The sequence below is a fragment of the Marmota monax genome, unplaced genomic scaffold (assembly GCF_021218885.2).
Source record: "Marmota monax isolate L192 unplaced genomic scaffold, Marmota_monax_Labrador192_F-V1.1 WCK01_AAM20220418_F8-fsc00079, whole genome shotgun sequence".
Classification (NCBI taxonomy): Eukaryota; Metazoa; Chordata; class Mammalia; order Rodentia; family Sciuridae; genus Marmota; species Marmota monax.
In genome coordinates this window covers 8,316,891-8,893,606 of record NW_026694099.1, presented here as the reverse complement: position 1 = coordinate 8,893,606, position 576,716 = coordinate 8,316,891, and the positions used below count along the sequence as shown (strand labels likewise).

Below are 576,716 nucleotides of genomic sequence, written 5' to 3'. Positions count from 1 at the left end.
CTTTATGGCCAGATTTTCTTCTGTGGAATGCACTCACCTACCCAAATGTTCTCTCTGTTCATGTGTTTGACAGAGAAAGTACCAAGAAATTAACATCCCCTGGGAATACCCTTCAATCAAGGACTGACAGACTGATTCTATAAAAACCCCACCTCTTCACAATGCAGATGAGGTAAACCAACAATATCTATTATTCACCATTTTCCATAGTTCCTCAATGGGGTGATGCTTTAGTGACCCACAGATGTGACCTGTTTACTAATTGAACTATGTTGCTCCTACCCTTTCTTCTAAAGAAGAAACTAAGGGGTTGGGGATATAGCTCAGTTGGTAGTAGTGCTTGCCTTGCATGCCCAAGATTGTGGGTTCAATCCCCAGCACCACAAAAATAAACAAACAAAAAAGAGGAAACTAAGTTAATTGTTCTTCCAACTTTCACTCTCACCCCCCACCAATCCATTATCCCCTTAAAAAGCTGGGCTGTCTTTTTAAAACTATTGTCGTGCCCATATCACTACTTGCTTAAAACCTTTCAATGATATCTACTGTTTCAGGGGTAAGGACTATCCAATATATTATTTTCAAGTTTTAATTCTGATAGTTGTTTTACTACCTGATTTCCTTTGGAACATTCTAGAGACTTTGCCACCACTCAGTGCTGCTACACCTCAAATATTCCAATACTCCATATCTGGCCAGTTTTCTATGCCTATATATATATATATATACACTACTACTACTACACCTTCCAGTCCCTCTCTCTCTCTCCCTTTCTCCCCATCTGGCAAATATATCATGACTTTCCATTCTCCCTATTCACACTAAACCCCCAACACAGTCACTTCTACCACTCTTTTATTGGTGATCTCAACTCAGCTGGCCTTGGAAACCATCAGCCCTGAATATTTTGACAATCTGCTCTGCTACTCCTACATTCAGGATGGAAGAAAATATAACAGACTGAACTGGTCAGAATTTAAAATTTGCATGATAAGGTATTTCCCCCCATCTTCAGAGGGTAGACTCATAAATAACTGGTCTCTAATCTCAAACACCCTTAATACCATTCAATCATTTTTATATGTTTCATTACTGTCATAGGAAATTCTAAACATTGGGTCTATACATTCTCAGCACTTTACCTTGGGTCTGAGTTGCAAAGATACAAATCTACCCAAAGCCTTAACTCTTTCTTTCCTGTACAAGGCCTGTCTTTTCTACCTCAGCTCCAAAGCCCAACCCTGTCATTTCTGAGATTGAACCAAGTTTAAGTTATTTTGTAATCAAGATCTAGGTCAATTTCCCAGCAGTATCCCCTGCCTCTTCTCTAAGTATACCCTGCCTGCAGTTCTAGGAATTTCCAGACATGAAGAGGGCCTGAGGTTCATTCAATGTGATACTTTATGTCTAATAAGGCCACCTGCCGGAAGCATATTCCCAGGACAGAGTCACTTGAACAAAACTGAACTTATGTTCCCAGGAAAGCTATCATAACAAGGACTGAGAATTAGTCCATTTTTCCATTACTTTAGCCAAAGACCTGAATCTAGGTAACTTATAAAAGAAAAGGAGTTTTATTTAACTCACGATTTGGGGGGGCTGAAAGTCCAATCAGCATGGCACCTGCTCTGGTGAGGATCCCCTGGCTGCATTGCATCACAGTAAATGGCATCATGGTGGAAACATTAGCAAGAGGGAGAGATAACACAATGAGATAACAAGCCAGAGCATAGAGGGGCCAGTCTTGCTCTTTCATAATCACCTTCTCATGAGGGCCCCACAAGAACTACACCAATTCCTTCTAAGGGCAACACCTGCAGTGGCCTTCTACTAAGCTCTACCTCTACAAAGTTCTGCCATCTCTCAACATGGCCACACTAGGAACTAAGCTTCCAACACCTGAATGCTTGGGGTGGGAGGGGAAGCCCTTAAGCCCCTCAAGAAGGAGAACCTAGGCTATAAACAAAGGGATGAAGTTAAAATCATGAGCCAAAGATTCCAATAAATGGGAAGTCCCAATTAAGAGAGTAAGAGCAGACAGGAAGTAGAAAGCAGCCCATATGGAGTAGAAAGACATGGAACAATCTTTCTCTCAACTACCCTTTGATCCACCACAAGCATTTTAGCCAAAAATATTAAGAAGTAACTTCAGCACTTTCATCAACTGAGATTTTGCAACCATATAATTTTTTTTTTAACTTTTTTAGGGGATGTTAGAATTCACCTCAGTGGTAGAGCACATGCTTATTAGCATATGTAAGTTTCAGGGTTCAATCCCTAGAATTCCATCTAGTTAAGATGGAAGCAATAAATTCAAAAGTGTAGAAATAAAATGGCAAAGCATATAAAATAAAATTTATTGCCATTATGTGTTTTAGCAAGTAAAATAAAAATAACTACTTCAGAAGGAGATTGCATATTCCATTTCCTCATTACATTCATCCAAGAATCCCACATGGGATTGGTAATCTCCTTTCAGAGTTAGGCCTTACAGAACCCTCTGAAGTTCATAATTATCAATGATTATTCCTTCCAAATGCAAAAAAGGGGGGAATGTTGATCTTTTAAATAAATGAGCTAGAATTAAGACAAAACAAAATAAGACAAAAAGACATGGAACAAGATACACATCCACCCTTCTTTTCCTCCTCTTGATTACTGCACAGCTGGCTCTTTCATTCATTCCAATTCCATCAAACATCCTTTCTGGACTAGTGACCTTTCTGGATCACTCCATCTAAGGCAGCCACTTAGCCACTCATTCTATTTTCGTGTTTTGGTGCTGTGCATAGCACTGTTGTACTAGCTGATGTCTTTTCTTTATGTATTTATTTACTGGTGTATTATCCATCTCTTCCCCCTAGAATGTAAGCTCCACGCGAACACAGCTCTTCTTGTTTACTCTGTCTCCCCAAAGGCAAGAATAGTGTTTCAAGTACAATAAATACTCAGCAAATACTGGGTGGATAAATCAAATATCAGGAACACTCTACTTGTTTTTAAAGATCTCCAGATGATTCTGGTTTCAGCCAGGCTGGAAACTACTGGGCTAATAGTCAAATCTCCTTTCTATGTTATTTTATGAATTAAAAAAGGGAACTTGGGGGGTTGAGGATGTAGCTCAGTCGGTAGAATGCTTGCCTCACATGCATAAGGTCTTTGGTTCAATCCCCAACATCGCAAAAAAAAGGGGGGGGGATTTGGGGTTCATTTCTCCTCTGCCCCTGTTCTATATTTCCTAATTCTATAATTAGTAAAATTCATAAACAACAAATATTTTGTAAATAGTGTTTAATTTCCACCCAAAGCAGGCATTAGAGCTAGTATCACAATTAGCCTAAAATTGAATTCTTCCATAATTCTCCTTAGAAATACTATCAGTACTATTTTCTTCCCATAAGTTCTTAAGCTAGTGGTAATTAACTGTGATGAAATATACAGACTATGTTTGAGGAATTAATGACTCTGCTGATGTAGTTTTGCTGTTGTGGTTCTATTCATTTCGCTTTTCATGTCCCAAATTAAGTCAGGTGGTTTCAAGTAAAGAACTCATAGAAATGGAAACTGATGTTGTTTATGTTGTTTTGTATAACCACAGCACACACATATAGAAATGCAGAAGCAGATGGTGTTGCTGAGGAGTCTTTAAGCATACGGTTTCTAAGATCTAGAATGTTCTCTCCCCTACATTCCTAAGCTATTCAGTTCAGATATCATCTTCTATAACAACTGTAAACATTAAGGGCAATTACTTTGAATTATTTATTTTGCTTTCCCCAATCTCAAACACTGTCTGGAATGCAATAACTACTCAATAAATTCTTCTTAAATTGCACTGCTCAGATATTCACCCTAACCCACTGGGCTTGTGGGGTCCTTTGCTATGACTTACACAATATTAACATAATTATCACTTATTTAATACTTATCATGTACCATGCCACATGCTAAGTCTTTACCTATAATATTTCATTTAATTCCCACAAGAATACTTGAAAGAAATGTGTTATTGCTGTTGAAGAAACTGAGATTAAGAGTTTGGATTTTATCTAGGGTTTTGCTTTCTATTCTATACTGCCTTGTTCAATCAATATAATACCGACAAGAAGTGCATCAATATTTTTAACGTACATTATTTCTGCCTCAACTTCTTTGTTAATAGATAATAGAAACTAGGACAAGTTCTTAAATAGTTCTAAAAGAGATAACCCTTAAGGGACTTTGATGAAAACCTATTGTGATTCACTTAACCTCTCTGTATCTCAATTTGCTGATCTTCAAAATTAGTAGGTTTGAACCAAATAATACTTCAAGTTGCTTCTGGATCTGTGTTTTAACCCAAAGGGCATGAAAACCTGGTAAGAAATTCCTTTTAAAATGCAGCTGCAAGTTTGAAAACTCATCCTTAACCTGCAAAGAAGATCAGTTCATAGGTTGAAGGTTACAGCCACAAATGAATTGAGAAGTAAAATTTAATCCTATTTCTAATAAGGGAACAGATGAGCAGTGAAAGCTTTAAAATTCTGAGTCTAACATAGACTAGGAAATGGTTTTGATTCCCAAGCTCTTCTCCACTGAACCTGTGTAGTGGTTTTTATGTATTTCTCTGCTGGCAGTGAAGAGATGAAGAGAAAAGCAAGCAGAAAAGAAATCAGGACACTGAGGTCAGCACAGAGATAGATCAAAAAAAAAAAATTCAGAGTTGAATTAGAGAGAAGAAAATAGGAAATGTAGGACTGAGTCAGTAATTCATAAAGGTGTGATCTTTGTTGTAGTATTTCTTGTAATGAGTTTATCTCCTAGGATGTGATAACCAACTCCATTTTTTTTTTTGCACCCTTCTCAACAATTGTTCAAATGCAGATCACTCAGCCTGTCTGCCTTCATCCTTCCAAACTAAACAATATAAATCTTTGCCTGTTTTGGAATCCGTTTTGATATAAATGGATTCCATTTTAATGTGAGACTCAATGTTTAAATTTTTCTTTCTAACCACTTTTCTCCAGCAAGATTAGGTAGCTCATCTCCAGATTCTATTTTTGTTCATGCCTGATATTTACCGCATTTCTATGTATCCAACATCATTTATCCATATGCTAATCAAAATCCTAAAATTGAGGCAGAGCAGGTTCCTGGTGGGATGACCTAATACAAGAAAATAATTTTAACCAATGTTTTAATACCTGAAATCAGTTATTAGACTTTTAAAAATGATCTTGCTTATGAAATTTTAAAAATTCTCCTTTGAAATGGAGAAGAAACAATTTGAAGAGAAGTAAACACTTCTCTGCCTCCACCTCTACAGCAGTGTGTTCAACAGAAAAAGGAACCAGGAAGAGCAAAAAGACTCACTAAATATTTAAATAGTAAGTTTTAGGTTAGGAAGTTGCAACAGCAAAAGGAAAAGCAGATAACTTGAAGGCCAAGTGTCACCGATTTTTGTCTCTGTCCTTAGAAGATTGCTGATGTAGAGTCACTGTGGCTTGCTCAAGACTCTCTGGAACGAAGACACCGCTCTAAGGTAAGATTCCCTGGACTATCGCCTAGTCCTATCACCTGAATGGACCCTCCAGGATCAGTTTTCTCAGGTTCTGTGGCCCATTCCCACAAAAGCAGCTCAGTGTCCCCAAATGGAAGTAGTGTCTTCCTTAGAGCTGTTTGTGCCAATAAGTGCCATTACATCAACCTTAAGATAACTCCAAATCTGAGAGCTCTACCTGAAGAGACGAACATTGGGATTTTTCAAAACTCTCTGAGGGTACAGGTGCTCTAGTGAGGAAAGAAGTATATCCTGGGGTGTGGCTAAACGGTAGAGCATGAAGCTCTGGGTTCAATCCTCAGCACCACATAAAAATTAATAAAATAAAGGGGCTGGGGTTGTGGCTCAATGGTAGAGTGCTTGCCTAGCGTGTGTGAGACACTGGGTTCAATTCTCAGCACCACATACAAATAATTAAAATAAAGATCCATCAACAACTAAAAAATATTTAAAAAAATAAATACATAAAAATAAATTAAATAAGGGCATTGTGTCCAACTACAACTAAAAAAATTTTTTTTGTTTAAAGAAGTATATCCTGTAGTATTAAAAGAGCAAAATGAAGCTGTTACTGGCTTTAATATAATAAGCTGAGCAAAATAATAGATTAGAAAATTATTGAGCACTTACTGTGTGCCATGAAGGGAGCTCAGTAATTTTAAAACATTTTCTTATTTAGCCCTCATAAAAATTCATAGGGAATGCAGAGCGTAGTGGCTCATGCCTATAACCCCAGCAACTTGGGAGGCTGAGGTAGGAGAATCACAAGGCCAGCCTCAGCCACTTAGGCCCTAAGCAGTTCAACAAGACCCTGACTCAAAATAAAAAATTGAAAGGATAGGGAATGTGGCTCAGTGGTAAAGTGCCCCTTGGATTCAATCCTTGGTATGATAAAACAAACAAACAAACAAACAAAAACACCCCAGCTTAAAGAGTTACTTAAGAGTCTGTAGTCACAGAGCTAAAATGTAGTAGGGATAAGATCCAAACCCAGGACTATGAAACACCGGAGCCTGAACTCTGCCCCATTTATTTATGTTTAAATACTTTAAAACCTTCTTAAAAAATATTTAAGAATGAAGGGGATTGGGGTTGTAGCTCAGCAGCAGAACACTCGCCTAACACATAGGAGGCGCTGGGTTCGATCCTCAGCACCACATAAAAGTAAACAAATAAAATGAAGATTTAAAAAAATGAAAAATTCTCCTGATTGTGTACAATAAATCAAAGTTCCTAGGAAACTTTATATAATATTCAGAATCATTTTGATATTATTCAAGTTCTACAGTATTTTCAGATGCCTTTTAAGAGCTCAGCCACACAATTAAAAATTTTCCTAAAATTCAGTTTTCCACAATCACATATGAAGAGATCCCCCTACACACACACACAAAGCACAAACACATAAACACCATAACATACACCATTCCAAACATAGCCTGCAGACATATATACACAGATCATACAAATATACTACAGATACACATACACAGACCCCACACCAAACAGACATATACAGAAACCATAAACCTATCTGCATGTGCACAAACACACTAGGTATACAGAAAGAACAAAGGCATACCTAGCTTCTCTCTCTCTCTCTCTCTCTCTCTCTCTCTCTCTCTCTCTCTCTCTCTCTCTCTCTCTCCCCCTCTCCCCTGGGAAATTCTCCAGGTGATTATGTTTCTCCCTGGCTACTCAAGCCCCAATATCTATCCAATTTCCATTGCGTGCTTCCTCTCAGTCACATCTCACCTCCTACTGCTGTCTTTTTTCTCTCCATCTCACTCCATTTCCAAATAGGGAACACAAACTCTTTTCTTTTGATTCTCCACAACCACCAACACAAGACAGTTGTGGCTTAATGGGGGAAAGGGACGTTATATTATATCAAAACATAGCAAATAGACAAAAATTGGGCATTAGACCTTATTATTTTTACACCCCCTCTGTCTTTTCTGCTTCTCAAAATATCTCATTGACTTCTCTTCAGGCATCTTAACCTCCTGCTGGCTTCTTCCTGTGCGTCCTCTCTTAAGACTACCCCCACTCCCCTGCCCTCTCCTCTAGGTCTCAGGACCTTAACATGACCTTTTTCTTGAATTTTCACTCTCCATTGCTATCCATTCCATAACCTTTAGACTTTGAGTTTTATTCACAAAGCAGACAACTAAGGGATTTTACTGAAGAGAGAAACTTTTTTCTATTTTAAAGGAAAATTTCACAAGTCCCTTAGAAGGCAGCATTGACTTAAGTCAGTTGTGGTTTTTATATAACAATTATTTTATTTCTTTTCCCTTTATAATCTTAAAATGTTTTTGCTTAGTGAAAAAAAAATGCATCATTAGTCATTTCCATTGCTTTACCCAATTCATCAAAAACCAATTTTTGATATGACTCTTTTATAATAGCTATTTCCAAAACATTTTGGGGTTGATAGTTTTGATACTACAGGAACTGTTATTCAAGAAATTTGATGCTTTAGATACTTTGATATTTAGGTACTCTTGATTCATGGAGCATTGTCAATTGCCAATTTTCACAGACAATATAAAACAATGGTACAGTTCCCCATCTGTCACAACAAAGGCGTGGTGGAAAATGTGGGTGATAAAAGATCTTTAGCCATTTTAAAACTCACTTTCTCCCCTGCTTAAAAATTTGCCTCACAGGCTTGTGAAAAAAAAGAAATGATTTTTTTATGGAATAACACAGATACTAGATAAATGTGAGTTTCTGGACTTTTTTCCTCCTCCTCTCCTCAAGTGAAAATAACTACTCCTTGTATCCTATAACATACTTACCTCTTTGGTTGAAGATTCCACATTCTCATAGTACTCTGCAGCTCTCATATGAAGATTACTGTTATATGCCAAGTATCAGAATACTAGATAATAGTATTTACCAAATATAGATAGCTTATAAGGGAAATCTAATTAGGCAACCCCTAATTTGCAACAGTTGCTATTATTTTTGTTACTCAAGTTTATTTCATTAGCAACATTTGTCCCTGTCCCAACCAAGTCTTAGTCAAGTAACAATGACTCTGAATTGCCTTACTCAAGAAGTTGTGCCCATCAGGAAAGGTCAGAATTCCAGTTAACATCTAAATAGAAGATTTTTTTAGCCTAAATTGATTACTTAACAATTGTCCAAAAATCCCAATATTTTTTTTCTCTTTCACATTTATTTCATCTGTAATACTTCTGTTTTTTATGCTCAGATTAATCTGATCTTAATTCTACATACAATATAAAAGTGTACACCTTAGAAAAACGTTTTGTCTGTATTATTATAGAAATAATATGTTTGCCATTGTTAAAATATTGTCATTTGGACTATTACTATGCAAAAATCACTACTTTAATCTCTACATTTAATATTTTATTTTGCTTTGTTTTTCTCCATAGGTAAATATGAAGTTGATCAACTCTACTGATGACCTGATCAATACTTCTACTTTAGTAAGAAATAGCACTCACTTTTCAGCTTCTGCCTCAGACATGATTATTGCCCTTTCTTTGTTCATGTCATTTATAGTCGGTACCATCACCAACGGCCTCTATCTATGTGTGCTAAAATTCAAGATGAAAAAGACAGTCAATACTCTCTTGTTTTTTCATCTCATTTTCTCATATTTTATTTCGATATTGACTCTGCCATTTTTGGGCATCTACTATCTTCAGGACCATTACTGGATCTTTGGAACAGCATTGTGTAAGGTCTTCAATAGCACTTTGTCTCTGGGGATGTTCGCCTCTGTTTTCTTCCTCTCTGCCATCAGTCTGGATCGTTATCTTCTCACTCTTCACCCAGTGTGGTCCCAGAAGCACCGAAACCCACGCTTGGCTTCCAACATTATCCTGGGAGTCTGGATATCTGCTACTGCCCTCAGCTCACCCTATTTGGTTTTCAGGGAGACACATCATGACCATAATGGAAAGGTGACCTGCAGAAATAACTATGCTGTGTCGGCTAACTGGGAAAGTGAAGAGATACAAACTTTAAGGAGACGGATTCATGCAACCTGTTTCATCAGCCGCTTCTTGCTGGGCTTCCTTCTACCTTTCTTCATTATCATCTTTTGTTACAAAAGAGTAGCCAGTAAGATGAAAGAGAGGAGCCTGTTTAAATCCAGAAAGCCCTTCAAAGTCATGATGACTGCTATTATCTCTTTCTTTGTGTGTTGGATGCCCTACCATATACACCAGGGCTTAACTCTCACTACGAACCAGTCACTCCTTTTAGACTTGAGTCTGGTAGTTACAGTGGTAACCAGTTCTTTCAACAGTGTCTTTTCTCCCACACTCTACCTATTTATTGGGGAGAATTTCAAAAAGGTTTTCAAGAAGTCCATTTTTGCTCTGTTTGAGTCAGCATTCAGTGATGATTCTTCTGCAGGAAAGACGCAAAACCTAAATTCGCAAGTTGAAATTTAAATTCTAGATACTTAAACATGGACTCTGTGACTTATACCACTAGAGCTATACCCTCTGCCTTTATATACTACACTCCCTATATTAGAGAAACATTAGGTGACATTAGGTTGTACGATAGTTAGATCTATGAATATTAAAAGATCTCCAAGGAAACAGGAAATAGGTCATGTTGCAAATGTGAGTTGAAACGTTTTTAATTGTGGTAAAATATATGTAACATAAGATTTGCCATTTTCACCATCTCATTTGTATTAATTATATTCATAATAATGTACAACCATCATCACTATTTCCAAAATTTTTCATCCCTCAAGAAAAACTCTGTACCCATTAATTAAGAGCTCTCCATTTCCTCAGCCCCAGTCCCTAATACCTGCCAGTCTGCTCTCTATGAATTTACCTATTCTAGATATTCTTTATAAGTAAAATCATATATTTATCCTTTTGTGTCTGACTTATTTCACTTAGCATAATGTTTTGGTTTTTTTAATTTTTTAGTTGTGTATGATACAACACCTTTATTTTATTTATTTACTTTTATGTAGTGCTGAGGATTGACCCAGTGCCTCACGTGTATGACGCAAGTGCTCTACCACTGAGCTACAACCCAGCCTTAGCATAATGTTTTAAAGGTTCATTCATGTTACAACATGTATCCGAACTTTATGCCTTTCTATGTCTACTTGTATTCCATTGTATGATATACCACACTATCTAAATCCATTCATCTGTTGGTGAACACTTGGGTTATTTCCACCTTTTGACTACTGTGAGTAATGTTGCTCTGAACAGCTACGTGCAAGTATCTGTTGGAGTCCTTGTTTTCAGTTATTGTAGGGAAGTACGTAAGAGTGGAATTACTGAGTCAAATGTTAATTCTGTTTTAATTTTTTGAGAAACCCTCAAACTTTTCAATGTGTACCTGTTACATTCCCACTAGCAATGTAAAAAACTTTCAGTTTCTCCATATCTTCACAAACACTTGTTATTTTCCTTTTTTAAATTACAGGTATTCCAGTAGATGAAACTGGCGACAATGTGATTCTTAATCTTTGACTGTCAAAAATAGGAATATTAATTTCTAAAGGCAAATAATATCCTGAATTTTAATTTTCTGTCATAGAACCCTATAGCAACAGACAGCATAGGTTTTTATACTTTAATGTTTTAATTATAAAGACATTTTAAGTGTCTCTTTTTAATACTCAGAGATTAGCTGTCTCCAAATTATGAGACTAAGACAATTATAATGTTTAAGAATCTGTCATAGGCTGAGGTTGTAATTCAGTGGTAGGCGAGCACTCTACCTCTGAGCCACAATCCGAGACCTCTTCCCTAGTTTTTAAGTTTTGCTTCTGCAAAATATTAAAGCACATAAGTTATATAGGGCCACATATTATTGTGGATCTATTACTTTTTTATTTAGTTTAGTTGGTGTGTTAGCTTTCTTTCCCTATGAGAAAAATATCTGAGATAAACTTATAATGAGTAAGGTTCATTTTGGCTCATAGCTTCAGAAGTTTCAGTCAAATGTAGACCAATGGTAGAATAGAAGACACAGAGACAAACCTATATAAATACAGTTATCTCATTCTAGACAAAGGCGCTAAAAACATTCATTGAAGAAAAGATAGCTTCTTCAGCAAATGGTCCTGGGAAAACTGGAAAATGAAACTAACCCCTATCTCTCACCATGCACAAAACTCAAATGGATCAAGGACCTAGGAATTAGACCAGAAACCCTAAGCCTAATAGAAGAAAAAGTAGGCCCAAATCTGTATCACATCAGATTAGGCCCTGACTTCCTTAACAAGACTCCTAAAGCACAAGAAATAAAATCAAGAATCAATAAATGGGATGGATTCAAACTAAAAAGTGTCCTATCAACAAAAGAAACAATCAATGAGGTGAAGAGAGAGCTTACATTTTGGGAGCAATTTTTTGCCACACGCACATCAGATAGAGCACTAACCTCCAGGATATATAAAGAACTCAAAAAACTTGTACTAAGGACCTTAACAGACACTTATCAGAAGATATAAAATCAGTCAACAAATATATGAAAAAAATGTTCATCATCTCTAGCAATTAGGGAAATGCAAATCAAAACTACTCTAAGATTTCATCTCTCATGTCAGTGAGAATGGCAGTTATCAAGAATACAAATAACAATAAGTGTTGGCGAGGATGTGAAGGAAAAGGCACGCTCATTCTTTGATAGTGGGACTGCAAATTGGTGCAACCAATCTGGAAAGCACTATGAAGATTCCTTAGAAAGCTTGGAATGGAACCACCATTTGACCCAGCTATCCCACTCTCCAGTCTATAACCAAAGGACTTAAAAACAGCATACTATAGGGACACAGCCCCGTCAATGTTTATAGCTGCACAATTCATAACAGCTAAACTGTGGAACCAACCTAGATGCCCTTCAATAGATGATGAATGGATACAGAAACTGTGGTATATATACACAATGGAATATTACTCAGCATTAAAAGAGAATAAAATTATGGCATTTTCAGGTAAATGGATGGAGTTGGAGAATATCATGCTAAGCAAAGTAAGTCAATCCCAAAAAACCAAAAGCCAAATATTCTCTCTGATAAGTGGATACTGATCCATAATGGGGTGGCAGGGCATGGGGCGAATGAAGGAACTTTGGGCCAAGGGGATGGATGGAAGGAGAGGAGGCTTGGGGTAGGAAAGATGATGGAATAAGACAAACATCATTACCTTATGTACATGTATGACTGCACATGTGGTGCAACTCTATATGGTGTACAACCAGAGAAATGAAACACCTAATGATCTTATTAAAATGCTGGTTCTGATTCAGTAAGTCTGGAGTAGGACTGAGATTCTGCAGTTTTAAGAGAGTCTCAAGGGATTTCATTGCTGCTAGTCTAGCTCAACAACAACAACAACAACAAAAGTATAATTGGAACATAGGCTTGAGACACAGGCTGTGAAAATGAGCTGAAATGGTCCATCAGGACTAGATCCTGAGAGTCTGTACTAAGGTGTTTGAACTTGATCCTGGACTTTATATTTGAGGGCATTAAGAAGCCACTGACTGGTCCTTAGGCAAAAAGTGATAAAATCAGATTGCATTTTAGAAAGATCACTGGCTGCCCTGATAGAGAGAGGTCAAAACTGAGGGTGAGGGGCCAATGGTAGAGCATGTGCTTAGCATGCACAAAGACCTGGTTTCCATTCCCCAGCACTGTAGAGTCCTGTAAATTCTGTGGGTTGAGAGATAGCAAAAAAGGGGGAAAGTTGAGGATGATTCCTGCATCAAGAGTGTTCTTTGTTGCAAACAGTGGATTTTATTTTGGCTCTTTTAACCAAAAAACTGATTAATTAGAAGATATTAATTTATAGAATTATTGGGATAGTCAAAGAAATACTTAAGACTAAGCTCCCAGGAATAATACTGTTTTAGCCAACTTTTTCATTACTATGACTACAAGACCTGACAAGAACAATGAAGAGGAGGAAAAGTTTATTTGGGGCTTATGGTTTCCAAGGTCTCAATCTATAGATAGCCAACTCTATAGCTATAGACTCAAGGTAAAGCAGGACATCATGGCGGAAGGCATAGCACAAGAAAGCCTCTCGGGACATGGCAATCAGGAAGCAGAGGGAGCTCTCCTCACCAGGGAATAGGAACCCCAAAGGCAGTGTCCCCCAGTGACTCACCTCCTCCAGCCACATCTAACCTGCCTACAATTACCACTTGACTAGTCTCCATAAGTGGATTAATCTACTGATTAAGTTACAACTCTCATAATCAAATCATTTTACCTCTGAACATCCTCTCATTGTCTTACACATGAGCTTTTGGGGGACATCACATTATCCAAACTATAACAAATAACTAAACATGCCACAGAATTGTTCAGATTAGAAATATGTCACTGGTATTTTCTATTTCAGTAAAAATGTCAACTGCTGCTATTGCTACTACTGAGTCCTGCAACTGGTTTTACTGCAACTGCAACTTCTACCAATATCATTTCTGTATCAGGTCTCAAGTGCCCCCATCCCTGAAAACTCTGACAATAAGAGTCTTATGCAGAGCTTGTTTATTCACATTGCTCACATCCAAATTTAGTTTTGCATGGTAATATTTTATTCACATGCCAGTATCCCAGCTGCAAAATAGACTGGAATTTGAGTTCTGATTCTACATGGGTGAGAAGGGATTACTCGTAATATGGGAATTTCCCCAAATATAAAAGATGTTCAGATGATGAATCACATATGAAAAATGTGTACATTTTGTCTTGGAGGACAGATAGCAGTGGCATTTTCAGAAATAAGGGATAAGAAAGGAAAGATAAAGTAAGAGAAAGGAAGGAAGGAAGGAAGGAAGGAAGGAAGGAAGGAGAAAAGTGGGTAAAGGTAAATCTTAGACATATGAATTTTCAGATGCTTGAGGGATATATATCCAGGTGGTCTATCCAATAGGTATTTGGTTATAAGGATTGTGTTCATCAGTTTTTCATCACTATAACAAAAGATCTAAGATAATCAATTTTAAAAAATAAAAGAAAGTTTTGGGATTTCCATTCATGGTTGTTCCTGTTGTTTTTGAGCCTGTGGCAAGGTAGCACATCATTGCAGGAGCACATGGCAGAGGAAGCTGCTCACCTCATAGCATCCAGGAAGCAAAAAAAGAAACAAGAAGAAGCCTGGATCCCAGTAGCCTCTTTGAGGACATGTCTCCAATGACCAGACTTCGTCCCACTAGGCTTGAACTTTCAAAGGTTCCACCACCTCCCAATAGCACCATGAGAGGGGGGACCAAAACTTTAACCCATGGGCTCTTAGGGGACATTTATCCAAACCATAGTAGGATCTAAAGTTCAAAAAATAAATTTGTGCCCTACAAACCTGCAGATCCCTTGTTTCATTGAAATTGCTCCGTTGTCATTTCTCCAAGAGGCTCTATTGAAAATTGCACTTTCACTTTGCTTTTTATCTCTCATAGTATTAGTACTAATATTATATTAAATATTTGCTCATTTGTGCATTATCTGTCTTTCTCACTCTGTCTAATCAGCTTTATGTGCATACATATGTGGTACTGTTTATGACAGTATATACATGTCCTAGAACCACATTTAGCACATTGTAGATGCCCAATAACTATGTATTGAAGGAAGAATGAAGTAATGGTAACTAAAACCTCAGGAATTAAGAGATAGCCTCCAGTCAGTGGGCACAGTGAACAACCAAGGTGCAAACTGGGAAACTAACATTCAGAAGCAGTCAGGTAAGCGGATCCCGCGAAGGAAACTTCAGAAGGAGTATGGATATGCAGATGGGTTAAGGAAGATGCCTGAAACACATCCTTTGAATTTAACCTAAAAAACTTTTCAGCATCATTACTTCAGAAAGAAGCAAAATTGCATCCTGCGGAGGAGTGACTGGGAGGTGAGACTCCAGATGCTCTGAGAGCAGCAACTCTTTTAAATTTAGGGAATTAAAGAATAATTCCCCCTTCTCCTTCTTCCCACAGAAAGTAACTCACACATTCTACCAATTAGAGATTACTTTGTGTTAAAGGACTGCTATTAAAATGCAAATATACCTTTTAAGAAGGGTAAGCTTCATTCACAGGATAATGGGAATTACTTCAATCAGCTTCACACCCAGCAGAGATAAACAACAGATAAACGCAGAACTTAGGATATTAGACTTTTGACTGTGGCCCAGTGGAAGGAAACAATTGGAGTTGGAGGTCAAGCCCTACAGGGAATTTTAGAGACCCTGAAGGCAGCATAACACAAGTACAGAGAAGTGCTATGAAAGAAAAAGTAGGCAGAAGTGAGTTCTGAAGAGAAAGTCAACTCTTTTTTTTTTAAGAAGCAAAGTGTTAGTATTTATTTTTTTAAACAAAGAAAAAGACCATCTCTCAGAAAAATGGGTGAAAGACATGAATAAGCAATTCATAGCCAAATTACAAATGGCCCCCAAACAAATGAACTTCATTAAAAATCAGGGAAATGCAGACCAATCCAGGGGTCAAGGCCCTCAGGGAGACCCTAATGGGATGGATGCACAGGAGAGACTGTGGCTGTCACCTTTCTGAATGAGACTCTGCTTGTGATGTACAAGATGAGTTTCCTTCTCCTCCTAGACAGGCCCTGCCCCTGCCCCAGGAGTGGGCGTGGGCTCTGGCTCCCTCTTTCCTTTGGGAATCTTTTTCCTTTTCCTTCCTCATTGCTGGCAGTCTGGGAGCTGAAGCAGGAGCCTCAGGAATTCCACAGATCTTGGACTGGAAAGAAAGTCAACTCTTGATTAAGAAAAAAATTTGCCCAGTGGTGCTATGACCCTGAAAATTCATTTTCTGCCAAACTGGGGTAACAAGTCCTTCCTTCCCTCCAGTCAGGGGCAGTCACCTCTGCTTAGTTTAGTTCAGAGCTTTCCCAGAGTTGGCTCCCCTTCTGAGTGCTGTCCTTCTCTTCTTGGAAGGCGGAAGGGAAGGAAAGAATACAGTGATGTGGAGAGAAATGGGGTTTTTTTTTGTTGTTGTTGTTGTTTGTTTGTTTGTTTTTGGTAGTGGGGATTGAACCCAAGGTTTGCTTAACCATCAGTGATTAAGCCACATACCCAGCCCTTTTTTGTTTTTTTATTTTGAGACAGGGTCTCACTAGGTTGCTTACAGCCACGCTAAGTTGCTGAGGCTGGCTTTAACCTTGGGATCCTCCTGCCTCAGCCTCCCTTGCTGCTGGGATTACAGGCCTACACTACAGTGCCCCACTGAGAAATGAGTTTTCCTAATGCTTCCATTGTTTTCTGTCTTTCACTGAGCTTCTTGAGAAGAAGAACAACATCTTATTCCTCACGTACCTCCATGATGGTCTGGCATGATGACTGAATGTTTATTAACAGTTGGATGAATACAAGAATGCAGTTATTAGTTAATTCTGGAGTTGGACTTTTCCATTTGTGGGTTCTTTAGAATGACCTGACTCAAACACATTGAGGACCTACAATATTTCTTTTGCTTCCCTTGCCGAAAAGAGCAATCAGGGAGCTACCATCTGATGATAATGCTCTCCTTTTTCCCTCTCCAGCAAATACAATTAAAGATTTTGGTGTATTTAAGCAATTCATTATCGAAATCTCTATTATTCATTTATGCTCATTTGGAGTAAGTTTTAGTTATAAGTCTTACTTAGTTATAAGACTCACAGACAATTTTTAAAAGTTCATTTTTATTTCTTCTGTACCATATCGAATCTGATTCTAAGTCCTTTCACCAACAATCTAGAAGATTCCAGGAGAGCCTTAAGAAATAGGTTCTTAGAGGTCTCCTTCAGGACTTCGTTCAAGTCTGCATGATCCCATGCAGGAATGCAGGCAGTAGTCTACCCCTTCCTGCAGTTCCCCATTAGGCTTATAGGGACATTTTCACCAAGGCTAGAAGCCCAGAAGACATTCTCCTGTGATGTCTTGCCATGTCCTCAGCGGCTGGAAAATAAAAAAGAGTTGTCAGGAAAGGAAGGTCAATGACCTTGAGTCATTTTCCACTGATAACTCACTAAGTCAAACTTCACTTCTCTAAACTCTTGGGAAAATGAAAGATTTCTATGAGAAACATTGACTGTAGCTATCTCTGCCTTCCCAGCTTTCATCTCCCAACAAAAGCAAGTCTCAAGCATCTTCACCATAGCCTTTGAGACATCTTAAGTCAGTACGCCAGATATATTTTACTTGCTTTCCAAATCCACATTCAAGCATTTTCTACCTTATTCTCTATCCCAATAAGCTGGCCTCTGTGGATCACATCAATGGGTCCTCATGCCTTTGGCTTTTAGCTGAGTTTTACCAATAGGGAGCTCTGGCAGGAAATGAAAGAAGGGTGAAGAATAGAGCAGATATGTATTTCCTAGATCCCTACTCAAAGCATCACCTGAAGTTGGCTATGCTTCTTGGTGAAGGTCAACTAATCTCAAGGGTCTGTACAAGTCTCTACCTCTGGACTCCAGACTACCTCCCTTCTCCCTTCAGATCAAGGGAATGGTAACATCTCAGCTTCTACTATACCCTGGGTTATTAACCCTCTGTGGTTACTCTCTACCTACACCTTCAAAAATAAGCCCTTTGTAAATAAACTTTCTCAGGTTTCCTTATATGGAGTATGTCGTTTGATTGCTGATTATTATGGTTTAGATATTAGGTGTCCCCCAAAATGTCATGTGTGAAACAATTCAAGAAAGCTTAGAGGTGAAATGATTGGATCATGAGTTTAACCTAATCAATGTGTTAATCCCCTGATAGGGATTAATGGATGGTAACTGTGTACAGTCAGGATGTAACTAAAGGAGGTGGGTCTCTGAAAATGTGCCTTTGGGGTTTATATTTTGTCCTTGTTGAGCAGAGCTCTCTCTGATTCCTAATCATGTCTTGAGCCAATTTTCTCCACTATATACTTCCGCCATGATGTTCTGCCTCATATCAGCCTGAGGGAATAGAGTCAGCCATCCATGGACTAAGACCTCTGAAACCATGAGCCGCTCAATAAATGTTTCCTCCTCTAATTGTTCTTGTTAGGTCTTTTGGTCACAGTGGTAAAAAAGCTGAGTAAAACACTGATGGAACTCTGACCAATATTCTTAAGTTGTGTCTATTCATGCTTTAAGTTTTTTTCTGTACAGAGTGAACTGTAACTTAATTTGATGTGTGAACAGAATATAATCTACCCTTATAATAAATAGCTGAGTCTTACCCAATAAGAAGTGACCAACTATTCAAATCATATTCAAATAAGACAAATGGGAGCTATATTTAATTGGGATCAGCTGGCACTCTCCCTCTGAGCTACAGAGACAAATTGGGCTGTCTCTATAGTTCACTTCCACTTTCTATATGTCACCTTCTTTTCTCTAGCTATAAATATGATGTGGTAGACAAGGGCATTCTTGACAATTTTTGTGTATGGATGGCTGCTTGATTCTAGAATCACAAATAAAGCCAACTAAGATCTACAAAACTAGATTTCTTACAATTTTGCTTCTTAGCAATACAGTCAGTGTGATCCAATAATTTATATTCTTTATTTGACTAGTAATATTATTTGATATCACTTTTTAAAGGATTTTCATGGTATTTATCCATGGATTTCAAATAACTATATATGTTTTTTAAATTCCTATATTTCCTAATTGAAAGAATACATTTTCAAAAAACATGAAATCATAACTCTCATACAAAATAAAATCAATATAGTATGTTAGCACCTCTGGATTCAATCCTCATTATCAAAAGAAGAAGAAGGAGGAGGAGGAGGAGGAGGAGGAGGAGGAGGAGGAGGAAAAAGAATCAAAATTATGAAACAGGCTTGGCAAAAGGGCTGACAGATACATACAAATATTTAAAAGGGCTTGGATTGATTTGCTCAGGTATCACCACGCTATAAACTGAAAAATCACATAAAGATCAAGATAATTTATCAGTCTCCCCTGGGGAAACCTTACCTGAGAAAATCAGCTGAAAGAAAAAAGGCTTAATTTGGTTTCAGTCCATGGTCAGTGGGCTCTGATGCTCTTAAGCCTCTGGTGAGGCAAAACATCATAGTGGAAAACACAAGGTAGAGCAAAGCTGCTCATCTCATAGCAGCCAAGAAACAAAAAGAGAAAGGGTCCAGGGTTTCAATATCCCCTTCAAGGCATGTCCCTAATGACCTAACTTCCTCTTCTGGGTCTCACCTTTCATAAATCCCAAAAGCATCATGGGCTCGGAGCCAAGCCTTCAACACTCAGACTTTTGGGGGACATTTAAGATCCAAACCACAACAATGTGTCAAAAACTTCTTCCTGGGGCTGGGGTTGTTGCTCAGTTGGTAGAACATTTGCCTTGCATGTGTGAGGCACTGGGTTTGATCCTCAGCACCACATAAAAACAAATAAATAAAATAAAGATATTGTGTTCATCTACAACTAAAAAACAATTTTAAAGAATCTTTTTCCATTAATATCTAACCCAATAAGGAGAATACCAATCATAGAGTACAAACAGTTCAAAAGAGAGCTCAGATCTCCTGTACGAGAAGAATTCTAAATAATTTACATAGATATTCCCCACTAAAGGAGGTAGATCTTAATTCCCCATGTCCTGGGTATGGGTTATGCTTGGTGATTTGCTTCCAAAGAGTAAAGCACTAGAGGGAAGGGACATGACTGTATAGTGGAGAAACCTGGCAAACTCTTCTCCATTCAGATGATCAGGATTACCATCGCCTGCAATAAGAGTTGACAGCTTGTACCCTTGATATGATGTGATAACAATGACACTTCACCTCTGTTCTCTTTCTCTAAAACCCCATAACTCTTTATTTAGGGGGAAATATCCAATTTGAATAGAGGGATATCCTGTAATATACCTGACCCATGTTTCTCAAAACCAGGAGCAAAGGTCATCAAAAACAACTAAACGCTGAGAAACTGTCACAACGTAGAGAAACACAATAACTACAGGTAATATGACATCCTGGGTGAGATCCAGAAAAGGAATTTAAGGGAAAACTAACAAAATCTGAATAAAGTATAAAGTCAAAGTCCTGAGTGCTCATTCTACAGTTGTGACAGATGTAACAGTAATTTGAAGTGTTAAAATTTGGTCTAAAGTTGGGAAACTAGGTGAGGGACATATGTACTAAGATTTGCAAACTTTCCTATAAATCCAAATCTATTATAAAATAAAAACCCAGGATCTGGCACATACTAGTCAAGTGCTCTACCACTGAGCTAAACTCCCAGCCTAAAAAAAAAAAAAAAAAAAAAAAGCCAGATTTCAAATAAGAGTGTGAAATCAAAAGTCCAAGACCAATGGTCCAAATCACACATATATATACATATGTTTATGTGCCAGACTCTGGATTTGATCCCCAGCAGTGCCAAAAAATAAAGAAAATAAATCTCTTTGTTTCCTTTTTCTACACAGTCTTAATACATGTGGCAAATGTCTAAAAGTAGAATTCACATGGACTTTTCACACTTTGGCTTGAGATACCCCTGGTAAAGAGTGATTATCTCTTGGTTAATGGGTTGGGTACCCCTCCACACAAAGTGAAATCTGCATGGGCCAAATCACATTACCTCAAATATTCCCTGTGATGTTGATGTGATATAATAACAGACAGAAACTTAATTTCACTTTTATAAATATAGTTTTGTTAGCATTATCTGATTAACCTTAATAGATAATTGTCCTGTATTCTTAAACTAAAATAATTTTTCTTTACGGATGTCTTCCAAAATTTCATTGTTTCACAAAATAATCCTTTGTAATTAAAGAATTGGGTATACAGAGATGAGAGTTAGATTTTGCAACTAGATAATCCTGCAAGATATATGATAAGCATTGACATTTTTCTCTGGCCATGGAAAGATATTAGGGATTGCATTTCTCTGTGGAAGGCCACAGGTCCTGTTAAGTTTCTTTCCTCTAGCTACAACTCTTGCTGGTTCCAGAAGAACACTGTTCCTTCTTCTTACCCCTTCAGAATGGAAAACACTTCCTGTTCTTTGCTACTCCTGGGTCTTTCACTATCCCTTGGTCATTTACCTTAACCTTTAACAAACCTGCTTAATGGTTCCTTCCTTCGTCTCTCTTTAGCCACCCCTTTGAACTATGCCATCTGTTTCCTCTCAGGATAGCTGCTTTGACACTTTCCCAAGTCAAAATTATTTCTGCTTGGAACCTAATTCTCATATGTATATTTTAGAGGACACAGAATTGCTTCTTCAGATATCCTTGAATCCATCCGCATGTGTGTAGAACTAGCATAGCTAGCTATTCATCCAAATGAAAGTTCTAATTTGGCCTTTCACTTTTCAATAAAAAGTATAACCTCACCATTTGCTCTTTTGATCTCTAGCCTATAGTGTCTTGGGTCAGTAATAAAGAATATCTATCCTGCAAGCTCTTGACAGGAACTAAACCTTGAATTGTCCCATTGTTCAACTCTTCTCAAAAAGCCCAGGTGAAATTTATTAGGATCGGGTGCAATATCCTAAGGCTATGCATTGATCTTTAGTAGAATGACTGTCAAGTCAGTACTTTGGGTCCATAATACCTCTGAGGTGTTTTAGGTTGTTTTAATGGATTCTGATTTTGTCAAGGGACAATTTAAGAAACTGCCTTAGAAACGCTAATATCACATTTGATATAGGAACATGGTGCACTATATTTTTTTTTACTGTTTCCAGCGGTTAGTACAGAAATTCAGTTTTTCTCACCCTTTTTGTTCTGACTCCATTCACAAAGCCACATTCTGATATTTTTGTTATTCTGCCTACACAAAAAATATGCTATTTATATAGGCTTCAAGCTTTTCTTATACTAAGTTAACTATAGAAGAAATATGCCAATCATGCCCTCTGTGAGAAATTCCACTCCATGTCATGGAAATTCTTCTTATTATCATAACTAAATTAGTATTCTGGGTCTACCCCAATCTCATGTGCATTTTTGTTGATGTGAACCAATTTCTCAGAACCTAATTATCTTCCTAAGCACTGAAAAACAAAAATAAATCTCAGGGCTTTGAAAAAGGAGGCTAGATTTCATCCAGCCTTTCCTAAAATAAAACATCTACCTCTTGCAGTTGCACTTCTACTTATTAACATACCCACATATAAAGTCTCAGGTAAGAAGCTCATTTTAGAGATAAATCTTAGGAAAAAATCTGTTTATCCAGAGAACTATGAAACATATTATATTTCCCTTCTCCATTATTTTCTCTTTACAATCCAAAGCTTGGTGTCAACTATAAAGGATCTTTTTGAAGTGGTTCTCAAACTTTTCATGTTGGTGAAATATAATGCTTTGTTGTTTGTTCCTGGTTCTGGGCCTTTCATATGCTAGGCAAGTGCTTTACCACTGAGCTAATCCCAGTGCCTCAAGATACTTTTGAATATTAGAATTTTGAGTGGCCAACTTGAACAAAAAATAATTCTGAATCAATTATTATGCCATCCCAGAGGGCCTAAATGTGTCCACAACTAATTCCACTGCCCATATACTCCTCCATCAACATTGTAACTATTGGGAATTATTCCTGCTCAGACAGTGATTTCTCATATACCCACAAGGCAAAGCTCTCTTATGTTCCAGTGAACTACAATCTCTTCTAATGCCAATTGAAAGCTATGCTTTGCCTTTTCTTCTAACTTGAAACAAACTGTACAAATAGCTCCACCTTCATTACATATGATAGATATAACTGCTTTATGAAGAAAATTAAAGACACACATCTATGACAACTTTGCTACATATTATATAAGTACTCCAGTCAGGAACTTGACATAATTCGACTTTCTTTACTTCCAGTACTTTGTTTTTATTTACATTTTACTATTTTATTGCTTGTATGAATGAGAGTAGGTTTCATAAAATAAAACATTTAAGCCATGCTTTGGGGTGCTTACTCTACTGCCCTCTGCCGGTAGGAGGAAAGAATAAGTGAGTCACAAACTATTGCATTACCTACCACAACATCCAGTGATTCTTATCCAATGGGAAGATTTAAAGCAGTTGATGATTTTTGAAAATCTAACCATTACCAACCAAACTTCATTCATTCACAGGAAATGCTTCCAATTTATTACAGGCCCTCCTTGTGGGAAGATTTTTGGCATCATTTTTGTTATTTTCAATAGATTTCTATCTCCTGCAACCATATGTAAATAGACACAAAAGTCCTCTCTTATTCTAGGTCATGGCTGCAATCTCTAGGTAAATTTCCTTCCAGATATAAAATCTGGGTCTGAGATTGAGTAAGAATAGAGACTCAATAGTTTTAATGATATAAAAGTGCAGACATTAAGCAATTCAACGTGTCTGTGCTGCGTAATTATCAACAAATGTTGGAAGCCCTGTAATTCAGCAGTTGAGACAATCTGAGATTTTGCTTTTTTGTTTTTATTAAAAGCGTAAGGCAGCCTTCAGGATAACAAGCAAAAAGCAGGTTCAATTTTGTGCATAAAGGACCACTGATTATGCATGGATTATTTTCTTCAGTCACACTGCTTTGTAGGGATAGCAATACCCGTCAGTGATGTCATCTTCTAGAACAGACCCGAATGTATAGGCATATTGTGCCAACTGGGTCCAAATCAATGACCTAGGTAATGCCATCAGAGCAACACTATTATTTCTTGTCTGAACCCTCCAATCCTGTAGAAATAAATGCTAATCTGATGCAAGTTTAAGGAATGTGTTGTGTGGGAAAGAAAATCAAACCTTTGTTTACTTTGATTTACACTGTAACATGTACTTACAGAAAATGCATCACAGAATTAATAAATACATCATGTGTTGTTTTATTTTTGTATTAGTAGCAGATTAAATAACTTATTAACAACCACATTTCCTCGGATAAGAATATTGCTATCAAGGATATTTCCTAAAGAATCGATACTTAAATGTATATTCACATAGCATGACAGTACCCTTTTGCAACTGTGGAATCAGAGTGATTTGGCAGCATTCTTGATAGAGGAAGCAACACTGTTTCATTGATTGAGGTACGAAAAAACCTGAAAGATTTATAGCTTTTAGTTCCATCTCTGCTTGCTTTGAGATTCATTTGATTTATTCTATTTATCTTCATAATAAGCATAATAAAGACTTAAGCAGATTTAAAGTTTTTCAACATCTGGAAGCCTAAGCTTTCTGAAGTGAAAATGTTTCTTGAAAAGATGTAAAGGAAAGAGATCCAGTCGTTTAAGAGTATACACTGAGCGCCTTCTACAGAGTTGGATAGGTTCTGCGGAGGGACTTAGGGCTGTTTTTGAAGCCTGCACATCCGGGACACCCTAGCGAAAGCCCCTTCCTCGTCTTCCAGGGGGCGGAGCCGCGGAAGGCAAGGGCTGTTCCGTCGCCCCGCCCCCCTCGCCGTTCCAGCCAGTTCCCCGGGGGCGGGGCCTAATCGGCGCGCGGCCTGAATCCCAACGACAGCAACCCGGATTCGAGCCATGGCTGACGGCTGCCGGACGCCTCAGGCTCGGGCGCTTCTGCAGCAGTGCCTGCACGCACGACTACAAGTTCGCCCAGCTGAGGGGGACGCTGCGGCCCAGTGGGTGGAGGTAACGTCGGCCCGGCAGCTCTCGTTATCCTACGGCGCTCAAGGGCCGTTCTTTACGCGTTGTCTCGGTCACTCGGTCCCCGCCCCCACGGGTCCTCCTTGGAACCGAGTAGGAGAGCAGCTAGGTACCGCGGCGTGTGCTATGCGCTGCGCCGGACTTCGGGCCGGTGCGCCAGACACTGCCCCGGCGGTCTTACTGGCAGCGCTTTACCTTTCTGTCCAGCACCACTGTTCCCGGCGCCAGACATTCCGACGAGGAAGAAAGTGCCTCTCTACTGGAGAGACCGCGTTCATTTGAACCTCTCTCAGTCCCCGTACCTGAGCTCGGTGGACTAGAGGCCTAGTAGTTTCAGACGCCCTGCTGCTCTGGCCTGGGCGGAGCTGGACTGGTTCAAGTGTGTAGGTTAGCTTGCTTCAAGAGTTCAGATCTACTTTGATTTATGCCCCACCTTATTATGTTGATTGTGTCTTGACTTTAGCACAGAAATGATATTTTCCAAGACACAGTGCTCTTTCAAGAAAGTTTTTATTTATTTATTTATATTGTTTTGTTTTTTTCTTGCTGGTTGATCCGAACCCTGGCTTCTCCCACGCTTGGGCAAACTTTCTACCACTAAATTACAATCCCCAACCCAAGAAACATTTTTTGTTTGTTTATTTGAATTTCACTAATTTCCACCTAAAATAGATCACTCCTTGTATAATAATGTTGCACTGTTATCAAACACATTTCCTCCAAAGAATTATGAAATGTTTACGTTGAATTCCCCCTACTTGCTTACCTGCCTACCTGCCTTTTCTTGATGTCCTGTCTCCCATTACATTGCAAAAACAAGTAAAATGTTTTTTAAGTCCTTAGTCATATATGCGGAGTAAGTTAAAATATAAGCCGGGGAAGTCCATAATTAAGACTTTGGGTGATACTCAGAATCTTTAATGTTGTAAAATTTCATTCACTGATCTCTGAATTGGGTCCCAGACCTAGCATTTCTTAACAATCCTAGTCATTATTTTAAACACTACACATGAACTATGATGCGTGGGTAATTATTTTTAAGTCAGAATCTATTATCCTATGCTAATTTGGGAATTTTTATGTGCATAAAATTCCTGTATTCTCACCTCTCTTCAGAAATTCTTCTTCCTATTTCTTATTTTTGTTGTAACCTTTTGTTGAGGTTTTAATTTCTCTTGCATATTTGAAATTGTGTGGGTTTTATATTTATATATTTTATATTTATATCTAGAGACTCACCTATTTAAATTGTTGCTTCCTGGCACTGTAAACTTCTAACTTATCATTTAGAGTATTTCTGAGCCTCTTTATTTTTTTATGTTCTTCACACCACATTTTCTTATGCAAAACCAGAGATATTTTATTGCAGCGTTCCAAGCTATCAGTTTGTGTTTATAAACTTTAAAAGCTATTTTTAAAGACTTCCCTTCTCCCACACACAACTATATTAAAGAGATGACAAGTGATTACATGGTGAGAAAGCATAAATTCTTTCATCTTTCTCACACCTCCTCTACCCTGTTCCATTATCAAAGTTCTTTTTTTTTTTTCTTTTTTAGAAATAGCCTTTTAGATGTTGAAAGATTTGAAAGCTGCTTTGCTTGTTCTTAGTTTCATTCATGTGGAACTATGCTGTCACAAATTTAATGTTTTTCTTCCTGGGAATTGAACATTTTTAAGCTACTGTGAGAATTATCTGTACTTTTCTTCATATTTGAAATGTTTTGTAACAAAGAAGCTACAGGAAAGTGACTTTGACTTGAAAAGAGGAATCTGGTTTTTTAATACTTATTTTTTGTAGTTGTAGTTGGACACAATAACTTTATTTTAACATGGTACTGAGGATCGAACCCAGGACCTTGCATGTCTGAGGCAAGCGCTCTACTGCTGAGCCATAACCCCACCCCACACACACATCCCAAAAAAGGAATCTATATATTATAACTTCAGACCTATTATTGGAATAAACAAAAAGAAAATAATGAGGAGGTAATTTGGTTACTGGAAAGAACAGATATCTGTTTCTGGGAATTATTAGGTGCTTAATTCTGACATTGCAAGTGTACAGCTGTGAATGCTAAAGATTTGGGCTCAGTGAAAAGGCTTGTGATAGTAGTGTAGCTTGCCAGCCCATCATTATGGGTATTCATGGGAGGCTCTTGCTTTTGATCCAGGGGCACATTTGCATTTTTTTAAAATGACTCCTTTTCCGGTAAATCAAGTATGATTGCAGAGCTGCATTTATATTTACATAGAAAACCATTTAGATAACACATAGAGCCCAGAAGATACAGTTGAATGTTAATACAATTAACAGATAAATTGAGTCCTATCATATATAAAACAGTCCTATCTGTAAAGTGCTTTGGAAGTTAAAATGTTAAATAAATTGTGTGTTTGCCTTTAAATTTATTTATATATTCTCATAATAAACAGGTAGTATTTACTATGAACCTGGCACTGTGTTAAGCACTTTACAAATATTAACTCATTTAATCTCCATAATAACTTCTAGAGTCAATGAGGCTCCTTAATCAATTAAGTTAATACATAGAATCAAAAGTTGAACAGTTAACTCAGCAGCAGAATCAAAATTATTCTTTCTTATGGTCTCTTACAAGAGCTATTTTTTATACTCCTGATAACAACCAACCTTGTCATGTAGAAGTTATTAACAAATGTTAATAATTATATTTAAAGCAATAACAACAATAACAAAAAATAATCAGGGTTTCCTGGAATTTATACCTTGTTTTCACTATACAAGTAAGCGAATTAGGGGGAATAAAGAGGATGATATAAAAAGACATCAGTTACACTGTTGCTTATTTATCTCCTATCTGATAGAGTATGAATTCATTTGGTGTTGAATAAATGGGCCCTGCTATATAAATATTTCTTAAGTTTGTCATCCTTACTTACTAGGGAGGAGGCTGTCTGAAAGTCCTATTGATTTTAGTAGAGGTAAATTGCTGTTGGTAGTATTTTTAAAAAATATTTTTAGTTATAGATGAACACAATGCCTTTATTTTATTTATTATTTTTATGTGGTGCTGAGAATCAAACCCGTAGCACCTGCAAGTGCTCCACCACTGAGCCACAACTCCAACCCTGTTGGTTGTATTTTAAGTGTAATTTTTTGAAAAATAATTTTGATTGAAACTTTAAAATATTTCATTTTCTCATATATTCATTTAGAAATCAAATCTATTGTAAGTCTTCTTTCTTTTCTTTGATTTGAACCTCCAAGTTTGTAACAGTTATAAAATTTTATTCACTTACCTCTACAGCTCTGTATAGACTTCTTTCTAATCTGAGCTTTCTGTGATGATTTCTTATAGGTTCAGAGAGGATTAGTGATCTATGTGTGCTTCTTCAAGGGAGCTGATAAAGAACTTCTTCCAAAAATGGGTATGTGTTTGATGTTTTTTTCTTTTTTTGAAGATGGAGAAAGAACAGCAATAGACCAAAAAAAAAAAAAAGAGAGAGAGAGAGAGAGAGAAGCACAATTATTTTCCCCCTGGTGATGGGGATTGAACCCAGGGCCTTGCACATGCTGAGAAAGCACTACCACTGAGCTACATCCCCAACCAAGAAGCACAATCTTATTTGTCCTAATATATGTTATTATTCAACTCTGTGTAGTATTGTTGGCTTATTTTTTTGCCTGTTGCAAAATTTAAAGTGTGCATGTATGGTAGAATTCTTTTAAAACATCTACAACATTTCAGATGGCTTATAGGTTGATTTAGAAGAGTAGACACACAGTTCAGCCAAGGATACAGAAAGTTGTTAGAAGCAGGGTGGCCACATAGGGAGAAACAGATGCTGTGTTTCTTAATATAGTTTCCATTATCCCCAGATAACAGAAGAGTCCATTACAAGCAGTGTATGACACTGTATACACAGGATGAATCCCATCAAACCTGGACAGTTCAGATTTACATCATTGTTATCAAAGAACTTACATTGATCATTTATGTACTTCTTTGTAGGAATATGTTTAAATACAGTTCTTCTGGTTCTTGAACCGAATTCAATGTTATCTCAGCCACAACTCCTCTGGCTCCATAGAAAGCAGAATAAATGTTTAAGGACCTCTGAAAAATTTTGCCTGCAACTTTTAAAAATCCTGGATAATTCATAGCACTGCACATTCCTTATGATAATTATATAGGTTCAGATGTACCAAATCAACTAACATGCTGTCTCAATGCAGCATGTCTCAAATACAGTTCTAACAAATATGCGTGTGTGTGTGTTTGTGTGTACTTCATAGATATGAAATAATGGAGCTATTCCGAAGATTGAGGGACAGCACCCATTATTTGGATTAGTAAGTATAAGCTGAACACAGTGGCATGTACCTGTAGTTCCAGCTGCTCAGTAGGATTGCTTGAGTCTAGACGTTTGAGATCAGCCTAGGCAGCATAGCAAGAGCCTGTCTCAAGCTTTAAAAAAAAAAAAAAAGAAAGAAAGAAAAAATGAAATTACACAAATGAGTAGTTGAAGCTTGCAGAAGTTAATCTAGAAGAGGTTCACATAGTAGAACTCAAGGACAAATAGCTTGACAAAAAGTCAAGCTAATGAAGGGAATTTTATATTCATAGATCAAACATGTTTGACAAGTATGTCAAAGCATGAAACTATGCTTAAGAAGGGACTGTGATGAGGGCTGGGGTTGTGGCTCAGTGGTAGGGCACGTGCCTTGCATGCCTGAGGCACTGGGTTTGATCCTCAGCACCACATTTTAAAAAAATAGATAAAATAAAGTTATTGTGTCCATCAACAATTTAAAAAAAAAAAAAAGAAGAAGGGACTGTGATGAGTGAGATGGAAAGCTAGTAACTTTTAAGTTTGAAATTTGAATCCAGAGGATAATAAGGAAATTTCGAAGGGTTTAAGAAGAAAATGAGAAAATATTTTGTCGTTCTGACTTAAAGCTAACTTTCTAAAGTTGTTTCATAGAGATGTTTTGGGGATTTTTGTTTTGTTTTGTTTCACTTTTTTTCCAGTAGTGGAGATTGAACCAGGGGGCCTTGTACGTGCTAGGTAAACACTCTACCACTGAGCTACGTCTCCAGGCCCTCTCATAGAGTTGTAAATAGATCTTTATCATAACAGCACAAATTAAGTCCACCAAATTCAAGCTCTGTTTTGTTTTATAATGATTAAATCCTATGTGCTTCTGTCTGTGTCTATAATTGTGAGTGCACTTTAAATACATGTATAAGATTGTGGTGAATTAAAAATGCTTAGGAGGCCTGCCTTGACTCTTTTAGTGAATAATCTAACACAAAACTTCATGATTTACAGTAAAGAGCTGTATGACTCTCATTCTGATGGTCTGAGTTACAGGGAAAATAAATGCATCCATATTGATAGCATTAGTTTGTATTTCCCTGTATTCCAGGAGGCATAGTAAGCCAATGTTTTGGGATTCTCTTAAATCCCACCTCATATTTATTACATAGATTCAGATATTTCCAATCTAATATTTCATCCCATGGGAACATAACTAGTTATATCCTAAAATCTGAAATAGCATATCCAATATAGAGATGTGTAGAATCGTCTTCAATTCATCTTTAATATAATTGAACTGAGATCCAGGGATCTGTCAAAGCTTGATTCCTATATACATCATTGAAGATACTTGATTGATAACCTGTCTTAGGATCTTTGAGTTTCCAACATGCATTTAATACATTGTCTCATTTTAATTCTACTTACTTATATTTGCATTTGTATTGTACTTATATATACATATTTGTATACCTTCAGCATTGAATTCCCAGTAATAACCAGTAGAGGGAGGTGTGGGGAAGTGTAATAAATTATATTACATCCCATTGCCTGTTATTCCAAAATTGACTACTTAGTCTCTCCGTAGCCAGAGGCCTGCATAGCTGGATAGTGATTTTCATTGGAAAGAAGTGCTCTGGATAGTTATAGTTTCCTTAGAAGCGGTCAATAGGATTGCTGGCTATATAGTAAAGTTCGATTTGTAATAGACAAAATTAAAGGCATTTAAAAATAAGTGATTGTTAAGTGAAAATTGAAGGTGCTTAAAGCATAGCTTGGGAATTTCTTTGCGTGTTTACCTTGGCAGTTTTTTACAAGGTTTTATTTTATAATGTTTAGAGTGGGGTCACCATACCAACTCCTTACTAATGTTTCCTATAAATCCTCCTATAATCAAAATCACTGACTACTCAAAACTGGAAGCATACCTTTTAAAATCTGATTTGAGGGCAGGAATGTAAGGTTTCTTTTATCATTTGTTGTCTTAGAACTTTTCTTTGCAAGCAGAATTCATTTATACCTTTATAGAAGTAGGGAGATACTGAGTCTATTTTAGACACTTATTTATTGTTTTGAAAATGGTTAATGTTGAGGTGTAAAGGTTTTCTAACTGTAGGGTTTAGCTACACTTAGATATTTATAGTGGTTTTGACACTTATTAGCTATAGTCTCATAAATGCTATAAAATATCACTGTTTTATTGTATGTATACAAAGATAATGCTAGTAGCCATATCTTTGAGTTACTTTTTCATTTCTGACAATGAATTTCACCTGTGTTTCTCCCATGGGTTATATTTATAAAATGGTTAGTCTATGTTAATTGTGCCTTTAAGGTTATGAAACTATAAAATCAGCTTTTTTGTAATGAGATTGAACCTGGAAGCTTTGTCATATCTTAAAACTCTAGGTAATTTAAAGTTTAAAGTAAAATATTTTTTAATTGTAGATGGACACAAATACCTTTATATATGTATTTTTACATAGTGCTAAAGATCAAACCTAGTGCCTCACATGTGCTAGACAGGTGCTATACCACTGAGCTACAACTCCAGCCCCAGTGTACTAAAATTTTAATTTTGTTACAGAGCAGAATTTTCTGAGAAGGATTTATAATGTTCTTTTCCAGTGGGATTTGCTTATGAAATAAAAGGAACAGGAAGATAAAATCTTGCCATGTATTCCCCTGAGACAACAATATTTAAGGTTTCATTTTACAGTTAATTCTTGAACTTTCTAGATGACTTATTGTTAGATAATCTTAGCTGTCAAGTCAAATTTTAAACATCATGCAGTTTTCTCCATGAAATTTGCTTTATTTTTCATGCTCATTTAGTTTAGTGAAGCACTTTTTAAAATTTAAATAGAGAGTGGTTTAGGAGCAAGAGCTAACAAACTGGGTTTTCAACATGAGATTTGCTAACTAAAAGACTGATGTTTCTTCTTCATGTTTGTTTTTCACTTCAAATTGTTTTGCCTTTCTTCCCCATCTAGTTAATACACTATTAAATGTGAAATTAAGTGAGACAGAAAATGGCAAGCACGTCTCTGTACTGGATCTACCTGGAGACATTCTTATCATCCCTCAAGCCACCCTTGGTGGTAGAGTAAAAGGAAGAAATATGCAGTATCACTCCAACTGTGGAAAAGAAGAAGGGTTAGAACTTTATTCCCTATTTGTATCTCTCTGTGAAAAAGAATTAGCTGCAAACAGTAAGTGCGCTGAAGCTGGGGTTGTAGTGGAACATGGCACTTATGGGAATAGGCAGGTATTAAAGCTAGATACCAATGGACCATACACACACCTAATTGAGTTTTGAGAAATTAAAAGTTAGTTCCTACAGCTATTTTGTGGTATAAAATGACCTGGACTATAAATTAGATTTTTTGCCCCTTTGTCTCTTGAATATACTAATGTATAGCATTTTCAGATAAGAAAATCTTGGGTCCCGTAAATAATTGCAACATGCTAATCAGATGACCTTGTCAAGTCACCTAAACTCTAGAGCTCAGTCACTCTATCCTGTTTTCTACCATCCTTCCACTCAAGTATTTGAAAAATCCTTGTTTATTCACTTGATGATCATTAAGGAAGCCTTTTAAACCATACTTTAAAGATTATATACATTTTATTTTGTAATGAAGTAATGTGTACAATTAAGAAAAACACATTTCTCTTACCCTCAAATTTATGTACTATGTACTAAAATTAAAAGTCATTGTATGAAAGTTGAGGTGAAATCCAACACAAACCAATTATAACTTTGTCGATTTTGTTTCACTATTTCAGTTTTCTTTTTTTGTGTGTGTGGTGCTAGGGATCAAAGCCAGGGCCTTGCACATGCAGACCACATGTTGTGCCACTGAGCTATCTTCCCAGCTCAGTTTTCTATATTTTGAATGAAATAATATGTAATTTACTATTCCTTTTAATAATATCTATGAAAATGTAATGTAGAAATGTTATTGTACATTATATTACTTTCCAAGGACATCTAAATGCTTTAGATTATTTTAATAATCTTTAGTACCTCATAAATATGTACAATTGTTATGTGTCAATAAAAAAATTTTTAAGCAAAAAAAATATTTAGTTGATATAGGAATTAGGTATAAAACATTCATAGTTGTTTTTATTAAACATATTCACAACGAGAGATTAATGCTCTGTTTTTCAGTGTTCACCAAAACCATGTATGTCTCAGTTTCTATCTTTGGTTTAAATTACTGAGTTCATAAATTTTTTTAGGAATTTCCTTTCTTGTTGAATTAGATTGCTATACAAGGAAGAAAAAGGGAAGCTTTCTCAGGAAGTTGTTTTTAGTTGACTTGTATTGATTGGTTGTTTTTAATCAGTTTTGTATTGATTTAATGATTTGGAACCATTGTCAATTTTTCTGTTAGTAAATGTTAATATACTAAATATTTGTGCCCTCCCCCAAAATTTATATGTTAAACCACTAATCCCCACTGTGATAATATTTGGAGATGAGGCCTTTGGAAGGTAACTAGAGTTAAGATGAGGACTTGGGGGGTGGGACCCTCATGATGGGATTAGTGTCTTTAAAGAAACACCAGAGAACTACCTCTCTATACTCTCACCATGTGAAGATGTAGTAAAAGTTTCTCCAAGGAGATGTATATGTCTTTTAGATGACCACAAGACATATACAAAGCTAGGAAGAGAGCCCTCACCAGAACTGATCATGCTGTTACCTTGATCTTGAATTTCTAGCCTGTAGAGCTGTGAGAAAATAAAATTTTTATTGTTTAAGTCACTCAGCCTATGATATTTTGTTATGGCACCTCACGCGGACTATGACAATGATGTAAGATAACAGCTAACACAGTAAACTTTTCAAAGGAAAATACATGAGAAACTCTTAGAAGAAATGAGTCTGTAAAAGGTAAGAATTGTAATGCAAATAATAATAATAATGAGAGCTCATGTAAAAAAAATAAAAATTTTAAAAATAGGTAATAAATATATGGTTTTTGCATACTTCTATGACCTGATTTAAAAGATGTTATTTAACAGTGAAAATTAAATATTTCTGATTACCAAAAAGATGAAGAAATTAACTTAAACATCTTAAGTAGCCACTAAAAATTCCTTTATGTGATAATTTCCGTTGGTTTTTGTTCCTAATATACTTAAAATTTCTAATTATTACACAATATCCCATTTTCTCTCTACCCTTCCTGTACTATTCTATTTTGGAACTTGAGAATCAATAACTGGCTTGATAATGAACTCATTGTCCTTAACTTTTACTTTATTGATTCACAATACACTTATTGAAATGTAATAAACTATTCATAAACTTGCAAACTCCAATTTTCTGAAAAGCTTCTCCAAGGAGATGTATATGTCTTGCCAAAAGATTGTATTACCTATTTTAAATCATTTTGATTGTATGTCTAGGTAAAATGCTGACTCACAGCCCTAGATTGCTATTTTATAGTCCAAGCAATTCTCTTTTAAAAACTTGATTGAGACACTTGTGGAGAATAGCAATTTCAAGTACACAAAGAGTTATTAAGCACAAGGTGATGTTCAGCTTTCCTTCATTTGCAGGGAGGCTACAACAAGAGGGAAAAGGCAAAAGAAAAGGCATATGAAAATAACTTCGCCTTGGCTCTCTGTAGCTCTTCTGACTCAAGGTGCTCAAAAACCTTCAATATGTTTCTTATTTTATCTTCAGGGTATATCTGTAATGAGGATAGCACTCCTCATTAAATAATGTTCCCAAGGTCACAAAATAGGGAGGAATAATTTCCTTCTTTTAATCTTTCTTGTAATGAAACTTGCTAAAGTTGAAATTGACCTTTGGGAAGGCTTATTGTCTCTCATTGTGGATTATTTAAGGAGTAGTCCATAAATTGGTTTATTTACTAAATTAAATGCAAGTAGGGTTGCATCTAATTTAGGAGCCTTCTGCATCTTTTTTGTTAAGATTTTAGAATGTTTCAAATAGGATACAATTCCTTTTTTAAAAGTTTTATCTGGTGGGGGGCTGGGGTTGTGGCTCAGCGGTAGAGCACTTACCTTGCATGTGCGAGACCCTGGGTTCGATCCTCAGCACCACATAAAAAAATAAAGGTGTTGTGTTTAACTACAACTAAAATAATAATGATAATAAAAGTTTTATCTGTCAATTTAGAAACCTCCTGGGTTTAATTATGAAAATATTGTGTAAAGACAATAGATGTGGCTTTAATATTTTGAATATACTCATAAATTAAAATGAAATACACTTTTACCACTCCTTAATTAGTTCACATTATAACAGAAAACATGCCATTTATAAATAATATCTACACTAATGACTTGTAAATTAGTAATTTGTTGATTCTATAATGAAGGAATTAAACATCAAATATCAAGATCAAATATCATAGAATTCTGTGCCACTTATTTTGGAGAATAAGAAATGTTGGTGTTATAAGAGAACAGTGTCATGTCAAATATTTACTATCTGTGATTAACTGCAGAGGACCTAATGTAACGAAATTTACATAATTAAAAAACTGTACGTGATTATGAAACTTCAGTGTATTTAGAAGTGTATTGTCTATTGATTCATTGAAATACAAGTTTCTGAAAGGGAAGAACTACTAGAAAAGTAACATTTTCATTCTGAAACCATACCTTGGTGATGACTTTTATATTTTATATTATATTTTATTTAGAGACAGGGTTTCGCTGAGTTACTTAGAGCCTTGCTAAATTGCTGAGGCTGGCCTTGAAATCTCAAGCCTCCTGCCTCAGTCTCCCAAACCACTGGGATTACAGGATTACTGGGGTGTGCCACCACGCCTAGTTTAAAATGTCTTTATGTTGATAGTCTCCCTATTAATTTTCCCTCCTATTGCTCCTATCTCTAACTCTTTTCTATAGACTGTCTCCAAGGAAGTGTTCTTAGAACATGTCTGTAATATTCTAATGCTTAGAAACTTTCATAACTCTTCTTTATCATGAGGACAAAGATTAAACTTCTAAGGTTGGTATCAAGGCTCCCAGTGCAATCACTCAGAACTATAGAAAACCAAAGTTAGAATCTTGAGAAATAACATTTAAAAAGGGCAAAGTATGAGAGGTGATTGGAGATTCTAGAGATATCAGAGAGGCCGAGAAAGAGCAAGAAAAATGCATTGTTAAGTAAAGGTATTTGCAGGGTGTAAACAGTGACAAGTTTTTTTGTTGTTATTTATTTTGGGAATAAAGGTTTTCAGCCATCTCAGTCCATAGGTGGCTGACTCCATTCTTTGGGACTCATGGCAGAAGGGTGTGACAAAGGGAAGCTGCACACACCATAATCAAGAAGCAGAGACTAAGCTCTGTTCACCAAATGTATACCTGAAAGGCATGCCTCCAGTGGCCCATCTCTTTCAACCACACTGTAGGCCCACCCTCAGTTAACATTTAGCTAATCCCTATCAGGGGATTAATTCACTGATTGGGTTAAAGCCCTCATAACCCAATCATTTCACCTCTGAATGTTCTTGCATTGTTTCACACATGAGTTTTGGGGAGACACCTCATATCCAAACCATAACACCCAGCAACTCAGGAGACTGAGGCAGGAAGATCATAAATTCAAAGCCACTTTGGCAACTTAACAAGACCATGTCTCAAAATAAAAAAGGGGGCTGAGGATGTAGCTCAGAGGTAAAGCACCCCTGGTGCTTTACTGGTTCAATCCCCAGTACTGCATGGTAAAGGATAGGAAGAATCTCAAGAGTCAAAAATGTGTCTAGTCAGTCACCAATCTCCCACCTCCCAGGCAGTTCTTGCATACACTCAATCCCAGAAACCACTGTTACTCATAATGAAGTCCAGACTTTTAAGACTAGTTTCAATGTTTTATAACCTGGCTATAGTTTAACTTTCTAATCTTTTCTCCTGCTATTCCTGTACAGAAATTTTCCAGTATGGCCCTAAGGATATTTGTCTTAGGTCTTACCCTTACCTAAATTGCCTTCTGAGGCTGTCCTCTAAGTCCATCATTATTCCATGTCTAGCTCAAGTCAATCTCTTTTGAAGGTAGAGATTACCTCTATCTCCCTTGGCATTATCGTTGTGCCAGTCTTGACAGTTGTAATGTGTTTTATGAGATTGAGTACTTTGATTTTAATTTTTTTTTGTATTTTCATATCTTAACTACAAGAGTACAAGTAATAATGCAGAGAAACCGAATAGTGGTAGATAGACTTAGTATAGTACAAACATTTTATCTCTCACAATACTTCTTTAATGCTCTGCCTATTGTATAGGCTGAGTAATTCTCAATATTCTCTGAATTAATATGGAGATACATCAGTGGCTAGAATACTCTTAATTTGAGTTAAGTTATACCAGCAGTTCATACATAGTTGTTAAGGAATAAGTTAGTTGTTAAGGAATAAGGAGAGGTTGGACGTGCAAGAACCAAGTTTAATTCAGCTACATCTTGTATTAATATACTAAATAGCACCAGAAAAGGTGAACGTAACGTACAATGAAGGATTTTTTAATTTCAGCACAAATATGGACATTGTTGCTTCGTTTTTATTTCTGTGTTATATCAAAATGGTCACCCTACATTTTCTAAAAGCTTATTGAATAATATCCTAAAAAAATATAGTACAACTGAATTTATATCAAAGATTTATATCTAAAAAAGGTGTTCAAAAAGCAAATCATTGTTATAGGCATGGAAAACTATTATTTAAGAAAGCTTGTATTTAAGTCTTCCATAAAATAAACTTCTTTTGAAACAAAAATGTCTCTATTTTGTTTATAATAATGAATTTTTGAATCTTTATTAACCCCCCCATATTTAATTATGAAATAAAACAGTTCCATGGGATGTGTTACAAATAGCCAACAATGACATAAGTATGACTCTAGTTTATACTGGACTTTTCCATATGAATGAATTCTTTGCACTGTATTAGCCAGTATTTTTCTCTAAAGCTTCATAAAATTTGACCTATGATCAGTTTTTTATCTGAATGCAAAAAGGATTTATGTAGAGAATATACCCACACCCTTTTTAATAGTATTTGAGAACCATTAACTATTGTTATATCATTTGTGTCTGGAAAAGTAATTGTGGATTTTTTTTTTTTTCCTAGAGGATATGGAGATTTTTCAGGAAATGTCTGAACATACTTGCAAAAAAAATACACTCCTTGGCTCCAACTTTGGGATATTGTTTACTTAAGCTTTGTACTGATATAAATAAACTAGGGCACACTTTTTTTTTTTCTATCTTGTTTGTACTGGGGTTTGAACCACCAAGCAACATTCCCATCACTTTCTATTTTATTTTGAATCAGGGACTCACTAAGTTGCTGAGGCTGACCTCAAAACATGAAATTCTCCTGCTAAGGTACATTTTCTATTCCTGGCATCTTTTGACTTACTTTGTAGTCCAATGTAAGTCTCTTTATGAGCAGATACGATCATCTTCAAGGTTTCTTTTGCTTGGTGCCTGGATTATTTTTTCTCCTGATAAAATTAGATAGTCCCTCTGGCCTTTATTTCATATATACACATATATATGTATATTTATATATACTCACCTTTGTAAACCCAGATGTTGAAAATGTTCTAAAACTTGCCTAATATTGCATTATGGTTAGTTGCTTTCCAGTTTAAGTTGTAGTCTTAGAACCTGCAGGCCCATAGTAGAGCTGGGAGCTGTGTAAAATAGTTTATGATATGACCTATAACCCCAAAGAACTTACTATCTAGTAGGGCACATGTAAGACAAATGTCTCAGGTAGTATGTGGTCTGTGGTATTTGGATGATGCCATCTATGAGATGTAGAATAGAATAGGGATGGAAGATCCTTGTTTTAAAAGGCATGGGAAAAAAAAAAAAAGCATGGCAATTCAAACTATCCTTCAGAGAATGGGGGAAATTTCTATAGGTACTAGGGATGTGGGAGGGCATTTCAAACTTTGGACTAACAAAGTGTCATTGAAGGCTTTTAAAGAGTGACATAATTAAAGGAGTTTTTACAAGTATTTACCTGGTAGTGTCATGGTATATAAGGATTATAGAAAAAGAATCTGGTAGCAGGAAGACAGGCTTTTTTTTTTAAATACCACATAAGTACTTTTTTTAATATTATTTTTTAGTTGTAGTTGGCAGAATACCTTTATTTATTTTTATGTGGTGCTGAGGATCGAACCTTGGGCCTCACAAATGCTAGGTGAGCACTCTACCACTGAGCCACAACCCCAACCCCAGAGAAGACAGCTTTTTTGAATAGTGCAAACATAAAGAGACTGGGGCTCCCTACTTCTCTACAACACACTGGTGAAAATAAACATAATTGGAGATACTGGTTAATGTCTTGAAGAAGAACATACTTCAGAGCAGCTAATTGGTTGGGGTGGAGCTAAAAACAAAGGAAGAATGAAAAATCACTCTGAAAATTCGTGTATGGGTTACTGGAGAAGATGGATTCAGATTGTAATATGTTTAGTTGTGTTGCATCTGAAAGTTTATTCAAGTAGAAATGTGAAGCTGATTTGAATCTTAATTATAAAAATTATAGGTGAAACTAAAACAAAATTTAATCATCTAATCTTCACTGCTTATCAGTATGTTTATAGAGATACACCAAAAAAAAAAAAAAAAAGCAGAGTTCTATCCTCATTAGACACTATAACATAACTGGGATATTGAAATAGTTAACTGGGAATACAAAGAAAGTAATTGTGCCAATAGGAAGGTTAAAAACAGCACTGTGGAGATGGAAGAGATTTCATCCCATTGGGAGAGCATTAACATTTCAGCAGAATTTTGAAAATTAAAATTTAGAGATGGTATAGCAAATAATAGAGAATTTGAGTTCCAACCAAATTGAGAGCAATCGGAAAAACGGAAAAAAAAATGCCAAAGGAAAGAATCAAACACATAATTGGAGGAATACAAGTAAATGGAAACACTGGAGTTTGTTTCAAGAACTGGAAAAATGGGTATAAACCCACAGAAAAGTTGAAAGCATTATAGAGACAACACCCAGATACCCACTATCTGGATCCTACAATTAGCATCTTGCTGTATTTGCTTTATTTGCTATATACCCACCTGTTCATTTCAAGAACAATGTTATTTTGTCAGGGTTTTAAATTTATTCCTCTTATTTCTTCTCATTTTGCACTTACAGTTTAGCTTCTCCTTTCAGAGGCCCAGGTTGTGTGTGAGCCTGCTGCATTTCACAAAAGTGCCTCTCTATACAGTGTGCCTTTCTGTCTTTAAAGAAAGGTCCCCAGTGAAGGGCAGGGCAGGCAGGTGGGACATCTGCCTGAAAATTCTATTAAACATATCCTTCTTGCTGACCTCAAATAGTTGTTGAGACATTCCTTTTATTGCAGGAGACTGTGAAACAAGTCATGGCAATCACGTGCTTCTTCCTCTTTTCCTTCCTCAAGGAAAAATTACCTGGAATATAGAACTTTTTCTTTTACAACCTTTAATTTCGTCTTTTAAAGCACCCAGTTCAAAGTTTTTTGTTGTTGTTTTTCAAAATAACTGTAGATACTTTGCAGGATTTGTGATTTTCTTTTGCTGTCAGAATCAAGGTGGTGTTTATTGACATGATTACTGTAGATTCAAAGTGTTTACACAGAAAACATGTTGGGGAAAATCTAATGAATCAAGGCCACATAAGATTTTTAAAACTAGATAATAAACTCAAAAGTGAATAAAAAAATAAAAAGGTCCCAAATGATGATCGATGGGGGAAATGGTTCTTCTGCTCTCTCAGTAAGGTCAGTGAATTGTCCCTGAGAAGTGTCTCCCTAAGAATAAAGAACCTGTCTAAGTGCATCCTTGATTTATCCAGCTTTCCAGTTATCTCTCAAAGTATGTTCTGAAGACTACCTGAATTCAAAATACTAGGAAAACATGTTAAAAGTACAAATTTCTACATCTCACTCCATATCTACTAAATTAAAATTTCTGAATTTCTGAAATCTATAATTTGTTTTTCTTTGGTTGGTTGGTTGGTTGGTTGTTTTGTTTGTTTGTTTGTTTGTTTGTTTTTTGTAGTGCTAAGGATAGAACCCAAGCCTCCACATAGGCAGGTACTCTACACTGAGCCATATCCCCCACCCCCAAAGTTAACAGACACTTTTCCCATCAGTGATTCCTACACAGACTAGCATGTGAGAAATGGTTTTATTAGTGGTGCTATCTCTGAACGAAGATCTAAGAGGTCTGTGTCTCTGGAGTCTCAGCTTTCTAGGCCCCATAAAAGGGAAGTAATAGTAGTTGATAAATTCCAAGATCCCTTTTCAGCTCTACCATTTTGTGGGACTGTAAAAACTGAATCTTTTATAATTAGAAGGAGTTGATTAAACTTTAATCAAATGAACTAAAAAATGTTTAGGTTTATATTTTTTTAAACTGCTATTGTTTCTTTTGATCCAACTAGTATGTGAATAATTCATACTATTTGCCGACCTAAAATAACGGCATACTTCTGATAGCCCACGTGTTTTCCTTTGGTTTTTAAAAAAGCTGACCAACAGAATGAGCTCCAGGCATTTCACATCACATTTTGCCATTTCATAGTTCCATGTTTCCTTGGTGATTTGGTGTTCACAGTCCTCCGGGCTCACTTTGAGCCTTTGCTACTCCACATTCTTTTTCCATTGTTAATAATATCCTTTTCTTCTTCTTCTTCTTCCTACAAAGAAGACTTATTTTCTCAGGGTTCTGAGCTGGCAGGGGTTACTGCAAATTTCAAAGCTGTTTATTAGGGAAAAAGAAAATATCTATAGTCTTTAAGCAAATATGTAAATTTTGTGCCCTCAGTCACCTTGGTAGTAGTTAGCTTTCTTTTCCCCATTATAAATACAGGCCTAATTTTAGTTTTAAGATGATTTCAGAATATTGTTTAAGATGCTACTCAGTGCTCTTGCCGTAAGCTCATAAATAATGAATATCCATATTTTCCACCAAGGTTTAAAATTTTTCCCCCATAGTGTTATGTAAATTTGCAATTTACTAAACTTTCCTAAAACTTTTATTGCCATATTCTAACTTACTGTGATATGATCAGAATGAAGTTTATCATATATTTATGTTTATTTTAAAACACATGTAAGACAATAGTAATACCATATTAATTCCTATATTTTCCTCCTCCCTTTTTTCTGATATTTTGTTTGGAGACAAGAAAGAGAAATCATGCAAGTGTTTCAAAACTAGTCTTTTATCCTCAATTTGATAAATATTTGAGATTATTACCTATCTTAATCAGATTCTTATTACCTAGTCTGTACAAAGCACTGGTAGGCATTAAAAGCAAACAGGTAATTAGACTTCAGTGCTTACGGTTAAGAAGCTTACAACAGTGATTCAACCTTACTTACATGATAATCAATAAGAAAAATATATATACTTTGGCTCTTCTAGCATCCTTTGGGAGATATACTCAGAATTCAAAAGGCATACTCTTTTCAATAAGAATTTATACAGAATGTACTGTATAGGAAGCACTTGGAAAAATAGAAGATAAAAAATAAGACATATTCCCTTCCTTTGGGGGCTCATACCTTTATATATTTTAGAAGTCAGTGAGATTGGGTCAAGAAATGTAGATTTGAGAATTAACTGCCCATATGTGGTAAAGTCACTAAGATTAATAATATGGCAGTTCCTCTAAAACTTAATAATTAAAACTATTAAATGATGCAGCAATCTCCTTTCTAGGTATATAGTAAAAAAAATTAAAATCTGAGTCTTAAAGAGATATTTGTGTCCTCATGTTCATAGTAACATTATTTCAACTGGCTCATACCTATAATCCCAGTCACTCAGGGACTAAGGCAGAAGAATCCTGACCAAGACCAGCCTAGGCAACATAGTGAGACCAGTTTATATATATAAAAAAAAAAAAAAAAGCATGTGCACATAACAACACTATTCACAATAACCAAGAGGTAGAAGCATCTCAAGTGTCCATTGAAGAATGAATGGATAAACAATGTGTGGTATATACATACAATGGAATATTATTCATACGTATAAAGGAAGAAAATCCTGTTACACACTACAACATGGATGAACCTTGAGGACATTATGCTAAGTGAAATAAGCCAGTCACAAAAAGGCAAATACCATGTGTCCTACTTACATGAAATATCTAAAGCAGTCAAATTCATTGAAAAAGTAGAATGATAGTTACCAGGACCTAGGTGTAGAGGAAAATAGTAATTGTTGTTTAATGGCTATAGAGTTTCAATTTGGCAAGATGAAAAAGTTCTGGAGATCTTTTTCACAAAATGTGGATCTATTTACCACTATTGGACTGTACACTTTTTTAAGAGTCACCAAAGTGGAAACAAAGTGTATAAAAGATGTCAATTAAGATACAGTAGGAAGGTAAATACTTAAGATTAAAAGACACCATCAAGGGGATGACAAGGGATGTGAAGAAAGGAGAAAATTAGAAGAAAATGATGTCCTGGAATCCAAAAGAAGGGAGAATTTCCATTGACATACGTTGTGGTGAATGATGTTAAAACCAAAAGAGAGATCAAATAACAAAGTACAATAAAAAGGCCTGGCTGGGGAGGCATAGTTTGGTAGAGCACTTACTTGCCTAGCAAACACAAGGTCCCGGGTTCAAACCCAACACCTGAGAAGGGAAAAAAAAAAGGCTTTGAAATTGACAGTTAAGTGATCACTATGAATATTATTGAGTGCAGGTTCCTTAAAATTACATAAGCCAAATATCTTCTTGAATACAGGGATACTCTAACACTAGCTACATTCTCAGCCCTTTTAATTTTTTCTTTATTTTGAGACAAGGTCTTGCTAAGTTTCCTAGGCTGCTCTGGAACTTGTGATCCTCCTGCATCAGCCTCAGAGTTGTTGAGAATACATGCATGCACCCCAAACTAAGCCAAATATCTTGAGAATTAAATGTGATGTTTAAAGTTAGTAACTGTAGACAATTCTTTCAGGAAATTAGGAATGAAGGGAAGAAAACAGAGGATTGTTAGCTTTTTTAGGAAGATAATATTAAGGGACTTTTTTTAAGATGCAGAAAAATCCAAGCATATGTTTAGAGGAAGAGGAAATAGAGAAGTTTAAGAAAGGAGAGGCAATAATTTATGGAGCAAAATCCCATATCAAAACAGTAAATAGTGAGGCATCATGGTACAGGCTTTGTAGTCTCAGTGACTTGGGAGTCTGAGGCGGGAGGATCATAAGACCAGCCTGGGAAATTTAGCAAGACCCTGTCTCAAAATAAAAATTAAAGAGAGCTGGGGATATAGCTCAGTTGTAGAGTGTCACTGGGTTCAATCCCCAATATCACAAAACCAAAGACAAAAACAAACAAAATAATCATAGATGAAGGGATGATTTTGGAAAACTGTGGGTGTCCCCTGAGATGAAAGGAAAAGATAGGTGAGTTTAGGATGAAACAGGAGCTCTGATAGACTTCAGACATCATGCCCTCTACTTTTGTTGTAAAACAAAAGAATCATCTGAGAAGGAGGAAGATAGTGTAGAGTAGTGGCTTGAGGAAAGTAGGGAATATTTGACAGAGCCAGTACGGACGGACTATGGGTATGTAGCCAACTAGCTGAGTCTGAGTCATAAATAATGCAGTAAATTGGAAAGCACAGTTATGCAATTTTCTTGACAGTCCAAGAGCAGATTGGAAAAGCAGATGGTTGTGTTGATCCACATTCAGGGACTGGCAGAAGAGACACAATGCACTGAGGTCACAGAGTGGAAGGAAGTGTGAATTCTAGTAAGAAAGTAGTTGAAACAACTGATCTCATAAACCAATCTGGAAAAGGAATAGAATCAGCTAGGAACTAACAGACTAAAGAGAAGAAGTGAAGAAGACTACTGCTTTTAAGAAGTCAGAAGGGAAAAGTTTAGAGAGAGTAAGAGTGGGAGAAGTCAAAGATTGAAGACTGGTCACAGTATGAGGTTAGAGCTATTTTAATTGATAAGATCTAGGGTGAGGCTGTGGAATTGAGTAGTTGTAGTGGAGAATGTCAAGGAATTCAACAGCCATGCTGCTGGAAAACTACTCCATTTGGACAATAAAGATAAATCAAAACAGAGAGAAATACCTATAACCCTGTGCTCAAATCTTTAAGCACTTAGTTAAACTGTGATATGAAAGAGAGAGAGCTGAGGATGAAGAGAGAGTAATGTTTCAAGAAGATGTGAACTTCTCTGGAGGAGTAAAGGAGAATCATGGTCTGAAAACCCTGATACAGAGACAGGGAACTGTCATCTCCATTTCCTGTCTCAAAATAGGCATGACCTTCACCCAAAGGGATCTGTATGGTCAGAGCAAGTCAGGTTTCCCTTATGGCAAAGAGATCAAAGGATTGTGAGAGAAAAGTTATCAGTATAGGAAAGTTTATTAACAGTAGAATGGTATTTCAGAAGAAGACATGAGATTAGTAGGAGAATCAGCAAGTTATTTGTGAGAAAGAAAAGAAAAAGTGACTTCAAGGACTTATATCATGAGATAAGCAGGGCATTAAAAAGTACACAAAATTAGCTGGGTGTGGTGACACATTCCTGTAGAACCAACAACTCAGGAGATTGAGGCAGGAGGATCACAAGTTCAAAGCCCATCTCAGCAATTTAGTGAGGCCCTAAGCAATTTGGTGAGACCCTGTCTCAGAATGAAAAATAAGAAGGACTGGGGATGTAGCTCATTGGAAAGTGCTCGTAGGTTTAACCCCTGGTTCAAAAATAAAAATAATATATATAAAGTCTCAGGGAGATGAGAAATAGAGTAAATGTGAATAGAGTTATAATGCTAATTTTAGGCTGAATCTTGTTTAGGAGAAAAAAAGTAAATGATGGTAATATAAATCAAATGAGACCCTTAATTTTGATTTCATGTTGTTTAGGAAAGGCAAAATGAAGAGGATCTGGAAGACATACGTAGTACTAGTATAGCCTTCCCTTTAAAGTTTTAGACTTCAGGCTAAAATATTTTCTTCTTGAGGAAACATTTGGGTATCTTCTGCATTTTTCTGATTATCTTCCCGAATTAGAAGTACATTGATTGCCTAATCTAGGACCAACATACATTCAGTTGCAGTTTATCCCACTATTCCAGCTTAGCTATCTATTATCTATCTTAATGTTTTTTTTTCTATTGACTTCCAAGCCATAAAATTCACCACTTTATATAATTCAATGGTTTTTCATCTATTCACAAGATTGAGCAATATTGTTGTATTGCACAATATTACAGTTAGATTGTGCATCAGCACTAATTCCAGAACATTTCATCATATAAAAAGAAACCCTGAAGCTGGGTGTGGTGGTGCATGCCTTGTAATCCCAGTGGCACTGGTGGCTTAGACAGGAGGATAGCAAGTTCAAGGCCAGCCCCAGCAACTTAGCCAGGCCCTACACAATTTAGCAAAATCCTGTCTCAAAATAAAAAGGGCCATGGACTGGGATTGTGGCTCAGTGTAGAGCGCTCACCTAGCACGTGTGAGGCACTGAGCTCAATTCTCAGCACTGCATATAAATAAAATAAAGGTCCATTGACAACTGAAAGTTTTTTAAAAAAAATAAATAAATAAAAAGGGCCAGGAATGTGTCTCAGAGGTTAAGAGGGCCTGGGTTCAAAAAAAAAGAAAAGATGAAACACTGTACCCATTAAAATTGTACCTCATTTTATCTCTACCTCAAGCCCCTGCAACCACATTCTACTTTTAATCTCTATTGATTTGATTATTCTGGACATTCCATATAAGTGGAATCATATAATACTTGGCCTTTATGTCTGGCTTCTTTCACTTAACATAATGTTTTCAAGGTTCATCCATTTTGTAGCATGTGTCAGAGTTATATTCTTAAATATTAAATAAATATTCCATTATATGGATACACCACATTTGTTCACCCATTCATTGGTCAATAGATAGTTGCATTGTTTCCATTTATTTTGGAATAGTGCTGCTATGAACTTTTTGTTTTGTTTTAATTGTTTATTTGTTCCTTTTAGTTATACATGAAAGTAGAATGTATTTTCATATATTATACATACATGGAGGATAACTTCCCATTCTTGTGATTGTACATGATGTGGAGTTAGAAAACAATCTGCTTTTATCTTATTTTATCGGTAAAGGGGGTTGAACTCAGGGGTGCTTAACCATTGAGCCACATCCCCAGCCCTTTTTTATATTTTATTTAGAGACAAGGTCTCATTGAGTTGCTTAGGGCTGCATTAAATTGCTGAGGCTGGCCTTGTTCGATCCTCCTGCCTCAGTCTCCCAAGCCGCTGGGATTCCAGGTGCATGCCACTATGCCCTGCTAAATTCCATGAACATTTGAGTGCAAGTTTTTATGTGGATATATGTTTTCATTTCTTTTGGGCACATACCAAAATGATAACTCTATATTTAACTTTTTGAGAAACTGCCGAACTCTTTTCCAAAGCAGCTACATCATTTTACATTCCCACTAATAGTGTATAAGAATTCCTATTCCTTACATCCTTACCAATACCTATTATTTTACATTTTTAAAAATTATTTTGGGGGCTGGGGTTGTAGCTTAGTGGTAGAGTACTTGCCTAGCATGTATGAGGCACTGGGTTCAATCCTCAGTACAACATACATATAAATAAATTAAATAAAGGTATTGTATCCATCTACAACTAACAAAATAATTTATTTTAATAATTTTAGTGTGAGGGTGTAGCTCAATGATAGAGTATGTGCTTAGCATTCCCAAGCCCCTGGGTTCCATTCCCAGCACTCCCCAAAAATTATCCTTAACCTACTGTTTGTGAAATGATATCTTCTTGTTGTTTTGCTATGCCTTTCATTAATGACTAACAGTATTGAGCACATTTTCATGTACTCATTGCCCAATTATATATTCTTGGAATAGGTTTATTCAAATATTTGCCAATTTTTAATTGGGATATTTGTCTTTTTATTGTTGTTATAAGAGTTCTTTCTATATTCTGGATTTTTAAAAAATATTTATTTTTTAGTTGCAGGTGAATACAATACCTTTACTTTATTTATCTCTGATGCTGAGGATCTCGAACCCAGGGCCTCACAGGTGATAGACGAGTGCTCCACCACTGAGCCACAACCCTAGCCCCTGGATACTCTTATCAGATAAATGATATGTAAATATTTTCTCACATTTTATGGGTTGTTTCATTATCTTGATATATCCTTTGAATCGCAATGTTTTTAATTTTGATAATGTCTGACATATACTTTTTCTTTAGTTTTTTTGGGCTTTAGATACCATGTCCAAAAACCTGGTTTATTTATAACTCCTCTTTACACAGTCAAAAATGTAACAGTAGTCAATACATTATCCTACTAATAAATCTCTACCACTAGCTTAAGGAAGCAGGGATAGTCAATTAGTGGACTCTGGGCAGGTGGATGAATAAATTCTGACTTGTTTTATCCTTAACTTATCATCAGATTCCTTTAAAAATAAGCCAAACTGCCAGTAATTTTAGTTGCCACCTTTTATATTTTTATATTATGCAACAAGTTTATGTTGAGCACCTACTATGTGTTAAGTACCTTTTCAAAGGAGTAAAAAGAAAAAAAAAGTACCAAGAAATTGCAAAGAGAAAACTTTTTTAAATGTTTTTATCTTTGTAAAAGCAATGTAACAGTTACACGCATTGGAAAGATTTTATAAAGCTCATGAATCTCATTGTTCAAATATAATTATTTCATTATTATTTATTCCCTTATAGTCTGTTCATAATTATACACATTTAATGTAATTCAGTTAGAATGACAGAGTTATATATTTTACTTTTTTAAAAATTAACATTTTATTATAAATAAGAGAATGTTTTCTTGATTTTGGTTTCATAGAGTATACAGAGAGGAAGCAAACAAAAGGAGAAAAAGTATAAGTCAATAAAATATTATTAAGATGAGCAAATATGGTCTATAAATGGATTTGTGCTCTGGTCTGTCAATCCTCCTAGGTTGGCAAATTGAGTTCAAGAGTATATAATTCTATTCCAAATTATTAGCATTTTTCTTTTTCTTCCTGATCTATGACTCAGACTCCACTGATTACCTTAATCATATTATATGGGTAATTTAATTTCTAGCTATTGTTCCTACTGGTCAGTTAAATAGTTGCATCTAGATAGGGTTCTCTCCTCTAAGTTTGTAGCTGAAGAAAAAGTTTGATGTATAAACTAAACTAATTTTTTACTAGAATCTGCTTCAAGAATAACGTGGCCCAAAGAAGTTAATAGATCTATATTCATAAACGCAACAACTGATAAGAATTTCCTTAGGCTTTTTTTATGCTACTGCATATAGTTTGTCTTCAAATAGACGATTCAGCATGAATACTATTTTTCAACTATGTAGTTTTGCCTAGTTCAATTTTTTGAGCTAGATGAATAATTCTAATTATGAATTTTATAGCAAATTGAGGCAGTGTTGTCTTGTGTATTATTCCAATGTATTTGGTTTTTAAGTGGATCATCATATTCAAATAAATCTCCTGCTGGTGAATACAATTTCTTTGGGGAATACCTTATGTGCTATTTGTAAAGAATGAAGCATCCCTATATGAAAACACAAACTTAGTTACCTGTCTAAAGGTAAACAGGTAACTTGCCTAAAGAACTTGCTTTAAAAATTAAGGGTTTATATAGTATTTAAATAGCATAACCTTCCTCCTCAGTTCTAGCTCTGGCTTGACCTATTCTACTCCTTGGGTTTTGACTGTGCCTGCTAATGTCATTAAATTTTGTTCCTTCACCTTGATAGATTAACTTTGTGATTAATTTGGCATAGGATGGTATGTCCTGTGGTTTCCATCAGGGACTTTGTGGCAGGGAAAAATTGACAAGCAGACCAAGGACTCTTGTAATTCCTTTCCGCCCTACTTTTATTGATTCCCTGCAGACACCTCCTTCCCCCTTCTTAAAGACTGCTCTGGATCCCATTATCCAAAGACTGTTCTCCCTGGCCGCAGCAGGTGTATTGCTGGCTGTTCCTCCCCATCTTGGCTGGAACATTCCTGTCTTGCTGCTCACCCTTTCAGGGTCACATCCTCTTTCAAGGTGAGAATTGTATTAAAGTGTAAGCCAAAGGAGATCTCCAGGGTCTTCTTTCCATCTCAGGTCACAGGAATTTAACATTGGCTTCTTGAAGTCTCTTCCTTGACTTTCTTATGAAAACCAGAGGATTAGTTCTAATCATGAGATTTTTAAGCCAGATATGAGGGGAAAGGGGAATCAGAGCAGACACAGAATCACTTTAAGTGCTCTTTACTCTTTGCCAATTATTTACTCACATGTAGGAGATAACTGGTGTTTCCCCCAGGTGTATTTATTATCATAATAACTTTCCCTTCCCTCAGGCCCTTGTGAGCAACATTATACCCAGAAACTGATATTTATATGGTAATGAAATAACTATGAATACAAAGTTGATATGCCACATTCATATTACTTGTGTGTTCACATATAATTGTTGAAATAATTCAAATAAATGAAAATAATTGTCACATAGAGATAACAGGATTGTTTTTGTTTCCTGAAGTTTTTAAAAATATTACATATTCATGCCTGTAATCCCAGCGGTTTGGGAGGCTGAGGCAGGAGGATTACAAATTCAAAGCCAACTTCAGCAACTTAGTGAGACCCTGTCTCAAAATAAAAATTAAAAAGGCCTGGGGAGCCTGGGATTGTGGCTCAGTGGTGGAGTGCTTGCCTAGCACACGTGAGGTACTGGGTTCCATTCTCAACACCACAGATAGATAAATGAATAAAAAAAAGGTCCATCAACAACTAAAAACAAATTTTAAAGGCTAGGGATATGGCTCAGTGGTTAAGTGCCCCTGGGTTCAATCCCTGGTACAAAAAAAAAAATTACATATTCAAACTGATGTCAGTATTTTAAAATAAATGTATAACTATATCCCTATAAAAGAGAGACATTACAAAGTGTCATCAGCTTAGTATACTTTATACAATTTTTAATACATGTATTAGGATAACATGGAAAAGTTATCCAACAAGGATTCAGATGGCCTGGCTTTAAAATCTAGTTTCTGGAATCTTGTTCCAAACATGAATAAATCACTTGGCTATTCTTGTCTTGGTTTCTATTTCTTCAGAATGATAGCTACACTATTTGCATTGAAGAGATTTTTTAAAAAGTAACAATAGAATATTTGAATTATAAAACTAGAGGAGATGTTAGAGACCACCTTAACACAAAATGCTTATGCTCCATTGGAGGAAAATACAGTCCAACAAGATTAAGCTTGCTTAAAAAGTATGACAGCAACTTTGGAACAAACAAAATCATAAAGATTATGCACGATGTGAAACACTGTACTTCTTGATGTGATCAGAGAATAAGGATTTAGAGAGGATATTAAGTGTCCTAGTCTGGTATATACATAGTTGCAGCCACTTCTTGTGTGAAGATAAATATGGTATATCTGCCTTTGTTCAGTATTCCTGCTTAAAAGCTACCAGCCCTAAATTTAACCACTTCCTCCGAGATGAAATGATCTGCCTGACTTACTTGCCATTGTGGGTCAAGATCTATGCCTCTATGCTTAAGTATTTCTTCAACTGAATATTTATAGTGATAATCTGCCTACTGAGGGAATTCTACTCATGGCCAAAAGTTCTCATTGGAAATTTAGTGCTGAAAGCTGTCACAGATTACAGCAAGCTCAGCAGTACATTGACAAATAATGCTTAATAGAACAAAAAGTGGAAAGTTAAATCACAAAGCGCTTGCGAATCTTTTGTTGGAGTGGAGTATCAGTTACATATCAGGCTTCAGACCACATTGAAATTGACAGAGTGGAACCTGTGCCCAACCCATGAGTTTGTGACATAAGCTTGCCACATATATACCCCATTGTCCATGGTACTTCTGTTAACTTTGAACAACCTGGCATGACTGGAGTGGATAATTAATAACCAGCTTCCAGAGCTGCATTTCCCAAAGTCTGCTCCCAGGAATAGTAGTTCTAAAAGACATTCATGTGCACTCCTTTAAAATCTACATATTTTACTGGTGCATAAGGACATATTTTACTAGTGACATGCCATAGTCCCAGGTATTCAGGAGGCTGAGGCAGGAGAATTACTTGAGCCCAGGAGTGTGGGGAAAGTCTGGGTAACATAGTTGGACTTTGTCTCTTAAAATATGCACGCGCGCGCGCGCGCACACACACACACACACACACACACACACACTTTCTTAACATTTGCATATATTATATTCCATTGTCAAATGAGTTTGGGAAAGACTACATTAAAAGTGCTCTACTACAGGGCTGGGGCTGTAGCTCAGCAGCGTTGTGCTTGCCTAGCATGCGTGAGGCACTGGGTTCCATCCTCAGCACCACATAAAAATAAACAAATAAGATAAAGGCATGCTGTCCATCTACAACTACAAGAATTTTTTTTAAAGTGGTAACAGCACATGATGATTCTCTAAGAAACGACTAAAATATTTTAATATATAGTGCTTCTCAAACTTAAGAATGCCTTTTTAAAGGAACTCCTATTAATCTCTTTAAGGGTAGAATCAAGAGAAAAACCCTAGTTCCATGAATACACTAGAATTCCATTGTTTGGATACTACCATTCTACCAACCATCACTGATTTTTTTTTTAGCATTTATTTTTAAGTTTTAGGTGGACACAATATCTTTATTTTTTTTTAATGTAGTGCAGAGGATCAAGCCCAGTGCCTCACGCATGCTAGACGAGTGCTCTACATCTGAGCCACAACCCCAGACCCTGATTTTTTTTTTAAATAGTACTGGGGATCAAACCTAAGGTCTTGTGCATGTTAGGCGAGTTCTCTACAACTGAGCTACATCCCCAGCCTCCAACACTGAATGTCTGTTGCGTCACACAATTAAACCAATCAGGGTCACTCCAAGTGAATTTGGGGACTAAATAAACACACAGACACAGAAATTACCTTTCCTTTGGGTTCAGTGACCGCTTCTCAGCAGCAGCTCACACAAAGGGGGCAGGGCAGGCAAGAAAGAGAGGAAGGAGCACGTGTTGAACCCTTTTATTGGAGAGAAGCCATTCAAATGAGGCAAGGGGTCAGGTTTCAGGGGGCTGAGTCTAGCTTCCTGATGTCTTGCAGTCAGCAGGATGACTGACATCTAGGAAGGCCACGCCCATCTCGTATGCTGTGTGGGGATCATAGGCAGAGCAACTGAAAAGTCGCTTACATTGTTCGCCCAAACAGAGGGGCAACAGGAGTTCAGTCCACCCTGTGCGCTCAATGCTCATAGTTCACACACACACACACACACACACACACACACACAGCCCATGGCTGGCTTGCCACATCAACATACTCATTGCTCAAAGCTAAGTGGTGCTCAGTTCCCATGTGGCAGCTCCCAACAATTGTCAGTCCTTGACACTGACATAATATTACAGATAATCTACTATTTTCAGTTATGCAAATATGTGCTGGTTGGAACCTAAAATCATTGTATCAGTTGTGTTTGAACAATAAATTAAAGCAGGATATCGCATAGCAAGTTAAATGAGTACTGGATTTATAATTTTCACACACACCAATAAATACCAACAGTTCTACTTCTGAGAATGCTTCGTTTATTGGTGGGGAAATTAATCTGTACAGAAAGCCAAGAAGATGCAGTATAACATTTTATAGTAATGAGTATAAAATAAATAGAAAATGTATAAAATTCTCCATTCCTACAATAAATATCTGATGAGTGCCTTTTGTGTTCCAGACAGTGATACCAACTGAGTTGACAAGTTGGCAGTGAGGAGTTAAGATAAGTACTTATTAATTCCAGCTGTCATTTGACAATGGAAAACATGCTATTTATATTGTATCTCAAATCTTCAGAACACTCCAGAGAAGGAGATCTTATTCTCATGTTATGAGTGAGGAAACTGACCTTCTAAGATAAGTTTTCCCTAGGCCATGCCTACAAGTGGTGAAATTAGAATTTGAACATAAGTTACTGATGTCAAAGCTATGTTCTTTCCACTAATTATAATACAGCTTTCTCTTTATTGTGACTTAAAATTTCAACTTGAGATTGAACAAAGTATTAAACAAAGTATAAGACTAGTTGAAGGGCAGGACACATTTCCATTTAGTTAAGATGATGAAACTGGTAGGGGTTTTGGAGTTCTGCTTTTTTCTCTCTATTTTTTCCCCTTTCATTGTGTCAGTTGTCAACTCCAAGTGGAAGTCTGAATCTTCATCTCTAGCTTTGACCCACCTTCTGAACTGTAGTCCCACATTTCTCCTTGACTGCCTTACTGTGACCTCTAATGAGACATGTTCAAAATTAAACTTACTATTTTCTCCTCCAAACTGTCTCTCCTAATTTCATTTTCATAGTCATTTAGCTGAAAATTTGGAGCCATCTTTGAATCCTCTGTAAAACTAGTGGTAGTACTCAATGATATGTGATATCCCTTCTAACTCTAATAGCTCTAAAATTCTGGTATTATTCTGTGTCACATACTCAGTCACGAGGAATTACTTTCCCTGTGTTGGGCCCCCTCAACTTATTTTTCAATATCTAACACAATGTATCCTATTGTTTCATTCTTATGTAGCATTCAAAGTCCATTTTATCTATCTTGAGATAGATACATAGGGTCTCCTTATGTTGCTCAAGCTAGCCTCAAGACATCCTCCTGTCTTAGCCTCTCAAGGAGCTATACTACAGGTGCATGCCTGTCATCAAAGCCCACTTTATCTTTATTTATCTATCTATCTATCTATCTCTCTATCTATCTATCTATTTATCTCTCTATTTGGTACCAGGGATTGAACTAGGGGTACTCGACCATTGAACCACCTCCCCAACCCCCGCCCCTTTTTTAAAAGGTGGGTACAATACCTTTATTTTATTTCTATGTTGCTGAGAATTGAACCCAATGCCTAATGTGTGTCAGGTGAATGCTCTACTACTGAGCCACATCCCCAGCACTATTTTGTATTTTATTTAGAGACAGGGTCTCACTGAGTTGCTTAGAGTCTCACTTTTGCTGAGGCTGGCTTTGAACTCATCATTCTTCTGCCTCAGCCTCCTGAGCTGCTGGGATTACAGGTGTGCACCACTCTGCCTGGCTCAAAGGCCATTTTAATTGTCATTTCTCTCTTTAAATCTTTCATGTGCCTCCTACATGGACTTTATAGTAATGGCCCTCTCCTCAGGATCCTGTAATACCTTTTTCAGGACACTTTACAATAACCTATATGCACATCCACTATATATGTATAAATGTATCATAGGTATAAATATATTCATATTATTGTTTACACTAACCTATATATACATCCACACCATGTGTATATATATATACACACATGTATATATTATATGTATATATATATATGTATACATATATATATACTATAGGTGTGTATGTGTGTAAATACGAATACTGCAAATTAATATATATAACTATATCTGATATATAATTAATTTATATAGTATGTATATGTACGTGGTAGTGTGAAGAGTAATATAAATAATATACATAAGATATATATGTGTAATCATAGTGTATGTGTATCTATATAAAGTAGAATGAAGAGGATGCCAGGGGAGATGCTTGGCAAGGATATTGCAGACTGAACAGGAGGGCAGGTTTTGAACTAGGCATGAGCACAGGGTGTGGAATAAGGGTTAAGGAAAAGGAGTAGGGGGGTTAAGGTGGAAAATTTAGGTTTCAGAATCTTAATGAGGCCAGGGCAGCATCCTTCAAAGGAACAAAGGGCAGGTAGCTAAAGGTGATTGCTTACATGAGAGGGAATTGTTCAAATAAGTAAACGTCTTTAAGGATATTAGGAACCAGGTTACTGTGTAGGAGAAATGAGTTACAAATGCATAAGGGCAGAAACTAGAATGAACCCCATGATGGTGGATTGGAGATATTACAGTAAACACAGGGTTTTCCAGTATATATTCTTAAAGAAATAAAGGTACAAATATGTATGGAAGTAAATATATGGCTGCACTGTATGAGTATGAAAGTATAAATGTTCCCTAGCTGCATCCACTGAGACACCATGGGCTGTGATATCCCAGGAGCAGTGAACAAACCTAGTACTTCTAGATGCTGTTCTCCAATAAAAGGAACCAAGGCTTTTGGAGAAATGGCTGCCTCCAGGTCGGAACAATATAAACCTTGTAACCTTTGTATATCTTATAACTAAGATACACAAAGTAAGAAAGTGCTCAAAGAATGATAGATGCATGTTTAAAGGGCATAGGACAGTGAAATATCAATGTAGAATCTGGATGATGGGTACATATTATATAAAACACTTTCAATGATCTGTATTTTAAAAACATTTTGCAGTAAAATGTTGAGAAATAATTTAAAACACACACACACACAGATACAGAATCCAAAATGAATGTGGCTCCTAAACTTAGGAGAATTTGAACATCAAAATAAATAACAATAGAAATACATTAAAAAGTATTTAATGAAATAGGAAACTCTGGATCCATGCTGACATAAATTCATTTATTATAAGTCTGAAGAGAAACAAGATTATTTACAATTATCTTGAAACAAGATAGCTTCAAAGAATCTCCCTCACAAAATGCACATTAATTATAAAGGCAAAAAAAAAATCTGGCAGACACATCTTATTCGGGGGGCGGGATGGATGGTGGGGATTTAACTCAGGAGCACTTTACTACTAAGTCATATCCCCAGCTCCCTTCTTATTTTTTTATTTTGAGACAGTGTCTTGCTAAGTTGCTTAGGGCCTTGCTAAGTTGCTGAAGTTGGTCTTGAACTTGCCATCCTCCCACCTCAGCCTCCTGAGTCGCTGGGATTATTGGTTTGGGCCACAGTGCCTGGTGACACTGTCTTATTAAGATAAACATTAGAATGAGAAATTAAAACTGTGCCACCTGGTAGAATTCAATGAAAAGAGTACAGCATCACTTCTATGAGAGTCCTGTCAAAGATACCTAGCCTGAATCTAATCATGAGTAAATAATCAGAAAGATCCAAAGTGAAAACCATTCAATAAAAATAATTGGTCAGGAATCTTTAAAAGTCAAAGAATGAGGAAGTGTTCTAGAATAAAGGCAACTAACGATAGATGATAAGTTAATAGGATGTTTGATTTGAATCTGAATACTCTTACCATAAATAACACTTTTTAGATAACTGGCAAAAAGTGATGTATCATATAAATATTTTTATTTTGATAGTTATATTGTGATCATGTACAAGGTGCTTAGGGACAGTGTGGTCCCAATATCAAATGACTCGGGGGGAAAAATATTCTTTGTACTATATTTGCAACGTTTTGTAAGCTTGCGATTGTTTCAAAATAAAAACTGAAAAATTACATTCAAAACAGATTGGGAAAACGCCCATAACAGGCTGTTAGTCCCAGTTCAACCATCAACTCAGTGTGTGACCTTGACAGAGTCACTTTACTTATGTCCCCAGAGTCAAGGGGTCAAGTTGAGCGGCCCCCTTGGACGTGCAGCTTTCCACCATCTACGCTCTGCCCTGTCTGAATCACTCCCGGCTCCAGCTGTCTTTGCCTTCAGATGCCCCAACGCTGAGCCCACGGATTCTGGCTGGCGATAAAAACGGACAAAAATAGTTATGGCCGGAATCTCCGGACTGCAAAGCCACAGTCCTGGACTCAACTTGGTCCTCAAGTGTCTTCCATCGCTCTTTCGGCGGTGAAACGGTCACGCCTGCCAGAGTGGGCGCTCGATGGCTCGGCGGCCGGCTGGCCGCGCCTCGGACCTGCGGCTCGGCGCAGGGCGCGCTCCCAATCGCTAGCTGCCGCCGCGCTGGCCGCGGCCAGCTTTCCGGCCCCGCCCCGCGCGCGCCCCGCCCGGCCCACTGCCTCGCAGTCGCCACCGCCGGCAAGTCCCGGTGCTGCCCGGCTTCGCTGAGGAACCGGTAACGTGGCGGGACGTGGGCAGGTGCTGAATCGAGAAGACCACCCCAAGGCAAGCAGTCGGGGATCCCGGGAGGCAGCTCCGGGCGCGAGGGGGCGGTGTCGGGCTGCTTGGCTGCGCTGAGGGACAGCGCACCGGGCCCGCACCTTGAGTTGAGCGGCTCTGGGATCACCGGGGTGGTCGCGACAGTGATGTGGTCGCAGAAGAAACGAGGACCTCGGGTGCCGGATCCGGTGAGGTGATTAGGTGTTTTGGCCCACGGGGCCGGAGACCGCCCAGGAAGAACTGACTAGGGCGTGAGGCCGGCCGGTGGCCGGTGCCTACCGTCCTTCCCCCAGACTCCGGGAAACTGGCTTTCCCCTAGCACAACAGGTAGGCGTGGACTCCGTCCGCCCGAGGGAGCCGGGGACTCGGGCCGGGTGTGCGGGGAAGGTCAGGAGGTTCAAGCCCGCCTAGCCCGCGCGCCGCTCCCCGGACCCGCCCTGCGGCGCCCGCCGCACCCGGGGTCAACCCAGACCGGAGCCCCGACCTGGGCTTCGGCTGAGGTTCTTCGGAAGCCCGTGCATTTTCTCCGGGAGCCCGTGCATTTTCTCCGGGCCATCCTCGAGACGAGTGTCCTGAAGAAACAGTGGGATACTGCCTTCTGTGTGGAGGACTAGTTTCAGTCCTTTTCGGGAAACAAGGTTTGCTGGGGTGGCATTTGCTTAGTATAAGAAAACATTTCTTTTTAACTCATCTGACGGCCAACACGACTTCATTTCAAATGATCATAAATCTTTAGAAACTTTATAGAGCTTTTTTATGGTACTTATTAATCACAATAATGTATACCTCGGGCAAATTAAGATAATTCGAACTGTAAAGTCAGATGAAAGATGACTTGAACTTCTTCATTAAAGGTTTTAATTATATATTGTTTTCTGTGCATTTATTCTACAAATACGTAGCACTTTTTATGTGCGAACTCGGCACCCTTAAGGACTTACATTCTGGAGGAGACCTTAAAAGTTTAAGGATGATTAGACAAATACAGACAAGAATTTTCAAAGAAAATACTGTCCGGGACATTATTGAAGGTTAGGGAAAGCAAAAGTGGTATTAGACCTGGGCATTAAATGGATGGGTTGAGGAGAATTGTCTCAATTCATTTTCCAAACATTTTAGAATTTCTCACTTTGACTTTGAAACGATAGTTTTAGGTAAGCATTGAAATTGAGATTTGTGTTCATTTACCATCAACTTTTTTAATAAAGTAGGTAAGCAGACAGGGTTTATAACATTAGTATAGTGACAGTTGGAAAATACACTAAGTTGAATGCCTCATAAAATGCAGTCATTTGCATAGAATAGAAAAAGACCCTCGACTTAAAGACAGGAGACCTGAATTCTAGCTTAAGCCTCTCTCCTAGTATTTCTGGGTCTTAAATTAGGTCACTTTGCCTTTCCTTTTTCTTTGATTATCTAAGTGTCTGACTTTAGTGACAGAAAATACATTACTCCAAAGTGCCTTTTAAGTTTTTAAGTTATTAGCTAAAAATAACTATAATAAATTAATAAACATGTTCTTTTTTTTAGAGAGAGAGAGAATTTTTTAATATTTATTTTTCAGTTTTCGGTGGACACAACATCTTTATTTTATTTTTTATGTGATGCTGAGGATCGAACCCAGTGCTCCACGCATGCCAGGCAAGCGCGTTACCGCTTGAGCCACATCCCCAGCCCAATAATAAACATGTTCTTTATGGGGAAAATTGAAATACTTCTTTACTACTTGTCTCTACTCCATATATTTTCCTTCCTTTCTTTTTTTTTAAAGACAACTTTTTTAAAAAAAATATTTAGTGGACCTTTATTTTATTTATTTGTATGCTGAGAATCGAACCCAATGCCTCACACATGCTAGGCAAGTGCTCTACCACTGAGCTAAAACCCTAGCCATCCTTCCTTTCTTCCATCTAGTTTTATTTCAAACAAGAGATTGAAGCAGTTTATAACAGACTCTCTTAATTATGAGCCTCTCTTAATTATGAATAAATTAACGGGTTAAGTTCTGAAATTCTTTTATCCTAAATTCTGGTTAAACAATTGAATAGCATCTTAAAAAAAAAAAAGCTAATTGAGTCATATGTGGTTTGTTAATTACCCCATAGTGTAATTGAAGGGTTTGAATGATCCTTAATGAGACTATAATTCTCTTATTTAAAAAAAACAAAAACAAAAAAAGCACTTCTGCTTTTTAAGGAGATGTGAAAAAACTGTTATTATGCCTCATTTAAGAAATGAAATTAACTGGGGAATTAGTGAAGACTTGCTTATATTTTTTAGTTGGATTCATTGTCTAGATTTTGTATTAAATTCTTGGATCTGAACAGGAGATGACCATCTATATCATATAGGTCAAATCTATCCTAATGGCAGATATTTTAAATAAAGTTTTACTGGAACACAACCATGCTTATTTGGTTATGTATTTCTTATATGTTGTTTAAGAGTAGTTGTGTTAAAGCTGTATTGCCCACAAATCCTATAGTATTTATTGTTTGGTCCTTTACGGGAAAAATTTGTGGTTCCCAGGACTAGAACTCTGAATGCTTAATCTTTTGTGGGAGGAAATAGATTAAATTCTATTTTAATTCTATCAGATAAATACCTTTTCATCCTAAGGGTATGATGATAGAATAGGGGCATAATTTTTCTGCTACCTTTACCTAATATGGAATTTTTTAATTTCAGCAACTCTGGCCACTTGGAAAGGTAGAGAGAGGGATTTCTGTTTCTCTAACAATTTTCTGATTTTTAGTTTTAATTTAAGTCTGATCAGGAAAAAGTTTTATTTAGTAAACTCTCTTACTATATTATAAGCAACAATAAGTTAAACTTTACACAAAATTTTTTTTTAAGAGAGAGAGAGAGAGAATCTTTTTTGTAGATGGCCAAAACACAATGCCTTTATTTTTATGTGGTGCTGAGGATCGAACCCAGGTCCCACCAGTGCTAGGCGAGTGCTCTATCGCTGAGCCACAATCCCAGCCCAACACACAAAATATATTTAACATGAATTTAGCGTTAGCAATGTGTTATATGGTCAGATAGAGTATTATTGGAAGTATAAAAGTAAACATGAAATTAAACATGTATCTACAGTAAGAACCAAGTAGGAGATGAGAATTATCTGAACAGATATCCAACAGATTAAAAGTGGACTGTGTAACCATAATCATACTTGAACTTTTTTTATTATTAATAACAATCTAAAAGATATTTCTTTCTAGAAAAGACGGAGTTCTTTCTACTCCCGGTGGGTTTGCTCCTTCAATTTAATAGCAATATTAAAATGCTATGTTAGTTACCTGCCTAAGAAATTAGAGCTGCTATGTGATTAAAAAAAAAGAAAAAGAAGGAAAATTTGGAAGAGGTAATAATTGTAAATATTTAAAGCTGTACATACATTTTACTAATCTTAAAATAATAAGATTATTAAGATGGCACCAATTACTAAATAAAATGTCTTATTTTTTTTTGGTAATTTACTTACCTTGGTTGCCTAAGTAATGTTTCTCTGTTTAAATATGCATCAGCATTTACATCCTTTTCTGTTTCATTCATAAGTTTCTATATGTTGAATATATGCATATTTTTGTGCCTGTACACAAAATATCTTACTCAATACAAGTGATTCATTTTTATATAAGCAAAATGAACATAAAACTGAAATTATCCACTTCTAAAATTTCATTAAAAAATACTTTGGGAGGAAATGGAGGGGGGCAAATATATAGGTAGAAAATCTCTTGAGTCTTAATTCCAGAGTCCAAAAGGCTTTGCAAAGTTTTTCTTAACTTATTTGGCAGCAAAACTTAGCCTGAATTGTTGGAACTACTATTTATAGTCATTACTTATCCTATCTTATGTGAATTATGCTTATTTTTTTGCTACAGAAATATCAATTAGTTTGATGACAGAGTACTTCCCAGTCCAACATGGGAATAGGATGAAATAAATGTTATGTTCATTGTATTACATGGGTGGGCCAGAAAGTGGCAGCCAGAAGGCAAAAAGTAATATGGAATTATTCCAGGCAGCTACACTTGCAAAGCTAAGAGCCAAGCTGGACATCTGGTAGGAAATGAGAAGCATTGTCTGGCAAGGAAAGCCTTCAGGTAGGGGCTCCAAGAGCTCAAAAATGTAGCTAAGTTCTAGGGTAGGTATTCTGTAAATTAGGTTGTGAATTAGAGAGGCAAACCATGAGGATGAGCCTAGATGTCAGACATAGTGTGAATTTGTAAATATTAACCAGTTTAAAAGCCATGAACAATATGTCAAAATACATTCTGCTGCCATGTGTGACTAAAAAAAATAAAATAAAAATTTAATTAAAAAAATAAGAATTAAAAAAAAAAATAAAAGCCATGAACAGAGGAGGGGGAAAAAGGAGGATTCTTAACCAAACCAGTGGCTAAACAATGAAGTTCTAGGTGTCAGACTGCAAACAGCAAATAGAAGGATAGCATTATTTTGAAAATTGAGCAGAAATTCCTGTGCTGTTTTATAAATCCTACTGTGCTTAGGAAATAATGGCATCTTATATATTTACTCCTGTACTGAGAGCCCCATATTTTTCTGCTTTTAAAAATATCTATATTAAATAGCACTTTATTCTGTCACTCTATCACTGCTAGGTGTCTGCTGTGAGTTCTTCCTACTCCTGGTGGGTTTGCTTCTTCACTTTTTCTTTTCTTTTTTTTTTTTTAGTACCGGGGATTGAACTCAGGGGCACTCAACCACTGAGTCACATCCCCAGTCCTATTTTGTATTTTATTTAGAGACAGGGTCTCAATGAGTTGCTTAGAGCCTCGCTTTTGTTGAGGCTGACTTTGAACTCGCAATCCTCCTGTCTCAGCCTCTGGAGCAGCTGGGCTTACAGGTGTGCACCACCATGCCCAGTGCTCCTTCACTTTTAATGTGGTGCTCTATTCCACTCTAGTTAGAATCCAGATAACTGGACTATCCATCATGTCAAAACTATGAACAGGGGCTGGGGTTGTGGCTCAGCGGTAGAGTGCTCACCTAGCATGTATGAGGCCGTGCGTTCGGGATCCTCAGCACCACTTAAAAATAAATAAATAAATAGAGTAAAGGTATTGTGTCCAACTACAATTGAAAAATAAATATTTTTTTTAAAAAATATGAACAAATGGGCTTTGAGGGATTTATGTCAGTAAAATCCATCAGTTCTGAAACAACAAATTGCCATATAGACTTTTTTTTGTTGTTTACTTTTTGTTCCCTGGTACACTATTTTCAACTAGGTACCAAGTAGTGAGATTCCCAGATAGTGACTTTTAGATGAATATAGTAGGAGATACAGAAGAGTAAGGTTTCTCTAATCTTAAAATCTGCCTCTGGCATTCCTTGATGTTCAGAATGAAATGTCCCTTCCCTAGAAGAGATGGGAGAATTTGGTGGGTAGATTGGAGCGTAATAAAAGTTGTCAAGAACAGCCAAAGACTAAACTAAACTAAACTAAAACTTTTAGTACTTATTGATTTACCTGTGTAAATGGGAAGGCTCTCTAGAAGCTGATTGTCTCTAGAAGACCTAACACTTTAACAAAAAGCCTCAAAGTACTGGAGACAGGAGAATAAATTGATGAAAAACAACAACAAGGTTATAAGGATTAGATGCTTCAGCAACTATGATAGTAACTCAGTATAGTAGTGATTAGAGACTATGCGAAGTAGTTAAAGGAACATGGACACTGAACTAGACATGGGTTTTATTTAAATAGCATTTAACCTTGGACATCTTTTTTTTTTTAGTGTTAGGGATCAAACCTGAGATCTCAAGCTCTGTACCATTGAGCTCCATACACAGCCCATGGTCAGATTTCAAACTCATCATTTTTTAAAAAAATATTTATTTTTTAGTTTTTAGGTGGACACAGTATCTTTATTTTACATTTATGTGGTGCTGAGAATCGAACCCAGTGCTTTGCGCATGCTAGGCGAGCACTCTACCACTTGAGCCACATCCCCAGCCCCCCTAAACTCATTTCTTTATCTTTAAAATGAGAATAATCATATATAAACTTCAGTGTTATAAGGATTAATAGTATAGTAAATGAAAGGGTTTTGGTAAGTAAATGCTTTAAAAATATTAGTTTTTTTCACTTGTCACTGTTTTATCAGAGTTTGTTTCTACTACTTCGTCTTCCCTCCACCTAGAACACTTTCCTTTTGCACTTCATGGGTTTTTCTCTTTTGTAATCTGGAAAGACAATTGCCAGAACCCTAACATGCAGTACTTTGGGGGGGGGGGAAGAGGAAGGCAAAATAAATTCCATCCCCACTTCTGGCTCTTTCTCACCCCAAACTATAAATTCTTTGTTCCTATAATTCCTATTTCTTCTCTAATCCATCCTAACTTCACTACACTATAGGATGTGCTCTCTGTCAGTTCTTGGAGCTTTTGTATTTGCTGTTCATGTTGCCTTATATTATGCATTAGTGAGAAACAACATTCTTCTCATTTCTATCACATAGGAAAAAAATACTTAGACTCTTCGTACAGTGGATGTGTGATATGTTTGTGTGTGTGTGTGTGTGTGTGTGTGTGTAAGGTATTAGTGTTAGACTTGGTACACGTAATAAGTTAGACTTTTGTGGGCTGGGAATATAGCTCAGTTGATAGAGTGTTTGCCTTACATGCACAAGGCCTCGGATTCAGTCCCCAGCACCAAAAAAAAAAAAAAGCTTTTGTGTGATATAACTAAGGAACCATAGATTCACTTGATTGTATGTGAATTTGCATTCAGAAATCTAAAAATCAAATTTTAAAATTTATGGTATAATAAACTTTTTTTAGTTTGGAAAGAGTGTGAATGTGAAACTTACTTAAAAATATGTAGCACAAATATTACAAAAACTAATAAATATACTAAGTTAATTAAAACTGTCTTTCTTTATTCATATCCCAGGAATAGCTAAGAAAATAATGTTTATATTTAGGATTATGAATGTTATATAATTTGTCTGAAAATATTAATCAGAAGTGGCCTCTTAAGTAGAAGTATGACCTTGACTTGTTACTTATTCTTCTACTTCTAAAGAAAAATCCTATTATAGTATAAACAAAAACAAATTTTAAAATTAGATTAATTGATTAGTATTTTAAAGATTGTGTTCTATAGAATCAGTTCCATTGTGATATTCCCTTTAGGACTGAGAAGAAAAATGTAGGGGTTGGAGGACAGGTCTGAAGTTAAAATATATGGAGATACATCACATGCTATATGTGTGGGTGTATGAAGAAAACCTGGTTAAAAAAACCTGCCGACTTCAGCGATTTTTCCAAAACTATTTCGACTTGGACCCCACATCCGCCCCTACCCGTTAGAATACTTGTTCTCATTCTTTGGCACTGTTGTACTTCAAAGTATACTTTGGTAAAGACTGCTTTAATCTGTATGTCTCTATTAGCATGTAAAAACTCAGCACTTGTAGTTTTCATAATGATACTTTTTATCAGAGCCTAATATTCTTTAAGTACATCAAACTTTAACCATTTTTCTAGTGTTGGATTTATAAGATGTTTCCAGTTTTCACTTCTACAATGATATAATTAACACTTTATTTTTTTGTTATTTCCCTTTTTCTTTAGTTAACTTTCAAAAGCTGGATGTTTTTGTCAAATGGTTTTGATATTTTTATTCCTCCTGATACATTATGTTGTTTTACAAAAGAGTTGAACCATTTGTATTAGTGCAAAACTATCAGTTTTTCTAAAATCTCGATATTAACTCTAAAAGTTTTTGCATTTATATTTAGATTTAATGTACATGTCATGTTGAATCCTCCAGCTAAACAAATTATTTCTCACTGAGCTTAAATCAGTATTATAGAGTTAACACTTTAAAGTATCTATTAATGATAGCCAATTTATATTTACGGTTGTTACAGAGTAATAAGAAAGACTAAGATCATACAAAATAATGTTGTAAGTTTGAATTGCATTGTCAGAGATTTTCCTGAAGTAAGTGATTGATTGATTGATTTTGAGATGGGGTCTTCTAAGTTGCCCAGGCTGGTTGGTTTTCCTGCTGTAGCCTCTGGAGTCACTGGGATTATAGACGTGTGCCATTGTGCCTGACAGAAGTGACTTTTTTTTTTTTTTTTAGCCAAATTTTAAAATAGTTTATTGTGGAAAGATAGTTCCAATTCAAAGATGGAATAAATACAGACAAGATTTTTTAAATTATCAAACTGTAACTTAAGAACTCCAAAATTAGAAAAAAACTTACTTCAATTTCCATTTTAACCCAAAAGTCAGAAAATATTGTGGTAAAGGTATCAGCAAGTCAACTTGAGTATTGTGCCTGGAGATCATGTAAAGTATGGTACTAAAAGCACCTCATTTTCTCTTTTGGGAGCGGGCAAGTCTTCCTTAGGTAACATCTCAAGGATGACCTAATGGTCTGTGTAACTTGTGAGCTCCTGTTTTGTAACCTATCATTTTGCTAAGCCTAAATCACAAATAGAAATCTGAGGTCAGGGTAGATCTCTCCTGCTTCTTTCTAGGTTAAATCTAATTACTGTATTTTGGGAGAAAGTTTGGATTTTAGCATTTATGTATGTTTCCTTAAGTGTGGGAGTTCTTGAGAGTTGTTTTTGTTTGTTTTACTTTATTCTTTTTGAACAAAACTAGAGAAACTAGACTGAAAAGGATAAGGCATACTTTTTTCCCCAATAAGTTTCAACATTGTTTCTATCTCAACCAAAACAGATCTGTTAACCCTAGATAGAGAAAATTATGTAGCTCTTTCTATCAGGACTGTCAGGATTAGTAGCCTGTATCTTTATTAGAGATTGTTGAAGGTGCTTGCCATTACCTTGTGTACATAAATTTGATGTTAACTCATTTTCAGATGGAAAACTAATCCTTATTGATTATACCAGTTACTTTAGACAACCCTGTTCCTGGAAAATTTGCCCTCTGTTGCTTCCTTTTTCTATCATGTGTATTTATACATATGTTACTCTTGGCTAGTAAAGACACTGGGCAGGACTGGGTTGTAGCTCAGTGGTAGAGCACTTGCCTAGCATGTGTGAGGCACTGGGTTCAATTTTTGGCACTGCGTATAAATAAATAAAATAAACTTCCATCGACGACTAAAAAATATTTTTAAAAAAACACATTGGGCATGCTATGCAAAGTATAGACATTAGCCTGTCATATACTATGCCTCATCTTTGAAGACTGAGCATGTGTTGAATCATATAAATCCCAATAATTTGCCTCTTTTTTTGTTGTTGTTGTTGTCCTACACAAATGGAAATTTTGTGTAATTCAGGTTACAAGCTACTTAGGGTTTTGTTTTGTTCTGTTTTCTTTGAGACAGGGTCTTGTTGTATTACCCAGGTTGATCTTCAACTCTTGGGCTTAAGCAGTTCTGCCTCAGCCTCTTGATTAGCTGGAACTACTACACCAGGGTGCTGCACCCAGTTTAGCTTAGTGGTTCTTATTTTTGTGTATATGTGTATGTGAGGTGCTGGGAATTGAACCCAGCTCTTCCTCCTTGCTAGGCAAGTTCTCTACCACTGAGCTATATCTCCAATTGCTCAGGCTGGTCTTGAACTTGGTGACCCTCCTGCCTCTGCATGTTGAGTAGCTTGGATTACAGGTGTGTGCCACTGCCCTGTCACTTAATGGTCCTTAAACTTTTCCATTAAACTAGTATTCTTTTTTTTTTTTAAGTTGTTGATAGACCTTTGTTTATTTATATATGTGGTGCTGAGAATCTAACCTGGTGCCTCACATATGCCAGGCAAGTGCGCTACTGCTGAGCCCCAACCCCAGCCCATAAACTAGTATTCTTACCCACAGAGGGGAATGATTTTGTTTAAGGGAATCTAGGAAGGCATTATCATGTTCAGAATTTCTTTGAAGTCACATGTGTTCTCTTGAAATGTTTTATTAGTTTTGCCTTCTATTACATAGTGTGAATTTATCTTAATATAAATAATGTTTTAAATTATTGTTGGGGCTGGGGAGGTAGCTCAGTGGTAGAGAACTTGCCTAGTGTGTACAAGGTCCTAGGTTCAATACCTAGTACGGGGGTGGGTATGGGATAAATAAATTATTGTTGGGAGACTCTTTAAAGTAAAATTTGATCCTCCAGTAATATGTCTCATATTTATTCCGTTGGCATACTATTAGGTGTATCCATCTGAGAAACATGATTTGGACAGTTCCTTAGTACCTTAGGTCTAGTTCACCATGCTTTTGTCAACAGGTGTTGAACCACAACACAAAGAAAAGACCACTGACTCCAATATTAAATCAAATTAAAGCAAGCTTGTATTGTGTACACAAAAGCTGGCCAGCGACTGTATCTCCCAAAGCCGTGCTAGAGATCAGCCCCCCAGCTCTCCAAATAAAAGGTTTCGTAGTACAAAAAGTTACGAAGGTGGGTGTCATGGGAACTTACAGCTAACAGGATTCTGGCAAGCATAATACAAAGGTAGATAACAGGTTAATAATCTACATGGCTTAACATTTCAAGGTAGGAAGTAAATTGAAATTCCAACATCAGAATTTTTGAGGTGCCATTGACATTTTAGGGAGGGTTGTCATCTGGTCAAGAGAGCCAGGCATGGTTCAGTTCAGAGCACGGACAGGAATTTCGAACAAGTTTAAACATCAAGTTGTCAGGCCAAATAGAAATCTTTGTATTTTATAGTAAAACAGAAATAAATTTTTCATAACTTTGTGACGAGATGACTCGCAGTCTTAAGATGGAATTAGGTTAGGTTCATCACAGGGAACAACTCCAGGATGAAAATTATGACTGAGTAACTATGGGTATCTCTCATATACAAAATACAAGCAGTTTTACTAAAGAAGTATGCCCCAGAGAGATATGTAGTTAAAAAAAAAAAAATCTCATGGATTTTACCACTTAATTATTGGGTGTATGATAGGCACATATAAAGGTTAGCTATAAAGTAACAGAATTAATATTTTTGTATACCTTTTTTGTTTTTTGGTATGGGAATTGAACTCAGCGACACTCAACCACTGAGCCACATCCCCAGCCTTGTTTTGTATTTTATTTAGAGACAGGGTCTCACTGAGTTGCTTAGCACCTCGCTTTTTTTTGCTAGGGCAGCTTTGAACTATCAATCTTCCTGCCTCTGCCTCCCGAACCACTGGGATTACAGACATGCACCACTGTGCCTGTCAATATTCTTGTGAACCTTTTAAAAATATAGTATAAATGGTCATGAACATGTACATTCTAACATTTCTCCTTGGAACAGCTTACATAGGTCTGTTAAGTAAGAAGTTAATCTTGTGCTGGCAGCATTTTGATTAATACTTCATACTATGTTGCATTCATGGGGATTCATAATGCACATTAACCTTGTTAAATATCCTGAGAAATCTTGTAGGTAAAAATCTCTAACTTTATTTTAATTCGAGAATCCCAAATGTATTAAAATAAGGAACCTAGTTACAGGGAGTAGTACAATAAGCTGATGTTTCATAATATTCCCATATTATCTACAAATTCTAAGCTTTTTAAAATTGGCTGGCTTCTAGACATTTGAAGGGTTCAATGAGATCAAAAGGTAGCAGAATAGTATATAGTGGTTAAAGCATATACAGATCTATAGTCAAATTGCTTAAATGTACAACCAAATTTTGTGTGACCCTAGGAAAGGTACTTGGCTTTCTCTGCATCAATATTCTCATCCTTAAAAGGCTAATAAAAATAGCTACCTCATGGACTATTTTTAGATTTTTCAAGAAAATAAATGTAAAGCACTTAAAGTAGTACCTAGACATAGTAGTTGGTCAATAAATATTAGCTGCTGTTTAAAATAGCTGGCATTACAGTTGGAGTGGTAGTTTTATGAAATCTTTTTTCAAGTGGCAACTATCTTTGAAAAAATATATATGTGTATTTTTCATAAAAATACTTGCTTTCAGTAACCTAAATAATCTCAATAGAAATTTTAAAAAATAAGAAAAATAAACATTCCTTAGGTGTTTGTATTGTTGTGATTTTATTAAAACTTATAGCAAGTAACACTTCCTGCATCTGAATCCACCTTCCTAAAGTGAGACTTGAGAGAAGGAGCTTCTGTTATTTGCAGAATGCATTTTCTTATCACATTGATACCACATGTGTGGAGATCTCAGGTACATTTTAGACTTGGGGTTTAGAAATGAGATCACCAATATGGATTGACTGCTTCTTTTAGGAGTAATTTATTTGAGTACTCTATGGAGGGCATTAATGATAACTTTGTACCCTGCTTGTGATCATAGTCTTTTTAGTGAATTATTTATTATCACATTGTGTTAGCTATTTTGCCTCTTGATAGATCATTTTACACCACAATATTGCTGCTGCCTGAGGGAAAAAAATGTCTCTTCAGCAGTCCAGTGACCTCTAAAAAGGGTAATTTGATTCTTAAGATAGTATTTTCATTTGACCTGGTAGTTGTGAGAAATTTTCTTGGTGATACTGGGTTAATATTTTCCTCAAACAATCATAGTTATTGAATGCAAACTTGTTTTTCACCTTCTGTATACTTAGTAGATTTCTTCTAGAAATTATTTCTCTAGCTTTTTTTAACTTTGTCCTTAATTGTGAATATTTTGACTTCTTGATTTTGATAATTTAAGGAAGAAAGGGAGGGCTTTTTAAAACAAAATCTGGAATTCATGTTGTCTTTGTAAAAATAGGTTTCTTGGCAGGATTGTTTTATGTTTGTACCCTAAAGGTGACATTTCTGGGGGCTAGGGTTGTAGCTCAGTGGTAGAGCACTTGCCTTGCATTCATAAGGCACTGGGTTCAATCCTCAGCACCACATACAAAATTAAATTATAAAAATAAAGATAATTTTAAAAAATAAATAAAGATGACATTTCTGAAAATAACCTAAGTTGGGGTTTTCTGTTTGTTTGTTTTTAAGAACTGTCAATGCCAGGTTGTGGGTGGTACTAAGTAGGCAGTAAGGACTCATTGAGAAGAGACCACCCAGGTTGCTAAAGCACAGGTATGAGAAGACTGTGATAGTGAGGTGGAAGTGATTCTTTGGTCCCTGGGATAGTATCCTAGAATCTAGTATTGACCCAAGACTGAGGATACAAGGAAGACATAGGATAGGAGTTGAAAACCTCAAGTCCATAGAAGTTAAATAAAATATAAATAAAATCCCATAGAAGTTGGCAAATAATAATAATTGAATATGGCAGGCTAGGTAGGAACTGACCTGATGGAGAGATCCTGCTCCTCAGATTTAGGTTTGTATGGGAATATGAATTCAATTTTTATGTGTATTCTTCTTGTATTTAAATATTAACAACTTTTCCCCCCAGTGTATTGCAGGACAGATTTGGCCAGCAAAGAACCAGTTTGTGACAACTGTCTTTTAATGAAGCTCTTTTCAGTTTTAGAGTCATTTTATGATGATCTGATATTCTAAGTAATTTTATATCAGTAAACTTTGTGAGAGAAACAATGAAAGAAAGAAAAGCCTTCCCCCAGGTCTCTTATCTGATTTTCTAATATATCTTTACATAAGTGGCTTTTCTATAAACAATTGAAATTTGTTTGGAATATAAGGTATATATTTGAAGTATTTTAGTTTACTTGTAGCAATTTATCTATATTTCTATGAAATGACTGGTTTATTTTTGTATGTTTAGTTTTTTGTGGTGCCAGGGCCTTACACATGCTAGGCAAACAGAAATTACCACTTTCTGTTTAGGTAGGAGTTTTACTTAAATTTATTTTTGCTATATTAGTGAATAGAATACTCATCTTTTATGTGTGTCTAATAGTGCCTTTTCTGTTCCTCCATGTTCCTGATGATAGCTGCTGCGACTGTTAAATAGTAGTTATACTTTTCCCCCCTAAGAGACAGTGTCTCATTATGTTGTCCAGGCTGGCCCCAAATTCCTGGGCTTAAGCCATCCTCCTGCCTCAGACTCCTGACTACAGGTTTCTATCATCATGCCTAAGTACTTCTTTTTTATTTTGAAGCCAGCTGGTGCTTTATTTCTTTTCTTACTTAAATAATTTTTCTACTTTTTATTGTGATCTTTTTATAAATGAAAGAAAAATTAAAGGTAGTAAAATAATCACTCATATACCTACTACTTACATTTGCCTGTTAGTATTTTGCCATATTTTATACATTTATATGTTATGTGTGTTCTAGAAAGGCTTTAAAATATACCCAGGAGATGCTGATGAACAAAAGAAACAAAACTTCCATCTTCTGCTGATTATTTGCTACAGTAATGTTAAGGCCACAGTGGATCTGGGTCAGAATAGATATGATCTATGTTGCTACAATTCCTGGACAACGTCTTCCTAGTGCCGTTAGAAAAAAAGTGTTTGCTTTCCCAACAAGGTTCAGAGATAAGAGGATCATCTGCAAGTTGAGATGGTACTCTTTCCTAAAACTAAAAACTACAAGTGGTGTCTTTATGAGATGGGAAACAGATAGTGATGAGCATAAGTTCCTCTTTTCCTACTTTGAACCTCTGAGTAAAACAGTAGGGCAAAGACTTCTGAAAATGGCAAGCATTACTATAGAATTTTAGTAGGAGATCTGGAAATTTGGTCATTTGTACCTGTGACCCATTTTAGTAAAAGGGTATTTTATTTCATCACAAAGGAAACTAAAAATGTAGCACTGAGTGATCTGACCTTAAAAGTTCCAGAGTTTAAGTGGAATATCTCTTCTGTTTAGCAAGGTTTTAGAAATGAATGCATATGAATGCTATTTGTTTGGTCTGCTCTTTTTTTTTTTTTTTTTTTTTTTAAGAGTAATAAAGCTGGACATAGTGGCCCACACTTATAATCTCATCTACTTGGAAGGATGAGGCAGGAGGCAGGAGGATCACAGGTTCAAGACTGGCCTCAGCAATGTAGTAAGACCCTGTCTCGAAAATAAAAAGGGGGGCTGGGTGGTAGCTCAGTGATAGAGCACTTGCCTAGCATGTGTGAGCTACTGGGTTTAATTCTCAGCACCGCATTTAAATAAATAAAGGCCCATTGACAACTAAAATAATATTTTTTAAAAAATTAAAAGGGCTGGGGCTGTTGTTCAGAGGTACAACAGTCCTGATTTCAAACCCCAGTACCAAAAAATAAAAAAGAGTACTGAATACAAAGATGAATTGGTTGATGTTACTAGAACTTATTGTTGGGATTTTCCCATATTTACCCTAGTGCAGTTATTAAAGATGGATGCATTTAATTATGCTTTTACTTTTCTGTGGAATATTTCCTTTAAAAGGACTGGGGAACTCCTTAAACTTTCTTTTAACTTTTAAAATATGTTTGTTTTCTCTATTGCAGGTTTTTGTTCTTAGGTATATTGACTGAAGTTTAATGAGAAGAATCTTGATCAGCTAAAATTTGCTGCAAGAAATGGAATTAGCTCATACCTTACTGCTGAATGAGGAAGCATGCAGTCAACTAAGTGAAGTTCAGAAGGCCGAGTTTATATTTCAGTGGTTGAGATACTTGGAGAAACTCTTACTAGCAACCAGTAGGGTGGGTAAAATTACAAAAGATACTTTTTTGTTGTAATTTAAGTGTCAGTGTTTACTTCTTTGGTTTGCTTTTCTAGTTCTGTCCAAAATGACCCTAAACTTAGCTTTAAAAAGCTAGACTTTGTTAAGACTATTTTATAATGAAATACAGTAAAAAAATTTTTGTCCCCTTCCCAGTTGGCATTTTTAATGTTATAAGAAGTTTGATCTGTTCCAAAAAGCACAAAGAAATCAGCCAATATTTTTTCTACTACACTTTAAAAATGTTTCATTTAAGTACACCTACATCATTTTCATTATCTTCTGCATCATGTGTGTGTGTATATGTATGTGTGTGTATGTGTGTGTGTGTATAGTGTGTATGTGTGTGTGTATATATATATATATATATATATATATACACACACACACATATATATATCTGGTGCAGCATAGTGCTGAACAATCTAGTGGAAATTTCTCTTAAAAAACAAGAAGAGTGCCAGGCACGGTGGTGCACAACCTGTAATCCCCATGGTTTGGGAGGCTGAGGCAGGAGGATTTTAAGTTCAAAGCCAGCCTCAGCAACTTAGTTGCTTTAAGCAACTTAGCAAGACCCAGTCTCAAAATTTAAAAATTTAAAAAAAAAATAAATCTGGGAATGTGGCTCAGTGGTTAAGCAAACCTGGGTTCAGTCCCTGGTACTAGGCGGAAAAAAAAAACATCAAGAGTTTAAGGAGAATATGAATTAAAAGCCTTTGTATAAACATATTTCCTCTTAAAAGCTCGTAAAATAGGTCCCCACCACCACCCAGTACTCATACTGTTCACCTGCATTCAGCAGGCATTAACATTTTGCTTTGGTTATGGATTATAAGTTACTGCTTTATTTATGTGGATATGTATTGGGGAGGTAGGCTTGAAAGCTATAGTTAAAAATACAGTTTACTCTCTTTTTCAAATATATAAAGATTTAAAAGAAATAGAACCCTTGTCTTTTTTATAATAGAGACTAATGTAGTGCTGTTCATAATTTATTTTTTGGAGATATCAAGGCAACAGTTGTTGGTGTGGCAATGTTCCCAACTTATAATTTTTATTTAAAATAATTTTGTGTTTTTCTAGAGCCTTTCAGTTAGTCCTTAAATATGTTTAAAAAATTATATTAGAGGACTCCATGTAATTATGTTGATTTTGAATTTTCTTTTTGTTAACTTTTCTAGAATGATGTAAGGGAGAAACAGAAGACTCTTGTTGAACAGCTCCTTTCTTTGCTGAACAGCTCTCCAGGGCCTCCTACTCGAAAACTCCTTGCCAAGAATCTGGCCATACTTTATAGTATTGGAGACACATTCTCTGTTTATGAGACAATCGATAAATGTAATGATCTTATTCGTAGCAAAGATGATTCTCCAAGTTATCTTCCCACCAAACTGTAAGTTAAACATTTACACTAAATAGAAAACTAAATATTGCTTTTTTATTATGTGATATTTATAAAGTATCCAACATACTTCATAATTGTTTTGAAACTGTTATAAATTCTCACTCCTTTTTTTAATGTTTTAAGCAGTCTAACATTTTTCTGTTGACTGAGAAAATCCTCTTAAAAATTTAGACTCATTTGAAATTGAGATTCAAGATTCAGAACATATTCCTAAAATTTTAGAAGTAATTAAGAAGACATTTTACATTATTCACAATTTGGATGTTCTTTTAGTTTGGGCATCTTAGTAGTAAAAATTGATAGTAAATTAAAAATACTCTTAGAAGATTCTAAGAGCAATTTGGTTTTTTTCTTTGTAGAATTTAGTTTATTTTATTACCTATTGTTATAGAGGCAGTAGTGAGCCTTTTATGGTTCCACAATAATAATGCTATATAAATCGTTGATCTTTCAAGGTTTCAGACTTAATGAGAACATTATCTGTTTTTCTTTTTTATTTAAGTCCATCTTTGATTATCTAATGTGAAGTTCTATTAAAATATTTTGCAGAATTTTATTTTATAACAAATTTGAAAGGGTAGAATCTTTTGACTGAGATGTGGATTAATTGAACATAGCTACATCTATTTAAAATTCTTGTTATTGAAGGTATAATTATTTCATATTCATGCAAGTGTCATGTGTTAGGATTTAACAAAGTAGATTCTGGGAAATTTCATACTTTCACAGTAAAATTGTTGTTCATATCAACAAATGGTGCTAGGAGAGCTGGATGTCCACATACAGAAGAATGAAGTTAGACCCTGACACATCACACCACATACACAAATTGACTCACAGTGGATCCTGAATCTAAATGTAATAGCTAAAACTATAAAATTTTAGAATACTAAATCTTTGTCTCCTTTAATGAGACAGTGGTTTTTTTAGATAGAACATTGAAAGTCCAACGGATGTAAGAAAATACAGATAAATGATACTTCATCGTAATTGAAAACATTTGTGCTTCAAAATGCTCCCAAGAAACTGAAAACACAACCAATAGAAGGGCAAGTTTTTTTAATGGTCGCCTTTACATATTCTGTGTTTTTATTCCTTTTTTTCAGCCATAACTAATTCCAATTTAAATGTTTCAGTGCTGCTGTGGTATGTTTGGGTTCCTTGTACAAGAAGTTGGGTAGAATACTGGGTAACACCTTTACTGATACAGTGGGGAATATTCTCAAAGCTATGAAGAGTGCAGAGGTAAGTAACTGTAAGTTCAACCAACAAATAACATGATAGCATTTTATAGATATTGTACTTTCTTTATATTTATAAATTAAATATTTCTAGACAATGAACAGTATCTGTTCTATATATTGAATCCTTATTACAAAAGTCATAATTCTGTAGCATTTTATATAATTATATAAATACAAATGAACAAAAACTAAGATTATTCTTTTGACAGGCCTTTCTGTGTCTTCATCTCCATCTTTTTCATTTGATATTACTTTGTCAGAGCAAGTGCTTTACATGTTTTTTAATTCTTTTTTTTCCAGCCATGACTAATTCTAGTATAAATGCTGTTTCAGTGCTGCTGTGGTATATTTGGGCTCTTTGTACAAGAAGTTGGGTAGAATACAGGAACTACATATTTGGTAACTACTCAGTTCCCAAAGAATAGATCAGTTATTGTTCCAGCATCAGAGGGAAAAAGGAATTTAGTGAGAAGGAAAGAGCATGGAGAACATGTGACCAGGATCTAGTTGACTTTTTAATTGCTAGGGGAGTGTGTTTTTAGCCTTATCATTTACTACCCTGGAACACCCTTTGTTTTTGAGACTATTCATTTAACTTCCAAAATACTCTAATCTCTCGATTACAACTGCGGTATCAATAGTTTTGGAATTAGAATATTTGTATGTTTATATACAAAAAAATTTCAATCTGTGATTTGTATTATGTAGGGATAACTTATCAGTTTTAAATTTTTTTAAATTTATTCTAATTTGTTATTCATGACAGCAGAATGCATGTCAATTCATAGTACACATATAGAGCACAATTTTTCATTTCTCTGGTTGTACACGAAGCAGAGTCACACCATTCATGTCTTCATATATGCAATTCGGGTAATGATATCCATCTCATTCCACCATCTTTCCTACTCCCCTTTGCCCAATCCAGAGTTCCTCCATTCCTCTCATTCTCCCCCACCACCACCCCCATTATGGATCAGTGTCCACATATCAGAGGGAACATTCGGCCTTTGGTTTTTTTGGGATTGGCTTACTTTACTTAGCATGGTATTCTGCAGCAGCTCCATCCGTTTACCTGCAGATACCATGATTTTATTCTCCTCTAATGCTGAGTAATATTCTATTGTGTATATATACCATAGCTTCTTTATCCATTCATCTACCGAAGGGCACCTAGGTTGGTTCCACAGTTTAGCTATTGTGCATTGTGCTGCTGTAAACATTGATGTGGCTGCGTCACTGTAGTATGCTGTTTTTTAAGTCCTTTGGATATAAACTGAGGAGTGGGATAGCTGGGTCAAATGGTGGTTCCATTCCAAGTTTTCTAAGGAATCTCCATATGCTTTCCAGATTGGTTGTACCAGTTTGCAGTCCCACCAGCAATGGAAGAATGTACCTTTTCCCCCACATCCTCACCTACACTTATTGTTGCATGTACTCTTAATAACTGCCATTCTGTCTGATGTGAGATGAAAAGTTAAGAACAGTTTTGCTTTGCATTTCTCTAATTGCTAGAGATGTTGAACATTTTTTCATGTATTTGTTGATTGATTGTATATCTTCTTCTGAGAAGTGTCATTTAGTTCCTTAACCCATTTATTGATTGGGTTATTTTTTTTTTTTGGTGTTAAGTTTTTTGGGTTCTTAGTGCTCTATCTGATGTGCATGTGGTAAAAATTTACTCCCATTCTATATGCTATGTGTTCACTTCACTGATTGTTTCTTTTATTGAGAAGAAGCTTTTCCGTTTGAATCCATCCCATTCATTGATTCTTGATTTTATTTCTTGCACTATAGTAGTAGTCTTGTTAAGAAAGTTGGGGCCTAATCCAACATGATGAAGATTTGGGCCTACTTTTTCTTCTGTTAGGCACAGGGTCTCTGGTCTAATTCCTAAGTCCTTGATCCATTTTGAGTTGAGTTTTGTGCATGGTGAGAGATAGGGGCTTAATTTTATTTTACTACTTATAGATTTTTAGTTTTCCCAGGACCATTTGTTAAAGAGGCTATCTTTTCTCCAATATATATTTTTGGCACCTTTGTCTAGTATGAGATAGCTATATTTATTTGGGTTCCTCTCTGTGTCCTCTATTCTGTACCATTGGTCTACAAGTCTGTTTTGGTGCCAGTTCCATGCTGTTTTTGTTACTGTTGCTGTGTAGTATAGTTTAAGGTCTGGTATAGTGATGCCACCTGCTTCATCTTCTTGCTAATGAATGCTTTGACAATTCTGGCTCTCTTATTTTTCCAGATGAATTTCATGAATGCTTTTTCTATTTCTGTGAAGAATGTTATTGGGATTTTCATTGGAATTTCATTAAATCTATATAGTGCTTTTGGTAGTATGGTTATTTTGACAATATTAATTATGCCTATCCAAGTACAAGGGAGATCTCTCTTTTTAAAATATTTTTTTAGTTATAGTTGGACACAATACCTTTATTTTATTTATTTGTTTTTATGTGGTACTGAGGATCTAACCCAGCACCTCGCACATGCTAGGTGAGTGCTCTACCACTGAGCCACAACCCCAGCCCAAGAACAAGGTAGATCTTTCCATCTTCTAAGGTCTTCTTTAATTTCTTTCTGTAGCATTCTGTAGCTTTTGTTGTGGATGTCTTTCACCTCTTTCATTAAGTTGATTCCGAAGTATTTTATGTTTTTTGAGGCTATTGTGAATTCCTCTTTTCTATTTCAGAGGATTTGTCACTGATATACAGAAATGTCTGATTTATGGGTGTTGATTTTATATCCTGCTATTTTGCTGAATTTATTTATTTTCTAGAAATTTTCTGGTGGAATTTTTTAGGTCTTCTATGTATAGAATCATATCATCGGTAAATAGTAATAATTTGAATTGTTCTTTTCCTGTCGGTATCCCTTTAATTTCTTGGGGCCCCGCTCCTGTGATGTTGGACGCCTGGTTTTATCTCCTTATATTGCCTATCCACCTTACAATTCCTGGTCTCTAATGTAGTCTCTAGACTGTATCTCACTCACCCCCTCCATTTCTACCTTCCTAATTAGGAACCTCTCTCTCCAGAGGTCTTGTGGACTGCTCTCTGAGGGTTGTGCACCTGTCTGTCGCTGAGAGCTGTTTCTATTGGGCGGTTCAGGACCAGGCTTTGGGAGATATGGACTGGACACGTAGCATTTCTTTGATTGCTAGAGATGGTGAGCATTTTTTCGTGTATTTGTTGACTGATTGTATATCCTTCTCTGAGAAGTGTCTGTTCAGATCCTTGGCCCATTTGTTAATTGGGTTATTTGTTTTCTTATTGTTTAATATTTTGAGTTCTTTGTATACTCTGGAGATTAGGGCTCTATCTGAAGTGTGAGGGGTAAAAAGTTGTTCTCAGGATGTAGGCTCCCTATTTACCTCTCTTATTGTTTCTCTTGCTGAGAAAAAAACTTTTTAGTTTGAATACATCACATTTGTTGATTCTTGATTTTAACTCTTGTGCTATAGGTGACCTATTTAGGAATTTGGAGCCCGACCCCACGAGATGGAGATTAGAGCCAACTTTTTCTTCTATTAGACGCAGAATTTCTGGTTTGATTCCTAGCTCCTTGATCCATTTTGAGTTAACTTTTGTGCATGGTGAGAGAAAGGGATTCAGTTTCATTTTGTTGCTTATGGATTTCCAGTTCTCCCAGCACCATTTGTTGAAGATGCTATCCTTTCTCCATTGCATGCTTTTAGCACCTTTGTCTAATATAAGGTAGTTGTAATTTTGTGGATTGGTCTCTGTGTCCTCTATTCTGTACCATTGGTCTACCCACCTGTTTTGGTACCAGTACCATGCTGTTTTTGTTACAATTGCTCTGTAATATAGTTTAAAATCTAGTATCGCTATACTGCCTGTTTCACTCTTCCTGCTTAGAATTGCTTTTGCTATTCTGGGTCTTTTATTTTTCCATATGAATTTCATGATTGCTTTTTCTATTTCTGTGAGAAATGCCGTTGGGATTTTGATTGGCATTGCATTAAACCTATAGAGTACTTTTGGTAATATGGCCGTTTTAATGATATTAGTTCTGCCTATCCATGAACAAGGTATATCTTTCCATTTTCTAAGGTCTTCTTCTATTTCTCTCTTTAGGGTTCTGTAGTTTTCATTGTGTAGGTCTTTCACCTCTTTTGTTAGGTTGATTCCCAAGTATTTTATTTTATTTTATTTTTTTTGAGGATATTGTGAATGCGGTGGTTGTCCTCATTTCCATTTCAGAGGATTTGTCACTGATGTACAGGAATGCCTTTGATTTATGCGTGTTGATTTTATATCCTGCCACTTTGCTGAATTCATTTACTAGCTCTAGAAGTTTCTTTTTTTTTTTTAAGAGAGAGAGAGAGAGAGAGAATTTTTTAATATTTATTTTTTAGTTTTAGGCAGACCCAACATCTTTGTTCTGTATGTGGTACTGAGGATCGGACCTGGGCCGCACGCATGCCAGGCGAGTGCACTACCACTTGAGCCACATCCCCAGCCCCTAGAAGTTTCTTGGTAGAACCTTTTGGGTCTGCTAGGTATAGGATCATGTCTTCCGCAATTAGTGCTAATTTAAGTTCTTCTTTTCCTATCTTTATGCCTTTAATTTCTTTCATCTGTCTAATTGCTCTGGCCAGTGTTTTGAGAACTATGTTGAATAGAAGTGGTGAGAGAGGGCATCCCTGTCTTGTTCCAGATTTTAGAGGGAATGCCTTCAGTTTTTCTCCATTTAGAATGATGCCAGCCTGAGGCTTAGCATAGATAGCTTTTACAATGTTGAGGTAAGTTCCTGTTATCCCTAGTTTTTCTAGTGTTTTGAACCTAAAGGGATGCTGTACTTTGTTGAATGCTTTTTCTGCGTCTATGGATATGGTCATATGGTTCTTATCTTTAAGTCCCTTGATGTGATGAATAACATTTATCGATTTCCGTATATTGAACCAGCCTTGCATCCCAGGGATGAATCCTACTTGATCATGGTGCACAATCTTTTTGAAATGTTTTTGTATCCGATTTGCCAGAATTTTATTGAGGATTTTTGCATCTATGTTCATTAGAGACATTGGTCTGTTGTTTTCTTTCTTTGAAGTGTCTTTGTCTGGTTTAGGAATCAGGGTGATGTTGGCCTCGTAGAATGAATTTGGAATAGCTCCCTCTTTTTCTATTTCCTGAAATAGCTTGAAAAGTATTGGTATTCGTTCTTCTTTAAAGGTTTTGTAGAACTCTTCTGTATACCCATCTGGTACTGGGCTTTTCTTGGTTGGTAGTCTTTTGATGGCTTCTTCTATTACCTCAATTGATATTGGTCTGTTTAAGTTGTGTGTATCCTCCTGACTCAATATGGGCAAATCATATGACTTAAGAAATTTATTGATGTCTTCACTGTCTTCTATTTTATTGGAATACAAGGTTTCAAAATGATTTCTAATTATCTTCAGTATTTCTGTAGTGTCTGTTGTGATATTGCCTTTTTCATCCTGTATGCTAGTAATTTGAGTTCTCTCTCTTTTTCTCTTCGTTAGCATGGCTAAGGGTCTGTCGATCTTATTTATTTTTTCAAAGAACCAACTTTTAGTTTTGTCAATTATTTTCAGTTGTTTCTTTTGTTTCAACTTCATTGATTTCAGCTCTGATTTTAATTATTTCTTGCCTTCTACTACATTTGCTGTTGTTTTGCTCTTCTTTTTCTAGGGTTTTGAGATGAAGTGTGAGATCATTTATTTGTTGGTTTTTTCTTTTTTTCAGGAATGAACTCCAAGCAGTGAATTTTCCTCTTAGAACTGCTTTCATTGTGCCCCATAGATTCCGATATGTTGTGTCTGTGTTTTCATTTATCTCTAAGAATTTTTGGATTTCCTGCTTGATGTTTTTTGTAACCCATTGATCATTCAGTAACATATTGTTCATTCTCCAAATGATGTAGGATTTTTCCTTCCTTCTTTTATCGTTGATTTCCAGTTGCATTCCATTATGATTAGATAAGATGCATGGTATTATCTCCACTCCTTTACAATTTCTAAGAGTTGCCCTATGGCATAATATATGGTCTCTTTTTGAGAAGGACCCATGTGCTGCTGAGAAAAAAGTATATCCACTTGATGATGGTTGATATATTCTATATATGTCAGTTAAATCTAGGTTATTAATTGTGAGTTCTATAGTTTCTTTATTCAACTTTTGTTTGTAAGATCTGTCCAGTGGTGAGAGAGGTGTGTTAAAGTCACCCATAATTATTGTGTTGTAGTCTATTTGTCTCTTGAACTTGAGGAGAGTTTGTTTTATGAACGTAGCAACACCATTGTTTGGTGCATAAATATTGATAATTGTTATGTCTTGTTGGTGAATGGTTCCCTTTAACAGTATATAGTGTCCTTCTTTATCCCTTTTGATTAACTTATGCTTGAAGTCGATTTTATTCGATATGAATATGGCCACCCCTGCTTGCTTCCAAGGACCATGTGGTGGTATGATTTTTCTCAACCTTTCACCTCCAGCCTGTGTATGTCTTTTCCTATCAGATGAGTCTCCTGAAGGCAGCATATTGTTGGATCTGTTTTTTTAATTCAGGTTACCAGCCTATGTCGCTTTATTGGTGAGTTTAAGCCGTTAACATTTAGGGTTACTATTGAAATATGGTTTGTACTTCCAGTCATGTTTGTTTGTTTATTTATTTATTTATTTTTAATTTGGTTTGTTTTTCCCTCTTTGATTAGCTCTCCCCCCCCACTTACTGAGGTACTTCCCACTGTTGGTTTTGGTTGTTGTTTTTCATTTCCTCTTTGTGTATTGTTTTACCCAACATGCTTTGCAGTGCTGGTTTTCTGGCTGCGAATTCTTTTAACTTTTGTTTTCCGTGAAATATTTTTATTTCGTTGTCAAACCTGAAGCTTAATTTTGCTGGATACAATATTCTTGGTTAGCACCCATTATCTTTCAGCGTTTGAAATACGTTGTTCCAGGATCTTCTCGCTTTCAGCATCTGATGAAAAATCAGCCATTAACCTAATTGCTTTACCCCTGAATGTAATCTGCCTCCTTTCTCTTGTAGCTTTTAATATTCTCTCCTTGGATATCTTCATAATGATGTGTCTTGGAGTTGGTCTATTGTGGTTTTGTATGTTTGGCGTCCTGTAGGCTTCTAGGATTTGGACATCCGGTTCATTTTTCATGTCTGGAAAGTTTTCTAAAATTATTTCATTTAACAGATTGCTCCTTCCTTTGGTTTGGACCTCTATACCTTCCTCTATCCCAGTGACTCAATTTTTTTTTTTTATGATATCCCATATCTCTTGGATATTTTGCTCATGGTTTCTTACCAGCCTTTCTGAGTTGACTAGACTCTTTTCGAGATGATATATTTTGTGTTCATTGTTTGATATTCTGACCTCTACTTGATCTACTCTACTGGTAATACTCTCATTTGAATTTTTAATTTTGTTTATAGTTTCCTTCATTTCTAGGATTACTGTTTGATTTTTTTTTTTTATAACCTCTATCTCCCGGTAGAGTTGTTCTTTTGCTTCTTGAATTTGTTTATGTAATTCATTGTCAAAGTGTTCTTTCATTGTTTGCATTTGCTGTCTAATGACCTCTTTAAGATTCCATTCCATCTGAGTCAGGTATGCCTTGAGTTCTTTATCTGACCATTTTTCTGATGCCTCTAGTTTCTCCTGTAAATTTAAGCTATCCTGCTTTGTTTGTAATCCTTTTCTCCTTGTTTTTTCATGATGCTCACGTTACTTTCCAGCTCTGTTTGACTGCTGTGTTACTATTTTCTCCTATAAATTTGTTTTAGTTTTGTATATCTCCGGGATCTGTCCTTTGTGATGGGAGACAATGTCTAGAGATGTTGGATTTTGTTGTAATTTAAAGCAAATTCATTCATTTCATAAAAGGCATACAGATTCTGATGTATAGCGATCTGCAGTTTGTTCTTGGGACTTTATGTTTCGGTTGGGTGATGTGATGGTATGGGGGTTAGTATATCTTAGCTACCTTGGAATATTGCTCTACTGAAGGGGGATATTAACAAGAGAATGGACTGGACTATTTGGGGGTAGCTAGGGACTTGGGAGCACTATAGACAGCCTCGGAACATTCACCTATTTGCATTTAGTAGATTACATGTAATAGAAATCGTAATGCTTGGGAGGAAAGGTAGAGGAAGGGGAAGGAAGAAGTCAGTAAAGAGAAAGAGAGAGAGAAAAATACGTAGTATAAAAGAAAAGGGAAAAATAAAATTTGAAAAAAAAAGATAAATACAGTCTTAGAGTTCTATTATCTTCTCTTCCAGTAGGTGGAGCTGTGCCCTCCGGGCCAAGCTTCTGCCCTCAAAATGCAGGAAACAATCCCTGTGAGGCGGCTCCTCTTCCCCAGCTGGGTGACTCTCCAATCCTGGTCGCCCAGGGCCTTTCCTGGTCTCCAGCTCCCCTGCTTCTCCTGCCAGCCAGGCCCCACTCACCGGTGCCATTCTCCATAGATCTAGCTACATGCTGGGCCTGCAGCCCCCTGGATGCCCTGTTCTCTTGAACAACTGGGCACTCTCTCTGTTTGCCATTCACCCAGACCCCAAGGTTGTAGAGCACGGGGGCTGGGGGCCATCAGCTTAGTTTGCCTGATTCCCTCCAGTAACCACGTCCCCGAGAGCTGGCCAAAAAGGCCTCGGCTGTCACCGCTGATGGGAGGGGGAGTTGTAGGTCAGGTGCCCCTCCTGTTTCCCTTGGTTCTGATAATCACGCCCACGGAGAGCTGGGGAGAGATTTTTGAGATTTCCCAGCTGTATGGATATGGTGGGGTGAGGGTCACACACCTGTTGTAGCTGATTTCGCTGCAAAGTGATCCCATCCGCCAAACTCTGATGAAGTCAGTTCTCTGTTATGGTGGATACCGGTCTCCTTGCCTGGGTGTCTGATGGGAAGGGTGGGTCTGGTCTGTCCTAAGTTCCTACCTCAGATTTTGGTCTGCTGACCCATGGAGGCTCAGTTGGCACCTCCTCAAAGGATCCGAAGTTTTGTTTCTCTACACTGCTTGCGGGTCTCCGTAGCGCTGAGTCACCTCTGACTGCTGCGGGTCGCCAATCAACCAGCCAGTACCTCCGGCACAGGGTGGCCTGGATTGACCCACGCCCGAGCACGCTGCCGCCTCTGAGAAGTTCAAACTCCTGGCTTAGGTTTCACCTCAGCCTGACTTTGCTGGACATTCCTTAGCAGACAGCATCCAGTCGTTCTGAAGTCTCTCTCTGCCAGTGTAGCTGAGGAGGTCATGGGAGTGTTACCTCCCCACCCGCCGCCATGTTCTTCCCCCTATAATTCTGTAATCCCAGCAGCTCAGGAGGCTGAGGCAGGAGGATCGCAAGTTCAAGGCCAGCCTCAGCAACTTAGTAAGTCCCTGAGAAGGAGGTTCAACCAAGAGATTTAATTGGGGGGCTGCCCAAAGGGGAAGACAAGAAGAGGCAGAGAGAGGAGAGGAGGAGGGCAGAGACAAAGAGAAAGAGCAGAGAGCAGAGAGAAAAAAGGAAGAGGGCAGAGAGGAGGAGAGGAAGAGGGCAGAGCTGATTCATGAATTTTTTAAGAACTGAAGTCTCTAGCACTACTGCTGAAGAAATCTATTAAACATATCACTTCTCAGTAATAGTTTCCTGAAAGATCAAAGATGATGATTGAGGAGAAGATAATTTTTAACAAACGTAGTTTGATTTTATTAAAAAAGTGGATGTCAGTAAAAGATTTCATTTACTAGAATATAGCCATTTTAAGTTTTGTTTCCCACTGGACATCCATAGGTAGTAGAACAAACCCCTCTCTCTCACCCTACACAAAACCCAACTCAAAATGAATCAAGAACCTAGGCATTGGAACAGAGACCTGCATGTACTGCAAGAAAAAGTAGGCCAATTCTTCACTATGTTGGCTTAGGAACCGTATTCCTCAATACAACTTCTAAAGCACAAGAATTAAAATCAAGAATCAATAAATTGGATAGTATCAAACTAAAAAGCTTCTTCATAGCAAAAGAAATAATCAAGAACATAAAGAGAGAGCCTACAGAATGGGAGAAGATCTTTGCTACCTGCACTTCAGATAGAGCATTAATCTCCAGAATATAGAAAGAATTCAGAAAACTTAACACCAAAAATTAAAATAAAATGAAGTAACCCAATCAATAAATGGGCAAAGGAACTGAACAGAAGAACTTCACAGAAGAAGAAATACAAAGAATCAAAAAATATATTTAAAAAAATGTTCAACATCTCTAGCAATTAGAGAAATGCAAATTAAAACTACACTGAGATTCCATCTCACTCCAGTCAGAATGGCAATCATCAAGAATAGAACTAACATGGGGTGTGGTGGCATATGCCTATAATCCCAGTGGCTCAGGAGGCTGAGGCAGGAGGATCACAAGTTCAAAGCCAGCCTTAGCAAGGCACTAAGCAACTCAGTGGGATCCTGTCTCTAAATAAAAATACAAAATAGGACTGGGGATGTGGCTCAGTGGTTGAGTGTCCCTGAGTTCAATCCCTGCTACCCTCCCGAAAAAAAAATAATAATTCAAGTAATAATAAATGTTGGTGAGGATGTGGTGGAAAAGGTTCACTCATACATTGCTGTTGAGACTACAAATTAGTGCAACCATTCTGGAAAGCAGTATGGAGATTCCTGCGAGAACTTGGAATGGAACCACCATTTATCCCAGTTATCCCACTCCTCAGTTTATACCCAAAAGATTTAAAATCAGCATACTACAGTGATACACCCACATCAATATTTATAGAAACTCAATTCATAATAGCCAAGCTAAGGAACCAACCAAGGTTCCTTTCAACAGATGAATGGATAAAAAAAAAATGTGGCATATATACACAATGGAGTAGTACTTAGCCATAAAGAAGAATGAAATTATGGCATTGGCCAGTAAATGGATGGAACTGGAAAATATCATGCTAAGCAAAGTAAGCCAGCCCAAAAAAACCAAAGACAGAATGTTCTCCTTGATTGTGGATGCTAACCCACAACAAGGGAAGGTAGAGAGGGAAAGAATAGAAGTTCGTTGGATTAGACAAAGGGGGTTGAAGGGAAAGGGGGGATGGGACTAGGACAGATAGTAGAATGAACTGGACATAACTTTCCTGTCCTTATATATGTACATAACCAGTGTAACTCCATGTCATGTACAACCACAAGAATGAGATTCTGCTTAGAATAAGTTACATTCCATGTGTGTATAATACATCAAAATATACTGTTTTATATATATATATATATATATATATATATATATATATATATATATATATAACAAATAAAAATTATTTTAAAGTTTTTTTCCTCCTCTTATTTCCATTGGTTAAGCTATACTATGTTTTAGGCCTTATGGTTAATAGATTGTTCTATAGGCATCAAAAATTTTTAAATTATTTGTAAATTTATTATCGCTTTCTTATTTTTTACCTTTATGTGTTGGTTAGTCAGGTACCACAACAGTTCAGCAATATCAAAAGGAATTCCTACCTTTCACCCATTTTCATGCATGATACTCAACATTTGAGATTGGTATAAAGGAAAATTCAGAGGTTTCTCATTAGATCCCATTTTATTTTGTTCTACCTATGACTATTTTGCTTTTTTAAATAAAGCTAATAGCTTTACTATGAAAATGATGCTTGGTACTAATCTTTGTCTTCCTCCAGCTTTATCTCCCCACGGTGCCCTTAACTTCTGGGGATATAAAAATCATTTTGGGCATTTGGTAAAACATCAACAATATAAGCAGCTACTATTTCTTGACTGTTTATCATGTGCCAGGCACTGTGATGAATGTTTATCCACAGGAGCTTATGTATGTCTCCTACTGGCTCTCTGAGGTTCATCTTACCCTCATTTTATAGATGAGAAAAATAGTAAACTTATAGTCACATAGCTACTGAGAGTTAAAGATAAGATGGAAAATGGGTCTTTTTTTGGAGGAGGGGGGCAGATACCAGGGATTGAACTCAGGGACACTCAATCACTGAGACACATCCCTGCCCTATTCTGTATTTTATTTAGAGACCAGGTCTCAATGAGTTGCTCAATGCCTCACTTTTGCTCAAGCTGGCTTTGAACTTGCAATCCTCCTGTCTGAGCCTCCCAAACTACTGGGATTAGAGGCATTTGCCACCATGCCCTACTGAAACTCAGGTCTTTTTAATTCTAACTTCTGAGATAAACTATCCCAGTCTGTAATTAATAACAGAACATGAATAGCTGCCACATCTGTTGCGATTTTACTTTATGTCCACATTGTTCTAAGTACTTTACATGTACTCATTTGCTCATTATAACAGTCTATGAGTCAGATACTGTTACCTCTGTTTTACAGGTAAAGAAACAAATTTACCCAAGGTTTTATAGCCAATGGGTAGCAAAGCCTGTATATTTATTGTGTTACCTCATCTTATAGCCACTATTTATTAAATGCTTAATGACATGCAAGCTTTATGCTAGGCACTTTTCATATAGTTCCATTTAATCTTCACAGTAACCCAATAGTATTGTGTTGAAATGTAATATGTACAAATAATACTTTTCAAATAGTAAATAGAACTGTTCACGTTTCTTGATGTCAGGATGGGTTGGTTAGTATATACAAAAAAACTGAGTGTTTTTCTAATATGTGAGATAAACATCAGTGCTGAATGCTATTCTTTATGGTGGAATTTCTTTTCTTATTCAAGTTTTTTCTTGTTGGTAGTCTCAAGGTCGATATGAAATTATGCTGAGCCTACAAAATATATTGAATGGACTTGGCGCTGCTGCTACACCATGCCACAGGGATGTTTATAAAGCTGCTAGATCCTGCTTAACAGATAGATCCATGGCTGTTCGTTGCGCTGCTGCAAAGGTAAAATGGTTTAGTAGTAAACTTCCTAAAACTTACATTAAGAAAATTAAAACTGATTATATCTCTGTGAAAAAACTACTAGTAACAGCTACATTATCTTAAAGCTGCAACGTTGGTAATCAGCTAGGATTCTAATTTTAACAAATGAGGAAACTAAGGCCCAGAAAGTTTCATAATTTCTCAAGCTTTATCTCCCTGCAGTGCCTTTAACTTCTGGGGATATAAAAATCATTTTGGGCATTTGGTAAAACATCAATAATATAAGCAGCTACTATTTCTTAACTGTTTATTATGTGCCAGGCACTGTGCCAAGCAAGTAGTTCATAATATATTGTCAGTGTGTGGGAGATTTAAGTTTCCACTTACAAAATATGCATCCTACCTTAGCATGCTTCCTCTCCATATGTGTATAAACTAAAATTTTTATGTAAGGTTTATGTGATTATGTTCAAAGTGATTTTTATTTTGTTTTTAATCATGCTTTATTAACATAGTTGATTAGATAGTACATTGAAGTTACTTTTTTTTTTTGGAATTATTCTCACAATTTCTCATAGCCAATAAAGGCATTTTACATGGCCTGCTGAATTAGATGTGAGTGCTTCTCCCATTTTTTAAATGGCTTTATATAATATAACCTTTATAACTTTTAATAAGTTTATTATTTCTGCAATCATATAGACACTTTGAATTCATGTGTGTGTGTATTTTGTTAAGACTCTTATATTTTCCACAACTTACGTAGATCTGAGCCTGACATTTATATTTTGTTTTTCATTAATTTGTTTGTCCAATTGAGTAGTGTCTTCTTGAACTTCAAAATGAGGCCATCTTTATGTGGAGTACTGACCTGGACAGTGTTGCCACACTATGTTTTAAGTCCTTTGAAGGTTCCAATTACGATGTGCGGATTTCAATTTCAAAACTGTTGGGCACAATATTGGCTAAAGCTATAATTTCTAAGCATCCAGGAACAGGTAAAGTCATGTAATTATTTTCAGAATATCTTCTATAATTTTTCCTCATTGATTTAAACAAATACAGGTAAAATTACAATTACCCATTATTAACTTTGGAAAAGAAGCAGAATATAAATCAACTTCAGTTCAGAAACATTGCTGTTAGTCCTAAGAATTCAATGTCAAACAATTCAGTAAAAATTTGAGGAAAAAATGTAAGAACTCTTGAAGTGAAGTATGCTTTATTTTGTCATTTAAAAAAAAATTTATTGTGGGCTGGGGATATAGCTTAGTTGGTAGCGTGCTTGCCTCACATGCACAAGGCCCTGGGTTCAATCTTGAGAACCATAAAAAAAATATATATATATATATATATATATATATAGATAGATAGATAGATAGATAATTCCTAACAGATATACAGATATTTGAAATTTACTGTTTCTGGACAGTTTGCTTTTGTGTTGGTTTTTATTCACTTTTTATACACCTCTAGGCAGTAAGCAAAGATGAGCTAGTTTTGAAAACAAGGGAGTTTGCTTGGATTATATTTATAGTGTATATTAAACACTGATGAATAATTGAATTTTCTTTATCATTCTATCTCAAAAGATTAAACAGACTCACACAAATGAAAATGGAAGTGTTCCATAGTCCCTTGCTCCTCAAACATCCACAGACCAAAAGCACTGGCATCACCTAGAGGTTTTAAGAAATGCATTGGGTCCCACCTAACTTACTAAATCAAAACTCTTATTTTAACAGAATCCCTATATAATTTGTATGCACATTAAATTATTTTGATAATCATTGCTCTGGAAGTCATTCATTGTTATATATAAAGGAAGATTCTAATTTTTTCTAAAATAGTTTTTCTCAACCATAGATGAGAAAGGACAGAATCAGATTCTGTGAGAAACATTAACAAACGATTCAACCTTCTCATTCTCCAGTTGAGACCTACATGCTTAAAATTTATATGAAAATTTTACTTTTACTTTTGTTCTTTTAATCTAGTAGCTCGCTAAGACTTTCTGTTTTATGGAGCAGTTGTGGGTGGGGAGTACAGGGGAACAGATCGTAAAAAACACAACCAGAGGGCTGAGGTTGTGGCCCAGTGGTCAAGCGCTCGCCTCATGTGAAGCCCTGGGTTCGATCCTCAGTACCACATAAAAATAAATAAATAAAGGTATCATGTCCATTTACAATTTAAACAACAACAGCAACAAGAAAAAATCCAGCCAGAAAAAGAGTTGCATTTTAGAGGTAAAAATCTCAAGCTATCTAATAAATTGAAATTAGAAGATATGTTTAATCAAACCTACTTGAAAATGTGAATTGCTCATTTCTACAAATATTATCATTAGTGATAGCACACAGTTGTAGTATAAGTAAGCAAAATATAGAATTGCATAACATGAATAACATTTAAACTTATACCCTCCCGTAATAGCAGAAAACCAGTACCACCATTTTTGTAATTAGGCTAAACAAAGTGAAGAATAAGCTTCACCCACTTTAAATCCTTTGGGCTACTTGTTAGAAATGCTTTCATCTTGCATCTCTAAGTCCTACCTTGTGTTATAACTAAGTTATTTTCATGCAGTTAAAAAAGTGATCCAGTTGTCATAATGGATTTTTTGAAGTAGGTAAATAAAGCAAACACTGATAGTTTGAACCACTCAAATAATGTATAAAGATTATAAAGAACTTAAATTATTTTCCTAGTAAAACTAAAGGGTTCAAACATATAGCATATCATATCATGGCAATTTTTTTAAAAAAAAGAATGAGTAAGGATGTTTTCCTGACTTTGTGATAAGCTGATGGGAATTTATGTAATCTTTTAAGATTACTTCATAACAGTGGCTGGCGATTCCCCTAGTCCATTCACTCACATACTTTCTTATGCCTTCTGCTAGCCTCAGTCCTCTTCTCCCATCTTACTTTTGTTGAATGGTCTATCTTCAGTTAAGTCTTCTACCATATCCCACTTACTAGGAGGCATACCTGTATACTCTTAACTTTCCCGTTGATACTAAAGATGAAATAGCTCCTTTCTTAGAGTTCATCCTCTCAAGGACAGTGTTCTAAGAGGTCCCTAATCTTTCTTCTACATCAGTTTTTCCCTCTGCTGAATTGTTCCCTACAAAAGCATACTTTTGTTTTTCCCGTCTTTAAAAAAAGTTTTTTCTTATACCTCTACTTCCCTAGCCAGCAAGAGCCCCTTTTCTTTCATTCATGTTGCTAGCTATCCTTTTTTTCTCTCTTCCTCTTTCAAATGCATTTTGAATAGGGTTTCTCCCAATCACTCTATCAAAATTGTTCTTATTTAGATCATCAGTGTCCTCCATGATTCTGTATCCATAAACAACAACAACAAAAGATTATTGTGTTAAGAACACTTAACATGACATCTGTCCTCTCATAACAAATTTTAAGCATATAATGTAGTATTATTGTCTTTGGGTGTGCAGTGTTGTCCAGAAGGTCTCTGGAACTTACTCATCTTGCTTAACTGAAACTTTTTGTCTGTTTAGCAACTCTCCATTTCCTTAGCCCTGTGCAACTACCATGCTATTCTTTGATTCTGTTTTGATTAACTTTGATTAACTATCATAAATAGTTCATTTATGTGAAATCACAGAGTATTTGTCACTGACTTATTTTCTTTTGAATAATGTTATGTTTATTTATGTTATTCTATATTGCAGAGTGTCCATTTTTAAGGCTTACTAGTGTTCTGCTTATGTGTATATGCCACATTTTCTTTACCCGTTCATCTGTTGTCACCGTATCTTGGCTATTCTGAGTAATGCTACAGTGAACATGAGAGTACTAATATCTCCTTGAAGTCCTGATTTAATTTCTTTTGGATAAATACCTATAAGTGAGATGCTTAGATCATATGGTAGTTTTGTTTTTAATTTTTTGACGAACTTTCAAACTGTTTTCCATAGTGAATGCACCATGTTGCTTTCCTGCCAGCCACCTACAAAAGTTGCAGTCTCTGCACATCCTTGCCAACAGTTGTTTTTATTTTTATTTTTTCATAATAACCATCCTAGCAAGTGTGAGGTAGTAATTGTGGTTTTGATTTTCATTTCCCAAATGATTGAACATGTTTTCATATACCTGTTGCTCACTTGTATGTCTTCTTTTCATTCAACAAATATTTATTGAGTACTTATACTGAGCCAGGACCTGTTCTGAGCACATGACATGGTGTTGAACAAAACAGATAAATGTTCTTGCTCTTGTGGAGCTTATTTTCTTATACTAAGCCTTTCTAAAACCAGTGGGCAGTTCTCAGTCATCTTGACCATTTAGCAACATTTAGTTCAGTTGATCCTCCTCTGTCCTTTTTTTCTGTTGCCTTTTACAATCCCATGCTCACTTGGTTTCCTTCTTCCTCACTAGAAATTCCTCTTCATTCTAGTTTGATGGTTCCCTGTCTCCTGAAGACGTGTGGACTGGTACTTGGTCTTCCGTTCTTCTCTACATTTTCTCACTCTCTTGTGACCTTATACCATTTCATGGCTTCAGTTCCATTATATATTTATATATAGATATAGGAATTCCTGGATTGTTAGCCCTGCCTTCTGTCCTGGACATCACATTCTTATATTAAGATGCTCATTTGACATCTCATTTGAATGTCTATCTAATATTTGAGATTAATTTTCCCTAAACTGAGTGCTTGACCTTTTCATCCCCATTATCCCCATCCCCTGCTCTACTTGCATACTTGCCCATATAGTAGGTGACATCTCTGTCCAGGTGTTTAAACCAAAATTCATGAAGTTACCCTTGCCTCCTGTGAGTACATAATGAATATAAATAAATATAAAGAAAGAAAGCAAAGCCCCCCCCCCTTTTAAGAAGGGGAATGCTAATCATTACCTATAGAAGGACTAGTTGTTAGAAATTACCTTTTTATAATCATAGTAATAAATTTATGCAGGTTGGAATCCTCAGTGGATTCTTGAGTGAAAATTTGGTGGGTTGCAGGTTATATATGCTCTCTTAAAATATTTCCTCACAAATCATATAGTAGTTTCAAATGATAATTTTATAATTGGACATACCTGGTGGACTCACCTTATTCATATGTTCAAAGCTATTATCACTGATGTGGGCACAGACTGACACCATGCTTGGGACTGCTTTCTGATGTTATATATTAAGGAAGATACAGTGTCATTTAAGTAGTTTTCTTCCAAAATTCTGAGGAAATACCAGGCATTCAAATCAAGAGCCATTCTGTGAAACAAGTGGCTATAAATTTGTTCTTCAAAAGCAAAAAAAGTAATGAGGGAAATAGGATGCATCCAGGTAAATGGTATATGGGATATAGTCTTGCTTTTTTAATTTTTTGTAATTTTGAGGACTTTTTTGAAATAAACATTTAAAATATATATGTATTTATATCCATATTCCATCTACTCTTCTTCGCTGAACTAGTACATTGATCCTCCTGCTTAAATTAATGAATCAATCCTGGTGGGTCTCCCTACTTTTCTACTTTTGTTTTCTCTATAGTCTGCTCTAAGCACAGCAGCAAAATGACAGATTTCATTATTCTTCTGCTCAAAGTTGTCCATTGGCACTTCATTTGAGTCACATCTTATTATAATAATCTGCAAGGTTGTGCCTCTGGCCTGTTTCCTACTAGACCTTCATTGCTCCCTCCCTATTGCTCTGCTTTAACTCATTGGGCATCATATCCACCCCCAAGCCCTTTCTGCCACAGCTGTTACTTCGGCTTAAAAACTTTTTCTCCAGTTATCTTCATGCCTCATTCCCTTATTACACTCAAACTGTTGTTCACATGTCACCCTTTCAATGAACCTTCCCCTGATAACCCTATTTAAAAATCACAAACTTCCCTCTATCCCCAGTATTCCTAACCTCATTTACCCTATTCCAATGTATTGTTTTGAATCATTGTTTAATGTTCTACTTAGTCATTTATTATTACTTATTGTTGTCTTGTCTTCCTAGAAGTTGTTATCCGCAAGGGCATGGATTTTGTACTATTTACTAATGTTTCTCTCCAAAATGCCAGTGTAGATTTTCATTTGTCTCAGATTGTTTTCTCCTCATTAGGCTAGAGACTAGATTTTTGATTATAACATTATCAAAAGTTTATTTCTCTACTGCTGTATGATTTGGGTTCATAACAAGTGACAGAGCTTATTACTATTAATTTTTAGGAGGATGAAAAAGGGAATTTTTTTTTAGAGTAGATAGTTCTTAGATGTTCACAGTGAGAAATTTTAACTGTATCAAACTGAAAGCAACCTTCTATATTCCTGCTGTAACTCATCTTCTTGTTATTATAGCCTGAAAGCCAGATGGGTAGTGTTAGTAGTATTCAGCTTTTATTCCTTCAGAGACTGAAGGAATAACAAAGATTGTATTGTGAGTTGACAGTTTTTAAAGCTGAAAAGTGTTGATTACTTTATTTAAATTTCCTTTAAAGTTATAGAGCATTTAAATTATGTTTTGGCATTTTTAATATTTCAAAAGAAAATTTAAAGTGTTATATAGCATTTTCACTTGTAGAGAAGTAAACTGGTTTTATTGATGTTTTCCTGTATTTTAGAAGACTACTATATTAGCCTTTTAATTCTTTGAAGAAAGGGAGCAATGGAGCAGGATCTTAAAGTGACACCAATTGTAAGAAGTTCTTGATGTGATATTTTAGGACTCATTCTCATTTGACCTTTGAAACCGTGTGTGACTTGTTGTTGTTGTTAGTGTATAGAGTGTCCTGTTAATTTTGCATTTTGCTTAAATTTTTAGTTTATTTTTGTTTCTGCTATCATGCTGGCTTTTTGCAAATCAAGATCATGTATTAATTAATATTACTGGGCTTGTAGCTCAGGGACAGAGTATGTGCTTAATGGGCAAGACCCTGAGTTAAATTCCGAGCATCAAAAAAAAAGATTATGCATTAAAATTAGTCTATAAATTATGAATCACAGTTTTGTTTTGTTCTTTGTCATAGCAGCCTTACGTCAAAGCATTCGCAGAGTATCTTTGGAAGAAGTTCTGGAATTACTAGGAACAGGGTTTCTACGTGGGAGTTCAGGATTTCTTCGAGCCAGTGGAGATATGCTGAAAGGAACCAGTTCAGTCAGTAGGGATGTTCGAGTTGGAGTTACTCAGGTTGGAATCACAAATTAGTATCTAAATGTAATCCTCAGTGGCATAATTATAATGAAAGCTTTAGTATCTGACTCTGCAGAAGCGATACTATGTGAGTTCACTACTTGTACTGTCATATTTCTAAATAGATGTGGTAAGGCCAAAACAGTTTTTAAAAACTAGGTTACATGTAAGGGACTCTAATGTCCTATAGTGGTTTTAAGTTCCTAGTAAGGGGGGATTTTTATTGCCTTTGAAACATAAACAACACTTTTTTTTTTCCTAGTAGCCCTTGTGCTTTTATGTATCTTGTTGTTTAATATGTCTTCCATTGTGTTTTTGTGTGCTCTTAGAGTTCACTTTAAGCCCTTAGGTACATATTATTTAGCATGCACAAAACAAATTTTATAAGATTTTAACTCTTAAATAAAGGTTACATCATGCAGTCTACTTTCAGTGCTTCAATTTTTGGTTCTAAACAAAATTTAAAAGCTAAACCCTATGGCACATGCCTTTAATCCCCTCTACTCGGAAAGCTGAAGCAGGAGAGTTGCAAGCTTGAGGCCAGCCTCAGCAATTTAGCAGGACACTGTCTCAAAATAAAAAGAGCTTCAGATGTAGCTTGGTGGCAGAACATCCCTGAGTTCAATCCCCAGTACTGCCAAAAAACAAAAATAAGAAGCTAAACCCTTAGAAAAGGAATCAGAATAAAAACACAGAGATCTTCTGCATTCTTTCCTGAATTAATTTTTTTTCTAAGTACTGGTATGGTTGAAGACAAACTTGTAATTTTTAAAAATTCACATATATCCTCATTGTTTATACCAAATTGTAGACTTTATAAAAACATGAGCTTCCCAGTGCAATTGTAAACTGTTTTTCCAGGCTGGGGATGTGGCTCAAGCGGTAGCGCCCTCGCCTGGCATGTACGAGGTGCTGGGTTCGATCCTCAGCACCACATAAAAATAAAATAAAGATGTTGTGTCCACCAAAAACTGAAAAATAAATATTAAAAAAGAAAAAAAAAAGAAACTGCTTTTCTTTGTATCTCTGGAGTAAGACAAACGATTCATGAAAGTAAAATGTAATGATTCATCACTGTAAACTTTCCTCAGATTTATAGAACTGAATTCCCTTTGAGTTATGGTTTTGGAGCATAGTTAATTCTTAGAATGTATTCATAGGTTTGAATTTTCTTATTTAGAATGTGAAATAGCTTGAAACGTTTGGTTAGAGAAGCCACAGACACATTTTACAAATTAGCTGGCAATACCAATTCTGAAAATTTGCAGAGTCTGACTGAAATAAGTTAAGACACTATGTTCTTCAGTTTTGCTATTAAGCAAAGAAATAGCCAAAAATAGTGGTACTCTTAAATATAAAGTAGCTGTAAATGAGGAAGGAATACAGTTTGTAGAGAATAAAGAAATATTAATAAATTCTACATATTTATGGAAAAGAAAATTCAGAATTGAGATTATTAATTTTGAAGATAAAACTCCTTTCTTTTTTAGGCTTACGTGGTATTTGTTTCAACATTAGGAGGAACTTGGCTAGAGAAAAATTTTCCTGTCTTTCTTTCTCACCTCCTAAGCCTTGTGTCACAGTCACACCCTAAAGCTACCCAAACTCAGATTGATGCTGTCTGCTGTCGCCGGTGTATTTCATTTATTCTTCGAGCTACGATAGGAGGCCTTCTTGGAGAAAAGGCTCAAATTGCTGCGGCAAAGGATATCTGCCAGACCATCTGGAAGCTAAAGAAAGTTATGGGTATGAATATACTAACACAGCCTATTTGAACAGTGACAAAGGAATTGTCCCTTTGGAAAAGCAAGACTGGGGGCTGGGGATGTGGCTCAAGCGGTAGCGCCCTCGCCTGGCATGCGTGCGGCCCGGGTTCGATCCTCAGCACCACATACAGACAAAAAATGTTGTGTCCCCCGAAAAACTAAAAAATAAATATTAAAAAAAAAATTCTCTCTCTCTCTCTCTCTCTCTCTCTCTCTCTCTCTCTCTCTCCATCCATCTCTCACTCTCTCTTAAAAAAAAAATTTTGGAAAAAAAAAAAAAAAGAAAAGCAAGACTGGTATATTACCATATTAATACAAATCCTAAGGCTGAAATAATTGTTCCTTAGAATTCATGTTGAACTTCCTAGAGAAGTTAAAATTATTTTTTAAAATAGTCTCTTAGGTCCTATGGTGTTCACTCTGCTTAAGTCTCAATAATATTGAAATATTTTCCATGTATTATCCTTTTCAGTGCTTCTTGCTAAAAGAGTAATGTTAGATCTCTAATCAGGTTGCTTGAATTGAATTAGTTATATTAATTCGGTTATTCTTTATTTATGCAGTTTCTCATTTAAGCATTTCAATTACTGCTTCAGAGATTTCATAATGATCAAGTGGGTGCATTGTATTAATTTTTGCTGTTATACTTTTCTTCTCCTAACACCTACCCCCTACAATATATTTTTATAAAATAGTGATGCATAGTTAATTCTTGTGTTTCTGTCAGATGCTGTATTGAGTGATGGTAACTTGGAAACCCGACTTGGTTCCACAGATGTAGCAGCCAGCCAGCATATGCTGGTGTGTGCTTTACAAGAACTTGGAAATCTCATACACGGTCTTGGCACCACTGCTGCACCTTTGCTGCAAGATTCAAGTATAGGTACATCTGCTGTTTTTAACTCATCTGAATACCTTAGTTTTACTTGTACTAATGGAAGGAAATCTCCTTGATATAGCTTCCTTGTCCTAGAGTCCACTGTAGACTTATTAAAAATTTATAATCAAGATTGTTTATATAATTACTTGAGGGTTTTAGTTTGGTGTTTTGTTGTTGTTTCTTTTTTTGCTTTTGTAAATAAAAGTTGTTCTTAAGTTTCTCCCTACCCCCTCTGGAGACATTTAAGATAACATGGAAAAATGAAAAAGTAAACATGATCTCACATTTCTCATCTGCAGTGAAAATACTAATATCTATATGGTACATGTAACTCAATTCCTCAAAGGTCTTTTCAAACTATTTTCTTTCTCTCTTGGAAAATATTTAATTACTTTTTAGAACAATTTTATTAAGATATAATTAATATACCATGAAGTTCACCCTTTTAAAATATACACTTCAGTGTAGCTTTGGTATATTCAGAGTTTCACAACCCCTAATCACTGCTTAATTCCAGAAATGTTTTCATTGCCCCAGAAAGAAATACATTCAGTTACTCCCATTTATCCTTCCCCCAGTCTCTGATAACCACTAATTTTCTGTCTGTCTTTGAATTTACCTAAACTATTTAGGACATTTTATAAAATGGAATCATATAGTATGTGGTCTTTAGTGACTGGCTCCTTTTTTATAATTACTTTTTAAAAATATTTTTTTGTGGCTTTGTCCTTTATGGTACACATTTCCTGCTGACTGAGAAGCTCTGCATTTTATTTGTGTTTTTAAGCTATTTAAATATGGCACACATATTGTCAGACATTTGACCCTGAAGGCAGGTAAGCACTGAGCCACATCCCCAGCCTTTTTTATTTATTTTGAGACAGGGCTGGCCTTGAACTTGGGATCCTTCTGCCTCAGCCTCCCACGTCGTTGGGATTACAGGTGTGAACCAATGCACCCAGACTTTTAAGTACCAGTCAACATGAAACTTACTTATTTTCATGAAAGTATATCTTGAATCATATCAAGAATAGACTTTTTCCCCATTGTCTTTTTAATGGGTTAGTAGCCTATTGAGGATCCAATGAAACCTTGATTTTTTTTTTATTGGTTGCTCAAAACATTACAATGATCTTGACATAGTCATGTTTCATACATTTGAATCAAATGGGGTATGAATTCTTATTTTTATCATGTGTACAGATTGCAGGATCACATTGGTTATACATCCACGTTTATACATACTGCCATACTAGTGTCTGTTTTATTCTGCTGCCTTTTCTAGCCCCTTCCTATCCCCTCTCCCCTCCCCTCCGCACCCATCATCTCTCTCTACCCCATCTACTGTAATTCATTTCTCTCTTTTTGAAACCTTGATTTTTAACATTTTGTTCTCAGATAAGAACAATACAATGAATAAAAAGTATATTATTATGTAGATATTGTGCTTAATTTCTTGTACCAACTTAGTATATGTTCTCAAGGTAAAGTAAACTTAGGAAATTAATTTTTTTTCTTTTGTATACTTACTTAATTTAATTCAGTTTTCATAAGTAATTCTTGGGTTCAAAAAAAAAAAAAAAAACTTTATGGGGCTGGGGTTGTGGCTCAGTGGTAGAGTGTTTGCCTAGCATGTATGAGGCCATGCATAGTAATGAATAAAATAAATGTCCATCAATGTTTAAAATATGTGTGTGTATGTGTGTATTTTTTATTCTTATTTGGCTTTTAATAAGAATAATGTATTTTATATCCAAATAGCTATTCATTCTTTTTTTTTCTTGTTTGTGGTACTGAAGATTAAACCCAAGACCTTGTGCATGCTAGGCAAGCTCTCTAGCACTGAGCGATAGCCAGCCTTTTTATTTTTTAAGTTCCCCAGGCTGGTCTCAAACTTGAGATCTTCCTGACTCAGCCTGCTAAAATGCTGAGATTACAGGGTTGGCACCACTGTGCCCAGATCATTCACTCTTTTGACTAATTTATTACTAGGTGAATTTTATCTGTGTACCTAAGCCATCATTTGTTTGTTTTGTCATTCTAGGCCTTCTCGACAGTGTCATTTCGGTTATTCTTCATCCTAGCATTTCTGTTCGACTGGCAGCAGCTTGGTGTTTACACTGCATTGCTGTGGCCTTACCTTCCTACCTAACGCCTCTCTTAGATCGTTGCATTGAACGCCTTACTGTACTTAAGTCTTCACCTGAAGCTGTGACTGGCTTTAGTTTTGCTGTGGCAGCTCTGCTGGGAGCAGTGAAACATTGTCCTCTGGGAATTCCTCATGGAAAGGGCAAGGTAATAATTTCATTCTCTCTATATAATGATGGCATTTCAGGTTTTTCCTAAAAACATTAAAGTCTTGTATATTACTCAGTGAGGGCCATGCAGGACAACTTTTTGAGTAATTAGCTGTCCCACTCCTTAAGTATTAAATATTATCAATAATTATAATTGTTCTGAAAAATGGAAAAATAGACTATTGCCAATGCTATTGGAAAAAATGTAACTGACAACTTAGGGAGGTAATGTTATTCATTTAAGCTTAGTACTTTAGTTATTTTCTGAATTAATACCTAATATTTTGCTAAAGAAAGAATCATCCATTGCATGTATTTAATTAAATTTATCCTCAGATAGCATTAATTCAGACGAGATTCTCATCCCCTCATTGTATCTGAAATTTCTTTCCACTTGTCCTGACTAGAATGGTTTGTTTCACCTTACTTTTTTTGAATGCCATTGTCCTTGCTTTTTTTGAGTACCATCCATTGACTGTATAAGCTGCATGTACCCCTAAATTAGTAAAAGTTGGTCGGTTGTTTAAAATGCACTAGTCTTCCTCTTCAGAAAGTTTATTTGCATCTCTTAATACTTTCTGCTTTTCCAGAAAGTAACAGATATTTTTTTCAGACATATTACATGCTTCCTGTTCTTTGTACTAATATATAAGCAAAAATCATAAAAATCTTATTTTTTCTGTTGTTTATAACACTGCCTATTTCATTGACTTTTCTAGCATAACATTTTAACAAATTCCACACTATTTATGAAACTTATCTCAATATGATGCTATTTTGACTACTTTTAACCATGATAATATATTGCCGGTGGGAAGACTGTTATCAGCCATTGAGGTGTCAAAGTGGTAGGTAGAATTTTAAAAAGAGAGACTCCTATAATGAAACTTTTTCTGGTAATTCCTGATCAAGGAGGATAGTTTCTTAAAACTGAAAGTAAATTCAAGTTTTGTACAACTATAATTGAACTGTCTTAAATGTTGTCACATATGCTATACAAAGCATTGTAGAGTTACTATGTTGTATATTTAATATGCCAACATTTAACCTTTAGAACTTCAGTTTTTTATAGTTTTCTTGAGACATTGTTCTATCATGTCTAAATGGGAGTTCTTCGTCACTTTCAGTTGTTATATATTAATTTTTCAAGAGATTACAATCAATTGCTGTCATTCATTCACTAATTTTATAAAGTGAGTTTTTTAAAATTATCTTGTTCTGTACATTAACAGATTATTATGACATTAGCAGAGGATTTGCTATGTTCTGCTACTCAAAACAGTCGCCTTTCAGCTCAGCGCACACAAGCTGGATGGTTGTTGATTGCTGCTCTGATGACATTAGGTAACAGTCTTATGGAAGGTTTACATAATGAGGACATACTTTGTGATTTTTAAGTGAAAGGATTCTTACATAGGATTTGATAAGACTAGCTTTTAATAAGTATTAGAATTTATATAGCCACATAAATATTTTCCTCATAGTGGTCACTTAAAGAAGGCGATTATGATCGGGTACCCTAATTACATACCTGTAGTGCCAGACATGTGGACACTAAGGCAGGAGAATCACTTGAGCCCAGGAGTTCAAGGCCAGCCTAGACAACCTTGTATTAAAAAAAGATATTTACTTACTTTATCACTAAAAATGTTTTCAGATTTTTTTTTTCAGTACTGGGAATTGAATCCAAGGGCACATTACCACCAAGATACATCCCCAGACCTTTTTATTTTTTATTTTGAGACAGGATCTCATTAAGTTGCCCAGGCTGGCTTTAAACTTTTTTTTTTTTTTTTGGTTATCAAGAATTGAAATCAGAGGCCACACTGAGCCACATCCCCAGCCCTGTATTTTTGTATTTTATTTAGAGACAAGGTCTCACTGAATTGCTTAGTGCCTCACTTTTGCTGAGCCTAGCTTTGAACTCCTGCCTCAGCCTCCTGAGCTGCTGTATACCACTGTGTCTGACGGCTTGAACTTTTGATCTTCTTGCTTCAGCCTCCTAGGTCACTGGGAATACGGGCATGTGCCACCATGCCCAGCTTCACATATCTCTTTTCCGATCAGTTTATAAATGTTAAGGAGAACAAACCAACTTAGTCATTTTTTAGGCTTACAATAGCTTGGACATTTCCAAAAGTCCTTCACATCTATCTTCAGGAAGAAAAATTTTCCTCTGTATAAGGATAAGCAAGAAAACTTACCATAGCCCATGAATCCAATACTATTAATATTTTTAGGATTAGTGATACCCAATAATATCACAACATTGAAGGGGGTGGGTGAGGCTTATTTAAATTATATTTAGTAAAAATTAGCAGTTGGGATCTGGGATCCTGGCTCAGTGGTAGAACGCTTGCTAATTATGTGTGAGGCAATGGATTCAATCCCAGCACTACATAAGAAAACTAAATAAGCAAAATAAAGGTATTGTGTCCATCTACAACTAAATAAATAAATAAGCAATTGGGGGCGGAGTTGTGGCTCAGTGGTAGGGTGCCTGCCTAGCAAATGTGAGGCACTGGGTTTGATCCTTAGCACTACATTAAAGAAAAAAGAAAAAGCTGCTCATGACAGAGCTTGTATTGAAAAAAAAAAGTAATTGCTTTATTGTCATGACTGTTTATATCCTATACCTATAAAACAATTTTATCACACTTATCTTTAAGTCTCTACTGTATGAGTTAGTGGTAGGATATGAAATATAGTTGGTTGGATCTGGCCTATAAATGGTTTTGACACCTGGCTGGTTAGGAAGTTGTTTTTTGGTTTTGGTTGTTTTTCTTTTAGTACCTAGGATTGAACTCAGGGGCACTCAACCACTGGCCACATCCCCGGCACTATTTTGTTATATTTTATTTAGAGACAGGGTCTCTCTGAGTTGCTTAGTGCCTAGCTTTTGCTGAGGCTGGCTTTGAATTCAAGATTCTCTTGCCTCAGCCTCCCGAGCCTCTAGAATTACAGGTGTGTGCCACTGCACGTAGCTGGATATAAAGTAATTTTTTAAAAATATTTTTTAGTTGTCAATGGATCTTTTATTTTATTTATTTATTTATATGTGGGTGCTAAGAATAGAACCCAGGGCCTCATGCTGTGCAAGTGCTCTACCACTGAGCCACAACTCCAGCCCAATATGAAGTAATTTTATCTAAAGGGAGCTTATATTAAAAAATAAGTAACCATAAATGAAGAACTACTTTAAATAATAATATGAAGATATTCTTGAGATAATTAAAGAAATTTATTGGATTTATACCAGTTTCAGTCCAAGGGCCAAATCTGGCTTGACATATGTTTTATTTTATCTTACTTTATTTATTTATTTTGCTACCTGTTTTTATTCAATAGTCTGTGAGTTTAGAATAACTTTTACATTTTTTTAATGGTTGGGGGAAAATTGAAATATTTTGTGATATATGAAAATTATATGAAAGTCAAATTTTAGTGCCCACAAATAAAATTTTATTTTAGTACAACAACACTTATTTGTTTTTATATCATCTGTGACCTTTATGTGCTATAGTGATAGAGTTGAGTGATTGCAAGACTATATGACTCTCAAAGCCTAATATGTTTACTTTGTGATCCTTTCCAGAAAATGTTTACTAGCCCCTAGCATAGATATCATTTCACAGTATGATGGGTATAATGTAAGCAAGGTTTCATATATCTCTTTGGTGTGTGTTTCATGCCTGCCATATTGCTGGTGGTGAATTAAAGGAGAAGTAATCAATAAATGCTCTTAAACTTGATAAAAGCTCTTAAAACCAGTGTTGTTCCATTGGAGGAAGATTACAAGAGGTCCTTTTTCCTTTAAAAAAGATATTAGTACATCGTATCTTATTACATATTTATAATTACTATACAGAGAGATTAAAATATTTGACGAATTTTCAGTTACTTATATTTGTATGTTTCAATCCAATGTAGTCATGATTCTTTTTGATTCTCATCTTTTGGTCAGTGGAAACCCCTTCAAGTTGAATTACATGTCCTTTTTACATGAACCTAGAATTCTTTAATAATACTTGGTTTTGACATGATAAGACATCCAAGGTTTAGTGTATATTTCCTGTCCCAGGCTTGCCATTGGCCATTTCTTCAAGGAGGCTTGATTCTTTTTTTGAGGGAAGTGAATTTTAGCTAATAGTCTGAATGTTTTATTAATTTTTCCCTTAAAGTTTTACTAGTTCTTGTATTTTCATCATTACTTTCACAACATATAATTTTCTTCATTATTTTTAATACAGTCACTACGGTGAATTAACATCAACTTAAGTAAATCACATGAAATCTACTCCTGGAATGTGAACTACAACCATTTTTTAACCTTTCTTTGCTAAACTTCTCAGTTTACCTGATGCCATATAAAACAACTTCAATTCACCTACAGATATCTCCATATTTTGTTTATCTGTGGGTAACTCATCAAGTGTGTATGCATATTTTCATAGATACAGTTTTATTTTTGGTGTGATAATACAGTTTTATTCTTGGTGTGAAAAATGCTTGGTGTTTTAGCTTTGCAATTACTATGAACTCTTTTTTCTAACTTAATTCATATGTGTCTGAAATGACAATATCTTAGCACCTTTCTAGGAAAAAGATGCTGTGCTGTCTACTATTAAGTTAGTGAGATATCTTAAGGAAGGTATAATGGCAAATATATGTGAAACTTTTCTCACCTATGGATACTTTCAATGACTGCATGCTTTTTTGTTTTTATTTTTTGTTGTTGTTTTTTGGTATGTGATTAAATTTTGCTTTCAGAATTTTCTATTTCTAAAATCTGTTGTATATATCAGTGTGAACCTGCATGCATATGCTCTCATGCATTCATACAAATCTCTTGCAGTCAGTTACTCTTCATTGCCTTTTTTTTACTCTAATTCTGTTTTGTTGTTGTTGTTTTGGTTTTTTAAACTACTACCTCAAAAAAAACACAAAAACAAAAAATAGCAGGCTGGGGATATAGCTCAGTGGTAAAGATCTACACTATGGTGTATGCACGTCCCTGGGTTCAGTCCCAAGCACCACAAAAAAAGGAAAAAAAAAAATAGCAAAGAGTATTGTATGTTTTACTATGGGGATTAGCATAGTGCCTCTTCCTAAAAATCAAGTCAGAAGAATAACAGAAAATTTCTTTTTTAATCTTCTAAATTGCATTCATTTAAAAAAAAAATTGACTTGCAACTGCTTTTTCATTTTATTCAGCTCACCTTTCCCTTTAAAAATAAGACATATTTTTAAAGCCAGGAATAGTGATGCACACCTGTTATCCCAGTGACTCCAGAGGCTTAGACTGGAGGATTGCAAGTTCAATGCCAGACTCAGCAACTTAGCAAGACCCTAATTAACTTAACAACACCCTGTCTCAAACTAAAAATAGAAAAGGTGTGGGGATGTAGCTGAGTGGTTAAGCTCATTGAGTTCAATTCCTGGTACCAAATAATAATAAGGCAAAATTTTTAATGATAATTGCATGTCAAACATTATACAAACATGAACAAAGCACTATCCCATGTAAATGCAGATAAGCCTTGAAACTCTCCTGTATGGTAGATACTGTTATTATCCCCATTTCAAGATGGGGAAACAGGCCCCCCAAAAGTTAAGTTACTCATTCGAGTTTGCACAACTAATAAGTTTATACAAATAGGATATTAACCTAGTCAGTCTCCCTCCAAACTCCAGTGCAGTTCTTAAGTATTTTGTTCTACTGAAGAAGAAAGATTTACAGGTAGCAGAATGTGGAGCTAAGAAGAAAGGAGGGCTTGTTTGTAGGAGAATTTGAAGATAGCCCCAGAATTTAAATAAAATAAATACATTTTAATTGACTACTGCAATACTTTGTCTTTTTTCTACTAAAGAATACTACTTGGAGGAAAAAGCTGTGGGTTCGGGTTTTTATGCTGCCTGTTTTTCTTTTTTCTTTTATTTTTTTTTTTTAAGAAAGAAAGGGAGAGGAGAGAGAGAGAGAATTTTTTAATATTTATTTTTCAGTTTTTGGTGGACACAACATGTTTATTTTTCTTTTTATGTGGTGCTGAGGATTGAACCCAGCACCCCGTGCGTGCCAGGTGAGCGCGTTACCGCTTAAGCCACATGCCCAGCCCTCTTTTTCTTTTTTCTTAATAATATTATCATTCATTGCCTTTTCTTATTGGATTTTTGTATTCATGATACCTCAGTTTATTAAAGTTGTTGCTGTGAAATTTTTAAAGAGGTAATTCTATTCAGATACTTTACATCTGGGTTTTTTGTTTTTTCTTTTGTTTTTGGGGTCTGGAACAAGTTGTTATCAGAAGTTAACATTGGAGTATAGAAGTGTAGCTCAGAGTGTGCATGCCACTAAAGCCCTGGGTCCAATCTCTAGCACCCAAAATTGAAGAAGTTAATATTATTCTGAAGATCAGGGATACCAGTGTAATTTGTCACATGGCAATTGTACCTTCCAATTATGTGACACATTATAGTTTTTCTAGTTATTCTATGTACTTCAAAGTGTATTCTATCATTTGTATCTGACAAACCCTTGTAGACAAGCAGTGTAGATGAAATTAGCTTCATTTTATACATATAATGAAGTGAATCTCGAAGGGAACACACAATAGTGAAAGAGCTGACACCTGAGCCCAGACTTTACCAGTTGTTCCTTGTTTTTCCTGTCTGTACTCCAGAACCTTCTGATAGTAATTTATACAGTAGTAAATTTATGTGAAATCAAAAGATAAGAAAAACGACAAAGTATTACAACAATCAATTAAAATGTATTTATTTTATTTTAAAAGGGAAGTTTCTGCTTATTAATAGTTTTAAATAGCAGCCTCTTTGGGTTCTTCTATAAGTGACAAGTTGAATAAATTGCAGGTTCTGCAGTTGTCAGTCATCACCTTGCTCGAGTTCTGCTGTTGTGGAAGTGTGTCTTTCCAGCATCTCCTAAAGATCTAGAAACAGAAAAGAGCCGAGGAGATTCATTTACTTGGCAGGTTACCCTGGAAGGACGCGCTGGTGCACTGAGTGGTAGGTTGAGTTTAGCATTTTTTACCCTTTTGGCTTTTCTTCACCCTATGTATATTGTATGTTTCATTTAATGTAAGAGGGTGGGGAGCCCTGCCTGTAACGATTTTTGTAAGTGAATGTGATTGATTATTTCTTTTTCTTTTTTTTTTTTTTTTAGAGAGAGTTAGTGAGAGAGAGAATTTTAATATTTATTTTTAAGTTTTCAGCGGACACAACATCTTTGTTTGTATGTGGTGCTGAGGATCAAACCCGGGCCGCATGCATGCCAGGCGAGCGCGCTGCCGCTTGAGTCACATCTCCAGCCCGTAATTGATTATTTCATAATGATAACTGAAGAATGAAGCAATCAAGTTTGAAGTTGTAAATTCTTAGGCTAATGTGTATTTTGTTAGATGCAGTCTAGTTGAAAACTGTCAAAATTACTTTCTCTTAAACAGATATTTATTCCATTTTTTAGAAATACTAGATTTTTTATTTCATTAGCAGTGATAAAGCATGGTTTCTATTTAGTCTATACACATATGAAAGTTGTTCCCTTTGAGGATGTAGACGTTGTTGAAAATAATATTCTACCAGAAAATTTGAACTAAGGAAGGATAGGTTCCCTGGAAAGATTAGGAAGCAGTCTGATGGCATCTTATTCTTAAAAAAGAAAACCCAACTTTGAGTTTGATCTTAAAACTCAGTCTAACTTTAAAATACTTTCTCCTCATAGGAAGTAACTCCCAATAAAAAGTTCTTTGTTTCAGGTGACATCTGTAGAAATCCTAACATGATGACTTGAGTCAACATGATTCTATAGAACTAGTCTAAGCTAATTTCTTTTTTTTTACTTCTGAGCTCTAGGGCTTAGTAAAACCCCAGGACAGCAATATTTTATCAATTTAGTTATTAGTCTCTTTTAGTAATTCTAGGAAGGTTGTTATTATTAGCTTCATCATCATCATCGAATGTGATTGGAAGTGGCAGATTCTAGGCGCTGGGGTTGTGACTCAGTGGTAGAGTGCTTGCCTAGCATGCATGAGGCACTGGGTTCCATCCCAGGCACCACATAAACAAATAAAATAAAGGTATTGTGTCCATCTATAACTAAAAAAAAAAATATTTTTTTAAAAAAAGAAGTGGCAGATTCTAGATTTCTTTTTATACTAGAATTTTAGTAATATTTTTGTTTTTGGTGCATTTCTTATTCTGCTAATAAAATTGCTTATGCTGTACCATAATCAAGTGCTCTTTTCATGGTCACTTATGCTGTGCTGAGTTAAAGTCTGTTCTCTTTTTCAGCTATCAAGAGCTTTGTTTCCTACTGTGGTGATCTCCTTACTGAGGAAGTAATTCAGCGTCTTCTTCCACCACTTCCTTGTGCTGTGGATTTGCTAATTCAGTAAGGATCAGCTGTTTAGATTGATAAACTTTTGCAACAGCAATTTAGTTAACCTCTGATTATGTAATATCCCTTAAGTACATTACTAAAGCAAATTTCTGTGGTTGGTGAATGATTTTTCTTTTGCAGAGGAAGGCAATCATTTAGTTGTGTGACTTTATTTTAGGCTAGGATCTTGAAAGAAAAATACATATTAAAAGGGAAGGAAAATTACTTGGGTGAATAGTATACCTTTCAAACAGGCAGATTTTACAAGAAATTAAATATTAAGCCTGTTAATCTTTTCAGGTATGCATTTTATTGGTTCGTTAGTGCTGTTCTGTGTTCATAATAACCAGATGCATGTTAAAAGTTTCAGTTTTTTGTTTGTTTATATTTTTGAGTTATACATAAACAATAATGAAACAGAGAAAAGCCAGTATTTATCATGAGCATTTATAATTTCCAAATTAATGTAATATACAGAGAAATTCTGTCCAAAAAGTATTTAATGATATATTTTCTATATATATAAAAGTATATTTAAGATATAGCTTATAAAGCATGATCAAGGGGCTAGGATGTGGCTCAAGCCGTAGCGCGCTCGCCTGGCATGCGTGCGGCCCGGGTTCGATCCTCAGCACCACATACAAACAAAGATGTTGTGTCTGCCGATAACTAAAAAATAAATATTAAAAAAATTCTCTTTAAAAAAAAAAGCATGATCAAATCAACATCTGTGATTTAAAAACAATTAAAGCAGGGGCTACAAACATTTCCTAAGAAAGGGCCAAATAGTTAATATTTTGGGATTTGTTAGCTATGATGTCTATGTTGCAATTGCTTAACTCCTATAATTGTAGTTCAGAAGTACTCATAGAAAATACACAAATTAATGAATGTGGTTGTCTTCCTGTACAACTTTATTTACAAAAATAGTTGGTAGACTATATTTAGATGCCACTAAACTAGAGCATTAATAACTCCAGAGCATAATAGGCATGTCTTTAACCTAATTTTTTAGGTCATTTATCTTTTTTATTGATTTATAAGAATTTTTTTCATATCTTCAACAGTTGTTTTGCTATTCATCAAAATATTAAAATAATTTCTACATTTTTAATTAATAGGCATTCTTAATTTAAATGCCAGTTTATTAATTAGTCTTTTGCTTTTTTAGATAATACTTTTTATCTTTAAAAAGTCTTCCTTACTGGAAAGTTTCTTTCTTTTCTTTCTTTCTTTCTTTTTTTTTTTTTTTTTTAACTACTGGGGATTTAACCCAGGGCTCTTAACCACTGAGCCACATCCCTGGGCCTTTTTATTTTTATTTTTTTATTTTGAGACAGGGTCTTGCTAAGTTGCTTAGGGCCTTGCTAAGTTGCTGAGGCTGACTTTGAACTTGAAATCCTCCTGCCTCAGCCTCTTTAGTTGCTGGGATTACAGGCATACGCCACCATGCCCAGCACAAAGTTTATTTTCTTATAGTTGTCTCTGGAATAGAGTTTTCTGTTTGGAGTGAGGTAGAGATCTATGTTGTTAGGCCATGCATGGTGGCACACCTGTTACCAGCAATTCTGGCAGCTGAAGACAGGATTGCATGTTCGAGGCCCCCTTCAGTCACTGAGCAAGACCCTTTCTCAAAATAAAAATTTTAAAGGGGGGAGGATATACTTTAATGGTAAAGCATCCCTGGGTTTAGATCCCCAACACCAAAAAAAAGGAAAAGAGAGAGAGATCCGTGTTAGTCATTTGGGCTGCTACAACAAAATATCTCAGACTTGGTAATTTACAAAGAATAGAAATTATTTCTCATAGTTCTTGAGGCTAGGAATCCAACATCAAGGCACTAGCAGGTTTGGTGTTTAATGAGAGCCTGGTTTTTGCTTCCAAGGTGGCACCTTGTTGCTGCATCCTCTGAAGAGGATGAATGCTGTGCTGTCATGTGGCAGAAGGATAGAAGAGCAAAAAGGAGCCAAACTCCCTCTGTTAAGCTCTTTTGTAAAGGCATTCACGTACTTATTGCATTTTAAATAAGTGTGTGTGTGCGCGCACACGCGCACAATGTATGCTGTGAATCTGTTTATTCCTGCTGTATAAAAATGTAATTGAAGACTGGGGAGCACTTGCCTTGCACATGTGAAGCACTGGGTTCGATCCTCAGCACCACATAAAAACAACAAAAAAATAAAGATATTAAAAAACATTTTAAAACTGTAATTGATGCAGCCACCTTGCTAAATTCTCGTATACTAAAAATTAATTTGTAGAATGTTCTAGAGTTCAAGGACATCCTGGTTCGAGGATATCTCATAGTGAGACCTTGTCTCAAAAAAAAAAAAAAAAAAGAAAGAAAGAAAAGAAAACCTGAAGAAACCCTTCAGTAGATGAATGGATAGGGAAAATGTGATATATATACACAATGGAATATTACTCACCATTAAAAGAAAACAAAATCATGGCATTTGCAGGTAAATGGATGGAGTTGGAGAATATAATGCTAAGTATAGTAAGCGAATCCCAAAAAACCAAATGCTGAATGTTTTCTCTGATATGAGTATTCTGATCCATAATGGGAATGGGGGGTGGGGGCATGGGAGAAATGGAGGAAACTTAGATAGGGCAAAGGGGAAGGAAGGGGGCCTACTATTTCAATTTCGAGTATTTTAAATTTTATAATTCCTTTGAATGTTAGCAGTATGTTCTTAAACTTCTCAATGTGTGGAATGATTTTTAGTTTGATTTTTAGTCTGGTAGTTAATTATTTTTAATGCATTATAGTTAATGGAATATAATCCGTATGTCACCTGCTATGTTTTTATTTAATTGTTGATGGACCTGTATTTTTTTTTATTTATTTATATGTGGTGCTGACAGTCGAACCCAGTGCCTCACATATGCTAGGCAAGTGTTCCACCAGTGAGCCACAACCACAGCCCACCTGCTATATTTTTGAGACTTTCTTTGTGACAAATGTTTTGTTTTGTTAAGCCGTCTTTCTTTCTTTTTTAATACCTTTGGTTTATTTATTTATTTTTATGTGATGCCGAGGATTGAACTCAGGACGTCCCATGTGCTAGGCAAGTGCTCTATGGCTGAGCCATAACCCCAGCCACTGTGGGTTCCAAAAAGTTCCATTTTGCTATTTCATTAATATTTGCTTAACCTATCAGTACTTTACAGTGATGTATTAAAAACCTTCATTATGCTGAATTTATCACTTTCTAATGGTATTTCTATTTTTACTTTTTTATATTTTGAAATTATTAATCAGGTGCATTAGAGTTTAGAATTATGTTTTTTCTGATGAATTGAAATTTTTGTCATTATACATTATACTTGAAACTTTTTTATTATAATCTAATCTGTATGATTATTATGTGTGGTTTGTTTTTCTCATGACTCTATGTGTTTAGGTATGTCTCATAAATTACATAGAATTGGATTTTTTAAAAAATTAAAACTGGGCACAATGGTACACACCTATAATCCCAGTTATTTGGAATGCTCAGGCAGAAGGATCGGAAGTTTGAGGCCAGCCTGGGCAACTTAGTGAGACATTGTCTCAAAAAAAAAAAAAAAAAGAATTAGGTATATAACTCAATGGTATAGCACTTTCCAAGAATGAATGAGCCTAGGGTTTCAATCCCTAGTACCTACCACCAAAAAAAAAAAAAAGAAGAAGAAGAAGAAGAAGAATCTGACAGTCTCTACTTTAAACTGGCAGTGTGTGATGGGTTTCTTTATCCTACTTGATATGTTTTATTGGACTCATGCATTGTAAGATTTCAGAAAACTGGTTGTTATCTCTTCAAATATTGCCTGCTCTCTGTTCTCTTAAAACTTTTCTTTTAGACTCTAATTAGATAGATTTTTGTTGTTGTTGAGTTGGGATTGATGGCATGCACATCTGTAGACCTACCTACTTAGGAGGCTAAAGCAGTAGGATCAGTGGAGCCCAGGAATTAAAGGTCAACCTAGACAACATAGTGAGACCCTGACTCTTAAAAAAAAAAAGAAAAGAAAATTTTAAAATAAAGGTATTTCATATTTTAGCTATAATCTTCTGATCTGGCTAGAGAAATACAAAAATGCTGTAGATTTATTGTAATTTCTGTTACTACAAAGTTCTACCAAGTTTTATAAATGTTTTTTGCACAGTATTTACCAAGCTGAAAGATATTTTAAAAAGAAGCCTGGAACTGGATCTGGTAGTTTATTCCTATAATCCCAGTGATTTGGGAGGCTGAGACAGGAGGATTGTAAGTTCAAGGCCAGCCTAGGTAACTTAGCAAGATGTTGTCTCAAAATAAAAATTAAAAAATAAAAAAGAGAGATCTGGGAATGTTGCTCAGAAGAAGAGTACTTGCTCACTAGGTGTGAGGCCCATGGTTTACTCCTCAGTACTGCAATAAATAAATAAATAAATAATTTTAACATGAAATGGGGGCTGGGGTTTAGCTCAAGGGTAGAGTGCTTGCCTAGCACATGTGAGGCACTGGTTTTGATTCACAGCATTGTATAAAAATAAATAAATTTTAAAATAAAGGTATTGTGTCCATCTACAACTAAAAAAATTTTTAGCTATATAAAGAACATACACGATCTATTACATAGGCTTTAGGAAAAGCATAAGTCAGTAGATAACTCTTTTCTTCTAAAAAGGAGAAATGGCAAACAGTAGTTTCCTAGAAAATATGAATAAGTAAACATCACCAGAATTTCTTAGAGAATGTAGACACCTATGCAATGAGTTTGACAGATATAGTCCAGGAGTACAATAAAAGCAGCTCCATTGAATTTCTGTATGCTAAAAGAGTTCAAAACTGTACTCTAGTTGATGACCTGGTACTTGCAAAGAATAGTTGTCCAACAATAAATGCTTTCGAAATGATGTGCATTGATAAAGTAATGACTTAACACCAGTAGTAAACAGAAGATAAAGAGGAGTAAATGTAAGTAAAAGAAGGAAGTAGAAAGATAACAATTTGTGAATGAAACTTCTAGGAAAACTGGCTCAGTTTATATTTTATTAAAAGAAAATTTGTTTCATGATTTTGTGGGGTTTGGTCATTTGTTCTTATTGGTGATCTTATTTTCAGATCAAATTTCCAACAGATGCTTGGGTTTTCTCTAGCAATTTTTGTCTCCTATTCGTATGTATGTTTGGATGATTACATTTTTACATGTTAGATTTATTTTTGACAACTGCCAGGTTGTAGATTTTGAAATTTTATAGTAAGAATTTCAGTTTCCAGACCTAATACTTGTGGCCTTAGAAATCGAAACTGGCTACATAGTTTTGTTAAGTATGTTAGAAAAGTTAGAGTGATTTCCACATATGATACTGTAGCCCCTTTTATAATCAATCCTTATTAAAAAAACTAAAGCGTCACTAATTTTCATTAATATATATAGCTAATTTATGTTTATATCTCAGCCTGTTCAATACTTGTGCATTGACCTCTAACCTACACACTTAAGAGAATACTTTTATTTTTTATTTCAAGGCTTTCTTCAATACTAAAAACATATGGAAATCCTTTGAAAACACCATCAGTAGTTTATAGACAAAGGCTTTATGAACTGTTAATTTTGTTACCTCCTGAAACCTATGAAGGTATGTGCCTTATACCAAAATTTTTTATTGTTTGTGCCTTGAAAGTAATAATTGCTCATTAAATAGTTGAATAAATGAACCAAATGTCAACTATTTAGTACCTTGTTTCTAGAAATTTAAGACAGTCTAATCTTAATCCATGTGTTCACCATTTTATAGTAAATAAAATATATTATTTAGAAAACCTATTTATTTTTTCATTTATTATTTTTGTTGGTACATTAAAATTATACATAATAGTAGAATTATGCAGAATATGCAGTATTCATATATGCATATGACTTAATTCGATCACTGTCATTCCCCAGTACCCTTTTTTCCCTCCTCTTCTCCCTCCCCATCCACTTGCTTTAATCTCCTTTCTGTTGTTATTTTGCACAGTATTATTACCTACGTGGGAGGCTAAAGCAGGAGGATCAGTGGAGTCCAGGAATTAATTCGTGCATTGTGTGTATATGATTTATTGTGATTTATTTGTGTATGACAGAGCATTATTTGATAGACTTCCAAAAACTTCCCTATTCTTTTCCCTACTCCCTCCTCGTCCCCTTTCTGTACTAAGGGGACAAAATTAAAATGTTGTTTTGCCTAATGCTGTCCTGCCTCTTTACTTATGAGTAACCTACCAGAGAACTAATAAACAATCACAGTTTAGTGGTAGGTTGATCTTATTCTCTGCTATCTCTGATTATAAAAGTGACCTGTTAAATATCTAACAAAAACTGAGAGATAATTTCTGTGTTCCACAGCGTAGATACCTGTTAGATTGTGGCAAAAGCAATTCCCCTTGGATTTTTACTATAGTACTTTGAAATTTATTTTCAAGCTACATTTGAAAAATATAGACCTTTTTCCCCTCAAGTCTTCTTTAAACATTTAGGAATACAAGAATATCAGCTCAAAATTTTCAGTGTATCTTCTGTTGAATGATAGTGTAGATCTATCCTTAAAGAACTAAAATTAGGGAAATGAAAAAGAAGTTTTGTACTTTTTTTTTACTTATATTTTCTTAATTGGAGTTTGGGAATACAATCAGGAATCCTAAAGAAATAATAAGCATACACTATATATTATTTTAAATCAGGTCCAGAGTGTTCATTAACAGATATAGTCAAGAATTAACTGTGAGCCGGGCATAGTGGCACATGCCCATAATCCCAGCAGCTCAAGAGTCTGAGACAGGAGAATTGCAAGTTCTAGTCCAGCCTTAATAACTTAGAAAGACCCTGTCTCAAAAAAATTTTTTTTGAAAAGTGGGGGTGGTAGGGTTTGGGTATGTGGCTCAGTGGTTAAACACCCTGGGTTCATCTCTAGTACTCGGGGAAAAAAAGACTATGAATTTAAGAACTAATGAGTATACACTTATATATATTTTAAATCAGGTCCAGAGTATTCATTAACAGGAAAAGTCAAGACTTATTATGAAAAGAAAATCTGAATATACCTTCTTTGTCTTTTTAATTGTATATACCTTTCATGTTTATCTATATGAATTAAAAATATAAAAATAATAATATGGACATTTATATTTTTATATTTCAATTAAAAATAACTTGCCATTTTTCCATCTTTATAATTATAACAATAAAAGTAGTAAGGGTCCCTCTATCCCTTAGGAATATTGAATTTAAGAGCAAAATTTTCACTTTTTGTGTGTGTGTGTGGTACAAAGGATCAAATTCAGGGCCTCACTCATGATATGCTAGGCAAATGCTTAATGAGTTACATCCCCAGTCCTGTTTTCTATTTTTAATAGATTTGTATAATATGTATGAAGTACAATAGTAATATAGAATCACACCAATTATGTAATCACATATACACATAGGGTAATAATATCCGATTCATTCTACTATCCTTCCTTCCCCACACCCTTTCTAAATTCATGATATGATGGGGCTTATGTTCTAACTGCACCATTAAAATATTCATTGTCATTTCAAATAATATACCTTACATAGTATAGTAACAACCTTCAGCAACTTCTAAATCTGTAACACAGAGGAAATAGTAGTCTTTAGATGAATTTACCTAATTAATTTGAAAAATAAGACTGAGTAACAAAACAGGTTTAAAGTTCTGATCTTAAACTCTGATCATATCAGTTACTCTAATGTCTAAAAGTCATCTGACAAGACATGAAAATTGTTTTTTTTATATGAAAAGTATTTTAAGAAATTAAAGTAATTTCCTCATGGTTATACAGCAAATACTTTTCAGAATGACAGTTTTCTGTAGGTTGTGGAATGAAAATTGAGTTCTTAGTTTTAACTCTCTATTCCTCTTTCCTCATCTATAAAATAGCAGTACTGACCTGACTGCATGAGGTTTATTATGAGGATGATGTACAAAGGTTTTAAAAGGTTTCCTGACACATTAATTTACCATTTTGCCTTGTCATCCAAGATATGAAACACTTAAATTAAGCAGTAGATATACCACTTATAGTAACTGAAATAATTAATTTCATTAAATTAATTGAAAACTTGGGTCTTGAGTCTTTAATAAATATTTGTTGTTACTAGCATTACTAATACTGGTGGTGTAGAAAAAAATGCCAGGTGTGGTGTCACATGCCTGTAGTTCCTTCTACTCTGGAAGCTGAGTCAGGAGAATGAATTGAGCCTAGGAATTTAAGGTCAGCCTGAGCAATATATAATAAGACCCCTTCTCTGAAAAAAAATTAGAATAGCTACACACTTCCTGATGTATTCTGTCACCTGAAGTAGGTACAAATCAACTCTATCCCTCATTTCATCCTTATGCTATTGCTCAAACAATTGAAAAAGTAAATATTTTTCTAAGGCAGTTTTTACTCATTCCTGCAATACTTAAGTTACAAACTGGCAAAAAAAAAAAAAAGTTCTATGTAGATAAAATTTTCTATGATAATCCGTCAGAAATTAGGGCAAAACATCTTCGAGATGATAATTTGGGCAAGTATGATAAATAAACCAGTTTTTCAAAATGTAAATATAGAGAGAAAAGCATATGCTGTCTTGTGTCTTAGAAAAGATCACGAAATACTTCCTTATGAAAAATTAAACTGCACCAGGGGGCTATAATCATCAAAATCCAGAGTGTAGAAAGTTCTACACTTTGTTGCTTCAAATGAATCACAGTGAGGAGAAAAAAAAAAAAAACAGGTAGAATGAGAATATTGAATTGATAAATATTTAAATATCAACTAGCTGCAATGTGTAGACCTTATTTACATCTGCATTTAAACATAGAATCAAACAAAAACAGGCACTTATGATAAGACAGTTGGAAATTCGAACACTTACTAGATATTTGATTTCTAGTGTTTTTTTTTAAACATGAGATTTTGATAGTTTCAAATAAAATGTCTTTTAATGGTAAAACATTCATGGATAAAGTGATATGCTATCTAAGATTGCTTCTAAATAATATGAAGGCCAGGTGCAGTGGTGCATACCTATAATACCAGCAGCTTAGGCTAAGGCAGTAGGATCAGAAGTTCATAGCCAGCCTCAGCCATTTAGTGAGGCCCTACATAACTTAGTAAGACCCTGTCTCAAAACAAAAACTAAAAAGGGCTGGGGATGTGGCTTATTCCCAGTACCAATCAATAAATAAAATGAAGGATGGTGTTATAGTGAGCAGGGATATAAGTGAAACAGGATCATTCCACCTGTGTGGAGGATAGGGGTCATGATATTATTGTCTCCTTTTAATAGGTTTGAAATTTTCCATAATAAAAACATATCTAAATATAAATGTTTTCAGGCGATGCTTCTTTTTTCTATTAAAAAGTTCATTTAACAAAAAATTTAATATGAAAGTGTACATGATCTGATTTTTATGTCATAGTTAAACAGGCCCTTTGAAGAAGGGACATGGATTTCTCTGCTGAACAGCCATTATTTATACTCATTCCAAGGCTTCTAACATGATGATACTATTTACTCATATTACCACCATTCCAATATTGTTCTGTTGCCCACTAGTTGCCATCTCCATACATTCATCTATCACAAGTTTCATAAAGGGATCAAATCCCACAATATTCCTTAGACTTATCTGCCACCATTTAATTTCAATGATAACTTCTTGTCCATAAATTTTATCAGTTCGGGAGCTTTGTTCATGTTGTCTATTTGGTAGACTCAGAGATGCTTTCCAAGCCATGCTTCTTAAAATCCAACATAATTCTCCAAAAAAAATTTAAGAGGATACTTGCTATGTTGCTCAGCCTGGCCTCAAATTCCTAGGCTCAAATGATCCTGCCTCATCCTCACCAGTAGTTGGGACTAATAGGCACACACCACCATGCTAACTAAATCTATTTTGTTTAAATAGGAAAAGGAAAAACAAACAGAATTTATTGCATGCCTAAGGAATGAGAGTATTAGATGCCTAAATTTATTTTTGTGCTTTGTTGGGGGTTTTTTGTTTTGGTTTGGTTTGGTTTGGTTTTTGGTACCGGAGATTGAAGTAGGGGCATTACACCACTGAACCACATCCCCAGCCCTTTTTTGTATTTTATTTGGAGACAGGGTCTCACTGAGTTGCTTGGGTCCTTGCTAAATTACTGAGGCTGGCTCTGAACTCCCAATCCTTTTGTCTCAGCCTCCCAAGCCTCTGGGATTACAGATGTGTGCCACCACACCAGGCTTATGCTTTTTTTTTTTTTTAATTGATCGTAGTATTCACTCAGTATTATGAGGCATATATTTTAAACTGTCTTTTCACTATTCGTTCTTGACCTTGTGAGCAGCAACACATTGATTTGTAGGGCATTTTTCAAGGACAAGGATACAATATTTGGCTACAATATAATAAAATTGGCCATTGTGTGAATTAAAGCTCAATCTGGGCTTGTTTTATCCTGTAGTCTAACCAGTTAATTGCTTGTTCTTATTGCTAATTGCTTTTTCCCTGTGATTCAATAGGACACCTCTGTGCTATCCTCAAAGAACTGGCTGCTGACCTTACTGCCCCTGATATTCAGGTGGCTGCATCTACATTTTTACTTCCACCTCTTTGTCATCAGGATGATCTTTTGATATTAAGTCCTTTGCTACAAGAGACTGACCATAGATTTATTGAAGAACAGGTATGACCGTTTTTTTAATAACGCTTGAATAGATTCAACTGATGAACAATGATATTTTTTAAAATCCTCTTTTTTTTTAATCCTCATTTTAGCTCCTGCTTGGTAATGGGGGTGCCTGTGGAAGTCTTGAATATGACCCTTATTCTATTTATGAGAAGGATGTAGAGGGAGATTCTGTGCCTAAGCCCCTGCCTCCTACACTATCAGTTATTAGCTCTGCAGCAAAGCTCTTTGGGGTTGTCTGTGCTCATGTGGGAGAAGCTCAAAGGTAAATCTCTTCACTTATCCTAACATAATATATAACTGGTTCAGTGAATGCATAGTAGAGAACTAACTAGTGGGTAAGAAGAATGTTGTCAGAAGATCTTATTAACAAAGAAGATTTCTCATAAGTGACAAATGAAGGTGAGATAAAGGTTCTTCATTTGACTAATACTAAATAAGGAATTATTAAATACCCCAAACCACTAGGTATTATTGTGGATACAGTTCTTTACCCACAGTTAGTTTATAATGTAGCTGAAAATACAAATGGAAAGGTCATTAGTGACAAAAGAATATTGATTTATGAGCAATTGCTACCTTTTTTTTTTTTTTTTTTTTGCTTAGACTAAGGTCTTATAGGCTTTCATACTTTGGAAATTTTACAGAACTATTTTATAGGTTCAGGGATTAGTCTTCATTTAGGTTGGTTTCAAAATGTTGGTTTGGTACTGGGGATTGAATCCAAGGGTGCTTGGTCACTGATCTATATCCCTAGCACTTTTTATGTTTATTTTTCTTGTGACATCACTGAAATTTATTTGTTTTAATTAGTGACACATGACAGTACAGTGATCTTGTCATATCATACATTTGAATCATATGGAATATAATTTCTCATTTTTCTGAGTATACAGGTTACAGATCACATTGGTCAGGCAGTCACATATATACCCACAGCAATAGTAATGTCTATTTTATTCTGCTGTCCTTCCATTCCTTTTGAATCAGGGTCTCACTAAGTTGCATAGGGCCTCACTAGGTTGCTGATAGCTTTGAACTTGCTGCCTCAGCCTCCCAGATTGCTGTGATTACAGGCGTGCACTACCGCATCCAGTTAGATTTTGTTTTAATAAAAATGTTGAGACATGATAAAAGCAAAACCTATCTTCCTATTTGGATTCTAACTAAACAAAAGTAGTAGACAGTACTTTGGAGAGTGTTTAAAGGAAATAGTCTGGCCCCATCAAAAAGTAGGTCATAGCTATTATCAGTATCCACCAGTGGGTGTCATTAGAGAGCCTTAGGAGAGAAATACATGGCTAGGAAAGTTAAGTTTCTAATTTCCTGTTATCCCAGATATATTTGTTTATGGCAGCTGTTTTTTTGTTTTGTTTTGTTTTTTTACTTTGGAAGTAATTTTTTTATGAGAAATTATATTTTAAGCTAGTTGGTTCTTTTCTGACTATAGAATTCTACAAATAAGAAAATTTAATATTGTGTTACTAATATTAAAAAGAATATAAATATACTAATATTAATACTAATATTACTAATATTGAATAAGAAAATTTAATATCGCATTGCCAATATTAAAGCACTAAAAAAGCTAAAGCCCTAAAATATTGAAAGGTTGAGAAGTTGATATTTTGTACAGAAAGTGTTATTGATCTTGTTCATGTGTTGTTTGTGGAGTTTTTGTTTGTTTGTTTTGTGTGTGTGTGTGTGTGTAGCATAAAAGAGTAGGATTTATTCAAATGAGAAGAAAAGAGAGAGCTCCTACAGGGTGAGAGAGGACCCAATAGGGGTTGCCTGTGGTTTTTGTTTATTTGTTTTGCGGTACTGGAGTTTAGACCCAGGGATGTTTTACCACTGAGCTACATGCCCAGCCGTTTTTTATTTTTGATTTTGAGACAGGGTATTACCAAGTTGCCAAGACTAGCCTTGAACTTGTGATACTCCTGATTTAGCCTTTCTGGTGGCTGGGATTATAGGCATGTGTCATCATGCCCAGCTGTTTATGGTTATTTTTAAATATGTTTTGCATCTGATTGCAAGAAAAATGAATAATTCACATGAGGATTTTTCATCCTTGGTTTGTTTTGCGGTCCATTGTAATCATCTAAACAACTTTTAAAAATACTAAAGATTCTAGCTGGGCATGATGGCACATACTTATAGTCCTAGCTACTCAGGAGGCTAAGACAAGAGGATTGTAAATTCAAGGCTCAGCCTTGACAACTTAGTGAGACCCTGTCTCAAAATAAAAAAAATAAAAAGGAATGGGGATGTAGCCTAGTGGTTGAGTGCACTTGGGTTCAATCTTCAGTCCTGTAAAAACAAAAAACTAAGGATTATGATTTATTAGTATGATGTACGTTCTATGGTAGGCACTGAAATTTTTAGAAACTTCTTAGATGATTCTCATAGGCAGCCTAGAGTAAGGACCACTGCTGTAAATGCATTGCTTCCAGAAATGCTATTACTCTTGAGTAAAGAGAGAGGAAAAGTTTAGCAGTTCTCAGTACTTTAAAAAAAAAATGCCATTATATACCCTCTCTGGAAGTAAAAAGTAAATCAGCATTTTCAGGTGTATATTTTTGCCCTTTATCTAAGTGCCCTTTAACTAAATGTTTGTATTCCACCTGGACTTAAAACTTTTTTATCTAATCATTTTCTTACAAACTGATAATTATATATTATCATGGATACTACTTAGGAATACCAGTTGGTATTACTAAGAACAAATCATCTCCATCTTCCTGACAATTCAATTGTTGAGGTCTCTAAAGGAATTAGTGTCGTTATTTATCCTGAACTCTTGTTAATAGTATATTAAAAGACTGTCAGGATTAGGGGGCAAAAGATAGAGAAAAAGTTTTGGGTCTCCAGCAACTCTCTTTTATAGTTTGACCCATGAGTGTGAGCAGGAAAATAATGCAACTCAAATTATATGGTATGAAAAATTCTCCAGCTCTAACATTATATGTTTTTCCTACTTTCAACATGATACATTTCCATTTTAACAGAGATACAGGATATGATCTAATAATATGATCTAATATGATCTTTAAGTTTATAAACTTATGCACTGGACTGTATGGTTGTCCCCTTGATGTCACATTTACCCTCTACAATCTTCCTGAAATGTTATTTGGGTATAAATATATCCTTTAAACAAAATGCCTTAAATATGTTTTTGATCAATGGGCAGAAAATTGTTCCACTATAATAGTTAATAAAATGGGGAAATCCCTGATAATATTGTTTAGGAGATATTTAGAAAAGAAACAAGGTCATCAGTAAAGTGATCCCAGATTTCAGCTTTCTTTCTTTTTTTTTTTTTTTTTTTTTTTCTTTTTTTGCTGTCCTAGGGTATTGAACCCAGGACCTCACACATGCTAGATAAGTGGCAAACATGCTACCACTGAGCTACATCCTCAGCCTCATCATCTCAGTTTTCTAAAAATTATTTTCATATGCCTAGGGGGGGAAATGATAAGAACAAAGGTGACAAAATATTAATGGTGGCTCTTTCTAGATGGTAGGATCATGGGTGAATATTAGAGTGGTATGGTTTTCCCAATTCTTAGTGATCTTCTATTTTTATTATATGATATGAATTGATATGTATAGTACTTTTTCCAGTGCACATAATATATAGCCTAGCTAGTACCTTCCTTTTTTCTTTGACTTTTGCAGTTGGACTTTTTAAAGGCACAATGCCCATATCTATGTTGCTTTGATAATAAAATTATCATTTGGAGTAGAATTATATTAAGCATGTGGCCTCAACATAATGATAAAGATCTAGCTAAGAACGGGGGAATTTTATTAGAAATACACTAGGGTCAGATAAAAGCATACCCATATGCCATCTTCAGGCAGTCACACCCTGTTTTACCTGTTCAACACAATTAACCTTTGTGTTTATTAGACAAGTAGATTTGACTGCCTACTACCTGCCAAACACAAGATGTTAAAAAAAATGAAGATAAATTATAAAGCATTATTCCTGCTATCAAGATAATTCATAAACCTCAAAATAATATTCAATGTTATTTCAGCTTTCCTTAATTTAATTGGAGAGTTGAGGGGAAAGAAAATATTGAGATTAGAGACTATGTCTGTAAGAAGAAATTGATAGAAAAATGGGGTGACTTGTTTCATGGCTATATATCTTTAATCTCAAGAAATTCAAACCTCTGAGGGCCTGGGTTATGACTCAGTGGTAGAGCTCTCACCTAGCAGGTGGGAATCATTGGGTTCGATCCTCAGCACCACATAAAAATAAGTAAATAAAGGTATTGTGTCCAACTAAAATTAAAAAAAAAAAAGAAAGAAAGAAAACCTCTGTGCTATAAAGACATGAAAAATGATTCACAAAAGACATACAAATAGTTAGTAGACATGCAACCCCAGACCAAAAATAGTATGTATATTTATTATAAATTGTGATAATTGGAAAACTACTCGCATCAGAGAGACAATGGTTAAATAAATTGTGGAGCATGTGTTTAATGAATTTCAGGTTCACAAAAGTTACCAAAGAATAAAATTAATTTAAAAATACTAAAGAGGTAATATTAAATGAGAAAAACAAGAGTTAAAATTGTGTTATATTTGGTATGATCCCAAATACATTTTTGAATTATGGGTGGGGGTTCGAAGAATTGTGCCTCTTCTACTTAACTATCAATGACATATGTTGGTGCTAAGTTTAAGACAAAGCAATGTATTTGACTTTAATAAGTCTTAGTATTAAGAACCAAGGAGGGCTGGGGATGTGGCTCAAGTGGTAACGCGCTGGCCTGGCATGCACAGGGCACTCACTGGGTTCGATCCTCAGCACCACATAAAAATAAAATAAAAATGTTGTGTTCACCAAAAACTGAAAAATAAATATTTTTAAAAAAAGAACCAAGGGGCTGAGGCTATGGCTCAGTGGTAGAGTGCTTGCCTAACATGGTGTGAGACACTGGGTTCGAGTCTCAGCACCACATATAAATAAATGAATAAAATAAAGGTCTATAAATCTAAAAAATGTATATTTAAAAAAAAAGAACCAAGGAATCAGCTAACAGTGACACTTACTAGACAAATGTTCATTAAAAGAAGACTCAGGAGATCCCTGTAATCTGCTTCTGTGTTGAATTTGTTGCAACTTGATATGAATTTGATAATTTGGGGGTAATTTTTTTTTCATCTATTTCTAAAAGGTGGAATTGTCTGTTCTAAGCATTTAGTCAAAAGCTATAAGGGCTGGGCTTGGCGGCACATACCTGTAATCCCAGACACTTGGAAGTTGAGGCAATAGGATCACAAATTTGAGGTCAACTTGTTGAGAACCTGTCTCAAAATTTAAAAAGGACCCGGGATGTGGTTCAGTGGTTAAGCACTCCTGGGTTCAATCCCCAATACCAAAATTATCTACTTGCTTTTAAATTTTGTTGATTCTTATTTTAGGCTTCTTATATTGGAACAGCTTTTGAACAGTATGAAGCACACAAAAGGAGCTCGTCAACAAGTAGTTCAGTTACATGTTGTTTCTTCCATTTCTAATTTTTTAAAGGTAATTCTACTTTTTTAAATTCAAATATTTGCTTAATTCTTTTTAAAAAAATGTATGGCTAATTATGGAGAATAATATTTTTAAAGAGCTTTATTTTCTAAATTTGTCCTAATCTCCTGATGGTAGTGTTTCAGGATTTGAAATTCTTCTACTTTTTCTTTGTATAATACCAGCCTAGGGATTGATGGTCTGTGGCCTATGGGCCAAATCCAGTTCACTGTTGCATTTGTGACTTATTGTTTCTAAGTAAAATATTACAGGATTCATTCAGATGGTTCCTTTTAGACATCTATTAATGTTCTTTGGAACTCATTTATGCCATAGTGATAATTGATTGCTATTTTGTTTGCCTGGTGGTAAAATTTTAAAGTACTTTGTGAGAAAAAGATCGAATTTTGTTTGTGTGATCAGTGTTCATTTTTGTATTCTGATGTTTTAAAGTATTAACATATATGAACTTACATGTTAACAAGAATATGCATTCTCAGCTAGACAAGAGAATTTGCTATAGTTATAAATTTGAATTTTTCTTTATGTATTTTAGTATGTGGCTGACTCAAAGGGAAGTTTAGGTCCAGATGAAATGAGAAGACTTGCTCTAACATTAGTGATGGGAGCCCTAGAAAGTGCCAACCCCCTTTTGAGATGTGCAGCTGCAGAGGCATGGGCTAGATTAGCCCAAGTAGTTGATGATGGAGCTTTTACTGCTGGATTAGCTCAAGTTAGCTTTGACAAGTAAGTTAATTTTTTATTTAATACCAGGGGCTATGTGATAAAAGTGGTAATAGCTTGCTGATTTGTTGGAACTAGTAAGAAATCTGATTCATAGATTTAACTAAGAAAAGAAAACTGACAAATGTGGGTGCCAAGAGCATGAAAGAAGAACCTATAGAATGGGAGAATATCTTTGCCACCTGCATCTCAAATAGAGCATCACTCTCCAGGATGTATAAAGAACTCAAAAAATGTAACACCAAAATAAATAACCCAATCAATAAATGAGCAAAGGAATTGAACAGGCATTGCCCAGAAGAAGAAATACAAATGGTCAACAAATGCATGAACAAATGTTCAACAGGGGCTGGGGTTGTGGCCCAATGGTAGAGCACTGGCCTAGCATGCATGGGGCACTAAGTTAGATTCTCAGCACCAAATATAAATGAATGAATAAAATAAAGATCCATCAACATCTAAAAATCTATTTTTAAGAAAATGTTCAACATCTCTAGCAATTAGAGAAATACAAATTAAAACTACACTGAAATTACATCTCACTCCAGTCAGAGTGACAGTTATCAAGAACACAAGTAATAATGAACATTGGTGTGAATGTGGGGGGAAAGTTTCACTCATATATTGCTGGTGGAACTGCAAATTGATGCAACCACTCTGGAAAACAGTACAGAGAGTCCTGAGAAAACATGGAATGGAACCACCATTTGACCCAGTTATCCGACTCCTCAGTATATACTCAAAGGACTAAAAATTAGCATACTACAGTGATGCAGCCACATCAATGTTTCTAGCAGCTTAATTCACAATAGCTAAGCTATGGACCAACCAAGATGCCCTTCAAATGAATAGAAAAAGAAAATGTGGTATATATACACGCTGGAATATTAGTCACCCATAAAAAAGAATGACTTTTGCCAGTAAATGGATAGATCCAGATAAGTAAAATAAGCCAATCCCAAAAAACCAAAAGTCAAATATTCTCTCTGATATGTGAATGCTAACACACAAAAAGTTGGGCGGGGGTGGAATAGAAAAGACAATAATAAAGGAGAATGAAGGGAAGGGAGGAAGGATGAAATAGGAAAGATAGTAGAATCAATCAGACATAACTTTCCTATGTTCATATATGAATACACCACCAGTGAAACCCCACATCTTGTATAACCGCAAGAATGGGATCCTAATTAGAATAAGTTATACTCTATGTATATATGTCAAAATACATTCTGTATATATACTCTGGTCATGTATGTATAAAAGAAACAAAAAAAAATTTTAAATAAAGAACTCTCATGGCCTGCTGATCTTTTTTTTAATATTTATTTTTTAGCTTTAGGTGGACACAATATTTTTATTTTATTTTTGTGTGGTGCTGAGGATCGAACCCAGTGCCTCACACATGCCAGGTGAGCGCACTACCGTTTGAGCCATATCCCCAGCCCTTGGCCTGCTGATCTTGAAACACAAAAATATTACTATTTCAGCTTTAGTCTTAAGTAGTAAGAGAAAGATCACTATCTAGAATATGAAGTGACCATCAAGGGAATAAACTCTAGGACAGTTAGATATTTAATGGAGTTTTATTATGTAAAATATAGATGATAGGTAGTAGCACCAATCTACAGGAGAAGGAAAAACTATAGACTGCAGATTAAAAAAAAAAAAAAAAACATAAACTGTACTTTGATTTCTGTAGTTCTATCATTTTGGGTAGATTGCTTAATCCTCTCAGCCAGTTTTCCTCTATTTCAAATAGAAGGTTATTAATACTGTCTTTTCTATTTAAGAATATTAATATAGGCACCATACACAGTGGTCCTGGAGCCTGAGGCAGGAGGATCATGAGTTCAAAGCCAGCCTCAGCCAAAGCGAGGCGCTAAGCAACTCAGTGAGACTCTTGTCTCTAAATAAAATACAAAATAGGGCTGGGGGATGTGGCTCAGTGGTTGAGTGCCCCTGAGTTTAATCCCCGGTACCAAAAAAAAGCTTCCTCTAAGACTATTAATGTAGGCCAGGCTGATGCTAACCTCAGAATTGTTGAGAAGATTATAAAGAAAAATTAAATATCGTGGCACAGTGGTATACACCTATAATCTCAGCTGCTCAGGAGACGTGAGTCAGGGATCACAAGTTTGAGGCTAGCCTCAGGATTTAGCAAAACCCCCTCTCATAATAAAATTTAAAACAAAAATGAACTAAGTGTAAAGTGTTTAAATTAGCTGAGAGTTGTAGAATCTATCACACATAACTTACCTATGTTCCTATGTGAATATACAACCAGTGAAACTCCACATCATATATAACCATAAGAATGGGATCCTAATTAGAATAAGTTATACTCCATGTGTATATGTCAAAATATATTCTGTATACTCTGTCATGTATATATGCATGAGTTCTATGCCCAGGACTGTCTTTTTATCTATCTGTCTATTTATTTATTTATTTGGTATCAGGACCCAGGGATATTTAACCACTGAGCCACATTCCCAGCCCTTTTTATTTTTTATTTTGAGAAAGGGTCTTGCTAAGTTGCTTAGGGCCTTGCTAAGTTGCTGAGGCTGGCTTTGAATTTGTGATCCTTCTGTCTCAGCCTAATGAGCTGGAATTATACTGGAATTACAAACATGCACCACAGTGCCTCCCTCACGGTTCTGTCTTTAAAAATAAATAAATAAAAATTTAAAAAGGTTGTCTAAATGACAGAGTACATATGTTAGGCTTGATTTTGTTTTTTCAATGCTTGTCATTTATTTTTATTCCCATAATTACAGATTGAAGTCAGCAAGGGATGTGGTTACAAGGACAGGACACTCGTTGGCTTTGGGATCCCTAAATAGGTATTTAGGAGGAATAAGTTCTTCTCAGCACTTGAATTCTTGCATTGGGATCCTTTACACTTTGTCTCAGGACAGCACTTCTCCTGATGTGCAGGTGAGTACCTCACACAATGCCTTCCTTGAAATACATGATTTGTAGATGATGTTGATTATTTTTAATGACCACTGATAATTTGTGAATAATATTTCCCCCATTAATGTTAAGGCAAGTGTTAACTTTGATTAACTTTGTTAACTGGATTTTTTTAAATGAATTTATTTCTTTTAATTAGGTATATATGACAGCAGAATGCATTTTGATTCATTGTACACAATTGCAGCACAACTTTTCATTTCTCTGGTTGTACATGTTGTAGCATCATACCATATGTATACTCATACATGCACCTTAGGGTATGATGTCCATCTCTGTTAAATGGATTTTTAAAATTCAAATTTATCTATATTCTTTCAACTAGAGTGTCTGAAGTCATGTCCAATATCTTTTATTGAAAAACATCGCTCTTCTATAATAAAATATCATTATACTCTTCTAAATATATTAGCATATTTAATCCTCACTGTAATTTAGGGTGTATAGGCCCTTACAGCAAAATAAAACTGAAGCTTACAGAAGCTTAGTTACTTGCTCATAACTGAAAAGCCAATGAGCTGTGAAATCAGGACACGAACACCAATCATGGAATCAAAATCCAATTTTTAACCACTAGACCATATTTTTGTACATATCTTACCCATTTCAGTCAGTAAAATCATTCTCCTGATATTTTAATGATTTTTATTGTTCATGTTCGTTTGCTTTCCTTATCTCTTCCTTAGTATAGTAACCTCCAAATGAGTTATTTTTTTATATTTTTAGATTCTTTTCTTTCCAACCCTCTCTAAATATGAAACCAATTTATTTTTCTAGAAACTTTCATTTTGCTGCTTCCCAAATGAAAAGGTGGGCAAACTGCTTATTGCATTTTTTTAAATATTTTATTTTTTTTAATTGTAGTTAGACACAATACCTTTATTTTATTTATTTATTTTTATGTGGTGCTGAGGATTGAACCCAGGGCCTTGCACGTTCTAGGTGAGCACTCTACCGCTGAGCCACAACGCCAGCCCTGCTTATTGCTTCTTAATCAACTTCTTATTCTGGTCTTATCCACTGACCCAGAAAGTCTGTCTGTTCTTACACCAATGTACTTACTGTCTTCTCTCCCAGATGTTATTCTCATATCTGCATTTACATTTTTTCCTTTTGTCATTCTCCCTCCCTTTCTTATCTGATATTTTAAATTTTTTAGTGTTTTAAGAACCAATTTAACCACTATCTCATTAAACTTGAACATCTCTAATCCATAGCTTTCTTTTTTTGAATTACCATATTTTTAATAGTCTCCTCAACATCATTGAATACTTGATTGAATTGACTCAAAAAGTTTTCCATTTTTCAACCATCTTTAAATACAGTACCTTTTCTTTCTGTTGTATTCTTCTTCCCTTTCAAGGAAGTCTAGGTTTATGTTGAATACCTTTTTGTTGATTAATTTAAATGCTTCTTTCCATAGTTTCCAGTGTAATCAAACCTAAGTCATCTTGGAGCTGGGGGTTGTAACTTAGTGATAGAGTTTATGCTTAGCATGCACTGCACAAGGCCCTAAGTTGAATCCCCAGCTTGAAAAACAAACAGACAAAAAAGCCCTGAGTTTTCTTGATTGCTATTATCATCACCTAACTGATAAGAACTCATTGTTGTACTAAAGTATTTTAAGCTTTCTTACATATCCATTGATGAGAGAGAGAATTTTTTTTCATTTCATTTCCTTAAGGGGTTGGAACTTTTTATTAGCTTCTTATTGTGGAACATTCAAACAGTCACAAAAGTTGAAAATACGATAATTGGGGCTGGGGCTGTAGCTCAGTGGTAAAGTGCTTGCCTCATATGTGTGAGGCACTGGGTTCGATCCTCAGCACCACATCAAAATAAAGATACTGTATGTTCATCTACAACTAAATAAATATTTTTTTAAAAAAGAAAATACTACAATGAACTTATTTTACTTAGCATTCAGTTTCATTGGTTATCAGTGTAATGTGTAATGAGTATCTGGATCAGAAGACATTATCAGTACCCCACACCTTCTTATCATGCTATCTTCTAGTTAACTATCTGCCCCATCAAGGATAACCACTGTCCTTATTTGCAACAGCATAAATCAATTTTCTTTCTTTTATAATTTACATAAGTGCAATTAGACAGTAGGTAGGTACTCTCTATGTCTGCCTTTCTTCATTCCATGTTTTGTTCAAGAGATATGTCCATATTGTTGCATATAAGTTGTAGATTTTGTTGAATCCTTTTTAAAATTTGAATTTTTGTTCTTTATATAGGTTTAAAAAATGAAATTTTCAAAAAACTGTATTTGATTCAAGCTGTTAGCTAAAGTACCAAACATTTATCTTGAAATTCTTAGCACTGAGCTATATCTACATTTGGTGATTGTCTCTGAGTTGGTTTTATATTGGGTATTTAAAGAGAAAAATTCTCTTTTTCTTTTTGTTTTGGGGGGTGGGCAGTAGTAGGGGTTGAACCCAGGGGTACTTTACCCCAGTTCTTTTTATTTTTTATTTTGAGATAGGGTCTTGCTAAGTTGCTGGGATTAGCCTCAAATTTGCAATCCTATGCCTCAGCCTCCCAAGTGGCTGTAATTACAGGTGTGCCACTGTACCAAGCCAAGAATTTTCTTAATATCTCTCTCTCTCTCTCTCTCTCTCTCTCTCTCTCTCTCTCTCTCTCTCTCTCTCTCTCTCTCTCTCTTTGTACTGCTTCAGTCAATGTAAGGAAAATTTTATTGAGGTCCCAAGGCCATATATGGGGCTTGGGCAGGAGGCCACCCTTTGGGGAAAGGAGCCAGTGAAGGGCTTTATTTCACCTTCTTTTTGGGCAGAGATTATTGGTGTGGCCACACTTCTTGCAGCAGCTGACAGCACAGGGGGGCAGGTGGGCATAACACTTGTGACAGATCATCTTGTCATTGTACTTCTGAGTCAGCTGGCACAGGGAGGGCTCAGTGATGCCACCTGGAAGGTGAAGCACCAAGTGCAGGGAGGACTCTTTATGTTGTAATCTGAGAGAGTGCAGCCAAATCTTCCAGCTGTTTGCCCACAAATATCAGGCGCTGCTGGTCAGTGGGATGCCCTCCTTGTCTTGAATTTTGGCTTTGACATTCTCAGTGGTGTCATTGGGCTCAGCCTTGTGGGTGATGGCCTTGCCCGTCAGGACTTCTTGTTTGCTGGGGTGTACAGTGATGCAAAAGATGGTCTTCACAAAAATCTGCATCTCTGTGTCTGCCACTCGGGAGCTTTGTTGAAGAGAAGGAGCTTAAACTCTTAAGGTTCTCCATTTCTCTTTCCAAATTATTTGTAGCATACACTTACTTTGCCATTACTTAAGCCCTTGCTTCAACAAAGAACAGTTTAATGTTTTGTATGTTTCTTAATGCTACTATCACATTTTTAATTGTTGTTCTCTGTCTTCACAGACCTGGGCACTGCATTCTCTATCATTGGTAATTGACTCTGCTGGCCCACTCTTTTATGTGCATGTGGAGCCTACCCTTTCTCTCATTATAATGTTGTTGTTAAATGTGCCTCCCACTCATGCTGAAGTTCACCAGAGTCTTGGTCGATGTTTGAATGCCCTTATTACCACATTAGGTCCAGAGCTACAAGGTATGGATGGGTGGCTTTTGTAATGTTTTACATTAAAAATATACACATAAAAAATTGATTACTTTCCCAGTCTATATTTGGCACATGGTGGTTGCTCAGTATGTTTTTGTTAAATGAATGTATAAATGTCATTCAGCCTGATTTCTCTTACCTGGAAAAGACAAGGAGTACCATAATTAGAAAGGTAAGATATATTCCTTAATAATTAAAATGACAGACATAGAATAGTTTAAGGAGCTCTGACCTATTTAAAAAATAAATGACTAAATTAAAAAATCTCAAATATGCCAGTCTGTTCAAATGAATAGTATGTGATTATAATATATGAAGGTAACTCGTAACTACTATAATTTCTGTTTATTGGTAATTCTTTTTTTATGTTTTTTTTCCTATAGTTGTAGATGGACAGCATGCCTTTATTTGTTTTGTTTTTTTATATGGTGCTAAGGATTGAACCCAGTGCCTCACATATGATAGGCAAGCGCTCTACCACTGAGCTACAGCCCCAGCCCTTTTGATAATTTCTAATTCTACTTTTCATGAAAATTTGGTGAAATCTCTTCTAAGATTTTTCATTGTCTAGTGATGTGTGTTGTAATAAACAGAAAGAATAAGTTAAAATGGGGAGGAAAAAGAATAACCAAGGTAATCTAAAAGTTTGTTACCTAGGTTGTCCCTGCTTTGGGTGTATGTGTATGTGTGCACAGGTGTTGTGTACCCAGGAATTTTTGTATGCCATGTGCTCTAGCACTAAGTTATGCCATCAGTCCCTGTCCTCACTTTTGCAGTAGAAATTTTACTTCATAGATCCATAAAGATAAAACTGGAAATAAATTTTAAAACCTAGTAATATATTTAAAGAGTAGTGATTTTATAGGTCGATTATTAAAAGCATCCGGTTTTTTATTTTAGGTAACAGTACTTCAGTTTCTGCCTTAAGGACTTCTTGTTTGCTGGGTTGTGCAGTGATGCAGGATAACCCAGACTGCCTAGTTCAAGCTCAGGCCATCTCTTGCCTTCAGCAGCTTCACATGTTTGCTCCTCGACATGTCAACTTGTCTAGCCTGGTTAGCTGCCTCTGTGTGAGTATAAAATCATAAATGAGCCCTTAGTTTCTTTTGTTTGAAACTTGGATTTATTCCAGTTTGATTATTCTTCATACTATGTTCAGAATTAGATGTTATATATGTAACTATTTTATTTCAGTCTTTTTTTTTTTTTTGAGGGAGACAGCTCTCACACATTTACCTCTTAAATGAATGCACATGAGACAGATTTTTTTCTCCCATTAATATTGAACTTAAGATTTGGAATATTTGCTGGGCGTGGTGGCACACACCTGTAATCCCAGTGGCTGGGGAGGCTGAGACAGGGGATCGCAAGTTCAAAACCAGCCTAAGCAAAAGTGAGGCACTAGGCAACTCAGTGAGACGCTGTCTCTCTTCATTAATCAGTAAACAATACATAGTGGGTGCTTATAATGTTTCAGGTAATATATAAATGCTTTAGTACATGCAAATATTTATGTGATTTCTCTTTTTTTCTTTGTCCTCTATTCTAAATTATTGCATAAAAGTTCTTTTCATCTCAGATGGAGAAATAATACTTTTTCTCAATATGTGTGTCAGAATCTGGGTTCTAATAATGTATCTAACATTTAGAAAGATGAAGCAATGGACTAGAAGTTCTGATGAGGTGATTCATAAGCATCATTGGTGTTAAGGTTTTTCTTGAGCATAACAATTTCTATCTGGGCTTGCCTCAAAAATTGAGTTGCATTTCAGTTTATAACTTGACACCCTGGCTTTTCAACTTTTTCTGCCTGTGTGATATTACAGCATACTCCCATAAGTAGTATGGCAGTTGAGAAGCATTACTACAGACAGTCTTTTGTTTTTTATCTTTTAAAAAAAGTACCAATAGCATGCCATACTATTAATTGTTTTTTTTTCTGTCTTGACGTATGTCTTAAATGTATATTGTATTAATTATTGATATATTTAATATTGAATCCAGAGCAATTAGCCACCGAGCCACATCCCCAGTACATTTTATTTTATTTTATTTTGAGATAGAGTCTTGCTAAATTGCTAAGGCTGGCTTTGAAATTGCAATTCTCCTGCTTCAAGCCCCCTAAATTTCTGGGATTATTGGTAGTGCATCACTGCTCCCAGCTATTTTTTTTTTTTTTTTTTTTTAAGATAGGGTCTCACTGAGGAGCTGGAGATATAGTTCACTTGGTAGAGTGCTTGCCTCACATGCAAAAGGCTCTGGGTTCAATCCCCAGCACCACAAAAAAAAAAAAGAAAGAAAGAAAGAAGAAAATCTGATTCCATCAATCCCACCTTTAGAATAAAGCTTCTAAAGTTTTTGTTTTTTTAAAAAAAGAAAAAAGAAAAGAAAAAAAAGATAGGGTCTCACTGAGTTACTGAGACTGACCCTGAACTTGTGAACCTTGTACCTCATCTTCCCAAGTTAGCTGGGATCACACACATGCACCATTGTACCTGGTTTCTACTTTTGTAGATGATGTTTGTATCATTAAATCCAGTCTTAAACTGGGTACAGTGCCACCTGCCTATAATCCCAGCTGCTCAGGAGGCTGAGGCAAGAAGATCACAAGTTTAAGGCAAGCCTGAGAAACTTGGTGAACCCTATCTCAAAATAAAAGGGCTGAAGATGTAGCTCTGTGGTAGACAGACACTGGGTTTAATCCACAAGGCCAAAAAAAAAATTCTAAGTCTAGGCTCTCTTTATCTGGACTCCTCATCCAATCATTGTTTTATTATTTAAAATTGTCTTTGATGTATAATTTATGGCTAGATCATGTCTCTATCACCTCCTAACTTTGTGGCTGTAGGGAAGTCCCATAACCTCCTAAATTCTTAATCTGTTAAACATGTGGATTATGCAAGATGCTCCATTTAAAGGCACAGGTCTGGGCATTTAATTAGCACTTCATACTATTAATTTTTTTCTGTCTTGACGTATGTCTTAAATGTATATTGTATTAATTATTGATATATTTTGTATACTACACTTAAAAAAGAAGACCTGACTCTTTTTTTGACAGAAACTTCTGTTCCTGCATTTCTTAGATCTGAGTCAATTGTGTATTAGGAAAAATAGCATTTACAAAAAAAATGATTTTTACTTTTAACACGACTTTTCTCTTGGAATATTACTTTTCATATTTGAGGAATCAAAATTATTATGGAAAATGTTTCTATTAGGGGATGGGGGTTTAGCTTAGTGGTATAGCATTTGCCTAGCATGCATGAGGCCTTGGGTTCAATCCCCAACACCACCAAAAAAAAAACATTAAGAAAATTTTTACTCCTTTGTAAATTGATTTTATGTTTACTTTCCATCTAAATATAGTGATACTCTCTTTTTTTGGTTATTGAAGTATAGTAGAAAATATTCAGTAATGACCTTTTAAATTTTCTCCTTTATTTGAGCAAGAATTCACTTATTGATTAATGCTTATTGAGAAATGAAGAGTAAGACTTTCATTAATTCATGATGAATAAGATCCAATCAAACACATTAGCTTTTTTCCATTTCCCAGACCAAAAAAAAAGTTAATAGAGACTATTATGCTGTGAGATGTTTTTTAATACCTTGAGCATTTGAGAAAATCTGCAGTAAAGCTGTTATTAATCTTATTCGTGTTATTCACAGTATTAAAGCTGTAAAGTGGTATTGTTGCTTACATAGAAATCATATTCAAAGTGGATAAGGTGTGTATGAGAACTCTACTTTTCATTCAGTGTTGCTGTGAATCTTCAAACTGCTTTAAAAAATCTATTCAAAAAGATATTCAAAAATTACTATCACTACAGTGCAATTAATTTTGTGTCTTGATATTTTGGTTAGTAATTCTAAATTAGGTTGGATTTATTATATTTTAAAGTGTTCTCTCGAGTAAGGAAATTGCATTTATCATTAGGCAAGAATCCTGTAAAGGTTTTCTTCTAACTGCATGCTGTTTAACTTGCATTCTCAACTTGGCCTTAGCTACACCAGCAATTCTAGTACTCTGTTTTAAAAACTTGGCTTCCAAGAGTAAAAACTATCTATAATTAACTTATGATGAAGTAAACCATTAACTTTGTCTGTTGCTGGACACCTGCTCATGTGAATGCAGTCCAGATCACTCCTCTCACAGACATGTCTACTTAATCTGGTTTTAATACTGAGGCGTAATTGGATTCCAAAATAAAACCTGATTTCTCAAATATACAACTTAAAATTATTGTGTATTTTATATCTTTACATCTAGAATTTTTATTGACTCTTTTCACGATCTTAATTCATATTTTATATTATCTTAGAAATTAAAGTATTTGTGCCACATTTTTAAATTGAAGCTAAGCCAATTTAAACAATCACTGTATCAACATTTATATTTTAATGCTTAGCTGACTGTTGTCAACTCATCCTAGTGTTTATCTTTTGGTTTTGTCATGACTGGTCTGTCATTTGTTTTTGTACAGGAGATCTTGTTGGATAATTCTGTGTTGGTAGGTCCCTGACCCTTGATTCCTAACTTTTTTTGAGGTTTGCAGTGCTGTTTGTGGCGTTTTTATTTGTAGATGTTCTTGTTTTCCTCTGCATCCCTGTGCTTAAGCTAATCATTGATGCATAGTCCTGTATGTATAGCATGTTACATGGTGTTTATTTAATACCAATGTAAGCAAATCCTTCCTAACCTTCTCCAGCTGATGAACCCATATCTTATACTGAATTTTGCATCTTTTTGATTTAATATATTCATCAGAAAGGAATTGTAGTTACAGTTTTATTTAATTTCTGTGTTTTGCCTGCTTTGTTTGCCTTAACCTACTCTATTCTTCTTCCAATTTAAATGCTGGAGAATGACATGGAGATATTAAGCCTCCCATTTTGCTTTGTGTGACAGTCTTTAATCTTTTTTCTACCAAACAGAGTGCTTCTAAGCATGCTTTTTTAGAAGACTGTTTGACCAGCCTGAATAAATGCTGCACCTGCCTTGTATTATATGCTTGTAAAACTTCAATTAAAATAACTAGTAGATTCATTTATAATTGTCTTGCAGAGTGTGTTTTGTCATTGTTAAATATAGCAGTAATCTTGGGCATGAATAAACTTGATCTTTTTATATTTTAACTTCTTTGTTATCTTCTATACTCGTTTTAAACAACAGAAGTTCGTAAACTTGACTGGAATGATATTACCTTGAGACTTTTGTGAATGACATTGCTCTCTCCATTTTTGAATTTGTGATATGGCTTAGGGGTAAAATAGAACATTTACTAAAAAGTTCTCACCCACATGTTTCATTCATGATATGTTAACTTTTTCTGGTTTCTGGCTTATGAGAAAATTTAATATTACACTCTCTTTGCATGACATTTCTTCTTATACATTGAAAAGTAGCTGCTGCGACCTTTCTCAACCACTTCCTCATCCATTCTCTCCCCCTCTCCCTCCCTCCCTCCACCTCTCTCTCTCCTTCTCTCACTCCCACTCTCTCAGAATTTAGCCTCTGCTGTTTACAAAACTTCTACTTCAGTTCTGTTTTTTTTTTTTTTTTTTTTGCATATGCCAAGTCACCATAAGAGCACTGTCAGAATTATACCATTATTTCTCAAAATTTGCTTTGAAAATCACTGTAAGATACATACTGGCCTAGATGTGTAGTTCAAACGGTGGAATGTATCCTAGCATGTGCAAGACCCTAGGTTCAAAACCCAATACAAAACAAAACAACAAAAAAATACGATAGATCACACCAAGCTTATCTTTACTTTCTGTGTTAGAACAAAATAAATTTAAATCTCTAGATTTTATTTCACTTGTGAAATCATGGGAATTTGCATCCAGAAACCTCTGACTTGTAATTGATTATGTAAGTTATATCACTAAGTTTATCATTTGCCATAAGTAAATACAACCTATTTATTACATTGTAGCTCTAAAATATATTTATATATATATGTATATCTACATATAAGTATGCATATATATGTACATTTATGTATATATACATGTAATTTGCTGTTCTGTATTTTTGGTGAATGTTTTCTAAGTAAAATTTCTGCCTTTATTTGAGAATGCATTTACTTACTCTATATGTCTTCTAAATAAAATAACTACAGAATAACTTGTTAGAAACTACATTAATAATAACTAATATTTATTGAGCATTACATTTGTCGGGTTCTATGGTAAGCACTTTGCATGTTACTTTGTGTTAATTTCACAACATCCTTATGAGATGGGAGAGTGTTATAAATAAGGAAAGTAAGGTACAGAGAGGTTAAATAACTTGCCCCAGATCACCCAGCTAAAAATGTTGTGGATCTAGTACTCAAACTGAAACAGTTTTACTTTAGACCTTCCAATTTAACCAATATGCTATATTGCTAAATTTTTATACATTTCTTAGAGAGTCATAACTCATTATGATAGAGTTATAATTGTATAAATCCTTTAAATTGTTTCTTTAATCTCTCAAAACTATTCTTATTCAAATAAACTGTCTTCTAACACTGGTTAAGAGGCTTTTGCTTGGATTTACTTATGAATAGTGCATAATCTAGTGTGTGCATTATTCCTTAAGGTTTTTCTAAGTTTCATGATCATAAATATATACTAAAGTAGTTTTAAGAACTTTCTGTGTATTTAATAAATTGTGATCAGAAAGAAATCCAATGAATGAATATCTGTTGGATTTACTGAATGCCACAAAGAACTGTAGCTCTTTCATTCCCCAAATGATATTTTTCAGGTAAATCTTTGTAGTCCCTACTTGTTATTGAGAAGAGCAGTTCTGGCTTGTTTACGTCAGCTTGTACAGAGAGAAGCATCTGAAGTTTCAGAACATGCTGTTATGCTTGCTAAGGATAGCAGAGAAAAGTTGACCCCAGGTAATTCTTTTTATCAACATATGTCTAGCTTAAATTATTGTTTTAACCTTAAATTTTCATTATATACCTGAGTCTTTTTAACAAAAACTTAAATTACTACATAGTATGTTTTAAACCTACTGCAAGAAAGAATGACTAGGTCTGGGGTTATGGCTCAGTGGTTGAGTGCTTGCTTGGCACGTGTGAGGCATGGGTTTGATCCTTAGCACCACATAAAAATAAATAAATAAAATAAAGGTATTGTGTCCATCTACAACTAAATAAAAATAAAAAGAAAGAATCACTAACAATTATCATTTCATCCCTTGATTTAGAGCAATGGTTCTCAGACCGAAGCCCCTTAACCAGCAACATTCACCTCACCTGAGAACTTATTAGAAATATCCCTGACCTCCAGAACCATAAATCTGGGAATAAAGCCCAGCAATCTGTATTTTTATAGTCAAAAGTTTTTATAATCCCTGTGTTAGTAGTGAAGTTTGCAAGTTATTGGTTTACAGCAAGTTTTTTCATATCAGTCAACTAGTTGAATTTAGCCTTTAAGTAATTTATCATACATAATTCCCTTTGCCAAAATCTCATTTTAATAAAACATTTTAGGTGAGTCTGCTAAAAGTTAAAGTGTTTTTATGCCCCTTCTACATCTTAGAGCTAAATTTAAAAAGACTTTTTTTTTTTTTGTATCAGGGATTGTACCCAGGGGCACTCAACCACTGAGCCACATCCCTGGCCCTATTTTGTATTTCATTTAGAGACAGGGTCTCACCAAGTTGCTTAGCACCTTGCTTTTGTTGAGGCTGGCTTTGAACTTGTGATATTCCTGCGTCCGCCTTCCCAGCTGCTGGGATTACAGGCGTGTGCCACCACACCCAATCCAAAAGATTTCTTAACACCAAGTGCAGTAGTTCACACCCATAATCCAGCAGCTTGGGAGGCTGAGGCAGGAGAATCATAAGTTCAAAGCCAGCCCCACAACTTAGCAAGACCCTGAGCAACTTAGTGAGACCTTAACTCAAAATTTTAAAAAGGGGAGGAGGTGGGAAATGGGGATGTGGTTCAGTGGTTAAATGCCCCTAGATTTAATCTCCAGTACCAAAAGAAAGAAAAAAAGTGTTCTAACTTGCATGTAAATTCAAAGAAACTATTAGCCTGCAAAAATAGTAATAATGTCTCACATATACATATGCATAGTTTCCAAAATACTGTCATACTTTTAGAAAGTCACAAAGCCTTCACAAAGCTATCCAATATCTTAAAGCTTTCAGCTCCATAATGTATTTTACTTTCAATAGTCTGGTTTTTTTAAATATTCATTTCTTTTAGTTGTACAAAATGCCTTTATTTCTACTTATTTATTTTTATGTGGTGCTGAGAATCAAACCCAGGGCCTTGCACGCACCAGGCTAGTGCTCTACCGCTGAGCCACAACCCCAGCTCAACTTTCAATAGTCTATTCTTTATTTTTTTTAATATTTTTTTGTTGTAGACGGACACAGTATCTTTATTTATTTTTTTATGGTGCTGAGGATCCAACCCAGTGCCTCACATGTGCAAAGCAAGCGCTCTACCACTGAGCTACAGCCTCAGCCCCTCAATAGTCTGTCTATTCTTTAAATTGCAGTTTTATTATCATATTAAAACTTTTGTGATCACTTGAATTAGTCAGCATGACTGAACTGATAACATTATTCATCAAATAGGGTTGTAGAATTCATTTGAAAACTATTCAAACTATATTCATGGTTGTTAGCTTTAACCAGAGAAATTTTAATCTAACAGTGTCAGATGTTTTCCCCAATGGGACATTCAATTTGTATTTTCTGTTGCTTTAGGCTCTAATCATATAAACATGCTAGTAGTACATGTTCCTAGAAATGTTAAATTAGCTATCTGATTAAAATTATAGTAAATAATTAATTGTGTTAATCTTTTTTTAAATATTTTAATTTTTCAGACCCATAGAAAAGTTGAAAGACCCATATAGTGAACACATAGATTCATTACTTTTTTGTAACACTTTTTTTTTTTAATATATTTTTTTAAATATTTATTTATTTTAGTTATTGGCGGACACAACATCTTTGTTTGTATGTGGTGCTGAGGATCGAACCCGGGCCGCACGCATGCCAGGCGAGCGCGCTACCGCTTGAGCCACATCCCCAGCCCCATTATTTTTTAATAATACTTATTTTAGTTCTCTGTCTATAAACACAAAGGTTTTTAAATAACTTTATTTTGTTTTGTTTTGTTTTAATGTGGTGCTTAGGATTGAACCCAGTGCCTCACACATGCTAGGCAAGCACTCTACCACTGAGCCACAACCCCAGCCCCCTAAAAGCAGTCTGCAGACCTGACAATTCAATTCTAAATACTTTAATTTGCATTTCCCAAGGACATTTCTTTCACATAACCAAACCCCATTTATATACATAAGAAAACATTGATTTAATAGCATCATGGACTTATAGTCTTCAGATTTCTCCCATTATCACAAAAATGTCCTTTGTGACTCCTACCTATCCTTTTTCCCCCAACCAAATCTAGGATCCAGTCATTACGCATGTGATACATTAGCTGTTAAATGTGTGTGTGTGTGTATGTGTGTGTATTACTGAGGATTGAACCCAGGGATGTTCTACCACCAAGCTACATTCTGGCCCCTTTTTTTATGTTTTATTTTGAGACAGGATCTCTCTAAATTGCTGGAGCTGGCCTCAAACATGTGGTCCTCTTACTTCAACCTCTCCAATGGCTGGGATTATAGATGTGCACCAACAGGTCCAGCTATTAGACATACTTTTAGACTCCTAATCTGAAATATTCCTATCATCTCCTTCTGATTTTAAAAACTAATTCCACTTTTAAAACAGTCTAGCATAGGGCTGGGACTGTAGCTCAGTGGTAGCGTACTTGCCTGACTTGTGTGAGGCACTGGGTTCGATTCTCAGCACCGCATATAAATAAATAAAATAAAGGTCTATCAACAACTAAAAAATTTTTGAAAAAAACAGGCTAACATGATCTTTAGCATCTAAATTATTTCATAAGTTCTAGATGAATTAAATGTTCAAGAGAATATTTATTTGGGACATTTTCAGGACTAAAGACAATAGATGATAAACCAAGCCTTATATTTCTTCTTAGAAATGATTTGTTACTTTACGTAAGAATATTGTATAGTGATTTATGTTGGTTGATAGTTCATAATAGCTTAGCTGTAGTAATTAATTTTCCTACAATTATTGTTTTTTATTTACTTTGTATTCTCATGTTGAAAAATTTAGAGCCTTTATACCAAGATGAGGAAAGTCACTGATTATGTTTATTGATTTGAAATTAACTTTAGAGAAAAAATAAAATAATATGTGCTGTGTTGAACTTTAATTGGGTGATATTTACCTAGTTTAAAAAGAAATATTGGGCTGGGGATGTGGCTCAAGCGGTAGCGCGCTCGCCTGGCATGCGTGCGGCCTGAGTTCGATCCTCAGAACCACATACAAACAAAGATGTTGTATCCGCCAAAAACTAAAGAATAAATATTTTTAAAAAAAAGAAATATTAATAACTCTTACTAAAGACTTATCATTCAGTGACATTACATAAAAATATACAGGTTCATAAATAATCTCAAAATTCAGTTATGAACTAAACTCAATCTCAGTAGATTAAGGCACAATAGTTCTTTAAAATATATTTATGTAGTAATATTTAATAACTACTGAATGTGTGTACTTCTCATATGGCAGTTTTGTTTTCTGTATTACTTAGATCATCGGTTTTCTTCTTGTCAGATGCTAACATTGGAGAAATGGGCCTTGAAGGGGCATTATTGGCTTTACTAGACAAAGAGACAGATCAGAGATTGTGCCATGATATCAGAGAGACTTTAAATCACATGCTAACATCTATGGCGGTGGAAAAACTCTCTCTTTGGTTAAAGCTTTGTAAAGAAGTACTTGCTGCATCAGCTGGTAAGTACTGGTAATTACCACATGAAATGATAAAATTGAAAGTAAAAACTATAGAAAATTATTTGCCACTGACCATTCATTAGTTTTTTCTACTTGAATTACAGTTGTCTAGTCATTGCTTTCTTAAACTGAAGATTCTGCTGTAATGTTTTAGAATTCTCTGTAATTTGAACAGTATAAATTTTAAGGCTGCTTTTTTTTCTGTTTTTATTGTCTTAACATTCTTGTATCAAACAGTTAAAAAGTAGAGTCATTATTTATAATAGGAAATACCTAACTTATAATGGATCCATTATTTTTTTGGTACATGTAATAAATATTTGAGGGTTTGCAGCAAATCAACATAATAGAAAACTTAGCAAGCAAACTAATTCCTCCATATTTAGTAATGTTAATTTAAAATAGTATTATAAAATGTTATTCCCCTAATGTCTTTGCTAATACAAGACAATTATAAGAATGTACACTTGATTCTTTAAAGTGTATATACTTAAAGAGAGAAAATACATGAGAAGAAGAAAAAAGGTAGAAACCAGTTCTATTCCAGGAACTGTATATATTCTATCTGATTTAATCCTTTAACTCATCCTATGAATAGACAGTATTATTCCTTTTTGCAGAAGAGGAAAGCTTAGAGAGGTAAGTACCTTGCCCGATGATACAAATTCAAGCCTAAGCCTACATAACTTTAAAATCCATAAATTTTCCACTAGGTTTCATTAGAGCCCAGTTTAGTTATATAAATGTTATAATTTAATGTGGTTCTGATCTCTGAATTATTTGAAAGGAAAAGGATGCCATATGATTCCTGGAATTTTTTTGTATTCTCTCTTCATCTCTTCCGGTAATTTATACCTGTTCTTTCAACCATAGCTCTGCATGTTTTCTTGCTCTCTTCTATCCTCACTACTTGAGAATTAACAAGGACTTTTCCTTTAGAAAAAAAAAAAGTATATGTGCACATTTAGACTGGTCATTTTTTTTTTGGTGTCTCACCTTTTTAAAATTTTTACATTTATACTCCCTGGAAACACCTTTCAGTCTATTGATTTCTTAGTCATAAGATAGCTTTGCCATAACTTGATTAGTGATATCTTTACTATCTTAACACCAAAAAATATTGACATGTAAGATAGTTTAGAAGAGCAAGATGGTTTGTTTGATAGCGTTAATTCCATTTTAAGTTGAATTTAACAGTAAATAAGAAGCAATACTTGAGTATGGCTCCAGCCATAAGCATAACTTTGAGATAATGACAGCAGAGGGTAATCTCTAGTAACAAAAATATTTTAAGATAGTTTTTAGTGTATTTAAGATAACATCTTTAAGTTCATTCAAAGACCCAGTGTTGTAGGGGCTGGGGTTGTGGCTCAGTGGTAGATCACTTGCCTAGCACTTGCGAGGCACTGGGTTCGATCCTCAGCACCACATAAAATAAATAAATAAATAAAAAGACCCAATGTTAAAAGAGCTCAAGGGACTGGGTACATGTAATAAATATTTGAGGGATTGCAGCAGATCAGAGATAGTGCCATAATATCAGAAAGACTTTAAATCACATGCTAACATCTATGGCAGTGGAAAAATTCTCGCTTTGGTTAAAACTTTGTAAAGAAGTAGCTCAATGGTAGAGCGCTTGCTTAGCATGTGTAAGGCACTGGGTTCGATCCTCAGCGCCACATAAAAATAAATAAAATAAAGGTATTGTGCCCATCTACAACTAAAAAAATATTTTTAAAAAACAGCTCTGCAGTAGACCCCACTCATACTCTCTACTATAGAATTTTTAGCTTCCTTTAGTTTAATCATCTGTGGGCTTGGGGTTGATAATTACTGCATTATCTAGTATTATACTTGGTTTTTCACTTTGAGTATATTTTAACAACTTGATTATCAGCTCTCATAGCATTTCCTTTAGACATCACTGTTATCTACTACTTATTAGACATAGTTATTCGATGTTATTATAAAGGTATATGCTTGCTATCCATGGTGGCACACACCTTTAATACCATCAACTTTGGAGATTGACAATTCAAGACCAGCCTCAGCATCTTGGCAAGACCTATCACAAAATTTAAAAATAAAGGTTTGGGAATGTAGCTAAGTGGTAAAGGACCCCTTGGCTCAATCCCTGGTACCAAATGATTTTTTTTAAGTGTATGCTTGATTAATAGTAATTCTAGTGTGCATTTGAACTCATTTTTTGTGTTCTCTAAAAATATACCTTTTGTGGGGCTGGGGATGTGGCTCAAGCGGTAGCACACTCGCCTGGCATGCATGCGGCCTGGGATCGATCCTCAGCACCACATATAAATAAAGATGTTGTGTCCGCCGAAAACTAAAAATAAATATTAAAAATTCTCTCTCTCTCTCTCTCTCTCCCCCTCTCTCTCTCTTAAAAAAATACGTACCCCACTTGAATCAAATGTATGATATGTCTAGATCATTGTAATGTTTTGAGCAACTAATAAAAATTAATATATATATTATATATATATAATATATATATACCTTATATATATATACAATAGAATATCACTCAGCCATAAAGAAAAATTAAATTATGGCATTTCCCAGTAAATGGATGGAACTGGAGACTATCATGCTAAGTGAAATAAGCCAATCTCAAAAAGCCAAAAGCCAAATATTCTCTCTGATAAGCAGATACTAACACACAAGAAGGGGTGCAGGGAATAGAAGTACTTTGGTTTAGACAAAGGGAAATGAAGGGAAGGGAGGGAAGTTGGGAATTGGAAAGACAGAACAGACGGACATTTTTTCCTGTGTTCATATATGAATACATGACCAGTGTAACTCCATATCATATACAACCACAAGAGTGGAAATTTATACTCCATGTATGAATAATAGGTCAAAATACATTCTGCTGTCATGTATAACTAAAAAGAACAAATGAAAATTTTTAAAATATATACCTTCCAATTGATTGTAATCCTGTGTATTTTCCCTTGATAAAAGATTTTGCAACTATAACTTGTGTGGATACGATGCAAGAGGAAGAAGGTCATAAGCTTGATGATGCCTCAGTCCTGACCACCAGAAGTGATGAAAAACCCCATCCTTTTACCAATCCCCGATGGGCTACTAGAGTCTTTGCTGCTGAATGTGTCTGTAGGATAATTAACCAGTGTGAGAATGCAAACAGTGCACATTTTGACATTGCTTTAGCACAAGAAATGAAAAAAAGGGATTCAAGAAGTAAGTGGCATAGTGATGTAAAGACAAAGAGATACACATAGAAATGCTGCCTGCTTATGGTTTTCATATATATTTTAACAATAAAGCCAAAAGATTATTTTTATCCTTCCAAATCAGGTATGAAGTTTGATTACAGTATTTATGTAAGCTACCGGTTAGTACCTTTTTTAATGTTTAAATACATTTTTCATGATAAGCTTCTTAAATTTGCATTCATTTTTGACTGTACATGCAATGAGTTAAGTTTATAGAGAATGATCATATTCTTGGGAAGTAAGGTGTGTTGGCTAGTTCCCAAAATGAATTTTCTGAATTGTAACTTTTAACAATTTTGCTTATAGTTTATTTCAGTGTCATGAATATTACCTAAAAATATTTGAACCAGTGTAAATTAAGCCTAATTGCAAGACCATTTTGACTTTGTTCAGTTTTATTTTTACCTACAAATGTGTATGTGTTCATGGTTTGGTGTCTGATTTTTAGAATTCATGTAAGCATATAATTATTCAAAGTCACAATGCACTTTTATGAGTAACCTAGTAATATTCTTTATCAGACAAAAGAATTACAAAGCAGAATGTTGCTGTCACCACTTGAGTATGAATTAGACATCTCTGATTTAATTATTTTTAAGCAAGCATCTTTTAAGATCTTTATTTGGGATGAGCATTGTGCAAGATATTTATCCGTGTAGAATTATTATGTCATAGATATTTACTGATTCCTGTGCTCCCAAACAAAATATTAGTGAGGTCTTGGGGATGTGACTCAGTGGGAGAATGCTTATGTAGCATGAGAAAGGCCCTGAGTTCAATCCCTAGCACCACAAAAATAAATAAAATAATAGAATGGAATAGTAGTTAACACTGACTACATTTCTCCAATGTGAGCTATAACTTTGTTCTTTGAATTAGTCTCAGATATATTCTGGGTAAAAGTTAGCTGTGTTCAGAAATATTATTGGAACATCTAAATAATTTTCTAATGCCTCCCCCCAAACTTTTGTACCAAAGGATGTTTTGTAGTCATAAGAGGAATTTTATCATTTCTATAGCTAGAGATTTTTTAATATTCCCATGATTTGTGTATTTAGCAAGATATGTAAAATAAGATAATCTGGTGCATGTAGAGTCACACAAAGCTTTTTTTTATTGTTGTTTGTATTAGGGGTTGAACCCAGGGGCACTTTATCACTGAGCTACATTCCCAGTTCTTTTTAATTTTTGTTTTGAGACAGGGTCTCACTAAGTAACTTAATTTGCTGAGGCTGCTTGAACTTGTAACCCTCCTGCCTCAGCCTCCCAAGTCACTGGGATTACAGGCATGTGCCACCATGCACAGCCACAAAGCTTTTTTTAAAGCAACATTAAGGCCCTTGGCTTCAATTTGATATAAAAAGAATAAATTACTGTTTAATTAATCAAAGCCCAAGGTCTCCTAAATACAAAGTAATGTACTTTTATCAGAAAGTCTGAACAAAATATTTATTGAGACTATTAGCATTCTTTTAAAGGATGCTAATTCTGCCTTTGGTTTTTTAATAACTGTATTTAATTATTTGGTTTGAAGTAGTTTTGTGTGTATGCATTTGAGCATATTAAATTCAGCTTTAAAGTCTCTATTTGTTGCAGAGTAAAACAAAACAGTAAATCAAATCAGAACTACCGAAAAAGAAAGTCTATCCTATGAATTTTTTTTTAAGTATTTATTTTTTAGTTGTAGTTGGACACAGTACCTTTATTTTATTTATTTATTTTCATGTGGTGCTGAGGATCGAACCCAGGGCCTCATACATGCTAGGCAAGCGCTCTGCCGTTGAGCCACAACCCCAGCCCAATCCTATGAATTTAAGGAAGAGAAATTATCACATCATAAATCTTAGTTCCAATGTATTCTATTTCTTAATAAGGCATTTTTTAATCTTGTAGATGACTTTTTGGTGTTACATCTTGCTGACTTAATTCGCATGGCTTTTATGGCTGCCACAGATCACAGTGATCAACTCCGTCTTTCTGGCCTTGAAACACTATTAGTTGTTATTCGGCGATTTGCAACTGTTCCAGAACCAGAGTTTCCAGGTCATGTGATTCTAGAACAGTATCAAGCCAATGTAAGCATTTTCTCTTAGAAAAATTTTTAAATTAAAAACAACAATAAAATGTGTATACAACTATTTGGCATGTACCTTTCAAATTATATAAGTGAGGATATTTCTCTTCTAACATATCACCAGTATCATCACCATGTAGAAAATACATACATTTGTGGAAGAAATCTGACAGCTATTAGTTTATAAAGTTTCAAGTACAAGCAAAATGGTACATAAAATAGGTATTTTATAACTTTAAGGATTAATTTTCATAATTAAAACCTTGCTAATTTGAGGGAGTGGAGGATTTCAGAAATGAAATCGTATACAAAATGTCTGAATAAGTAATATAACACCAAATATCCAGATTACATTAAATCATTACTCCTAGAATAAATAGAATGTGATACTTAACATCCTTTTTTAAAAAAAAATTATAATTTTTTTTAACTGATTGTGTTTGACTGGTACATTATAAAAGCTAGAAAAAGAAAGGAAGATAACAAAATCCTTATCCGTCTTATAATCCTCTAACAGCATTCATCCAAGCATGTCTCTCATTATGATTTAGAGGCAAGTTGTGATAACTAGCAATTAAGGAGACCAGAGCAATTCACTAGTTGGTAAATAATCTTATCCCTTTTTCCCAGTAAGTAATGCTAGTGCATACTTAGGGAGAGAGCAAAAAGAAGGAATTGAAGTTACATACAACTGTCATATTAGACTAAAATATTATAATTCAGCTTAATTGAAGGGAGTTCTTATATTTTTATCTTTTTAAAAATTATAAGTATTAGAAATACAATTACAACTCATTTAGGCAGAAAAAGGAAAATTATTGTCAGGAATCTTTTAGTTGGCTCCACTGTCTTCTGCATGGCTTTATTCTGAGATTTGTCTTTCTAAGTGAGATTAAGATGACTCTCAAGTGCAAAAAATAAATCCTCTTTTGCAATTCAGAACTCATTGTTCTGAATTGCAGGAATACTATATCTAAGATAGCTTAAAGTGATGGGATATTGATAAATGAAAAGGTTGGTTCTAAGACTAAAAAGGTAATAAAAAGCACAGGTCATGAGAAGGGGGGAAAAATGATTGCTCTCTCAGTACCCAAGTTCTTTTAAAGAGACAGTACTTCTTTTCCAGTACTCCCAACAAAAGTCTTAAGAGCTTTCAGTATACCAGTGTGGGTCCCTGGAGCACATGGACTACGAGGTAGGGGAGAAATAGTTCCCCTAAGGAAAAACAGGAATCCCATTATCTAAAAATAAGGGGAAATATGCAGAGCAGGCAAAACCAACAGGTGCCATAATACCTATTAAAAATACATGATTTTAAAATCAGATTAAAAAGGAGAACTTGTGCTCTCTTATTGATGTTTGATTTGTCATATAATTTCTCTTCAGGTAGGAGCAGCACTTAGACCAGCCTTCACTTCAGAGACACCACCCGATGTGACTGCCAAAGCATGTCAGGTAAATGGTTTAAAAGACACAGCTTAAAAATGGTCTTAGGAAACAGTTCAGTTAGTGATTGAAGCCATGGTTATCTTCTCATTGATCTCAACTTACCATTTTTCTTTTCTTAAGTTTAGAGAACTTCCTTTTCCTTTTTTATAATTGCATGGTAACCCTATCTATGAATATGTCATAATTTATTTAAACAGTTTTATATTGATGGACATATAGGGTTTTTGGTCTTTTGCTGTTATAAATAGTGCTATAATATTATGATGTTCTGGGCTAGGGTTGTGGTTCAGTGGTAGAGTGCATGTGTGAGGCCCTGGGTTTAATCCTCAGCACCACATAAAAAATAATAATAATAAAGTTATAAAAATGTTTTAGAAAATTATAAATGAGAGATTAAATTTTTAAAAATATTATGATCTTCTGCATAGGTCCTTTTTTGAGGGAACTGGGGGAAGGGTCCTGGGAATTGAATTGAATCCACACCCTGGCGCATGCTAGGCAAGCTCTCTACCACTAAGTTACACCCTTAGCCTTTTTTCTATCTACATGATAGAGTAAAAAGGGTATCTCATAAGAGATTGAACTGGTATTTCAAATGAGGCTGAACTTTTTTTTGATATGTCTAAGAGCCATATAATACACAGTCTTAAAAACTTCTTGGAGTAGATTGTCAAACACTTGACATAAAATAATTAAAAGCAGGACTGTCATGAATAAATTAATTATAAACATAATGGAAAAACCTAATTTTAGTCAGTTCTTTCTAATCTTTTTTCTAAATCTAATTTTTAATCGGGTGCTGGGGATTGAACCCAGGGCCTCAAGCATGCTACCTGAGCACACACTCTAACTTTGAACTGCACCCTAGTGCCTCAGCTTTCTTTTACAGATTGTATTTACAAAACTTTGAGTGCCTTCAATATTCAGAGAACTGTACAAAATATTGTACTGAGTCTCTAATTTGTCATCACTTAATTATATGTGTTCTTATTATAAACTACTTGAAATCTTCTGTGAAATGAGACAAAAAGTAATACAGACGCTCCTCAACTTCCAGTGGGTTTGCATATTGATAAACATAAGCTGAAATACCATAAATAGAATATGTATTTAACATACCTAGCCTACCAAATATCATAGATGTAGAGTGCCAGTTGATTTACAGAGTAAATCTCACTACTGTGAAACTGACTAGGAGCTATGGCTCCCTGCTGCTACCCAGCATCATGAGGGCTAGTGTTGTGCATATCACTAGCCAGGAAAAGGTCAAAATTCAAAATACAGTTTCTGCTGATGCATACATATCACCTTTGTATCATTGTAAAGTCAAAAAAATATTAGGTTGAACCATTATAAGTCAGGGACCACCTGTGTATGGAGGGGAGCAAATGAATTTCCTCTAGAAAAAGAGAAGTACCATGATACCTGGAAAAAAAACATAGACAACACCTGATAATTTAGTAAAGTTTCTGCATTGCAGAATTATGAATAAATTTTGTTTTTAAAATTAAAAATACAGGGTTGCGGTTGTTCCTCAGTGGTAGAGTGCCCGCCTAGCGTTTGCAAGGCCCTGGGTTCAGTCCTCAGCACCACATAAAAATAAATAAAATAAAGGTATTGTGTCCAATTGCAACTAAAAAATAAGTATTAAAAAAATACATTTTCATCAAAAGAATCAAAATTCATTGGAGTCTTGGGATGTAACTCTGGTAGAGCATTTGTCAAGCATGTATAAGGCCTTGGGTTCAATCCACGGCAACCCAAAAAGTTCTTCATTGGAGTTTTGTATGTTAAGTATTTTATCTTTTAATCAAGTTACAGTACCACACAATGTCTAGTTTTAAATAGAGAGATGAAGTAGTCAAGATTAAGATTTAATTAAAAATGTTAATCCAAACATTAAGACATGATTTCATAATTTCATTTTTCCAAACTAGTAACATCTAAAATTCTCAATTTATTTACGAAGTAGCACTTTTGTTTATTAAGTTGCACTGATTTCCTTGCTTACACTTCCTTCCCTTTTGAAGTGCTGACTTTGATCACTGTTACCAGCTGTATTCTATTGGGTATATCAATGACAAGATGGTTTCAGTGACTAGATTCCTGATATGCCATTGAGCTCTGCTAAACTCACAAGAGAAATATTTATTTTTAAATCTAACTTTTGATTTTCTCAAAAACCAGGTTTGCAGTGCCTGGATAGCAAGTGGAGTTGTAAGTGACCTTAGTGATCTCCGAAGAGTTCATCAGTTGCTGGTTTCATCATTAACAAAAATACAGGCTGGAAAAGAAGCTCTAAGTCACTTATATAATGAAAGTGCTTCTACCATGGAGATCTTAGCTGTTTTAAAAGCCTGGGCAGAGGTTAGTACTTTTTAATTTGTAACTGGAATTTTGAAATTTGTTAATAAACACCTTAGGATATCAACTGAAATTAACTTTTATGAAACAGTAAATCTCCAGGCATGGTGGTGCACACCTGTAATCCCAGGAATTTGAAAGACTGAAGCAGGAGGATTACAAGATTGAGGCCAGCCTCAGCAATTTAATGAGTCTCTAAGCAACTTAGCAAGACCCTATGTCAAAATAAAAAATTAAAAGGGCTAGGGATATGGCTCAGTTGTAAAGGACCCCTTAGTTCTATCCCCAGTACCAAAAAAAAAAAAAAAAAAAAGACTTCCAACATGACATTTACTTATATGTTAATTAACATGTTGATCAAAATTCAGTAATAGTACTCTTACCTAGCATGTACAAGGGGGGTTTGATCCACCACACAGAAAAAAGAGTCCTCATTGTCTGCTGCTTTAAGCAGGAACAATTATGAACCAGAGAAAGGTCCTAATAGTCAATGAAAATAAACTTTTATTGAAGTCAGTTCTTGAATATATGCAACTGCTTGTATGTTCTGTCAACTCTATAACACATACTTTAATGTTTGTTAATGCTCTTTCATAGAATGACATTCAGATACTAAGTAGCAGTCACTCATTTTTAAGAATAAAGGAATCTTATAATAATATGTTTACTTTATATTTATTTAATTTCTAATCAGGAGCAAAGTTATATCATTTGTTAGTTTAGTATGGAAATTTTAACATATACAAAAGCAGACAGAATAGTATAATGAATATACATATAAGCCAGCTTGAATAGTTATCAAACATGGCTAGTCTTGGTTTATGTATCATTTTAATGAATATATGAAATCAGATTGCAACTCAGAAAATTAGCCAACTGTACAAAAGGGTTTCCTCCAATAGTGCTATTTTAAGCCTTAAGGTTATAGACTCTCAATGTTTGTCGTCATTTACTGTTGACAAGACTTTGGTTAGGAAGTAGTTATGCCTACATTTAGTAACTGGATCTAATTGTCTTTAACAGTCAACTCTTTATGCTTTGAAAGCATATGATTTTCCTAGAGGAAACAAATTTTGTAACCTATTTTATAAATAAGTCTTTGGAGTAGGCACAGTGGCACACGCCTGTAATCCCAGCAGACCAGGAGGCTAAGGCAGAAGGATCACAAGTTTGAGGCCACCTTCAGCAACTTGTTGAGACCCTGCCCAAAAGTAAAAAATAGAAAGGGTTGGGAATGTAGCTCAGTGGGTTCAATCCCCAATACCAAAAAAAAAGAAAAAAAAAAAAAAACAGAAAGAAGTCTTTGCTCATTGGTGTTATTTATAATAATTTAAGTCTGTGGGCTCTTGATTAAGCCCATTAACTCCTCTTATTCTTTCCTCAGTAAAATAAAGACTAACCCACATTCTATGAAACTGAAGCCCATAATTCTTCATCTAAAATCCTTGGAGCCAGATATATCTGGAATTCAGAATTTGGAGGATTTTAAAAAACTATTATGGTATATATTCTATGTCTCCATCTGAGAAGTCTGGGGCAATGCCATAGACTCTATAATCAAACATATTAGTATATCTATATTACAATTTTTTGTATTTGTACTACATTCTATCTAGACATTATACATGAGTTAAGTCAGTTTTGCCACTAGATTAGTTTATCATGAACTTATATTTTTCAGATTTTTTTTTAGTGTTGCCGGTAAAGGGACAGTACATGTTATATATGTTATGTACAATGTTAATTGTTTACCATTCTGTGGACCATGTTAAATCCATTTATGTAAATGAATTTTAATGAAAACATTTTCAGTATTTCAGCTTTTCAGTTCAGAGATAGCTGCCTGAAGCCATCTTTTGAGATTCATCCATTACCTGGCTTAGTGAGAAAGAGTGCTATGAAAAATTATTTGTAGCTATCATGGTTGTTAAGTACACAGTGGTAGCGTATTTACCAGGTGTATCTTTTTACCCCAGTTTTGTGTGTATGGTTACACATGTATGCCTTCTATATATTACAATACTTTCCAAATTCATTATGTTCACCTTTTCATCAGACACAAAGATTTTCCTGTTTATAAATTAATCTTTAACAGGTCTACATAATTGCTGTGCAAAGACATAAAAACAACAAGCAAACTTTGAAAACTACCAGCTATTCAGAAGAGAGTGTCAGAAATGGGTCAAATTCATCATATGGACTGCTTGACTTGGTCTGCACAGATCTTGGCACACTAAGCAGACTCTGGCTTGCTGCACTTCAGGATTTTGCTCTTTTAACTTTGCCTTCAGAATTTGCTTCCCAACTTCCTGTTGATGGTAAGGAAGTAAAATAATTAGGTATTTCCTAGAGTGACAATAACTAACATTTCCAAAACTTCTTCCTTAGCAGATAATGTTTATCTGAAGCATTTTCCTCAGAACAATTTTCATTCACAGGATGAGTCTCCAAGAGTTGCTTCAGAGTAGACACCCAGGAGTTCATTCCTGAGGTCATAAGTCATGCATATCACCTCATAAGGTATTGCCAAATCACTTTCTGAAGTGATTATAACCATTTTGTATGCTCACCAACAATATGTTTCTATTTCTTTCCACCTTCCCAACATGATATATTATCATTATGATTATAAAATAGTATTTCATTGTTTTTTTTCCTTTGATGATCTTTTTTGTATATTTACAGTCTCTGTAAGTTGCTTTTTCCATAAATATCCTAATCATAATCTTTTCTTTGCCTGTTTTCTCTTTGGTGTTTGTCCCTTTCTTACTGATTCATTAATCCTTTTATATACATTTTAATACTGCTCCTTTATAGTGTGTGTCTTATACATATTTTCTCAATCTTTAGCTTGTCCTTTTATGTCTTTAAAATTAATTATCAGTCACTTATAGTTTGTGGTTTTGTGTATTACCTGATACCTGAATAAGACCTATCAGCTTTAAAGTTTTGCCTTTTAGGGCTGGGAATGTGACTCAGTGGTAGAGTGCTATGACTAGCATACATGAAGCCCTGGGGGGATCCCCAGCACCAAAAAAAAAACTTTTTTTTTTTTTCCTTTTACATTTTAAACTTTAGTTGAACTGAATGTGTAAGTGTGGAAGGAGATAGGAATCTAATTTTATAGTAAGTTAGTAATGCCATTTTATGTGTTGGATATTTGGTAGCCACTCTTACTCTTCCTAATGTTATCTCAAAGCATCTTGGCTGTTATTGTCTCTTTATTTCATGATATGTATTTTAGATTCAGCCTGTTGAGTTCTATTAGAATTTTAATGGTATTTAACACAAAGAAATGTTAGAGTATTTATTGTACTTTTTAGTAGCATAAAGATGGAAACAAAATACAAGTAAACTGATTTATTGTCAACTCAACCACAAAGACGAATGACTTACGTATATCAACATAAATAAATCTTCAAATCATAATGTTAGGTTAAAAAAATGCAAGACCCAAAAGGATGCATATAATATGCATTCTTATTTAAAGTTTTGAGTAAACTTTATTGAACACACAAAATAATAGCATGTACCTGGGTAAGGTAGCACATGACTATAATCCTAGAGATTCAGAAGGCTAAGGCCAAAGGAATCCAAGTTCAAGACTAGCCTGGGCAATTTAGCAAGAGCCTGTCTCAAAACAAATAATAAAAAAGGGCTGATTTGGGGGATGGGGCTATAGCTCAGTTGGTAGGGTGCTTGCCTTGCATGCACAAGGCCTTGGGTTCAATCCCCAGCACCACAAAAAAAAAAAAAAAAAAGTGGAGGAGGGGCGCTAATTTGGGATGTAGTTTAGTGGTAGAGTGCCCCTGGATTCAATCTTTGGTACAAGGGGAGAAGGAAAATGTATATGTATGTGTATAAATACGTATTTTTGATAGTATAGTAGCATGAATGAATCTCTGTTGTAAGGCAGCATAAGTCAATTACAGACACATATATACTGTAGATGTGATTCCTCAATACCCAAATCCTATCATAGAAAACAAGTAGTGATAGGATATTATATAAAACTCACCTATCCTGATAAAAATTAGAAAGTAAAGCTAGATGCAGTGGTGCATTCCTGTAATCCTAGCAGCTCCGGAGACTCAGGCGGGAGGATTGCGAGTTCCAAGCCAGCCTCAGCAACTTAATGAGGCCTAAGAAACTTAGTGAGACCCTGTCTCTAAATAAAATATAAAAAAGGGCTGGGGATGTGGCTCAGGGGTTAAGCATCCTTGGTTCAATCCCCAGTATGAAAAAAATAACAATCAGAAAGTAACTTCCTTGGGACTTGAGGGAACTGATAGAAAAGGATGAATATGAGTGAACTTTGCAAGTGATAGAAATGATCTTTATCTTGAAACAGAGAAAAGAGGGGCTGGAGATATAGCTCAGTTGGTAGAGTGCTTTTCTTGCATGCACAAGGCCCTGGGTTCAATCTCTAGCACCAAAAAAAAAAAAAAAAAAGAAACAGAGAAAAGAGAAAATGTATTGTAAACTAATCTTTTATTTATCCTGAAACAGTTTGATTCCCTCTTTTTTTTTTAACTTATTTTTCTTTAGGTGGTGCTTTCTATACAGCAGAGACTAGTGAAAATGCAAAAATGCATTATTGCAACTCCTGGGCCCTTATTCTCCATGCTACAGCCTTGTGGCTTACAAGCACAGGCTTTGTTGTTGCTGACCCAGATGAGGGTGCATCTAATCTCTCAAGGCCTGTGACACCAACTTCCATGTGTCAGGATTCATCATCTGGGGCTACAGTAAAGTCCCCTGAGGATGTCTACACTGATAGATTCCATCTTCTTTTAGGTGAGTAAAAGAGCTTACAAGATGACAATGCCAGAGGGGTTTTTCTCCTTCTCCTCCTCCTTTTCCTCCTTCTTCCCCTTCCATCCTCCTTCCCTTCCCTTCCCCCTTTTCTTCCTTGAGGGGAGAAGGAAGAAAAGTAAATATCAAATTTGTTTATAAACTACAAGTTTATTTATTTATTGTGTGTGTGTGTGTAGTTGTTGATGGACATTTATTTTATATGCAGTGCTAAGAATCGAATCCAATGCCTCACATATGCTAGTTAAGCCCTCTACCACTGAGTCACAACCCCAGCCCCCAAGTTTTTGGTTTTTGTTCTTTAATTTTTAAATTTTATTTATTTTTGGTACTAGGGATTGAACCCAGTTACACTTAACCACTGAACCACATACCCAGCCTTTTTTTAAATTTTGAGACAGGGCCTCACTAAGTTGCTAAGGTTGGCATCAAACTTGCAATCCTCTTGCCTTAACCTCTTGAGCCTCTGGGATTCCAGGCATGTGCCACCACGCCCATCAAATCTTTGTCTTTTTGTTGTTGTTGTTGTTTTGTTATTTTTTAGTCAAAATTAAGCCTTATACTACGCTTTGCCACATAGAGGAGTTATTCTCTTTTTTCTTCTCCTTTCCATATTTTCTATTGGCACATTATATTGTACATGTGATGGGATTTGTTGTTGTTTTCAAATATGCATATAATATAACAATATAATTTGGGCAGTATTCCTTCCCAGCACTTCCAGAGGGGTTACTCTTTTTTTTTGGCAGGGGGGTCCCAGGGATTGAACTTGGGCACTTGGCTACTGAGCCACAACTGGCCATATTTTGTATTTTATTTAGAGACAAGGTCTCACTGAGTTGCTTGATGCCTTGCGTTTGCTGAGACTGAGTTTTAACTCATGATCCTCCTGCCTCAGCCTTGCAAGCTGCTGGATTTACAGGCATGTGCCACCACACCCGGCCCAGAGGGGTTATTCTTCAGTTGTACCTTATTGCCTGTCTCTTCTTGTGACTGTCACGTCATTGTTAAGTATTAGTGAGAACTTTGATGTCACTGGGTAAATTTGTATATATTTTATAAAATTAAAAACTTTATTATATTAAGTCTAGAATTCTGTATCCAGTCAAATAAATTATAGTAATTTTTGTATGAAAAAAACGTCATTCTTTCCACATGATTTTTAAAAGCTCCATGTCATAGCTACAAATGTTCTGAATTTCTCACTATATACATTAAAAATAGCAATATTATGAGGGACAATTCCCTGTTCTCAACAATTTCAAATTTTAAGAAAGCATGCTTGCTGGGCGTAATGATGCATGCCTAGAATCCCAGCAGCTGAGGCAAGAGGATCTCGAGTTCAAAGTCATCCTCAGCAAAAGTGAGGCACTAAGCAACTCAGTAAGACCCTGTCTCTAAATAAAATACAAAATAGGGCTGGGGATGTGGCTCAGTGGTTGAATGGCCCTGAGTTCAATTCCAAGTACCAAAAACAAAAACAAAAAAAATCAGTAAGATTTTTAGATTCATGAAGTTTAATTAATCCATTATTTAGCTTTCCCAGAACTGATTTTATTTTATATTTGGTGATGTTGCTGGGATTGAACCTAGGGCCTCATAGATGCTAAGCAAATGTTGTACCAGAACTTCATTTAAAAGTGAGGTGTTTTGGGGCTGGAGTAGTAGCTTAGTGAAGAGTGCTTGCCTCACATGTATTAGGCCCTGGTTTTAATCCTCAGCACCACATAAATATAAATACATAAATTTTTAAAAATATATCCATGCACCACATACAAACAAAGATGTTGTGTCCCCTGAAAACTAAAAAAAAATAAATAAATATTAAGAAATTCTCTCTCTCTTTAAAAAAAAAAAAGAAAGAAAATGAGTTATAAAGGTAAATGATTAAATGAAGTAGATTTGTGATTCATAGCTGTTATTTTTTATTCCCAGGTCAGAAATTACTAGATTCCTATATCCTTGAGCCTATTAAAAATTTTCTAAGGGGCTGGGGTTGGGACTCAGTGGTAGAGTGCTTGCCTAGCATGTGTGAGGCACTGGGTTTGATCCTCAGCACCGCATGTAAATAAATAAAAATAAAGGTTAATTGACAGCTAAAAATAAATAAATAAAAATTGTTTCTGGGGGTCTGGGGTGTGGCTCGGTGGTAGAGTTACTTGCCCTGCATGTGTGGGGCACTAGGTTCAATCCTCATCACCACATAAATAAATAAAATAAAATAAAACTGTTGTGTCCCTACAACTAAAAAAAATTTTTTTTAATTTAAAAACATTGTTTCTAGTGGCTGGGATTATAGCTTGATGGAAGAAAATGTACTTAGCATGTGCAAGGCCCTAGGTTCAATCTCTAGCCACCCCCCAAAAATAATTTTTTTTGTTTCCAATTGCCTTAGGATGAGAGCTTTTTAAAAATCAACTTTAGGGCTAGGGTATGGCTCAATAGTAGAGCATTCTCTTGGCACGTGTAAGGCACTGGGTTCAATCCTCAGCACCACGTAAAAATAAATGAATTAAGTAAAAGCATTGTGTCTATCTAGACTAAAAAATAAAAAACTTTATAGTTTTGGGGGATGTGGCTCAGTGGGAGAATGCTTGTCTAGCATGTGCAAGGCACTAGGTTTGATCCCCAGCACTGGAAAAGAAAAAAGTAGTAATAATAGTACCTACTTCATCTCATATTATGAAAATTGAGTAAAATGATATATGCAAAGTATAGTGCCTGATACATGATAATCACTCAAATTTTAGTCAAAATAGAGTTGTGAAGTTCTACATACTAACTTCCCTAATACAATTTTATTGTAATTTTTGCATCTTTGAACAACTTAATAGCAACTGAGCAAATTGTACACAAGCCTAGTTGAAATTATTCTTTGTATATGTATAGATAACAAAATTTAAGAGACTTAACATTATTAATTTATGGGTTTTGGTCTTAAAGTTATTGTAATTTAATTTGTACTACCTTTTTGCTAAGTTTACTTGTATCTTATAAAAAAAACAGGATATTACTTATTTAACTTCATGATGTAAGAATCTCAAAAGCGACCTCCTTCTCTTTTTGCTTCCTATAGGAATCAGTGTGGAATTTCTATGTTCATTGCGCTCAGATGCAACCATGGAAAGTATTACTGCTTGTTTACATGCATTACAAGCCCTTTTAGATGTTCCTTGGCCCAGATCTAAAATTGGCAGTGATCAGGTGATTTCTCGTTTTGGGGGGGCTTTTGTAGACCTCAAGGAATACAAATAAGTTCAGATTACTACAGTAAGCAGAAATTAACACAAAAGTAAAAAGAGAAGTCATTTAAGATTACAAGGCACAGCTGGGCCTTGGAACCAGAATGCCATCAGCATGTGTGATGACCCAAGAGCTATCATACTTCTGGCTGCCACTTCTGTTTCTGCTTTTTGCAGTGATAGGAAGGTTCCATATTGAATTGTCCAGGACAGTAACTGCTAGGTATACATGGTATTCTTTCTTTGCTCTGTTTCTGTGAACCCCAATTTTTGCATTCACTTGAATCTTATGTTCCATTTTCCCAAGAAAGTATCGGATTGGGTCTTATAGTTACTATCCATTTTAAAGTATTCTTGTTGGCAAGTTCTCCTACCAGGTCTTTTCAAGAGACTGTTGTCTAACCTGTAGGTGGAGTTGTGGCCATGGTAAAATAATTGCTATACAAAGTGTGACTCTATTTTTTTGCTGCTTCTCTCAAGGGTAAATATGCATTCAGCAGGCACTGTTAGCTTCATGTATTATCCAGTATATTAATTTTGTTGCCATTGACTCAGGTGTTAAGGTAAACAGGAGATCTGATTTCCTCTCTACATAGACTATTATTTAATACTATGATTTGCTAGGTTTAAAGCATTAGCAGGTTCTTACCAGACTTGAGTTGGACATAAGTAAATCATAAAGTCTGTTGTTTTCTCTATTAAAACAAGTATTATAATGACAGATTGGGGCTGGGGATGTGGCTCAAGCGGTAGCGCGCTTGCCTGGCGTGCGTGCGGCCCGGGTTCGATCCTCAGCACCACATACAAACAAGGATGTTGTGTCCGCCGAAAACTAAAAAAAAAAAATAAATATTAAAAAATTCTCTCTCTCTCTCTCTCTCTCAAAAAAAAATAATAATGACAGATTTACTCTATTATTTTCAAAAATAAAGGAAAGCAATCAGAGTAACTAATAAAAAAGAGAAGGAGAAATGAAATAGTATCTCTGCAGTGTATTTTATTCTTTAAAAAAATAGATCCAGGGGCTGGTGATGTGGCTTAAGCGGTAGCGCACTCGCCTAGCATGCGTGCGGCCCGGGTTCGATCCTCAGCACCACATACAAACAAAGATGTTGTGTCTGCTGAAAACTAAAAAAAATAAATAAATATTAAAAAAAAAAAAAAACCACTCTCTCTCTCTCTCTCTCTCTCTCTCTTAAAAAAAAAAAAGAGATCCATTTTAACGCTCTACTTCTCCTTCATTCTTCATTATTAGTAGAAACTTTAATGTAAATTTAATAATCTGCATGTCAGCCTTTGTGTTCTTTAGTTGTTTCCCATCTTGTTTTGGAAATTTCCTTTCCATTTTTCCCAGTTTAGGACGTATGTGGAAATGATCTTTTGTCATAGTACCATCTCCCACAGAGACTGGACAAAACAGTCTGGAGTTGGTTTAATGTTGTTTGTAACTTTATTACACTAACATCCTTATTTTTTATAAGCAATATGTCATATTCTCTTTTTCTGAATTTTGTCAAAATGACATTTAACACTGGTATATTTTACTGAAAACAAAACACAATGATATATAATATCCTATCCACTACTTGTTTTCTATGATAGGATTTGGGTATTGAGTTGCTGAATGTGCTGCATCGAGTAATTTTAACCAGAGAATCACCTTCCATTCAATTGGCTTCACTTGAAGTGGTAAGGCAGATTATCTGTGCTGCTCAAGAACACGTGAAGGAGAAAAGACGAAGCGCAGAAGGTAAGTGTTAACCCTTAATGCCAAATGAATGACATAGCATCATTAACTTTTAAAGTATTACTTTATGTAGTCTTGATAATATATTGTGTATAGGATAAAAATTGAGCATCTATAGACATGGCTTTAAATCCTCTCATTCTCTTCTTCATGTTAGCTTGGATATTGTCAGTAGGCAAGCCATTATTCTTTGGGAAAAAGAGAACTTTAGCCAGGCACAGTGGTGCACATCTATAATCCCAGTGGCTCTGGAGACTGAACAGGAGATTTTTGAGTTCAAAGCCAGTTTCAGCAATTTAGTGAGGCCCTAAACAACTCAGTGAAACCCTGTCTTTAAATAAAACACAGAAAAGGACTGATAATGTGGCTCAGTAGTTAAATGCCCCTGAGTTCAATCCTGGGTATCAAAAGAGAGAGAGAACTTTAACAAAACTTGGGAGGAAAAAAGTCCCTTATACCGCTAAAGTGTTTGTTTTAGTTGCACCAGTGTACATGGAAAGAATTATTAATGTCTTGGGTACACAAACTGTTGTTTACAAGTCCAACATGACTTTTTTAGATTTGTCCTTTAAGATTTCATTTGACCATAGAATCTCCTTCCATTCAATTGATTTCTACATATATTAGAAAATTCCATATAACCATAGCCAGGCGTGGTGGCCCACACCTGTAATCCCACGGACTCAGGAGACTGAGGCAGGAGGATTCCAAGTTCAAAGCCAGGCTCAACAACTTAGTGAAGCCCTAAGCAACTTACGGAGACCCTGTCTCAAAATTAAAAAAAAAAAATGGCTGGAAATGTGCCTCAGTAATTAAGTGCCTCTGGGTTCAGTCCCCTGTACCAAAAAAAAAGAAAACCCGCCACTACCAGTACCTCAGGTGACAAACTCATTGTTAGAGCTCCAGCACTTGACCATTGAGCCATATCCCCAGCCCTATTTTGTATTTTATTTAAAGATAGAGTCTCACTGAGCTGCTTACCACCTCATGAAGTTGCTGAGGCTGGTTTGGACTTGAGATTCTCCTGCCTCAGTCTCCTGAGCTGCTGGGATTACAAGTGTGCGCCAACACGCTTGGCCATATTCACATTCTTAATGGAAAGAGGTTTAATAGGCAATATTTAAGGGCTGACAAGGTTGTAAGGATTTTTTTATCCATAACTTTTTTAATACCCAAGACTAGCTATAAAATATATTACTTAGGGGCTGGGATTGTAGCTAAGTGGTAGAATACTTGCCTAGCACATGTGAGGCACTGAATGCATTCCTCAACACCACATAAAAATAAATAAATAAATAAAGGTTAAAAAGAATGTGTTACCCGCCTTCTGATAGAAGAAAAAGTTGGCTACGATCTACATACTGTGGGGTCGGGCTCCAAATTCCTCAATAGGACACCCATAGCACAAGAGTTAATAACTAGAATCAACAAATGGGACTTACTCAAACTAAAAAGTTTTTTCTCAGCAAAAGAAACAATAAGAGAGGTAAATAGAGAGCCTACATCCTGGGAACAAATCTTTACTCCTCACACTTCAGATAGAGCCCTAATATCCAGAGTATACAAAGAACTCAAAAAATTAGACAATAAGAGAACAAACAACCCAATCAGCAAATGGGCCAAGGACCTGAACAGACACTTCTCAGAGGAGGACATACAATCAATCAACAAGTACATGAAAAAATGCTCACCATCTCTAGCAGTCAGAGAAATGCAAATCAAAACCACCCTAAGATACCATCTCACTCCAGTTAGATTGGCAGCCATCATGAAGTCAAACAACTACAAGTGCTGGCGAGGATGTGGGGAAAAGGGTACACTTGTACATTGCTGGTGGGACTGCAAATTGGTGCAGCCAATTTGGAAAGCAGTATGGAGATTTCTTGGAAAGCTGGGAATGGAGCCACCATTTGACCCAGCTATTCCCCTTCTCGGTCTATTCCCTAAAGACCTAAAAGGAGCATGCTACAGGGACACTGCTACATCGATGTTCATAGCAGCACAATTCACAATAGCAAGACTGTGGAACCAACCTAGATGCCCTTCAATAGATGAATGGATAAAAAAAATGTGGCATTTATACACAATGGAGTATTACTCTGCATTAAAAAATGACAAAATCATAGAATTTACAGGGGAATGGATGGCATTAGAGCAGATTATGCTAAGTGAAGCTAGCCAATCCCTAAAAAACAAATGCCAAATGTCTTCTTTGATATAAGGAGAGTAACTAAGAACAGAGTAGGGTCGAAGAGCATGAGAAGAAGATTAACATTAAACAGGGATGAGAGGTGGGAGGGAAAGGGAGAGAGAAGGGAAATTGCATGGAAATGGAAGGAGACCCTCAGAGTTATACAAAAGTACATACAAGAGGAAGTGAGGGGAAAGGGAAAAATAATACAAGGGGGACAAATGAATGCCAGTAGAGGGGGCAGAGAGAGAAAAGGGGAGGGGAGGGGAGGGGAGGGGGGATAGTAGAGGATAGGAAAGGCAGCAGAACACAACAGACACTAGTATGGCAATATGTAAATCAATGGATGTGTAACTGATGTAATTCTGTAATCTGTATATGGGGTAAAAATGGGAGCTCATAACCCACTTGAATCAAAGTGTGAAATATGATATATCAAGAACTATGTAATGTTTTGAACAGCCAACAATAAAAAATTTAAAAAAAAAAAAAAAAAAAGAATGTGTTACCTATACAGAAAGGAATTAAATTGTCATCTACCAGAAATAAAGCTGGCACAAAGTATTTACTAAACTCTATTTTTCCTGTCTTTTAGTTGATGATGGGGCTGCAGAAAAGGAAACCCTACCAGAGTTTGGAGAGGGAAAAGACACCGGAGGACTTGTGCCTGGGAAGTCCTTGGTTTTTGCAACACTTGAATTGTGTGTATGCATTCTTGTTAGACAGCTCCCAGAACTAAATCCTAAATTGACAGGTAGCTCAGGAGTAAAAGCTTCAAAGCCACAAATACTGTCAGAAGATGGAAGTAGATTGGTTTCGGCTGCATTGGTTATCATCTCTGAACTTCCTGCAGTGTGCTCTCCTGAAGGTATGGAATTTAATTGCTAATCTTTTCCTCGTCCTCCTCTTTTTTTTGGGGGTGGGGAGGGAGTGCCAGGGATTGAAACTAAGGGTGTTTAACCACTGAGCCACATTCCCAGACCTTTTTATATTTTATTTAGAGACTGGGTCTCACTAAGTTGCTTAGAGCCTCGCTAAATTTGCTAAGGCTGACTTTGAACTCATAATCCTCCTGCCTCATCCTCCCAAGCCCCTGGGACTATAGGCATGCACTACTGCACCTGGCCCTTCTCCTCTTCCTCCTCTTGTTTGTGTGTGGAGGCGGGAGGATTGAACCAAGACCTCACACACAAGCTAGGAAAGTGCTCTACCACTGAGCTCTGTCCCCAGCCTCATATACCTTAACACAGGATTTAAGACTTTCCACATAGCTCTACTGAGCTGTTGCTTTTTTTTTTTGTAACAAGAGTTGAACCAGGGCCACTTAACTACTGAGCCACATCCCAGTCCTTTTTTATTTTTTATATTGAGACAGGATTTCACTAAGTTGCTTCAGGCCTTACTAAGGAGTTTCTTCCTTTCTTCCTTTGCCTGATTGCTTCTGTGGAAATCCTAAACCCAGATGTATTTGTGTTCATCCTTGTTCTCTGCTGTTATCCATGCTATTCCTTGATCCAAAATTACTCTATCCCATAGGACTGGGGATTGAGCCTATCACTCAATGAGGTGCTCTATCACTGACCTTTATCCCAGTCCTTTTATTTTTTTAGATAGTGTCTCACTACATTGCTTAGACTGGCCTTCCAAGTTGGAATCTTACTGCCTCAGTTCCCTGAATCTCTGGAATGACAGGCAAGTACCACCATGCCTAGTTCCTCTACTTTATAAATTGTTTTCTTTCTTCAAAATTCAACTCCAGGGCTGAGGATGTAATTCATAGGTAAAACACTTGCCTAGCATGCTTGTGGCCCTGGATTCAATCACAACACCCTCCCCCCCCCCAAAAAAAAAAAGAATAGTCCAATTTCAGCCCTAGATCATCTGTAAAAGCTTCACTATTTAGCACATACTGAGTTTTGTTTATCAGGTATATACACTTTTTTTTTTCTTTATATTGATCTATAGCTTTTATCTGCCAATGACATTTTATGTCTTTGATTATTACTTATACATATATATATATACATATATTTGTGTCTTGATCAAAACTAAATGTTGTGGCCTACAAAATCTAGCACATAACAGGTACTTAGTACTTAATATATACTTCTTAATTGGTAGCCATATTTCTGCTTAAATGTGTTATGACCAATTTATATGCTATTTATTTTTAACCTCATGATTTTAAACTTCAATTTGAATTAAAACTTTTACTCCTTGTTCTTTCACACATATTTGTACTTTGCCAAGAGTAGTGGCACACGCCTGTAATCCCAGCAGCTTGGGAGGCTGAGGCAGGAGGATTGCAAGTTCAAGGGCAACCTCGGCAATTTAGCAAGACCGTGACTCAAAAAATAAAAAGGGCTGTGGATATGGCTCAGTGGTTAAGTGCCCCTGGGTTGGGTTCAATTGCTGGTACAAAAATAAAAAAATAAAAAAATTTGTACTCCCACAACAAGAGTAACAAAAAGAAAAGTGACTAGCAGAGGATTAGAGGTAAAAATACACTATACAGGCTTGTTGGTCTCCAGGAAAGTTGAGTTGACCATTTTAACTTTAGTTTCTTCATGTTCATTTTAATTAGAACTGACTTTTCAGCTTCTTAGTGGACTGAAAAATGAATAATTCATATTGAGTGGATCTCCACAATCTCCTTGAAAAAGAGTAATAAAATTCAAATGGATAGTAGTGACAGTTATACAACATTGTGAACATACTTAATGCAACTGGATTGTACACTTAAAAATGGTTAAAATGGGGTTGGGGTTATGGCTCAGTGGTAGTACGCTCGCCTAGCACACATGAAGCACTGGGTTCGATCCTCAGCACCACATAAAAATGAAATAAAGATTTTATGTCCACCTACAACTAAAAAATAAATAAATAACTACTTTAAAAATGGTTAAAATGGGGGGCTGGAGTTGTGGCTCAGTGGTAGAGCCCTTGCCTAGCGTGTGCGAGGCCCTGGTTTCAATCCTTAGCACCACATAAAAATAAATAAAATAAAGGTATTGTGTCCAACTACAACTAAAAAATAAATATTTTTTAAAAGTGGTTAAAATGGTAAATTTTCTTATGTTTTACCACAGCAAGAAGATAAAATAAATTTGTTTATCAAATACCAAATAAGATAACAGTATATAATGATTTCATTGTACTGTCATGTGTAACTAATAAAAAAAAAGATGACAGGGGCTGGGGATGTGGCTCAAGCGGTAGCGCGCTCGTCTGGCATGCGTGCGGCCCGGGTTCGATCCTCAGCACCACATACCAACAAAGATGTTGTGTCCGCCGAAAACTAAAAAATAAATATTAAAAAAATTAAAAAAAAAAAAAAAGATGACAAATTCATACTGATACTAAGATACTAAATGATACAATTTAAATATCTCCAGTTATACCTATCAAAATTTATTCCAGGGCTGGGGATATAGCTCTGTGGTAGAGTGCTTGCATGGCATGCATGAAACTCTGGGTTCAATTCCTGTCACCACAAAAAATAATAATAATGCAGCAACATCTGAGAGTGATAGCAAATAAAAAGTGAATTTAAAAAAAATTTATTCTAGCCTTAAAAATCTTATGAGTTATTTCAATTATCTTATATAATTATAATCTTTTATGAAAAATAACTTGCATGTATGCTGGGTTTTTTGTATACTAAGCATATACTCTTCCACTAAGCCAATTCCAAGAAATAATTTAAAAGCTAGAAATCTCTAACACTATCTTATTTATTGATGACTTTTAGGAACTGTATATATTCATATTGACTAAAATCTAGATTGTTTTAAAAATTTTATCTTATAGGAAGCATCTCAATTCTCCCTACTATATTGTACCTCACAATTGGAGTCCTCAGAGAAACTGCAGTAAAGTTACCTGGGAGCCAGTTATCTTCAACGGTTGCAGCTTCACTTCAGGCTCTGAAAGGAATATTATCTTCCCCCATGGCCCGAGCAGAAAAGAGTCACACCGCTTGGACTGATCTTCTTCGCAGTGCTTTAACAACAGTTCTTGATTGTTGGAATCCAGGTATTAAGGCTCTTTGGAAGCATTTGTTCAGTTTGTTTAAAAAAGTGAGAGGAACAGTTTTTTAAGAATAAGGTATTTATTTGATCATGGTTGTCATTTTTACCTAGAGAAGACAGTATTATGTGTTTAGAAGGTATGTATACATTTTAGTATCTTTAACCTTTAATGCAAGTAAATAACAGGGACTTTATATATTGTTGTGAAGGACCTTTAGATGTAGTGCTTATTTAAAATGTGAGTAGCTGGACACAGTGGTGCATACCTGTAATCCCAGCAACTCAGGAGGCTGAGGCAGGAGGATTGCAAGTTCAAAGCCAGCCTCAGCAATTTAAAAAGGCTCTAAGAAATTTAGACCTTGTCTCAAAATAAAGCATAAAAAGGGCTGGAGGCAGCTGGGGGTGTGGCTCAGTGGTAGAGCACTTGCCTAGCACTTGTGAGACACTAGGTTTGAGTCTCAGCACTGCATATAAATAAAGATCCATTGACAACTAAAAAATATTTTTTAAAAAAAGGGCTGGGGATGTAGCTCAGTGATTAAGCACCCCTGGGTTCAACCCCCTGTACTAAGATAAATAGATAAATAAAATGTAGTATGCTTCAACTTTTCAATACATGCCATAAACTGAAAAATACATAAGACATACATTATACATGTAAAATAAGATAGGGCTGGGACTGGGGCTCAGTGGTAGAGCGCTTGTCTACCAAGTGTGAGGCACTGTACTGTGTTCCATCCCCTGAACCACATAAAATAAATGTATTGTGTCCATTTATATTAAAAATAATAGATAAAATAAGATAAATCTAACCCAACATCCCAGGATTTACTAGCTAAGGGACTGGACAAGTTACCCAGTTACCCTGAGCTATAGTTTTCTCATTAATAAATCAGGATATTATGTTTTTATTTTGGTTTGGGGTTTTTTGTTTGTTTGTTAGATGGGCCATCACTAAATTGCCCAGGCTGGCATTAAACTCACTATCCTCCTGCCTCAACCTCCAGAGTAGCTGGGATTACAGATGTACTCACAGGGAACCCAATAATGATATTATGTTGCAGAAAATTGTTAGCACAGTAACAATGTATAAAAAGCATCTTGTTTATTACTTATCATTTATCAATAAATGATAATCAGTATTATTTTCCCCATCCACTAAATATTTTTATCTTATTGTTATGTGAATTTTGTGTGTTTTGTTTTTGTTTTTGTTTTATCTTGTTTTTTCAGTGTGGTGATAAAATCCAGAGCTTTGTGCAGGATAGGCAAGTGCTCTACAACTAATATGCACCCGCAGCTCCAGTTATGTAATTTTTATTTTTAGTAGTATATTATAGTGATTGTAAAAAGTCTTCAGACATACTTTATCCCTACCTTCCTTGTCCTGCTTATAAATATTACAATTTACCCAATTTGAGTTTATGGAAAAAGAAAAGAACCAGAATTAAGGTAGAAAGAGATTCAGAAGATAGTGCAGTCAGAGAAGTCAAAGAAAAGAGAGTTTTAATAGAGAGAGAGTGTTCAGCAGTATGAGATGCTGTAGAGAAGACAAGCAATATGGCAGTAGGACTCTGTTGAAGAACAAAGGAGAGCTGAGGAAAGGGGAAGACACACACAGGTTCCTCTTCATAGGAAAAAGAGAAACAGCTAAAGGGAATGGATAGGGTTAAGGAATTTCTCTGAAACTCTAGCATGAGTTCATATTTAATGGGGAGAAAAAAACGTAGAGAGGGGTCTGGAATTTGAAATACCAAAAAAGAAAGCAGCGTCCCTCTTTAAGCAAGAATAAAATTCACAGAGCATTTAGGAAGATTAATCTCTGCTGAAATAGGGGAAAGAACAGGAGGTTAAGTATGGAAAGTAGGGTTTATGTTGAAGGTTATGGAGAGCTTACCTCTTTGATCACAGACACACACACAAATGGGGTTTTTGGTTGTATTTGAGGGAATGAGACTAAGACTGACTATTAAGAAATTTAAAGGTACCAATAATGATGTGAAACATTTGCTGTATAACAAATGCCTCAAAATTTAGTGACTTAAAACAGTAGACATTTATTATCTGACAGTTTCAATGGATCAGGGATTCAGGAGCAGCTTAGCCAGATGGTTCTAGCTCAGGGTCTCTCATGATGTTACTGTTAAGAAAGCCAGAACACCAGGCAGAGAGGCAGTTTCCCAGATGGCTATTAGCAAGAAGTCTTAGTTCCTTACCACCCAGGATTCTTCCATAGGGCTACTGCTAAGGGAACTTTACATTTATTCTAGAGAAAAGAGTGGGAGTAAGCCAAACACAGTGGCTCCCACCTGTAATCCTGGCAACTCAGGAGACTGAGGCAGAGGGATCACAAGTTCAAAACCAGCCTCCGCAACTTAGAAAGGCCCTAAGCAACTTAGTGAGACCCTGTCTCCAAATAAAATATAAAAAGGGCTGGGGATGTGGCTCAGTGATTAAATGCCCCTGCGTTTAATCCCCGGTACCAAAAAAAAAAAAAAAAAAGTGGGATTAAAGAAATTTTGGAAAAAATGGAAAGAGGAACACAAAAGAACTTTATCTTACCAAGAATAAAAAGACATTTTTACTAAACTGACTGAGTATGTTGCAGTTTCAAGTTGCCATAAATAATGACTGAAATTAACTGTGCTGTGTGGGTAGCAATATAGCCACATGGTGTAAATAGTTTACTGTCTGGAATCAAACTGTCTGCCTTACTAATTGTGTAGTTTTGGGGGAAATGACTGAATTTCTGTTTGTAATCCATAAAATGGAATAAAGAAGCCAGGCATGGTGGTATATGTCTGTAATCCCATCTATTCCAGGAGCTAAGGCAGGAAGAATCCAAGCCATCCTCAAAAAATAATAATAATACTAGCCAGGGGCTGGGGTTGTGACTCAGTGATAGAGTGCTTACCTCACACCTTTGAGGCACTGGGCTTGTTCCTCAGCACCACATAAAAAAAGTAAAGTTATAAAAAAATAATAATAAAATGAAAGCCAGGTGCAGTGACACATATCTAAAATCCCAGCAACTCAAGAAGCTGAGGCAGGAGGATTGCAAGTTTAAAGCCAGCCTTAGCAACTTAGTGAGGCCCTAAATAAACTGAACCCTGTCTCAAAATAAAAACTAAAAAGGGGGCTGGGGATGTGGCTCAAGCAGTAGCGCGCTCGCCTGGCATGCGTGCGGCCCTGGTTCGATCCTCAGCACCACATACAAACAAAGATGTTGTGTCCACCGATAACTAAAAAAATAAATATTAAAAAATTCTCTCTCTCTCTCTCTCTCTCTCTCTCTCTCTCTCTCCCTCTCCCTCTCCCTCTCTCACTCTCTCTTTAAAAAAAAAAAAACTAAAAAGGGCTAGGGATATACAGACATGACTCAGTGGTTCAGTACCTCTGGCTTCAATCCTTGGTTTCAAAAATAAATAAATAAATAACAAAAAGGGGTTGAAGTTGTGGCTCAGTGGTAGAGCGCTTGCCTAGCATGTATGAGGCACTGGGTTCAGCACTGCATATAAATAAATAAATAAACAAACAAACAAGTAAAGGTCCATTGACAACTAAAAAATATTTAAATTTTAAAAAAAAAAGGACTGGGGATGTAGCTCAGTGGTAGATTACCCCTGAGTTCAATCCCCAGAACCACCAGAGAGAGAGAGAATGAATAAGAATACCTATTTCATGATACTCTCTGATGTAAGGGTTTAGGGTACAGTTAAGTACTTACAGCAGTGCTATAATTTTAACTTTAAATGTTACCCATGTACCTGTTTTATCTTAAAACTGCTCTGATGTCTAAAAGAAATAGATTCCACTCATTCATAAAATTTTGCTTTCATTGCTAGTGTCTCTTAGAGGTATCAGCCCAGGTATTATCTCCTCAAGGTTTTCTCTGACCACACAATATCAGTTAGTCTAGGTTGCTTTCTATGATTTGTTTGTTTGCAATGCTTGGGATGAACCCAGGGCCTCACACATGCTAGGCAAGCACTCTACCACTGAACTACACTCCAGCCCCTCTATGGGTTTCTTAATATAGTTTTTATATGCATGGACCTTGTTGGTAGCTGGAAATTATTTATTGACTTCCCAGTTTATGGTATGGCTTCTTTGTAATTGTATTCTCAGTGCCTAAAAGAGGGCTAGCTGAAACATAATATTTCTTAATTATTTTATTTGTTGAATGAATGTGACCAGAGCTACTATTTGTTTATGTCATTTCTTCACAATTAACAGCCTGTTCCTAAACAATTTAATGAGTTGAATTTGTCACACCCTTTCTTTTCAGATAACATTAATTTTTCACAATAGGTTAGTTAAAATTATTTAATGAGAATATGATTTTGGAAAATGAAGATAGATTACTTCTAATACAGAATCCCTTCAAGTAATTGTGGCATCCACAGCTATTTTCAGGTTTTTCTCTGCTGTTGATAAATAATATGTGTAGACTGAGTGCTAAGGCATTTTCACTTGGTATATGTTATTGTCAAAATACTTAACAAAAAAACAATTGCCCAAGTGTGTTAGTGTTGCTGCACAGAAAAAATAATAAGTCAGCCATGTTGGCACATACCTGTAGTCTCGCTACATGAGAGGCTGAGGCAGAAGGGTCCCTTCAGCCCAATTCAAGGCCAACCTGAGCAACACAGTGAGATACCATCTTCAAAACAGAAGAAAAATAATTAAAGCTAATACATATTGAACATAATGTATAGCACATATTCTAACTCATTTAATCCTCAAAGACAGATTTAAATGTCTAAAATCACAAAACTAGTAAATGTACATATGTAATTTTTTTTAAATATTTGTTTTTTTGGTTGTAATTGGATATAATACCTTTATTTTATTTTTATGTGATGCTGAGGATCAAACCCAGGGCCCCCGCACGTGCTAGGCGAGTGCTCCACCGCTAAGCTACATCGCCAGTGCTAGTACATATGTATTTGTTGGTGTCTCTACAATAGCTTTGGTAATTTTTGGCTCTTAGAATTATTTATAATTCACATATTAAAACCTACAATATTTGTCAGAGTTTTTAACTTTGTCAATCAAAATTATCTATATCTGTTGTAGTCACAAAGAAAATTATTGCTACCAAGCTAAAGACAGCTTCTCACAGATACATAAAGCAGTCAGTATAATCTGTTCTAATAGATCATTTCTCTTTAGTTGATGGAACACATCAAGAACTTGATGAAGTCAGTCTACTTACTGCTATCACAGTATTTATTTTGTCTACCAGTCCAGAAGTAACTACCATCCCATGCCTTCAGAGGAGCTGCATTGAGAAATTTAAGGCTGCTCTTGAGATAAAAGATCCTATGGTAAGTGTCTTAGTAGAGAGATGTTTGTAAGGCTTTTACAAAACCTTTCTTTGTGATTTTTTGGCTTCCAAGTATCAGACAACAGTTTTTTTATTTTTAGATTTGATATTAATGCCTGTTCTTGGAAAACAAAGCCAAATAATACTGGTCTTTATTCCTCTACCCTAAGGGGGAGAAAGTGAGAAAATTATAAAAAAGCAAAATTTGAAATGAGGGCATTTTAAAATTGATGTCACTCTAGAAATTTTATTGATATAAAAATTTTATTGGGACTGGGGATATAGCTCAGTTGGTAGAGTGCCTGCCTCACATGCCCAAGGCCTTGGGTTCAATTCCCAGCACCACACACACACACACACACACACACACACACAGATAGATGGATGGATAGATAGATAGATAGATAGATAGATAGATAGATAGAGCTATAGAATAAGAGGCTTTTATAAGATATTTTGTGGCTTATAGTAGATTTCCTTTTTAAAAAAGAGAGACTCTAGCATATGCTTTTAGGATTTTGATTGTGAAATAATAATTGTTGCAGAAACAGTAAAACAAATTGATTCCATTCCTTTATGGCCATTTCATTTGCTAGATTAATTTTCCTTTTCCTTTATGTGCTACAAAAGTGTTTGTAGGGCTGGGGATATAGCTCAGTTGATAGAGTGCTTGCCTTACATGCACAAGGCCCTGGGTTCGATCCCCAGCACCAAAAAAAGAAAGAAAGAGTTGTAGTCCATACCCAAAAAGTACATTTATTCCCAAAGACATAGGAACCAAATTATCTCTCACTAAAAAATGACTTATATATCTGATGTATAGTCATTTCTTCTTGTTCTGTCCGATTTGTTGCTGCTGCCTGCAGGAGCTTTGTGTAGCCATCTCCAAGAGGTGGTTCTGACATGTGATGACACATAATTAGTACAGTTTAGTCAGGGTTCCTTAAAGCCTTCAGACCATGACATTTGTACATCCAATGTATGTGATTTGTTTTTGGTCTATTCTTATTGTACTTTATGGAGAGTAAATTTTTTAAAATGAGCAAGAAAATGGGAACTAGAGAAAAGAAGAAAAAGTAACCACTCATAGTTATCCTCCCCTACCGCTTCTCACTCCACATTGTTACAGTTCTTCTTAGCATCAGGTTTGAACACTGTTATCAAAAACTTGGTCCTTGTTCTCATGCCAATCCAATAACGAGGACATGTTTTTGAGAAAAAGGAAAAAGAAGGTTTTGTTTTGTTTTTTAAATGATTTTTTAAAATACACACACACACATATATATATATATATATATATATATATATATACATATATATATTTAGGTGTTGATGGACCTTTATTTTATTCATTTATTTATATGCAGTGTTGAGAATCGAACTCAGTGCCTCACACCTGCTAGGCTAACACACTACCACTTAGTCACACTCCCAGCCCAAAAAAAAGAAGTTTATTGCTTTGCTGGCAGAGACACAGGTGACTCCTGTCCCAGAGGCTGTGATTCTACCCACCATGGGGAACAGGGAGTTTTTAAAGAGGTGATTCAAAGGCTACATTCCATACATTCTCTATTGGAGTTATAATTCACTTCTTCATTTGGGAGATAGTCATTTCTGAGATCTTCTGGTGCCATTCCCTAGTCTGCATTACTTCATACCTGTGATGGGTATGTGCTCAAGCACAGATTACTCTGCCTGGGATGGGGAAGAAAGGTAATCCTGTTTCCCCTGAGATTAAGGAGGGGGAGAGATTAGGGAGGAGCACAAAGAGAGGAAGAGAAAGAAATATTTTCTTTTGAAAATAAATTATAGGGTTGGGATGGTAGCTCTGTGGCAGAGCACTTGGCCTAGCATATGTGAGGCACTGGGTTTGATTCTCAGCACCACAAATAAATAAACAAAATAAAAATCTATCAACAACTAAAAAATGTATATATATATATATATATATATATTTTTTTTTTTTTTTAAATTGCAGTAGCAAAGCAGCAAGGGCTGTGTTCAAAGCATAAAAGTGGACCACTGTTACTATACTAGCTTTGCACAGTGGCAGTATTGTAGCCAAATGAGGTTTATTTAAGGTGTGATTATTGCTAATTAAAAACTCTCCCCAAATTTCAATATCTGTTAATACTTGGACTTCCAAAATTAAAAGTAAATTAGAAATAAATTTAAATACTTCTGCAACTTTAATTTCAAGGAGTTTTTTTTTTTTCTTTTATTGGTGCATTATAATTATACACAATAGTGGAATTCATTTTAAGTACCAGGAGTCTTCAGAGATTTGTTTGTTTGTGTTAGGGACTTTTCTAAAATTTACAATTTATATTTTTCTTGTCTCTTTCCTCATTAGGTACAAGTCAAGACCTATCAGCTCCTCCATTCCATTTTTCAGTATCCAAATCCAGCTGTTTCCTACCCATACATTTATTCTTTAGCATCCTCTATTGTGGAAAAACTACAGGAAATAGACAAGAGAAAACCTGAAGATACTACTGAGCTTCAGATTTTTCAAGAAGGAATAAAGGTCTTGGAATCATTGATTATCATTGCTGAAGAACAGCATCGTAAGTGCCAGCATTCTAATATTTCAGAATTCCTCTAAAGTCAGAATTTCAATGTTATTTAAATTATAAAACATTCAGTTAGTCACATTAAGACAGGTGTTATATTAATCCGAGGTATTAATATTTTAGTAGTGATTTGGGAGAAGAGATGAGAAAAATTGTTTTCCTCCCTGCAAGAAAAATGTGGGAAGATCAAGTCCTTTTGCCACCTTGTACAATGAACATTTTTGTTTTCTGAACTTCTTTGTTTATTTTTTAGGCTCTCAGCTGGTGGCCTGCCTTCTGCCCATTCTCATTTCCTTCCTTTTGGATGAGAATGCCCTGGGATCAGCAACTTCAATAATGAGAAATCTACATGACTTTGCTTTGCAAAATCTCATGCAGATTGGGCCTCAGTATTCATCAGTTTTTAAAAATGTAATGGCTTCTTCTCCAGCCCTGAAAGCCCGCCTTGAGGCCGCTATTAAGGGCAATCAGGAAAGTATCAAAGTCAAGTTACCATCATCTAAACATACTAAGAACCCTGGAAATAATTCAAGCATCCAATTAAAGACCAATTTTCTCTGATGTTAATTGTTTTTGAAACAGTAAGCACCTTAATCTAATACTTGATTATTTCCTTTCCTTTGGGGACAAAAGTGAAATTTTAGACACAAGTGCACTTGGAGATCTAGTGGATTGTTTTAACTTAAATAGCTGTGACTTTGCAAAGTGACAGCAAACTTAACAATTTTTGTGGTTGTTTTTGTTTGTCTGTTTTTCCATTTCATAAGTGAGTAGAATTGTTATAATTCTTGCCAGGAATTTCAAAAAAGTGCTAAAAAGGGGCTAGGGATATGGCTCACCTGGCATACATGAGGCACTAGGTTCGATCCTCAGTACCACATAAAATAAAGATATTGTGTCCACCTAAAGCTAAAAAATAAATATTAAAAAAAAGTGCTAAAGACCTAAACAGTCCACTGCTTCAAAAATGAAATGAATTTCTTCTGTCAATCCATATACATGTGTTATGCTTAATTCTTGACAGATATAGATTCACTCTAGTATAAATTATCTGTACTTATATTGTATCCCAGTTGCTAATTGAAAATTCTGCTTTATTCAGTAATAGTATTAAACTTTATTGGATTTGTCCAGGAAGATGAATGACTAAAGAGCTATTTAGAAATTTGTTTTCAATTATCCGATATATAATGATACAAATTAATTATAGCCCCAAAGTGTGACATAAGATCTGGTATCTACAAATATCAGGATCTCACATATTTTGGGTTAATGTTTATTGCATTCACAAAATGAAAGCTTTACTCATTTTAAATAGAATAGGGCTTGTCCACTGCACTATTTCTCACATGTATTTTCTGTGACCTTTGTTCCTAACAGTTTTTTTAATTTTCATTTTTGGCAAATGTTTATATTGATGAGTTTAATAAAGACTCTTATCTATATTATCTATATTATTATTAGATAAATTATGGGTTTATATAAATGCCAAATTTAGTACAACAAATTTAGATCATCAGTGAATACAAGTATGTTTTTTTAACATGAAACATATTTTAATACAGAAAATAAACTAATGATAAAGTATTGGTTGAAAAATATTTTTTAACTCTGTTCATGATAATTGATTCTCCTTCCACTTCACTGTTATTATACTGTGTGAATCAAACACTATGTCAAATAAAGCATTTCCCTGTTAAAAATTACAATCTGAAGTGATAGAGGCATGTGCAGAATTGAGAAACACTTTGATTCAAGGAAGAACAATGTGTGATGTACTCTATTTTATTATGTTTGTATATAAATACTCTTGTAAATTGTTCAGAATGGAAAAGATTTGACAAATTCTAACACTACAAACAATTTTTCTAAATTACATAAATAAAGCTACTTTTCTTTATACTTCTTGTATTTTAAATTATTTTATTCAGAAAAGATAACTATTTAATCTTACAGATTCCAGAAAAAAGTCAATACTACTGTTGCTGAAAGCTCCGTCCTTGTGCCCAATGCCAATCCAATAAGGAGGACACAGTTTTGAGAAAAAGGAAAAAGAAGGTTTATTGCTTTACTAGCAAAGGAGAAACATAGGGGACTCCTGTCCCAAAGGCTTTAATTCTGCCCATCAACAGGAACAGGGGACTTTTAAAGAGGTGATTCATAGGCTACATTCCACAAGTTGTAATTCACTTGTCAGTTTGGGAGATAGTCATTTCTGCGATCTTCTGGTACCATCCCCAAAGTCTGGATTACTTCGTTCCTGTAGTGGATGTGAACTCAGGGACTGATAAATCTGCCTAGGATAGGGGAGAAAGCTAATCCTATTTCCTCTGAGATTAGGGAGAAGGAGAGATTAGGGAGGAACAGGGAGAAAGGAAGAGAAAGAAACATATCCAGTTTAAAAATAAGTTGCAGTGGCAGAGCACCAAGGGTTATATTCAAAGCATAAAGTGGACCATTGTTACACTACAAAGTAAATAAGATCCCTTTATAATTTGGCCTTTTTTCTCAGAAGAGCCCTTTGGAGTATTCTTTGCAATTGTAACAGATTTGTTAATAGAGTATTGAAGTTAAATTTTACTTCTATAAAGTAAACCACCATCAACTCAAAGGAAACATTAATACACTTAAAATAATATACATATAAGCGCTATAAATGGGTTACAGAGCTCAACAGAAGAAAACTGGGGCTTCCAAGGTGAACTTCATGGAAAGAGTTCCATGATATAGGCTGAGAAAATAACACTTGATGGAATAGATGCATAATAACCCAGGAATTTTTGTAATAATTTTGAAGGGAAGAATTCCCTTTATCCTTTTATTATAAATAGATTTGCATTATAAGGAAAGAAATTTAACTTTCAAACTAATCAACTGATAATATAAAACTGACAATATGTGAATTAACTGTAGATGCCACAAAAATATGAAGTTAAACTGTTGAATCATGTCTGACAGTTTAAAGATTCATTACCTTGCACGGGCCACAGTCCTGAGTCCCCAGAGCTCATTAATATTCATAACTGTAAAATCAGGGTAATTACATATAGTGCATCTTCTCCATCAATTGAATGTACTTTCCCTTTTACAAATAAGCTTGCTACCCTTACAAGACCTCAATTTATCAAGAGAAATTTATCTCCATGTGCACTAGAAATAAAGTTACCCAACTGCTGGCTGAATGGCAGTTGTCAGCTAGTTAGTGAATTGTGCCCATGTTGATTTCTCAACTTTTTACCAATCTATTTAGCTATGTCTGGACTTTCTAACTTTGAGGAAATGGGAAATTTTGTGTTGAGATTAATAGAGCTGAACTATATCCAGCACAGACCACAAACAGTCCCATATTGTTCAAATTCAAAGACATTAGCTTCTTTTTATTGCATTTTTCTTGTTTAGTACTCCTGTGCCATTTCATTGAGGGATTATAAAATGATTCCCCAAGGTTACTTATGGAAAATTTTTATTGATAGTCATTCTTATTATATTCTTAGATTACTCTTAAAGTAGGCAGTGTATTATTTTAAAAATAAATTTAGGGGCTGGGGTTATAGCTCAGTGGTAGAGCACTTGCCTAGCATGTGTGAGGCACTGGGTTCGAGTCTCAGCACCACATACAAATAAATAAAATAAAGCTCCATCAACAACTAAAAAAAATATAAAATAAAAAAGCTTATTTTGGGGTTGGGGTTGTGGCTCAGTGGTAGAGCACTCGCCTAGCATGTGTGTGGCCCTGGGTTTGATCTTAAGCACCACATAAAAATAAATAAAGGTATTGTGTCCAACTACAACTAAAAAATATTTTTTAAAAAATTAAAAAGGATTCTATTTTAAGAATCCTATATTTTTAAAAAATATTTTAGTTGTTGATGGATCTTTATTTATATGCAAATTTATTTATATGAGAATTTAACTCAGTACCTCACACATGCTAATCTAGTGCTCTACCACTGAGCTATAACCCCAGCCCCAAGAATCCTATATTTTTAAGAAAATAAGAGATCATTGCTACCAGTCAAAAACCGATATCAAGATGGGCACAATGGCACACACCTATAATCCCAGTGGTTTAGGAGGCTGAAGTAGGAGGATTGCAGGTTCAAGGTTGACCTCAGCAATTTACCAAGGCCCTAAGCAACAACTTAGCAAGACCCTATCTCAAAATTTTAAAAGGCTGGGGATGTGGCTCAGTGGGTTAAGTGCCCCTGGATTCAATTCCTAGTATCAAAACAACAACAATATTGAACAAAGTATGGTAGTACATACCCATAATCCTGGCTACTGGAGAGGCTGAGACAGGAGGATTGCAAATTCAAGGCCAGCCTCAGCAATTTATTGAGACCCTGTCTCAAAATAAAAAACAAGCTGGGGAGCTGGGGCCATAGCTCAGTAGTAGAGCACCTGCCTTGCACGTGTGAGGCATTGGGTTCAATCCTCAGCACCACATAAAAATAAATAAAGATAACTGTGTCCATCTACAACAACAACAACAAAAAACAAGCTAGGAAGCTGGGCGCCGTGGAGCATACTTGTAATCTCAGCAGTTCAGGAGGCTGAGGCAGGAGGATCACGAGTTCAAAGCCAGCCTCAGCAACAGCGAGGTACTCAAGCAACTCAGTGAGACCCTGTCTCTGAATAAAATACAAAATAGGGCTGGGGATGGGGCTCAGTGGTCAAGTGCCCCTGAGTTCAATCCCCAGTACAAAAAAAAAAAAAAAAGACTAGTGATGTGACAGAGTGATAGAGCATCCCTAGGTTCAATCCCTAGTACAAAGGTTGAGGGGGGGCGGGGGGATATTGACAGTGTTTTGCTTAACAAGATCAAAATTTTAAATCTTTTTTCTGAAAAAATATCTACAGGCAAAAATATCTTTATAAGCAGAAATTTTATATAGACAGACATAGAAACACATATACACTTGCCAGAAATATCAGACTACTTTATAAAATATTCCCAAAAGAATAAAACAAGAAATTTTTAAAAGCAGTTTTAAGTATGCCAGGGACCCTGCAGGAACAGGTTCGTTAATGCAATTGTTGGAGGAAGTACCAGTGTCTGAGAGGAAAATGTGTACAGCCAAAACTGAGGCTCTCACGTAAACAATGAGACCTACGAACCCCAATATTTCTGTGTGGATACTTGTTTCTGATCTTGGTTAAGGAAGTTTGGGCCTGCTTTTATAATCGGGATCTTGGAGCGCTGGAGCGCTTAACCACTCCCTGAATTGCCAGGGCAACTGCCCTTCCCACATCCTTTCTGCCCTAGTGGTGTCAAGTACTAGCTAGACACACATCATCTAGGCCTTTGTTTAAACACAAAAGCTACTTAAAAATAGGTTTTCTAAATTATAAAATCGCTTTTCTTTCAGTGGTCAACAGACTCATTGTGAGTCAACACCCAATGAGAGGTGGTGAGACATGCACTTCCTAGTCTCTAGTCAGCTGTATTGTTACTGATGTTTGCTAAGGTTTTCATTCCAGATGCCTCTTTCCAATCACAATGTCACCACTCTGATTTCTCAACATTGTGAAAAAACTTTTTTGTAGAACCAGGGGTGGGTGGGTATGCCTATAATCCCAGCAACTCTGGAGACTGAGGCAGGAAGATCATAAGTCAAGGCCAGCCTCAGCAATGGACCCTAGGCACTAACTTAGGACCTGTCTCAAAATATAAAACAAAAAGGGCTGGGGATGTGGAACATTGGTTAAGCACCCCTGGGATTAGTTACATCCTCAATGGACTTTTCTCAAAATAAAATCACTTTCACAGGTCCTAGGACTTGGATATATCTTTGGGGGACCAGCATCCAAAAACTAGAATGCTCTAAAATCCAAACTCAGCATTGCAGTGAATACACCAATATTTCTTATTCACTTATATCATTTATGTTCATTACTCAAGCATATTTCAACTGAGCTGTTCAAGAATTCAGTTACAAGCCAAGATAACTGGATAGTCAAAAGTTGGACCCTTATTTCACACCATGTACAAAAGTTAAAATAGATTAAATACCTAAATGTAAACTTAAATTATAAAGCTCAGAGAGGAAAACAGATGTAACCTCTATGACTTTGGATATGACCAAAAGAAAAAAAAAATGTCAATAAATTGTGGAGGACCAGAAGGTAATGTAGAGGAACTAGGCAGCATCCCCCAAACCCTCCACAGCACAGAAAGGAAGTAGCAAAAGAATAGCTGGTCAGAGAGGAATCTGCATGAGATGGACATGGCACAATTGAGGTGATCACTCACTGTGTGCTTCTAATTATGTTATCTTGAAAGTGTAAATTTACACACATGGTGATAATGTTTATGAATTATTACTATTATTATTATTTATTTTATTTGTTTATTTTTATGTGGTGCTGGGGATCGTGCTTCGCAAGCACTCTACCACGGAGCCACAACCCTGGCCTATTATTATTATTATTATGTTTTTGGTACCAGGAATTGAACCCAGAGGCACTTAACCACAGAGTCACATGCCCAGCCCTTTTATTTATTTATTTATTTTATTTCGAGACAAGTTCTCACTAAGTTGCCTAGGGTCTTGCTAAATTGCTGAGGCTGGCTTTGAATTTCCAATCCTCCCGCCTCAGCCTCCTGAGCAGCTGGGATTATAGGCCTGCACCACCATGCCTGGCTAATAATAAAGTTTTCAAAAAAGAAAAAGGAAAGGCAATTACCCCTGGGTTTGAACCCCAGTACCAGGCCAAAACAAAGAAAAAGAAAAAAGAAAACCACAAGTGTTGGGTAGGATGTGGAGAAATCAGAACCTTTGTATATTGCTGTAAAAATTTAACTGTGCAGTTGCTTTGGAAAACAGTTTCTCAAAAGTTAAAAGTTAAACATAATTATTATATGATTCAGCAATTCTACTCCTAGGTTTGAAAGAACTAAAAGCATTCACACAAAAACTTAAGTATGGGTATTTATAATAGCATTATTCATAATAGCCAAGATGTAGAAACAATCCTAACATCCATCAACTGATGAATATGTAAATAAAATGTGCTGGGTGTGGTGGTATGCACCTGTAATTTCAGTGACTCTGGAAGCTGAGGTAAGAGGATTATAAATCTGAGGCCAGCCTCAGCAATTTAGGGAGACCCTGTCTCAGAAAATTTTAGAAAGGGCTTGGCATGTAGCTCAGGGGTAGCACTTGCCTAACATACATGAGGCCCTGCATTTGAGCCGCAGCACTAAGAAAAAGAATGTAACTGCTAATAAATATAGGACTTCCTTTTGGAATAAAGAAAATATACTGGATTAAATGGTGCTGATTGCACAATTTTGTGAATATAACAAAGTTAGTGAGTAGTACACCTTAGTTTTGTTTTTTTTTAACAGAGGTCTTTTATGGAATCATAAAAGTATCACAAGCTGGTTTTATAATCCAGGATATTGTTTGTATAGCTGGACAATTAGGGGGCTTTTTTGTTTGTTTGTTTTTTACTTGTTTTTCTTTAATGCTGGGCATCAAACCCAGGGCTTCATACATGCTAGGACAAGTGCTCTACCACTGAGCTACAGCTCCAAAGTGACTTAGATCCTATTTATCAATTTTTTCAGAGACAAATAGATACTATCCCAAAGTTTTCTGATATTCTTTTATTAACAGTTATGGCTTGCTGAATCAAAGCAGCTGAATTCAAAACAAGTTCTATGTCATTTCTTTCATGGAGTAACTCACCTTACTGAACTTGAGATCCTGAATGAGCAACACCTAGCCTCATCCAATTCTTGAAGATGTATTTGTCACTCATGGAATTTCAAAGTCAACAAGAGGCCCAGTCTCCTGAATAACAACTTTGATGGGGAAGTGAGCACACACAGACCTTGTAAGACACCCTTGACCATGTGCTGTGACTACAAGCAGTGTGAATGATAGCCAGTTCCCTTTTTCTTGTCAAGAAAACTAAGTTCCACAATAATATGACTCAAGTCCCTTAAGTCCCTCTGGAGCCTTTCACAATAATTGTCCTTTCAGAGTGATGTCAGATCTGGAATGTTGACAGTCTACTTGCTGAAAATTGTCTTCATCCTTGCCATAGATGCAGGAAAGGTGAATGGTACATATTTTTTTTTGAATGGTATACTTTAAGGATTAATTTATGGCATGTAAATTTGTTTTGGTTTGAATTATATCTCCCAAAAAGAACAGGTTGAAGTCCTAACCCCCAGGACCTCAGAATGTGATCTTATTTGAAATAGTATTAGGTAGGAGTTCAGGGAGATCAACATAGCTGAGGCAGAATACCAGAAAAATGCTGTCTGAGGACAAGACAGGAAGATGAGCCATCATGTCCCTGTTTATAATAAGTCCCATTACTATGACAACTCCCACCACTGAGGACTTACTGCTCATGATAACTCCTGCCACAGTTTCAGTATTTTAAAATAACTAATGGGAGCAAATGGGATAAGGTCTTTATTCAGGTCTGTAGGGGGAAGAGAACACCACAGCTCAGCATGTAAGACAAGAAATTCCAGACCTTGGGCCTTGAGCTTATCTCACTAGGCCTACTCTACTCTACCTTACAGAGTGCTTCTTTCACCTCCACCATCAATAAATCTGTACTTTAATCAGGGCACAGTGGAGTATGCCTGTAATTCCAGTGGCTGGGGTGGATGAGGCAGGGGATCGCGAGTTCAGAGCCAGCCTCAGCAAAAGTGAGGCACCAAGCAACTCTGTAAGACCCTGTATCTAAATAAAATACAAAATAGGGCTGGGGATGTGGCTCAGTGGTCGAGTACCCTTGAGTTCAATTTTCCCACCCTCCACTAAAAAGAAACAAAAAAGTTCTGACTCAGCACAACTGACATAAGCTCCAACAATTTGCATTTTTTCCCAACCTTCGTTTCCCATCCCCCTTGCTTCCAATGGGTGGCCATGAGTCCATTCTTTAAGAACCATTCTCAAGTAAATCCAAAGCAGAACAGCTATGAGGCTGTGTGACCACTGCCTCCAGTAACACTGTGACAGGTATTTGAAAAGTAGGTCAACTCAGCCTCTGCTCCCCTGCATTTCTGGAGATTAGTCAGAAGATCTGGTAACCTGTCTCTGGTCACTAGCAGGAAAAGGTGTGGTAGATAGAAGAGGAGGTACCTGGCTTCCATCTGGAGAGTGACACCCATCTTAATGAGTGTCAAAACACCTTAGTCACTTATATTTTGTTTATGGCTGCCTTTCCAAGTGCCATTTCCTTAGGCTCCATCTCAAATAGAAGACATTAAATGCCAAAACACTACCCTACAAAAGGAGTTGCCAAAGCTTGCCACAGTAAATAAGATTGTTGCTGGACCCTTGTTCCCAATAGCCATTTCTCCAGTTTTGATCTTCAGTAAGTCACGTATCCCTATGCCTACCTGTTCCCTTATGTGTATCATCCTATCCATGAGAAGATTGCTTGCAACATGGAAGAGAACACAAGAGTGTCAATCTAAGTGATCATAAGGATCTATGCATAACACACTAATGATTCCTAGCAATTTGTGCAACTTTATGATTAATTCAGTATCTAGGAGAGAATATTGGCAAGGCAAAAAGGGCAAATCTCAGATCTAGAAAGATAAAGAGTACCACTTGGAGCTCGGTTCTTTTGAAGACCATGAAAAACTTATGACTATGAATATCAGATGATATCATTTTTCACTAAATGGTCGTTACCACATGGAGAGCTGTATCTCCAGGATTACCTTTCCTTCCTTGTCAGAGGAACTAGAATGCCCTCCTTTCTACCATGTTTTTCCTGAGAACAGGAAAGTAATACTTCCTTCTCTTTGGTGTTTATACCCCATACCACATTCCTGTTACAATGTTGTTCAGTCAACCTGCACACATTGGTCTCTTCATCTTTCATAATCTGTTTACTCAACCACTTCTGTTATTACTCACTAAGCTTTCTGCCCCTTTCTTCACACTGTTCCATTCAGAGTCTAGAAGTAGAGACCTGATTTCACCACTGATTCATGATGACTCTGAGATCCATTGCTAATTAGGAATGATCACATCAGTGAAAAACATATCCTTGAACTCACAGAGCAACCACAATAGAACTGCAAGCACCTATTCTGTGCAAATTAAAGTTCTGTGTACACTCACTGTGGGAATTAAAGTTCCCGCTTAGAGAATTAAACCCAATACGCAATAGATCTCGATTCTAATCCTAGATTTTCCACTGACAAATTGTGCTAGTTTGGGCAAGTGATCCTCCTGGGCCTTAGGTGCTTCTCTGCCAAAAAGCTGGGTACAAGCCAGGAGCCTGTAATCCCAGCAACTTGGTGGGCTGTGTCCAAAGGATCACTAGTTTAAGGTCAGCCTCAGCAATTTAGGGAGACTCTGTCTCAAATAAAAAATAAAAAGGACTGGGAACATAGCTAATTGGTAAAGTGCCCTTGTTCAATCCTCGGTAATGGGAAGGGGAAAAAAAGAATACTTGGGTACCATGTGACCAACTATTTCATTTTGCCTAGGATGCCTAGTTTTAGCACTGAAAGTTCTGGGTCTCAGGTAATTTCTCAGGACTAAGTAAGCCAGGGAGGCAGATAGCTAGTTCCCCTATTAAACAAGCTGAGATTCTTCCTGATTCTGAAAATTTAGGGTCTAAGTCTCAGGTGTTTTTCAAGATGTGCTGATTGTATACACTACTGGAAAGCGTGGATTAAGTCACGAGGAGGGTGGCTGTATGCAAAGAACTTGGAAAGCATCCTTGCCTCCTGACCTCTGACTCACAGGGTGCTACAGGACCTCATTCCTAACATCTCACAGGAAAACATATCAGCTGAGAATGGTAGACTCAGGCATGAGACATTCTTGGATTTCCCAGTGGAAAAGAAATTTAAAAACAATTGACTAATGAGAAGAATTTGCAGCAAATGTTGAGGCTGCCAGCATTCTTGCAACTGAGCCATGACCTTTTAAGCTATGTTTACAACTGACAAGCTTCTTGGCCATTGTCCGAATGAAGGCTCCTTTCCCGGTTTAGACTGTATTCAAAACTGGCTTGGCAGTAAGACTTTTAGCATCCTCAGATATAAATTTATTCCAGCACAGATCACATGAAATCAGCTTTCTAATAAAGGCCTTAAAAAACAAAAAAGATAAACAGAGACCACTGTCATGCCTGGTGTTGACTATGGAACCTTTTGTCCTATTGTCATGCTGATCAAGAAAAACATTCTCAGATGACTTGAATCAAAGGGGAAAACAGTGAAACACAAGGTCTTCAGCACATTTATCATACTGCAAGGACCTATTAGGCTGCCAGTTGACCCTGAGCTGACTCTGAAAAAGATGCAGCTTGCCACAGATTTATATTTAATTTAGAAGCAAACTTCATAATCACCTTGTGCATTTTCTGTGGGCCTGATTTTTCCTATTTCAATCTCACCTCATAGCATACATTTGGCCCAATTGGCTAATTCTTAGTGATTTCTTTTTCAGCAGCTAGAGCCAAAATGCAACTCCAAATAATTATTGAGCAGTGATAGAATGCTCCTGGAGAAAGTCAAAAGAGCCAGATTAACACAAGCTATTTAAGGAACTAAGTCACAAATCAAAGAACTTCCCTAACTCAGCAAATTAAGAAGCAGTTCTTTAAAGGCTCTTCCCACTTTTGGCCCATCAAAAATGCAGTAAAAAATCAAGTCAAACTGGTTCAAATACACAGTTAAAATCAAGTTAAACTGGTTTAGGAAGTATATCAAATAGTAATATTTTCCAGCCAAGTGTACTCTTCTCTCTTTTCTGTGAGCTCAACTTTAGAAGAATCTAGGCTATTTTAAAATATATATATATATATATATATATATTTTAGTTGTAGATGGACACAATTCATTTATTTATTTATCTTTTTGTGGTACTGAGGATCGAACCCAGGGCTTCAAACATGCTAGGTGAGCCACAAACCCAGCCCCCTAAGGCTATTTTAACAAAGAAAATTTTAAGCCACAAGTTCATGAGTTAATTATCTAGAAACTAATTATGACTCAAATGAAGATTTTCCTGTTTACACATAACCAAGATGTAGAATCATAAATATCCACAGAAGGTATTTTTGGTGATACATGATCAACATGGGAAAGACAGGCTAAAAAAGAAGGCTCCAGGCATGTGACTGAATCCTTCAGTTGAAGGGTGTTCTGTGTTACCTAATGAACTGTGAAGAAATTAAGATATGTGTTCCTGTGCTTTGTACACCCAGGCAGGCAGCCAAGGTTCTCATAATTGGCAAGATTGGGCCACCTGCCCTGTCCCCTGGCCTTTGAGTTTGTTCACTTCTCATCTGCGGAGCTGGGGGAGGGGTGGGGAGAATTTCTAACTCCTTTAAACCCTGTCCTGAGTTTCTGACCAGTGGTTAGATGACTCCAAAGGGTTCCAATTGAAGCCTGATTTAGCCCTATGTGTATCAGGAACACCATACCCATGGTTGAGTTTGTGCTGGCCAGATATAAGTCAGCTCTGACCCCCTCAAGGCTGTCCTCTGGGCAACCACTGTGTTCCAGGGACATTTAGCTCTGAAGGTGTACAAACTCTTCCCTATGCTTTCTTCCTGAAAGATGGAGAGTTTGTTGGAGTGTGTGAATTCATGAGAAAGGCTTATTTTTGTCCAGGACCACTTTGTGCTTTTAATAGTAAAGTTATGTTTATTAAACTGAGCTCTGACACTTTATGATACTCGGGGGTTCTGTATGCCACTTCATCCTGGTCTTATGAAGCCGTTGTGTTTCTTTAAGTTGTTCATCCTGAGGTTAGTTTGCACTTCCTACTTTGTTCCCCTCCAAATAGAGGGCACCATTTTGTAAAGAGGGGAAACAAGCAAGGCTTGTGGCCACAGTGACTGGAGATGAGGAGGTAAGAATCTATTACAACCAAAAAAATGGCATTTGTTCTGAGCCCAAAAGCTAGGAAGAGGGATGTGGTATTCCTGTGGCAAATAAACCTTAGAGCTCTAGGGTCTGGTACCAAAGAATAGTAAATATAAGGAATTGGATCTACACTTTGCCTCCTAAATAGGAACACTTTTTTTTTTTTTTTTTTTTAGTGTGATTCCAACATTTCCAGGAAAATCACACATTTTTTTTTCTGGTCAGTGATTTGGCCTGTTTGGTCTGAAAGTCCTCCTGTTTCCTCTAGTTGACTAACAAAATTGGAGGTTACTGGAATTGATCGATACGAAGGCAGAGCTTAGCAACTGAACAGCAATAAGACAGACTGTGAAGCTCAGTAGTAGAGTAAATGTGATGCCCTGGCTTCAATACCCAGCACTGAGGCAAAAGGAAGAACACACAGAGAGGATTTCTCCTTCCCAAGAAATCAAGGCTTTTAAAAGTAGAATAGTCCTATAAAGAGAAAGGGAAAGGAACTGAATCCTCCTCTTAGCAGTGTCTCTGGTCCCAAAGTTCAAACTTTCTGAATCTTTTTTATGAAGAAGTAGGTTTAATAGTTTACCTTGACTTAAAGGACTTAGGTTTACTTATTTTATAAAGTTTATTCTAGCTGTGCACTGTGACACATGCCTATGATCTCAGGAAGACCTCAAGTTCAAAACCTCAACTTAGCAAGACCCTGTCTCAAAATAACATATAAAAAGGACTGAAGATGTTGCTCAGTGGGTAAGTGTCCATGGGTTCAATCCCCTCCCCCGTACCCATACTACTACTACTACTATTACTACTACTACTACCACTAATAATAAAGTTTATTCTATATTGACATTGTAGATTGAGTGGACTAACATGTAAAAATGCCCAACATATACTTTAATTGTATTAAAAAGGTTACAATACAGTGTATAACATAATCCTACTTATGATTTTTAAATACGTTATACATATACTTGTATATAATTTTTATATTCATTGAAGCACATATTTCTGTGTGTGTGTGTGTGTGTGTGTGTGTGTGTGTATGAGCCCCTGGGTTCAATCCCCAGGGAAAAAAAAAATCCAGAATTGGATCTGAAACTTGACCTTTTGATGGAAATGTTTGACTCCCCATTGGTCATTCAGCTACTGAAGCTTTTGCAAGAAGCATTAGAGTGCTAAGCCCTTCTACTGCTTCTGTATTTGAGTAAATTAGTGTAACCTTCATGTCTGGAAATGAGAACATGTTCATTGTGCTATTATAAACCATCATACATACACCCCATACACAAACTCTTGTTTTTTTGTAGTGCTGGGAATTGAACCCAGGGGCCTCGTGCATGCAAGGCAAGCACCTTGCCAAATAAGCTATATCCCCAGCCCCCAAACACAAACTCTTTAATTTAGATGTTTAGATATTTTTAAGGCACTTCCCATGGGATAACCAAGTGAGAAGATCCTTCTGGATTTGTTTCTTAGAGAAAGGAGGCCAGTCTGGTCCCAAGGTGACTCTAGTGTTTTCTAATTGCCATCTCCCTTCCAGCTAGCCACTGAAAGACTGAGAGAGTCAAAAGGACTGGGGACAGTCCATATTGTTGAGTCCTTTTAAATATATCCTCCTTTTTTTTTTAAACAGGGAGAGAGAGAATTTTAATATTTATTTATTTTTTTTAGTTTTCGGCGGACACAACATCTTTGTTTGTATGTGGTGCTGAGGATCCAACCCAGGCCGCACGCATGCCAGGCAAGCGCGCTACCGCTTGAGCCACATCCCCAGCCCGTATCCCCCTGTTTCTAAGGCATCATTTTATCAGTTTCCTCTGTCCCTGAATGATGTTTTTACCACGGGTTATTTATATAATGATAACCATTATTTGCATGAAGTGTGCTCATGGTCCCTGGGAACCCTGTTGATTTAAGTGCTATTATCAAGGGAAGAGGCTCACACTCTGTCCCCTAGTTGCCAACAAACACAAGCTCAGAGCCAGGCTCATGACTGAAGAGAGTAGGGACTGGCACCCAGAAAGCTAGGGAGCACAAACCCAGAGCCCATAGCAGGGCCATTGGGTGAGGGAGGAAAGCCCAGAGGAAGCAGTTACCTTTGTCCCCACCTTAGACTCTAGAGGTTATTGGGAAAAGTCTCACAGAGGAAGTGACAAAATCACACACCTGCCCACTGAGCTATGCTAATGAGCCAGGCCCTTGTGTACCAGGCTTGAAGCTGGCAATAAGCCGTAGTCCGCCCAACACACCGGCTTTTTTGGATCTATCTTTCAAGGACTCCAGATGATCGTAATCTGTTTTTGAACTGAGTTGTTAACTTGGGCAACAGAAAAAGTAACTGAGATCCTCATCTGAAGGTCTCATATTACTGACTTTATTATTTAAGTCAGGATATCCTGTTCTGCTAAGAGTATGTGTGTGCCTGATCTTATATACACATTGAACAGTCAAAGGAGGAAGTCTCCCCAAAGAGTTTTTCCCTCTGGCCTCCTGACTACACACACATAACACTCCTAAATCTTTTGGATTTTGGACCATAGAATTTAGTACTATGTTTTGTCTTTGTTTTCCTTCTGAAGGAATGACTTTTTTACTATCCTTAGTATACATAGTGTTCTGGGGGAAAAAAAAATATATAATAACAGGTAATCCAAAAACAAAGGGCAGTTCAAGAAACCAATCAATCTGAAAAATTCTTTTTTTGTGGGGGTGAAGGAGTACCAGTAATTGAACTCAGGGGCTCTCAACCACTGAACCACATCCCCAGCTCTATTTTGTATTTTAATTAGATATAGGGTCTCACTGAGTTGCTTTGCTGTTGCTGAGGCTGGCTTTGAACTCGTGATCCTCATGCTCAGCCTCCCAAGCCCCTGGGATTATACACTGCTGAAAAATTCTCTTTCCCTGTAAGGAGAGAGGGTGCCATTTCTCAGAGCATTACAGTATCATATTATGCATTCGGTTCTGTAAATTTTTTTCTTTCCATCTCTTTATTTTTTTGCTCTTTTTTCATTTCTTGCCTTTCATTTCCTGGACTCCTCTTTCTTTTGCTTTCATCCTCAGTATTTTGAAAGAGAAAAAATAGCCTCTATTCTCAGATCAGAGTAACAGCCTCAGAAATAATACATACGTTGACAATTTTTTTTTTTTTTTTTTGGTGCTAAGGATTAAACCCAAGGCCTTGTGCATGCAAGGCAAGCACTCTACCAACTGAGCTATATCCCCAGTCCCTGACAAAAAATATTTTTAACCGTTAAAAACATAGAATCTGACAGATGCTATGGCACATGCCCGCAATCACAACAACTAGGGAGGCTGAGGTAGGAGACTCACAAGTTTGAGGCCAGCCCAACATCTTAGACCCTGTTTCAAATAAAAACTAAAAAGGACTGGAGATGTAATTCAGTGGTAAAGGGTCCCTGGGTTCAATCCGTGGTACCAAAAACAAACAAACAACCTTACAGATTCTTAGGACTGGGATTGTAGCTCAGTGGGAGAGCACTTGTTTCTCATGTGCAACGCCCTGGATTCAGTTCCCAACACTGCAAACACACACACACACACACACACACACACACACACACACACACACAAGACTCTGGACTGCTGGGGTTCATTCCCACCTCTACCAGCACTCCAGCAACTTTTTACCTTCTATATGTCAAGTTTCCTTAGCTTCAGTGTGGTGGATTGCATACTAATAATATCTCTATTAGATGGGGACATTGAGTAGATTGAGAGCATACTTAAAGCAGTTAACAGAAGTGCTCAATATATTTTAGTTGTTTTCATTTACAAAGAGCTTTTCTTTCAATATCTGCATGTTCTAAAGTACAGTTCTCTTTTAAGTTACCTCCTGTTACTAATATGACTTCTTTCTCCTCTTGTAGGCTTCTTCTTCCTCTTTTCCTTCTTCTTTGATTCCACAGATTCTTCTGCTCCTCTTCCTTCTCTTAAGAATCTACTCTTTTCCCATTTCCTGGGGAAGATACAAGCCCTAAAGAGCATCACAGTCACCCCAGGTCATTGCTGTACTCAGGGTCTCCCAACATCTTCACCCAGCCCAGCTCAGTCTCTCTCCAGCCTTCTTGGCAAGAGGAATGCCATGGTGGATGGCACAGTGCCTCTGCAGCCCCAGAAATGATTTGTCCAAGGGTATGGGATACTTGCTTCTGAGCTCTGAAATAATTACAAGTTTGTGTAATTTTGTTGTTGTTGTTGTTTAGGTACTGGGATTGAACTCAGGGGCACTGGACCACTGAGCCACATCTCCAGCCCTATTTTGTATTTTATTTAGAGACAGGGTCTCACTGAGTTGCTTAGTGCCTCGCCTTTGCTAAGGCTGACTTTGAACTTGTGATCCTCCTGCCTCAGCCTCCTGACCCACAGGGATTACAGGCATGAGCCACTATGCCTGTCCAGTTTTTGTTACTTTTTAAGGACTTGAGTCCATGTTCAAGTCACTGGTTTAGGGAAGGGAAGAGGAACATGGTAAGATTAGCAAGGTACAGAGGAAGTACTGTATAAATATTAAATTCATGAATGGTAACCTCAGGAAGAGCAATCAAGGGAGAGGTTGGAGTTTCCTCTGCCAACCAAATGCCAACCAAATGCCCCAAACTTTGCAGTGTAAAATAACAATCATTTATTATAATTCTATCATATGGTTCTAGGGCTTGACTGAGTTTCTCACTTGGGTTTTCTCAAGCAGTTGAGGTGATCACTGGGACTACAGTTGTCTTCAAGATTTCTCTCATGTTTGGTGACTGATAGGGTCAGTATTGGCTGTAAAGACCTCTGCAGGGGCTGTTGGTAAGAATAAAAACACATGTCTCTTCATGTGGCCTGGGCTTCCTCACAGCATGGTGGCTGAACTCTAAGGGTGAATGTCCCCAGGGACAACCATGCAGAAGACATATTGCCTTTTCTGACTTAGTCTTAGAAGTTACACACCATCACTCAAAATTCTCATTTCCATGGAGGTAAATCAGTAAGGTCTGCCCATATTATAGGAAACAAGGATTAGAATCTACTTTTGATGGGATGATTGTCAAACTATTTGATTTATAGCCATATTTAAAAAAACACACAATAATTTTCTAAGTTCTGGATTGCCATGGAATGGGGTGTACCAGCTAGGGGGGTTTCTATAATTAAAGGAATACCAGGCAGGGAGCATACTGACACCATTAGATAGGCTGCATTTTAATCCTGTGTTCGTAAGAGCTTTTAAAATTTTCTTTCTTTGCAGTACTGGGGATTTAACTTAGGTCCTCAAGCATGCAAAGCACACACTCTACCTCTAAACCATTTCCCTGGCTCTTTCCACAGATTCTGATTACTTCTCAGAGCATTCCAAGCCAACACTTCTCAGATCATTAGCCTTCCTTTTGGATACTAACATTTACCATTTTCCATTCAACATACATTCATTCTCTCTCTCTCTCTCTCTCTTTCTCTCTCTCTCTCTCTGAACCCAGGGGCACTTAACCACTGAACCACATCCCCAGCCCTTTTATGTTTTATTCTGAGACAGGGACTCGATAAATTGCTTAGGGTCTTACTAAGTTGCTGAGGCTGGTTTTGAACTCAAAATCCTCCTGCCTTAGCCTCCAGAATAGCTGGGATTACAGGTATGCGTGACAGCCTGGCTACCATCTCTTTTCTAGGGACTTTTCCAACCAAAAGAATTCAGGATCTGTTAGGTAATTTCTTGCCACGGATAGAAAAACTCAAAAATAACTGGGCAAATACAGGCCTGCCAAATGCCTGCCTTGTTTTCTCTCTCAGATCCTATGATCTAAGTAGCTAGTAGGTAGATGGATACAAAGAAAGGGAAATCACCTATATTAAGTCACACATAGAGTATACCAGCTAAGAGCACAAGATTTCAAAGGGCCATTTTTTGTTTGTTTTTGGCATTTTGTTTTGTCTTTGTGGTGTTGGGAATGGAATGCAGGGTCTTGTGCAAGTGTGGCAAGTGTCCATAATACTGAGCTACATCCCCAATCCTCAAAATGCTAGTTTTAATCCTGACTCAGTTACCTACTAGCAGTATGCTAAAGGAAATCATCTCTCATCTAAGGTTCCCATCTACAAAAATGATAAAATATCTGCCTCATAGGGTTGTCAAGGATTAAACAAGATAATATGTGCAGAGTTACTAAATTTAGGACTACAAACTTAGTTTTAAGAAGTAACTTTTTTTTCCATAGGGATTAAACTCAGGGGCACTTTACCACCTTAAATTTTGAGACTCAGTCTCTTGCAAAGTTGCTGAAGCTGGCCTTGAACTTTTATTTTTATTTATTTATTTTGGCCTTGAACTTTTGATCTTCTGTCTCAGCCTCTGAAGTTGCTAGGATCATAGGCATGCACCACTGCACCCAGAGAAATAATATTTTTAAAAATTTATATCTGAGGGGCTGGGATTGTGGCTCAGCAGTAGAGCGCTCGCCTAGCACGGGCAGGACCCAGATTCGATCCTCAGCACCACATAAAAATAAAGGTATTGTGCTGTGTCCATCTACACCTAAAAAATAAATATTTAAAAAAATTATATCTGAGCCAGGACTGGGGGTGAATGCCTGTAATCCCAGCAGCTTGGGAAGCTGAAGCAGAAAGATTTCAAGTTCAAAGCCAGCCTCAGCAACTTAGTAAGGCCCTAAGCAGCTCAGCGAGACCCTGATTCTAAATGAACACACACACACATACACACACACAAAAAAAAAACAAGCCAAAAAACAAACAAAAACAAAAACAAAACCAACAAAAGTCAAGGATGTGGCTCGGTGGCTAAATGCCCCGGGTTCAATAATCCCTGGTACCAAAAAAAAAAAAAAATCTGAATTTAATATCAGTACATTTCCCCTACTAACTTAGGTGGGTAAGCCCAAATTCTAAACACCCTTGAGTTACTGGTCACTCAGCACTCCCATGTGTTTGCATGTGAATAAACTCATCTCTTTCTTAGAAATCTGTCTGTCAGCTTAATTCATAGTCCCCAGAAGCCGAACCTAAAAAGAGTAAAGTTTTTCCTCACCTACAATAGCAAGACAAGGAAAGAGCTTAATACACAACCTTCCAGGTTTCCTGCCATCCCTGAAACTGGAGGATTATCAGGTTGAAAGTTCATAACTTTTATTTATTTACTTTTTTATGTGGTGGTGAGGATTGAACCCAGTGCCTCATGTATGCTAGGCAACCTCTGCTTTACCTCTGAGCTACAACCCCAGCCCTGAAAGTTCATAACTAAGAAACAACTATAAAGAATATGAAGCTAGGGCTGGGGATGTGGCTCAAGCGGTAGCGCGCTCGCCTGGCATGTGTGTGGCCAGGGTTCGATCCTCAGCACCACATACAAACAAAGATGTTGCGTCCGCCGAAAACCAAAAAATAAATTTAAATTAAAAAAAAAATAGAATATGAAGCTGGGTTCAGTGATGCATGACTGTAATCCCAGCGACTTTGGAGGCTGAGGCAGAAGGATAGTAAATTCAAAGCCAGCCTCAGCAATTTAGCACAGCCCTAAGCAACTTAGCAAGACCCTGTCTCAAAATTTTAAAAAGGGGCTGGGGTTGTTCCTCAAGAGTTAAGCACCCTGGGTTCAATACCATGGTACCAAAAGAAAAAAAAAGTAATTTCCAAGAGCCATTTTTTTAATGCCAATTGTGACAATATCAGAAATAGGTAATTTAACTAGTAGAAACTAATAAAACGAAAAGATGAAAAAAATAAGTTTTGATGGGGCCAAAAGTGTTCAGACATTTTTTTATTTCAGATTTCCAAAGACAAGTTGGAGGTGGTCTGGAACAACCAGGTTGCCAATTTTATATTTTGACAAGTAACTTTTTTTTTTTTTAAAAGATGGACACAATATCTCTACTTCTTAATTAATTTATTTTTTAAAGAGAGAGAGAATTTTTTTAATATTTATTTTTTAGTTTTTGGTGGACACAACATCTTTATTTTATTTTTATGTGGTGCTGAGGATCGAATCCAGTGCCTCATGTGTGTGAGGAAAGCACTCTACTGCTGAGCTATAACCCCAGCCCCTGACAAATAATTTTTTAAAAAACATAGCATTTGGGACTGGGATTGTGGCTCAGCAGTAGAAAGCTTGCCTAGCACAGAGGGGCCCTAGATTCGATCCCAGCACCACATAAAATAAATGAATGGAATAAAGGCATTGTGTCCAACTACAGCTAAAAAAATAAATATTAAAAAAAAATACCATTTCTAGGGGCTGGGGATGTAGCTCAGTTGGTATAGTGCTTGCCTCACATGCATAAGGCCCTGGGTTCAATCTCTAGCACTAAAAACAAACAAACAAACAAACAAAAAAACAACCAAAAATTCTCATACCATTCTTTAAAAATATTTATTTGTTTGTTTGTTTTAGGTGGACACAGTATCTTTATTTTATTTTTATTTTATGTGGTGCTGAGGATCAAACCCAGTGCCTCATGCATGCTAGGCGAGCACTCTACCACTGAGCCCCAACCCCCACCCCCCCATACCATTTTTTATTACCATTAATTCATAAAAGAAAGGATATGGTAACACTAAAAAAAGTGTTTCAGATGCAATCTCAAAAGAGATTTTCTCCAAAAATGACAGTTGTTATCTTACTCATTGTTTTCACTAGAGACTAGAAAAATTTAGTTATGGATTGGCAACTATGTATTCTATGAATATACACTATAATTAAATTTAACAGAATTTTTATGGTGCTAGAGATTTAACCCAGTGGTGCTCTACCACCATACTACACCCCCAAATCTTTTTATTTTTTATTTTGAGACAGGATCTCACTAAGTTGCCCAGGCTGGCCTGGAACTTGCAATCCTCCTGCCTCAGCCTCTTGAGTTACTGGGTTTATATACATTTGTCACCATGCCCTGTACAAATTGACATATTTAATTAAAGTGAAAATTAAGACAATAACCATCCTCCTATATCTCCACTATTTTTTTTTACTAAGACAAAAATTTTAACAAATTTAGTTAAATGATCAAATTGGCTTTTATTTCCAACAGGTGAATCTGTTAGTACCTTACCTAAAAACAGAGGACTGCTGTACTGGGCATGGAGGAACAGTTGGTTGTGATAAGGTAGCTTGAGCAGGAACAGGAAGAGCATAATACAAAAATCCAGAATGGCTAACATCAGGTTACTTATTTCAGGTTACTTTCCTTGTAAGGATTGAGGCTGAGGGGACTGCCTATCATGTCAGCTAAAACTGGCCTATTTGGGGATTTGGCTACTTGATTTCTTGGAAAGTTAGATAAGTAGCTTAGTTTCAGTTTGATGATATGGAATTTTAGCATGAGTGACTCCATTTTGGTTTGGGCTGTTGGGGTCTAGTATAAGGGCTCAGTCAATCAATGGCCTCCTATAAATTTTCGTTTAAAAGTCCAATGCATCTTGGTTAAATCTTTGAAAACAATTCCCCACGTTCATCTTCAATGAATAGGAAAATCTCCTTTGCCCAAAGCATTCCATGAAAATTAAAATGTAAGAAGCATTGCTAGCTTCAGAATTAGAATTAGAGTTAGGGAGATCCTTATGGAAGTTTAGGGCTTTTTGTTTCCCGTGTCTTCTTCTGTGGTTCTAATGCTATCTGAAGTTTGCTATTGTTTTTTAGAAGGGTCTAAACTAAGGAGAGAGACAGAGACAGAGTGTATACGGGTGTGTTGGAGGGTCTGGCATGGAACAAAGTTTCTATCAAGTGAAAGCATGCACTGCATTACCTCCAGCTTCCACTCTCCAGAAACCCTTAATCTACTACAACAGCTCTTAATTTTAACATAGATCAGGATTTGCTTAGAAGCGAGATTTCCTTGTAAAACAGAAGCAAAAAACTTAATAATTTGAATGTCATTTTGTTAAAAAGAAAGTTAACTGCTATTGTTGTTTAACATAAACTTTTTTTATTTCAAAAGTTATGTGTGTTTATTTATTTTATTTTTTTTTTAAATATTTATTTTTCAGTTTTCGGTGGACACAACATCTTTATTTTATTTTTATGTGGTGCTGAGGATCGAACCCAGTGCCCCGCACATTCCAGGCGAGTGTGCTACTGCTTGAGCCACATCCCCAGCCCCTTATGTGTGTTTATTGAAGGAAAATTAGAAAAGGATAAAAGAAAATCAAAATAACCCATAATTTCACCACCTTGAGAAAACAACCATATTAAGTATATTCTATTATTTTTCTATGAATATATATATATATATATATATTAATATGTTCAAAACAGTGATAAGACTTGATTTTTTTGTGTGTGTGGTATTGATGAAGGAACCAGAATAATCTCACCACTGAGCTGCATCCTCAGCTCTTTTTTTTTTTTAAGTTTGTTTTATTTTTAAATTTTTAATACCTCTATTTTATTTATTTATTTTTAAGTGGTATTGAGGATAGAACCCAGGGCCTCGCACTTGTTAGGCAAGCACTCTACCGCTGAGCCACAATCCCAGCCACCTCAGCTCTTTTTACTGTTTATTTTGAGATAAGGTCTCCCAAGTTGCCCAGGTTGAACTTGAACTTGCTATATTGCTGCCTTAGCCTCCTGAGTCACTAGAATTACTGGGGTATGTCACCATGCCCTGCTGTTATGAATATTTTTGTACAACCTTTATTCATGACCCTAATTTCTCATTGGAATAAATTTCTTATTAGAATAAATGCCAGTGGAAGAATGATTAAATCAAAGGGTTTGTATTTGTGATATCTTGAAACAAATTGCTCACTAGAAAGTACATTCTCCAAGCTATTATTTTTAAGTTATTTGCCTTTATCTTTTTTGTTTTATTAGGAAAATTCCACCCTGTTATCATTCTTATATTCATATAGACTCATATTTATCTATAAGTTCTTCTAAATATACATGATTTCTGTTTTTGAACAGTATTTAGAATTTCCCTTACAAGATAAATAAAGTAGGAAGTCTTACTTTATCCCAACTTTAATTGGTGGTTTTTTAGAAACATTTTTTTATTTGTAGATGAACACAATACCTTTATTTTATTTTTATATGGCCCCTGGGATCGAACCCAGTGCCTCATACATGCTAGGCAAGAGCTCTACACTGAGCCACAACCCTGGCCCCTAATTGGTGTTTTATTAATTAGTATGATGTTGGCTATAAATGTGAAATTCCTTAATTCCTAAATTATTTTATTACTTGTTGTGTCTTATAGTTTCTCTCTACAATTTTTTTTCTTTTCTTTTCTTTTTTTTTTTTTTTTTTTGAGACAAGGTCTCACCAAGTTGCTGAGGCTAGGTTCCAACTTGATATCCTCCTGCCTCTGCTTCCGGAGTCACTGTGGTGTACCACCACACCCAGCTATCCAAAGATACTTTTTATAGCAATCTGATATTTTTCTGTATCTACAGATAGAATTTAAACCAAAGTATTGACCAGCAGCCAACCAGCACATTGTATTTAAAATATATCCTGAATATGCAATTTTGATTTGCTATTTTAATAGCCTCCATAAAATGCATGATACACACATAATCTATGACTTGTTTCTTCTCCCTTATTCATGTTGTTACTATGATTCTTGTCACTAAAATTGAATATTCTTAGTACATTTGCAACATGCTTGACATTTTGCCAATTAGCTCATCTCCACTTCATTTTCTCTGGGTTAAATATTATGTTCAAATTTTAGAAGAGTGTAAACATATTAATTATTGAAATGTATAATATCCCTAATTATTATTCTTTAACATGGCAAATTTCTGACAGCCAGGGTAGAAAAATGAGATGAAAGAAGCCAGAGACTCTGTCAAATATCATGTAGTTTCAGCAGTAACTATTTTAGTGATGATCATTTAAACAGATCACTTGTCAGATAGAGGGAATAATTTTCATTGTGCCAGATAGCAGGTGAGATTTAACTGGAATTTCAGCTTCATTTTCTGAAGGGTCGGTCATTTAGCTTAGCAATCTCCCAAGCTACATTATTGGGTGAATATGAATAGGGACCATGTCTCCTAGACTGCTTATGATATTTCTTTTGTGATTCCACTTGGCTTTCTACTTCTACTTTTGTGTCATTTCTCCAATTCTCTTCTTTTCGTTTTTCTTTCCAAACACCTGTTTTCCCCATGTCTCTTCTCTGTAAGTGCCTCTAGGCTTGGTGATTCCTGCTTCAAAGATAATTATTGTACAACCAGTGCTATGCAGGCCAAATTGTTGCATGCAAAACAATGTCAAGTATCAAGGTCATAGCCAAGGGCACTACTTAAAACTGAGAAGAAGACTGTGCTTGGCAAAAACTAACTGAACTCTAATCTTTGCTTCAGACAAAATGGCTTCATTTGTATCTAATTTTTGCTCTTGGCCAATAAAAAATGAAAATCTACCACTAGTTTAATATAAATAGTTGACATGATTCCTAGACTCCACTCAAAGTGTGACTTTTTCCTCAGCTATTAACATTTTAATGTAATAGAAGAGTTTTTCCATTCTCATCCAGCAAAACACGTTACAATAGATTCTATACAGAGGATCCCTAAATGGATGCCCATGCCACACCTCAGTGCTAAACAAACACAAGCACAATGGAGAACATAGAAATTGTTGCTGTACCACTTTTCTTTCAGTTTGCTGCCCCTGGTCTAGGATGATGTCTCTGAAGAGTTGTCCTTGGTGCTTACTAAACTGCAAATTCTGGCTGGGGATATAGTTCAGTTGGTAGAGTGCTTGCCTCACATGCACAAGGCCCCGGGTATTTAAATCCCCAGCCCCCCCCCCCCCACACACACACACAAATACACACACACAAATACACACACACACACACAAAACAAAACAAAAACAAAACAAAAAAACAAGCAAGCAAGCAAGCAAACAAACAAACAAAAAAACCTAAATTGCAAATTCCCGTGCCCCACACCCATAGACTCTGACCCAGTAGTTCTGAAATGGGGTCCATGAATCTTTTGAGTTTACTAAATATCTCAACTGATGCTGATACAACTGGTCAAAAACACTAGTTTGCAGTGGCACACTCCTGTAATTCCTAATCAGGAGCCTGAGGCAGGACAGTCAGAAGTTCCAGGCTAGCCTCTACAACTTAGCGAAACTCTAAGCAACTTAGGCAAGAATCTCTCTCAAAATAAAGTGAATAAACAAATAGGACTGGGGATGTAGCTTAGTGGTAAAACACTACTGTGTTTAATCCTAGTACCAAAAATCAAAAAACAAGTGCTAGGCCAACTGTCCTTATTGGTTCTACTATTGACCAATTATTATGATTATTTTTTATTTGGTGCTGGGGATTGCACCTAGGATTTTGCACATGCTAGGCACATGCTCTACCATTGAGTTATTTCCCCAGCCTAATTATTATTTTTTAAAATTATTTTTTGTAGTTGTAGATAGACAGAATGCCTTTATTTTATTTGGTTCTCTTTATGTGGTGCTAACCTAGTGCCTCACACATGCTAGGCAAGTGCTCTGCCACTGAGCTACAGCCTCAGTTCTAGATACCAATTTTAATTTCAGAAATTATCTACAAAAAAAATCTCAAGAGACAGCCCCAGCCCAATTATTTTTAAATCATTTTAGTTTCTCTATTTTTGAAACCAATAATATGAATCTGATCAATCTTATTCCTTGGAGTTACATAAAGATGAAGATGATTATGTTGGAATTTATCTCAAAAGATGGTCACCAATATGCTCAGTAAAGAGAACTGAGCTTTTTGTTTGCTTTTGTAATACTAGGGCTTGAACCCAGGGCCTCATACTTGCCAGGCAAGTACTGTACCACTGAGCTACATCGTCAGACCCAGAACTATCTCCACTCCCCTGCCCTGGTAGGGGGTCAGGATTTAATCCAGGGGCAATCTACCACTGAATTATACCCCCAGTCCTTAATTTTTAAAATTTTATTATTTTGAGACAGGGTCTCACTAAGTTGCTGAGGCTGGTTTCAAACTTGCAATCCTCCTGTCTCCATTTCTCTGGTAGCTTGGATCACAGGTGTACACTACTGTGCCTGGCTTGAACTGCCCATTTTTTAAATAAATAAGTGATTTTAAAAATATATAAAAACAAACAAACAAAAATCAAATAACTGAGGAGGGGAGGGAGGACAGAGACTTACAAAGGTATACCAGAATGACCCCGCTCTTGGGTAAAGGTTCTCAGGTCTAACTCCCGAATATCCTCAGGCCACAAAAAGCAGTCACTGAGCACACCTTCTCACCAGGGCAATGTCTCTCTGGTCTGTGGGCCCACCCTGCCTACTGGAATGTGTCAAGCCTGATAATTTCTGGAGCAGAAATGCAAGCCAGGGCTTTCCACAAACATCAGAAACTAACTTGATAGACATACAGTCTACTTACCTTAACTATTAAATTCTCCTACAAAGAATCTATCCTAAGGAAAAATCTAAAATACAGAAAAATTACGCAACAAACAAAACATTTAGGATGGTGGTTATTCTCTTGAATGAAGAAGAAAGCAGGTTGTAACCAAAGAGTAACTAACACTCAAAGGGTTTCTAAATTATACACAGTGTTTTATTTCGTATGTACATTATTCTAAAAAAAAAAAGCTATATTTCAAGTTATGTTCATGTCAGTTTTATTTACAATAACAACATAAAATGGAAACATAACATAAAACAATTTATTGGAAGGATTAATGTGAATATTAGGGGATAAGTTCTGGCATAGTAGGTAGAGTGCTTGCCTAGCATGTCTGAGACCCTGGGTTCAATCTCCAGCACCACAAAAATAAATAAATAAATGCAAATTTTTTAAAAGTTTATTTTGATATGGTATGAGGTAAGGATCTGTTTTTCCCCTAGACATTCAATTTTCTTAATATCATGTGTTTTTCTTTCTTTCTTTTTTTTTTTTTAAGAAAGAGTGAGAGAGAGAGAAATTTTTAATATTTATTTTTTAGTTTTCGGTGGACACAACATCTTTGTTTGTATGTGGTGCTGAGGATCGAACCCGGGCCGCACGCATGCCAGGCGAGCGCGCTACCGCTTAAGCCACATCTCCAGCCCTCATGTGTTTTTCTTAATACATTTATTTTATTTTATGTGGTGCTGAGGATCGAACCCAGGGCCTCACACATGCTAGGCGAGTGCTCTACTGCTGAGCCACAACCCCAGCCCCAATAAATGCAAATTTTAAAAGTGAACATTAGTTCAATCATATGCTGAATGGAATATTCAATTATTAAAAATATGGTTAGGTAGCTCTATAAAGGAAAAAGTTTTCAATAAACAAAAACAAAACAAACAAACAAAAAAATCAATGAAGCAAAAATCTTATAACCACATGACAACAAACATGTAAAACAGTTCAAAGAATAACAGTATGCTCTCTGGGCTAGGGTTGTGGCTCAGTGGTAGAGTGGTTACCTAGCATCCTAGCATTCATGAAGCACTGAGTTTGATCCTCAGCACCACATAAAAATAAAATAAAGATACTGTGTCCACCTAAAACTAAAAAAAATAGATATTTTTTTAAAAAAGAGAGTATGCTCTGATAATATTGTTTGTTCTTAGCAAAAGAGATTGTGAATGCTTTTCCCTTTGTTTTTCTAATTTTCTGTGTTCGGTTATTTTGTTTTTAATAATTAAAATTTTTATTACCAAAGAGAAAAGAGTTTTCCACAAACTATGCTTTGGTTCCACTGTAAATTAACATGGCAAGAAGTTGTACTAGCTTCTAAAGTTTCATGAGGGAGAAGTTTTCATAGAAAACAATAAAAAGTCAGAAAATAACACCTTTTCCTCAGATGTTTCTTGGTGGCTTCTGCCCCTGTACCTCAGAGATCAAATGCCTTGCACTAAGTAAGATTCAAATGTTTGCCAAAAATTGAGGTTTCCCCTCCTTTTGGTTCCTGTCATTGGCCAGCCAGCCTTTCAGTCATCAGGGACTTCCAGTATCTTAGTCACACACATGTCTCACAGCAAGGAGCTGACTAATCCTAGAGCCGGGGCAGCTTGTTAGGCAACCTTTCACACAGTGCCCATTGCTACCTATTGCACAACATGTTTGACTGGGAATGATAAAAGCCATGGTTTACATTTGACTCCAGTCACCTTGTCCGTGCCAGAAGCTTAAGCGTGTAAACATCACCCGCTGCCTTTAGAAAGATGTTGACGTTCTGTTCTGGGCTCCCTAATGTTGTGTAACATGGGGGAGGGGTAGAGAAGGAGAGGGAGGGCCTATGACAAGAAGCAGACAGTTTACAAACTTATAACCACACTTTCTGCTTTATTCATGAAAGAAATGAAAAGCTTAATTTATGCATTATAACTTCAAATAAACTTTTCATTTTTCTATACTGGGGTTGAACCCAGTGGCCCTCTACCTCTGAGCTGCATACCTAGCCTGGTTTATTTTTTCAGTCAGGGTCTGGTTAAATTGCTGAGGGTCTTGCCAAATTGCCCAGGCTGGCCTTGAACTTGTGATGCTCCTGCCTTAACTTTCACAGTTGCTAGGTTTACAGGCATGAGCCACTGTGCCTGGGCTTAATCAATACTTTCAATATGTTTCTATTAATCCATTGTTAACATGTAAGTCTCTGACTGAAACAGATACATTTTTTTCAGTGAGAAAATTAGGTCCAATGGGAAAAAGCAATTGTCTTATTACTAAAAATTCTGTTGTAATTTCATCAATGCTACTGTATAGAATGAATTTGAAGACATTCAAAAGAATGTCTTTTGAATGAAAAGAAGGTTCTGTTTTGTTTCTTGAAACTGAGAGTTTCCTCTTTTAACAAATCCTGCAGCTATGTCCAGATTCGGGGGAAAGAAAGAGAAAAACCTTGAATGACAGAAGAATAAGGATTTCTTTCTTTTTTTTTAATTTTAATTTTTGTAGTTTTAGGTGGAAAGTATGTCTTTATTTTATTAATTTTTATGTGGTGTTAAGGATCGAACCCAGTGCCTCACACATGCTAGGCAAGTGCTCTGTCACTGAGCTACAGCCCCAGCTCAAGAATAAGGATTTCAATTATCATTTGCTTCAGGAATAGATATTATCTTTTTTTTTGGTATCAGAGGTTGAACCCAGAAGCACTTAACCACTGAGCCACATCCCCAGCAACCCCTTTTTTAATGTTTAAAAAATTTTTTAAATTTTTAAATTGATTTTAAAAAAATGACAGTGGTATACATTACAATTCTTATTTCACGTATACAGCACAGTTTTTTATATCTCTGGTTGTATATAAAGTATGTTGACACCAATTCGTGTCTTCATACATGTACTTTGGATAATGATGTCTATCTACCATCCTTGCTAATCCCCCCGCCCCCTCCCTTTCCCTCCAACCCCTCTGCCCCATCTAGAATTCATCTATTCCTTCCATGCTCCCCCTCCCTACTCCCTACTGAGTCAGCCTCCTTATGTTACCACTGTTAAGCTGTTAACCCGTGACTTGACGAGTCCTTGCTTCCCAATGTTGAAGAATAACACCAAAGAAGCACGCAGAGGCAAGGTCAGAGTAGAAATTAGAATTTTATTAAAGGACAGCAGAAAAGACTTCTCCCGGAGGAAGAAGGGGACCCAAGAGGTGGAATCCATGGAAGTGCGGTTGTCTCCCCATTTTATAGTTTTGGTGATGGAATGTAAGGGGGAAGGGTTAGGACACAGGTGGGCCAAACAAGTAGTCTGGGCAGGAAGGACTTCATTATCACTTCTTGGGATGGGCTATCTCCAAATGTGTTGGGGGCTGTTTCCTGGGTTCCATTAACATTTCTTTGGGGTGGACTTTGGCCTAGGGCCTTTCTGAGACTTCATTAACATTCCATGAGTTGTCCTGCGTTTCCCGGAATCATTGTCAGCATGGCCTCCATTTTAGATTTCACTCGATATTGGACCCGATTTACCTAACTACACTAACTACCTAATTTTAAATCTGGCTTCACTTATATCAGAGAAAACATTCAGCATTTGTTTGTTTGGACTGGCTAACTTCACTTAGCATTATCTTCTCCAACGCCATCCATTTACCTGCAAATGCCATGATTTTATTCTCTTTTATTGCTGAGTAAAATCCCATTGTGTATACATGCCACATTTTTTTAAAATCCATTCATCCACTGAAGGGCATCTATGTTGGCTCCACAGTTTAGCTATTGTGAATTGTGCTGCTATAAACATTGATGTGGCTGTGTCCCTGTAGCATGCTGTTTTAAAGTCTTTTGGGTATAAACCGAGGAGAGGGATAGCTGGGTCAAATGGTAGTTCCATTCCCAGATTTCCAAGGAATCTCCATGCTGCTTTCTTTATTGGCTACACCAATTTGCAGTCCCACCACCAATGTATGAGTGTACCTTTTTCCCCACATCCTCGCCAACACTTATTGTTGTTTGTTTTCATAACAGCTGCCATTCTGACTGGAGTGAGGTGATAACTTAGAATAGTTTTGATTTGCATTTCTCCAGTTGCTAGAGATGGATGAACATTTTTTTATATATTTGTTAATTGATTGTATATCCTCTTCTGAGAAGTATCTGTTCAGGTCATTGGCCGATTTGTTGATTGGGTTATTTATTTTTATGGTGCTTAACTTTTTGAGTTCTTTATATACCCTAGAGATTAGTGCTCTATCTGATGTATGAGGGTTAAAAATTTGCTCCCAGGATGTAGGCTCTCTGTTCACCTCATGGATTGTTTCTTTTGCTGAGAAGAAACTTTTTAGTTTGATTCCATCCCATTTATTGATTCTTAGTTTTAATTCTTGCACTATATAGGAGACTTATTAAGGAAGTTGGGGCCTAATCCCACATGATGAAGATTAGGACCTACTTTTCTTCTATTAGACGCAGAGTCTCTGGTTTATTCCTAGGTCCTTGATCCACTTTGAGTTGAGTTTTGTGCATGGTGAGAGATAGGGGTTTAATTTCATTTTGTTGCATATGGATTTTCAGTTTTCCCAGCACCATTTGTTGAAGATTCTATCTTTTCTCCAATGCATGTTTTTGGCACCTTTGTCTAATATAAGATAATTTTAATTTTGTGGGTTAGTCTCTGTGTCCTCTATTCTGTAACATTGGTCTACCAGTCTGTTTTAATGCCAATACCATGCTGTTTTTGTTACTATTGCTCTGTAGAATAGTCTAAGGTCTGGTATAGCGATGCCACCTGCTTCACTCTTCCTGCTAAGGATTGCTTTAGCTATTCTGGGTCTCTTATTTTTACAGATGAATTTCATGATTGCTTTTCCTATTTCTATGAGGAATGCCATTGGGATTTTGATTGGAATTGCATTATATCTGTATAGTGCTTTTGGTAGTATGGTCATTTTGATAATATTAATTCTGCCTATCCAAGAGCAAGATAGATCTTTCCATCTTCTAAGGTCTTCTTTGATTTGAATCACCTCTTTTGTTGATTCCCAAGTATCTTATTTTTTTTTTCCGAGGTTATTGTAAATGGGGTAGTTTTCTTCATTTCCTTCTCAGAGGATTGCAACCCCTTTTAATTTTTTTTAGTTTCAATGACCTTTATTTATTTATTTATTTATGGTACCCCCAGCCCCCCTCCCTTTTTTTTTTTTGGGTACTGGGGATTGAACTCAGGGGCACTTAACCACTAAGCCACATCCCTAGCCCTATTTTATATTTTATTTAGAGACAGGGTCTCACTGAGTTGCTAAATGCCTTGCCATTGCTGAGGCTGGCTTTGAACCCTCAATCCTTCTGTCTCAGTCTCCCAAGCCACTGGGATTATAGGCATGCACCACCATGCCCAGCCCTAAACCTTCTTTTGAGTGTGAAAGAAGACCAAAATATGTTTCATTTTTACTTGGTTACAAGGAATATTTTAATTTTTAAAAAAATTTCTTTTTTAAAAATTGGTGTATAATTATATATAATAGTGGTATTTGTGGTTACACATTCATATATGCACATAATATAACAATATAATTTGGTATAAAGGATAGTTTTAAATACCTGGAAGAGCATAAAGCAAAAGCTAGATACCCATTAAAATAGGATCAGATGGAAAATTATTTTTCCTTTATTTATTTGTTTATTTGTTGTTGTTGTTTTACGAGAGATCAAACTCAGCGCTTCACCCACACTGTACAAGTGCTCTTCCAAGGTGCTATACCACCAACTTTGGCATGGAAGATTGCACAGTGGTTACGCAGATCACAATACAGTCAGTCTAGCCTCTTTTTCCTCCTAAACTGGCAGGACAAAGTGAATTCTTTATTATCAAATGCCTAGTAAGTTTTCAATCATACCAGTACATAACTAACCAGGTCATCTACTTTGACTTACTCTTTCTTTAATAATTAGGAATTATGCTGATCATTAACCAATAAACATCATTAACCAATAAAACCTGAATATGAAAGATGTTTCCAAGTTGGACAGGAGCAAAAGCCAAAACTCACAAATAACTACTACCTTGTTTTTCTAGGTGTAACTGATGTCCCTGCTAAAATTCAATCTTCAAATGTCTATAATGAAGAATTTCACCTTTGGCTTTAGGTATAAAGGAATCTTTTTTTTTTCTCTCTTTTATTAATGAGGTCAACAAAAATGGCCAAAACAAGATCTAGGGATGTAGCTCAGTTGTGGAGCCTTTGCCTAGTATATGTGAGGCCCTAGGTTCACTCTTTAGTACCGCAAAAGAAAAGGAAAAAAAAAAAAAAAGCCAGAATATTTTATAGGTCATTGGTTTGTAGGAATTAAGTGATATCCCTAAAAAGTTAATATATGACTAGCTAAAATCATTTCCAAGGTGAATATGACTATTTTCTGCTTAAAAAAAAAATGATAGGGAGCTGGGATTGTGGCTCAGCAGTAGAGCTCTCGCCTAGTATGTTTGAGGCCCTACGTTCAATCCTCAGCACCACATAAAAATAAATAAAATAAAGGCATTGTGTCCAACTACAATTAAAAAATAAATATTAGGAAAAAATGATAGGCTGGGTGCGGTGGTGCACGCCTGTAATCCCAGCAGCTCGCTAGGCTGAGGCAGGAGGATTGCGAGTTCAAAGCCAGCCTCAGCAATAGTGAGACACTAAGCAACTCAGTGAGACCCTCTCTCTAAATAAAATACAAAAAATAGGGATGGGGGATTGGGGTTGTGGCTCTATGGTAGAACACTTGACTAGTATGTGTGAGGCCCTGGGTTTGATCCTGAGCGCCTCATAAAAATAAATAAATAAAGGTATATTTAAAAAAATAGGACTGGGGATGTGGCTCAGTAGTCAAGTGCCCCTGAGTTCAATCCCTGGTACCAAAAAAAAAAAAAAAAAAAAAAAAGGAATAGTCAACCTCAGACCCAGTGAAACAGGAAAATAACACATTAAATCTAATCTAGAGGCTGTGGCTGGGGCTCAGTGGTAGAGTGCTTGCCTCGCATGTGTGAGGCACTAGGTTCAATCTTCAGCACCACATAAAAATAAACAAATAAAATAAAGGAATTCTGTCCATCTACAACTACAAAAAATGTTTAAAAAATCTAATCTAGAGAATCAGGTATATCTGATCCTTATGCTAGGCTATGATTATACTTTTTAAAATAAATGGGTATTTGTTAACAGGTATATTGTTAAGAGGATTCTTTCAGTTATATTTGTTTTCATAGAATGTCCCCAGAAAGCAATTTGCAAGATGAAGGATTTTTTATTTCAGCATATTGCAAATAGCATTAGGTCATCAGAAGTAGGTTTTCTATTTTATTTTTTTCCTAAATAATTTCTCTCATTGTTGGAGCACTAATTGATAATATTATATAAAGCTTTTGACCTTTTTTTCTGGTAGACTAGATTATGAAAGAACTTCTCTAATCTGTGATAGAACATATACTTGGGAACATGTATCATTTGAAATCAGCAGTTCTACAGTGTCAAATGTGGAGACACTTTTGAGTCAAGGAAATTGAAGTCTAGATAGTGACTACATGGCTTAATCCAGATTATAAAATCAGTCAATGGACTGAAAGCCATTAGTAGACTCTAGAACTTTTGATCAAAATCCATTAGTTCCACTAAGCAACATTACTTTAGATAATTACAATACAAAAACTATTGAAACGGAGAAATATCTGAAGTCAATAGCAGATGTAAACTCAATAGTTTAAAAAATTTTAACAATAGCTTAAAATAAATTCAAGAAGCACAGCGTACCATTAAAGGTAAATACATAGGCAAATATAAAAGCCAGTATAAATGTATTTTTATTTGTAACTTTTATTTTCCTATCTAATTTAAGGAACAACTACATAAAGCAATATTTATAAAACTTGTTTTGATGGGTATACAATGTATAAAGATAAGTGTATATCAGTAATAGCACAAAGGAAGGGAAAAGAAATGGTTTATCAGGGGGGAAAAAGCATGTATACTACAAAAATTAAGCTGGCCTTAATCTGAAGGAGGGTTTGTTGTTTTGTTTTGTGGTTATGGCAATTGAACCCAAGGCCTTGCAAATGCTGAGCATATGCTGTACCATTGAACTACATACCCAGCCCTGAACTAGATTTGACAGGGTCTCACTAAGTTGCTCAGGCTGGTCTCCAACTTGCATTCCTTCTGTCTCATCATCCCATGTACCACTGGGTCTGGGAGTTTGTTTTCAAGCTAAGAGGTTAATTGTAGTCCCTAAGACAACCACTAAGAAAATAATTAAAAATAGAAAATAAAAGAAACAACAAAGTAATTAAGAAAATATAACAGAACATACAAAAAACAAAAGAAAGCAGTAATGGGGAAATAGAAGACAAAAAATAAGCATAAGACACACAGAAAACAAATAGCAAGATTACTGATGTAAATCTTACATTATTAGTAATTATATTAAATGTAAATGGACCAAACACTAAAATCAAAGGCAGATATTTATAGAATGGATTTAAAATGATCCAACTGGAAGTTGGGTGTGGTTGAACCTATAATCTCAGCTACTCTGGAGGCTAGGCAGGATATTCACAAGTTTGAGGCCAGCCTGGGCAATTTACAAAGACCTTGTTTCAAATTTTTAAAAAACATTTAAAAATGTTAAAAGATTTGGCTGGGGATATAATTCTGTGGTAAAGCACTAGCCTAGCTTGCAGAAGGCCCTGGATTCAATCCCCAGCTCCACAAACAAAATCACAATGAGATACTTCCTTACATCCATTAATTAGATGGATGTAATAAAAAGTCAGAATGTCAGGCATGGAGGGCCTCTGTCCATAGTCTCAGCTACCTGGAAGCCTGAGGTAGGAAAATCAATTGAGATCAGGAGTTCAACAGTTCAAGGACATGGAGATTCCTTGGAAAGCTGGGAATGGAAGCACCATTTGACCCAGCTATTCCTCTTCTCAGACTATACCAAAAGGACCTAAAACCAGCATACTACAGGGACACAGCCACTTCAATGTTCATAGCAGCACAATTCACAATAGCTAAATTATGGAGCCAATCTAGATGTCCTTCAGTGGATGAATGGATAAAAAAATGTGGCATTTATACATAATGGAATATTACTCAGCACTAAAAAATAATAAGATCATGGCATTTGCAGGGAAATGGATGGCATTAGAGCAGATTATGCTAAGTGAAGTTAGCCAATCCCAAAAAAACAAATGCCGAATGTTTTCTCTGATATAAGGGGGGGTGACTCAAAGTGGGGTAGGGAGGGAGAGTATGGGTGGAAAATTACCTCTAGATAGGGAATAGGGGTGGGAGGGAAAAGGAGGGAGAATGAGAATAGCAAGGATAGTGGAAGGAGATGGTCATCATTATACAAAATTCATGTATGAAGATGTGAATTTGGTGTCAACATACCTTATATACAGAGATTTGATAAATTGTGGTATAAAGGTGTATTAAGAATTGTAATGCAAAAAAATTATGAACGTAATGCACTCCTCTATTGTGATATATGTAAGAAATAATAATAGTAAAAAAAAAAAAAGAGTTCAAGGACAGCCTGGCCAGTATAGTGAGATCTTGCTTCAGGAAAAAAAAAAAAAAGAAGAAGAAGGAAAGAAAAGTGTCTGGGGCCATAGTTCAGTCCTACCTACCATGTGTGAGGCCCTGGATTCCATCCCCAGCACCACCAAAAGAACAAAACAAAAAAAGTCAGATAATAACAAGTGGTGGTAAGTATGTTTGTTTTTGTTTCTGTTTTTTGTAGTTGATGAACCTTTATTTTATTCATTTATTTATATGCAGTACTGAGAATTGAACCCAGTGCCTCACACATGCTAGGCAAGCTCCCTACCACTGAGCCATAACCCCAATCCTCCCCACCCCTTTTTAATTTTTATTGTGAGACAGGGTCTCACTGTCTCACTAAGATGCTTAGGGCCTAATTTGTTGAGGCTGGCTTTGGACTTGTAATTGTCCTTCCTCAGCCTTCTGAGTCACTGAGATTACTTAACTCCTGAGTTACATTCCCAGCCATTTTTTTAAAATACCTTTATTTTATTTATGTATTTTTATGTGGTGCTCAGGATTGAACCCAGTGTCTCACATGTTCTAGGCAGAACTCTATCACTGAGCTACAACCCCAGCCCCACCAGCCATTTTTATTTTTTACTTTTGGGCAGCATCTCACTAAGTTGCTGAGGCTGGTCTCAAACTTGGGATCCTCAGGCCTCAGCCTTTGGAGTCACTGGGATTACAGGCATGTGCCACAGTGCCTGACTGAGTATAGGTTTTCTTTATTAGGGTGATGCAAATGTTCTGGAATTGGTGGTGACTGAGGTGTAATATACTAATATCCACTGAACTGTATACTTTCATGGTATTTAAATTGTATCTCAATATAGCTATTATATGTATATGCCATATATCAGGAAACTGAATATAAAGATAAAAGAAAAATTGAGTAAATTCTGAAAATCATACATAGTCATGATGATTTTGAAAGAAAAACTAGTATAGACAGCCATTCCTTGAAAGTTTTTTGGTTGATTTCCTTGGTCAAGAAATACACTGCCTTATCTCTAGAATACATCAGCATGCCCACATTCCCACATTAATAATACATGTACATAGTCTGCAGATGTTATCAGCCACTGGCATTTACCTAGTAAATCAAACATGATTCCCTGGGCTCCAAGTTTATATTAAATTCTGATTTACCTACTTAGGTCTTATAGAAAAGGATTTAGATCATTTATGGCAAATGACCTCTAGGGAAGTAAAAGATAATTTGGGTTCTAAATGACCTAGATGGATTTTTCTCCTAAGCAGCTTTCCTGGATAACTGCTCACCTCTCTGCTATCACAGACACACCAATCTCTGAGAGTAGAAGTGTAATCCTTATGGCTTAAGTAAAGCAGCTACTTTTTCTGGCTCAGTTCAAAACCTGACGCTCAGGCTTCTCAAGTTACCTGATACAAGTGATTAAAATGACTCCTAGAATGACAGATGATCTTAGATGACGATGGACAGATGAATTTTGGACTCTGGCAATACAAAACAGTCCAAGAAAAAGGTTTAAGGTTTAATTTCCAATTACCTTCAAATTGCATAACAATATGATTGTAGCCTGTTCATTCATACACACAAACACACACACACACACACACACACACACACAAAGACTTCTCTCTCCTGCAACCTGCACACTCAGAAAAATGAGAAATTATACCCCATCTGATTCAAATGTATGATATGTCAAGATCATTGTACTGTCATGTGTAACTAATAAAAAAAAAAAAAAAGACTTCTCTCTCTCTCTTTTTTTGTACCAAGTATTGAACCCAGGGGCACTTAACCACTGAGCTACATCCTCACCCCCACCTTTTTAAAATATATCTTTTTTAGATATTGATGAACCTTTATTTTATTCATTTATTCATATGTGGTGCTGAGAATCAAACCCAGTGCCTCACACATGCTAGGCAAGCGCCCGATCACTGAGCTACAACCCCCACCCTTCCCACCTCTTTTTAATTTTTATTTTGAGACAGGGTCTCACTGTCTCATTAAGTTGCTTAGGGCCTAATTTGTTGAGGCTGGCTTTGAACTTTTGATCATCCTGCCTCAGCCTCCTGATCCACTGAGATTATAAGTATGTGCCATCATGACCAGTCAGTACAGTTTTAAAATGGGATGTTAAGGTGTTTATGATTCTGCAACTTTCTATTCTAGTTTAAAAACTGTCATTTTTCTAAGTCAGTTTTTTTTTTGTTTTAAACAACTAAATAGGTTAACAAATGTCCCATACTTCATTTGTTCACTCTGCCATTGACTGGACATATAGACTGCTTTTAATATTTAATGAGTACAAAAATCTTGCGATAAGCATCCTGGTGTATTTATTTTTTTGCACTCATAATTTCTATAAGCTCAACTCCTCATAGTATAGTCTTTCCTTTCTTTTTTTGGTACTGGGGATTAAACCCAGGGGTGCTTTACCACTGAGTTACATCCCCAGCCTTTTTTACTTTTTATTTTGACAGGGTCTTACTAAATTGCTTATAGCCTTACTAAATTGCTAAGTCAGGCCATGAATTTATGATCTTCCTGCCTTGGCCTACCAAATTGTGGGGATTATAGGTGAGCACCACCATGCTCAGCACAGTGTTTCATTTCTTGTCATCAAGGGGAAAAAATCACTTAACTCAAAGAGATAGCAGAGGGTCATAGCTAGGAGATTCTGCAGTCAGGCTTTCTGGGTTCAAAGCTTGTCTCTGTTGTTTACTAGTGTATGACCTTGAACAGATTACTTAATCTTTGCAGGCCTTGGTCTCCCTTTCTGTAAAAAAGAGGCAATTATATTATCTCACTTATATAGTTATTAGAGGATTAAGTGAATTATTAATTGTAAGTCAGTTGGCATATATTAAGCTCCATGTATTGTTTCTTTTTCTTTTCTCTTTTGGTATCTGGGATTGAATTCAGGGTGCTTAACTAACTACAGAGCCACATTCCCAGCCCCTTTTTGAAATACTTTATTTTGAGACAGGGTCTCGCTAAGTTTCTTAGGATTTTGCTAAATTGCTAAGGCTGGCCTCTAATTCGTGATCCTCCTGTGTCAGCCACCCAAGTCACTGGGCTTACTGGTCTGTATCATGGTACCTGGCTGAGTTCCACATGTTTTCAATTAATTTCAAAAATAAATCTTTCCTTTGGTTTTCCCCCAGAATAATGTTACTACCTCTTTATTTCATAAAAAAGTGAATACAGGAACACAAGTATTTAAATTATTTTGAGGTTTAAAAATCTTAAATATTGCTGGGCATGGTGGTGCATGCCTGTGATCCCAGTGTCTCAGGAGGCTGAAGCAAGAGGATTGTGAGTTCAAACCCAGCCTCAGCAAAAGTGAGGCACTATGCAACTCAGTGAGACCCTGTCTCTGAATAAAATACAAAATAGGGCTGGGGATGTGATTCAGTGGTCAAGAGCCCCTGAGTTCAATCCCTGGTACCCACCTGCCAAAAAATCTTAAATATTGCTGGGCATAGTGGCACGTACCTATAATCCCAGCTACTTGGGAGACTGAGGCAGGAGGATTACAAATTCAAGACCAGCCTGTCTCAAAATTTGAAACAATTAAGAAAAGATTTATGAATATGGCTCAGTGGCAGAATACCTGTGGGTTTGATCCCCAGTATCCTCTGCCCATAGTGTGTGACACCATGCCTCGCTAGAATCTTTAGTATTTTTAAAAATTGTCTATGGATTTCAATGTTCAAACCAAGGATGAAAAATCCTCAAGTGAACTCATTTTTTTTTTTGCAATTAGATACAAAACATATTTTAAAATAACCATAAACAGCTGGGCATGATGGTGCACACCTATAATTCTAGCCACCAGAAAGGCTAAATCAGGAGTATCACAAATTTGAGGTTAGTCTTGGCAACTTAGCAAGACTTTATATCAAAAGAAAAAACAAAAAGGACTGGAGATGTGGCTTAGTGGTAAAGTGCCCCTGGGTTCAATTCCTAGTACCAAAAACATCTTGTTTAAACAATGACAAAGGACCTGAACAGACATCTCACCAAAGATACACAGATGGCAAATAAGTATATGAAACATGCTTAACATCATATGCTACTAATGAACTGCAAATTAAAACAATGAGATATCACTAAATCTCTACTAGAATGGTGAAAATCCAAAACACTGACAATACCAAATGCTGGCAAGGATGTGGAGCAAAAGGAATGTCTCATTCCTTGCTGGTGGGAATGCAAAACGGGAGAACCACTTTGGAAGACAATTTGGCAGTATCTTACAAAACTAAACATACTTTACCAAATGATCAAGCAAACACCCTCCTTGGCATTTTTCCAAAAGAATAAACACCAGCACACAGATGTAAACACCAGCATACAGATGTGAACATCAGCACGCAGATGTTTATAGCTGCTTTATTCATAATTGTTAAAACTTAGGCCAGGTGTGGTGTTGCTTGCCTTTATTCCCAGCAATTTGGGAGACTGAGGCAGAAGGATCACAAGTTGTCTGGACAACTTAGTGAGATCCTGTCTCAGAATTAAAAACAAATATTTTTAAAGGGGCTGGGAAAGTAGCCCAGTAGAAGAATGTTCCTGGGTTCAATCCCCAGTACCAAAACAAAAACCAACCAACCAACCAACCAACCAACCAACCATTTAAAAACCGCAAAACAAACAAACAAAAAACGTGGAAGGAGAGGACTCTGTGGTAGAACCTTTGCTTAGCACTCACAAAGCCCTAGGTTCAACTCCCAGGACCAAAACTAAACAAAACAAAAATAAAAACAAAAACTTTCAAGCAACCAAGATGTCCTTCAGTAAATAAATAGATAAATAAATTGGTATGTTCAAACAATGGAATATTTAACACTAAACTTATGGAATATTTAACACTAAAAAAGAAATAAACTGGGCTGGGGTGGTAGCTCAGTGGAGAGCACTTTCCTAGCATGTGTGAGGCACTGCTTTTGATTCTTAGCACCACATATAAATAAATGAATAAATAAATAAATAAAGGCATATCAACAACAACAACAGAAATAAACTACCAAGCCATAAAAAGACATGGAGGAACCTTAAATGTATACTGCTAGATGAAAGAGCCAATCTGAAAAGGATCTATATTGTATGATTCCAACTGTATGACACTGTGAAAAAGGCAAAACTAAAGGGAGAGAGAAAGAAAATTAGTGTTTGACTAATTTTTGACTAAGTGGATTACAGAGAAAGAGAGACAAACAGGAGAATGAGACTATTGCATATACTATAAAGTGGATACATGTCATGACTTTTATCGTACTCTGCAGCGTGTACAACACCAAGTGTGAATCCTAATGTATACCCTGGATTCTGAGTGAGAGTGATATATCAATGTTGGTTCATTGTTGGTTGTAACAAAGGCTATGCATGTGAGAAGGCAGGATGCATATGGAAAATCCCTGTACTTTCTGTTCAATTTACGTGAACTTGAAACTGCTCTAAAAAATAAAGTCTATTTTAAAAAAGCTTGCCATACCAGACACGGTGGCACATACCTATAATCCCAGCAACTGGGGAGGCTGACCGAGGAGGATCACAAGTTCAAAGCTGGCCTCAGCAACTCAGTGAGGCCTTAAGCAACTTAGTGAGATTCTGTCTCAAAGTAAAAAAACAAAAGTAAAAAGGGCTGGCGGTGTGGCTTAATGGTTAAGCATCCCGGGTTCAATCCAGAGTTACAAAATAAATAGATAGATAAATAAAACAAAAATTTAAAAAAGCTTGCTTGAATTTAATATGAAACAAAGGTCAAGAATGATTGGCCTAAGTTTTCCACATAATAATTTCCTTTAGTTATTATTCCCATCATATTAGGTAGTTGTTGTTATCCCATTTCTTATATGAGGAATCTGAGGCTTGAAGGAGTTATTAACTTCTCCAAGTTTACCCAGCTTCTAAAATGGAGAAGTGGATTTCAAACATTGGTCTGCTGATTCTTATGTCACTATCATACTGTGTAATAACTGGAGCTCATAGATCAAAGTAAAATGCACTGCCTTATGAAGCAATAATTTCCCAACACTGGAAAGATTATAGGAGAGGCTGGGTAACAAATTGGGCACAGCACAAAAAAGTACTGCATTGATTTTTTTTTTTCTGTATGCAGGAAGGTACAACAGGCATACTTTTTTTTTTTAAATGTAAAATAAAGATAATAGTCGACACAGGGATTGTTATCTGTGCTACCTTCCTTCTTGCTGAAAAATAGTAATTCCAGTGTAGAGTACTGTCTTTATTTTATTTATTTATTTTTGGGCACCAGGGATTGAACTCAGGAGCACTTGACCACTGAGCCAGGGTCTCACTAAGTTATTTAGCACTTCATTTTTGCTAAGGCTGGCTTTGAACTTTTGATCCTCTTACCTCAGCCTCCCAGCCACTGGGATTACAGATGTGTGCCACCATACCTGGCCAATTAATGTTTTTAATACATATAAAACATAATGCCACATAATTATATCATACAGAAGATAATTATAGAATTTACTTAAAAAATGAATTCATAGTACATGACAGTTAATCAAATGTGAGTTTAAATTAAAAAAAATATTTTTTAGTTGTAAATGGATCTTTTATTTTATTTATTTATATGTGGTGTTGGGGATCGAACCCAGAGCTTCACACATGCCAGGCAAATGCTCTACCACTGAAACACAACTCCAGCCCAGTGAGTTTAAATCTTCCTTTTTGGTCTTGTGATGGATCACAGTGACTATACATACTAAAGATCTTTCATAAGGGTGGCGCTGAAGCCAAAAAGCAGCTTGTTGCTTCCCTTCCCCTAGAAGGAGTCTTTAGCACACCTCTAGGTCTCTCCACATGGTCATCCTAGTATCTGGCCAGCTCTGACTCAACATTTGAGTTCATACATCTTCTTTCATTTTTTGTGGTACAAAGGATTGAACCCAGGGGTGAGCTAAATTCCCATCCCTTTAAAAACATTTTTTTTGAGACAAGTTCTTGGTAAACTGCCCAGGCTGGTTTTTAACTTGCAATCCTCCTGCCTCAGCCTCCTGAGTTGCTGGGATAATAGTCATGTGCCACTTCACTAGCCATGTTATTTTTGAAGTCTTTCAAGATACCATTACCTACCTCATGATGTTTCCAGTGTACCTGATAATATGTAATAAGCACTATGAGAAGGGAGACAGGATTATGTTTACATCTATCTTCCTGTAGACTTTTTACAGTCTGATGAGGTCTGTGACTTACTGGGCCTTACACTGTGCCTGGCACAGAGTAATTCTAAATACTCATGATTCTTAGATCTTTGGCGTCAAGGTGAAATATTAGCATGTAAACGCTTCCTGTTTTTTTGGGGGGGAAAGTATTCAAGTATGGTCAGTTAATTTCATCTGTATCTTTTGTATCTTTTGTCTTCTTAAGGACTTTTCTTTAATATTCTTGTCCTGGGGTCTTATGTTTGAATTTTTTTCATGTTTGAATTTAAAATAGTCACATGGGCTGGGGGTGTAGCTCAGTGATGGAAGTACCTTGTGACCACAAGCCACAGGAAATGGAGCCGAAAGTCCACCTCACTGCTGCTGCTTACTGGGGACGACATCGGGCCTGAATTCTCGCTTTCTTGGAGCCTCAGTCCCCTCGTCTGTCAAATGAAGAAAATAACGTACTCGGTAATAAAATACCTATTTATCAGGGTTGTGAGAAAGGGTTTCAATCGGAGAACCGGAGAATCGCAGGGCGGTTTGCCTCCCAACACCCAGGGGAGGCGCTTTTCCTCACGCGACGCACTTCCGTGCACGGGGAGGGGTGGCCCGGGCCAGGGATGCTCTTGGCCGGGTGCGGGTCGCCTGAGCGGAAGCCGTGGCGGGGACGGGTTGAGCCACAGCCCTGCCGTACTACGCTGGGGCCTACGGCAGGAGCACGCGAAGTGCTAGACACAGTGCAAAGCAAGGCGAACGTGCGTGCACGAGTGTGCGCGGGGTGCTGGGGCGTGCTCACATTGACAGCGAAGCGAGAAGGGTGCCAGGGCGGACCATAGGAGAGCCATAGTAGACAGCCCGAGGCCGCGGGGTGAGAGCGTCCGGCCGTCCGGCGCTCCCATTGGCGCCTCTGCAGCGCCCCAGGTGGCCGCTCGTGGGGTAGCCGCCGGCTGGGCAGATTCGCTCCGCCTCCGCCGGGCTCGCCTGCCCTCAGCAGCTTCCCCGCCCGGCACTCGCTCGACCCTCCTCCCTTCCCCCTCCCGGATCGCGATGGACGCGGCCTTCCCCCGCCACGGCCGCCGGCAGCACTGCGCGGGCCTCCCTCTGAATCGCAGAGCCTGAGGAGCCGCGTGCCGGAGACGGGACCTGCTCTGGCTGCTGTCGCTCAGAGAAACCTCTCCCCTCCCTGTCACCAGGTCCCCGCGGAGGAAGGGGAGGGACGAGACGCGGCTTTTCCTGTGCCGCCTGCCCGGCTCGACCTGCGCGGCCTGCGGCTTCCTGGGAACTCGAGGGCCGCGGCCGGGCCTGGCTCTGCCCGCGGCCTGCTTGGAGCTGGACCGGAGCGGTTTGGGAGGACCAGCTAGGGTAAGAGTATGCGGGAAGGGTAGGCGGGAGCGCTTCCGGCTGTCGGGAGGTCCTGGTCGGGCCTGGGGCCGGAATCCCGGACGCCCAGCGGCGGGCGAGGAACGGGACCCCGGCGCCGGGTGAGGTCGGCCGGGCTGCTGCCTACTCTCCGGCTTGGCCCCTTTGTTCCCCTCCCCTGACCATGCGGGCGGCGGGGCCCGCCTGGCCCACTCCGGAGCCCATGGCGAGCTCCTCTTGCCCTTGAGAAGGGTCCGCCACTCGGCGGGGACTAGGGACGTCCTGTCGAGCCGCCGGGAGTTCCGGGCGCCGCTCTCTGGAGACCCGCTGCCCTGCGGGGCTCGGCGCTCTACCCCTGAGCACGCAGGCTTGCTTCTTCTCCAGAACTTCCCCTCCTAGACACAGGTAGCTAACTTAGCGGGGTTTAGTGCCTACGCCTCTCGGCGTCAGGTTCGTCCTGGCCAGGGATATTGGGTCAGCCCTGCTGGTCGCCGCCGTTGGGTGTCCACCGCGACTCGCCACTTGGTTCCTGGTTCCCCCAGCCGCAGCCAGATTACGTGGGACCCAAAGCTGTCGTCTGATCAGGGCGCTTACGAAGAGCTTTTGTCATGGCTTGCCTGTTGGGGTTGTTTCTCGATTTTTTTTTTTTTTTTTAAACCAATTGCCCTATCTTGTGGGGATGAAGAAAGAGGGCCGCAGATTGGCCTATATTCTGATTCGTAACCTGTTAATTCCTTGCATTTACTTTTAAGATTTCTTTTTGAACTTTTCAGGAACAGTTGCCAAGTCGAAAATTCCTAACCAGTTTTTTATTCATAGGTTGATTTAAAACAGGAATAATTAAAATGAGAAATTAGCAGAATTTGTGAAATTGGAGGTAATTTTAAAGGAGTAACTCCGTTTTGAGAGGGCATTGGATCAAAATGCTTAGAAACTCCTTTAAAAGTACTGCACCTGATCCTTACCTGAAGCTTAGATTTGGGTGGAAAATGGGGAAAGAAGTTTGCTGGGGAAAAAAAAAAAACAAACAAAAACTTTTGGAGGTATTCTCTGCCTTTTGGAACATACATAAGTGATGTTTGATTGACTTTGACAGGGTCAGCTCTGGTTTCTAGTTAAGCAGCTACCTAATCAGCTTATACTTTTGTGCAAAACTGGTTTTTGTTTAGTATATCTGAATATGTAAACCCGAGGAATAAGGGAAAGTTGAAAACTGCAGTGAGCACTATATCTAAACTTATGTAGGGGTTTTTAATTCCTTGGTGAACACCAGGAAAATTTGATTTAGTTAGATATAAAAGAAAAAAAAAACTAATCTGATGAGTCCTGGACTTTAAGTGAACCCCCCACTTTTTTTTTTTTTTTTAATTTAAGCAAAGAGGCTTTTAAAAAAACATGGCAGATGTGGATCCGGATACATTGCTGGAATGGCTACAGATGGGACAAGGAGATGAAAGGGACATGCAACTAATAGCTCTTGAACAGCTATGCATGCTGCTTTTGATGTCAGACAACGTGGATCGTTGTTTTGAAACGTAAGTTCATTCCTTCATCTTTCTCTAGGGTTGCTGTAGTGAAATCTTTTTTCAACCATTTGTTAACTTCAGTTTGGATAGAAACTTCTAGGAGTTTTAAAACATTTCAGAAATTTCTGTAGCTTTGTTTTTACCCTCTTCTGAGAAATTAAAAGTGGTAGGTGAGGATTATGGTTACCGTGGTAACTAACAATGATTATGATTATGCAAATACATATTTGTTGAACAAATGGGAATTGGGAATACTAATATTAACTGATAGTTTGGTTGATTCATTTAAAAAATGTCATAAACTTGGGAGAATACAAATATTTATCTTTAAAGGTATTTTTGTAGTGAGAAACTGACAAAATAAGAGAAATGATAGTGAACATGTTTGTTTTTTTTCTAATTGTAAACAGACAAAATGCTTTTATTTGTTTATTTTTATGTGGTGCGGAGGATCAAACCCAGTGCCCCACACGTACTAGGCAAGCGCTCTGCCACTGAACTACAGCCCCAACCCCAATAGTGAACATGATTTGAGCTGCCCATTCATTGGTGTTAAAGTCATATGACGTTGTACTTTTGTTCATGCAGATTATTTGTTTATAAATTTCATTTTGGGAAGGTATAAATTAGAAGTTAAAACATAGAATATACTTTTTGGAATAGTAAAAACATTTTGGAGCGTTTAAGTAGTTTTAATCAGAGGCTATAACAGAATGTCTGCAAAAATATGAAAGAGGATTCATTAGTAGATGGGCCATTAAAGTCGTATTTTTCTGGACTGGGGCTGTAGCTCAGTGGTAGAGTGCCTGTGTCACACACGTGAGGCACTGGGTTCTATCCTAAGCACTACGTAAAAATAAGTAAATAAAGATATTGTGTCCATCTGCAACTAAAAAAATATTTTTAAAAAAATCATGTTTTTTCTCTTATAAAATGGATGCTGAGACCAGATGAACCATTCTTCTGAGTGTTGAACATGCTTGTTTTTTACAGTTTAATTTGTATTTACAGTTCTGAATTTTAATAATAAGTAATCAAAAAAACTGATGTTTCTTTATTTTAATGTTATTCTAAGGTAAATTAGTAGAAAATATTTGAGATTTTGACCTAAAATTTGAGGTGGGAATAAAGACTACATTTCTTGTTAAATTGAAGTATTTTTATTCTTTAGATTTTTTTTGTGGTGTGAAGGATTGAACCCAGAGCCTCTTACATGCTAGGTGAATGGGTTATATAGCCAGCTCTGACATCGTATCTTTGATTATTTTCTATTATGAGTTGTAAATACTTATTGGTTGTTAAGTTGTTAAAACAATATTATTTTGATTAAAAAAATTAAAATTAAAATCAATTAGTGGTCAATTTATTTTAGCTATTTTTAAAATTTATACATAAAAATAATTTCACCCCCTGTTGACACCTGTTTTGGCAAGATTATAGAAAAGTAGAGCTTTTTTCTTTTTTAAACAAAATCTGGAGTTTTAAAATCAGAACAGGAGCCAGATGCAGTGGCTCATGCCTATAATTCCAGCAGATTGGTAGGCTGAGGCAGGAGGATAGCAAAAACAGCAGGGATACAGTAAACAAAGAAAATACTTTACTGATTGTTAATTTAGACTAAAAGCTTCCCCCAAACATTGAATATCCAGCTTATTCCTGAGACATGATCAACCATTGCAAAAGATTTTTACTCTTTGAACCATTCAGTTTTTGTAGCAGAAAACACACTGAAGTTCCACAGATACCTTTCTTCTTGTCTTTGTAAAAGGTCTTTACAAGTAGGATTTTTTCATAGTTCAAAAGAAAACAGTTTTCTTTGCTAGTCAAAGGAACATTTATTCTCTAGCAAAGAATAGTTTGGGCGCAGTAGCAGAAGCCTGTAATCCCAGCAGCTCAGGAGGCTGAGGCAAGAGGATCGAAAATTCAAAGCCAGCCTCAGTAAAAGCGAGGTGCTAAGCAACTCAGTGGGACCCTGTCTTTGAGTAAAATACAAAATAGGCTGGGGATGAGGTTGAGTGTCCCTGAGTGCAATCTCCAGTACCAAAGAAAGAAAGAAAAAGAGGGAGAGAGAAAGAAAGAGAGAAGAGTTTTGAGTATTCATATATTCCAATAGAGGTATTTTTAAAAGTCATGGGCTGGGGATGGTTTATGCATGCCTATAATTCTAACCACTTGGGAGGCTGAGGCAGGAGGATTGCAAGTTCAAGGCCAGCCTCAGCAACTTAGTGAGACGTTTAGCAATTTAGCAAGGCCTTGTCTCAAAAATAGAAAAATAGAAGACTGGGGATGTGGTGGTAAAGTGCCCCTGGTTCAATCCTTAAACCCCACCCCCCTAAATGTTATCATATTTGAAGGTATTTTTTATTTTTATTTTTTACTTATTTTTAAAAATATCTATTTTCTAGTTGTAGTTGGACACAATACCTTTATTTTATTTATTTATTTTTATGTGGTGCTGAGGATGGAACTCAGGGCCTTGCATGTGCTAAGCGAGTGCTCTGCCGCTGAGCCACTGAGCCACAACTCCAGCCCTGAAGGTATTTTTAAAGGAAATTTTTAAAAGTAAAACATAATAACTGTTACTATTTCTGTTTTCTCTTTCATACTTTGTTCATATTTAGTATAATTTTTTTTTTTTTTTTTTTTGGTACTGGGAATTGAATCCAGGGGGCGCTTATCCACTGAGCCACATATCTCCAGCCCTTTCTTGTATTTTATTTAGAGACATGGTCTCACTGAGTTGCCTAGGGCCTTGCTGAGTTGTTGAGGCTGGTTTGGAACTTGCAATTCCCCTGCCTCAGCCTCCTGAACTGCATGGTGTGTGCCACCATGCCCAGCGACAGTTTTTTAACTGTAATTTGCTCTCATTATTCTGCAGCAATATCTTCTTGCTACAAGGAAAAATTGTCTTGGTTTCCTTTTTTTTTTTCTTTTCTTGTTTTTGTTTCTTTTTGAGATGGGGGTCTTGCTCTGTTGCCTAGTCTGGGCTCAAACTCCAGATCCTCCTCCCTTAGCCTTCTGAGAATTATAGGCATGTGCCAATATGTGAAAAGTATTTTAAGTGGTCTACCCACTGATATCATTATTGATAAATGTCTAATTTAAATTTTTATTTTGGCACTTTATTTTTTGAAACTGATAAATTTTGGAGAAACTTAAATTTCTTTTTAATAGTGAACAAATAAGGCAGGTGAATAAAGCAAGATGATATTCATATTTTGAATGTTGCTGAAAATCTTCCATATCAATTTGATTTCATAAGGCAGATAGCCGAGTTAAAAAAAAGATGCTCATATATTCAGATACATTTTTGCCTGGTTAGCTTGTATTAAGTATACATCTGTTTAGCTAGGAAAGGCAGGTGGTGTGTAGAGCAACAATGACCTTTGCAGTGGGATAGACCTAGGTTCATTCAGTTTTACTGCTGAATAATTGTATATTGCCTTTCAAACTTACTTCCTCAGTCTTGCAGGGTTTTGTGAAAATTAAATGGAATAATACAAAAGCCTGACAGTGCTGTTCATATAATAGTTAAGTGTTTTTTTTTCCCCCTTAATGTAGTATTGTTCATGGCTCTCCATTTTTTTCAGTATCAATTTTTTTTTTTTTTTTTTATTACACCAGGGATTGAACCCAAGGGGGCTTAACCACTGAGCCACATTCCCAGCCCCTTCTATTTTTTTTATCTTGAAACCGGGTCTTGCTGAGTTCCTTCAGGCCTTGCTAAATTGCTGAGGCTGGCCTTGAACTTGTGATCCTCCTGCTTCAGCCTCCCCAGTCACAGGTGTGCACCACCATGCCCAGTTGGTACCAGTTTTGATAGTCCTTTTGGAATTAAGGAATATAATTTTCTGTGATGATACAGACCTTATTTTTAAATTTTTTAAAAATATTTATGTTTTATTTGTAGTTGGACACAATACCTTTATTTTATTTATTTTTATGTGGTGCTGAGTATCGAACCCAGGGCCTCACATGTGTGTGGCAAGTGCTCTACCACTGAGCTGCAACCCCAGCCTGTAAACAGTCCTTATTAATGCTTGAATTTATCGAGGTAATGCTCCAGAAAGAAAAATAGATCAAACTTTGTTTTTGCTTTCATCTGTGATATATCATTGGACTCAAAGTGTGTAATGAATTATTAGCTAATGAGAGTACTTTTGCATTTACATCAAAATAGGTATTCATCACATGTATTGTTAAGTAATAAATCCTGGGCATTTGTACATCCTGCTCCTAAATTTTCAGATAATATAATTTCAAATGTGCCTTCTAGGAATTCAAGAATTTCTCAGAAGATTTAGGAAGTGGAATATTAGGGATAGTGCTTTTAGGTACTAGAAGTCTGCATTTAAAAAAATAATAATACTGAAAAAAAATAATTCTACTTAATCTCAGGATCATAAAAGGATGTACAACAAAGTCTTTTTCACTTTTCTAGTCTCCTGGTTACTTGGTTTCCTTCACCAGAGAAAACCACCATTAGTCATTTTCTAGTGTATCCTTTGAGACGTAGCTCAAGGTAGTCTCTCTTGATTGTGGGTTCCAAACCTGTTGAACACAGTGTTGAAAATCTCCTGTTGTATGTTTACACTAAAATATAAAAATACCTGTAACAGCGAGAAATGATTTAATCTTCTAAATTGCCTTCCTACTTTATTTCAGATGTCAGAGATACAGAGATGACCAGAATAGATAGAGGCTCTGCCTTTATGGTGACTGATAGTCTAATAGCTAACACAGATTTTCAATACTTATAGAAACAGTTGTGGTTCCAAACTGTGATAAATGCCATGAAAGAAAAGTTTAGGATGCTGTGACAGCATGTAGCAGGGTCAGGTCCTGGAGAGATGGGAGTAGTCAGAGTACCAGCTATTGAACTCAGGTGTTTAACCACTGAGCCACATTCCCAGACTTTTTAAATTTATCTTGAGACAGGGTCTTGCTAAGTTGCTTAGGGCCTCACTAAATTGCTGAGGCTGGCTTTGAACTTGCAATCTTCCCGCCTCAGCCTCTCTCTCTGTTCACTAGTATTATAGGTGCTCACCACCCTGCCTCGAAAAAGTGATTTTTGAGAAAGTATTTTTTCCTAGAAATCAGAAGGAGATAAGAAGGGTAATTGAAGAACTTGGAGAAAGCAGGCAAGGTTGCTGGAGAGCTGCCCTAAAAGGGTAGGGGCAAGATTTGTCAAGTCTTTTGTATATACTAAGTAAAACTTTTGCTTTTATTTTAAGAACATTGGGAGGCATTGAAATATTAAATGAGTGAATCATTTGATTAAATTTATTTTTCTGGTTTTTTTTGGGGGGAAGTGGGGGTGCCTGAAATTTAACCCAGGATCTTCCATATGCTAGGTAAGCACACTACCACTGAGCTATATCCCTGGCCCTTAAATCTGTCCTTTTTTTGGGGGGGGTTACTGGGGATTGAACACAGGGTGCTTAACCACTGAGCCACCTCCCTAGCCCTTTTTTTAATGTTTTATTTAGAGACAGGGTCTCACTAAGTTGATAAGGGCCTCACTAAGTTGCCGAGGCTGGCTTTGAGCTCAGGATCCTTCTGCCTGAGCCTGTGAAGTTGCTGGGATTACAGACTTGTGCCATCACACCTGGCTGAAATCTCTTTTCAAAACATAACTTAGCTGGACATGGTGCACCCCTGTAATCCCAGCAACTAGGGACCTGAGGCAGAAGGGTGGCAAGTTTGAGTGCATCCCCAGCAATTTAGTGGAACCCTGTCTCAAAATAATTGGGGAGGGGGTGGATGGGGATGTTGCTCAGTGGTTAAGTACCTCTGGGTTTAAAATAAAAATTAAAAACAATTACTTTACTTGCCCTGGGGAAGAAACAAGACTAGGGTGGGGTTAGGAGGGAGAAGTTAGAAACAAAGAACAGATGCTTGTAGACTTGAACCAGACTGTGAACCAGAAAAGAGGATTGCTGTAATAAAGGTAGAATGAAATGGATTGATTTGAGAAAGATTTAAAAGGTAAAAGAAGTTTCAAGGAATGATTGGGTATAAAAGAGTAAAATAGAAGGTATCATAGACAGTGGATGATGTTGCTGTTCATTGAGAGAATACCATAATACATGTTTTGAGGGACTATGATTATGCACTTGGAGTTGGACATATTCAGTATAAAGCATGTTTGAGACATCTCAGTGGTGTTGAGTAAACAATTTTATAAATGAGTGTGGAAATTGGAAATGAGGCCTGAATCAAAGAAGAATTTTGAGTCAAGGGCTTCTGGAGGTTAATTGTGATCATGGAATGTAATGGAGGACTAGAGCAGTGATTCTTTTTGGAGTGGGGATTAAATCTATGTTTTTGTGTGTGCTGGACAAGTGCTCTCCTATTGAACTTCATCTCCAGTAGGACTATAGTTCTTGGGTTTTTTTTTTTTTTTTTAGTTGTAGATGGAACACAATACCTTTATTTATTTATTTTATGTGGTGCTGAGGATCAAACCCAGTGCCTCATGCATGCAAGGCAAGTGCTCTACCACTGAGCCACAACCCCAGCCCATGGACTATAATTCTTAAACTTGTTTGTCTCACAACTTCTTTAGGCTCTGAAAAATTATTGAGGATCCTGAAGAACTTTTGTTTATGTTGACTGTGTCTACTAATATATTTATCAGGTTCAAATTTAGTCTGGGAAATTTTAAAAAATTATTAACTTATGTAAAAAATAATAAACCCCATACATGTTAACATAAACATAGTTTGTGAAAGTAACTACTTTCAAATAAAAGATCTGGGAGAAGAGCGGCATTAATTAATTTTTCAAAGTTCTTTAGCATTTCCTTTAGTGAATGATAACTGGATTCTCATATTTGCTGTGCATTTAGTACATTGCATCATGTTGTTCTGATTGAAATGCATAAAAAAACTTACTCTACAGATGTATTTGGAATTATAATTTTTTACATAATTATTGGTGTTCTTTGATACCATAACAAAATGCAACAAGTAGTAGTTGCTTAAATTTTAGTTATAATGTGGGTTCTGATATATCAATGAACTTATTTGTGCTCTCTGATACTAAAATCTATTGGTCTGTTTTATACTTAGAGTGGATGACTTACCCATATTTGATTTTTTTTTTTTTAATATAATGGGATAATAAACCCAGGGTTGCTTAACCACTGAACCACATCCCCAGCCTTTTTTATTTAGAGAGAGGGTCTTGCTAAATTGTTTAAGGCCTCACTAAGTTTCTGAGGCTGATTTTTCAAAAAGTTGTGATCATCCTACTTCTCTCTCCTGAGTCATTGGAATTATAGGCATGCACCACCACTCCTGACCCCATTTTTAATTTTGTAAAATCATTCATTGGTCATGTGGAAAATATTGGTCCACCAAGTTATACAGGTATTCCAAATGTTGACATATGTTATTCTTTGGTATCAAAAACTCATATTTGTGGGGCTGAGGTTGTGGCTCAGTGGTAGAATGCTTGCCTCGCACATGAGAGGCCCTGGGTTCGATCCTCAGCACCACATAAACATAAATAAATAAAATAAATATATTGTGTTCAACTATAACTAAAAAATAAATATTAAAAAAAAAACCGTGTAATTATGACTGTTGATCTTGCCAGATAAGTCTCTTTTGGGATACTTTATCTCTTGATGGCAAATATATTTCTCAAAATTATAATTTTTGTATGAAACTTTGAATGTTATCATTGGCAACAAGTGCTGTCAGTTGTTTTACTCGAAAGCCATTCTTCATTAATTTTTGAGAAAATATTTGTCAGATACCTAAGTCTGAATAATCACAGTCTGTTCTTTCAATAAAAATAATGTAAGAAAAAAGCTGCTACTTCAGCTCTCAAACAGTTGTACTTTTCCTTGACACAGGCATTGTTCTTTGGTTTGCAGAAGTGCCTTGTGTTTATTTTTCATTTCCTTGAGTAGAATACTAAAAATGATACATGTTTAAGGGTTGAGATTTTGTAAAAATTAGTAATTCTATGCTTCAAGGTTTTTCTTTGAAACTAGATTTTTTTTCCCCCATGCCAGTTCTGTGCAGTGAACAGTATAATTACTAGTAGTACAGTTAGAGTGCTACTGCCTAGATTTAGGCACCCGCAGTTTTAGCCACCATTGCTTTTGCATCATCAAGGCAATGTCAACACAGGAAAGAAAGTGATTCAAGAGAAGAAAGGGCAGTTGTGTTGAATATTAGTAAGAGGTCAATTATGGTGAAGACTGAAAGATGTCCTTGGGTTTTAGTGATATTCTCGAGGTTATTGATTTTGAATAGAGCCAAGTGGGCTGGCTGTGAAGGGTAGATTTCAGTGGGTTGAGGAGTGAGTGGGATGTGAAGAAATGGAGACAGGATGGTAGAAAGCTTTTTTTGAGATGTATTAGAAAAGGAACATGGAACTTTTTCTTTTAAAGCTTGAAAAGCTAAGAGAGAGAATGAATAACCCAGAGTATAAGGATATTGAAAAACTGGAAAAGAATTTGCATTTGTCTAGAGGAATACTTCTTAAACTTTAATGTGTCTAATAAGAATCACCTGGGGCTTTTGTTAAAATTCACATTCTGATTCAGTTGGTCTGGGTGGAGACTGATATTCTGCATTCCTAATATGCTTCCAGATGGAGAAGTTTTGGTCAGAAAATCTTCCATCAAGTAGCAAAACTCTCATCTACTGGTATGGAAAGAGAAGTTTTTGTAGAAAGAGGGGTATTTCCTTTGTTGAAACAAAGGGAAGGTGAAAAGGTTAGGTGTGATGGTAAAAAGCTGAAGAGAGGGGCTGGGTTTGTGGCTCAGTGGAAGAGCGCTCGCCTAGCACATGCAAGGCCCTGGGTTCGATCCTCAGCACCACATAAAAATAAATAAAATAAAGATACAACTAAAAAATAAATATTAATAAAAGTGCCTATAGAGTGAAATTATATTGAGTGATTTGAGTAAATAAAGCATCGAAAAGGGAAAAAAAGTTGAAGAGATTTCAGTCTGATAATTTTTTATTTTCTCCCTTAATTAGGAGATTAAAAAGAATGGTATTATGTAGGATTGGCATGGGGAAATGAATATACTCATCTAGTGCTAATGGCTTCATATCAGATATCCCTTTCTCTAAGCTAACTAGCCAGAATTAGTCTTAAAACATTGATTTGATTGTGTTTTTCCCCTTTACAGATCCTTTTGGGTTCATTACTTAATGGGTCAAATTTAAATGCCTTCAAAGACCCCCTTCTTCAATCACGTATATATACCTGACTGCCACTTGACTATACTTTTGTGATCTCTACTGGACTCTTACCTCATATTTTTTTCTTCATTTCTAAGCATGGTACCTGGCACATAAATAGGTAATATCCAGAGGATGAGTGAGTTGAAGAGATTTTTTATTTTTTGGTATCTGGGATTGAGCTCAGGGGTGTTTAACCATTGAGCCACATCCCCAGCCCTTTTCATTTTTAGTTTTTATTTTGAGAGAGGGTCTCACTAAGTTGCTGAGACTTACTTTGAACTTGTGATCCTTCTACCTCAGCCTTCCCAGTCGCTCAGGTAACAAGCATGTGCCACCATGCCCAGCAAGAAATTCTTTATGATGGACCCGTTTTCTTCTTATGCCTGAAGCACCTATACAAAACACTTTTGGAATCCTGAAACTGGGAAATATATGGGAGGAAGAGTGTTGGATTATTCTTCTCTGTAGTACAATCATAATATGTACTTTCCCTACCCCCACTACCTTTTTTTTTTTTTGTATCAGGGATTGAACACAGGGGCACTTAACCACTAAGCCACATCCCTATCCCTATCCCTTTTTATATATTTTATTTTGAGACAGGGTCTTGCTAAGTTGCTGAGGCTGGCTTTGAACTTGTGGTCCTCCTGCCCCAGTCTCCCTAGCCACGGGATAGGCATGAACCACCATGCCCAGCTCCCTACCCTCCTTGCATTAACATACCTGCCTTTCAATTCTCAACCCTGTTTTCTTGTATCTAATGACAGAGTAACAGGGAAATGAAATTATATTTGTTGATTAGCCCTACCAACTGATTGTCCCCTAGATAGGGAATGTTCACTAATCAAATACATGATTCTGAAAAGTTAAATGAATAATTTCTGTAAAGAGCAACTGTGTATGTGCTTCTTTTCAATGGATAGCAGAGGGAAGTGCTTAAAATAAGAAATGTTCTCTTTTAGATTTCTTAACCTAGGAATCTGGAGGGGGGGGGTTCATAGATGATGAACTTCAGGGAGTTTTTTTTTTTAATTTTTTTATTTTAAAGGATAGATAGTTTATTGGGCTCTCCAATACGGCCTTCTGAATGAGATGCACTATTCTGTAGTACTATTTATTTACTACTTCAGGGAGTTTTTGTTAAGATTGCCAAAGTCTGTCCCCGAAAAAGTATAAAACCCAAAACTTTGGTTCTAGTCTCAAAAGGAAAAATGCAGTGAAAGTTTATGGGAGATAGGTTCTTATCTCCTGCATTCTTCTGTATAAATACAATATTATGTTTTAGAGCAATTTGTGTATATATTTCATATAATTGTTGCCTGTGTCATCAGACTTTTGACTCTTTTTCAAGCACTGGGTGGGCATGGTTGCATAATGCATGGTTGCACAAATTCTGGAGGCTGAAGCAGTAGAATTATAAGTTTGAGGCCAGTCTTACCATTTTAGGGAGACCCTGTCTCAAAGTTAAAAAAAAAAAAAAAAAGAAAGGGACTGGGAATATAACTCAGTGATAAAGCACCCCTGACTTCATTCCCCAGTTACTGCTCCCCCACCAAAAAAAAAAAAAAAAAAAAAAAGCCCAGTGCTGTATCTTACTCATCTTTATGTCCTGCCCCTAATACCTGGACAGTACTTAACATGAGAACCCATTCAGTAGATAGGTGTTGAATGAATTGTCAGGTTTGATGTGTGTTTTCATTTGAGAAAAGCAAGTTATACACAATTGGGATTGAACTTAATGTAACTCTTATCCTTTTCTGTTTGAGAGGTAAAACAATCATTTTTAACTGCTAAAGCAGGAGTTTTCAGCTTAGCAATACAGAGAAAAAGCTGAGCAGAGATAAAAAAAAATGGAAATAAAAATTGAAATGTATTAAAAGATTTATTATCCTCAAGCAACCAGATTTATTTATTTATTTTTTCAGTTAAAATGTGTTTTAGTTTTTTTTAACAGTGTCCCATTTACATATTGTATTCAATAAACTATATCTACTGTAGAGCATGCCCTTTATTTAAAACAAACAAAACCAAAATGAAGTTGAGCTGGGTTCATGGTGAACACCTATAAACCCAACTGATGGGGGTTGCCAAGGCTGGAGGATTGTTTGAAGCCAGCCTAGGCAACTTAGATAGACCTTGTCTTAAAATTACGTAAAAAGGTCTGGGGGCATAGCTCAGTAGTAGAGGGCCCCTGGGTACAATCTACAGTACTTCTAAGACAAAAAAAAAAAAAAACAATCTTCATATTATTTTTAGTCTTGTGAAATCTTAGGCTAAGTCCAAGTAATTTCTGGAAAAAACATGGTAGTTGAAAGTGGGGAGTGTATATATATATATATATATATATATATATATATATATATTGTTTTTTTGTATCTATATATAGAAATATTTGTTTTTATCCATAACTCATACCATACACAAAAACTCAAAAGCCAACATAAAGGTAAAAGCTAGAACTCTATAAAATTCTAAATTATGAAAATCTGTGTGATCTTTGATAGGTACATATTTTATTTGTAGAAACACCAAAAGCACAATCTTTAAGTTTATTTATCTAAATAAGTTTTATATTTTTGAATGTTTTTGATGTTAATTCAGTGTGTCATAGACATATGACTATTCAGGTTATTTAATTCTTCTTGAGTATTAGTAGACATAGAATTTGTGAAATTCCTTTTCATCCTTTTGATATCTGTAGCATTGGTAATGATAAATCCCCTGTTTATACTGATATTGGTCATTTTTATCTTCTCTTTTGGGCTAGACTGACTTGGGATTATTTTTATTTTTTCCAAGTACTAACTTTTGGCTCATTTGTTTTCTCTATTATTATTTTATTTAAGTTTACTAATTTCGGTTTTTTATTATTTTCTTCTGGATTGATTTTGAGTTCAATTTATTACCCTCTTCCTCCCCTATAGGTAGGAGTTGAGGTCACTGATTTGAGACTTTAAACTTTGTTTTTTAGTACTGGGAATTGAACCCAGGGCACTCTACCACTGAGTTATATCCCAAGCCCTTTTTTATGTTTTTTTTTGGAGACAGGGTCTTGCTAAGTTACTTAGGGCCTTGCTAAATTGGTGAGGCTGTTCTCGAACTTGGCAATCCTTTGCCCTCAGTCTCCCAAGTAACTGGAATTACAGGGGTATGCCACTGGACCTGGTGAAACCTTAAGCATTTAATGCCATATTTTTTTTTCCTCTATACTATTTTAGTTGTATCCTATAGATTTTTTAAATGTTTATTTTTAATTTTAGATGGACACAGTATCTTTATTTTACATTTATGTGGTGCTGAGGATTGAACCCAGTGCCTCGTGCATGCTAGGCGAGCACTCTACCACTGAGCCACAACCCCAGCTCATGTATTCTATAGATTTTGATATTGTATATTCATTTTCATTTAGTTGTAATATTTTAGAACTTTCCTTGAAGCTTTCTTTTTTACCAGTTTGTTATTTAGAAGTATGTTGCCTAAATCCTAAAATAATTTGGGAATTTTCCAGATTTTTTTTTGTAGTGTTGGGGTTGAACTTAGGTGTTGTGTTTTCTAGGCAAATGCTGCTCTACCACTGAACTACATCCCAAGATCCAGATATTTTTCTTTTATTGATTACTAGTTTGATTCTGTTATCAGAGAACATACTTGATATCATTTCACTTATTTAAAGTTTGTTTTATGACCCAGGCTGTGTGGACTGTTTTTGGTATAAGATACAAACATATAAGGAAATTGTCTATTCTGCTGTTTCTGGTTGGAATTTTTTTGTGTCAATTTGGTCAACTTGATTGATAGTGTTGTTCAAGTCTAAATCTGTATTGATCTTCTATTGGTTCTTTGGGTAACCTAGAGAGGAGTGTTGAAGTCTAGCATTATTTGTGGATTTGTCTGTTGCTCTTTTCTGACAAGGTTTTACTTTGTGTATTTTGAAACTCTGTTAGGCGTATTTTGGATTATTAGTCTTTTTAGTGGATTGACCATTTTTATCATTATGTAATGTCTATTTTTTATTTTTTTGGTGCTAGGCATTGAACCTAATGATCAAATGGGATCATTGAACCCATTGATCTCACACATGTTAATACACCTGGTAATTTTCCTTGTTCTAAGGTCTACTTTGTCTAATGTAAATATGAATACTTGAGGTTTCTTCTCTGTGATAGTGGCGGTTGAACCCAGGGGCACTCTACCATTGAGCCACACCCCTAGTCCTTTTAATTTTTTGCTTTGAAACTGTCTTGCTAATTTGCCCAGAATGGCCTCAAACTTGTGATCCTCCTGTTCTGGCCTCCTGAGTTGCTGGGATTACAGGTATGTGCCACTCTGTCTGGCTCTACATTCTTTATTTTTTCATTTTCATTTTAATTAATTAATTTATAGGGTTTAAAACCTGGGGTACTCTGCCATTGAGCTATACCTCAGCCCTTTTATATTTTATTTTGAGACAAGGGCTCTCTTAAGTTGCTGAGGCTGCCCTCAAACTTGTGATCTTCCTGCCTCAAGCCTTCCAAATTGTTGGGATTATATAGCTATGTACCATCACACCTAGCTCCAGTTTTCTTTTGATGGTGTTTGCATGGTACATTTTTTCCCATCCTTTTAGGTTTCATCATTCTGTATCATTTTATATATTGGTTTCTTGAAGATAGCATATTGTTGGGTTGGGTTCTCTCTCTCTTTTTTAATATATACACACACACATATATAATATATATATATATATATATACATTTAAGTTTTAGGTGGAAACAATATCTTTATTTTACATTTATGTGGTGCTGAGGATGGAACTCAATGCCTCATGCATGCTAGGTGGGCACTCTACCACTGAACCACAACCCCAGCCCTAGGTTTTTTCTCTTTAAACATTTTTTTCAGTACTAGGTTTTTTTAACCCAGAGATACTATACCATAGAGCTACATCCCTCCCCTTTTAATTTTTATTATTATTTTTTTTCTATTCTTTTTATTCCTTTGTTTGCCTTTCTTAAACATTTTTAATATATTTTTAGTTGTAGATAGACAATCTCTTATTTATTTATTTTTATGTGGTGCTGAGGGTCAAACCTAGTGCCTCAAACATGCAGGGCAAGCATTCCACCATTGAGCTACAACCCCAGCCCCAAATTATAATTAATTTAGAGTTTTACCACTTAAAAGTAAAATAAGAAGTCTCATGCCATGAGGCTTTATCTTCTCTGTTTATGCTGTAGCTGTCACATGTATTAAAACTATGCTCATTGAAAATCACATGATGCGCTATTAAAATTTTTGCCTTCATATTTACCTATTTATTTCTTCTCTCTCTCATTTCCCCTACTCCTCTCCCTTTCCTTCCCCTTTCCTTTCCTTCAAAAGCTTTATTTCTATTTGGTTCAAAGATTGGGAGAAGTCTCCAGGGTCGTTAAAAAGCTATCTACTAGAGGCTGGGGTGGGGTTGCAAGGCCCTGAGTTTGAGACCCAGCAAAATACACACACTGCCTAGTTGCTGACATCAGGTAGAAGCCCTGATGTCAGGAGATGCTGAGCCCCTTAAAGGCAGCTGGGCTTCTGGAGCCTTTTTTTGGGGAGTTACTGGGGGTTAAACTCAGGGCACTTAACCACTGACACACATCCCCAGTCCTATTGTGTATTTTATTCTGTGTGTTTTTTTTTTTTTTTAAGTTGTAGTTGGACATAATATCTTTATTTTATTTTTATGTGGTGCTGAGGATCGAACCCAGGGCCTTGCACGTACTAGGCGAGCACTTTACCAGTGAGCCACAATCCCAGCCCTATTTTGTATTTTATTTAGAGACAGGGTTTCACTGAGTTGCTTAGTGCCTTGCCTTTTCTGAGGCTGGCTTTGAACTTGCAATCCTCCTGCCTCAGCCTCCTGAGTGGTACATTTGTGCTCCACTGTGCTGGCTTTGGAGCCTTTTGAAGAGTTATGTACCCAGTCTGACCTGGGGGCCCACAGTCCAGTGGAGGTATTTCTCATTTCTTCCTTTCTTTCTTTTTTTTTTTTTTTTTTATTGACGGTGTTGGGGTTTGAACCCAGGGGTGCTTTACCATTGAGTTATATCCTCCTACCTCAGCTTCTGGAGTCCCTGGGATTACAGGTGTGGGCCACCACACCCAGTGGTTTTTCTCATTTTTAATGTTTTTCCATCACTCCTGAGGTTCCATGTAGTTCTTCAGTACTATTTCATTTTCATCCGGAAGAGTTTTCTTTATCATTCTTTTTTTTTAATTAAAAAAAAATTTTTAGTTGTAGTTGGACACAATATCTTTATTTATTTATTTATTTTTATGTGTTGCTGAAGATCGAACCCAGGGCCTTGCACATGCTAGGTGAGTGCTACTACTGAGCCACAATCCCAGACCCTTTACCGTTCTGTTTAGGGATTGTCTGCTCTTGGCAAGTTCCCTTTATCTGAGAATGTTTTTATTTTGCCTTTGTGCTGTATGTTTTTTCATGCTATGTATTCTTTTTTTTTAATATTTATTTTTTGTAGTTGGATACAATATTTTATTTATTTTTATGTGGCGCTGAGGATCGAACCCAGGGCCTTGCATATGTGAGAGGAGCGCTCTACTGCTGAGCCATAACCCCAGCCCATGCTATGTATTCTTGTGCTATATATATCCTTTATGCCAGATATTTTTCTGTAGGTATAGAATTCTCGGGTTGCAGTTGACTTCAGCATTTTAAAGATATTGTTCTGGCTTTTATGTTTTCTAATGAGAAGTGAGCATTCATTTGGATTTTTTTTTCCTTATGTGTGTTATTTTTCCTCATTCTGCTTTTAAGATTTTTTTTCTTTCAGTTTTTACAGTTTTTGTTTGGTCTGTGAATGATGGTTTTTAAATTTATCTTGTGACAAATGTTGAGCTTTTTGAATCAGTATGTATATGTCTTTTACCAAATTTGGGAAGTTTCTTTTTCAAGTGTGTTTTGTGTACCATTTTTTTTTTTTCCTTTCTTTCTGAGATTCCAGTGGTTTGGATATTTTCCTTCAATTCCCTGAGACTCTTCCTTTTTGTCTGTCACCCTCCATCTTTTCCCCTATGTTCTTAAGTTTGGACAAGTTTTACTGATCTGTTTTCAAGTTCACTCACTCTTATCTGTTCGTCTTAATTCTGATTTTGAGACCAACTGTTGATTTTTTTTTATTTTTCTTGCAAATTGTATATTTCATTTGTTTTTGTGGAGCTAAGGCTCTAACCTAGGGCTTAACACATTCTAGGCTAGTGTTCTACCACTGAACTACTTCTCCATCCCCTGAATTTTTTTTCTTTAATTTTTGTTTGTTTTTTATACTTTATTTCTTGTTGAAAATTTGTTTCACGAATGCTCACATTTATCTCATGTACGATAGTTATATTTGATTTAAAGTCTTATGTGATAATTCTTGTATCTGAATTGTCTTTGGCTTACGTCTGTTTACTATCTTTTTCTTTGACGTGATCATATTTTTTCTGAATTTAATCCCACATTTGGAATATTATATTATGAAACTTGTTTTATCAAATCCTCTGGAGAATGTTTATTGTTTTTGGTTTTAGTATGTGATCAACCTAGTTAGGTTTAGATTACTAGTTTTCTCTTGCCCTTTGTGGGTGGTAGTTTCAATGTCATTTCAATTTTCAGTGTGCTGTTTGGGTCTACTCAGACATTTGTAACTCATGATTTAGTCTGGATCTTGTGTGTGAAGTGTGGCTTTAATTTTTTTATTTTTATTTTTTTTAAAGATGTATCCTTCATAAATGCATCATGGACATGAACTTGGAACTTGTATTGGGGGATCCCTTTCTGGTTGTTTTCTAAGTTTTTCTCCCACATCTTTCAGCTTCCAGTGTCACCATTAGGGGGGTTTGAGGGAGTCTCTCTAGAGGCAGAGAAAACCTCTGCTTGAACCTTCCTGCCTCTTGAACCATTGCAGAAAAGAATCTAAGATGCATCAGGTTTTAGCAGAGATGTAGAGTTTTATTAGAAAGTAAAAGGTGAAGTCACATTGTCAGATCAGAATACAGTTTATCTCAAGAGTGAAAAGTGCTTTTGGGGTCTTGGGCTGTTCTTTTAAAAGGAAACTTTGTGAGGGGTAGCATGGAAAGGTGTGTGAGGATGAAGTTAATGTTGGCCTGGTGAACTCAGTTCTTTGATCGCGGATCACAGGATCTTTATGGTGGTTTGGTCTTCTTCCAGGATCTTCAGGTTGACAATTGTCTCTTCAATATTATAATGTTTGGAATGTGCTTATATCATAGGTTTTTTAAAATACATTTCCCTCTGCCTTATCTAATCTGAAAATACATCATATAGGTTAACAATTCACTTAAGCTTTAATCAAAATGAGGCAATTTTCATAGATGAGTGAATTTACATTTCTGCCAGGAGCAGTATGCTTTTAATCCCAGTGACTCAGGAAACTGAGGCAGGAGGATCACAAGTTTAAAGCCAGCATCAGCAACTTAGTGAGGCCCTGAGTAACTTAGTGAGTCCCTGTTTCAGAATAAAAAATAAAAGGGGCTGGGATATGGCTCAAACTTGTGATCCTCCTGCTTCAGCCTCCTGAATATTAAAACTTTCACAATCTCTTCTCATCTGTTCCATTTACTACCTATGCACGGATATTTACTACATATGTAAAGAACAACAGCAGTGCTTTAAGATTCAAATATGCTAAACAGTCTTGTACTCTTACCTGAGAACTAGGGGATGAACTCCTGTAATTTGGCCTCAAAGAATTTAATTACTGATTTAGAAACATTACAAGTGACTATTTTGTAGGTTGCCCTGTTGCTGGTTAATAAAAAACACCTGTTTAATCATTGATTGCTTAGTCATTGAATGAAAGAAGTCTTCTAAAATCTTCTGTGATAATATTATTGCTGCCAAACCCCTTTAGTTAAAAATTGTCTAAGAAGATATTAAAGAATTCAGTTAGACTGCCATTCATACAGTTTTTTTTTTAAAGCTGCTGAAGGTATGAGAGGTACTCAATTGCGTACACTAAAAATTGGAGGAAAATAATTTCACTGTATTGTTGTGCTATATTACCTTTTGTATTATGTATAGTTACAGTTTAGTGTAGACAGAGAAGTTAGTTAATGTATTTGATATCACGTAACTGAGGTTTCTACTAAATAAGTTGTGGGCTTTCATAGTTATTTTTTTTTGTAATAATGTTATTTTATTTTTTATGCCTTTATTTTATTTGTTTATATGGTGCCTCATGCATGCTAGGCAAGCACCCTACCACTGTTTATGGTTTTTTTTTTAAAATACTTATTTTTTAGTTTTTGGTGGACAAAACTTTATTTTATTTTTATGTGGTGCTGAGGATCGAACCCAGCGAGCGTCCCGCGAATGCCAAGTGAGCACATTACCACTTGAGCCACCTCCCCAGCCCAATGTTTATGTTTTGATAAAATGTAGAGAGTCTCTTTGATACTTCACAGATTTTTTTTTTTTTTGATAAAACTGTGTTACACAAGGATTTGTAATAGGTATTAGACTGTTCAAAGTGGGGAAAGGAAACTAAAGTTAGTTTATGTGGGGTTAAATATGGAGCTAAGTTTTTAAGTATATGATTTGATTTAATCTTCATAACCAGATAAATTAGGTGTTCATTAGATAAAACCTTTGCTATACAAATGAGGGAAAAGGCTCAGAAAGGTCACATAGCTGTTTTCTGATTTACTTTCCTCTTTTAGGCCCCAAATCAGTACTTGTTCCTATAAAACATGAACTGAACACTGTCTCTGGCTTTCAACAACTCTTACATTAAGTAAGGAAATAAAGTAACACATGAAACAGTGTGTTTGTTGCTTATAAAAGCTTTAGAAACTTGAAAGTACCATTTAACTGGGGAGTTAAGGAAAGGTTTTATAGAGCATTGATGCTGAGTATTGAATAAGGAATTATTTTAAACATGATTTCAAGTTAATGCTACTACTTTAAACTACTTGATGTTTTCAGCAATGATGAAATACGCATGGAAGGATTGTAATGGAAGTGAAAACAATGTGAAACATATTACCTAGTAAACATTCAGGTAGTATTGAACACAATGTATGTTATAGTTTATTATCTATAATTTTGTTAATATTTTGTTTAGTAATCTTACATGTGATATGATTTCTTTTACTATAGATGTCCTCCTCGCACTTTCTTACCAGCCCTCTGCAAAATTTTTCTTGATGAAAGTGCTCCAGACAATGTGTTAGAAGTGACAGCCCGTGCCATAACGTACTATCTGGATGTATCTGCAGAATGCACCCGAAGGATTGTTGGGGTAGATGGAGCTATAAAAGCACTTTGTAATCGTTTGGTTGTAGTTGAACTTAACAACAGGACTAGCAGAGACTTAGCTGAACAGTGTGTGAAGGTAAGTATTATTTATTGGCCTATTTGAATATCACTTAGAAAGTAAAAAATATATTTTCCTAAAAAGATAAAACTTTATCATCTATCTTACTTTATTGAGAGTGATTGAGAACAATGGAAAAGAAATCTTACCTGTGAATGAAAACTTTGATTTGTTTTTTATTTTGTTTTTGTTTTGGTACTGAGGATGAAACCAGGGGCTCTTTACCACTGAGCTTCATATTTCTATTCCTTTTTATTTTTTTATTTTTGAGACTGTGTCTTACTGAGTTGTTTAGGGCCTCACTAAGTTGTTGAAGCTGTTCTTGAACTTGTGGTACTCCTGGCTCAGCCACTTGAGTTGCTGGGATTATAATCATGAGCCACCACACCTGGCTACCCAGATGTTCTTATGTGCTGCTTCAGCTTTCTTCAGTTCTGGTAATTACAGACACATTGAGATAAGTTATCCATGTTCTTTTTTTTTTTTTGGTAACCGGGTATTGAACCCAGCCACACTTAACCACTGTGCCACATCCCCACCCCTTTTTTAATGTTTTATTTAGAGACAGGGTCTCCCTGAGTTGCTTAGGGACTCACTAAGTTGGTGAGCCTGGTTTTGAAATCCTCCTGCCTTAGCCTCCCAAGCCAGTGGGATTATAGTTGTGCACCATTGTGCCTGGCTAAATTAAAACTATTTTATATGAAAATAGTAACAGACTGCCACAATAACCAAAAACTGCCACCACTTCCAGATATTATTCTAAGCGTTTTTATGTGTATTAACTCATTTAGTTTTCACAAAACTATTTGAGGCAAGTGCCATAATATGATTTTTTTTTTTTTTTTTTTTTTGGCAGGGGGTGGAGAATGGGTACTGGGGATTGAACCCAGGGGTGCTTTACCACTGAGCATGCACCACTGTGCCTGGCCATAATTTCTACTTTACAGATGAAAAAATTCAAGTATACTGAGTTTAAGTAACTTGCTCAAAGATTATATATAGTGAGCAGCAGAGTCAAGATTTGAAGATCAGGAAGTCTGGTTCTAGAACCTGTGGATTTAACTATTCAGGGCCTCTATACTCTCTTCAGAATAAACTATTAATTTCTTGTGGAACTAACTATAAATTTAAGAATACTCAAAGGCATTAGTACTAGATTAGTCATTTATTGGCACTACTCGGTAAACACATTTTGATTTTTGTTTTGTTTTGCTATTCATGTAGGGTCTCACTATATTGCCCAAGCTGGTCTTACGTCCTGCCTCTTGAGTGCTGGGATCACAGTGTGTAACTTGCCATGATTCTTTTTTTTTTTATGATTCCCACTTCACACTTTTTTTAAAAAAAATGATTTTTGATGCTCTAGGTTAGCAGTTTTCAAAGGTTTTTTTTTTTTTTTTTTTTTTTGTCTCACCCTTTACAAGTCTTAAGTGATTGAGGCTCCCCAGGAACCTTTGTTTATAGTAATTATATCTATATTTAGCCTGTTAGTTATTAAGATCCAGGCTGGGGATATAGCTCAGTTGGTAGAGTGCCTCGCATGTTCAATCCCCAGCAGCACACACACACACACACACCAAAAAAAAAAAAAAAAGAAAGAAAGAAAAATATTAAATGGAGCTGGGTGTGGTATTGCATTCCTTTAATCCCAGCAATCAGAAGGCTGAGGCAGGAAGAACTTCAGAGCCAGCCCAGCAATTTAGTGAGGCCCTAAGCAACTTATACACTGTCTAAAAATTAAAATACAAAGGTTTTAATGCCCCTGGGTTCAATTCCAAAAACAAACAAACAAAGAAAAACTTGAGAAATTTTAAGTATTGATTTCTCTTAAAATAACAAGCTCTTTACATGTTAACAAAAATATTTAAAAAGTTTTTCCTTTCTTTATATGACAGTAGAATGTATTTTGACATACGTACATGGAGTATGACTTCTTCTGGTTGTACGTGACGTGGAGTTACACTGGTCATGTATTCATATATGAACATAGGAAAGTCATGTCCAATTCCTTCTACTGTCCTTCTTATTCCATCCCTCTTCCCTTCCCTTCATTCCCATGTCTAATCCAGTGAACTTCTATTCTAGCACCCATAAAATGTTTTTAATGAAAATTAACTATTTCCAAAAGAAAATGAAAATAAGTAAGAGACTATCATTGCTGGGCAATTTTGGAAATCTCTTTAAAAACCTATAGCTAAATGGAAGTCAGCTTGATCTTTATATTTGCTTCTGTAGTCAATCTGGTGCAATATCATACCTTATGTAGCTTCTAGAGAATTCAACCATACACTCATGAGAGAATGAGAGCAAAAGAGACAAAGCGCTGTAGAATTACTATGACATGTTTAACTTGAAGATTTGTTGAAAGGATCCTAGGGACCTGAAGCTTCTAGACCATATTTCAGAATTTTCTGTCTCTGTGCCTATAGATTTGTGTCTCTTTTGTCTACAACTTCAAAGGAAGGAGGGATCTATTCCTTTTTAAGGCTTTTTTCCTTTATTCTTTCTCTCTCTCTCTCTCTTTTTTTTTTTTTTGTACCAGAGATTGAAGGGGCACTCAGCAACTGAGCCACATCCCCAGTCCTAATTTGTATTTTATTTAGAGACAGGGTCTCATTGAGTTGCTTAATGCCTTGCTTTTGCTGAGACTGGCTTTAAACTCGATCTCGTGCATTAGCCTCCTGAGCTGCTGGGATTACAGGCATGTGCCACCGTGCCTGGCCCTCCCTTATTCATCACTTCACTTCATGTTTTTTCCAGATCTGAAATTTTACTTCATTGCTTATTCACTGACCTATATTTTCAAGCTCTTTTTTTAGTTGTTTCTTTATTCCTAGCAGATGGATATAATGAAGTCTTGAGCGTCTCTCTCTCTTTTTCTGGGGGGTGGTTGTTTTTGTTTTATATTTATTAAAATAATAATTACACATATGTATATAGCCATATATATTTATACAATTTTTTGAAGGGGTTCTGGTGATCAAACCCAGGACCAAACGGCAAGCAGGTGATTTCTAATATTTTTAAGCCTACCGTTAAAACAGTGTTACTATTAACATCTTATTTGGGGCTGGGGATGTGGCTCAAGCGGTAGCGCGCTCGCCTGGCATGCGTGCGGCCCAGGTTCGATCCTCAGCACCACATACAAACAAAGATGTTGTGTCCGCCAAATATTAAAAGATAAATATTAAAATTCTCTCTCCCTCTCTCTCTTTTTTCTCTTGTTTAACTTGAAGATTCCTTGTCCTCTTCTCATTCCCTCCCCTACCTTCCTCCCTTATTTTTCACTGATCCTTTGAAAATAAGTTGCAGAATAATGACATAATTCTATCTTTGATAAATAACAGTATTTCAGTAAAAAATAATTTCCAATTTATTAAGCCCAGTGGTCCCCACTATGTCTTTTATGGTTTAAAAATAGCCAGAAATTTACACATTGCAAATCCAAAATTTACACATTGTACTTTATCATTACTCTTTTTATTCTCATTTAATGGAGAACAAACAGCTCTCCTCTTTTTCCCATGACACCTTTTTACAGAGTCCAGGCCATTTGTCTTATGTAATGTTCCCACATTCTAGATTTGTTTGATTGCTTATTCATGGTTAATTTCAATTTGAAAAGTTTATTTGCACCCTGCTGTGTTGGTGTTTTGCATAGTTTTTATTGTATCACATTGGAAGGCATATAATGTGAGGCTGCTCCATTGTTGATAATCTGCTACTTAAAAAAAAAAAAAAGCCGGAGCTCCTTCTTTGGCTGTGGATTCTACTTCAGCTGTCCTCTTCCTATTCATAGTCATACTCTTAGGAAGAAGAGTAGTAAGAGGTTTACACTTAGTCACTATTCAGTCCACAAAAATTAAGTTTGTGCTTGTTTAACTCCCCTGAAACTATGGGAAAATGATCATCAGTAGCATCCCTGTTATCAAACTTTGTGGACTTTTTGCAGCCCTTAACTTACTGAATCTTGGATCTTGATAGTGTTTGACATAAGTCATCATTTCATTCTTTTTGAAATTTTATCCTTTAGGTTTTGTCAGACGCTGCTTTATTTTTTTTCCTTTTCTCTCTCTCTTTTTTTTTTTTGCAGGTTCTTATTTAACTCATTCTTAAATGATAGTATTTTCTAAAGTCCCGTTTTTACTTCTTAAAACTACATATGTTTTGCCTATATATGGCAGTCTTATCAGTCACTTTAATACCATTTATTCTATATTCTCACATTTTTATCTCTGTCCTTGACCACTGTTGAATTCTAGGCTTCTTATTCAAGGCCTTACTGGACATCTCTTATTGGATGTCTTAGCTCATTGTCTTTCACTGCAGGTAAACTCCTGTTTTGTTAATTGGCATTAAATTCCACCCTGACATTCAAGACAAGAAACTTGATCTTTTTACTTCCTTTCTTTCTCACCACACAGATAATTGATGATCGGATCCTTTTTTAGTTTATTTTCTACTCTTTGTTTCTCCTGTTATTTTCTATTAAATGTTTGAATGTTTGCATTTACCAATAACTTTTCCATACCCCATTCTCTACAGTTATTAGCTGGAAATTTGATTATATTATCTTTCAGCTTTAAATTTTTCTTGTCTACTGGATAAAGTCTTAAGTTTCTGTTATGCCTTTAAGATTGATGGACCCTGTTAGTTGTACTTGAACACCTTAAACAGCATACTTTAGAAAATAAAAGTAGAGTTTTATTTTATTTTTTGGCATTAGAGGTTGAATCCAGAGGTGTTTACCACTGAGCCATATTCCCAGCCCTTTTTTTTTTTTTTTGATATAGGGTCTCACTAAGTTGCTTTGGGCCTTGCTAAATTGCTGAGACTGGCCTCGAACTTCTGCTCCTTCTGAGTGGCTGGAATTACAAGCTTGCATTGCTGTGCCGTTTGAAAGTGGAGTTTTGATGTTCTGATATTCGTAAATTAAGTGTGAGGATGATGAGCAATAGTAATTGCTAGCATTATCCAACTTTTTTTTTTTTTTGGTACCAGTAATTGAACCCAGGGGTGCTTAATCACTGAGCCACATTCCCAGTCATTTTTATTTATTTATTTATTTTTTGAGACAGAGTCTTGCTAAGTTGCTTAGGTCCTTGTGGAATTGCTGAGGCTGGCTTTGAATTTACAATCCTTCTGCCTCAGCCTCCTGAGATGCTGGGATTACAGGCATGCGCCACTGTGCCTGGCTACCCAACATTTTTTTAATGTTTAAGAGCTTGTACCCTTTTGCTAAATTGCATATAATTCATTAGTTTGCCATATGTAAGTTTTATCATTGAAATCTCATATATGACTAACTTTAATATGGCTTGAGCATTTTAAATGTGGCTTCTCCAAATTGCCATTATGTTGTAGGTATAAAGTGTACACGTGATTTTTGAAGATAGCACATGAAAACGTTAAATATATCAGTAAGTTTTTAAGTTGATTATATGTTCCAGTGATGATGCCATGTTTATATTGGGTTAAATTAAAATTATTATTGAAATAATTGTTTTGTCATTTTACCTTTTTTAATGTGGCAACTAATATATTTTGGAGAGTACATTTATGTTTTCTTTGATTCTGTCAAATTAAAATTAGGCTTGTATATTATTTTTTTATTTTTTGGTGTGGTACAGGGCTTTAACTTACGCATCCTCTACCACTGAGTTATACCCCCAGCCCTTTAAGAAAAATTTTGAGACAGTATCTTGCTAAGTTTCTGAGGCTGGCCTTGAGTTTGTGATCATCCTGCCTCAGCCTTGGAGTTGCTGGGATTATAGGCTTGTTCCACTATACCCAGTTTCTGTTAATTTTGTTTCACCATTTTTAGGTGCTGGAACTGATATGCACTCGTGAGTCAGGAGCAGTCTTTGAGGCTGGAGGTTTGAATTGTGTGCTTACCTTTATTCGTGACAGTGGACACCTGGTTCATAAAGACACTTTGCACTCTGCCATGGCTGTGGTATCAAGACTCTGTGGCAAAATGGAACCTCAAGATTCTTCATTAGAAATTTGTGTAGAATCTCTGTCTAGCTTATTAAAACATGAAGATCATCAGGTAAATAAATTACTATTGTATACTCTCAGTTTTCAAAAGTGATTTTTATGTTTCCTATTTATAACTATGATCCACTGTAATTTGAAATTTTTACTTGGGATAATCTCTTCTTTCATTTTATATGTGTGGTAATTTTTTGGCAATAAAGTGTTCTTTAGTTATAAAAATGATGTGTTTAGGGGGCTGGAGTTGTAGCTCAGTGGTAGAGTGCTTGCCTAGCATGTGTGAGGCACTGGGTTCAATTCTCAGGACCACTACATATAAATAACAATAAAGGCCCAACTAAAAATAAATATTTTAAAGAAAGTGATATGTTTATTCTTAAAATTTAAATGTTATGGAAATATATAAACATCTTTACAGTTGCACTTGTACTCAGTATTATTTTGTTGACTTAGGGCAATTTTGTTGACTGAAAATATGGTAGATTTCAGTAAAGTAACATATCACTATTTATGGTGTTATTTATAAGCCTTCATTTAATTAGCATAGTTTTAGAAAATAAGACTTGATTTTTCATGCCTTTTTACTATTTAGAAATTATTTCAGTTGATAAGTCATAGAATTTCTTGGCAAAGTTGTACATAGTAAAAGCTCAAAAATATTGTTACCATCTGTCTACATTCTTATGTGTTCTCTCATTTAAGCAGACACAATGAGATGTAAGTACCATTATTAAACCTGTTTTACAGTTTGAGGGAACTGAATCCTTAGGCAGTTAGATAACTTCTTCAGGTCATACACAGCCAAATATGGAGCCATGATCCAAATCTAGATAGATTATACACTTTATCACTTTGCTATAGCTCCCTTTTTTATAGTGTCAGGATTGAAATGATCAGTATTAGCCCTCTTCCCCTTTTTAAAGGATTTCTTTTTTTTTTTCTAGTTGTAGATGGACAGAATGCCTTTATTTTGTTTATTTTTATGTGGTGCTAAGGATCAAACCCAGTGCTAGGCAAATACTCTGCTACTGAGCTACAGTCCCAGCCCAGTACTAGCCCCTTTTAGGTGAATTTTATCCACAGCCTATTCTTTACATTGCTAGGTTTCAGATGGAGCCTTACGATGTTTTGCATCACTAGCTGACCGATTTACCCGTCGGGGTGTTGACCCAGCTCCATTAGCCAAGCATGGATTAACTGAGGAACTGTTATCGAGAATGGCTGCTGCCGGTGGTACTGTATCGGGACCATCATCAGCATGTAAACCAGGTCGCAGCACCACTGGTGCCCCTTCCACAACTGCAGATTCCAAATTGAGTAATCAGGTGTCAACAATTGTAAGTCTGCTCTCCACACTTTGCAGAGGCTCTCCAGTAGTAACACATGTAAGAGTGTTTTTGAATCTTTGCTCTTTAATCTTTTAGAAAAAGTATTTTTGTATAATGCAAATGTGTTAAACTTTTTTCCATCATTTTCTTCCTAGGATCTCCTGAGATCAGAGCTTCCAGATTCAATTGAAAGTGCATTACAGGGTGATGAAAGATGTGTACTTGATACCATGCGTTTGGTTGACCTTCTCTTGGTGCTGTTATTTGAAGGAAGAAAGGCCTTGCCTAAATCTAGTGCTGGGTCTACAGGCAGAATTCCAGGACTCCGTAGATTGGATAGTTCTGGGGAGCGCTCACATCGGCAGCTTATAGACTGTATTCGAAGTAAAGATACGGATGCACTTATAGATGCAATTGACACAGGAGGTCAGAAAATACTTTGTTTTAAATATAAAAACTGTGAGATAAGGAACTATAGTCAATTTTTTATTTCTTGTTTTGGACAATATTCTTAGCAATTGTGCCTTGCTATGACCAACCCCTTGCATATTCTCCTATATACAGTGGAATGATTATCAACTTTGATGCATGGTAGGACCTGGATGAAAGCTTGCTGAATGAGTGACACTTCTACAGAATTTGAAATTTACTTTTTATTTTTTTTATCACCTGAAAGAGATTTTGCCAATTCTAATGTGAATTGCAGATTAAATTTAAGGCTGTTTTGTTAAGATTGATGGAAATTAACATGAGTAAATTATAGTAATTATATAATAATTTTTTTAGCCTACTATATTCGTCAGGTGATGAACAAGTATAAATTTATAAAAGTTGCTTCTGGGACATCAGACTTGTATTTTGGATTATAGGTTTGGATTGGCTTCTTTTATATAGTTATGTTATGATGCAAGTGGTACCCTGTTGAACTGTATTATACTTTAGTTTTTCCTTGTCATGTTTATTTTTAAGGTATAAAGCCTTATGAATCCTCAGTGGTTTAAAAATTTGAGAATACTTTTTTGTAGCTGACCTTAGGCATGTTGATTATATATACTACTTTACAGTTGATTTTAATATTTAAAACACTTTCTTTTTGCTCTGTACTTGGTGGATTATTAATAATAGTCTTTAAATGATTCAAACTTTAGAAAAGTTGAGAATTTTATTGGCCTTGAAAGTAATTCTTTTTCCTTCAAACTTTTAGCCTTTGAAGTAAATTTTATGGATGATGTGGGTCAGACTCTATTGAATTGGGCCTCTGCTTTTGGAACTCAGGAAATGGTAAGCTAATAAATAAGAGCTAGTATCTTATTTACTTATTTATTGGAATTGGAGATTGAACCCAGGGGCACTGTACCACAGAGTTACATCCCCAGTGCTTTTTATTTTTTATTTTGAGACAAGGTCTTGTTAAATTGCTGAGGCTGGCCTTGAACTTGCCATCCTCCATCCTTAGCCTCACTAGTTGCTGGAACTAAAGGCATGTGCCATCATGCCCTGCAGAGCTAGGATTTTAAATCAAGGATAGAGGAATTAATATAGCAACTTTATGGTTCTTTATCATTTTACAGGTAGAATTTCTTTGTGAGAGAGGTGCTGATGTTAATAGGGGTCAAAGGTCATCATCCTTACATTATGCTGCATGTTTTGGAAGACCTCAAGTAGCAAAGGTAAAAGCCAGGTTTTTAAACTATTAATCTGTAACAATTGCAGGGTCCAGAAATTAGAGTGATATGGAAACTTTTATTCTGATAAGTTGTGCTTCCATGCTATCTCCATCCATTCCATTCCATTCCTTCTTTTCTACTATAAATTTTTGGTTTTATTTTTGTTTTGCATTGCTGGGGGTTGAAGTCAGGAGCACTTTACCACTGAGCTACATCTCCAGCTTTTTTTTTTTTTTTTTCATTTTGAGACTGTCACGCTAAGTTGCTGAGGCTCTCCTCAAACTTGCAGAGGCTCTCCTTGAACTTGTATTCTTCCTGCCTCTGCCCCCCAAGTCACTGGGATCTATAGGTGTGCATCACTGCGCTTGGCAGTGAATGTTTTTTATCAATTTTTTTTTTTGCTTTTCTGTCTCAATACAGATTCAAGTAAAAACACAAATATGCTTATTTACTTTTTATGGAAAATGAAACATACCAACCTAGTCTTTCATTTAGTAATATATATTGTAGACTATTCCCTATTAGGATATAGAGAACTTTTTACATATTCATACTTATCCTTTATAGATATACTGTAAGTTTATTCAACCAGTCACCTAATGGTGAACATGTGATTGTTTCTAATTTCTTACTCTTGCCAACAAATAAGTGTAAATATATTTCTGTTGTTTCTTTTTGTCAGTAAAGCAGATACTGTGTTTTTAGAAGAATCATCATTTTTGACTCCTACTTCAGAGGTTTGTTTTTACAATTAGAGAAATTGAGATTCCAAGAGGTCAAATGAAAAGGTCAAATCAAATTTATAATCTAGGCCCCTAGAATCTGCCTATTTTGAATTAATTTGGCATAATGCAAGGTTATTCCACTCTGAAGTCAGGCACTCCTGGATTCAAGGTCAGCTCACACAGAAAAAACTGTGTGACCTTGGGCAAGTTTCTTAAGTTTTGACCTGAAGATTTCTCTGTGAAATCTCCCTGGAAGATTATTGTGAGAATTAGAAACTATACATGTAAAGCATTTATTGTGATAGCACATTTTAGGTGCTCAGAAGATAGATAGCTGCCATTATTATCACCTTTACAGTACAGTTAAATTTTTATTTATTAATTTATTTTCTTTTGCTGTACTGGGGATTGAACAATCCTAGAGAGGTTCTATCACTGAGCTATACTCACCTATTTCAGGTGTTTTAATTTTTTCAATGATGATTTCTTATTGTAGCACAACATGGCTTATGTATCTCAAAGTGCACCGGGATTTTTTAAAGTGTCTTTATGGTGCTAGGGATCCAACCCAGGGCCTCAGGCGTGCTATGCAGGCATGCTAGGACTGTGCTACATTCCCATCCCCTATTGTAGACATTTTTAAAGTCAGTTAAATGAAAAAATGTTTATTGAGCTATTGTGATTTTAAGTAAGTCCTTCATCATGAGGTTATGATGACAGGTTTAGTGTGATGTGGTGGGAATAGAGGTAAAGTATGGTTCTAGATGATTATTTGGCAAATTGGAACATAACCTAATTTGAAGTTTTTCAAGATATGAATAGCTGGTTTTAGGGTGATAAGTGCAAAGGCATAGATTTGGATTAGTACCTGCATGATTAAGTAATTCTGGAAAATCTTTAGATTGCAGAGTTGGATGTCAAAGAAATCAGGTATTGTTATATTCAAATTAAATGCTTTTCTTCTCAAGACTCTGTTACGGCATGGTGCAAATCCAGATCTGAGAGATGAAGATGGGAAAACTCCATTAGATAAAGCTCGAGAAAGGGGCCATAGTGAAGTAGTAGCTATTCTTCAGTCTCCAGGTGAGTAGTAAATTCTTTGCTTTTAGGCCATCTGGTATTACTTTTCAGCTTCACTTCCTATGGAAGTAGCTTTTTATAGACACCTTTAAACTCATATATATGTATTCTTATAGTTGCTTAACAGTTTACTGTTCTGTGTTCTTGAAACTGTGACTGCATGATTCCAGAATGACCAAAACCTAAAAAGTTCAAGGGATTTAGGAATGTCATATAAAGAATTATTGGATATTGTGTAGATGAAGTAATTTGGCAGATTTTGCAGTTTTTGTAGAGTTGATGAATTTAGAGATTCTGTGAAATAGTTTTTGGAATCAAATTGTGTATACATAATTATTTTGTTAATTTTTTATTTAGCTTATTGAAGATATTAATATCTTTATTAATATTTTTAGTCAGGAGCAATGGCACATTCCTGTAATTCCAGTGACTCAGGAGGTTAAGGCAGGAGAATTACAAGTCTGAGGCCAGGTTGAGCAACTTAGTGAGAGTTTGTCTCAAAAGAAAAGAAAAGAAAAAAAGGGACTGGGGATATAGTTCAGTGTAAAGTGCTCCTGGGTTCAAGCCCTTGTATCAAAAAGCTATTAATATAAAAACACTGTTAATAGATAAAGTGTTCTAGTTTCAGTTTATTTATTGTTAGAGATGTTTGTAGTCCCCTCCCCCCATGGTAAGGATTGAATCCAGTCCTCATTATTGCCAGGCAAAAACTTAACACAGAGATATATAGCCCCAGTACCTAGGTGATTATAGTTTAAGGTGGATACATCTTAAGATATTTTTTTCTTAAAAGGAAAGTTTCCCAAAAAATATTTCTTTGAACAATATTTTGTCTGCAGGTGATTGGATGTGTCCAGTTAATAAAGGAGATGAGAAGAAAAAGAAAGATACTAACAAAGATGAAGAAGAATGTAATGAGCCCAAAGGAGATCCAGAAATGGCACCAATATACTTGAAAAGATTATTGCCGGTGTTTGCACAAACATTTCAGCAAACTATGCTGCCTTCAATAAGGTAGTTATTCATACTATTTGTATTTGTTAAATTATATTAAATTATATGGTTCTATCTCCCCTTTCAGAAGTATTAGAGATTTATTGTAACATTAAAAAGGTATAATAAGAGTAAAAATTTGATTAGAAGCGGGAAAGTTATCTTTCCTTTTTTTAAATTTATTTTTTATTTATATATGACAGCAGAAATGCATTACAGTTCTTATTACACATATAGAACACAATTTTTCGTTGTATCTCTGGTTGTATACACAGTATATTCACACCAATTCGTGTCTTCATACCTGTACTTTAGATAATCATCTTTCCTTTTGATGACCTATTTTAAGAGAAGGTGTTTTAAAAAATCAAGAGAATTGGGTCCTTAGATTCTTAACACATTTTTTAGTACCTCTCTGACTATTTACTCACTAGACAAATTCTGATAAATATAACAAGTACTTATTTAAGTTTCTGGAGGCCTGTTGGTAGGATCAGAGTGAGATGGTCATTGTAGGCGTTACACATGGCAAATGAGACCTGGATTACTGCAGGTCTTACTTATTTTACCCTTGGAGGCCAGTGAAGAAATATGTAATAGTACAGAGGAGTTTGTGATGGGTAAGACATGGAGTTCTATGGGAACATAAATCATTTAATAAGTAATTGGTCTGGGCAAATTGGAAAAGGTTTTATTGCAGAGGTGAGATTTAATTCATGGTTTAAAGTCTACTTATTAATTTTCTAGGCAGACAGATTTGGAAGAATAGGTAGGGAATGGTATGTGCAAATACATTGATATGAATTGATCTAGCAGGATTTCCTGGTGGCTCCCTTTATAGTGTATCTGTAACTTGCCATTTCTGACTACTTTTTGTTAATACTGTGGTCTAAGCTACTGTAGATTATAACTTTACTACCATGGTAGCCTTTTTTTAAAAAATATTTTTATTTTTCAGTTGTAGTTGGATACAATATCTTTATTTTATTTGTTTATGTGGTGCTAAGGATCGAACCCAGGGCCTCGCACGTGCTAGGTGAGCGCTCTACCGCTGAGCCACAACCCCAGCCCTACCATGGTAGCCTTTTAATGAATCTTTTTATCTTTCATGAAACTTTATAATCTGTTTATAAGTCATATTTTAAATTATAATTAATATTATATCATTGTCCTCTTTGAACCCTCCATAGCTGCTGTTGCTGCTTCTTCTTTTTTTTAAATATTTCTAGTTGTAGATGGACATAATATCTTTTGCTTTATTTATTTTTATGTGGTGCTGAGGATCAAACCCAGTGCCTGACACATGTTAGGCGAGTACTCTACCACTGAGCTACAACTCCAGCCCCCTCCATAGCTGCTGCTTCTTTTTTTTTTTTTATATGTATTTTTTTAGTTGTAGTCAGACACAATACCTTTATTTTATTTATTTATTTTTATGTGGTGCTGAGGATCAAACCCAGTGCCTCTCATGTGCTAGGTGAGCACTCTACTGCTGAGCCTCAACCCCAACCCCTATAGCTTCTTATTAGCCATAAATAAAACTTACCTCCTTAACTCTTAGGATTATAAAATCTTTACAATCCTCAGCCAGCTCCTCAACCTCATTCATCCTTGTTTAACCTCAGTCCCATTACACATAACTGTGCTAGCCGCCTTTCTGTTTCTGGAACACTTTAAGTACATCCCTACTTTAAGGATTTTGCCCTTAATTTCAATCTACTTGAAACTTTCTATACCCAGATTTTCTGAATGGATGGTTGGTTCATACAATTCAGATACGACACTTTAAATATTTTTTTTGTTATTTTAAGTTTTGGGGTTTTTTTTGTATTAAAATATAGGTTGTAAGTTCATTTTATTTATTTATTTATTAGTTACACATGACAGTACAATGATCTTGACATATCATACATTTGAATCAAATGGGGTATAATTTCTCATTTTTCTGAGTGTACAGGTTGCAGAATCACATTGGTCATACAGTCACGTATATACATACAGCAATACTAGTGATGCTGGGGATCAAACAGGGCCTTATACATGCTAGGCAACCTAGGATACCTTTTACATCAGTCATATTTTATTGTTTTCACAGAGCTTATACTATCTGAAATCTTGCTGTGTTTTATTATTTTTTTATTGTCTGTCTCCCCTTTGAAATAAGTACCATGGGAGCTGGCTTGTGTACTGCTCTATTTGTATAGAGACTAGGATGTATAGAATAGAGCTTTATGTTTTGGTCCTTAGATATTTACTGAATAGTTGAGTTAATGTTTTGTTAGCAATTTTTAAGTATTTTTGTATTAATGGAGTATAGGACATGTTTAGAAAGTACATTGAATAATGTTGAGAAGATTGACAGGAACTTTTTTATGACCTATGGCATCCTTTGAGGGCAGGGTGATGTGTGTACTTTATCCATAATTAAAAGGATTATTAAAACCTGAGTGCAGTGGCGCACACCTATAATCCCAGCGGCTCAGGAGGCTGAGACAGGAGGGTTGTGAGTTCAAAGCCAGCCACAGCAAAAGTGAGGCACTAAGCAACTCAGTTAGACCCTGACTCTAAATAAAATACAAAAAGTAGGGCTGGGGATGTGGTTCAGTGGTTAAGTGCCCCTGAGTTCAGTCTCTGGTACTCATCCCCCCCTCAAAAAAAAAAAAAAAGGATTATTAAAGACCTATGAGGAAATTTGACATAGTTAGATTTCTGATTTATAAAGGTTACCTTGCCAACCTGACAGAGAGAAGGATTGACATATACGTCGAGAATGAAAACAGGCCTCTTAAGTGTATACCGCAATAAAAAACTTCAGATAGTAGTACTGGAAATAGATTCAGTAGTTGGGTGATTGTTTAGGTTAGTTGTTAAGGTTGAAGAAAAAGAAGGAGTGAGGGGATAAATACCAGCTTTTTCATTGAGTGATTGAGAATTTAATTTTAATCCGTTTAAATTTAGGATATTTATTGTTTTGTAAGATTCAGGTCTCTCAGATATCAGTATTATGAGCTGACATGAAGATTCAAGCAGTCTTCTTTAAATAAGAAAGAAGTGGCTGGCAGGAAAATAATTTACTGTGAATATTTAAGAACCTGATTTTTTTCCCTCAATAGCTACAGCTATAGAAGTGTAGGTGTTAGTGGGCCACTTTTTTTGAATCATCTTAAGAAATGAGCAAGTTTAATTTTGAACAAGACAGTTTGATCTGAAATTTTTTAGAGGACTGGTGAAAGAATCCTCAGATCTATTTGGAGTAGAATTGCTTTGTGATAATGCCAGCAGAAAATTATTAAATATGCTGTGGTATACAGAATTCTTTTATTAGGTGATTATTTTCTATCATCCTTTTAAATATTTGGAGATTATCTAAACATAATTTTAGCTTTAGCATATTTGATGCAAAATTCTCCCAGGTAATAATTAGCAGCTACATTTAATAATGGCTAGAAAGACAGTATATCAGTGAAGAGCTTGGACTCTGGAATGAGGTCAAACTATATCCAAATGTTAGGATTGCCACTTCCTAGACAGGTGACCATGGGCAAAACTAACTTCTGTCTTGGTTGCTTCATCTCTAAGATGAGGATAATTATACTTAATTCTCTTCAGGTTTGAGAGTAAAAATTAAATGTTACATGTTTTAGCCTAGTGCCTAATATCTTACAGATATATGAAAAATGATAGTTCATTTTTTGGAATTACTTAACAATATTAAAGGGAAGTAAGTTACAATCTCAAGTTTTACCATTTTGGATTAAAAATTTTTTGAAGGGTAAACAACTCTGAATCAGTTTGAAGGAGTGTTGATATACACTAACATTAACTATTGTCTATCTGTATTGGCCTGTGCATGATGTCTGTTCAGGGAATAAAAGGCAGACAATAGAGCAGTGAAGGTGTGAAAACAGCGAATAGTGATATCAGTTTTATAAAAACCCAGTTATTCCCTCTGAGGATTCTAGACTAAGGAATTCTCCACTTAGTCTTAGAAGATAGGCTACATTGAATTTTAAAGAGGTCTGGTAAGTAAGCATCCTAGGAGCTAATGTTAATAACTGGACAAAGATTGAATCTACTTTTCAGCAACTCAGAGATCCTTGAGGATCCATTTGTTTATTTTTAAAATCAATTTGACTGAGAAAAATAGACTTGGTGGGATAAAGGGGGAAATTGTTCTTGGATGAGAATACTAAATAATCTCAAAATATAAATTTTTCTAAAATATAACTTATAAGTTATGCAGTCCTAAAAAAAAAAGTTATAGAATTTGTTTTAGAACTTGACAGATCCTGAAGTTCATCTGGAAGAATAAATAGGTGAGATTATTAAAGAAAAGCATGGAAAGTTAGTGTAAACTTTTAATAATGAAATTTCTGTTGTGACTAGTTGAAGAGTGTTAATCAATAGAAGAATAATATACCCCAAAAGTCAGTTATAAACAGGAATTAAGTGTATTATAATGGAGGTTGCTTTGATCATTTAGTGGAAGGATGATTATTTCTTAAATGGTACCAGAATATCTTTGTAGTCTGATTTTAAAATAAGCTTGGTTTTTGTTTTTTTTTAATCTTTTGTTCTAAATCACAGATTCTAGAGAATTTAAAATAAAAATTTAAAAAGCCCTTAGGAAACCAAAGTGTTCTCTAGTTAGACCTTAATTGGAAGAATGATTTAAAAAAAAAAAAGTTTTTTTATTTGTTCTAATTAGTTATACATGATAGTAGAATGCATTTTGACACATCATACGTGTAAACAGTATAAATTCTCACTCTTCTGCACGCACATGATACAGAGTACACAGGTCATGTAATCACATATGCACATAGAGTGATAATGTCTGATTCATTCTACTGTCATTGCTACCCTCATGCCCCCTCCCCTCCTTTCACTCCTCTAAATGAATGGCTTTTGAAAATTGTTTGCATTAGTTAAATCTGTCATTTTGTTTTATTGTATGTTTTTTCCTCTCTGTTTGTTTTGTGGTGCTGGGGATTGAACTCAGGTCCTTGGGCATAGTAGGCAAGTGCTCCATCACTGAGCTTCATCCCCAGCTCCTGTTTATTTATTTTGCAGCACTAGGCATTGAACACAGGGCCTTGCATATGCGTGGCAAGGGATCTACCACTGAGCTATATTATTCCCTGCCCTCCTCCCAACTTCTTTTTTGTTGTTGTTGAAGGGTCTTGCTGACTTGCCCAGGCTGGATTCAAAGTTTTGTTCCTCCTGTCTTAGCCTCCAGAGGTGCCAGGATTATGGACTTATGCCACCCTGTCCATTGTGGTTTTTTTTTTTTTTTTGTACCAGGAATTGAACTGAGGGTCACTCGACCACTGAGCCACATCCCCAGCCCTACTTTGTATTTTATTTAGAGACAGGGTCTTACTGAGTTGCTTAGTGACTCGCTAAGTTGCTTAGTGCCTCGCTAAGTTGCTGAGGCTGGCTTTGAACTCTCGATCTTCCTGTCTCAGTCTCCCGAGCTGCTGGGATTACAGGTGTGTGCTACCACGCCCCTGTTTTATTTTTTCTGAGAAGCAAGATCTTACTATGTTGCCCAGGGTGGTATTGGAACTTATAAGCTCCAGGAGTCCTCCTGCCTTACTATTCTGAATAGCTGAGACTAAGGCTTACATTACCATGTTTGCCTAAATAAATCTTTTAAATTTATCATGAAAAAAAAATCGGGCTGATTTGTGGTTCAGCGGTAGAGCGCTCGCCTTAGCACGTGCGAGGCCCTGGGTTAGATCCTCAGCACCACATAAAAGTAAATAAATAAAATAAAGATATTGTGTCTAGTTAAAACTAAAAAAATAAATATTAAGAAATAATTTCTAAAAAATCAACTCCTACATGGCAAAAAAAAATATTCCCAAATCATCAAAATATAAACTCTTAATTCAAATAAATATGCCAGCAGATTGGTATTTATTAGCAAATATGTCCAGGAGATACTATCCTTATACAAAGAGTATGTATGTAACGCATTCTTAGCTCAGAATCGTAACAGCTCAGTATATGATAGAAAGAACAGGCAACAGATGTTCTTATGCTGTTGTTAATTGAAATAAATCATGACATAAAACTCTTATACATAAATACTAATTTTATAACTTAACAAAAAATAGCTAATAACAAAAACTGCAAGCACTAATCCTATTAGGACAATTTGCCCTCTGTCCACCTAACGTTTTTATAATGTACTTGAATGTGTGATAAGGCACATTTATTAAAACAATATGTTGTGAATTCAGCTAGAAAGAGTTACGCTGTAGAAATACAGCTATGTCAGGTGTTTCTCTAGGATGTTAATAGCAATTTTTGCTTCTCTATTCTTCCATCTAGTCACTTCAACCTTAATGATACCTATAGCTTGTATCCTGAACATTGTTAGATGCTCAAAAACAATTGTTAAATGAATTGATTATTGACTCATATAATAGAACAGTCTTTTTTTGGTCTGTTATAATTTCCATGTGGGAGAATGTATATATAATTTAAAAGAACAGGTTGCTTGTTATCAAATTGAGGTTTGTTTGTATAGCTTTATAAATGTCTCTCATGTTACAAGCAAGGAGTGGGTGAAAAGAAAAGAGGTATGCCAAATTAAGTCAGAATATTTTCAGGCATGGGATTATTGGTATCTATTTATGAGAAATAGCTATACTAAACTGGATTTTAAAATGACAAGGACAAAAATACTTGAATTCATAGTTTGTTGTTCATGCAGACTACCAGGTATTTAAAGTTGTTAGAGCTTTGTATTTTGTGTTATAGAAAATTTTAGGTTACTTACAAGTTATATACTATTTAATTTTGTAGTAATTGCAATACTTTTTACTTGATTTTATAAAATTAACATTGTGTTTTAACAGTGACACTGGTTAAATGTATAATAGAATAGTAAATTTAATATGAGCTCAATACATTAATAATAAGAAGTACAATTACCTCAACAGTAAACAAACTTATGGTAGTATTACGTATTTTTTTGTATCCTTTTATCAAGTATATATTTACATATATATATATATATATATATATATATATATATATTTTTTTTTTTTTTTTTTAAGCAGTGTATAAAACTTAATGTTGGCTGAGCATAGTGGTGCAGACCTGTAATCTCAGTTACTCATGAGTCTGAGGCAGGAGGATTGCAAGTGTGAGGCCACATTGGGCAATTTAGTGAGAACCTATCTCAAAATCGAAAATAAAAAGGACTGGGGATGAAGTAATGCATCCCTGGATTCAATCCTCAGTACTACAGAAAACAAAACACTTTAGTGTTGGATACTTTAGTTTTCCTGAATGTACAGTTGTTGCACATTGATTTATTTTATCTTCTTAACTTGGCTTAATAAAATTATTCTTTTTTACTTTTCAAGGAAAGCAAGTCTTGCTCTGATTCGAAAAATGATTCATTTTTGCTCTGAAGCACTGTTAAAAGAAGTTTGTGATTCTGATGTTGGTCACAATTTGCCTACGATATTAGTGGAAATCACTGCAACTGTTCTTGATCAAGAGGTTAGTTTCTTACCTTTCTTGAAACTCTTGCAGCTTTAATTTTCTTTAGATGGTAGTTAATAAAATAAAAGTTTTAATTTTAGCAAATCATTTTGTCTGTGCAAATTACTGTATTTTTTTAGGCAAGTAATGTTATTTTTATCATTTTCTCTTAATTTCCTTGCTGTCATGTACCCTTTTTCCCCTCAGGATGATGATGATGGTCACTTGCTGGCTTTGCAGATCATAAGAGATCTAGTAGATAAAGGTGGTGATATTTTTTTGGATCAGCTAGCCAGACTTGGTGTAATTAGCAAAGTGTCAACTTTGGCAGGTCCTTCCTCTGATGACGAGAATGAAGAGGAATCAAAACCAGAAAAAGTGAGTAGTCTTAATGATTGTGGTATCAGGAATAGGGTTTGTTTTAAGGAAATGTATTTTCAATTTATGATTTTTTTGGCACAATAATTGTAATATGAAATAGTATTATATATTTATTTTTAATTGGTAATTTTTCTTTTATTGATATAATTTTAAGTGGACAGAAAAATTCCTAATATAGATAAGGAATATAAAAATACCCTGTATCTACATTCACTAGTTACTGTTTTGCCCCATTTAGCATTTTTACAGACACTTGAGTGTATGTATATATTTTAAGAATATTATTTGAGGGTAAGCTGGATTCATCCAGTAGTTAGTATACCTAAATAACCAAAAGTGGGGGGGGGAACCCCCCCATACTATTTCTAGTATAATTATTACAGTTATCAAAAATCAGAAAGTTTAATACTTAAGGACTGAGGACATAACTCAGTGGTAGAGAGTTTACCTAGCATGTGTGATGCCCTGGGTTCAATCCCTAGCACCATGAAAAAAGATTTAGTATGTATATAAAACAAGTATTTAATCCAGAGTCAGCATTCAAATTTTGCCATCCTCCTTAATGTCCTTCATGGCAGTCGTGTCCCCCACACCTCCCTTCAGAGTCTAATCCATGTTGGTGTCATGATCCTGAGAACACATGAAGTTTATTCAGCTTTATTTTTTTCCTTGCATATCTTTGGTGTTTTTGAAGAGTAAGGACAATGTAGACAAAGAGCTTCACTTTGCATTTGTGTTGTGTTTCTTTGTGATTAGATTTTGTGATTTAGTGAATGCTTACTCTATATTAATGATAAAATGGTAATTTTTTGAGCAAATAATAGTATATGAGTAGTAATTGCAAAATCCTGAGGGATGTGAAAGAGTGTGTGTGTTTTTAGTAGGAATACTTGAAAAGTGATGTTGAGTTCCTCTCTTACCTAATGTACTTTCTCAGAAATAAATGTGTGTTTACCCTGTTGTTGATGATGTTAACTTGAATCCCTTGATAACTTTATGTCTGCCGTGTTTCTCTACTGTAAAGTTAATAATTTGAGATTATGTAAATATGCTGTTTTTCATTAAATTTTGTATACTACTTTCAATATTCATTGACATTTTTGCCATAGATTACAAATTTAAAATATACCTCATCTATCAACTAATTTTCAGCAAAATTTATTCCTAACATTTAGTGTATGCTTACTCTGTGTTAATGATAAAATGGTAATGTTTTTGAGCAAACAGTAGTGTATGAGTAGTAATTGCAAAATCCTAAGGGATGTGAAAGAGTGTGTTTCTTAGACCTGGTGAATCATCAGATTTGCTATGGCATTTAAGAAAAAACAAATGTACAAATGTATTGTCTACATTTATTCCTTGGGTTTTTTTGGTGGTAGGGATTGAACCACTGAGACATAGGTTATAGCAATCTCAACAGATCCCAGAAGTCTTTTTTTTTTTTTAATATTTATTTTTTAGTTATAGTTGGGCACAATACCTTTATTTCACTTATTTATTTTTATGTGGAGCTGAGGATCGAACCCAGGGTCTTGCGCGTGCAAGGTGAGCGCTCTACCGCTGAGCCACAACCCTAGCCCCCCAGAAGTCTTTTTATAGAAATCAGCAAATTAAAACTTCATATGTGAATGAGTCTACAGTGGCTCTACAATGGCCAAAACAACCTTGTAAAGGAATAAAGTTGAAGCAGATTCCAATTTTTTTTTTTTAATATTTGTTTTAGTTGTAGGTGGACACAATGTTTATTTTATTTTTTAAATTTATTTTTTAGTTGTAGTTGGACACAGTACCTTTGTTTTATTTATTTATTTTTATGTGATACTAAGGTTCGAACCCAGGGCCTCGCACATGCTAGGCGAGCGCTCTACCGTTGAGCCGCAACCCCAGCCCCAAATTCCAATTCTTTTATAAAGCAGACTATGACAGTAGTCTGTAGATAGATTAATGACTTAAGTATACTTGGTCATTGATATTTAGCAAAATTGTTAAAACAATTCAGTCAGGAAATGAAGATCTTTTTGAAAATTAATAATATATGCAAAATGTTGAACCTTTACTTGACCCTTAATATATACACCATATATAAGAATTAACAGCAATGCATGCTGAAATATATGAACTAAAATTGTAAAACTTTAGAGAGAAAAAGGAACTCTTCAGCTCTTCATACCATGGCTTTTGTCAAAGATTTCTTAAATGAATCTTTAAAAAATTATAGTATATCCAGGTGTGGTAGGGTACCCTTGTACTCCAAACTGCTTGAGATAGTGAAACAAGAAGATCACAAATTCAAGGCCAGCTTGGGCATTTTAGCAACAGTCTGTCTCAAAATAAAAATCGAAGGGGCTTGAGTTGTGGCTCAGTGGCAAAGTCCCTGGGTTTAATCTCCAGTCCTGGGGGGAAAAATATTATACTAGAAACACAAAAATGAATGAGTTGGACTTCATCAAAATTTTTTTCTGTCAGATTTTGTTGATCTGAAAATACTAGTTAACCTTTCTTTTGGAGGGAAATGCTTGGGGTTGAACCCAGAGTCTTAGCTTGCTAGCACTAAGCTGTATCCCCAACCTGTTTCATCTTCATTTTTAATGAATAGTTTCAGTGTCTACAGTACTTATAGTTTATCATTTTTGAATACTTTAAAGGTGTTTCAGTTAGCGCCTGTAATCCCAGCGGCTAAGGAGCCCGAGACATGGGGGATCCTGAGTTCAAAGCCAGCCTCAGCAACCTGAAGGCACTAAACAACTCAATGAGACCCTGTCTCTAAATAAAATACAAAAAATAGGGCTGGGGATGTGGCTCAGTGATCATGTATCCCTGAGTTCAATCCCTAATACCCCCCAAAAAAGTTTCATTGCTACTTTATTAGCATAGTTTCTGATAAGAAGTTGTTTTCTTTGGATATATCTCCTCTCCCTATTTTAAAGATTTTTATCACCGATTTTTCAGTGTTTTTACTGTAATGTGCCTGTGTGTATGGATTCACTTTTGTGCTTTTTTTTGTGTGTGTACTACTGCTTGATACTGTGTTCTTGTGAGTTTCTTTATGGGCTTATAGCTTTTGTCAAATTTGTAATATATTTGGCTGTTAATACTTGAAATATTTGTTTCTTCTTTTTTGCCTGGTCTCAAATTACACACTCATCAGACTACTTTTTTTTTTTTTTTTTTTAAGAGAGAGTATTTCTTTTTTAATATTTATTTTTTAATTATCGGCGGACACAACATCTTTGTTTGTATGTGGTGCTGAGGCTCGAACCTGGGCCGCACGCATGCCAGGCGAGCGCGCTACCGCTTGAGCCACATCCCCAGCCCCATACTTTTTTTTTTTTTTTTATATTTATTTTTCAGTTTTCTGCAGGACACAACATCTTTGTTTGTATGTGGTGCTGAGGATCGACCCCGGGCCGCACGCATGCCAGGCGAGCGCGCTACCGCTTGAGCCACATCCCCAGCCCCATATTAAACTACTTTTTATTGTCACATGGGTCACTGAAGCATTCTTTCTTTTTTTGTGTCTCCCCCCCACCCTCCCGCCCCCAGTCGTTTTTGTTTTGCTTTATGCCTGATTGATTTTGCTGATCTTTTTTTTTCTCCCCCTGCACTGATCGCATCTAGTGAGGTTTTCATTTTAGGTGTTGTATTTTTCATCTTTTCCTTCTGGTTTTTCTCTTATGTTGATGTTTCCCTTTAAATTCTTGACAGTCACTTGTATGATTTCTTGATCTTGTTCCACTTACAACATTCCAGGTGTTTTTTTGCCCACTCTTTAGAGTATGACCCTATATCTTAGTAGTCTAATGCTCAGTTGAAACCATGTTTCAGATTTCTGCAGGTGTTTTTGGCTTATTTCCCTAATCCCAAACTCATCCTTAAAATAATCCAGTTGTCTTTAATACCTTAAACTCTTATCCCCATTTTCTCAATTTATACTGCTAGACTTGTTTTTTTTTTTCCCTCACTTTCTGTGACCCCAGCTAGGAAATTGTTTCTTGGTTTGTTGCTTTCATTTTCTTGGGGATTCCAATTCTGTGTTGTCAGTTGTCCCATATTTGAAAATACATTTTTTTCCCCATATATCTTGTCAAGTTTATAGTGGCTTACTATGGATGTGAAAGACTAGATCCTTTGTTATCTATCCTGGCCCAGAGCAGACGTTCTTATGTGTAGACAGATTCTGAAAACTTTCAGGATCTGAGGTTAAGCTACAGAATGTCAGCAAGTTGATTTTTGTTTTCATTTTTTCTTTAAATATTTTTTTAGTTGTTGATGATCTTTATTTTATTTGTTTATATGTGGTGCTAAGAATCAAACCCAATGTCGCACGCATGCCAGGCATGTGCTCTACCGCTGAGCCCCAGCCCCTTGTTTTCATTTTTTTAAAAAGCATTCTCTAAATAAAATATCTGTATGATCATAGAAATGATAGTCTGTTGATTTAGTTGGCCAAGAAGAGGGCCTTTGAAATTAGTTTTTTTATTTGTTTTTGATTGACATAATAATTTTACCCATTTGAGGGTCACATTGTGATAATTTGAGTTGTGTACAGTGTGTAATGATCAAATCAGGGTAATTAGCATTTCCATCTTAAATATTTGTCATATCTTTGTGTTGGGAGCATTCAACTTCCTTTTTCTAATTCTTTTAATAAATTATCATAGACTATCATTACTCTGCTGTGCTATAAAACGTAAGAACCTATTGCTCCTAGCTAACTATATTTTGGTACCATTATCCAAGCTCCTTCGATTCCAACTTTCCCTTCCCTTTTCTGGCCTCTAGTGATCACTATTTTACTCTCTTCCAAGAAATTATATGTATTTTAGTTTCTACCTATGCGTGAGATTGTACAGTACTTGTCTTTTTGTATCTGTCTTATTTTACTTAATATAATGTCCTTTAGTCGCATGCACATTGCCACAGATGTCAGGATTTCATTCTTTTTTAATGGCCAAATAATAATCCATTTCGTATATGTCACATTTTCTTTATCTAAGACATTTATTTTGTTTTTTATATTTTGCAGGGCTGGGGATTAAACTCTGGGCCTCACACACACGCACTAGGCATGTGCTCTATTACTGAGCTATAGTTCAAGCTCAGAATTAATATATGTATGCATGTATATGTGTGGTACTGGAAATTGAACTCACACCTTTTGGCATACTAGGCAAATACTCTGTTACTGAGCTAACATGCCTAGTCCCTTGGGATTTATTTTTTAGAAGTTTCTCTGGTGATTCTGAGGCACCATTTGGTTCAAATATCAGTGGTCTCATCTAAGTCTCCATTTGTTACAAATTATCAGACCCAAGAGATGTATAGTGAGTTTACCAAGATCTTCAGAGTATTAATTATATAAATAAAACTCTCATCCATTGGTCTTTCAAATGAACATGATATAATTTAGGTCATTTTTCATATGGTTTTCTTAGCATTTTTAGGACTTAAATAATTTTAAGATTCAGTTATAGGTAATTAGATCATCACAATACATATTAAACCATAAGCAACTGAACATTGTGTTCAATATGTTTATTTTCTGAATTTGATTCATAGTCAAGTTTTTACAATACTTAATATTTGAAATAAAATTATTTTCTACATTTCATTGAATAATTTTGCCTATTTAGGAAGATGAACCACAAGAAGATGCTAAAGAATTACAGCAAGGTAAACCATATCATTGGAGAGACTGGTCAATCATTAGGGGAAGGGACTGCTTATATATTTGGAGTGATGCAGCAGCCTTGGAATTGTCTAATGGCAGTAATGGATGGTTCAGATTTATCTTGGATGGAAAACTTGCTACCATGTATTCAAGTGGTAGTCCTGAAGGTGGATCGGATAGTTCAGGTAATATTTTGTTTCAGTTAAAATACTTTTTTAGCTTCTACAATTTATTTTTCTGTTCATATTTTTGCTACTATTATCACAGGAGTAAGCACATTCTAGATGATCATGTGGTCAATTTCTTTAATAATAGCAGAAAAATTATACAAGTAAGTATTTCATAAATACCTTCTGTTTTGTTTCATTTTGCTTTTGCAGTATTGGGAATCGAACCCAGGGCCTTTTACTTTTCAGGCAAGAGCTTTATCGCTATGTTAATTGAACAGCACTACAGCTACTTATAATCTTTTCAGTCTTTAGATAAATCTGTCTTTTGTCATGTAGTGGTAAATAGCATGGGTTTATTGCTTTTTCAAGTTATATCTTTTCTCAGAAGGTTCACCTTTTTAAAAAATTACACCTATAAGATTGCTTTTATGCTTAAACCTAAGTAGATCAAACCAGTGAGAGGATTCCAGAGGAATCTATGCTAATTTTTCTTTTATAAAATTGACATTCCAATAGGTAGTTTCTATTTATTTTTGAACATGGAATAGTCTAAAGGAATGAGGTTTTAAATTAAGTATTTTGTCTTTGTAGAAAGCAGAAGTGAATTCTTAGAGAAGTTACAAAGAGCCCGAGGCCAAGTAAAGCCATCTACTTCAAGTCAACCTATACTCTCAGCACCAGGACCCACTAAACTTACTGTAGGGAATTGGTCATTAACATGCTTGAAAGAAGGAGAAATTGCTATTCATAACTCAGATGGTCAGCAAGCTACAATATTGAAAGAAGATTTACCTGGTTTTGTATTTGAATCTAATAGAGGAACCAAGCATTCATTTACTGCAGAAACTTCTTTGGGTAAGTATGTAGCTAAGTTTAGCAGGTAAGAATAAATGAATATGTAAAATTGCAATGAAGTATGTTATGTGAATTGTTCTTTTGTTGTCCCACTCCTAAGGTTCAGAATTTGTGACTGGCTGGACTGGCAAAAGAGGCAGAAAACTGAAATCCAAGTTAGAAAAAACAAAGCAAAAGGTATATTTGTGAAATGTGCTTTTTTTCTGTTTGATATTGAGTTTAAAAATTTTCAGTGATAGCTTATAAGCATTGAAAAACTTGAGCCAGCCAGATGCAGTGGTACACTCCTGTAATCCCAGCAGCTCGGGAAGCTGAGACAGAAGGATTTAGAGTTCAAACTCAGTGTCAGCAATTTAGCAAGGGTTGGGAATGTGGCTCCGGATTAAGTGCCCCTGGGTTCAATCTCTGATACCAAAAAAACAGAAAACAAAAACCTTGAGCCATATAACATAAGCTTTTCAAATATGACATTTTTAGTTTTCTATTTTTCTTTGCTCATTATTTTTTATAAAATACTCTTTATACTTACTCTAAATACCAACATTAAAACTGAGGCAGGGCTGGGGATGTGGCTCAAGTGGTAGCACGCTCGCCTGGCATGCGTGCGGCCCGGGTTCGATCCTCAGCACCACATACAAAAAAAAAAAAAACAAAGATGTTGTGTCCACCGAAAACTAAAAAATAAATATTAAAAAAAATTGTCTCTCTCTCTCTGTCTCACACTCTTAAAAAACAAAACAAAACTGAGGCAAAGCCAGGAATTAATGAGAAAAATAATTAAATTATTTAATATTTCTGATTAAATATCACAAACTTTTTTTTTGGTAGTACAGGGGATCAAACAGGCTTTTTTAAAAAATATTTTTTAGTTGTCACTAGATCTTTTGTTTATTTGTTGATATGAGTACTGAGGGTCGTAAACCCAGGGCCTCACAAGACAGGCAAGTTCTCTACCACTGAGCCACAACTCCAGCCTTTCCCCCTTTTGAATAACATTATTTTAATGACATTTTGACAATTTTCATACTACCCAAAGTGATTTATAGATTATAGGCAAAAATAGAAAGAAAAAAAATGAAATGGATAAGGATCCTCAAAAGACCTCAGATGGCCAACTCAATGTTTTTAATTTTTTTTCTTTTTTTTTTTTTTCTGAGTTGTTGGTTTTTTATTTTATTTTTTTTTTTATTTTTTATTGTTGGTTGTTCAAAACATTACAAATTTCTTGATATATCATATTTCACACTTTGATTCAAGTGGGTTATGAACTCCCATTTTTACCCCATATACAGATTGCAGAATTACATCAGTTACACATCCATTGATTTATATATTGCCATACTAGTGTCTGTTGTGTTCTGCTGCCTTTCCTATCCTCTACTATCCCCCCACCCCTCCCCTCCCCTCCCCTCCCCTCCCCTCTTCTCTCTCTACCCCCTCTACTGTCATTCATTTCTCCCCCTTGTATTATTTTTCCCTTTCCCCTCACTTCCTCTTGTATGTACTTTTGTATAACCCTGAGGGTCTCCTTCCATTTCCATGCAATTTCCCTTCTCTCTCCCTTTCCCTCCCACCTCTCATCCCTGTTTAATGTTAATCTTCTTCTCATGCTCTTCGTCCCTACTCTGTTCTTAGTTACTCTCCTTATATCAAAGAAGACATTTGGCATTTGTTTTTTAGGGATTGGCTAGCTTCACTTAGCATAATCTGCTCTAATGCCATCCATTTCCCTGCAAATTCTATGATTTTGTCATTTTTTAATGCAGAGTAATACTCCATTGTGTATAAATGCCACATTTTTTTTATCCATTCGTCTATTGAAGGGCATCTAGGTTGGTTCCACAGTCTTGCTATTGTGAATTGAGCTGCTATGAACATCGATGTAGCAGTGTCCCTGTAGCATGCTCTTTTTAGGTCTTTAGGGAATAGACCGAGAAGGGGAATAGCTGGGTCAAATGGTGGCTCCATTCCCAGCTTTCCAAGAAATCTCCATACTGCTTTCCAAATTGGCTGCACCAATTTGCAGTCCCACCAGCAATGTACAAGGGTACCCTTTTCCCCACATCCTCGCCAGCACTTGTTGTTTGACTTCATAATGGCTGCCAATCTAACTGGAGTGAGATGGTATCTTAGGGTGGTTTTGATTTGCATTTCTCTGACAGCTAGAGATGGTGAGCATTTTTTCATGTACTTGTTGATTGACTGTATGTCCTCCTCTGAGAAGTGTCTGTTCAGGTCCTTGGCCCATTTGTTGATTGGGTTGTTTGTTTTCTTATTGTCTAATTTTTTGAGTTCTTTGTATACTCTGGATATTAGGGCTCTATCTGAAGTGTGAGGAGTAAAGATTTGTTCCCAGGGTGTAGGCTCCCTATTTACCTCTCTTATTGTTTCTTTTGCTGAGAAAAAACTTTTTAGTTTGAGTAAGTCCCATTTGTTGATTCTAGTTATTAACTTTTGTGCTATGGGTGTCCTATTGAGGAATTTGGAGCCCGACCCCACCGAATGTAGATCGTAGCCAACTTTTTCTTCTATCAGACGGCGTGTCTCTGATTTGATATCAAGCTCCTTGATCCATTTTGAATTCACTTTTGTGCATGGCGAGAGAAAGGGATTCAGTTTCATTTTGTTGCATATGGATTTCCAGTTTTCCCAGCACCATTTGTTGAAGATGCTATCCTTCCTCCATTGCATGCTTTTAGCCCCTTTATCAAATATAAGATAGTTGTAGTTTTGTGGATTGGTTTCTGTGTCCTCTATTCTGTACCATTGGTCCACCCGCCTGTTTTGGTACCAGTACCATGCTGTTTTTGTTACTATTGCTCTGTAGTATAGTTTGAAGTCTGGTATCGCTATACCGCCTGATTCACACTTCCTGCTTAGCATTGTTTTTGCTATTCTGGGTCTTTTATTTTTCCATATGAATTTCATGATTGCTTTCTCTATTTCTACAAGAAATGCCGTTGGGATTTTGATTGGCATTGCATTAACCTATAGAGAACTTTTGGTAATATCGCCATTTTGATGATGTTAGTTCTGCCTATCCATGAACAGGGTATATTTTTCCATCTTCTAAGATCTTCTTCTATTTCTCTCTTTAGGGTTCTGTAGTTTTCATTGTATAAGTCTTTCACCTCTTTTGTTAGGTTGATTCCCAAGTATTTTATTTTTGTTTTGAAAATATTGTGAATGGAGTGGTTGTCCTCATTTCCATTTCAGAGGATTTGTCGCTGATATACAGGAATGCCTTTGATTTATGCGTGTTGATTTTATATCCTGCCACTTTGCTGAATTCATTTATTAGCTCTAATAGTTTCTTTGTAGACCCTTTTGGGTCTGCCAGGTATAGAATCATGTCAACTGCAAATAGTGATAATTTAAGTTCTTCTTTTCCTATTTTTATGCCTTTAATTTCTTTCGTCTGTCTAATTGCTCTGGCCAGTGTTTCGAGAACTATGTTGAACAGAAGTGGAGAGAGAGGGCATCCCTGTCTTGTTCCAGATTTTAGAGGGAATGCCTTCAATTTTTCTCCATTCAGAATGATGCTAGCCTGAGGCTTAGCATAAATTTCCTTTACAATATTGAGGTATGTTCCTGTTATCCCTAGTTTTTCTAGAGTTTTGAACATAAAGGGATGCTGTACTTTGTCGAATGCTTTTTCTGCATCTATCGAGATGATCATATGGTTCTTATTTTTAAGTCTATTGATGTGGTGAATAACATTTATTGATTTCCGTATATTGAACCAGCCTTGCATCCCAGGGATGAATCCTACTTGATCATGGTGCACAATTTTTTTGATATGTTTTTGTATCCGATTCGCCAGAATTTTATTGAGGATTTTTGCATCTAGGTTCATTAGAGATATTGGTCTGTAGTTTTCTTTCTTTGAAGTGTCTTTGTCTGGTTTAGGTATCAGGGTGATGTTGGCCTCATAGAATGAATTTGGAAGTTCTCCCTCTTTTTCTATTTCCTGAAGTAGCTTGAAAAGTATTGGTATTAGTTCCTCTTTAAAGGTTTTGTAAAACTCTGCTGTATACCCATCCGGTCCTGGGCTTTTCTTAGTTGGTAGTCTTTTGATGGTTTCTTCTATTTCCTCAATTGATATTGGTCTGTTTAGGTTGTCTATATCCTCCTGACTCAATCTGGGCAGATCATATGACTTAAGAAATTTATCTATGCCTTCACTATCTTCTAATTTATTGGAGTATAAGGATTCAAAATAATTTTTGATTATCTTCTGTATTTCTGAAGTGTCTGTTGTGATATTGTCTTTTTCATCCCGTATGCTAGTAATTTGAGTTCTCTCTCTTCTTCTCTTCCCTAGCATGGCTAAGGGTCTGTCGATTTTGTTTATTTTTTCAAAGAACCAACTTTTAGTTTTGTCAATTTTTTCAATTATTTCTTTTGTTTTGATTTCATTAATTTCAGCTCTGATTTTAATTATTTCTTGCCTTCTACTTCTTTTGCTGTTGTTTTGCTCTTCTTTTTCTAGGATTTTGAGATGAAGTATGAGATCATTTATTTGTTGGTTTTTTCTTTTTTTAAGGAATGAACTCCAAGCAATGAATTTTCCTCTTCGAACTGCTTTCAATGTGTCCCATAGATTCCGATATGTTGTGTCTGTGTTTTCATTTATCTCTAAGAATTTTTTAATTTCCTCCTTGATGTCTTCTGTAACCCATTGATCATTCAGTAACCTATTGTTCATTCTCCAAGTGATGTATGCTTTTTCCTTCCTTCTTTTATTGTTGATTTTCAGTTTCATTCCATTATGATCAGATAAGATGCATGGTATTATCTCTACTCCTTTATATTGTCTAAGAGTTGCCCTGTGACATAATATATGATCTATTTTTGAGAAGGATCCATGTGCTGCTGAGAAAAAAGTGTAACTGCTTGATGTTGGGTGGTATATTCTATATATGTCAATTAAATCTAGGTTATTAATTGTGTTATTGAGTTCTATAGTTTCCTTATTCAACTTTTGTTTGGAAGATCTGTCCAGTGGCGAGAGAGGTGTGTTGAAGTCTCCCATGATTATTGTATGGTGGTCTATTAGAGTCTTGAACTTGAGAAGAGTTTGTTTGATGAACATAGCTGCACCATTGTTTGGGGCATATATATTTATGATTGTTATGTCTTGTTGGTGTATGGTTCCCTTAAGCAGTATGTAGTGTCCCTCTTTATCCCTTTTGATTAACTTTGGCTTGAAATCTATTTTATTTGATATGAGTATGGACACTCCTGCTTGTTTCCGAAGTCCATATGAGTGATATGATTTTTCCCAACCTTTCACCTTCAGCCTATGTATGTCTTTTCCTATCAAATGTGTCTCCTGTAGGCAGCATGTTGTTGGGTCTTGTTTTTTGATCCATTCTACTAGCCTGTGTCTCTTAATTGGTGAGTTTAAGCCATTAACATTTAGGGTTATTATTGAGATATGGGTTGTTCTTCCAGCCATATTTGTTTATTTCTGTTACTAAACATGGTTTGTTTTCCTCTTTGATTATTCCCCCCCCTTTACTGTCCTACCTCCCACTGTTGGTTTTCATTGTTATTTTCCATTTCCTCTTCCTGTAATGTTTTGCCAAGGATGTTTTGAAGAGATGGTTTTCTAGCTGCAAATTCTTTAAACTTCTGTTTATCGTGGAAGGTTTTAATTTCATCTTCCATCCTGAAGCTTAATTTTGCTGGATACACAATTCTTGGTTGGAACCCATTTTCTTTCAGTGTTTGAAGTATGTTATTCCAGGATCTTCTAGCTTTCAGAGTCTGTGTTGAAAGATCAGCTGTTATCCTGATTGGCTTACCCCTAAATGTAATCTGCTTCCTTTCTCTTGTAGCTTTTAAAATTCTCTCCTTATTCTGTATGTTGGGCATCTTCATTATAATGTGTCTAGGTGTGGATCTCTTATGATTTTGCACGTTCGGCGTCCTGTAGGCTTCTAGGATTTGGGATTCTGTCTCATTCTTCAAGTCTGGGAAGTTTTCTCGTATTATTTCATCGAATAGATTGCTCATTCCTTTGGTTTGGAGCTCTGTCCCTTCCTGTATCCCAATGACTCTTAAGTTTGGTCGCTGGGCCTGTTCCTGGCACGGGCGGCGACTCTGCTCTGCCCCTACTCCAATTGGGGTGATGTGTGTACCATGCCGGCAGGCTCCTGGGCCTGATCCGCCGGTCTGTCGCAGGTCTGCCTACCTTGCAGGCGCGGGCGGCAGCTCTGCCCTGCCCCTCCTACCACGCCTGTGGACCGCTGGGCCTGATCTGCAGGTTGGTCACAGGTCTGCTCACCCTGCGGGCACGGGTGGCGGTTCCGCTCCGCCCCCCACTCCAATTGGTGTCACGTGACCACCACACCGGCGGGGCCTGATCCGGACGCGGGCGAAGGCTCTGCTCTGCCCCTACTCCAGTTGGGGTGACGTGTGTACCACGCTGGCAGGCCGCTGGGCCTGACCCGCCAGTCTGTCGCAGGTCTGCTTACCTTGCAGGCTCGGGCGGCGGCTCTGCCCTGCCCCTCCTACGACGCCCGTGTACCACTGGGTCACGGGTCTGCCCACCTTGCGGGCTCGGGTGGCGGCTTCGCTCCGCCCCGTCTCCAATTGGGGTCACGCGATCACCACGCCGGCTAGCCGCTGGGCCTGCTCCGGGCGCGGGCGGCGGCCCGGCTCCTCCCCTCTGGCTCGAGGACAAATCGAGAGAGACTCGGGTGTCTGTGCCTCACCCTCCCTACCAGGAGACCAACTGTTTCTGTCGCCGCTGGTATTGATGAAGTTGTCTCTCCTCCGCCGCTTTCTGAATGTTTTTTATTTAAAAAAATTTTTTATTCTTTTTAGTTACACATGACAGTAGAATGTATTTTGATATGTCATACATAAATGGAGTATAACTTTCCATTCTTATGGTTGTACATGATGTGGAGTTAACTGGTCATGTATGAACATAGGAACCTACTATCTTTCCCATTCCCATCCCCACCCCTCCCCCAGCCCATTTCAGTGAACTTCCACTCTCCCACCCCCACCATGCCTATTGTGAATCAGCATCTACATATCAGAGAGAACATTTGGCCTTTGTTTTTTTGGGATTGGTTTATTTCACTTAGCATGATAGTCTCCAGTTGTATCCATTTACTGGCAAATGCCATAATTTCATTCTTCTTTATGGCTGAGTAATATTGCATTGAAATACAAGGCTTTTTGTATGCTGGGCAAGTGCTCTATCAGTAAACTACATCCACAACCAACCCCTTTAAACTCATACTGAGATTATTAATGATGATAATATTTTTAGTGACACAGTGGGATTAAAAATGATCATTATAGTTTATAATCTGATTTTGTACTTCTTGATAATGCAACTTAACTGCTTGGCTCTAAATTCAGATAATTTTGGTGCTCAGTTTATTGGCTATCTTAAATAAAATCACTATATTAAAAAGATATCAGGGCAGAGGGTGTAAATTCAGTAGAGTGCTTGCCTAGCCATGTGCAAGGCCCTGATCCTAGTACTGGTGGGGGGGCAAGATATAGGGAATACTCTCCATTTGCATTATTGAGTTCAGAATCATAGTATTTTTAAATTCTATTCATCAGATATGCATTGTTCTTTTAAATGGCTAGCAAAATTCCATCTTTATTATATTAGTTGCTCTGCATTTTTTATTTTTTAAAAGTATAATTAACATAATCCCATAGATTAAACATTTTCAAGTTACAAATGTTTATTTTACCTTATAATGGTAATATAAAATAGTGTTTAAGTATATATGCAAAGAATGCTTATAACTATTCTCATTATTGGAGAGTACTTGTGATTAATGCATTTGATTTGGAGAACTTTTTACATAGAGGGCCACAGGAGGAGCTCATGTCTTTAATTCTTTTTGTGACTGTGTTGGATTATATCCTGAGGCTATTTTCTGATGCTAGACTTTGGGAAGAACAGCTTCAGTTTTTTTTTTTTTTTTCTTATGAGTATATGTTTGCCCTTTATAGTTATGTAATTTTGGGGTTGCTCCTGTGTTGGTTTTTTTTTTTTTTTTGAGTTTAAGGCCAGAGATTACTTAGAATATGTTGAAGACATTTGAGAAAGAAATTTAATACTATTTAAGATGGTCTTAGATATTAAAAGGAATTTGAACTAAGTATAGTTGTTATTATTCACAGAGGCTTTATCAAGTGATGCATATGTAACCTTGTTTTATGTTTTTTTATGTTTAAAGATACCTTATTTAATGATTTAATGTGTATGGTTGATTTGTTAACAACATTGAATTGGCCAACAGTATCATCATACCAGAATAAAACTTTTTTTTTTTTTTTTTTAGTAGCACAGTTTTTATTCTGTAAGATTCATCACAGGGCTGGGGATGTGGCTCAAGTGGTAGCACGCTCGCCTACAATGAGTGAGTGAGTCACTGGGTTCGATTCTCAGCACCATATAAAAATAAAGATATTATGTCTACTTAAAACTAAAAATTAAATATTTTTAAAAAAAGATTCATCACAGTGTTAACAACTAGACAGTACTTCTGCACTATATTTTGAGCGGGCATATAAAACAGTGAAATTACAAAGAAAAAAGCGCAAATGTGAAAAAGAAGACACTGAATAGACTGAAAAGGATATTTATTTACAGTATGAGAGCTGAAATCAGTATATCACCTTGTTTGAACTGAGTTGGGAACATGCATATTGGGCAACTCAAATTTTTGCTAAATAATGCATGTCCATAAATGATCATGAAAACATTAGAAACTTTAATTTGAGACTACACATTTATTGAATAATCAAATTTGTAAATATGAATCCTTGAACAATGATAAAACTTTTTAAAACTGACACTTATCTCAGGGGTTAGTATAGATTGAGTAGCTCTTATTTGAAGTGCTTGAAACCAGAAGTGCTTCAGATTTTGGATTTTTTTGGGATTTGGAACATTCTCATATTCATGAGATATCTTGACGATGATACCCATGTGTAAACAAAATTTGCACTTTCCCAATACTACCAAAAATTCCCCACTAACCTGATTTGTATTTCATGTACATTGCCTGAAGGTGATTTTATACAATATTTTAAAATAATTTTATATGTGAAATAAAGTTTTATGGTGTGTAATTTTCTGCTTATGACATCATATTGGTGCTCAAAATTTCAGATTTTGGATTTTAGGAATAGTGATGTTTAACCTTTGTGTTGAGGATTATTGATTCTTTTTTTGTGTGTGCTGGAGATCAAACCCAGGATCTTGTGCTTTCTAGGCAAGCGTACTATCAATGAGCCATGTATCTTCTGTCCTATACTTTCTTGATTTGAATTGAAATGAGAAGTAAGTCAGTGACCAGTTGGTTGGCTGTTCTTTTATGTATTAGTGAGTTTCAAAATATACTATTTTAGCTGTTAGTTTTAACCTCAAGTTTACTTATTTTTTTTTAAATTTTAACTAAAATTAAAGGTCAATGGACCTTTATTTTGCTTATTTATATGCTGTGTTGAGAATTGAACCCAGTGCCTCACACATGCTAGGCAAGCACTCTACCACTGCGCTACAATTCCAGTCCCCAAGTTTACATATTAATGCTCTTTTATAAAGGAATAGTTTCTTTGAAGTTGTCCAATAACCAGAAGTTGCTATCTATAAATTCTGAAGGACATACATAGTAGAAAGGTATTATGTACTTTAGGAAGAGGTTCTTTATCTTTTGTGTTGCATTAGAGATATATTGAGTTAGTTTGTGATTAAAATATAATCACCTAAACCATAAATTTACATTATTTGAGCATATATTTGTAAATAGTGTCATTTACTCAGTTTTGTCAAATTTAAATTTAGGACATATGGATTGTTCTCTCAAATAACTTTATTTTGACTTAAATAACAGATGATTAGTGCTCAAATTGACAGTAACATTTTTTTTCTCATGATGAAATATATAAATTTATGAGTGCCAAGTATATATTATGTGTGAATAATTTTAAAAAACTTAAGGTAAGTACCTTAATGTTGAAAGGGTCAACTTTGGTTGATGGAGTTTAATTTTCCCTTTTTCAGGGCTTATTTATACTTGGTTTGTTGTTTTGGTTACCAGGAATGCTTAACCACTGAGCAACATTCCCAATTCTTTTTATTTTGAGACAAGGTCTTGCAAAGTTGCTGAGGCTGGCTTTGAACTTGTGATTCTCTTGTCTTAGCCTCCTGAACCTCTGGGATTAACAGTGTGTGCCACTATACCTGGCCTTATTTGTATTTTCTAATTGGTTCACCATAAGTTACTTTAATTATTTAAATAAAAGAGCAAAGTTAAATTTTTACAAATTATGTAAATTTATTTTAATAAGTACTCATTTGGCATATAACTGGAAAGTTTAAATAACCAAAATGTAAAAATATGAGTTATTTTAGTTAATATTTAAAATTTACTAAAGTTGCTTTATAACCATTGGAATACTTGACATATATGAATAGAAGAGGTAATGTTTTTGGAAGTCATTATGGCACAAAAACTTTATTTCTAGCTGGACACATTGGTGCATGCCTGTGATCCTAGTGGTTTGGGAGGCTGAAACAAGAGGATCACAAGTTTGAATCCAGCTTCAGCAAAAAATTTAGTGAGGCCCTAAACAACTTAGGGAGACCCTGTCTCAAAATGTAAATTAAAAAGGGCTGGGAATGTAGCTTAGTGATAATGTGGCCTTGGGTTCAAACCCCAGTTACTGCCCCTCCCCCCACCAAAAGGAAAAGAAACCTTTCTTTCTTTCTTTTTTGGGTACTGGGGATTGAACTGAGGAAGGGCACTTGACTACTGAGCCAGATCACCAGCCCTATTTTACATTTTATTTAGAGACAGGGTCTCATTGAGTTGCTTATTAGTACTTTACTGTTGCTGAGGTTGGCTTTGGAAGGCAGCTATGCTCACCACTATACCACCAACGCTGAGGTTGGCTTTGAATTCAAGATTCCCCTGTCTCAGGCTCCTGAGCTCCTGGGATTACAGGCGTGCTCCTCTGTGTCTGGCATCTTTCTTTCTTTGTTTTTTTTTTTTTTTTTTTTGGTTTGTTTTGTTTTCTTTAATTGTTGTTTTGTTTTTTGTTGTGCTATTGATTCAAACCCAGGGCCTTGCTCATGCAAAGGAAGCACTCTACCACTTTAGTTACACCCTAGCTCCCAAATTTTGTTTCTCAAAGTTTTATACATACATGTGAAAAGAAAGAGTTGCAGAATTGCTAATTGCAGTTAAAATTCACATTTGCTTTATTTTTGTAGGTACGAACTATGGCTCGAGATTTATATGACGACCACTTTAAAGCTGTTGAAAGCATGCCTCGTGGAGTAGTGGTAACACTCAGAAACATAGCAACTCAATTAGAATCATCTTGGGAGCTTCATACGAATAGACAAGTATGTCATCCTCTTGATTTTTATTATACACAGTGAATTTTATCTTAATTTTTTTCCTGCCACTATCCTTCATGTTGGGTGTTGAGTAAGGGTCAATAAATTATGATCCTCTAGCTAAACCTGGCCTGCCACCTGATTTTTCTTTATGGTTTTGTGAATTAAGAATGGTTTTTCTGGGGCTGGGGTTGTGGCTCAGTGTCAGAGCACTTGTGTAACGTGTGAGACACTGGTTTGATCCTCAGCCCTACATAAAAATAAACAAAGGCATTCAATCTATCTACAACTACAAAAAATTAAAAAAAAAAAAAAAGAAGAATGGTTGTTCTATTTTTAAATTATTGAAGAATCAAAAGAAGAAAAATATTTCATGACACATGGAAACCAGTCATTGTCCACAAAGTTTATTGACATAGCAATGTTCATTTGTTTTCATGTTTTCTGTGAATGCTTGGGTCTTACAATGGCATGTTCAATAATTTATTTACAGTGGGCCCTTTATTAAAAAGGCTACATTGACCTGTGATAGTCATAATTTGCTTTAATAATTGAACTTTTAATCTTATTTAATATCTAATTTATTTTCATGATAATTGGTGTTCTGATGAATTATTATTATCATTTTTTATGTGTAGGGTGGTTGGTGTTGAGGATGAACCCAGGGTTTTTAATATGCTAAGCAAGGGCTCTACCACTGAGCTATATCCCTGAACTATGATAAATTATTTTTTTAAAAAAATTTTGGGGGAGATGTTCACCAAATTTTGTTTTTCTTTTAGTGTATTGAAGGTGAGAACACTTGGCGAGATTTAATGAAGACAGCTTTAGAAAACCTAATTGTACTCTTGAAGGATGAAAACACAATTTCACCATATGAAATGTGTAGCAGTGGTTTAGTACAAGCACTTCTTACTGTTTTAAACAATGTAAGTTTATTTAGTGAACCAAAGTATAAAATATAGTATAGTTTTTATAGTCTAAAAATTTTTGTAACTATACTTCTGGTAGAGTGATTTTATGTTGTTTTTCTATTAGATTTAAAAACTGAGTAAATATTTATAATTTCTTCAATATTTCTAATTTCTTCAAGTGTATTATCACTTTAAGCCAATTGCATCAAATTATTGAGTCAATTTTGATTTCTAAGTTCTCCAGTTTGTTCAGGATTTTTTGAATGAACCATTGAGTCTAAGATTTAACATTAATCACTATTTTGATTGCCTCACAAATTATGTAAAATAAAATAAGGTTTAGGTATGAACAATGAAAGTTTAGGAAGTTTATGTGAATATTTGATAAGTATTTATTAATAACCTTACATAACTACATAGTTTACCTTGAACATTTCTTTGTTGTGGTAATTTTTCCACTTTATTTTAATGAAAGAAAAGATTTCCTATTTCATTTCTACTGGCCATTTTAATTTCTTGTGTTATATGTATGTGATAATACACTTTAAACAATTTCATTGTTACTTCAGTGAGTCTTATAGTCCCTTCATAAATTTTTCTGTTTGCTCTGTGTTTCAATTTATTGAACTTACAGTGATTATACAGTGTTACATCATTTAGTAATATCTACGAAATGGTTTTGAAGTACCAGTTTTCTTCTAACACTCATTAAATAATACTGTAAAAATGGAAAATTTTGATTCATGTAAAATTTGATAATACTTTGCATACTTTGGGAAACATTGATTTAGTAGTGAAATTGTTGACTACCTTATAACATTGAAAAAAAAAATCTATTATCCATGGCTGCTAGCTATACAGTGGAAAGAATTTTTTTTGAAAGATTAAATGATTAATGATTTCATTCAAATTGTATTGAGAATTTTTAATATAGTAATATTCATGTTTCCATGAGTTTTTGATAAATTTTAGTAAGTTTTTTTGTTGTTGTTCTTTGTCCTTTGTTTTTCTTTAGAGCATGGATTTGGATATGAAACAAGATTGTAGTCAACTGGTAGAAAGAATAAATGTTTTCAAAACAGCCTTTAGTGAAAATGAAGATGACGAGAGGTAAAATCCATGAGCTGGGGGTTTAACTCAATGATCTAGATAATGTGCAAGAAAGCTTATTTAGGGGCTGGAAACGTAGCTCAGTAGTGGGAGTTGAAATTTGATCTCTGGCTATTTATTTGATGTTACTAGATGATAATTTTTTTAAGGTATGGTAATAATATTTTTTAAGTATTTTTTTTGTAGGGATACATACTCGAAAATATTCAGGTGAAATGATATGATCTCGGTCATTTCTTCAAAATATATGGGTAGGAGAGAACTGGTTGCGGTGTAGATAGGCAGCAGTTGAGGATTTAGTTCAGTGGCTTGTCTCATACTGGCCAGATGTTGGGTTTGGTCCTTTGCCCTGGTGGAGAGAAACAGATTTGCTATTAGTAGCACGTTGCTGAAGCTGGATTATGAGTTGATGAGGGTACATTATTACTATTTTGTGTGCTTTTGAATGTGATTGAATTTATTAAGTGAAATTCAGCTAGTTTAAAATTGACTTAAAAATATATTTTTGATCAGTACATATTATAACTTCATGGATGATAATTTATTGAAATACTGTTATTTAAACTATTGCAAATATTAAAACATGCTAATCTTTTAAGTATAACTTTCTTTTACAACTTCATTGTTTTTTATTTATTTTTTATTATCTTTTTGGTGGGGAGAGGTACCAGGGATTGAACTCAGGGGCACTTGACCACTGAGCCACATCCCCAGCCCTATTTTGTATTTTATTTAGAGACAGGGTCTCACTGAGTTGCCTAGTGCCTCGCTTTTGCTGAGGTTGGCTTTGAACTTGCGATCCTCCTGTCTCAGCCTCCTGAGTCACTGGGATTACAGGTATGCGCCACTGTACCCAGCAATATACTAGTCTTGATTAAAGCATCTTTTCACATAAATTGCTTAAGTGGTATTATTGTATTAAATCTTATGGGTGGTTTTAAAAGTTTCTTGATCCAAATTTTCCAATTATTTTCCAGAAATGTTATGCCAAATTATACCTTGATAAAGTGTATGTTATGATACCCTTAACACCAAATATTTTCATTTTTAAAACTTCTTGGTGGGCACTGTGGTGCATGCCTATAATACCAGCAACTCTAGTGGCTGAGGCAGGAGGATTGTAAAATCAAAAACAGCCTTAGTAATTTAGGATGGCCCTAAGCAACTTAGTGAGACTCTTGTTTCAAAATAAAAAGGGACTGGGATGTGGCTCAGTTGTCAAGCATCCCTGATTTCAATTACCAATACCAAAAACAAGGTAAAAGAAAAAATTTGCCAGGCATGGTGGTAAATGCCTGTAATCCCAGCAGCTCAAGAGACTGAGTCAGGAGGATCACAAGTTTAAAGGCCGCCTCAGCAATTTAGTGAGACTCTGTCTCAAAATGAAATATAAAAAAGGGATGGAGATGTGGCTCAGTGATTAAGTACCTCTGGATTCATTCTCTGGTACCAAAAAAAGAAAACAAATTCTTTTGCTGGGTGTGTTGGCACATCCTGTAACCTCAGCTATTTGGAAGGCTAAGGCAGAAGGATTGAAAGTTTGAGGTCAGACTCAGAAATTTAATGAGACTGTCTCAAAATAAAAAATAAAAGGGCTAGAGATGTAGCTCTGTGGTAAAGCACCCTGGGTTCAATCCCCAGTACTGTCAAAAAAGAAAAAGAAAGAAAACAAAAATGAAGAAACATAAAACTTTGTTGTTGTTTTATAGAAATTATACTTCTTTTTGTACCCATGAAGAAAGCAGAGGACCTACTATTATAGATTATTGTAGTTTCTGCATGAACATTTTCATGCCTTTACATCAAAGCTCTTAACAATTATTTTTCTCTTCATAGTCGACCAGCAGTTGCATTAATTCGAAAGTTAATAGCTGTATTAGAATCAATTGAACGTCTACCTCTCCATTTGTATGACACACCAGGATCCACATATAACCTCCAGGTAACCACGAAAATGTTGTTGCTAATATAGATGAATGTATTTGGGAGAGCAATATGCTTTCTTTTTTTAGAAAAACTTCCATATTGTGTAAAGTAAGAACAATTCTGCTTCATCTTTAAGGTTTTAATTCAAATGCCATTTGATTATTCTTTTTAATGACTCAATATACTGGCATTTTAAATTTGATTGAATTAATGTGGAATTTAATATTGTAAGTAATATACTTGATTGATCAGTTGTAAGTAGGGATAGGTAGTTTATCAGTGGAAAAAGCAGATTTAAAAAGTTCTTATTCTAGAATTATGTGTTGCATCCTGTTTTATTCCATTTGAGCTGGTATAACAAAAATACCTTAGAGTAGTAATTTACAAACAACAGAAACTTAATGCTGACAATTCTGGGTGCTGGTAAGTCCTAGAGTAAGGCACTATCATATTTGGTATCTGGTGAAGACCTAGGTAAGTCTTCATGTGCAAAAAGGGATGAACAAGTTTCCTTGCCCTTCTTTTATTTTATTTATTCATTTATTTTTGTGGTAGTAGGGATTGAGTCCAGGGGCACACTACTATTAAGCTATAACCCAGCACTTTTATTTATTTAGGATCTCATTGAGTTGCCCAGGCTGGTGTAGAATTTGTGATCCTCCTTCCTCAACCTTTACCAGTCTCTGGGGTCACAGATATGTGCCACTAATTTTGTCTTACTTTTTATTTTAATTTGCCATGTTGGGGATTAAACCTCAGGATGCTTTTACCACTGATCTGCACCCCACCCAGCCCTGTTTATTTTAAGACATGGTCTTATTAAATTGCTGAGGTTGGCCATGAACTTTTTATCCTCCTACCTCAGCCTCCCTAGTTACTGGGAGTACAGACATAATGCTAACACAACTGGCTGGGGCCTCTTTTTATTAAGGGTGTTAATCTCATTTCTTAGAGCTCTACCCTCATGACTTAATCACCTTCCAAAGGACCCACCTCCTAATACTACTACATTGGGTATTAAGTGTAACTGTTAATAAGTGACTAAGGATTTATATATGTCAAAGCAGTGCCTACTCAAAGCAAACAAAACTTGCCTATACTAGACTCCAATACTAAAAGGCTTATCCAGCAAATTATACTATACTTGTTGTACCTGACTATAGTGTTTAAAAAGACATAGAGGGCTACTTTGTGTTTTGTTTAGACAGAGTAATAGGAACAAGGAGACTGTTTGATCCATCCTTCTTAGACTTGGTAAGTGAATGAGCTGATGAATAGTCCCAGAGACTGGAAATTTAACCCATTATATAGTCATATGAACATGAACATCTTGTATTACATACTTTTCATTTTAGGAGATTTGATCCAAAGGCAGGAAGGCCAGGAATGTGCCCTCTGGTAATTTTGCAGTCTGAAATACTATTAAAATGCACATGTAAATATTTAATAATGTTTATAGTAATTAGTTCAGATTTATACAGAAACACAACTACCTAAAATTGCTAGTTCTATCCTTGTTGCTTGTGTATTGGATTAAAATCTATCTTGCATCTTAAAAAGATTATTAGCCTTAGATAATGTATATTCTATCTTTAAAGGAATAAGCTAGTTAGTTACTTTACAGAAACTTTCCTGGAAAATTGCAAGTTATAAGTTAGAGATTAATATTTCTATTAAAGTGTTCTATAATAATTTTACTTAAACTCTTGTATTATATACTTGTTGTTTAGAAATTCTGACAAGTTTACTTTGTTTTTTTCTCAATAGCCAATATCATTTATTCAGTGATCATTTAAAAAAACAATTATCAGAAAATAGACATTATTCATCAATCTCTTCATTATGGCTAGATTTTATAAATCTCAGTTGCTGTAGTCATGTAGCATGGGTTATTTTTACACTTCTAAGGAAAAAAAGGTATTTTTATGAAGAATTTTGATCATTTCTGTGTAGATACTTACAAGAAGATTACGATTTCGGTTGGAACGTGCACCTGGTGAAACTTCATTGATAGATCGGACTGGCAGAATGTTGAAGATGGAACCCTTAGCTACAGTTGAATCTCTAGAACAATATCTCCTAAAAATGGTGAGCTTTTGTTCTGCAAGTATATGCTGAAATAAGCATTCTCTATTGTGGTTTAGCTTTTCAGAACAGTAGTTAAGGGATGTATGTATTAAATGATGTTATATAGTTTGACCCAGTAATTCCATTTTTTTAGGAATTAGTTTTAAGAAAATAATCTTTTAAGCTAGGCATAATGTCACGTGCTTGTAATCCCATTGACTTGGGAAATTGCTCAGCCTGGGCAACTTGGTGAGATACTATCTCAAAAAGTAAAAAGAGCTGTGGATGTAGCTCAGTAGTAGAGTGCTTGCCTAGCATGTGCAAGGCCCTGAGTTCCAAACCCCAGTATGACAAAAAATAAAACATAATAATAATCTTGTGTACACTGTGAATGCCTTCTACATAAAGATGTTTGTTATATTAGTTTGTAATATTGAAATAGTGAATACAGTCTTAATGCCCATCAATAAAAATCAAGTGTGTAATTATTTCTTTAAAAATTAAATTATTTTAACAGGTAATTGATAATTATTTCTAACAATTTTAATATTATATGGCTATTAAAATTTGTGATGATTAAAAATAATTGAAAAATGCTTTTGTATGCTATCATCAATATCTTTTATTCATTGAAATAGATAAAAGTAATACTGCAATATTAAGTAGTGGGGTGCCTCTATTTTTTTTATATATGGTATTCAGTATTTATGTAGGTATGTGTATTGGTGCTGGCAATTATTTTTCCATTATTTTAAAATGACCATTTTTTGGTTTTAAATTAATTATTTTTTTCCATATTTTTACCAGTGTATTATAATTAAACATAATGGTGGTGTTTGTTACATATTCTTACACGCACACTATATAAAATGAACATTTGTTATATTAAAATAAATATAATAACAACAACTTGAAAATTTCATTATTAAGGTGAATGTCTTCCATATTTTGCTTGGTTTAGGTAGCAAAGCAGTGGTATGATTTTGACCGATCTTCATTTGTTTTTGTTCGAAAATTAAGAGAAGGGCAAAATTTTATATTTCGGCACCAGCATGATTTTGATGAGAATGGAATCATTTACTGGATTGGGACAAATGCAAAGTAAGTTATTCGTTTTAAACTAGTCTGGCAGTATTCACCTGAATACTGGATAGTCAAATAAAATTTGAGTATCCTGCAGTTTAAGGAATTTTTTTCTTGCTGATTAAATTTAAGGTTATCTAAATTACTTCTTATGAAGAAAAAAAGTCTTAAGTTGCTAATTGTAGAATTTAACTAGTACAATTTTATATTTAAAAGCTAATGAAAAAATGCAGAAATGTTAATTTCTAATTTTTCTTTATTTTTCTGTAGAACTGCATATGAATGGGTAAATCCAGCTGCTTATGGACTTGTAGTAGTAACATCTTCAGAAGGAAGAAATCTACCGTATGGTCGCTTGGAAGACATATTAAGTCGTGATAATTCAGCTTTAAATTGTCATAGTAATGATGATAAGAATGCCTGGTTTGCCATAGATCTGGGTCTCTGGGTAATACCATCAGCATATACTCTTCGTCATGCTCGTGGTTATGGAAGATCTGCCCTGAGAAATTGGGTTTTCCAGGTATCCAAAGATGGACAGAACTGGACTTCTTTGTATACCCATGTTGATGACTGCAGTCTCAATGAACCAGGGTTAGTTGAGGAGTCTTTGCAAATTGGAAAACTCAGTAAAAAGCTTTGTTTATTTTTATAGTTGTGTACTCTAGAGTTCTCTTTGTGAAATAATGAAGCAAGATTTTCTTTTTGTAAACAAAATCACTTGATCTGTACTTAGGTATTAAAGCTTTGAAGTATTGGAAACTTTGTCAAAAAGTATAGGTTAAAGATTAGTAAAAAGCTGAGCATATTTATTTTAAAATTTTTATATGTATGTGTGTGTTTAGTACATGAGTAGAAACAGCAAAAAAAATGGGATTAATATAAACTCTCCATATAGTCACATTGTACACACGAATATTCAACAAATTAACAGTGGCTTTTATTTCAAAGAAATTTGTTCTATTATGTTTTGCTTATTTATTTGTGGTACTGGGAATCAAATCCAGAGCTTTGCATATGCTAGGTAGGCACTCTGCCACTGATAAATATCCCCAGTCCTCGTAAGTTTTACTTATACATTATGTCACATTCAAGGGTCATTACCAGAATATGGGGTTAAATTTCTTTCTGTGTTTGACATATTATGAAAAGAGCTTCTTGTCATTAGGATTAATAGGTAATATTTCCTATCTTTTTAAGCTTTGGAGTTAAAAATTTTAAATATATTATTTAAAACTTAGCAGGAATTAAAGAACTTTTTTAATCATAAAAGCTTATTTCTTTTCCTTGTAAGCTTTGTTTTATATTTAGATATTAATTGAATCTTTTAGTGTTATGAGTCAAATTAATAATATACTTTTTTGGGGGGTTTGGGTACTGGGGATTGAGCCCAGGGGCCCTTAACTACTGAGCCACATCTCTATCCCTTTTTATTTTTTATTTTGAGATAGGGTCTTGCTAAGTTGTTTAGGGCCTTGCTAAATTACTGAGGCTGACTTGAGCTTGCAGTTCTCCTGTCACAGCTTCCGGAGTCACAGCAATTATAGGCATGTTCCACCATGCCCAGCTAATGATATACATTTAAACATTTTATTTTTAATGTGTCTTGACCCTTTCCCCCATTGATTTCTTGATTCTTGTAATGAATTGCTTAAAGAAGATGAAAGTTTGTTTTTCCTAAAGCTTTCTATTATGGAAGAAATCTTCCCAGCTTTTTTCTTTTTTATCTGTGTGAAACATCTTTTTTATCTGTTTAAAAACATTTTTCTATAACACATTTATAGGTCAACTGCCACTTGGCCTCTTGATCCACCAAAGGATGAAAAGCAAGGGTGGAGACATGTGAGAATCAAACAAATGGGCAAGAATGCTAGTGGACAAACGCACTACCTCTCACTATCGGGATTTGAAGTTTATGGCACTGTAAATGGAGTATGTGAAGATCAGTTAGGTAAATAGAGGATATGAGATTTTTTAAAAAATTTAACTACAATTTATTTATAAAAAGTGATTTGGATTATATTTCTGAAATTGGTCCATTACAGGGAAAGCAGCTAAAGAAGCAGAAGCTAATCTTAGAAGACAGAGACGTCTAGTACGCTCCCAAGTTCTGAAATATATGGTTCCAGGAGCTCGTGTTATCAGAGGCCTTGATTGGAAATGGCGTGATCAGGATGGCAGTCCACAGGGAGAAGGCACTGTCACAGGAGAACTACATAATGGTGAGTAGGTCTAGCTTAGCACTTATAATATAGAAGTACTTAAATTTTAAGAATTTTTTTGTTATTTGGGATAATTTTATAAATTGTATAAAAGTATCCAGACTATATAGAAAAACTGATAATGATTTCACTTTAAAATTAGAAAAATGTTATGTAGAAATAAAAGAAATTTTAAAATTCTTGGGTTTGGGGGCTGGGGTTTTGGCTCAGCAGTGGAGTGCTCGCCTAGTGTGTATAGGGCCCTGGGTTCGATCCTCAGCACCACATATAAATAAATAAAATAAAGGCATTGAGTCCAACTACACCTAAAAAATAAACATTAAAAAAAATAAATAAAATTATTGGGTTTTGACTAGAAACTGCTGTCATTTTAAAATGATTATCAAGCTTATCCTTTTTTTTTTTTTTAAATTTATTTTTCTCAAGTTTCCTTTGGGCTCAGCTCTAATTTCTTATGCTTAACAGGATTAACGTTTTTACTTATTTTTCAAGAAAGCACGGAACAGAAACAGCTTCTATTTTTTAGTAGATTGTGATTATTTCACAGTGCTGCTTGGTCTACCAGCTTTGGGGAGGAGAATTTAAACTTTTATGTTAAGTAGGGCTTACTGTGTAAATCAATTTCATTTTTAATCTTTGATGGTATAGATTTTAATCAAGTCCTTACCCACATAATAAATTGCTTGACTCTCAAAGCAACTACTGAGGCTGATTTTTTTATTTTTAGTTGTAGGTGGACAAAATACTTTTATTTATTCTTATGCCATGCTGAGGATCAAACCCAGTGCCTCATACATGGAGGCAAGTGCTCTACCACTGAGCCACAACCCCAACCCTGATTTTTTTTTTTTAATAACTCTAAGACTGATTTATTATATAATTTGCCAGAATAATAGTGGATTCATTCCTGTCAATTTTGCCTAATATTAAAATATAAAATGTTCATATTTTCAACTTCTACCAAAAATTTAAAGTGACAGTGCTTAGGAGAATAAACTAACTTTTAATTTCATAATGTATTTGTGTTTTATATAACAAAGTCATTTATTTAAATAAATCCTTTGATTTTTATTGCTTGTATGATTCTGAACCTTGAATTTATCAAATGAATTTATGTACCACAAAACCCTAATTGTAAATCATTATAATCAAAGCAAGTTTGCAGTGAAGCAAAATTTATAGATACTAGTAATAGTTGAGATGACAATAGTACTGTTCAATTTAAAAATTTAAAATGTCATTGCTTTTAGGTATCTTGATTCTTAGAGTAAGTTTATATTCTGTTTCCCCTGAATTGTTTTGGCCTCAAAGGGTATGACTTAGTAAGAAGAGGCTAGTTAGGTACATGTGAATGCAGTTCATCTTTCTCTGGTTGCAGTCAGCTGAAATAACTGCATAAGAAAATATGAAAAAGAAAAAGAAAATAAGAATCTTAGTATCAGAATTTATTATTTAAGAAAGGCCTATTCTTTGCTGATATTACAAATGTAGAGATTCAGTTTGGGTTTAAAACCTTTATGTCCAAAAAGTTCTTAACTTTCAAATACTTGAGCCAACCATTTCTAATAATGACTAGTCTTTGTCATTTTGGGCATAGGAAGAGTTGAGTTTCATACCTCTACATTTAGGTATAGTGTGTATCTCTCTTTATAGTTCTACTAAAAGGTTTTAGGTCCCAGTTTAAACAAGCCTACTAAGTGATTAACATTTTTTAGTATTTTTTCTCCCTTCTGAAGAATCTCTGTGTTGATAGTGATATCCATTTATTTCACAGATATTGACTACTTACAGTGTAAAGCCATTTTCTTGAAATTCAGATCTTCAATGATCAAGAAAAAGTATGATTTCCTGCCTTCTAGATAAAGCTAACATGATTATAAATTTGATTAGAATTGTGAAATAATTTTTTTTACCAATACAAAACTCATTTTTATTTGGGATTGGAATGTTGTTGAACCTTGATTAGAACTGTGAAATAATTTTTTTTACCAATACAAAACTCATTTTTATTTGGGATTAGGATGTTGTTGAACCTTTCCTTTTCTCATGCTTTTCTGTATAGCAGAAGAGATAGTTAAAGTGTTGATTCTTCAGAGGTTATTTCAGTATACATAATATATTGAAGCAATTGAAATCTCATCTAAGCTACTTATGTAGATTTGGGGCAGTCAGTTTTCCTTTCAAAGAACTCATGTACAGACAAACCCCACAGGTAATGCAATATACTTAAACCCCTCTGAGCTTTATCATAAATATAAATGAACCTGGTGTAAGGGTGGTTGGGCAGCTGAGTATGTCAGTGGATGTGTATCCTGGAACTTGCACTCTGTGCGTGTGGGTAAAGTACTTTTAAATTTTCTAAAAGCTTGGTATACTTAAAAAGAGTAAATGTTTTTTGTGTTTGTTTTTTTTTTTCCTGAAGTAATTGGCTTATAAAACTAAAATAAAATAGTAAAATTGTTAATTTCCTCTCTAATGGGCAATTTCTCTCCCACCACTTTTTTTGGATTCCCTTTGGGCTTTTATAACCTTTTTTTTTTTTTTTTTTTTAAGTATTTTCCAAATACGAGTAACTATAAAATTGAATATTATGATGCTCAGTAGTTCTTTATGTATTATTAGCTTTAGAGCATATAGGTTCTCATAAGAGCTAAGCTGTTTTTTAAGTTTTGTTTTAAAATTTTCTGTGCTTATTCAGATTTATTAAACTTAATCATAAGAGAATCAAATAACCACTGAACTTTGAGAACACAACCGAAATGCTAATATAATGTTTAATTTGAGCTAGTAACCTAAAATTTCTACAAGTGATCTATGAATATTTTATTTTAGAGAGGTTAGCCCTTTTTTTAGATAGTAGGGTGGCACTTTTTTAAGAAAGAAATTTGACCATGTAATCATATCTAACAATTTAAAACCTTTTTATTTATTTGCTGAAGCTGCAGTACTTAACCATTTGCATCAGTCTTTTAAAAATTTTTTAAAATTCCTCCATTTGATATATAACACAAAAGATGTAAACACGACCACTAACATTATTTTTAAAAAATCACTAGTCTTCAACAGTTCAAAAATAAGAGTTTCAAAAGGTTTCCCAGAAATCTTTTGTACAGTACATATTTTAAATTTGTACAGTACATATTTCTTTTCCTTAATATAATTTTATTATGAGAGTTTAATAATTCAGACCTTCAAATAGCTAGATTAATCATGTATAGTCAAAAAATATTTCAGTTGATTCAAGTCCAAAAATTTACATTTTAGTTGGCAGACCTTAAATGATTGTAGAAATTCAGGAAAGTACAGCACTGATGAAAAGCTGATCCCATGTTGTGGAGCTACTATCTGACACGCTCCTGTCTACTTTCTGCTGGGTCTCACAAACTCCTGTCCCTTTCCAGGCTGGATTGATGTCACCTGGGATGCTGGTGGCTCAAACTCTTACCGTATGGGCGCAGAAGGAAAATTTGACCTCAAGCTTGCACCAGGGTACGACCCTGATACAGTGGCATCACCCAAACCTGTTTCATCCACTGTTTCAGGCACAACGCAATCATGGAGCAGCTTGGTGAAAAACAACTGTCCAGACAAGACATCTGCTGCTGCAGGCTCCTCAAGTAGAAAAGGAAGCAGCAGTTCTGTGTGTAGCGTGGCCAGTAGCAGCGACATCAGCTTGGGTTCGACCAAAACGGAACGGAGATCAGAAATTGTAATGGAACACAGTATAGTTTCAGGAGCTGATGTACATGAACCAATTGTTGTTCTTTCATCTGCTGAAAACGTCCCTCAAACAGAAGTAGGGTCATCTTCCAGTGCAAGCACGAGCACCTTAACAGCGGAAACGGGAAGTGAAAATGCTGAAAGGAAGTTAGGCCCTGATAGTTCTGTTCGTACTCCTGGGGAGTCTAGTGCAATATCCATGGGAATTGTTAGTGTTAGCTCTCCTGATGTTAGTTCTGTATCTGAATTAACTAATAAAGAAGCAGCTTCACAGCGACCCCTTAGCTCTTCAGCAAGTAACAGACTGTCAGTGAGTTCTTTGTTGGCTGCTGGGGCCCCTATGAGCTCTAGTGCAAGTGTACCTAATCTGTCCTCAAGAGAAACATCTAGCTTGGAAAGTTTTGTAAGGAGAGTGGCAAACATAGCACGGACTAATGCCACGAACAACATGAACCTAAGCCGAAGCAGCAGTGATAACAACACTAATACTTTGGGGAGGAATGTGATGAGCACAGCAAGTAAGTGAGCTTTTCCTTATGGAACCCCATGCTTTTTCCACTGGAGGGATATAAAATAGGGTCTCATATATTCATGTGTAGTGGCTGCAGTCTTTAACAAGATCATTAACCACATTGGAGATGACATCAGATTTTAACACTTCAGGAATATGAGGTTAAGTTTTATAGAATTACAGTATTTTAAGACTTGAGCTCAGGTATGATAAAGAATCTTTTATTCTAAAAGGATAAAACAGTAACACATTTTTCACTCCTTTGTGATAATTGGTTTAGCAAAGTTGCATGAAGAAATAAACAATAATTAAATATTATAGTCCATTGAAACCAAAGCTTTGCCCTGGTATAGCTTTTTCTTAGCCCCTGAATTCATTTTAGCTTCTTAAAGTCGTTTAATTTAAGAGACTAATGGGTCAAACTAATTCCCTTGAAAAATAAATTGGGAATTATTTTCATTGCTTGTTTCATTTTTTTAAAAAGCTAGGCTTTATATTTTTAAAAATAACAGTACTATAAAAACAAGAATTTTTAGTTGGATTTCAGTTGGGTTCCCAAAGTTGTTGCTTTTCAGCCTTTTATTATTAGTGTGTTTCATGAACTCTAAAAAATGTAAATCTTGTTTTTCTTCAAGGTTCCTACAGTTCTGCCTATTTATACTGATTTGCTTTATTTTTTATGTTTAGCTTCTCCTCTTATGGGTGCTCAGAGTTTTCCCAATTTGACCACACCTGGTACTACATCCACAGTGACTATGTCAACATCCAGTGTTACTAGCAGCAGCAATGTAGCTACAGCGACAACAGTTTTATCAGTTGGTCAGTCGTTAAGTAATACTTTAACCACCAGCCTCACATCAACTTCCAGTGAGAGTGATACAGGTCAGGAAGCAGAATATTCCTTATATGGTAAGTTATAGTTTAAAGTAAAATTATTTAGAAATTTATGTAATGATGCTTTTATTACATTTATCTCATGGGATATTTTTAACTTTTAGTTTAAAAAGAATTATTCCTTCTTATAAATATGGGAACTTTATGTAAGATGGAGAGACTATTAAAAATTTCATGATTATAAAGAAAGTACACTCTAGGAACTTAGATGTGTTATCCGTTTTTACTTTTGTGTTTAATGAAGAACTGTAGTAAACAAAGATATTTGCACCTTTATCAATAAAAGAAGCGATATATTAATAAGCTTTGTAAAGTGATATTCCTTGATATTACCAGGGTCTTCTGGAAATAATTTCCCTAATTGGGTAACATTTGAATTTTGTTAGTTAATTAAATTTTGCTTAGAAAATGTTAGAGTTATATCATCATGTCTTCTATGCTGTAGTCAGAGATGCAGTTATTTGATTCAATTGAAATGTGTATTTTATTAGAAAAGTGATACTTTCTAGAAAATGTAGAAGAAAATTAAAACCATCTAGTGCTCACATTTTAAATCTGATTTGGGGCATGTCATATGTATGTTTTGTTTTTAGTAAAAAGAGATTGTATCTTTTTAGCCAGCTCTTTTAATTTAGTACCATTTGAAAATATTTTCACATTGTTGAATGGGTTTCTACAAGATTTGAAATGAGTGTATTTGTATGTTTCTTTAGGATAAATTCCTAAAAGAGTAACTACTAAATTGTCTTCCAAAAAACTTGCATTCCCATGATTGTTTGAGTACCCTTTACACACATCCTTGATCATATCACCTATTCTTTTTTTTTTTTCCTTTTTCAGTGCTAGGAACCCAGGCCTCACACATGCTAGGTGAGCACCCTAACACTGAGCTACGGCCCCCCAGCCCTCTTCTTTATTTAACAATTGTTTTTTGTAATTTCAAAGACAAAATTTATATGAAGATATATTTTAAGTACTATTTAACCTCCTTTCAATAGGCTCTCTGTCTCTCTCTCTCTCTCTTTCTTTCTTTCTTTCTTTGGGACTTGAAAGTGGGACCTAGAACTCTACCACTGAGCTATAATCTGAGCCTTTTTTTTATTTAGAGACAGAATCTTGCTAAGTTGCCCATGTTGGCCTTAAACTTGTGATCCTTCTGCCTCAGCCTCCTGAAGACCTAGGATTATAGTTGTGTATTACACTGTACCATGCCCCGTGATTTTTTTTTTCCCCCTGAGTCTCTGGCCTCTCTTATCCAAAGTCAAAAAATTTGATCTGATGTTTTACGTTTTTTTGGAAAGTGGAATTTCTGTTTCTACTTTGCCTGTTAAGTGTATTTTCAAAAATGATGATGATGATTATTACACCAGTCTTAAAATTTATTGTTATTTTCAAATGTATTATTTCTCAGAGGGGCCCTCTTTCCCTTCCTACTCATTTGTTAATATGTTAACTTCAGGCTTTAGTTACTAGTCATGTGAAGTTTAGGAAAACTAGATATGCTAGTGAGGAAAAGTAGTTAAAAGTTAGGACTACTAGTCAGTTTTTAAAAATTATTTTTAGGTTCTGAAAATTTCTTTTTCTTCTTTCCTAAAACTTTATGACTCTTAAGTCTGCTAGTATAAAGGATCAGAATAACATCACTTCTTCTAATATCTATGTGTGCAATGTAAACTTTTATTGTGACATTTTGAAAACTATGATTTGACTGTTGTATGAAAAAAGGGAAAATGAGAAAAATTGACTTCAGTAAATTGTAACGTATCAGAGACAAATTTCAGTATATAAAGTTGTGTGTTCCATAAGTGATAAACCAAAAATAGAATTGGTTTATTTTCTGTACCACGATATCCTGTTCATGAGAATTGCTATGTAAATTACAAGATGGCCCTTCTTATATCTTAGGGGTTATATATATTATCAAATTTAAGATGCCATTAATTATAAGACACCATTTTTTATGTTCCTAAAGCTAAAAATGTTGCCCACTTAAAATGCTGTGTCTTGTCAGCAATTGTGATACATATTCTGATTTCAGAACATTAAATGTTAGAAAATGTGATCTTAAAAATTCATTTAGTATCAGGTCTCTTCCTTTGATTGGTCATCCAATAAATGTGATCCTTCTGCCTCAGCCTCCTGAAGAGCTAGGAGGCAGAAGGACTTATATTAAATATATAGTCCTCTAATTATTAGACTAAAAACATATTTGGTTCAAAGGTGTGTAGATGCAAGTTTCTTATAAATAACCTTCTGGAAGTTCTTTAAGAATATAGAGTACCTCTTATGTTCAGTTCTGATATTATTTTAGGGGTTTTTAGTCCCCTTCCAGATCCAGTAAAAACTTCGTTTTTAACCTCATTAGTTCTCTTTTCATTTTCAATTCTTCTTTTTTTTTCTTTTGTACCAGGGATTGAACTCAGGGGCACTTGACCACTGAGCCACATCCCCAGCCCTAGTTTTTGTATTTTATTAGAGACAGGGTTTCACTGAGTTGCTTAGTGTCTCGCTTTTGCTGATGCTGGCTTTGAACTCATGATCCTCCTGCCTCAGCCTCCCAAGCTGCTAGGATTACTGGTGTGCGCCGCCACGCCTGGCTTCTTACTGATCTTTGACCTTTAATATTTCCTTGCAAATCTATGCCATTGAGCATACTTTTTTCTGGGGGAGGGGTACCAGGGATTGAACTCAGGGGCAGTTGACCACTGAGCCACATGCCCAACCCTATTTTGTATTTTATTTAGAGACAGGGTCTCACTGAGTTGCTTAGCACCTCATTGTTCCTGAGGCTGGCTTTGAACTCTAAGATCCTCCTGCCTCAGCCTCCTGAGTGCCTGGGATTAAGGGTCTGTGCCACCATGCCTGGCTTGTTTTCAGTTCTTAAGAACAACTTGTTAACATTCTTGTATATGTGGGACAATGTAAATTTGACCCAAATCTTCACTGGGGGAGAGATCCTAAGAAGGAAGGAGATAAAAGAAATTCAAGATTATTGAACTTCCTATGTGGTAGATAATTGAAAGATGCTATTTATATTATTTCATAGCAAATATTCATTATTCTTAAGTAGTTATTATTAAGTAACATGCCAGGTCTAAAGCCAGGATTCACTGATTGGCTTTTGTTTCCTTCATAAGATCTTTTATAGCTTATATTTATATATTTATTTTTTACTTGTTAAATGCCCTTGTCTCTTATAGGCTAATAGAGACTGAGACCATGTCTGTTTTGGTTATAACTATATATGCACCTAGTGCCTAACTCTGTTCTTGGCACATAGCATATGCCCAATAGATATTTGCAGGTAGAATGAATTAATCCAAAGTGTTTCTTTCCACCATATTGTGGAATATGGTATATTCCTGCAATATTTAGAGAATGATAGGGTTGTCTTTGTTAAAAACAGCCTTCATGGTTACCCTTTTATATAATGATTTTGTAGATGCAAATATAGTTTATAGTCATCTGCTATCCTATGTTGTTTTCTACCAGGCTTTTGACTATTTCCCATTATTAATCATCTATGTGTGGTGGTGGAAGATGGGTGGTATCATTCAATGGTCTTTATAAACTTGAACCTTTTTTACCTCTGTTTTGTATGGTCTAAAATGCATTTACCTTGCTATTCTTGTTAATTGTGTTGACAGTAGGTTGTTGGTTTTGTTTTCTAGATTTTCTTGATAGCTGCCGTGCCAGTACTTTGTTAGCTGAGCTAGATGATGATGAGGATTTGCCTGAGCCTGATGAGGAAGATGATGAGAATGAAGATGACAATCAAGAGGATCAAGAATACGAGGAGGTTATGGTAGAGAGAAAGTCCCCCTTTCTTTTCACTAAGATAGGATTTTAAAATTATTTATTCTAATTTGTTATACATGATGCAGAATGTATTACACATATAGAGCACAATTTCTCATGTCACTGATTGTACACAAAATATTTTCACACCATTTGTGTCTCCATACGTGTACTTAGGGTAATGATGTCTAACTCATTCCACCATCATTCCTACCTTCTTTGCCCCTCCATTCCCCCCTCCCCTTTGCTGAATCTAAAGTTTCTCCATTCCTCCCATGCTCCCCCACCCCACATCGCCATTATGAATCAGCATCCTCACATCAAAGAAAACGTTCGACCTTTGGTTTTTTGGGATTGGCTTGCTTCATTTAGCATTATATGCTCCAACTCAATCCATTTACCTGCAAGTCCCATGATTTTATTCTCTTTTAATGCTAAGCAATGTTCCACTGTGTATATATACCAAAGTTTCCCTTTCCATTCATCTACTGAAGGGCATCTGGGTTGGTTCCACAGTTTAGCTATTGTGAATTGTGCTGCTATAAACATTGATATGGCTGTGTCCCTGTAGTATGCTGTTTTTAAGTCCTTTGGGTATAAACCAAGGAGTGGGATAGTTGGGTCAAATGGTAGTTCCATTCCCAGTTTTCCAAGGAATCTCCATACTGCTTTCCAGATTGGCTACACCACATTGCAGTCCCACCAGCAATATATGTGTGTACCTTTTTCCCCACATCCTCGCCAACATTTATTGTTGTTTGTATTCTTGATAGCTGCCATTCTGACTGGAGTGAGATAAAATCTTAGAGTAGTTTTGATATGCATTTCTGTAATTGCTAGAGATGTTGAACATTTTTTCATATGTTTGTTGATTGATCGTATATCCTCTTCTGAGAAGTGTCTGTTCAGTTTCTTGGGCCATTTGTTGATTGGGTTATTGGGTTATTATAGGATGTTAATAATTGAAGAGAGGAAAAACTAAGTCATAATTAAACTTTGCAGGAAGGATATATGGCACCAGTTTGAAAACAGTGGTTAAGAATAAAACACTTTTTTAGCTGCATGTGGTGGTGGCAACCTGTGTAATCCCAGCGACTCAGGAGGCTGAGACAGGAGAATCATGAGTTCAAAGCCAGTTTCAGCAACTTAGCGAGGCACTAAGCAATTCACTGAGACCCTGTCTCTAAATAAAATACAAAATAGAGCTTTTTTAGTTTTCAGTGGACCTTTATTTTATTTATTGATACATGGTGCTGAGAATCGATCGAACCCAGTGCCTCACACATGCTAGGCAAGCCACAACCCCAGCCCTAAAGCTGGGTTTTTTAAATCTTGGCTTTGATGAATCTCTTTGTATTTGAAAACTACTAAAATTTCATATACCATTTTTTTTTAAAACAGGTTCAAAGGTTTGTGAACTTAGGGGCAATTGCACTACCAGGGGTGCCTAACCACTGCGCTATATTCTCAGGGCAGCCCCCTCCCCACTTTTTGTGCTAGGGATTAAATCCACAACCTGTAGTATGCCAAGTATACACTCCACCAGTTACCTCCGAGATGGATATTATTACCAGTCCTTTGAATTTTTTGAGACAAGGTCTCATTAAGTTACTTAGGGTCTCACTAAATTGCCTAGCATGGCCTCAAACCTGTAAGCTTCCTAAGTCACTGGGATTATAGACATGAGCCTAGCTGACCACAAGTCTTAAACTCTTAAAGGTTTTTTTTTTTTTTTTTTTTTTTTTTAGTTTCTACTGTTTTACAAGGATATCCATGTATTTTCTTAACAGTCATAACATGGAGGAATGAGGCAGAGTCATAAAACCATAATTTGCTCATATTATCAGAGTTAGGTAGAAAATTGGAACCCAGTCTTAGCTGTATAATTCAAAACTCTTAATCAACCACTATGATTGTTTTATAATTTAAAGTCATGCCTCTGATGTCCTTTATTTTATTTTCCTATTTAAAAAAATTTTTTTTACTTGTTGATTGACCTTTATTTATTTACTTATATGTGGTGCTGAGAATTGAACCCAGTGCCTCACACATGCTAGGCAAGCACTCTACCACTGAGCTATAACCCCAACCCCAACAAAATACCTTTATTTTTTATGTGGTGCTGAGGATCGAACCCAGGGCCTCACACATGCTAGGTGAGCGCTCTACCACTGAGTCACAACCCCAGTCCTATATATTATGAGTTTCTTTTTCTTTTTTTTTTTTTTTAAATATTTATTTTTTAGTTGTAGTTGTACACACACCTTTATTTCACTCGTTTATTTTTGTATGTGGTGCTGAGTATCGAACCCAGTGTCTCGCACATGTGAGGTGAGCATTCTACTGCTGAACACAACCCCAGCCCATGAATTTATTTTTCTAAAATGTTAAATATTAAAAAAACGTTGAATTTTTTTGTGTGGTGAAGAAATCCTCAAAATGCTTTCTTAGTATACATTGCTTAGAAAACACATTAATGCTGGGTGTGGCAGCATATGCCTGTTATCCCAGCAGTTTGGGAGGCTGAGGCAGGAGGATTGCAAGTTTGAGGCCAGCCTCACCAATTTAGCGAGGCTCTAAGTTACTTAGTGAGACCCTGTTTCAAAATAAAAAATAAGGACTGGTGATGTGGCTCAGTGGTAAAACACCCTAGGGTTCAATCCCTATTCCCCCAAAACCAACAAGAAAAAGAGAAGAAAGCATGTTAGCATATTTCTTTACAAAGGAGTATAGTATAAAATACTTCATGAATTTAAAACATTGAATTTATAACTTCTGGAGATAACTAATAAAGAATATGGGATGATGATTATGTGAAAGTTTTTTTTTTTAAATTAGTATTTTTTAGTTGTTGTACCTTTATTATTTATTTATTTATATGTGGTGCTGAGGATCAAACCCAGCGCCTCACACATGCTAGGCAAGCGCTCTGCCACTGAGCCACAACCCCAGCGCCATGTGAAAGTTTTTTTTTAGTGATACTTTTGTTAATATGGATTGATAGTTTCAGGAAGGGCCAAATGGTGGGCACGTGTAGTGGTCAAATAATTAGACTTGTGTCTCTTGGCATTTTTTAACTTCAGATTCTAAGACGTCCATCCCTGCAACGTAGAGCTGGTTCCCGCTCTGATGTAACACATCATGCCGTTACCTCGCAGCTACCACAGGTCCCTGCTGGAGCAGGGAGCCGACCTATTGGGGAGCAGGTAATATTGTCATGTTTATTTTAATAATTTTTATACACAGAAAAACACCAACCAAAACATCTACAGTAATATGTGGGTGCATTTGAGGTGGAGAGGAGGCAGCTATGAGAGTTGCAAAATGAAATATCTCCTACTGTGTGGCTTCCAAATTACAAGTAAATTCTGATTTCTCTGGCAATTTTCATACTTAAAACCTCTTTATCATTCTATGCCTAAGTGATATGGTAAAATAAGGAAGTAAAATAGCTGTAAAGAACTGCTTAACATTTATTTTATATTGTAGATAGTACATTGCTTATGGAAAAATAACAATTGATCTTGTAATGTTGAACTGTATGTGGGATTTTGTTTTAATAGGAAGAAGAAGAGTATGAGACTAAAGGAGGACGCCGGAGAACATGGGATGATGATTATGTGCTAAAGCGGCAGTTTTCTGCTTTAGTTCCTGCTTTTGATCCTAGACCAGGTCGTACGAACGTCCAGCAGACAACTGACCTAGAAATTCCACCCCCAGGTATAGTTTGTCTTAGTTTAGTCATTTAATTTAACAGATATTTACTTATCTACAGTTGGAAAAGTAAGATTTCTTTCTTTTTTTTTTTTTTTAAGCTATGTTTTTTCCCTCCCTAATAAACAAGGCAGATACGTTTTTTATATATATTTATTTTTTAAGTTTTAGGTGGACACAGTATCTTTATTTTGCATTTATGTGGTGCTGAGAATTGAACCCAGTGCCTCGTGCATGCTAGGCGAGCTCTCTATCACTGAGCCACAACCCTAGCCCCAGTAAGGTTATTTATTACCTGCTTATATATGCTTCTTTTGGAAAAGTTTTTAATCAGTCCTTGAAAAGGCCGATGTTTTAGAGGAATAAATTATAATTTTGGAGTGGTATTGGTACTGCTGAGATTGAACCTAGGACCTTGTGTGTTTTAGGCATGCATTCAAACACTGAACTGCATACTCAACCCACAAATTATTTAAAAATTTTTAAAAACTCCATGTGTTTTGTATTTGTACAGTCTTTAAAGCAAGGCATTATTTAAAAGTGGGACATTTTTGGTGCCTGCCTGTAAATCTCAGCAATTTAGGAGCCTGAGGCAGGAGGATTGTGAGTTCAAAGTCAGCCTCAGCAAAAGTGAGGCGCTACATGACTCAGTGAGACGCTGTCTCTAAATAAAATACAAAATGGGTGGTGAGGATATAGCTCAGTGGTTGAGTGCTCCTGAGTTCAATCCCCAGCACCAAACCAAACCAAAACCCCCCCAAAAAACCCTTCCCCTAAGAATATTAATGTAGGCCAAGCTGGTGCAAACCTCAAAATGACTTATGACTTTAAAAGTATTTATATTATCAAAAATTGAAAATTGCCTTAAGACTATTATGATACTAAGAAAAGTTTCATGAGCTATTAAAAAGAAGAGAGTTCAACAACAAATATATTTATCAACCTAATTATATTTGTGTGTGTGTGTTTACCTCACAATTTACATATATAGTGTAAGTAAAAGTTTGGAAGGTAGGTTGCTGGGCATGGTAACACACACCTATAATCCCAGAGGCTTGGGAGGCTGAGGCAGGAGGATCAGAGTTTCTAAGCCAGACTTAGCAATTTATTGAGGCTGTAAGCAACCTAGTGAGACCCTGTCTCAAAAAGTAAAATTGGGGGGTTGGGTTTGTTGCTCAGTGGTAGAGTGCACATCTAGCATGGGTGAGGCACTGGGTTTAATCCTCAGCACCACATAAAAATAAATAAAAATGAAGGCATTTTGTCCACCTACAATTTAAAAAATAAAATAAAATTGGCTGGGGTTGTTACTTAGTGCTTAAGTACCCTTGGGTTCAATCCCTTGTACCACAAAGAAAAAGGTTTGAAAGGTTATTGACTCAGAAGTATCTGAATATAAAATTATGGATAATTTTACTTTTCTCATTTTGTAAAATTAGAATGTTTTATAAGTATTCATTCAGTTATTCATACATGTGTTTCCAAATAAAAATAAAATCCATACTATATGTATCTATCCTTCCAATTATATTCTTTTTTGGGGGGAGCGATAATTGAACCCAGAGGTGCTTAACCACTGAGCCACACCCCCAGCCCTTTTTTGTATTTTATTTAGAGACAGAGTCTTGCTGAGTTGCTTAGGTTGCTGAGGAGGCTGGCTTTAAACTCCTGATCCTTCTGGTTATGAGGAGTGGGTTCTTAATATACTTAAAGTGTCACTTCGCCCCTTGAGCTGCTAGGATTATAGGCACCCGGCTATCTTATTATATTCTTAACTCAGCCTTTAACTTTTAATTGTTTCCATTAAAAAAGAAAGTTGAAGTCAGGAGAGTCTTAAGTAGCTAACGCTAATATATGGAAGAAGGATTTGAATTTCATGTACACTTGTCTTACAGTGCAGTGTTCTTCCTGGACTGCTTATTTTCGTATGATTGTTTTTTTACATGTCTTCTAAAAATTTTAGGAACACCTCATTCAGAGCTCTTGGAAGAAGTTGAATGTACTCCATCACCTCGATTAGCCCTCACTTTGAAAGTAACAGGTCTTGGAACAACTCGTGAAGTTGAATTACCACTCACCAATTTCAGATCAACCATATTTTACTATGTACAAAAATTACTTCAGTTGTCCTGTAATGGCAATGTGAAATCAGATAAACTTAGGCGTATTTGGGAGCCAACATACACGTAAGAGATTTTAACTTAATGTTTAAAAAGACATGTTTATAGCATATGAGCCAAGAAGCATTATTTTTCTGTATTTTTGGATTGTAGGAACAGATGATTTGTTTCATTTTCCATTAATGTACAGGAACATAAGAGAGTATTTTTGTCTCCTGATGTTGTTTTAGAACTGGAAGGACATTTAGAAATAATCTAGATCGTTTTTGGGGAGGGGAATAGGGATTTAACCCAGGGAGAGTTTAACACTGAACTACATCCCCATCCCTTTTATTGTTTATTTTGAGACAGGGTCTCATTAAATTGCTTAAGGCCTTGCTAAGTACCTGTGGCTGGCATTGACTTTGTAATCCTCCTGCCTCAGCCATCTGAGTTGCTGGGATTACAGATGTATACCAGCTAACTGAGCTGGACTAACTATGTAATAATTGTTGAAAATGTCATTTGAACTTTTTGATGGAAATTGTGTATGAAGCACTATTTTCTATTAATTCCTTACTTCGGGATTTTTCATTTATACAGATAATTATCAGTAACGTGGGGCATATTTAACATTTTGTGCCTTACTTTCTTAATCTGTAAAATGAGGCCAGTTATGAGGAGTGGGTTCTTAATATACTTAAAGTGTCACTGCTTTCAAAAAAATATTACCTATAAAATGTTTCATAATATTAATAACATAAACATTTAATTGTATTATTATCATCCTTATTGTAACTTCATTTTTACTACTGTATCTTCTCATTTTTCTTAACATCACTGATAATTTTATATAATGTCCAATAAAAGTAATGTAGGCTCTTTTGAGGTAGAACACAGAATAGCCTACCTTCAATTTTGTACTACAGTACAAAATTCTGATGCCTTTTATATACATGTTTATGAGCATAAGGTCTTCTCATTATTTCTAGTCTTTTTTCCATATAGATACATAAAAACTATTTCTTATTCCATTTTATTTTACAGTAGCTTGAATGTCATAACAGTTGGTATAAATCATTTTTTCACATCTTTAAAAGTTCTAATTTTGATGTCTGTTTTCTTTGCAATAATGCTAATAGATTTAGAAATATGGTTTCTGTCCTTATGTTTAACAACTTACATTTTTTTCTTAAATATTCTTTAGTTCAGTGTTCAATGCAAGCATGTTTAGTAAAGGACATCATTCGTTCACTTTTTAAAGAATATCATTTACATTTGAATTAACTAGAGTAATATCTTCTTGTTTAGAATTATGTACAGAGAAATGAAGGATTCCGACAAAGAAAAGGAAAATGGGAAAATGGTAAGTTATTTTTAGAAAATAGGTCTTATACTTAGTTCTTGAGTTAAAAAAAAAGAAGAAAAAACACTAATACCGTGTTGCGCTTGAACATTTGAGGGAAAAATAACTAAGGTATCCTTTTAAGTGCATGATTTTAAAGCTACCTCATGTAATGCATGTGATATACTATAGACTTTATAACAGGGAAAGGCCAACATTTGGTTTTTCCTATTGTAGGGTTGCTGGACTATAGAGCATGTGGAACAGTACCTTGGCACTGATGAGTTACCAAAGAATGATTTGATAACCTACCTGCAGAAGAATGCAGATGCTGCTTTCCTGCGCCACTGGAAATTAACTGGCACTAATAAAAGTATTAGAAAAAACAGGAATTGTTCTCAGCTCATAGCTGCATATAAGGTATATATATATTGGCATCTAAAACACTATTTTGTTTGGGAATGGCTTTGTGCTTTGTTTTATAACTCTAAAAACTTCTTAAGGGCCTGGGGATGTAGCTTAATAATAGAATGCTTACCTAGCATGTGCTAGGCCCTGGGTTCGCTCTTCAGCATGGGGGGTGGGGTGGGGTGGGGTGGGGTGTTGGGACAATTAAAAAAAAAATCAGTTTTAATTAACATTATTAACGTGCCATGCTAAAATTGCAACTATGGCTTGTAGCAATGGATCAGAGCATAGTCTTTTAATTATGGTTTATACTGGTTATGTTTTGACAATTTTTATGGTTTAGAATGCATTGGTTTTTGTTTTGTGACACTTTTTATTTCAAAATAAGGTTATTCTTTGAAAAATTCCAGCTTTTTCAAAGTAATACATACAGATGGACATATTGTTCTTAAAAATGTGCTTAATGGCCAGTTTTGCTAATTGTTTTTTCAGGATTTTTGTGAGCATGGAACAAAGTCTGGATTAAACCAGGGGGCCATTTCCACTCTTCAAAGCAGTGATATTCTTAATTTGACAAAAGAACAACCTCAGGCCAAAGCAGGCAATGGACAGAACTCTTGTGGAGTAGAAGATGTCCTTCAACTTTTACGTATTCTGTATATTGTTGCAAGTGATCCTTACTCAAGAATATCCCAAGAAGGTCTGTAAGAAGCCTTGTGTCATTTTGATAGCATTTTTAAAGCAAGTCAGTTTTTATTTCATTAATTTTGTTAATTAATTTTATAGATGGTGATGAACAGCCTCAGTTTACTTTTCCACCAGATGAATTTACTAGTAAAAAAATCACAACAAAAATTTTGCAGCAGATTGAGGTAATAAAATCACATGAATTAACTATAGTATATAACTGTTGGGCTTTTCACAGTATTCCATCTCCTTTTGTCATTCACAACTGTGTCTTTTCTCATATTCAATAATTTGGGCCATATGTTCTTTTACATTCATTATTAATTGCATTTAAGAGTTGATATTACTTTTTTCTACTAAAACATTGTTATTTGTTAATTTGCAGGAGCCACTGGCATTGGCAAGTGGGGCTCTGCCAGACTGGTGTGAACAATTAACCAGCAAGTGTCCTTTTCTAATACCATTTGAAACTAGACAACTTTATTTCACATGTACAGCATTTGGTGCCTCAAGGTAGGAAGTGAATTTTGTTTTTAAATAAAAAATTTATTATTGATTTATTTTTTAATTCAGGGGTATTTTACCACTGACTGAGCTATATCCTCAGCCCTTTTTTACTCTTTGAAATAGGTTCTTGCTAAGTTGCTTAGGGCCTTGCTAAGTTACTAAGGCTGGCTTTGAACTTGTGTTCCTCCTGCCTCAGCCTCCTGAGTTGCTGGAATTACAGGTGTATGCTACTCTCCCCAGTGGAAGTGCATCTTTTTCTAAGAATAAATATATATATATGTTTATAAATTATATATAATACATATTATATTTATGTTCAAAATGTACAAATATACTGTTAAATAAATGGAGAAAATATAAGTTATGTTGTAAATAGTTATCATCATTTTTAAAAATTTCTTTTCCAGTTGGAAAATATGCTTTGTTGGAGTACTGTGGATTGAATTAAATGTTTCCATCAACTAAGATTTACTGTACAGTTCTTTAGTAATTTATACAAATTATTTATTGTTAAAATTCCCAATAATAGCCAGGCACAGTGGCACTCGCCTGTAATCCCAGTGGCTCATGAGGCTGAGACAGGAGGATCTCCAGTTCAGAGCCAGCCTCAGCAAAGGCGAGGTGCTAAGCAATTCACTGAGACTGTATTTCTAAATAAAATACAAAGTAGGTCTGGGGGTGTGGCTCATTGTGCACCTGAGTTCAATCCTTGGTAGCAAAAAAATCCCAGCAATACCAAATTAAATGCTTGTAAACAGCTTTGATAATATTTAAATTTATTTTTCTTCTGACCATCATTTTTTTTTTACCCCCTTCTAATATGCTGCATATTTTACTTACTTTTGTATGTTTCCCTCCATTGGATCACAATTTCATGAAAATGGGAATTTCTGACTCTTTTTTTCATGCCCTAGATAAGATACCTAAAACAGTATATATAGCACATCATGAGAACGTCATACAACATCATAGGTGTTAAATATTTTGTTGAATGACTGTGCACCCTAAGTACTCTGTCAAAGTAGGTGTAAAGTTATAATTTAAAATGTAACTCTTCTCTTTGCTGATGTTATATTTTTCTTCCATTTAATACCATTTATAAAATATTTGTACACATAGAATTACAGGCTTGTTGTGATAAATGAGGAAATTAAGTCTCAAAGTACTTAGCTGATTTGCCTGAGATTACCAAAATAATAGTCCCCATACATGATAGTAGAAACCTCATCTTCTTATTCCTATTTAGAGGTTCTTTTTCTCATCCTTAATGGATTAGCTCTGTTAAAAAGAAAATGTTTTAATATTATAATAACTATTTTGATGGTGGTTTTTAGTTTGTTTCATAGTAATAAAGAGAGCTTAACCATTGTTTAGTTTCTTTGATAGGAACTGTTTGTCTATATTTTGATGTATTATGTGGGGCTTGGAGTATGGATCTTTATTTAATTGCTAAAATAATGATAGAAAATATAGATCCAGTCTTTTCTCAGTTTGTTTAAGATAGATTATAATTAAAGGAATTTTATATATTGATATATAAGAAAGGAAGCAGTAAACTATGCAATATAAAATTACTGTTCAAAAAACTCACTTGAGCTATGCATGGTGGTGTATGCCTGTAATCCCAGCAACTTGGGAGGCCGAGATCGAAAGTTCAAGGCCAGCCTCAGCAATTTAGCAAGGCCCTGTCTCAAAAACTAAAAAAGGGCTAAGAATGTGGCTCAGTGATTAAGCATCCTTGAGTTCAATCCCTGATACCAAAAAGGGGGGGAAAAATCTTGCGACTAAATACTGTCTTTTAAAATTTCTTAAAGAAATCTTTGTAATGTGTTGTTGGTGTAATAGTACATGCATCTGTTAAAGTGTGTTACAATTACACTGATATTTCTATTTCAGAGCAATAGTGTGGTTACAAAACCGGCGTGAAGCCACTGTGGAACGAACAAGGACCACAAGCAGCGTAAGGAGAGATGATCCTGGGGAGTTTAGAGTTGGTCGTCTCAAGCATGAAAGAGTAAAAGTTCCACGTGGTGAATCACTAATGGAATGGGCTGAGAATGTCATGCAAATACATGCAGATCGGAAATCCGTTCTTGAGGTATCCCCCTACAAAATAAGATTCTATTAGAGGAAAAGTAACCACAGTTAGGAAACCAGTCAACCTTTATCTTCCAGTGCATGAAAACTGTCAGATAATGTGAAGAAGGATTTCTCTTATCTGTGAAGAGGCTTTCTTTTCTGGTAGAGCATATTTCAAAGAGGATGCTAGCCCAGCTTTTGAAGGTTCAGGATCTAGTACACTTGAATTAGCAGCAAACAATATTTTTGGTGGCAAAATCTGTTTGAAGACCACTAGTCTTATTTCTATTCTTTTTTTTTTTTTTTTTTTTTTTTTGGTACCAGGGATTGAATCCACTCAACCACTGAGCCATATATTCAATCCTTTTTATTTTGAGACAGGGTCTCACTAAGTTGCTGAGGCTGGCTTTGAACTTGCAATCCTCCTGCCTTAGCTGCCAAAATTGCTAGATTACAGGTATATGCCACCATGCCTAATTTGTCAATTTATTTAAAGATGGACTGAATAATAGTACTCAAAAGGATTTTTTAAAATATTTTTTTATTCTAGTTAGTTACCACATGACAAGAGAATGCATTTTTACACATCATACATAAATGGAGTATAACTTCTTATTTGTTTGTACATGATGTAGAGTTATACAGGTCATGTAATCATATATGCACATAGGGTAATAAAGTCTGGTTCATTCTACTATCATTTCTACGCCCATGCCCCTTTTCCTCCCTTCACTCCCCTCTGTCTAGTCCAAAATACCTTTATTCCCCCCACCACCACCTCTTATTGTGAATTAGCATCTGCATATCAGAGAAAACATTCAGTCTTTGGTTCTGTGTGATTGGTTTATTTTATTTAGCATAATATTCTCCAGTTCCATCCATTTACTGGCAAATGCCATAATTCCATTTTTCTTGAAGGCTGAGTAATAGTACATTATGTATATATACATTCCACAGTTTCTTTATCCATTCATCTGATGAAGGACACCTATGTTGGTTAGCTATTGTGAATTGAGCTGCTATGAACATTGATGTGGCTGTATCACTGTAGTATACTGATTTTAAGTCCTCTGGGTATTAATCTAGGAGTGGTATGACTGGGTCAAATGGTGGTACAAAGAACATTGAAGATGTCATAGCAAATGGCAATATGTAATCATATACTGAAGACATGCTATTGTAGACATTATTGATTATATCACTTACAGTATTCCTTATTTAAGGCACCATGGAACTTTTGACTCACACACCTATCATGACAAATATGACTTCATAACTTTCACTTTGCAAACAGATTTCCTTGGCATTATCTTATTCTTCCTATATTTATGTTCTTTCTCATCTAGATAATCCTCAATTATTTTTCTTTTTACTATGTGTTTTTATAAGAAGTTCCAAATCATTTTTGGAGCATGTAAAGTATGGACAAAACCCTTTAAAGTGGTTGCTGCTTCAAGTTATAAAGAAGTGGAAGAGTTTAGTGTTGAGTTTCACAAAGATACATGTAAAAAAATATACACCCTCATTTTCTTGAGCAAATTCCTTAATCTCTTTGAGGTTTGGTTTCCTTTGGTATAAAAGCAGATAATCATTCTGCAGAGTTGTTGTGACAAGTAATGTGTGAACAGTATTCAGCCCAGTGCTTAACAGTGTTATGTGTATAAATACCATACAACAAAGGCACTGTGCTTTTAGGAAAACTACAATAAAATCCCTGTGTTGCTTTTAATGTACACATTGCTTTTGTGAAGAAAGTATAATAGTGGATTAAATCTGACAAATTTTGGCAAGAATTGAATCACTTTAAAAAAATATATATTAGAGCTGGGCACAGTGGCACACTCCTATAATCCCAGCAGCTTGGGAGGCTGAGGCAGGAAGATCGCAAATTCAAAGCCAGCCATAGCAATTTAGCAAGGCCCTAAGTAACTTAGTGAAACCCTGTCTGAAAACAAAAAAGAAGGGGGATGTGGCACAGTGGTTAAGCACCCCAAATTTGGTTCAATCCCTAGCACCTAAATAAATAATACTTTTTATTTACAAACATTTCTTTGTTCACATTTTAGGTTGAATTTTTAGGAGAAGAAGGAACTGGTTTGGGACCCACATTAGAATTTTATGCTCTGGTGGCAGCAGAATTTCAGAGGACTGACCTGGGAGCGTGGCTTTGTGATGATAACTTTCCAGATGATGAGTCTCGTCATGTAAGATTTATTTCTCGTTTTGTGATGTAAATTGTGACTGTGCTTTAGAGAAGTGTTAGAAGCAGGTTAAATTTTCATTACATAAACTGGGGCTTTTGGCTCTACTTTTATTACTGAATAATCTTGACATTAATATTTATAAAGGAAAAAAATTTCGTCACTAAAAGCTATTCATAAAATGTGTATATATATGTTTAGATAACTAAATTCATGAAGATGTTTAATGTTTATGTATTTTTTTCTTAGATAACAATGACAGACTTAGTTACTTTTAGCCTTTAATTTTATTTGCATTTTGTCCTCTAAAAAATTAGGTTGATCTTGGAGGTGGATTGAAACCTCCTGGATACTATGTGCAGAGATCATGTGGACTGTTCACAGCACCGTTTCCACAAGATAGTGACGAACTTGAAAGGATCACAAAACTCTTTCATTTCCTTGGAATTTTCTTAGCCAAATGCATTCAAGACAATAGACTTGTGGACTTACCTATTTCTAAACCTTTCTTTAAACTTATGTGTATGGGTGACATTAAAAGCAATATGAGTAAACTGATTTATGAGTCACGAGGTGATAGAGACTTACACTGTACTGAAAGTCAGTCTGAAGCATCCACAGAAGAAGGTCATGATTCCCTCTCAGTAGGAAGCTTTGAAGAGGATTCAAAATCAGAATTTATTCTTGATCCCCCTAAGCCCAAACCTCCAGCTTGGTTTAATGGAATTTTGACTTGGGAAGACTTTGAACTAGTAAATCCACACAGAGCCAGATTTTTAAAAGAAATTAAAGACCTTGCTATCAAGAGACGCCAGATTTTAAGCAACAAAGGTCTGTCTGAAGATGAGAAGAACACAAAATTACAGGAACTAGTGCTGAAGAATCCAGCAGGTTCTGGGCCTCCACTTAGCATAGAGGATTTAGGGTAAGGTTTTTGTTACATTCTTCAGTGTGATGAATGAATAAGCTCTAAATCTTCTGTTTTTCTGTCCCATTTGATTTATAGTATATGGGTAAACAGTGTCAAAAACAGTAATATGCTATAGGAAATACTGATTATCAATTTGAATCTTTGATTTGTTAATAATATACAGATAATATTCAGAATACAGGTTGTTAATTATCAAATCTCGGGAAGATTATCTGACCTTTTTTTTTTTTTCCCGTGGTACTGGGGATTGAACCCCAGGGTGCTCTACCACTGAGCTATATCCCCACCCCTTTTTTGAGACAGGGTCTCTCTAATTTACTGAGACTGACCTTGAACTTCCAATCCTCCTACCTCGGCCTCCTGTGTAGCTGGGATTATAGGTGTTTACCACCATACCTATCAATTATCTGATTTTTTCAAATATGTTAAGTTTGTATATCTTGTGCAAAAAGTCCAAAGCCAACAGTATTTTGACAAATTCATCAGCTAATATAAATAATAGCCTACTTGGCAAAGCTTAAAAATAGTTTGGTTGGTATATAAGCCTTTATTACCAAAGGCTCTATCACTGACTCGGATGCTACAGAGCTTTTCATAAAGTTCTTTTAGCTTACATACATATAATGACCATTATCTTCAAGTATAGTCTCCTGTTTAGAGGTTGTCTACAAAACTTTTTATTTTAATTTTTTTGGTACTGGGGATTGAGCCCAGGAGTACTTAACCACCGAGCCATGTTCCCAGCCCTTTTTTATTTTGAGACAGGACCTTGCTAAGTTGCTGAGGCTGGCTTTGAGGTGTATACCATCACACCTTGCTTATTTTTTCTTTTTAATGTTTGCTGATAATATTGGGAAATTATGTTGGATAAATGGTTACACAATCATGTACTGCATAATAATGTTTCAGCCAGTGATGGACTATGTATGAGGGTGGTCCTATAAAGTTATAATGGAGCTGAAAATTCCTGCTACCTGGTATTTTTACTGCACCTTTTCTAGTTTAGATCCACTATTTAGCATTGTATTACCGCTGCCTACAATGTTCAGTACAGTAACATGATGTCCATGTTTGTAGCCTAGAAGCAAGAGGCTCTACCCTAGAGTCTAGGTGTATATTAGGCTATACCATCTAGGTTTGTGTATTTATATTCTATATTTGTACAACAAAAAATTGTCTAATGACACATTTCTCAGAATGTAGCCCCACTATTAAGTGATACATGACTGCATATTTGAGGATTGCTTCTTTTAAATACATTTTTATCTATTACAAACACAGTTTGAAAAGCTTTAGTGAAGCAATAGTCTTTCTGAAATAGTCTTATAAACATGTTGCTGCCATAATTAACTTCAAAAACATTTAGTCCATTAATTTTGTGCCATAAGGTCTATGTGAAATATGGAAAGGTAATGGTTTGATGCAGTCTTTGCAAAGCCAGGCAGGTGTGAGAATAGTTGGCCCACTAGTGAGTGGTTTTTTTTTTGGGGGGGGGGGTATCGGGAATTGAACCTAGGGGCATTTACCCATTGAGTGAGATCCCCAGTCCATTTTATGTTTTAAAACAGTATCTCACTAAGTTGCTTAAGGCCTCACCAAGTTGCAGAGGGTAGCATTGAACTTCGAGATCCTCCTGCCTCAACCTTCCAAGCAGCTGGGATTATAGGCATGAGTCACTTCTCCTAGCTAGCCCACTGGTTTTTGTGCATAAGATTTGCATTAAGTAGCTTAGTGCTTGCCTTGCATGCAAAAGGCCCTGGGTTTAACCCCCAGCATGGCTAAATAAATAAATCAGGCCTCATATCTAAGCTGGTGTATTGATTTTGTTGATAGAGTAGGGGCATTTGTGGTTGGGGCAGCAATTATAAAAATTAATCACCTGCAGTTGATGAATGTCAATTCATCTAATCCTTTTTGCTCTTTCAGTTTAAATTTCCAGTTTTGCCCTTCTTCAAGAATATATGGTTTTACAGCTGTGGATCTCAAGCCAAGTGGTGAAGATGAGGTAAAGATTTTATTCTTAATAGTTTTTCTATTCTCTTAACAAGATCAGTTGTACTAGGTGGTCCTAAAATAGTTCTAGATATTAACAATAATACTGGCAAATTTTCCTTTGCAGATGATAACAATGGATAATGCAGAAGAATATGTGGATTTGATGTTTGACTTTTGTATGCATACAGGTATTCAGAAACAGATGGAAGCCTTTAGAGGTAATTTTAAAGGATAATAATCTATTTCCTTTTACTTTAAGACAGTTGAAATTAAGATCAAGATGGCTAAACCTCTCTAGTTTCTTATCCAGATCATTAGATCCCACAGAGTTTATAGAATAGGCTGGAACATTTTCAAAGTGTAGAATGGTGTCATGCTTGCTCCTCTGAAGTAATGGAGATCCACTTTTGGCCATCATTTCTTCTTTTTGGTACCAGGGATTGAACCAAAGGGTGCCTACCCACTGAACCACATCCCCAGCCCCAGCCCTAGCCCTTTTTTTTTGGAGACAGCTGACCCTATCTTTGAACTTGTGATCCTCCTGCCTCACCCTCCCAAACTGCTGGGATTACAGGCATGCACCACCATGCCTGGCTTATTTCTTCCATTTCTAAGTAGACATCAGGTTCCATACTTTCTACATTACACAATGAGGATGATTTAAATCATGGAAGCCAAATTACTTTTGAAAATGTGAACACAGCTCTGGCCACTTAATGGGTAGTTAAAAGAATTTGGCTGTTGACCACTGCGGCCAGTCTCTAGCAATTTTTATTTCAATTAACATTTGTTTCCATCTTCTGCCCATTCAGTTGACAATAGAATATTTGTTTTGAAATTTGGTATTTTGGTCAGGCCCAGTTGTGGACACCTATAATCCCAGGGACTGGAGGGGGCCGGTAGCTGAGGCAGGAGGATTGCCAAGTTTGAGGCCAGCCTCAGCAATTAAGCAAGACCCTGTCTCGAAATAACAAATAATAATAAAAGAGGTTAGGGATGTAGATCAGTGATAAACTACCCTTGAATTTAATCCCCAGTACAAAAAAGAAAAGAAAAAAGAGAGGAAAAGATAGTTGGTATTTTGGTATCATGAGTTTTAGAAACTGAGCTGTTTTTTTGTGTGTATGTGTTTTTACTTATGTATAATGTAGATGGATTTAACAAAGTTTTTCCAATGGAGAAATTAAGTTCCTTCAGCCATGAAGAAGTCCAGATGATTCTTTGTGGAAATCAGTCACCATCCTGGGCAGCGGAGGATATTATCAATTACACTGAACCTAAGCTGGGCTATACACGTGACAGGTATGTGTTAATTTTTAATATCTACCAAACTGTTTATAAACAAAAATCATTAACTATAACTCAATGAATTATATTCATAAAAAAATGAGAAATTAATGAGGATGCCAAGATGCATATCCATTAATAAGTCTAGAAGACAGTTATACTATAAGACAATTGAATCATAAATGATATTAAAATTCCTTTTCTCATTGTGTTTTATTTGTTAATTATTTTAAAATTTGGGTAAATTGGAAATCCTTAGGCTGCATTATATGTATATATGTATACAGAGAAGAACACAAATTGTATATACAACTTAAGAGAATTTTCACAACATGAGTATACCTGGGAAATTGGTACCAAGGAAGAAACATCAATTCTTCTTTCCCACCATATTCTCTTGTAGTAATTAAGTCACTAAATTTGATTAATTTTGCTTCCTTTTCTACTTTGATAAACAAAATTATGTAGTCTATATTCTTTATGGTCTGGTTTCTTTTAACAATATGATTATGAAATTCATGTTGCGGCATATAGAGGTAGTTTATTGATAGGTAGTATTTCATCATGTAATCCATCACAAGGTTAATTGATCATTTTACTGGAATGAAAATGGAATATTTCAAGCCCCCTTTGACAAATTTATCCTTATTATGCAAGTACATCTGGAGCTTATCTGATTTGCTGACTTTGTTACAATTTTAATCTTACATTCCATCAGTGTTTCATTTCTTATGGTTTAAAAGTACAAGATAGCCTTTGAGGAACTGTCTTTGAGGTTTTAAAAGTAGCTTATATCAGCTCATTTAATACTTACTCAAAAGTCCTTTTTTTGTGTGTGTGGTACGGGGGATTGAATTTAGGGGTGCTCTTCTACTGGGCCTTATTCCTAGCCCTCTGACGCTGTCTTGTTAAGTTGTCAAGGCTGGCCTTGAACTTGTAATTCTCCTACCTCAGCCTCCCAAGTAGTATTCTTCGGACAAGTGGATTTTTGGTGTGTGTGTGCGTGGTGCGGGGGGTAAGTTATTGCTGGTTTATAAAGTAATGGTAGTGTTTTTCATTTATATCTGCTAGCAAATCAATAAAACTATACTTTTGTTCTTTTAGCCCTGGTTTCCTGAGGTTTGTGAGGGTTTTATGTGGCATGTCTTCAGATGAGAGGAAAGCATTCCTGCAGTTTACTACTGGTTGTTCAACTTTGCCCCCAGGTGGACTGGCAAATCTGCATCCCAGGCTCACAGTTGTGCGCAAGGTACAAAAACTCTAACTAGTGGGGAATCCAAGTGGAATTTAGTTACATTATGATTGAAGGGGAGAAAAAATATTTAAGCCTATGATCTTCTGTTATTTTTACTTTCTTTTTGTAGGTTGATGCTACTGATGCAAGCTATCCATCAGTCAATACATGTGTGCATTATCTTAAGTTGCCTGAATATTCTTCAGAGGAGATCATGAGAGAACGCTTGCTAGCTGCTACAATGGAGAAAGGCTTTCATCTCAATTGAGTTTGAAGTGCAATGGGAGACATCAGAGACTTTAAAAATACTAGTGAAGCCTCTTGTGTTTGTGTGCAGAGAAGTGTATGATCCTCCACGCTAATGACATTTGCCTTTGTTTCCACCATTAAGGCTTTAAGAACATGTGGAATAAGTTTGTTAGCTGCTAATGATAAAACCAATCCTTTAACAACTCAGCCAGCAAGTATATAGCACAGAACACTGTGTTGCTTTACAAGGGCTTCTGTGACTGGAGTAAGGTGGTCCTACTTGACTGTTCCAAAGAGCAGCTTCTCAGATCTTCAGTGTTCACTGGTAAATTTCTAACGGTGTATTTGTGTAAAGTTTGTCATTTCATACCCCACACACTACAGTTGCCATCACTGATCTGTTTTGCTGGCTTTTAAGCTACTTTTGGTCAAAAATCCTGCTTCCTTAAAACACAGAGTTAATGAGCATCTCAAGCTTTTTCTTTTCCTTTTTAATGATGCCTGCACTATCAGAGTATTCTAGTGTTCTCTCTTTTTGTTTGGCATATAATCATGCACAACCTTTTTATTTCTTTGAGGTGGGAGTATATTTTTATTTCCTAAATGCCATACTATAAAGATCAAATTCTTAAATGAGTATGTGCAGCTCAAAAATAAAAATATATTAAGGGGGGAAAACACTGGTCTTAGGTGCAAGGCACACTTAAAGCAAGTTTTATGTTTGGTTGTATTTTCTTTGTATATTATAAACATTTATTTAACATGTTGCAGTTTGAAGTAAAAAATTTCCAAAATGTATGCTCAACAATAATCATTAAAATGTTTGCAGCGTACAAAACTGTGTCATGACTATTTCACTTCAGTCATCAGACCTAAGAACTTAACTAGATACTGTCATTTTGAATCATTCAAATTCAGTTTTCTGAAATTACTACATGAAAAAAAAATTACTTTTCTATAATAAATATACTTACTGAACTTGAAAGATTGGAAGAAATTTTCACATATTTGTGACCTTACCGTTTTGTTGTCTTAAGGTATTCTTCAACTAGAAATGGCCAGTTATTTGTGTTACCTTTTTAAATTAGCAGATCTGCTATTCACCTGTGGAAGTCTAAAATCAATGATTTTTAAATGTTGTGTCAGTACAAAAAGAAATAACCAGTATATTGCTATTTCTTGGTTTTAGAGAAGGGGCTATATTTCCATTTTCTACACTCCTATTATTATCTGTGCATATTGGTGAAAGAAATGTCACTAGGCCTGATTCTTCCAAAGAGCCTTTGTTTTAAGGCACTAAATGCATGTTTGAAATAACCCAATATTTACTTTTTAAAAGGTACATTACCTTTCTACATTAGAAGACATAGTTCCTTCTATAGTTAATGATTTTGGTAGTCATCTTTCAGTATCCTCGGAGGATTGGTTACAGAACATCTCATGGATATCACAATCTGAGCATGCTCAAATATATTACATAAAGTGATGTAGTCCTTGCATATCACATGCACTTCCTCTTGTATATTTTAAATCATCTGTAGATTACTTATAATAACCTAATACAGTGTAAATGCTATATAAACATTTGTTATTGATAAGAAAAACAATCTACATGTTCTGTAGATTATAGGCATATTTTTTATCCCCCTAATAATGTCACTCACTGTTGGTTGAATCCACAGATATGAAACCAATGGATTTGAAGGGCCAACCATATTGTTTTTATTTGCTGCATGAGAATATTGTGATTGTATAATCAGAGGCAACATTTAAAATATTTCATCTCAATGTCAGCTTCACAGATCCCTGTGAGTCTAAAAGTTAAAAGTATAATAGCAATACTTAAATGTATAACCTGTTTCAGTCCAAAAAGTAGTGGTGGTAGTTTATTCAATAAATTCTTGAATACATGACTAAACCTTTATACTAGGGTTAGAATTGACATCCAGCTTATGTGTGTAGTATTGCCGTTATTTAAGTATCTAAAATATCTGTTAATTGTCAACTTTTACTAATATTGGCCTGGCAAAGGGGTTGGTAAACTATGCCTGCCACCCATTTTTATATGGCCTGAGAACCATGTAACCATGAGGGGGTTTTTTAAATTTTTTAATTGGTTGAAGAAAACTAATGAGTATTTTATGATATGAAAATTATATGAAACTTAAATTTCAGCATAGGTTTTATTAGAGCACATATTCATTCATTTATATTCTACTTATGCTTGCTTTTGTACATAACATTAGAGTGGTGTAGTTAGCACAGACCATATGGCTCACAAAGCCTAAAATGTTTACTGTGTGTCCTTTTACAAGTTTGCTGAGCCCTAGTCTAGCAAGTTGCTACTGTAGGTAAATTGATGAGTCTTATAAAATCAGAACTGTTTACTAAATATTTTATGTGTGAAAAATGAAAGTATCTTACTGAAGTGAGATGATTTCACAGCCTATAGGTAAAATAGTCACATTACAGTTTATTTTCAATGAGTCAAGTATTGTGAGGATCATCTACTAGGGTCTCCACATACACCATGTTATTAAATATTTTTTCCTGTGATATCTACCTAATATTTTTTAAGCTTATTATTCTCTTAAGGTGCTAAAATCTGTGCCAAGATGTAATTCCACTACTATTTTGGTGTGACCCAAAAATTAATTTTGTTCACTCCCTAGCTGCTTCTGGTGTACCAGTTTCGCACTTATCTGAATGTGCTGCTGATTAAATGCTTACCAACTAGGACAGTGTTTCCCAACTAATGTCTCAGAAAGACCTCCAAAGCACTTACATTGATGTAGACGGGCTTTCCTCAGACAGTGGCAACTTAATACAAAGCTGTATCTTTACACACCTACAGCTAGCTTATTGTTCCCACACTCCATAAGCTTTCCCTCTGCCTTCTTGATGAGTCCACAGCAACTCAGGTTTGCCTTGGGAATCCACTGTGGCTAGTTTTCTGGGTCTTTGTAGATGAAAACTGAAATATGTACATAGACTTTTGGAAAAGCCTCCTCATTCCCTCCTCAGACATACACAAAAGAGAATAGCAGTGTTGCATAGTTAGTCCCTAGAATGTTCATTTATGTCCTATTCTGGAGAACTGAGTGTTGTAGTTGAAAGAACTCTTAAAACATTACATAGGAAGATATTTTAATGTCTGTCTCTCTATCCTCCTCCATTGCACCTGTACTCCCACTCCTAAGTGTATATATAAATACTTTTAACAACGACAGTTCAGTATTTTTCACTGTTGCCTCAGTGGTGAAAGCACATCAAAAGGTTTTTGGAGATATAGGACGTTGTTCTATAGGACTTCATATTTTGCTTCTGAGATATCCTAGGAGGAGCTAAAGGAATAAGAAGTCATTTTATTCCAAACTGAGCAGAGCTATTCTCTTGCATTTTATTTTTAAACTTTGAACTAAAACAAATTTCATTAACAAGCTTATTTGTAAGAAAAACCCTTTAAAATGTGGTATAAATGATATTTGTAAGGGTTCTCTTCTAATGTTTTATTTGATAGTAACATTACAGAGTTAATCATATGATGGCATTGTAATTGCTAACTGCCCTAGAAATGGAATCAAAGGCTTTTACGAACTGGAAAATAAAATTTAATTCTATAATCTTCTTTAGGTATGTATTATAGTAATATTTATTAAAAAGTAATTTTTATTAAGTTTTTTTTTTTTTAAGGAAAACAAGAACATCTAGAAGACTGTTTTAAATCAAAATGCCACATGTTTAAGTCAACTTACAAATTTTATTGGCTAATAGACAACTGCCACACATTCTTCTTACCACCATCCTACTATTCCTGAATTTAATTTGCAAAGGGAAGCAGAGACCAAAGAGGATTTCTTAGGTACTCAATAAAATTTGAAGAAGTGGGAAAAAAAATATACTTACAGTTACTGAAAATAAAACTTGCCTCAGTTAAGAGAAGATTTTTCTTTGTACATGTTTTAAAATAGCTTTATTTTCCATTTAGGAACTGTGGGAAATACCTATTTATATTGTTTGGAAGGGTACCCCATTTCGTAATAGGTAGTCTTCCATATTCTTTTCAAATGGTCTTCACATTTCCTATGAATTGATGCTATCTGGCAGAGCCTTCTCTTCAGCTTTCTGACATCTTATCAAGAATTTGTAGAGGGGCAAGAATTCTTGCCCGATTAGTTTCCACAATGCAGCCATTTAACACCATCTCGTCCAAAATGATGTGTACTTTATCCAAATTAAACATTATCTAGGGTCATATTAAGGAAATTAATTTTAGAGTTATATGTCAACATTTAATAAATAATAAGTTGTAGCTTAGCTTCGAATTTCCCCAATCTAAAATAATCTTAGCATGAGGGTTTTTGTAGATAATTTCTGAAATTAAAATTGGTATCCAGAACTGGGGCTCTAGCTCAGTGGCAGAGTGCTTGCCTAGCACATGGGAGGCACTAGATTCGATCCTCAGCACCACATAAAAATAAATAAAATAAAGGGATTTTGTCCATCTACAACTACAAAAAAAAAGAATTATAAAAAATAATAAAATTGGTATTTGAAATTATTATGTTGGTATACACATAACTAAGCTAATAGGTTAAATTAGGCATAGAAATGTAACAACTACATTTTTTAACCAAAGGGAGAAAACCTATTAAGAGCTGGAGAACAAAAGCAAGTAGCATTTGCCAAGAGAATAAATAACCTCACCTCAGGAGCAAAATCTTCTGGGACAGTAATAACAACAATAGCAATGATCTGTTAAATATTCGTTATGTTCCAGGCATTATGTTGAGTGCTTTTCATATATTAATATAGTCTCATTTTATCTAGGAGCAAACAGCTTAAAGCCATTGTCCAAAGTCATACAAGTGGTATATGTCAAGAGTTGGAATTTAGGCCCAGAGTTTGGACTTAACTGCTCTGCTTTTCAGGCTTCTCAGGAAGGGCCTAAGGCTTTGGAGTAGACACCCTCCCTCAGATCCCTCTCCATCTCTACCCCAATCAGTGTCTTTATAGCAAAGTAGAAAGAGATTATTCTCTCAAGAATCCCCTTCATTTGAGTACTTACCTTTTCTTTCATGAAAGGAGAAGGGAAACTGGAGTGAGATAGTGGCAATAGTTGAATGTTCCTGAATTTTATACTTTAATTAATTATTTTATTGTTTTTTGTACAGGGATTGAACCCAGGGGTGCTTTACTACTGAGCCTATATCCTTTTTGGCCCTTTTTATCTTGAGACAGGGTCTCACTAAGTTGAAAATCTTGCTAAGTTGCAGAGGCTAGACTTGAACTTGCTATCCTTCTGCCTCAGCCTAAGGAATCCTTGGGATTATAGGCATGCATCCTCATGCCCAGTCAGTTTTACACTTTAATATGTGGTGTTTCCACTTTAAAGACATCTATTTATGAGAAAAAAATAAAGCTTGTTTCAAATAGACATACTTCAGCAAAGAAGTGATTAAATACACTAGGGGAGTTCATAATTGAATGGTGAATCTTAGAACAAATCCTTATTGTAGGAATGTTATTTTCCATAACCCTTCAGTTATCACCTGATTTTTATTTTTTTAAACAATTCCAGATGTTCAAAGTGACATTTGCTTAGTGAAGTACATCTACAAAGAATGGGACAAACCAAACTGTGAATGACTTAGGTTTCTATTAGACTCTGTTAATATCTCATTAAGCTTTGTATAAATAGTCTTTATTAGAATTAACTTTTTCAAGAGTTGATGGGAACTATCCTTAAGTGACCCAGTGGGGGGAAAAAAAAAGGTTTACTCTAATCTACCTATTAATAATGTCTTCCAATTATATAGTTGATTGCTTTTCCCACGGCCAAACTGGGACTGGAATGAATGCTAGGCCCTTGACTCAAACCTGTTCACCAGATCCAGAAGCCAGAATGTACAAGCTGAGACAAAGTGGGAATGATAGCCAGGTAAATGTTTTTTTTTAAAAAGCAGTTGAGCCAGACATAGTGGCTCATAGGGCCTATAATCCCAGCTACTCTGGAAGCTGAGGCAGGAGGATCCAAGTTCCAGGCCAGCCACTGTAATTTAGTGAGACCCTGTCTCAAAAAAGGTCTGGAAATGTAGCTCAGTGGAAGAGGACTTGTCTAGCATACCAAAGGCCCTGGGTTCAATCCCCAGTATAGGACTGGGAAGGAGGCAGAGACTGAAAAGCACAGGCGGCTGCCTAAATAAAGGTATACAGAATCCCCTGTTGTATTCACTGAGGGCAATTATAGTGCCTTTGAAAATGGCAACTTTTCCAAAATGATTTTCTTTTGAGTTTGAAAGAAATCTAATTTTAATCTGTTTGAATTGGTTCAGGGATCAACCTGCTCTGAGGACTGTTCCATTTTTGGTAAGAAGATGTGCAGTTCAGATGTCACCTTGGGCAAATGCCCAATTGTTTTGAAATTCAGATCAGAATTTACTTACTGCTGAATCATATCAACCACTCACAGCCCCACACTCTAAGGACAAAGTCTTTCAGCCAAGTCTGAATTTCCCAACATTCTAGAAACATGAGTTACTCTGAGATCATACTGTGGGCATGTGATTGCCTGTCTACCTGTGTATCTAGTTCAAACCCTAGTAATCATGTAGCTGCTGGCACCGAATGGGGGAAACCAGACCAAATCCAATGTGAGCAGAAGACCTGGAAGCTGATTTCCTCCCTGGAATCATGTTACTCCTTTAAAATAAGGATCCGGCTGTTGTTCACATCTTGATTTGGTTTATGAGCAACTTGTGCACACTGGTAAAGCCAATATTAATGGCATTTGGGCCATATGCCAGGTGAGCAAGGACCAAAAAATACCCTATATGCCAAGCCCCATGGCAATAAATACACAAACACATTTCAACTCTGACATTTGGAATAGGAGGAGGCAAGAAAGGCCTAGACTGTGGGTCTCTTAATGTAGTGAGCTGAGAAGGACTATTGAAGGAGAAACTTACCTTCAGGCTATATTGAACTTGACTAACTCTAAAGATTCTTAAGGAAACTCCTTTCTTTCATAGGCTTCAAGGACCTGGCATGAACTAGAAACAGCTTCCTAAAGAGCACAGTTATTAACGTCACACTTTCTCTCAACCTTGAAACCTAAGAGCCTTTCTGAATTTCTATGTAATGTGGATTAGAGCTGAACATTTATAGAGTTCCTGTAAGATTAGTGCTACTTTAAATGACCTTTTTTAAAATAAATTGTTTTAGTTTTAGATGGACCCAATACCTTTATTTATTTATATGTGGTCCTGAGGGTGAAACCCAGTGCCTCACACATGCAAAGCAAGCGTTCTACCACTGAGCCACAACCCCAGCCCCTTGAAATCAGCTTTTTAATTAAAGCGATTGAATTCTTTATAGGCCTTACCTTGGAATTGGGATCTCTGGATCATAAAACACTTTTCTCAACATGGTACTTTAATACCGTGTTGGTCTAGTTATCCTTTAATTAAAAGTGAGAAAACTCATTCCACTGCCTTTCCTACCCCCCACACTCCCTCCCTTCTCCTCCCTCCCCTTTGCCCTATTTAGAGTTCATCTATTCCTCCCATGCTCCCTGCCCCATCCCCATTATGAATCAGCATCCTTATAGCAGAGAAAACATTTGGCATTAGGTTTTTTGGGATTGGCTTACTTCACTTAACATTATATTTTCCAACTCCATCTATTTACCTGCAAATGCCATGATGTTTTCTCTTTTAATGCTGAGGAATATTCCATATATATATATATATATATATATATATATATATACACACACACACACACACACACATATACATACATACACACACATACACACACAAAAATATATCACATTTTCTTTATCCATTCATCTACTAAAGGACATCTAGGTTGGTTCCGCAGTTCAGCTATTGTGAATTGTGCTGCTATAAACATTGAGGTGCTTAACCACTGAGCCCCATCCCCAGCCCTTTTTATTTTGAGACAGTCTTGCTAAGTGGCTTAGGGCCTCCCTAAGTTGCTGAGGTTGGCTTTGAATTTGCAATCCTCCTGCTTCGGCCTCCCAGTTGCTAGGATTACAAGCATGCGCCACCATGCCTGGCTAAGACATACTTTTTTTTTTTTTAATATTTTATTAGTTATTGATGGATATTTATTTATTTATTGTGCTAAGACTCAAACCCAGTGCCTCACACATGCTAGGCAAGTTCTATACCACTGAGCCACAACCCCAGCACCTAAGACATTCACAGATACTTTAAGATTGTTCATTTTTTATTTTTTTAATATCAGATATTGAACCCAGGGGCACTTAAGCACTGAGCCTCATCCCCAGCTATCCTGTTTCAGCGTCCCAAACTGCTGGGATTATAGGCGTGTGCCACTATACCTGGCAAGATTATTCATCTTTTTGACTCCTCTAACTAAAGACAAACATGCTTCTCTAAAACTTTTCTCTTACTCACAAAGCTTTGACAACACCAAGACTACTAGCAACAGGCATTTTAAAATGTTTCCTTAGAGACTAAATTTTCACAGTCCACAGATGATTAGTAATTTTTTTTTAAAGTATCAAATTTAGCTAGGCATAGTGATACCTCAGCACTCTGGAGGCTGAGGAGGGAGGATCACTTGAGCCCAGAAGTTCAAGACAGCCTGAGCAATACAGGGAGACCATCCCCCGCTCCCCGCCCCCCCCCCTCAGAAAACAACTTTACTGAATTTATAACCCTTGAGTCAAGCACTCGGGAAACCTAGAGGCAGTTGCAACTCTGCCATACAGTAACTGTCTGGACTGAGGACATGAGAACCTCTTCCTCTAAAAAGCAAGGTTTAACATAATTGTGTGTTCTTTCAACTCCAAAATACTCAGCTCCTGACTCTAACCTTTGAAGGAGAGGACTGTCCTTTCTGGTAATACCAACCCATTCTTGAAGTAGTTATATGCTGTAGCATACGTCAAAAGAAATCCTTTTGTAGTCACTTCATTAACTGATTATCAATTTAACTTTCTAAGAGAACATGTAGAGAATTTCAGTTCAGTGAGAAGCTGTCCTCTCAGTATGGGATGGCTTCCTTGAAGAATGTTTTGTTCTTTTGGCTTTCATTTCTGTTGCTCCTAGTTTGAACAAGTACTTTTGCAATTTCTCATTAAATTAGGCTGAGATTATCTCCAATGGAGAGAAGCTTCATTCTGGTTTCTGGACCTCTAAAGGTATGTAAGACTTTAGGAAGTCCTGATCAGCACCTACTTGAAAGTCTTGGTGGTGCCAATCACTGCTGCCTTCATGCCACCCCTTCAAGAAACATCTTGCTAGATGCTGGCTGAGGCATGGGGCATAGAGCACTGAGACCCTTCCCTATACCTTGACCCGCAGCAGCCATAAACAGAGGATGAAGCAGGCTGCTTTCATATTACCCATAGGAGCTTTAGGGTTCTAGAATCAATCACCTTTCGGGATTTATAAAATAAAAACAAACATTCAAAAGGGTTTTCAGACAAGAATACATTGTGGCATTGTACAGTGGCACATGCCTGTAATTCCAGCAACTTGAAAGGTAGCTAGCTCAGTAACTTAGTGAGAATCTGTCTCAAAAAATAAAAAGGGCTGGGGATGTAGCTCAATGGTAAAGCACCCCTGAGTTCAATCCCTAGTACCCCTCCCTCCAAAAAAAGAATACATTGTGGATTCTAGGCCTAGCTTATATTTGTTTAGTAGAGGGGACACAACAGCATGCATAGGGATGCTAGTGCTTCTCTTCCCATGCATGTATGGGACATCCCAATTACCCTGCCTGAGTACTGCTTTTTTATTCTTGCTCCCAGTCCTGGGGTGGATTTGGGAGAAATGCCTCCATAGGCCCTACTAGCAGGCTCTGGAATGTCTGGCACCTGAAAAGCCAGAAAGTGGAGGGGGAAGGCCTTTAGGATTCAGGTCAGCATCCTTGTGCCATGGGACCATGAGTAGGGAGGATTGGGGTTGCTGCTGAAGCAGAGCAGAATGGGACCCAAGAAAAAGACTGGTTGTCCAGGTCAGAAGGCATATAAATGTGTTCCATTACAGCCAAAATAAAACAAGTGTTTCAGCCTCTTTTTTCTTTTTTTTTTTTTTTTTCAGCCTCTTTAAAGGCAGCAAATACCAAAAAGGCTGTTGAGGTTTTCTGTACCTTCATGTATACAATAGATGATTACCAAATTGAGGAGGTGTTGGTACATCTCGCAGACAGTGCTGGTCACTGGTGCCATCCTCTGACCATGGAGCAGAGGGGAAGGCAGGCCATTCCTTTCAGTTTGAATTACCTGGAGAAAAGCAAGCCTTCTGGGAATCCAGAGCAGGCATACGGGGGAGTCTCATCAGTTGGTTCTTAAACAAATCAATCTTAGTTCATGAAATTTGAAGTCTTGAAAAAGTCTACCAAGCTATGAGATGGGGTGAACTTTCCTATAGAAATGAGGCCTCCTGAGTCCTCAGGCAGCATTTCAGTCCAGTGCAGGGAAGGGACTTTGAAGAGTACAGGAGCCTGTTCACAGTTGTGAATGATTTAGGTCACTGCTGTGCCTGGTCCCCAGGGGGCAATCTGCCCCACCTGACACTATGCACCAGAGGGTTTCACTTACTGGGATGGGAGGGTTTTCAACAAGTCAGATTTTCTGTCCTGGTTTTTTGTGTTTGGGTCATTTCTTTTTTAAATCCCATCTGTCTTGCTCTGTAATGTTAGTTTTACTAGAATTAGAACAGGCCTATACTAGAGAGAAATGCAAATAGTGTATTCTATTTATTTCTCAAAGTCCAACCTTGTGGGCTCTGAGAAACTTCCCCATCCTTTAAAAGCATCAGGATGGAAAAGCTTCTGTGGGAATGGGAAGGACAGTTAAAAGAGACAGACATTATTACCCTAAATGCATGCATGACTGACTACATGACTGGAGTGACTCTGAACCATGTACGGCCAGAGGAATGAGAAGTTGTGCTCCATTTGTGTACCATATGTCAAAATGCATTCTACTGGAAAATAAATCAATAAATTAAAAAAAAAAAAAAAAGAAGAAAACTTCTGGAGAAAAAAACTGAATAAGTGGCGCCTTGGGACTTTCATGAGGTTTTCACTTCCCTCTCCTCTTGCTGTACCAAACCAAGCCTTAAATCATGGCTGCCCTAGGTGTGCTGACAAGGAAGTCTTTCTGAAGGCTGAGCAAACAGAGATTATGTGCTCTGTATATTGGGAAAACCAGCTCCTGATTGCAATTATGATAGTTACTTGTTTTCATCTTTCAATCCCAAAGTCTGGCAGAGCAGACCTGAACAATGCTAGCTGCTCCAGTATGTCCTGCTTACATGCTAAAGAAAGATGATACAAAATGTATGACTCTAACTGGAGGGAACAGGAAACTATAGTTGAGGCTCTAAAAGGTTCCCCTCTATTTCTGTTATGGACTGGTCTGTAGAAGTTCTCCTGGACAAAAGAACTATGTAGCAAGCAGAGGAAAGTCATGGGTTTTGGATTTTTTTTTTCATAAGGCTAAAGGTGACAACCTTTTATAAATGTCACAGAAGAGAGGTGTGTATGTAATATAAAATAAATATAAAACTTGGTCAGAGAGAAAGGGAGGGCAAAAATAAAACCATGTAAAATGAAAGGGAAAGATACAAATTATGTGTCTTGGTAGGGAAATTAAATTCAAACTAGAATGCTAGAGGTCATTACACATATATGTGTCAGATAAGAGCAGGATACAAAGACAAGTACACCTATTTCTACTTCCAATAAAAATCCAGTTAATGTCTGACACATCAGTACAACTAATCCAACTATACTATATACTCTGTTACATCTGATTCACTTTAATTTTCTGGGTTTCTAGACTTATAAGACTTCCTGCTGTAGGTGTGAGGTTATTTAGCTCATTTACCTGGACTCATGGAGATTCCAACTGAGAGGGCTGCTAAAGCTCTTCTGTATAGTTCTCTCATTTTGAGATGAGGGGTTGTGTGCCTTGTCCAATACATATAGTTACTTAATGGATATTGAGTTTCTGCACTCCTAACAAAGTGCCTATTAGCCCTAGCCATCTTCCTGATTTTTAAATCTAAAGCCTTTTTTCCCCTAACTTCTTTGTACAAGTAGGAAAATATTTATCTTGAATTGCTTTAAACAATCTAGTTAAGATACAGTGTTACTCGGCTGGGATTGTGGCTCAGTGGTAGAGCACTTGCCTAGCATGTGTGAGGCACTGGGTTCTATACTCAGCACAGCATATAAATAAATGAATAAAATAAAGGTCCATCAACATCTAAAAAAAGTTTTGTTTTTTTTTTTAAAAAAGAGTTTATATGCTGAATAAAAATATGGACATATTTCCTGGTCTTGGGTCTCCTAGGTCAAAGGGATGGTAGATTTAGGTCACTTACCACCAGAGGGCACTTAGTTTTTCCCAGTTAAAGAAGCTTCCAAATTCTGCCTGTAAATGTATTTTATCAACAGGGTATTTCCTATCATCATAACAGGTAAATGGTCATTCCCCAGAATATCAAGTTGATGTAAACATACTGGTTCTTGGGCTGGGGATGTGGCTCAAGCGGTAGCGCGCTCGCCTGGCATGCGTGCGGCCCGGGTTCGATCCTCAGCACCACATACAAACAAAGATGTAGTGTCCGCCAAATACTAAAAAATAAATATTAAAATTCTCTCTCTCTCTACCTATCTCTCACTCTCTCTTTAAAAAAAAAAAATACTGGTTCTTGGCATAGGTGTCTAATTTATATATAGAGACAAACATATGAATGTATGTATACACATAAACATTAATTATAATTAATATATATTTGTTATGTACTAAATATATTTTAGTAGATATTTATCACAATTAGTGTTACTATTTTAGATTCAAGCTTGATGGATTTTCAAAGGACTTCTTTATCCCTTTACAGATTGTTTGAAGAAAAATTAAATTAAAAGTCAATATTCCTGGGTAGGGGTTATGGCTGAGTGGTAGAGTGCTTGCCTTGCATGTGTCAGGCACTGGGTTCAATTCTCAGCACCACATATGAATAAAATAAAGGCCCATCAACCAACTAAAAAATATTTTTTAAAAAAGTCAATATTCCTGTAGAGCACTCACACAAAGCCTAGTGGGTTTCTGCCAAAATCTGTAGGCCTACAGTATTCTAAGCAATATTTGTTCTTGGGGGTCCTTAAGCATTTTTGTTTTAAAAGAAAGAAAAGGAGAACTTTATCTGCTATAAAAGGAATACAAGCCAGGCAATTTCTTTAACCCTTTAGTTTATCAACCCTGAAGGCCTTCTTCTGATCATGAGGGGATTTCTAGAGATTTATACCTGCATCCCTGAAAACCCATTCTCTCTCTCCGAAGATGAAGCCCCTTCTGGCTGTTATATTCATTTTGAACAAGCCTATTCCATGTGCTTAAAAGAAGTTACTATATAATAGTTATTATTAACAAATGCCATAACATTGCCCTGTCTGGGGGAAAAAAAAGAGTCTTAAAAAAATTGTCTGTAAAAAAGGCTGTGGTAGGATTATGTGAAACACCTGCACCTCTGGCTGTCCTATCAGTTGCTGATGACAGACATTCTGGAATCTGTTGAACCGTTTTCCTGCCCCATGGCACTTCTGCTTTGCCAAATACTGTGGAAAACAGTATTGAAAAAGGATACATCTAGTTCACTCTGGAAAAGAGAAAAAGAATGCACAGGTAAGAAGGACACACAGGGACTGGACACTCTGAGCACAGGCAGCAACTGCTCTGCCTCAAGCCTAACAGCAGCAGGAGAGGCTGCTGCTGTGTATACAGAAGCCTAAGCAAGAGCATGAGCCCTGACTTGGGTACTGCAGCTAAAAACAAACAAACAAACAAAAAATGCAGGCTAGAAGAATTTTTGAGGGCAGAATAATTCATCTTCAGAAAATACAGGACATAAACTGAGCACAGTGGCACACACCTGTAATCCCAGCAACTTGGGAGGCTGAGGTAGGAGGATCACAAGTTCAAGGCCAGCCTTGGCAACTTAGGAAAACCCAGTCTCAAAATAAAATAAAAAGGCCTGGGGGTGTAGCTCAGTAGTAGAACACCCTTAGGTTCAATCCCCTGTACCACCAAGAAAAAAAAAAAAATCAAGGGAATAATCAACTAACTCAACCTTTACAGATGGTAGGTAATTTGATATGTGTATCAGAAACCTCAGCAATGTGCTATACCCTTTGAATCCATTGATTTTACTTATACACATCTATCCTAAGGAAACAATCAGACAATGGTATGTGATATGATATTCACAGTGAGGCTGGTAAGTGTCTATTAAGGTGAAAAAATTGTGTCTGTACTGAACAAGTACAAACTTTTATCCTCCTGTCATTAATAAAATGATTAAAACTATTTACATAGCATCAATTTGTACTGGGTATTATAAGTAATCTAGAGATGATTAAAAGTATGTGAGAGGATAGGCACAGATTACATGCAAACACCAAGCCATTTAATATAAGGAACTTGAACATCTGGGGATTTGAGAATCCATCAGGGTAGGATTTGTCCTGGAACAAATGCCCCACAGATACTGAGGGATGATATATGACTTGCACATATGTATGTAGAGATGCATGTTCTAGAGATACAGACAGATATATAAAGTCTAAGAGGAAATGTTCTTAGCAGCATTTATCACTAAGTGATGGCTTACTGATACTCCTTCCCCCACTTTAAAAAAATGCTTAATTTTTTTAGAGTAGCAGAGATATCCAATGTATATATACCCTGCCTTCACACACGCATGAATGTTGTGTCACCCTGTCACCAGAGAAGTGTCTTTGTTACAACTGATGAGCCAACCTGGACACATCACTGCTGTGCTGTGCAGAGTCAACAGTTCAAATTAGGGTTCACTCTGGTGTTGTACAGTCTGTTTCTGGACAAATGTATAATGGCATGTAGCCACCCTCCTCTTTCATTCTACTTGTATGTATTTAAATTTTTTTTCAATCAAAATAGATATTTATATAATGAAAAAGTCTCAGAGGGTGAAAGGACTTCAGGTCTCTCAAATGTGGCATTGAAACCCCTGCTACATTTTCCTCAATAGCAATAGCCCTCACCTCTGTGGAAGTGCCTTCTTTGAAGTTAATTGGTTTGGCTTTTGGTTCTTAAAATGTGATGCCGAGATGCTGCTTTCAGCCGAGACAGCATGAGACAGACCTCTAAAATTTAAAATCTGGAAACTCTTCTAAGATGAAAAATATCCTCAGAAAGCATGTTTAAAATGCACAAACCTAAAAATAAATCTTAGATGACAAAGCACTCTCGATGAGTGGGACAGATCCTGTTTTCTTTCCTATTAGTACTCTCCTCTCTTCCTCTTCTTTTTGGTATGGTTTCATCCTAAACTAGGTCATCCCTAGTGCAGTCCAAGTCCTGCATAATTGCCTAGCCTAAAGTAAATTTTAATCTTTACTTCTGTGGTTTATGTGGTCACTGACTCTCTCTCCCTAAAATTATAGCTATAATTCAACAATGTGCTATTTATTTTTAGTTACTGAATATAATAATAATATTTTTTTTAAAAAAACAATGATAGTGCTTGTACTCACTTTTTATTTTCCCAAGTTAAAGACATTGTTGTTTTCAGAAATTATAATCTTCTTGGTGTGTGTTAACTTAAAATAGCTAATCATTGCCAGCCCAGAATCACAGACCCTGACTAGCAACAAGTCTAGCTTAACATGAGAGTGGTCACCAGGAGATAAGTAGGAGGTAGAGCTATACTGTTCAATATGGTAACCACTGTGCTAATGTGGTGATTTAAATTTAAATTAGTTACAGTTAACTAGCACTTAAATTTCAATTCCTCAGTTACACTAACCACATTTCAAGTATTAAAAGCCACACACGGCTAGTGCCTACCATACTAGGTTGCATGGATATAACCATACTAGGTTGCATGGATATAGAACATTTGTGATATTGCAGAAGGTTTTATGGACAGTGCTGGTCTGTGGTACTGTCTCCAAGCAATCAACAGAGAGATATTTTTAAAGCTAGTCCCAATGCTGTCTGTTCCCTAAGGGCCTGTCTTGGGAATGGCCTGACCTCTTGACCTCTTCAGCTTTGCAGGGCACCAATCCCTTCCTGGACAGATGTCCTGTCTCACTGCTGGCCACTATCTTCTCAGCTTCACTCCCTGAATTAGGAAATCGCTGACAGCAAACTTCAGGAACTAAAGTAATGGTTCAAAAACTTGAACATGCATCAGAATGAGGGGGCCTCCACCCAGAGTTTCTGATTCAGTGGTCTGAAGTGGGCTCAGGATTTGTATTTCTAATCGTTTCCAGTACTTGCTGCGGCGCCAGGAACCAGACTTTGAGAACTACCACTCCAAGGCAACAAAGACTAGCTAGTTGATTGGCCCGTGAAGATGTTTGCCAGAATTCAATGCTGGCCTTAGGAGTTTGACTGAAGATATAACTTCTGAATGAGTTTTGCCTTTTGCAGGTTTTGGTGTACTCAATATTATTAATTATGGATTCGACTCCACTATTGCCTCAGGAAGAAGTTTGGAAAGAATTCCTTCCTAATCCTTTTACATAAAAGCAAAGTTAAACAAACAACCTTGAAAAATAATTAGCCTTTACCATTGCTACTACCAAAGAATGTCTACTCAAGGCTCAGGAAGGCCTATCATAGCAAGTAAACCATATTCACATGTTTTTGTTTGTTTGTGGTTTTGGGGATCAAACTCAAAACCCAATTGATTCTTTTTTAAGACTGGTTTTCAAGCTAACTGCAAGCTACAGAATCAATATTGTAAAGGACTAGCATAAGGATAAACATATAGACCAATGGAATGGAATAGAAATGAGAGTCCAAAAATCAGCCCTCATATTTATGATCAAATGACACACAATAAAGGTACCAAGACAATTCACTGGAGGGAAATAGTTTTTTCAACAAATGGTGTTTGTCCATCAACTGACAAACAGATAAAGAAAATACAGTATATCCATAAAATGGAAGATATTGCATAATGAAAAGTAAAAGTGCTGATATATACCATATCATATGGATCTTAAAACAATATGCTAGTTTAAAAAAAATAGCCACAAAGACCACATTTTGGAAAATTCTATTTATCTAAAATGTCTAGAACAGGCCAATGCATAAAGACACAAAATAGATTAGTGGTTACTCAAGGCCTGGAATAGGTGGAGGGGAATATTTAGGGGAAAATGCTAATGTGCATGATGTTTGTTGGATGATGAAATTTCCTTAAACTGTGGTAATGAGCTGCAGGACTATGTAAATACAAAAACCCAATTATACATTTTAAATGGACAAATTGAATAGTATGCAAATTATATTTCAGTATATCTATTAAAATAAAATAAGGGGGATTGGAGTTATAGCTCAGTAGTAGAGGACTTGCCTAGCATGTGTGAAGTACTGGGTTTGAATCTCAGTGCCAAATATAAAAAAATAATTAAATAAAGGCCCATCAATAACTAAAAAAATATTTAAAAAAAGAAAATAAGGATGGCTAGAATGGAACTCATTAAGGGGAGCTGAGTTTTCACCCTTAAAGCAAGGGTTTGAATGAAAATGATTCTTAATGTGAAAAGGTACTGTTGTCTTTGGATGGAAAGCAGAGGAAAGAAGAGAGTAAGTTAGACAATAAAATTTTGTAACTAAGTAAAAAGAATTAAAAACTAAGAGGTACATAGCAGACCCAAAAGGGTCTACAAAGAAACTATTAGAGCTAATAAATGAATTCAGCAAAGTGGCAGGATATAAAATCAACACGCATAAATCAAAGGCATTCCTGTATATCAGCGACAAATCCTCTGAAATGGAAATGAGGACAACCACTCCATTCACAATATCTTCAAAAAAAAATAAAATACTTGGGAATCAACCTAACAAAAGAGGTGAAAGACTTATACAATGAAAACTACAGAACCCTAAAGAGAGAAATAGAAGAAGATCTTAGAAGATGGAAAAATATTCCCTGTTCATGGATAGGCAGAACTAACATCATCAAAATGGCGATATTACCAAAAGTTCTCTATAGGTTTAATGCAATGCCAATCAAAATCCCAACGGCATTTCTTGTAGAAATAGAGAAAGCAATCATGAAATTCATATGGAAAAATAAAAGACCCAGAATAGCAAAAACAATGCTAAGCAGGAAGTGAGAATCAGGCGGTATAGCGATACCAGACTTCAAACTATACTACAGAGCAATAGTAACAAAAACAGCATGGTACTGGTACCAAAACAGGTGGGTGGACCAATGGTACAGAATAGAGGACACAGAAACCAATCCACAAAACTACAACTATCTTATATTTGATAAAGGGGCTAAAAGCATGCAATGGAGGAAGGATAGCATCTTCAACAAATGGTGCTGGGAAAACTGGAAATCCATATGCAACAAAATGAAACTGAATCCCTTTTTCTCGCCATGCACAAAAGTTAATTCAAAATGGATCAAGGAGCTTGATATCAAATCAGAGACACGCCGTCTGATAGAAGAAAAAGTTGGCTACGATCTACAGTCGGTGGGGTCGGGCTCCAAATTCCTCAATAGGACACCCATAGCACAAAAGTTAATAACTAGAATCAACAAATGGGACTTACTCAAACTAAAAAGTTTTTTCTCAGCAAAAGAAACAATAAGAGAGGTAAATAGGGAGCCTACACCCTGGGAACAAATCTTTACTCCTCACACTTCAGATAGAGCCCTAATATCCAGAGTATACAAAGAACTCAAAAAATTAGACAATAAGAAAACAAACAACCCAATCAACAAATGGGCCAAGGACCTGAACAGACACTTCTCAGAGGAGGACATACAGTCAATCAACAAGTACATGAAAAAATGCTCACCATCTCTAGCTGTCAGAGAAATGCAAATCAAAACCACCCTAAGATACCATCTCACTCCAGTAAGATTGGCAGCCATTATGAAGTCAAACAACAAGTGCTGGCGAGGATGTGGGGAAAAGGGTACCCTTGTACATTGCTGGTGGGACTGCAAATTGGTGCAGCCAATTTGGAAAGCAGTATGGAGATTTCTTGGAAAGCTGGGAATGGAGCCACCATTTGACCCAGCTATTCCCCTTCTCGGTCTATTCCCTAAAGACCTAAAAAGAGCATGCTACAGGGACACTGCTACATCGATGTTCATAGCAGCTCAATTCACAATAGCAAGACTGTGGAACCAACCTAGATGCCCTTCAATAGACGAATGGATAAAAAAAAATGTGGCATTTATACACAATGGAGTATTACTCTGCATTAAAAAATGACAAAATCATAGAATTTGCAGGGAAATGGATGGCATTAGAGCAGATTATGCTAAGTGAAGCTAGCCAATCCCTAAAAAACAAATGCCAAATGTCTTCTTTGATATAAGGAGAGTAACTAAGAACAGAGTAGGGACGAAGAGCATGAGAAGAAGATTAACATTAAACAGGGATGAGAGGTGGGAGGGAAAGGGAGAGAGAAGGGAAATTGCATGGAAATGGAAGGAGACCCTCAGGGTTATACAAAAGTACATACAAGAGGAAGTGAGGGGAAAGGGAAAAATAATACAAGGGGGAGAAATGAATGACAGTAGAGGGGGTAGAGAGAGAAGAGGGGAGGGGAGGGGAGGGAGGGGTGGGGGGATAGTAGAGGATAGGAAAGGCAGCAGAACACCACTAGTATGGCAATATGTAAATCAATGGATGTGTAACTGAAGTAATTCTGCAATCTGTATATGGGGTAAAAATGGGAGTTCATAACCCACTTGAATCAAAGTGTGAAATATGATATATCAAGAAATTTGTAATGTTTTGAACAACCAACAATAAAAAATTAAAAAAAAAAATAAAGTTATATTTTAAAGTGTAAAAAAAAAAAAACTAAGAGGTACATAGTTTTTTAAGAGCTGAGTCTTGAAAAATACCTAAAACATATAAGTTTGCAGATATGTTAGATGAGCCAGAAGGAAAGATAAAGAAAATGTAACATCATTTGAGTTTTAACTTTTACACATTAAAGCTCTATAGTAACAAATAATCTTAAGCTATACCCAACATGACCTAATTTCTAGAAAACTGGGTTCAAAAAACAAAAACACTTTTTAGTCATTAGACTTACCACTCGGCTGAAGTACTCGTCTAAAACTTCCACAAAATTGTGGATGAATTCATAAATAGCCATCTCATTCTGAAATAAAAGACGAATATGCAATGAATTTTAGCATGGCCCTCAAGCAAATCAGACACAGAAATGGCCGGTCAGTTGGTCAGTTCCCAGGTTTTAGAGCATGTGACCAAGGGAACAAATGTGAGCAAAGTAACTTTCCATTGACCAATATTCAGAATAGTTCTACTTCTCCCTTATTTAAAAGATGCTTATTAATGAAAGAAATGGAGAAGACCTTAACCTCTAAGATTTCTTTGTGGTCAATGTTGAATCTGACCCAACTGAAACTTCAGATCCCAGTGTCAAGGCTTTGTGCTCTACTTCCTGACTTCATCATCTACTGGCTCAAGCATTTTCCAGATTCTTTGCACCATCATTTTTCTGTCTGTGAAGATGGGGAAACCACTCAAAGTGCCTTATGGATAAAAGCAATCAACTGAGATTTCAGAACATTTTATATTTGAAATACCTGGAACTGGGATGAACACTCCTGAAGAGGAACTAACTTTAGGAGATATAAACATAGGACAATCATATAGTTTGCTCTGATTTTTGATATGTAAGCTCATGTTCAGTGTCATAACTGATTGGCCTCTGTTTGTCTGAGCTACCCCACTATCAGACAGAACAAGAGCAGGACACTGGACTTGGTTAGGATAAAGGAAGACACTAGCTAGTGTGGTGGCATATACCTATAATCCCAACTATTTGAGCCCTCAAATTTGACACCAGCCTGGGAAACACAGTGAGAAATTGCCTCAAAAAAAAAAAAAAAAAAAAAAGTAAAAAAAAAAGCAGAACAGAAAAACTGGAAGGCATCTGGGATGTGGCTCAGTGATAGAGTATTTGCCTAGCATATGTGAGGCCGTGGGTTCAATTCCCAGTGCTGCAAACAAACAAACAAACAAAAACCAAACAAAACCCAGAAGGGCACTCTGGGGTTTTAATTTTCTCCATTTTATAAGCTGCTCATGTAATCCAAACAAACATTCTACATATATCTCTTCCATAGAACTTTCCCACCTTGATAGAAACCAAGATCCTAGAGAAGTGCTGTGATGCGTGCCTATAATCCCAACTACTGGGAGGCTGGAGGATTGTACATTCAAGTTCAAGGATTGCAACTTAGTTAGACCCTGTTTCAAAAAAAAAAAAAAAAAATGTAGGGGCGGGTTTGGGGGATAGGATCCAGCACTACAAAAAGAATTCTAAGAAAAAAAAAGAAACCAAATACATTCTGGAAAAGAGTCATAACAATTCTTAGGCCAGTAGTAAGAAAATGTCAACATAGGGAGGAATAAAGATCAGACTGTTATCTCTAAGTATCTTGTATTTTCCAAATACTCTTAGTATCTTACCTCAGTGTCATTAACTCCAACCACAATGAAGAGAGCTGCATATTGCCGATATATCAGCTTAAAATCCTTATATTCAATAAAAGAGCACTAGATGAAACACAATTAGATATTAGTACCTTTGGTCGACAGAGACTTCTCCAAAATGGCATGCATAATTTCTAGGTTGAGTATCTGCCAACACACTCCAAGAAATACATAACATTCTCATAACATTCAGGGGACTACTTGGAAGCATCTCTAGGGGGAGTTGGAGAAACAGTCTGGGAAAAAAAGTGAGTGATCACATGGGTTCTCACATGTACTCCTCATTCCTTTACTTGGCTATGTGGAAATCAGCAGACAAAGCTAATGAATAACCAGCATTTTAAATTGCCTTCATTGTGAAAAGATTTTCTTTTTATGCAATTTATTTGAAAAAAACTGAAAAACATTTTTTTTCAAAGGCTCTTAGGAGTTTCTAATATTAAAAAAAGTATCAAGTATCAAAAAGTATCAAGAACTTTTGTGGGTAAAATAATAACTATGTTGATATTAGAATATTTTGTAACCTCGTTATGCCAAAAGCCTAGCAGCTACTAGGTTTTTGTTTTTGGTTTGTTTTTTGGATACTGGGTCTCTAACCCTGGGGTTCTTTACCACTGAGTCACATCCGAAGCCCTTCTTATTTTTTATTTTGAGACAGGGTCTCCCTAAGTTGCTGAACCTGGCCTTGAACTCACAATTCTCCTATCTCAGCCTCCCAAATTGCTGGGATGTACCACTGTGCCCAGCATAGTGGGTTCTTTTTAAAATCTAAAATAATAGTATATTTCAAAAATACCTAAGAGTATATATATTTAGTCCAAAGCCTATATTTCAAAGGGTTAACTATGAGTGTAAATGATGTTTGAAATTGTGGAGTGCCTGCATTCTGCAGAAATATTGAAACAGGAATGCTTCTAAATGTGTTTACTTAAAGCATGTGGCTATCAACAGCCCTGTAACAGTTGTTTCCATCTGACACCATAAACCAGTGTGCCATAGAAGGCCAAAGTAGTAATTCAAAGAGGAACTCTGAGATGTTTCAATTGGAAAATCAATTTAGAAGCCAAGGGAAACACATTTGCAACATGTAATGTCTGAGCACTGATTAGCTTAACATTTTATGGCTTAGTAGTGGTTTCTACAGGCAGTCTTTCTATATATGCAATGAAATGGAGAATGAAGAAAATTAATGAATGATTAATTATCATTTATAATGATAAGCTTTCTGATTTTGCCTCAGTTGTTGAGTGTTTTCCTATAGATTTGACATTTAGGACCTGGATTTAATAATTCTCTGAAGTTCTCTGTGAAAATAGACTCAGTTTTAAAAATTCCTTTTCATGGGCTAGGATGTAGCTTAGTGTGTGCTTAGCATGCACAAAGCTCTGGGTTCAAGCCCCAGAATCCCTATCTCCAATTCCTATTTGTTATTCTAATACTTTTATTTAATCACCAAATTTTGGCAGGATAGATAGATTTGCTATTTCACATGAATTTTTAACTTCTATTCCCCCATCTACATAATAAAATAGTTAAGAGCAAGTTTATTTTGCCTTTAAATCATTGGTGATGTATTTATAAGAAAGATAAGCAGATAAAAATTGTCCTCTCCACAGGAATCATATTATTATTCTCCAGTATAAAATAGATTTTGAATAGTCACCTCCATGTCAGCCACCTGACCTTCATTTTTTGGCTTCAGAAAGCCACCTGCTATAGGCACTCCTAACAGTTCCAAGGACTGAATTTATATGAACAAAAGAAAGATTATATGTACTAGCAGGAGTAAATTTAGCTGCCACTTTCATGGTGAACTGAGACAAATATGCTAACCTAAATAACAACCCAAGACTTTTCCTGTTTTTTCTTGTATTTATTCTCTTAAGGAGATATAAAGAGAGCTATGCTTCCTTTCGTTTTCATTGTATTTCATTCCTTGTTTTCCCTAATAGCTGTTGAAGGAATACAGTCCAGAGAAAATGATGGCCCTTGAGACTAAGTAATAACAGATCTGTCAAGGCTGAGTTGACTGCAGAGATAAAAGAGAGCTTCAGAAACTTACCTGTTCATTGGATCGAGAGAGACAACTCTTTATGACTTCTGTTTCCAGAAGTGTTCGCTTATTAATCTCCACATGCTCATAGTACTTAGAAAGTCGGGTCTGGCCTTGTTTATTCACCATAAGGAAAAATTTTATCATTTTTTTCCTGGCCAGTGTTTTTCCAAATACAGTTTAAAAGTTATAGCAAGGGATGGCTGTCATTGGAACCTGGAGAATAGAAAAATAACAGAAAGATAAGATTAAATTTCTCAATCATATTGTCTGTTCTATAGATGAACCAGAAGTAAATAAAATATCATTTGATAATATTGGTCTTCACTCCTACAAACTGAATAAGGTTTTAATTAATAATAACCAAACAAATTTTCATTAGTTATCTTCTGAATCACTTTTCAGCATCCAAATACCGCTACTCATATTCACTCAAGTTATTCATCTGTTTTGCTGGACACCAACTTTGTGTTAAGTATCAGAAGAATAGGGAGATGAAGAGGTGATGTTTTTGATCTTCCAACTTTTATACTAACTAAAGGTGCTAAACAGATAAGTAAATATCAGTAATGCAAAGTGATGAATTATAACTGGGGCCAGTGCATTTGCTTAGGAGCACAGAAGGAAGGAGCAAGGAATGGTGCAAGAGAGTCAAGAAGGACTTCCCAGAGAGGGGAAATTTGAGCAACTTCTTGAAGGATGATCTAGAAGGAGAGGCTTTAGGTTGAGAAAAAAGCTCTGGAAAGTTCACTGGTTGCAGTTCAGAGGGCAACAAGAAAGGTCTCAGAAAATTAAGCTGCTCATATATGTTAAAAAGGAGGGAAAGATCACTATAGGGCTTGGTCACCCCAATGAATATTTACATCTATCTTAACAATGCTGGTTGGAAGATGACTGTGAAGAGTCAGTCTGAAAAAGACTCAACTGTTAGAACACCAGGTAGAGGATGACTTAACAGGGCTTGATCTACTTTACGGCTTTTTTAAGTATAAAACATTAAATATTTGTTTTGATGAGACATCCATATCTGTTTGAAAGTGAAGTTAATAATCCATAGTAAACTAAGCTCTACTGAAATAAGCAGATTGCATGGAAGAATTGTACTTTTGGCAAATGTATGGTTATAGAACTAATCAGAATCCTAGATAAGTACAGAGCCTGGGACTTAGCTATTTTGTCCAGTGTACAACTAACTAGCCCTTTCTATTACTGATTACTGAGAAAGGGTTAGTTAGTTGTACACTGGACAAAATAGCTAAGTCAAGCCCAACACCAGTGTTTTTCTTTAGGGTTTTTGATTGCTTGAAATAAGAAGAATGTGTCACCTAAAAGCTTAGACTACAATAAGACAAACTGGGGCTAGGGATATAGTTCAGTTGGTAGAGTGCTTGCCTTGCATGCACAAGGTTCTGGGTTCAATCCCCAGCACCATCAAAAAAAAAAAAAAAAAAAAAAAAAAGACAGACCTGGCTCTGAGATCATAGCTTTGCCACATACCTGCCATGCCATGTGACTCCAAGTTGCTAGGCCTTTCTGAACCCAGTTAGATGACTATGTGTGAGGTGTAAGAATGAGAGGAGATCACATGCATTCACCAAAAGATCTAAATGGCCTGGTATTTCCGTGGTGCAACTAGAAACAACATTATGGGATAATACTCATCCTAAATTTTCTATTGTTATTTTTTACCCTCCCAGCTCCTCTCCTTTTTTCAGAGGAGGTACTGGGTATTAAACCCAGGACCTTGTACATCCTAGGCAAACACCCTATACCACTGAGCTATACCTCCACTCTAACATCTTTTATTTCCTAAACCCTATCAGACAGGTGGTTACTCACAATTCCAAACACTATGCTATAAAGAGCCAGGCCCCACATGGCAAAGCCTGGGGTTGCAAGCATTCATTCACTGTGCAGAACAGGATGTTATCTAGACCAGCTCAGCCAGGGATATGACAGCTGGGCTGTGGGGGAGGCTTGTGGTCATTCACTCCCTTTTCCAGGAAGATAAGCTCATTACACTGTGGGCAGGATTGCGACAGTCTTCATGGTGTTTGATCATTTGGTATTAAGTGTCACTTTTATTCTCCTTACAAATTATTGCTAGTACATTATAGTAGGTGACTAGGAAGCTAAAATTATGATTCACTCCTTCTTTCTTTTTTTCTTTTCTTAGACTTTTTTTTTTTTTTTTTGGTGTGTGGTGCTGAGGATTGAACTCTGGGGCCTCCTTGTACATGCGAGGCAAGCACTCTACCAACTGAGCTATATACCCAATCCCTTTTCTTTCTTTTATTCCTATTTAGCAAAGTTGTTTTAAAACCAACTTTATGATAGTTAAAAATTATAATCATATATTTAGATTTCAACTGCCAGATTAAAAAAAACAAAACAAAAACTCTGTAAGATACTCATCGACAAACCTTGGCTTTCAATGCCCTGGTCGCATTAAATGGTAAAATGAGTTGTAAAATGATCCCAATGAGATGTTACACCAAGGGATCAAATTGGTTTCCACCTTACAAGACCAGCATTCCTTCTCACTGACCTTAAGAGCAAGGACAACAAACAAGGACATGTTAGTTCATACTCATTAGGATGCAAACTTTCAATAGAACATCTAAAGGCACCTAAAGACTTCAATACATCTTTGTTTCTCTGCAAGCTCATAAACAATTACACAATTTACAATTATAGGATAACCTGGTGGTAATAAAGTGGAGAAGCACAATTGTATTTCTACTCTAAAATATATAATGCCAAAACAATGTGGAGACTTAAGAAAGAAATACATGTTTGAGAACTGGAGATGAATGCTGTAAACACCTATTCTGGTTAGTAATCATCAGGAAGGAGGGATATCAAATAATTATGAAACTGAAGTTAAGACAATAAGAAGGAATATGCTCAAATATGGGGAGTGGTCAGGGAGCAGGTATGAACTTCCTGTTTAGAAATTCGTTGCATTCAGTAATATACAAGGCCAGGGAAGACATTCTAATCACCAGAAAGTTAGGAGATTGTAGACTCAAAAGCTTTTGTGAATGTATATGAAAAACAAGGAAGAATAAATAAAGAAAAAGGCATTAGGGAAAGTACAATATAAAGGATGCTAGGATGCCCTAGCAGAGAATCTAGATGAAAGAAAGGTAAATCAAACAAGAACTTTTCTTGGTTTGGCATGAACATGCTTTGAAAGCCAAGATGAGAGAGACTGGTAGATTCATAGCAGAACACGTCCATTTCCCAGGATCCTACATGGCATAAACTTAATACTCAGAGAAAAGACAGAAGTACATATTAAACTGGGCAGTTTTCATATTTGTGATGGTGTCTTTCTGGGAGTTAGAACCGGAAGTCTTTACAGACTGTCGTCTAAAGATGGCAAATAGGTTTTGACCTGGGTGCTGACTAACTACAATGAACTGCCCTGAGAGGATTCTGGAGCTGCACGGAAGTTCAAAACAAAGGATGCTATGAATGATTACTGTCGATTGTGAGTTAGGAAATAGGGAGTGACAACATATGCACCTTATATTTGTCATTCCTGATGTGTACTCCCTTCATTTTGCAGATGTAGAATGAAATCCTGAATTCTGATCTCCTGACTCATAATGCTGTCTTTAATTTATCACATTGCCTTTTTGCCTCACTCAGTGTATTACTGGCATGAAACCATCATTTACATTTAATAATGTTGGTATTCTCTTTTCTAATGCTTCTGCACAATAAATCTGGAAAATACCAAATAAATCACCGCATGAAAGAATAGAACATGTTGGGTGCAGTGGTGCACACCTGTAATCCCAGCTCAGGAGGCTGAAGATAGTGAGTTCAAAGCCAGCCTCAGCAAAAGTGAGGTGCAGAGCAACTCAGTGAGACCCCGTCTCTAAATAAAATACAAAATAGGGCTGGGGATGTGACCCTGAGTTTAATCCCTGGTACCTTCCTTCCAAAAAAGAGTAGAACATGTAGCTTCTAGAAATAAAAGTGATTTAAAAAAAAAAAAAAATATATATATATATATATATATATATATATATATATATAGTTGTAGATGGACAGTACCTTTTATTTATTTTTTGTTTAAACATTTTAATTTTAGTTGTAGATGGACATAATATCTTAAATTTATTTATTTATTATTTATGTGGAGCTAAGGATTGAACCCAGTGCCTCACACATGCTAGGAAAGCACTCTACAACTAAGCCCCAGCCCCAGTTCCCCTTTATTTTATTTTTATGTGGTGCTGAGAATTGAATCCAGTGCCTCCCATATGCTAGGCAAGTACACTACCACTGGGCTACAACCTTGGCCCCAAGATACTTAATTATTTTGAGCTCAGTCTCCTGTACAATGTGAATAATAATAGTACTTACCCACTAGGTTGCTGTGAGGATTAAATGAGTTAGGATATGTAACATTCTCAGAATAGAGCTCAACAGGTGGCAGGCAGCAAGTGCTAAAGGGCCAACATCATAAATAACATATCACTTTCCTTGGTGAATCCTTTCCTGCCTATTCCAGTCTCCTTTCCATCTACAAAAAGCTAATTATCCTGTCTATAATGTATGTGATTATTATTTGATTACCTGTTGAAGTCCTCTATAAGAACTGTGATTCAGACTTTTTTGAGGGGTACTGTGGATTTAACCTAGGGGCACTTAACCACTGAGCCATATCCCCAGCCCTTTTTATTTAGAGACAGGATCTTGCTGAGTTGCTTAGGGTCTTGCTAAATTTCTAAGGTTGGCTTTGAACTTGTGATCCTCCTGCCTCAGCCTCTGGAGCTGCTGGGATTACAGGAGTATGCCACCATGCCTATGTGAAACTTTTTTATTATGACTGTGACAGAGATATTTTACATTGTGATCCACTGTACAGATATGTATAAATCTGAAACAAAAGTTCACAAACACTACTTACCCATACTACTTATATTGCACTCTGATTTTTCAAAATGACATTTCATTTTGTAAAAATACATAGTTGTGAGGGATTTTTGTTACACAGATGTATGGATTGCCAGAATTCAGCAAATATAAAGACTAATGTAATTCATTATAAGTAAATTTTATACCAGAAGAAAACCAGCTACAACATTTTTTTTTTCATTTCCAGTATACTGGGGATTAAACCCAGGGGTGCTCTACCACTAAGCAACATTCCCAGTCCATTTTTAAATTTTTTATTTATTTTGAGTCAGCGTCTCATTAAGTTGCTAGGCTGGCCTCAAACTTGTGATCCTCCTTCTTCAGTTTCCTCAGTAGCTGAGATTACAAACCTGAGTTACCATGCCTAGCTATATGAATAGTTCTTGAAAAACATTTAGCATGCTGACTTTTCATTTCTTCCCTTTATGTATATTAAATTATAAAAGAGTTGACAAGGTTATAGGGAATCATATCAACATTTATATGTCTAGATTTTTAGTGGTGTTTTAAATTGTTATAATTTTCTGCAGTATGATCTGGTCAATTGCAACATTAAAGGAACCTTGAAAATGATTCTTTTAACTCTAGCATTCCAGTCTTAAGAATTTATCCTAAGGTGTAATTAAAAATCTACATGCACAAAAATGTTCATAACACTGTAACAGTGAAACACGGGACAATCCCAGATATTGCAAGATGAGATAACAATCCAGAATTGTTATGTATCAAAATTAACACCAGCGTGATGTCTTTTATTAAAATTAAGAGCAAGAAGGGGCTGGGGTTGTAGCTCAGTGGTATAGCACTTGCCTAGCATGTGTGAAGCAGTGGGTTTGATTCTCAGCATCATATATAAATAAATAAAATAAAGGTCCATTGATAACTTAAAAAAAAATAAAAACTGGAAAATGAAAATAAACAGACTATGCAGAAGAATGGGAAAATGTATATAAAACAATGTTAAGTCACAAAATCAGAATACCAATTCTACATTCATATAGATTACAACTATGTAAAGGAAACATCTAAATAGGTAAAGATTAAAAATAGACCTGACTGATTCATCTTGAAAATATTTGCTAATTGAAAGAAGCCAGTCATAAAGGATGACATATTGTATAACTCCATTACACGAAATATCTAAAGGAGGCAAATCTAAAGAGACAGCCAAGAAGATTCGGGGGGCATAGGGTTCAGAAAGTTATGTCTAAGACGTAAGGGATGGTAAGAATAGTTCCATAAACAGTGAGTATAGGAAAAAGCCATTGAATTGTATACATTGAATGAACTTTACAGTTTGTGAATTATATCTCAAAAGAGCTGTAGGCCAATGGAACAATCTGGAAGAGCTCCCAACAGTCAAAGATAAGAATAATTTGAACAACACAATGTTGGATTATAACCCAAAGTATAAAATAAATATACATAATCGTATATGGACATAAATACATGATAGAATAAATAAACAAGGACAGAAGACTCCCAAATACTGTAGAATAAAACAGACTCCCAAATACTGTAGAATAAAAAAGACTCCCAAATACTGTCCTAATGTGACTCAACTCCCCAGTTCAGAAAGAGAAATAATAGTAGACAACATTCATACAATGCTTGCTTAGGTGCCAGGTGCTGCTTGAACACTTTGCCCACATTTATATAATCCTCCTAAGAGCCCTGCAAGTTAGAGATGGTTTTTATCTCCAAAAACTTTATGGATGTGAAAATATACTTGCCAAAGGTCACTATGTAAAATGGTAGAGGAAGGATCCAATTTCAATTAGTCTGTGCTCCCACACTCAATGCTCATTACTTCTGGATTTTCCTCAGGACTAGTAATTCAGTGATATCTGTACAAGGACCATGGAGGCACAATTTCATTCCCAATTCACTAGTATAAATCTAACTCTGGCCAGTTATACTCTGTGTAAAAGCTTTTATTGCATGTTTTGGTGTTTCAGTCTTGACCCTGGAGCTTAACACAAAAGGCACAATTCTAATAGATTATTTACTTTTTGTTGATATCAACATGGATCCTACAATGCTTAAGAAATGGCTCAATTAAATAATTATGAAAATTTAGTAAAGGTCAAACTGCTATGTTCTCTACATTTGTTATTATATCTAATGCTTCCAAAATCCCTAAGTCTGACTTGCTCTTCATAGAGTTGAGCTAATCTTCCTACTTCCAAAAAGTAAAACATACTAGGCAAATGCTCACCAAGGCAAGTTTTCAGACTCATATCTGAACTTAGTACTATTCTGGTTCAGATCAGATTTCAGGGTAGAGCACAGCCTTTGATGGCCTCCTTGACTGCCCTTTGCCCAGAAGCACTTTTTTTTAGGGGGAGGGAGGTACCAGAGATTGAACTCAGGAGCACTCAACCACTGAGCCACATTCCCAGCCCAATTTTTTTATTTCATTAGAGACAGGTCTCACTGAGTTACTTAGCACCTCGCGGTTGTTGAGGCTGGGTTTGAACTTGTGATCCTCCTGTCTCAGCCTCCTGAGCTGCTGGGATTACAGGCATGCACCACTGCACCCAGCCAGAAGCAAAAGAAAATATGTACAGTCAATAAAACCAAGAGAAGAAACATCCTGGGTAAAGCACTCTAGAGTACCAATGGGTAGGAAAAACTAAGGTAGCACTAAGAAATAGGGCAATAAGAGGAGAGGGAGAGGAAGAAGAAGAGGAGGAAAGAGTGCTTAAGAAGAGCAGGGACTGGCAGAAGTGGAGGTTAGAAAATGAGGATTTGTGAGGGTCAAAAATGCCAAGAAACCCAGAAACAACAATCACTACCCAAGGGAAAGAGTTCTGCTGGGAGTGAATGTGACTATAAGAACAATAGGGGGACTTGGGAAGAGGCCCAGAGTCCCTTTTGCAATGAGTTCAAGGGAAGGTACCATTAAGGAACCTAAAGCTCTCAGAAACCCCTGGTGGATACTTGATGGCAGAAAGGCAGATCCTCCACTGAAGAGAGCTAGTTAAAATAAGGGAAACAACAAAAAGCAATAGGAGTTATTTTAAAATGTCCCTAACAAATTTTTCAATCTTTTTTTGTAGAATATTGTCATGTATCTTAGGTTGGCCCATTGATAGAAAGAAAATTAAAAGTTACCATCATTTAAAAACACGTTATTGTAAAAAATGTTTGTTGTTGTTGTTGTTGTTAAATTTTACCAAAACATTCTCCAGAGGCTGAGAGTATGGCTCAGTGGCAGAGCATGTACCTAACATGCATAAGACCCTGGGTTCCAACCCTAGCACCAGAATAAAACAAAACAAAACAAAACAAAAACAACAACAACAAAACATTCTCCAAAGAGAACACTGTCTTTAACATAGAATTCCCAGGCCATATATCCATGTCTGGTATCATTCTTTTGAACATTCTCCCCTGCTGCTACAATGGGAGACAAACCATATTTCCATCCAAGCTTGTTGAAAAGTTTTGTCAGTTTCCCACTCAGTCACATTTTCCAGTCATTTTGTTAACATGTTTATAGACCTGGTTATTCATTCTTAGTCAATGTCCAGGAAAGACTTGGATCAAGACAATCTTTTTTTTTTTTTTTTTCCTTTTCAATTTTGACATCTCTATGAATTAGGTATTATACAATATTATCACAGCCTACTTTTTTTCTGCCTCATATTACCCAGGAGACAATTCCGGAATGAACTTGGACTAGAATTTGATATAGCATCCTGAGTTTCTTAAAGATTTTGATGTCTAGACTTTTCTATAGTCTTTGAAGGTTCTTTCCTTTTTCTTTTGCATACAAGATATTATTTGAATGAATCGAGTGTTCTACAAGTATTGCTGTAATTTTCTTAGCCACAGGCAATTACTACAATGAGAAGGAGCTATCTGATCTCATTTGGTATGTTAAACCTTGGTGCTGCTGTCGCAGATTCCTTCTTTTGTGTTTGGTATGTCACTTAGTTTGTACCTTTGGTTTTGAACACATCAGTCTACTCCTCTGGGCTGTAATATTTGTTCTCTGTTTATAAATGTAAGCACAGTGTCATCACTGAATTACTCTGAAATGACTTAAACTACGTAAAAATGATTTCAAACATGCAAATAACTTGGGAACCAGAGACAGCAATATTGAACCAATCAATAAGATAGTGGGAACCAATTTAGTGAAGGGAGACTTTATTTCTTGTTTCCCAATACACATTCACACTCACTAAGTGGGAACCACTTTCTGCCCTACTAAGGACTTGGCTAAAGTGACCAAGGATTCTTTATCTCAGTTTTCTCTTTCCACCGTGGAGCTAAAAATATTTGTCAAAACCTTTGCAGATGATGCAAACCCTATGTCTAAATTAGTGTTTATGAACCAGTTTGAATTTTTTTGTAGAAGGAGGCCAGGTATGTGCTCAGGAAGATATAAAACTATATATTTAGGTGAGTAATTACAAGAAGCTATTCAATTCTCAGAGGCAGAGTCAAAACTCTGTGTATATAAGATAGTGGAATATTTCGTAATAAGACATCTTAGTGTTTTCTATTCCTGACTTATTTAAAAGTCTGGAGTTCCTGGGCTGGGATTGTGGCTCAGTGGTGACACGCTTACCTAGCATGCATGAGGTACTAGGTTCGATTCTCAGCATCACATATAAATAAGTAAAATAAAGGTCCATCAACAACTAAAAAATATTTTTTAAAAAAACCACTGTTAAAAAAAAAGTCTGGAGTTCCTTATCATTCTTTGTTGACATAATATATGTAAATAAAATAAGATAAGTCCCTCTGGTCAAAATTAAAAAAAAAAAAAGTAAAAACACACAGGTACTAAAGATTAGCAATGGGAAAAGGGGAAAAAAACACTCTAAAATTCTAAACTTATCAAAGATATAAAGATACTTTCCGAAAGAATCTATGGGCAGGGAAAGAGAGATGAACAGGACTAAAAGAACAAATAGGAAATTTCAAAGGTGAGACAGAAGAGAGGAAATGACTCAGCTACAGATTAAGTCGGGAATTCCAGTTGGGTGAGGTAAATGATAATGTGGCCTGGGAAAGTTCTTTACCTACAGAGGACAAAATTCTAGAAACTCACTGCAGTGTTCTAATGATTGAAGTGGTCGAGCACAGCAATTGGGGAGGATGAGACAGGAGGATCACAACTGAAAGAAGCAAGAATTTATTGAATACTCATATGTGCAGTTCTAGCTTTCATAGTTGTTTGGTACATTACTGACCAGTACACACATGATTTAAATAGTGTAATAAGTAAGCTAGTCCCTGATTTATATCAACACACAAAAGAGATATTGGAATTTTGATCTTTTCTCAGGCTAGTTATATTTGGTGACACTCTACTGTATACTGGTTTGCTAAACTATGATGTTCAGTAGATTAGGTGTATCATCTCAATTTATGAGGGGTTTATGGGGAAGTAACCCTTTGTAAGGGGAGGAGCATCTTTATGTATATGAATACTATTAATAAAGAACAAAATATGGTCTGTGAGCAATTGGAAGACTTCTTGGAGAAAGTAATGCTGGAGTTGAGTTTTGAAGGAGGAATGGAAGAAATGGCATGTGTTAAATCACTGTGGAGTGAAACAGCATTATGCATTTGAGGAACCAAAGCCAGTAGTTTGGCTGCAGAGAATTGGTTGGCATGATGAGTAATGAAAGATTAGGTAGCTGGGACAATTTACAATTTTGAAGGATCTTTATATGCCAGCTTAAATTTGGGCTTTAAATTTGGAGATTACTAAAATATTTTTTTTTTAAAGAGAGAGAGAGAGGAGAGAGAGAGAGAGAGAGAGAGAGAGAGAGAGAGAGAGAGAGAGAGAAATTTTAATATGTATTTTTTAGTTTTCGGCAGACACAACATCTTTTTTGTTTATGTATGTGGTGTTGAGGTTCGAACCCGGGCTGCACGCGTGCCAGGCGAGCGCGCTACCGCTTGAGCCACATCCCCAGCCCTACTAAAATATTTTAAGCAGAAGATGACAAATCATATCTGCCTTTGAGGAAGACCACTTAAGTGGCAGTGATTGTGAGAGGTGGAGGAAGAGTTGAGGTAGGAAGATTTAAAATAAGTCATGAATGGAGAAAGGACTGGATGTGGTAGTTAAATAAAATGTATGAGAATGTCTGCTAGGCTTTAGATATAGTACTACTTAATAAAATATATAACATAAGAGAAACAATTTCCTTTCTTTTTCCTTTCCTAAGATCCCAGTCTTTTCTTGAACAGAAGGTACCCGTGGGAAATTTAAGTGTGCACCTTCCTCTTCTTTTGATGCTATCATCATGTATATCAACCATACCCTCTTGCAAAATGTTTCTTAGTACGTAAGTATTTGGGTATGGAGGCAGCATGTTGTGTATTTCTGAGCTTTTTATGTACTATAGTCCCTTGCCCTCAGCGAGTAAGACTGAATAAGCAGGTGATATGTGGTCACTAATAAATGAAGAATCAGTACTTTAATAATGTGGAGAAATAGTTCTTAATAGTACTGTGACCTAAGACCTCATTTCATATATAAATAATAGCAATTTGCTCTTCATTAAACTTTAGTAACAGTAAAGCAGGCACGATAAAATAAGATGTACTAATTTATCTCTTTCAAATTACATCCTGAGTGGTTATGTATATATTACGTAGTGAATCGCTTCTGCTCCTCTTACCAAACTTCCAAAACACAGCCCATCCCAGATTAGGAAAGAAGAGTAGAGGCAAAGTGGTCGACAGGCAGACGGGTGCACAGAAATGGGACCAAAGCCCAAACGAAGACGAGGAATCAATCACCACGGCTGGAAGGATCTGGGCTGTTTGCCCAAAAAGAACATCTAAGTCTCGGGAACTGACTGGTGCTAAGAAACCTAAGATAGAGCGAGTGACAGGCACAGAAACAGGCCTGACCCTTTGGGACTGCCTGAAACACGCTAGGAATGCAAGAGAAACGTCCGGAATCCAGGATTGGCTGCTGCCAAAGACAAGCTGGGCTTAACCCCAGCTCCAAAGGCAAGCAAAAGGCCGACTCCGTCGGTTGGGAAACGACGCCCTACGGCTGCCCACACGAAGGACACAACCCCGGAGCCAGAGGCCATCCGGCTGCCAAAAAGTCGAAGGGATCCCCAGAATCCATAGCCTAGACGAACACCCGGAGCCGTCTGTGGGCGGGCTTAGGGGCGGGGCCCATACTCCTCCGCCCTCTAACTGCGATCAACTGCGTCCTCAGCGCGCCTGCGTAGGGTGAGGCCGGACTCTATTTGGCTATTAAGCGTGCGGCGGCAGCGGCGTTCTCTACCCGGCATGCTGTGCGGGAGCAGCGGCCCTACGTCTATCCCTTTCCCAACCCTGCCCCTTCTCCCCCCCCCCCGCTGCGGCCCCCCTTTCCCTAAAGTGAGTGAGTGAGACGGGCAGATGGAGGAGGGATTGTAATGGCGGCGGCCGGCAGCTCCCTGCTCTGACCCACGGCAGGCACATAGCAACGACCCCCCCCTCCCCGCCCCTCTCCCGGCCGGCCTCCGCCCCGCCGTCGGCGCGGGGCCACCTTCCACGGCCCTTCCCCCAGCTGTCGGCGTCTAGCCCTGAGCCCCGGCCGGGGCCCCGCACACAATGGACGAGCTTGCCGGAGGCGGTGGTGGCGGCCCGGGAATGACGGCCCCTCCCCGGCAGCAGCAGGGACCTGGGGGGAACCTGAGTCTTTCGCCGGGGGGCAACGGAGCGGCGGGCGGCGGGGGTCCTCCGGCCTCCGAGGGAGCCGGTCCCCCGGCAGGCCCCGAGCTGTCCCGGCCACAGCAGTACACTATTCCGGGGATACTGCACTACATCCAGCACGAGTGGGCTCGGTTCGAGATGGAGCGGGCGCACTGGGAGGTGGAGCGGGCCGAACTGCAGGTACCTTGCTGGGGTCAGTGTGCGGGACGGCTACCATAGAGAGGTTCCCGGCCTGGGGCTGGGGGGGCGGATGTGGGGCAGGGATTCCCTTCAGCCCGAGCCCTCTCCTTGGGAGGCCGAGAGGAACATACCTGTGCGGCTCGGGGAATGATGGTCCTGCGACGGGTCTTCCTAGGGTCCCCCTCCCCCTTTCCCGCTGAAGCTTGTTCTCCAACCCTTACTAGCTACGCGGTACGGGCTTCCTTGGGGCAGCCATTTTGGCTTTTAGTATGGCGTCTGCGGGGGCTCCTCCGGAGGCGGCCTTCCCCGGCCTCTCGGCCTTGGGGCCGAGCTGTTCTTCGTGAGTCCGGCGCCGGGCTGCTGTGTACTGAGTTTGCTCTTGTTTATTCTTCTTGAAATTGAAAACCCGAGGACCTGAACTGCGAAGAACAGTTTATCACCTTTTCCTGGACCACCCCCCCTTTCCCGATTAGGCTTGTCTGTCCCCCTCCCCCGTGACTTGGTACGCAGTTGCCCTTTGACAGTCACGCTTTTTTCTTGGGCTGTTACCATGCACTATAGTTTGCGGCCGACTTGGGAAGTTTTCATTTTCCACCGTCAACTCTTGAGTTCCTACTTATCTGGGGTGCTGCTTTACTCGCTTGGATTTCCTTTAGTTCTTCCTTAGTTGCTGACTTTTCAACACTTTTAACACTGAATTTTTCTTTTTAGAGTAACACCTTCACCAGACTTCCTCCCAATCCCTTTAATTTTTATACAAAGCCAAACAAGACCGTTGTGTTTGTGAAACGATTGAGAAGATAATTAGTATTAGTTTGAAATGACATACTTGTTTCACAGTACCAACTCGTGAAGCAAAGTTAAATGTTCTTAGTACTCTTTAATAATTGAGCCTGACTTGTTCCTCTTAATTTAAATCTTTGATAGGCTGAGATGACCGACTTTTGGAAACTCTTACTAGTTTAGGGCTCAAGTCTTGAGTTTCAAAATTGCTGCATCTTTTTTAAAGGTTTAATTTTTTAAATATTTGTGTTTATTTTTAAATCCCTTCCCGGGTTAAATCTAAACATGCATCTAAATAGTGTTGCACTTTTTCTTCATACATACTTAGGGTGTAAGCATTATTGTTCATTGTCACATATACCTATGATGAATAATTAGGAAGATGTGTTGAAAGAGGAAAGGTTAGATTTATGTAGAAAGGATGTCCTCAAATAAATATGAGTCTCTTCAGTTTGATTTTGATTGAGTTTACAAAGTGGGTGAGGTTAGACTTTAAAAAAAAAAAAAAGTAAAACCACTTACATTTTGACACTTTAAATCAATTCATTGTTTTAGATTTGTGCATTGCTCTACTCTTGGGCTTTAAAAAACGGGCTTTAAAAAATTTTCAAAGGGCTTAAGTAAAAATTGCCTGTGTTTTTTGTAAATTTATGTACAGTCTGCTTTGAAATACTTAGAATTCGTGTAGTTCTGTTGATATACAACTATATGGGACGCTATGCTGCTAACTTTTTTGTGTGAGTAGCGCCATCGTAGTAGTGCATCTATTTTAAAAAGTTGCATTGAGTTTTGGGTCCACTGAATAATAGTTCCGCTAGTTCCTGATACCAATTTTTTTTTTTTTATCTTTGTACTGTTGTACGTAAGTTTTGATTTTTAACAGTTTTCAAGGTAGTAATTGCATTCGTCCTTCATAAGTTTCATTAATGTGAGGAGCTGAGAAATGTCTAAATTACTAAAATCTTTGCATTAATGAAAACTATATTGTCTGCTTTTTCTTATTTTCCCTTCCATTTCTCCTCTCCCTAACAGCATCATAAAAGTTCTTTAAGGAAGATTCCTTTTACTTGCTTGCTTTCAGTTGATGTGTGTGTGTGTGTGTGTGTGTATTTTGTGTATGTGTGGTTCCAGGAATTGAACCCCAGAGGTGCTTACCCACTGAGCCAAATCCCCATCCCATTTTATTTTTTGAGGCAGGAGCTTGCTAAATTACAAATTGCTGAGGCTGGCTTTGAACTTGCCACCCTCCTGCCTCATCCTCCTGAGCCTCTGGGATTACAGGTGTGTGCCATCACACCTGGCTGATCTACTCTGATACAACCATTATAATATTTTTTGATTGTGTTGAAGAAGTATTGATAAAGAGTTTGTAGGTTCTTAATTTTTTTCCCCCAGGGATTTCCTTATTTCATACTGATTCATTGGAATAAAATGTTCATGATTGTGTTTGTGTGTTTTTTTTGTGTGTGTGCTGTATTTCTTAAAATTTTTTTACTGAATTAATAGGGTTTCAGAAAGTTTGGTTGAATATTGAATTTGCGTTAAGTGCCTTCAATTATAATAAGATTGTTTGTGAGGGGCTGGGGTTGTGGCTCAGCGGTAGAGTACTAGCCTAGCATGTGCGAAGCCCTGGGTTCAATCCTCGGCATTACATAAAAATAAATAAATAAAACAAAGGTATTGTGTCCAACTACAAGTAAAAAAATAAATATTTTATTTTTTTGTGAGATGCCTATTTAAAAATTTATGTGTTGAATGTGTGTATAAAATTAATGTGTGAAAATGTATGTGCTGTTTAAGTGAAACATCAGTGGATTAATACTATAAACTTAAACTTACTTTACGAAAACATAGGAATAATGCACCCCCATACCATTGTTACATACTTTTGTGTGTGCACTGGTCATCTACACATGTAATTCTTTGTTTTGGATACAAGATCTGACTCGTTTGCCAGGAAGAAATCGTGGGCTCAAGCAATCCTCCTACCTCACCCTCCCAAGTATTTGGGACTATATGCATGTGCCACAATGCCCAACTCAACATAATTTTTTAAAATTCTTTTTAGATACATGATAGTAGAGTATATCTTGATATATATACACAGTATAACTTATTCTAATTTAGATTCTATTCTTGTGGTTGTACATGATGTGCACTCATATATTCATATACAAGTATAGGAGAGTTATGTCTGATTAATTTTGCTGTCTTTTTCTATTCCCCTCACCTCTCCCTTCCCTTCATTTCCCTTTATCTAATCCAGGGGACTTCTGTTCTTCCCCATCTTCACTCTCCCTTGTGGGTTAGCATCCATGTATCAGAGAGAATATTTGGTCTTTGTTTTTGTTTGGGAATGGCTTATTTCACTTAGCATGGTACTCTCCAGTTCCATCCATTTACTGCAAATGCCATAATTCCATTTTTCTATATGACTGAGTAATATTCAGTTGTGTATATGTACGCATTTTATTTATCCATTCATCTGCTGAAGGGCACCTAGGCTCGTTCCATAGCTTGGCTATTGTGCTTTTATAAATGTTGATGTGGCTGTATCACTGAAGTATGCTGAAGTCCTTTGGACATATGCCGAGGAGTGGGATAACTGGGTCAAATGGTGGTTCCATTCCCAGTTTTCAGAGGAATCTCCAAACTGTTTTTACAGAGTGTTTGTACCAATTTGCAGTCCCACTAGCAATGTATGAGTGAACCTTTTTCTCCAGATCCTCGTCAACATTTACTGTTAACTTGTATTTTTTTTTAATATTTATTTTATTAGTTGGACACAATATCTTTATTTATTTTTATGTGGTGCTGAGGATCGAACCCAGAGCCTGGCATGTGCTAGGCGAGCGCTCTACCGCTGAGCCACAACCCAGTCCTAACTTGTATTCTTGATAATTGCCATTCCGACTGGAGTGAGATGGAATCTCAATGATGTTTTAATTTGCATTTCTCTAATTGCTAGAGATGTTGAACATTTTTTCATATATTTCTTGACCATTTGTATTTCTTCTGTGAAGCGCTCTTTCAGTTCCTTTGCCCATTTATTGCTTGGGTTATTTGGGGTTTTTTAGTGTTAAGTTTTTTTGTATATCCTGGATATTAATGCTCTATCTGAAGTGGCAGGTGATAAAGATTTTCTTCCATTCTGTAGGCTCTCTGTTCACATTAATGATTGTTTCCTTTGCAGTAAAGAATCTTTTTAGTTTGATACCATCTCATTTATTGATTCTTGGTTTTACTTCTTTCTTGGGGAGTACCCGGTTGAACTCAGGGGCACTCAACCATGGAGCCATATCCCAGCCCTATTTTATTTAGAGACAGGGTCTCACTGAGTTGCTTAGCACCTCACTTTTGTTGAGGCTGGCTTTGAACTCTCCATCTTCCTGTTTCAGTATCTCCAGATACTGGGATTAAAGGCCTGTACCACCACAGCTTGATTTTACTTCTTGCACTTTTGGAGTCTTATTGAAGAAGTTGGTTCCTACTTTTGGGCCTACTGTTTTTTTTTTTTTTTTCTTTTTTTCTAGTAGGCACAGAATCTCTTTGTCTAATATCTGCATGTGTGATTCATTTTGAATTTCCAGTTTTCCTCACACCATTTGTTGAAGAGGCGATCTTTTTTCCAATGTATGTTTATGGCACCTTTGTCTAATATAGCTGTATTTATGTGGGTTGGTTGCTATGTCTTCTATTGTTTCGTTGGTCTTCATGTCGTTTTTTTGTCTACACATATTTTTAAAGTATCCATTGAAATTGTTCCATAGTGAACATGAACGGTTAAGGTATACCTTATAGAATCTTATATGCTTTGGAAAAGAGATTAAAGATATTAAAATGAAACTTAAGAATACTGGGCAAGGTGATGCACACCTGTAATCCTAGCATCTCAGGAGGCTGAGGCAGGAGGATTGCAAATTCAAAGCCAGCCTCAGCAACTTCGTGAGACCCTGTCTCAAAAAATAAAAACAGATTGGGATGTGGCTCAGTGGTTAAGTGTCCCTGGGTTCAATCCCTGGGACCAAAAAGCATAAATAAGTAAACTGTAAAATGAAACTTTGCAGTCTACTTCTTTTTTCTGTATAAAGAATATTGGGAAAAGTTTTGTCTTAGAAACTTGGAACAAAATCAATAGATTATGTCTTAAAACTCTGTAATGCCTTCTTACCTTGGACTCCACAAAGGTTTTTTTCAGACAGTGTTTCCCAAACTGGACCGCCAGTCACAATCACTTTGTGGAATTTAAAAATATATGTAGACATTTGTCTTATCTTCTAGAGATTTTGGTTGATTTGATCTAGGGCTTGAAAAAAAATGGAGTATTCATGGATTTTGGCAGTGAATGTTACTTAAAAATTATAACTGCCATTCAGTCTGCGTTATAACCTTATGAAGTATATATTCGTATTTACAAATGAGGCAAATTTAGATAAGTAACTTTCCCACGATCCTCCAGCTGTAAGTATTGTAGCTCGGATTTGAAACCAGGTTTGTATGATTTCAAAGACTGCATCTTATTACCCCTGTCTCCCACCCCCCACCCCCTTTTTTTTTTTTTTTTGAGTACTGGGGATTGAACTCAGGGGTGCTTTACTGCTTAGGAGCATTCCCAGCGCGCCCCCCACTCCCGTTTTTGAGTCAGGGTCTCACTTAGTTGTTGAGGTTAGCCTGGAACTTCTGATCCTCTTGCCTCAGCCTCCAGAGACTCTGGGATTACAGGTGTACTCCACCACACCCTGCTTATTACCATTCTTGAAATCACTGTTTTATACTGTAGTCTTAGCTTTTTTTTTTTTTTTGCCTTGTTGAGGATTGTACCTAGGGCATCAGCTTGCTAGGCAAGTAGTCTACCACTAAGCTACCTTCCTATCCCCTTAGCATTTTTTATAGAAATGGAATTTGCCTTTTACTTTCGTGTTTCCACTTTATGTGGCATACACTAACTGAATACATTTTAACAAAGTTTTATTGAGCCCCCATGAGGTGCAGGCCTAGTTTATGCCTTTTGCAAATATATCTTTATATATTCCTCTGAAATTGGTAAAATGTGCTTTTGGTACATAAAAAATACTTGTTTGCCAATCAGCAGTCATTTGACATAGCTAACAAAAATATGAACAAAAATATAATGATGTTGCATAGCTAATACATAGAAAATTGTCCAGGAGTCTAATGAATCGCCAGCAAATATGAAATTTTTAATTTGTGTTTGCGTATTCTGGCATACAGATTGGTAATAACGTGACATGATGCTGCCTAAGGATTTTTAAGTTAATAGGTATTTGCTTAGACATAATTTGATTTCTTCATTTTTAAGGCTGGGGCAGTGTTTCCCTTGTACTGTTTTTTGTTTTGTTTTTTGGTACCAGGAATTAACCACTGAACCACATCCCCAGCCTTTTTTGTTGTTGTTGTTATTTGTTTGCTTTAATATTTTTAGTTGTAGGTGGACACACAATACCTTTATTTATTTTTATGTGGTGCCAAGGATCGAACCTACTGCCTCATGTGCGAGGCACATGCTCCACCACTGAGCTACAACCCCAGCCTTCCAGCCCTGTTTTTTAAAAATGTATTTTATGTAGAGATAGGGTCTCTGGCTAAGTTGCTGAGGCTGTCTTTGAACTCAAGATCTTCCTACCTCAGCCTCCAGAGCTGCTAGGATTATAGGCATTCAGTCCTGGGGAATGAACCCTGGGTGTGGTACTTGCTAGGCAAGTCCTCCATGACTCTTTTAAAATTTATTTTGACACAGGGTCTTACCAAGTTGTCCAGGCTGGCCTTGAAGTTCCTTCTGTCTCATCCTTCAGAATAGCAGGGATTACAGGCATGTGCCACTGTGCAAGTCTCTAGTCTGCCTTTTTGCTCTACTTTTCCCTTGAACGCTTTGCAGAAAACTGTTTTTCTGTTGGTAATTGATCTTCACATAGCCAAATCCCGTGTCCTTACTCACCATATGCAATAACCCACACTTTTCTGTAGTTGTTTCTTTCTCAAAATTGTATATATTTAGCTTCCACTCTATCATTCCCCATTCTTCTTTTGATCCACATTTTATTTTATTTTTATGTGGTGCTGAGGATCGAACCCAGTGGCTCATGCGTGCTAGGCGAGTGCTCTACCTCTGAGCCATAACCCCAGCCCTACTATCTTAATAATACTTAACATTTACTGTTTCCTAAATGTTATTCCAGTGCTTCAGTATTTACCCATTTGAATCTTAAAACAACCAGTGATATTAGCACAAGTGGTGGTGTCTTTTTTTTTCTTTATTCTCTCTCTCTCTCTCTCTTTCTTGGCATTGAAATATTGAGGATTAGTTATTACTTATCTGCCCAATATCATGCAGCGAGGAGGCATCAGAAGCAGAACTTTAATTGAAGCCTTCCTCCAGAAGCCACGTTCTTAGCCAGAATTACATTTTCACTTCCAAATGTCCCAGGCACATTTCTAACTCTGGTTTAACTTTTCTACCTCAAATTCAATACATCCATTCAGTTGATCTCAAGTGCTTGCCTCTTTCCCCCAACAAAGCATACTTGTTCATTCTCCTTTATTCCTTGTCATCATTAATGTTATCAATAACCTTCCAATTACTTGGTACTAGAGAGGTATCTGGTCAGTCTGAGTTTTATTCTAATTATTTTTTCCAGTAAATATATTTGAGTGCCACTTTGTGTTAGGTGTTGGATATGTAATTATGTATGAAACAATGACTTTGTCCCTATGGAGCTTATACTCTAGAAATGTGCATTGGCAAATTAACAGTATGTTGAGAATGATGAGAAACCTGTGTATGATAGGCTTTCAGGTAATTGCTAGTATTTATTGAGCACTTGATTTATGTCAGACATTAAGTTTTTCAGTCAGTGTCTTAGCTCACTAAAATTCTTGTAATGCTCCTAACGGGTATACTTTTAGATCTGGGAATACCTAAACGTATAAAGAACATTCTATTTGGAAGCAATGCCATTAGCTAAAGTTCTAAAGCAGGAAAAGAGCTTTGCTGAAAGTGTGTGACCCTGGAGTACGGTGATTCAAAGGGTCATGTAATATAGCCTCACTATTCGAAAAATAAATTCTAATTCAGCAATTCTTAATTTGGGGAGATTGCAGTCCTCTTTGCATATACAATGAAAATTATGGAGCCTCTTAGTTTTTTTTTTTAAAGTGGGGTAAGAAAATTTGCCTGGAATGTCCAAGATGCCTTACTACTAACCTAAAGAAGTAACCCTAATTTAATTTGCACTTTTCACTGTTACCACTGTTTTAATTCTGGGTATTCTTCCAGCCTGAATTCAATAGGATAATTTCCTTCCATCCACTACTTCTTTTTTTATCCTCTATATTACAAATATTGTATTATGTATAGCCATTAATAGTTCATTTTGGAGAGTTTGGCACATACTGTGGCCTCCCACAAACCTGTCACTCATCTTAAACAGTAACAACTTATGACCAGTCTTGTTTTACCTGTACTTATATCTGCTTCTCCCATTTATTTATTTATGGTAACAGAAATTGAACTCAGGGGCATTTGCCCACTGAGACACATCCCCAGCCCTATTTTGTATTTTGTTTAGAGACAGGGTCTAACTGAGTTGCTTAGCGCCTTGATTTCTTTGAACTCGTGATCTTCCTGCCTCAGCCTGCAATCCTGGAATTATATGTGACGCTTCTCCCCATTTTGAAGCAAATCCCAGAATCATATAGTTTTTCCTATGAATTTCAGTATATGTCTAAAAGATAAGAGCTTTAAAAAACAACTGCAATTTCATTATTGTAGTTGTATACCAAATATTTGAGATGAATTAGTAATTCTTTAATATTTTCCAACATCCAGTGTTCAGATTTCCGATTTTCTCAGTTATCTGAACAAGTGTGTTTGAATCCAGATCACACATTGTGACACTCCCATCCCCCTTCCTTCCTTCCTTTTGTACAGGGGATTAAACCTCTAGGGGTACTCTACCACTGAGCTGGATCCCCAGCCCTTTTTATTTTTTAAAATAATGTCTCAGTGTGGGGTGTAGCTCAGCGCTTGCCTAGCACATGTGAGGCACTGGGTTGGAGTCTTAGCACCACAGAAACATAAAGATATTGTGTTCATCTACAACTAAAAATAATTAACAACAACAACAAAAAAAGACGGGGTCTCTAGGGCTAGGGTTGTAGCTCAATGGCACTTGCCCAAACATGTGGGAGGCACTGGATTTGATCTTTAACACTACATAAAAATAAGTAAGATAAGGCATTCTGCCCATCTATAACTACAAAAAAAAAAAATGAAGAAGATGGGGTCTCTAAGTTGCTGAAGGCCTTGCTAGCAAAGTTGTTGAGATTGGCCTGGAACCTGTGATCATCCTGACTCAGTCCATCTTGTTTGATTTGTCATTGAACTAATCAGGTCTTTGTTCCTTAAAGAGTCCCAGAGTCTGGGTTTTGTTGACCACTTCCCTGTGGTGTGTTTTGTTGTCTTATTTATTTTCCTTGAAACTTAGTTTGTTGAATCTAGGGGCTTAATCAGAATTTTTTTTTTTTTTCCTTTTCTGTCTTTGGAAAATGATATTGGAGGGAAAGATAACTTTCTACATGATGATGATATATGTGGTCTTACATCAGAAGGCACACAACAATTGTTTTTTTTTTTTTTTTGGTGATGTTAGCGGTTTGATACTAATTTGATACTAGTGCTTAGGAATGGTCATTCATTAGGACCACCCTTAATTTTAAAAAATCTTTAAAAATTGATATCATTCACATAATATAGAATTCAACCTTTAAAGTATACATTTCTGTGGAGGGTTCAGTATGTTTCACACTCATTAGTAATTTCAGAGTATCTTCATCACCCCAAAAAGGAACCTTGCATCTGGCAGTAATTAGTCCCAGTTCTCTCCTTCCTTTAAATAACCACTAATCGGTTTTCTGTCTATGGATTTGCCTATTCTGGACATTTCTGAAAGTGGGATAATGGAATATGTGGCTTTATCATTCAGTTAGCATGATGTTTTCAAGTCCATCCTTGTAGCATATAACAGCACTTTATTTCTTTTAGGGGTGTGTGTGTGTGTATGATATATATATGTATGTATGTATATATATGCATGTATACTATATATACATATAGTACTACATATGAGTATATATATATATATAACATACACATGTGTATACATATAGTACTGGCGATTGAACTCAGGGGCACTCACCAACTAAGCTACATCCCCAGCCCTTTTTATATATTTTTTTAGAGACAGGGTCTTGCTAAATTGCTGAGGCTGGCTTTGAATTGTAATCCTGCCTCAGCCTTCTGAGCTGCTGGGATTACAGGTGTATGCCAAATAATATTGTTTTGTGTGGGTATATTATATTTTATTTATGATAGACATTTAGGTGGTTTTTACTTTTTGGCTGTTATGAGTATTTATGTAAATTTTTTTGTGGGCATATGTTGGGTTCAGTGTCTAGGTCATGTTTATGTGTGTGTGTTGTGTGTGTGTGTATGTGCGCGCGCGTGCAAACCCACACTGGGTATTGAACCCAGGGCCTGTGCATGTGCGGCAAGCATTCTACCAACTGAGCTATATCCTCAGTCCAATGTTTAGTTTTTTGAGGAACTGTCAAACTGTTTTTCAAAGTGTACTACTTTACATTCCTACCAGTAATGTTTTAGGACCATCCTTTTTTTCAACTTTGAATTGTATTTTTATTAATTTTTTTTCTTTTGCAAAAATGCTTTTCCTGTAAATTTATTTAATTTCCTTTTGATTCCAAATTGTGTCCTCTTTCCCTTTTTTTTTCCTTCTTTCTTTCTTTTTATTTTTTGGTACTGGGGATTGAACCCAGGAGCACTTAACTACTGAGCCACATCCCCAGCGCTTTTTTATATTTTATTTAGAAACAGGGTCTCCCTGAGTTACTTAAGGCCTACTAAATTGCTGAGGCTGGCTTTGAACTCACATTCCTCTCCTGCCTGAGCCTCCTGAGCCTCTGGGATTACAGGATTGAGAACACCACACTGGCTCACTCCTCCTCTTCTTTCTAGCAAACAAGCACACTTTCTTTGTTGCCTTGTGATCTGTTATTTATTTATTTATTTTTTAAGAACAGTTTTAGGTTTATAGCAACTTTGAATGCAGTTTCCAAATAATCCTTTTCCCCTCATTCTCCAGCATCAACATCCCCTCACTTCAATGTGGTACAATTTTTACAGTTGATAAACCAACACTGACACTTTTAACGTCACCCAGAGACTGACTATCTACCTTCATATAGAATAGTTTGTTTCACTGCTCTAAAAAATCTTTACTTCATTTGGAGTTGCTGGGATTATAGGCATGTGCCAATGCACCCTGCACAGTTTTATTTTGTAAAGTTATTATTTTTAATTTTCTGTTTTTTAGTACATTGAAGCCACTTGTTAGCAAAAACTTACTGGTTTTGAATGTGCTAGAACTTTTTGTTGGGTTTTATTTAAACATACTGTGTTGTTTGATTAGTTAGAAGAAAACATTACATGTGTGTATAAAGAACTATTAGTAACACTTGTTAATATTTAATGAGAGCTTTCTCTGTTAGAATCATTCTGATTTTTACCTCAACCCTATGTCATAGGTAATTTCCATTTTAGAGAGAGAAAAGTATGGACAGATCTTTAAGTAACTTGCTCAGCATGAAATAGTAGGTAATAGAGCTGTGAGCTTCTGGGTTGTTTTTGACCAGTATGTAATGCTGTCTCAAGGTTCAGCATTTGTGATACAACATGTTATAAACTGTATTCCCCAGTGGGCTGGAGATATAGCTCGGTTGGTAGAGTCCTTGCCTTGTATCCACAAGACCCTGGGTTTACTCCCCAGCACCACAATCAATCAATAAAATAAACTGTATCCCCTGTTTTTTGCTTTACTTTTTAAAATTTTACATATCAGAGATCATTCCAAATTTGTAAATAGAGCATCCTCACTGCATGGATGCTCTTTATTTGCTGCATGGTATTCAGCAAGGCCATACTTGATTTAATTAGTTCACTGTTGCTGAACAGTTGTGTTAAATTTTCATAAAACACTGATGTGAGCAACCAGCCTTTCAGTCTTTTTTCACTCATGTGAGAGTAAAGGGCCTGGCACATAACAGGTGTTACCTGAAGTTGCTGAGGACAGTTCATTAAAAATGAAATGAGAAGCTATCTTGTAATTTTTGTGGCATTTCTTGGGGGGAAAGCCCACAGAATGGAGAAAATGTATTGATATTATATTACTACTCTTCCCCATCTCCTCGTTTGACACTGTGATGAAATAAAGCTTCCTGATTTTAGTATAAGATGTTAAAAATAATCCATCTATGCACTCCTCCAGGGAAATGGAATATCAGGGAAATAACAACTTCAGTTAAAATGAATCAGTGATTGGGGTTACTTTTCCCTTCAAAATGGATAATTTTTATGAAGGGTGTTTATTGATAAGTCAGTGCTTAGGATATGCTAAAAAGCATAGTTCCTGGGGATGGGGTTGTAGCTCAGTGGTAGAGTGTCTGCCTAGTATGTGTGAAGCACTGAGTTCAATTCTTAGTACTGCGTATAAATAGAATAAAGGTCTATGAACAACTAAACATAGTTCCTTGCATGCACAAGGCCCTGGGTTCAATCCCCAGCACGACAAAAAACAAACAAACAAAAGCAAAGTTCCATATTATATACCATAAATCAACTATATTTAAAAAGTATGTTGAAAAAGTACAAATATTTATGAATATTTTGTGATTTTTTTTAGATGATGAGATTATTGGCAACTTTTAATTTTTTATTTAAAAAATTTGCAAACATGATAAAGCAGGTATTTACTCTTATTACAATTAAGTTTCAAGAAATGAACTGTTTCTATATGCTAGTATGTAGTCATTATTGGAAAATACTTGGCTACAAAACAGCAAAATGAGCCATGGTAAGGGGGTGTGGTGGCCCACTAAGGTAATCCTGAGGCTTGGGAGACTGAGGAAGGAGGATTAGGAGTTCAAAACCAGCCTCAGCAGTTTACAGAGGCCCTCAGCAATTTAGTGAGACACTGTCTCTAAAGAAAATATAAAAAGTACTGGGGATGTGTGGTTACGTGCCTTTGGGTTCAATCCAGCCCCATCCCCCAACAACAAAAAACTAGCAAAATGAATTGCTTAGTATTTTCAGTGAATTCATATACTACTGTATCTTTTCCTCATTTTCTATTTTACTGGTTTGTTTAAAAACTGGCACATACTGGGGCTGGGGATGTGGCTCAAGCAGTAGCGCGCTTGCCTGGCATGCATGCGGCCCGGGTTCGATCCTCAACATCACATATAAACAAAGATGTTGTGTCCGCCGATAACTAAAAAATAAATATTAAAATTCTCTCTCTCTTTAAAAAAAAAAAATACTGGCACATACTATTAGAATGCTTATGGCCAAAATAGTTGTCCTTTACCCAGTCCATCTCTCTCTGGTCCAACTCTCCAGAAGCACAACTACTTTTAACACTTGTGATATTTATTTCCATATTTTAAATAAAATAAAATACTTACAATCTCTATTTAAAAAAAATCTCTGGCAATGTTAAACATTACCTTTTTTGGGGCTAGGGTTGTAGCTCAGTGGTAGAGCGCTCACTTAGCAAGTGTGAGGCCCTGGGTTTGATCCTTAGTACCACATAAAAATAAATAAAGGTATTGTGTCCAACTACTAAAAAAAAATATTTTTAAAAATTACGTTTTTGACTTCTTGTTATGTCAGAAGATTTGTGAAACCTTTTATATTTCTTTTCATATCCAATTGTGTGAAATTACTGTTTTCATTATGACTATGTATATAGTAATTCTTAAGATACATACTGTAGGCTGGGGTTGTAGCTTAGAGGGAGAACGGTTGCCTAGCATGTGTGAGGCACTAGGTTCAACCTCATAAAAATAAAACAAAGGTATTGTGCCCACCTACAACTAAAAAGTAATTATTTTTAAAGATGTATGCTGTAATCTCTTTCTCTTTTCTGTACTTTTTTGTTTATTTTTCTTGGATTTGTCTCCTTTTAAAATTTGCTTAGTTTTCTATGTATATATTGCTGTATTTCCAAAGACCCTACAATTGTCATGGTTTTCAAGCTCTTAAAGACATTATCCTACTATCCTTCCTCTTGTGTGTATGTATAGAGGGGAGGGTACAGTTTATCTCTAGATTATTAATCCCTTTCCTCTATTGTAGACTTCTTGTGACTTGTTATAGTTATTGTGTGATGCTTTCCTGCTAGGAATTTTTTCTTTGGGGTGGGTACCAGGGATTGAACTCAGGGGCACTCATCCTGAATCAACTGAGGCACATCCCCAATCTGAGTCAAAACTGAGCCACTTCCCCAGCCGTATTTTATATTTTATTAGAGACAATGTCTCACTGAGTTGCTTAGGTCCTCACCGTTGCTGAGGCTGGCTTTGAACTCACAATCCTTTCACCTCAGCCTCTCTAACAGCTGGGATTACAGGAGTGCACCACGTTGCCCTGCTGGGAATTCCTTTTTAACTGGATCCTTTCTTGGTTTATTCTTTTATTTTACCAAAGTACAGGATCTAACAAAAGTTGCTTAGAAGTTAAATTTTAGGGACTTGAATTCTTGAAAAATGTCTCTTTTATTCTCACACTGATTGGTAGTTTGGAAATAAATTTCCATTAATTTTTCAAAGCCATTTCTGTTGTCCTTGAACTTGTTTCACATTTTTTTTTTTTTTTTAATGTGGTGCTGAGGATTGAACCCAGTGCTTCATAGGCAAGTATTCTTCCACTGGGCCACAACCTCAGCCCCAACTTTGTGTTACTTTTGAAGAGTTTGTTTCAATCCTGATATTATTTGGGGGGGGGGGGCGGGGGAGGACCTAGTGGGAATTGAACTCAGGGACACTTGACCACTGAGCCACACCCCTAGCCCTATTTTGTATTTTATTAGACACAGGGTCTCACTGAGTTGCTTAGTGCCTTGCTAAATTGCTGAGGCTGGCTTTGAACTTGCAGTCCTCTTGCCTCAGCCTTCTGAGCTGCTGTGATTATTGTGTGTCACCACGCCCAGCCTGATTTTTTTTTTTTTATGTTTTTCTTTAGTTGTAGGTGGACATAATGACTTTATTTTTATTTATTTTTATGTGGTGCTAAGGATCGAATCCTGTGCCTCACACATGCCAGGCGAGTGCTTTACCACTGAGCTACAACCCCAACCTCTGATTTTTTTTTTTTTTTTTGTATGTGTGATTTGAATTTTTCCTAGTGTCTTCTTTTTATCTAGGGGTCCTGAAATGTCATAAAAATGAAAAGCATGTCAGGAACTGAGAGGATACTTTTACTGCATAGACTATTATTTCTCAATAGAGGGAATACTGCAGGCATTTAGGTGGAACATTTTTGTGGCTTTTAGCAACATTTTGGAACATTTTGACTGGTTTTTAGCATGTCTGATTCCTCAGCACTAAATAACATTACAAATGTCCCCAGACATTTCCAAATTCCAAGTGTCCCCTAGGGAGAGAGAACTAGCCTAATTCTTTTTTATTTTTATTTTTATTTTATTTTTAGTCATAGATGGACACGATACCTTTATTTTGTTTATTTATTTTTATGTGATGCTGAGGATCAAACCCAGTGACTCACAGGGGCTAGGCAAGTGCTCTACCACTGAGCCACAACCCCAGCCCATAACCTAATTCTTGAAGCATTGTTACAGTCCCAAGTTCTTAGGATAGTTTTGCTCAGGAGATGTTGAACTTCCTGTGATCTTAAATTTTTCCTTTCCTCTTTTTAAAAAATTCTCTTTTGGGCTGGGGCTATAATTCAGTGGTAGAGTGCTTGTCTAGCATGTGGTACTGGGTTCGAACCTCAGTACCACATAAAAATAAATAAAGGTTCTGTGTCTATCTACAAACAAAAAAAATTGGGGAAAAGTGTCAATCATGTGTCACAGCCAACTTTAAAAAAAAATTCTCTTTTGTTCTATTTTCTTTTTTCTTTTTGGTACTAGGGATTGAACCCAGAAGCATTTAACTGCTGAGCCTCATCCCCAGCTCTTTTTTGTTGTTGTTGTTGTTCTGATTTTGTTTTAAAGAATGGTATTAAATGGAATTATTTTCGTATTGAAGTTGTCTTTTCCTTAATTGTTGGCTTCCTCTGAATTTCTTTCCTTTTTTCTCTTCTCACTGTTTGCTTTGTATCATTGGTGACCACTGACTGTTCACATTTAAGAGTAAGTATTGTAGTTGTGAATTTTGGCTCTTTTCTAAAATATTCAGATTCATTTTTGTTTCCATCTTTCAGATGCCTGTTTTTATTTATTTTTTCTTTTTGAAGAGTATTGGTAGTGATCTTTAATGATATTTGCTTTATTATTCTTATAGGTTTGTTTTCTTAAACCTTTTGATATTTATAGTTGATCCCTGCGTATTTCTCATAACTGCCTACGTAGACTTCTGTTGATTTCAGATATCCATCCTTGTGCTACATTTTGTTTAGAACCTACCTGTAGGATAATAATTTCTGTGGAAGGTTTTTTTTTTCAAGTTTCTTGTTTTAATGACTGAATCTTTCCAGAATTCTTTTTCTTATTTATTTGCTAGTATTTGATCACTGTCTCCTTAGATTCTTTGACCTTTTTTTTTTAAATAATTTTTTAGTTGTAGATGATAATGATACCTTTACTTTATTTGTTCATTTTTATGTGGTGCTGAGGATCAAACCCAGTGCCTCACACATGCCAGGCGAGTACTCTACCACTGAGCCACAACCCCAGCCCAGATTCTTTGAACTTTTTAACATATATTTTAATTTTCCAATTTTTAAAATGCAGCTATGGTGCTTTGGGGCCCTGGACAAGAAATCTCCCTTTCCCACCATGTTTTCCTTTTTAGAAACATTATGGTTCTATGTTTTGCATTAAAGTCTATGATCCAGCTTGAATTGTTTTTTTTTTTTTTTGCTTCAAATTTTTATAATGTTAAAATATGTAGGACACAAAATTCAGTACCTTAACTGTGGAGAGGGTGATTTGAATCATGGTGTTTCTGATGGTCTTGTGGCTGTATTTTCTCCCATTGGGGACTGTCTTTTTGAAAAGTGCAGCTTAAGATGGCCCAGTTGTTGTGGTGACACCTGCCTGAGGAAACTGCAGAGGCTCAGAGTTACCAGACAGGACTTTGAGTTCAGGCACCAACTCCCAGGAATAGAGAATTCTTTTTTTTTGGTGCTAGGGATTGAACCCTTGTGCATATAAGGCAAGCACTCTACCAACTGAGGTATCCAGCCCTGAATAGAGAATTCTGAGCAAAACAAGATGACCCTAATGTCTAGCCAGTCCTGCGTCCTTCAGATTGCCTGCTTTGCTGAAACTTTCCCACAAATAACCTTTTAATGAAACCTAGATAATAAATGTGCTGAGCTAGCTCTGGATCAGTCAAACTCAATCAATTTGGCCACCTACTAACCCCACCTTTTTCTGTGTGTGTGTGTCTGTCTGTCTTCATTTCCCATCACCCCTCATCTTAATTAATGGCCGCAGCTGAGATGAGAGGGCCAGGACACTTAACCAGTATACTTTATTTATGTATGTTATTATGCAACTGTTACCACCATCCATCACCAGAACGCTGTATCTTGCAAAACTGGAAACTATACCCATTAAATAGTAACTCATTTTCCCCAGCTCCTGGTAACTACCATTCTACTTCCTGTCTCTCAGATTCTCATTTTTACTACTGTAGGTACCTCATATACATGGGCTCATTATAGAATTTGTCTGTTTGTGACTGGCTTTTTTCACTTAGCATAATGTCCTCAAGGTTCATATAAATTGTAGGAGCCTGTGTCAGAATTTCCTTTTTAAGGCTGAATAATACTCCATTATATCTACATGCCACATTCTGTTTATCTGCTCATCTGTTAGTAGACACTTGGGTTACTTTGCTTTTACATTTTAACTATAATAAATAATGTTGTTGTGAACATGAAATTTGAAACCCTGCTTTCAATTCTTTTAGTATAATGATATTTGATAAAGAAATTGGTAAATTCAGTGCTTAGAGGATGCCTACCTTTTTCATTTGTATGACACTCTTAAAATCTGAATGGGTTATTCAGTTCTTATTGATTTAAAAAAAAAAAATTAACAGTCTTTTTTTTACATTATAAGTGCATGATTTTTTTGGTGGATGGTTTCACATGAGGTCACTTGATGGCTGATTTAAAGCTACAGTGCCTATTCAAATATAGGAGAATTTGAATCTGAGACGTTAATTTCAACACACGCACCCAAGGCAGCTAGGTACTTTGTAAACCTTCAACTCTACCACCTGTCTCTTGCTCAGCAGATGTCTTTACCTTCTATTTAACAGAAAAATAAAATCTCATCAGATGGGAAGTTCTTTATATTCTTGCTACCAAATCTACAAAAACATGTGCATGTTTGCCCTTTTCCAAATACTGTTTTTAAAATGGAAATAGCATTCTGTTTTGTTTTTAAAGACTTTTATGTGTTACAAGCTTTAGTTGAAAAATCACAGAGCAGTCTTATTCATAAATACAGCAGCATTTTCTGTTCTTAAAAGCTCATTGCTACTAGTTTTTCATTGACTGTTTAGCACCTACTGTATACCAGGAACTCAACAAAATAAACTCTTCTTGTCCGATTGAAGTTTTAAATTCTAGCGGGTAGAGAAAGAAAATAAAGTTTGTCAAATGGTGGTAAATGCTGTAGAGGAAAATATAGTAGAGAAAGCTGGTAAAGAATGGATTGATGGGCTGGGGTTGTGGTCAGAGATAGTACGCTCTCCTAGCATGTGTGAGGCACTGGCTTTGAGCCTCAGTACCACATTAAAAATACAATAAAATAAAGGTATTGTGTCCATCTACATCTAAAAATGTTTAAAAAATGGATTGATGTGTAGGAGATTACTTTGTGTGTGTGTGTGTGTGTGGGGGGGTACTGGGGGTTGAACCCCGGCCTTGTGCAATTTTGGCAAATACCCAAGCACTAAGATGCATTCTCAGCCCTTTTTGGTTTTGAGACAGAATCTTGCCAAGTTGTTTAGGGCCTTGCTGAATTGCTGAGACTGGCCTTGATTGAATTTGTGATCCTCATGCTTCAGCCTCTGAAATTGTTGCAGGAACCACCATTCCTTGGCCAAGACATTACCATTTAAACTGGGTCCCTGGGGAGGAACTCAACTGCTGAAGATTGGGTACTTTGTGTTTCTCTCATCTCCATTACTGCCTTCTTTTATTTTAATAAGATATTTTCTAGTATGCCATTTGCAAAATTTATTTATTTTGGTACAGGGGATTGAACTCAGGGACTTGTGCAAGGAAGGCAAATGCTCTACCACTGTGCTGTGTACCCAGCCCTTTTTTATTTTTTGAGACAAATTGTTCAGGCTGGACTTGAACATGTGATTCTCCTGTATTAGCTTCCCAAATAGCTGGTGCATGACATTGTGTGTGGTTTTACTTTTTGTTTTTGGTTACTTTCTTAGTGGCTGCCCTGGAAATTACAATTAACATCTTAATGAACAATTATCTAGTTTGAATTAATATCTATTTAATTACAATCGTAGATTAAAAACTTTTTTTCTATAAAACTTCATTCCCTTCCTGGTTCTTTGTGCTATTGTTATCCTACAAATTACATTTATCTGTTGTATACCCTGCCGACACGTTTCTAATTATTGCTTAATGCAGTTCTTTTAAGTTAGGGAAAAAAAGAATTATCAAAAAATACATTTACACTCTCTTTTATAGTTTGCTATGAAGTTACCTTTGCTGTTGCTCTTTGTTTTTTTAATGTGGATTAGAATTACTAATGTCCTTTACATCTGAAAGACTTCCTTTAGTATTTAGATTTAGAACAAGTCTAATCGCACATTTTTTCAGTTTTTGTTTATTTGGGAATACCTTAATTTCTCCTTCATTTTTTGAGGGATACTTTTGTTGGATTAGGCAGTCTTTTTTTTCTCTCAGCACTTTGAATATATCATCTCATGGCCATCATGGTTTTTGATGGGAATTCAGCTGTTTATTTTGGGAAAATTCTTTGTATGTGAGTCACTTCTCAGTTTTTTCAAGAGTGTTTCTTTTTTCCATTGGCTTTTTATTTTTTATTTTTTATTTTTTTAATATTTATTTTTCAGTTTTCGGCGGACACAACATCTTTGTATGTGGTGCTGAGGATCGAACCTGGGCCGCACGCATGCCAGGCGAGCGCGCTACCGCTTGAGCCACATCCCCAGCCCATTTTCCATTGGCTTTTGACAGTTTGATTATGGTATATCTTAGTGTGAATCTCTTTTGAGTTTATTTTGTAATTCATTGAGCCTCTTGGATGTGTAGATTAATGTTTTTCATCAAATTTGGGGAAATTATTTGACCATTATTCTTTAAATATTCATTCTGGCCTTTTTCTCTTTCCTTTATTTCCATTGTGCATATATTGGTGTATATATACTTACTGGTGTTCTACAGGTTTCTGAAGCTTGTTTATTTTTCTCATTCTTTGTTCTTTCTTTTTCTCAGATAAAATAGTCTCAGTTGACCTCTCTATAATTTGGCTGATTCATTCTTCTGGCTGGCTGTATTTGCTGTTAAGTTCCTCTGTTGAGTTTTTCAGTTATTTTATTAATTCTTGAATTTCTATTTGGTCATATGTATATATAATTTAAAGTCTTAGTTTGGTAGATTCAATGTCTGGGCTTTCTTAAAAAAAAGTTTATATTAACTATTTTTTCCTCTGTGTATATGCTGTTGTTGTTTCCTGCATGCCTAGTAATTTCTTGTTGAAAAATAAACTTTAGCATTGCTGGAGATCAAACCTAGGGCTTTGTGCATGCTACTCAAGCGTTCTACCACTGAATTACATCCCTAGCTCCACATTTTTTTCTTGTAAATAACCTGGCAACTCTGCAAATCAGATTATCCCCTTCCTTGGGATTATTTGTTATTTGTTGTTAATTTTCTGAACTAATTCTGTGAAGGTTTCTTTTTTTTTTTTTTTTTTTTGTCATGTGTGTTTACTAAAGTTTCTGCACAGTTAGCTTAGTGGTTAAGCTAATGAATGAGCAGAGAAGCTAATGAGTGAACAAAGATGCCAAAGGTTCTATGTATGTTGGGACATGCCTTTAACAGTGAGGCAATTTATAGCTCTGCCTTAGCTTTCATTTACCTTTTTGCCTGTACAGTGACCTCAAGATTAGCCAGAGATTAGAATATAGGTCTTTCCTGAGCAAATGAACCATGTTACCTGTGGCATGACTTTCTAGAATCCCATAATATGTTGGAACTTTTCAAAGTCCTTTACAGACATCTAATTCCCCTCAATTTTCCTATTAAATAAGCTTTTTAGTTATTGTTTTGCTTGTCCCAAATGTTATCTACCATCTCATGCAGCCGAAATGTTGGACAATTGCCTCTGGTTGTTTTTGACAAAAGGCACCCATAGAAAAGCCCGTTTGCACTGGAGAGTTCAGTGTCAGTTCAGATAAATACAATTTAGCTAGTAGCGTCTTCCAGGGAACCACCAGACCTGTCAAATGAAGGAGCTCCAACTCCATTCTGCCCTCTCTAGTGGATGATGTTTTTTATGGCTACCAGGGAATTAGGAATAGATAAAATAAGAATAGGAAGAAAAAATACCACGAGGTTGTTGTACTTAGCAAGATATAGCCGTTATTTGTTGTATAGACACTCCTTAGATTGTTTGGTTGTTAGGTTCTGAATAGTTAATTCTTAAATTTTTCACCAGTGTTTTTGTTGCTTTTATGAAGCAGTAGATTTCAGAAGTCTTTACTGTGCCATTTTTGCTGAAATAATCCTGTGGTATTGTAAAGCAAGCATGGGAGTGACACTAACCTTAATAAGAATGTGTGGATTCCTTCTCCAAGCTCAAGAGGATTCAAGAGAACCTGGGTGTTTATTGTATTCTTTTATGGATTGTTCAGTCAGGTGAGGAGACAGAGGAGGTTTGGCAAAATAGAGTTTATTATACTCTCAGGTCTTGTAGACAGGAGGCCCAACACACTGCACAAGTGGTGGTCAGGATGGAAAGGTGGTCAGGATGGAAAGAGGTTAGGCCAGAGCCTTAATGGGGGTTTCCACCAAAAAGGCAAGGCAGGCGCTGCGGCTGTAGCACTGTATAAAAAAACAAATAATGAAGGCATGCTGTCCATTTACACCTACCAAAAAATTTTTTAAAAGGCAAGGCAGATGTAGGCTATAGTTAGGGATTGGCTAGTTTCGATAATTTTTAAGGGTTCTAGGACACAGCGGTGTTCCTGGTTGTCTGATGTCAGGCTCTAAGATGACTAAGGCAAAAAAGTTTTGCCTCATGGTGAACAAGCCTGGTAGGAGGAAGTAGCTCTGGATTGGTTAGTTTTGTCTATCAAAAGCAACCCCTTGTTAAGCCCTTGCTATCCAAGAATTGGCTTGCACAGGTACTTTGCCTGGCCAGAAAGGTTTTCTTTTCACTTCCTGTCTGCCTTCCTTTCCTCCTCCCAGTCCTGGAGATTGAACCAAGGATGCTCTACCACTGAACTACATTTCAAGCCTTTTTTATTTTAAAGTCTTGCTAAGTTGCCCAGCATGGTCTTGAACTTGTGATACTTCTGCCTCAGCCTCCCAAGCAACTGGGTTTTTAGTATGTGCCACTGTGCCTGGCTATAGTTAATTTACTTTATAATTGTCCTATTTCAATACACACAGGTCTGCCTCATTTTTTTTTTAACAGTTCAACAGTGTATGATAGCCACAACCTCATTTAAAGCCTGCTTTCTTACACCATTCTCTCATCAGTGGTTTCAAGTTTGATAACTGTTAATCAGCTTTACATTACTGTGACAAAATACATGAGGTGGATCCACTTAAAGGAGGAAAAATTTATTTTGGCTCATGGTTTCAGAGGTTTCACTCCATGGTCACTTGGTTCCATTGGTTCTGGGCCTATAGCCAGGCAGAACATGATGGGTAGCACATTGTGGAGTAAAGAAAGCTGCTTACTTAATGGCATCAGGGAAGCATGGTGGGAGGGGAAGGGCTTGGGGAAAAGATACCTTTCAGGGGTATCCCCTTGCAGTGAAGCCCAACTTCGTAAAGTTTGTACTACTATCCAGTGGTGCTATAGGCTGACAACCAATTCATTAGTACATGGCTTTGGAAGGGACATTTCAGATCCAAACCATAACAGCTTGGGGTAGCTAATTAAGGTGGCATTTAGTATGTAGGATATTTATTAGGGAATGCTCTTAGAATGAATGGAAAGAAGGCAGAGAAGACAAATTAGGCTGCAGTTGGAATATCGACAAAAATCTGTTGGTCCTCGTTGGGAATTCTGCAACTGAAATAGCCCTTAGAGTTGTCCTAAGGTGGGGGAAGGGGCCACACTTTTATGCTCCTGTTTTGATCTGTTATTGGATGAGAGGGCCCCTTGGGAACACAGCTGAGTTTAGCTGAGACAGTTCCTGAAGAGAACTGACAGCTGAGGGCTGTTTTCCAGTAGCAGTCCCAGCAGCTGGACAATGAATCCTTCATTCCAGAGGAGGCTGAGGGCAACATATCAAGGGTGTCAGCTAATAATATCCTCATGTGCTTCTTCTAATTAGGATTTACTTCTTTTTTATTTTTTAAAATTACAGTTTTCTCTTTTTTTCTTTCTAGTACTAGGGGTTGAATCCAGGGGTACTGTATCACTGAGCTACATCCCCAGTCCTTTTAATTTATTTTTAATTTTGAGACAGGATCCTGAGAAACTACTGTCTGGCTTTGAACTTGTGATTTTCCTGACTCAGCCTCCAGAGTCAATGGGATTATAGGTGTGCACCACCACACCTGGCTAGAATTTTCTTTTTTTTAATGAATTAGTTTTTCCCATGAGAAAGCTGAAAAATATAATTCTTTCAATTTCTGTACATTTTTATTGAAGACAGTTCTTCCTAACACAATTAGGAGCTGTTTTGGTTTTATTGGGTGTAAATGATGAATGAACCATTTTAGTAATGGAAATGTCATTGTGGAGTCCTAAAATCCTAAGCATAGAAATTGAAATTCATAGCTAGCAGATCTTAAAAACACATCTAATTTGGCTCTCTCACTTGGCAAAGGAGGAAACATGGAATGAGGGTTATAAAGCTAGTTAATGATGAGAAAGGATTAGAATGTAGATCTGCAAACATCCAGGCTAGTGTTCAATGCCTTATTCCCTCAATTAATTTCCTGTAATTTCTAAGATGACAGCGTTAGAGTTCTGAAACCGAGCAAGAGTATTTTTTATGGCTTTTACAGTCATCTTGTTGCTCCTGGGAGGTGTTAAACAATATGCAGAAGCTTCAGTGACAGTGATGATGGTAGTCAACTTCTGGAGCTATATCATTTTGGACAGATGATTCTGATTTATTTTTAACCTTCCTGGAAGATGATTCCACAGTTAACTTTGGAAACTTCTTCCTAATGACTATGACTTATCAGGTAATGGAAACTTCACTCTTATTTGCTGGCACAGTCATGCAATGAATAAGATTTTAAAAGAGGTTTGAAAGTGCTCTAGAATTAAAAAAATAATAATATTGTAGTTTCAGTTATGAATTGTATTAAACATATTCTAGATTATCTGTATCATAATTGTCCCTTGATTCTGGGATCAGAATTTACATTTGTATTTATGTTTGTGGTGATTGCCAACTAACAGATACTATTTTGATTGTTGAGGGCTAATGTTAATGAATAGAATAGAGGCAGTCTTAAGATACTTTCGGGTTAAATGAAACACAAATTATTCTCTTAACATGTGGGGTTAATGTTTTGTAATAATGTGAAACAAATTGCATTCCTTATTATGAGGCACTCAATAGTCCTAGAATTCTATACTTAAAGACATCTTGTGGTGAGGCAGCTAGAAACATTTTTGTGTGGCAAGGACATATTTAAATTAAAAAAAAAAAAACCACTCATGTTTATAAGTGTTGAATTTTTTAGGGGGCAATTTTGTTTTTAAATTTTAGTTCATTTGGTTTTATGATTATATAATACCTTTATGCACAGTTTATTTCTAGTTTTGTTTGTATAGGTTTAAAAAACCTAAGATTAAAAATAATTTATGTGGATATTATATAAAACTGTGAAAACATTTCTCCTCTATGAAGGGGTCTATATATTTCTCAAGTGTAAGAATCTGTCTCCAGAATTCTAAATTAGTTTAAAGAAGTTAATGTTAGGCTACCTATAGATACCCACTTGAAGTATATGAAAATTTCAAATATGCTAGTCATATTTTATGTGTGTGTGTGTTTAGGCAACAAGGTAGAAAAACAGAGACCCCAATGTAGAAAACTATTGTTGTAAATTGTAATAATAGGAAGTTTCTTTGGAATAAAGCATCTGATGCCGTAATATACTTTTAAGAAGATAAATTTTAGTCTTGAAAGATTCATACTACCTCTCATTACTCATGTTATATCTCCCTACCCCCACTCCACCCCTCCTGTGAATTGAACCTATGGCCTTGAATCCACTAAGCATACAGTTGAGTGAACTACTACCCAGCCCCATATTTAATTCTTTGGAATTGCTTAACTCTTTTAAAAAAATTATATTGAATGTTATAATTTGTGTGTGTGTGGGGGAACACTTCATGATTTGTTACATGAGTTTGAATTTTTACAGGTTGCTATTTAGTGGAATGTAGGTATTTGTAATCAAACTGGTAAGATTTTCCTGTTAAATCAAGTTTTGGTTGCTTGTTTTGGGTGAGGTACATAACCTGTGGTTTATTCACTATTTTTGTTATTTGTTTTGTGTTTTGGAATGGAGCCTCACTGAGTTGCCCAGGCTAACCTTGACCTCCTGTGCTTAAGTGCTGCCTTAGCCTCACATTGCCTCAGCCAACATGTTCAGCAGTTTACTTACTTTTTTTTTTTTTTTCCTTCTTTTTTGGTACTGGAATGAACCTGGGGTACTTAACCACTGAGCCACCTCCCCAGCCCTTTTTAATATTTTATTTAGAGACAGAGTCTCTAAAATAATAATAAATGGTGTTGCTTAGGGCCTCACTAAATTACTGAAGCTGGCTTTGAATTTGTTTGAACTCATGATCCTCCTGCCTCAGTCTCTGGAGCTGCTGGAATTAGAGGTATGTGACACCGCACCTAGGCTAAGCGTTCTTTTTTGTGCTTGTTGACCATTTGCATTTCTTCTTTGAAGAAATACCTTTTGTTTTTGTTTTTATTTTTTGGTGCTTGGATATTAACCCAGGGGTGCCCTACCACTGAACTGCATCTCCAGCCCTTTTTATTTTTATTTTGAGACAAGTTCTCTCTGAATTGTCCAAGCTGGCCTTGATCTTGCTACTGCCTCATTCTCCTCAGTAGCTGGAATTATAGGCATGCACCACCAAGCTAGATGTAGACTCCTTAAATTGGAGTATTTGGGGGGTTTTTGTTGTTGCAATTCCCTTATACTATTGTCTCTGTTGTTGTTAGAATGTCCAAAAGGGTTCTCCATAAATGTTTTTAGTGGTCATGTGTTTCATCATGTGGACTGATATATTCAAGTAGAGTTTTATTGCTCTTTTGTATTAGTACATTTTTTAACATGGCTTATGTTAACCTTCCAGCTTTATTTCCCTTCTCTCTCCTCTCCCTTTCCCTACCCCACAAACACTAAAAAAAAAAAAAAATTAAGTTCTAGCCGTTCTTTCTCTAAATTGTTCTCCAGATCTTCACACATGCTGTTTCCTGTACATGAAATTCTTCCTCTCCTATTTGATCTGACTTACACTCTCTTCAGGTCAAAGCTTAATTGTTATTTTCTCTGGGAAACCATCTTTGAGCTTTCCTCTTATGAGGTTTCCTTTATTATGCTCTTTATTAAGGTACATAATATGATCATCAAATTTTTATTACTTCACAAAATATTTGAGAAATTCAATCTAAACGGAGGAAAGATTTAGCAGGACCATGGGAAGTTGTGGTGGACACCTGTAATCCCAGCTGCTCGGAAGGCCTAGGCAAGAGGATTGCAAGTTTGAGGTCAGCCTCATCAGCTTAGCAAGACCCTGTCTCAAAATAAAAAACAAAATCGATTGGGTTGGGGCTGGGGCTGGGACTCAGTGGTAGCATACTTGCCTGGCATGTGTGAGGCACTGGGTTCGATTCTCATCTCAACAACTTAAAAAAAAAAAAAAAGATAAGGTTGTAGTTCAGTGTTAAAGTGCCCCCAGGTTCAATCACCAGTACCAAAAAAAGGTAGTGTGTGCAGGGTTATTTTGGCTCATTGTTTCAGAGGTTTTAGTCCAAAATAGAAGAACTCCATGGCAGTGGGAGCATGTGATGGAGGAGGCTGCTCACCTTCAAGTCCACCAGGAAGCAGAGAAAGAGTGAAAGGGGTTGAGGACAAGATGTACCCTTGAAGGACAGTTTTCCCAGTGACCTGTCTCTTCCAACTAGGACTCACTTTCTAAAGTTTCCACCGCTTTCTATTAGTACTACCAGCTGGGGACCAAGCCTTCAACACATGAACCCTTAGAGGACATATACACATGGCATACTTATTTACTGTCTCTATTCAGTAGGCCTCTGTGAGGATAGGGATTGTAATAGCCTGTGTTCCATTGTATCCTCATAATGTTGGCCATGGGAGGCACTCAGTACAGAATTGTTCAAAGAATGAATATCATTGCCAATATTTTTTCAACAAATTTGCATTTCTCATATGTGCAGGGAATTCTAAGTAATAACAAATTGGAAACAAATTGTTTTAATCAGGTATCTACTAAAATCTAATTGGGGAGAAAGAGGTTTTCTCTTAATATTGCCCTATTCTGCATCACTTCTGCATCTTCCATAGCACCCCCAAATATATACTGAGACTTCAGGCTTAATCTAGTTAAAATCAAGTTGACTGTAGAATCCAGGAATACTGCTAACCTAGCCCTGAAAAAGCTAATGAATGATTTGATTGAATCATCTCTCTTATGTTATTAAGCAATAATCTAAATCACAATTATCTTAATTATATATATCCCAATTCCTTCCTTTTCCAGTATTGTCCATAAATGGAATTCCTGTGGCAGTTTTAGGGAGTCTTGTCTTATTTTCTTTCTTTGTGTTGGGGATTAACCACTGAGCCACATCCCCAGCCAGAGACAGGGTCTTGAAAAGGCTGACCTCCAATTTGCAATTTCCTGTCTCAATCTCCTGAGTCACTGGGATTACAAATGTGTGCCCCTACAGCCAATCCAAAGTGCTGTTTTTGTCACATCATCTTGGACATAGTTTTTTTTTTTTTTTTTTTAATGTCAAATCTGGGGGAAAAAAAAGTCAAATCTGCTTAATCTTATTCAGTATTACAAGCATTTATTGAATTTAGAATTGTGAAAGGTGTAGCTTCAGGACTCACAATCCAGTGGGAAAATTTAAAACTTGGTTTAATGTACAAAGAATTTTGAAGAAAGCACTACAATAAGTGAGAAAAAAATTAACATTTGGCTGGGTAGAAAATTCTGTGGGAGGGCTGGGAGTATGGTTCAGTGCAGAGTGCTTATCTTGCACAAATGAGTCACTAGGTTCGACCCTCAGCAACACATAAAAATAAATAAATAAATAGAAGTAGTGTGTCCATCTACAACTAAAAAATTATTTTAAAAAATTCTGTGGGAGAATCACTGTAAGTAGCTAGAATAATCTTTGGAATGCAAATCTTAATTATTTCACTGTTTTACTTAATCTTCCATAGCACCCCCCAATATATAATTGTCAGGTTCCTTCATGGCTTGGTTCTGATTGACTAGCCTCACCTTGCATTGTATTTTTTATTTTTTCTTTCTTTTTGCCATGCCTCTCTATTACTCTTCCTCTTCCTTTGGGGGTTTTATTGTTCTCTATACCATCTGAGTCTTAAACCTTATACTGTACTAGTGTGTGTTTGAAAGATTGTATACCCTATTGTACTGCAGAAGATGATGTGGTGCAAATGTTGAAGTGGAAGAAAGGAGGTTTGTTGGTAAACTGGAGCCTCAGTACACTTTTTGACTATTCTGTACATTGAAATAAGTGGAAATGCCGAAGTAAAAAAAAAAAAAAAAAGAATGAAACTTTTGCTTTATGTACTTGAACAATTACAGAGATAATTAAAATTGGGGTGGAAGGGATATGGGAGCTGGAGGTGTGACTCATTGGTAAGGTGTTTGCTGTCCTGGGTTCAGTCCCTTGCACCAACACCAAAAGGGAGGGAGCTCAAAATTTTTTTTCCCTCCCTTTGATTTGAGAGTTTAAACTTGTGTTAATAAATTAAAGCTAATTAGCATAGCTCATTGTTTGAAAAAATTAATTATTTCCTTCAGTCTAGAAGTGGTGTTATTTTATGTTAAAATAAACATAATCCAGAATGAATCATAAGTTTTTGTTTAATGTTTCCCTAAGTCTAGGAAATAAACAAAAACCTATGATTCATTATAGATTAATGTTTCCCTAAGTCTAGGAAATAATCTATTCAGTGATTATTTAGTTGATATACCTGCAATATGCAGAATGAAAAATTCATTTGCAAAATGCTAGGGTAACACTGTACAAGATAGAATGAAGTTTCAAGAAACCTGCATAGTATGGAAAGTAAAAGAAATGGTGATAATCAGGTAAAAGATTTATTTTTAGGTTAAGTTTATTTGCAAGCGTATCGAGTTACTGCCTAAGTACTCTCTCAATATTTAGTTCCTGAGAAATAGTTTTGTTGTTAAAGGTGTTTCAGCCAGTTGTACTTCATTTCTAAGCAAAAGGTGGACCATTTCTTCCTGTTTTTCTTATCCTAGTGAGTGAGCTAGATAATAAAAATAAAAATGATAAAAATGTACGTTCTACTGACTTTTCTTTCCATTGTGGAGCTGTTTAGAAGTGGCCAATGTTATCTTCTTCCCTTGGACCAGCCATGGTTACTGTTAGCATTTTAGAAGCACAGGGATCCCTCAGATGTATTTATCCGGTGGATCTTTGAGCATGTATTTTAAAAGGAAGATAAAGAAGAGGTAACTTTTATTCCTTTACTCTTCTCATAGAAATATCATTCTTTCTTTTTCTAGGTTTCCCATGTGGTGGTGGTTACAGCTTAGAATTCCTGAGAGGGAGAATGTTTAGGACTGAGAATAAGAAGAGAGCTGGGGGAGGGGAATTCATTTCCTGGTGAGCCTTAATGAAATAAGCCTTTGAATAAGTCTCTAAGAATAGGTAGAATTTGTACAGGGAGAAAATGGCCAAGAATATAAATGCCAAAGGATATTAGTGTGAAAGTGTTACCACTTTTGACCGGTGAAAAGTCCTTGCTTCCCCAGTGTTGAAGAATAACACCAGAGAAGCACGAGGCAAGGTCAGAGTGGAAAATTAGAAGTTTATTAAAGGACACCAGAAAAGACTTCTCCCGGAGAAAGAAGGGGACCCAAGAGATGGAATCCGTGGAAGTGCGGATGTCTCTCCATTTTATAGTTTTCGGTGATGGAATGTAGTTGGTAAGGCCCGAGGGGTGGGACACAGATGGGCCAAAGAAGTAATCTGGGCAGGAAGGACTTCAGAGGCAGCATCTTCAAGTTTGCTGTTCATTAACACTTCTTTGGGATGGGCTATCTTTAAATCTGTTAAGGGCTGATTCCTGGACTTCATTAACATTTCAAGAGTTGCTCAACTTTTCCGGGAATTCATTCTCATGGCCTCCATTTTAGATCTCACTCCATATTAGACCCGATTTACCTAACTACACTGACTACCTAATTTTAAATCTGGCTTCAAAAGGAACCAGTTTTTCTCTAGGAGACATTTGAACTGATGGTTTTGTGGGATAATTGTTAAATTTCATACAGTTATTGTGTCCTGTGGTAAGATGATGAACAATCATAAGTCAAAAAATGGATCATTGGGCTGGGGATGTGGCTCAAGTGGTATCGAGCTCGCCTGTCATGTGCGGGGCGCTGAGTTCGATCCTCAGCACCACATAAAATAAAGATGTGTCCACTGAAAACTGAAAAATAAATATTAAAAAAATTCTCTCTCTGCCCTCCCTCCCTCCCTCCCTCCCTCTCAAAAAAAATGGATCATCATTATAAGTTTTTTTTTTCATATTTAAGTTTTTTTAGGTGGACACAATATCTTTATTTTACATTTATGTGGTGCTGAGGATTGAACCCAGTGCCTTGTGCATGCTAGGCGAGCATTCTACCACTGAGCCACAACCCCAGCCCCCATCATTATACATGTTTATGTGAGGATATGAAAGAAAGTTTTCCTTAGTGATATATTTTCCCATAATAAAAAGTGTGTGTGAAACTGTGCACAGCCAGCACTAGAGATCAAACATTTTGATTATTTAAAAATAATAAATAATAAATAATAATTTTCCTGAATTATATTTAGAATCTGAATAAAAAGAAACCTGTACCCTAGGAATTTCTGTATGCCCAGTTCTCATCTATTCAAATCAGTGTCTATTACTTCTATACATGTCACACTTTTGAGTGGTTTTATACACTAATAATAAGTAGCATGAATAATTATTCTGGGATATTTAAATACCATTATTCTCAAAAAGAAAATTAAGTGACATATTAACAGCCAAGTTTTAACCCTCATCAAGAATTTTCAGAAAAAAAATACATTTTAAACATTTTTTTATAAGCTGTTCTTATGGGAAGATGTCATGGAATTCTAGGGAATTAAAGCCCAGGGTATCTTATAGTACTGTGGTTGTGGTGGCAGATATCTTGTTTTACAGAAGCTTAATTGATAAATTATCTCTATGAGCTGTTAAAGGGAGTTTCCAAAGAACATTTATTGTTTTCTTCATTGACTTAAGACTAAATATATTATAGAGATTGTGTTTAGGTTTTTTACCTTGGAAACTTTAAAATTTTAGGTTTTAAACTATACACTGATTGAATATAGTAGTATCGTAATAAATGAGTATAAATACCTAAATTTAAGATTTTTGAAAGTATTTTTGTAGTTGTAGATGGACACAATACCTTTATTATTTTTTTAATGTGGTGCTAAAAATTGAACCTAGTGCCTCACGTGTGCTAGGCAAGTGCTCTATCACCGAGCCACAACCCTAGCCCCAGATTTAAGACTTTGTCTTATTTATGTTCAGTTTTTTAGATACCTTAAAGATTTTATTAATATTTACCAATGTACTGAAGTAGCAAAATCTTTGCCTTAAAGTGATGCATACTATTTACCATAGATGAAATCAGTACTTCTGGGTTTGAATTTCTATAAGATATTGTACACACATGGTCATTCCCTTAATTTATATTTGAGGAAACAGAGAGCTGTGTACTTACGACTTATTTATTCAGCAAACTGAAATGTATTGAGTGTTTTTTTTGTTGTTTTTTTAACAAATGCCAGTCATTGTTTTGGATGCTAGGAATGTATCAGTGAACAAACAAAAAAAATTCATACTTGCATGGTACTTATATTCTGATAGCATTTGTCTAACTTAACAAATGACAATATAGGGACCATTGATTTGGTTTAATATTCCAAATTTCTTGGTGTGAAACTGGGCTGGCAGATGTTTTTCACCTTGCTTGTTATTCATATAGTTTTGTCAGGCTGCCTAGAGTCTAAGTTAAGAATACTAACTCATAGGTGAAGTTAATGGTGTCAGTTTAAGGTGTAAGGAGAACTGTGTTAACATTGTGAGATTGTCAGTCCTAATATATCTGCCCTTAATTTCTCTAGCTAATTTTCTCTCCTTTTCTGTAGAGCAGCTTTATAGTTTGGTAAGTAGTAGAGTGCACTGTGGAATAAGATTGCCTGGATTCAGATCAGTGCCTCCACTATTTGTTTTGTGATATTGGGCATGTTACTTTATCTTTGTACTTCGTTTGACATTTTTTGTTAAGAGGGGAGAACAATACCAACTCATAGCACCATTGTAAAATGTAAACACTTATGTGTTTGACACATGGTTATTACTCTTCCTCCTCTTTACTTACAATTCTGAAATTCAAAACATTCAGAAAAGTAAATGATTTTGTTAAGCATTTGGTGGAGAAACCTTACACAATCCTGCCCGCCCCCAACCAGGGATTAAATCCAGGGGTGCTTAACCACTGAGCCCTTTTATATATTTTATTTAGAGACAGGATCTCATGGAGTTATTTAGGGCTATACTTAATTGCTGAGACTGGTTTTGAACTCACAATCATCCTACCCCAGCCTCCTAAGCTGCTGGTATTACAGGTGTGTGCCTCCACATCTGGCTATATTTTTTATTTATTACACTTCACAAAAACTCAAGACTTTTTTGGAGAAATACAAATATGTTTGTGTTATGCCCCAGTTGGCATTAAATGGGGTGTTTTGTAATACTATATGTGTTACTATATGTAATACTACATGTGGCTCTAGTAACTTTCTGGAATACATCTGGCCACATGGGCTTTAGTGAAGGAATGTGTCCTGTATTAGGGAAAAATCATACTATTAATACTTTTATTTTTCTCGTACTAATAGTATATAAAGATTTATAGTAATTTAAGTAGCTTATCTAATCCATTTAATTGCCTTAGTTATTGATTAGTAATTATATTTTGAGTTTAAGACATTGATAAATGAATCAAAGCTGTTATTTTTTGAAAACTTGATAGAAAATGACTTATTTGTAACTTATGAAATTTTAAATATCTCTTGTTTTAGGAAACAGCATCTTAACATAAGTCTGCCCTTAAGCAAGGACATTTTTTCTTCTCTGATCATAAAGTATGTAAGAACAGTTGTTACTTTATGATAATAATCTTGATTTAGTCAGCATTCTCTTGTCACTAACTTCACCCAGTCTTTTCAGTAATAAAAACAGAGCAAATGATGATGAAAGTATTTTTAAAAAATTCTAATCTTATATATTCTTAAACATTTTATTCTCTTTTCCAAGGTACATAAATAAGTTATAGTAATGCAATCCATTTATTCTTAGCAGAATAGAGTGGTTAGATGAGGAGGGAAGTGAATTATGAATATCTGTGTAGAATAATTATCGAGAGAGTTGACAAACTCTTAGCTGATAGAATGTTTTAAGAATAAAATTCTGAGGGGAAGTGGCTCTATGCACCTCAAGGTGTGTATAATTCTGTTATTATTCTTCAGATTCCAAATTGGTGCTTAGACCGGGTTGAACTTCTTTATGTGATGTTTATAACATTTCAAAGATGGTCAAGATGGGGCTGGGATTGTGGCTCAGCAGTAGAGTGCTTGCTTAGCTCGGGCGGGACCCGGGTTCCATCCTCAGCACCACATAAAAATAAAGGCACTGTGTTGTGTCCATCTACACCTAAAAAATAAATGTTTAAAAAAAAAAAGGTTTGGTCAAGATGTCAGGCAATGTGTTTTTAGAGAATACTATTAAAATGGCTTGTTTAATCCCAGCAATTCATAGGCTAGGGCAGGAGGATCACAAGTTAAAAGCCAGCTTCAGCAACTTAGCGGGGCCCAAAGCAACTTAGGGAGATCTTGTCTCTAAATAAAATATATTAATGGGCTGGGGATGTGGTTCAGTGATTAAATACCCCTGGGTTTGAATCCCTGGAACCCCAAAAAAGGCTTGTTTCATACCTTGAAAGGGGTGTACTTCTTATATTAATGGGAAACAGGCTTACGAGTTGCCAATTAAAAGTTGAAAATCCATTGTGCTTTAAACCAATTATTTCTATGTAAAATAATATTTGGATTTTAAAAGATGGTTAGAACAGTGGTGGTAGTATTTTGATAATTTATCACCTTGCTTCAGGCTGTGTTATAAATAGAAATGATAAAAATAAGGTGTTATATTTGCTTCTGGATACTCAGTATTTATTAATATTTCTTTTTTCCTTGGAATTATTTTTTAAAAATATTTTTTAATTATAGATGGACACAATACCTTTATTTTATTTGTTGTTTATATGTGGTGCTGAGGATCAAACCCAGGATCTCACACGTGGGAGGCAAGCACTCTACCACTGAGCCACAATGACTGGGGTCAGTCCCTTCCTTGAAATTGTTTACATCAATAAATTAGGATATTTATAAATTAATATATACAATTATATATAAATAATATGTATTATAAATTATACTAATTGCTACAAGCTGAATTTATCTTCAAGTTGCTTCCAAACCTAAATTATTTTGAAAGTTTATTTTTTTGAGGGGGTTACTGGGAAGTAAACCAGGGGCTACATACCACTGAGATATACCCCCAGTCCTCTTTATCTTTTATTTTGAAACAGGGTTTTGCTCAGTTACTTAGGGCCTCCTTAAATTGCTCAGGCTGGCCTCAAATTTGCCATCTTCCTGCTTCAGTCTCCGTGTTTGTCTGAGGTTTCTTTTTTAAGTCCTTGGATGTTAAAGTTTGCTCCTTAATGGTGTTGCAGTTCCTAGTTTTTCTCAATTTTTTAATAACTGCTGAAGTGTTCTAAAAATCATTAAATACAAAAAACTAAAATCATTTGTATTCATTATTAGCCCCCCCCCCCATTAAACCCAGAGGTGCTTTACCACTGTGAGCTACCTCTCTAGACCTTTTTATATTTTTATTTTGAGTCAGGGCCTCACTAAGTTTTTGAGGCTGACCTTGAATTTATGAGCCTCTTGCTTCAGCCTCCTGTGTCACTGGGATTACAGGCATGTGTCACTGCACCTGCCAATTAAATAATTTAACATAAGAAAAAATTTGCAATAGAACAAATTTAGTAATTTAATTTCTCGTTTTAGTCAAGATTCTGTTATTTTTTTTATTTTTTATTTTTTAGTTTTTAGTTTTCGGCAGACACAACATCTTTGTTTGTATGTGGTGCTGAGGATCGAACCCGGGCCGCCCGCATGCCAGGCGAGAGCGCTACCGCTTGAGCCACATCCCCAGCCCCAAGATTCTGTTATTTTAGAAGTGAAAACTACCCTAGTTGTGAATCAGGTTTAGGATGATAACCAGTTAAATCAATGTTATAAGTTTTGCACTGGAGACATCTAGTGGTCTTTCAATTAAAAATAATCTGCTGTCAAAATGTCAGTAAATACCAAGTAATTCTCATGTGATAATCATGTGCTGATTATTGAATAAGTTTGGGTATTATATAAGATAGTTCCCAGTGAGCACCTTTACCTGCATTCAAAGAAAGAGAAAATCAGCAAAAAAAGAAAAAGTTCCTCTGAATTATCAACTGAAATTTTGATTATTGACTCAGTACCCTTATAGTTAAAAGTGTATTTTTATTGCCTAGTGACTCTGTCTTGGTAGGTTTTGGATTTCTAAGAATTAGTTCATTTCATTTGTGTTATCTAGTTTGTTAGTGTACAAGTGTTAATAGACTCTCTCATAATTTTTTTATTTGTGTAGAATTGATAGTAATGTTTCCTTCTATTTCTCATTTTAGTAACTTAAAAATCTTTCGTGTTTTTTCTTAGTCTAGATAAAGGTTTATCTATTTTGTTAGTCCTTTTTTGATTTTTCTAATCTCTTTCATTTATTTATCCTCTGATCTTTTAGTTCCCTCCTTCTGCTAACTTTAAGTTTGTTCTTCTAGCTCTTTAAATAGTGAAGTTAGGTTAATTTAAGCTCTGTTTATTATTTATTTATTTATTTATTGTGTGTGTGTGTGTGTGTGTGTGTGTGTGTGTTTGGTATGGGGCACTTAACCACTGAGCCGAACCCTCAGCCCTTTTTGTATTTAGAGATAGGGCCTCATTGAGTTGCTTAGATTGTTGAGGCTGGTTTTGAACTCCTGATCCTCCTGCCTCAGCCTCTTGAGCTCTGGTTTGTTTTTTTTTTTTACTTTTTAGTTATAGGTGGACACAATATCTTTATTTTATTTTTATGTGATGCTGAGGATCGAACTTTTTTTTTTTTAATATCTATTTATTTATTTAGTTTTCAGCAGACACAACATCTTTGTATGTGGTGCTGGGGATTGAACCTGGGCCGCCTGCATGCCTGGCGAGCGCACTACCGCTTGAGCCACATCCCCAGCCCTGAGGATCAAACTTAGTGCCTGACGCAGGCTAAACTAGCGCCTAAGCTCTGTTTTTTAATATAAACATTTATAGCTGTAAATTTCCACTTTAATTCTATTTTTGTTGCATTCCGTAAGTTTTGGTATGTTTCTGTTTTCATTCATCTGCTCCCTAACTTCAGTTAAGAATTCTTCTTTGATCTGTTATTTTAATTTCCACAAATTTGTGAATTTCTTGTTTTCTTTGTTATTAATTTCTAACTTTGGTTTGTTATGGTTGGAAAAAATACTTGGGTATCTTTTAAAAGCTATTGAGCTTTTTCTTTCTTTTTTTTTTTTTTTGTGTGTGTGTGTGTGTGTGTGTTGGTACTGAGAATTGAGTTCAGAGGCACTTAACCACTGAGCTACATCCCCAGTCCCAAAATCTGGCTAAATTGCTGAGGCTGGCCTCCTAGCAATCCTTCAGTCTCTCTGAGTCTCTAGGATTAGCATGTGTACCACCACATCTGGTTAAAAGCTATTGAGATTTAATTTGTTGTTTAATATATCCTGGAGAATGTCCCAGGTGCACTTGAGAAGAATGCATATTCTTTTGTTGGGTAAGTGTTCTTCATATGTGTGTTAGAATTAGTTGATCAATTGTATTGTTCAAATACTCTTATTTCTTTACTTTTTGGTTGTCCTGTCCATTATTCTGAGTGGGACATTGAGGCATCCAGCTGTTACTGTTTCTGTCTCCAGTTCTGTCTTTTTTTCCTTCATATGCCACATTTTATTACCGAATCATCGCAGGCCCACCCCCCAAAAAGTGGGATGTGACCATTATGGGAAGCCCTTTGTTAGAGAGAGAGAGAGAGAGAACTGTGCCTGTATTACCTAAAAATAATTTATTACTGAACTGCCCTTAATGCAAGATTAGGTGTCCCAAATATTCATGAATATATGTTAATATGGTGACAATGATTATGCCATGAAATACTGTTACCATTGGGCTATCCGGTTGAAGTCCAGGTTCTTGGTGTCCTGAACAAAGAATTTGAGGAAGACACACAGAAGTAATAGCGAAACATAGATTTATTGAAAGTGAATATAGCACTCAGAATGGATTGGCCCAGTGAAGAGATGCTCAAGGACCCAACGCCTGGAAATGAGGGGCCTTATATGCGAAACTGTGGAGCAATCTCTTCCCTTTACTGACCTGATAGAAGATGATCTTCCCCTATTTGTTCTCATTGGTTACCTTATGATCCCTGATTAGAATATTTTCCAATTTTACCCCCATTGGTTACTTCAGAAAACCTAATTAGAATCCTGCCTACTGTATCCCCATTGGTAATTTTAAAATTGCAACCTGTGGCGGAAGTTGTCGTGGTTCATTGTAACGAGTGACTGGACTCTGCTCCCTCCCTTGAGCCCCAGCTGCTTCTTTCTTATATTTTGTGTCTTTCATCTTGGTGTCTTTAAACTCTAGCCTAACAGTATGGTGTTTTTGTTGTATGTTATTGCTTGTGTGTAAATGTTTATTGTTGTGAAATTTTCTTTCTTTATATATTGGACATCATATATTGTATTAATATATTTTGGTCTCTTACGACCTTTTTTGATTGAAAGTTGTTTAGTATAGAAAGTTGGTAGGCTTTTATAGGAATATATTAGGCTTTATGGGCCACATAGGATCTATATTGCCTCTTTTTCTTTGTATGATATTGTATGGCATTTTTAAAATGTTAACATTTTCAGTTCTAGGATTATCCAGAATAAATTTTTAAGTAGGTTACTAGTCACTGCTTTATCTTTAAAAGAAGGTTTTGTGTGTGTGTGTGTGTGTGTGTGTGTGTGTGTGTGTTGTAATGAATTTGAAGTTCATTCTTCTATGGTTGATGTTTTTATCTTGGTCAAGCAATCTCAATGTTAGATCATGAAATGTATGTATATCCTAAAAGCATTATTGTTTTGCCTTCACATTTACATCTGTAATCCTTCTACTATACTATATAGAAGTACATTTTAAGTTTTTCCTCAGAGGGTACTCTGTAAGCACTGTTTAAAGTGACCATTCTGCTCTGTCATAATTGAGAATCATGTGACCTTCTATACTTGGTTTCTGGGTTTTCTCTCTCGTATGTTTTTCTATCCATATATCAATTATTATCTTAATTTCTGTAGATTTTATAATACATCTTAGTATCTGGTGGAGTAAGGTTTACCACCTTAGTGTTTTATAATCGTGGCTGTTTTTGGCAATTGGAATTCTTTGTGAAGTTTATAATTCGTAATTTTATAACTCAAGTTCTATAACCCCCCACGTGTATATTTAGAATTTGATTGGAATTAAATCTTGAGTGTGGGTGAAAATGGATGGTTTTACAGTAATGAGTCTGCTAGTCCATTTAGCTTCTATTTATTGCTATTTTTAAATTTCCGAAGTGTCTATGTGGAGATCATACATGTTTGTGTTATTCCTAAGTACACTTTTAAAAAAATATTTTTTAGTTGTAGTTGGACACAATCGCTTTATTTATTTATTTTTATATGGTGCTGAGGATCGAACTCAGTGCCTCAAATGCTAGGTGAGCGCTCTAACGTTGAGCCACAACCCCAGCCCCACACTTTTATTTTTTTGATGCCATTGTAATATGGTTTTTTAGGTTGCTTTTCTTTTTTAAAGTGTTTATTTGCAGAGATGATGCTATTAATGGTATGTTATAACCTATAAGAATAACTGGAAAGTCCATTGTTAGTTATCTTTCACTGAGTGCTAAATCTGCTTTTATTTGATCATTATTATAACTGTTGGTTACAACCTTTACATTTTCAGTTGAAGTACCTTCTAAATATTTGGTGATAAAGGGTCATAAGGTCAGTTATAGCCCTTGTGACTTCTATTTCATCTGCTTCCCCTCCCCACATATCCTGGTTAAGCCATGTTCTTTTGAAGTTTTATTTTAATAAGTTCTCACCTTTAACTAGTCCTGTATTCTCATCTGTTATCTACCTTCAACTCCCTCATTTTGGGATTCTTGCTTTTTGTGTATGGTTTGTGCTTGTTTAATTTACTGTATTCTCTAAATATGGATGGTTAGAAATAGAAAATAAATTCTCACAACACTCTATAAAAGATTTTAATTGGATGTATAACTTAATTACAGTGTAATTTTTTTTAATCTTTCAGAAGACATTATGACTTTGACTTAGTTTGTAATGCTGCTTGACTGAAAGTGGCATTACAAACTAAGTCAAAGTCATAGTTTTGTTTTGTTTTGTGGTGCTGGGGATTGAATCCAGGGCCTTGTGCATGGGAGGCAAGCATTCTACCAACTGAGCTATATCCTCAGCCCCAGTAACTACTTCTTAAGCAAAAGTTTCTTTCAGCTTTTTCTACTAGTAATCATAGATTACTTTATGAGACCTGAAAATGGAAGTCACATAAAGAACGTGATTCATTTTGTAAAAACGTCTATATAGCAAAAAAGTTCTGTCAAAATCTTTCTGGAAACATGTATTTTACCTTTTGTCCATAGCTTAAGAGACAGTAAGTGCTAATCATGCCAATCTATTTTTTTTTTTTTTTTTTTTTAGGATCTTAGACTACGGGGTTCTGAATCTTTACCATTCTTTTTAGACCTTTCCTTTTATTTGGATGCTTGAAATCAATACATCCTAACTTTATGTGTTAAGTAAACTTCTACCTGAATTCATTTGCTTTGATTCCATGTTCAGTGAAATTTAATTTTTTTTGACAAATATAATGATTGTTTGGCTAAGTATCTTTCTTATATGAACAAACACACCTTGTGAAAGTTGGTTTTGTTGTGATATATTCATAATGGTGAATATTCCTATATGATGCCAGTTTCTTTAAACATTATTCTTTAGTGTAGAGTCAGATATGGTGAAAAGGGCAAGAAGAAGGTAAAGAGGTGATTTCCTTTGAAGAATGTGTAAAGATGAAATATTATTATTAATTAATATTAATAGTAATAACCCTAAAAGAATATAAGTAAATAACTAATTTATAGTTGTCTTTACTTTTGAGGTGATTGTGTTATCTGACAAAGTAAAGATGAATTTTAAATCTTGGTGTCATGAGTAAGAATGTACTTGCACTTGTTTTCCCTTTTTTAGTTCCCCATGTATGCTTAAGTACATCTTTTATTTTTTTAGGCACGGATAGCATTTTTACAAGGAGAAAGAAAAGGTCAAGAGAATTTGAAGAAGGATTTAGTAAGAAGAATAAAGATGTTAGAGTATGCATTAAAACAAGAAAGGTATGTGTGCCTCACTTCCTTGTATGAATAAAGTAAACATGTTATTCTCATGTATACTGTTGAAGAATACATTTGAAAGCTTTTTGAAAGGTTTTAAGCTTTGCCCAAATACAAGATGACATTTTTATTTGATTCATATGAGGAAAAAGAAAAACATTAAAATAGTTAAATTGAAGTAATATTTTTTAAAGACCAGGAAAAATTTATCTTTTTTCACGTGGATGTATTTGTTACTTTTTGTTATCTTTAAAATAGTGTTCTTTGGAAATAAACTTTTAAGACAACATTCATAGTAGGTTTTGTTATTGGAGTAATATATAGCAGAGTCACCTGTAGAAAAGGAAATAATTTTTCTTTTACCAATTTATTATTAAATTTTCAGGGCAAAATATCATAAATTAAAGTATGGCACAGAACTGAACCAAGGTGATTTGAAAATGCCAACCTTTGAATCAGGTAAACTTAATTCTTCTTATTTCTTTTTTTATTAAGCTTGTTTTTAAATAGCAGACATGTTTTTTACATTCATTTTGCTTTGATGATTGACTATTGTGAATTGTCTAAAATTGGGAGAAAATATTAAAAGAATAAAAATCAGTAGTTTTGATCTACATCTTAATCCTGAGGTTACTTGTTCTGTTTTCTGTGGATTGAAAACCTGTGTGAAACTGTAAATGCATTTTGGTAGTAGTTAGAACTGAAAAGGTACCAACGTGTTCATTTTCTATCTATAGGCAATTTTTCCCCATTGTATGTGAGCTTATGTTTCTGTTGTTATTTAAAAAGCCTTTTTTTATGAATGGAAATTGAGAAATCATGCTGAGTGAAATAAGCAAGCCAGACTCAGAAAATCAAAGATCTAATGTTTTCTCTAATATGTGGAAGCAAAATAAGGGGCAGGGTTGCAAGGCAGGGGCAAATATCCTAAATATATAGGGAAATCAGTGGAGATGGAGAGGGAGGGAAGCAGGATGGGAAAGGGGAAGAAATGAGGAATGAATTTATCAAAAATCAATTTATGTGCATCTATAAATATACCACAGGGAATTTCACCTTTATGTATATGTAGAAAGCACCAATCAAAAATAAAGAAAGAGAGAGACTTCTGACAGTAGGGTTGACAGGAAGGCTATATGATTACTCGGAATGTAAAAGCAAAGTCTACCATGTAGTCTGTCCCTGTCTTTATCTGTAAAATGAAGTTTCACAAGAACAGGTACCTGCCTGGCTCAAAGCCAGCTTAGCTTCTGTTGAGAGCTATAGACCCTTTATTGTTTAAGCCAGTTTGAGCTTTATTCTTTTATTTACAGTCAGCGCTATCCTAACTGATAACCAGGCACAGTCTGATAAACTAATAAAGAAGTCTAAAATAATAATAATAAAATAAATAAATAAAGGAGTAAAAGGAAGATCAGTACAGTAGAGGAAAGAGAATAGGGGGAGGGATAAAGTGGGGAATGAGGACTGAAATGCAGTAAATCAAATTCCCTGCATATATGATTTTGTCAAACTGAACCCAACTTCTCATTAAAAGAAAGAAAGAAAGAAAAGAACATCTTGGGGGACAGGATATTCTTTTCTTTCTTTTTTTCCCCCCCCAAAGGTGCTTAACTATTGAGCCACAACATCAATCCTTTTTAAATTTCATTTTGAGATAGGCCCTTACTAAGTTGCTTTGGGCCTTGCTAAATTGGTGAAGCCATCCTTGAACTCTTGTGATCCTCCTCAGCCTGGGATTACAGGCATGTACCACCACGCCCAGCAGTATTTTTTTTTTTTTTTGTTAGGCCAATTTTCTTCTCCTGTGGTGGTAATGTGTGATTTAAAAAATAAACCAGGGGCTGGGGTTGTGGCTCAGTAGAAGAGTGCTCACCTAGCATACGTGAGGCACTGGGTTCGATCCTCAGCACCACATAAAAACGAAATAAAGATATTTAAAAAAAATAAAATAAACCAAATGTTATAAATAGAAAGGTAGATGGGGGGCTATTAGATTGGAGTAATTATTTCTACAAATCAGGAATTGCTTGTGTATGAGGGAAGAATGAGACGATACTAACAGAGAATGTTAGGGTTAGAGAAGTAATGCCTGCAGAGTATATTTAGACTCTGAGAAGTCTAGGAGCCTAATAACCATGAGCCATTCTAATAGTTCTTAACAGTAAGTGTGGGGATTGGTTTTGCAAGCTCTTCTCTTCTTCACAGTGTCTTTATTTTAAAAATGGGAATTTATGGGAAAACATTTCTATAATGTTAATATCAAATAGTTAAATTTCACTCTACAGATACTTGAGAGCTTAATTCACTTGAAATTACACTTAGGTATTAAACTAACTTTCTTGCTTGCTTCCTTTTCCTCTTTCTTGGCTGAGAATTGAACCCAGGATATCACTCTAGTTAAACTTGAAAAATGAATATGCTTTGTTATCTAAGATTAAAATGTGGCTCTTTACCTATTGTAAAAACTATTCTCTGGTTTAATTTTTAGTTCTAAAAGTGAAATTGGCTAGAAGAAGTCTTGTGATACAGACTTAAGGTCTATTGATACAAACTCAAAATTCTGTTATTCATTATTTTATATGTACTCAGTATCTTGTCTATTGATTTTGAATAGCTTATGTAATACAGCTTTTTTTTTCCCAAAGGCATTTAATGAAGTTGAATTCTCATTGTTTAAAAAAAAATTCCTTATAACATATCGTCTCAAAGCTGGAGCCTTTGATTTTTGATCCTCATAGTAATAAAGTATACCTGGATTTTCTAGTTTTAAAATCATTACCATAAGTAATTGAGTGACACATAGTAATCATACTTTTGATTTTTTTCAGATCCTTTATAGGACTTTATCCTTAAGAAAATGTGGCAATATTTTTGAAAGTTAATAATGTGTGTAAAACTTTTTTTCTTAATATTTAGAAGAAACCAAAGACACAGAGGCTCCCTCAGCACCTCAGAATAGCCAGTTAACATGGAAGCAAGGCAGACAGCTGTTAAGACAGTGAGTAATGGTTTATTTTCAGTTCTCTTTAAGGAACTAGACATGAAAGTGCTTACACTGAGTCTGTTTACAAGTAAAAATTATTTAATTGTAGTGGAACAGTGTGTATGTTTTTCATATTGGTTCTTTGTTGTTTTGTAGATACTTTGAAATTTTTAAAGTTTGTTTCCTTCAAGTTTTAGGATGTTGTTGATTTCTTATTGCAGGGTAGAATGTCTAAAAGACTGGGTGACTTAAAGTTCAGAACAAAAACAATATAGAGTTCATATTTACAGAATCCCTCTAACCCTTTCACTACAAATTTCACATATTTGGTTTTTCTTTAGAGTCAGGATATGACTGGTTTAGAGAAGGAGTTTAGCTGGTTAACTGAATCTTTTCAGAAGTGGCTTGCCAAATCATCTTTAGAACAATTTTTGAGGAAACTTTTTCATGTTTTAATTCTTTGCGATGTTGGAATTATCTGTGGCAAATCCTATTTATTATCTCTTATCTAGTTTTTCTTTTTTTTTTTTTTTTAAGAGAGAGAATTTTTTAATATTTATTTTTTGGTTTTCGGTGGACACAACATCTTTATTCTATTTTTATGTGGTGCTGAGGATCGAACCCAGCGCCCCGCACATGCCAGGTGAGCACGCTACCACTTGAGCCATATCCCCAGCCCAGTTTTTCTTTTTTTTATATTTTGAAAACTGATACTTTCGCCCTGCTTTTATAGTTACTGAACTCTTTTGGTTCTGGACATCTATGCCTTCTTCTTATTAACCCTTTGAAGTGTTGTCAGATCCCAGACTACTCTACTGCTTCATGATCTGTATAGTCATTAAGTATTCTACCTGTCTCACTGTGGTTGCCATGTTATTTGCTTTATGATATTACCTTAATGATTAAGTCCTTTACTATTTCACTTCCCTTTTTATCTCTTCTGTCTGTGGTTGCTTTTTTTTAATATTTGTTTTTTAGTTATAGGTGGCCACAATATCTTTATTTCATTTTTATTGGTGCTGAGGTTTGAACCCAGTGCCTCACGTGTGCTAGGCGAGTACTCTACCACTGAACCACAACCCCAGCCCCTGTGGTTGCTTTATTTCTATTTCCTTAGCTCTAGCTTAGACCTCATGATCCATCACCAACATGGTACTAGTAGTACCATTTTGCTGCCTACTGATCACCCCTTCCTCACCATTTTATTATACCTACCTTAAAACCTCACCCTAGTTCACTTTCTATCTGCTTGTTCTCAAGGGTAGTTTATTTCCAAGGTCTTCCTTCCTGTTCATTTCTTAGCTTCAGAAGAGTGTCAAAATGGAAAACAGATTAAACAGCTATCACAGCATATTCAAGAGTCTTTTGTTGTTGTTCATACTTAATTGTCTTGGAAGCAATTGACATTACTCCTTTTTGAAACTTTTAGTTTTGCTCCTGTGACATCACTCTCTCCTATCATTTGTCCCCCCTCTCATTTTTCAAGTATTTTAATTTTCCTTTGATATTTTCTTACTTTTCTAGCACTTGAGATTTCTATGGGTTTGGGCAGATTTTCTTTTCTTACTTATGCTTATTCTTTGGGTGATTTCAGTTAAATCCATAGCTTTAAAATACCATCAAAGACTAATGACCCAAATATGTATAGCCAGTTCAAGCTTTTCTGAGCTTTTTTTCTTGGTGTGGTTGAATGAACCCATTGTGCATTCTTCTGAGCTATGGATCTATGTTCCTAATAAATTTTGTCATTTGATTTTTTTTTTTTTTAATGGATACCTTATAAGCCAGATTCTGAATCTGTATTCTCTGTTTCATTGAATGGAACCATCAGCCAGTCAGAAACCTGAAAATCTTTCATTTTACTGGCATGTTTATTTGTGAATTGAGTCATGAAGATTAGATCTTATTTTTCTCATGTTTATTCTCCTCGGTTTTTAGTTCATGCTTTGTTGGTGACCTAACCAATCTCCATTTGTCACAACAAGTCATTTAAAACTCATTATCTATGTGTCATGATCTGTTCCTTTCTTCTTTTCAGTCTAAGTTAAATATCCTGGTTTAATAAGAGAAAGTTCGAAAAACCACACAACTAGAGAAATACTACGAAATTTTATATACTAGAAGGAAAATGAGCCTGTCCATCAATCTCTAGTTATGATCCCTAGGTTTAAACTGTCACTCTTTGAAGGTTCAGTGTCACTTATTCTTTATTACTTCTTGGACATTAAAAATATTTACATTCACATGCATGTACACATTTCATCAACTGCTAAAAGCTTTTTAAGGCACTAGGACTTTTTAGGTTTCAGTATAATTGGCCCTTAATCAATGTTGGCCATGCCATGAGTTTTCTTATTTACATTTTGGTTTGTAGTTGGCTTAGTTCTCTTACAGATGAACTAAAACTGTTTATAGAGAAGAAAGATGTTGAAACAAAGAGTATATATATAGAATTATGGGTTTTTCTCAAAATTATTTGATAGGATTTTAAGATTGGCAGCTGTTAGTGTTTGGGATTTAATATTTTTAATTTTTAATTCTCTTATAGGTACCTTCAGGAAGTAGGTTACACAGATACAATATTAGATGTACGGTCTCAGCGGGTAAGGTCATTACTTGGACTCTCTAATTCAGAACCAAATGGATCAGTAGAAACAAAGAACTTAGAACAAATCCTGAATGGTGGTGAATCTCCGAAGCAAAAAGGACAAGAAATCAAAAGGTATGATTTACACTGTAGCCTACCATTGTTTAATTGGTACTATAAATTTCTTTAGCTCCTTGTTATTAAACTATTAACAGTTTTTAAAGCACATGGAGTTCAGATACAAAAATACCCCAGCCCACCCCAAAATGGTACCATGGGCAAGTAAATTTTGTACTTGGGTGCTTTTAAAGTTTGTCTTTGTTAAAGTTTGTGCCAAGAGAATGACTCCGGTTTGGAAATAGGTACGGAATTAAAATGCAGATTCGAGATTAATTTCATGAAGTTCAGAGCTATTTTAACATCCTGATTTTAAGTGTCTGCTAGAGTATTTAAATTGTAGTGTTACTCTTCCACTAGAATGAGCAATGGTTATTTAGATAGTAGTGTGAAAGAAAAAAAGACTATATTTTGTTTGAACTCAGAAAACTACCATATACATGTTTTTTAAAGAAAAATACCTTTGTTGAGATAATTCATGTACTATACAATTCACACATTGAAGGAATGTAACTTAATAGTTTTAGACTATTCAAGAGTTGTTCAATCTAAGTTTAGAACATTTTCATCACCCTAAAAACAAAACCTGTATCTATTAATTGTCACTTCCATTCTCCCTTACCCTCCATTGTAGACAAATAGTCTGCTTATTATTTCTTTAGATTTGGATGTTCTGGATATTTCATACAAACTGTCTTTTGTGAATCATTTATAAGCATAATATTTTCAAAGTTCATCCATGTATAGCATGCACCAGTACTTTATTCCTTTTTATTGCTGAATAGCATTTCATTTTGTGGATGATAATAGCATGTTTTGTTTTATGTATTATCCAGTTGAAGGGCATGTGGATTGTTTTCACATTGGGAAATGCTGAATAACTTTGAGGAACTGCCAAACTTTTCCAGAGTGGCTGCACTATTTTACATTCATATCAGCAGTGCTATAAAGGATTTGGTTCTTATTGTCTGTCTACCAGATATGCTTTTGATTTATAGAAACTTCATCAATGCAAGAAGTCAAGCAGTGAAATGTCTTTCATTTTTTACCATGTTATTCTGAGTAACATAGGTGAAAACATCGAAAAAAGAGAGAGAATAGAATAATATTTTTAAAGTGTCAAATACCAAATTAGTTGATTTAGAACTTAGAAATTGAGGGGCTGGGGATGTGGCTCAAGCGGTAGTGCACTCGCCTGGCATGTGTGCGGCCCGGGTTCGATCCTCAGCACCACATACAAACAAAGATGTTGTGTCCGCCGAAAACTAAAATAAATATTAAAAAATTCTTTCTAAAAAAAAAAAGAACTTAGAAATTGAGACTAGGTTGTGGTAAGTGGTAGAGCGCTCACCTAACATGTGTGAGGCACTGGGTTCAATGCTCAGCACCACATTAAAATAAATAAAATAAAGGTATTGTGTCCATCTACAACTTAGAAAAAATAAAAAGAACTTAGAAATTAATAATATCCACAGTTTATAAGCTAATGTTATTTTATACCCTTAATGTATTTTGATGACATATAATTGTCTAAAAAGTGTTCTATAAACTTGGTAATTCAACTCACACAAGCTTTTTTTTTTGGTTGTGCTGGGTTGAACCCAGGGTCTTGTGCATGCAAGACAAGCACTCTACCAACTGAGCTATATCTCCAGCCCCTAGCGCAAGCTTTTTTTTTTTTAATATTTTTATTAATTATTGATGGACCTTTATTTATTTATATGTGGTGCTGAGAATCAGACCCAGAGCCTCTCTCATGCTAGGCAAGCGCTCTACCACTGAGCCACAACCTCAACCCCCTAACACAAGCTTTTGATTTAGGGTTTTTACTTCTGAGAAATAGGCTCTTTAATAAAGTCAATTCGATATCGTATAGAGCTTATATTTTCTTTACTCTGATTTCAGGAAGCATTAAGTATTTTGTAGCATTAGAGAAAAAGTATCACCATGAATTTTCAACCACTGGTTAGTCTGTACAGCTAACCATACTAAGTAGTTCATAGAATTTATCAATATTTTAGACTAATGAAGTTTGCTGTAGCATACCTGAGTCTGAAATCTGAAGTAAAGGTCCATGACAGACTATACTGTTTTTCCTAAAACTTCTTGCTTTTTCAAGATAATGACTTCATAGTAGTTTTTATGGGGGTGGGAGGAAACAGGCAAAAGCCATATACTACAAGCTCTGACTTCTTAACAAATCTTTTAATTGTACATTATAGTATTGTTGGCACAGCATTATGTACAGTAGATTTAGAACTTCTCATCTTTGAATCTCTACACATTGAACAAATCCTCATTTCCCCCTCCCTCCAGATCATGGCAGCCACCATTCTACTAAGTTATTAATGGGCTATTGAAAACTCCTAGGAATAAGAAAAGGGTATAACACGTGTATAGAGATTTCAGCAAAATAGTATTTTATCACGTTCTTATTTATAATAGGAAAAAAATCAGAAGCAAACTTACTATCCAGTAGTAAAGAATGATAAATTTTAGACTCATCATATTAGGGGCAGTATGCCTAATGGTTAAGAGTGTGAATTCTGAAGATAGACTGGATTTGAAACCTAACTTTATACCACTTACTAACTTCGACTTTGGGCACAGGACCTTATATTTCCACTTTTGCAAAATGGGGATCATAGGATTGATGTGAGAAAGAAATGAATTAATGTAAGACAATTATAACAGTGCCTGGTATGTAGTAAACATTATGTGTTTGATCTTATGGAGTATTATGTATCCAAGTGAAATGTTAATCCCCCTAAGAGTAGTGTTTACTAGATTCTACATAGTCATCATCACAGTTCTGTTTCTTCCTTTTTTTTTTTTTTTTTTTAAATTTTTTTTTATACCTTAATTTTATTTATTTTTATGTGGTGCTGAGGATTGAACCCAGGGCCTCACATGTGTTAGGCAAGTGCTTTCTGCCACTGAGCCACAACCCCAGCCTGTGTTCTGTTTCTTAATTTGTGGTAGTAGGATGTTTTGGGTGTATTATAAAATATCTACTTAAGTTGATTCAGTTCTTATGTAGATCTTGTAAGTGAGAAAAACTGTGCAATGTCTAAATAATGGTCTGATTTATCTTTGAATCTCCCGCTATCATTCCTTTTCCTTTTGTACTCTGTTTATAATCCCAGGGCCAAAATTTATAGCCTTCCTCTAGAAAGTACACTGATTCTTTTTAATCTTTTTACCGTCTAGCCTTTCTTTTGACCTCATTTTATTTTCCCTTCATCTTGATATATTAATTTTTTATTCTATTATTTGCTTTTTTAGGATGAGAGAGGTACTGAATTGTTGACAAAGAAAATAAATTTGTAATACAGACTTCCATTTAAACATGGACATCAAAGGCATTTGCTTTCCAAAAGTTCTGCACAAATGTTTGTAAAGGACTTAGTTCTGTGAAGGGCTTAAAATGAATCAACATAATAGAACAAAAAAATTGGCTATAGCTAGGCACAGTGGCACATGCCTATAATCCCAGCAATTTGGGAGGCAGGAAGACTGCCAAATTCAAGGCCAGCCTTGGCAACATAGTAAGATCTGCCTCAAAGGAAAAAATAGCCCTTGCCTAGTATTTGTGAGGCTACATTTGTGGGCTCAATCTCCAGTACCACCAGGAGAAAAAAAAAAGAGAAAAAAAAATAAAGATACCAAGGGGGTGGGTGCAGGGGACAGGGTTTGGGAGTTCAGTGGTAGAATGCTTGCCCAGTGTATACAAGGTCTTGGGTTTGATTCTCAACACTGGAAACAGAAAAAGAAGAAACAAACAAAAAAGCGGGCATTTAAAATAGGAACCAAAAAGAAATATTGGAATCAACCTTTATGCCTTTGGTTTCATCTTTTTCCTTTCCCACAGGCCTACTGGTGATGTTCTTGAGACATTCAATTTCTTAGAAAATGCTGATGACAGTGATGAAGAAGAGGAAAATGACATGATTGAAGGCATCCCAGAAGGAAAAGATAAACATCGGATGAATAAACACAAAGTAGGAAATCAGTTTTATATTCTTATTAGCTTTAGTATTTGAATAGTAATTTGAATAATAATTTTTTAGATAAGTTCCATTGGGAATGATTGATCATTGTTTATTGCATGGCACCTCAAAGTTTTATATATTTTCAATTCTTACTGAATTATGCTTATATAATGAGAATTATCATTTGCTGTATTGTTCATTAAACAGGCATGAAGAGGTCTGTTTTTATAGGACTAGTTTAGTGGGTTTGTATTTTAGTCTTTTTTTTTTTTTTAAGTTGTAGTTGGACACATACCTTTATTTTATTTATTTTTAATTTTTATGTGGTGTTGAGGATTGAACCTAGTGCCTCACATGTTTGAGGCAAGTGCTCTACCACTGAGCTACAACCCTAGCCCCTAGTCCAGTGGTTTTGAAACTCTTTTAAAGTTAACATCCATGGGCTGGGACTGGGGCTTAGTGGTAGTACACTTGGGCTGGGACTGGGGCTCAGTGGTAGTGCACTTGCTGGCATGTGTGAAGCACTGGGTTCGATTCTCAGCGCCACATATAAATAAATAATAAAGATCTATCAGCAGCTTAAAAAATATACATGTATTTTAAAAAAAAAATGTTAACAACCTTGCCACTCTGGCCACAATTGAAAAATCACTGCTGAAATCTTCTCTTCATGTGTAGTACACAGGTGATAAAATTACCTGAAGCTGCCATGGGTATATTCCCACCCTGGGTAAGGGAATAATGTATGGACTGTAAATATGTGTCAACATTCTTATTCTTTGATAAGGATAAATAAAACTTTGCTCATAACCTAACAAATAGATTTATTTTATTTTAGTGGTCATGGGATTGGCTACAGGAGCAAAAGTGGAGATCATCCATTTGTGAATTACCAGAATAGTGTTCAGTATTTCACAGATGTGAAAAAAGTTGTGAATAAATTTAGGTGTGGTACATTGGGATTTTTTAGTAATATAGAAAAAATGACAATGTTTCTCAAAAGCTTCTAGTCTACAATGGCAGGTTTCAATTCTTACATATCCCACATGTATAATATATACTTTTAGAGACACAGAGATTTTTTATTCTTTCCTACTCTTTTTGTTCTGGGAGGTAGGATGCTAATATCATACCATAAACTTAACATTAGTTATTAAGCTACATAGATCATGCATGCAATTTAATTCAAGTATATGAGCTCAATTCAAGATAAGCTGTCAGAATGCGAGTGAATGGTTCTTTAATGGGAGCACCGAGAGTCTACTATAATTAAAGAAGTTAACTCTTGATGAATAGCACTTTAACCATTTTTTATATCACAGTATTTGAATCACATCTTACAAATGGCTTGGCATAGCACTGTTGAACCATTTATCTAAGATATAATTTGAGACTTATGAGTTACATAGAAAGTCTAAAAATTTGGATCCAAAATAATTTAAAAATGGGTGTGAAAACATGGTTATATGAAACACTAAAAGATCCTTTTAAAATTTAGGATTAAAAATAATTCTTGGTTTATATCCTGTTTATAGATAGGTAATGAAGGCTTAGCTGCAGACCTAACTGATGATCCTGATACAGAGGAAGCACTGAAAGAATTTGATTTTTTAGTGACTGCTGAAGATGGTGAAGGAGCTGGAGAAGCACGGAGTTCAGGGGATGGCACTGAATGGGGTAAGGTGATAAAGAAATATGGGGGTGGGAGGAAATCTCTATCATTTAAAGATAGATTATTATTATGTGGAATTTTTGTATCTGACGGTATGGTGGAAGGTAAACAGAGAGCAAGGAGAAGTGGTATTGAATAATTACAGGGTATTTTGTACCAGTTTATTTAGATTTGGTGACTAAACTTTCATATTTTACGTTTATCTTGATTTAAAGTTGAAATGTATTATTGATTTGGAAATCTCTTTCCTCATAGTTTTTTTTTTTTTAATAAGCATTACTCATTGTTAAACATTCCATTATTTAATTTGATTAGTCTAGATTTAAGAGGACACAAGTCTGAGTAAGTAGGGTATTACCTGACTTATTGATAGGCAGGAATACAGCTCTACAATGAGCAAGATTTAATGAAGACATTAAACTTTTTCGCATGTAATAGTCAGTGTGCAAATGTTAAGGCCTCAGTTTTGGAAGTCATACATAATGCTAATAATAATTCAGCCAAAACCAAAAGAGAAAACAGTCTGTCTGTACAGGGCTAAAAACTCTATTTGGTAGTAAAATAAAAGTCTAAAAAATATTTTAAGGCAATAGATTATGTCCAGTGTGTTTTCCCTGTTAAAAATGTTCATTCAATCATTGTTGAATATTGACATGTTGTCTGGTAGGGGTGGAACTCAAAAGTGTTTATAGAGCTTTATTGGAGAAGATTATGTTAATACATCAAAGTTTTGCTTTATTACTATCAAGAGCAGTTATCACCAAATTGTTTAAAACTACTTTGGTGATAGAAATCATAACTTGGAGCTTTAAAAAAATTCCTCATTTGTGTATTGAATCTGAAGATTGCTAATAGCAAAAGAGAAAAACCTTCTATTAAGATAATATTTATTGACTTTCTTGATATAAAAATTGATTACTTAAAAGATTTCAATTTTTTTATTAAGGTTTCTCTTTTTTCTTTTTAAACTATCTTTCTCTTTTTTAAAAAAAATCTTTATTTTGTTTGTTTTTATGTGGTGCTAAGGATCAAACCCAGTGCCTCACAGGTGGGAGGCAAGCGTTCTGCCACTGAGCCACAACCCCAGCCCTTATTAAGGTTTTTCATTGGGTATAATTTCAACCTCATATTTAGATCTTTCTTCTAAATGGAAATGGAAGGTCATAAACTCCACAGTTGCTTTCTAGACTTAGTATGTTTTTGTACTTATTATCTGAAAATGGCAATATTTTAGAAATTTATTCTTACTCGGGAGAAACAGTATAAGATTCCAATTTTTTGTTTTGGTTTTTCCCCCTACTTTCTGAATGTATCCCATTCAATGTTGGAAATTTTTTTTCTAATAATTTTAAAAGTACTAATATTTTGTTATTATTAATATTTTAAAAGTACCTAGTATTTTATAATGCAAGTATATTTCAGAAGATTTGGAACCCATAAATAAATGTGTGGAAGAAAATTAAAATATACCTATATGCTACTTTGTAGTGAGAACCAGTTAACATTTGTATTAGCATATGACTACTTATATGTAATTTATTTAAATAACAGAGGGTTTATCAAGCATCTGTTTAGCTAAATCTTGGCAGATATTCATTCCTATTGCCTGAACCTAAAGTGACTAGAACTTTAACTCTTAGTCAAAAAGATAAACAAAAATTTCAGGAATTTACTTTGTGAAATTAAATTAAATGTTTTATTGTTTTAATTAAAAAGTACCCAGTTATGTACAACTGAATGGTCCTTCTGTCCAAAGACTTTCTAAGGCAAAGTTCAATACTTTATGTACTTTTTATTATCAGCATTTGAGTGACCTATGTCTCATGTAAGTGGAAGTAACCAATAAAGCCTCTTATTTCCAGATGGAACTGAAACATTAAAACATTTTAAGTGTTTTTTTTTTGGTACTAGGGAGTGAACCCAGGAGCACTTACCCATTGTGCCCCAGCCCTGTTTTTAATCTTTTATTTTGAGAAGGGATCTTGTTAAGTTGCATAGGGCGTTGCTAACTTGCTATGGATGGCTTTGAACTTAAGTTCTTGATGAAATAAAGAACTCTCAAGTACAAAGTGGCTCAAGTATTTTTTTCCCATAAGAAAAACTAGCAAAGGACCTATACAATGTTCTTAAAGTTCATCATTTGTACTCAACAAATGTCATTAATTTTGTCTGAAACAAAGAGGATAGATATGCAACATTCCTTTTATATTTATTTAATTTTCTAGGAATTTTAATAAATTTATAAATGGGAAGGTGGTGATTTTCATATTCAAATTATTGGGTTAAGAAGATTTTAGCATTAAAAAAAGAACACAGATTTTTTAAAAATAAATTCTGAATCCTTTTATAAAATCACTGCTACTTAGACAGATTTAATCCTCTCTTTTAAAAAGAAACTTTTTTTTTTAAGTTATAAATGGACACAATACCTTTATTTTACTTATTTTTGTGTGGTGCCAAGGATCAAACCCAGTGCCTCAGGTGTGATAGGCAAGCCCTCTAACCCTGAACTACAATCCCAGCCCTTAATTCTTTTTTTATCTTTCATTTACATGAGGTAGTCTGAGATTCATGTTAGTAATTTTTAAGTTCTTCTCATTAAAAATTTAAGACACCAACTTTTTTTTTTTTTTAATCCCCCTCATAGATACTAGATATTTTTAAGGATGTTTGAAACTTACTCTTTGAAACTGTGATCTCTGGAAATTAATATGACTACAAAATACCATTGCTACCTGAATCTATGTTTTTAAATACTGTGGGTAAAGTGTTGAATATTTGCACGAAATGAAGTTAGTTACAAATTTATGCTACAGTTAGATGATTTGTATAATTCCTCTACTTTGGTAATCAGAAATATCATAACAGAAATATTACGTTTTTGTAGTTTTGAGTTGTTAGGAGTCAACTTTTTTGTGCATGTTTGTGCTTTCTTTTAGACAAAAAACCGTTCCCATAATTTATTCAACCTCATTTCTCGGTATTTTTCCCCCCCTAGATTTTTTAAAAACAGGATTAAAATGTAGAAGATTATGCTGTTTCTTCCCCTTTGCTCTTACGTAATTCTTATAAGCAATATCAAATCAACTGTTACTTTACAGGCAAGTTTTAGGATGTTGTTTGTGCACATATGCATTCACCAACCTATTCTTTGCACTGCCTAAGTTTACCTTTGTTTTCTAGATTTGAGGTTATCTTGCAAGTAATATTTGTGTTTTTTCCTTAAGCTTATCCTTTTTTCATTCTCTTTGCTTTTTCACTCCACTCTTTTTTGCTACTGTAGTTAGAGCTATTCACAGCTTTAATCTCTCTACAAAGGTCTTTTAGAAAACTGTTCAACTATATTAATTAAAATTTTCTGTCCTAATTTCCTAAATAAAGTTTATATCATTCAAGTGAGGTTTTTTCCTCTCTGATATAAAAAGTATTTCCTCAAATGTGTCAGTTTGTCTTGCTTGAAGTAGCTGACAGTAGTTGTTAGCGTCATTAAGAAGACTGCAAAATGATTAGTTATTTGGATCACATTTTTCTAGGTGTATTCAGTAAATTGACAGGATTCCTGACATAATACAATTTTCAGGAAACTTCATGATTAGAGTACTTGAAAACTTTATTTTCTCTTAAGTCAGTATTACAACTATGTTATGAACAATATTATAGATTGCAGATTTGACAGTCCTACCTGTTAATTTCAGTTTGCATAACCTAGTTTCAAGTAAAGTTAGCAAATTGAAGCATAGACTTTAGTTTTTTGTGTATTGACCACCTATAATTATAGGTGTAGTCATCAGAGAATAACTCAAAATTGTAGTGATAAAGACTCAAGGTACAGTAAATATTTGAATTTCTGTGTGCTGTTCAAATATGAAAATTTCTTGTTTGCTACATACAATAGCGTATAAGTGGAAAGGTGGGGGGGGGGTTTGTGTGTGTGTTTTGTTTTTTTAATTTTTTGTCCACATTAGAGGTTGAATCAGGAAGGCCTTGCAAGTTTCTAAGATTATGAACTAGAATATACTGAGTTAACAAGTATTTTTTCACTAAAATTTTATTATTCAGTCTGATTGGCTTAGCCTAGGTGTTTTGATATAATTTTTATTTAACAACAGGGTTTCATAAGCTCCTAATTGTTAATCTATAAGTTAAATTTCCCAATAATATGACTGCTTTAAAACTAAGTAAAAGAATCCCCTCAGTACTTAAAATAATTATGAAAGACTTAATTATTTTTATACTGCCTCTTTTTAATGTTTTTTCTCTAGTTCACTATGAGTGAGTTTTTTCGAGGCACAGCATTTACTTAAAACAAATAGTTATTATTCACTGAAGTGTTATCTTTAGCAGATGTATAGCAAGATGTTTTCACTTCTCCATGCTTGTCACTGTTTTATCTTACCCTAAAAAAATCAACTCTAAAAAATTCTTCAGTGGAATTTGAGTTTTGTGTTTTTTGTTTTTGTTTTTGCTAATCTTAGTTATAGTCCAATGGAAAAAGGTAATGAGATGTTGAACTATTTGGGTAGGGTGGGGACAGAAGTGGGATTCTCTGAATGCTTTGTATGAATTATTTGAGACATTGTATTTTGGAACTATATGTATGTATTATATTGGACTAGAATGCCTCTCCATTAGTACAGTTTTCCTGTGCATGCAGAATCAGTGTGACAGAAGGTGCATGAATATTTTCATCAATGAGATGGCACTGACCTTTCTAGCTTGCACTTATATGAGTATTTCGCATGTAATTCATTCATTTGCTTTTATAATGCTGGCTGTATAATTTTTATTAACATTTTTATAAAGATGCAGTGATCTATTTTTTATAATATCAGATTTCTAACGTCAGTCCATTGAAAGAATAATCTTCAAATTTGTAACACATAAAAATGAACCACTATTGGTATTAAATGTTTAGAAATGTTTAGAAACTTGGGCATTTAGTTTTGAGTTGTGAATACTGAAACTGAGACTGCACCTTTAAAATATTTTGAGTATATGCTATTAAACATTTTTATTATGATTATGTAAAGCTATAATAATTTACTGCCAACAGCTTGCATTGCCAACTGCTGATGTTTTTTCTTTTAATAATATGCTGCATGTAGATAAAGATGACCTCTCCCCAACTGCTGAGGTTTGGGATGTAGACCAGGGACTAATAAGTAAACTGAAGGAACAGTACAAGAAGGAACGAAAGGGGAAGAAAGGGGTGAAGAGTAAGTGCAGATTCTGACTATTATAATTTTTGTTTACCAATACTGAGAATAAAAGTTTTTGATTGTTTTTTTATGTCATTTTATGTTTTGTTTCATAAAGGGGGCAACTAACTTTAAACTTTGTCTGTTGTATAATTGAAACTTATGGATATTATTTAGGATGTTATTGATCAAGGAGGAAATCCTTTTACATATGTGGGCAAGAGTGAAGGAAATTTTTTTTAGTTTTTTTTTTTTAAGCTCTTATAAAGTTTACCAAATTGGTAAGGAATATTGGAATTAAAAATAGTAGATATTCATTCAAAAAGGAAAAATAAATTTCTCCATTTTTGTTACATAGGGAATTAAAGCTATAACCAACTCATATCCAAGTTAGTTTGGGAATTCTTACATACAATAAGCAAGAAAGCCCCTTCCAAGTTTCTGCTTTCTGATAATAATCCAACAGAAATAATAGCCACAAAACTTCTACTGGTTCGTATTTTCTTGGCTACTAGGAAGGGTAATGGTGATGTTTATTTAGTCAAATAGCTGGGTGTCTTTTGGTATCAGGGTATATTTTTCAATGTGTTGTATTTAGCCAGTGTACTGCAAAAGTATAAATACAGTTGTGTTATTTCTCTGTATAATTAATTCATTTTCATTTTGTGAAGCAAACTTTTTGGGAAAAAAGAACAACACCCACAGTAGGGAAAAACGACCCACATAAAAACCTTCTTCAGACCTGTGGAAACCCTTGAAACTTATTTTGGGGCTGTTGACTCCTAGTCTCATCTTTTTTGCTTTATGAAAGAATGTATGATAAAGGTAAAACCACAGAGGCATTCTTTCATATTCTTTTTTCTAGTGACATGTAGAAAAGTTTACAAAATGGCACATATAAAGAATGAAAATTTCCTTCAGTAAAGCATTTTTTGAGTGATTTATTGTAGAAGCTAATAAGAGGGATTTTGGAGGATTTTACCTGTTTTATAAGTTTTTGAAACTGTAAGCTAGTTTATGTTATTGCATATAAATTAAAGGGCAAACTATTCTTCAAGAAGTTTCACACTATTGGGAACTGCTTATTATATGGAGTAATATTTGGTGCTAAACTAAACTAGGACTGTGTTCAGATTTAAAATCATTTACCTATAATGTGTGCATGAGTATGAAAGTATGATTGCATGGTTGACTTTTAGGAATGATAAAATGAAGTTACATCTTTAGTATTTAGTTTTCTTTATTTCTTTTTGATACTGGAGATTGAACCCAGGGGCACTTTACCACAGAGCTGCATCCCCAGTCCTTTTATCTTTGGAGACAGGTTCTCACTAAGGAACTGTGGCTGGCCTCAAGTTTGCAGTATTTCTGCCTTAGCTTCCTGAGGTGCTGGGATTACAGGAGTGCCCGACTGCATCAGGCTATTTTTCTTTTTAAGAAATGAAGTGTTTATTTTAATATTAGATTGCTTTATATATGTTGTCATGGAGTTAATCTGCTGAAGGTTTCTTTAGAAATTCTTAGGTAATGTTGCTTCCAATTTAAAATAGAAGTATCCCTTTTTTGTGTGTGTGTGATAAACGTGTATCTTTTTGAGGTTCGGAAATGCAAGTCATTTCACTGTCTTTTTAGTTGTAGGTTTTACATTTTTCTAAAAATCCCTTTTAAAATAAATACCTGCTTAATAAATATTAAAAACAGATGAATAAAAATCAAATTGTTAAATCTTCATTAAAAATGTGCCTATTTAGCTAACAGTTCATAGAAAACATCGCTTTATGTCAGCTAATATTCTTGTATGTTCTTAACTTTTTTCTTTTCCCCTTTTTAACTAAGCCACCCTATTGTCAATACTGGTGAAGCCAGTATGTGAAATGAGTGAAAGGGAGCTATTGATTGAATCAGGATCTAGGGACTATTGCTCTCATGTCTCAATGGTGTCTTATTATCTAGATATGTATTATTTGGCCCACTCTCCTTTAATTTTGATTTTATATATTTTTAAATTAACTTTGTATCTATAATTATAAAAATATTCATGTTATTTAGACAATATAATAAATATATAGAAATATAAAGAAAAAAGTAAAAATCACCTGTAGTCCTACTATCCAGATATTATGCCTAACATTTAGCATAATTATTCATATTTTACTACAAATCTTGTAAAAACTTAAACTTTTTGAATTTTCAACAAGAATTAAGAAAAAATTTTTTTAATTGTCAATGAACCTTTATTTTTTTTATTTGCCTGTAGTGCTGAGAATCAAACCCAGTGCCTCACATGCCAGGCAAGCACTCTACCACTGAGCTACAACACAGCCCAAGAATATTATATATTTTTTAAACTCATTGTTTCGTAGGTGTTTTAAAATCATGTAAAATTTCGGTGGTTATATAGTATTTCATTTTGTGAATTTTACCTAGCCTCCATTTGTGAATCTTTTAGGTGGTTTAAAATTTTAAAATATGTTAAGTATCACTGTCTTTAAGATTACCTATGTAAATAGACATAAGGTTGAGGTTTCTGGCAATGTCTCAGGAAACAATAATTAAGAAAAAAAAATAAACATTAACTTTTTACATTTACTTTGACATTCCTTAAATTTAAAAACTTTGGCTCGTGAATACAGAAAGTGTTGACTTTGAATCTCTGACATGCGGATGAAAATTAAAGAAATGCAATTTATCCTCAGTGGTTGCCTGAAACTGTGGATGGTACCAAATCCTATATACCGTTTTTTTTTTTTATACATATGTGCCTGTGATAAAATTTATAGTAAGTTACAGTAAGCAATTAATAAGAATTTACCATCAACCCAGCAACCTCAAGTATAATTTTTTTGTTCCCTTTAGTTAGGAACTTTGTACCTTTTCATTTTAAGTATGCTTCCTTGATGTGTCAGAATTGTTGGCCTTTGCCTTGGGGCCTTTTTTTTTTTTTTTTTCAGTAAAACAAGAGCTACTTAAACACAAGCACTGTGTGACTGTGGTATTTGATCTGAAAACCAAGAAAGCTACTTAAGTTGAATAATGAATGTGTAGCATAAAGCATGGATTTGTTGGACAGAAGCAAATCCTGGGCAGGACAAAACTCATATTTTATTACTCAGAATGGTATGCAATTTAAAACTTTAGAAATTGTTTGTTTCTGGAATTTTCTATTTAATCTTTTTAGGCTCTGGTTGCCGTAGGTTACTGAAATCAGAAAACAGAACCACAGATAACAGGGCATCACTATGAAAACTTTTTAAAATGGATCATAAACTTCTAATAGTCTTAATTCAGGTAGATAATCATATTAATACTAAGATATAACTTATGTAAGATAGTTTATGAATTTTCTTAGCATTTTTATTGTCTAGGCTTTGTTTGTTTTTATTCTGATATTTTCCTAGGTGTAGCTTTGTATAATTAGGACAATTCATAAAACTATAGGCTTTTTTTTTTTAAGAGAGAGAGATAATTTTTAATATTTATTTTTTAGTTTTCGGCGGACACAACATCTTTGTATGTGGTGCTGAGGATCGAACCCGGGCCGCACGCATGCCAGGCGAGTGCACTACCGCTTGAGCCACATCCCCAGCCCAAAACTATAGGCTTTTGATTTCTTTTTTCCTTTGCTCCAGAATGTGAATAAATTATACCTACTGGATCTTAGTGCTAAGTGTGTAAAGAGAATTTTTTTTTCCTCCAGCTGCTTTGAAGGAAAACAATTATTTTCTAACTTTACTATAGGGATTCAGCAGGTGTAATTTATTTATTTTTATGTGGTACTGAGGATTGAACCCAAGGCCTCGCACGTGCTAGGCGAGCACTCTACCATTGAGCTACAACTCAGCCCCAAGAGTACTTGCTTTTTTAACTTCGTAAAGATTTATCCAAGACTTGATTCTTAAGTAGAAAGATTTTTTAAAGTACTTAAAGTTTCTCTGTCTTTAGGCTTGTTTACTCCATTCTACCCATTTTTAACTGTGAGGCGAGAGTTAAAAATGACATTCTTATAGATGTGCTTCAGTATTTTTTTCTTACTAAGTAAGATATATTTTAGAGATGTTAAGACCATAAAATTAAAGAGATTTTAATGTGGTTATTTTGGTTTCAGATTTCAAAAGGTTAAGCTCTGTTTTCTTTTAATTTTTTATTAAGATATAATATCTGACTTAAGAAAAGTTGCAAAAATAGCACAGAAAATTCCATATACTTTTCACCCTAATTCTGTAGCCCTTAACACTTTATCACAATTGCTTTATACTTTTCTTTCTAATGTTTACATTTTCTTTTTTTTTTTTTTTTAAAGAAAGAGTGAGAGAGAGTGAGAAAGAGGGAGAGAGAGAGAGAGAATTTTAATATTTATTTTTTAGTATTTGGAGGACACAATATCTTTGTCTGTCTGTGGTGCTGAGGATCGAACCCGGGCCGCACGCATGCCAGCCAAGCGCGCTACTGCTTGAGCCACATCCCCAGCCCAAATGTTTACATTTTCTTTGAACAGTTCAGAAAACTAAATTATAGATGTTCTCCCTGATACTTCAGGGTATATTACCTGACCATAGAAGTATTCTGTTTCACAACCACCATTCAATGATGAAAATCAAGAAATTCGTATTGATAAAATATTCTAACCCAAAGCCTAATTTTCTTTGACTTTTTACTAAATGTTCTATAGTTTGGGAATGGAAGTGTGAGGGAAAGTGCTTCATGTTTTGTTAAAAATCTTGTACTGATTGGATTATTTCTATCTCCCCCCCTCCATTTTTGCTATATTTTTATAGGACATGTAAATTAATAGTGATTAAAAATCACATAGAGTATAGCACCTGAAGTAAGTGTGAAGCATCTGAAATCTGGGGTCTTTATTTAGAATGAAATATGTGCTAAAACTTTAAAAGATTTTTTTTTTTTTTTTTTTGGTATTTGTTTCTGATTTTGAACATAAAAAGTTTAAACTGTGCATTGCAATGACTTTTTTTTCTTTGATAGGTGCCATTATTTTTATATCCTATTGTGACTCCTATGCTATATTATACCTATAAAATTAGGCTCATCAAGAAGATAAAACTATTTCATTTTCTTTCTTCGGAAGATCTGAAGCCTTTCTCCATTTTAAGGATTCACATTCTGAGAATGTATTTGCAGTTTCTGCCTCTTCATAGATGGATTTGTCTTAATTTTTCTAATTATTTTCATGTATACTAACTTTCCTATCTTTTCTGTGTGTAGAATATTATTTTCTTTCTTTACCGATGTTACAGGATTGCTGTACGTTTTCTGATTTAAATAACATTACTTTTTCTATATTTCTTTTAAATATAAACTATGTGAGGTTCTCTGGATCATTTTCTAGTTTTCATTTTTTGAGCTTTGTAGTAGTAATTGTCATTTACTGATCCAGATCCAAGATACAGATTTTAAAGTATAACTGCAGTCTAAGTATCTCAAACTAGGCATTTTCAATACATTTATGAAGAAGTTATTTATTTTTTAACAGTAATTTTCAGTAGCTTTCAGAAGCACCTTGCACATGCTGTATGATATTTGTGATTTTTAAAAAGAAAAAAAAACTGCTTATTTTCAGCAGATACAGCTTGAGCATTCCTAATCCAAAAATCTGCAATCCAGAATGTTCCAAAATCAGAAACAAAGTTTTGGATTTTGGAGCATTTAGATTTTGAATTTTAAGATTAGGATTCTTGACTGGTTAAAAATCAATGCAAATATTCAGAAATTTTTAAAAACTCTGAAATCTGAAACACTTCTGATGCTTGGTTCCAAGCATTTCCAATAAGAGATACTCAGCCTCCAGTATAAATTCCAAAAACACATAAAATGTGCTATATTCTCTCTTGCATCAAATTAAAGACAAAAAGAAAATTGTTACGTAGCAAAGGATTTCAACTAAGGGATATGGCTGTTTTCTGTTTCTGATTTTAATTTCACACTTGTAAAATGAACCAATCCCTCTTTCCCTCCCTTTTTCAAAGAAATATCTTATTCTAGGTATTTTTGCCTAGAGTTACAAAGATGATTTCAGTCACTGCATTTTTTAAAACCACAAAATCATTTTGCAGCTCAAAGTTATTTTTCCTTAACATTGAGGTGGCATAATTATTTAAGATAGTTGTCATATGAAATATTTAATTATAATGATAGAAACTAGAACAGATCTAGCATAAGCTTATTTTTAGCTTATCTCTTTCATATTGGTTTTGCTTCAGAATATAAGGGTAGTTGACAAGCAGAGTACATATTTGAGAAAGAAAACATTAGATTTGTAACAAGTACTATTTTACTTATGGTAATAGAGTATATAGGAAGATAAATTTCATGTCACAAGTTTGTGTGAATTTAAAAACACTAACATAATGCAGTAGTATAGTTTGGCTTGCATGTGAGCATAATCAGTATCCTCATTTTACTGCAATCTAAAGGATGTATGTTTATATAGGACTTGGAAGTCATGATTAAGATGTATTTGTGTTTTTTGTAATTCAAAGTCTTTTTTGCTATAAAAATTTTTCTCATAAATTCTAGCAGCAATTGAGAACTGGCTTTTATTTAATCCTTAGTCTTCCAGTTTGCCTTTAAATATTGGTTTAATATGTGTAACATTCTGTTACATTAATACTATTATAAGTTTCTTATTACTGCTAATTATATTTCAGATTTTTATATGAAATTGTTTAATATTTATATTTAAAATTTATATTTAAAATATTGCATAATTTTAGAAAGCAAATGAAGACATTAAATTTGCAATTGAAAGATGGTTTATATAGTAGATTTCTGGTTATGAAATTGCTTTCATCTTTTGACAGCTTTTGAGAAGCTAGAATTGGAGCAGAGAAGTTTCAGTTGAATGTTTGGCTGTCATATACAAATAACAATAATGATATAATTTGGGATCCTGAATGTGAACAGTGACTGGTGACTTTCACCACATGCAGTTGTGCATGCCTGTAATCCCAGCAACTTGTGAGCTTGATACAGGAGGATCTTGAGTTTTGAGGGCTCAGCAATTTAGTGAGACCCTGTCTCAAAATAAAAAAGGCTGGGAATGTAGCTCAGTGCTTGGTCTAGCATGTATTCAGGGTCTTTGGTTCAAGCTATAGTATAAACCAAAAATAAGAGAGAAAGAGAGAGAGAGAGAAAGGGAGAGAGAAAGAAAGAAACAATGACCTTCATATTGTCTTTTACTTTCCTACCCTTCTATATTTCCAAGTCTATGTGTACTAGATGATCATTACTTCACATATAGCAAAAAAATTCTTATCTCAAGTCTTTATTTTTTATATCAGTGTTCATAAAATGAAATTATGTGTAAGTCAAATTTTAAGGTATATACAAGTATAATAAAAGTGAGCAGAGAGAGATCAACAAAATATTTACAGAGTAAATGTTAGTTTGGAGAAATGAGTAGATTTGAATTGGCCAAGGTGCATGTTAGAAGGTGTGTGTGTGTGTGTGTGTGTGTGTGTGTGTGTGTGTGTGTGTGAGAGAGAGAGAGAGAGAGAGAGAGAGAGAGAGATTGATTGGGAGGGAGGATGTGTGAATTATTTACCTTTGTGAATAATAGGTGAAAACAGATAGGACATACTATGGCAGAAATAACTTCAGTGAACATTGTACTATATAGAAATTGCTTTGACTGTGGAAAATTAGTGGATTATAGATCATTAAAAGATAAGATTGGATAGAAAAAAATCAGATCAGATTATGAACCTTGAAAAGTACAAGATTTTAGTTAACCTTGATCCAAAGAGTGTTGAAGTATCATCTGTGTTTTCAGAACAAGGGGTAATACAATAAATATGAAGATTTTGGAAAAATTAATTTTGTGGTATTCAAATTTGATTGAAGGCAAGTGGAGCTTAAGAAATAGAGGGGGAAATTTTGAGAATTTGTTGTAGTAATCTATAAGAATGAAAGCCCTGATTAGATTAAACTCAGTAGAAAGAGATTAGCCTGAAGAATACTTCAAAGGATTCTTTTTTTAAAAACAGTTTTGGTTCCCCACTTATTTTACAAATTTTAGGATTGTTAAGATTCAATTGCAGAATTTTTAGTACAGGAACTAAGTTAGTGGTGGTAATTATTATACTAGTTGGTAAGTTAGAAAGGGGAGATATTTGTGAGGAAACATGTTTATTTTTTCACATTGAATTTAAGTGATAGTTGTACATCCACTTTACCTTTTTTTCATTTATTAGAGAATTTGTTTATTATCATTTCACTGGCCATGGGAAAATCCTCCAGTAACACCCAAATTTCTCAGTTATAATTATTTTAGAACATTTAGACTACATAATATTTCATACCTAGAAGTTGAGTTGTATAAATACTTTTAAGAAGTTAGGAATAGTTGTAAAATAGAACTAATAAATGTGTCAGATTCCACTTATTTCCATTAAGTCTTACCATCTCATTGCCTGTCATTCTGTTAGGAATACATAGATAAATGATATTTCCTATAGAGTTACTAATATGTAGATAGCCACAATGAGTTTAATAATCATAAAGCACTCTTAATTTCAGTCCATTAATGTTGACATTAGTTAGTGAATGTGAGGTCATATATGTTTGACCTTGGTTTTGCCTATTTAAATTGTTTTTATTGATTAAAGTATTTTTGTTGACTTTCCAAATATATTCTGACATTCTTAAAACTAAACTTTCTTTTAAAATACATGCTTAAAAATAAATGATTATTTCATTCTGAAGTTCAAAGTTAAAAGTAAAGACTATTCCACAATACAGCAGCAGATTTGGGTTTTTTTTATGTTTTAGCCTGAATTATACAGGTAGTAGCTAAAAAGTCTCTTAAATTTATGGTATCTGAAAATGCTGATGTTTTGTACCACTACAATAAGCTCAGAGAGCTCACAGGTAAATCAGTGTTTTCAAATCTGGAAAAAGTGAAAAAAAATTTTTTTAAGAGAAATTGGGATTAATTTGTTAGTGACAAATTTACACTAATGTGGCAGGAAAATACCTGTGGAAACACCAGGGAAAGTTAATTGTTTGTTGCACCCTCATAAAAATAATTTGTGATTATTTCTTTAATTTTTTAAATTAATTAATTTAGTTGAAAAGTTCATGTTTTAATCTTTACACAAGTAAGCATTAACCTAAACAGCAAATTTTTCCTTGTTTTAATGGCATCTTCTGAGTCTGAGCCTACAGAACTTGGGTTCGGTAACAACCCCCAACCCCCAATTATATGTTTAAAGTATACAGTGGAGATAGAGATATATATATATTACACAAATATCAAAAGAATAATGAATATCTTAAATATTTAAACTCTTCATGTGTTCTTGAGGGGGTGGTATAGAAAATTGAAGATATCTTTAATTACATGATATTTTAAAAACTGGGACTTCTAATAGCCTATTCTGTTAGCAAGTCAAGCGGTAGCCATTAAATGAACCTATACTGCTGACGTTAATTTACAGGGGTCAACAGAACAAAACTCTGCGACATGATAGCTGATCTGGGAGATGATGAGCTGCCCCACATCCCTTCAGGAAACATTAATCAGTCTAGGTCAGCCTCTACTAGAATGACTGATCATGAAGGTGCAAGAGCAGAGGAAGGTACAATATTTAGCTACCATGTTTATTTACATTGTGCAAGACCTTAACTCCATATCACATCTTAATATTATAAATTTGCTACTGTTTAAAATTTTGAAAATCTTTTTATATCAGAGAAGGTGTTGGGCAAGGTCTTGGGGATTTTTAAAACTTATGGTTTCTAACTCTTTATGTTTTTGTGTTTAAAGTTAGATGGAGTTGTATCTTTCTTATATCTAACTTAGAAATCTAGTAGTGGGAAAATTTACAAAATTTAAACTACACAGTTTACCAAAATAAATTTAAAATAATACATATAGAAAAAGCTATTTAGTCATTTTGTCATGTGTTTTAAATTTAGCAATTGTTAATAACTACTACTTGCTAGGCAGTGTGCTCAGCATTTTACATATACATTATTTATATCTAAAAAATTATAATAATAATAATTTTGAAGACATCTTATACCCCCACCCCCACCCATTTTTTCAGTGCAGGAGATCGAACGCAGGGCCTCACACATACTAGTCAATTGTTCTGCCTTTAAGCTACATTCTTGGCACCATTTTATTCTCTTAAAATTTCTGTATTTGGGGCTGGGGCTGTGGGCTCAGCTGTAGAGTACTGGCCTGGCACGTGCGGGGCGCTGGGTTCAATCCTCAGCACCACATAAAAATAAATAAATAAAATAAAGGTATTGTGTCCAGCTACAACTAAAAAAAAAATTAAAAAAAAAGATTTCTGTAGTGATAACTAAAGTTAAATAATATTGTCCTTTGTTCCTTGCCTTTATTACATATTTTGGTGGGGGGTGGTGGTAAGGGGGATTGAACTTGGGCATTCAACCACTAAGCCACCTTCCCATCCTATTTTTGTATTTTATTTAGAGGCAGGGTCTCACTGAATTGCTTATTAGCACCTCGCTATTGCTGAGGCTGGCTTTGAACTCACTATCCTCCTGTCTCAGCCTCTCAAGCCATTGGGATTACAGGCATGTGCCACCGCGCCAGACTTATCACATGTCAATCTGTGGGATAATTTGAAGAAAGATAAGTCACTAAAATAATAAGTCACTAAGATAGTTATATATAATAAAATATAAAATATACAATTATTTTATTATAATAAAAGCAAAAGGAATGCAGAGTCACATCGTTTGTTGATTTTTGTGATCTCATTTCTACTATTGAATTATTCTTATTTTGGGGAGTAATTTCTTCCATTTTCTAAAATGCACATAACTCTGTTATGTGCAGACAGAATGCCTTTATTTTATTTGTTTTTATTTTTATGTGGTGCTGAGGATTGAACCCAGTGCCTCACCGCATGCTAGGCAAGCTCTCTGCCACTGAGCTATAGCCCCAGGCCTGTTTGTTTGTTTGTTTGTTTGTTTGTTTTTTAACCAAATAATGCATGGTACATTTGTTAGAATTTTTATAATTAATATACATTCTAAACTTCAGATTGTGCAGTTAAGACAAAGCCATATTAGCAGGAGTATAGATCCTTTTAAATGTTTCAGACTAGTGACTTAACATAAAAAAGCCAGTCAAGACTTACCACTACATAAAAATCAATTTAGAGCTGCCTCTGTGTAGTGTGTGTGTGTGTGTGTGTGTGTGTGTGTGTGTGTGTGTGTGGTGTTTTAAAGAAAAATGTAAGTCAGTAATGTCTTTCATAGTGGTAGGAGGAAGGCAAGGGGAAGGTATACCTTACTAAAATTTGTTATTTAGAGACATTTGATTTTAACTTTGAACTGAGTTTGTAGTCTTATTTCAGTGGCAAATCCTTTCTTGTTTTCTTTTTTAATTCCTTGTTATACCTCAATTTTTAAAGAACAAGTTACAACCTTTCAAACTATTGTTAGTAAAGACTTTAAGATATACCATGTTGCCACTGACATAAGTGGAAATTCTTTTGGGGGCTCTGTTCTTTAAATTTGATAAGATTTGAAGAGAAAGGAAGAGTTTCCCTGGTTATAGTGTCCATCAAAAAGAGGAATAATAATAAATAATGACCATTCCTATCATTGAATTAAAAACTTTTTAATTTTTTTATTTGAATTGCTGATGACATTTTATGCTTATGTACACATGTACCATGGGTAATTGTATTAACATTAATAAGATGAATTTGTAGAATGGAAATTAGCTTTGTTGGCAGGGAAACAAGGACAAACAAATTGAGTATTTACTGTGATTACCATGTGCCACAGTGATGGGTGATATCGAAAATAAAAATAATAGCTTAAGTGATATTTTTTTTGTGCACCCAGATATACATGTAAATAAATGCTGAGTAAGAGGAATGGCTTGCTTAATACAAAGAAATATGTGTGCATAGAAAAAGGGATAGAAATATTAATTACAAATAAGTATAATACTTTTTGGTAAATGTGGTTAATCTAAAACTCCAGTAAAACAAGCTAATATTGCCAACTAGTTAATATTGTCAAAGTACTTTCTTTCACATACCCCTAAAGTAGTCAATGGTTGATCAGAAATAATCCTGCAAAAATAATATGTTATATTTAAGTTGTTTAATTGAGCTTTTAAGTTTTGTGTTAGTGAATGTAAGTGGAAGGAATAGCATTTTAACTTAGAAACAAATTATCTTTGTACTGGCAAAAGATGCTTTTGAGTAAATTTTACTTACTGACTGATAAAATTGTTCTTAAACATAATTTTAAACTTGATTTTAAAGCTCTTAGTTATTTCTGGTATTACCAATAAGTGAACAGTAGAAATGAAAAGATCAGTGCTACAGTTTGTTCAGGTTCAGCAAGTATAGTCATTAAAAGATGAATTAAATACTATCTAGTGTCCCCATTTATATATATTTTCTGGCAGTGCTTTCAGATTCACTTTACATCATTTGCTAAATTGCATAGCATAGTTTAATAGGATAAAAATAACAACATATAGCTGGGAGTGGTGGCACATGCCTGTAATCTCAGTGGCTTAGGAGGCTGAGGCAGGAGGATCAAGTTCAAAATTAGCCTCAGCAGTGGTGAGGTGCTAAGCAACTCAGTGAGACCCTGTCTCTAAATAAAATACAAAATAGGGCTGGGGATGTGGCTCAGTGGTTTAGTGCCCCTGAGTTCAGTGCCCAGTACCCCATCCCCCCCCCCCAAAAAAAAAACCCACAAAGTATTCTAAATAAAGATAAATTTTACTATGGCCATAGTGTATGTGTGTATATATTGTATATTCTCAGAATTGTTTTCAATAGTATTAGTGAATGCTTATTTTAATATATCATTTTTCATAGGAATTTTTAAAAATTATCAGCTTGAGCTTTTGAATGCTTTTTTTCCCAATTTGTTCATGAATTTTAAGTGTATTTTGATATGTTGTTTTGTATTATAATTACTCCAGTATTTTTTCTTGCCATCTTAATGTTAACATTTTGCTTTTAAAGCACATGTTTGAAATGATAAAATTATTGCTTACACAAACTGTCAACAGCAAATTTTTTGATAATAATATAGTCAGTCATTCAAATTATAGTAGTTTAACTGGTCAATAGAATGTATAGAGGAAAATATTTTAAATAATTTAATTGGAACTTCTAATATCAACATGGGAAACTGTAATGATGTACATGATACAGATGAGAAAACTAAGCAAAATGAAGCTTTCATTTCAGTTATATTTGAAATTGAAATGGCCATTCTGATTAAAAAATGTAAAGTTTTATAATCATTATACTTCATTTGTGTCATTTTAAAAGTGTCATGGTAAATAAAAGAGGACATTAAAATAAAAATTGTAGTCACAGTTTTAAAACTGGAGGGCATTCTGAAGAGCACACGAATTAACCTTATAAGAGACTTAGCTGTAGAGGTACCTTTTTCCTAGGCCATTGTTGTCACTGATATACTGTCATAGCATACTGGAAACCATTCACATTTGAATGCTTTGTTTTTAATCTTTAGATTTAAAAAGATTTTTTTTTTAATCTTTAGAAAGAAAAGGACTTAGCAGCAGCCTGTTCACTTTTTAAAAATACTGTGTAAGCTACTTTGAAGTTGATGGTAGAGGTTTATTCTCCTATGAATAGCTAAAATCTGATATTTAACTCCTTTACTTAATCAAAAATTTTTCTATTTCTTATATAAACTTTAATTTACTGAAGTGATACAGGATTTGAATAGACAAAACTTTTGTGCCCTACCTCCCACCCTGGAATAGTGTACGTAGTACATATTTGATATGTGGAGGATAACTACTTTGCAGTTTCAACACATTTGTTTATTACTAGTAATAGGATTTTTTGAGTGGAAGTGGGAAAATAGAAATTCATAAATATTACTGAATTATGTAACTGTTTAGTGCTTAAATTTCCCCCACAGTATTTGTCTTGTACTGTATGATTTTTCAGCATTTAAGAAGCGGTTTTGTTCTTTATAGCTGAACCAATAACGTTTCCATCTGGAGGAGGCAAGTCATTTATTATGGGTTCTGATGATGTTTTGTTAAGTGTACTGGGCCTTGGAGACCTTGCAGACTTGACGGTAACAAATGATGCAGACTATAGTTATGATGTAAGTGCAGTTTTATTTTTAATTTTTTTAATGATTTAATAGAAGGCTTCCTTATTTTTTGGAATCACTTATAAAGCAGAATTAATGTCAAGGTGCATGGAAAAGATAAGTTTTAAGTGTGTCAATGTGTTGATTTGAAGTGACATATAGTTTTCTAACTTTCTTTGTGGTGTTTAAATTTTTCTTAGGTATTTTGTTGGATTAGCTAGGTGTTTGGATGATTACCTTAAAATATTGGTCAGCAAACACATCTTGAATAGTCTACTCTCAATTATCTTACAGAAATTAAGCCTATTTTGGTGTTTACAAAAGAAATTATTTGCCTTCAAGTTACTTCTTAAAATAAAAAATGTTTTATTTTTGAGGTTTAATCTGCTTAAGGATAATGTTAAAGTTGGCTTGCATCATTTTCTAAGTATTTAATTCCATTTGAGGGCTAGGTAGAGCATTCAGGAGGAGTGGGAAGGACAGCATAAGAGGTGAAATTAGTCTTGGAATAAATTTTTTCTAGACATTTAATATTCAGTTGAGAGTTAACTATACTTGTTTAGATTTTTATATTATTATGGTTTTTCAGCAAATTAGTTTTTTACTTTTACAGCATATCTTTTTTCTACCTTTCCCCCCCCCCAGGGGTGCTTAACCACTGAGCCACATCCCCATCCCTTTTGACTTTTATTTGGAGACAGGGGTCTCGCTAAGTTGCTGAGGCTGGCTTTGAACTTGTGATCCTCCTGCCTCAGCTTCCTGAGCTGCTGGGATTACAGGTGTACGCCACTGCGCCTGGCTTTTACATTTTATATTTATTTAGTGTGCTTTTTAGAGACATGAGCCTTGGGTAGGCTTAATTATTCTAGTTAATATTTTTAAAGTATATATGCAGCTAAACTATAGTAAACTTTACTGCTTTAGAAGTGGTTTCACAGCTTATCTTTACAGATGAAGAAATAAAAGTTAAAAGATTAACCTCTGTCATAATCAAGAATTAGACAAATGGTTTGAAAATATTATTAACAGGTCCTTAGCTCAGTTTCTAGAAAGTACCTTAACTTGCTGCCTTTAAAAACTTCACATGCTAGTAATTTCCTAAATGACAACTATACTGTTTGCCCTTGGATATTTGCTAATTTATGTGTGTGTGTGTGTATATACATATACATATATATATATATATATATATATTTGTTACATTTTGTTTTGTACTTATGTAAAGTATTGCAGCAATGAGTTATTTTATTCTCTTCAACATTTATTACGAGCTTTGGGTGTAGTTTGATGATTAGGTAAAAACAGATTAAGGAACTCTTCATTTGACCTACATATTTGAAAGGCTAATGAAATTATTCTTCTGAATCCTTATAAAATGATAAAGATTTGTTATAAAGCTTTTAATACATTAAATTTCCACTGGACATTTTAGCCAAGCTATTTTAAATATATGTTTTTAAACACAAAAGAAACAAAAACACCACATACCTATCAGTTTACTACTTTTACCAGTAAATAGTGTGCTTTTCCTTTTTAGTTGCCTGCCAATAAAGATGCCTTTCGAAAGACATGGAATCCCAAGTATACACTACGTAGCCATTTTGATGGAGTGCGGGCATTAGCTTTTCATCCTGTTGAACCTGTGCTGGTTACTGCCTCTGAGGACCATACGCTGAAACTTTGGAACTTGCAAAAAACAGTTCCTGCCAAAAAGCAAGTATTTTAATAATGGCTGGGTTTTTTCCTTCCAATTTTGCTAATATGAATAATTTGATTATACTTCTTTATTGTCTCTTATTTTTTATATGTGCATTTGATCTTCCTAATGATTCTTTAGTTTAATGGTTATTTAACTGCTTTCTCTTCCCCCGTCCTTTTTTTCTCCATCTTTTAGGAGTGCCTCTTTAGATGTAGAGCCTATCTACACATTTAGGGCCCACATGTAAGTTTTACTCAACTAGTACTTAATTAATAACCATAGTTAATAACTGTTATTTACCAATCTTCAAACTTTATAATTTTCTCAATGTTTGCTATTAGGTAAGACAGTTACATAATATCTCATTTTACTAACATTAGTGAGAATATGAATTATGTTAGTTCTATTTAAATATACATGTTTACTTTAAACAGTTTTTAAATACCTTGTAAATCACAGATTTGGGAATGGGGATTGAATTTCTTGGGATTTGTAAGTAATTTTTTTCACTCTCTTCCTATAATAGTGGCCCTGTTCTGTCATTAGCTATTAGTTCTAATGGAGAACAGTGTTTTAGTGGTGGTATTGACGCAACCATCCAGTGGTGGAATATGCCTAGTCCTAACGTGGATCCATATGATACATATGGTAAGTAAAAGATGTCAAAAGTAAATAACTCAAATATTATTAAAGTTATTTAAACATATATTGGTTCCTTTATTTAATTTTTCTATTTGCTAGTAAGTGCTTTAGAAAAGAAATCAAAAAATGTTATGCCATGCATACCTAAGCCTATGAATTGGCATTTTCTGGTATTTTTTAAAAGTCTCTGTTAATTGAAATGTTAATTTCAGTACTAGTTAATGTAATGGGGTGGAAAACAATATAATTTAGCAAATATTTAAACTTAGTGTACATATTTTTAAATATTAAAACAAAGAGGGACAGTGAGGATGTAAATTGATACAACTCATTGGAGGGCCAAATATTCTTAATTTGAAAATGAAAAAACACTAAAGAAAACTTTAACTTCTACAAGTGACACTTTTAGAAATCTGTTCTACAGAAAAACTGAATATATGTTTAAATATATTTATTAGGGCATGTTTCATTATTATTAAAAAATGAAACAATTTTGAGCTCTTTGTTCTTTTTTAATTGACACACTTGGTGCCACTATTTGTCAGGCATAGTCATTATTAGCACTTTGTCCAGAAATAACAGTTAGCCTAATGGAAAAGATGGACATTAAATGAGCAAGGGTTTGGGGGTTACTGCTTACAAATTGTGGTGAGTAATAAGAAAATAGAGTACTATGAGAAAGGTAACAGGTGGAACCTGTTCCTGACTTTAGGTGAGAAGTCAGGAATATTCTAATTAAAATAGTAACATTCAAGCTGAAAGATAAAAGATAACAGAATTTCTGTAAAACATTTTAGGCCGAAAAAGTGACCTGAAAAATGTAGTGTATAAATAGGTGGCTGTGTTGCTGGAGCTGTGGCTCAGTGATAGCGCACTTGCCTGGCATATGTGAGGCACTGTGTTCAGTTCTTGGCACCACATATAAATGAAATAAAGGTCTATCAACAACTTAAAAAAAAAAAAATCGTGACTGTACTCTGTCTGTTATGGAGAGAAGAGTACATTAAGGGCCGGAGAGTAGAGACAGGAATACTGTAGGAAGCTGCTGTAATGTAGACTAGATGGGAGATGATGTCAAGAGTGGTGGTGGTACAGCAGTTAGAGAGAAGTGTATTTAATATATATGGGGGAAGTAGAGTAGAATAGATAGGACTTTGTGATGAATATGAGTAGATGAAGTGATAAGTGAATGACTTGATTTAATTGTGTTTTCTTAATTACCAACTTTATTGAAATATAATTCATACAATAAATTTCATCTTTTAAAAATATATAATTTAGTAATTTTTACTATGTACACAGAGTTGTGCAGCCATTACCATTATCTAATTTCAGAACATTTTCATCTCTAGCACTGGGATTTCAGCATGAGCATCTGAGTATGTGATGGTAGCATTTATTGAAATAGGGAAAGAACAAGTGTGGGGAGACAATGAGTTGGATTTGGGGCATGTTGAGAGACAGTATCAAGTAGGTAATATGCAAATATAGAGCTCAGAGATCTGGGTTGAAGATAAAAATATGGGGAAGTCCTTTCTATATAGATGATACTTTTAAGCTGTGAGAATGGATGGTATAACATAAGGAGATTGTGTTGTAAAGAGTAAGAAGAGAAAACAACTTGAAATTAAAATCTTCACAGTAATCCCAACATGGAGAGTATGGCTAGAGCAAGAGAACCAATACAGGAAATTGAGAAGATGTAATTCAATAGATAGGAGGAAGTGTGAGAGTGTGGAATCATGGAAGCATCCCCAAAGGAGAAAACATTTTTAGAAGGAAGCAGCCTGCACATTCAGATGTTGCATTTGAATAGGATAAAAAGGATTCTTTTTATATAAAAGTGACACATAGGTCACTCGTGTCTTTCCCAGATAGAGATTTGTCACTGTAGCTAAGAGGATGAAGGAACTCTTGATACCCTTTCAAGTCATACTAAATGGATGAAAAGTAATATGATGGGAACAACAAAGAAGAAATGCTTTATATATCATCAAAGGAAAGTATCAAATTTTGTATAGTAGAGGTTATCATCGATTCCCTCCCCACCTTTTAAATTTAATTTTATTTTGAGACAAAGTCTCTCACTAAATTTCCCAGGCTGGCTTTAAACATGTGCTCTTCCTGCTTTAGCCTACTGAGTCCCTGGGATTACAGGCACATACCAGTGCACCTAGCTCATCATTGATAACTTAAGCAAGATGATTTTTGGTGTGTGCTAATGGCATCAGACACCACCATGTTGGAGTAATTTGAATAGTAAATAGGAAAAGAAGCATATTTACTTCAGATGCTTTTTTTTTTTTTTTTTAAACTATTTAGCAGAAGAGTGGTAGAGTAAGGTTAATAATTTTTTTATTCAGGTTGAAAGATTCTGGAACGTACTTTCTCTTTTTGGTAGTTGGACACAATACCTTTATTTTATTTATTTTTATATGCTGCTGAGGATTGAACCCAGGGCCTCACAGGTATTAGGTGAGTGCCCTGGAACATACTTTTTTTTTTAAATGGTAATGACTTCAAGATGAGAATTTGTATAGTACAGAATCAGAAAATATGAAAACAAGTTAGCAAATTGACTGAGATGCAGAATACATCTGGTGGGTTTAATAGAAAGGAGAACAACCAAGAGGATAGCTTACAGTATTAGTAGATTATAGATTGGGTGGCAGGAAAATGAGGAAAGGCTTCCTATTTAAAGCCTATATCTTCTTGGTTCAGTATAAGGCACAATCATTCACAAAGAAGGGAATTTGGAAGCAGTAGGGAAATGATGATGAATAATTATGGAAATAGGAGAGATTTACTAGAAAAACAGGATTGTTAGGTATGATACTCAATGTTATTAGCCCTCAAATATCCATCAATTGATGAATGGATAATTAAAACGTGGTAAAATCTATTGCATAGTAAGGCCATCCATACAGCCGAAGTGACTGAGGATGTCCTTAGTCACTGGTTCTTAGGACCATGCCAGGAAGATTTCAGAGGAGTCACTCAAGAGTAGTAGACATGAGTTTATTAGAACGGACAGGAAAAGGGAACACTATTAAGGAAGAGAGTAGGAGAGGATAGGGATAGCATGCCCCTATTGCCCTCTTTTTTTTTTTTTGGATACCAAGGATTGAACTCGGGGGGCACTCAACCACTGGGCCACATCTCCAGCCCTTTTTTGTATTTTATTTAGAGATGGTCTTACTGAGTTCCTTAGTGCCTCCCCATTGCTCAGGCTGGACTCGCAATCCTCCTGCCTCAACCTCCCAAGTCATTGGGATTACAGGCATGCACCTCCACGCCCAAAGTATTGCCCTCTTTTATTGGGGATCCCAGGGGAATTTCCAGAGAGTCCCACTCAGACATCTTACAGCAGATTTAAAAAACCCACTGTGCATGGTCTTACCCCATGGAGGGGAGATTTTACTATTAGGATTATGTGCTAAGATCCAAGGCAACCCTGCGTTACTTTGGACCACACTGACCAGTTCTAGTTGAAACTCATTCTTACAAATTTTATTGTTGGACTTTTCTTCTAATTATCCTATCTCCATGAGTCCTGGAATCTGGTCTGCATAAAGGTCATGAAGGCTCCCCCATTCAGGATAACTTGTGTTGTTCTTATCGGCAGGGAGGAACCTTTTGGGCCTGCATTTCTCCTGCTGATAACAGGTTGTTTCCTGAGGAATGTAACATGTCCTATTGACTTAAGCCAGGGCAGGGCCACAGGTAAATTGCTTTTTAAAGGAAAGCATGTGGGAGTTAGCACAGTAAACCTAGTTTATAGAATTATTGCCTTAATCTCATGTTTCTGCCATTCACTTCTATCTCTTGCCTATTAATATCCATACAATAGAATTTTATTTGGCAATAAAAAGAAACATACTGATACAAGTTACAACATAATTAAGCTTTGAAAACATGTTCAGTGAAGCCAGTCACAAAAGGTCATGTGTTGTATGATTCTATTGATAAAAAATGTTCAGAATAGGCATATCTTTAGAAATGAGTAGACTAGTTGTTGCCTAGAGCCATGGAAAGGTAGGGAAGAAGAATTTTGGGAAAGTAGCCAACAAGTAATGAAAGTGTCCTAAAATTGATTGTGATGGTTGTACAACTTTGAATATACTAAAGATCTTTGGATTTATACTTTAAATAAATGAGTTGTAGGGTATGTAAATTATATCTCAATAAAGAGGTTTTATTTCTTCTCCAAGTATTTATTTCTTATAGGAAATTGTGAAAATACAGAATAGTAGTTTGGGGGAGGATGATAAAAATAGCTCTTAACTCTACCACTTAGTCCCTTGTATATTTGGTTTATCTTTTTGTAGACTTTATTGTATTCTTTTTATTTAATTATATGGTAAGCTATCTTTAGATAACAACCTTACTTTGCTAATTTTGTTTTGTTTCTTTCTTCCCAGAGCCAAATGTTCTAGCTGGCACTTTAGTTGCTCATACAGATGCAGTCTGGGGTCTTGCTTATAGTGGCATAAAAAATCAGTTACTGTCTTGTTCAGCAGATGGCACTGTTAGGTTATGGAATCCACAAGAAAAATTGCCATGTATTTGCACTTACAATGGAGACAAGGGTGAGTAAATTTTGTCTGTCTAAAACAAAATAAAAAGAGCTGAGATGTGGTTCAGTGATAGAAGGTCTCTGGGTTCAATCCCTACTACCAGGGAAGGGCAGGGATGGGAGCAGGAAATTGTGATATAAAAAGGACAAAGCAATTGATTGGTTACTTCTGTATTTCCCCAAAGAGAGATGTTAAAAGAATTTCATAAAACTTAGGATAATCTTTTTACTTGGTTATTTTTTACTTGATGTGATTTACAAATATGAATTGTAGCTTAGTGCTTTTTTACTTCTTTCAGATCGTGTTCCGTTTTAAAATTAAATGGGACTAGGGATATAGCTTGGCCATGGAGTGCTTGCCCATGACTCTGAGCACACAGGTTATGAGTCTAGCCATAATCACTGAAATAGTACCTTTAACCAGGTACAAATTAAGTTGCTTTCATGATACCAGATTTTTTTCTTATTAAAGAAGGCTTTAGGGCTGGAGTTGTATGTTGATAGAGCACTTGCCTAACATGTGAGGCACTGGGTTCAATTCTCAGTACTACATATAAATAAAAAGATCCATTGACAAAAAAAAAAAATATATATATATATATAAAAAAAATAAGGCTTTAGCCAGTACCTTTTAAAGACATTTGCTTATGTGTTGGCTGGGGTTGTGGCTCAGTGGTAGAGCACTCACCTAGCACACATGGGACTCTGGGTTCGATCCTCAGCACTACATAAAGATAAATAAATAAAACAAAGGTATTGTGTCCAACTACAACTAAAAAATAAATATTTTTTTAAGACATTTGCTTATGTGTGTGTGTGTGTATATGGGAGAAAGAGAGAGAGAGAGAGAATATGTTTTTATTGGTCTTATTTTCTGAGCCATTTTTAAATTTTGGGTTTTTTTTTTTTTTAATCAGACCTTTTCTTTAAATATAATTTTAGAACATCTTAGATGAATAGTAAATATATTTAATTTTGCATCTTTTAATTGTTGATGGACTTTATTTATTAATTTATTTACATGCGGTGCTGAGAATTGAACCCAGTGCCTCACATGCTAGGCAAGCACTCTACCACTGAGCTACAACCCTAGCCCTTTGAGTCTTTTTTATATGGTTCTCCTAGTTTTTCAGTTACTCAGGCTTTACAGGTAAAAGTTTATTTAGTTATTTGTTTCTTGCTTCATTCACATAATTGATGGCTAGACTCCGGATTGTACCAAATTGGATGTTGATATGGCTAGATGAATTTTAATATGTTAAAAGGAGAAATTGCCAGGCTGGGGCTGTAGCTCAGTGGTAGGGTACTTTCCTTGCACGTGTGAGGTATTTTGGATTCGATCCTCAGCACCACGTAAAAATAAATAAATAAAGATATTGTACCAGCTACAACTAAAAAATTAAAAAAAAAAAAGAGAGAGAGAGGGAAAGATTGCTGCTCAGGATACTACTATCATGCTACTATCATGTCAGTGTCTTCCAGAGTCCAAGCTTCATTTTTATAGACAGAAAAATTTGACTTGTATTAGCTACTTTTTTAAGGCTTACAGATTTGACAGGTGACCCAAGATAATGATCCAAAAAATGCCAATTTTATTTTTCCCTAAGAAAATTAGAAAGTGGACCAAAAACTTAGCCTTCCTACCTTAGAAGGAAATGCATAAGAAACTGCTAATTTTTGCATATGCCTGTTCTTTAGGTGTGTTTTTTCTTTTAATATTGAATGTTATAAATAAAAACTTATTAAATAGGGCTGGGATTGTGGTAGAGTGCTTGGCTAGCAAGTGTGAAGCACTGGGTTCAATCCTCAGTGCCTCCTATAAATAAATAGATAGGTAAATAAATAAATAGATAGGCCTATTAAATGAATGAGGAATGGTTGCTTTTTAACTATTCTTACACAGTTAACTTTCATTATTACATTTCTTCAAAATATTTTAATTCCTTTTTCTTATTAGAAAAGTGGGAATTTCAAAAATACTGTGTTACTTTATATCTTTTGGGGCTTCTTTACAGAACATGGAATACCTACATCTGTTGACTTTATTGGCTGTGATCCAGCTCATATGGTGACCTCTTTCAACACTGGTAGTGCAATAATTTATGATTTAGAAACATCACAGTCATTGGTGATGCTTTCATCACAGGTAGATTCTGGTAAGTTTTTCGTGACTTTCTTTGAAACCTTAGAAAGGATTTTTATCCAAGAGGTTAATCTTTCAGTTAGTTTTAATATTTTGATTACCTAGGTTTAGGATAGAAAAATAGTTTTATTATGTTACTGTAGTACTTATTTACATTATTACAGAGGAGTGAGTAAAGTGAAGGTGAAAACAAAGGAAATAAATAGAAAGTAGAGAATATAATAAAACCTCATGTACTTGTCATCTAATTTCAGTTATTATAAATGGCCAGTACTGTAAATGTGGTATGTGATGTATGTTTTACAGTTTCTATAAGTAGGAATTCAAAGAAGGTCCATGTATTGTGATTGGTTGATAGGTTTCAGATGTCTTTTCACTTATAGATACCTCTACCTCTCTTCTATTTTCCTTATTTGCTGTATTAATTTTTTAATAGAAGGAATTAGACAGTTTTGTCAGGTTTCCCACAGAATGGATTTTGCTGGTTGCAACCCTATGGTATCATTTGTAGTATTCATTTTATTTCCTATAAATTGGTTATAGGTCCAGAGTTTTATTCAGATTCAGGTTCAGGTTTGGGTTTTTCTGTTAGTTTCTCTTTTTTACCTGTTTAGAAATTTTCTTGGCCAGACTTCAGATAATTTGTGAACTTTTTCAGATATAAATATTATTTGGTGGTTTATCTTTCTGTGATGTTTTTAGTCTTGATCATTGCCTGATCCATTTAATCATTAATTCTTGAAAAATGATTTTGTAATTCTGTCATCTCTTCTCATGCATTAGCTAGAATATTTCTATAATAAATATGATTTCCTCATCAATAATTTGGTTATCATCTTGAAGTTAGTGATTGTTACAGAAAAGCAAGATAAAGTGAGTTTTTCCCCCATTTTATTTACCAGTTTTCAAAATAACGAAGTGGTATTGTTTTTGGTATCATTATGATAACTCACAGGTATAAATGTATTTGTTATGTTTCAATTTCTTACAAGTGTTCTTAATGCTGTTCAAATTATGTCTTTTTGGCCAATGGGAGCTTATTCAGGTTGGCTCTTAAGTCTTCTGAATATGCGCCTGGTAGTTGTTGATAGCTCTTGCTTTTTGATATAATGAAAGATTCTAGGTTCATCTTGTTTGGTGACTCATGTCTGAGATCAGTATTTTTCTAGGGAGCTATGGCTCTTTTTAGTGGGAAATGGCATTTAGAAGATTACAGTCTGGATGCTAAAACTCTTTGCTTATCCTCATGGTCTTCATGAGGTTCATTATTTTAATCTTTTTCAGTGGACAGAGCTAGGAAACATGTTTTTTTACAAAAGTAAAATACTTCCAATTCAAATTTCTTGGTTCTCAACAAAATCATCATCATCTCATTTGATTTATCCCACAGCCTACATATAGTTGTCTAATAATACTGTCATCACCAATAATTTGATTACTGGTAATAGTTATCCTTAGGATTAGTTCACTAGGGACCATATTCCGCTATGGATATACAGTCTAATTACTGTGCTTTAGTATCTCTTCCACTAGTTCTTTCTTTCTGGTTGTACCATAGTTGGATAATTAAGATCATTTATTTAATCTTAAGTCGATTTTCTTAGTAAGTGCTTTTTAAAAGAAACAATTGCTTTTATCATTATATACTTACATGGTTCCATGGCCACATTTTAAACCAAGCTGTACTCATTCTCAGTGTCTCCTTAACTCTATTATTTCTCCCCCCCACTACACAGGTAAAATCCATGTATGTTTTAAATTTAGTATCTAAGAGTTCTTTTGTACATACACTATTTAAAGTCTAATAGTATTCATTCTGGTGAGACTTAAAAAACCATCATCCAACTTCTATTTGAAGCCTGGAAATTTAAAATATTGTTTGTCTCTATTTTCAGGTTTACAATCCATTAATCATATTAATAGAATAGTAAGTCATCCCACACTTCCTGTTACAATAACTGCTCATGAAGATAGACACATCAAATTTTTTGACAATAAAACGGGTAAGCAAGTTATCTTTTCATATTAATAGTACTGCAAATTTGAAGTAATTGAAAATGCTGTTCTTTTATATGTTGAGTTTTGACTATGAAATTGCCAAGTTAAACTTTGGGGGTTTGTTTTTTGGTGTTTTTTTTTTTGGAGATATTAGTGTGTGCTAGGCAAGCACTCTTCCACTGAGCTAAACCCTTATCTCAACTATTTTTACTCAAGAATTCTGCTTTACTTAGCATGTAGCACACTTGAGTATGTTAAAATTTTATCCTTAAATAATACATACTGCCTTTCCTATCATGATTTCTTTCATGTCCTTTTAGATAAATATATAAGTCCTTTGAAATTTTTTTCCTTCATATTCTATTATGAATTAATTATAGCAGAAGACATCTCTTAAAACTATCAGTGGATTAAATGCTGGTATAGTGGATTTTTTTTTTTTTTGGTCAATTGTTTTTCTTGTTGTAAGGAAATATATTAGTTGTCTTGATGTCAAACCAAATCTTATTTTACTTACAGTGTGTATATATGTGTGGGGGGGTGGTGGATGTGTTTAAGGACTACTTTTTCATCTCTTATTACTAGGAATACTACATAAGATACTGTTTAATCTCTTTCTGGAAAGGTCTGACAGCTAGAGAAGCTATTATGAGAAAAGCTAAAACAAAGTATTAAAGGACTTAAATTAAGAAACATTGCAACCTTATTACAGAGCAAAAAAAAATTATCAAGGCAGGCAGCAAACTAGAAGTATAGGCTTCTCTTTGAAGGTTATATAGGACAGGGCAATAAGTTTCTGTCTTTAGAGTCTTGCAGAAGATCCTTTAGTTCAAATAACATTTCTATAGGCAGATTCCTTTTAACTCAGTAGAACAGGTTGGGAGCAGAGTGAATATTCACAGGTCTATATATTGCCAGGAAATAAAATTCACATTCGTGTGGATATTCTCAATTTAACATCTTATAAAAATAATTCTTTGAACCATTTTTATGAAGGTTAAATATGTCTTCCTTTATTATAAGAGCAGAGAAGTAATTTCCTTTGTGTTTCTAAAAAATAATTTTTATTAATGAAAATTTTCATGTCAAATGGGAGGTTCAGGGATTTTACAAAAAGCAAAAGGTGTGTCTCACAGTGGTTTTACTGGTAGAAAATAAGTAATCACTTTAACAAAATAAGAAGCATATATAGTTTTTCCACTTGTTTCCAATTTTTTTTCCTGTTTAATAATCTAGTACCTTATCTGTAGTGTGAAGATAATTGAAGCAGTGGGCTCCAAACAAAATATTTTAAGCTAAATCGACCATCCCTCACCATATACACATACCTTGAGTTTGATTTAACTATGAATTATCTTCAAATATAGTGTTTCTAAAAATACCTTCTTTGAAAATTTATAATTCATTAAAATATGGTCAACTAGCCTATCCACCATAACTAGTTGTAATAGAGTATTACTTAAAATGAAGAGTAATTTAGCTGAACTTTTTTTTATCTGGATCATAACAATTAATACTGTGAATGAGTTCATTAAGTAAGTGAATATATCATTTTAATCACCAAAATGCAGTGTTTTGTATTCTGTACTGCACTGGATGTAGCATTATGTACAAATGTGATTCCTTTCTGGGGGCTTAATGGTTGTCGAGGGGATAGTAGGAGACACACATTTATGTGTGTACACACATATACATGCATAAAGTGGGGATTTGAGCTTTGCCCTAAGGAATTGGTAGTTTTCATTTTTAAATGAAGAAAATAGTAAGAAATTCCAGATAAAGGGATATTTTGAGCAGAGGCACAGTGATAGGAACTTGTACTGGAACAGAACGTTCTTTCTTTTGGGGGTGGGTGGGTACTGGGGATTGAACTAACTGGCACTTGACCACTAAGCCACATCCCCAGCCCTATTTTGTATTTTATTAGAGACAGAGTCTCACTGAGTTGCTTAGCGCCTTACTTTTGCTGGGGCTGGCTTTGAACTCTCGATCTTCCTGTCTCAGCCTGCCAAGGTGGTAGGCTTACAAGTGTGGGCCACTGTACCTGACCAGAAGGTTTTTTTTAAAGCAAAGCCAAAGAGGTAAGTTTAGAGGAGGATAATAGAATCTAATGAGGACTTAATTGGGTTTTTATTCATGCTGTGGGAACCACTAATATTACTTGAGGAATTGTTTGCAAAATTGGTATAGGAAGATTAATCAATGATTCTTGACCTGAACTTTCAGTTTCTACTGCTTATTCCAGAGAATCTTTCAGGGTCCATGATTTTTTAAAATTTTCGTTGGAAGCACAGATTCAAGTTGCCATACTGTGCCTGAAAGATTTAGGTAGTGAGTGATTCTGGAAGGAGGTACTGTACAAGTGAAGGATGTGAACAAATTGTAGAAAGGCGCTGAATTGATTGTAAACTCATTCATCTAGCAACATTTATTGAGTATCTGCCATATTCTGGTACAGTTACTGCTGTTTGGTGAACAAAACAGAAACAGCACTCCATCCTCTTGAGCTTACAGACTAGTGGCACAGTGCTTATTTCATGTGAGACATTGTTCTATTTGGTTTGCCTATATTAAATCATTTCCTTTTTTTTTTTTTTTTTTTTTTTTTAAGTACGGGGAAATTGAACCCAGGGACACTGACCTATATTTCTAGCGATTTTTATTTTTTATGGTCTTGTTAAGTTTTCCAGGCCTCCTCAGCCTCTTGAGTTGCTGGAATTACAGGCATATGCCACTACATTTGACTATATTTACTTTTTTAATACCTATAAAGTAAATACTATTATCCTCACTAATGATTTGTGCAGTGTTACACAACAGATAAAAATTGTGGGTTTGGGAATTCAAACTTCATTATTTATATATTTTATGTCATTCTTTATTTCCTTTCCATTTTGTAAAGGCCAACAATGTTTATTAGCCAGTGAAAGGGCTTAAGGTGCTTGGGAAAGAAGAATGGATGAATTGACTACATTTATCTATTTCTGCAGTTAATAAAACGAGGAAAACTTAGTTTTACTGGAGAAAAAGGTGTTAGCATTGGGATAGGGCCAGAGTAAAACAGGTTAATAGTGAAAAACTGCAGGTATGTGGTGGTGAAGGGAGGGATCCTAGTTATTAGAAGAGATCCAGAGCTTTATGTAGTCACTAGTAGATGCCCAGCATCAAATGCCTCCATACATGGTCCATCTGATGGGATTATTCACATTTTATGACTGTGACTATGTAGAAAAGAAGGTTGACTCTCAATTGGGGATTAATTTAGTGTACCAGAAGGAGGTCTAGAGATAAATTTGGAAAATTATAGCTCCCTTTAAGAAATGTATATATCTATAATGTTGAATAAAAGAAGTCTATGATTTAAGTTGTTAAATTTAAGAGAAACAAGATCATAGTTTCTTCTCTCTGAAGAGAGAAATCAGAACTAGATCAGTGAATTAAGAGTTAGCATCATAAATATGACATTTTAAGGGAATCTAATGATGCTTGATACTGCTAATGTTTTCACATTGTTGACTTGAAGGCCAATCCATTATATTCTGTGTTTTTTTTTTAATATATCTTTAGTTATAGATGGACACAATGCCTTTATTTTTATGTGGTGCTGAATATCGAACCCAGGGCCTCACACATGATAGGCAAGCACTCTGCCACTGAGCCACAACTTCAGCCCCTGTTTTTTTTTTTTTTTTTTTTACTCTTAAAAAAACAAAACAAAACATAGAAAGCCAATTTTTTAAAATAGTAATATTGAGACAAGGTGATAGATGAATTATGTTAGAGTAATAAATTGAAGATACTGTTAAATGATTTTTCTGTTTCTCAGGCTAGCACAATCTCTAAAATTAGACTGTTAATTAATTTTACTATTAATGAGAAACAGACAACTATAGATTGAAATGATGAGAGTTTTTTAATTCATTTTTTAGTTGTAGATAGACACAGTATCTTTATTTTTATTTATTTATTTTTATGTTGTACTGAGGATCAAACCCAGGGCCTCACGCATGCAAGGCAAGTGCTTTACCACTGAGCCACAACCCCAGCTTATGATGAGAGACTTTTTATTTTATTTATTTTTTTTTTTAAATATTTATTTATTTTTTTAGTTCTCGGTGGACACAACATCTTTGTTTGTATGTGGTGCTGAGGATCGAACCCGGGCCGCACGCATGACAGGCGAGCGCGCTACCGCTTGAGCCACATCCCCAGCCCGATGAGAGACTTTTTAAATACAGTCCTTGACTAATAACTTTTAGTATTGCCAGAAAATTATAGGCTTTTTATGTTGTTGGTTTTTTTTTTTTAAGAGTAAATTTTTGCACAATTATGTTGTGGTTTTGTGTTCTTTTCCGCTGTTATAGCCTGATGTTAAGAAACAAAAGTTGACTGTTTTCATGCCCCAGTGTATAATGTTCTAATGGTCCAGCAGCATAGCAAATGATTAGAATTTTGGCAAAGACCTCCTGTCTTTCATTAGGAGAATCCCAGACACTTGAGTAGTAGTAGACTTCTTGCTGAGTGAAAGGGGAGTAAATTTTTTGTTGTTGTTTTTATCAGTATTTGCTTTTTTATCCTCTTCTTGGATAAATCAATTTATGATGTTGCTTTCCATCAGGTAAAAGCATATATTGCCATTGCAGGATGTCCTTGTCTCAGAGTCTTTGTGCAGCAAGAATTCTGTATTCACAATTTGTTTTTTAAATTTCATCTTGTTGTTCAATCTATTTGCTTGCCAAATTTAGTGAAAATAAATTTTCCAGAGCAGTGGTTTTATTACTGTCTGGGGAAATTCAGAGGAATTTCTTGTGGTATACCTCATTCCTTCCTCCTTTCTTGTTTCAAATGTACAAAATAATTAGCATTTCAAAGGATAAATAAACTTGGTCTTTGGGTAGGAATATATCACCTTACTGAGAACCTAATTTGAATTTTAGTTTACACGATCTTTGTTTGTTTGTTTTTTAAGGTACTGGGAGTGCTTAACCACTGACCCACATCCCCAGCCTTTTTTATTATCTTTTTCATTTTGAAACAGGGTCTGCTAAGTTGCTGAGGCTGGCTTCGAACTTGCAGCCCTCTTCTGCCTCAGCCTTTGGAGTTGCTGGGATTATAGGCATGCTTCATACTGCCCATCTAGTTTACATGAACTTAAGTCTTTGCAACTTTGTTGTCATGTTTTCCATTGTCTCTCAGATTCTGTCAAATTCATGTCATACAGAAATCTTCTTAAAAAGTAAATACATTGGAAGTTTCTACATTAGAATTAAAATTCTCTTCAAAATAGTATTATTATAATAGATGTACCTTGAATATATTATATCTATTTATGTGAAGCTTCCAGAATAGGCCAGTCTCTAGAAAGAGCAGGTTAGTTTTGCCAGGTTTTGGAGGTAGGGGTTTGGAGAATTGAGCTGCTTAATGGTTACATACAGAATTTCCTTTTTAAGTGGTGAAAAGTTCTAAACTAGACAGTAGTTACGGTTGCGCACAGTGTGACTATTTTAAAAGCCACTGAATTGGACATTCTCAAATGGCTAAAATGGTAAATTTTATGATGTATATCTTTTAGTACAATAAAAAATGCTGGAGTCGGTTATTTTATGCTGATGCTGTTATAATTTTGGTATTTTTTTTTTTGAAAGCTTAATCTTCTTTGATATGTTTTATTTAGGTAAAATGATCCATTCTATGGTAGCTCATTTGGATGCTGTTACAAGTCTAGCAGTAGATCCTAATGGAATCTATTTGATGTCGGGAAGTAAGTCTTGAATTTCTGTACTACTCACAGATTTTATAAAAAGAATTGTTACTCAGTAACAAGCTATAATTGTTCTTTTACAGGCCATGACTGTTCCATTAGATTATGGAATTTAGACAGCAAGACATGTGTACAAGAAATAACAGCTCACAGGAAGAAATTGGATGAGTCAATTTATGATGTTGCTTTCCATCCATCAAAAGCATATATTGCAAGTGCAGGAGCTGATGCCCTTGCCAAAGTATTTGTGTGAATCCACAAAAACTCACATCATGACAAAAGATTTGCTTGGACAGAAAAAGGGTCTGCATCACTGCCATCAGAAAGGTTATTGATATAACACTACATGTGTTCTGCCTGGTGAAGGCTATTTGGGGCAGGCATAAATTGGTAGAAATCACATCTTAATGTCAGGCTCATTAATTTAATTGTAATTACTGTATTTTGTGGGACATAAAGAAAAAGGACTCCAGTATTTGTGGCCTGTACTGGATATGAACTGAGCGTATGTCTGTTTTTTAGGTGTCTCTAAGCCAATGTGGAGTCTGATCTTTCAAAGACTTTTTTTTTTCCCCTAAAGGACTCTGTGTGCTGCCTTAGGGTTAGGAATGTGGTGCTCTTGTGGGGGAAAGTGAGCTCCAAGAGTAGCTTTTTTTCCATCTCTTAGTGATCTTTTGTTTATCAGTTGAATGCCACAGATTCCCTTTTGAACTTATTTTGCTTTAAAAAAAAAAAAAGAAGAAAAAGAAAATTTAACTTAAAATATTTTAGCATTAGTTGCACAAAATGTTTGGATAAAATTCTAGTTTTTATAAGTCTTTTTATATATTTAGCCTGTCACAACAGTGCTCAAGATTGTATTGAAGTTTTTCTGCATTATACAACCCTAAACACTGAGATCTCACTGACCAGCCACCCCCTTAACCACTTTCTTTCCTCCTTTTGCCTAATACAGCTCAGCTAAGTCCTTCCATAAAGATGCTAAATCACCTTCATCATTACATAAATGTCTTCATGAACAAAGGACTATTAAGTGTATTAAAATGAAACAGTGGGGTTTAGTACTCCAAAGGAACTCTTTAAAAAACTAATCTTGGCATCCTATCACTATGTGATATTTTGTACATCTTACTGTATTTACAAGTTTATTTATCAAGGATTATCCATCTTGCTAATGGCCTATTATTTATTTCACTTTTTGTTGGTCTTTATATCCTTTTATTAATGTGCTAAAGAAACCTGTATATCTATTTTGGAACTCCTTTGAATAGTCTAAAATAGACTAAAAATGGAATATTTTATAGTTTATGTTACAAAACAAGGTGTCCCCCCCGCCAAGATATATATCTTGGTTTACCATGATTCCAAACAAAATTATCTTGTTTAAAAATATTTGGAGTAAAATTTTATTTGCATTACAAATAGGATACAAAGTACTTCAATCAGGAAACAGAAATCTGCTGTGTTGGGACTAGTTTTCCCTGTTTTATTTTTTTAGATGTGCTTAATTTTATGGTGTAACTAAAGATTTTGTTTGTGTAATGCATGATTAAGACAATAAAGTATTTTTTCTAGTCTTCCAAAAAAAACTTTTCCGATCAGTTTGCAAGTTTTGATGAGTTTTGTAAGGGTTTTTGTTTTACAAACTATGAATCAGCAAATTTTTAAGATTGTACCACAAAGCAAACGTACAGCTGTTGAAAAATAATGTATATAAAATGCATATAATAAATATAAATTGTGTACCTGTATGTTACTGTTTGCTACATCATTTTGTGTTGAATAATAAAGTGCAATACTCTCCATAATTAAACTAGGAAATGGAGATGGTTTCTTAGTCCTTCATTTTTATGCTGTTATTTTTATACATTATTTTGCTCATTGGTATTCAATTAAGATTAGAACAGTGATGCTCTTAACTCCTTTTGAAGTATTTCACCCTATTTATTTGGTGATTTATAAAAACTATTAAAAGAAATTAGACCATTCCAAGTAACTAAAAAAAAAAAGTAGATGCAGTTTTAAATGATGTACTTAAACATCCTGTTCTTTATTTAATCTGAATTTCAATTAATGATGGTGTCCTGTCTAGCTATACCTGTTTCACCAAAAAACATTTGGCAAAGAATAAACTTTAAGAATAAACTTATTCATTACTTAAAGATTGTTCTTATAAATGAGATTAAGTATTAATATTCTGAAACTTTCCTTCAAAAAGTAATTATTTTACTTGAAAGGAACTACAAATGGATTTAGAAGGGGACACTAGAAAATTTACATGCAAAATCTATTTGAATGCCTGCTGCAAATGTTAAATTACATTGTGTGTGCATTGAGAAATTCCAGATAGAAATTTTAGTTTTTATCCTGAAACACTAAGACTTCTCAAAACCTTTGGAAAAAAAAAATATTTTTTTCTAAACTTGAACATTCAACTAATGAACAAATTCAACCAATGAATAAAGGGGCACTTTTCTCCTGACCACCTCCTGCCTCCTCTCTCCTCTCTCCTCTCTCCTCTCCCCTCTCCCCTCTCCCTTTCCCTCTCCCATCCCCTCTGTCTCCATCCCCCCCTCCCTCCCCCCCCCCCCCCCCCCCCCCCCCCCCCCTCTCCCTCCCCCCCTCCCTCCCCCCCTCCCTCCCCCTCTCCTCTTTAATCTCTTAAGTTTTTGCAAAGCTTGTATTGTTTCTGGCAGCTGTTTCAACCAATTGCTTTACTGCTTTAACTATAATGTGGTTATTTTCATTGCAATATATAAAAATTCACCTCTTTTGGAATGTATTAAAACTGTAATGGATAAAATCAGTATATGTTTATTTTTCTCTTACCTAATTTGGTTATGTTTCTTTATAATATTAAACATCTGAAAGAGACTAAAGGGATGCAAAAAGAATTGTCTTTTATTTGTGTGCTATTTGTGACATGGAAAATAACAGATTAGGTTATGAAGTAGGACTTTATACATAAGGTTTGAGGATATTTTTATATACAAACAATATGTTGACTTTGTCATTTAATCACATTCACCCTCTTTCATATTTGTATTTTCTTATTTCAAAACTGTTATCTACTGAAAACTAACAGTACATTAAAAGTTGTAAATGAGCTAGCATATTTGAAATTTAGACATGCCTGCTGAAGTTGAATTATAATGTTTTTAAAAATTTTTACTCCTTTTAGTTGTTAACCCTTTATCCTGATTGTTTACTCAGAGAAATTGATAGTTGCTTAAAGTTCTGATTTCTGCTCTTGCATGTTACCTCAGTAAAATATTCACTTCCCTGATTACTAAAAATTTTCTCCTTTATAGAATTAAAACACACACACACACACACACCTTTAAACAAGAATAACTAGAAGCTGTGGCTTCATTGAAGCTTAATTTTTAATTAAGGAAGGGTACTCCAGAATGAGAATTTGTGGTCTATGTACAGTTGAAAAACCATGTTAAGTTGAATTTTGATGATGATAAAATTCTTGTTAAATTAATCCATCATTTTCAGCTTTTTATAAAGGAAGAGGAAGGAAGTTATTGTCATCTCAACCTCCATTTTATCAAACATTTGTGTAATGTCAAAGGTAATTCAAGTTCTGCCATTTCGATTTACTGGAATATATTTTTCCAGCCAATTAAAGCCTTTTTCAGGTCAATTCTTTGATTGTACAGTTTCAGTTGGAATCTGGATCTGTTTGAAGTGGGGTGGGTATAGGGTTCACAAGGAGGAACAGAACCTATTTATGGAGAAGACAGCCAAGATGGGGTGATAGAACACCTCTGTCTGTGAGGGAAAGCCCTGATGAGCTAGTATACATTAATTTTGATATTCTCCTCTTGCATCAACTTAACAAACTAGCACTAGTTACAAAACATTTGTGTTGAAGCTACTACTCAGAAGCATGTGATAGTGCTTACTTAATCTGGCAATGCCTAAAACAGTAGGCATTCAGTAAATAATTATGAAAGAATATATATACTTGGTATCATTGCACATTGTGTTCTTTGTGTGTGTGTGTGTGTGTGTTAGGAATTGAACTCAAAGGTACTTTTACCACTGAGCTACATTCCCTAGTTTTTTGTTTTTTTTTCCCCCAGTTTTTAGATAGGCTTTCTCTAAGTTGCCCAGGCCTTCAATTTATGCAGCCTCCCATAGGCCCAGATACTATGGATACTATGTATTTAAAAAACAATTCAGATTGGTCTTTCCATGTAAATTAGTAAATATAGACTATTTACCATATCTTAGGGAGAAACACTTGGAATAATAAAAGGCAGCTTAGAATAAGTCACTAGCAATTTTATTAAGTATCCAAACTACAATACTTTTCCTGCAGTTTTGTTGTTTGAAATTTTTTTTCCAAAAACCTTACCAACTATTTTCTCAGTGCTTTGCTGTCTTTTAGAGTACGAGTCAATGTATCTCCACACATACAAAATTAAGTATATAAATAGAAAAATACCAAGCAATCCTGCTGTCTTGTTCAGTGTAATATTTTCAGTCATAAGTGACTATGAAAACACACAAAGAAGCTTGATACACAATTCCTAGCAATATAATCCATAATTGTAACTTTTTAGTATGAAGGAACAGCTATCTATATTGTTGATTGGTTTTAAGAAAATATCCACCTGGATCCAAATAGTTGAACTATGTTAAAAAGCTGGTTTCTATTGGTTTCTCTTTCATTTTCTTTATATAATTAATAGAAAATGATTAGAAAAGAAATGTTGCTTTTGATCTAGGTATCACATTCTTTTGATATTTGACATTTACATATCTAAACATTTAATAAACATTAAAACTTTTTAGAGATTTTAATCCATATCTCCTCTTCCTGAGTTTCTAAGGGCCATAGTTATGAAGAGGCAGCCAAGTGTTTTAAATAATTGTGAAGTCTAAATTGTAATCAGAAGGTAGTAGCTTTAAAAGGATGCTTATTTGTTTAGAACAGCTGTTGACATTTAATACAAGTATGCTATAATACTATACATACTATGCTAGTATGCTGTGATATTTCATTATTGGGAATACAGTTTATACATTAGATCCTCTTGTACTTTCTCTTTCAGTTGTCAAAATATCACCATTATTGCTGGGATTCTAAGAAATCTCTACAAATGCCTCTAATGATATCAGAAACAATTGGTTCTAATCCTGTGAACTCTCTTGTGAAGAAAGCATGTGACTCCTTTGGTTTAGAGGCCATATCTTTCAGGTCATCCAGGGGTGCCCAAGCCACACCAACAGAGAAGATGGTGATACCTGTAATGGAAATAATTTAATTAAAAGCCAGTCTAATAAATATGTACAGTTATCTATATGTTTGTGTATATATTCCATATATTGGTGTATAGTTGCAGAGAAAACTTCCTAGTAATTTCTGAAGAACTAAAGTTTCCTGTATCCAATCATTAGGTAAGTTTTAACAGTCTTTTTGATGAGATTGGTAAAACAGTATGGTCAAAACCAGAAATCTTCGTCATCAGTGTAATTTAGCACATTGACATTAATGATATGAGCACTGGTACAGAAAAAATATTTGACAAACTTCATGTCCATTCACAACACAAGAAGGAATAGAAGAAAACTTTCTTAATACATATTATCTCTTAAAAGATATCCTATAGGCTAGAGATGTAGCTCATGGTACAGTGCTGGCCTAGCATGTAGAAGCTCCTGAGTTTGATCTCCCAGCATCTCACAAAGTACACAAAAAAGTGAAAATTTCTCCTGAGATTGATGTGAGAAAGGCCTGCTATCATCACTTAAAATTAGTACATTGGAGTTCTGGCTGGCACCTTAAAGCATGAGAGAATGGCACAAGATAAGAAAATGGTGAATGTTTTCAAAGTTTACATTGGGGAACATTAACTAGTCTTCTGTAGATACCAACAATTTGTTTCCTGTATTTGTCTTGGTAGTTATATTGGCAAGCTGTCCAATCATCAGAAATTGCCAGTCTGTAATATGAAAGCAAAAATAGGGGGATGGGAGTGGGGATGTGGCTCAGTGGTAGAAAACTTCCCTGCATGTGAAGCCCTGGGTTCAATCCCTATTGCCCACCTCCAACACATACACACCAAAAAAGAAAAAAAAAAAAAATCGTGGTGATAAATTGCCAAAAAGGGGTTTCTATGAAACTGAAGTAATTTTGGTTTCATTGAAGCATTCCATCTACATTCCCTTGATTTATTATGGGGCTTTTAGTACAACTACATTTTGGTTAGGGTGATAATTATATTAGCTGAATTCACATGAATCCTAACATTGCCCTTAGAGTTTCTAGTTAATCCACTATTCAAGATTTAATTCCTTTTTTTAAAAATTTTTTTTAGTTGTAGATGGACACAATACTTTTACTTATTTTTATGTGGTGCTGAAGATTGAACCCAGTGCCTCACATGTGCAAAGCAAGCGCTCTGCATCTGAGCCACAACTCCAGCCCTAATTCCCTTTTTAAAAAATGTTATTCTAAATTGCTATACATGACAGCAGAATGCATTTCAATTCATAGTACACATATAGAGCACAATTTTTCGTGTCTATGGTTGTATACAGAGTAGAGTCACCCATTTGTGTCTTCATACTTAGGGTAATGATGTCCATTCCACCATCTTTCTTACCCTTATGTCCCCTTCCTCCCTTTTCCCCTATCTAAGGTTCCTTCATTCCTCCCATGCTCGCCTGCCCCATCCCCATTATGGATCAGCATTCTCATATCAGAAAACATTTGGTTTTTTGGGGTTGGCTTACTTAGCATAATATTCTCTCAACTCCATCCATTTACCTGCAAATGCCATGATTTTATTCTCTTGATGCTGAGTAAGTAGTATTCTATTGTGTGTGTGTGTGTGTGTGTGTGTGTGTGTGTATATATATATATATATATATATATATATATATATATGACTTTTTTTAATCCATTCATCTACTGAAGGGCATCTAGGTTGGGTCCACAATTTAGCTATTGTGAATTGTGCTGCTGTAAACATTGATGTGGCTGTGTCACTGTAGTATGCTGTTTTTAAGGCCTTTGGGTGTAAAATTCATATGCAGCAAAATGAAATTAAGCCCTTATCACTATGCATAAAAGTGGATCAAGGACCTAGGAATTAAACCAGAGACCCTGTGCCTAACAGAAGAAAAAGTAGGCCCAAACTTCCATCTTATCGGATTAGGCCCCTACTTCCTTAATAAGACTCCTGTATCTTAAGAAATAAAATTAATAAATGGGGTGGATTCAAACTAAAAGGCTTCTCAATTAAACAGGTGAATAGAGAGCCTACAGAATGGGAGCAAGTTTTTACCACCCGCACATCAGATAGAGCACTAATCTCTGAGATATGTAAAGAACTCAAAAATCTTAACACCAAAAAAACAAATAACCCAATCAATAAATGGGCCAACGAACTGAACAGACATGTCTCAGAAGATGATACACAATCAATTGACAAATATATGAAAAAAATGTTCAACATCTCTAGAAATTAGAGAAATGCAAATCAAAACTAAGATTTCATCTCCAGTCAGAATGGCAGCTATTAAGAATACAAACAACAATAAGTGTTGGCAAGGATGTGGGGGAAAATGCACACTCATACATTGCTGGTGGGACTGCAAAGTGGCAGCCAATATGGAAAGCAGTATGGAGATTCCTTGGAAGATTTCATTCTAATGTGTACAGTGATCACAGTTGCAAAGACGATATAAAGCAGGATTAGGGCTGGGGCTGTAGCTTAGTGGCAAAGCGCCTGCCTAGCATGCATGAGGCACGTATATACTTACACTTAGTTTAGGAAAAAATAAAGTTGTAACCCTAAAAGCCCAATCTGATTCCTGTTTTTTTGTGAGGAATAATTTTCATGAAATTTCAGTGTGGCCTAACCTCATCATAGGAAAGTTACACAGAAATTTAGTTCATTTTAGCCTGAATACAATCCTAAATTAGTTCAGTACACGAAGTTTGAGAAATGCCAACAGGAAGGTAAGTCTTCACTTGAACATAGGTTAGTTACTTATGTGTAAAAACTACTACTACAAAGGAGATGTATAGCTTAAATTGGATGTATCCATTCTCTGTACTGCTTCAGTATTCTCATAGATATACGAGTATACAATAAACATTAAGAGAGTTCCCAACATATAGAAAAGAGGGTTTAGTCATTAGGAATTGAAGGGAAAAGGAGGTACAGAAAAGTGTAGAAGAATGCAAGGCTGTTGATTCTCCCCTCCCAACTCATTTACTTACATCTCCACAAAGGGAATCCTAGCTTTTTTTTTTTTAATCCTCTTTGATCTCAGCAATGTATTAAAGTCTTAAGAAACATAGATCTTTTCCAAAAGTAATAATAAGGTTGGAGTGAGGAAAGTCCCTACCATTTTAAAACACAAGAGAGTGTGTTCATTAGCTCAAGAAGAAAATTTAGTTTAGATAGGATTGGGTTAAACTGTTTATTGGTGACCTTATCTTGGAAAAGTCATGCTGGACTGAAAATTTTAAAGACAAAAGTTTTAATAGTCACACAGTTGGCATGGTAAACAGTGATTATTTGGGGATATATTCCAAATTTGAGCCAAACATGAGCACCTGTAACTTAAGTCCTTAACACATGATGGTTCTCAAGACAGTTCTAATAATCCAGTAGGTTAGGAGTGTGCACTTAAGCCAGCATGCTTAGGTTCGAATCCTTGCATTGCCATACTTAACAGCTGTATCAGATTGTTTCCTTCTCTGTGGAATGAGATTAGTAGGGCTGCTCTGACAAATCAACTAATATTGGATCAAGTTCTTAGAACAATGACTGCTAGTACACTGCAGGTGTTTGTTCAATAAAATAAATACTTTCATTTACTCCCTAAATTCACAGAACCCCTCCTCAGTTCCCTTTCCATACAAAGGACAAGGATCTTACCTGCATCATGTGCAGCAGCAGCAGGACCTCGGACATCATCATAGGACTGCCCATCTGTGACAATTACCAGGAAGTTCTTGTTGGGACTGTCCCTCACAGGACCAAACACATTTCTCACAGTAAAGGAAATGGCATCACCAGTGGCCGTTCCACCACTCATATATCGGATGTTCCTAATAACAGCAAGGATATTCTCCTTGGTGTTATAATCAGTGAAACTGAATTCTGTGCGCTGATCGTAAGTGAACTGTACAGCAGCTATCTTGGCACCAATGTCTGAGATTTCAAAAGTCTTGGCTATGTTGGAAACAAATTCAAGCATCAGGCGGAAATTACTATCTCCAACGCTGCTGGAGCCATCAATTAGGAAGGCAATGTTCACTGAGTTATAACAGGTCTTGCTGCACATCATTTGCTCATGAGTACAGAGCTTCTGTACCAGAGGCTTTACATATTTTGTGGTGCCAAACCAGTTGGGCATATGGTAAGAGAAGAAGCCATTATTCCGACAGACAGCCTAATGGGGGAGACACATGAAAGATATCCAATGAGATCAAAACTTGTCTCTAAAAGTTTTGAAAATATTCAATCTTGGGTGTTCAAGAGTTAATCAGGGCCAGTCAGCACCCCATGCTTAAGGTGCAAAACTGAATCAATACAATCAGAACAGAAGATGTCCCTTACCCCCTTACCTTGTCAACAAATGCAACATCCTGAACCATCCCCAATTCTTCAGGGATAGGTTTGGCCACAGAAACTATAAATACATTGACTCCAAACTCTCTGGCCACAATGCCTGCTTCCTCAATGTCATCAGAAGGCCAACCATCAATAAACACCACCACCACTTTGGGGATCCCTTTTCTCACTCCATTATCAGCTGTGAAAAATTTCTGAGCAGTATGCTTCAAGGCTTTGCCTGGGTTTAAAAAGATGCAAACAGGCAGCATTTACCACTGCTCAAATGACATTTCTATTTCCCTGTGGCAACTTGTTACTATTAAGTTTAAGAACATATATGGAACTTGATTCTATAATAGCTGCCTCAACTGGAAAAGTTTAATTATACTTCAGGCCTATTTTTTGTCTTCACTACCCACATTACTACCCCCTTTACCTCCCAGAAGCCTCACATTTCCTTACCTCATGTCAATCACTAGTCAGAAACACAAAACTGACTCCTACTCCTGTCATGTGCTTTCTTGCCCGTTGGTGAATGACAGATGAGTACCTCTAAGAATCAGGAACAATAAGTTCTCTCTTCAGAGGGTCAATTGTCTAATTCTTTCTGCCACATCTGCATTCATTAGATAAGTCTGTTAATCTTTGCTTCTTTTTACCAGTATAGTGATATCCAGCCTATCTCATATAAAGATTATAAATGAATGTTTTAGGTTTTTTAAAATAAGAACTATCAATTAACACCTTGGTATATTTCCCATTATAAATTGAATATTTATCTCAGGTGATCAGATGCAGGTCTAGCTAAGATTCCAGTACCAGGAGGAAGAGTTTTACAACAGTTCATATAAAATGGCCTAACACTGTTTCACATGTCTGATCACTAATAACTCTTCTATATTACATCCTGGGTGTCCAAGTCTACTTACCTGTATTGGAATTACCTCCTCTGAAACCTACTTCCTTTATGGCAAACAAAACATCTTTGGCTGATGTGAAGTTTTTCAAATAAAACTCTATCTTGGGATGTTCACTATGATTTAAAAAAAAGATATTATCCAATAAGTATTGGGAATGTTGAGAAGGTAATAAGCCACATTAGATGCCTTAAAAAAAGTTTGTAAATCAGACAATACCCTTTGTGGTACTAGGGATTACACCCAGCAGCACTCTACCTGTGAGCTACATCCCCATTCCTTTTTAAGATTTAAAAAAAAAATTTTTTAGTTGTAGATGGACACAATACCTTTATTTTATTTGCTTATTTTTATGTGGTCCTGGGGATCAAACCCAGTGCCTCAAACATCCTAGGCAAGTGCTATATCACTGAGCGACAACCCCGGGCCCCACTCCTTTTTAATGAGACAGGGTCTTGCTAAATTGCCCAGGCTGGCCTCAAACTTTTGACCTCCTGCCTCAGCCTTCCTGAGTAGCTGAGATTATAGGCATGTGCCCCCTATGTTTCTGTTTTAATCCCACAGTATATAGTCAACTAAGACACTGCATCCTTTCTTGAATTTTTGAGGATATTTTAAAAATATAAGTACAATTTTTTTAGAGAGAGAGAGAATTTTTTAATATTTATTTTTTAGTTTTCTGTGGACACAACATCTTTGTTTGTATGTGGTGCTGAGAATCGAACCCGGGCCACACGCATGCCAGGCAAGCGCGCTACTGCTTGAGCCACATCCCCAGCCCCATAAGTACAATTTTTAAAATATGGCAAATATGATTGCTACATTGGGGGTTTATTCTGAGTAATAAACTGATACATATCACATGTACAATCTCATTTCATCTTAATTTAAAAGTAGATTATTATCCTGACTCTATAAGTGGAAAAACTTAGGTCAGAGCACTCAGGTAATTTGCCCAACAAAACATAGCTGCATTTTAAATTTAGGGGTTGTCTGGCTGGCTCCAGAGTTTATTCCAAGACAATATGAAGCACCTGAAATTGGGCTTGGCTCAGGGCACTGGGTTTAATGGAAGTCTGCATTTTTGGGCACCAGGTATCTGGGAAACAGCTGCAGGTGAGACTGGGTCTGCTCCAGTGAGGAAGCCTGGAAGCACTGAACAATCTTGGGTCTCGTACCCAGGTCTCTTCCATAGAGAGGGACAAGTTCAATGATACTAAGGCCAACATTTTTTTTAAATGGAAAAAGTTACAAGGAAATGAATTATATTATGACATTAACTTTTGCTTATAATAAATGATAATGATATTTGCTGATCTTAAAAGTATATGTATTGTGAGAGATTTTAATACAAAATAGCTGGGCATGGTAGCATGCAACTGTACGCCCAGCTGCTCAGAAAGCTGTATGAATCTTCTGAATCTTTTGAGTCCAGGACAGAGTGGAATCTTTTGAGTCTAGGACACAGTGGGTAATATAGTGAGACCCTGAATCAAGAAAAAAATAATATTAAAATTAATATTAAAAAATTGGGGGCTGGTAGAGCACTTGCTTGGCACATGTGAAGCACTGGGTTCAATCCTCAGCACCAACCACATAAAAATAAATAAATAAATAAATAAAGGCATTGTGTCTATCTAAAATTAAAAATATTTTTAAAAATTTCATTTCTCTGTGTGTGTGTGTCAAGTGCTCTAACACTGAGTTACATCCCCCTACTCTGTGTATATTAGAGACCATGTTGAGTAAATACAAAGTACAATTTATTATATTTCGGTTTTAGATCAGCAGTATTTCATAAGTGCAAAAGTTTAAGATCTCAGCATTATCAGTAGCTTAAGTCAAAACTTTTTAAGGGCTGGGCACAGTGGCGCACACCTGTGATCCCAGCAATCTCGAATTCAAAGCCAGCCTCAGCAACAGCAAGGCACTAAGCAACTCAATGAGATCCTGTCTCTAAATAAAATACAAAATAGGGCTGGAGATGTGGCTCAGTGGTCCAGTGCCCCTGAGTTTAATCCCCAGTACAAAAAAAAAAAAAAAAAAACCTTTTGAGGGACAAGAATAGCACTAATTATATTTCTGTATATCTGGTAGTTTGATTTCTGCACACCTGATAAAATGTTGGGTCACAAAATCAGATTTCATGGCTTGATAACCTTTTCACTTTTGTAGTTACTGTTCAACTATCCAAATTATGATTACGAGGTCAGTCATATTTTGCATCCTTAATGATACATTCTGTTCTTCAACTTAAATATAGACTATTGACACAGTTTTTCTAAAATTTCTTTCTGAAGTACAAAAGCTAGAAACCGGGAAGTTTATAAGAAGCTAGTCTTTGTGTCTACACAGTAGTGTAGCTTTCCCCTTAAAAACTAATTGGGTCAAATTAACCCAAAAAGTATAGGAAATGAACTGCATGGAATTGCCTGATGGGATATTAAACTGTACAATAAAACCGTTATAATAAAAACAATGTAAAAATGATGTAAGAATTAGCGTAAGAGCTTGGATGCCTATAATCCCAGCTAGTGGGGAGGCTGAGGCAGGAAAATCATAAGTTTGTGGCCAGTAACTTAGTGAGACTCTGTCTCAAACAAAAGAAAAGGAAAGGGAAAACAAAACAAAATAAAAAAAGATTTAGCATTTGGATCAAAGAAATAGACTTGCCCAGGGGCTGGGGTTGTGGCTCAGCGGTAGAGCGCTCGCCTAGCATGTGTGAGGCCCTGGGTTTGATCCTCAATACCACATATAAATAAATAAATAAATAAATAAATAAAATAAAGTTATTGTGTCAACTACAACTATATATATATATATATATATATATATATATATATATATATATTTTTTTTTTTTTTTTTTTAAGAAATAGACTTGCCCAAACTTGTACATAAAAATGATACCACAGTACTGGAAGTGTGGCTCAGTGGTCAAGTACTTGCCTAGTATGTGAAAGACCCTGTGTTCAATCCCCAGCACTATAAAAAGAAAAAGAAAAAATATACCACAAATAAAGGAATTAGGAGCTCTTTTTTTTTCTTTTTTGAGATGAAGGACAAATTATTAAATTGTATGAAAATTAACAGACATGGCTGGGTATGGCAGCTCACATCTGTAATCCCAGTGGCTCGGGAGGCTTACGCAGGAGGATGGAGACTTTAAAGCCAACCTCAGCAACTTAGCGAGGCTCTAAGCAACTCAGTGAGACCCTGTCTCTAAATAAAATACCTTAAAAAGGGGCTGGGGATGTGGCAGCTCAGTGGTTAAGTGCCCCTGAGTTCAATCCCTGATACAAAAAAAAAAAAAAAATCAACAGTCATCTCACACCAAACACACATGCATGCACACACAACTACATAATTAATTTAGTTTATCTAAATAAACTAAAAGTGAAGCCAATTATGAAAAATAACCTAACAAAATATGAGTTACTGTTTGCAATAGTACTGGTGACACCTTTATACGCTAATAGTAGTTTAAGTTGGTTCAACTTTCTAGAAAGCAATTCTATTTCAGAAACCTTCAAAATGTCAGAACTAACACGTAGAATTCTAGCCTAATGAAATCATCAGAGATGGACACAAGGATGAAGAAAGGATGCTCATCACAGTGTAGTGTTCAATGGTGAAAAAACAATAGCATGGTTAGGTAACTGTACAAAGGAATATTATGAAACATTTTTTTTTTGATGAATGCTTGTGATGAGAAAATGCTCAAAATACTGAGGGATGACAGGATACAAGACATTTTAAATGACCAACCTTTTTAAAAATTTATATATCAAAAATTTTCTTAAAGGAAACAGAAGTTTTTATAATGACTATCTCTGGGACCTATGATCTGAGAAATTTCAAGCTTGCTATAATGAGTATACTGTAATTCTAAAAGACATCATAACTATTATTTTAATATTAAAAGATCTCCAAACCAAGGGAATATAGAAAGAGCTAAGCAGAATAATGGCAGAATAGGAAAGAGAAATGGACAAATTATTGTTTCTTCCTTTTGAAAAGAGAAACTTGGAATTAAGCAGAGTAGATAGATGTGACTGGTGATTTATGTGAGCAACAAGACCTTTAAGCTCACCTTCTGGTCTTTATATATAGATAGCATATCATTTTCCAATCCTTTTGTTCCAAAAAGGAGGCACTCAGACCTAATAGTCTGCCCAGATGTTTTTCTTTCTTTTTATTTATTTATTTATTTTTGTTACTTTTGTTGCTTTGTTTGTTTTCTTTTTTTGCATTGCTGGGGATGGAATCCACAGCCTTGCACATGTTAGGCAAACACCTGCCCAGTCAGTCTTAAATTCTAAGTGTATAGTTTGAAAATTCAGCTTGTCCACAACTCAGTATGTTTACATGGAGCTCATGATTGTATCAGAATGATAATTCATCATCATTCAAGATATCAGTCACCTCCGTTTTAAACAAGTTGGTACCTGGCTTGAACAAGACCCACGTGTGGTCCCTCTGTTCCAATTCCCAACATCAGAGCCACTTTCCCAACAAAATTCTTCTGTAAATTAAATCTGCGCTGCCCAATATTAAAGCTTCCATCAATCAGAAAGGCGATGTCTGCTTTACAGTCTGTGGATAGTCAAACAAGTCCTTTTGTTAGCAGTCACAAGAGGAGGCAGGGGAAATGCTATTTACTCAAATGGATGTCTCATTCTTACCTTTATTGCCAGTTTTCTTCTCTGGTGTTTTCTTTAGTCGTTTGCCTAAAGTAAAGGGAACACTTAGAATAAGCAAAAGAAACTTTCAGAGCAAGAAGCTCACATGGGGGAAAAGCTCACAACAAAGAATGTCATTCTTGTAAAGACTTTTTTTTTTTTTTTAAGTTACTTGCCTCATGATTTCCTGGGCCAGGAAGCAATGCCCAACAAAGAAATAAGACAGGACTGTTATAGGCCTACATATTTGATGTATCTCTGATTCAAGAATTTGATATCTCAAACTTACAGTGGAGTCAGATTGGTAAATAAGAACCTAATTTTCTTAATGATTTTTAAAAATATCTTCGTTTTTATTTATTTTTGTATGTGGTGCTGAGGATTGACCCTAGGGCATCACCCATGCGAGGCAAGAGCTCTACAACTGAGCTACAACCTCAGGACCCTTAATTTATTTTATTTTATTATTATTATTTTTTTTACTTTAAAATGACTATAGTTTAGTGGGCTGGGGCTGGGGCTGGGGCTTAGCGGTAGCGCACTTGCCTGGCATGTGCGAGGCACTGAGTTCGATTCTCAGCACCACATATGCATAAATAAAATAAAGGTCTATCAACAACTAAAAATATATTTTTAAAAAATTTAAAAAAATAAAATGATTATAGTTTATAAAAGGGGATCCTGGCTTTTTTTTTTTCAGTACACACTAATTCCTTTTATTCATATGACAGTGCAGTAATTAAGGAATAAAGTAAATGAAACTAGAAATAAGTTCATGGTACTTTGACCATTTCCTAGGCATGGTCTGTCAGAAAAGGTAGGACTTCAAGAGAATGATTGGTAGTAGAGATGATAATTGAAAATATAAGAAGGGATCTGAAATACAAAATTTAATGTTTCTGTCTGCAATATGTCAGTAAACAGATTTTACTTTATAATATCAATCTTTAACATCACATTTTAAAAGGAAAGAGTCTACCAATAACACGTTTATTTGTAACTGCCAAATGCTCTGTCAGGCAACTAGGAGACAGGTTCCACATTTCATACCTGTTGATGGACGTGCCGTGGACACTGCCTGTCCTGTGGCTTCCTGAGCACCACTTTTGCCTTCTGTTAAGATAAAGAGAAGTCTATTTTTTCTTCCTTTTTAATATTAAAGCATTATAAATCTTATTTAGAATTCTGAATAATAAATACAACAGGGTGATGGTGATTAAGGACATAAACTGCATGCTAGTATCAGAGAACCAAAATGGATTCTTTTCTATCACATTTGAAAGGATCACAGTTTGAAGGGATTTGCAGTTTAGTGTCACACTGAGTTTTTTCGCATTCTGAATGCAGTCAATTCAAATTTGTATTGCCATTGTCTGAGAGCAAGATCATTCTTCCCCCATTCACCCAAGTTTGGAGGCTGGAGTGATATATGACCCTTCTGGTCTCCTGACTCTGTCCCATAGTTGAACTCTTCTTGACCACAGGTTTTTCTATCAGAATTAAAGAAGTTGGACTAAGAAACAGGAAACTTTTTGAGGGGGGAGGGGCATTGGGGGCAATATTTATAAGTGAGAACAATATAATTGTACCTACTAGTCACTGTGAAAGAAGCAGACCACCTGGAAAGCATCTGAGACTGGATGCCATTGGCATCTACAGAGGAATAGTTTTCTCGGCCAGGTAGGCTATAGATGCGTACAGGTCCTCCTGAGATGCTGATTACTCCCCTGCAACACGAGAGGAACAGTTGAGACGCCATCCACACCTTTTCAGGGCATCAGGCTGACATATAGTGCCCTGTTGCATCTATCACTCTGATTAATCAAGAAAACTATTCAGCAGGGAAATCGAGTGCTGCCAGTCTTTTAAAAACTTGCTTACACAGGAACAAAATCTGCCTGAGGAAATGGTTTTGTGCTGTTGAACTTCCTCAGTGTTGATGAGAATACGCTTGTAGGATCCTATTCCCTACCACTCAGAGACTGAGTTAATAAAACAATTTTCCTAAGTTACTCTAACTACATGATCTTGCACTGAATTTTTTTTTAAAGTGACCTATCGACTGCAGGATATTGTTTAACACTTGTAAAACAATAGTGACCTTGAGCAAAATTCTTGACAAACTGAGTTCAATTTTCTAAACTGTAAGATTGAGTAGAACTGTACCTGCCTTGTAGACTAGTGGCAAAGTTAAAATGATGGCTGGCACAGTGAAAGCTCCATAATACATGACATGATTAGAAATGTTTTAGAACCACAAAATCTAGCCATCAAAAAGTAATGCAGGGATGGGGCTGTAGCTCAGTGGTAGAGCATTTGCCACACAAGTGTGAAGCATTGGGTTTGATCCCTAGCACCACATAAAAAAATGAATTGATAAACAAAGATATTGTGTGTCCATCTACAGCTAAAAAATATTAACAAACAAACAAAGAGCTAACGCAATCTGCCGTTTGTTAGAAAGCTTCCTTTGTATATTTGGTGTTTCAGGAAACTTTAAAACTTTAAATATATCTATATTCTATGGCCAAAACTGGCACCAAATAAAGTGAGGGAGGAAAGAGGTCCAGATGCTTAAAGTGGGAAAGAAAATAATTTATGCTTGTATCCCCCTCTCCCCTGGTGTATGGGCTTACCTGTGGATAGCAGCCCCGCATATGCTTGATACAGAAGCATAAACTATGTTCCCAAACACAGAGAATTCCTCAGGAGGGCAGCCACCTGGGCAAAGGACATCTGCTTTCTCTTTCCTGATGTCCAAGCCTCTGGTAAAGCATGTGATAGCAATAGGAACTGAAGAAATAGGAGGGAATGTAATAAGCATCCTTGGGACTTCTTTGGGAGCAATGGTGGGGAACCAGCGCATGAGAGTTAAATTTTACTTCCCTAGTTTCTACACCATTGACACATGTACCATTTTACATCATTCCCAGATTTTAATAAGTGAAAAGTTGGTTTTCTAGTTTAATTTACTCCCCAGCCACTAGAGAAGTCTAATGTCATAATTTTCTCAGTTCTTAATCAGTTTGGAAATACACTGGATCTAGAAAATAGCATTATTCATTGAACATTTATTCATTCCAGAAACAGAAATCCAACTCTGAGGAAGTTATGTTCATGGTTGACATGATGTGTTGGTAGTGAATCCAAAATGAGCCTTTCTGGAACATTTTCATAGGTATATGTAAAATTCTCTCTAAGCTACCTTTCCCTTCACAGCAACATTTATCCAAGTTGCCCTATAAATAAAGAGCCTTAAAATCACAAGTTCCCTTAAATAAACCAGTAATATGATGCTTAGATTGACAGAATGTTATTTACTTCAATCATTTATTTTACAGATGAGAAAACTAAACCATGGGGTTAATTTGCCCAAGGAACATTCTACAACTTCCAAAAGACAGGACACAAGGAAGTTAGTCCCATCAGAATGGAGCATTTTTATCTTAATTGAACCTGATTATTTCTGCTCCAGATCTGTCCAAAGAAATATTTCAGGCAGTGAATGCATTTTTAGAAAGCACTGTTAATATGCTCAAGTTTTGCACTGTTAACCTGACTAATAAAGAATCAAAGTTTTTACTATAAAAGACACTAGGTAATATGTAACCCTCAGTAATACGTAACAAGATAACAATAAGAAATGTTAATTGGTCCATTTACTGTAGATATTAAATTGAGATTAACATTACTAAATGCATTTTCCAAACACAGGAAAATGGCCTCTAAAACTTTTTGAAACAGATTTTTCAAACAAACAAACTCTCCTTTTTCCAAGAGAGGAATACTGTCTGGTCACATTGCCCAATTGAGTAGCTTGCCTCTAACAAGGACCCTCTCTGTTTCCTCCGTGTTGAGCTGAACGTGTGGACTGGAAGAGAAGGAGAATGGCAGGTATACGCTGAGCTCAGAGCTCAGACCTCTAGAAAACTGCGAAGTTAAAATCCTTACCGAAAACAGGAGCCTCAAACCTATTATCAAACAGCCCCAATAGTATTTTCGGCTGGTAGGGACAATACTGGAATTTGGCGCAGAGACTGCCTTCACCTGCTAATGCGACTTTACTGGAGGAAGGAGTGAGAAATGCAGCCGGGTGCAATACTTAACCTCATTTCTACTTTCATGGAAAACAACAGATTTTAGAAAATACACGGAACCACACACTTCAATACCCAGACCTCTACACGTGAAACAGACTTTTTTTAGTCTTTCTCATATGCGAATGGGACCACAACTCTGCTTTTTCTAGGGATTACACCTGAAACACAGGTAGGAGGTAAATCAAGGTAGGATAACGACATGAGCCTCCCCGTCTCTCGGCTACGAAAACTTGAAGGTTTCTCTGGACCCCAAACGCAGCGGAACCGCCGGAACTAGTGTGCCCCTCAGTGGGGATCAACAGGTACCCCTGCTTGGACCTTTCCTGCTGGCGCTCTGGTCTGGAGCTCGGTGGGATGGGTGGGCATGGAGAGAGGCTTTCTTCTCTGAGCCAGGGGAAGAACGTCCTCACCGTACCCCCAGAGAGCCCCTCGCGCGGGAGAACAGGTAAGCCAGAGCAAATCCAAGGTCGGGGTGAATGCTGGCGAGCCAACTAGCGGCTCGAACCTTCGCGTCCTCTGCCTCTTCCCCTGGAGCCAAGGTGCAGGGGGGTCGATCTGATGATTCTCGGTTGACCCTCGGCTCCTCCGACCGCCAGGTCCGAGCCCTCCTTCCTTGACCCGGGAACCCACAACTCACCTGGTCCCTCGCTGCCCGCGGGTTCCGGCAGCAGCGTCAGACAGATACCTACGAAGAGAGGAAAGCGCGAGGACTGGCTCCGGCCTCCACCCCACTTGGCGCGAGGGGAAGCGGGGCGGTGAGGGACGCGTACCCACCGAGACAGAGAACTATGATCCAGGCTGCAGACATGGTGGTTGAGGGACTGTTCGGACCTGGGAGAGAGCAAGACTGTGAAGGAGGCTAGAGTGGGGGAAGGGGCCAGTGCCCAGCTCACGACGCCCGCCCGCCCCCTCCTCAGAGACGTCTTTCCCCTAGTAAACCCGGGGACCGCGGAGGATGGGAGGGGACCGCGGAGGATGGGAGGGGACCGACGAGCCGCTGCTCCCGGACCAGCCCCTCTAGATCTGAAGGCGGCACTGCGGCTGCAAATCGAGCCAAACCCAGAATCGATGTGCAACCCCAGATTGGGGTTGCGGGGTGGTGGGAGGGATGGCGCCAATATGAAGACAAACAGACAAGCTAGGAGCGACAAAGGAGAGGCAGGAACTTGCAAGCGCCACGGATCCCACCCGCGAGAGCCGGCCGCCCACAGTCCTGCACCTGCGTGGGATCCGCCCGGCTCCGCTCGAGTGCGGAAAGCGCAGCTCCCGCGGCCGCTATAAAGGCTGGGTCGCGCGCATGAGCACTGTGTGGGGGGCACGCTGGAGGGAGCTGGGAGCCGGTCCCCCGGGGCCGGACGGTGGCAGTCCAGCTCCTCCCTCACCCCCTTCCGGCCCCTGGGTGAGGCCGGCGCGGAGGCGCCTCCCACCCGCGGAGTGGATTTCGGCCACCTGGACGCGGCGTCTGATTGTCCCTAAGGGAGAAGAGAAGGTCCGGGTCAGAGTCCCGGGGGGCCCCGTGGGCCCGGTGGGACTTGGCGTCGGAGGGAGTGTGGGAGCGCAGCGGGAAGGGCACCTAGGGATGTGCGCTCAGGCCAGACGGCACCCGACGTGCAGGTTGTCCGACTTGCCTCAACCGCGCCGCGCAGCCCAGCGGGGGTCTCACCGCCGGCCTCCGCTGCCTCCACCCAGGCTGGAGATGACACTCCCCCACGCACAGTCCCAGACCTTGGGAGCCGCAGCATTGCCGGAACCAAGGCGGCTGAGGTAGCATAGGGCACGCTGCTGGCCTCCTAGACGCCTGGGCTCCGGAAGAAATAGTGGACCCTCTGGGCCTAAGAGCAGATCTTCCCACTTCGCGCTCTAAACTCCTGCTTCTAAAGTAAAACCAACCTGGATTTGGTGAACGCAGGTCCTGTATTTGTTAGAAAACCTGTCAACTGACTGGTTGTTCTTTGGAGATTCTGCGGGGACTCCAATTTTCCTCAGCAGTCTCCATTTACTGTAATGGATAGTAAGGCCTTCAGGCAGCAGTTACATTTGCCATTTCTTCTTCTTCTCTGGATGGGTAAAGTTATATCTGATTGCCTTTCCAAACTTCTAGGTCTGGTAGCGTGATTACACACTGTCTCATATTTGGTAATGGGTCATCCTCCCTTACTTCAATTCTGGGAGAAACAGCGGGATTCACAGGGAACTTGGTGACAGTCTGAGGAACTACCCCCCAAACCTGCATAATCACTTACTTCCTGGTACTACATCCTCCTAACCCCCAACGGCTTTATTTAGTTATTGTTTATTTGCCACAAATCCATCTATTTTAAGGATTTTTTAAAAAGGAAAGATTTTTAGTTTACAAAATCGTTTAGCCCTCAATATAATTCAATTTTAGAACATTACCACCGCCCCACAAATGATCCCTCCCAGTCACTGACAACCAATGCCTTTCTCCAATGCTAAACAACCACTCATCCAGCTTCTCTCCCTATAGATTTGCCTTTTTTTGGCATTTCATATAAATGGAATCATACACTGTGGGCTTCTTACATTGAGCATGTTTTTGAGGTTAATTCTTGCTGTAGTGCGTATGAATACTTCTTTCCTTTGTAATGCTTAATAGTGTTCCCTTCTCATTTTATATTGAGAAACTAATATACCACCATCACCTGGAAGTCAAAGAGTGCAGGATTTTTACAATCATCTTTTTAAAAAAAAAAAAATATATATATATATATATATATATATAGCTGTAGATGGACATAATACCTTTATCTATCTATCTATCTATCTATTTATTTATTTATTTTTATGTGGTTGGTGCTGAGGATCAAACCCAGTGCGTCACACGTGCTAGGTGAGCACTCTGCCACTGAGCCACAGCTACAGCCCACAACCATCTTTTTGATTGGAATGATTTGGTCTTTTTACCAGGCAACCAGAGTGTATTGATTTCATTCCTCTCACTATCACATAACATTTTGTGGGCTGGGAAGTTTTAATGCTTCTTTTCATGACTGCTTTAAAAAATTGGTCTCTTCCATGGTACAGAGAATTACTCTATTTTTAGAAATCCAGTAATCTGGCCACCATCCCATATGTTCCTTGGTTGAATTTTTTTTTTTTTTTTTTTTTTTTTAAATATTTATTTATTTTTTTTAGTTCTCGGCGGACATAACATCTTTGTTTGTATGTGGTGCTGAGGATCGAACCCGGGCCGCACGCATGCCAGGTGAGCGCGCTACCGCTTGAGCCACATCCCCAGCCCCATGAATTTTTCATTATTATTTGAGTGTTCTCAATCAGGATTGGATAATTTGGTCCAGTTAGCCTGGGCAAATTGTCATGGTGCTGTATAGTTAAGGAGAGGTCACATACAGAAAGAAACAAAACAAAACAAACAAACAAAAACTACAGCTACTGCACAGCTCAGCAGGCAAGTGCCCAACAGGCAAGTGCCCAACTGGCCAAAGTGATACGTTCTATTCAGAACCCCACAGAGCATAGGCAGCCCTCCTGTGATGTAATATCATTGAATGATTTGGCAGAGTCAAAACTATGCAGCTATTTCCATCATAGACCCTGAGACTGTGACTATTAAAAAATAAAGGAAATAGCTCATTGAATTTCATGGTTGTTTATCCCGAGAGTCATTTTAATTATTTTGTTTTGAAACATTTAAGGAAAGTTAGCTTTTATTTATTTATTTATTTTTCTTTTGGAAAGGCCAACCATGGAGGGCAGAGGAATGGGGAGAAGAGTTCTCATTTTCAGTTAGTTTGTACCTCATGCTCATCATAAGTATGTTGAGGAAAAATATTTGAATTTAAGAGGCAGTTACCTGCTTTGGAAACATCTGGAGAAAAGAGGAAAGTCAAATCTGGGTGTATTTGCCTGAAAAAGACAACCTGTTAAAATTATAGAAGTTTTAATTCAATTGTGTGACATTACAGTATATTATACTGCTAGGATGCCTGGATAGTTTATCCTCCTTTAAATTAAGTGTATTTTGGGGGTTGGGGTTGTGGCTCAATGGTAGAGCACTTGCCTTGCATATGTGAGGTACTGGGTTCGATTCTCAGCACTGCATATAAATAAATGAATAAAATAAAGGTCTGTCAAAAACTAAAAAAAATTTAAAAAAGAGCATTTGGTGTTCAAAATTTAGAATAACTCTGTAGAGCAGTTGATTTCTAGCTAGTCTGCACATTGGAACCACTAAAAAGGGCTAATGTCATGGTCCCACCCCAGAGATTCTATTGTAATTGGCCTAGGGTGGGACCAGAGCATGATGAGGTCACACCCCCCCCCACGTATTTTTTTTTATTGGTGCATTAAAGTTGCACATAATGATGGGATTTGTTATTACATATTCTTACATGCACACAATATACCAATGTAATCTGGCCAGTATCACTCCCTAGCACTTCCCCCTCCTTTTCCCACCTCCCACCTCTTGGTCCGTGCAGCAGTCTGGCTGGCTGGGCAAAATAACGGGGGTGGGGGGGGGCACGAGCAACTTGTGTACATTGATACAGCAGGAGTAGGAGCCATTTATTGTAGGACAGGAGCGGTATATATACATTCCACACAGCTTATCTTAATTAACATAAACTCGGTACAGCAGTCAACCAATAAGGAATCTCCACACTTAATGGCTCGCTGGCATTACTTCATAAACCACTCCCTCTGGCAAAATGCCAGGCGCCATCCAGACTTGTTTACAGACTCTAACAGGTCCGTTTCCTTTTCTGATCTCCCTTTAGTTTTCATGAGATACCTGCCCCCACCCCCGCTTTCTTTTTCTTTTTCCTCTCTGGCTTCCACATATGAGAGAAAATATATGACCCTTGACCACTTGAGTTTGGCTTATTTTGTTTCACATAATGGTCTCTAGTTAAATCCATTTTCCTATAAAACACACAATTTCATTTTTCTTTAAGGATGAGTAAAACTCTGTTGTGTACATATACCACATTTTCTTTATCCATTCATCTGTTGATGCACACCAAGGCTGATTCCATAGTTTGGCTCTTGTGAACTGTGCTGCTATATAAACATGGGTATACACGTATCATTGTAGTATGATGACTTTAATTCTTTAGGATAAATACCAAGGAGTGGTATTGCTGGGTCATATGGTGGTTTCATGCCTAGGCTTTTGAGGAAACTCCATACTGATTTCCACAGTGGTTGTACTAGTTTACCATCTCACCAAGAGTGTGAAAGTGTTCCTTTTCTTCCATATTCTCTCCAGCATTTATTATTATTTGTATTCTTATTTTATTTTATTTTTGGTACCAGGATAGAACCCAAAAATAAAATAAAATAAGTGGTTAACCACTGAGCAACATCCCAACACTTTTTATTTTATTTTATATGTCTTACTTGAGACAGGGTCTTGCTAAACTGGTTAGGTCCTCCCTAAATTGCTGAGGCTGGCTTTGAACTTGTGATCCTCCTGCCTCCACCTCCCGATCTGCTGGGATTATAAACGTGAGCTAAGGGCTCAGCTCATTATTTGTATTCCTGATGACTACTGTTCTGACTGGTGTGAGATGAAACCTCAGTATAGTTGTTTCCTCCTCCCCCTCCCCCTCCCCCTCCCCCTCCCCCTCCCCTCCCCCCCTCCCCTCCCCCCCCCCTCCCCTCCCCTCCCCTCCCCTCCCCTCCCCCTCCCCTCCCCCTCCCCTCCCCCTCCCCCTCCTTCTCCTTCTCCTTCTTCCCCAGGGATTGAACCCAGGAGCACTCAACCACTGAGCCACATCCCCAGCGCTATTTTGTATTTTATTTAGAGACAGGGTCTCACTGAGTTGCTTAGCACCTCGCTGTTGCTGAGGCTTTGAACTCTGGATCTTCCTGCCTCAGCATCCCTAGTTGCTAGGATTACAGTGTGCTACCACGCCCAGCTTGAGTTCTTTATATATTCTAGATGTTAATCCTCCATCAAAAGAGTAGCTAGCAAAGAATCTGTAAGTTCTCTTTTCTTGGTCCTAATTGCTTCCTTTGCTGTGCAGAAGCTTTTTAAGTTGATGCCATCCCTAACTCTTAGCATTATTTCATAACCTGTAGGAGTTTTATTTAGAAAGTCATAGCCTGTGTCTATATGCTGGAGTGTTGACCTTACAGTTTCTTCTAGGATTTGCATAGTTTCTGGTCTAATTTCTAGGTCTTTGATCTATTTTAAGTTTATTTCTGTGCAAAATGACAGAGAAGGTTCTAGTTTCATTCTTCTGCATAACCGGTTTTCCCAACACCATTTGTTAATAAAGCTATCTTTTCTCCAATCTATGTTTTTGGCACCTTTGTCAAAGAGCGTGATGAGGTTTTTAAACCTCTCCATGTAGTCCTAATGCACAGCCCAGTATACTTTGCTCAGAGGTGGAGGTTAAGCTAATAATTCTAATTTTTCATTATCTTTTTATTAAAATTCCACATTCAATGTGCCTATTGTGTTCCCCTGATAAAACATGGAAGCATTTTCTGGCCCAGTAGTTGTTTAAAACAATGCCTAACAGAAAGGTCAAAAACTCAGTTATAGATGTTATTTTCCTCAAATTTACTTTCTGGTTACATTTTTTACTTTGTGTAGAATGGGCTGGCTTTCTTAAGAGAATGAGCCACCTCTACAACTGATAGTCTAGGTATATCTTCAGGCTTCCAGATATTGCCGATCCATTCTCACTAAAGGAATTTCTCAAGAAAAGCATGGTTATCTGCTTGGATTTGGCTTGTCACTTAAACTAGGAGTAAGTTCTCAATTTTATAGGTTTCTTCTCTGCTCTGTTTTTACCTAAGTATGAATCTGGTACTACCCTGAAGTTTTACATTCTTGTTGTTGGTTTTTTATTTTTTAAAGAAAAATACCAGTCCTCTTCCACCCCTCTATACCACTTAAGCTCCACTATAAATGGTTACTTAGCTAATGCAAAACATAGTAACTTAATTTAATTGCAGTTATGGTGAACTTAAAGTGAGTTTGTTCCATTTTAGTAAGTGTGTGGTTATCTGGCTGTATCCCTAGGTTTCTGTAATTAATTATACAGAGTTAAATCAGCTTGGGAATGATTTTCACCTGTTATTGAACCGCACCAGTGTTTATACTATACATCATTTTCCTGATTCTTTTCTTTTTAAAAATATCTAGCCTTTTAGTTTCTGATGATGTCTAAGATCAGTAGAATAAACATCCACAGCCTCTGAGCAGGGAAAATTTTAAAAGTTGATTCAGGGACTGGGGGTGTGGTTCAATGAAAGTGCCTACCTACCATGTGAGAGGCTGGGTTCTATCCCCAGCATGGGACTTGGGGATCCAAAATATTGATTCAGAGATGGCCTTGTGACAATTGGGCATCAGTTTCCACTTCTGTAAAGTGAAAGGGATTAGACCAGGTGATTGGAAGGGACTTTTTACTGGCCACATTCTGTGCCTGACATACATATGATCCCTGAGTAAATGTAAGTTCCAAGGGCTATGCTCTCTTCCATGGCCCAGGAGGTGTTAGGAAACACTGGCTGTGCCAATTGGCTCTCAGCTGTCCCAAACCCATTCCTTCTTATGCAAAGTTTCTTTTTAGTCACCTCTCACTGCTCAACTGTGGCTTGGATCTTCTTTGCCCCTTATTTAACAAGAAGTAATGAGTCACATTTTCACTGGAATACAACTAGGACTTCCCTCCTAGGAGGCAGCACTGACACAAGGAACGTAAATTAGTTCTTCAAGGCTCAGCACACATTCCATATGTGCTTCTCAAGGGCACGATCTTTTTTTCTTTTGTTCATTGCTGTACTCTTAGTCCCCAAAAAGTGCTAAGGGATTTGGGGGTGTAGCTCAGTGGTAGAGCACTTGCCTAGCATGCATGATGTCTTGGGTTTGATTCCCAGCACCACAATAGAAAAAAAAAAAGAAAAGAAAAGAAAAAGAAAAAGAAAGAAAAAAGTATTAAGCACACATAGGTATTCAAAGATATTTGTTGAATGAATGAATCAAACCTATTCGGTCTTTGCTACCTTGTAAAGATTTTTTTTTTAATTTTTAAATTTTAGGCTTACAGAAAAAAATAGTAAGAACAGAGAGTTCTCATATACCCCATACCCAGTTTCCTCTGTTATTAATATGTTACGTGAGTATGGTAGAGTTGTCACTTTTTTTTTTTTTGTATTAGGGATTGAACACAGGGACACTTTACCACTGAGCCACATCCCCAGCCCTATTTTGTATTTTATTTAGAGACAGGGTCTCACTGAGTTCCTTAGCACCTTGCTATTGCTGAGGCTGGCTTTGAACTCATGATCTTCTTGCCTCAGCCTCTCAAGCTGCTGGGATTATAGGTGTGTACCATCACACCCAGCAAGTTGTCACAGTTTAAAATATTTTTTTATGCATTGTAGTTAGACATAATAGTGGGGTTCATTTTGACATATTCATAAATGCATATAACATAGCTTTCTCCATTTCACTCCCCAGTACTATCCCCAACCCTGCCCACTTTCTTCCTCCTAGTTGTCCATTAATGAATGAATTAATGAACCAATGCCTATACATTATTATTAATCTAAGTATATTTTCAGATTTTGTTTGTGTCTACTTATGTGCTTTTTCTGTTGCAGGATCCTGTCCTGTATAACACGTTATATTTAGCCTCCTTAGACTCCTCTGGATACTCACTCAGATTTTTCTTGCTTTGATAACCTTGACAGTTTTGAAGATTACTAGTTTGGCATTGTGTAGGATGTTCCTCATTTGGGATTTGCCTGATGTTTTCCTCATCATCATGGTGTTTTAGGAGAAAGCCCATAGTGCCAAAGTGCCCTTCCTATTGCATTATATCAAAGATGTATTCTATTAGCACAGTTTATCTACAACTGATGACATAGACCTTGACCACCTGGTGAGGTAGTGTTGGTCAAGTTTCTTCACTCAGGAGGGAACCCAGGGCCTCAGGCATGCTAGGCAAGCGCTCTACCATTGAGCCACCTCTGCAACCCAACAGCATTCTTTTTTTATCCCCTTGTTTGTTTTATATTCTTTGAAAGAAAGTCATTCCTAACAGCCCACATTTAAGGAGTGGGGATGTTCTCATCCTTTCGGACAGGATATCTACATAAATTACTGAGAATTCTTGTTCATGAGAGAATTGTCTCTTCTCTCCTATTTATTTAGTGCTTATTCTATTTGTGCCAGTTCTCCCAGGGGCTGTCAGCCTCTTGAAGGCAAAGTCTACTCTGTGTGCTCCTCTGCATTCCCCATAGGTCACATTTTGGGGTACAGAGTAGATATTCACTGAATTAATCCTTTGTGTGTGTGGTACTTGGGATTGGACACAAGGGCACTCACTCTACCACTGAGCTACATCACCAGCCCTTTTTATTTTTTACTTTGAGATAGGGTCTCTCTAAGTTGCTCAGGCTGAGTCTCAAACTTGTGTTCTTCCTGCATCAGTCTCCTGAATAGCTACGATTACCAGTCTGTACCACCATGCCCGGCTTCATTTTTCATTACTATGAAGAAATACCTGAGGTTGGATAACTTTATTTATTTTAATATTTTTTTTAGTTGTAGTTGGGCACAATACCTTTATTTTATTTATTTATTTTAATGGGGTGCTGAGGATCGAACCCAAGGCTTTGCACATGGTAGGTGAGTACTCTACCGCTGAGCCCCAGCCCCAGCCCAGATAACTTTATTTTTTAAAAGAGGTTTATTTAGTTCACAGTTTTAGATGCTGAAAGTCCAAACAGCATGGTAGAGGCTCTTTTGACTGCCCCTCTTGGCTATGTCACCTTATGACAGACGCCAATGTAGGTAGCAGAGATTGCATCACAAAGCCAGAAACCAGAGAGGGATTGCAGTCCCATGGTCCCTTCCAAGGACACACCCTCAATGATCTAACAACCTTTTACCAACCCACCTCTTAGAGTTTGCACTACCTCTTACATTTCCATACTGGAAAGCCCCCAACACACAAATCTTTGGGGGATACTCTCAAATTGTATACAAACCACAGCACTCAAATACTCATGTATGGATAAGCCTACTACCTTCCAGCCCGGAGTTTTCAGCTGATGGCTCACCTTTTTTTCTTTTTCTTTTTTTGGGTGGGGTTGGGTAATGGGATTGAACCAGGGTTGCTTAAGCACCGAACCACATTCCCAGCTCCTTTTTAATGTTTTATTTTGAGACAGGGTCTCAAATGCTCAATTGCTGAGGTTGGTCTCGAATTTGGAATCCTCCTGCCTCAGATTCTGAGTTGCTCGGATTACAGGTGTGCGCCACTGTGCCTGGTTTACCTTTCTTTTTGACTGTCACAAAGCTGCTCATTTGATTTTCGGCACAGGTGTAATCAAAATGTCAATAATAATAATGATCCTGACCTTACACTGTGCCAAGCTCCTCCTCCTCCCCATCCCCTCCTCCTCTTCTTCTTTTTTCTCTCTCTTTCTCTCTCTCTCTCTCTTTTTGCAGTCCCATGAATCAAACCTAGGGTCTTGCATATACGAGGCAAGCTAGTATCTACCACTGAGCTACACTCCCAGCTCTACAGAGCTCTTGATAACATTCCTTCAAGATGGTAAGGAATTAATCCCAAGTCACACTACTAGAAAGCAGAACCAGGATTCAAATCTACATCTCTAAAGCCCATGCCCTTAACCACAGGGTTATACTGTATTTCCCCTCATAATAGTCAATAAAGTCACAAGGAAAAGTTTGAATAAATGTCAGGAGGTGATGGGGATGACAAGAATTGTAAGAATATGGTAAAAAAATTAAAAAATAAAGAACAATCCTTGAGTGGAGAGTAGCTGATAAGATCTTCCAGGCATCTGTGGCCCTAAAGTTCTATGAAATTGGTATATCCTTAGGAGAAACCCATAATTCAAAGGTTAGCACAATAAACCAGTTAGCAATATTATCATATATTTCAAACACAAATGCAGCAAGTTTGCTCATATTCTCTTTTCTTTTTTGCAGTGCTGGGGATTGAACCCGGGGCCTCATGCATGCTAGGTAAGAACTGCACCACTGAGAGCATCCCACCCTCTGCTCAGATTTCTCCTCCTCCTCCCCCCCCCTCCCCCCCCCTTCCCCTCCTCCTCCTGTATTGGGGATTGAATCCAGAGGGGCTTAACCACTGAGCCACATCCCCAGCCCTTTTTTAAAAATTTATTTTATTTAGAGACAGAGTCTCACTGAGTTGCTTAGCACCTTACTAAGTTCCTGAGACTGGCTTTGAATCTGTGACCCTCTTGCTCAGTCTCCTGAGCCACTGGGATTACAGGTGTGTGCCATGGCACCCAGCTCCTCTGCTCATAATCTTAATATTCAGGTCAAACAATAATTTCTAAAATAAATTTATAAGGAGAAAAAGCCTATTGTGATTTAGTTGACTTGTAAGATAGGTGGAAATCAGTGCCAATCCTCAACCCTCTACTCTAATGATCCACTAAAGAAATACTTTTCATAATATTTATACTTGGAGATTATTCATTCTTCTCTGGGAGACGTGGTTGGTTTGTGGTGTGGTGGTCAACTAGTAGTGATAGTAGTGGTTAGCTGAAGTCATTGATCCAATAAGTCTTCTCATATTGAATTCAGGATCTGAAATTAAATGTCTTACATGTGTGATTCTAGGGAATTATATTTTGATGATGTTGCTAAAATTTGAAGCTTACATAACAGTTTCTATTGAAACAGAATGTAAGTGGCATACAAAATGTTTCCAAATAATTATGTATAGAAAAAAATATTTTTTAAAAGTGTGGGTATGAGAAACAGGTCTTTGAGACATGGTGTATTTATACATTTGAAGTTTTTAATAAGTATTAATTCCAACTCTAGTTTCCAGTTTTACTCTTCTTCAATGATTTTCAAAATAATTATTGAAGACATTTTAATATTTTGTCAAGTACAGTTTGCAATAAAATATAAGATACAACATTATTAGTGTAATTTTAAATAAGAATAAAATGCTTTAGGAAAACTGCTGATCATAAACTACATCTCAATTGTAGAGGGGTTAGAATGGACAAATCAGTGACATATTACTCCTAATTCTAAAATGATATACTTTTATAACAAATGACTCATAAAGATTTGAAAATACTTACAACATGTAAAAAAGGAGGGGAAATATTTTAAAAATCTACTATTAATTAAATTTAGCTTTCAGTTTCCTGGAAGGCTAGGTAAAATAAAGAAAATTCGCTATACTATTTACTGCATGACTTCTCAGGGAAAACAACTTTTTCTCTGGAACTAGGTTATAAAAAGAACTGTGGTATTTGAAATGTACAAAGAGCTCAGGGCAATGCAAAAGACATTGTCTTCAACAAAAATTTTAAAGACAGAAACTTTTTCATTTGGCTATTTCCCTTGAGAACAGACAGCATGAGTGAAAATTTGACCAATATTTTTTTTAAAAATGAAATTGAATTTATTTAAATTGCTTAGGCAACATTTCACACTGAAGAACATAATCTTTAATAGTGATATGGTGCCAAGTGAGTTTTTTTAAAAAAAATTTTTGTGGTGCTTGGGATTGAACTCAGGGCTTTATACATGCAAGACAAACACTCTACCAACTGAGCTGTATACCCCCAACCTTGGGCTTTATATTATTCTGAAAAGCCATAATTATGTGAACTTTTGTTGGTATTGCAAATCATTTTCCTGGATGATGGAAGAAAAGCTCAAGTTTCAGCCATTGTTTTGGATGGAGCTATTTAAGATCAACACTTTTTTGGAGGCGGGGTACTGGGGATTGAACTCAGGGGCACTTGACCACTGAGTCACACCCCCAGCCCTACTTTGTATTTTATTTAGAGACAGGGTCTCACTGAGTTGCTTAGTGCCTCGCTGAGGCTGGCTTTGAACTCGGGATCTTCCTGCAGAGCCCGGCAAGATCAACCCTTTTTAAAATTGTAGTAAAATTGTTGTATGACAAAAGCTAATTCAAATTATACCTTAAGCCTGAGTTACATTTGGGTTTTAGATTTCTTCCTTAAAAATCAAACATACAAACTAAATTAAAATTCTGGTGCAGTGGCTTTTAGTAATCCCAGCTACTCAGGAGGCTGAGGCAGGAGGACACTGAGTTTAAGGCCAGTCTCAGCACTCTAGTGAGACCCTGTCTCAAAAAAAAAAAAGGTTGGTGGTGGGAGGAGGAGTATATAGCTTAGTGGTAGAACATCCCCAGTGCTGGAAAAAAATTGCTGTAGAAATTTTCAACATGTGCAAAAGGTAGACAAAATAGTATAATGAACTCCCTTTCATTTATTACTCAACTTGAAACAATAATTACTTATTACAATTTTTCTTGTTTCTTCTATGTCCTTACCCCTGATTATTTTGAAGGAATTCCAGAGATTACAATCTTTAATCTCTGAAGATTTTGCTCTAAGATAAGGACTCTCTTAAAATATAACCACATTGGGTTGTGACTCAGTGGTAGAGTGCTTGCCTAGCAGGATATGAAACACCAGGTTCAATCTTCAGCACCACATATAAATAAATAAAATAAAGGTATTGTGTCCACTTACAACTAAAAAAAAATATAACCATATTACTGTTTTCGTATCTAAAAATTACTACTACCTTGATGTCATAGCAACTCAGGTTTACATTACTTCTATTATCTATCTACTATCTCTCGATCTGTCTGTCTATCTATCTATCTATCTATCTATCTATGTGTCTGTCTGTCTCTCACCTATCTATTTAGATACAAGGTCTCACTATGTTGCAGAGGCTGGTCTTAAACTCCTGGGCTCAAGTGATCCTCCTGTCTCAACCTCCTGAATAGCTGGACCTACAGGTGTGTGCCACACTCCTGCCTATAATTAAAAAAAAAAAAAAAAAGGAAAATGGACAAGCAAAATTCATTACATGGCTAGGACATGGAAGTATTAGACTCCTTAATTTATTTTTATTTTTATTTGGCAGTGCTAGGGAATCCAGGGCTTCACATATGCTAGGTAAGTGCTCAACTGCTGCCCCAGACATCCCACCTTTTTTTTTTTTTTTTTATACTGGGGGTTGAACCCTGGGCCTCTTTACCACCAAACTACATCTGTACTTCTTTTTATTTTTTTACTTTGTGACAGAGTCTCTCCCTAGGCTGGCCTCAAACTTGTGATTCTCCTTCATCAGTTAGGATTACAAGTGTTTACCACCACAACTGACTCTTAATTTTCCTTTTAAATGAGTTGTTTGCTGAATCAAGATCAAAATAAGGTCTACATTAAAGTTGTATGATGTTGGGGTAGGGTTGTAGTAGAGCACTCACCTAGCACGTGTGAGGCACTGGGTTCAATTCTCAGCACCACATAAAAATAAAATAAAGGTATTGTGTTCATCTACAACTAAATATATATTATATATATATATTATATATATTTAAAAAATTGTATGATGTATCTCATAAAATATAGGGTTTCTTTATTCCTTTTTAAAGAAAATTCTGCCTTTGTTTGATTTTTATTGAAAAATCCAGGTCATTTTCTGTAATTTTCCTCATGGTCTATATATTGCTGATTGTGTTTCCATAGTGTCATTTAACATGCTTTGTTTGTTCAGATTCAGGTCATTTGTTCCTAAATTGTGGTAAAAAAAAATATAATATTGAATTTACTCCTTTACTATCTTTAAGTGTATGGTTCCATCATGGTAAGCACATTCAAGATCCCGGTAATCTTATTTTGTGTATGAACTACCTCATATGTAGGATTTAATACTTTTAAAGCATCAGGGAATACAAAATGCTTCCTTTGGTGATGTTGTCAGTCATTACTAATCATTGCTTTAATCTGTTAATTTATTTGAGATTGTAAAATGGTAATATACCCAATTTTCAGCATTTGTTAGCTGGGATACTTTTAAAAAGATAATTTCCTCGCTTGGTTACCCTCAATTATATATCTTATAGAAAAGGCAGGAAAAATTCTTTGTTTAAAATCTGAATTCACCAGTTCAGAAAAAAAATTGGTAAATTTGAATCCCTTAAAGAAAGAAGAAGTTTAAGATTGAAAGGGCATTTGCTAGACTAATTTGTTTTTACAAAAGCTAAAGAAAGTCCTCATCTGTTTCTGTTTGTTCCTTGGAGCAACACAATTTTCTTCCATCTAAAAATTTGTTTTGGATTGTGGCACAGTTGAGACAATTATTTCTCAGTGACGTCCATCTGTTTGCTTGGACCTGCTAGTAATTGAGTTTAAGTAATTGGACTGTGGTGCGTTCCTCACACATTACTGTATTTGACAGATAGGAATTCTGCTGGTGAAGTTAGCTTTTTAATTTTTATTAAAAAAAAATTCATTTAGTTGCCACTTTAGCCTCCTTCTAACAGGGATAAAGAAATGGACCAAAAAACCCTCAAAGAAACATGTTGCCTTAGACATTGAATAAGATGATTCCACCTTTATTTATTTTATTTTTAAAATTTTTTAATTTGTTCTAATTAGTAATACATGGTAGCAGAATGCATTTTGATTCATTGTATACAAATGGAACACAACTTTTAATTTCTCTGGTTGTACACAATAAGCCTCCGCCTTTAAATGTACTTAAATTGTTGCTGAAAACATGCAAATATAAGAAATATTACTCTTGCCTTCATCCTCCACTTGAGCAATAATTATATTTTTAAATACAGTAGCTGTTGAAGACTCTGGTACCCCTTTGGAACTATCAAGTAGTGGAACTGAGGCATTAGAATGCCCCTATTTTAACACCTTTGTTTTATAATGAGGAAACAGATCAGGAGAAGCTGAGTGCAGTGCCAAAGACCAGACAACCAGTTACCCGTGGGTCAGAACTAGACCAGGTTTCCTGGGCCTTCTCCAGTATACACTTCCCACTGGACTGAAAGCTCTGTTGCTTTCCCAACCCAGCACCAAGAATTGCTATTCATTTGTAAATTTGGGCCCATATCTTATTAGCAGATCAAGAGACATAAATTAAATGCAGAAAGCTGGGTGCCATGGTACACACCTGTAATCAGTGGCTCTGGAGGCTGAGGCCGGAGGATCACAGTTCAAAGCCAGCCTCAGCAAAAGCACTAAGCAACTCAGTGAGACCTGGTCTCTAAATAAAATACAAAACAGGGCTGGGGATGTGACTGAGTGTCAAGTGCCCCTGAGTTCAATCCCCATGCTTTGTTTGTTTAGATTCAGGTCATTTTTTCCTAAATTGTGGTAAATGCAATTTACTCACCCCCCTACCCACCCCCACACAAAATGCAGGAGACTTTTGGCTGATGTAGCATTTTGTGTTTGGCTAGTCTAAAAATAGCAAAAGAGAGGGACATATGCTATTTGGGAACCACCTCTAGGTCTACAAAAGCAATTTTGCTACATTTGATATTGAAAGAGAATGAAATATCCTCCTGCATTGTGCCAAGAAACTGGTTTCCCACTCAGAGAAGGGGTAGGAATGTCCGTTGCAAATTGTTGCCTTCTCAGTCTCTGAACATTCATGTCCTGGTTCTGGACACAAATGCATGACATTCACTTGGCCACAGTGACTAGTTCAAGGGTCTCCAAAGCTGAGGACTCTTGCTCATTGTGGAAAGACATATTCACTTTCCCCTGGATGTGAAGGAGAAAATGTGTAGCCATGCCAACTGCTGGTAGATACTTGGTAACAATGCAGGAAGCCTCTTGGAGGTGGACACAGGATATGGAGTAGGTCAGAGTGGAGGCCTATAGAAGTGGAGCTGGAGTCTTCTGTGAACAATGCCTGATACTCTAACTGCCTGTGGACTCTGCTGATACAAAGACCAATGAATCCCACAATTATTTAAGCTACTCTGAGTTCAGTTTTCTGTTATTTTCATCATAAAATATTCTTATGAATACAGAACTTTTAAGTTAATTTACTTCTTTCAAATTGTGCGTCTCTGATTTCAGATTCAAATAATAACTTAGCCCCTTTAGTGTGCTGGGACGGCACTGAGTACTTCCCACATCATTTCTTACCCACACAACAATTTTGTGTAACAAATTGTTATTGAACTTCCATTTTTCAGATGAAGAATCTCTAGTTTTCAGAGACTACTACCAACTGGACAAGTGTCAACAGTAGGTTTCGATTGATATTGAGGTCAAACCAGGTATAAGTTTATCTAAAGGATACAAATGGAAGAAAGCGCTTCAGGATACTCAGTGTAGAGACAGACTGTCCTCCAGTACAGACAGAATGTATAAGCCTCTGGATCCCTGATGGGTGCTTCAGTATTGTTGTATATGATTAAGTCCTTGTGAGTGAGGATCATGTTGAACTTGTGGAAAGTCATTGATCAATGAACAGAATTTCTCCTACCTCCAAAGCCCACCCAGATCTTCATGATCAGGTCCATTCTAGGGAGCACACTGTTGATCCTGGTAATATGTAGGACCATAAAGATTGCTATAATACTGTGCACCCACCCATCAACACATTCTCTGTTAGCATCTTCTTCTTCCCAGGCTAGCACAGTCTGTTCCACACCCTCTTCTGATCTTAGAGCTGCAGAATTAGAGCAAGGGTCAGTCATCTAGATGTCTCTGAGATCTTACAAACCCTCAGGCCAGCTATAGATCTGTCAGAGTAATTATTACAATTTTACTAATGGATAAAGTTAAGATTGTTAAATTATAGGGATTAAAATTATTTGTCCTCCAAGTGCACATGGCTAGGTAGAAGCAGAACTGAATGAGAACTGAGTATTTTGACATACAGTTTAATCTTTGCTTAAATGCCATGTATTTGCTTTTCATCCACAAAAGTTACCTAGCAAATTTTGTGAGGCCTAGAATTAAAGTCAGCATCACTACTGGAAGGTCAGTTTTTGCCATTATATATAAAATCTGAAAGAATTAAGCCTGAACTTACTTGTAGTAATTAATTATGAAGAGTTACTAATGAGATTAGGCATAGTGTTTACCCAGACTGCCTGTTGCTAATCCAGAATGGGTATGCCACCATGACTGTAACCCTAATGATCACCAAGACAATACTGGTTTCCAAGAACGGTGGGGAGCTTCAGGACCATGAGGTTTTTCATAATCTTTTCTTGTGTATCTTGATTAGTGAGTTTCTAAAAAGTGAGGAATAGTGTCTTTTCTCATGATTAAAATTCTCACATTGGCATACCAGTAGGGGCCAAAGAAGTTCTCTGCCACCATGAATTCTAAATACTTTTGCTTAACTTCATGTTATTAGATAAACTAGAATTAGAGACATGTTAGGTAACAGGTATTTTTAGACATTTTCCACATTCCACTTCTCATTTTTCAAAAATATTCACTGAATACATTCTGAATATTGGGTACTGTGGATACAGAGTTGAGAACACACTGATAAGACCTCTATAATACTGAAGCTTATAGTTTAGTGGGGAAGATAGCATTGAAGGAGGAAACACAATTAAATGTGTAATTACAAAACATAAAGGGATGAAATGAAAAAGCACTCAATTCTATGAATACCTAGATGCCATATTTTAGATTGGGTACCACTCTCTGTAGAAGTGATATTTATGCTGAGAACTGAAAGATGAGAAAGAGCCAGCTAAATAAAGAGGGGGGGAAAGTTTTCTAAGAAAAAAAAAAAGGTTAGTTGTTTTGATGAAGGAAAGAACTTGGCCTGTTAGAGTCACTGAAGCTGGAATATCTGAGTGAGGAGGGAGGACGATAAACTGGGAAAAGCAGTAGATGTGCACTTGGGTTATTTCAGCTTTGGAATTTTAATATATCTGCATTCAAATCTTGGCTTCTACTCTTATTCATTAGCTTGGACATGCCACTTAGTTTTGCTAGGAATCAGTTTCCATTTCATGAAGGTTATCTAATATGCAAACATTGGAGATTAAGGAATCTAAATGTCTGGGTCACAACAGTGTGAATTCCTTTTCTCTTGTTGCCTGTGTGTGTGTGTGCACATGTTAGGGTGCAAACCCAGGGCTCTGTGTATGCTGTGAATGTACTCCACCTCAGAGTTACACCCCCAGCAGTTTCATCCAGAGCTGTTGATGCGGTCTGTTTGATAGTTATTTGTCTTTGGTTTTCTTTTTTCTCTCTCATTCATTATCTTGGGTGGAAACTGCTTACAAACCAAATAATCAAAAGCTAAATAACCTAGGATTAACTATTATATAAGAAATTCTGATTACTTATTGACACTACTTCTATGAATTATAATACATGGATTTGGAATCAATTGCCAAGGGCTGGGGTTGTGGCTCAAGCGGTAGTGCGCTCGCCTGGCATGGGTGCGGCCCAGGTTCGATCCTCAGCACCACATACAAACAAAGATATTGTGTCTGCCGAAAACTAAAAAAAAAATTAGAAAAAATTCTGTCTCTCTCTCTTTTTTTATTAGTTGTTCAAAACATTACAAAGCTCTTGACACATCATATTTCATACATTTGATTCAAACGGATTATGAACTCCCATTTTTACCCCGTGTACATATTGCAGATTCGCATCGGTTACACATCCACTTTTTTACATACTGCCATACTAGTGTATGTTGTATTCTGCTGCCTTTCCTATCTTCTACTATCCCCCCTCCCTTTAAAAAAAATGTCAAAAGTAGTCTCAGGTTTGACCTTCATAGATACTCAAGTTCATGTTTGCTTAATGTTTTGTTTACAAAATAGCTTTTTAAAAAAACTTGGAAAAGACTTTCTGTTTTGATGCATAATATGAAAGCTGACTATGTGACTTAGCAAACCAAAAATATTTATTCAGAAAATATTTCATCTTAGTTATCTATCATGGTGAAAAGGCAGCTTTTTGTTTTAGTGTAATCAACAAGCACAGTATGTTTTAGTTTATCAGCTCTGTTGGTTGAGAGTGGTTATATGAAAACAGTTGGGCACCTATTTCCAATTATAACAAGTGCCCCAGATTCTCAAAAGTTAGGAAGCTGCACAGGACCCACCCATTCTCCCAAATAAATAAAGTAGATTGGTTTGCTGGATGGTAGAACTAGGTCGAACAGTGTGTCTGTAGCTTTCCTTCCCCAGCCTTATGATATTGCAGTACACAGTAAATGAAATTTCTGAAGTAGAAACCAACAATAATAGCTTTCAAAAATGTTTTTTAGCTGGGCACGGTGGCACATGCCTGTAATCCCAGTGGCATGGGAGGCTGAGACAAGAGGATCGAGAGTTCAAAGCCAGCCACAGCTAAGCAACTTGGTGAGACTCTTTTTCACTAAATAAAATACAAAATAGGGCTGGGGATGTGGCTCAGTGATTGAGTGCCTCTGAGTTCAATTTCCAGTAACCACCGCTCCCCACCCCTGCCACAAAAAAAATGTTTTTACAGGGAGTTTATGTTTCACATCATCTTAGTGGCTACCTCCATGTTATAGGACTACCCCCTTGGCTTCTATAGGTCTTAGTGTAAAATAGAGCATTATTATGTTTTCTATCAACCTCACAGGGTTGTTATGGGGGTTAAACTAGATGCCATTAATAAAATAGTTGAGAATGGGGAGCGTTCATTTAACAAATCTCACTGACTGAAAAGAACTAGGAAAGCTCCTTCCCATTCTGGTCCATCCATATTACCATATTTGATACTTGTCACAACCCTATAAAGTAGATTGGTTTGCTGGATGGTAGATGCTATAACAATTTTTAAAAAATCTTGATATGATTAAAAAAATTTTTTCCAGTGCTGGAGGTGGAACCCAGGGCCTTATGCATACTAGGCAAACATTCTACCACTGAGCTACATTCCCAGTCTTTATAATGGTATTTTTTAAGTTGTAGGTGAACACAATACCTTTATTTTATTTATTTACTTTTATGTGGTGCTGAGGATCGAACCCAGTGCCTTACATGTGCCAGGCAAGTTCTTTACCACTGAGCCACATCCCCAGCCTATTTTGTATTTTATTTAGAGACAGGTCCTCACTGAATTGCTTACTGCCTCCCTGTTGCTGAAGCTGGTTTTGAGCCGAGATTCTCTTGCTTCAGCCTCCTGAGCTGCTGGATCACAGGTGTGCACCACCATGCCCAGTTTATGATCATGTTTTAACTTCACTCTTTACACTTCTCCAAGTGATTCAATTCCACAGCTACTCTAAAACTCTTTTTGATGTTTATCAACATGTATGTGAGGTAAGTTTTCCCCCCATGATGTATTAAACCTTTCATTCTTTGCTGTTTGCCTTCTTACCTTTTTGAGTGATTTGTAAAAAGCTCTCAAAGATCTCAATGCAATTTTTTATTTTCTTAGCCATATTATGCCATTGTATGCAATTTTCTTTCCTAGTTCTTAGTTTTGCTTTCCTTCAAGTTACCTGAACTTTCTCTCCAGGTCTTATTCATCAATGAATCAATTAATTTCTACTTGTGGTTATATCTCCCTTTCTTCTCCCCTTTCCGTCTCAGAAAATTGTGCTCTTTCCTTTTTAGATGGTGAATTGTGTGCTACTGTTACTTTTCTGGCATCCTGGGTTGAACACCACTGAGTGACTTTGGGGAGGTTATTGTGTTGTCTGATGGAAAACTACCAGTTATTATATTAAATGCTGGCAGGGCTGGCCTCCCTACTCATCCCCCGCCATAGGCGGGAAGTCCACTTTGTTGGGAGGTATCCCTCCTATTAGGTCTTGGTAGAAATGTTTCTCCGTTTAGATTAGGGCAGGTTGACTGACAGTGTGGCTGTAGTTTGAGTCCAAGGGGTTTTACTCCTTCCCCATAAACATTAACGGATGGAGTAACCGAGGGCAAAGGGCCAGGGTAGGTTGTGTTGCTGTTGTTGACTCCGAAGTGTCTGCTTTTCCTGGCAGGGCTGTTGGGGGCATGCTGTTCCCACTGGTGTCCTCATGTGCTAATCGATCTCCTCATCCTGAGGCAGCACAGAGGTTACCGCACAGTGGTTTTCTGGGATGGCACCAAGATGATAGAGAGAAAACCAAGGGGACCTTCTATACCTGGGAAGGGTGAAACAAAAGCCATTAAATGTGAGTCCCAAATCTCATACCCTCCTTCAAGTAGGAGTCCAAGATGGAAATTCTCTGAATCACACCCTGTAAATATTTTCAACTTTAGTTTATTTTCCTTAGATCCTTTGTTGTCAGGGAGAAATAGAAAGAGAGAAAGACGAAGAAGACTAAGAAGGAGGAGGAAGAGGAGGAGGAGGAAGAGGAGGAGGAGGGGGAGGAGGAGGAGGAGGAGGAGGAGGAGGAGGAGGAGGGATGAGAGAAGAGGAGACTTCAAAGAAAGCTGGGGGGTCTTGACTCTTAGAAGTAGACTATCCAGAAATATACATTTAAACATGGTTGAGAACCACTTTGACTGACAGGATGAAGGCAACAGGCCAAACTTTACCAACCTTCACATGACTGGTATTTGAATTAAAACACACACAACTTGGTTTATTTTGGACATGACAAAAGAACGAAATGTTTTACAGGGGAAAAATAAGACTCTTCAATTTCAAGAATAAATAGAATAGAGTCCAAAGGTCAAAATGCTTGAAGAATAGAAATTGTCTTGATTTTTGATAAACATAATTTTTAATAGATTCATAATAGTAGAACGCTAGTTCTAGTGTTAACATGAAGTGCTATTTTATTAAAACTTAGTTTTTGAGAAGAAGTGTGAAATATAAAACTTAGGTCTAAAAATAAAACTCTCTAACCTGTAATTTGAGAGCTGCCCAATTTTAATATGAATTTTTGACAAGCTCTGTTTCCCTTGTGACAGAATGTCTCCTTTCAGTTTTGAGTCATCGTTGCACATTTATGAAATGTGACAATGCTGTTTTCACACAGCCTTAGACATTTGGGTCAAGGGGATGAGGGGGACATTGAAAAGGTGCAGATCATTTGTCACATTGGATGTGGGTGGTGAAGAAGGGTTACCTGGGGGTGGGAGAAGGTTACCATAGGAAGTGAGGAGGGCGTGGGGCACCAAAGATGAATTTATTGCCTTTCCCATTTTGCCTGCATTTGAGTTCACAGATGCCCAAACTGTTGAGTCCAATGCTTTCATTCATTTTTGGAACTAACCTGGAATGGGAATTTTCTTGTACTTCAGTGTAGGGTTCTGAAATTGGGACAAAAAGTCTGTCCACGTTCTCTTTTTCTCTAGTAAGTACATCATCTATCCTCTTTTAGTGAGGAATGACAGTTATCTTAGAGGATGTAATTTCTTGTTTTTTAAAATTTTTTTGTTAGTTTTTGTTTTCTATTTTTATGGACAGATATCAAAGGACCAGATTTCATGTAATGCTGGGGTCTGAGAGCTTATGGGAGCCCCCACATGAAGAGGGATCCAAGGAGCCTTTTCTCATGATTCTCACAGAGAATGCACTACTGGCAACCTGATGTGTTGTAGCATGGCGAATACCACAGCTGGGAATGCAATTAATGGCCCTTGCATTTGCAAAAAAAATACACATCTATAAACTGTAGTGACGTCTTTTAAAAATGCGTGCCATATTTATGGTCAAAAGAATTATTTACAAGCAGGGTGGGATAGCTCTTAAAGCAGATGGGCCTGGTTTTAACGTGCCATGGTATTGGGTGGAGCAGGAGAATGCTCAATACTCCCGTAAAATATTAAGACTTGCTGGTGTTTTGGAACTTTTGTGGTTGCTTCTTTGGATTCTGCAACACCCCTGCCTTCTGTTTAGATCTGGACTCAGATTCTGGCCAGCTACTTAGACCAAAGAACTAACTGGTTCCATACATTGCCAGGACCCCAAACAGAAAAGAAACAAAGAGGAGATGAATGATTTACTTGTTCCATTAGCTTGTTATATTTGGGGAATTTTTTGAAGAATTGTCTGATGGATTGTTTACTACTATGCTGCTTCTTTATAATAATGACAATATCTTTTTAGGACACCTTTGATCAGAGGTTCCAAAATGTTAATTTGCTTCAGAATTACCTGGAAGTCCTATTAAATATTGGGTTCTGGGCATCACCCATGAAATTTCTGATTTAGGATGTGTGAGGTAGGGCCCTATAATTTGTATTTCATTTTTTTTGGGGGGGGTACCAGGGATTGAACTCAGGGGCATTCAACCACTGAGCCACATTCCCAGCCCTATTTTGTATTTTATTTAGAGACAAGATCTCATTGAGTTGCTTAGGGCCTCACTAAGTTGCTGAGGCTCGCTTTGAACTCGCAATCCTCCTGTCTCAGCCTCCTGAGCTGTTGGGATTACAGGTGTGTGCCACCGTGCCTGGCTATAATTTATATTTCTAACAAGTTATCAGGTGACACTGTGGTGCTGGTCTGGGGTCCACACTTTGACATGCCTCTTAGATATTAGTTAGGATCTTCTTCTAACTGAATTTCTTTATTATAGCCCTTAAAATGCCTAGAATACAAATCTGATCAATCGTATTCCTTGGGGTCACATAAGATCTTGGTATTTATCCCAGAAGATAGACACCAATATGCTCAGCAAAGAGAAATGCTTTTTTTGTTTTTCATTCAGTACTGAGGATTGAACTCAGAAGATCTCTACCACTGAGTTACATCCCTAACCCAGTCCTTTAAAAAATATATATAAATAAACTATAAACATTAAATTTATTATTATTATTATTATTATTTTGCGACAGCATCTCACTAAGTTGCCAAGGCTGACCTTGAATTTGTGATCCTCCTACCTCTTCCTCCTCAGTAGCAGGGATTACAGCTGTATGCAATTGTACCTGGAAAAAATGCCTACTCTATTTTTCATAAGAAGAACAATGCTATGTTAGCTCTTATCAATTCACAAGCTGACAGAATTAAGCCACATTCTGCAAGAAGAGTTGACTGTGTGGCATCTTCTACACCTGGGGGTGGGGTTCAGGTTTATTAGGAAAGAGCTGGTTTCCGGGTCAGAGATGTTAGAGCTAATGCTCCATTGTACTCAGGCAACTTTTTTTTTTAGTTGTAGACACACACAATATTTTATTTATTTATTTATTTTTATGTGATGCTGAGAAACAATTCCAGTGCCTCACATGTGCTAGGCAAGCCCTCTACCACTGAGCTATAACCCCAGCCCCTCAGACAACTTTTGATTACATCCATAAATTGGATCTCAAAATTTCAACTGCTGGTGAACTCAGTGGGCAAACATCTCATAGTTGGGACTATATTTTATTATCAAGACCATGAAATTAACAAAACATCTCATCACCCTGTTTTAATAACTCTTTACCCTATACAATTTCTCAAGTTAATGATCTTATTTTGGGGTTAAGTCATCTTCAATAATTGCCTTCGTGGTAGTATTATTGGCTATTAAAACTTTTAAGCTTTTAGCTGAGAATCTCTTCTTCATGATACAAACCAGGCTGAGAGCCCCTGTGCTGTGCATTTGCTTGGGCTTTACTTGGCAGGGGAGAGGGAGTTGTTCATAAATCATCTGTGAGAATTTTTAATTTTATGGTTTTAATTTTTTAAAAATATTTATTTACTTTTTAGTTGTGGTTGGACACAATATCTTTATTTATTTATTTTTATATGGTGCTGAGGACCGAACCCAGGGCCTCACACGTGCTAGGCAAGTGCTCTATCACTGAGCCACAACCCCAGTCCTGGTTTTAATTTTGATGGCAATTAAAAAAGCGATATAAGTATATTCTTGGTCATCTGGCTGATCCCTTAGCTAAATTTTGAAATCATAGTTCAGTGCCCATGTGTGCCTCTGTTTACAACAATTGCATTGGGGCCAGACATTCTTGAGAAATTGTCATGCCTTTAAGAGAAAAGAAGTAGCTTGCTGGGTAATGACACACTTGTGCCAATCGAGGTCAGAACACAGAGTGTGGATCTGATCCTGTAGATCCTTGGATGGCATACCACGGATAGGGCTCAACAGAGGTAGTGAAGCTGGAGAGAGGAAGAAATGCTTATCATGTTAAATCAACGTAGCGATAGATAGTTTGTCTCTTTTGACTGGAATGGTAGGCGGTGAAGGCTAGAGGTCTGCTAGTCAGGGATGAAGCTCAGGCTTCTTAAAATTGAGCAATGAAGATATTTCCCTAAAAGGAAAAAAAATTCTAGTGTTAACTTGAATTCATTATATAATAATGTTACTTAAAATCATAGTTCAGTGCCCATGTTCATACAAAAACTAGGTGTAATTTTCTTTTATTCATCTCATAAAACTAAAAGGTATTTATAAATTAAATATAAACTAAAACCCAGTTAATTCTAAATTAACAACCTTAATTTAATATGACAAATGGTACTGTGTTGGTAAAACTAAATCTCTACTAAATATAAAATATAAAACTAAATCTCTACTTGCAAACTAAATATAGCACAGTTTGGTACAGTTCAGGGTATTTTGAGTTAGGATAGAGAAAAGTAGTGGAAGAATTGTCAGTACACAGCTCATGAACAAACCAAAATTTTTTTTAAAAGAGGCCCATATTTCTGAGATTGGAGAGACTTGTTTTGAGACTCAGTTCAAGGGTTGCTTCATTGGAATTCTCCTCTGACAAACCCAGCTTGATTAGATGTCACTCTGCTGGGATCTGTTCAGAGTTCTGTCATGTAATTTATTTCATAATATCATGACTCATATGTATTTCTCTATCCTTGAAAGCAACTTTTTAAAAATGTCCTCAGAGACTGAAATGTGTTAGGCATGCAGCAGAGGAACAGAAAAGTTTTATTGGTTCCATGAAAACTTGGTGTAGACATTCTGGACTCCTTTTTTTTTTTTTTTTCCTTAATGATTGATTAAGCTAAAAAAAAAAAAAAAAAAAGGAATGAGGATGTATTAGTCAGAGATCAGCCTTAAAAGACTCATCATGAGTATAGCAGGATAAGGGATTCTTGTAGGAATTAGATTTTACACAATTGAGAAGAAGCCGGGAAGGGAAGTTCCAGGAGGGGGCCAGGTGATAGGAGACAGTGTCTCCAGCCAGGAGCTGAGAAGCCTTGTCCAGGGATGGTGCCCTTCTAGGAAGGGAAGTTGTCTGACTACCACCTGGTTATGGGTGTGGGGCTTTGGTTGGAAAGAAGAGATGGAATGAGACCTCTTTTGGAACACAGGAAGGCAAGGGCAAGCTGGAGCCATCTGTGCACCTTTGCTATATTTCTGATGACAAACTTTCAGATTGTTTTTTCACTTCTGCTTCTAAATCTCACATAAGTTCCTTGGTCAATCAAACCTATAACTGTAGAAGAGAGAGGTTGTAGGAAACACCTTTAAAGAAGCCTTGATCTCCACCCCTGTTTATGTTCTCAGATTCTTCAGAACAAAATTGCATTGGTACTGAAACTAGGAAATAATGCTAAGCATAAGCTGTGTACTTTGGGGACTTTCAACCAGATAAAATACAATTTGAAATCAAATGTGATAGTTACAGCTAACAAGCCTGTACTCAACTGCCTTTTTATAAGATAAATGCAGTATCTTAAAAAATAGGTGGAAGAATTTCTCCAAAAATTTTTAACGTTTCTGTTCAGCGACTCTTTAATTTTTTCCCCTTCACCACTAAGCTACATACCCAAGCCCTTTATTTATTTATTTTAGAGACATGGTCTCACTAAGTTGCTGAAGTTGGCCTTAAACTTTCAATCCTCTGCCTCAGTCTCCTGAGTCGCTGGAACTACATGTGTGTGCCACCACACCTGACCAGTGATTCTTAGAGTTAGAGCCCCAGGATTTCATAATCACTTGGAGGAATTTTTCAAGATGCACCTGAGGGGCTGGGGATGTGGCTCAAGCGGTGGCGCGCTCGCCTGGCATGCGTGCAACCCGGGTTCTATCCTCAGCACCACATACAAAACAAAGATGTTGTGTCCGCTGAAAACTAAAAAATAAATATTAAAAAAATTCTCTCTCTCTCTTTAAAAAAAAAAAGATGCACCCGAATCTTGAGAGTTTTTTTTTTTTTAAGATGTTGATGGATCGTTATTTTATTCATTTATTTATATGCGGTGCTGAGAATCGAACACAGTACCTCACACATGCTAGGCAAGTGTCCTACAACTGAACCACAACCTCAGCCCTTGAGAGTTTTTTAATGAGTATACTTTTTCCCTAAGATATGCACAGCCCTCCTTCAAGCTGCTCAAGGCTGGAACACAAGTGGTTTATGTGAGAGTCTCGCAATGGAATTCTCTCTTCCCATTAGAAATCTAGATGTGGCTATGCATGCCTGAAAAGGAAAGTATACAGAACATTCTTGCCATTTTCTGCCAACCTGACAGCTTCTTTATGCTTGTTCAGGTGTGCATCAAGGGGTGACAGTGGGCAATCAACCTGGGGTGGTGGCAAGGGGTCTAGACCCACTACTTCCGTGGGAACTTGAGCAAGTTGCATTTTCTTTTAACATTGTTTTCTTGACTGTAGCATGGGGGAATTAATTCTTACCTAGCAGAGTTTTTGTGAATTAAATAGGAAGTATATAAAAACTCTCAATGTGGAAGATGGTACATAATAAACTGTCAATAAATAAAATCACAGCTTATAACAAATGAAAGTGATATTGTCATAAACCCTTTCTCATGACACATTTATGTGCATGTATTCATATAAATATATAAAGGAAAATATTTGTTTAATTTGTTAGCATCTGTGGCAGGGACTTGCTCAGATGTATTCATTCACTTGTTCAAAGAACTTGAACTAATTTATTAAAATCCTGGTATGCAAGAAAACCAAGAAAGGGTACTGATCCTTGAATTCATGACTTGTAATTCTGAGATGGAATCTGGGGGAGTTCTGTGGCTCAGTCCTGATTGACTTTTAGGACTGAGACCCATGGCCTCTGTCCTGGTATTGTTTGGGTTGAATTTGCTTTGCAGTTATGTCTGCCTCCAGCAAACCTTCTATTTTTCGTTTTGCTGAGACTTCATATGGGTGCCAGTGTAATTTTATAAGAACTGCAGAAAATCAAAGAGAGCTTACTGAATTCAAGTGTCCACTATAATTTCTTGAAAATATATTAGTTGTGGCCATAAAATTAATTAAATACAGAACCTAAAACAAACAAAACAAAAAGAAGGGCAGAAGAAGGGAAGCCAGGGAAGAAGACAGATGCTGTGCCTCTGGTTGAAAAGTCATTAGACGCCAAGTATTGAGTTTCTCATTTTGTCCTTCACATGAGATCCATTTATCTTCTGAGTTCTAGCTTCACTGATATTTGGGGTTCTAAAAATTATGTTTTAATATTGTTGAATTGCTGACATGTTATTGAAATTATTTTGACAAAGTTATAGAGCTTTAGTCCCTAAAAATTAAATCTTTTTAATTTGCCTATTGATGTGCTCTTACATTCTTTTATAGCTGCAGAATTATCACAAATTCATAAGACCCAAAAGAAGGATACATTAAAAGAATTAACTTCTTAAAAGAAGGAATTATCTTTAAAGCTTTTTGTTGGAAAGGGTACATTAAGCTCTTGCTAGCTTTGGATTACAAATTCTAGGATACTTCACTTATTTTCTAGTTCTCTATCACTCAGTCCTTTTCCTCAGCATGGTCAGGAAAACTGCAGGAATAATTTGCCTGTGTAAGAATGACATTGGTTTTCTGTTGTATCCAATAATTGTTCTGGCTTTTGCTTTAGTTGTGAATTTTTCCAAATATATTCTCTATTGCTATGATATTGAAATAGCTGAAAACTTGTTTTTATTGAACTATATAACATAGGTAAAAAATACTGCAAGAAACAAATGTATAACATAATGAGTTATTATTCATTGAATACCCTTATAACCACGTTAAAAAATTTTAAAAGTGAATTATAGTAGACACTCATGTATTGCTGAGTGAAGATAAATTGCAGTATTCTTGGAGCGGTATTTGAAAACTTAAAATTCTTATGTATGCTTTGATTTAAGAATTTCACTTCTAGGAATTTATACTAGAAAATGCACAAATGCACAAAGATGTACATACAAGAACATTTATTGCAACATCCATTCATTCAGCTAGTGTTTTGTGGTATGGCCACTATGTCCCACTGTTCTGGGTTTTAGAAATACTGTGACGAACAAGACAAACAAGGTCTGTGGAGTTTAGATTTTAGCAGAACAGACAATAAACAAATGAACTTAAGGCATCTGGTAGTGACAAATATCATAAAAATAAAATAGGGGGGGGGAAACTGGAAAGTGGCTGGACTAGGGGACAGGTACTTTGTATTTGCTCAGGAAAGAGCATTCTGAGGAAGTACAGGTATGTCGATGCTTGAGGGAGAGAAAGGGGTCAGTCTTGTGAGGACGAAGGACAAAGCACTATAGGGGCTGAGCATGCTACAGAGATACAAGGTGGAACTTGTTTGATATGTGGCTAGAGGTAGCAAGGAGGCCCCTGCAGCTGAACACAGTGAGCTGGATACTTCACTTATTTCCCAGTTCTCTACCACCGAGCCTTTTGGGGAGTTGGTGAGAAATAAAGGTAGAGATGGAGTGAAATCCAGATCACAAAGGTCATAGTAAGGATTTTTTATTTAATTCAAAATGTGACAGGAGCTGGGTGCAATGGCACAGGTCTATATTCCCAGAGATTTAGGAGCCTGAGGCAGGAAAATTGCAAGTTCAAGGCCAGCCTCAGCAACTTAGTAAAACTCGGTCTCAAATAAAATAAAAGAAGGTTGGGGATGTAGCTCAATGGTAGAGCGTTGCCTAGCACATGTAGACCATGGACTCAAGCCTAGGGTGGGGGTGAGGGTGGAGTAGTGATAGGAAACTATTGGAGTAGTTGGGGGAGGGAATGGGGATAGAATATTTTGAAATATTTCAAAGTTTCAAGAATAGTTCAAAGAAATTGGGCTGGGTGTGTAGCTCAATGGTAGAGCACTTGCCTAGCATGTGTGACGCACTAGGTTTCATCCTCAGCCCCACATAAAAATAAATAAATAAAATAAAGATTAAAAAAAAAGTTGGGAGAAATGATCTATACCTTTATCCAGACCTACCCATTTTTAAAACCTTTTGCCAAATTTGCATTCTCATCCTCTCTCTATATGTATGTAAAAATTCCTGATTAAATATGTCAGTGTGTATTACCTAAGAATAAGGATATCCTACCCCACTTTTGTCCACTGCTCCCCAGTGTCCTTCCTATAGCACATGTCACTCCTCCCCCTTGGTATAGGATTCAGTCTAGGATTGTATGTGGCATTTAGTTGTCATGACTTTTGAGTTCCCTTTATAGGAACTTTTTTTTGCGGGGGCTGTGTGCCGGGGGTTGAACTCAGGCACTCAACCACTGAGCCATGTCCCCAGCCTATTTTGTAATTTATCTAAAGACAGGGTCTCACTGAGTTGCTTAGCACCTCACTGTTGCTGGGGCTGGCTTTGAACTCGAGATCCTCCTGCGTTGGCCTCCTGAACAGCTGAGATTACCATTGTGTGCCACCTCACCTGGCCTATAGGAACTTTATAAAAGGATCCTTTGCCTTTCTTTGTTTTTTTTGACACTGACACCTTTGGAAAAAACAGATCAGTTAATTTGGAAAATATTCTTCAGTTAGGCTTGTCTGCTGTTTCCTCATGATTAGATTCGGGTTGCTGTTTACCGGTTGGAATGAAGATCTCTTCCAATTGGAATAAAATTAAAAATTTTAAATTATTAGCGTAAATTTTACTGTTCATATTTACATTGTACAATTCATATTTAAAATGCAAATATAAAGCATTTAAACTTATATGCAGAATAACCTAGAATTACATAGTCAGTATGCTTTAGTTCATCCATACACACATACATTTCATTCTTACAAGAACATTGGAAATACTGCACCATTGTACGACTAACTCAAGTGTTTTTATTTTGTTTTTCGTATACTCACATTCTGTTTTTGGCTTACTGATGAGTAAGGAAAGACTGAAAGCAAAAGGATCTATCTTTCTCCTTCCTTCTAGGTCACCATTTTCAGTGTAAGTGGTTGGCTAAGATACAAAAGTCACAGCAATAAGAAAGGATATGATAGATTCCCTTGGTTGTTCTTGTTCTTAAGTTGTTTTTTAACTGATACATAAAAACAAAAATTATACTAATTAATGGGGTGCCATGTAATGTTTGGATAGATGCGCACAGTGCATAATGTTTGAATTGGTTTAAACATTCATCTTCTCAAATATTTATCAATATTTTGGGGAGGACTTTCAAAGTCTTTCTTCTAGATTTTTTAAAATTTGTTCTAATTAGTTATAAATGACAGTAGAATGCATTTTGACACATCATACATAAATGGAGTGTAACTTCTCATTTTTCTAGTTGTACATGATGTAGAATTACACAGGTCGAGTAATCACATATGCACGTAGGGTAATAATGGCCCATTCATTCTATTGTCATTTCTATCCCCATACCCTCTCCCCTCCCTTCATTCCCCTCTGTCTAGTTCAAAATACCCTTATTCTTCCCCTCCATTGTGAATTTCCTTCTAGCATTTTGAAATATACAGTACATTGTTATTTATAGTCACCCTATTATGCAATAACACACCAGCTTCTTACTCCCGTCCAACTGGAACTTTGTGACCCTTGATCAGCCTTCCCCATCTATTCCCTCCCGCTACTTCCTCCAACCTCTGGTAACCACCTTTCTACTCTCCAACTTCTGTGAGAGTTGGAGATCAACTTAAAATTCTGCATGCATGACCTTGTTTTTACAATGCCACTTTCCTCTTCCTGAGTTTGAGTGTTCTGGTTCAAACATGCTTAGCATTTTGGGCCTGTCACTGCCCAATTTGATGAGTGTGTTTAGCTTGTGCTTGTTTTGAGGCTTGCCAAGCACCTATGTATGGCAATTCTGTGCTCCAGAGACACTGGGCACACCAACAGACTCCCAGATTGTGTGTGTCTCCTCTGCTTCCACTCTTGCTCCATTGTCCCATAGGATTTCACTTAAAATATACGTTTGTAGGTTAAATTACAAAGAATTTCAAGCCAGGTGCAATGTTTACACCTGTAATCCCTGCAGCTTGGAAGGCTGAGGCAGGAGGATTGTAAATTCAAAGCCAGCCTCAGCAATTTAGCAAGGCCCTCAGCAACTTAGTGAGACTCTGTCTTAAATAAAAAAATAAATCCAACTGGGGATGTGGCTCAGTGGTTAAACAGCCCTGAGTTCAATCCCCAGTACCCTCATTCCCCCCAAAAAAGAATTTCAAGATGGCAACAACAGCATTAAACCAACCTTGGGGTTTTGTAAGCACAGGCTCAGTGAAGCTGGCCTGCCTCTACACTTTTCAGTCCTTACTCTACTCCAGGAAAGAGCCTCTCTTCTTTATTGACTCACCTAGGTATACATTTGTTTATTATTAGTAGATACTCAAATAACATGGTATTATGAGGTACATAATAGGGGATCTGACCTGGTCAGGTAAGGAGGTGAAGGTGTGCCAGAAGCAATGACTACACTCAGAGGTGATATGTGTATTCAGGGTGGTAAGAAAGAGAAAGGAACTTTCCTCACTGGACAATGTGTGCAAAGGTCCTGAGTTGGATGGAGGGAGACTGGTGAATATGGGGGCATGAGGGAGCCCATTGTGATTGGAGCTGAGAGAGTGGGGAGTGGCAAGGGTGTAGGACTGAAGTTTTGGATGTTCTACATTTACATTCAAAGTCAAGGAGGCTGAGAGAGGATTTTAAATGTTCTCACCACAAAGAAATGATAAATATTTGAAGTGATAGATAGGCAAATTAGACTGATTTGAACATTGCACAATGTATACATGTATCAAAACACCACATTGTACCTATAGATCTATGCAATTATCTGCCAGTTAAAATTTAAATTGAATTAAATAAAAACATGCTTCCATATCTAAGAAACAAAAGCAAAAGTCAAGGAGGCCATAGAGGAGAAATACAAAGTGGGCCAAGAAGTGTCAGCTCAGGCTGCTAGAACAAAGTGCCCTGTTTTACTGAGTGGCTTAAACCATAGACATTTATTTGAAGACTGTGAACCAAAGTGTAAGTGAAGAGATAAATCTTGTACAGCAAGAGAGAGCGCTTCTTTGTTTTCGTGGGTACTAAGAAGGATGGATGGGGATGGATGTAGGTAAGTATGTATATTTAGAATCAGGAAGTTAAACCAGGCATGGTGGTGCATGTCTGTAATCCCAGTGGCTGGGGAGACTGAGGTAGGAGGGTCTTGAGTTCAAAGCCAGCCTCAGTAATTTAGCTGAGGCTCAAGCAACTCGTCGAGACCTTGTCTCTAAATCTTTAAATGAAATACAAAAAAAAAAGAGCCGGAGAGATGAGGATGTGGTTCACTGATTAAGCCCTCCTGGGTTCAATCCCTGGTACCAAAAAGAAAAAAAAAAAGTTCTATTTTTCCCTGATAGGTTGGAAGCAATGTCACTCAAGAAGACTGACAATGGGTGGGAGAGAAGAAGGCAAAGGTTTGACAGGTCATCAGGTCATCCAATCTATGATCATGGTATTTCCATTAATTTGGATCTTCTTTATATATCCCTTATATATTGAAAATAATTAGATCAAAAAATAAATCCAATCTTACTACATCTGTCTTTTAACTTGGGTGTTTAGTGTGTTTGTTATATATAATGCAGTTAAGGGTTTAATTTGGCTGAAGTCCATAATTTTGCTCTTATGTTTTCCTTTGGTTCCATCTGTTCATTTGCTTTTCCTTCCCGTGTCCTTTTAAATTATTCTAAACATTCCATTTTATCTCTTCTATTGTTTATTAATTTACTGTTTAATTTTTTCCATGGGTGTACTATCCTTTACAATATGTATCTTTAACTTATCCCAGTCTACCTTCAAATAATATTGTACCCCTTTACATATAGTTTATCTTACAATTGTGTACTTCTATAACATTTGAATACTCTAAAGTACCTTTTTATTATTTTACCTTAAAAATTATCAGAAATTAGCAGTCAATTATCAGAAATGAGGAAATTAATTAATGGATGTTAATGTACCAGAATGCCCTTCTCTGTCTTCTCCTTCTTCTCAGACCATGCCCTGTAGGTTTCAGGAGACTCAGCTGCTTTCAGCTATCACATCTCTTTGCTGGGTTTGGCAACAGGACTGTGTTGTCTGTTCCCTCTCTGCCTGAACCCTGGAGTGTGTCTCTCAGCAGAAAGGCTGGGCAATTGTGGATTCAGTTCTTGCATCCTTCCAAAGATGACCGTCTTGTGGTGCAGGTATCAATCTTTCAAGGGTCCTATTCCTGACTCTTGTACAATTTCCAAAATAGCTAATCCAAATATTTTGTGTCCACTTTTGTATTTGTGCCTGAAAGACTAGCCTAGTGCCAGTTCCTCAAGTATGGTTGAGTGGTAAAGTCTTACAAATTTATAGTGTTCATTCCTTGATTTAGTTTTTTTTAATCTGATTCCATTTCTCATAATTTGTTTTGCAAGCACAATATATTGAATCATGTGTCCAATGTGTTAAAGCGACAGTGTTTTAAAAAGACCAAAGTAATATTTAGTGTTTGTTTAGTTTGTATAATACCAATATTTAAGAATGCATGATGATGCTTTATAGTTTTTAGAATTAAAATAAAAATCACTAAGATTAAATATTTAAAACTATTCAAATAAAAAGTATTAAAGCATTATATAAAATAATCATGTAATATAAATTTATAAAATGTAAACATTAGATTCATAAATTTAATTTAAATTACTAGAAAATATTAATAAAAATAAGATTCTAAACAATTTAAATGGCATTTAAATGAAAAAAAATGATTAGTTCTAATCAGTTATACATGACAGTAGAAAGCTCTTTGATTCATTGTGCACAAATGGAGCAGAATTTAAAATGAAATTTTAAGTGGAATAAATGACAAATTTAAAATAAAGTAATATTTGATTTTTAAGTCTATCTTTAAAAAGTGAATTTAAAAAATAAAATGCTTTAGTATGTCATTGTGGAGTTGTCACTGATTTCTGTGCAGATTTTTCCAGTGCTGAGGATTTTGTATTTACTTTTCTATTTGGGGACTGGTGAGGAAATAGTTATAAGCAAGCTGCAGATATTTTTCTCAAACTTCTTCATCTTTGAATAATTTTCTCTCTTATTTCATAACTCTGGGAGTACTTTTCGAATACTTTGAACACTATTTTTATCTTTTGTGGGTGCTATAATATTACTGATAATGAGCTCTAGTTTTCATCCTAAAATGTAGTTTTTGATCTGATCCATAATGGGGCAGGGACAAAAAAAAGGGGGGAAGAATGGAGGAACTTTGGATTGAGTGGAGGGGAGTGAAGGGAAGGGAAGGGGGATGGGGGTGGGAAAGATGGTGGAATGAGACGGACATCATTACCCTAGGTGCATATATGTCTGCATGAATGGTGTGACTCTACATTGTGTACAGAGAAATGAAAAGTTGTGCTCCATTTGTGTACAATGAATCAAAATGCATGCTGCTGTCATGTATAACTAATTAGAACAAATTAAAAAAAAGAATGGTATTTTATCTTTTAATACCTTTCAAGATTTTTGAATCCTGAGTGTAGAAAATAAATAATTTAAGCTACTAAAAAATGTGGTTTTTGATCATCTCTGTCTTCTTCATTTTTATCATGCATGAATGGATCTTTCTATTCTGAATCCATTACACTAATTTTATTTCTGTTACACCGTCTTCCTATTGCTTTGGAAAGTTTTTCTTTGCTCTTTTCTTTTCTTTCCTCCTCCTCCTCCTCCTCCTCCTCCTCCTCCTCCTCCTCCTCCTCTTCTTCTTCTTTTTCTTCAGTACAGGAGATTGAACTTAGGGGCCCTCGATGACATCCCCAGTCCTATTTTGTAATTTATTTAGAGACAAGGTCCCACTGAGTTGCTTAGCACTTTGCTTTTGCTGAGGCTGGCTTTGAACTCGTGATTCTCCTGCCTCAGCCTTCAGAGCTGCTAGGATTGCAGGGGTGCACAAAAGTCTTTCTTGCAAAAGAAGTTTTGCATAATACAACAATATTGTTATTTACAATGACAGGTTTGCATGTTGAGAGAGACTATATCAGTTGAGCTTTGTGCATACAATAAATCATTGGTTTTCATCTTAAAATGGAAATTATTTAACTTCAAAAAATTAATGGTAATACACTGGTAGAGCAAATAACAGGATATACTGGAATACTATTATAGTCTCTGGTAATATAGTTCATAAAAAATACTAAAGAATCCCAGTATTATACATAATTATAATACACCAATAAAAAAGTTAAAAAAGAAGGAGAAGAAAAAGAAAAAGAAAAGAAATAAAACGGTACAATTTTGAGTGTGTTGCTCCAGAAGTCAAGAAACCAAGTTCTACTGTTAGTAGATCTTTTGTATTGATCTTTTTTGGTATTGATTTTATCATATCTATAATGTGGGAATATTGAGTTCAGTTAAATGGTCTTCAGAATTACTTACAGAAGTTCTATGATTGCCTCAAGAATAATCAGTTTTTGCAGAATGAAGTTGACCAAATCGTGCTATGTACATATATGAATATATCATAGCAAATTTCACCTTTATGTGTATCTGTAAAGGAACAATTAAAAAAATACATAAATAGAAGGAAATCCAGTAAAGTCTAGGAAGGATAACAGGGGAGGAAGGAGGAGAGGGAAAGTCAAAGTACTAGGGGCTGAAATGTAGCAAATTATATTACATTCATGACTGAATATGTCAAAATGAAACTCACTATTATGTATAATTATAATGCACTAATAATAATAAAAAGATTAGTTTTAAGAAAAATTTCATTCAGATATTCAATGGCCAGATTGTATAACTTTGAGTTTGGTAATTTTATGTTTGACATTTTTTTTTTTTACAGTAAACCAACATGGATTGGGGAGAATAGGTAGTTCAGAGTAATGAAATAGTTTGAATCATTGCTTAATAAAAAATTACCATGTACACCTTAAAAAAAAAAAACCCATAGTCTTCAACATTAATAACATATTCAAAATGCCTCAGGACAGGTTTTCCTGAGTGATGCAGAAGGTATTTCGGGATCTTGTAGTTTTTCAGATGAGCAATATGATGTGAATTATCACTGTATTTTAATTTTACAAGGTTACCAGTTGATAGAAATTTCTAGTTGCTTGAGGTTGTATAAGTGTCCCTTTATACTCCTTATTTTCAATGATTTAAAGTGTCACTAATCTTGAAGAACAACTGCTGATGAAACATAACTCCTTGCAGCGTCCTCTTCTACATTAGCAATCACCACCATTTTCTTTTAAATATTTAAGTTTTTAGTTTCAAAGACAGAGACTATTTTTTTACTGTATCATTTAATGCTTAAGGCCATGGAGGATTCTCCAAATTTCAAACTCTGGAGGTTGTTTAACAACATAAAAAGCAAAATAGTTTTTTATTTTGAAAATGTTTCTGGAAGAACTCCTGTATTCCCAGCTACACAGAGACTGAGGTAGGAGGATCACGAGTTCAAGGCCAGCCTCAGCAACTTAGTGAAAAAAATCTGGGAATAGAAGAAACATACTAGTTTTTCTAAGGAATATTATACCCATTATCAACTTTTCAAAGCTACTTTCTTTTTACAGAATTTTAGTATTGATGGTTAAAAGAAAAAAAGATGAGTAAGGAAAGCTTCATTGGAGCATTTTATGCGTAGCGTTCATGTATTTTGATTCATCTTATAGTTTTCTGGAGCGGGAAACACTCTATCAAAATGTTTCTCATGAGTCAGAGAAAAGTCAAGGATCAACGAATTTCATTTCAGAATCTGACCTAAGTCCACAGCATGGACAGAGAGACATTTTACTCTGGCATTTGAATGATTTGGCAAAATGCCATCCATGTCCTGATTCTACTGTCTGATATCAACACAGCACTGAAGTGTGACTCCGATTTGTACTGCTCCTATGCCTGAATGCCCCCATTGCTTTCCCTCTCGGTAAATGCCAAGGTCTGCAAGGATCTGACCCCACGAATTCTTCCCACCCACTCCTCGCTGGCCACAGGACTTGTCCATGGTGCTGTTCTTCCTGGTTCTTCAGGTCCCACCCCATCTGGACCACTTTAACCTTTATTGTCACAGATTTTCCTCTTTCACCAACTTCAGGTCTCTACTCTGTTACCTCCTCAGTGAGGCCTTCCCTGATAGCCCTATTTAAAATTGGACCTTCCATTTAAATTTATGGAATTTGTTATTGGGAGAATTGTAGATTCACATGTGATGGTAAGAAATAATACAGAGGGTTCCCATGTACCCTTTGCTGAGTTTCCCCCAGAGGGAGTATTTTATAAAACTACACTACAGTGTCACAACCAGAATGTTGACATTTTGTTTGGGTTATGTGTGTTAATTTTTAAACCCTAAATTTTTTTCTATAGGCATACTATATGTTTTAGATTATTTTTCATTCTTACCATTTACATTTCATCCCCAAACTATATGTTTTACACTTCACTTATTGTCTTATCCCCCTTTGCTATGATGTAAGCTCTAGGAGGGCAGTAATTTTTGTGTCTTGTTTTCATTACAACTTTGGAACTGGAGCCCATTCTGGCACAGCAGGTACTAACCAATCTGGTTAAAAAATGAATAGTAGCCTCTTTTTGTTTTTGTACTGGGGATTGAACTCAGGGGCCTTTCACCACTGAGTCACATCCCCAGTATTTTATTTAGAGACAGGGTCTCACTGAGTTGCTTAAGTCCTCACTAAGGTGCTGAGGGTGGTTTTGAACTCACAATTCTCCTGTATTCGCTTCCTGAGCCGCTGGGATTACAGGTGAGCGCCACCACATTTGGCTCACAGTAGTTTTTTACTCTGAGGTGTGGATACAGTGCCCCGAACACCTGTTCCTGTCTTTGATTTGGTGCAGTGACACTGTACATTTGAAGAGGTGTGTGGGGGACACTACACTGGACTGCTGCTTTGGCTGGTGATAGGCTGTGTTGGCAGCAGTAACTGTCTCCAAGGCACTACAGAATCTCAGATCTCTAGTCTAGAAAGAGCATGTGCTTTTCTGCCCTAGAAGCCGCTGTCTTTTCTGAGCCTTACACAATTATGAAGTAGATAGCTCATGAAAAATTCTGACAATCCGTTTTCATTTTTATTAACTTGCATTACAGTCTAGTTTAATTCTTAATTTAAGTCCTACCCTTAAACTGCCAGGTCTTTCAGGTACCCACCCATGTCATTAAAACCTGACAGTCAATCCTTAGAGAACATTGGTGACAAGGATATTGATGGAGCCATGTGTTTCTCAAGGACTAGTTTGAAAGCTGTACATAGAACAATTCTTGACTTAACTTTCAGAACACTAAAGAAGCAAATCCAATAACTGATGCTCAAGATCAGATTTTGACCATAAGATAAAATTTGTTGGTAATGAAAAAAATATTAAGAAACTTGAGGGAGACAGGGACTGTGCACAACCTCTTGGAGGAGAGTTTGACATGCTCAATTAATGCATGTATTCTTTGAATCAGCAATTAAATTTCTAGGAACCCGACAAATACTCTTGCACATTTCCTACAAGAGAGATTCACCTGGAATTTCTTGACAGTTCTAAATATAGGACTGGGTTGTCACTGACAGAAATAGTTTGCTAAGGATAAAAAATGTTTACGTCAATTTTTTCTTATGTCATTGGCTCTGCAGAATTCTTCAACCTGCCAGAAGTTTTGTCTAGGTAAGTCTAATATATTCCGTACCCAAAAAGGATAGAATTGCAGTTAATCAAAATGACTTTTTCTCATGGCCTCTCAGTTATTAAGGATGATATTTATTTCAATTTATCTATGATAGCAAAACTGAAAATGGGTTTCTAAGACTTTCAAGATGTATGATATGTGGGAGACTACAAATTATTTGTGTACTATGATTATTAATATACTAAATAAAATATGCATATGTGAAGTTAAGAATATTTTTGCAACATGTTTGTAATAACATGAGAAGGAAAATATCTTTTATGAATGGCATTATAAGACCAATGAAAGATAAAGATTCATTTATAAGATGGAAAAGTATACAGCTGTGAACAAACAAATGAGGTGTTATTTGTGCTGATGTGAAAGAAATTCCAAGGAATATTGCTGAGTAAAAATGCAACTTTTAGCATAGTATGTATGGTATGATCTAATTTGAGATTAAAATGTAATATATGTAAATATAAGAATGCTTGAAAATTCCTAGAGTACTTCCAAAGGGTACACAAAGCCCATAATAATGTTTGCCTCTGGCAAAGGAGGAAGGTGACATAATTTTTAAAAATTTAAGTTTATACTTAACTGATACATAAAAACATAAAAATCATACATATTTATGGGGAACTAATTATATCTCAATACAAGTACACATTGTGTAATATTAAAATCAAGTTAAATGATGCATCTATTTCCTTGAACATTTATCACTCCTTTATGATGAAAACATCAAACTCCTTTCTTCTGGGTTTTTGAAATACACAGTTCATTGTCGCTGTCAGTAGTTATACTGCTGTGTAATAGCACATCAGAATGTCTTACTTCTCTGACTATGGCTTAGGACCCACTGATGAACCTCTCCCCACCTCTCCCTCACACTCTCACTTTTCTCTGGTAACCAACATTCTACTCTTAACTTTTATGAGATCAACTTTTGTAGATTCCACATATGAATGGGATTATGTAGTACCGTTTTTTTCTGTTTCTGCCTTATTTCATTTAATATAACAATCTCCAGTTCCATCTATGTTGAAGCAAATGACAGGATTTCATCCTTTTTTAGGGTTGAGAAGCATTCCATTATGTATATGTATCACATTTTTAAATCTATTCATCAATTTAGGCTGTTTCCATTTCTTGACTATTGTGAATAATGATGTAATAAACCCAGGACTACAGATGTCTTTTGGCATATGGATTTCATTTCCTTTGGATATATGCCCAGTAGTGGGATTGTAGGTCATATGGTAGTCCTATTTTAATTTTTTGAGGACCCTTTATACTGTTTTCCATAATGGCAGTACCAAGATCCCATCAAGAATGTGCAAGTCTTCCCTTTTCTCCACATCCTCACCAACACTTGTCATCTTGTCTTTTTTGATAGTAGCCATTCTTACTGGGGTGAAGTGATATTTCATTATGGTTTTGGTTTACCATTCCCTGATGATTAGTGATATTGAGCATTATTTCATATACCTATTCACTATTTGTATGTTTTCTTTTGAGAAATGTCTATTCAAGTCTATTGCCCATTTTAAAAATCAGATTATTTGTTTTTATGATATTGAGTTTTTAGAGTTCTTTATATTTTCTGGATTTTAATCTCTTAGCAAATATATAGTTTGCAACATTTAAAAAATTTTTTTTAGTTGTAGTTGGGCACAATATCTTTATTTATTTTTATGTGGTGCTGAGGATTGATCCCAGTGCCTCACACATGCTAGTAGGCGCTCTACCAATGAGCCACAACCCCCAGCCTACTTTGCAATATTTTATCCCATTCTGTATGTTGTCTCTTTTATATGCTGACCAATTCCTTTGCTGAGCAGAAGTTTTTAGCTTGATAGAATCTAATCTGTCTGAATTTGCTTTTGTTTTCTTTCCTTTGGAATCTTGTCCCACATATCCTTGCCTATTTCATTGTCCTGAAATGTTTCCTATGTGTCTACTTCTGGTAGTTTCATGTGTCACTTTTAAGTCTTTAATCCATTTTGAGTTGGATTTTATAATTGATGATAGGTGTCTAGCTAGTATCATTTATCTGTATATCAATTACTTTTTATTTTAATCTTCTTTTGTAAATTTTTCTTTCTTCTAAATTTTTAAAAAATTTAGAAGAAAGAAAAAAAATACAGTTTCCTCTCAGTTAATGATAGCCACAGAAAAGAAGACTGGGATCATTCCACATGCACCTTGGTGTATAGGAAGAACAAGTCTGGAAAAATCAATATAGGAGATGGGCAAAATATATGACATGAGACTCTTTAAAGAAATTGTGGTTCAAGTGGGACAGAACTCTACACAATATAATTCTGACTTTTTAGGCATAAATGACCTAGTAGAAAAAGAAGAGGAAGGTATCTTTTCTAGGGTGTTTCCTAGCAAAGTCAGATTTTACAAAGATATGAATAAAAGCTGCAAATGAGAGCATATGTCAAGAGTAAATATTAGAAATTGACACAGAACTGCATAAAGAGTGCCCATGAAGGGTTTGGCCACCTGAGTCAGGTGTAAAGGCATTTGTGAAAGTCTAAAGACAATTAATAGCTGCCATAACTGAGCATATACTCTAGATCAGCTTGATCTGGGTTGTCTCATGGGATCTTTATAACAGTCCCTCACAGTAGGCAAGACTATTATAACCTCCTTTGCTGACAAGAAAGAGAAGAATAGAGAGGCTAAATAATTTGTCCTAGATGGAACAAGCAGAAGAAAGTTTTGCTGTATCCTCAATTACTATGCTATTCTTCTTGTGATAGTTAAAAATATGCCAATGGATAGAAGTGGTAGTCCTAAAGTAACCTAAAAACTTAATACGTTAAAGGAAAGGTCCTATATTAACTTTTTTTAAACCACAAAGTATAAAGTAAGAATTTTTTTTTGTTGTCATTGAGCTCAATGAGAGTAACATGTACACAACGTCCCTGGGGCTACATTCACCCAAGCAGAGGATAAAGTGTAAGGAATATGGAGGACTCCCTGAATCTGACAGTTAGTTGGACTATACTTGGAACACTCATTTAAGCACATTAAACTTTTTGAGCTGGGGTTGTGGCTCAGTGGTAGAGTGCTTGCCTAACATGTGTGAGACACTGGGTTTGATTCTCAGCACCACATATAAATAAATTAATAAATAAAATAAAGGTCCATCTACAATTTAAAAAATATTTTTAAAAATTAAACTTTTAGTCAGGAGTGCTGGTGCCCTCCTGTAAATCCCAGCGACTTGGGAGGCTGAGGCAGGAGGATTGTGAGTTTGAGGGCAGCCTGGGGAACCCAATGAGACCTTTTGCAAAAAAAAAAAAAAAAAAAAGAAAGAAAGAAAAAAAGAATTTAAAAGTGCTCTGGATGTATGTAGCTCAGTGATAGAGTGCTTCCCCAACATGTGCAAGGCCCTGAGTTCAGTCCCCAGTACCACAAAAAACAAACCCTAACAAAATACCCCACTACACTTATTAAGAAATTAAAAGATGACCCATCAGCAGCATCAAAGAAAAATCTAATGTTTCCCCACTGAAATTGCTCATTTAAATATTTTATGCCATTTTACAAGCAACAATATGCATTTTTCTTCAATTATAATATATCTAAATTATTTTATATTTTCTTTGCCATAACAATCATCTTAATGATCAGTTTTTTTAGGGGCTGAATAATTTTCTGTCATGTTGGGTAATTAGCCTGTTTGCCTGTTTTTCCCATTATATATGAAACCGTCATTTTGATTGATTGGGATTGTAACTTTCCTGTGTAGGATGTATTGCAGTTGTCCCCAAATAACTCCAGGCTGGTTTTATAATTTTTCAGGGTCAGTGGAATGAAAAAGAAATGATAGATCATTTCTTCATTTCTTCTACATTAGGCAATGATTTTTCCGTCAGGGATTTATACCATCCTTAAGCAAAGGACACTGACCAACATACAACGACCAAAATATAAAAGGTTGATTTAATATATGGAGGCCAAAACAAGCATTGTTTTGTGAAAGAGACAAATACTTTAGAGTAACTGCAACAGTATTGCAGGAAATGAATGATTCAGTGATTTCTTAGACTGGTGTTATGGTTTAGATATAAAGTGTCCCCTAAAAGCTCATGTGTGAGACAATGCAAGAACATTCAGAAGTGAAAGGATTGGGTTATGAGAGCCATAAATGCATTAAGATACTGATAGGGATTAACTGGGTGGTAACTGTGGCTGCAGAAGGTGGGTCCTTGGGGTCATGCCTTTGGGGTTCATATTTGTCCTTGTTGAGTAGAGTTCTCTCTGTTTCTTGGTGCCATGTTCCCAGCTGATTTCCTCCTCCACACCCTTCTGCCATGATGTTCTGCCTCACCTTAAGTCCTGAGGAATGGAGCTGACTATCTATGGACCTGGACCTCTGAAACCATGAGCCCCAGAGTTAACTCTTTCTTCACTAATTGTACTTGTCAGGTCTTTCAGTCACAGCAGAGAAAAAGCTAAGACAGCAGGTCTGGGCCAGGTGCAGTGGTGCACACCTGTAATCCCAGTGGCTCAGGAAGCTGAGGCATGAGGATCATGAGTTCAAAGCTAGCCTCAGCAATGGTGAGACACTAAGCAACTCAGTGAGACTCTATCTCTAAAGAAAATACAAAAATAAGGTTGGCATGTGGCTCAGTAGTTGAGTGACCCTGAGTTTAATTCTTGGTACAAAACAAAACAAACAAAAAGAAAACAGGTCTGTATAAATCAGTAAGTAGCAAAAACTGAAAATGATTTTACTCATTGAACAAACTCTTGTCCATCTGGTGGTGTTTAATTCCTTTCTTTGGAGTCAGCATGGTGGTTACTGTCTTTGTGAACATTTCCTTCCCCCATCCCAACATAGAGCACTGTAATGTGCTCTCTTGCCTCTCCTGCTGTTCTCCTAACATTTACAACTTTAAGAGTACTACTCTGTTTTTCAAAATAAAGTATGAATTTGATGAGGTTAGGACATTGTCTTACTTACCAGTCAAGCTCCATCTTGGAATCTGGCATCTAGTAATTTTTGTTCTTTTAGGTTTGATGACTGTGTGTTGAATGCATTATAAAGTGAATATTAAGAATCTATTTTCTCTGTTGTAGTTTTTCAGCAACCTAAATATCAAGGAAAGTGCTAATTCTTAGTTTATTGCATGCGATCGTGCACACACACGCACTTCAAGGGAGATCTAGAGGTTATTTGACCCATACGTCTTCCTCTATGGAAGAGGAAGGCAGAAGAAGAAGCTGGGAGTGGGCACAGGTGAGCCATCCAAAGGTATCTGTCACATGCCATTTTATAAAGGTCCATGCCAGCACCTAAATGACGTCCAGTCATTGCAGAACTACAAAGCACCCTTATAGAGCATTTAATTTTATATATATGAGATTTTCTTCATTTTTCATGGTGATTCACTTCCTACAGTCTCTATATCTCTGTTAAAGCTGAAAAACATGCTATTCATCGTGCCCCTCACAGAGCCAAACTCTTTGAAGTAGTTTATCTTCAGAAAGTAACTAGAAATGTAAGGAAAGAATGTAAGGGTCTGTGTATTAACAGGAAGGAAGCCCCAGTCATCCAGAGACATTCCTAGACTTACTGCCAGCTTTCTTTTTAAAACTTCTTTATTCACTTTTCATTTAAATTTCCAAATCTGTCATCATGTCCAGGCATCGCCTCTTATAATGAGAAATAGACTCGCTCCAGTTCTGCCTTTCTAGCTTTATTTCAGAATCAGATCCCTTTTTCTTTGGTCAGCAGCTTTAGTGACATCCCTTCTTTCCCAAATGTACATTTAAATTTCTACTCTAACTCCCAGTCTTTGTCCCTTTAGTTTTTTAACTTCTCTGATCTTAAACAAAAACTGCTGATTGACTTTGATGATTGTCTCAAAACTTTGCAAGGCTAAACCACTAACTGGTATTGAGGTGTTAAGACTTCTAATTGGAGACTTCAGGTTAGGTGTTTCCCAGGGTGTCTATTCTTAGCATACTGCCTTATTCATATAAATTAAGGTTTAGAATGCTTAGAGGTGCCAATAATTTGGGGGAGGCGACACCTCTGTTATAGTTTAGATCTGAGTTATCCCCCCAAACCTCATGTGTGAGACAATGGAAGAATGTCCAGAATGAAATGATTAGATTATGAGAACTTTAACCTTCTCAGTGGATTAACCCAGTGATGTGGATTAACTGGGTGGTAATGTAGGCGAGTAGGGTGTGGCTGGAGGAGGTGATGCACTCTCTTGCTGTTCAAACATTTACAACTTTGAGAGTATCACTCTGTTTTTCATAATAGACTGAGTTTCATGGCTAGGGGGGCATTTGTTGAGGGGAGCTCTCTCTGCTTTCTGGCTGTCATGTGTTGAGCTGTTTATTCCATCACGCCCTTCTGCCATGATGTCCTGCCTCACCTTGGGCTCAGAGCTATGGAGTCTGCCAATCATGAAGTGAACCTCTGAAACTTTGTGTACCAAATACACTTTTCCTCCTCTACGTTGTTCCTGTCAGGTCTTTTAGTCACAGCAATGAAGAGCTGATTAAGGGGCAAATTCATGTCACATAACTTTTACAAGTTACCAATGGCACAATACACAGGGATACACTAGAGTCATCAAAGAAAGTTCAGAAGTACCTGCATCTGGGAGATTCTCTCCTAAACAGGATTGGATTTTAACAAGCACTCTGGCTTTCAGGCAGCAACGAACATAGTAGTTCTCACTTATCCATGGGGTATATGTTTCAGGATCCCCAGTGGATGCCAATAGAGACCAGAGATAGTACTGAACTATAAATAACCACTATATATATAAAAATACATATTATATGTATATATAAACATTTTCATATAATACATATGAAACATTATATTATAATTATATAAAATTATGATTATGTTATATAAAACATTATATATATAATGTTTTGTCCTATAAATACATGACTGATAAAGTTTAATTTATAAATGAGGCACAGAAAATATTAAAAACAAAAATTAATATAACAATATTGTAATAAAATCGCCAGCCTCACCACTTTTGTACTTTTGAGGCCATTATTAAGTAAAATAAGGGTTACTTGAGCACAGCACTGTGATACCACAATATTCATTCTGATATCTAAGATGGATTAAATCAAACTAAAAAGCTTCTTCACAGCAAAAGAATCGATCAATAGAGTTAAGGGAAAACATACATATTGGGAGAAAATATTTGCAATGCATATGTCTGATCAGGGGCTAATATCTAAAATATTAGGAAACTCCACAGTAAGTAAAAAAATAACCTGATTAAAAAATGGGCAATAGATATTTTTCAAAAAAATGACAGGCAGATATTTAATAGGCATATGAAAAATGCTCAGGGAACTACAAATCAAAGCCAAAATGAGAAAACACCTTACCCCAGGAAGAAAGTGCTGTTGAGGATTTAGAACAAAGAGACTCTGAGCATACTCTTACTGGGAACATGAGTTAGGATAGCCATTGTGGAAAATAGTATGAAGGGTCCTCAAAAAGCTGAAAATATCCAGGTGTGGTGGTGCATGTCTGTGATCCTATCGACACGGGAAGCTGAGGCACGAGGATTGTAAGTTCAAAAACAGCCTCAGCAACTTAGTGAGGCCCTAAGCAACTTAGCCATACCCTGTCTTAAAATAAAAAAAAATAAGAAAGAGCTGGGGTTGTGGCTCAGTGGTTAAGTGCCCCCGGGCTCAATCCCTGGTATGGGGTGGGAGATGGGGGGGTGGCTTAAAGTATAACTACCAAATAATTTAGCAATCCCACTATTAGTTTTGTATCCAAAGGAAATGAAATCAGTATGTTAAAGGATTTTAATCTTCTAGCTCCTAGAAGTGGTTCCTGACAATTTGACTATTAAGGAGTTGTTGGCATTGGAGCAGGAATGCATAGCTGAAATAGAAGCAGGAAGAAGAGGAAACTGCCGATGAAGAACCCCTGAGAAAATTCACATGGACCCAACGTGCCAGGACCCTAAAACTGCAAAGTTTTCATTAACAGAGAGAAATGTTCACGGTGTGTTATCTACTTACAAACAGATCTGTGGTGAAAAAAAAAGAAACAAACCAAGCAAATCACTGTGGATTTACTTCTGAAAAGAGTGACACCTCCTTAAGAAGAGCCTCAGATAGGCCTTTTAGGAAGTTTCCAGAAGAAGGCCTCGCTATCACTGGAGAGGATAGCTCCATTGTGTGATTGCTGTCCGTGACCTTCCTGAGGATGAAGATGTGGAGGAAGAAGTCAGTAAAACTGATGATCTTGACCAATGCAGGCCCAGGCGAAGGTGTGTGTTTGTGTGTGTGATTGTGTTTTTTTAATTAAATTTTTAAAAAATTGTATTTGTTAGTTTTTAACAACAAAAATGTAAAAGTGAATAAATGTAAATAGAAAAGTTTATAGAATAAGAATATAAAGAACTATTTTATATAGCTGTACATCAATCATGTTTTTTTTTTGTTTTTTTTTTTTTTTGAGTACCGGGAATTGAGAGAGGAGGAAAACAAAACAAAACAAAACAAAACAAAAAACCCCTAATCTTGCTTTTTGGGAATGATTTATCATAGTTCTTGGAAGTGAACTTTTAGTCATCCTTCCTTTTTCATAAGAAATGGCTAGAGTGTGTAACTGAATAGCTTTCTCACCATGCTTCCTCATAGGAATTTGGGGGTCCAGAAACTCTTCATTCCTTTGTGGTATAGATGAAATTAGAAGGCATACAGTCTTCTGTGGCTTTTATCTTTTACCATTTTTATTTAAGAATTTTCCCCCCTGTCATGAGGATTTTCTTTGAAAAGTTTATAGCTTTGATTTTCATACTGAATCATTAATTCATATGTATGGAATGACTTAATGATCAATTTTCTTTTGTTTACTAAGGACAATTTTTTTTTTACCAGCCTTCCTTATCATATTGTATTTTTTTTTGTACTGGGGATTGAACTGAGGGGTACTCGACCACTGAACCACATCCCCAGCCCTATTTTGTATTTTATTTAGAGACAGGGTCTCACTGAGTTGCTTAGCACCTTGCTTTTGCTGAGGCTGGCTTTGAATGTGCCATCCTCCTGCCTCAGCCTCCCGAGACTCCGGGATTACAGGCAATTATATTGTATTTTTTCAACACTATTTGCAATATCAGCTGTGCCTTAAATCAGGTTTCCATATATTCATGGATCTCCTTATAAGCTCTCTATTCTGTTCAATATCTGTGGCCAGAACTACATTGGTCCCTGTGATCAGCACCATATTATTTTAATTACTGTTTTTATTATAAATCTTGGCATCTGGGCTCAAGTCCCCTGTCTTGGTTCTTCAGTAGTCCCCTGGGTCTTCTTGACCCTTTGGGCTTTCATGCAGATTTTAGAATCAGCTTGTCAGACTCCATAAAAATAATACAAAACAAACAACACCCTCCATTTATCTTTGATTGCAATTGCAGGCTTTACAACATTTTCACTCTCACCAACCCTCATGCTCTCGTTTCCTTCCTAACCCAACTTGGATTTCATGTATAATAACCTCCTTGCAAATACACTAAACTCCCTTGCCCTGCTCTCTCTTTTTTATACTTCTACTACATAATTGCTTACTCTGTGCCTGTACCCCATCAGTTAAAATTGCTGGAGGAAAAACAAATGACTATACTAAGTGGCTTCATGTGAAACTCACTACCACACATCTCCAATAGACTCACAAAATCAGCTAACCACTGTTACACTTGCCACTCTCCAAGCTCACCACTGTCACATCATTCTCTTTTTATCAAACCTCCTTTGCCTTTCCTTTCAGGTGATGATCTTGCATAACACTTCACTGAGGAAGTCAGAGCAAGGAGCAGAAAGTCCCTATTTATCCACCTCCAAACCCGCCTGCCACATCAGAACCTGTAGCTTCTGCTCTCCCAGCTGTTACTTAGAACAGAGTTGCTGTTTCTGTCAAAGGCCACCTCCTTCACTCGTGCCCTGGATCTCATTCATCTCCTTCCATTTCTTTGGGATGTTTCCTTTTCTTGATTTCTGTCAGCATAAAACAGGCTTTATTATCAAACTAACGAATAGGCAAAACCTCTCAGGATCCCTTCTTTCAGCTCATGTGCCAGCAGTCACCATGATGGTCGTTATGAGCATGAGCTCTGGTGCCAGACTCCTTAGGTTCAAATTTTCCTTCTGTTGACCATCATTGTGATCCCGGGCAGGCGCCGCTGTTGAGTACAGAGGCCACTAGTTACATGAGGCATTAACATTTACGTTTATATTAGTTAAAATTAAATAAAGTTACAAATTTCGTTCCTCATCGGGAGCGGTGAGTCAAGTGTGGCTTGTTACTCCCAGAAAGGACAATGCAGATTCAGAACCACTTCATTAGTACAGAAAGTTCTGTTGGATCCAGGCATGTCCTTTTTCTAATTACATTCTATCATTTCACCATTTTATTCTATCATAGTACTTGTGGCTTTGTAGATTTTGTGTTTAGCTACTAATTTGTTTATTGCCTATTTGTTCTATTGGAGTGGAAGCTCTTCGGGAGCAGAATGATTCCCAGTGCATAGAACAGTGCCTGAGGCTCCTGAGTCACCAGCTTTTTTCCATTAAAGAGCTCTGGCTGATAAGACATTAAAGAGCTCTGGCCGAGGGTCTAGAGATGCTTTCCCATGCGTAGCATACTCAATGCTCACTCCTCCATTGTGACGAGCTATTGTCTGAGGTACGTGGACAGTGAGGGACACAGTGATTAGTAATATTTCGAGAGTGGTGGACTTGAGGAAAAAGCAACTTTCCTAAGACTGGAGGCTGGGCTCTTGCCTTCATATGCTGCATCAGCTGTGGGATATTATGAACCAGTGCAAGGCCTGATTAGAGTATTTGAAAATTTAAAAATTAAAGAACACATGTGAACAATTGTTTGGGCATCACAGACGGTTGTGTGTGGGTTGAGTTGCTTTGAAGTAGGCTGCCTCACATTCTTGAGAACGTTCATTACAGCGCTGCTTATGGTAGCAAACAATTGGAAACCACTTAAACGTTCATAAATATGGGATAAATAAATACTTTATGGTACAGTAATACAGTGGAGCACTGAAATGACTAAAACTGTATTTCCATCATATCAGGGTGAATGGATCTCAGAAATTTAAATTTAAAATTTAATTTCAAGCCCTTAAAAAATTTAAATTTAATTTGGAGGGCTTGAAAAGAGAAGTTGAAAAGAGAAATTAGTTAATGAATAAACATGTCATAAACATTCACATGAAATTTAAGAGCAAAAAGTAGCATCTGTGCTTACCTTTATAAATAAAGGTTTAAAAACATTTGATAAGGACCAATGATACCACTAATGAAGGAGGATAGAGAATGGGATCAGAGAGAGGTAAATAGACCTTAATGGCATTTGCAAAGTTTTATTTCCTTAAAAGATTTGGAGGGCTGGGGTTGTGGCTCAGCAGTAGAGTACTCGCCTAGCACGTGTGAGGCCCTGGGTTCGATCCTCAGCATAAAAATAAATAAAATAAAGGTATTGTGTCCAACTACAACTAAAAAATACAATATTTAAAAAAATTGGAACACACATGATGATATATTAACATTTAAAAAGTCAATATGTTTTTTGTTATCCTTTAGAGTTTGCTATATATTTGAAACATTTTATGATTAAAAAAAATGAAAAAAAAAAAAACAAAAGAAGCCGTGTCAATATGAAGGGATGACATGTCACATTCAGTTGATAATATTTCCTGAGAATTGACTGTGTGTGTCATTGTGCTGGCTGTTGAAGGTGCCAGAGAAGTCACATAGGACATGGGTCTTGCTTCCTAGGATCAAGCCTGCTTCCTTGGTTGAAATAATAATGCATCCTTATATTAAGCCCTGAAGTCATGGGAGGGAGCATAGAAAGATGGATCAAAATGAGGAGTAGAATGAAGGCCTATGGAAGCTTGGAAATTGAATCCCTGGAAGAAGCAGAGAAAACCGACTGGAAGTTGGGTCCCTTGCAAGGTGAATTTAGATAGACAGAGGGAAATGAACTATATTCCAAGCTAGGGAAACTATATTCCAATCCCTTTCAAATCTTAAGTGTAGATTTGAAAGGGATTGGTAAAAACCATCCTGTAGAAGTTTTTTTGTTTTGAGAGAAAATGAAATAGAGGGATCCTGAGATATTTAATATCAGATCTAAAGATGTGAACCAAAACCAATGGGGAAGTAGGGAACCACTGACAGCCGTGAGGGGATTGGAGGGATGTGGTTGGTTTGATTTCTTTGGCTATTAATCTGATTGTAATGTGCAGGGTGTACCGGAAAAAAGGAAGACGCGACATAAGGAGCTCAGCAGTCATAAGACGAGGGCTTCGAGTGAGCTGGTAGTGATGGTGATGGGGAAAAGAAGGAACTAACAGGGTGGATATTATTTGCCACATTTCACAATGTGCCAAAGAAGGAGTTTTAATTTGTCCAAAGACCTCATTAGCTATTAAGTGCCAGGGTCTAGAATCAAATCCAGGTTTTGTTTTTTCCTCCAAAGTTTTTATGTTGAGATTTTGATCAAAAGGACTTGAGGAACAATTGGGTTTAGAAGATGAAAGAGAAAAAAGGATTTAAAAAAATGAATTTTTGATTGCCAGTAAAGTGCTTGATGGAAACTGGGAATTTGCAAGGGTCAGCTCGTTTGGAGAACACAATGAATTCAGTGTGGAAAATGGAAAGTTTGAGTTGATGGCGGGCCCTGCCAGTGCAGATGGTGTGTAGACTGTTGAAGGTTCTGGTGGTTTAAACTCTCAGATGTAAAGTGTTGCAAGTCATCAGCACTAAATGGGAACTCAATTCTGAAGATGACAGTTCCCAGAAAGAATGAGTGGAAAGAAAGAGGAGAGCAGAATGGCATGAGGAATGTCCACACCTACAACTTTTCACCTGGCAAAATAAAAGTGCCAATAAAGAAAGAATGTAATAGAGGAACAATTAGATGGAGGAGAAAAACAAGGCCCCTGGTTGGTTGGTTGAAGGGAATTTTAAGAAGAAGTGGGTGGTTGAATATGTCAAATACAATAGTGTTGGTTAAACAGAGTGCCCAGTGGCACTGGTTGGTTATAATAGTCTGTGACTTTACTCCAAAACCCATGGGATTAAGAAGAGGTCTAGAAAGTGTAGTTCCCAGTCTTTCAGATTTCATAGACCAGTAATAGTTCAAAAAATATTTGGGAGAAATAAGTAAAACCATTGAAACATCACATTCTCTTCTCAGTCTCATTTTCATAAAAGAAAGACAATTCCTCATACATTTAGAAAGTCATAATGGCAGGCTAGAGAGTGATTCATCTTCAGAGCAGCACTTTTTAATGTGAACTGATGCTATTGTAGCCCCGACTGGAGCAGATAGATCTAAGAAGTGCCATTTGGGAAACATTGGATCAACATATGTGGTGCTGTTCCTTCTGAGTCACACTCCCAGTAAATCTGGTTATTGGTTCTTGTGTATGTGTGCCTGTGTTTACTTTTCAAGCTAGTTTTTATTAATAAAACCTCTTTCCTGAGAGCTCCAAAGAGGAAATTTCAGGACGTTTAGTGGATACTTATATACATAATTGAAGCCGATTAGAACTGAGTGTACTTTGTCAAGGATTTTTTGTTGTTGTTATTTGTTTGTTTGTTTTTCTGGTGCTGGGGATTGACCCCAGGGCCTCACACATGCTGAGCAGGCACTCTACCACTGAGCTGTGTTCCCAGCAATAACTCATGAGCGTACTTGGGAAATATTCTTAGTGGTGAGGCCCAGCACTTGTGTTGAGGAGAAAAGGACAGTAGAAATAGTTAATAGTTTGCTCCATGAATTTACAGTTGAATTATCATACATGGCCGGGAGGAAAACCATAGATTATTTATTCCTTGACACTTCAGGGTATGTTCAATTTCCTACAGGAATCCAGGAGTCTGGTCATTTTCTAGTCCCGATTATCTGGTTGTATGTAAAAACAACCTTAATTGTATAAGGTACCTCCTGGACTACTGTAAGTTTCTACCTTTTTCTATTTGTGTCTGCCTGACCCAAAAGAAATGAAGTACTAGAAGAAGAGCAGGGCTTCATCACCAGAGCCATAGGCACTGAGAAACTCAAAATGGAGTAGACCTCAAGGAATGGGGCTGGTTTGGAGCCAGATAAGTTTTAGAAATAAAATAAAAATAAAAAAGGTAATAACTGTGCTGTGACCCATTGAAGTACAGCTCAGTTGGGATGTTTACATACAGAACCTGCATAAAAGCATTTTTTTTTTTTTACTGGTTCAAGAAAGAATAAGAGTCAAATTGTGCAGGCTCAACTAAACAACAACAAAAATGTATTATGCCTTAAAATTTGTTTTGGTTTTCTAAAATAAATAACTCTTAGGCAGACACTGAAATTAACAGATTTCAGTGCCAGAAAAGATTACAATTTCCTACCCACTCACCACAAAATATTATCCTTTATCTCTAGCATATGTTTCTATTGGTTCTGCAATTATGTTTGGTAATCATTTTTATTTTCCACCAACTGTTCTCTTAAATTTGAAAATACTGGCTTTGGTCAAATTTTTTCTTATGTGTGATCTATAAAAACGGATATTTTTGATTTTTTTTTGATGTTTCTGAATTAGGGGAAAAATTTCTACAGATCAAAATAACACTATGATAATGTTAATGAAACCACAGGATGAAAGATGCTTCTTCAAAAAGAGCTCTTTGTGGACTGGGGCTGTGGCTCGGTGGTAGAGCACTTGCCTGGCATGTGTGAGGCACTGGGTTCAATTCTCAGCACCACATATAAACAAATAAATAAGTAAAGGTCCATCAATAACTAATAAAAATATTTTTTTTTAAAAAAAAGAAAGAGCTCTTTGTCACCACACAGCGTCCAAAGAAAAACCCACCCTCACCACTTTTAAAGCATATCTTAAAAGGCACTACTCAATCACCTCTTCTTTTAATTGTACAAGTTGAAATAGAAATGTACACATAAGATCCATGTACAACTTAATGAATAGTTATAATTCAACTATCCAGGTAACCACCATTCAGATTAAGAAATTGCACATTGTCAGAACCAAGAAAGTTCTCACCTCCCTTCCTAATCACGTCCCCATCATTCTCTCTAGAGATAACAAGTGTCTTAAAATTTTAAATGATAATTCCTTGCTTTTAAAATAGTTATACTGCCTATATATGCATCTCTGAACAGTTAGCTTACTTTTTTTTTCTGTTTTTGAATTCCTTAATCTTCTGATTCTTTTGAATTCTTTTTCTTTTTTTGCCCTGGGGATTGAACTCAGGGGCACTCAACCACTATGCCACATCTCCAGCTCTATTTTGGATTTTATTAGAGACAGGGTTTCACTGAGTTGCTTAGCACCTCACTTTTGCTGAGGCTGGCTTTGAACTCATGATCCTCCTGCCTTAACCTCCTGAGTGGCTGGGATTACACGTGTGCACGACCATGACTGGCCTTTTCAATCCTTAATGTTCTGTTGGTTTGGGAAAATTCTGAGCCATTATCTTCAAATATTACTTGTACTCCATTCTTTCCTTGTTCTTGTTCTGAACTATAATTATACTTACATTATACCTTTGTGCTGCTTCCCACATGTTTCTTACACTATTTTGTATATTTTCAACTCCTATTTCTCCAGTTGTCATTCTGGATTTTTTTCCCCGATTTATCTTCCAGTTCATCACTTCTCTTTTTTTTTTTTTAATATTTTTTAGTGTTGATGGACCTTTATTTTATTCATTTATTTATATGTGGTACTGAGAATTGAACCCAGTGACTCACACATGTGGGGCAAGCACTCTACCACTGAGCCACAACCCCAGCTCCATCACTTTTCTCTTTAGCTATACCTAATTTGCATTTTTTTTTTTTTTTTTTGGTGAGGGGGGCAGTACCAGGGATTGAACTCAGGAATACTAAACCATTGAGCCACATCCCTAGCCCTATTTTGCATTTTATTAGAGACAGGGTCTCACTGAGTTGCTTAGTGCCTCGCTAAATTGCTGAGGCTGGCTTTGAACTCTCCTGCCTCCACCTTCCGAGCCACTGAGATTATAGGTGTGCACCACCACGCTGGGCCCCTCTAATTTGCTTTTAAATACACCCATTGATTTTTTAATTTTAATTCTAGACTTCCTATTGATTCTCTAAAAGTCATTCTCTAACCTCCTGCTGAAATCCTCTGTCATCTAATTTCTTGAACACATTAATTGTAGTTATTTAAAAATCCATACTTGATAACTTCAGTATCTGAATGCTGGCAGGTCTGTTTCTAGTTGTGCTTGTTTTTCCTCTAGGATTTTGCAAACCCCTCCCCTTTTCTTTTTACAAATTTTCCAGTTTTGATTGGGTTCTTTCTGGCATGGTGTGCAGAAAAATACCAGAATTATTTAGGCTTTGAATGATTTTTATTTTCTTCCAGAGAGGATGTACTGTTCCTTCTGTCAGTTCAGCAAGAAACTGATCAATTTGATTTGAATAAATATCAAGCTATTTGAAAACTGGGCTTCAGTCCTTGTTAGAGTTCTATTTTAGTTTACCCTTATTCCTGAAGGGAAACCATTGGCAGTTCCAAGCCTGGGGTGTCTGCCAGAGCCTCCTCTCCCCTGCAGCTCTGAACTCCAGTCCCCAAGTCCTGTGGATTCTGCCCAGCTTTAGGGCTGGAGCCACCACTTGAGGATTAGCTTCTCAGTCTCTGAGCTATTATTTTCAAGTCAGCCTGTGCCTTGAGGGCAAAAGCAATGTTAAACTTTGGGCTCAATTCTCCAGGTTACCTCTCTCTCTGAATCTTGGCTAAGTTCCTTGGAGAGTTTCAAAACTTAAAAACTATATATTTATTTTTAGACTTTTCTGGTTGTTCTCAGTGGGATAGTAGCTACCTCATCTATCTTGTGATCCTCCTGCCTCAGCCTCCTGCATAGCAGAGATTATGTGTGTACCATTGTGCCTGGCTTATTGACCCATTCTTACACAGTATATAGGTACCCATCTCCAGGTAATGGCATTTTGGTGTAATTCTTGAATTGTGGGGGATGTGACTCTTCAACTTTATTAGCTGTTATTTCAACTTACACTTACTCCAGCAATGAATGAACATTTCTATTGCTCCACATTTTCACTAACAAACTTCCTTAATTTATGCCAATCTAGTCAGGCACAGATATTTTATAATTTCTATGTGACTCACAACTAGTGAGGGCATTGGGTATCTTTGCATATATCTAATGGCTTTCCTTATTTGTGCAGTGGTTGTTCAAATCCTTTGCACATTTTTTTGTTGGATTATCTTATTTTCTTGTTGGTTCATTTGCAACATTTCTTTATACACTCAATATAATGTCAGTTAGATGTACGTGTGACTTTTCTTTTTATTCTTTTCATAGTGTCCTAGATGAATGGAGGGGGATAATTTTAGTGTAGTTGAATTCATTGGTATTTACTTTTATGCTTAATTCTCTCTTTATTAATAAATATGAGGTCATAAATATATTCTCCTATATGGCCTTCTAAAACTTTAGTCATTTCATTTTCATGAAATGAAAAATGTAAGTCTACCTGGAAACAAAAGCCTAGGGGTTCAATTTCATGTTTAAAAAATATTTATTTTTAGTTGTAGTTGGACACAATACTTTTTTTTCACTGATTTATGTTTATGTGGTGCTGAGGATGGAACCCAGGGTCTCACAAGTTCGAGGTGAGCGCTCTACCACTGAGTCACAACCCCAGCCTCCTCATTTTTTTAATTAAATTTTTTTGTATGGATGTTGTCATTCTTTTTTAAAATTTTAATTGCTGATGGACCTTTATTTTATTCATTTGTTTATATGTGGTGCTGAGAATTAAACCCAGTGCCCTACACATGCCAGGCAAGCACTCTACCACTGAGCCTCAGCCCCAGCCCTAAGTGGTTTTTTTTTTTTTTTTTTGGTATGGATTTTAATGCATCATTTGTTAAATGCCCCAGTCTGGCTGGGCACAAATCACGAGCCACTGAAGCAGGAACAAACTTTATTTCTGAACTCCACCAGCACACTCCACCCACGCTCCCCGAGAAAAACTCCTGAACACCCCGCGGCTAGTCCAGGAACCAGCAGCTGGAAATCCCTCCTCTGGCACTTCCCCAACCAATGGGAACTCTCCAGGAATCCCCGTGAGAGCTCAACTGGAACTCAACGGGAACTCCGTCAGAACTCGCTGGCGTCACCTCTCAACCACTACTTCTGGCAAAAATGCCATGCTTCATCCTGACTCGGCTGTGGCCCTCAACAGTTAAAGTCTCTTTTTCCACTGATTGATAATGTCATCTTTGTCATCTGTCACAGTACTTTATGTTCCATTTGTCTGTTTGTCCATCCTTAGACTAATATCACACTATGTATATTACTATGGATTTAAAACTAAATCTTGATGTTTTATAGGACAAGTTCATTACCTTTTCTTCTTATATTATTCTTGACTCTTTGCATTTACACCTAATTTTAGGGTCAGATTGTCAAGGTTGACCAAAAAGATCAAAGCACACTTATTTTGGATGGTATTATATTGAATTACTGCTTCACAATGTTGAATTTTTAAATGTGTGAATACTATGTTTCTCTTATTGGCTTTCAATAAGGTTTTGTAGTTTTTTTACATAGAGGTCTTACACATCTTTGATTTAGATTTATTCCATGGTATTCCTGTTAGTACCAATCATACTATTTTTTTTTTGTTTCTACTGAGATTTTTCTCCTTTAATCTCAATAATGATTATATGAATCAATTTTCTAAAGTTGAATCAATCTTGAATTCCTGAATCAATTTTCTAAAGGTAAACAAACTAGAATTCAATCTCTAGATTAACCTGATAATTGATGGATTCATGATTTGCTAGTGATTTGTTTAGCATTTTTGCATCAATGTCCATAAGGAAGACTGGCTTGTAATTTTTCTTTTTTGTATCTTCCTCATCAGGGTTTGGTATCAAGATTATGTTGGCTTCATAAAATAAGTTGAGGAGTGTCCTCATTTTTCTATTCTCTGGAAAGATATTTGTGAGATTATTTTTTCTTTTGAATGTTTGGCAGTTCTAGGTGCATCATAGTTCTAAATGTTTTCTACAAGTAATATAGGAAAGTATCTTCAAATTGTCTAGGCCCCGTGATAGGCATCCACTAATCTACTTTCTGACTTTATAAATTTGACTATTCTTTTTTCTTTGTAAGTGCAATCATGTGATATGTCCCCCCCCGCCACCCCAACTAACTTCTTTCACTTAGCATGGCCCTTACATAGTGAGCCAATTAATTTTGGTTCATTATAAATCACCCAGTCTCAGGCATTTTGTTATAGCAGCACAAAACAGAGAAGACACTATGTGATTCAGCTAGTCTATTTCTGGGTATATAATCAAAAAATTGAAAACAGGGTTTCAAAGGGATATTTGTACTTTAACATTCATAACAGCATTATTCACAGTAGTTAAAAGGTGAAACTACCCAAATGTTTATCAACTGATAAATGAATAAACAAAATGTGGTTTATCCATAAAATGGACTACTAGTCTTAAAAAGGAAAGAAATCCTGACATATGGTACAATATGGTGGAAACTTGACACCATTCTGCTAAGTGAAATAAGACAGTCACAAAAAGACAAATGTGCTCTCTGCTTCCTGAATGTCATATTCTGAGCTGCTTTCCCCCACCCCTGACCCTTCCATCATAGTGTTCTGCCTCACCTAGGGCAGAGAGCAATGGAGTCAGCCTTCTGTACACTGAGACCTCTGAAACCGCAAGTGTCAAATATACTTTTCCTTGTCTTAAAAGAAAAAAACAAAAACAAAAACAAAAAAACAAGGCAGGCGCATGCCTGTAATCCCAGAGGCTTGGAAATCTGAAAGAGGAAGGTCATGAGTTCAAAGCCAGCCTCAGCAATTTAGCAAGGCCTTAGACAACACAGTGAGACCCTGTCTCTAAATAAAATATAAAAAAGGCCTGGGGATGTGTCTCAGTGGGTAAGTGTGTCTGGGTTCAATCCCTGGTACCAAAACCAAAACCAAAACAAACAAAAAAGACAAATACTTCATAATTCTACTCATATGAGATACGTAGAGTAGTCAAAATACAGAGATAGATAGTGGAATGGTAATTGTCAAGAGCTGGAAAGAGAGGGAAACAGGGAGATGTTATTTAATGGATATAGAGTTCAGTTTTAAAAGGTGAAGGTATGGAGAGGAGTGGTGGTGATGGTGAACCACCTTATAAATGTACTTAATAGCACTGAACTGTATACTGAAAAATGGTTAAGATGGTGAATTTTATGTTACATATACTTAAACACACACACACAGCACAAATCATGTTAAACCAGAGTACACAATCAGTAACTGGCAGTGCTAAGATCTGGATCCAGGTAGACTTGTCTGATTCCCTGCACTTTCTCATCTCTTTGTCTTTACTTGAGCTGTCTCTGCCTAGATGTCATTCTCTGCCTGAACAGGTCTGGCCAGCTCCTCCTTTCCCTTAGGACTCTGGTAAAGCATTCCCTCCGTAACTCCCTTCCTTACACTGGTTACATGTCTTCTTACTTCTATAATTGTGCTCACATTATTTTGGGATGTAATCACAAAATAATTTTATTCATATTTCCTTCGATGTGTCTTCCTGTTCGAGTTCTTCCCTGCCCAGAAATGAAACCACAGGCAATTCTGTTTTCTGATTATTTCAGGTAATGAATAGTTATCTAGGCCAAGGAACTGTATAGACACCTCTCAGAAGATGACATACAATCAATCAACAAATATATGAAAAAATGCTCAACATCTCTAGTAATTAGAGAAATGCAAATCAAAACTACTCTAAGATTTCATCTTACTTCAGTCAGAATGGCAGTTATCAAGAATACAAGCAACAATAAGTGTTAGTGAGGATGTGGGGAAAAAGGCACACTCATACATTGCTGGTGGGACTGCAAAGTGGTGCAGCCAATGTGGAAAGCAGTATGGAGATTTCTTAGAAAACATGGAATGGAACCACCTTTGACCCAGCTATCTCACTCCTTGGTTTATACCCAAAGGACTTAAAAACAGCATTCTACAGGGACATAGCCACATCAATGTTTATAGCAGCACAATTCACAATAGCTAAATTGTGGAACCAACCTAGATGCCCTTCAATAGATGAATGGATAAAGAAACTGTTGTATACATACACAATGAAATACTATTCAGCATTAAAAGAGAATAAAATTATGGCATTTGCAGGTAAATGGTTGCAGTTAGAGAATATCATGCTAATGAAGTAAACCAGCCCCCCAAAATCAAAGGCTGAATGTTTCCTCTGATAAGTGGATGCTGACTCATAATGGGGGTGGGCACAGGCAGAATGGAGGAACTTTGGATATGGGAAAGGGGGGGATAAAGAGGGGGTATGGGGGGAGGAATGATGGTTGAATGAGAGATATGGACATCATTACCCTGAGTACCTGTATGAAGACACAAATGGTGTGACTCTACTTTGTGTACAACCAGAGAAATGAAAAATTGTGTTCCACTTGTGTACTATGAACTGAAATGCATTCTGCTGTCATGTATAACAAATTAGAACAAATAAATTAATTAAAAAAAGAAAAGTTATCTAGTCCCTGATTGTTTAAATAAATGGATAATTATAATACCCACATAATAGTACAAAATTCTAACATCTTTAAAAAATTCATCCTAGCTATATTGAGGTATGATTTATATATCATAAAATTCATCTACTGTAAATATACAATTTAATGTTTAGTAAATTTATATGGTGCATATCCATCAACATAATCCAGTTTTAGAACATTTCTATCACCACAAAACACTTTCAACCCATTTGCAGTCAATCTTCCCTCCATCCTCTAGCTCTAGACAACCACTTATTTGCTCTCCGACTCTATTTTTGCTTTTTTCTAGAATTTTATTTTATTTTTAGATTTTTAATAGTTTTATTTCGCAAAGAGAAGCCTAAGAATTTTTTATTTAAAAAAATATTTCCAGAGGGAACACCTTTTACCATAAAATAAACTTGTGTGAGTTGGAAGGACAAATCTCAAATGTATATTTTTGACTTATATGCCAATTTTATAATTAGTACAAAAAAGATAGTTGTTGAAATATTTTAAAAATATAAAAACCAGTCCAGGCAGCATAGCTATACAATCTTGCTGTAAAAGTACTTATATCAGATTCTTGCCCAAAATATTTTTGCAATATACAAAATTCCTTCAAGTCACTCTTCACTGACGGCTAGCTTTCCCATTTTCTGTCGTCTCCATCCCATTTTCCTCCTTGAGATGTTGATACAACTCAGCTCTGGTATTGACAGAGTTCAAACATCCAGCAAACTCCTGATATTTTCTGGAATTGGCTGTATTGATTCTATTATTCCACAAGGATAATAAGGACACTGGCCCTTTTGATTTTTCCACTTGGGGAGTTTCATCCATTTCAACAAGGGGCTTTTTTGTTTGGAGGTTCTGGGGAATCAGGTGAATCTTTTATAATCTCAGCTTCAGCCAACTCTTCTTTTCCACGTTCTAAGATTCCTTTCAATCTCTCTGAATCTTGCCAAGGTTTCTCCTGTTCATGATCTTTCACTGCTTTCTCTGATTTGTCCTCTTTGTCCTCCCTCTTTCTCCCTCGTTTTTTAAATTCTTCTTCTTCTGGGGGTTTGCTCCTATATGTCATCAGACATTCTAAGACTCTTTGATGTTTCTCCGAGTTATTGATATGGGCTCTGACCAGGGTTTCTGATCCATTCCACATGATACGGTACTGTTCGTCTCTTTTAGGGCCCTTTCCTCTGGTACCAACTGTGGAAATAGGTAGAGGATCATTTTTTCTTTCCAGATCAACTAAGTTGTATATTTTTGTTTTTTTGACAGTTTAACACATCTTCTTCTGTCAAAGATTCTTTCACAATAATACTGGCTAATGGAACTACCGCTTGCATGTTGAAAATGGTGGTTTGTGAAATAATCATAGGCCAGTAACGGGTGTGTTTTTCTAACTGATCTTTTGCTCATTCCAAAGGGATCTCAAGACTTCCACCGGTTTTATATCTGGGGTCTAGAAAAGGAGTTAATCTGTTTTCTCTCATAAATTCACCAAAATCTGTAATCCGGTAGTCTGTAACTCTTCCTCCACATCCTTCGCTAATTGAAGGTGGATCCTCTAGAATGGATAGAGAACTGTTAAGGACATACAAAAAAACTCTCCTTCAGAGTTACTAAGCATATGACTAATGACTTTGGAACCTGACTTTCGTGGTTGTTTCAACAAAACAGAGCGACCATTTGAAGAAAATTAGTAAGGCAGGAAGAAGGTCTGCTATTTACATCTAGGGTGAAATTCGACAAGCTCCAGTACAATAGTGTAATTCAATGTTATTTGTCCTTGATGTGCACCACTTTAAAGTTATCATTTCTTTAAACGGGCCTTCTCTTCTGCTGCCACCTAAGTGGGTATCACCACTTTTCAGGAAATCTACATGTGCATCTTTGTGATGAAGTAGTTCCACATCATAATGGGCAGATGTGTTAGCATGTTGTTCTTCCTTCATTGGAATATTTGTAACAGTAGTTGAAGCCAAGTCAAATGTTGCTGTACTAAAATATTCAATTTGATAGTAAGATGCCATCCTGCACGAACACTATGAACTTCACTGGTTAAAACTGGGGACAAATCTTTTTTAGGATGATCAGAACAAGGCTGTCTTCACCAACTGGGTAGGTGTGGGTCAAGACCAACTCACATTTTTGTATCTGCATGAGATGATCTGAATTTGCAGCAAGCTTATTATGTTCATGAATGGTTTCCTGGACACAGACCTCAAGCACTCGCACATGACTGTCACTTTTGCATTAGTAATGCAGATTATTCATCCTCTATTTCCAACACGTTCTGCATTCTCCATGAGTAAAGTATGAGCCTCATGTTGGTATTCAGTAATTTTGCAAAGGATTTCCACTGCTGCAACAAGACCATGCAGAATACTGCAGCATTCTGGATCTGCCCAAGGATTAGGAGGCCCATGCTGCCATTAGCTCCTGTAAATTTTGGTCTTCTTGAATCCAAGAATTCAAAACATGTGCTCCAGAGTCACTCACAGTGAAATTCACCAGCTTTTTAAAGGGAAATATATCATACATTATTCTACAATACTCCATGGAAGATTCTACTGAACAAGTCCACAATGATTTAGAGATTGGGGTCAGAGGGATGATTCCTTGGGTTCTATTCTTCACCAGCATATCAAACTCCACATGTTGTCAGCATGATTCTGCCATATAAGGGCAGTGATCCACAACAAATACTGTTTTATGAGATTCAGAAAAAATCTTCATTTTTAACTTTCTTGCCTGGTCCTGCAGTGAAAACGAACAGAAACTGTGCCTCTTTGGCAAAGACTGCTGGCTGGGAGGGTGGGAGAATCAACGCACAGTCAGGAGTGTCTGGTACCAAAAACAGGGGACTATGCTTTCGGTCACCCCCCCCCCCTGCACATCTCCAGAACACCGGTCCTTCCCAGGCTTCCTAAATGCAGGAGTTGGGGCTGGGGATGTGGCTCAGGCGGTGGCGCGCTCACCTGGCATGCATGCGGCCCGGGTTCGATCCTCAGCACCACATACAAACAAGGATGTTGTGTCTGCCGAGAACTGAAAAATAAATATTAAAAAAAAAATTCTCTCTCTCTCTCTCCCCTCTTTCTTAAAAAAAAAATAAAAAATAAATGCAGGAGTGCGCGCGTGCGTGTACACACACACACACACACACACGCACACACACACACACCCCTAGAATTTTAATATAAACAAAATGTGTAGTGTTTGTGTCTGGCCTCTTTCACTTAGTATAATGTGTTTTAGGGTCATCCATTACTGTGGTTTGTGTCCCTCCAAAATTCCTTTGCTGGAACTTAAAATCCAAGGTGATAGTATTAAAAGTGGGGCCTTTAGGGAAGTGATAAAGCAATAAGGGCTCCACTCTGCTGAGTGGGATTAACACCCTTAAAAGGAGGCTTCACTAAAAAAGTTGACCTCACAGAAGCAGCAAGAACAGTGGTTGCCAGAAGCTGGGAAGCCGGGTGGGGGATGGAGAGAGGATGATTAATGGGTGGGATGGAGAGAGGATGGTTAATGGGTGCCAGGATGTAGTTGGGCAGGACAAATAGCTTCTAATGTCCTATAGCACCTTAAGGTAATCATGATTGACAACATTTAATTGCATATTTCAGAATAGCTAGTAGAGAGGATTTTGAATGTTCCTAGCACAAAGAAATGACAAATGTTTGAGCTAACGGATATGCCAGTTACCCTGATCTGATCATTGCACATTGTACAAATGTATTAAAATATCACATTGTACTCCACAGATAAAATTATTGTTTCAAATAAAAATTTAAAAAATTTTAAAAATTAAATAAAAAGAATAACAACAAGGGGCTGGGACTGTAGCTCAATGGTAGAGCACTTGCCTTACGTGTGAGGTACTGCGTTTGATCCTCAGTACCATATAAAAATAAATAAAGATATTGTGTCCATCTACAACTTAATAATAACAACAACAACAGATGTTCCAGAGAACTACTAGATCTTTTTTTTCTCTTCTATCATATGAGGACCCAATGCTCATTCCCTCTGGAGGCTGCAGCAATAAAATGTCATCTAGTAAGCAAAGAATGAGTCCTCCCCACACACCAGACTTGCTGGCACTGTGATCCTGGATCCTCAACCTCCAGAACTCTGAGAAATACATTTCTATGATTTATAAATTAGCCAGTCTATGGGGTTTTGCTGTAGCAGTAGGAATGCAGTGAGATACCTATGCAGTTGGATGTATCGGCACTTTTCTCCTGCTTCATATTACTGAATGGTACTCCATTGTAGCCCACACTGTGTTTATCCATTTACCAGCTCATGGCCATTTAGATTATTTCCACTTCAGGGTTATTCTGAATAATGCTGATATTGTCACCTGTGTAAAATTCTTTGTATGGACATACCCCCCGCCCCCACCTCCCGTCTTGGGTAGATATTTTGGAGTGATATTGTAAAGTTTGACTTTGTACGAATCTGGTGAACTGTTTCCCAAAGCTGCTATACAGTTTTACAAGACCACCAGTAATGTAGGAGCATTTCCCCCACATCCTCGCCTCAATCGCTATTGTCTTTTTAACAGCCTTATAATGAATGGGATGGCGCCTCGTGGTGGTTTCATTTGCATTTTTCTGGGATGAATGGTGGTGAGGATCTTTTCCTATACTTATTAGGCAATGTGTATCTTTTCTGGTGGAATGTAATTTCAAATCATTTGCCATTTAAAAAAAAATTTTTTTAGTTGTCGATGGATCTTTATTTATTTACATGCGTTGCTGAGTATCAAACCCAGTGCCTCACACATGCTAGGCAAGAGCTCTACCACTGAGCTACAGTCCCAGCCCTGGATTCCCTTCTTAATGAATTATAAGAGGATACAGAGTACATGTACATTCCAAGTGCTTATGCATCTTTTAATTTTATTTTTAAAATTTTTAGAATTTTAGTTTGTTATATATGACAACAGAATGCATTACAATTCATATTACATATAGAGCAGCTTATTCATATTTTATCAGATACATGATTTTCAAATATTACCTCTCAACCTTTTCATTTTCTTAATGTTATCTTTCAGCGAACAAAAGTTTATAATTTTGATGAAGCTCGATTTATTGTTTTTTGCCTTTATGGTTCATGCTTTTGATATGATATTTAAGAAACCGAGCCATGGACAGAGGGTTAAGAAGAAAAGCAGGAAAAATTGTGTCATGGAACTCCAGGGAGATAAAGTTTCAGGAAGAAGGGTCATAATCATTAGTGCCCAAACCTGCTAGATTGAAAAAGGATGAAAGCAGCTAAAGGATCACTGGATTTGGAAATTAGTAGATTGATCCAGCACTTTTAAAATGCCAGGCCATATACTAAGCATGACCTAATTTGTAGTTTCAGTAAATTGGTAGAGATTAAATACGTTTCTTAAATTTTGGTATCAGGATTATCAACGCATTTCTCCCTATTCCACAAAAAAATGTGGATCCAGAGAGTACAATGAAGGATTTAGAGATAGGAAATTGTTCCTAAACTTGAGTTCTTCATCTTTTTAGTTATGGGTAAGTCACTTTCCTTTTCTGAACCTCTTATTTTGTTTGTAAACTAGGAATTATCTTTACTGATTTGCAGGTGGAGCTGTGGTAAGAGGTAGTGTGTGGAAAGACCCCACAGTGCATGCTCCACAATGGAAGCTGTAATTCCTAGTTGTCATAATCAGGTAAAGATCTGAAAGTATTTCATGAACTGTTATACGCTAATATATTCTGTTATACTAATACATTCTATAGAGCATAGAATATATAAAGAGCAAAGAACTACTTAGTACTTTGAAATCATAATATACACTGTAATATGTTGTCCTACTTAAATCCTATTTAGAATTAAAGAATGCTAAAAATTTTTCTCATAAATAAAGGACTTTAATTTTCCTCCTTTCTTGTCATCCAAAAGATGTAACTAATGCTCCTTTTCTAGTAGCTTTATAGAGATATGATTCACATACCATACAATTCACCCATTTAAGTGAACAATTCAATAGTTTTTAATATACTCAGAGTTATGCAGCCATTAACACAGTCAATTTTAGAACATTTTCACCACCTCAAAAAGAAACTGTGTAGTCATTAGTAGACTCTCCATTATCCCACCAAATCCCCTATCCCTAAATGGTAATGAATCTACTTTTTTACTTCTATAGACTTGCCTATTCTGGATATTTCATACAAATGGAATCATACAGTAGATGATCATTTGTGACTGGCTTCCATCATCAAAGGAAACCAGAGCCAGATATTATTAAAACTGTAAAAAGAGCTACACCCCCAGCTATTTTTATTTTAAATTTTGAGACAGGGTCTCACTAAGTTGTTGAGGGTCTTGCTAAGTTGCTGAGGCTGGCCTCGGACATGCAATCCTCAGCCTCCCCAGTTGCTAGGATTATGGGCATGCTGTGTGTCTGGATATAAAAAAAGATTTTATTCAGGAACTATTGCAGTATGGGGAAAGAGACTTCAGTATAAAACTGGGCTTAATTCCAAATATGACAAAGAAAAATGGGAATTTATAGCCAAGCAGCAGTTTTAGGGAGGCAGATAGATGGTCAATTGCTAAGATGAGACATCAAGGGTGACAGGGGGTTCTTGCTAAACAGATCTAACAGCTGATGGTGATTCTTCTCCTCCTGCTTCTCTTCTCTTCTTCCCCTTCCTCTTCCTCCTCCTCCTCCTCCTCCTCCTTCTCCTCCTCCTTCTCCTCCTCCTCCTCCTCCTCCTCCTCCTCCTTCTCCTTCTCCTCCTTCTCCTCCTCTTCCTTCCACTCCGTCTCCTTCTTTTCTTGCTGCTGTGGACTGAGTTCAGAGCTCGTAATCTACCACTGAGCTATAGGCCAGCCCTAACAGAATTCTTGTTGAAGACAGGGCAATCAGACATCACTAAGGGGATGATGGAGGATGCGCTATTTGATCAGATACAAAGGATGACATATTGATTTGATCATATTTGGCTATGTGAGGGAGATCCTGTTAGACTGATTTAGCAGGATTCTTGCTAAAATTGGTCTATGTGGGCCTGAGGACAAGACCCATGGATGAGGCCTAGTGGAGGAAAGGGCTTAGAGGATCCTGACTAAAGTTTGTCAAGAGAGACTTTGTTACTTCTTTCAAGCTCCATCCATAGTATGTTACTTCATTCCTTTTTATCGATGCATAATAAATGTCCTACTGTATGGATAGATCAGATTTTATTTATCCACTATTTGTCCAGTGAATGGGCATTCAGGTTGCTTCCACTTTTTTGCTATTAGGAATGATGCTGTTATTAAGATTTTCGTACAAGTGTGGACAAGTTTTCATTTCTCTTGGGTATATACCTAAGAATGGATATGTTGGGTCATAGGGTAGTTTTGAGGTACTACCAGACTGTTTTCCAAAAAGGCTGCAACATTTTACACTGTCATCAGCAGTGAATGAGGATTCTAATTTCTCCACATTCTTCCCAGCACTTGCTATCATTATTCGTAGTGACTAGGTATTGAACCCAGGGGCCCATACATCCTAGGATGAGCTATGCCCCCAGCCCTGCTCAATATTTTTTATCTTTTTCTTTATTAGAGAATTATAGTTACACATAGTAGTTGAGTTCATTTTGACAAAATCATACATGTAAGGAATTTGGTTCAATCCCCATTCCCCTCCCCCATTTCCTTCTGTTCCCTCCATCTATTTTCCTTCTTCTACTCTCCTGATCTCCCTTTCACTCCTTTATTTACTTTTGATTGGTACTTTCCACATATACACAAAGGTGAAATTCCCTTTGGTACATTTATATATACATATAACATGATTTTGTTAAATTCATTCAAATTTTCTCCCTTTTCCATCCTTCTACCACCCCTATTGTTTTCCACCTACTCCACTGATCTTCTCTGTGTATTTATGATACCGAATCTTGCCCCCCGTCCCGTCTTGTTTCCATTATTTTGCTCTAGCTTCCACATATGAGAGAAAACAGTTGACCTTTGATTTTCTGAGTCTAGCTTATTTCACTTAGTATGATGTTCTCCTTTTCCATCCATTTATTGGCAAATGCCATTATTTCATTCTTCTTTACAGCTGAGTAAAAATCCACCGTGTGTACATACCACATGTCTTGATCCATTCTTCTGTTGATGGGCATCTGGGCTGATTCCATAATTTGGCTGTTGTGAATCATGCTGCTTATTATTTGTCTTTCTGATTAGTGGGAATAAGTGTTGTCTCATTGTGGTTTTGATTTGCATTTCCTCATGGCTACTGGTTTTGAACATTAACTAATATTCCTTTAATCCCAATGAACTATATGCAGGAACTGGGAGATTTAAAGGATAAAAAAACAATTTGTAAATGGCCTATTAGCATGTTGCTGTTGGAGTCTGTTATCTCCACCTTTGGGGTCTTTCTGGGATGGGCACAATAAAGGCCAGTGAGTTTATTCATTTCCTTCAGCCCCTGTAATATCATCAATTTAGTTTCTGGGTCATTGTTTCTGTTCTAATATGCATACTTGTCACAGGTCACTACATATTACATCCCTTATGCCCACCCAAAGTTATGAAAATGAAAAAGAAGAGAGTTGGATGTCCAGTGAGAGATTTTGTACAAATTTATAACTTGATTTGAAAACAGGTATGATAATTTATAACTGTAGAAGTGTTGAATCATTGATCAAAAGCCCCTTTTCATGGTCACTGGTAAAGAAAGAAAATTCTTCTATTTGTATAGATAGGATCAGTAAGTATTTTTTCAAAAAGCCAGATAGTAAATATATTTAGCTTTGTGAGTCATGGAGTTTGTTTCAATTACTCAACTCTGCATTTGTAGTGCAAAAGCAGCCTTGACAGCACATAAACAGATGGGTGTGGTAGTGTTCCAATAAAACTTTATTTACAAAAACAGGTGTTGGGCTGGATTTGGCCCAGAGGCTCTCGTTTGCTGATTCCTGGTGTAGAAGAAAGAGGAGAATCTTGGGAAGATTTGTTTCTATAGCAACTTGAAAACAGACAAGAGAGGATGCTTTTTATTTTCCCACCACAGACATTTTACAAGTGGACTTGGCTTCTCACTACTCTGGGTGGGTCAACTAATTGATTTTGCAGAGGTTGTCTCTTTCCTTTTTAAAAATTTTTTTTTTTTTTAGTTGTAGTTGGACACAATACCTTTATTTTATTTATTTTTATGTGGTTCTGAGGATGGAACCCAAGACCTCGCACATGCTAGGCAAGCACTCTACCGCTGAGCCACAACCCCATCCCTATCTCTTTCCTTTTTAAAAATGTGTGTGTTATTTTGTGTGTGCATGTGCATGTGCGTGTGTGTGTATATATGTTTGTGTATTGCTAAGGTATCATCTTTAAGGCATTTAAACTAGATCAGAAAAAATTTCAGAGTTACCTTTAGGAACAATTTATTCTCATTATTGACTACATTTTTAAAATTCTGACATAAAAATATTTATTTAAATCATTTCATTATTGTATTAATCATTTTTTAATCTATTTAAACTCTTTCATGTACTTTTACTATTTCTATTGCAGTGAAAGAACTTATAATATGATATTAGTTATTGTTATAACTAGTAACCAGACAGACAACCATGGAAAAACTTTTTCAGATCTCATCTCTAAGTCTAGATTATGACTTTTGATGTCTTCTAAAACTCTCTTGAAGGACTTTAAAATTTTTTAGAAATTTTTTTTTAATATTTATTTTTTAAGTTGTACTTGTACACAACACTTTTATTTCACTTGTTTATTTTTGTATATGGTGCTGAGGATCAAACCCAGGGTCTCACATGTGCGAAGTGAGCGCTCTACCGCTGAGCCACAACCCCAGCCCCTAGAAACATTTTTTTTGAGACAGGGTTTCACTGTGTTGCCTGGACTGTCCTAAACTCCTGGGCTGATGCAATCCTCCTGCCTCAGCCTCCTGAGGAGCTGGGACTACAGGTGTGTGCCACTGTGTCATGCTCTAAGCAACTTAACTGAATCACAATTTAGAATAAAGCCAAGCACCATGGGAACGGCATTTTGGTTTTAGAGGTCAGACAGGGGCATGGGCCAAGGAAGTGCTAAAAACACATCTGTGACAGTTGTAGACTCCTCCCCAGCTAGGTGACCCAACGGACTCCCCTTGGGTTTATGCTAGTCAAGATGTATTTCTGTCACCTGCAGCTTAAAGAGTCCCAGCTAATTCAGAGGACTTTGTACTCACATTGAGATTTGAAAGACCATGGTTGTGAACTTGGAGGACAGGGAGGGACTGGGGTCTGTCAGAGGGAAGGGCACAAGGTACAGAATGTGGATGCATGTGAGAAAATTGCGTGACCTGGGAATGGTGAGGACTTTTCTTCTTGATGGAGACTTTTCTTGATGGAATAGAGGTAGGAGGAGAGGTTGGACCCAAAGAACAGCTCACAAAGGGCCTTTCAGGGTTGCTTTTATCTGGTAGACTGTGGGAGACGTTACAAAATTATGTGCAGGGGAGTAATGTGAGCAGATTTGTGGGCTAGGAGGATTGTTCTACAGGTGGCATAAAGTACCCAGAATGGAGCAGGGGCACCAGTTATAGTTGGTAGCTGTCACTTGGGTGAGGATGATGAAAGCTCCAGCTAGGACACTGACAGTAGGAATGAGGAGAAGGGAAAGGAAGGAGGAGGAGGAGGAAGAGTTAGCAGTGACAAGAAGTGGCTGAAAGGAAGAGTGAGAGAACAGGAGGGGATCCAGGTGACACCCAGTTTCAGGTTTGGGCAGCTGTATTGATGACTGTGCTAATTATCAAGATAAGAAATAAGGAATCTGGGGCTGGGGTTGTGGCTCAGTGGCAGAGCGCTTGCCTCGCACATGTGAGCCACTGTGTTCGATCCTCAGCACCACATAAAAATAAATAAATAAAGATACTATGTTCATCTACAACTAAAAGTATTAAAAAAAAAAAAGAAATAAGGAATCTCCTCACAGCACTGACGAAAGAAGGAAGGACAATGAGGAGTCGATGCGCTTAATTTTGGGTAGATTGAGGTGCAGGTGCATGGGGTGATGCAGATGGATTGTGCAGGAGGCAATTGTATTATCAGATATAAGTCACAGGAGGTGAGAATGCTCAGAAAGGGTTTGTATGGTAAGAAGAGGTGCATTACCATCTAAATTGTGGTTAGAAGGAACAGGCAGAGAGGGGAGCGAAATAACCAGTGGGAATGTAAATAACCAAAGTCAAGGGGTGAAATTCTAAGGAGGCGTTAAAGGCACGTTATATGCCAGAGAGCGCAAGCTTTGTAAGGACAGAAAAGAGTGCATTGAAGTTACCCATAATGAATAATTGACACACAAAACATTCTCAGGTGGCTACATAAAGGAAAGCCCAGACTGCAGAGTGTGGAAGAGGAGTGGGAGATGAGGGCTTGTGGGCAGTGAGTTTAGAATGCTCTTTGTGTTTCACTTTGAAGGACAACAGAAAAATTAGCCTAGAAATTAGGGGCACTCAGGCCTGGAAATGGGAGTTGTTCTTAAGTTATGGAGAAGATGAGGCAAGTTCATGTGCTGTGTGTGTGTGTGGGGAGGTCCCTGCAGAAAGAAAGAAGATAAAGAAAATAAAGAAGATATAGAAAAGGAATAGTAATGGAGGAAAGACCAAAGGATGAAGTTGAGGATGGGATACAGAAAAAGGTAAATGAATGAGCAATGGATGAGGTTATTGTCTTGGTACCTGTTTCTTGTCATATTATTGTATATTTGTACAGTAGGTAATGTGAGAATATAGTTGCTATTACTACTATGGTTACTAATATTGTTACTATTATTATTACTATTATTGCAGTGTAGCTGCAAAGACAAACATGAAACAAGTATTAATCAGTGGTAAGCAATTGATAATGCATAAGAAAGTGCGAAAGTTTTGACAGGGATGGCCGAACGTGGCACTCTTAGCCTTGTTCGCCCCTTCTTGGCCTGTAACAAACAATAATAATCACGGTGTCTTTCCTGTCCTCTGTCTCGGACTCACAGGTCTTGCAGCAACCTCTCACAGTTTGTGAGAATTGTCACTGTAGTTGAAAGCTATTTGCCACCCTTGGTGTATGATAAAAATGGTAACCACCATAAGAACTTTGAAGAACATTGTATTGTTTCCCAGAGTAAATTATAATGCTCTTCAAGGAAAAGGACAATATGTTCTATTTCTTTAGTAAAATCTACACCATTAAATCAGAGGCTCAATGAGGGCTTGTTGAATTGCATAACCTTAAAGGATCTTATGAGGAAATGTATGTTGACGCATTGCAATATATGTTTACACATCATCATTTACAGCACTTTTGGAAATACTAAAGAATAGGCATAGTTTCTTTCTTTAAAAGAGCTTATATTCCAGCTCAACAACTTTTTCTACCCCTGCAATTTAAACTCATTTTCTCTTGTGTTCTGTGTTCTTATGGAAGATGGAAAACAGCTGGTCAGCATTCGCTGCTAATACTTGTTAAATGCCTTCTTAAAAATAATCTTTAGCTTGAGGACATTATGCTAAGTGAAATAAGCCAATCGCTAAGGATCAAATACTGTATAATTCCACTTATATGTGTTCTTCAGAGATGGGAAGTTGAATGGTGGTTTCCAGGGGCTGTGGGTGGGGGGGAGATGAAAAGTTGTTGCTCAATGGATACAAAGTTTCAATTTTTTAAGAGGAAAAGAATTCTGTGAATGGATGGTGGTGATGGTAGCACAACATGAATGCGCTTAATGCCCTGAACGGTGCACTTAAAAATTGTAAAGATGATTTTTAAAAACCCTTCATGCCCGTAGAGAGGCATGTACCCTGTGGGGCTAGCGCAGAATCCCTCGCCTCACAAATTCATCTTCTACTGAATGGTTGGCCCTGTTACATTTGTTTTTCATCTTTGTGGCCCCTGTTTCCATTCTTCCGGCAACTTTGTTTCTCTTCTCTTCTCTGGACCATCTTCAAGTCTTCCACAAACCAGATGTACTTTTGGAAAGAGGGCCAAGCGAGTGGAGTGGGGGGGCCTCTCTGATGTGCTAGGGCTTCTCAGGGCATTAGGTTGCTGTGCTTGACATCAGCCTTGTGCTGCTTGTGGTTGGTCCTATTCTACAGATTTCTGTTCCTTCCAGCTATACCACGGGGCGGGTGGGCAGGATGAGCTCTAATGGAATCACGGCTCACCCTCATCCTTGGCCTTTTCATTGCATGTTAACTGTGTCATCAGTTTGAAGTTTCATAATAAAACCTCATGGGTTTTTCAAAATCGTGAATTTAGCCGAAGTGTAAAGCATCACACTTGTGAACTTGTTTTCTTATTTCCCCGTCTCTTTTCTTCCCTCTTGTTGGGATGTTTTTAAAAGTAAAACCCTTGCTTTTTTGGTTAAGGCTTGTGATTTCTCAGTAGAGCCCCTGAATATGACTGAGACTGTGTCTTAACCAATGTGTTTTCTTATCCCCTGAAACATTTTGTTGAAAGCTTTAATCTCCTAATTGATAACGTTCAAGAGACGTTATGGGTTGCAGGTTTAACTGGGAATACCTTGTCAGCCTGACTTGGTTTTTAAATCTCTTTAATGCTCTTATTTCGAGAAAAGCCTTTGGGTGAAAACTTGGAAACTCAGATAGGAGTTCTTACCTTGTTACAGTTAGTGCTTGACTACTGTCCTGTTACCTTAAGAAAAAGAAATCAATCAGATGGCATGAAAAGGCCCATCCATTAGCAGGGCAGAGTAGCAGTATGGGAAGGATTTAGGTAGAATAATGGTATCCAAAGACTTATCTACCACCTAACACCAACCAAACAAACAAGAAACCAAACTTCCTAATTTGCTTTTTTAAATAAATAAAGTGAAATTGATGCTGTGCTAGTTTGAAATTATACATGTGACTATCTCACTTCTCTAACCACCAGGTTTGGAAGGTTCCCCATGCCATCTCCCAGCTATTTACCACTGAAGGCTACTGCTGGTATGGTTGATGTGTGTGGCTGCACAACCTGTGGACTTACACCGTACTAATTAGTGGCTTCAGTCTTGGTAGACCCATCACATCCCAGGACTTCAGTGACTTAGGGTTCCTCTTGGCATTTACTATTCCGGAGTGCTGAAAGATAACACTAGAGAAACTGAGGAAGAAGTCAGATGTGGTATCTGGTGGGTCCAAGGTTTGCTCTGCATCAGAGAGGTCAGAGGCTACTATTTCTGATTTATAGAAGATGATGTTGGTCTGGAGCTGGATACCATTCTGGCGCCATGCTGTCTGCTGGCCTTTCAGAGGGAATTCTGGCCTTCTTAATTTGGCTTCATATTTCTTGGATGACCCATGTGTTTTGGACAGTATACTGCCTGTGTGGCAGAGTTTCATGGTGCTGTTTAGCTCTGAGTTACCAGAAAGCATTGCTGGCCAAGCCCTCATGGTCTGGGTGCCTCTGTGACCATAGCCAGCCTCAGGCTTCAGTCCTTATTACCAAGCTGATGCACTAAATGGGCCTGGATTACTTGTTTGTCTTCTAGTCTGTATACACTCAACCCAACAGGGCAATTGCAGAGTGCCTTAACAATCTTAGTGGTCTAAGGAGAATCCTGCTTCTTGGTATCCAGAAATGTACACATTTGGACCCCCAAGGGAGATGGAATAGCTTTTGTTAAATAAAATAAATTACAACCAAACATTGTTGTGCTGAAAGTTAGAAGAAGCACTACTCTTCACATATACAATTGGACAATGCTAAAAAGATTTTCTTCTGGCAAATGCATCATAGAGGTCCTCCTGAGGTTTCAGACATGATGTATGGAGATAAATGGGCCCTTAAAATATGTGTGAATAGATGTGTAACTATATATAATAGATGGGAAACTTTAATTAATAGCTCTGAATCAAATTCTGCAAACTGTGTTGAAAAATTTCATAAAGCCTTGATACTATTTGACATTTTTCTCTACCTGCTAAAAAGTATCAATCCTATCACCCCAACTGTTTTTTTCTAAGGCTTTTTTTTTTTAAATACTTTTGTTTATGGGCTGGGATTGTGGCTCAGTGGTAGAGTGCTTGCCTAGCATGTGTGAAGCACTGGGTTCGATCCTCAACACCACATAAAAATAAATAAATAAAAATAAAGGCACTGTGTTCACCTACAACTAAAACATTTAAAAATAAATAAATAAATAAATACTTTTTTTAGTTGTTGATGGACCTTTGTTTTATTTATTTATTTATATGTGGTGCTGAGAATTGAATCCAGTGCCTCACACATGTGAGGCAAGTGTTCTACCACGGAGTCACAACCCTAGCCCTCAAGGCTTTTTTAAAAAATATTTTTTTTTTAGTTGCAGATGGACACCATATTTGCATTTTATTTATTTTTATGTGGTGCTGAGGATCGAACCCAGCGTTCTACCACTGCGCTACAGCCCCAGCCCCTTACCCCAACTCTTTTGTAGTCTGAAGCCACCGTATTTCTCAACCACTGAGATGGAAAAACTAATCCAGGAAACATTTTCCTGGGATTTTAGAGAGGAAAGGAGCATGACTTCCAGTCCCCATGGAGCATTTAATAGAGATGGAAAGAAGACTGCACATCTCAACACTGCAGAAAAAAGCAAAGTAACTTTGAGAACCCCAGAGAGTAGAATTCAGCCATAGCCCACACATGGAAACTGTCAGCTCCGAATGCAGTACTGTATGCAAATCACTACGCTCAACCCTCTCGCAGGTCAAGGCATATGGTGGTGTTTGTTTTCAGGAGGTTGTCCTAGAGTTTGACGCTGTTGAGGAGAAGGGATACAGGAACAGTTTGCTCTCAGCATGGAGGTCACAGCCACTTAAGAGGTGTCGGCAAAACAAAGGACAGCTGTCCTGGGGAAACCCTGTGTATCAGTCACAGTGTTGGAAGCGATAGGGACCCAAACAAATTCAAGAGAGCAGAGGAGAGTCAGAAATGGGACTTTTGTTTTGGTCCTTTTTGCTTCCAACACTGCGGATGGAAGGGACACTGGAAGAAAACATTTCAAATCACTAGAGTAAAGGGAGAGGCGAATGATTTCACAGAATAGTAAACAGCCCTGGAAAGTCCATATAAAATCTGAGCGGAAGGCACATCTGCTTTAGACTGGAGGACTGATGTCAATGTGATCCCCAAGAGTTCACATAGTTGGATAGAGTGAGAAGAGGTCGTAGCCTGTTTGTTTTCAGTTTATTTCTTCCTTCAGGATAAACAAACCCCTTCCTTATATAGGCTATTTTAAAAATCAAAGAGAACAGCAGGAAGTTCAGGTGACAGGGAACAGTCAGGTATTGTATCTGACAGGCCTCCAGCCTCAGCAGGCCATCCTGGGTTCCATTACCCTGGTGTCCCTCACCCCCCCTGTGCTGCTTCCCTGTTTGAAGTGGCTGGGCCCTTTGCCTACACCTGGAAGCTGATAAGACATACTCACTTCGCACTCTGATGGTCTTCCAAGGAAAATAGAGAAGAATGCTGTCGTGTTGAGGTACCGGAGTTGCTGACTGGCAGGGTCTCTAAAGAATCAACATGCCCACATTTCTGCTTCCTCTCATGTTCCCAAGCTGTTTCTCAGGTCAAAACTAATAAAATTGATGTGTTTTTGTAAATTAACGAGTACAGACCCTCAGCTCATTCTTTAAATCCGGATGTGCCAAATTTGAAAACATTCCCTCAGTTTAGAAAATTACTCTGTGGACAGGATTTGCAGGAAGGGCATGCTCCAGAAAGAGGTTATAACTGTGTGTGTCTGTTCTTATGGATAAGTCAATCGCTATTTGTCCAGCTCAAGTCTCTACATCTGAGATACTTCACCACTGATGGCCAGACTGGTTATTTCTGAGGCGGTATGGCAGAGAAAAATTGAACACGGAAAGTGCGGGTGTAAAAACGTCTGGCATTCAACACTACACATTTCCCCAAGATTTAGTTTTCTTCCTTTTGTTAGGGAAGAAAATTCAATATCAAAATTACTATTCTGAGTGGCCATAATTAAAGAGAAGAGAACTCAAAACTGCTCAGGCTTGTCATTTAGCAGAAGACACAGACCTCCCTCCCAGATAACTGCCTCACAAAGAACATCTGTGGGCTGCATTCTTACTTGAAGGATGTTGCTTTTCAGTCCTTTCTCTTAAAGCTGCGTGTTTTGTGTTTTTGGATTGAGGAGAACACATTTATAAAAGTTTCTGTATTTCAGATTCAAGCAGATTTGCATCAAAGCGTAAGCTTTATGTGCTGCTCAAGTTCCCTTCCCACTAGGTTGTATCCTATTATTTTTGCATAATGTAATCACACTTCAGAGCAGCATTGATTCTGTAACAATTTCCTCTGGTTAATCAGAAACATCTCCTTTGAGATGGAGTAGGAAATGTTAGAAGTAGAACTAACTACTTTGGATGTTTGTGTGGGTGCATGTATGTGTGTGTGTCCGTGTGTGTGTTTGTGTGTGTGTGTTTGTGTGTGTATGTTTAAAACTAATGTTTTTATGTAGGTTTCTTCATTTCTTTTTCTGGTTTGTCCTTTTGTTGGATATAATAGCCTCTAACAGCCAAATTGCTGAGTTTTGCCTAGTGGCTTACTGACTTCTCTTCTTTCCTGACTCTCAACATCAGCAGTTTCAGTCTGCCTTTTCTGTGTATCATTTACTTGGTCAACTTGATTGTAAAGACATCCATCTTTGCATCCTGGTTCAGGGAGAGTTTTGATTTGAGGAAAGAGGGAGCAAGTGAGGGAGTGGGCTGGTGCTTCCTGAGAGCCACAGGCATCAGCGCCAAGCAGCCCCTGCTCAGGTGGGCCATCAGAGCTCGTTTTTTTATGTCCCCTGCAAATATGCATAATCTTAGGCAAACAAATAGTTCTGCCAAGAAGGGCATCCAGCAGCTCCTCGAGACAGAGCAACAATTCTTGGCTCTTGGATCAGTAAAATTATCTATTTTCAAAACAACCCTTGAAAAAAAAAAGAAAAAGAAACCAACAAAGGGGATAGTGTTATTTGTGTAACTTTTTTGTAAGGTTATAAAAGTTTTTTTTTCCTCTCCGGGTACAAAATGGATATGGTACTCATTCCCAAGCCTAGAGAGGCTGTTTGCGAAAGCAGTGATATCTCTTGGGATTTTCTTTTGCTAATGATTTTAGCCTTTCTCCCTTGTGGGGGAATTTTTTTTTTTTTTTAAAGTTCTGCTCTGAAAGTTCTTAGGTATGGTTGTTGGGAGCTGGAGAAATGGGGGCTGTTTCTCTTTCTCCTGAGCTGTTTTCAGGGCCCATGAGGTGGCCAGGCAGGGGCAATCTAGCATGGCAGTCATAGAAGTTTTTGTCATAGATGGGAGGAGGAGCAGGGCCCTTGCTTCAGTTATCCCTGGTTCTGCCTCTGGCCTTTTCATGCCCACCCTGACTCATTCAACCTGGGCTGAGCACATTCCTCTTTCTGATTTCTTTTTTTCTTGTCATCTCTTGGCCATCAGTGCCTACTAGTAGTCTGTCAGTTGAAATTAGCATTACTGGAGCCCACCTCACAAGGGCAATATACAATGTGTGTGTGTGTGTGTGTGTGTGTGCGTGCGCTTTGTGTGCCCACATGATTGCAGGAGTAGAATTGAAGGACTTCATTACAGACTTCAATAAACCCTCCAAGTGAACCTCAAAATTGAAAAATCCACAAACAAGATAAAAAAACCTTATGTGCCCAGAGGGCTAGTATAGAAAGAAAAGCAAAGATGAAAGAGAGCAAAGGGCACGCAGCCATGTTAAACAAGGAAGACCGAATACATTACCATGAAGGGATCTTTGTGGAGGGAAGAATGTCCACATAGTGAAAGGAGTACAAGGTGGACTTAAGGTCAAGCTTAGGTGGATCAGTGAATTCTCGCCTCCAGTAACACAGCCTAGGGATGGGAGATGTGGGAGGTACATGTGGGGGTCTGTCTGCCACACACAGAATTCTTTCCATCAAGACCCTCCCCAGAATGCTCTTCCTGGAATTATCTGCCTTGGAATGTCCCTCTCTTCAGATCTCATGTAGTTGCCTGGAGTCAGTGCGGATGGAAATAAGACTAAATAGTGATTTGAGTGGCGGATCAACTGTATCCATGGGGTATTTTGCTTGCGTTTTGCAGGAAGTAATTTTGCTCTTTAATCATTGGCTTTGCTAATTGTCAGCACCATGTTTCCATCTCAGACAGAACCTGGTCTTTGACCCCTTTAGCATGGGTGAGGGTTTTATTTCTCCGTGTTTCTTGGCTTAGAGTTTTCAGATACGTCTTAACTTGTCTTATTTGCTCAGGGAGAATGTTCAGGACACCATGAGGAATAAAGATAATAGGGCCAAAGATCATGCATTGGTTTGGATTTTCTGGCAAACATCCCAAATTTTGTTACTTCTGACCCCCTTCCCCCAACACATACACTTGAGGTGGGGTCTTGCTGCATTGACTAGGCCAATCTTGAACTCCTGGGCTCAAGTGATCCTTGCATCTTGGCCTTCCATCCACACTGACTCCAGCCTTCTGAGCAGATGGAACTCCAGGGGTGCATTACTGCGCCCTGCTTTTTGTTCCTTCTTTGGAATTTATTAATCCAGTTCTTAATTTTATTTTATTTTTAAAGTACATCTTGCTCCCAGGAAGCTTCTGCTTTGATTCTAGAGAGGGTACTTCTCATCACCATGCATTTATACCTACTAAATGCTGTGGTAGACGGGAGGGTCCTGAGTGCCTGGTTCCTGTTGCCCTTGGATTTGGCACAGCTTTGCTGAAGGAGGGCTCCCGAGTGAGTGGGAGCATCTCTGATGCAGATGGTGGAGGAAGACCTTTCAAGCAAAAAAGTGCCTAAGCTGTGAGAGGGAGGAATTTGAGAGGACAAGGACCGTTCCTGAGTGATCAGAGCCAGCCTGGTGGTGGGGTGAGAGGTTAGAAAGACAGAGTAGGATTAGGTTTTGTGTGCCAAGTGGAGAGATCTGATTGTATCCTTCAAGTATTGGACATTCATCTTAATTAAAATTCTTAATCAGGGGGGCTGGGGTTGTACAGCGCTTGCCTAGCATGTGTGAGGCGCTGGGTTCGAGCTTCAGCACCATATAAAAATAAATAAATAAAATAGAGGCATTGTGTCCAACTACAACTGAAAAAATTTAAATAAATATATATGTTTTATTTTTTTATATATTTAAAATTCTTGATCAGGGTCATGTTATGAGAGGAATAGTGAATATTTTTCACTCTTCTTGGCTATCCAGCGAAGAAATGTGCTGGAGAGTGGGTGGGGAACTTGCTTCCTGTGTCAGAGGGGTTCCCCACTGTAGAATGCAGTCTGCTACACCATAGAAGCTGACAGAGTGAAACACCCTCTTTCCCAGCCTCAGTTAAGAATGGGCACACGACCCAGGCTCTGCCAACTGGATGTCTCCACTCCAGACTTTGCACAGTGATGCAGTGAAGCAGGGACTCCAAGAAGAACCCATTTCTGGGTGGTCAGCTTCTGGACACAGCAGGTGGCAGAGCCAGGGTCAAGTATCCAGGGGTTGAGTATCCCCGACATGATTTCGGGCACTGCTGCTGGCTGCATGAATTCCATACCTATTTTTTTGTTTGTTTGTTTTGTTTTTTTTAAGCCCTCTAAGAAATCATGGCTATTGGACTGGGGTTGTGGAGTGGTAAAGCGCTTACCAAGCACACATGGGTTTGATCCCCAGCGCCACATTCAAAAACTAAATAAACAAAATATAGGTATTGTGTCCATTAAAAAAAGAAAGAAAGAAAGAAATCATGGTTATTGAAGTATATATAAGACATCTTTTAGTTTAGTTTACAGTTCAGTGAGTTTGACAAATGTTTTCAGTTTTGTAACCACCACCATAAACTGTTGACTGTTTCCATCACTGCAAATGTCCCCTTGTGCCCCTTCGAAGCTGATCTCTTCTCCCTATACCCACTCCCTGGCAACCTCTGACCTGAGATTTTGCCTTTATAGTTTTGTCTTTGCCAATACTCATATAAATAGGATCATAAAGAAGAAGACCTTTGTGACTGACTTTTTTTCATTTTACATAATGCTTTTGATGCATTCATATTATCAGTTCATTTCTTTTTATGTTCAGTTGTTTAGCTATATGACAATTTGTTTATCCCCTTACCAGTTGATGGACATTTGGTTTCTTTGCAGTTTGGGGCTATTATATATAAAGCTGCTATGATATTTACATATAAGTCCTTTGAGAAGACATATGTTTTTTATTTTTCTTTGAATAAATACTAGGAGTGAGATCACTGGGTCTGATAGCATATGGTAAATGCATATTAAATGTTATAAGGAATTGCTAAACTATTTCCCAAAGGGGTTATATACCCTTTGTGTTCCTACCAGCAATGTATGAAGATTCCATTTTCTCTGCAGTTAACAGCATGTTAATTTTAGTCAGTGTAGTAGGTGTAGAGTGAATCTAATGGTAGCTTTAATTTGCATTTCTCTAAGGGCTAAAGATGTTGAACTACTTTTCATGTGCTAATTTGCATCCATTCATTCTCCTTGGTGAAGTGTGTGTTTACATATTTTGCCCACATTTCTTATGTTGCAGATTTATTATTGATTTGAAAGGGTTCTTTATATATTCTAGGTCTGCACTTTTATCCTTTTTCCAAATATTTTTTCCAAGTCTGTGGCTTATCTTTTCACCTTTTCATTTTCTTAACATTACCATTCCAAGAACCAAAATTTTAATTAAGAGGTGTCATTTGTAAATTTTGTGATAGTTCATGTTTTTTGTTTTGTTTTTTTTTTTTTGGTATTCTATTGAGGAAATTTTTGTGTAAGCTGAAGTCATAAAGATTTTCCTCTTATATTTCCTTCTAGGAAGGTTACAGTTTGGGGTCTATGTTTAGGTCTGTGATATATTTTGAATTAATTTTTGCACATGGTAAGGGTAAGGATTAAAATTTTTCTCTGTATGGAGTTTTGGTGGATTATTTCAGCTCCATTGTTGAAAATAATTCTTCCACTATTGAAATGCGATGGCATCTTGGTTGAAAATCTATTAACTACATATGCTGGTATTTGTATTTGGACTATTTATTTTGTTACATTGTTATGCCAACATCATGTGCTGTCTTAAAAATGGGTAATGTGAGTTCTCTTAGTTTTTCCTTTTAAAAATTGTTTTGGCTATTGTGGATTCCTTATGTTTTGGGGTGGGAGTACAGAGAATGGAACTCTGTGGGTGATTTACCACTGAGCTACATCCCTATCCCTTTTTAGAAATTTTTGAGACAGAGTCTTGCTAAGTTGCTGAGGCTGGCCTCAAACTTGTGATCCTTCTGCCTCAGGCTGGGAGTGGCAGAGATTACAGGAGTATGCCATCTGCCTGGCTCTTTACATTTTTATGTAACTTTTAGAACCCACTTTTCAAATTCTACAGTAGAACCTGCTGGGATTTTCATGGGGACTACACTAAATCTATAGATCAATTAGGGGGAAATGTTATCATAATAATACTAAATCCTCTAGTCCATAAACATACTTTACCTCTCTATTTTTTTAAGATCTTTATTTTCCCTCAGTAATTTAAACATTTGGTGTACATATCTTGCATATATTTCATAGATTTATTTGTGTTTCATGTTTTATAATGTGCTTGTAAATGACATTGCCTTTAAATTTCAATATCCAACTATTCATGGCTAGTATACATAAATAATTTCAAATAAATCATCCATTTCATTTAAGTTCTCAAATGTGTTGGCTTTAAGCTGGTTTTAATTTTTCCTTATTATCATTTTAATACCTGTAATATCTATAGTGAAATTTCCTCTTTTATTTCTGATATCGATACTTTGTACCTTCTTTTTTCTTGATTGGTCTGGCTCAAAGTTTATAAATTTTTCTGAACTTATCGAAGAACTGCTTTTTTTTTGAGAGAGAGAATTTTAATATTTATTTTTCAGTTTTTGGCGGACACAACATCTTTTTTTGTATGTGGTGCTGAGGATCGAACCTGGGCCACACGCATGCCAGGCGAGCGCGCTACCGCTTGAGCCACATCCCCAGCCCCAAAGAATTGCTTTTGATTTCATGAATTGTCTCTGTCCTGTTTCATTGGTGTCTACTCTTTACCGTTTCCTTTCTTCTGCTTATTTTGATTTTACCCTTTTCCTAGCTTTTAGTGCAGAAGCTTACACCATTGGTTAAAGAGTTTACTTTTTAAATACAAGCACTTTAATACTCTAATTGTCCCACCAAGCACAACTTTAGCTGCATTCCACAAATTTCGATATGTTGTGTTTTCATTTTTATGACATTAAAAATAGTAATTTTTCTTGTGATTTCTTCTTTGTCTCAGGGGTTATATACAAATATGTTGTTAAATTTCTAAATCCTTGGAAATTTTCCAACTCTATTTCTGCTACTAATTTCTCATTTAGTTCCAATCTGTTCAGAGAATGTATTTCGTATTATTTCAATTCTTTTAAATTTATTAAGATTTATTTTATGGCTCAAATATGGTCTGGCGTATTGAATTTTCCATGTGCACTAGGAAAAAAAATTTCTGCTGCTTCTGGATGAAGTATTCTGATGTCAGTGAGGTTTAGTTTGTTGATTAGTATTTTTCAAGGCATCTATGTCATTGTCATGTTTTTTGTTTTTTTTCTTGTATTCTCTCAAGGACATGTTAAGTCTCCATATATATTTGTGGGTTTGTTTATATCTTTCCTTTGATTTTTTTTAATTTTTAAAATTTATTTAAATTTTTTATTTGTTCTAATTAGTTATACATGACAGTAGAATGCATTTTGACACATTGTACACAAATGGAGCATAACTTCTCATTCCTCTGGCTGTTTCCTTTGTTTTTTATCAGTTGTCCTTTATGTATATGAAGGTTTTGTTAATAGGTAAAAAGACATTTAGGATTCCTATGTCTTCTTGTTGAACTGATGCTTTTTATTTAATGCTTCTCTTAACTCTGGAAATATTCTCTGTTCTGAAGTCTGCTTTGTTTGATGCTAAGTCTCCAGCCTCCTTTTGAGTAGTGTTTTCATAGTACCACACGTCTCCTCATTCTTTAACTTTTAATATTTCCACACCTTTATACTTAATCCAGCCTCCTTATGGAGGGATTTTTCTTTATTTGACAGTCTCCACTTTTTTTTTTTCTTTTTTCTTTTTTTTTTTTTTTGGTACCAGGGATTGAATTCAGGGCTACTCAACCACTGAGCCACATCCCCAGCCCTATTTTGTATTTTATTTAGAGACAGGGTCTCACTGAGTTGCTTAGAACCTCACTGTTGCTAAGGCTGTCGCAATCCTCCTGCCTCAGCCTCCCAAACCCCTGGGATTATAGGTGTTCACTATGGCACCTGGCACTCCACTTTTAAAATGTTAGACCACTAATGCTGCAGGTAGTAATTCATGTGTTTGGATTTCTATGTGCCATCTTGCTAGTTGTTTTTTGCTTGTTTCATCTCTGCTTAGTTTTTGTTTTTTCTTTTCCTGTGTTCTTTTGAAGTTTTTGGGCAATTACTAAATTTTGTCTCTACTTCTGGCTTATTAGTTGCATTCATATTATGCATCTTTATACTTAACCTTCATATAATAAGTATGTTTTGATTTCCTCTGTCCTATCTTTTGTGCTATTATTTTACATTTTACTTTTACATGTGTTAAACCCACAATACATAGTTACTATTTTTTTATTTAAAAGGCCAATCATCTTTAAAACATTTTTTGGGGGGCTGGGGATGTGGCTCAAGCGGTAGCGTGCTCGCCTGGCATGCGTGCGGCCCAGGTTCGATCCTCAGCACCACATACAAAGATGTTATGTCCGCCAATAACTAAAAAATAAACATTAAAAATTCTCTCTCTCTCTCTCTCTCTCTCTCTCTCTCTCTCTTATCTCTATCTCTATCTCTCTCCTCTCTCTTTAAAAAAATTTTTTTTAGTTGTAAATGGACGCAATATCTTTTTATGTATTTATTTTTATGTGGTGCTGAAGATTAAACCCAGTCCCTTACACATGTGAGGCAAGCGCTTTACGACTGAGCTATAGCCCCAGCCTCAATCATCTTTTAACAAGAGTAAAAATAAGGAAAAATATGCTTTAATATTTACCCTCATTTATTATCTTTAAAATTCTTCAATTCTTTGTATGAATCAAAATTTGTGTCTGGTTTTATAGTCTGTCTGCCCGAAGCTATCTGTCAACATTCTTGTAGTGCATCAGAACTGGCAATGGATTATTAGTGTTTGTTGGGAAAAGTCTTTATTTCATCATTATTTTTGTCATATTTTTGCTGGGTATAGAAACTAGTACCTTTCCCACCCCAACCTCCCTTTTCTCCTTTCTGTGAATAAGCAATGTCACTTCTATTATCTCTGGCTTTTGTATTTTTATGTCAAAAAAATTTTTGACAGAAGATTCACTATATAGCCTATCTTCTTTATTAAGTAATATTTCTTTGGTTGCTGTCTAGCTTTTGTTTTTAATACTGATTTGTAGCAGTTTAACTCATGTGTCTAGGGTATGAGTGTGTTAAATTTTAGGTTCGCTGAGCTTCTTGGTTCTGTGGCTTTTAAATTTTGGAAAATTTGTGGCCATTATCTCTTCAGATATTTCTCTCTCTTCTTTTGTCTTCAATTATTCCTATTCAATATTGTTACACAAGATCTTAGATACTCCCCCCCTCTTTTTTTCCTCTTTGTGTTTCAGTTTGCATAATTTCCACATTCCTGTCTTCAAATTTACTGATACTTTTCTCTGCATATTTAGTCTGCTGATAAATCCATTAAAGGAATTTTTTTTATCTCTGCTATGTTTTATTTCCAGAATTTTTATTTGACTTAAAGATTAATTTTCATTGATGCATTGAAATTATCTGTGGATATACACTTTTTCTATCAGTTCTTTTAACATATTAATTATAGTTATTTTAAAATTTCATTTTTATAGGGTCAACATTTGAGTTGTTTTCTTGTTTTTTGTGATACCTGTAATTTTTTGTTGTTGTTGTTGTTGGACGCTAGATACTGTGGGTAGAATGTAAGAGGTTGAAGTAAATCAGAAGTGAGTATACCTTTTATACCTTCACTCTCCAGGTCTTTACTGTGGAGAGTGAGTCAGTCTAATCAGTAGTTTAGTTGGGCTTGCTTCTTTGGTGACCTTCAGTGAGCCATAGCCTTCTTTCCTTTATAAGTGGCCCAAGATGCTGGAGCACTCTTAGTTCATGTGCTCTACCCACCACTTGGAACCCAGGGTTCTCTACCACTGAACTACAACCCCAGCCCTTTTTATTTTTGATACAGTGTCTTGCTAAGTTGCCGGCTGGCCTTGAACTTGGCAATCCTTCTGCTTCAACCTTTGGAGTAGCTAGAATTATAGGTGAGTGCCATCAAGCCTGCCTACCCGTAGTTTTTAAGCAAGGCCTTGTGATTTGATAGGCTCAACCAAAGTTACAATTTTGTAAACTAATTTATTAAGTTTTTCCACATTGTCAGTGTGGGAACAATATTCTTTTGTAGTTTTCTGCATCTGAAGTCAGAGCAGAGCTGTACTTACTATTTTTTAAACTAACCCTATTGTTCGGTTAAATCATTTCTACAGAACTAAGAATTTTGCCTAGTAGAGGAGGTACTGTGTGGTAATAGTTAAGGGCAGACAAAACACTATTCAGACACAACCTGTTTTGAATCTTATCTCTGCCTCTTATTATTGGCTTTACTAGCTAGGTGATCTTGAGCAAATTGTTGAATTGTTATTCGGCTTCTTCATTTGTAAGGTTAGGACAGATGAAATAATGCATGTAAAAATATTTAATATAATGCCTGACTCTTAGAAAACATTCAACAGATGATCGTCATCAGATTTGAATTTTATATGAGTAAGCCTGGTGACAAATTAGAGGGTGCCCTCTAGGGAGGAAAAAGTAGTGGCTGGAAGGCCAGTTAACACATACATTCAGGAATTCATATGAGAGTCATAAGGGCTTGAAATAGGCTGCAACAAAGGAAGTAGAAAAGACAGATTTAAGGCTTATTCATAATCAAACATCCTGGGTCATATACTAGTTATCCCATCTTTCTAGTACTTCTCTACCTCCTCCATTAACCTTTGTTCAGTTTAGTTCCACACAACCCCATGCTTGTTTGGCTGCCTATCAACTTTGAATCCTTTGAGAGATGGGCCAAGTTTGATCTGCACTAGAGTACCCCTGGTGCTCCATACAGCATCCAGTATATAGGCATCCATAACTCCATGGACTTAGACTTAGCTGGAAAGTTGTTCTCTTCTCTTTCTTGCTACTACCGCCACTGTTCAATTGTCTGTAGCTGAGTGCACTGTTATTATGACATTCCATGCTAGAAGCTGTATTAAGCTGAGTAGCTCCTCTTGTCTGATGCTGGCCAGGCACAGGGCCAGCCGTAATTGTGTTGGGTACCTAAGCCCCAGTCATCCAGCTAGAAGAGCCCATGGCTTTGGTTTGTGTGGGAGCTTTATACTCTTGCGTGTGTTTGTCAGATTCCCCAAAGACGCATTTCTTGGTTTAGTCTCCACTGCATTGACTATCAGTACGTGGTTCACTAATGGATTGGGGGTGGGAATGAACTTAGTCACCTGTGCTGCTCATAAGAGTCATTTCTGTCCTCATAGAAAACCTGTGTTGGCATGAGCTTCTTGGTTTTATTTTTATTTTTTTTAATATTTATTTTTTTTAGTTTTCGGCGGACACAACATCTTTGTTTGTATGTGGTGCTGAGGATCGAACCCGGGCCGCACGCATGCCAGGCGAGAGCGCTGCCGCTTGAGCCATATCTCCAGCCCAAGCTTCTTGGTTTTATCATCATCTTCTAACCTCATGTTAGTTCTGCAAAGGTCCTTATGTAACAAGATGAAGAAAATTATATTTGGCAGAATTCCTTTCAGCAAGAGGGCTATTTTTGTTTAGAAGAATTTCTTTGATAAAGCTTGTAGTTAGGGGGAGTAGGGGGACTGAGACCTCAAGGGACCTCAAATGGAAGAGAATAAATCTGAGTGAAGCAGTGGAAGATTTGCTTGTGGTCCCTACAGGAAACCAAGGAACTGGAGCCAGAGGGACAATGGAATGTGGCTCGTCCTGTGCTGATTCCTCTCCTCTTCCTCATGATGCTCATGAGGAAGTTCCAGTAACCTTCATATCATGCTGAGAGTGAGAGGCTTACAAAAACAAATATGAGAAAGAATCAAACATAAGTGTTCAAACAAAGCCCTGTATGCAAGTAGATATTTGTAGCAGCACTCTTCACTGTAAAAAATAATAACAAATGACGAGTCCATCAATGGATGAATGAATAAATAAATATGGTGCATCCATACACAGAATGTGTTCAGCCATGGGAAGGTGCTATACTGTTCCACACTACAACACGGATGAAACTTGAACACTGTGCCCAGTGAAAAAAACCAGACACGGAAGGTCACACACCCATCATTCCATTTATACAGAACACCCAGAATAGGCAAGTCCTTGGAGATGAAAAGTAGATTAGTGTTTGCTAAAACATAATGCAGAGTGACTGCTTAGTGATTTGGGGGCTTCTGGTTGGAGTCACTAAAAAGTTCTGGAACTAGATAGCAGTGTTGGTGGTACGTCATTGTGCATATACATAATGTTATTGAATCGTGCACTTTAAAATCCTCAAAATGGTCAATTTTATGTTGTGTATCACCAAAATTAAAAAATCATGTAGTGCTGGGCTGAAAAGGATAGCCAGGGCAGATAACTGGTTAAAGAAGTGCTGAAAGTCCATCTAAAAATAATTGGAAGGCTTTTGACTATCTCACTAGGGTTTGGGTCATGGTTATCTAGGTATATGGTAGCCCTGAGAGAGACTTTAGGTAAACATTATAAAGACTTTAGGTAAACATTACAAAGGGTTTCTAAAAACGTTGAAAGCTGTGGGTTGTAGTGCACACCTATAATCCCAGTGTTTGGGAGGCTGAGGCAGGAGGATCACAAGTTTGAGGCTAACCTGGGCAACTTAGTGAGCCCCTAAGCCACTTAGTAAGACCCTGTCTCAAAATAAAAAATAAAAAGGGCTGGGGATGTGGCTTAGTGGTAAAGCCCCCTCTCCCTTGAGTTCAATCCCTAGTACCCCACTCAAATTGAAAGCATAAACAGTTTCTGAATATAGAGATTTATAGACTTACTCAGTCTAAGGTTACAATAGCATTAAAACAATTTTTAAAATAGTGTTGGGTGATTGCTTGTTTACTAAGTCAGTGGGTGTATGGTTGAAGTCTGTTCAGTGGTAAAATTCTCAGTTCAGTTTTGTGAATATGGAAATATGTGTTGGGGGCTGGGGACATAGCTCTGTTGGTACAGTGCTTCCCTCAAGCACAAGGCCCTGGGTTCAATCCTCAGCACCAGAAGAAAAAAAAAAAAAAAGGAAATATGTGCTGATATCAATTTTCATCACAGTTACTATAATCTCAAGGGTGAATATATACATTTATTAAGAATGAATCTAATAGAAAGCTTCCCTTACAACCCACCATCGTGAACGATCCTGGAGACCTGAAAACACTGAGAGGCAGCCTGTGGCCCTGGACAGGCCAGTGTTCTGTCATTGAATGACGTTGGACATCCCAGCTCACTAACAGCACCGGGGCGCAGGAGTGGAGCAGGAGAGGGGAGCTCTGTGGAGGGCCAGCCTCTTCCCCTAAGGAAGAGCAAAGAAATCCAGGGTGTTCCCCTTTGTTCTTGTCATTAGCCCTAGTGTCACCATTAGAGTCCTGAAGGCTGCTTCCTTCTGTGTGCTGAGATCGTGGTGACAAGACACAAAAGGTCTGAAGAAATCTCACAGTATTTCTTCAAAGTCTCATCTCCTCCTCTGTTAAACTGACCTTTTCAACAAAGCTGGCCCTGGACCACTGAGTGCCACTCTTCCCAGTGTATTCCCCATTCTTGACCTGGCAGAGCTTTTCCCAGGAGAATCTTTTTTTTTTTTTTTTTTGGAGGGGGTGACAGTACCAGGGATTGAACTCAGGGGCACTTGAACACTGAGCCACATCCCCAGCCCTAGTTTTGTATTTTACTTAGAGACAGGGTCTTGATTAGTTGCTTAGTGCCTTGCTTTTGCTGAGGCTGGCTTTGAACTCGTGATCCTCCTGCCTCAGCCTCCTGAGCTGGGATTACAGGCGTGTGCTACTGCGCTCGGCTTCCTAGTAGAATCTTTTCACATAATATGTGATTTATCAATTTTATCTTTCTGTGTCTCCAGAATACAGGCTCCTTGAGGGTGATCTACTTGCCCTGTAGCTGTGAGGAATTAGTATCTTTTAGTGTAAATTAAATCAGCATTCTGACACCTGAGAGCTGAGCTCTACCTACATAGTGCTATGTGGCTATTAGCTGTCAGGGACAGGTCAAGGTCTCTGTTTACTTTACCAGGTCATTTCTACTGGTTATCTATTTCAAAGACATCTGACTTCTGTGGAAATTGTCTCAATAAAAATTAGTTTTTATTTTGCATGTTAATGTTGATTTTGAACTTCAGTGAAAGTGCAGTGTATACAATTTTTCAAGCACATTGGAAACACTAGATAATGGTGTTGCCAAGTATGAAAATAGAGTTTGTTTGGCTAGTAAGAACAATTTTTTAAAAAAAGAAGTTTCAGCTACATAATTTGACATTTAAATTTTAGCTTAGAAGTAAGTAATTCATGTTCTTATTATAGTCAGAGTAGTTCTGTTTTAGAATGACACTCAGTGGGGGCATTTAAGAGGATGCCCCAGAAGACCACAGCCCAATGACCTCTCCAAACATATCCTTAAAAACATGGGGAGAGAGGGCTGGGGATGTGGCTCAAGCGGTAGCGCGCTCGCCTGGCATGCGTGCGGCCCGGGTTCGATCCTCAGCACCATGTACAAACAAAGATGTTGTGTCCACCGAAAACTAAAAAAACAATAAATAAAAAGTTAAAAAAAAAACATGGAGAGACTAGCCACCGTGTCATAGACACAAGCCGGCCAGTTCTGGTCCTGCTTGGCAGATGGGGGCTTTGAGTTGGGCGGTTTTTCCTTACATCATAGAATACATGCAGCCAATGGATAATTTGGCCTGAAGGAGCCCCTGGTGGCTAGGGAAAGTCAGGACTAAGATAGGCAGTTTGAGGTTCATCTCCTTTTTTCCCTGGCATTAGACATGTTTAGGAGACTTTACAATATAAACTCATGGTTTTGGTGTATGGGCCTATTACGCATGGATGGATTCATTCAACCCTCTCTGCTCTTCTCTTTCTCACTCTATCATTTTTTTTTTTCTTTTGTAGTGCTGGGGATTAAACCCTGTTATTTCAGGTATTAGGCATCATGGTAGGTTATGGGGAAACCGAGATAAATAAAACTTTGATGTTATCCCCGAGGAGCCTACAATTCCATGAACACCGCCTGCCTTACTGATTAGCTAAGTTTGTATATAACCACACTTTGAGATTCTGTAGTAGGCATCGTCATGATCTGGTAAGATGGAGAGGCAGACTTAGGAATAATACGTTAACAGTCTCACACCTGAAGAAACATTTTTTTTTTTCCTAAATAAAGTTTTGAGCACTGTCAGACCTTCCTAATAACAGTAGTAATCTAGAAACCAGACTTAGGGGTCACTGAGTTTTTTAGCTCCATAACTATCTAACATCCAGGCATAAGAGAAATATAATATCATTAGAAGTTGAGGCCAGCAGTGTGCCATTGAAATGAGAGAGCAGAGGCTTGTTTGTTAAAATTTTAGAAGAGAATAGAGACTGAACTGTAGCATGGGGTATGCTGTAGCGCTTGGGTAGGAGGCCAGACCACTGTTGCCTTTGTTTGGTTGTGGATTGGCCCAAAGACATTGACAAAAGCCAACAAAGACATAGCAAGGATCTCAGGAGAGGGGTGTCACCAGAAGGCTCCAGTGAATGCAATAGTTTTCTGCCAGTGTTTTTGCATCCTGGCTCCCAGAAGTGTCAGCATCTTATTGTCAATCAAAAGACAAAGTCAAGGATGTGGATAAATTGATGGAGGGATGGAGGTGAAAGTTATGAGATTTGGGATAGGGACCAGGAACACTAACAAAACAACACTTGCCCGGAAAAGCCAAGCCAGAGGTATTCCCCATAAACCATGCCATCTGCAGCTATCGCTGGCTTCCTGCTTTGGCACTGCTGGGTCTTGAGGTTGTATTGGAGGAAGTGACCGTTCCCAAAATATTTTTATTGCAATAGAAACTGACTCTGACTGATTGTTGGTTTAACAGTGTCATTCTTCTCATAGTCTCTGATCATGCAGCTAGAAACTCAGACCAACTCAAAGACTGGACGATATCACTGTGAGGATTCACATGGAGTCAGACTACAGTCCTGTTGAGGACCCAGAACAGTCCTATAGCCAGGACTCGTGAGTCTGGAGACAGTTCAGTCCTGACAGGTCAATGAGGATGCTGCGATTTGAGCAGATGGCTCAGAATTAGTGACAGTTTATCTTTACTCAGCAACCTTCCTTTCTAGGACCTCCAGAGATTCCCAGAGTGCTGGTTTTCCTATATTTCTCCCTCACTTATTGGTGATTTTCTTCATCAAACTGCTTGGCTCCCATTGCCATTCATTGACCATTTCCATACACAAGTTATGGAAAGGAATTCAATTCTCTCTCTCCTTTTGTTCAGGGAAACCCATAGGGGTGCTCAAGACAGGCAAGGAGACTTTGTGTTATGCAGAGGAATCAAGGTGCTATAACTGTACACTCAGCACGTTCCAGTCCTCTCTCCTGCTTAGCTGCAAACCCAGGCACAAATGTAATGTGCTTGGCCAGTTCTTGGCACAATGGGAGATGCTCAATAAATGGCTATTGCAATCATTATTGTCACACAGGGCTGCTTTGAAATTGTTGCTCTCTGGTAATAGCAGGCTTTTTTTGAGCACTGTCAGACCTTCCTAATAACAGTAATAATCTAGAAACCAGACTTAGGGGTCACTGAGTTTTTTAGCTCCATAACCATCTAACATCCAGGCATAAGAGAAATATAATATCATTATATTATATTATAATATCTCTCTCTCTCTCTCTTTTGGGAGGGGGAGGGTTTACAGGGGATTGAGCTCAGGGGCAATCAACCACTGAGCCACATCCTCAGCCCTATTTTGTATTTTATTTTGAGACAGGGTCTCAGTGAATTGCTTAGTGCCTCATTGTTGCTGAGGCTGGCTTTGAACTCATGATCCTCCTGCCTCAGTCTCCAGAGCTGCTGGGATTATAGGAGTGCAGCAAAAAGCCCAGCCCCTTCTCTCTCTTGATGTGTACACACACAAAATCTACCCAGAACATACAGGCACACACAACACACATACACACTTGCATACTCACAGCAATTAGTTCTTTGAAATAACGAGCACTTCTACTAGTTGCTGATCATGGTATTTTCAAGGCTTTTTTGAGGGTACGTGTTCAGCTTTCATAGCTTTAGTAACTCTTTTATGAGACACCAGTTTATTTAGGAGGAAGTAAGTGAAATAACTTCATCTCTTATTGTGTGTGTAACTGATATAATGTACAGAAAACTATAACTTGTAATTAAAACTAGACAAGACATTTTCAGGGAATTTGGAATTTCTGCTTTCTATTCTCCTTTGCATCTAGTGGAAATCTCCATCAAAACCTAAAGCACATGGAACCTGAGCCCTGCTGTGGCCTCTGTGCACCTGCCCTCCATGGGCTGTTTCTGTAGGTACACAGGGCCATAGAGAACACGTCAGACTGGCAAAAGGAAGCTGCATCTGATGCCTGAATTTCCCAGTGTCCACAAAGCACTCCTGGTGCATGCCAGGATTGTGTGCCTTTCACCTGAGAGGATGCTAGAGGGACTCCTACATGAGACCTGGTTATTGTGAGGGTGTTCATGGATTCTGTTCTACTGTGGACCTGGGCGACTCCTCATGGGAGGTGCTTTGTGGCTGGTGGAGCTCATCAACAGTCAGGATCCACAGTGGCTCTGGGAAAATGAAGACTCTTGGAGGATGAGTAAGATTCTCTGCAAAAGGATTTTGACTTTCATGCGCACACCAGCAGTTCTCCCATCAAGGATTCTTGGATGGCTGGCTGATGAGCACTTCTGTCAGGCAAGATCCCAACCGTTAGGGTAAGCTAGTGAATAGACTCCTGGAAGAAGAAGAGGCTACTATGCCATAGCTCCCTAACAAGTATGCCTAGGGTTAGAAGGTAAGTTAAACTGGGATATTTAAAAGTAGTTGGGAAAAGCTCCTTCACTTTTGCTTCTCCTTGGACATCCATTTTCTGGACACATCAGTGAACCTATCAATCTGTAGAGTTCCCTTTTTCTATGAAAGGGGGGCAGAAGGAGGGAAAGAAAACATCAGGTGAGAGGGGCAACTACCTAAAGAGGACAAAGGACAAAGGTCCCTTTGTGGGAACTTAGTTTTACTTTTTGAAAAACATTATCCTCACTTTTATCAGCTTCAGATTCAAAATGTTCTCTTTCACTCTTGCCTCTGGATTACGTTCCTTCTGAAACAAGCGGTTTATTAGAAATCTGAGCAGCAAGCACCCTGGAGCCAAAGGATTGTCTCCGGGCTGGATCTACTCTGATGTCAGCGTCAGGGTCAGGGTCGTTGGCCACCAACCTGAATTTCCCTGAATTCAGGGGGCCTGAATGCCAGGGCTTGTCAGGCTGAATCCTGGTCTTTGTTCATACTCCAGAGTAGCGTCTTGATGTTGTGTCAGGATTCAGCCTGTGCCAAGGCAGATGTACAGGGTGTAGACGCTGGCAGATGTGCCACCAGCGCAGCCAAGAGAAAGGTGACAGCTGGCACTCACTCCCCAAGCACAGACCACAGGGCGGTGATCACATCGTTCACTGCGCCAGGAGGGAGGCAGAGCAAATCACAGATGACACCTGAGGAATGAGAAAAATCGGTTGACTTGTTTCCTCCCTTCCTGTTACTACAGCTTGGGGACAGTCTGGAACATTTCGCGTACCTGAGAGGAGATATTTGAACCTCTGCCTAGGTGGGGGCTGGGGGGCTGGTGAAGGGGACGCCCTCCCAGATGGAGGAGTGTGACTGTGTGCTGGCGGTGGGGGGCGGGGAGAGGGAGGGGGAGATGCACCTTCAAGCCCGACTTGCAGGATCACTCACCTGTGCTGTTCAGAATCTGTCATACCACAGCAGGCTTCTTGAACAGCAGTGACAACCGGCTTTGTAGCTTCAGAAAAGTCACAGGCAGGAGGCTGATGTAACCACATAGTCAAAGGTGGCAGTGTCAAGGAGCTGGTTCCTGGATTCTCGCTGAGGAGCACTCCAAGGGAACCAGCCTCACCTTATGGCAGTAAAGGCCTCTGCTGGGAACAGTTAGCAGCCACCAGAGTGGATCACAGAGCTCTGCCTTCATGGGACTCATGGCGCAGGGCAAAGTAGTAGCCATTTAATCTGCATAGCAACCTAATGATGAGGTTGAACAGTTATTCCCCTCTTTTTAGAGATGAGCAGATTAAAGTTTATGGTAGTTGAGTGGCCAGCTCAAGGCCACACAGCTAAGAGATGAGGCCAGGATTGAACTTGGGCCCCCGAAGTGGATTAATATTTCCTAATATTGACATTAGTAACAACCCTGGTAGTAACAAATAACCATTCTTAATTTTTCACTAATGGCAAGATAAGTAAAACTGGATGTTTCTATGCCAAGCATTCGGTCTATAGAAAATGGCAATGACAAAGCCAGGCCGCTTGGGAGGCTGAGGCAGGAGGATCTCGAGTTCAAAGCCAGCCTCAGCAAATGCAAGGTGCTAAGCAACTCAGTGAGACCCTGTCCCTAAATAAAACACAAAATAGGGCTGGGGATGTGGCTTAGTGTTAGAGTGCTCCTGAGTTCAGTCCCCAGTATCCCTCCAAAAAGAAAATGGCAATAACAATTCCTATGGCACTTTCTTAATGTGATTCTTATCCAGAATGCCTGAACTTCAGGAATTGATAGGAACAGACTGCAAAGCAAATGACTCTTAATTTGGCACTTTTAAGTCAACCAGGCCAAAGGAGGAGAGTATCAAGAAGGAAGTAGACAATGATGTTAAAATGCCACCAAGATAATGTAAGACAGGAACTTAAAAAAATTCCATTGCATATGATTTTAGACTTAGCTTGAACTGTTTTTTTCCCTCATGTACCAAAAGAGGTATTTTTTAAAACATGGTAATAAATTAAAAATATAGGGCTGGGGCTGTAGCTTGGTAGTAGAATACTTGCCCAGCATGCATGAGGCTCTAGGTTCGATCCAGTAACCTCCCTACCAGTTAAAATATGCAAAAGGTATGCACTGAAGTCTCTCATTCTCCCTCCTATTCCTGCACCCTAGGCACCTAGTTTCTTTTGCAGGAAACCTTTAATATTACCAGTTTACCACATGTTCTCCCTTAGATAACTCTGTTACATGTAATACATAGGGTATGCACTCTTTCTTGTCTCCTGCCTCACACCATAAGCAGTGTTCTGCACTTTTCTTTTTTCTAATTTAACAACACATCCACAGTCTTGTGGACTATCTCACAGCACCAGAGCAGGTCTTCCTCACCACATTTGGCAGTGCACAGTTTCCATGGCATGGGTGTGTTATTTGTTTAATGAAGGGACCTTTTTAGCTGACACTGAAAAGGCACCAACATCTAGGGAAGATGCTTGCAATGGCTTTGTGTTTCGAGCACAGCTCCGTTCACCTCCTTGGAGTTTGGTGGGTAACTATCAGGAGCAAGTCGACAGGACTAAGGGCCATTCGTGTGCTAAGAGTTGTGAATTATGTCTAATTGAGCCCAGCAAGAATTAGATTACCACTGATGGGGTTTTCTTCCAACCTACAGCCCTGTATTGTGGTTTAGAAACTTCATTTCTGAAAATGGCACACCTCCTCAGACATCAGTTAGAAGCAGACATGTTATGGGCTCTAATCTTTGGGGCAATGAGGAAAGGTATAAGTCTTGTCTTTTTTTTTTTTCAATTGTAGATGAACACAAAATACCCTTATTTCATTTATTTGTTTTTAGTGGTGTTGAGAATTGAACCCAGTGCCTCACATGTGCTAGGTGAGTGCTCTACTACTGTGCTACAACTCTAGCCCATAAGTCCATCTTCATATATATAATTTTGAGGGGTATTGGGGATTGAACTCAGGGGCACTAGGCCACTGAGACACATCCCTAGCCCTATTTTTAGTTTTATTTAGAGACAGGGTCTTGATTAGTTGATTAGTGCCTCACTTTTGCTGAGGCTGGCTTTGAACTCAAGATCCCCCTGCCTCAGCCTCCCAAGCTGCTAGGATTACAGGTGTGCACCACTGCACTCAGCTCTTTTTATATTTCTAACTCTATTTTTCTGAGTAACTAGTACATAAAAGACATTTAATAAATATTTGTCTACTTGAATGAAGGAAGGAAGGAAGGAGGGCACAATGGTCCCAACAGAGTTTTGAAACAGTCAATAAAATCAGTGTTTGTGACTAGAGTTCACCTTCATCCATCATCTGTCTTTCCATCAAATATTAAGTACCAGACCCTGATAATCATTTCTGGTTATTAAACAGAAATGTAGCTCAACAAGACATCAGGCTGAAATAACTTGGTAGGAGGATCTCTTAGTCTCCCAGTTTGCTACCCTTATAATTCCTGATTTCAGATGGAAAATGCTCTAGACCCAAGTCAAATTCTACCACTTACTATCTGAATGACCTTAGACAGGGGCTGGATTCTAGATTTAAATTTCTTCATCTGTAAAGCAAGAATAGCAATACAGGAAAGAAAAAAAAAGAATTAGCAATACTGATTTTCTCAGAGTTTTTATTAGGGTTAAATGAGCTGACATGCAGATGTCCTAATGAAGTCCCCGACAGATAACAGCAGTGTAAAGTGGCTCGTTAACTTCTCTTCTTCGCTGTTCTGCCTCTCCCATAAGGTACGACCCTTGCAGCAAATCAGTGCTTGATGCTTGGTATGTGTTAACGCACGAGTGAATTGGAATACATGTTCATAAGTTAATTTTCTGTGAGTTTGGCTGGAATTCTAGACTATTAATGATAATAGGACACTGGAGGATCATCTGATCCAAGGTTGTTTTTTTTCCCCCTTTTAGTAGGGGATACATGATCAGAAACTGATTTTGTGTACAAACTGCATAGTTTAAAAAAATTATGAACAGAATTAACAATTCAAAATATATCTTACATTGCAATATAAAAAAGCAGTGCAAAACCAATTTATTTCATTCTCAGAAAGAGTCATAGTTGTAGACCTAATATGAATAATTGGTCAAATATAATAAAAATAATTGAAAATGCTGGTATCTGACAGACCAGGGAGTTGCTGAACTGTGGGCACATCTCATGTCTGAATTCAAGGCTTCATCACTCATCATCAGCATCAGCTTAGTGGTTCTGGAAGGAGAGTGTCCTGGACTGATATTGTGTCCAGGATTGGGCAATTGTTCTCAAGACTTGTATTTTTACAAATGGAAATTTTCTTAAACTGATTTAAGCTAAGAAGGGAATTTCTGACTAAGGGGACTTCAAGTATGCCTTTGTGTTTTGTTTTCGAAACATGTATTTTTTAGTTATAGGTGGACACAATCTTTATTTTACATTTATGTGGTGCTGAGGATTGAATCCAGTGCCTCACGCATGCTAGGCAAGCACTCTGAGCCACAACCCCAGCACTATGTCTTCGTTTTGTTGGTGGAAGTTTTTGTCACACACACACACACACAAATGTTTAGGAGCAATATTTTGTTTAAAAAGTTGATTTTGCTTCATTAGAGCTAAATTGAAATAAAACAAAACAACAAATCCAGTTATTAAGCTTTAAGTTCAATGAACAGGGCTGGGGATGTGGCTCAAGCGGTAGCGCGCTCGCCTGGCATGCATGCGGCCCAGGTTCGATCCTCAGCACCACATACAAACAAAGATGTTGTGTCCCCCGAAATTAAGTTCAATGAACAAACATTATTCTAGAAGTATACCTAGCAAAATTTACATCTTAAGACATAGAAGTGTAATTTCTAGGAGTTCAATTTCAGCTTTTCTTAGACTCTCTACATTTCTTTCTCTTTTTTTGAGGGGGGGGCGGGGGGAGATGGGGGGTAAACAGGGATTGAACCCAGGACTATTTTACCACAGAGTTACCATTCCCAGCCCTTTTTATTTTTTATTTTGAGACACGGTTTCACTAAGACACTTAGGGCCTTGCTAAGTTGCTGAGGTTGGCCTTGAACTTGCCATCCTCCTGCCTCAGGCCCCTGAGTTGCTGGGGTTACAGGCATGCGCCCATCTACTCTTAGCACCCATGGGATTATTTTTAAGATTCCGTATATGAGTGAGCTCATGCAGATCTTGTCTTCCTGTTCCTGGCTCAGGATAATGGTCTTCAGTCCCATCCATGTTGTCACATTCCTTTTTATGGCTGAACGGTATTCTTTTGTGTATATGTCCCACATTCTCCTTATCCATTCAGCAGTTGAAGAACACTTAGGTCATTGGCATTTTGATAAGGATTGCATTGAGCCTATAGATTGCTTTAGAATATGAACATTTTAACAATATTGATTTTTCCAATTCATGAACATCGATGTATTTCCATTTTTTTGTGTCCTCCTCAATTTCTTTCATCACTGTTTTATAGTTAAAATTGTAGGAGTCCTTCACCTCTTTGGTTAAATTTATTCCTTGGTAGTATTATTTTTGGTAGCTGATGTGAATGGGAGTGCTTTCTTCTGTTTCTTGTAATTTAGTTCTGATTTTTGTATGTTGATTTTATATCCTCCAATTTTGCTGAATTCATTTATTCTAATACTTCTGGTAGAGTTTTGGGGGATATATATATATATATATATATATATATATATATATATATATATCACTCACACACACACACACACACACACACACACACACATATCATCTGCAAACAGTGATGAATTGACTTCTTTTCCAATTTGAACATACTTTCTTCTTCTTGCCTGACTGCTCTGGGTAGGACTTCCAGAGCTATTTTAAATAAAAGTGGTGGAGATGGGCAACCTTGTCTTGTTCCAGATCTTAGAGACAAAGCTTTCAGCTTTTTCCCATTCAGTATAATGTTAGTTGTTGGCTTATTACAAACAGCCTTTATAGTATTGAGGTATATTCCTTCTTTACCTGATTTGTTTAGTGGTTTATCATGAAAGATGTTAAATTTTATTAATATTTTTTACATCTTTTGAGATGATCACATGGTTTTGTCCTTCATTTTTTTATTGCAGTTTATCATGTTTATTGATTTGCACATGTTAAACCATCCTTGTATCCTAGGGATGGATCCACTTGATCATGAATAATATTTTTAATATGGTTCTATATTTGGTTTGTTGGTATTTTTTTGAGCATTGTTTTTTGCATCTATGTTCATAAAGGGTATTGGTCTTCTTTTTTTATTGTGTCCTTGTCTGATTTTGGTATCAGAGTAACTCTGGTCTTGTAGAATATTTTTGGAAGGATTCGTCCTCTCCAACATTTTTAAAAAATGATTTCAGAAGAATTAATATTAGTTCTTCTTTAAAGTTTGGTAGAAGCTGGGTGCAGTGGCACACACCTGTAATCCCAGTGGCTCGGGAGGCTGAGACCAGAGGATTGCGGGTTCAAAGCCAGCCTCAGCAACAGCTAGGCACTAAACAACTTGCTGAGACCCTGCCTTTAAATAAAATACAAAATAGGGATGGGGATGTGCCTCAGTGGTTGAGTTTCCCTAGTTCAATCTCTGGTAACCCCCTATCCACCGCCCCAAAAATGTTTGGTAGAACTCAGCATTGAAGCCATTTGGTTCTAGGGTTTTCATTGGTAGATTTCTTATTACTGATTCAATCTTATTGCTTTTGGTTGCTTTCAGGTTATCTATTCCTTTGTGATTCAATCTATGTGTCCAGTTATCTATCTGTTTCTTCTGGGTTATCACAGTTGTTGGTATACAGTTGTTCAAAATGTCTCTAGTGATTCTTTGTACATCTGCAATTTCAGTTGTAGTGTTACTTTTCTCATTTTTTTTTCTTGAAGAAGCAGTGCTTCCATTGATCATATGTATTTTTAAATTATTTTATTTCTGTTTTGATCTTTATTAACTCTTTCCTTCTACTAATTTTGAGTTTGATTTGTTTTTGTATTTGAGATACAGCAAAGGGGCTGTTTATTTGAAATCATTTGACTTTTTTTGATGTGTAGTTGGCTGTAAATGTTTCTCCTGGTATTGCTTTTACATAATCTCTTAGATTTTCCTATGTTGTGTTTTCCATTTTTACTTGTTTCAAGAAATTTTAATTTCCTTTCTTGATTTCTTCCTTTATCCATTAGTTGTTCAAGAGTAAATTGTGTAATTTTCCTTATTTGTATAGTTTCCAAAGTTTTTCTTGTTTTGATTTGCAGTTTTATTGTATTGTGTTTGGAAAAGATATTCAATATGATTTCAATTTTTAAAAATGTGTTGAGACTTGCTTTGTGGCTCATCGTATGATCTATCCTGGACAATGTCCCATGTCCTGTTGAGAGGAATGTGTACTCTACAGTGGTTGGACAGAATGAAGAGTCGTAAGTGTCTGCTAGGTCCATTTGGTTCAGGACACAAGTTAACTTAGTGGTTTCTTTGTTGATTTTCTGTCTGGAAGATCTATCCTTGCTGAAAGTGGGTTGGTAAAGTCCTGTACTGCTATTATACTGGAATTTCTCTCCCTTTAGGTCTATTAATGTTTGCTTATACCCATGGGTCTTCCAATATTAGGCACATGTATAATTAGAATTGTTGCTTCTTGAAGAATTAACACTTTTATCATTATAAAGTGATCTGCCTTGTCTCTTTTGGCTGCTTTTGATTTAAAGTCTATTTTATATAAGTATGGTTACTTCCGTTTTCTTTGGATTCTATTTACAGGGAATATTTCATTCCACCCCTTCACTTTCAGTTCATGCATGTCCTTAGAGGTGAATTGTGTTTCTTGTAGGCAACATATAGTTGGGTCTTTTTTTTTTCCCTCTTCTTTTTTAATCCATTTAGTCACTATGTCTTTTAATTGGAGAATTTAATCCACTTACATTTAAGGTAATTATTATTGATGAGGAAGATCTTACAGATGTTTTGTGAGCTGTTTTCTAGTTTTTTTTTTTTTTTGTATCAGGGATTGAACTCAGGAGCACCTGACCACTGCCATATCCCCAGCCCTATTTTGTGTTTTATTTAGAGACATGATCTCACTGAGTTGCTTAGCACCTCGCTTTTTGCTGAGGCTGGCTTTGAACTCACAATCCTCCTGCCTCAGCCTCCCAAGCTGCTGGGATTATAGGCGTGCGCCACCACTCCCGGCTGCTGTGTGATTTACTGTAGTAGTATGTTTTGATTCCTTGCTTGTTTTTGTCACAGATTTTTACTTTGTGGTTATCATAAGGCTTACCAAAAAAATCTTGATCATAACAAAATATTTTGAAATGTAGTAACTTAGCATGATTGTGAAGAAATAAGAGAAAATGCTCATAAAAACTCTACACTGCACTCCATTTCTTCCACATTTTACATTTTCCTATATTGCCTATTTCTTAACATTTTAATGTAATTATTACTGTCAATTATTTATTTTTCAGTCTTATGCTGTAGGTATGAATGGTTTATGCACCACATCTGTCTAGTTACTTTTACCAGTGGGCTTTATACCTTGTGATGTTTTCTTCTTGCTTATTACGATATATCTTGGGATAGACTTGAGTTCAGTCATACTGAGGCTTTTGACCTCCCTGTACCTGGATATTTGTAGCCTTCTCGAGATTTGAAGTTTTCTGTTACCACATCTTTGAGTAAACTATCCACCCCTTTGGAACACTTGAGTCTGTCTTGAACTCCAGTAATCTGGTAACCTGGATGTTTGTTCTTTGAATGCTCTTCCAAAAATTTCAGAAGTTCTCTTCATTCCTTTTTCTTTCTTCTCCTCCAATTGTGTTTTTTTTTTTTCAAATAGCCTGTGTTTGAACTCACTAATTCTTTCTGCTGTTTGCTCTATTCTGCAAAAATCGATACTTTCTGTCATGTTTTCGCTTATTTTGCAATGATGGGGATTGAACTCAGGGCCTCACACATGCTAGGCAAGTGCTTTACTAACCTAGACCCTCTATTGTGTTTCTAAATTCACTTGGTATATTTTTCAGCTGAAGGATTTCTGTGTGACTTTAAAAAAATTGCTTCCTTCTGTCTAAGTTTCTCTTATAAGATACTGAGGCGTTTCTGTTTTCTTGGAGCTCATTACATTTCATTAAAAAAGCTGTTTTAAAATTCTCCATTTGAGGGTGGGCCCCTTTTGGTTACTACATGGTTGGTTTCTGGTGCTTTGGTTGGGAGGTGAGGTCATGGTTCCTTGAAAGTTCTCAGCGCTTCCTGGAGTGTGATGTTATCTGTGCATTGAGGGGTTGGGTATTTGTTTATTCCATCTTCACAACCCTGCTTCGTGCCTGGCTTGCAGGTGGTCCAGCATGCTGCTTATGTTCTCTGAGCTGGCATTCACTTGGGCTATTTCAGCGCTAGGTGGTGCCCTAGGTTTAGGTCTGTCCTGAGTCAGCTGTTGGTGTGTTGCTGGTGTCTTACCACTAGAGGGCAATCTAAGCTCAGGCTTGTCCAACTCCACCATTGGTGCCTTCAGTGTTGAAAGGGGGGGTGGTGGTGGTGGTGGAGACTGTCCTCAGAGCCTTTTCCTAGGGCTGGTGTAGGTCCTGAAATCTCATCTACAGCCATTGCTCTTTGGTCACTGTGGAATTCTGCCTGGCCTGGACAGAATCACTGCCCCTGCAATGGGACTTGGAGCACACCTTCCTTTTCTTGCCTTGAGGAGATATTTACTCTGTGTTATGCTGCTGAGGGTTGGGGAAGAATGGGGCGGGGAGTCCTGTGCTCACCCAGTGCTACCACACTGGGTCACATGAAGAGTTCACAGCCCATTAACAGGCTACCTGTTGTGGGTAGCCTCTATTGAGATGGCCTGATGGCAAAAGACTGCTGTAGCTGGGCACAGGTGACGCTGGCTGGAACAGAAGTCTGTATGCCTCTGCCCCACACCAGGGCTATTCAGAGATGCAGGTAGGCCTGGGGATGGGGCTGTTAGGATCTGCCCAGTGGTAGGTTTTACCAACCTGGCACCAAATTCCAAGGGCAAAATCCTGTGCTTACTATCTTGTCCTACCCCCAGCAAATAGTCTTGCTCCATGCTATGCTACTCAAGGCAGTGTTGGTAACAGCAGTCCCTTGACCACTAAGGCTGACACTAAGCAGGGTTGTGCCTGAGTCTCACAGCTGCAGGACCTATATGGTCTCAGGGGCGAACCAGGCCTCCCCCACAGCTGGTGTTGACAGAGGCTGGAACACAAGCCTGTCCCACTGGGGTGCAGGCCTCTGCCTGGTGCCAGGCAGGTCTAGAGATTCTTTGAGCCCTGGCCTGGGCATGGCTGGGGAAGATGTGATGGAGTCTAAGCTGGGTGGCACCTAAGTCTCATAGATACAAGGGCCTGCAGAGTCTCAGGAGGGTGGTGTGCCCCCAGCCCCTCCATGGCTGGCACTGATACAAGTCAAAAACATGAGTCTGTCCTGCAGTGCAGGTCTTTCCCTGAGGCTGGGGCAGGTCTAGAAGCTCCACCCGTGAGCTCTGGCTGATTCTAGATCTTTCCCTTTTGCTTCCACCTGGTGCTGGGTCTTGCAGTGGCAGGCCCAGCTGTGCTTCCTTGGCGATATGTCTGTGGAGAGACAATTGCTGGAGGACTTAACTTGGCTGTCATCTTCTAATTCGGCTGTGGAGAATTTTCCTCTTTATTATGGTGTTGTGTCTTACTTGATAATTTATTATGTGATTATTGACATTGACTTTTATCTTGATGGGTGCTAGATATTTTTGTATTCCTCTATGTGTGAGCTTTCTGGGACACAGTAGTCAGTTATTTGGTCCTTGATTACAATTTGATCCTTTCGATTCTTGCTACAAGTGTTAGATGGAACCAGAATAGCATTTAGACTAGAGCTAATTTTCCCCATTATTGAGGCAAAACCCTTTTGAGTACTCTGCCCATTATCCTGTGAATGATGAGGTTTTTCACTCTGGTTGATTGGAACAGACACTGTTCATGGCCCCATGTGAGCACAGAGGATTTCTCACTTCCCTCTGATCCTTAGGTGGTTCCTTTACCTTTGGTAAGCTCCTCACATGCATGCCTTTATCAGTGGCTCAGCTGAAAACTCAAGGGGGACTTTCTGCAGAGCTCCAGAATTATCTTCTTCTGTGTCCTCATTCTCTCTGGTACTCTGCTCTGTACATTCCTCTCTCTTCAAATCAGGGAGATCTCTGGGCTGGGCTCACCCTTCCTGGGCTGCAGCCAGAAAAACTTCTTTAGGAAGTACAGTGGGAAGACTCTAGAGATTGTCTTGTTTTTCCCTCTTAGGGATCACTGTCCTGTTTTCCAAAGTCCAATGTTTAAAAACTATTCTTAAATTTTATTTGCATTTTTTTGGCTATATTAGGATATTTAAATTACCCATTGGGTTTTGCATATCTCTTCAGGCTTTGCCTCTGAAGCTGCAAAACTCAAGATTATGGTAATCACAGACCTGGGGGATTCAACTAGTGTCATTAGGACATCTCTGGGCTCTGCACTGGTTTCATTCTCAGGCTTCATGGGGTGATATCCACAACTCATGTTTAAGGCCCTTGATTAAGTCCAGCAGACAGGAGAGTGGTCTCCTTGGGCCTGTAGAGCAATGACTTCAGCAGGAGTCTAATCACGTGTCATGGGCTGTGTTTAGTTATGTGCTGATCCCTTAACAATTACTGTAGCTGTCAGGAATAGCATTAGCCAGGTGAAAGTAGGGGCAGGAAAGACTGGGTGACAAAAATCAGGGAAAATGATGCTGGCAAGTAGATCAGTATGAGCTGTTATAGTCGTCCTGTGGTCACCTCAGGAGAGCACTAGGAGTCTTGTAGCTGGCTCTGGATTCTCAGGATGCCACACCATCTCAGTTGGCTGTTCCTCTTAAAGCTGAGCCACAAAGATGGACTGATGCTTCCTGGTTTAGAATAATTTCCTTCCTAAAAGTAGCCAGACATATTTACAGCCTGGAGCACATTCAACACCTCAGAATCTCTTTGGATATCGATTTTTGAAGTTCCACAATTATGTTGAGCCTAGGTAATTCAAAAGGTCAGGTTGAATAGTCTCTAGTTCTCTCTGCTGAATCCGTTTATTTGATGTAGTCACTTGAACAAGACAAATTCAGTTTTCTGCTTTCTTTATTTACATGTCACTTGAGTTTTGTCAGTCCTTGGAGTTGATTTCTTTTGTGCCATCTAATTTCAGGAAATTGTGAAAAAATTTCAGCAAATGTCTTAAAGGAATCAACATATTCACCCCCTGCTTGTTTTGAATATTAGAGATCCTAAATTTTAAGGGCATGTTAAAATGTCACAATTTGGAACATGTGAATCTCATTTGTAATTTGTCACAGTACAAAATTACCTGATTGACCAGGTGTGGTGGTGCATGCCTGTAATCCCTGCATCTGGGGATGTGGAGACAGGAGGTTCATGAGTTCAAAGCCAGCCTCAGCAATTTATCAAGGTGCTTAAGCAACTCAGTGAGACCCTGTCTCTAAATAAAATACAAAATAGGACTGGGGATGTGGCTCAGTGATCAAGTGTCCTTGAGTTCCTGGTGCCACCCCCTCAAAAAAAAGATTACCCGATTAATGAAATGAAAGCCTCATCACTTATTTTACTTATTTTGTGTTGAAGCTCCTCAATTTTTTTTTTAAATTTGTAGTTGTATATGGACAGCATGCCTTTATTTCATTTGTTTATTTTTATATGGTGCTAAGGATCGAAGGTAGTGCCTCATAAGTACTAGGCAAGTACTCGGCCACCGAGCTACAGCCCCAGCCCCTCAATTTTTTATTATTATTAAGTTTTGCCTTTTCCTTTCATGGTAGAGTCCCATCTATACCATGTGAGTCAACCTTTTCCATGCTTGTGACAAACTGCTCAAATGTTTTCTAATAGGTGTCTTAGCCTGCCAGTTCATGTGCAAGGGCCCATCAGGTAAGGCATTTGTTGAATATCCTGATCTGGCTGGTTCAGGTGAGCTGCATGGCCTCAAGGGCCCTATGTCAGACACCCTCCTCTGTACAACCCTTATTCCACATAGGAGAAAACAGGGAGGTAAAGTGGCCAACTCCTGTTGGTGAGCAGTAGCCCATTACAGCTCCTAAGCCTCCTCCCACTTCCCCAGCCAGAGAATTCCACCATTGTCCCCCTTCCCCCAATGGGGATTGGACGAGGGGTGCTCTACCACTGAGCTATATCCCCAGCCCTTTTAAAATTTTATTTTGTGACAGTATTGCTAAGTTGCCCAGGATGGCCTTGAACTTCTGATCCTTCTGCCTCAGCCTCCTGAGTTACTGGGAATAGAGTTGTGTTCCACTGTGCCTGGCTCTTAATGCAGGGAATTTTTTTTATATATATATTTTTTAGCTGTCAATGGATCTTTATTTATTTATATGTGGTGCTGAGAATTGAATGCAGTGCCTCACACATGTTAGGCAAGCACTTTACCCCTGAGCTACATACAGTTCCAGCCCATTAATGCAGGGAATTTTGAGCAGTGGAAAGAAGATGAATTTGGGGCAGACAGATGTGCATTTCCTTTTTGGCTCCACCATGTGTCAGTTGTGAATGATTGTTTCCTCTCGGCATTGTTTCCATCTATAAATTTGTGACTTCTATGTGGCAGTACTGTTGTGAGGATGGATAAAACTTTGATTTCACTTTCCCATTGACCTCTATCCCTGTTCTGAAATTTCTCAGGGCAGGAATCAATTCTGAAAAATCACTGCTAAATGGTTAAATAAAACTAATTTCTGAGTTAGCCAAATTAGTCTTGTTGGTACACGTTTCTTGAACTGCCAAACCTGAGAGAACAACTATATGACCATTGTAATACTGTGGATGGCCTGCCAAGGTAACCCATTTCAGGACACATCTAAGCTGTGGACTGAGAAAGGCCAAGATTTCTCTACCGACATTAAAAAAAAAAAAAAATGCTCAAGGAAACTTATAGGCCACAGGAAAAGTTTCTCAGAAACTTAGAAATGAGCTTGATTTTCACAAGGCAAAATGTTTATGTGACTTTAAAGCAATTCTGAAGAAAAATACCATACCTTTATTGATATGGCTGTTTCTTTCCAGTATATTTGTAAACACAAAGACAATATGAAGAGACCTTGTGTTTTGTAGAGTTTTGACCCTGCACCCCCATTTTCTAAACAAATGTTAAATAGCTGAAGTACAATTTCTCTGTTACTGAGGAAGCAGGGACATTGCTTAATCTCCTCAGGAGTTCAACACAGCCTTGTTTTCTCCACATACATCTCTCCTCAAGTCCTGAGCATAAACTGTTCAGATGCTTTGGCGATGATATGGGCTCTGCTTCCATAGGAAAGGTGAGGTGAATGTGAGCCCCACCCCTCTACTTCAAGGGACTTCTTTTCCTTCTCTTCAAACTTCCTTCAGCCAAAGTGTACACTGGATCATGTACTTGGTTGCGTAGTACTAGCCAAATTCAAGTCTTGGCCCTGTCAAACCTGCTTCTTGGGGATAGCCTCCATCAGTGACTTCTCGGCTTTTCAGATTCTGAAAGACCATCCCAGCTGAGTTCCCTGTGAGCCATACGGCCTGCACTGAGACACAACAGTTGGGCAGCTTCCTCTGTCCCTTCCTTACATTTCTTCTCCAGCAGGTGCTGAGCTCAAAAAACACTTCTTCATTAGCATGCTAATCTGTTTGAGCCTGTTTTTTGAGGAACAACCTGTGACTACTGTGTTCCAGATGTTACTGATTTGTTATTTTAAAAATTTGGGTAAATTTAAAACCTATTGAGATGTATTTCAAGTTTCAGAATATGGTATATGTTAGTAAGTGTTCTGAAGTGCTTGAAAGAGTGCTGCTCTTTTTGGGTGGAGTGTTCTAGATCATCCTGGATTATTTAGGTATGCCCCGTGTAATCACATAGGTCCATTAAATGTGGAAGGAAGGAGAAAAACATGAAATAAGAAGGACTTGGCTGGACACTGCTAGCTTTCCACATGGAAAGGGGCCATTAGCCATGGATTATGGTGACCACTAGCAGCTGGAAAGGCAAGTGAGCCCCTAGGTTCATCAGAACCTCCAAGGAACACAGCCCTTCCCATTCCTTGACTTAAGCCCAGCGAGACCCATTCTAGATTTCTGACTTCTAGAGTAGTAAGATAATAAATGTATGGTGTTTTAAGCCAGTGGATTTGTGATTTGTTACAGCACCAGTAGGTATTCTTCAGGTTATAGCTGTAAAACTGAAGAATATGGAAAACAACAACCCCTAGGGAGAAAGGAGGACACTGGGTGGGTGGGGGTGTGGGGGCAAAAGCAAACAATGAGTCCTCCGCTCTGGACTTTCACCCTTTCCCAGCAACAAAATGGGTTTCAAACTTTTGCAATTGTTTCCCTGATTTAGGCTTTGAACTTGCACAACTGTTTTCCCCCTGACTGCCCAAACAACACACTCTGCAAATGATTCAGATCTCACGTGTTATGATCAAAACCTCACTAAAAAAATTTAAAAATCATGCTATTCCCCTTCTCCCTCTTTCCTGCCTACCCCTATTCCCTATCTAGAGGTATAGCATGGATGGTGAAAGGAGACCCTCATCATTATACAAAATATATGTATGAAGATGTGAATTTGTATACCTTATATACAAGCAGAGATATGATAAATTGTGGTATAAAGGTGTATTAAGGATTGAAATGCAAAAACCAATAAGAAAGCTCATGTATAATGGCATAATTTTGCATGAACATACTTTATATAATATACAGAGTTATGAAAAATGGTGTTGTGAATGGATAATTATGATTGTAATGCATTCCACTATTGTCATGTATGTAAGAAATACAAAAATTTTTAAAAAATTTAAAAATCAGACCCCTCCTGTAATCAATTGTCATTTTCTCCTCTGAAACTGTGCCATTCTGCTGCTTAATAAAGAAGGCTTGCTGATCTGTTGAGGTCTGTTCCCCAATTTGGTTATTTTTGCTTTCAGAAACTAATACAGATAATGCAGGTTTTGTCTTTACAAGTTAGGTCTGGGTCTTTTGTCAATTTTCACACCTCTATTTAACAAGTTCAGTCTTTTCCCTGGTTTCCTGATCACAAGGGAGTAACAGTAATTAAGTAATGTCCTCATCTCCAAATAATAGCAGCTGTGATATTTTTGGTTTTAAATAGATTTTTATCCTTATTAGGGATTGTGTTTTTCTATTGTTTTGCATTTGATTAGATTTCAAATTCAAATTTTCTACCTTATTGGGTGCTAGAAATTTTTATAATTCTTGTAGTCTTAAGCATTGGTCTGGGATATGGTTATTTGGAAATAATCTGATCTTTTTAGGCCTTGCTTATAAGCTTTGTAGGACTCAAGAGCAGTTCTTAGTTTGGGACTATTTTCCTCACCAACATGGCAATATACTTGTGAGTTTTTGATTCTATGTGAATAGTGCATTTTTCTACTCTGGTTGTGAGCTCTGAGGATTGTTCCCTCCAATTATTTTGGGGTGGTTCTTTCCCCAGTCTCAGGTAGTTTTCCTCCCTTACCTGGTAGGTACTCTACTGAATGAGGACCCTCTGCTAAGCTGGAGTATAGTGTTTTCTCTGACCATTCTACCTTGAATACTGTGGCCACCCCTGAATACCCAGAACTGTCTGCTCAGCTAAGGGGCACTAAGGGTGTTCTGGCACCACAGTTAACAATCTAGGAATCACGCTATTTAATTCCTGTCTGCAGGACTACAATCTTAGCTGCTGATGTCCAATATTTTAAAGGACTGTTGTTTTAATATTTTGGTCCAGTTTTAAAATTATTGCTGGTGTGAGGGTAAACCAGTTACCTAGTGCTCTATCTTGGCCTAAAGTGATAGTTCCATTTTACTTGTTTGATGTCAGCAATACTATTACTAGTGTTCTTTTTTTCATTCCTAATACTGGGATTTTGTGTCTTTTCACCCCCCATTCGTTGGTTCTTGTCTTAATTTGTCAGCTCAGGAACCTGTAACAAGATATTACAGATTTGGTTGCTTAAAGAACAGACATTTATTTTCTCATAGTTCTGGAAGCTGAAGTTCAAAATCAAGGTGCTATCAGGTCTGTCTTCTGATGAAGCCTTCCTTCCTCTGTGAACATGTGGTGAGAGGAGATTTTTGAAATTTCTTCCTCTTTTTATGAATATCATTATAGAATTAAAACCTCATATATGTTAATTGTCAGGCGTAGGTTTACTGTAGCCAGCTAGGTAAAGTTGATTAATTCTGCCTTCAAATTTTGTGTTTGTTCTGAACACATTTCCACAATGCCTTTTAGTTTCTCTGAAGTAAATGTTCATTAATTTGATAGAAAAGTTATTCCAGGTTATAATTGTTGGTACTATCAAACTTTGGTACCTCATTTGTCTTTTTTTTTTTGATACCGGGGATTGAACTCAGGGATACTTAACCACTGAGCCATAACCCTGCCC

At 36.4% G+C, this 576,716-nt stretch overlaps 7 protein-coding genes, 2 long non-coding RNA genes, 1 other non-coding gene and 4 pseudogenes across 37 annotated transcripts; 6 read left to right on the top strand and 8 right to left on the bottom strand.

Moving 5' to 3' along the window:
- The first annotated feature begins 5,387 nt into the window (after positions 1 to 5,387).
- On the top strand, positions 5,388 to 10,355 carry Gpr33 (G protein-coupled receptor 33). Its single transcript, XM_046465285.2, has 2 exons — positions 5,388 to 5,521; positions 8,950 to 10,355. The coding sequence occupies exon 2, from the start codon at positions 8,956 to 8,958 to the stop codon at positions 9,976 to 9,978; it is 1,023 nt and encodes a 340-aa protein (XP_046321241.1). The 5' UTR covers positions 5,388 to 5,521; positions 8,950 to 8,955; the 3' UTR covers positions 9,979 to 10,355.
- Positions 10,356 to 16,826: 6,471 nt separating this feature from the next.
- LOC131424995 (uncharacterized) lies at positions 16,827 to 53,494 on the bottom strand. Its single transcript, XR_009228728.1, has 4 exons — positions 53,385 to 53,494; positions 29,465 to 29,548; positions 28,380 to 28,529; positions 16,827 to 17,463 (listed from the first exon to the last, which is right to left on the bottom strand). It is a non-coding gene; the product is annotated as an uncharacterized LOC131424995 (long non-coding RNA).
- On the top strand, positions 24,913 to 34,179 carry Dtd2 (D-aminoacyl-tRNA deacylase 2). Its single transcript, XM_046465243.2, has 3 exons — positions 24,913 to 25,082; positions 28,439 to 28,508; positions 32,396 to 34,179. Exons 1-3 carry the CDS (start codon positions 24,972 to 24,974, stop codon positions 32,719 to 32,721), a joined length of 507 nt encoding a protein of 168 aa, XP_046321199.1. The 5' UTR covers positions 24,913 to 24,971; the 3' UTR covers positions 32,722 to 34,179.
- Positions 53,495 to 58,293: 4,799 nt separating the features above from the next.
- Positions 58,294 to 179,359, top strand: Heatr5a (HEAT repeat containing 5A). Of its 9 annotated transcripts, none has more exons than XM_046465311.2 (37): positions 58,294 to 58,416; positions 73,748 to 73,945; positions 75,147 to 75,358; positions 76,507 to 76,615; positions 89,337 to 89,486; positions 90,289 to 90,463; positions 96,462 to 96,619; positions 98,113 to 98,368; positions 99,116 to 99,271; positions 101,313 to 101,563; positions 102,798 to 102,909; positions 108,436 to 108,588; positions 109,873 to 109,972; positions 115,462 to 115,571; positions 120,488 to 120,651; positions 120,744 to 120,919; positions 126,100 to 126,205; positions 126,750 to 126,940; positions 129,715 to 129,874; positions 133,311 to 133,500; positions 134,413 to 134,582; positions 138,000 to 138,026; positions 140,276 to 140,414; positions 144,206 to 144,385; positions 147,368 to 147,607; positions 149,536 to 149,717; positions 151,103 to 151,171; positions 153,353 to 153,532; positions 155,625 to 155,847; positions 158,078 to 158,326; positions 161,421 to 161,548; positions 163,189 to 163,336; positions 166,120 to 166,392; positions 169,335 to 169,559; positions 174,731 to 174,885; positions 177,238 to 177,451; positions 177,711 to 179,359. In XM_046465311.2, exons 2-37 carry the CDS (start codon positions 73,820 to 73,822, stop codon positions 178,016 to 178,018), a joined length of 6,165 nt encoding a protein of 2,054 aa, XP_046321267.1. In that variant the 5' UTR covers positions 58,294 to 58,416; positions 73,748 to 73,819; the 3' UTR covers positions 178,019 to 179,359. The 9 variants fall into 9 exon arrangements, with proteins under 9 accessions (XP_046321267.1, XP_046321271.1, XP_058441834.1 ...); XM_046465315.2 differs by having other exon boundaries at positions 96,459 to 96,619; positions 99,164 to 99,271; XM_058585851.1 differs by having other exon boundaries at positions 96,459 to 96,619; positions 149,596 to 149,717.
- Positions 119,466 to 119,683, bottom strand: LOC124107366 (small nuclear ribonucleoprotein G-like; annotated as a pseudogene).
- Positions 132,659 to 133,408, bottom strand: LOC124107197 (ubiquitin-like; annotated as a pseudogene).
- Positions 176,920 to 177,037, top strand: LOC124107384 (U4 spliceosomal RNA; annotated as a pseudogene).
- Positions 179,360 to 222,669: 43,310 nt separating the features above from the next.
- Positions 222,670 to 322,275, top strand: Hectd1 (HECT domain E3 ubiquitin protein ligase 1). Of its 14 annotated transcripts, none has more exons than XM_046465307.2 (44): positions 222,670 to 222,809; positions 224,181 to 224,341; positions 243,686 to 243,920; positions 249,727 to 249,954; positions 251,003 to 251,284; positions 251,383 to 251,653; positions 252,432 to 252,508; positions 252,799 to 252,897; positions 254,588 to 254,702; positions 255,539 to 255,713; positions 263,075 to 263,213; positions 263,403 to 263,573; positions 269,210 to 269,432; positions 270,009 to 270,272; positions 270,373 to 270,449; positions 281,539 to 281,673; positions 282,450 to 282,596; positions 283,597 to 283,691; positions 285,528 to 285,633; positions 287,571 to 287,705; positions 288,646 to 288,785; positions 289,038 to 289,361; positions 290,552 to 290,718; positions 290,813 to 290,989; positions 294,532 to 295,227; positions 295,908 to 296,129; positions 296,955 to 296,984; positions 299,786 to 299,919; positions 302,996 to 303,118; positions 303,476 to 303,632; positions 305,590 to 305,812; positions 307,037 to 307,091; positions 307,308 to 307,490; positions 307,971 to 308,178; positions 308,265 to 308,350; positions 308,551 to 308,678; positions 310,569 to 310,770; positions 312,818 to 312,955; positions 313,270 to 313,877; positions 315,810 to 315,888; positions 316,003 to 316,096; positions 317,030 to 317,180; positions 318,270 to 318,414; positions 318,530 to 322,275. In XM_046465307.2, exons 2-44 carry the CDS (start codon positions 224,202 to 224,204, stop codon positions 318,665 to 318,667), a joined length of 7,722 nt encoding a protein of 2,573 aa, XP_046321263.1. In that variant the 5' UTR covers positions 222,670 to 222,809; positions 224,181 to 224,201; the 3' UTR covers positions 318,668 to 322,275. The 14 variants fall into 14 exon arrangements, with proteins under 14 accessions (XP_046321263.1, XP_046321261.1, XP_046321259.1 ...); XM_046465305.2 differs by having other exon boundaries at positions 294,391 to 295,227; positions 299,786 to 299,913; XM_046465303.2 differs by having other exon boundaries at positions 294,391 to 295,227.
- On the bottom strand, positions 283,492 to 287,595 carry LOC131424994 (uncharacterized). The gene is made up of 2 exons (XR_009228727.1): positions 286,961 to 287,595; positions 283,492 to 284,040 (listed from the first exon to the last, which is right to left on the bottom strand). It is a non-coding gene; the product is annotated as an uncharacterized LOC131424994 (long non-coding RNA).
- A 113-nt stretch (positions 322,276 to 322,388) lies between the features above and the next one.
- Ap4s1 (adaptor related protein complex 4 subunit sigma 1) lies at positions 322,389 to 355,532 on the bottom strand. Of its 2 annotated transcripts, none has more exons than XM_046465321.2 (6): positions 355,201 to 355,532; positions 342,275 to 342,481; positions 340,189 to 340,275; positions 338,783 to 338,851; positions 332,307 to 332,318; positions 322,389 to 322,894 (listed from the first exon to the last, which is right to left on the bottom strand). In XM_046465321.2, exons 2-6 carry the CDS (start codon positions 342,410 to 342,412, stop codon positions 322,766 to 322,768), a joined length of 435 nt encoding a protein of 144 aa, XP_046321277.1. In that variant the 5' UTR covers positions 342,413 to 342,481; positions 355,201 to 355,532; the 3' UTR covers positions 322,389 to 322,765. The 2 variants fall into 2 exon arrangements, with proteins under 2 accessions (XP_046321277.1, XP_058441838.1); XM_058585855.1 differs by lacking the exon at positions 355,201 to 355,532 and adding an exon at positions 353,854 to 354,323.
- Positions 343,981 to 344,054, bottom strand: Trnap-agg (transfer RNA proline (anticodon AGG)). The gene has a single exon. It is a non-coding gene; the product is annotated as a tRNA-Pro (tRNA).
- Positions 354,584 to 445,418, top strand: Strn3 (striatin 3). 6 transcript variants are annotated; one of them, XM_046465317.2, is made up of 18 exons: positions 354,584 to 355,069; positions 396,013 to 396,116; positions 396,499 to 396,572; positions 399,033 to 399,114; positions 401,648 to 401,821; positions 405,675 to 405,804; positions 407,331 to 407,472; positions 412,573 to 412,683; positions 422,121 to 422,261; positions 426,653 to 426,786; positions 428,312 to 428,487; positions 428,669 to 428,716; positions 429,000 to 429,121; positions 433,537 to 433,704; positions 435,707 to 435,847; positions 437,730 to 437,837; positions 443,507 to 443,593; positions 443,677 to 445,418. In XM_046465317.2, the coding sequence occupies exons 1-18, from the start codon at positions 354,788 to 354,790 to the stop codon at positions 443,844 to 443,846; spliced, it is 2,394 nt and encodes a 797-aa protein (XP_046321273.1). In that variant the 5' UTR covers positions 354,584 to 354,787; the 3' UTR covers positions 443,847 to 445,418. The 6 variants fall into 6 exon arrangements, with proteins under 6 accessions (XP_046321273.1, XP_058441836.1, XP_046321274.1 ...); XM_058585853.1 differs by lacking the exon at positions 422,121 to 422,261 and adding an exon at positions 416,153 to 416,218 and having other exon boundaries at positions 354,586 to 355,069; XM_046465318.2 differs by lacking the exon at positions 412,573 to 412,683 and having other exon boundaries at positions 354,586 to 355,069.
- A 1,058-nt stretch (positions 445,419 to 446,476) lies between these two features.
- On the bottom strand, positions 446,477 to 464,233 carry Coch (cochlin). Its single transcript, XM_046465302.2, has 12 exons — positions 464,104 to 464,233; positions 463,659 to 463,715; positions 463,522 to 463,569; positions 461,421 to 461,577; positions 460,378 to 460,511; positions 459,835 to 459,897; positions 458,788 to 458,832; positions 458,551 to 458,698; positions 454,116 to 454,219; positions 453,198 to 453,424; positions 452,506 to 453,022; positions 446,477 to 448,855 (listed from the first exon to the last, which is right to left on the bottom strand). The coding sequence occupies exons 2-12, from the start codon at positions 463,690 to 463,692 to the stop codon at positions 448,680 to 448,682; spliced, it is 1,653 nt and encodes a 550-aa protein (XP_046321258.1). The 5' UTR covers positions 463,693 to 463,715; positions 464,104 to 464,233; the 3' UTR covers positions 446,477 to 448,679.
- Positions 464,234 to 525,623: 61,390 nt separating this feature from the next.
- LOC124107374 (integrator complex subunit 13-like) lies at positions 525,624 to 527,923 on the bottom strand (annotated as a pseudogene).
- Between the last annotated feature and the right edge of the window lie 48,793 nt (positions 527,924 to 576,716).

What these genes read in the sequence shown, in the direction of transcription:
- Gpr33 (XM_046465285.2), top strand. Translation starts at nt 8,956, where the DNA reads ATGAAGTTGATCAACTCTACTGATGACCTGATCAATACTTCTACTTTA.
- Dtd2 (XM_046465243.2), top strand. Translation starts at nt 24,972, where the DNA reads ATGGCTGACGGCTGCCGGACGCCTCAGGCTCGGGCGCTTCTGCAGCAG. An exon ending in CTGCGGCCCAGTGGGTGGAG is followed by an intron (nt 25,083 to 28,438) that starts GTAACGTCGGCC and finishes GATTTCTTATAG; the next exon opens with GTTCAGAGAGGATTAGTGAT. An exon ending in AGAACTTCTTCCAAAAATGG is followed by an intron (nt 28,509 to 32,395) that starts GTATGTGTTTGA and finishes TTCCCCATCTAG; the next exon opens with TTAATACACTATTAAATGTG.
- Heatr5a (XM_046465309.2), top strand. Translation starts at nt 73,820, where the DNA reads ATGGAATTAGCTCATACCTTACTGCTGAATGAGGAAGCATGCAGTCAA. An exon ending in GAAGCTAAAGAAAGTTATGG is followed by an intron (nt 98,369 to 99,115) that starts GTATGAATATAC and finishes TGTTTCTGTCAG; the next exon opens with ATGCTGTATTGAGTGATGGT. An exon ending in CTAAAATTGGCAGTGATCAG is followed by an intron (nt 161,549 to 163,188) that starts GTGATTTCTCGT and finishes TTTCTATGATAG; the next exon opens with GATTTGGGTATTGAGTTGCT.
- Hectd1 (XM_046465303.2), top strand. Translation starts at nt 224,202, where the DNA reads ATGGCAGATGTGGATCCGGATACATTGCTGGAATGGCTACAGATGGGA. An exon ending in TAGCTGAACAGTGTGTGAAG is followed by an intron (nt 243,921 to 249,726) that starts GTAAGTATTATT and finishes CACCATTTTTAG; the next exon opens with GTGCTGGAACTGATATGCAC. An exon ending in TAAAACATGAAGATCATCAG is followed by an intron (nt 249,955 to 251,002) that starts GTAAATAAATTA and finishes TTACATTGCTAG; the next exon opens with GTTTCAGATGGAGCCTTACG.
- Ap4s1 (XM_046465321.2), bottom strand. Translation starts at nt 342,412, where the DNA reads ATGATAAAATTTTTCCTTATGGTGAATAAACAAGGCCAGACCCGACTT. An exon ending in TCTCTCGATCCAATGAACAG is followed by an intron (nt 340,276 to 342,274) that starts GTAAGTTTCTGA and finishes TGTTTCATCTAG; the next exon opens with TGCTCTTTTATTGAATATAA. An exon ending in TTGGAGTTAATGACACTGAG is followed by an intron (nt 338,852 to 340,188) that starts GTAAGATACTAA and finishes CTTTTATTTCAG; the next exon opens with AATGAGATGGCTATTTATGA.
- Strn3 (XM_046465317.2), top strand. Translation starts at nt 354,788, where the DNA reads ATGGACGAGCTTGCCGGAGGCGGTGGTGGCGGCCCGGGAATGACGGCC. An exon ending in GGCAGACAGCTGTTAAGACA is followed by an intron (nt 399,115 to 401,647) that starts GTGAGTAATGGT and finishes ATTCTCTTATAG; the next exon opens with GTACCTTCAGGAAGTAGGTT. An exon ending in GGATCCATATGATACATATG is followed by an intron (nt 429,122 to 433,536) that starts GTAAGTAAAAGA and finishes CTTTCTTCCCAG; the next exon opens with AGCCAAATGTTCTAGCTGGC.
- Coch (XM_046465302.2), bottom strand. Translation starts at nt 463,692, where the DNA reads ATGTCTGCAGCCTGGATCATAGTTCTCTGTCTCG. An exon ending in GAAGAAAACTGGCAATAAAG is followed by an intron (nt 458,699 to 458,787) that starts GTAAGAATGAGA and finishes GACTATCCACAG; the next exon opens with ACTGTAAAGCAGACATCGCC. An exon ending in TGCTGCTGCACATGATGCAG is followed by an intron (nt 448,856 to 452,505) that starts GTAAGATCCTTG and finishes TTTCCATTACAG; the next exon opens with GTATCACCATCTTCTCTGTT.